At 45.4% G+C, this 576,716-nt stretch overlaps 5 protein-coding genes across 13 annotated transcripts in view; 3 read left to right on the top strand and 2 right to left on the bottom strand.

Annotated features, from left to right (window-relative positions):
- adcy3a (adenylate cyclase 3a) overlaps positions 1 to 22,639 on the bottom strand; it is a 179,537-nt gene extending 156,898 nt beyond the window's left edge. Inside the window, exon 1 of the mRNA XM_073050086.1 lies at positions 20,308 to 22,639. Within this exon, the coding sequence (XP_072906187.1) occupies positions 20,308 to 20,949 (642 nt within the window). The 5' untranslated portion in view covers positions 20,950 to 22,639. The remainder of the gene's footprint in view (positions 1 to 20,307) is intronic.
- A 54,365-nt stretch (positions 22,640 to 77,004) lies between these two features.
- Positions 77,005 to 89,113, top strand: pomca (proopiomelanocortin a). 2 transcript variants are annotated; one of them, XM_073050318.1, is made up of 3 exons: positions 77,005 to 77,137; positions 79,809 to 79,953; positions 88,215 to 89,113. In XM_073050318.1, the coding sequence occupies exons 2-3, from the start codon at positions 79,828 to 79,830 to the stop codon at positions 89,001 to 89,003; spliced, it is 915 nt and encodes a 304-aa protein (XP_072906419.1). In that variant the 5' UTR covers positions 77,005 to 77,137; positions 79,809 to 79,827; the 3' UTR covers positions 89,004 to 89,113. The 2 variants fall into 2 exon arrangements, with proteins under 2 accessions (XP_072906419.1, XP_072906418.1); XM_073050317.1 differs by having other exon boundaries at positions 77,049 to 77,133.
- Positions 89,114 to 111,382: 22,269 nt separating this feature from the next.
- Positions 111,383 to 291,047, bottom strand: LOC140730175 (protein EFR3 homolog B-like). Of its 7 annotated transcripts, none has more exons than XM_073050313.1 (24): positions 290,759 to 291,047; positions 288,141 to 288,218; positions 263,677 to 263,753; positions 262,471 to 262,598; positions 255,962 to 256,112; positions 243,816 to 243,937; positions 240,485 to 240,634; positions 239,223 to 239,357; positions 235,082 to 235,160; positions 203,194 to 203,329; positions 202,494 to 202,655; positions 200,541 to 200,652; positions 188,896 to 188,947; positions 179,432 to 179,604; positions 174,691 to 174,766; positions 173,887 to 174,048; positions 164,338 to 164,469; positions 161,527 to 161,594; positions 148,442 to 148,569; positions 141,957 to 142,048; positions 133,992 to 134,040; positions 131,391 to 131,497; positions 114,660 to 114,709; positions 111,383 to 112,514 (listed from the first exon to the last, which is right to left on the bottom strand). In XM_073050313.1, exons 2-24 carry the CDS (start codon positions 288,196 to 288,198, stop codon positions 112,409 to 112,411), a joined length of 2,505 nt encoding a protein of 834 aa, XP_072906414.1. In that variant the 5' UTR covers positions 288,199 to 288,218; positions 290,759 to 291,047; the 3' UTR covers positions 111,383 to 112,408. The 7 variants fall into 7 exon arrangements, with proteins under 7 accessions (XP_072906414.1, XP_072906413.1, XP_072906412.1 ...); XM_073050312.1 differs by having other exon boundaries at positions 290,832 to 291,047; XM_073050311.1 differs by having other exon boundaries at positions 131,391 to 131,494; positions 290,996 to 291,012.
- A 2,834-nt stretch (positions 291,048 to 293,881) lies between these two features.
- Positions 293,882 to 355,239, top strand: dnajc27 (DnaJ (Hsp40) homolog, subfamily C, member 27). Of its 2 annotated transcripts, none has more exons than XM_073050320.1 (7): positions 293,882 to 294,173; positions 318,188 to 318,270; positions 319,432 to 319,501; positions 334,936 to 335,100; positions 342,354 to 342,476; positions 343,561 to 343,718; positions 354,960 to 355,239. In XM_073050320.1, the coding sequence occupies exons 1-7, from the start codon at positions 294,093 to 294,095 to the stop codon at positions 355,090 to 355,092; spliced, it is 813 nt and encodes a 270-aa protein (XP_072906421.1). In that variant the 5' UTR covers positions 293,882 to 294,092; the 3' UTR covers positions 355,093 to 355,239. The 2 variants fall into 2 exon arrangements, with proteins under 2 accessions (XP_072906421.1, XP_072906420.1); XM_073050319.1 differs by lacking the exon at positions 293,882 to 294,173 and adding an exon at positions 306,205 to 306,234.
- A 43,139-nt stretch (positions 355,240 to 398,378) lies between these two features.
- Positions 398,379 to 575,793, top strand: LOC140729913 (adenylate cyclase type 8-like). The gene is made up of 9 exons (XM_073050085.1): positions 398,379 to 399,200; positions 420,581 to 420,730; positions 530,268 to 530,392; positions 534,056 to 534,167; positions 542,972 to 543,099; positions 549,156 to 549,314; positions 549,533 to 549,848; positions 560,069 to 560,263; positions 575,689 to 575,793. Exons 1-9 carry the CDS (start codon positions 398,379 to 398,381, stop codon positions 575,791 to 575,793), a joined length of 2,112 nt encoding a protein of 703 aa, XP_072906186.1.
- The last annotated feature ends 923 nt before the right edge of the window (positions 575,794 to 576,716 follow it).

Genomic DNA, 576,716 nt, shown 5'->3' with positions numbered 1-576,716 from the left:
TTTTTTTCTCCCTCCCCTCCAGCGATGTAGACAATGCAGATGAATCTAGAACTAGAGGGCGCAGTGTTAAGTTGGGAATGCAGAGCTTTAAAGGGAAACTGAGGGGCAACTTAAGACAGAGGGTGATGGATTTATGGATGTTCAGGGAGTTAAAAAAAAATTCCCCTCAGTTGTCCTTTAAAACCCTACAACCCTCGACCCAGGTATCATCCTGGTGAACATCTTCTGCATCTTCTCCAGCTGTCGCATCCGAGCTAAGGTGTGGATAAGGGGCCTGTAGGTTATACTCCACGGCTAGCCTGACCATAAAAGACAGGAGCAGAGTGAGGGCTTTCAGTTCAACGAGTGTTTTACAATTCCATCGTGGATGATTTCCCTGTGGCTCAGAAGGGCAGGGAGTCAGGGTTTCTGACAGGCGATTCTGTGGACACAGTAAAGAAACTCGGATGGTAGTTTTCCTCCCTGGTGCCAGGGTCCGGGATGTTTCTGATCGCGTCCAAGATATCCTGCGGTGGGAGGGAGAACAGCTCGAGGTCGTGGTACATATTGGTACCAATGACATAAGTAGGAAAAAGGAAGAGGTCCTGAAAGACGATTACAGGGAGTTAGGAAGGAAGTTGAAAAGCAGGACCTCGAAAGTAGTAATCTCGGGATTACTGCCTGTGCCACGCGACAGTGAGAACAGGAATAGAATGAGATGGAGGATAAATGCGTGGCTGAGGGATTGGAGCAGGGGGCAGGGATTCAGATTTCTGGATCATTGGGACCTCTTTTGGGGCGGGTGTGACCTGTACAAAAAGGACGGGTTGCACTTGAATCCCAGGGGCACCAATATTCTGGCGGGCAGGTTTGATAGAGCTGTTGGGGAGGGTTTAAACTAGTTTGGCAGGGGGGTGGGAATCAGAATGTGAGTGCAGAGATTAAGGTAGAAGGACAAGGGCATGATGCTAAGAGTTCTGAGTTGGTGAGGAAGGACAGGCAGGGGACAGAACATAATTGTAGCCAGTTAAAGGGGTTGAAATGTGTCTATTTCAATGCTAGGAGTATTAGGAACAAGGAGGATGAACTTAGAGCTGGATTAGTACGTGGAACTACAATGTTGTGGCCGTTACTGAAACTTGGTTGGAGGAAGGACAGGATTAGATGATGCAGGTCCCGGGGTTCAGGTGTTTTAAAAGGAATAGGATGGGAGGTAGAAAAGGGGGGGGGGGAGTGGCATTGCTGGACATGGATAGTATCACGGCTATAGAAAGGGAGGAAGCTGCAGGAGTGTCTACGGAGTCAGTCTGGGTGGAAGTCAGAAATAGGAAGGGATCAATCACTGTGCTGGGAGTAGTTTATAGGCCCCCAAATAGCCCTCGGGACACCGAGGAGCAGATAAGCAGGCAGATTTTAGAATGGTGTAGGAAATACAGGGTAGTAGTTATGGGTGATTTCAATTTCCCTCATATTGACTTGCACCTCCTGAGTGCAAGGGGGATAGATGGGGCTGAATTTGTCAGATGTGTTCAAGAAGGATTCCTGACGCAGTATGTGGACTGGCCGACGAGAGGAGAGGCTATACTGGATCTAGTTCTGGGTAATGAACCTGGTCAGGTGACAGACCTCTTGGTGGGGGAGCATTTTGGTGAGAGTGACCACAACTCCCTTAGCTTCAGCATAGCTATGGAAAGGGATAAAATCAGATGAAATGGTAAAGTGCTTAACTGGGGAAGGGATAACTTTGAAGGGATGAGGCAGGAACTAGCGAGAATAAATTGGAAACAGATGTTCAAAGGGGAAAGCACAGAAGTTATGTGGGAGAAGTTTAGGGACCACTTGAGCTGGGTTCAGGATAGGTTTGTCCCACTGAGGCAAGGAAAAAATGGTAGGAAAAGGGAACCATGGCTGATGAAACATGTGAGGCAACTCGTCAAGAGGGAAAAGCATATGTTAGATATAAGAAGCAGGAAGTAGGAGGGGCTTATGAGAAATATAGGGTAGCCAGAAAGGAGCTAAAGAAAGGACTTAGGAGAGCTTGAAGGGGACATGAGAAGGCCTTGGCATGTAGGATTAAGGAGAACCCCAAGGCGTTCTATGTGTATGTGAAGAATAGGAGGATGACGAGAACTAAGGTGGAACCGCTAAAGGATAAAGAGGGCAACATGTGCCTGGAGACGGAGGAGGTTGGGGAGGTCCTAAATGAATACTTTGCTTCAGTATTCACAAGTGAAAAGGATCTTGATCAGAATGAGGTCAAAGTAGAGTGGGCCTGTGTGCTGGACAATGTGGAGATTAAGGAAGAAGTGCTGGATCTTCTTAAAAACATTAAGATTGATAAATCCCCAGGGCCGGATATGATACACCCCAGGTTGTTGTGGGAATTGAGAGAAGAGATCGCAGGAGCATTAGCCTTGATCTTTGAATCCTCTTTGGCTGCAGGGGAAGTAACGGAGGACTGAAGAATGGCAAATGTAGTTCCCTTGTTTAAAAAAGGTAATAGGGAGAAACCTGGGAACTATAGACCGGTGAGTCTTACGTCAGTGGTATGCAAACTACTGGAAAGGATTCTTAAGGATAGGATCTATGAGCATTTGGAGAAGTACAGTCTACTCACGGATAGTCAACATGGCTTTGTGAAGGGAAGATTGTGCCTCACGAGCCTGATTGAGTTTTTTGAAGAGGTAACAAAAGAAATTGATGAGGGTAGGGCAGTGGATGTGGTCTACATGGACTTTAGCAAAGCATTTGACAAGGTCCCTCATGAAAGACTCATCCAGAAAGTCATGAGGCATGGGATAAGTGGAACCTTGGCTGTTTGGATAAAAAAATTGGCTTAAAGGAAGAAAGCAGAGGGTAGTTGTGGAAGGAAAGTGTTCTGCCTGGAGGTCGGTGATCAGTGGAGTGCCGCAGGGATCTGTCCTGGGACCCCTGCTATTTGTGATTTTTATAAATGACCTGGATGTAGAGGCGGAAGGATGGGTGAGTACGTTTGCGGATGACACGAAGATTGGAGGAGTTGTGGATGGAGCTATAGGTGCTCAAAGGTTACAAGAGGATATAGACAGGCTGCAGAGTTGGGCAGTAAAATGGCAGATGGAGTTCAATCTGGACAAGTGTGAGGTGATGCATTTTGGAAGGACAAACCAGAAGACTGAGTACAAGATTAATGGTCAGTTACTTAAGAGTGTGGATGAACAAAGGGACCTTGAGGTTCAAATCCATACATCCCTCAAGGTCGCTGCACAGGTTGATAGGGTAGTTAAGAAGGCCTGTGGGATGCTAGGCGTCATTAACAGGGGGATTGAGTTCAAGAGTAGAGAGGTCATGTTGCAACTCTACAAATCTCTGGTGAGACCGCACTTAGAGTATTGAGTTCAATTCTGGTCACCTCATTATAGGAAGGATGTGGAAGCTATGGAGAGGGTGCAGAGGAAATTTACCAGGATATTGCCTGGTTTGGAGAACAAGTCATATGAAGCAAGGTTAGCAGAGCTGGGACTTTTCTCTTTGGAGCGTAGAAGAATGAGAGTGGACTTGATAGAGGTCTACAAGATTATGAGAGGCATAGATAGGATGGATAGTCAGTACCTGTTTCCCAGGGCACCAATGGCAAACACCAGAGGGCATATGTACAAAATTAAGGGAGGGAAGTTTAGGGGAGACATCAGGGGTAAGTTTTTTTACACAGAGGGTTGTGAGTGCCTGGAATGACTTGCCAGGAATGGTGGTGGAGGCTAAAACATTAAGGGTATTTAAGAGCCTTTTGGACAGGCACATGGATGAAAGAAAAATGGAGGGTTATGGAGTAGTGTGGGTTTAGTACTTTTTTAAAGGATTACATGGGTCAGCACAACATGGAGGGCTGAAGGGCCTGTTTTGTGCTGTAGTGTTCTATGGTTCTATGATTTATTATCTCTCCCAATCCCAGGCCTTCTCCCTGTAACCTTTGTCGCCCTGACTACTCAACAGCCTGTCAATCTCCATTTTAGATATACACAATGACTTGGCCTCCACAGCCAACTCTGGCAATGAATTCCACTGACTCACCACCCCCTGGCTAAAGAAATTCCTCCTCTTCTTTGTTCTAAATAGACATCCCTCTATTCTGAGGCTGTGCCCTCTGGTCCCAGACTCCTCCACTACAGGAAATATCCTCTGCACGTCCACTTTTGCTAAGCCTTTCGATATTTGATATGTTTCAATGAGATTTCCCCCTTATTCATCTAAACTACAGCAAGTACAGGCCCAGAGCCATCAAATGATCCTCGTATATAAACCTTTTCATTCCTGGAATTATGATGTGTCTTACACTCAGGGTCATGGTCTATCAATGCAAGGCTGCCTCTTTCACTGTGCTACTCACCGATTTCCAGATTCAGCCAAACTGTCTTTGTCACTGGAAACCTCCATACATCATCCTCCCCACCCACAGGTTAGTCTTTCTGCACCTGCTATTGATGTTAATCACTGTGTACAACCTCCTGTGTCAGTGAGATACTGACTAATATCAGACCGTAAGACATACGGACAGAATTAGGCCATTTGGCCCATCAAGTCTGCTCCGCCATTCAATCATGGCTGATCCTCTTTCTTATTTTCCTGCTCAACCCCAGTTCCTGGCCTTCTTCCCATAACTTTTGATACCATGTCCAATCAAGAACCACCATTCGCTGACTTGGATACACACAGCAACCTGGCCTCCACAGCTGCGTGTGGCAACAAATTCCACAAAGTCACTACCCTTAGGCTAAATAAATTTCTCCGCATCTCTGTTTTGACAGGGTGCCCCTCTGTCCTGAGGCTGTGCTCTCTTGTCCTAAACTCTCCCACCATGGGAAACATCCTTACCACATCTACTCTGTCTAGCCCTCTCAACATTCGAAAGGTTTCAATGAAATCCCCCCTCATCCTTCTGAATTCCAGTGAGTACAGACCCAGAGCCATCAAACGTTCCTCGTATGATAGCCCTTTAATTCCTGGATCATCCTTGTGAACCTCCTCTGGACCTTCTCCAATGTCTCCTCATTTCTGTTCAAAATGGACATCCCTCTATTCTGAGGCTGTGCCCTCTGGTCCTAGATCAATAAGATCCTCCCCCTCATCATTTTTCTAAACACCAGCGAGTACAGGCCTAAAGCCATCAAATGCTCTTTATTCCTGGGGTCATGCTCCTGAACCTTCTGAGGTCCCTCTCCAACTCCAGCCCATCCTTTCGTTACATGTGGGGCTCCAAACTGCTCACAATACTTCTCAGGTCATCTGACCAGTTCCTTATTAGGCCTCAACATTACATCCTTGCTTTTATATTCTGCTTCTCTCAAAACAAATGCTAACATTCCATTTCCCTTCTTCACCATTGATTCAACCTGCAAGTCAATCTTTAGGGAATTCTGCATAAGGACTCCCAAGACCCTCTTCACCTCTGATTTCTGAAATTGCTCCCTGTTTAGAAAATAGGCAGAACTTTTATTCCTTCTACCAAAGCACATGACCAGCACTTCCTGACACTCAACTCCATCTGTCACTTCTTTGCCCATTCTCCCATCTGTGGATTCCCTGCTTCCTCAACACTACCTGTCTCTCCACCTACCTTTGTACTGTCCGCAAACGTGGCCTCAAAGCCATCAATTCCATTGTCCAAATCATTGACATACAATGTAAAAAGAAGCGGTGCCAATACCACTAGTGACCGACAGCCACAGGACCCTATATTCCCACTCGTTTTCTCCTCCCAGTCAGTAAATCTTCTAGCCTGTAATACTATGGCCTCTTTTCTTGTTAAGCAGTCTCATGTACAGCACCTTGTCAAATGCCGTACGCCTTCTGAAAATCCAAGTACACAACATCCACTGACTCTCCGTGGTCTACCCAACTCATTATTTAATCAAAGAATTAGAAACGTAGAAAACCTACAGCACAATCCAGGCCCTTTGGCCCGCAATGTTGTGCTGAACATGTACTTATTTTAGAAATTACCTAGGGTTACTTTTCTAAGCTCCATGTACCTATCCAAGAGTCTCTCAAAAGACCCTATCGTAATCGCCTCCACCACCGTCACTGGCAGCCCATTCCATGCACTCACCACTCTGCATAAAAAATTATCCCTGACATTTCCTCTGTACCTACTTCCAAGCACCTTAAAACTGTGTCCCCTTGTGTTAGCCATTTCAACCCTGGGAAAAAGCCTCTGACTATCCACACAATCAATTCCTCTTGTCATTTTATACATCTTTATCAGGTCACCTCTCATCCTCTGTCGCTTCAAGAAGAAAAGGCCAAGTTCACTCAACCTATTCTCATAAGGCATGCTCCCCAATCCAGGCAACATCATTGTAAATCTCCTCTGCACCCTTTCAAAAGTTTCCACATGTCTCCTGTAGTGAGGCTCCAAGTGGGGTCTGACCAGGGTCCAATATAACTATAACAATACCTCACGGCTCTTGAACTCAATCCCACGGTTGATGGAAACCAATACACCGTATGCCTTCTTAACTACACAGTCAACCTGCACAGCAGGTTTGAGTGTCCTATGGACTCAGACCCCAAGATCCCTCTGATCCTCCACACTGCCAAGAGTCTTACCATTACTACTATATTCTGTCATCATATTTGACCTACCAAAATGAACCACCTCACATTTATCTGGTTTGAGCTCTATCTGCCAGTTCTCAGCCCAGTTTTGGATCCTATCTATATCCTGCTGTAACCTCTGACAGCCCTCCACACTATCCACAACATCCCCAACCTCTGTGTCATCAGCAAATTTACTAACCTATCCACTTCCTCATCCAGGTTATTTATAAAAATCACAGAGAGTAAGTGTCCCAGAACAGATCTCTGAGTCCAACCACTGGTCACCGACCTCCATGCAGAATGTGACTCGTCTACAACCACTTTTTGCCTTCTGTGGGCAAACTAATGCTAGATCAACAAAGCAAGGTCCCCTTGGATCCCATGCCTCCTTACTTTCTCATTAAACTTTGCATGGGGTACCCTAGCAAAACGACCTGCCTTTCACAAAGCTATGCTGACTGTTCCTAATCATATATGCCTCTCCAAATGTTCAGAAATCCTGCCTCTCAGGATCTTCTCCATCAACTTACCAACCACTGAGGTAAGACTCACTGGTCTATAATTTCCTGGGCTATCTCTACTCCCTTTCTTGAATAAGGGAACAACATCTGCAACCCTCCAATCCTCCGGAACCTCCCCCGTCCCCATTGATGATGCAAAGATCCTCCCTTGCCTCCCACAGTACCCTGGGGTACACCTCATCCGGTCCCGGTGACTTATCCAACTTGATTCTTTCCAAAAACTCCAGCACATCCTCTTTCTTAATGTCTATATGCTCAAACTTTTCAGTCCACTGTAAATCATCCTTATAATCGTCAAGCTCCTTTTCCGTAGTGAATACTGAAGTATTCATTAAATATCTCCCCTACCTCCTCACGTTCCATACACTTTCCCACTGTCACACTTGATTAGTCCTATTCTCTCACATCTTATCCTCTTGTTCTTCACATACTTGTAGAATGCCTTGGGGTTTTCCTTAATCCTGTCTGCCAAGGCCTTCTCATGGCCCCTTCTGGCTCTCCTAATTTCATTCTTAAGCTCCTTCCTGCTAGCCTTATAATTTTCTAGATCTCTATCACTATCTAGTATTTTGAACCTTTTGTAAGCTCTTCTTTTCTTCTTGACCAGATTTTCAACAGCCTTTTTACACTACGGTTCCTGTACCCTACCATCCTTTTTAATGAAATTTAAGAGACTACTAGACAGGTAAATGGAGGAATTTAAGGTGGAGGGTTATATGGGAGGCAGGGTTTAAGGGTTGGCACAACATTGTGGGCCAAAGGGCCTGTACTGTGCTGTATTGTTCTATGTTCTCTGTTTCCCTGTCTCATCGGAACGTACCTATGCAGAACGCATGCAAAAATCCCCTGAATATTTGCCACATTTCTTGAGAACATCTGGTCCTAATTTATCTAAGTTCCTGCCTGAATCATTCTAGAATCTAGTGATTCTTGAAAGGTCTCCACGATCTCTTCAGCCAGTTCCGAGCCCTGGAAAAGGGATTTGGGAGTCCTTGTGTAGGATGAATTTCAAGAGGATGTAATACTGACGCTGTATAAGGCACAGATGGGTAAGGCTTTACCATATAACCATATAACAATTACAGCACAGAAACAGGCCATCTCGTCCCTTGTAATGAAACCAAATTTCCCTCGGGATCAATAAAGTATGTCTGTCTGTCTGCCTGTCTGTTCTTGTCCGTGCCGAACGCTTACTCTCACCTAGTCCCACCAACCTACACTCAGCCCATAATCCTCCATTCCTTTCCTGTCCACATACCTATCCAATTTTTTTTTAAATGACAATATCGAACCTGCCTCTACTACTTCTACTGGAAGCTCATTCCACACAGCTACCACCCTCTGAGTAAAGAAGTTCCCCCTCGTGTTACCCCTAAACTTTTGCCCCCTAACTCTCAACTCATGTCCTCTTGTTTGAATCTCCCCTACTCTCAATGGAAAAAGCCTATCCACGTCAACTCTATCTATTCCCCTCATAATTTTAAATACCTCTATCAAGTCCCCCCTCAACCTTCTATGCTCCAAAGAATAAAGACCTAACTTGTTCAACCTTTCTCTGTAACTTAGGTGTTGAAACCCAGGTAACATTCTAGTAAATCTTCTCTGTACCCTCTCTATTTTGTTGACACCTTTCCTATAATACGGTGACCAAAACTGTATACAATTCTCCAAATTTGGCCTTACCAATGCCTTGTACAATTTTAACATTATATCTCAACTCCTACTCTCAATGCTCTGATTTATAAAGGCCAGCATACCAAAAGCTTTCTTCACCACCCTATCCACATGAGATTTCACCTTCAGGGAACTATGCAACATTATTCCTAGATCACTCTGTTCTACTGCATTCCTCAATGCCCTACCATTTACCATGTATGTCCTATTTTGATTAGTCCTACCAAAATGTAGCACCTCACACTTATCAGCATTAAACTCCATCTGCCATCGTTCAGCCCACTCTTCTAACTGGCCTAAATCTCTCTGTAAGCTTAGAAAACCTACTTCATTATCCACAACACCACCTATTTTATCATCTGCATACTTACTAATCCAATTTACCACTCCATTATCCAGATCATTAATATATATGACAATCAACATTGGACTCAGTACAGATCCCTGAAGCACACCACTAGTCACCGGCCTCCAACCTGACAAACAGTTATCCACCACTACTCTCTGGCATCTCCCATCCAGCCACTGTTGAATCCATTTTACTACTTCAATATTAACACCTAACGAATGAAACTTCCTAACTAACCTTCTGTGTGGAACCTTGTCAAAGGCCTTACTGAAGTCCATATAGACAGCATCCACAGCTTTACCCTCGTCAACTTTCCTAGTAACCTCTTCAAAAAATTCAATAAGATTTGTCACACACAAATCCATGTTGACTGTTCTATCAGACCCTGTCTATAGACCCTGTCTATCCAGATAATTATATATACCATCTCTAAGAATACTTCCCATTAATTTACCCACCACTGATGTCAAACTGACAGGCCGATAATTGCTAGGTTTACTCTTAGAACCCTTTTTAAACAATGGAACCACATGAGCAATACGCCAATCCTCTGGGAACATCCCTGTTTCTAATGACATTTGAAATATTTCTGTCAGAGTCCCTGCTATTTCCACACTAACCTCCCTCAAGGTCCTAGGGAATATCCTATCAGGACCCGGAGACTTATCCACTTTTATATTCTTTAAAAGCCCCAGTACTTCCTCTTCTTTAATCATCATAGTTTCCATAATTATCCTACTTATTTCCCTTACCTTACACAATTCAATATCATTGGCCTTAGTGAATACTGAAGGAAAGAAATTGGTCAAAATCTCCCCCATCTCTTTTGGCTCCACACATAGCTGTCCACTCTGATTCTCTATGGGACCAATTTTATCCCTCACTATCCTTTTGCTATTAATATAACCGTAGAAACCCTTTGGATTTATTTTCACCTTACTTGCCAATGCAACCTCATATCTTCTTTTAGCTTCTTACTTAAGATGCTTTTTACATTCTTTATATTCCTTCAGCACCTCATTTACTCCATGCTGCCTATATTTATTGTAGATCTCTCTCTTCTTCCAAACCAAATTTCTAGCATAACTTGAAAACCACAGCTCTCTTAAACTTTTAACCTTTCTTTTCAACCTAACAGGAACATAAAGATTCTGTACCCTCAAAATTTCACTTTTAAATGATCTTCATTTCTCTATTACATCCTTCCTAGAAAACAAATTGTCCCAATCCACTCCTTCTAAATCCTTTCGCATCTCCCCAAAGTTAGCCTTTCTCCAATTAAAAATCTCAACCCTGGGTCCAGTCCTATCCTTCTCCATAATTATATTGAAACTAATGGCATTGTGATCACTGGACCTGAAGTGCTCCCCAACACATACCTCCGTCACCTGACCTGTCTCATTCCCTAACAGGAGATCCAACACTGCCCCTCCTCTAGTTGGTACCTCTATGTAACACTGCAAAAAACTATCCTGCACACATTTAAAAACTCCAAACCATCCAGCCCTTTTACAGTATGGGCTTCCCAGTCTATATGTAGAAAATTAAAATCTCCCACAATCACAACCTTGTGCTTACTACAAATATCTGCTATCTCCTTACAAATTTGCTCTTCCTCACACCTGAAGCAACGAAATCCAGGAATAATTAGTTGCCAATCACAGCCCTCCTGCAACCATGTCTCACTAATAGCTACAACATCATATTTCCAGGTATCTATCCATGTTCTAAGCTCATCCACCTTTTTTACAATGCTCCTAGCATTAAAATAGATACATTTAAGAAATTCTGCACCTCTTCCTCTCTGATTATCCCTAACAACTTTACTATCTTCTTTTTCTTCCTTCACCCCTACATCTTTGGTCTAAGCACTTCTCTTTTCTATCACCTGCCTATCCTCCCTCACACACTGTCTACAAGCTTTCTCTAACTGTGAACTAACCTCCTCTCTCCTAGACCCTTTCAATTTGATTCCCACCCCTCAATCATTCTAGCTTAAAGTCTCCCCAGTAGCCTTGGCAAATCTCCCCGCCAGGATATTGGTCCCCCTAGGATTCAAGTGCAACCCGTCTTTTTTGTACAGGTCACACCTGCCCCAAAAGAGGTCCCAATGATCCAGAAACTTGAATCCCTGACCCCTGCTCCAATCCCTCAACCACGCATTTATCCTCCACCTCATTCCATTCTTACTCTCACTGTCGTGTGGCACAGACAGTAATCCCCAGATTACTACCTTTGCGGACCTTCTTCTCAACTCTCTTCCTAACTCCCTATATTCTCCTTTCAGGGCCTCTTCCCTTTTCCTACCTATGTCATTGGTACCTATATGTAGTACAACCTCTGGCTCCTCTCCCTCCCACTTCAGGATATCCTGGACGCGATCAGAAACATCCCGGACCCTGGCAACAGGGAGGCAAACTACCATCCGGGTCTCCTGACCGCGTCCACAGAATCGCCTATCTGACCCCCTAACTATCAAGTCCCCTATCTCTACTGCCTTCCTCTTCCTTTCCCTTCCCTTCAAATACTCCTTTACTTGGAGTATTTGGGCCCCTTATTAAAGAAGGATGGGCTGACATTGGAGAGGGTTCATACAAAGTTCAGAAGGGTGATTCCAGGAATGAAAGGGTTATTATACGAGCAACAGTTGAAGGCTCTGGGCCTGTACTCGCTGGAATTCAGAAGAATAATCTCATTGAAATCTATCGAATTTTGAAAGGCCTAGATAGAGTGGATGTGGAGAGGATATTTCTTATAGTGAAGCAGTCTAGGACCAGAAATAGAGAAACCTCCATGCAGATCAGATATGAGGAGGAATTTCTTTAGCAAGAGGGTAGTAAATCTGTGGAATTCATTGCCACAGGTGACTGTGGAGGCCAAGTCACTGGGTGCATTTAAGGTGCAGATTAATGGGCTCTTGATTACTCAGGGCATGAAAGGTTATGGGGAGTAGTCAAGAGAATGGGGTTAAGAGGGAAAGGGATCAGCCATGATAAAAGGTAGAGCAGTCTCGATGGGCCAAATGGCCTAATTCTGATCCTATGTCTTTTGGTCTATGATCTGACATTTGAATTTCTGGCATACTGCTTGGTTTTAAAAGCATCCCAATCCTCTATATTACACTATATTTTTCTTCTATATTATATGCCCTCTCTTTTGCTTTTACGCTCTCTTTGACTTCCCTCATCAGCCACGAGTGCCTCATCCTCCTTGTAGAAGGGGATGAATAATACTTCTTCTTCGGGATGAATCAACCCCTGAGCCTTCCAAATTGTTCACAGAAACTCCAGCCTTTGCTGTTCTGCTGTCACTCCTGCTAGTATTCCTGCTAGTGTCCTGTTCAAATCAACTTTGCCAGCTTGTCTCTCTAAATGCCTTACTCCACTGTAATACTGATACATCTGGACTTTAGTTTCCTGCTCTCGAATTGCAGGGTGTATCGCAGCAGGAGGCGGAGAGGGAAGAGGTAAAAGAAGCTCGGAGAGAAGCTTTTTTTTAACTGATCGTGGCAAAGAGGCTAGACTGTGCAGGCGCGTGTCGTAGCGCGCCAAAGGTTTAAAAAGAAAGACCGCCATATACAGCGACCATCGTCGGAGTGGACTGAGGCAGAGTGGGTCAGCTTTGGCTCAATCAGGCTTTGGCGAGAACAGGCAGAGGCGAGGTTTGAACGGGGCACACTGCGCAAGTGCGTGAAAGTCGGCCCGTGAGGCAGCGGGAGAATTTAAATAGCGAGCAGAGGCTGAGTACGGGCTTCACTCCAGGTGAGGTAAGGCCAGGTAAACTCCTTTAATTAATCCAATTAGATTAGGAGTAGTTAATGGAGGCAGCAGTTAGGGCAGTCGAGTGCTCCGTTTGCAGTTTGTGGGAAGTCAGGGCGAGCACAGCTGTCCCTGATGACTACACCTGTAAAAGGTGCATCCAGCTGCAGCTCCTGACAAACTGTGTTGGGGAACTGGAGCTGGATGAACTTCGGATCATTCGGGAGGCAGAAGCAGAAATAGACAGGAGTTTCAGGGAGAAGGTCACTCCTAAGAGTCAGGAGACAGGTAGTTGGGTGACTGTCAGGAGATGTAAGGGGAATAGACACAAAGAGCAGAGCACCCCTGTGGCCATTCCCATCAACAATAAGTATACCGTTTTGGATCCTGTTGGTGAGGATGACCTACCAGGGACAAGTTGCAGTGGTTGCATCTCTGGCACCGAGACTGGACCCTTAGCTCAGAAGGGAAGGAGGGAAAAGAGGAGAGCAGTTGTGATAGGGGATTCGATAGTTAGGGGGACAGATAGGAGGTTCTGTGGAAGAGATCGAGAATCCCGGATGGTATGTTGCCTCTCTGGTGCCAGGGTCCGTGATATCTCGGATTGAGTTCTCAGTATTCTCAAGAGGGAGGGTGAGCAGCCAGATGTCATGGTCCATTTAGGGACCAATGACATGGGTAGGAAGAGTGAGGAGGTCCTGAAAGGTGAGTTTAGGGAGTTAGGCACCAAGTTAAAGGACAGGACCTCCAGGATAGCAATTCCAGGATTGCTACCAGTGCCACGTGCAGGTGGGTTTAGAAATAGTAAGATAGCGCAGATCAACACGTGGCTGAAGACATGGTGCAGGAGGGAGGGCTTCAGATTTATAGATAATTGGGCAGTTTTCCAGGGAAGGTGGGACCTGTTCCAGTGGGATGGTTTACATCTGAACTGGAGGGGAACAAATATTCTTGCAGGTAGGTTTGCTAGAGAGGCTCCACTGGATTTAAACTAGATATGAGGGGGGAGGGGAACCAGTGAAGGAACAGATGTATGGGAGAAGGAAGAAAAAGAAGACAGTAAAGTTCTTTGTACTGTTAGAGATAAACAGAGAGGAAGAGGTGGTAAATTTCTTAAATTCATTTATTTTAATGCTAGGAGCATTTTAAGAAAGGTGGATGAGCTTAGAGCATGGATTGATACCTGGAAATATGATGTTGTAGCTATTAGTGAAACATGGTTGCAGGAGGGGTGTGATTGACAACTAAATATTCCTGGATTTCGTTGCTTCAGGTGTGATAGAATCAGAGGGACAAGAGGGGGAGGTGTTGCGTTGCTTGTCAGAGAAAATATTACAGCGGTGCTCTGGCAGGATAGATTAGAGGGCTCGTCTAGGGAGGCTATTTGGGTGGAATTGAGGAACGGGAAAGGTGTAGTAACACTTATAGGGGTGTATTATTGACCACCTAATGGGGAGCGAGAATTGGAGGAGCAAATTTGCAAGAAGATAGCAGATATTTGTAGTAAGCACAGGGATGTGATTCTGTGAGATTTTCCACACATAGTCTGGGAAGCCCATACTGTAAAAGGGATGGATGGTTTGGAGTTTGTAAAATGTATGCAGGATAGTTTTTTGCAGCAATACATAGAGGTACCAACTAGAGAAGGGGCAGTGTTGGATCTTCTGTTAGGGAATGAAATAGGTCAGGTGACAGAGGTGTGTGTTGGGGAGCACTTCGGGTCCAGTGATCACAATGCCATTAGTTTCAATATAATTATGGAGAAGGATAGGACAGGACCCAGGGTTGAGATTTTTGATTGGAGAAAGGCTAATCTTGAGGCGTTGCGAAGGGATTTAGAAGGGTGGATTGGGACAATTTGTTTTCTAGGAAGGATGTAATAGAGAAATGGCGGTCACTTAAAGGTGAAATTTTGTGGGTACAGAATCTTTATGTTCCTGTTAAGTTGAAAGGAAAGGTTAAAAGTTTGAGAGAGCTGTGGTTTTCAAGGGATATTGGAAACTTGGTTAGGAAAAAAAAGAGATATCTACAATAAATTTAGGCAGCATGGAGTAAATGAGGTGCTCAAGGAATATAAAGAATGTAAGAAGAATCTTAGAAAGAAGTTAGAAAAGCTAAAAGAAGATACGAGGTTGCTTTGGCAAGTATGGTGAAAATAAATCCAAAGGCTTTCGACAGTTATATTAATAGCAAAAGGATAGTGAGGGATAAAATTGGTCCCTTAGAGAATAGACAATAGACAGTAGGTGCAGGAGTAGGCCATTTGGCCCTTCTAGCCAGCACCGCCATTCACTGTGATCATGGCTGATCATACACAATCAGTACCCCATTCCTGCCCTCTCCCCATATCCCTTGACCCCACTATCTATAAGAGCTCTATCTAACTCTCAGAATCAGAGTGGACAGTTATGTGTGGAGCCGAAAGAGATGGGGGAGATTTTGAACAATTTCTTTTCTTCGGTATTCACTAAGGAGAAGGATATTGAATTGTGTAAGGTAAGGGAAACAAGTAGGGTAGTTATGGAAACTATGGTGATCAAAAAAGAGGAAGTACTGGGGCTTTTAAAGAATATAAAAGTGGATAAATCTCCAGTTCCTGACAGGATATTCCCTAGGAGCTTGAGGGAAGTTAGTGTAGAAATAGCAGGGGCTCTGACAGAAATATTTCAAATGTCATTAGAAATGGGGATGGTGCCGGAGGATTGGCGTATTGCTCATGTGGTTCCATTGTTTAAAAAGGGTTCTAAGAGTAAAGCTAGCAATTATTGGCCTGTCAGTTTGACGTCAGTGGTGGGTAAATTAATGGGAAGTATTCTTAGAGATGGTATATATAATTATCTGGATAGACAGGGTCTGATTAGGAACAGTCAACATGGATTTGTGCGTGGAAGGTCACGTTTGACAAATCTTACTGAATTTTTTGAAGAGGTTAGGAGGAAAGTTGACGAGGGTAAAGCTGTGGATGTTGTCTATATGGACTTCAGTAAGGCCTTTGACAAGGTTCCGCACGGAAGGTTAGTTAGGAAGGTTCAATAGTTAGGTATTAATATTGAAGTAGTAAAATGGATTCAACAGTGGCTGGATGGGAGATGCCAGAGAGTAGGGTGGATAACTGTTTGTCAGGTTGGAGGCCGGTGACTAGTGGTGTGCCTCAGGGATCTGTACTGGGTCCAATGTTGTTTGTCATATACATTAACGATCTGGACGATGGGGTGGTAAATTGGATTAGTAAGTATGCAGATGATAGATACTAAGGTAGGTGGCGCTGTGGATAATGAAGTACGTTTTCAAAGTTTGCAGAGAGATTTAGGCCAGTTAGAAGAGTGGGCTGAGCGATGGCAGATGGAGTTTAATGCTGATAAGTGTGAGGTGCTACATTTTGGTAGGACAAATAGGACATACGTGGTAAATGGTAGGGCATTGAAGAATGCAGTAGAACAGAGTGATCTAGGAATAATGGTGCATAGTTCCGTGAAGGTGGAATCTCATGTGGATAGGGTGGTGAAGAAAGCTTTTGGTATGCTGGCCTTTATAAATCAGAGCATTGAGTATAGGAGTTGGGATGTAATGTTAAAATTGTACAAGGCATTGGTAAGGCCGAATTTGGACTATTATGTACAGTTCAGCTCACCGAATTATAGGAATGATGTCAACAATATAGAGAGAGTACAGAGAAGATTTACTAGAATGTTACCTGGGTTTCAGCACCTAAGTTATAGGGAAAGATTGAACAAGTTAGGTCTTTATTCTTTGTAACGTAGAAGGTTGAGGGGGGACTTGATAGAGGTATTTAAAATTATGAGGGGGATAGATAGAGTTGATGTGAATAGGCTTTTTCCATTGAGAGTACAGGAGATTCAAACAAGAGGACATGAGCTGAGAATTAGGGGTCAAAAGTTTAAGGGTAACATGAGGGGGAATTTCTTTACTCAGAGAGTGGTAGCTGTGTGGAATGAGCTTCCGGTAGAAGTGGTAGAGGCAGGTTCAGTATTGTCATTTAAAGTAAAATTGGATAGGTATATGGACAGGAAAGGAATGGAGGGTTATGGGCTGAGTGCGGGTCAGTGGGATTAGGTGAGAGTAAGCGTTTGGCACAGACTAGAAGGGCCAAGATGGCCTATTTCCATGCTGTAATTGTTATACGGTTATATCCTATCATATAATTATCGCTGTCTCCCAAGCGTTCCTTTACCTTATGCTCTCGAACCATCAGGTTCATTAGCCAACACCCAATCCCGAATTGCTTTCTCCCCAGCGGGCTGTGGAAAAGACACTTGTTATAACAGGCAGAAGGTGGGGTCCTGTTACAACTTCTGTAGTAGTGGAAACCTACAGTGTTCACCTCCTTGTTAAAGGATGTGTTTACTTCAGAGGTAGTGAGGGATACGAGGTGACGCTCACACTTCACTGCCTCAGTAACGTAGCCAGCATAATCAGACCCAATCTAGCTTGTACTTCCTCTCTTCTCTCCTACACCATCAGGCAGAAGGTACGAAATCCTGAAAGCACGTCCCACCAGGGTCCAGGACAGCTTCTGTCCCACTGTTATCAGATTGTTGAACTGATCTCTTGTATGATAAGGACTCTTGACCTCGCAATCTGCTTCCCTGTGATCGTGCACTTTATCGCTCACGTGCATGGCCCTTTCTCAGTGACTGTTACACATTAGAAACATAGAAATCCTACAGCACAATACAGGCCCTTCAGCCCACAAAGTTGTGCCAAACATGTCCTTACCCTAGAAATTACTAGACTTACCCATATCCCTCTATTTTTCTAAGCTCCACGTACCTATCTAAAAGCCTCTTAAAAGACCCTATCATATCCGCCTCCACCACCATTTCCGGCAGCCCATACCACACACTCACCACTCTCTGAGTAAAAAACTTACCCCTGACATCTCCTCTGTACCTACTCCCCAGCACCTTAAACCTGTGTCCTCTTGTGGCAACCATTTCAGCCCTGGGAAAAAGCCTCTGACTATCCACATGATCAATGCCTCTCATCATCGTGTACACCTCTATCAGGTCACCTCTCATCCTCCGTTGCTCCAAGGAGAAAAGGCCGAGTTTACTCAACCTATTTTCATAAGACATGCTCCCCAATCCAGGTACAATCCTTGTAAATCTCCTCTGCACCCTTTCTATGGCTTCCACATTCTTCCTGTAGTGAGGTGACCAGAACTGAGCACAGTACTGCAAATGGGGTCTGACCAGGGTCCTATATAGCTGTGACATTACCTCTCGGCTCCTAAATTCAATTCCACGATTGATGAAGGCCAATACACTGTATGCCTTCTTAACCACAGAGTCAACCTGCGCAGCTGCTTTGAGTGTCCTATGGACTTGGACCTAAGATCCCTCTGATCCTCCACAATGCCAAAAGTCTTACCATTAATACTATATTCTGCCATCACATTTGACCGACTGTTCTGAATTATAACCATATAACAATCACAGCACGGAAACAGGCCATTCTGGCCCTCCTAGTCCGTGCCGAACTCTTAATCTCACCTAGTCCCACCTTCCCGCACTCAGCCCATAATCCTCCACTCCTTTCCTGTCCATATACCTATCCAATTTTACCTTAAATGACACAACTGAACTGGCCTCTACTACTTCTACAGGAAGCTCATTCCACACAGCTATCACTCTCTGAGTAAAAAAATACCCCCTCGTGTTTCCCTTAAACTTTTGCCCCCTAACTCTCAAATCATGTCCCCTCGTTTGAATCTCCCCTACTCTCAATGGAAACAGCCTATTCACGTCAACTCTATCTATCCCTCTCAAAATTTTAAATACCTCGATCAAATCCCCCCTCAACCTTCTACGTTCCAATGAATAGAGACCTAAATTATTCTTGCTTCACCCTGTTCTGCCCGATTCCACTGATCTGATCTGTATGAACAGTGTGCAAGAGCTTTTCACTGTCCCTATGTACTGCATATGAGACAATAATAAACCAATTTCCATCCTCAGAGGGAACAGATGATCTTGTTGGGACGTGACTCTGATAGGGTCTAATGGGGTTCCCCAAGTAGCCTGGTACTGGGAATATGAGGATGCAGTTTGGAGAGTGTTTGCTCAGAATGTGAGGGTTTCTCCCCAGACAGAGCCCCTGTCTACACTAAAGGTGATGTAGTAATTTATTTAGAGGTACAGTGTGGAAGAAGCGCCCCTGGCCCAACGAGCTGCACTAAAGTACACAAAGTACACTGCAGATGCTGGGGTCAAAGCAACACGTACAACATTCTGGAGGAACTCAGCAGGTCCTGACGAAGGGCCTTGGCCCGAAACATTGACTGTTCGTTTCCACAGATGCTGTCTGACCTGCTGAGTTCCTCCACCTATTTAACCCTGGCCTAATCACAGGACCATGACCAATGACCAACTCACCTACTAAGCAGTATGCCCTTGGGTTGCAGGAGGGACCCGGAGCATCCAGAGGAAACCCACGCAGTCACGGGGAGAATGTACAGTACAAACTCCTTACAGAATGGCAACTGAATTGAAGTCGGAAACACTCTGAGCTGTAACTGCAGACAACAGGGGACACTGCAGGGCCCAAGTGGGGAGCTGGTACGGTCAATGCCTGCCCCTCCTCGGACATTTCTGTTGAATCATCACCAGTATTGTTTGAACAGTCGTTAAATTTTCTCTGGGCAGGCTGCATGAATACTGGTGATTCTGGAATATTCTAACACTGAGAAAGTTTGAAGAGCTGATGTTCACAGCCAATTCTCCATTGCTGCCCTGTTAGCATCATGTTTAATTGCCCTACAGAGTGCTAACCTCCAGAGAAAAGACTGGAACTTTCTGGTAAAAGGCAGGGGAACTGGAGATATGTTCCATCTGTGTGGCCAAGCAGGCCGAGCTTGTAACCTTGCCCCCTACCCCTCACACACACCCGACCTGTGCACTCTGACCCACACACACCTGACCTGTGCACTCTGACCCACACACACCCGACCTGTGCACTCTGACCCACACACACCTGACCTGTGCACTCTGACCCAAACAACACTCCATGACACACACACCCGACCTGTGCACTCTGACCCAAACATCACTCCATGACACACACTCCCTGACCTGTGCACTCTGACCCACACACACCTGACCTGTGCACTCTGATCCAAACAACACTCCCTGACCCACACACACCTGACCTGTGCACTCTGACCCAAACAACACTCCATGACACACACATACCGACCTGTGCACTCTGACTCATGCACCCCAATTTGTACGCTCTGACCCACAAATCCCAACCCGTGCACTTTGACCCACAGATACTCACCTGCACACGCTGACCTATTCACTACAGCCCGGACATCTCAAACTGTGCACTTTGACACCCACCAGCACTGACCCTGGCTCCCTAAACCACTCTGCTGAACCCGCTCTCCCTGACCTTTGATCCCAGCCATTGACCCTCCTGGTGTGCCTACCTGCTGGGGCAGTGAGGTGGTGTCCGGCGCAGGCCGCTGTGCCAGCGTGATGCCCAGGACGAGGGTGTGTACGACGCAGGTGGCGGTGCTGAGCACGATGACAGGGAGCAGCTGCAGGGGCAGGGTGATGAAGAGTGCGAAGGTGAAGAAGGCCAGCCAGCCCACCGTGTCACTGGCCCGGTACGACGGCGTGACGCTGGCTCCCAGCTGGCAGAAGATCTGGACGTCGATGAGTGCCCAGAGCAGGTAGGGTACCACGGTTTGCCAGAGGCGGTCAGGCAGAACTCTGCAGCGACAGAGGACAAAGAGGAGGAGCTGAGCCAGGAGTCCGGCTGTGGACACCAGCAGGGCCACCAGCTTCTCGGCCGAGTACAGGATGGCACAGCTCACTAACGTGTAGCAGTCAAAAAGGGCAGCAAAGACCACCAGAACCAGTTGCGTGTCGCCCCGTTGGCGTCGGAAGTACGTCTGGTACAGTGTTTCCAGGGACTCGGGCACGAAGGTCAGTCTCATCCCCGGGGGCAGACACAGGCAGAAGCCGCTGGTCCGCACTGCCACCTCCCCCTGCCCGGGGTCCGACGGAAGGCTGACCGAACATTCCGCCGACAGCTCTGGCTCCGACAATGTGCGGCTCCTTGGCATGGCTGCCACTTGGACCAGACCCAGTTACTGCAGGACGTTCAGTGTGAGGTCTCAGTGTGGTACGGTCAGTACAGTTTCTCCGTGACCGTGGTCAGTACGGGGTGGACAGTGTGTGATCTCAGTGACCGTGGTCAGTGTGTGATCTCCGTGACAGTGGTCAGTGTGGGACAGTCAGTGTGTGATCTCCCTGACAGTGGTCACTGGGGGACAGTCAGTGTGTGATCTCAGTGACAGTGGTCAGTGTGTGATCTCCGTGACAGTGGTCAGTGTGGGACAGTCAGTGTGTGATCTCCCTGACAGTGGTCACTGGGGGACAGTCAGTGTGTGATCTCAGTGACAGTGGTCAGTGTGGGACAGTCAGTGTGTGATCTCCGTGACCGTGGTCAGTACAGGACGGTCAGTGTGTGATCTCCGTGACCGTGGTCAGTACAGGACGGTCAGTGTGTGATCTCCGTGACCGTGGTCAGTGTGTGATCGCAGTGACCGTGGTCAGTGCGGGATGGTCAGTACGGGATGGTCAGTACGGGATGGACAGTGTGTGATCTCCGTGACTGTGGTCACTGGGGGACAGTCAGTGTGCGATCTCCGTGACCGTGGTCAGTACAGGACGGTCAGTGTGTGATCTCCGTGACCGTGGTCAGTGTGTGATCGCAGTGACCGTGGTCAGTGCGGGATGGTCAGTACGGGATGGTCAGTACGGGATGGACAGTGTGTGATCTCCGTGACTGTGGTCACTGGGGGACAGTCAGTGTGCGATCTCCGTGACCGTGGTCAGTGTGTGATCTCCGTGACCGTGGTCAGTGTGTGATCGCAGTGACCGTGGTCAGTGCGGGATGGTCAGTACGGGATGGACAGTGTGTGATCTCCGTGACTGTGATCAATGTGGGTTCTCAGTCACCACAGTCGGTGCGGGACTGTCTTTGCGAGACGGGTAGTTAGGAACGGTCAGTCAGTTTCGGATGGTCAGTGCGAGGTCTCAGTGACAAGTGGCCATTGCAGGGTAGTCACTACCTGGCGGTCACTGTTCCTGTGGTTCGTCAGTCTCCGACAAGCCGGATCGGCCCCACCGCTCCGAATGTCCGCGACCCGCGGTTCGACTAACCGGGCCCGCTGCCGATCCCCGGTTCCTGCAGCGCTCCGGCCGCTGCTCCCCCTACCACAGTCCCCGGCTGTCGGTCCTCGGCTCGGCGCAGTCGCTGCCGCAGGAGATGCTGGAGTGTGTCCGGGCCTGAGAGAACAGCAGCGAATCGGGCGCGACAGAGCGAGTGAGAGAGTGGGGGAGGAGAGAGAGAGAGAGATGCAGAGGGAGGGAGGGAGAAGCAGAGAGGGGGAGGTAAGGGTGAGGGAATGAGAGAGAGGGAGAGAAAGGGATAGAGAGGGGGAGTGAGACAGGGTGGGAGGGAGTGAGACAGGGAGGGGGTTAAGGAGAGAGAGAGGGAGAGAAGGAAAGAGAGATGGGGTATGGAAGGAGGAGAGAGAGAGAGAGGGAAGGGAGAGTGGAGATAGCGAGGGTGAGAAAGGGGGAGATAAAGAGAGAGAAAAAGAGAAAAGACAGCACCCAAACAGGCCCAATGGATGCTGAACAATTTAAACTGCCTAAACCCATTGACCTGCGCCAGGACCATCCTTCTCAATGTCCCTACCATCCAAACTTGTCTTAACCATTGAAATGTAGCTTGCTGTGGCAGTTCTACACTATTATGACCCTCTCAGTGTGGGTGTTTCCCCTTGCACTCCATAAACTTTTCACTTTTCACCCTTAACACATGACCTCTATTGTGACGCCACTTTCAATGAATTATGGACCTGTATTCCCAGATCCCTTTGTTCGACCACACTCCTCAGTGCCCTACCGTTCTCTGTGTAAGACCTACCCTGGTTGGTTCAACTGAAGTGAACCAACTCACATTTGTCTGCATTAAATTCCATCTGTTATTTTTCAGCCCATTTTTCCAGCTGGTCCAAATCCCTCTGCAAGCATCAATAGCCTTCCTTGCTGTCCACTACACTCCAATTTGCTGACCCAGTTAACCACATTATCATCTAGATCATTGATACAGATGACAAGCACCAAAGGACCCAGCACTGATCCCTGCAGCACCCCACTAGTCAGAGGCCTCCAGTCTGAGAGGCAATCCTCTACTACCACACTGGCTTCTCCCACAAAGCCATTGTCTAATCTAATTTACTACCTTATCCTGAATGCTGAGTGCCTGAACCTTCTTGACCAACCACATGTGGGACACTGTCAAATGCCTCACTAAAATCCATGTAGACAACATCCACTGCCTTGCCTTCATCCACTTTCCTGGTAACTTCCTTTAAGACTCTATAAGATTAGTTAGATTGGTTTTGGTTGTTAACAAATATGACAGATTTCACCGTACATATGATAAATAAATGAATCTGAACTCAGTCCTTGCCTTTGATCCTCGAGTCTCCACATTCAGCCTGGTCTTCACCTCTGATCCTACGAGTCTCCACATTCAGCCTGGTCTTCACCTCTGATCCTACGAGTCTCCACATTCAGCCAGATCCTTTGACCCCTGAGTCTCTGGTCCTCACCTGTGATCCTGTGAATCTCTATATTCAGCCAGGTCCTTTGAAGCCTGAGTCTCTGCATTCAGTCTGGTCCTCACCTTTGATCCTGTGAATCTCTACATTCATCCTGGTTCTCACATTCACCCTGGTCCTCACCTCTGATCCTCGAGTCTCCACATTCAGCACAACATCCTTTGTTGTTTCAGGCAGTGATGATGTGATTCCACCATCCAGCCCTACCTTCCCCTTCCCACCACTCCCTCCATGACCCTAGGCTTCTCAACTTCACCCTCCATCCCTCCTGTCACTCCCTATTCACAGAACATAAAACAGTACAGCACAATACAGGCCCTTCAGCCCGCAACGTTGTACAGACTTTTTAACCTACTCCCGGATGAATCTAACCCTTCCCTCCCACATTGTCCTTGATTTTTCTATCATCCATGTTTGTGCCTAAGAGTTTCTTAAATTCCCTTAATGTATCTGCCTCTATTACTAATGCCAGGCAGTGTGTTCTACACTCTGTGTAAAAAAACTTGCCTCTGACATCCCCTGCTATATGTTCCTCAAATCAGCTTGAAATTATACCCCTCATATGAACCATTCCTGCTCTGGGAAAAATGTCTCTGGCTATCCACTCAATCCTCATCATTTTACACATCTCTATCAAGTCATCTCTCATTCTCCTTCGCTCCAAATGGAAAAGTACTAGCTCACTCAACCTATCCAGATTCCTGGTAACTCTCCTCTGCACCCTCCCACAGCCTTCCTACAATGAGGCGACCAGGAGTGAACACAATACTCCAAGTGTGATCTAACCAGGGTTTAAAAGAACTGCAATATTATCTCGCGGCTCTTAAACTCAATCTCCCAACAAAGGAAGGCCAATACACCATACACCTTCTTAACCACCCTGTCTCCTTGTACAGCAACTTTGAGAGATCTAGGGACTAGACCCCAAGATCCCTCTGTTCCTCCACATTGCCAAGAATCCTGCTATTAACCCTATGTTCTGCCTTCATTCCAAAATGAACCACTTCACACTTTTCCAGTTGAGTTCCATCTTCCACTTCTCAGCCCAGCTCTGCATCCTGTCAATGTCCCATTGTAATATTACTTCATGTGTTGTGTGTGAGTTATATGTACTGTGTTATGCACCTTGGTCCAGAGGAACATTGTTTCACTTGGTGGTATACAGTTGTGTACGGTTGAATGACAATGAACTTGGATTGTTAATGTTCTGTTTTAATCTACAACAATCTTCTATACCATTGGGCACCATGGTAGTGCAGCAGTTCGCACAATGTTATTATAGTTCAGGGAGTCGGAGTTCGGAGTTCAGTCCTGCCATCCTCCATAAGAAATGTCTGTGTAATGTGTGGGTTTTCTCCCTGTCATCAGATTCCTCCCACAGTTCAAAGCCATATTGGGTATGTTAATTGATCATTTTAAATTGTCCCATGATTAGGGGAGGGTCAAATCAGGGTGGTGGGGTGCTGCAGCTTGAAGGGTCTAATCTGCACTGTATCTCTAAATAATTAACTATCCAGAACACCGCCAACCTTCGTGTCATCTGCAAACTTAATAACTTCCTCATCCCAGTCACAAAGGGCAGGACTCCCAGAAAAGAATGAGCCTATCATGTGGAACATTACTGAAATCAATATCTACCACATCCACTGCTCTTATCCAGATTAATACTTCTTAATCCAGGTAAGGTGATTGGAGGAAAGTATAGTGGCAGAGGGGTATCAGAGGTAGCTTTTTTTACACAGAGAGTGGTGGGTGCTTGGAATGCACTGCCAGGGGTGGTATTACGGGGAGATACATTGCTGGCAGAATCTCAGATGGAGATAAGAGGGCATTCAGGAGTGAGATATCTCAGTTCTTTGAGTGGAATCGCAACAACAACCTTGCACAACGTCAGTAAGATGAAAGAGCTGATTGTGGACTTCAGAAAGGGAACACGAACCAGTCCACAGAGAGGGATCAGAAGTGGAGAGAGTGAGCAGTTTCAGGTTCTGGGGTGTCAAGATCTCTGAGGATCTAACCTGGTTCCAACATATTGATGCAGCTATAAAGAAGGGAAGATTTGCTTTGTCACCTAAACACTCAAAACTTCTATAGATACAGCGTGAAAAGCATTCTGACAGGCTGCATCACTGTCTAGTGTGGAGGTTGGAGGGGAGGGGCTTCTGAAAAGTAGCTACAGAAAGTTGTAAAGTTAGTCTGCTCCATAGTACCCAAGACAAATTCAAGCAGCAGTGCCTCAGAAAGGCAGCGTCCATTATTAAGGACCCTCATCACCCAGGACATGCCCTTTTCTCATCGTTACCATCAGGTAGGAGGTACAGAAGCTTGAAGGCACACACTCAGTGATTCAGGAACAGCTTGTTCTCCTCTGCCATCCGATTTCTAAATGGACATTGAACCCACAAATACTACCTCAATTTTTAATATATATTATTTTTGTTTCTGCACTATTTTCAATCTATTTAATATACTTTCATATACTTACTGTATATAAGGATAGTACAACATCATGGGCTGAATGGCCTTTACTCTGCTGTAATGTACTATGGTCTAAGACCACCTCTGTTGGATAAGTTTGAAGATAATGTCACTGCACATTCCTGTTAATTCCTTAGCCTCCATGACCTATTCCACGGTAAATTCTGAATAAATATTAGAAACACAGAAACAGAGAAAACCTGCAGCACAATATAGGCCCTTCGGCCCACAACACTGTGCCAAACATGTACTGACTCTAGAAATTACTAGGGTAACCCATAGCCCTCCATTTTTCTAAGCTCCATGTACCTCTCCAGGAGTCTCTTAAAAGACCCCATTGTATCCGACTCCACCACCGTCGCCGGCAGTCCATTCCACGCACTCACCACTCTCTGAGTAAAATACTTACCCCTGACATCCCCTCCACACCTGCTTCCAAGCACCTTAAAACTGTGCCCTCTCATGTTAGTAATGTCAGCCCTGGGGAAAAAGCCTCTGACTATCTACATGATCAGTGCCTCTCATCATCTTGTACAGCTCTATCAGGTCACCTCTCATCTTCTGTCACTCCAAGGAGAAAAGGCAAAGTTCACTCAACCTATTCTCATAAGGTATGCTCCCTAATCCAGGCAACATCCTGGTAAATCTCCACTACACCCTTCTGTAGTTTCCACATCCTTCCTGTAGTGAGGTGACCAGAACTGAGCACAGTGGGGTCTAAATAAGATCTTATAAAGCTCAGGTCTTGTCTCTTAAACTCAATCCCACGGTTGATGAAGGCCAATGCACTGTATGCCTTCTTAACCACACAGTCAACCTACATAGCAGCTTTGAGTGTCCTGTGGACTCAGACCCCAGGATCCCTCTGATCCTCCACACGGCCAAGAGTCTTACCATCAATACTATCTATATTCTGCCGTCACATTTGACCTACCAAAATGAACCACCTCACACTTATCTGGATTGAGCTCCATCTGCCACTTCTCAATCCAATTTTGCATCCTATTGATGTCCCACTGTAAACTCTGACAGCCCTCCACACTATCTACAACACCCCCAATCTTTCTGTCATTACAGACAGACAGACAGATAGGCATACTTTATTGATCCCGAGGGAAATTTGGTTTCATTACAGTCGCAATAATAGTGTAGAAATATAGCAATATAAAACCGTAAATAATTAAATAATAATAAGTTAATCATGCCAAGTGGAAGTAAGTCCAGGACCAGCCTATTGGCTCAGGGTGTCTGACACTCCGAGGGAGGAGTTGTAAAGTTTGATGGCCACAAGCAGGAATGACTTCCTATGACGCTCAGTGTTACATCTCGGTGGAATGAGTCTCTGGCTGAATGTACTCCTGTACCTAACCAGTACATTATGGAGTGCATGGGAGTCATTGTCCAAGATGGCATGCAACTTGGAAAGCATTCTCTTTTCAGACACCACCTCCACGTCGTTAATAAATTTACTAACCCATCCCTCCACTTCCTCATCCAGTTCATTTATAAAAATCACGAAGAGAAGGGGTTCCAGAACAGATCCCTAAGGCACACCACTGCTCACTGACCTCCATGCAGAATATGACTCGTCTACAATCACTCTTTCCCTTCTGTGGGCAAGCCAATTCTGGTTCCACAAAGCAAGGTCCCCTTGGATCCCATGCCTCCTTATTTTCTCAATAAGCCTTGCATGTGCTACCTTATCAAATGCCTTGCTGAAATCCATATATACTACATCTACTGCTCTGCCTTCATCAATGTATTTAGTCACATCCTCAAAAAATTCAGTCAGGCTCGTAAGACATGACCTAGCTTTCACAAATCCATGCTGACGATTCCTTATCCTATTATCCCTCTCCAAGTGTTCATAAATCCTGCCTCTCAGGATCTTCTCCATCAACTTACTAGCCACTGAAGTAAGAATAACTGGTCTATAATTTCCTGGGCTATCTCTACTCCCTTTCTTGAATAAGGGAACAATGTCCGCAAACCTCCAATCCTCCAGAACCTCTCTTGTCCTCATTGAAGATGCAAAGATCATCTCCAGAGGCTCAGCAATCTCCTCCCACACCTCCCACAGTAGCCTAGGGTACATCTCATCTGGTCCTGGAGACTTATCCAACTTGATGCTTTCCAAAAGCTCCTGCACATCCTCTTTCTTAATGCCCATATGCTCAAGCTTTTCAGTCTGTTGTAAGTCATCCCTACAATCACCAAGATCCTTTTCCATAGTGAATACTGAATCAAAGTATTCATTAAGTACCTCTGCTATTTCCTCCGGTTCCATACACACTTTTCCACTGTCACACTTGATTGGTCGTATTCTGTCACATCTTATCCTCATGTTCTTCACATACTTGTAGAATGCCTTGGGGTTTTCCTTAACCCTGTCTGCCAAGGCCTTCTCATGGCCCCTTCTGGCTCTCCTAATTTCATTCTTAAGCTCCTTCCTGTTAGCCTTATAATCTTCTAAATTTCTATCTTTACCTAGTTTTTTTAACCTTTCGTGAGCTTTTCGTTTCTTCTTGACTGGATTTTCAACAGTCTTTGTACACCACGGTTCCTGTACCCTACCGTCCTTTCCCTGTCTATTGGAACATACCTATGCTGAACTCCAGGCAAATATGCCCTAAACATTTGCCACATTTCTTCTGTACATTTCTCTGAGAACATCTGTTCCCAATTTATGCTTCCAAGTTCCTGCCTGATAGCTTCTATTCCTGGAATCATTCTGGAAAATCTTCTCTGAACCGTCTACAATGTCAGTATATAAGGAGCCCAAAATTGCACACAATACTCCAAGTCTGTTCTCACAGGTGCCTTATATAAAGGATCAACATCACATCCCTGCTCTTATATTCTATACCTCTAGAAATGAATGCCAACATTGCATTCTTCATGACCGAGTCAACCTGGAGGTTAACTTGTAGGGTATCTTGCACAACGACTCCCAAGTCCCTTTGCATTTCTGCATTTTGAATTCTCTCTCCATCTAGATCATATATGTCAAACTCAAGGCCCGCGGGCCGGATTTGGCCCGCGGTGGAATTATCTTTGGCCTGCGAGATAATATCTAATTACTATTAAAGCTGGCCCCAGTAATCGAAGCGCCTATGGCGTATGATATGGCTAATGCTGAGTTTATTCAGGTACCAGGTTTTCAGGGTTTTTAGTGTTTATTTGGCAGTCTTGCTCGGCAGTCTTCTTCATAAGAAACGGAATTTGTAAAGTGAAATACTTTGTAGTTATAGCAGAGACTGAGACACATGAGAGCAGGCTGAAAAAACGGAGGCAATGAAAGCTGCGTTCGCTGAGAAATCTATTCCAGCAGTCTTATCATTGTTGGCTCAATTTAGTGAGTTTTCTGGGTATAAGTTAAATCTTAATAAGAGTGAATTGTTTCCTTTGAATAGACAGGTCCCAAATTATGGTATTTTACCTTTTAAATTAGCTAATGATTCTTTTACTTATTTAGGGATTAAAATTACCAAAAACCATAAAGAATTATTTCGGTTTAATTTTTTACCCTTAATTGATCAGATTAAAGGTTTGTTTACTAAGTGGTCACCATTATCTTTATCTCTGATAGGTAGGATTAATGCTATTAAGATGGTTATTTTACCTAAATTTTTATATGTTTTTCAAGCGGTACCAATTTTTATTCCGAAATCCTTTTTTACTAATGTTGATTCAAAAATTTCTTCATATATATGGCAGAATAAAAATCCCAGGTTAGGTAAAATATACTTACAGAAGACAAAGAAGGATGGTGGGTTGGCATTACCCAATTTCAGATTTTATTATTGGGCAGTTAATATTAGATATTTGATATGTTGGTTGAAAGAATGGGATGGTCCTTTTGGCCCTCATTGGGTGAGTTTGGAAACCAAATCGGTTTCTGCTTATGCTCTGGGTTCTATCTTAGGGACATCTCTCCCTTTTGCTCTTTCTAAATTGCCAAAGCGAATTGACAACCCGATAGTTAAATATACCTTACGTATATGGTTTCAATTTCGGAAATTTTTCGGGTTGACTCAATTCGTGTTAAATAGTCCTATTGTATCTAATTGTTTTTTCCACCCCTCAATTATAGATCATGCTTTTTTGGCTTGGAAAACTAAGGGATTATTAAGATTTTCCGACTTATTTTTGGACAACTGTTTTATGTCCTTTGAGCAACTAGCTAATAAATATAATTTGCCTAGATTTCATTTTTTTAGATACTTACAGGTTAGGCATTTTTTAAGTACAGTACTTCCTTCGTTCCCAAATTCTCTGTCTTCAGATACTTTGGAAAGTTTGTTTGAATTAAACCCTTTTCAAAAAGGGCTTATATCAAAACTTTATAATATAATTATGAAGATACGTTCAGTGCCCTTTGATAAGACCAAAAATGATTGGGAAAGAGAACTTAATCTTATTATTCCTATTGAGAATTGGGATAGAATTCTTAAATTAGTTAATACATCATCTATATGTGCCAAACATTCATTATTACAATTTAAGGTTGTACATAGGGCCCATATGTCCAAGGATAAATTAGCTCATTTTTATTCTCATATAAACCCTATTTGTGACAGATGTCAATTAGAAATCGCTTCTTTAACTCATATGTTTTGGTCATGTCCACTTTTGAGAAAATATTGGAAAGATATTTTTGATATTATTTCGGCGGTATTGAACATTGATTTACAACCCCATCCTATTACCGCAATTTTTGGTTTACCGATGATGGACTTACTTCACTTATCTCCTTCCGCCTGTCGAATGATTGCTTTTCTCACTTTGATGGCTAGAAGATCTATTTTGTTGAATTGGAAGGAAATTAATCCTCCCACGGTATTTCATTGGCTTTCTCAAACTATGTTATGTCTAAATTTAGAAAAAATTAGAAGTGCTGTATTTGATACTTCTATTAAATTTGAAAAGATATGGAGACCATTTATTCAATATTTTCATATGATGTAATGGCCCTGTGCCAGGCTTATCGGTTTTTTTTCAGCTTTAATCGTATGTATGTTGAGAGGATCGGAGTTGACGTCATTGATGTTTATGTATGCTCGTGAGATACTATGAACAGCCTTTTTTTTTCTCTTTTTTAAAAGTTTTTTTTTAGTTTTTTTCCTTTTGTTTTTTTTTCTTTTTCTTGATACTAGATTAGTAGATTAGCTAACTTTCTTAGATAGATTTTTTTTTCTCTTTTTTATACTATATATTATGGAATATCTAAACTTACCTTGTTCATATATATACTATATGGTTTATGTTTTGGGAAACTTACTTATGCTGTATTCATTGTTTATGTATTTCTTTATGTATAATGGGAGTCTATATATTTGTAATCCCTTACCATTATTTGAATTGTATCTCATTCATAATATTCTAAATATTAATAAAAAGATTGAAAGAGAGAGAGAGAAAGCTGCGTTCGCACGCGTCCGACTGATCCGGCCCGCATGAAGCTGCATTTTGCTCAATCCGGCCCGTGACCTAAAATGAGTTTGACACTCCTGATCTAGATAATAATCAGCCCATTTATTTCTTACACCAAAGTGCATGACCATACACTTCCCAACATTGTATTTCATTTGTCATTTCTTTGCCTATTCCCTAAACTATCTAAGTCTCTATGCAGGCTCTATGTTTCCACAACACTACCCACTCCTCCACCTATCTTTGTATCATCGGCAAATTTAGCCACAAATCCATTAATCCCATGCTCCAAATCATTCACATACATCGTAAAAAGCAGCACTGACCCCTGTGGAACTCCAATAGTAACCAGCAGCCAGTCAGAATAGGATCCCTTTATTCCCGCTTTCTGTTTTCTGCTGACCAGCCGATGCTCCACCCACGCTTGTAACTGTGGTGATATCACGTGTCACGTGTAAGAACGTGATTGGACAGAGTTTGGAGCATGCGCAGAAATGACAAAATGATCTAGAAGCATGGTACTGTAAGAAAGCGGTTTGGTTTTGTTGCTGTTAAATAAACAAAATCGATAATCGACAAGTTTGAAACATTTTGTATACTGAAGCGCAATGTGATGCATGAACGGTACAAATTTTTACATGTAAGCAGAAAGCTGGTCAAATGATTGATCAATTTGTTACGGAATTGAGAAACCACAGCAAAACATGTGAGTTTGCAGAGCTGACAGACTCTCTCATTAAAGACAGAATTGTTAGCAGCATTCTGGATAATGCTCTGAGAGAAAGACTCTTAAGAGAATCAGACATAAACTTGGAAAAAGCTTTGATACTCTGCAAAGCTTTGGAAACTGTAAAGTCACAGGCTAAAGAGCTTTTTATTGAGAACTGCAGTGCACACGCTGTGAATAACCACAAACATATTAGAAAAAATAATGAAACGGCAACGAAACCGACAGAGAGCTAGACATCACCTGAGAGAGAAAAACTTTGTGATCGCTGTGGGCGGGAGCACCGACCTAAAAAGTGTCCAGCATATGGGAAAATCCTCTTCCTTTCCTTACCCTGCTGAGTCACAGGGCCAGACTCTGTGCCAGAGGCGCAGCCACTGTTGTCTCCACCAGGTAGATCATCCACCCATTCTCTAGTATCTAACTCCTGCCCTTCCCACACCTGACTGTTAACTACTTATCTATTTCCCGAGGTCCCGGTGTGACTACTTGCCTATAGCTCCTATCTATCACCTCCTCACTTCCCCTGATCAGACAAAGGTCATCGAGCTACATCTCCAGTTCCCTTACCCAGTCCCTAAGGAGCTGCAGCTCGACGCACCTGGTGCAGATGTGGATGTCTGGGAGGCTTGGAGTCTCCCAGACATCCCACATCCAACAACTCAGTACAGAACACCGGCCTCACAGATGTACTTCCGATTCCAATTCTTCACAGGTAACTTACCTCGCCTTAACCCGTATTTGCTGAAGTGCTGTTGTGCCAAAGCCCTCTGACTCTGACTCCCTCTACTCTGACACCTGCTGTCTTCTTTGTAAATTCTTTCCGCTGGTCTAGTTTGCTGATGTCCACGTGCCTGCGCAGCCATGCCTCGATCAAACTGCTGAAGAAAAAATGCTCTCCTTTTAAATTCTTCCTGCCGGTCTAACTCGCTGACATCTTCACGCCTGCTCAGTCATGCCTCGATCACAATTCTATATCCTGTACCATATTCCCTTCACACCTCGCCTATTTCCTGTTCTGCCATACCTAGACAACCACATTCATCTTAAGAGGACTTATTTTCCCCATTTTGCTCTTCATATACCAATAGTTTCCTTAAGCTTGGGGGTGGAGGGCTGGGGGGTGGGGTTAGAGGTATGAGGATAAGCTCCCACTACCGATTAAAAGCTCCCAATGGCGTGCATCTCGAATAGCCTCTGACAACCAAGTGTATCTCCTGGTCTTCACGTGTTAAACCCAGTGGAACCATTTCTACTGACAAGAGAAGGGCAAAGGCAGGTTATTGGTGACTTAAAACCAGTTTCTTTGGGCAAATGGGACGCATCAGCCATGGTTGGCAGCTCATCTTGGAGAAGGAAAGCTCTGATCTCAAAACTCCACTGTCTTGTTGCTATACCCACTCATGGGGAAGGATTTGGTAGTAAACACAGAGGAAAAATCTGGATCTGGAGTCCCTAAGGCAGTTGTATGCTGATTTCAATGCTGACTGGCAACTCCTGCGATGCAGTTGGTGCCAAACTGTATCGGTCTCTATCGTTCCTTAGGATTCATCAGCCGAGTGGAGAGGGGAGTCTGCTGCACGGGCAACAGCTTGCTCTCCATATCCTACTGCCCTGGCTTGCATATGATCGTTAGGACACGGCATCCATGTTCAACCCGAGGCTGTTCATACATACCTGTAGAATCTCCTAGGATCCCCTTTCCACTATCTGCTAGGCTATCCCATGTCCGCTTTGTGCCCTCCTGGTGTCCCTCTTCAGTGTACTCTGACATCCTTTCTACACCTCAAGGGACACGTGGATCCCAGCTACCGAACCTGACCCATGCCTCCGTTTTTGTGACCAGAGCTTTGGTATCCCTTGTCAGACAGCATTCACTACTCTCGCCTGCTTTGCCCTTCACTCAAGCAGGGGTACACAGATCTCAAACTCTTCCTATCTGGTTTCAATGCCCCCTCATGCCAATAACCCTTGAAGTGATCACCCCCTTCTTATTTCCAAGTTTCACACCTCACTGGATGACTATCCTTCATACCGACTGCTGTGATAGACCCATAAAGCCATAGGTATGTGGAATTTGCAGTAAGGCATGGGTTAACATAATATTCAGACAAGAATTGACTGTAGATAATGTGCAGACAGCCCAGACCATAAGACCATAAAATATAGGAGCAGATTTAGGCCATTTGGTCCATTGAGTCTGTTCTGTCATTTCATCATGGCTGATCTATTATTCATTTCAGCCCCAATCTCCTGTCTTCAATTCTCCACAACCCCCACCCCCCGCTGTGCCTCCATGCCCTGACCAAGAATCTAACAAGCTCTACCTTAAATATACCCAATAACTTGGCCTTCACAGCTGTCTGTGGCAACAAATTCCTCAGATTCAGTGCTCTCACGTTCAGACAAGAAAGGTTGTTGAAGAGGATACATTCACTTTGTACACCAGGGTTCTGGGGATGGGATAAGTGATCCAAGGCACACATAACAACTTGCTTTACAAAGTATGATCGATCGTCAGCTTGTATTTTCCATTTGACTTTTAACTGCTGTAATCTTGGTGATTGTTCTTGCAAGTAAGGAATTCAAACATACACAATTTACCCAATGGTCAATTTCCATAACTGATCAGCCAATTCTGTATAAAAATGATGTTTCTTTGCTCAGATTTCAGAACAGTGTGGTGACAGGGGCCATGCTGTTCTCCTTGGTCACGTGTAAAATAAAGTGCGGTTGGGTCATACATGTGTTTAAAGGTCCAGTTATTTTATTAAAAGTGCTGACAGGCACAGAAACTGGTCCTTCTGCCCTATTCATCTATGCTGTCTGTGTTACCCGGTTAGCAAGTCCCATCAGCCAGTTTGGCCAGTATTTGGTCAATAGCCCTCTAATTCTCTGCAAGCTAGGTACTATATAACCATATAACAATTACAGCATGGAAACAGGCCATCTCGGCCCTTCTAGTCTGTGCTGAATGCTTACTCTCACCTAGTCTCACCAACCTGCACTCAGCCTATAACCCTCCATTCCTTTCCTGTCCATATACCTATCCAATTTTTTTTTAAATGACAATACCGAACCTGCCTCTACCACTTCTACTGGAAACTCATTCCATACAGCTACCACTCTCTGAGTTACCCCTAAACTTTTGCCCCTTAACTCTTGTTTGAATCTCCCCTACTCTCAATGGAAAAAGCCTATCCACGTCAACTCTATATATCCCCCTCATAATTTTAAATACCTCTATCAAGTCCCCCCTCAACCTTCTACACTCCAAAGAATAAAGACCTAACTTGTTCAATCTTTCTCTGTAACTTAGATGCTGAAACCCAGGTAACATTCTAGTAAATCTTCTCTGTACTCTCTCTATTTTGTTGACATCTTTCCTACAATTCGGTGACCAGAACTGTACACAATCTTGATGGCTTTTAAATCAAAGGTTTCAAAGCTTTCAAAGGTACATTGAAGGTCAGAGAAATGTATACAATATACATCCTGAAATGCTTTCTCTTTGCAAACATCCACGAAAACAGAAGAGTGCCCCAAAGAATGAATGCCAGTTAAGTGTTAGAACCACAAAACCTCCCCAGCTCCCCCCTCCCATGAATAAGCAACAGCAAACCAACAACCCTAGCACCAGCAAAAAATTGGCGACCACCACCAAACACTCAAGTCTGCAGCAGTGCATCAATAAAGTTACAGACTTGCAGAACCCCAAAGACGACTTGTTCACCCGGTATTCGACATACCACAGGCTCTCTCTCTCCCTAATAAGGGAAAAAGAGGTGTCCCAATTTCACAGTGAGAAGGGAGACATAACAAACAACTCGCTGATTTATGGTGTTAAAAGTCTGTTGCGTCACTTTTTCTGAGTTCTGTGCCCAAAGAACTCGGGTCTCTGGGCACACAGCCAGCTCACTGCTTTTGATCTTCTGTGTACTCCAACAACACATCAGGCGGCAGCACTGACCTCAAACCTGCCTGCCTCCAGAGCCACGAAAACCTGACACTAGTCTTCCAGGCCAAGTCCTTGGCATATCAAAAAATGGCTGGTGATGAGGCCCTGAGAGCGAGTCCCATTTCTGCAAAGAACTGAAGTCAGCCTGTAACTCCAGGTCAGGGTCTTCAAAAGAACCCTGAAAAGGAAAAGTAGAGATATTAAAGATAGAAATAGAGCTGTTTATAGAAATGTTTGTATATATTGAGTTGAGAGTTAAGGGCCAGAAGTTTAGGGGTAACACGAGGGGGAACTTTTTTACTCAGAGTGTGGTAGCTGTGTGGAATGAGCTTCCAGTAGAAGTGGTAGAGGCAGGTTCGATATTGTCATTTAAAAAAAAATTGGATAGGTATATGGACAAGAAAGGAATGGAGGGTTATGGGCTGAGAGCAGGTCAGTGGGACTAGGTGAGAGTAAATGTTCAGCATGGACTAGAAGGGCTGAGATGGCCTGTTTCTGTGCTGTAATTGTTATATGGTTATATGTGTGTATGGTGCCAAAGATTTTTGCATAGTAGTTTCATGTATTGCATTGCATTTGATATGTGGGTTATGACCAAAGGAAAAATGGCTGGAGGTGCAAGGGTGTCAAATTATGTGTGTCAAAATTCAAATTTACAGAAATGAGCAAAAAGAGTGAAATGAAAACTGCCAATATTTACAAAAAATACACCAGAAAATGGAATAAAAGTCCATACTTTGTCCTTAGTGTGAACTCCTGGTAGCCCAGGCTTTCTCCCTACTCACTGAGAGTGATTGGTCCCCTTTACAAGACACCGGGCTATACCACCTTTAATTACCCACAAAGTTAACTTAAAGCCACACATAAATTAGAATATGATGCACCGCACAATGTAGTTATAGTCATATTACAAAATAAACAGAATTATCGACCTTCCATACAGAATACAAACATGTACACATCTACACGTTCCCAAAGAAATAGAATACTCAAATCTGGTTGAAGATGGCGCTGCTGAGGATGAGCAACAACTTACTGGCAGGTAACAAAACAAAAAAATACAACAAAATACTTGATTAATAACACTTCCTCTGTCAAAAAAGTCATGGTTAATGATCACCACAAACAATGAAGAGGTGAGCGAAGACAAGGCTGAATCATGGTTTGAAGCATGTGGGTGCAAGGTAAAGTCGAGGAATGTTTGAGATGCAGTTGAGGCGAGTGGTGTGGAGAAAAGTTGGAGCAAAGGAAAGGGAAACTCGAGGCCCTTTGACCCAATGATCTCAGCACCAGGCTGAGTTGGAAAGTTTGGGTCGGGCCAAGATGGGACGGCAGTGACGATGCGACAGTGCCCAGGTCTAGACCGAGGAATGACTCAGTTTATTCTGGGCCAGAAGGATTGTAAAGGCAGGGTGTCAGGATCAGAGGCAAAGGTTGGGCTGGTTCTGCTTGTTGCCTTGTGTCTGATGCATCATCAATAACTCTCTCTGAGACGTAAAGGCGAGATATCGGCTTTTATTGACTGGAAGAAGGAACAAGCAGTGGTTGACCACCATACTACATCCTGGAGACAGAGAGGCCGGGCTCAGACCTCAATCGCCTTTATACCGGGGTCTGTGGGAGGATCCACAGGAGCAGTCAGCAGGGGGCGTGTCCAGACAGGTATATGTAGTTCACCACAGTGTCATTTATTCCACTCCTTGCTGAACTGACGCTGACGCTATGGGCCCGCTCCATCTGCTCTGAAGTTTGTGTCTGCAGCCTCTGCAATGCCTACTCAATCGGCTAAGTGCTGGTCTGACGCTGAGGCTCTGGGCCTGCTCTGTCTGCTCTGGACTTCGTGTCTGAGGACTTACTTTTGCTGCAAATGCCATTTGCTTACTTTGATTGTTGGCATGATTTATTTGTTTCCTCTCTCTGCACATTGGGTGTGTCAGTCTTTTTTTAAAATAGGTTCTTTTGGGCTTCTTATTTCGGTGGCTGCCTGTGAGGAGACGAATCTCAAGGCTGTATAATGTATACATACTTTAATAATAAATGTACTTCGAACTTTGAACTTCAATTTTGAATTTCAAACCAAATTCAAGTTTAATTACACTGGACAACAAGATTTTGTGTGTATCCTATGAATTTTGGACTGCTAATCATGAAAATCGCTGTGAAATTTCCCTATTATACACCATTAAAAAAATCACCTCTATTAGTTATTTCAATTCATAATTCAAGTCCAGTAAACTGTTGCCCACAATGTAAGGTGAAAGGTTTTCTGTCTTGTCCAGGCTTCCCTTGGCATGCTTAGGCAAGGCAGATGCTGCACGGCAGGACAGGTTTTCGAAAGGCAATAGCTTTCCATGAAATAACTCTCCCTCTCTACCCCTCCCTCTCTCCCCCTCCCTCTCTCCCTCTCATTGGTGGGTGAGAGATTGTTGCTGATTTTCAGGTCACAGAACTCGGCAAAAAATGTGGTGCAACAGACTTCTACCACTATAAATCAGCAAGTTGTTTTGTTGTGTCCCCCTCTCACTGTGAAACGGGGACACCTCTGTTTCCCTTTATCAGACAGAGAGAGAGCCTGTGGTATGCCAAATTGTCGGGTGAATGATTTCTTTTCGTTGTGCTGCAGGCCATGCTCTTTAATGGGGGCCTTGCTTGGTAGGTGGAAGGTACTGATGCTTTTTTTGGTAGGTCGGTGGGAATGGGAGAGGGTCGTTGATTTTTGGCTGCTTGTATGTGGGAGGGGAGAGTAGGGGGGCTTTGGGATTCTGATGTTTTTGTTCATGTCTGCAAAGAAAAAGCATTTCAGGATGTATATTGTATACATTTCTCTGAACTTCTTCCCTGCAAATCTTAGCACTGTCTGTCAGTAACGAGCATGGTGAAAGGTTTCAGCAGGTCACTCTGGTCATGGAGAAACAGTATTGGGGTAACTGGAATCCATCAATACTGGCTGATTGTTGTAGGACACTTCAGTGAAAAACCTCGTACACTAAGTACAAGCAAAAATCACCATAGTCATAAAAAAAAGCGCAGAAACAGGCCCTTCAGCCCATCTAGTCCATGCTGAAATCAGTTAAACTGCCTACTCTCATCAACCAGCACCAGGACCACAGCCCTCCATATCCCCACTAACCATGTACCTATCCAAACTTGTCTTAAATGTTGGAATCGGGCTCACATGCACCACTTGTGCTGGCAGCTCATTCCACACTCTCACAGCCCTCTGAGTGAAGAAGTTTCCCCTCATGTCCCCCTTAAACTTTTCATCTTTCACCCTTAACGCATGACCTCTGTGACCTCTGCTTGTAGTCCCATCCAACTGTGGTGATATCACGTGTAAGAACGTGAATGGACAGAGTTTTGAGCATGCGCAGAAATGATAGAAAGACCTGGAAGCATGGTGCTGTAAGACACATGTGGTTGTTGCTGTTAAATAAAAGTTCTATTTCTTCTAGAATATGGTTCATTATTAGAAACCCACGGTACGTATTAATATAAAAAACACAACATGGTGTCAGAAGTCAGTCTGGAAGAATAAGACATTTCCTAACACAGGAGAATCAAAGATAATTTTCTGAAAAAAGAGTCTGAACTGTTTTGGTGTTGCTAACAGTTTTATAAATGGAAGGTTTGCAACCTCCAACAACAGTTCAATTGTCTGGGAAAGTAGCTGAGAATTGGAGAAAATTTAAGCAATATTTTGAATTATATTTATCAGCGATCGGAGCAGATAGAAAACTGGAGAAAACAAAAGCTACGCTCCTACTTCACGTAATAGGTGACGACGCAATTGAGGTATATAACCATTTTACTTTTAAAAATGGAGATAATTTAAATCTAAAATCAATAATGGACAAATTTGAAGCATTTTGTATACTGAAGCATAATGTGACATATGAGCGATATAAATTTTTTACATGTACGCAGAGAGCTGGTGAAACTATTGATCAATATGTTACTGAGTTGAGACACTGGAGTAAAACGTGAGAGTTTGGAGAACTGACAGACTCTCATTAAAGACAGAATTGTTTCTGGCATTCTGCATTGTTACGAGAACAAGACAGACTTGGAAAGAGCTTTGATGCTCTGCAAAGCTTCGGAAACCGTGACGTCACAGGCTAAAGAACTTTTCATTGAGAGCTGCAACGTAGACGCTGTGAGCAAGTGCGAACATAGTGGAGAAAATAATAAAACAACAACAAAACCGATGGAGAGCAAGATGTCATCTGAGAGGAAAAAGCTATGTAATCGCTGTGGGTGGCAGCATCGGCCAAAACAGTGTCCAGCGAATGGGAAAACGTGCAACAACTGCGGTAAGAGTAATCATTTTTCATGCTGTTGCAGAAGTAGAAAGAAAAGAAAATGAGTAAATGCAGTGGTTGAAAATGAATTTGAGGAGTTTTATATCAATGTGCTTTGTGAAAACAAACAAAGTAAGAATGACTGGACTATTCCATTGCAAGTGAACCAAAACAATATTCTGTTTAAACTGGATACTGGAGCACAAATAAATGTTCTTCCAGGATCTGAGTTGAATGTATTAAAGCCAAGACCAAAGTTACATAAGACAAATATAAAAGTGGCTGGGTATTCAGGTGCAGACATTCCAGTTAAAGGAACATGTGTGGCAAAAGTATCAGACAAAAATATTGTGCACACGTTTTAATTTGTGGTGGTGCCAAAGAATGTACAGTCAATACAGGGTTTATCTGCCTGTGAGAGACTGAATTTGGTGAAAAGAGAGTTCGTCCTGGACAGTGACACAGAGTCAGAATATAGTGACTTGATGAAAGAGTATGAAGACTTGTTCAAAGTGCTTGGTTGTCTTCCAGGAGAGTACACGATTAAAATTGACAACACAGTGCCACCCATAGTACATTCATGTAGAAAAGTACCTTTTACATTGCATCATCAACTGAAAACAGAGCTTGACAGAATGGAACGGACAGAAGTCATAAAGAACGCTCTCAGACCCGTCCCTTTGTTACCAGCATCTGACAAAGCATTGCCACCAAAAGCAGGAGTTGCAATGTTGCCCTCTTCAAGTAATGCACGTGCTTTCATTCCATCACAATCTCACCTCTGCAGGAGGATGGAGGCCAAACTTGCTGGTACAGTAACTGTACTGTAGATCAGTATTGACTGAGCTGAAGTCAAAGAACCAGGATCCAACTGAAGAAGTGAAAGCACAAGTGAAGGAATTGAGAAATGATGAAGTCTCAGCATAAAAAAGAGTTAATGAATGAATTAGATGAAGAAAAGAAGATTCGTATTTCATTACAAATGGCAGTGGAAGGAATTCAGAAAGCTACTTGAAGAAGTCCAACCCAGATCATACATGGTCCAAACAGAAGAAGGAGCAGTGTTAAGAAGAAATCACAAAGACCTCAAGAAAGAGCCAACTTCAGAGTTTCAGTTAACTGATGCAGTCCAGGCAAAACACGGAAATAACAACGAAACACTAGAACTGCGTGAACCACTGAGAAGGCCGACTGGTGTTCGTAAACCCCCAGAGAGACTGGTAGAGACACGTTAAGTTATGCATTTGCTTTGGCCAATGTTGGTAATTGTTTTTCCTTTTAAGGAAAGGAAGATGTGGTGATATCACGTGTAAGAATGTGATTGGACAGAGTTCTGAGCATGCGCAGAAATGATAGAATGATCTGGAAGCATGGTGCTGTAAGGCACGTGTGGTTGTTGCTGTTAAATAAAAGTTATGTTTCTTCCAGAATATGGTTCATTATTAGAAACCCACAGTACGTATTAATATAAAGAACACAACACCAACCTCAGTGGGAAAAAAAACTGCTTGCATTTACTCTAGCTATGCCTCTCATAATTCTGTTTAGCTCTGTCAAATTTACTCTCAATCTTCTACTTTACAAGGAATAAATGCCTAACCTGTTCAATCTTTCCTTATAACTCAAGTCCTCCAGACCCAGCATTGTCCTTGTAAATTTTCTCTGCACTCTTTCAAACTTACTTACATCTTTCCTGTAGGTAAGTGACCAAAACTGCACACAAAACTCCAAACTAAGCCTCACCAATGTCTTACACAATGTCTTATACATAACATCCTGTACTCAACACTTTTATTTATGAAGGCCAATGTGCCAGAAGTTTTCTTTATGACCTATCTACATGTGACACCACTTTCAATGAATTATAGACCTGTATTCACTATTCACTAATCTGTTTGTTCTACCACAGCAGGAACGGGGTACTGATTGTGGATGATCAGCCATGATCACACTGAATGGCAGTGCTGGCTCGAAGGGCTGAATGGCCTACTCCTGCACCTGTTGTCTATTGTCTATGGTCTATTCCTCAGTGCCCTACCTTTCACTGTGTAAGACCTACCCTTGTCCTCCTGAAGTGCAACACTTGCACTAGTCTGCATTAAACTCCATCTGTCATTTTTCAACCCATTTTTCCAGCGGGTCCGGATCCTGCTGCAAGCCATGATAACCTTCCTTGCTGTCCACTCTATTCCCAATCTTGGTGTCATCTGCAAATATGCTGATTCAGTTAACAACATTATCATCCAGATCATTGATATAGATGACAAATGCCTCCTTTTAGCCCTCCTGATTTCTTATCTTGCATTTCTTATACTTCATAAGAACCTCCTTTGTTCCTACCTGCCTATATCTGCTATGGACCTCCTTTTTTCTCTTAACCAGGCCTTGATATCTCTTGAAAACTAAGGTTCCCAACACTAGTTACCTCTACCTTTTATTGTGACAGGCACATAAAAGCTTTGTACTCTCAAAATTTTGCCGATGAGGGCACCCACTAAGTACATCGTTGCTAGAAAACAATCTGTTCCAGTTACACTTGCCAGATCATTTCTGATCGAGGCGTGACTGTGCAAGTGCGTGGATGTCTGCGAGTTAGACCATTGGGAAGAGTTTAAAAGGAGACAGTTTTCTCTTCAGCGGTTTGATTGAGGGTTGACTGCACAAATGCATGGACATCAGCAAGTTAGACCAGTGGGAAGAGTTTAAAGGGAAGACAATCTAGAGCGGGCATCAAAGCAGGAGGGTTTTGGCTCAATAGTCAAGGTGAGGTAGGTTATTTGTGAAGAATAGAAACAGGAAATATGTCTGTAAGGCTGGTGTTCTGTACTGGGTGTCAGATGTGGGAAGTCTTACCTTTAATACTATATTCTGCTATCATAATTGATCTACCAAAATGAACCACCTCACACTTATCTGAGTTGAACTCCATCTGCCACTTCTCAGTCCAGTTTTGCATCCTATCAATGTCCCACTGTAACCTCTGACAGCCCTCCACACTATCCACAACACCTCCAACCTTTGTGTCATCAGCAAATTTACTAACCCATCCTCCATTTCCTCATTCAGGTCATTTATAAAATTCACAAAGAGTAGGTGTCCCAGAACAGACCCCTGAGGCACACCACTGGTCACCAGCCTCCATGCAGAAAATGACCCGACTACAACCACTCTTTGCCTTCCGTGGGTAAGTCAATTCTGGATCCACAAAGCAATGTCCCGTTGGATCCCATGCCTCCTTAGTTTCTCAATAAGCCTTGCATGGGGCACTTTATCAAAAGCCTTGCTGAAATCCATATACACTACATCTACTGCTCTACCTTCATCAATGTGTTTAGTCACATCCTCAAAAAATTCAATCAGGCTCGTAAGGCATGACCTGCCTTTGACAAAGCCATGTTGACTATTCCTAATTATATTATGCCTCTCCAAATGTTCATAAATCTTGTTTCTCAGGATCTTTTGCATCAACTTACCAACCACTGAAGTAAGACTCACTGGTCTATGATTTCCTGGGCTATCTCTACTCCCTGTCTTGAATAAAGGAACAACATCCACAACCCTTCAATCCTCCGGAACCTCTCCCGTCCCCATTGATAATGCAAAGATCATCGCCAGAGGCTCAGCAATTTCCTCCCTTGCCCCCCACAGTAGCCTGGGATATATCTCATCTGGTTCTAGAGACTTGATGCTTTCTAAAAGCTCTATCACATCCTATTTCTTAATGTCTATATGCTCAAGCTTTTCAGTCCACTGTAAGTCATCCCTACAATCACCAAGATCCTTTTCCGTAGTGAATACTGAAGAAAATATTCATTAAGTACCTCCACTATCTACTCCAGTTCCATACACACTTTCCCACTGTCACACCTGATAGGTCCAATTCTCTCACATCTTATCCTCTTGCTCTTCACATGCTTCTAGAATGCCTTGGGGTTTTCCTTAATTGTGCTCACCAAGGCCTTCTCATGGCCCCTTCTGGCTCTCCTAATTTCATTGGTAAACTCCTTCCTGCTAGCCTTATAATTTTCTTGATCACTGTCATTACCTAATTTTTTGAACCTTTTGTAAGCTTTTCTTTTCTTCTTGACTAGATTTACAACAGGCTTTGTACACCATGGTTCCTGTACCCTACCATCCTTTCCCTGTGTCATTGGAACATACCTATTCAGAACTCCACGTAAATATCCCCTGAACATTTGCCACATTTCTGCTGTACATTTCTCTGAGAACATCTGCTTCCAAGTTCCTGCCTGATAGCCTCATAGTTCCCCTTACTCCAATTAAATGTTTCCCTAACTTTTCTGTTCCTATCCCTTTCCAATGCTATGGTAAAGGAGATAGAATTGTGATCACTATCTCCAAAATATACTCCCACTGAGAGACCTGACACTTAACCAGGTTCATTTCCCAATACCAGATTAAGTACAGCCTCTCCTCTTGTAGGCTTATCTACATATTGTGTCAAGAAACCTTCCTGGACACACCTAACAAACTCCACCCCATCTGAACCCTATGCCCGAGAGAGATGCTGATCAATAATGGGGAAATTAAAATCTCCCACCATGAAAACCCTGTTATTATTGCATCTTTCCAGAATCTGTCTCCCTATCTGATCCTCGATGTCCATGTTACTATTGGGTGGTCTATAAAAAACACCCAGTAGAGTTATTGACCCCTTTCTGTTTCTAAGTTCCATCCTCAGAGACTCAGTAGACAATTCCTCCATGACTTCCTCCTTTTCTGCAGCTGTGACACTATCTCTGATCGGCAGTGCCACGCCCCCACTTCTTTTTCCTCCATCCCTGTCCTCTCTGAAACATCTAAAGCCTGGCACTTGAAGTAGCCATTCCCGCCCTTGAGACATCCATGTCCCTGTAAATGCCACAACATGATAGTTCCAAGTACTGATCCACGCTCTGAGCTCATCCACTTTGTTCATGATGCTTCTTGCATTAAAATAGACACATCTCAAACCATCAATCCTTCTCTATCACCTGCCTATTCCCCCTCTCGCACTGTCTCCAAGCTTTCTTGATTTGTGACCCAAATGCCCCTTCCTCCATTTTCTCAGTTTGGTTCCCACCCCCCAGTGATTCTAGTTTAAACCCTCCCCAATAGCCTTAGCAAACCTCACCACCAGGATATTGGTCCCCTCGGATTCAAGTGCAACCCGTCCTATTTGAACAGATCACTCCTGCCCCAAAAGAGGTCCCAATGATCCAGAAATCAGAATCCCTGCCCCCTGCTCCAATCCCTCAGTCACACATTTATCCTTCACCTCATTCTATTCCTATACTCACTGTCACGTGGCACAGGCAGTAATCCCAAGATGACTACCTTTGAGGTCCTGCTTCTCAACTTCCTTCCTAACTCCCTGTAGTCTGTTTTCAGGACCTTTTCCCTTTTCCTGCCTATGTTGTTGTTACCAATATGTACCACGACCTCTGGCTCTTCACCTTCCCACTTCAGGGTATCGTGAATGCAATCAGAAACATCCCGGACCCTGGCACATGGGAGGCAAACTACCATCCGTGTTTCTTTCCTGTCTCCACAGAATCACCTATGTGACCCCCTGACTATAGAGGCCCCTTGTACTGTCCTTAAAGAATTCTAACAGGTTTGTCAGGCAAGATTTTCCCAAGCCATGCTGACTTTGTACTATCTTGTCCTGTGTCACCAAGTGCTCCATCACCTCATTATTAACAATTGACTCCAACATCTTCCCAACCACTGAGGTCAGGCTAACTGGTCTATAATTTCCCTTCTGCTTCCTTCCTCCTTTCTTAAAGAGTGGAGTGACATTTGCAATTTTCCAGTCTTCTGGCACCATGCCAGAGTCCAACTATTTTTGAAAAATTATTTCTTTTTTTTGTAATTTATTTTTTTATTGAAGTTCATCATCAAACAAACATTTCCATAAGATGTATTTCAGACATTGTACATCTATATCATATAATCATATATATCACAAATCTTCACAAAGTATTTATCTGAGGTATACACTTATAGAAAAGAGTGGAAAGAAAATTACAAGCAAATGGAAAAAACTATGTACAAGTAGGGAGTGATCTTTTTTTACAACATAGTCATTGATTTGTGAGAATAAAATCAGGCCTATGAGGCATTATGTAGTTAAACCATTTTTCCCAGTATGAATCAAATTGTTCCAGCTTATGATTAACACATGCTGTTATCTTCTTCATTTTGTAAATGTCCATTGTAATTTCCATCCATGTATTTAAAGCTGGGCTCTCCTGTGATAACCATTTCCTAATAAGAGTCTTTTCACTAGTCACCAACAGTATATTCATTAAATATTTATCTCTTTTCAACCATTCTTGAGGTATATATCCAAAATATATGGTCTTACTCTCTAAGGGTATTTCATATTTAAAGATGTCTTGTAGGGCATTGTGTATCCCCCTCCAATCGGTTTTGATAACAGGGCAGTCTCAAAAAACATGATAATGATTTGCATTTTGATTTCCACAATTTCTCCAGCAAACAGGGAGGTTACTATCATAATGGGATTTCTGAGAGGGTGTAAATAAAATATCTTATCAAGCTTTTCCATCCAGACTCCCTCCATTTCTGTGAACTGGTACACTTCCATTGATACCTCAATATTGTTGTCCATTCTTCCTCAGATATAATTATCCCTCCTTCCTTCTCCCATTTTGTTTTAATGTATGAAGTCGAATGTGTTTTAAGATTTGACAACCCCTTTTACATGCTTGGAATGATTCTACTACCATTATCTGAATTAAATGCTTTTCTAAAGAGCTCTATCAAGCATGTATTTGCCTTGGTTACATTTTTAAGCGTCTTATTAACATATTGTCGCATCTGTAAATACCAATAAAAATCTTGTTTTTCTAATAGGTGTTTCTCTTTAAGCATTTCAAAACTGAACAGTGTTCCTTCTTTCATTATGTTGCAAAGAACTGTTATTCCTTTAGCTGTCCAGTCCTTAAATCTAGCATCCAATTTATTTGGTGTAAAATCAGAGTCATATGCACACCATTTAAGAATTGCAATATCTCCCTCTAGATTATATTCTTTTATAGTAGTTTTCCATATTTTAAGAGTCAATTTCACCCATGGGTTATCAATAGTATTTATGTACCTTTGCAGGTTGTTATCAGCCAAAATTGCTTGTATGGGGATGGGAAGTACCCACTCCTCAATGTTTTTCCATTGAGCGTCATATGATGGGTTGCACCAGCATATCACAGCTCTCAACTGTGCTGCAAAATATTATCTCTAAGAGAATGTAGGCCCCATTCCCCCCTTTTCCTCTGCTAATTACAAAGTTTTGAGATGAACTCTAGGCCTTTTACCTGCCAAATATACCTTGATAACATCTTGTTCCATTCATTGAATTGATTTTGATTAATCTCTATTGGTAGGGTCTGAAAGAGGTATAACAGTCTGGGCAGTATATTCATTTTAATAGACTCAATCCTTGAACTGAGACTGAAAAAAGGAATCAGGTTCCATCTTGCCACATCTTCCTTAATTTTTTTATACAAAGGCTGATAATTACATTCTGATAACTTTGCCAAATCTTTTGGCATAATGATGCCCAAATATTTGAAAGACTCTGTGTGCCATGCCCAGGGGTATCAATTTTCAATTTCTCTTGGTGGGCTATAGTAATATGAAAGTAATTGGGTTTTATCTATGTTGATCTTGTATCCTGATAATTGACCATATTGTTCAAAGGATTGCATCAATCTAGGTATGTTGGTTGCCCTAGACAGATCAAAATGTCATCCGCATAACAAGCCAATTTATGCTCTGTCCCTTTAATAGTAATTCCCCTGATATCTTCATTTTGTCTGATGTATTGAGCTAATGGTTCCAGATGTAATGCGAAGAGTAGCGGTGACCATGCACAACCCTGTCTCGTGCCCCTTTCTAGGGTAAGACTATTACATAAATATCCATTGATTTTAATCCTAGCAGTAGGGTTGTCATATAGTGTCTGTATAGTTTTAATAATTGTGTCTTGGAAACCAAATCTATGTAAAACTCTGTAAAGAAAATTCCAATTAACTGAATCAAATGCTTTTTCAGCGTCCATGCTTATCACTATTGCTTCGATTTTATTTTTTTTGTATATGATCCATAATGTGAAGAGTCCTTCGTATATTGTCTTGAGTCTGGTGTTGTCGTATAAAACCTGTCTGATCGTTATGTATCAGTATGGGTAAAAACTCCTCTAATTGTTTGGCCATGATGGAGGTAAATAACCTATAATCTACATTAAGAACGGATACTGGTCTAAATGACCTGCATTCCATTTTATCCTTGCCTTCTTTCGGTATAGCTGAGATTATCGCTTCCTTCCAACTGGGTGGCATTTGTGCCTTTTTTAGAACCCAGTTCAGTGTGGGGAATAAAACAGGAATTAACTCATTTTTAAATTCTTTGCACCACTCTGCCGTATACCCATCTGATCCTGGTGACTTGCTTAATTTAAGCTTACCAATTGCAGCTTTTAATTCAACTTCAGTTATATCAGCAGTCATCGTTCTATTTTGTTCTTCACTTAAAGTGGGTAACTCTAGAGAATTCAAGAAGGTGTCAATTTGAGTTATGCTTCCCCCTGGAACTTTGGAATATAGAGTTTTATAAAACACTTCAAAAGCTTCTTGAATTTCACTTAGCTTATTTTTTATCATTTTCGTTCTTGAGTCCCTAATTCTATGAATTGTATTTTCTGCTATCTTTTTTTTCAGTTTCCACGCCAGTATTTTCATAGAGTTCGATCCACTTTCATAATGTCTCTGTTTCAGAAACATTAAGTTTTTCCTGATTTCTTGCATAGCCAAACTATTTATGTCATTCCTAATTCTTTTAATTTCCCCTAATGTATCCTGTGCCAAATTCAATTTGTGTTTTTTCTCTAGTTCCTTCAGCCTATTTTGTAATTCCTCGAATGTTTTATTCCTTATTTTTTTCTTATATGAAGGTATCGCTATAATTTTCCCTCTTAAGACGGCCTTCAGAGTATCCCATAAAATGGGAGGTGAAACCTCTCTATTATCATTGAATTCTAAGTAGAGACCAATTTCTTTTTTAATTTGTTTCTTAAATACGGATCATTGAGTAGATTTGAATTTAGTTTCCAAATAGTATTCTTTGGTTGTAGGTCAAAATCAACAGATAAATATATAGGTGCATGGTCACTTACATCTATTGTCCCAATTCCACAGGTGTTTATTTTGTCTTTGTCTTTTCCAAATGTTATGAAATAGTCTATTCTTGTATATTCAGAATGGGGAGCAGAATAATGAGTGTAATCCCTTCTGTCAGGGAAAAGGTCCCTCCATATATCAATTAAACCAACATCCTCAAAAAGTGTATTAACTTTCTTACGTAAAGATTTTGTTTCATAGGTTTTTCTATTGGAAGAGTCTAAGTTTGGTTGTAATTGTAAATTTAAGTCTCCCCCACATATCAGGAGGCCTGTTTCCGTTACCATAATATCAGTAATTTTCTGAAAGAAACCAATATCACTTCCCGGGGGTGCGTATATATTCAATAGAGTAACTGAATTTCCATCTTTATTCCCCCTTACCAGAATATATCTGCCCTCTTTATCTCTCATTTTGAATACTTTTTCAAAATTTAGCTTACTTGAGATAAGAATAGCAACTCCTCTCCTATGTCCTGATTTATATGAGGAGAAAAACAGATTAGTGAAGCTCATTCTCTTTAGTTTTTTATGCTCATTGTCATTTAAATGAGTTTCCTGTAAATATACTACATGGGCTTGTTCTTTTTTCATTTTGGATAAAATTCTCTTACATTTGACTGGATTTTTATAGCCCATTGACATTAAAAGAAATGAATTTTATCTTGTCCTTAGCCATCTGTATTTATCTGTCAATGTATCATTGAGATTAGAATAAAACTTAATCGATCTACTCCCTGAACAAATAGGAACCAAGAAACGCAAATAATAACAAAAATGGCCACGAATGTGTGTTTCCAAGGCTGAGGTCTCTGGTAGATGACCCTGCGTTGAGCTAGAGGAAATGTCTAGCTGTGGGGGATAACCCCTCCTACTTGTGAGTTGAGGGCCCCCATTGCAGCATTCATAAAAGTCAGTGAACAAATCCATTACATAGAAAAAATTTCCCTGTGTACTCCTCCTATAGATATATATATATATATATATATATATATATATATATATATATATATATACACACACACATATATGCACACATATATATATTCTCATTTTGGTGGGGAAAAAGGAGTAAGTGGGTGAATAAAGAATAACAACTAAATAATATAAAATCCACATTATAATAAGTATTTCTCAAGATAGGTATATCACCGTGTACTTTTGCTTCCGTTTAGCTTCTCAACATTTTTAAAGTTAGCCAAACCTTCTGGCTCTTCTGAAGGACTGTCTTTGGGAAACTCCCGGTCTCTTCCTGATATATTTCTCTCGGCCTCCTCCAGTCTCCTGCCTTCTCGATTCTCACACTATTTTCCAAGCGGAGCGAGATAATTCCTCAGCCAGCCTTTCCCTCGTTTTGGTCACGCTGATGGGCAACCCTCTGGCCTTCATGTCTGTAGTCACCTCTTCCACTGTCTGGTACAACCGCGTCCTGTTGTCATAAAACATTTGAAGTTTAGCAGGGTACAGAGTTTGAAATCTAATCTTTTTTTGCTTTACTTCAGAGTATTCTTTGCATTTCTGCAGGACCGTGGTGGGGGGGGGTAATCTTGGTTGAAATATGTTAATTTATCATCTAAAAACTCTCTTCTTACCCCAGGCCCTTCATAGAATCTCCGCCTTGGTGCTGTACTGAAGGAATTTAATTATTATTGAGTGTGGCTTTCTATCCTGGGTAGGTTTCAGGACAAGGGCACGATGGGCTCTTTCGACTTCCAGCTCCATAGCCGAGGGAAGATCCAATGAGTCCCGCAGTAACTTTCCGACAAACTCTGTCATAGACGAGCCCTCTGCTCCTTCGAGAACTTTGTAGATTCTGATATTTTTCCGCGGTGATCTTCCCTCCAGGTCAAGCAGTTTACCTTTTGATGATTTAATATTTTTATTAGATAGATAGATAGATAGATAGATAGATAGATAGATACTTTATTCATCCCCATGGGGAAATTCAACTTTTTTTCCAATGTCCCATACACTTGTTGTAGCAAAACTAATTACATACAATGTCTTACTCAGTATCCGTTCCATGTTTTCAACGCAATCTTCGACCTTCTGAATTCGAGTCTCTGCCACCACTGTTTTTTGATTGACGCTGGCAAGCTCTGACTTAATATCATGGAGCTGCTGCTCTATTTCTTTCTGGAACTCCCTTATCTCTTTCAGGATTTCGAACATATTTGCCGCTTCGCCTGAACGAATGGCAGCTTAAGTCACTAGCTCCTCCGGAAAAACACGTATTAAGCCCCGTTAACTCATCAAATATAATATTTTTTGAAAAATATTTGAACTGAAAAGAGGGGCAAGAATGAGGAAAAAGAATGAAAATAAAAAAAGCGACACTGCGGAGCCTGCGGCCGAGAGGAGTGCAGCGAGTGGCTCTCCTACCTGACCGCGTGCGAGCGAGCCGCTCACTGCACTCCTCTCGGCCGCAGGCTCCACCGTGTCGCTTTTTTTATTTTCATTCTTTTTCCTCATTCTTGCCCCACTTTTCAGTTCAAATATTTTTCAAAAATTATTATATTTGATGGGTTAACGGGGCTTAATACGTGTTTTTCCAGAGGAGCTAGTGACTTAAACTGCCATTCTCGATGATGATGTCACCGGAAACCGAAAAATCAATTCTAATGCCGCCACAATCTCTAATGCTAATTCTTTCAGAACTCTAGAGTGCAGTTCCTCTGGTCCAGGGGACTTATGTACCTTTAGTCTTTCAACTTTTTGAACACATTCTCTATTGTAATAGTAAATGCACCCACTTCTCTTCCTTCACACACTACAACATCAGGCATCCTGCTAGTGTCTTCCACAGTGAAGACTGACGCAAAATACTCATTTAGTTCACCGGCCGTCTCCTTGTCCCTCATTATTATTTCTCCTGCTGCATTTTCCAGTGGTCTATATCCACTCTCACCTCTCTTATTGTTTACATGCATGAAAAAACTTTTACTATCCACTGTGATATTATTTGCTAGCTAGCTTTCACATTTCATCTTTTCCCTTCTAATGATTTTTTTAGTTGCTTTTTGTAGGTTTTTAAAAATGTCCCAATCCTCTATCTTCACACTAATTTTTGCTTTGTTGTATGCCCTTTCTTTTGCTTTTACAATAACTTTGACTTCCCTTGTCAGCCACAGTTGTACTATTTTACCATTTGAGTATTTCTTCATTTTTGGAATACACGTGTCCTGCACCTGCCTCATTTTTCCTAGAAACACACACCATTACTGCTTTGCTGACACCCCTGACAGCAGCTCCTTCCGATTTATTTTGGCCTACTCTTCTCTCATACCACTGTAATTTCCCTTACTCCATTGAAATACTGCTTCATCAGATTTTACTTTCTCCCTCTCAGATTTGAAGTTGAACGCAGTGGTATTGTGATCACTGGTTCTTAAGGGTTTTTTTTTACCTTAAGTTCCCTAATCACCTCCAGTTCATTACATAATACCAATCCCCTTGTAGGCTCAATAACAAACTGCTCTAAAAAGCCATCTCTTAAGCATTAAACAAACTTACTCTCTTGAGATCCATTACCAACCTGATTTTCCCAATGACTTGCATGTTAAAATCTCTCATGACTACCATAACATTGCCCTTTTGATTCGCCTTTCCTATTTCCTGTTGTAATCTGTGGTCCACATCCCAGCCAATGTTGGGAGGCCTGTATATAACTGCCATCAATGTCCTTTTACCCTTGCAGTTTTTTAACTCAACCCACAAGGATTCAATATCTTCTAATCCCATGTCACATCTTTCTACTGATTCGATGCCATTCTTTGCCAGTAGAGCCCCACCATCCCCTCGCCTACCTTCCTATCCTTCGAATACAATGTGTAACCTTGGACATTCTGACCCAACTACAACCATCCTTCAGCCACGATTCAGTGATGGCCACAACATCATACCTGGCAATCTGTAATAGTGCAACAAGAACCTCCACCTTATTTCTTATACTCTGCGCATTTAGATACAACACTTTGAGTACCGTATTTGCTATCCTTTCTGATTCTGCATCCCTAATGATTTGATACTCAGTATGTTGGCTGCAACTAAGACCCATCACCTGCCTGCCCTTCCTGACAGTCTGACTGCATGCTATCTTTACTTTTTACCATCCGTCCTTTCTTGAGTCCCTTCACTCCAGTTTCCACACCCCACCCCCGCCAAGTAAGTTTAAATCCTCCCCAACAGCTGTAACTAACCTGCCCACAAGAATATTGGTTCCCCTCAGGTTCAGGTGCAACCCATCACTTTTGAACAGGTCATATCACCCCCAGAAGATTTGTCAGGCAAGATTTTCCTTGACAGAAACCATGCTGACTTTGACTTATTTTATCAATAGTCTCCAAGTACCTTGAAAGTTCATCCTTAATAATAGACTCCAACACTTTCCCAACCACTGAGATTAGGCTAACTGGCCTATAATTTCCTTTCTTTTGCCTTCTTCTCTTCTTAAAGAGTGGAGTGACATTTGCAATCTTCCAGTCCTCTGGGACTATGCCAGAATCAAGTGATTCTTGAAAGATCATGACCAATGCGTCCATTATCTCTTCAGCTACCTCTCTCAGGACTCTGGGATGTAGTTCATCTGGTCCAGGTGACTTATCCACCTTAGGATCTTTGAATTCGCCTAGCGCTCTTTCCTTTGTAATAACAATAGTACACACTTCTGCTGCCTAACACTCATGGACCTCTGACACGCTGTTAGTGTCTTCCACAGTGAAGACCGATGCAAAGTGCTGATTATGTTTATCTGCCAATTCTTTGTCCCTCATTGCTACCTCACCAGCATCATTTTCCAGTGATCCAATATCATCTCTCACTTCCATTTTACTCTTTATATAACTTAGAAAACTTTTGGTATCCTGCTTTGCATTAATGGTCTGTCTGCCCTCATATTTAATCTTTTCCTTTCTTATTACCTTTTTAGTTGTCTTTTGTTGGATTTTAAAAGTTTCCCAATCATCCAACTTCCCGCTCACTTTTGCTACATTACAAGCCCTTTCCTTGGCTTTTATGCAGTCCTTAACTTCCTTTGTCAGTCACGATTGCCTACCCCTGCCTTTTGAGAACTTCTTCCTCTGAGGGACATATCTATCCTGTGCCTTGTTAACTATTCCCAGAAACTTCAGCCATCACCGCTCTGCCATCATCTCTGCCCATATCCACCTCCAATCCACCTGGGCAAGCTCCTCTCTCGTGCATCTCTAATCCCCTTTATTCCATTGTGATACTGATACATGTGACTTTTGCTACTCCCTCTCAAATTGCAGTATGAATTCAGTTATATTATGATCACTGCCTCCTAATGGTTCCTTTACATTAATCTTCCTAATAAGATCTGGGTTATTACACAACAACCAGTCTAAGTAGGCTCAAGCTGCTCTAAAAATCCAACTCGTGGGCATTCAACAAATTCCCCCTCTTGTGATCTGACACCAACCTGATTTTCCCAATTCCCTTGCATATTGGAGTCCCCATTACAATTGTGACATTACCCTTGTTACATGCCTTTTTCAGCTCCTTTTCAAATTTTAACCCCACACGTTAGCTACTATTTGGAGGCCTATATATGATTCCCATAATGTTTTTTCTTACCCTTACAGTTTCTTAACTCCAACCACAAAGATTCAACATTCTCTAACCCTATGTCACCTCTTTCTAAAGATGTAATTCCATCTCTTGCTAACAGAGCCACACCACTGCCTATGCCTTCCTGCCAGTCCTTTCAATTCAAAGTATATCCTTTGTTGTCAAGCTCCCAACTGTGGCCTTCTTTCAGGCACAATCATGTACTAATGAAGGAAATTTACCTGAACATATTTGACAAACTCTATCCCATCTAATCCTTCTGCAGTATGGGAGTTCCAATCAATATGTGGAAAGTTAAATTCACCTACTATTACAACCTTATGTATCTTGCAACAGTCTGCAATCTCTCTACAGATTTGGACTGTTGGGAAGTCTGTAATATAGCCCCATTAACATTGTCATACCTTTCTTATTCCTCAGTTCCACACATAATGTCTTGCTAGATGAGTTCTCCAGTCTGTTCTGAGAGAGCACTGTCATGACATTTCCCCTGAGTAGTCATGCCAACCCCCTCCTTTAATCCCTCCTGCTTTCTCACATCTAAAACAATGGGATCATGAAATACTGAGCTGCCAGTCCTGCCTCTCCTGCAACCAATTCTCACTAATGGCTACGATAAAGGTTTGACAAACCTTATTGAATTTTTTGAAGAAGTTACGAGGAATGTTGACGAAGGTAAGGTAGTGGATGTAGTCTATATGGACTTCAGCAAGGCCTTTGACAAAGTTCCACATGGAAGGTTAGTTAAGAAGGTTCAGTCGTTAGGTATTAATGCTGGAGTAATAAAATGGATTCAACAGTGGCTAGATGGGAGATGCCAGAGAGTAGTGGTGGATAATTGTTTATCGGGATGGAGGCCGGTGACTAGCGGGGTGCCTCAGGGATCTGATATGGGTCTTTATTGAATTTGATGGCTTTGGGCCTCTACCTGCTGGAATTTAGAAGAATGAAGAGGGAATATCATTGAAAGGATTAGACTGAGTGGGTGTGGAGAGGATGCTTCCAAGAGTGAGGGAGTCTATGACTAGAGGGCCCAAATTCAGAATAGAAGGACATCGATTTAGAATTGAGATGAGGAGGAATTTCTTTAGCCAGAGGGTGGAGAATCTGTGTAATTCATTGTGTGTATTTAAAGCAGAAGTGAATAGATTCTTGATTAGTAAGGACATCAAAGGTTTTGGGGAGAAGGCAGGAGAATAGGGTTGAGAGTGCCAGAATGTTTGGATGTGGCCCAAGGAGAGGGAGGGAGAGAGAGAGAGAGACTGAAGTGGGTCAACAGTTCACTGACTTTAATGAGAACTATTGCAGAATTTAAAGGAAAAGGAAGACAATAAACATGGCTGTTAATCAAAACTCTCAAACTGAAGAACAGGACCTCAAGGGTGGCATTCTCAGGATTGTTGCCAGTGCTACGTGATAGTGATGGTAAGAATTGGAGGAGATGGCAGTTGAATGCGTGGCTGAGGAGTTGGTGCAGGGGGCAGGGGTTTAGATTTTTGGATCATTGGGATCTCTTCTCGGGAAGGTGGGACCTGTACAGATTGGATGGGTTGCACCTGAACTCGAGGGGGAGCAATATCCTCACAGATAGGTTTGCTAGCATGGTTTGGGAGGGTTTAAACTAATTTGCAAGGGGGATGGGACCCCGAGCGATAGAGCAGTGAAGGAAGTGCATGGAGTAAAGCCAGATGTAACTTATATAGTCCTGACGAAGGGTCTCAGCCCGAAACGTCGACAGCGCTTCTCCCTATAGATGCTGCCTAGCCTGCTGTGTTCTACCAGCATTTTGTGTGTGTTGTTGTAACTTTTAGAGAGGCTTTGAGGAAAGAGAAGCAGAATAAAGGGTGTAAAGGTAGTAAGGTAGAAGGGCTAAAGTGTGTGTACTTCAATGCAAGAAGCATCAGGAACAAAGGTGATGAACTGAGCTTGGATACATACATGGAATTATGATGTAGTGGCCATTATGGAGACTTGGCTGGCATCAGGGCAGGAATGGATTCTCAATATTCCTGGATTTCAGTGCTTTAAAAGGGATAGAGAGGGGGGAAAAGGGGAGGAGGGGTGGCATTTCTGGTCAGGGATACTATTACAGCTGCAGAAAGGGTGGGTAATGTAGCAGGATCCTCTTTTGAGTCAGTATGGGTGGAAGTCAGGAACAGGAAGGGAGCAGTTACTCTACTGGGGGTATTCTATAGGCCCCCTGGTAGCAGCAGAGATACCGAGGAGCAGATTGGGAGGCAGATTTTGGAAAGGTGCAAAAATAACAGGGTTGTTATCATGGGTGACTTTAACTTCCCTAGTATTGATTGGCACTTGATTAGTTCCAAGGGTTTAGATGGGGCAGAGTTTGATAAGTGTGTCCAGGATGGATTCCTGTCACAGTATGTTGACAGGCCGACTAGGGGAAATACCATACTAGATCTAGTATTAGGTAACAAACCGCGTCAGGTCACAGATCTCTCAGTGGGTGAGTATCTGGGGGACAGTGATCACCGCTCCCTGACCTTTAGCATTATCGTGGAAAAGGATAGAATCAGAGAGGACAGGAAAATTTTTAATTGGGCAGGGGTAAATTATGAGGCTATTAGGCTAGAACTTGCGGGTGTGAATTGGGATGATGTTTTTGCAGGGAAATGTACTATGGACATTTGGTCATTGTTTAAGGATCTCTTTCAGGATGTTAGGGATAAATTTGTCCCGGTGAGGAAGATAAAGAATGGTAGGTTGAAGGAACCATGGGTGGCAAGTGAGGTGGAAAATCTAGTCAGGTGGAAGAAGGCAGCATACATGAGGTTTAGGAAGCAAGGATCAGATGAGTCTATTGAGGAATATAGGGTAGCAAGAAAGGAGCTTAAGAAGGGGCTGAGAAGAGCAAGAAGGTGGCATGAGAAGGCCTTGGTGAGTAGGGTAAAGGAAAACCCCAAGGCATTCTTCAATTATGTGAAGAACAAAAGGATGACAGGAGTGAATTAGAGATAAAGATGGGAAGATATGTCTGGAGACTGGAAGTGAGCGAGGTCCTCAATGAATACTTCTCTTCGGTATTCACCACTGAGAGGGAACTTGATGACGGTGAGGACAATATGAGTGAGGTTGATGTTCTGGGGCATGTTGATATTAAGGGAGAGGAGGTGTTAGAGTTGTTAAAATACATTAGGACGGATAAGTCCCCAGGGCCTGATGGAATATTCCCCAGGCTGCTCCACAAGGCAAGGGAAGAGATTGCTGAGCCTCTGGCTAGGATCTTTATGTCCTCGTTGTCCACGAGAATGGTACCGGAGGATTGGAGGGAGGTGAATGTTATCCCCTTGTTCAAAAAAGGTAGTAGGGATAGTCCAGGTAATTATAGACCAGTGAGCCTTACGTCTGTGGTGGGAAAGCTGTTGGAAAAGATTCTTAGAGATTGGATCTATGGGCATTTAGAGAATCATGGTCTGATCAGGGACAGTCAGCATGGCTTTGTGAAGGGCAGATCATGCCTAACAAGCCTGATAGAGTTTTTTGAGGAGGTGACCAGGCATATAGATGACGGTAGTGCAGTGGATGTGATCTACATGGATTTTAGTAAGGCATTTGACAAGGTTCCACACGGTAGGCTTATTCAGAAAGTCAGAAGGCATGGGATCCAGGGAAGTTTGGCCAGGTGGATTCAGAATTGGCTTGCCTGCAGAAGGCAGAGGGTTGTGGTGGAGGGAGTATATTCAGATTGGAGGGTTGTGACTAGTGGTGTCCCACAAGGATCTGTTCTGGGACCTCTACTTTTTGTGATTTTTATTAATGACCTGGATGTGGGGGTAGAAGGGTGGGTTGGCAAGTTTGCAGATGACACAAAGGTTAGTGGTGTTGTAGATAGTGTAGAGGATTGTGGAAGATTACAGAGAGACATTGGTAGGATGCAGAAGTGGGCTGAGAAGTGGCAGATGGATTTCAACCCGGAGAAGTGTGAGGTGGTACACTTTGGAAGGACAAACTCCAAGGCAGAGTACAAAGTAAATGGCAGGATACTTGGTAGTGTGGAGGAGCAGAGGGATCTGGGGGTACATGTCCACAGATCCCTGAAAGTTGCCTCACAGGTAGATAGGGTAGTTAAGAAAGCTTATGGGGTGTTAGCTTTCATAAGTCGAGGGATAGAGTTTAAGAGACACGATGTAATGTTGTAGCTCTATAAAACTCTAGTTAGGCCACACTTGGAGTACTGTGTCCAGTTCTGGTTGCCTCACTGTAGGAAGGATGTGGAAGCATTGGAAAGGGTACAGAGGAGATTTACCAGGATGCTGCCTGGTTTAGAGAGTATGGATTATGATCAGAGATTAAGGGAGCTAGGGCTCTATTCTTTGGAGAGAAGGAAGATGAGAGGAGACATTATAGAGGTATACAGGATATTAAGAGGAATAGATAGAGTGGATAGCCAGTGCCTCTTCCCCAGGGCACCACTGCTCAGTACAAGAGGACATGGCTTTAAGGTAAGGGGAGAGAAGTTCAAGGGGGATATTAGAGGAAGGTTTTTCACTCAGAGAGTGGTTGGTGCGTGGAATGCACTGCCTGAGTCAGTGGTGGAGGCAGATACACTAGTGAAGTGTAAGAGACCACTAGACAGGTATATGGAGGAATTTAAAGTGAGGGATTATATGGGAGGTAGGGTTTAAGGGTAAGCACAACATTGTGGGCCAAATGGCCTGTAATGAGCTGTACTATTCTATGTTCTATGTTCTATGAAACGTCAACACTGTGGCTGGAAGCAACAGCTCAATTCTAAATCCTTTACACCGCAAGTTAAAATGGTATTCCTCTTTCCTGGACAAGGACGAGGGTAAGCAGGAGAACCCTGCAATGCTTTTAGTCAAGTCTTGACAAAATGTGTGAAGTGGTTCATTTCGGTAGGTCAAACATGATGGGAGAATATAGTATCAATGGTAAGACTCTTGGCAGTGTGGAGGATCAGTGAGATCTTGGGTCCAAGTCCATAGGACACTCAAAGCAGTTGCACAGGTTGACTCTGTGGTTAAGAAGGCATATGGTGCATTCATCAATCGTGGGATTGAGTTTAAGAGCTGAGAGATAATGTTACAGCTACATAGGACCTTGGTCAGACCCCACTTGGAGTACTGCGCTCAGTTCTGGTCACTTCACTACAGGAAGGATGTAGAAACCACAGAAAGGGTGCAGAGAAGATTTACAAGGATTGTATCTGGATTGGGGAGCATGCCCTATGAGAATAGGTTGAGTGAACTCAGACTTTTTCTCCTTGGAGAGATGGAGGATAAGAGGTGACCTGATAGAGGTGTACAAGATGATGAGAGGCATTGATCGTGTGGATAGTCAGAGGCTTTTTCCCAGGGCTGAAATGGTTGCCACAAGAGGACACAGGTTTAAGGTGCTGGGGAGTAGGTACAGAGGAGATGTCAGGGGTAAGTTTTTTACTCAGAGAGTGGTGAGTGCGTGGAATGGGATGCTAGCAATGGTGGTGGAGGTGAATATGATGGGGTCTTTTAAGAGACTTTTGGATAGGTACATGGAGCTTAGTAAAATAGAGGGCTATGGGTAAGCCTAGTAATTTCTACGGTAGCGACTTGTTCGGCACAGCTTTATGGGCCGAAGGGCCTGTATTGTGCTGTAGGTTTTCTATGTTTCTATGTTTATAAAATGACAATGAAAACAAAGGAGTTAAATAATGAAACTGTAATTAGCTGAAATGTGCATACTCAGGATTGCCAAATCTGTTGCACAAACTGCCTGTGCAGGCACGTAGTCCCACAGCAGAGTCCATGGTTGTGAAAGAAAGGGACAGTAAATCAGCCATTATTGAATAGAGGAGTAGACTTGTTGGGCTGAATGGCCTAATTCTATTCCTATGTCTGATAGCCTTATTGCAAATATCCTCTCTATCATAATATCTCTGTTACATCTTACTTCCTGGCATGACCTCCTCCAGACTATCAGTTCAGCCTTCCCTCTCCATCCTCAATGAGAGTGTTTATTTATAATACCCTTCCCCAACTCGACACTGATGGCACGGATAGTCATTGAGGGGGCAGATTTATTGCTTAGCTAACCTCTACACTCCTACTCTTCCCAGGATTGGGGAATCAAGAACTAGAGGGCATAGAATTAAGGTGAGAGGCGAGATTTAATCGGAGCATGAGGGGCAACTTTTTGATATAGTGGGCGGTGTGTATATAGAATGAGCTGCCAGAGGTGGCATGTACAATGACAACATTTAAAAAACAGCAACATGCATAGGAAAAGTGTAGAATGAAATTCTAGTTTAAGATGGCGCTACTGGGTGACTGCTTACTGATGGTTCAAAAGGCAAGAAAAACATTAATAGCACCTTTTCTGAGGTAATTTAGGAGAAACTATCACCCCAGATAATAAAGAGGTGAGCGAAGGTGCAGCTGGCAGGAAGGAGCAGCTGTGCTGCCACATTGCACAGTTGGAGTGTAAGGAGTTCAAGACGATGTTGGAGATGGAGGTGGTGTCACTGTCGGAGATGAAGTTGGAGCAAATGGTTTCAAGAAGAGTCGAGGCGGAGGAGTTTGATGCCTGTCCACCTAAACCTGGTTTGAGTTTGGGTCACTCTAAGTACTGGGCTGAACTGAAGAGGTTGACAACACCTACAGGGAGGGTAGTGAGGTCTAGACCCAGAACATAAGACTACGGCTGGCCCCAGGTCCTAGAGTGAGGGATGACCCGGTATCGGATAATTTAAAAACAGGACCAGATAGACAGGAAAGGCAGGGTGTCGGGACCAGAGGCGAGGATTGGACTGATTTCACTCACTCTCCCACAACATTCACTCTTGTCTCCATAGAACTGGGACTGATCCACCTCCTCTGTGCTTTATGTCTCGGAGCTTCACAGTGGTTTGTCCTGCTCTGTGCTTCGTGTCTGTGATCTTCACGGTGGTTTGTCCTGCTCTGTGCTTCATGTCTGTGATCTTCACGGTGGTTTGTCCTGCTCTGTGCTTCATGTCTGTGATCTTCACGGTGGTTTGTCCTGCTCTGTGCTTCGTGTCTGTGATCTTCACGGTGGTTTGTCCTGCTCTGTGCTTCGTGTCCGTGATCTTCACGGTGGTTTGTCCTGCTCTGTGCTTCGTGTCTGTGAGCTTCACAGTGGTTTGTCCTGCTCTGTGCTTCATGTCTGTGATCTTCATGGTGGTTTGTCCTGCTCTGTGCTTCGTGTCTGTGATCTTCACGGTGGTTTGTCCTGCTCTGTGCTTTATGTCTGTGATCTTCACGGTGGTTTGTCCTGCTCTGTGCTTCATGTCTGTGATCTTCACGGTGGTTTGTCCTGCTCTGTGCTTCATGTCTGTGATCTTCACGGTGGTTTGTCCTGCTCTGTGCTTCGTGTCTCCGAGCTTCATGTTGGTTTGTCCTGCTCTGTGCTTCGTGTCTCTGATCTTCACGGTGGTTTGTCCTGCTCTGTGCTTCGTGTCTGTGATCTTCACGGTGGTTTGTCCTGCTCTGTGCTTCGTGTCTGTGATCTTCACGGTGGTTTGTCCTGCTCTGTGCTTTATGTCTGTGATCTTCACGGTGGTTTGTCCTGCTCTGTGCTTCGTGTCTGTGATCTTCACGGTGGTTTGTCCTGCTCTGTGCTTCGTGTCTGTGATCTTCACGGTGGTTTGTCCTGCTCTGTGCTTTATGTCTGTGATCTTCACGGTGGTTTGTCCTGCTCTCTGCTTCATGTCTGTGATCTTCACGGTGGTTTGTCCTGCTCTGTGCTTCATGTCTGTGATCTTCACGGTGGTTTGTCCTGCTCTGTGCTTCGTGTCTCCGAGCTTCACGTTGGTTTGTCCTGCTCTCTGCTTCATGTCTGTGATCTTCACGGTGGTTTGTCCTGCTCTCTGCTTCATGTCTGTGATCTTCAAGGTGGTTTGTCCTGCTCTGTGCTTCGTGTCTCTGATCTTCATGGTGGTTTGTCCTGCTCTGTGCTTTATGTCTGTGATCTTCACGGTGGTTTGTCCTGCTCTGTGCTTCGTGTCTGTGATCTTCACGGTGGTTTGTCCTGCTCTGTGCTTCGTGTCTGTGATCTTCACGGTGGTTTGTCCTGCTCTGTGCTTCGTGTCTGTGATCTTCACGGTGGTTTGTCCTGCTCTGTGCTTTATGTCTGTGATCTTCACGGTGGTTTGTCCTGCTCTGTGCTTCCTGTCCGTGATCTTCACGGTGGTTTGTCCTGCTCTCTGCTTCGTGTCTGTGAGCTTCACAGTGGTTTGTCCTGCTCTGTGCTTCATGTCTGTGATCTTCACGGTGGTTTGTCCTGCTCTGTGCTTTGTGTCTGTGATCTTCATGGTGGTTTGTCCTGCTCTGTGCTTCGTGTCTGTGATCTTCACGGTGGTTTGTCCTGCTCTGTGCTTCGTGTCTGTGATCTTCACGGTGGTCCTGCGGTCGTGGAGCATACGGATCTTGGACCCCCAGAAAGTGTCCACAGCAGGTGTGATTGATAATTTCATTTGCCATAAGGTAGATGGAGATGAGTTATACAGCTCTCGTTACATGCACTTGCAGTTCAACTCTTTGAGTGATTATGCAGAAAATTTGTATCTCATCTCCTTCTACCTTAGGCCACAAAGTTATCAGTCACCCGAATGTGTTATTAACTGATGAATTATTAACTTCAAACTTGTTATATTTTCTACACAGAACATAGAACACTGTAATTTGCAGCTTATGACAAGACTTTGGCCAACAATGTTGTGCCGAAAATGGAACCTACTCTAGACACTGCCTAGAATTTCCCCAGAGCACTGCTCTTTATTTTTCGAAGCTCCACGTACCTATCTAAGAGTCTCTCAAAAGACTCTATTGTATCTGCTTCCACCACCACCGCCAGCAGTGCATTCCACGCACCAACCACTCTCTGTGAAAAACACACCCCTGACATCCCCTCAGTACCCATTTCCAAGCACCTTAAAACTGTGCCCCCTCGGGTTAGCCATTTCAACCCTGGGAAAACGCATCTGGCTGTCCACATGATCAATGCTTCATCATCTTATACAACTTGATCATGTCACCTCTTATTCTCTGTTGTTCCAAGGAGAAAAGGCCAAGTTCACTCAAGCTATTTTCAAAAGGCACACTCTCCAATCAGACAACATCCTTGTAAATCTCCTCTGCACCCTTTCTATGGTTTCCACATCCTTCCTGTAGTGAGGTGACCAGAAAGGAACACAGCATTCCACGTGGGGTCTAACCAAGTTCTTATATAACTGTAACATTACCTCACAGCTCTTGAACTTAGTCACATGGTTGATGAATGCCAACACACCGTACGCCTTCTTAACAACACTGTCAACCTGCACAACAGCTTTGAGTGTCCTATGAACTCGGACCCCAAGAGCCCTCTGATCCTCCACACTGCCAAGAGTCTTAACATTAGTATTATATTCTGTCTTCAAATTGGACCTACCGAAATGAACCACTTCACACATCTGGGTTGAACCCCGTCTGCTGCTTCTCAGCCCAGTTTTGCATCCTATCAATGTTCCGCTGTAACCTCTGACAGCCCTCCACACTATCCACAACACCTCCAACCTTTGTGTCATCAGCAAACTTACTAATCCATCCCTCCACTTCCTCATCCAGGTCATTTATAAAAATCACAAAGAGTAAGGGTCCCAGAACAGATCCCTGAGGCACACCACTGGTCACTGACCTCCATGCAGAATATAACCCGTCTACAACCACTCTTTGTCTTCTGCAGGCAGGCCAGTTCTGGATCCACAAAGCAATGCTCCTTGGATCCCATGCATCATTACTTTCTGAAGGAACCTTGCATGGGAATCGTATCAAATGCCTTACTGAAATCCATAAACACTACACCCACTGCTCTACCTTCATCAATGTGTTTAGGTATATCCTCAAATAATTCAGTCAGGCTCACAAGGCATGACCTGCCCTTGACAAAGCCATGCTGACTATTCCTAATCAGATTATTTGTCTCCAAATGCTCATAAATTCTGCCTCTTAGATCTTCTCCATCAACTTGCCCACCACTGATGTCAGATTCACTGGTCAATTGAATTGAATTAAATTGACTTTATTTCTTACATCCTTCACACCAATGAGGAGTAAAAATCTTTACAGAGAAACACAGAAACATAGAAAACCTACAGCACAATACAGGCCCTTCGGCTCACGATGCTGTGCTGAACATGTACTTACTTTAGAAATTACCTAGGGTTACTTATAGCCTCTATTTTTCTAAGCTCCACGTACCTACCCAGGAGCCTTCCATCCAAAAGTCTCTTAAAAGACCCTATTGTATCTGTCTCCACCACCTTTGCCAGAATCCTACTCCACACACTCACCACTCTCTGAGTAAAAAACTTACCCCTGACATCTCCTCTGTACCTACTTCCAAGCACTTTAAAACTGTGCCTTCTCATGTTAGTCATTTCAGCCCTGGGAAAAAGCCTCTGACTATTCACACAATCAATGCCTCTCATCATCTTACACACCTCTGTCAGGCCACCTCTCAACCTCTGCTGCTCCAAGGAGAAAAGGCCGAATTCACTCAACCTATTCTCATAAGGCGTGCTCCCCAATCCAGGCAACATGCTCATAAAATTCCTCTGCACCCTTCCTATAATTTCCACACCCTTCTTGTAGTGAGGTGACTGGAACTGAGCACAGTACTGCAAGTGGGGTCTGACCAGGGTCCTATATAGCTGCAACATTACCTCTCGGCTCTTAGCCCGGTTTTGCATCATATCAATGTCCTGCTGTAACCCTTGACAGCCCTCCGCACTATCCACAACACCCCTAACCTTTGTGTCATCAGTAAATTTACTAACCCGTCCCTCCATTTCCTCATCCAGGTCACTTATGAAAATCACAAAGAGTAGGGGTCCCAGAACAGGTCCCTGAGGCACATTACTGGTCACTGACCTCTAAACAGAATATGACCCGTCTACAACCACTCTTTGCCTTCTGTGGGCAAGCCAGTTCTGGATCCACAAAGCAATGTCCCCTTGGATCCCATGCTTCCTTACTTTCAAGAGGAGCCTTGCATGGGGAACTTTATCAAATGCCTTACTGAAATCCATATACACTACATCCACTGCTCTACCTTCATCAATGTGTTGTGTTACATCCTCAAAGAATTCAATCAGGGTCGTAATGTACAACCTGCCCTTGAAAAAAGCCATGCTGACCAATCCTAATCAGATTATGTCCCTCAAAATCTTCATAAATCCTGCCTCTCAGGATCTTCTCCAACATCTTGCCCACCTCTGAAGTCAGACTCACTGGTTTATAATTTCCTGGGTTATCTCTACTCCCTTTCTTAAACAAGGGAACAACATTTGCAACTTTCCAATCCTCTGGTACTTCTCCCATCCCTATTGATGATGCAGAGATCATCATTAGAGGTTTTTCTATCTCCTCCTTCGATTCCCACAGTAGACGGGGGTATATCTCATCTGGACATGGAGATTTATCTAACTTAATGCTTTCCAAAACCTCCAGCACATCCTGTTTCTTAATGTCTATGTTCTCAAGCGTTTCAGTTCACTGTAAGTTATGTCCATAATTTCCAAGGTCCTTTTCCCTGGTGAATACTGAAGCAAAACATTCATTAAGTACCTCTGCTCTCTCCTCCGACTCCATGCACACGTTTCCACTATTGCACCTGATTTGTCCAATTCTCATACGGCTCATCCTCTTGCTCTTCACATACTTGTAGAATGCCTTGGGGTTTTCCTTAATCCTGTCGCCAAGGCCTTCTCATGGCCCCTTCTGGTTCTCCTAATTTCATTCTTCAGCTTCTTCCTGTAATTTTCTAAAACTCTAATGGTATGTAGTTTCTTGAACCTTTCATAAGCTCTTCTTTTTTCCTTAACTAGATTTTCCACAGCCTTTGTACACCATGGTACAACCCTACCATCGTTTCCGTGGTTCAATGGTACATACCTTTAAAGAACACACACACTTGCCACATTTCTGCCGCTCATTTCCCTGAGAAAAATTTATGTCCCCAAGTTCCTGCCTATAGCATCATATTTCCCCGTACCCCAATTAAATGTTTTCCCAAATTGTCTGCTCCTATCCTTCTCCAGCGCTATGGTGAAGGAGCTAGAGTTGTGGTGATTATCTCCAAAATGCTCTCCCACCGACACCTGATCAGGTTCATTTCCCAATACCAGATCCAGTGCAGCCTCTCCTCCAGTTGGCTTATCTAGATATCATGTCAGGAAACCTTCCTGAACACACTTAACAAACTCCACCCCATCTAAACCCCTTGCACTAAGGAGATGCCAATCAATATTAGGAAAGTTAAAATCTCCCATCACAACAACCCCATTATTATAGCACCATTACCCATAGCCCTCTTTTTTTTAAGCTCCATGTACTGTACCTATCCAAGAGTCTCTTAAAAGACCCTATTGTATCCACCTCCACCATATTCGCTGGCAACCCATTCCACGCACTTGCCACTCTCTGCATAAAAACTTACCCCTGACATCTCTTCTGTACCAAGCTTCTCTGTGCGCTCTCATGTTAGCCTTTTCAGCCCTGGGAAAAAGCCTCTGACTATCCACACGATCAATGCCTCTCATCATCTTATACACCTCTATCAGGTCACCTCTCATCCTCTGTCACTCCAAGGAGAAAGGGACGAGTTCACTCAACCTATTCTCATAAGGCATGCTCCCTAGTCCAGGCAACATCTTTGTAAATCTCTACACTCTCTCTGTAGTATCCACATCCTTGCTGAAATAAGGTGACCAGAAGGTACAACAGCAGCTATATTTCTTTTGGTGTTTGAAGAGATCTAGTCTGTAACTAAAGACTATAACAAAATTGTACAGATGTACTGTGGAGAGCATTTTAACTGGTTGCATCACCATCTGTACGGAGGATTCACTGCACAGGATCAGAAAAAGCTGCAGAAAATTGTAAACTCAGCCACTCCATCATGATCACTAACCTCTGTAGCAACCAACGATGTATCTAAAAGGCAGCATCCAACGTTAAGGACCCCCATCACCAAGGACGTGTCCACTTTGCATTGCTACCATTAAGGTGGAGGTACAAGAAAGGCTCAATGATTTAGCAACAACTTCTTCCCCACCGCCATCAGATTTATGAATGGTCCATGAACCCAATCTCTTTATTTTGCTCTTTTTGCACTATTTAGAAACATAGAAAACTCACAGCACAATACAGATCCATTGGCCCACAAAGTTGTGCCGAACATGTCCCTACCTCAGAAGTTACGAGGCTTACCTATAGATCTCCATTTTTCTAAGCTCCATGTACCTATCTAAAAGCATCTTAAAAGACCCTATCGTATCTGCCTCCACCACCATTGCCAGCAGCCCATTCCACGCACTCACCACTGTCTGAGAAAAAACTTACCCCTGACATCTCAACTGTATCCACTCCCCATCACCTTAAACCTGTGTCCTCTTGTGGCAACCATTTCAGCCCTGGGAAAAAGCCCCTGACTATCCACACAGTCAATGCCTCTCATCATCTTGTACACCTCCATCAGGTCACCTCTCATCCTCCTTCGCTCCAAGGAGAAAAGGCCAAGTTCACTCAACCTATTCTCACAAGGCATGCTCCCCGATCCAGGCAATATCCTTGTAAGTCTCCTCTGCACCCTTTGTATGCCTTTCACATCCTTCCTGTAGTGAGGCAACCAGAACTGAGCACAGTACTCCAAGTGGGGTCTGACCAGGGTCCTATATAGCCACAACATTACGTCTCGGCTCCTGAATTCAATTCCACAGATGATGAAGGCCAATACACCGTATGCCTTCTTAACCACAGAGTCAAACTGCACAGCTGCTTTGAGCATCCTATGGACTCGGACCCTAAGATCCCTCTGATCCTCAACACTGCCAAGAGTCTTACCATTAATACTATATTCTGCCATTTGCAGCAATACATAGAGGTACTAACTAGAGAAGGGGCAGTGTTGGATCTCCTGTTAGGGAATGAGATAGGTCAGGTGACAGAGGTGTGTGTTGGGGAGCACTTCGGATCCAGTGATCACAATGCCATTAGTTTCAATATAATCATGGAGAAGGATAGGTCTGGAGACAGCGTTGAGATTTTTGATTGGAGAAGGGCTAACTTTGAGGAGATGCAAAAGCATTTAGAAGGAGTGGATTGGGACAATTTGTTTTATGGGAAGGATGTAATAGAGAAATGGAGGTCATTTAAAGGTGAAATTTTGAGGGTACAGTATCTTATGTTCCTGTCAGGTTGAAAGGAAAGGTTAAAAGTTTGAGAGAGCCATGGTTTTCAAGGGATCTTGGAAACTTGGTTCGGAAAAAGAGAGAGATCTACAATAAATATAGGCAGCATGGAATAAATGGGGTGCTCAAGGAATATAAAGAATGTAAAAAGAATCTTAAGAAAGAAATTAGAAAAGCTAAAAGAAGATACGAGGTTGCTTTGGCAAGTATGGTGAAAATAAATCCAAAGGGTTTCTACAGTTACATTAATAGCAAAAGGATAGTGCAGGAAAAAATTTGTCCCTTAGAGAATCAGAGTGGACAGCTATGTGTGGAGCCAAAAGAAATAGGGGGAGATTTCAACAATTTCTTTTCTTTGGTATTCACGAAGGAGAAGGTTATTGAATTGTGTAAGGTAAGGGAAACAAGTAGGGTGGTTATGGAAACTATGATGATTAAAGAAGAGAAAGTACTGTTGCTTTTAAAGAATATAAAAGTGAATAAGTCTCCAGGTCTTGACAGGACATTCCCTAGGACCTTGAGGGAAGTTAGTATAGAAATAGCAGGGGCTCTGACAGAAATATTTCAAATGTCATTAGAAATGGGGATGATGCCGGAGGATTGGCGTATTGCTCATGTGGTTCCATTGTTTAAAAAGGGTTCTAAGAGTAAACCTAGCAATTATTGGCCTTTAAGTTTGACGTCAGTGGTGGGTAAATTAATGGAAAGTATTCTTAGAGATGGTATATATAATTATCTGGATAGACAGGGTCTGATTAGGAACAGTCAGCATGGATTTGTGCATGGAAGGTCATGTTTGACAAATCTTATTGAATTTTTGAAGAGGTTACGAGGAAAGTTGCCGAGGGTAAAGCAGTGGATGTTGTCTATATGGACTTCAGTAAGGTGTTTGACAAGGTTCCTCACAGAAGGTTAGTTAGGAAGGTTCAATCATTAGGTATTAATATTGAAGTAGTAAAATGGATTCAACAGTGGCTGGATGGGAGATGCCAGAGAGTAGTGGTGGATAACTGTTTGTCAGGTTGGAGGTCGGTGACTAGTGGTGTGCCTCAGGGATCTGTACTGGGTCCAATGTTGTTTGTCATATACATTAATGATCTGGATGATGGGGTGGTAAATTGGATTAGTAAGTATGCAGATGATACTAAGATAGGTGGCGTTGTGGATAATGAAGTAGGTTTTCAAAGCTTGCAGAGAGATTTAGGCCAGTTAGAAGAGTGGGCTGAACGATGGCAGATGGTGTTTAATGCTGATAAGTGTGAGGTGCTACATTTTGGTAGGACTAATCAAAATAGGACATACATGGTAAATGGTAGGGCATTGAAGAATGCAGTAGAACAGAGTGCAGTAGGAATAATGGTGCATAGTTCCGTGAAGGTGGAATCTCATGTGGATAGGGTGATGAAGAAAACTTTTGGTATGCTGGCCTTTATAAATCAGAGCATTGAGAATAGGAGTTGGGATGTAATGTTAAAATTGTTCAAGGCATTGGTAAGGCCAAATTTGGAATATTGTGTACAGTTCTGGTCACCAAATTATAGGAAAGATGTCAACAAAATAAAGAGAGTACACAGGAGATTTACTAGAATGTTACCTGGATTTCAACGCCTCAGTTACAGAGAAAGGTTGAACAAGTTAGGTCTTTATTCTTTGTAGCGTAGAAAGTGGAGGGGGCACTTGATAGAGGTATTTAAAATTATGAGGGGGATAGATAGATTTCACGTGGATAGGCTTTTTCCATTGAGAGTAGGGGAGATTCAAACAAGAGGACATGAGTTGAGTGTTAGGGGGCAAAAGTTTAAGGGTAACACGAGGGCAAACTTCTTTACTCAGAGAGTGGTAGCTGTGTGGACCGAACTTTCAGTAGAAGTGGTAGAGGCAGGTTCGATACTGTCATTAAAAAAAAATTGTATAGGTATATGGACAGGAAAGGAATGGAGGGTTATGGGCTGAGTGCGGGTCAGTGGGACTAGGTGTGAGTAAGCGTTCGGCACAGACTAGAAGGGCCAAGATGGCCTATTTCCATGCTGTAATTGTTATATATGGTTATATGGTTGCATCATATTGCATCAAATAATCTTCCGGAAATAGTAAGGAACCGAGGGTCTAGTGAGATGGAGGAACTGAGGGAAATACATGTTAGTAGGGAAGTGGTGTTAGGTAAATTGAAGGGATTAAAGGTAGATAAATCCCCAGGGCCAGATGGTCTGCATCCCAGAGTGCTTAAGGAAGTAGCCCAAGAAATAGTGGATGCATTAGTGATAATTTTACAAAACTCCTTAGATTCTGAATTAGTTCCTGAGGATTGGAGGGTGGCTAATGTAACCCCACTTTTTAAAAAAGAAGGAAGAGAGAAACCGGGGAATTATAGTCTGACATCGGTGGTGGGGAAAATGCTAGAGTTGGTTATCAAAGATGTGATAACAGCACATTTGGAAAGAGGTGAAATCATTGGACAAAGTCAGCATGGATTTGTGAAAGGAAAATCATGTCTGACGAATCTTATAGAATTTTTTGAAGATGTAACTAGTAGAGTGGATAGGGGAGAGCCAGTGGATGTGGTATATTTCGATTTTCAAAAGGCTTTTGACAAGGTCCTACACAGGATATTAGTGTGCAAACTTAGAGCACACGGTATTGGGGGTATGGTATTGATGTGTATGGAGAATTGGTTGGCAGACAGGAAGCAAAGAGTGGGAGTAAACGGGACCTTTTTAGAATGGCAGGCAGTGACTAGTGGGGTACCGCAAGGCTCAGTGCTGGGACCCCAGTTGTTTACAATATATATTAATGATTTAGACGAGGGAATTAAATGCAGCATCTCCAAGTTTGCGGATGACACAAAGCTGGGCGGCGGTGTTAGCTGTGAGGAGGATGCTAAGAGGATGCAGGGTGACTTGGATAGGTTAGGTGAGTGGGCAAATTCATGGCAGATGCAATTTAATGTGGATAAATGTGAAGTTATCCACTTTGGTTGCAAGAACAGGAAAATAGATTATTATCTGAACGGTGGCTGATTAGGGAAAGGGGAGATGCAATGAGACCTGGGTGTCATTGTACATCAGTCATTGAAGGTGGGCATGCAGGTACAGCAGGCGGTGAAAAAGGCAAATGGTATGTTGGCATTCATAGCAAAAGGATTTGAGTACAGGAGCAGGGAGGTTCTACTGCAGTTGTACAAGGCCTTGGTGAGACCGCACCTAGAATATTGTGTGCAGTTTTGGTCCCCTAATCTGAGGAAAGACATTCTTGCCATAGAGGGAGTACAGAGAAGGTTCACCAGATTGATTCCTGGGATGGCAGGACTTTCATATGAAGAAAGACTGGATCGACTAGGCTTATACTCACTGGAATTTAGAAGATTGAGGGGGGATCTTATTGAAGCATATAAAATTCTAAAGGGATTGGACAGGCTAGACGCAGGAAGATTGTTTCCGATGTTGGGGAAGTCCAGAATGAGGGGTCACAGTTTAAGGATAAAGGGGAAGCCTTTTAGGACCGAGATGAGGAAAAACTTCTTCACACAGAGAGTGGTGAATCTGTGGAATTCTCTGCCACAGGAAACAGTTGAGGCCAGTTCATTGGCTATATTTAAGAGGAAGTTAGATATGGCCCTTGTGGCTGAAGGGATCAGGGGATATGGAGAGAAAGCAGGTTCTGAGTTGGATGATCAGCCATGATCATACTGAATGGCGGTGCAGGCTCAAAGGGCCAAATGGCCTACTCCTGCACCTATTTTCTATGTTTCTATGTTTCTATTTGACCTACCAAAACAAACCAGTTCACACTTATCTGGGTTGAACTCCATCTGCCACTTCTTATCCCAGTTCTGCATCCTATTAATGTCCTGTTGTAAACTCTGACAGCCCTCCACACTATCCACAACACCTCCAACCTTTGTGTAATCAGGAAACTTACTAACCTATCCCTCCACTTCCTCATCCAGGTCATTTATACCAATCACGAAGAATAAGGGTCCCAGAACAGATCCCTGAGGCACACCACTGGTCACCGACCTCCATGCAGAATGTGACCTGTCTACAACTACTCTTTGCCTTCTGTGGGCAAGCCAGTTCTGGATCCACAAAGCAATATCCCCTTGGATCCCATGCCTCCTTACTTTCTCAATAAGCCTGGCATGGGGTACCTTATCAAATGCCTTGCTGAAATCCATGTACACTACATCTACTGCTCTACCTTCATCAATGTGTTTAGTCACATCGTCAAAAAATTCAATCAGGCTCGTAAGGCACGACCTGCCCTTGACAAAGCCTTGCTGACTATTCCTAATCATATTATACCTCTCCAAATGTTCATAAATCCTGCCTCTCAGGATCTTCTCCATCAAATTACCACTGAAGTTAGACTCACTGGTCTATAATTTCCTGGGCTATCTCTACTCCCTTTCTTGAATAAGGGAACAACATCCACAACCCTTCAATCCTCTGGAACATTTCCCGTCCCCATTGATGATGTAAAGCTCATTGCCAGAGGCTCAGCTATCTCCTCCCTCACCTCCCGCTGTAGTCTTGTTTTTATTTATTTTTAATATAGATTTATTCTTGTCATCTATAGTTTTTTAATGTCTTAAACTGTACTGCTGATGCAAAATAACAAATTTCACCACATATGTCAATGGTAAAAACCTGTTTTTGATTTCTGATCAAGGCTTTCCCACCACTATCCTGTTCTGCTGTATCTCCGGAAGAGGCTAATTGAGATGCATTTAATCGATAGTGGGAGGTTGTTCACAGTACACCCCACCCCCTCCCTTCTCACCCCAGCTATGACAACCTTAAGGAACTCTGACTACTAAACCCAGAGGGAGCATTTCTGCTGAGAGCAGAAGGGGCAAAAGCAGGTTACGGGCACCCTTAAAGCCAGTCGCATTGTGTAGATAGGGATTGTCAGCCGTGGCTGGCAGCTCATCCAGGAGAGGGACAACTCTGATTTCAAACCTCTGCTGCCTTGTGGATGCACCCACTCATGGGGAGGCACCAGAGGAAAAATCCAGAGTTGGAGTCTCCGAGGCAGTCTAATGCTGCTAGTGCCAAACTGTATCGATCTCTGCTGTTTATTTGGGTTCATCAGCTGTGTGGAGAGGGAGAGCCTGCTACGTGGGCAACAGCTTACTCTCCATATCGTCCTGACTTGGCTTCTGTACTGGCTTGTGTATGACAGCTGGGATGAACATCCATGTTGAACCCTGACCAACGGAGGGCCTCCTCTTCCTTCCTCTGGGTTGTGTCTAGTGAAGTTTTCATTGGACACAGTGATGAGGAAATGTGTTTGGTGATGCAGGTTACCACCTCCGATCATCAACTCTGTGATTTCCCTCCCCTCCCCTCCTCCACGGCTGTCGTCACTCTGACGGAGAAAGAACATGCTGGGTCCCAGATGTTATAACTTCCTCTTAATGACTTGCTAAATCCCCTAAAAGGTCCTTGTCAATCTCCGTACATTAGGCTCAGTGAGGGCACAGATGGGGCCCTAATGCTGGGTGGTAGGAAAGAATTAGATTGGCAGATTGTCTGCTCTGCTAATGGACACCATTCACTTAGTCCCCATCTGAATCATTTCTCGAGGCTTTCAGCAGGGGCTGGGTTTAATGAAATCCATTGAAAGAAAAGGACTGATGGAAGAAGGTTTGCTGAACAGCCTTCATCATCCATCTGCTAAGTAGCAAACAATCAGTCACTTAATGTGCATCAAAGGCTCACAAGGGCATTGTTTGTGCAGAGAGTGATTTCCACGCTGCATCCTGGACAGTCAACATGGTGGCCTTGACAGCAGCTGCAAATGACTGACAACGCCTTGTTGTGTCAGTGCAGGAGGGAATATCGTCATCAGCTCTTGTGCCAGAGGGGATAACTTCACTCAACTTCAGTCACGTCATCATTGAACTGTTCCCACAACCTATGGACTTACTTTCGTGAACTCGTCATCTCATGTTCTCGATATTTATTGTTTATTTATTATTACTTTTTTCTTTAGTATTTGCACAGTTTGTATCTTTTGCTCTTTGGTTGTTTGTTCATCTTGTTATGTGTGGTCTTTCATTGATTCTGTTGTGTTTCCTTGTATTTACTGTGAATTCTCACAATGAAATAAATCTCAGGGTTGTATGTAAGATAAGACCATAAGATATAGGAGCAGAATTAGGCCATTTGGCCCATTGACTCTGGTGTGTCATTTCATCATAGCTGATCCAATTTTCCTCTCAGCCCCAATCTCCTGCCTTTTGCCCGCGTCCCTTCATGCCATGACTAATCAAGATCTGTCAACCTCAAGCTTAAGTAAATATAAAGACTTGGCCCCTACAGCTGCCTGTGGCAAAGAATTCCACAGATTCACCACCTTCTGGCTAAAGAAATTCCTCCTCATCTCCGTTCTTAAAGATCACCCTTCTATTCTGAGTCTGCATCCTCTGGTCTTGGACTCCCCTATCACAGGAAACATCCTCTGCACACCTACTTTATAAAGTCATATATATGTAACATATGTGTACTTTGATTATAAATTTACCTTGAAGTTTGAAAATGTATTTACTATTAATAACACAGATTTGTTGTAATATTGTGAATATGGTCTCATCAAGATTTAAAAAAAAAATTCTGAGCTATTTATCCCGGAATACACTGGATAAAATAAAGAGAAGGAATCTGGGACTGTTGACATTTATGGACCCATTTGTGCCAACTCTCCACAGTCCCTGGCCTGAACTCTGACAATGAACGCAAGGGAAATTTCTCCCATTCCCTTGCTCACTTGACTCTCCTCATTGATCCCCTTCCTGGCACTTATCCCCGAAAGTGGAATAATTGTTGCATCTGCCCAGTCATCTGCAAACTGCCCTTCCCGCGTGAACAACACTTCACCTGGAGTTGTACCCGGTGCCCCCAGTGTGGCCTCCTCTACATTGGTGAGACCCATCATAGACTGGAGGACTGTTCCATCGAGCACCTCTGCTCCTTGTGCCAGAAGAAGGACTTTCCAGTGGCTAATCATTTTAATTCCAATCCCCATCCTTTCTGAAATGTTGGGCCACGATGAGGTCACTCTCAGGTTGGAGGAGAAACAGTTCTCCTACGTGTGTGTTTTTGTGCTGCATCGGATCCAGAGTACAATTACTTTGTTCTCCTTTACACTCGTGTACAGGAAATGGCGTTAAACAATCATGAGCCTTGAATCTTAAATCTTGAAAAAACATCAGTTCCAGTTGGAGATGCAGGCCAGGTGTCATCAGCCGTGACACCAGAGAAGGTTAGAGGACAAAAGGCAGTGGAGGTGGGATTGCCATGCTTCCATCATTAATTGGCAGCCTTGTTAAAAACGGCTTTGTTGAAAAGCTTCTGTGAAAATGCTCAGTGAAGCCTATAATCAGCATTTGATGGCCAGGAAGGTTATGAAATTAAAAAAAGTGTCATCAGCAGCCAGTGAAAGGCAGGAGGATTTGAGGGATTGCTGAACATTTCCTGTGTGTGGAAATGTGCTAATCCCCCTGTGAGGGGGCTAGAGTGGGTCTCACCTTCTCAAGTGTCACATTCACTCCTGCTCTCACCATCTTGCCTGTTCCACCGTGGAGGAGATAATTGTCCATGAAAAGGTTAATCACATTATGATGACGAGATGACTAGAAATACAAAAGGCAGGGATGGGTATAAAAGGACTGAGAGATAGAGCAGCGGCCACCCAAAGCAACTGCAACACTTCAGTGAGGCAGGTAAGATTGTTTCCTTCACTTATTGGGTAAGCGTAGCTAGGGACTTAGAGAGACTGGGCCTGCCACCGTGCAAAGGGCTTGCATGAGTTAAGATGGAATTTGTTAAAAGTGTTCAGGAAAGTTTCCTCAAACAGCGTGCAGATGCCCCTGATGAAGTGGATCTCCTGTGGGGAACTGAGGCAGGGTAAATGCCAGAAATGTCATAGGGGGGCACTTCAGGACCAGTGAGCAGGATTCTGTTAATTTCGAAACAATCATGAAAAATGATTGGACTGGTCCGCAAGTGGAAGTCCTAAATGGGGACAAAGATAATGCTGAAGGCTTTGAGCAGTGACTTTCAGAGGTGGATTAGGAGATGCTGTGTCCCCAGAGAGTGAAGATACAGGTAGATAGAGCATTGAAGAAGCTGTCTAGCACACTTCCCTTATTTGAACAGGGCACTGAGTACAGGAATTAGCATTCCAACTCACAAACACGAGGACATCTGCAGATGCAAATCCAAGCAACAGGCACAAAATGCTGGAGGAACTTAGCAGACAAGGCAGCATATATGGAAAAGAGTAGAGTCGAAGTTTCGGGCTGAGACCCTTCATCAAGACTGGAATTAGCCTGTTATATTACAGTTGTATAAGCTGTTGATGAGAGCGCACTTGAGTATTGAGTGGAATTCTGGCCACCCAGTGACAGGAAGAATGTGATTAAACTGGAAAGTCAGAGCAGAGGCCTTTCTGGATTTGAGGCTAGGCAACCTGAGCAGTTTTGGACCCCTTCCCTAGAAAAGGTGTGCTGGAGATGGTCCAGAGAACGTTCACAAGAATAATTCTGAGAATGAAATGGTTAATATATGAGGACCACTTGATAGCTCTGGAATTTAGAAGAAAGAAGGAGGGATATTATTGAAAACTATCGATTATTGAAAAGGCCTCGATAGAGTGGATGTTCAGAGAACATATTAGATTATTAATATATTAATACTAGAGGGCACAGCCTGAGAATAGAGGGGCGCCCTTTTAGAATAGATATGAGAAAATCGCTAGTTTGTTTAGGCAGTTCAAAAGCATGTTTCTAAGAGGGAAACTACAGGCTGTGGATTGCAGTGGTCGTAGTTCACAAGAAGTGCATCTAGTAGTTTTGTGAATTGCCATCGAACATCGTCATATATCCCAATGCCAACTTGCACATATCTTGGGGGTGTTCGCCTGGAGGTCGGTGACCATTAGTGTTCCACAGGAATCTGTTCAGGGATCCCTGCTCTTCCTGATGTTTATAACTGACTTGGATGAAGAAGTGGCAAGCTGTGTTAGAAAGTTTACAGGTGACACGGAGACTGGTGATGTCGTGAATAGGGTGGAAATTTGCCATAAGTTACACCAGGACTTTGATAGGATGTAGAGCCGGGCTGAACAGTGACAGATGGAGTTCAACCCAGAAAAGTGGGAAGTGATTCACTTTGGATGGTGGAATTTGAAGGGTGTATAGGGGTAATGACAGGATTCCTGGCAGGGTGGAGAAACACAAGGATCTTGGGGTCCACATGCGCAAATTTACTGCCAAAGTTGATAGGGTGTTTAAGAAGGCATGCGGTGTGTTGGCCTTCATTAATCAGTAGATAGAGTTTAAGAGCCACGAGGTAATGTTCCAGCTCTATAAAACCCTGGTGAGGTCACACTTAGAGTATTGTGTTCACTTCTGGTTGCCTCATTGTAGGAAGGCTTTGGAAGCTTTAGAGAGGGTGCAGAGGAGATTTACAGGGTGCTGACTGGATTAGAGAGCGTGTCTTATAAGGATAGGCTAAACAAGCTGGGGCCTTTCTCTCTCGAGTGAAGGAGGGTGAGAAGTGATGTGAGAAAGATGATAAAAGGTATAGATAGAGAGGACAACCAGAGACCTTTTTCCAGCACAGAAATGGCTAAATTGAGAGGGCATAATTTTAATGTGATTCACAGAAAGTATAGGGGAGGGATGTCAGAGAGATGTAGGTGTGGAATGTGCCGCCAAGGGTCAAGAGGCAGCTACATTAGGGTGAACTAACAGACCCTGAGATGGGCAGCAGCATGATAGAAAAATACCGGGTGGTGTCCGAGGGAAGGGTCAGATTGATCTTGGAGTAGGTTAAAAGGTTGGTACCATATTGTGGGCCAAAGGGTCTGTACTGTGCTGTAATATTCTACATTAAGACCATAAGATATAGGAGCAGAATTAGGCCTTTTGGCCTATCCAGTCTTCTCTGTCATTTCATCACGGCTGATCCATTTTCCCTCTCATCCCCACTTCCTGCCTTCTGTCCGTATCCCTTCATGCCCTGACTAATCAAAAATCTATACATAAAGACTTGTCCTCCATGACTGTCTATGCTCCGTGTTGACTGTTTCACTCTGTGTCAGTGACACAGTTTGCTAGAGGAGAGGGTAACTGAGGGGCAGTGTGAGGGAGCTGGATTAACATCAATGGGGATACAGTCAGTGACACAGGGTGAATGGGAGAGGGGTCACTGAGGAACGATGTGAGAGAGCTACTTTAATGTCAGTGGGAACACAGTCAGTGACACAGGGTGCTGGGGAAAGGTCACAGAGGGATGGTGTAAGGGAGCTGGTTTAACATCAGTGGGGATACAGTCAGTGACTGAGGGAGAGGGCTGACTGACAAATCATTTCTCTTTTATCGTTCGCAGATCTTGGTTTCGGGTTATAATGTGGCCGTCACTGTGGAGATGCCTCCTGCCTGTTCTGCTTTCACTGTGGCCTGTGACTGGCCAGCTACTGGATTGCCAGGAACACAGCAAATGCCTGGAAATGTCCTCTGTGCCGCAGCTGAAGGTAAGTTGCAGTGAAGCCAGAGCCTCTGTTGGTCACGATTGCGGACACAGAATACAGTGTGTCCCCGGTCCCAAACATTGACTGTTTATTCCCTCCCATAGATGTTGCCTGACCAACTGAGTTCCTGCAGACCCACCCCTCCCCCAGGTCTTTTATCCTCTCCTGAACTTTTCATTTCCAATCATTTTCACTTCCGTGCTCCCCTCACCTGTGAATCTTCCCCCTTTCTTCCCTTTTCTCCATGGTCCGCTCTCCTCTCCTATCAGATATCTTCTTCAGCCTTTACCTTTCCCACCTATCACCTCCCAGCTTCCCACTTCATCCTCCCTCCCCACCACCCCAGCACCTTCTACTTATCCTCCTTTCCACCCTCCTACTTATTTTGATTTCTTCCCTGTTCCTTTCTATTTCTGATGAACAGCCTCAGCCTGAAACATCGGCTGTTTATTCATTTCCATAGATGCTGCTTGACCTGATGAATTTAGCATCTGCAGAATCTCTTGTGTTTATATATAACATTCAATGTGCATATATATTGAATACACACTGCCAAAAGGGTGCAGAAAGAAAAATAAGTAGTGAGGAAATGTTCATTGTCCATTCGAAATCTGATGACGGAGGGGAAGAAGCTGTTCCTGAAACACTGAGTGTGTGTCTTCATGTTCTTGTACCTCCTCCTTAATGTTAGAAATGAGGAGAGGGTATGACCCAAAAGAAGGACCTCTGATCTGATCTGTTAACTCTGGTTCACTCTTCACAACCGCTGTCCTGCCTGCTGAGTGTTCCAGCATTTTATTTCAGATTTACAGCATCTGCAGCTTCCCTTACTTAGCAACTATTGCCCTGGTTCTAAGCAATGAAATTGGAGCACATCATCCGTGAATCCCTTCAGCTACAAAGCTGAAGAGTTTGTGGCATAGTGCCAGAGGAACGGAAAATTGCAAATATCAGTCCACTCTTGAAGAAGGGAGAGAGGCAAAAGAAAGGAGATTATAGGCCAGCTAGCCTGACCTCAGTGGTTGGGAAAGATATTTGAGTCGATCGTTAAGGATGTCTCTTTTGTATACTTGGAGGCATATGGAAAAAATAGAAAATAGAACATAGAATAGTACAACACATTACAGGCCCTTTGGCCCACAATGTTGTGCTGACCCTCAAACCCTGCCTCCCATATAACCCCCCCACCTTAAATTCCTCCATATACCTGTCTAACAGTCTCCTAAACTTCAATAGTGTATCTGCCTCCACCACTGACTCAGGCAGTGCATTCCACGCACCAACCACCCTCTGAGTGAAAAACCTTCCTCTAATATCCCCCTTGAACTTCCCTCCCCTTACCTTAAAGCCATGTCCTCTTGTACTGAGCAGTGGTGCCCTGGGGAAGAGGCGCTGGCTGTCCACTCTGTCTATTCCTCTTAATATCTTGTACACCTCTATCATGTCTCCTCTCATCCTCCTTCTCTCCAAAGAATAAAGCCCTAGCTCCCTTAATCTCCGATCATAATCCATACTCTCTAAACCAGGCAGCATCCTGGTAAATCTCCTCTGTACCCTTTCCAATGCTTCCACATCCTTCCTATAGTGAGGCGACCAGAACTGGACACAGTACTCCAAGTGTGGCCTAACTAGAGTTTTATAGAGCTGCATCATTACATCGTGTCTCTTAAACTCTATCCCTCGATTTATGAAAGCTAACACCCCATAAGCTTTCTTAACTACCCTATCTACCTGTGAGGCAACTTTCAGGGATCTGTGGACATGTACCCCCAGATCCCTCTGCTCCTCCACACTACCAAGTATCCTGCCATTTACTTTGTACTCTGCCTTGGAGTTTGTCCTTCCAAAGTGTACCACCTCACACTTCTCCGGTTTGAACTCCATCTGCCACTTCTCAGCCCACTTCTGCATCCTATCAATGTCTCTCTGCAATCTTCCACAATCCTCTACACTGTCTACAACACCACCAACCTTTGTGTCATCTGCAAACTTGCCCACCCACCCTTCTACCCCCACATCCAGGTCATTAATAAAAATCACAAAAAGTAGAGGTCCCAGAACAGATCCTTGTGGGACACCACTAGTCACAACCCACCAATCTGAACGTACTCCCTCCACCACAACCCTCTGCCTTCTGCAGGCAAGCCAATTCTGAATCCACCTGGCCAAACTTCCCTGGATCCCATGCCTTCTGACTTTCTGAATAAGCCTACCGTGTGGAACCTTGTCAAATGCCTTACTATAGGCCGATGTCGGCTGATTTCCTTAAGGAAAAATCCTGCCTGAGAAATCTGCTGGAACTCTTTGAGGAAATAACAAGCAGGATAGACAAAGGAGAATTGGTTGATGATGTGTATTTGAATTTTCAGAAGGCTTTTGACAGATGCCACACATGAGGCTGCTTAACAAGGTTAGAGCTCCTAGTATTACAAGAAAGATTGTAGCATGGATAGAGCAGTGGCTGAATGGCAGGAGGCAAACAGAAGGAATAAACGAAGTCTTTTCTGGTTGGTTGCTGGTAACTAGTGGTGTTGGGACCATTTCTTTTTACGTTATATGTCAATGGTTTAGATGGCAGAATTGCTGGCTTAGTGGCCAAGGTTGCAGAAGATATGAAGAGAGGTGGAGGGGAAGGTAGTTTTGAGTAGATAGAGTGGCTACAGAAGGACTTAGGCAGCTTAGGAGAATGGGCAAAGAAATAGCACGTGGAATTCAATGCTGTGAAGAGTATAATCATACACTTTCAATACGTACAAACAGGCTGGAGGTACTCAGTAGGTCGGGCAGCATCTGTTGAAATGAGCAGTCGACATTTTGGGCCGACACCCTTCGTCAGGACTGACGAAGGGTCTCGGCCTGAAACACTGACTGCTCATTTCAACGGATGCTACCCGACCTGCTGAGTTCATTCAGCTTGTTTGTACATGTTGATTCGATCACAGCATCTACAGTGTACTTTGTGTTTACTGATCATACAGTTTGGTAGAAGAAATCACATGGAGCAGGGGTCCCAGAACAGATCCATGAGGCACACCACTGGTGACTGACTTCCACACAGAATATGACCCATCTACAACCACTCTTTGCCTTCTGTGGGCAAGCCAGTTCTGGATCCACAAAGCAATGTCCCCTTGGATCCCATGACTCCTTACTTTCTCAATAAGCCTTGCATGGGGTACCTTGTCAGATGGCTTGCTGAGATCCATATACATGAATGCTCTTCGTGATTTTTATAAATGACCTGGATGAAGAAGTGGAGGGATGGGTTAGTAAATTTGCTGATGACGCTAAGGTCGGGGGTGTTGTAGATAGTGTGGAGGGCTGTCAGAAGTTACAGTGGGACATTGATAGGATGCAAAGCTGAGCTGAGAAGTGGCAGATGGAGTTCAACTCAGATAAGTGTGAGGTGGTTCATTTTGGTAGGTCAAATATGATGGCAGAATATAGTATTAATGGTAAGACTCTTGGTAGTGTGGAGGATCAGAGGGATCTTGGGGTCCGAGTCCATAGGACACTCAAAGCAGCTGCGCAGGTTGACTCTGTGGTTAAGAAAGCATACAGTGCATTGGCCTTCATCAATCGTGAGATTGAATTTAGGAGCCGAGAGGTAATGTTGCAGCTATATAGGACCCTGGTCAGACCCCACTTGGAGTAGTGTGCTCAGTTCTGGTTGCCTCACTACAGGGAGGATGTGGAAACCATAGAAAGGGTGCAGAGGAGATTTACAAGGATGTTGCCTGGATTGGGGAGCATGCCTTATGTGAATAAGTTGAGTGAACTTGGTCTTTTCTCCTTGGACCACCGGAGGATAAGAGGTGACCTGATAGAGGTGTATAAGATGATGAGAGGCTTTGTTCGTGTGGATTGTCAGAGACTTTTCCCCAGGGTTGGAATAGTTAGCATGAGAGGGCACAGTTTTAAGGTGATTGGGAGTAGGTACAGAGGAGATGTCAGGTGTAAGTTTCTAATGCAGAGGGTGGTGAGTGTGTGGAATGGGCTGCTACCAACGGTGGTGGAGGTGGATACGACAGGATCTTTTTAGAAATTTGGAGCTCAGAAAAATAGAGGTCTGTGTGTAACTCTAGATAATTTCTAAGTTAAGGACATGTTCGGCACAGCTTTGTGGGCCTAAGGGCCTATATTGTGCTGTAGGTTTTCTATGCTTTTGTGTTTCTATACACTACCTCTATACTGCTCTACCTTCATCAACGTGTTTAGTCACATCCTCAAAAAATTCAGTCAGGCTGGTATGGTACAACCTGCCTTTCACAAAGCCATGCTGGCTGTTCCTAATCATATTTTGCCTCTCCAAATGTTCTTAAATTCTGCCTCTCAGGATCTTCTCTATTAACTTACCAACCACTGAAGTAAGATTCACTGGTCTATAATTTCCTGGGCTATCTCTACTCACTTTCTTGAATAATGGAACAACATCTGCAACCCTCCAATCCTCCGGAACCTCTCCTGTCCCCACTGATGATGCAAAGATCATCGCCAGAGGCTCAGCAATCTCCTCCCTCACCTCCCACAGTAGCCTGGGGTGTATCTCGTCCTGTCCTGGTGACTTATCCAACTTGATGCTTTCCAAAAGCTCCAGCACATCCTCTTTCTTAATATCTACAGACTCAAGCTTTTAGTCCACTGTAAATCAACCCTATAATCACCAAGATCCATAATGAATACTGAAGCAAAGTACTCATTAAGTACCTCTGCCATCTCTTACGATTCCATACACACTTTTCCACTGTCACACTTGATTGGTCCTATTCTCTCACATCTTATCCTCTTAATGGAGAGAAAATAGAAACAACTGGGGAACAAAGGGATTTGGGAATTCTTGTGCAGGATTCCCTAAAGGTTAAATTGCAGGTTGAGTCAGTGGTGAGGAAGGCAAATGCAATGTTAGCATTCATTTCAAGAGGACTAGAATGTAAAGCCACGGATGTAATGTTGAGACTTTATAAAACAAGGCGAGGCCTCACTTGGAGTATTGTGAGCAGTTTTGGGTCCCTTTTGGCAAGGAGGTGCTGAAACTGGAGAGGGTTCAAAGGAGGTTCATAAAAATTATTCCAGGATTGAATGGTTTGTTGTATGAAAAGTGTTTGATGGCTCTGGGCCTGTATTCGCTGGAATTCAGAAGAATAAGAAGTGACTTCATTAAAGTCTATCAGCTTTGATAGTGGGTGTGGAGACAATGTTCCTGTGGTGGGAGAGTCTAAGACCAGAGGGCACAGCTTCGGAATAGAGAATAGAGGGGCATCCTTTTAGAATAGAGATGAGGAGGAATTTCTTTAGCCAGACAGTAGTGAATCTATGGAATTCATTGCCACAGGCAGCTGTGGAAGCCAAGTTTTTATGAGCTGAAAAATGGCAGATGGAATTTAATGCAGAAAAGCTTGAAGATCTGGGAATACAAGTCCATATTTCATTGAAAGCGGCATCACAGGTAGATAGTGTTGGAAAGTTATCAGATACTTTATTCTCTAAGCTTTCTTCACCTTTCTCACATTCAGTAAGGCTCGCAAGATCACCTGTCTATGGACAACAGAACCTGTCATCTCCAACATCAGTAGACAGGAACATCCCCAGACCGCGATCCCTGCTGCTGACCTCAGTGGCTCTAATAACCCCGAACAGATCAGAACACGGACTTCACTGCCACCAACACGGGTTCCAATGACCCCAGACACCTTCATAGTGCCTATTGCAAAATTTCCAACTCTGCCTGCAGCCTGGACCTTGACCGACAACACCTCCAGGCTAGGACTTTGCTCGCTGCCGCTGTTACCCCCGTGTCCCCTTCTCAAACCAGCAAACTGCCATCCCGTGTTGCTCAGGACCCACCGCCAGCTCTTGGGTCCTCAGAGACACCATCTTCCCTGAACACCCTAACCCTCCTCACTCCTCAGACTCTTCCCCTCTTCCCCTCATCTCACTCTGATCCCAGCTCTGACCTGTGCTGGGTCTTTACAATTCCCTCTGACCTTCCCTTCCCTGAGGCAGTGTCTCCCTCTCCTTCTCACTGAGAGAAGGCGGGGGAGAGATTCTCGAATCAGGGCACTCAAAATAAAAAGCAATGCTTCAGACTGACCGTAACATCAGAATAGTGACTGTTGTCGTTGTGGGAGGAGTGAAACCTGTCCCTCTCGTTAGTAACAGAGAGAGCCTGTGGGATGTTGAACCGTTAGTTTTTGATGTACTGAGGATCGTGGTCTCTCTTTGGGGGTTTCACTGTTGCTTGCACGGGGGGTAGTGGGAATGCTAATGCTTTAAGATAGGGTAAGTGGGGGGGGTAGTGGGAATGCTAATGCTTTAAGCTAGGGTAAGTGGTGGGGTAGTGGGAATGCTAATGCTTTAAGATAGGGTAAGTGGTGGGGTAGTGGGAATGCTAATGCTTTAAGATAGGGTAAGTGGGGGGGGTAGTGGGAATGCTAATGCTTTAAGCTGGGGTAAGTGGTGGGGTAGTGGGAATGCTAATGCTTTAAGCTAGGGTAAGTGAGGGGGTAGATGCTGCTTGCTGCTGCTTGTCATGGGAGAGGGCAGGGGGCTTTGGAGTTCTTATGATTTTTCTGTCATTCACTCTTTAGAGATAGTTCTGTTTCGAGGCTGTCTGCAGAGAGTGAGAATTTCAGGCTGTATATTGTATACATTCTCTAATATTAAAAGGAACTATTGAACTATTGTTTGAACCCAACCTCACTGGACAAATCTTACAACGTACTTCATTATGCAGAAAAGGAGGAAGACATGGAGGGATTGTCTACGGAGTCTCTGTGGGTGGAATTTAGAAACAGGAAGGGGTCAATAACTTTACAGGGTGATTTTTAGAGACCACCCAATAGTAACAGGGATATCAAGGAGCAGATGGGGAGACAGATTCTGGAAAGGTGTAATAATAATAGGGTTGTTGTGATGGGAGATTTTAATTTCCCCAAAATCGATTGGCATTTCCCTAAAGCGAGGGGTTTAGATGGGGTGGAGTATGTTAGGTATGTTCAGGAAGGTTTCCTGACATAATATGTGATATTGGGAAATGAACCCAGTCAGGTGTCAGGTCTCTCAGTGGGAGAGCATTTTGGAGATCGTGATCACAACTCTATCTCCTTTACCATAGTATTGGAGAGGGGTAGGAGTAGACAAGTTCGGAAAACATTTAATTGGAGTAAGGGCATATATGAAGATATCAGGCAGGAACTTGGAAGTATAAATTGGGAACAGATGTTGTCAGGGAAATGTACAGCAAAAATGTGGCTGATGTTCAGGGGATATTTGCGTGGCGTTCTGCATCGGTACGTTCCAATGAGACAGGAAGTATGGTAGGGTACAGGATCCATAGTGTACAAAGGATGTAGAAAATCTAGTTAAGAAGGAAAGGAAAGCTTACAAAAGGTTCAAGAAATTAGGTACAACCTGGATTGGAGGGTATACCTTATGAGAATAGGTGGAGTGAACTCGGCCTTTTCTCCTTGGAGCGACGGAGGATGAGAGGTGACCTGATAGTGGTGCATAAGATGATGAGAGGCATTGATCATGTAGATAGTCAGAGGCTTTTCCCAGGGCTGAAATGGCTAACATGAGAGGGCATAGTTTTAGGGCGCTTGGAAATAGGTTCTGAGGGGATGTCAGGGGTAGGTTTTCACACAGAGAGCGGTGGGCGTGTGTAATGTACCACTGGCGGTGTTGGTGGAAGCAGATACAACAGGGTCTTTAAAGAATCTCTCAGATAGCTTAGAAAAATAGAGGGCTATGCGGTAGGGAAATTCTAGACAGCTTCTAGAGTCGGTTACATGGTTGGTACAACATTGGGACTCGAAGGGCCTGTAATGTGCTGTAGATGGACATGTTCTATGTTCCCTTGTTCCCTTCTTCTACCTCATCACACTGTGTAATGATCTGAACCATATGAACAGTTTGCAAGAGAAGCTTTTCACTTTGTCTATGTACATGTGACAATAATTCCAAAATGCACCTTACCTTAAACAGACCCTCATTGCATCCCCCACCATCATAACGGGTTCCTCTTCCCCTTACCTACCAGCCTATAGCTACCGTATGCAGCACATCATTCTCCATAACATCTGTCATCTGAAATAGGATCCTACACAAACACATCTTCACCTCCACTCACCCACCCACCCACTTCTTGCAGGGACTGCTCTCTGCATGACTCCCGTTCCAACACCAAGTTTTCTTCTGAATAGTTTGCTGGGGATGCGATGGGCGCTACAGAGGGGAATGTGATCTGTCTTTTCACTTGTCTACAGGAATGTACTGATGGCTGCAAAGTGGACGAGAACATGGAATCCCCAATCTACCCTGGCAACAGCCAGCTTCAGCCCATCGAAGAGAACATCCGGAATTACGTCATGGGTCACTTCCGTTGGAACAAGTTTGGAAAGAAGCGAGACAACAGCACAGAGTTATCCGTCAGCAAGCAAAAAGGTGAAGGGGTCAGAGGTATGCTTGTCCAGTTCCCGTACCTAGACACACAAGCTCCCAAGAGGGGAAGTGAAGACATGGGCACCCAGTTTTCCAAGCAGAATGATAAAAGGTCCTACTCGATGGAACATTTCCGTTGGGGAAAACCAAAGGGCAGGAAGAGGAGGCCCATCAAAGTTTCCCCAAGAATCCTTGAAAATGAACCACAGGAGAACGTGGGGCCAGAATTCAAGCGCGAAGAGTCTGTCGACTTTGACTACCCAGCAGAGACTTTAGAAGTGCGTGACTTGGATCTCCATGGAGGCAGCAAGAAGGATGAGAAGAATTACAAAATGACCCATTTCCGATGGGGCAGGGGTCCGAAGGATCACATGTATTTCACCAACCAAGAAGACATGCTCCAGGAAAGCCTGGAGAGTGGCCTGCCTGAGGAAGATGTGAAGAAAGATGCGAAGTACAAATTCGGTCACTTTCGGTGGAGTTCCCCACTCAAAGACAAGCGCTATGGAGGCTTCATGAAATCCTCAGATGAAAGGGGCCAGAAACCTCTATTGACCCTTTTTCGGAATGTCATCATCAAGGATGGCCAGGAAGCCAAGGCTTTCCACCAATAGATGGATAGAATTGAGTAATAAAGCTGGCTGGGTGTAAGAGATAGCTACCAGCCATCAATATATTAGAGCAATTGGTAAACTGAAAAATAAAGTTTTTCTTTGCAAATGGTCATAGTCTTAGTAGTGTCTGCTTACCTCCATTAGTTCATGACCTTGGTGTGAAATATGACAATACAAGAAGTGCAGACCACTCGGCCCCTTCAATCCTATACCCCATTCACCAGGCTCATGAATAGTCTATACCATAAGATCACAAGACCATAAAACATAGGAGCAGAAGAAGGTCATTTGGCCCATCATTCCACCATTCAATTGTGGAGAGTTATTATCCTTCTCAGCCCCATTGTCCTGGCTTCTCCCTGTATCCTTTGATGTCCCAACTGATCAGGGTTCTATCAAGCTTTGCTTTAAATATTCCCAATAACTTGGCCTCCACAGCTGTCTGTTGCAATGAATTCCACAGATTCACCACCCTCTGGCCAAGAAATTCCTCCTCATCTCACCTCAACCAGGTTTCAACTCCCCTTCTGTGCCAGTGCCAATTTTCCTCTCCTACAAACTTCAATCATGGACCAACACCATCATCCGACCCACAGCTGGTACTCTGCAAGGCATTAGAAATGACTTTTCAAAAATCATTGGACTCTGGCATGGTGCCAGAGGATGGGAATATTGCAAAAGTCACACCACTCTTTTATTGCAAGAATCAATCAATCTTCACTGTGGAATAAGCCTGATGTTGCAGTGCGTGAAGGAAGAGAAGTGGGTGCAGAGAGAAGATGCTCAAAAATCTGAATGATTATTTTAATACTCATTTAGTTTATCAGCCACCTCCTTGTCCCCTGTTATCATTTCTCCTGCCTCATTTTCTAGCGATCCTATATACACTCTCATTTCTCTTTTATTTTTAACATACTTGAAAAAAAACTTTTACCTTCCACTTTGATATTATTTGCTAGCATGCTTTCATATTGCCTCTTTTTCCTTCTAATGATTTTTTACTTGCTGTCTGTAGGTTTTCAAAAACACCCCAATCCTCCATCTTCCCACGAATTTTTGCTTTGTTGTATGCCCTTTCTTTTGTTTTTACAATAGCTTTGACTTCCCTTGTCAGCCACGTTTGTACTATTTTACCATTTGAGTATTTCTTCATTTTTGGAATACACGTGTCCTGCACCTTCCTCATTTCCCCCAGAAACCCACACCATCGCTGCTCTGCTGACATCCCTGCCTACAACTCCTTCCAAATTACTTTGGTCAATTCATTATCAGACATTTCCCAATGTTGATACCGGATCCCACTCAACCCCATACACCTGCCTTCTTGTCATATCCTTTAATGCCTGACAAATCAGGAAACTATCAACTTCTGCTTTAAATAAACCATTGGATTTGGCCTCTACCGCAGTCTGTGGCAGAGCATTCCACACATTCATCACTCTCTGACTAAAAAAATCCTCCTTACCTCTGTTCTAAAAGGATTCCCCTCAATTTTGAGGTTGTTCCCTTTAGTTCTGGATCCCCCCCCACCATAGGAAACATCCTCTCCACATCCACCCTATCTGGTCCTTTCAACATTCGGTAGGTTTCAACAAGATCCCCCAGCATTCTTCTAAATACCAGTGAGTACAGGCCCAAAGCTGTCAAATGCTCCTCATGTGTTAATTCCCCTACTGTGCAAAAATCTATCCAACTTTGTCTTAAATATATTTACTGAGGTAGTCTCCACTGCTTCATTGGGCAGAGAATTCCGCAGATCAGGAGCCTTGATTTGCAGATTTACTGCTCAGGATATTGGTCACACCATGCTCAATCTTTTGATTCTTGACTTTGTTAAGACACACTGCCAACCACACGATCTCTTGGCATTTAGATGCTCTAACTCTCCGGAGTATGAATATCTGGCACATCTTAAAAGATCCAGGATTGTCTTGCTAATTGGCAATCATGTTTTGGGCATCCAGAATTCAGTATTTAAGGAGAACCTGAACTGAGGTTCACTGCTCAATTCTAAGTCCTACTCGTGATATTGTCTAACATTTCTTTTGTGCTCAGTTCTCGATCCAGATTGATACCATGTCTCGATCCTTGCCTCGGATACTCCTTGATTGGGTCCAAGCCATCCTCATCAAGGACACTCGTCACAGCACGATTGAGCCAGTATCAGACATCCCACCCTGCAAAAACTCATTCCAGGGGGTAGCACCACCTTCCCCCCCCCCGGTCGACATCCAAGGGTGTAGGGTGTACGTATATAGGACATTTGATTATGAAAGATCATAACAATTTATTTGGTCACATATGGATGCAGTGGGGTTTCAGACCCTTTCATCCACTGTGGCCAGCCACACCAAGAGGATTTCCAGACAGAGTCTGGAGAAACATAACCTCCAGGTTTCCAAGAAGAAAGTCAGAGTCACTCGCTCTGCAGGGGCTGTAGATCTTCCAACCCCAGAGAGGTTCAGCAGCGGCCAAGGTTCTTACCATGGCTTTCTCATTCAGTGCTCATTAGTGTTCAAACTTTAGCCATTCCGGTTCTCTTCAGAGCACGGAGAAGTGGCCTTCATTATCTCTCTTCTGAACGGAAGAGCCCAGGCCTGGGCCACCACACATTGGGAATGCAGATTAGAGATGCGCAAAGACCATCTGTAACCCATGTTGTTGTTGCCTGAGGATAGTGATCCAGGGGAGGAGACTCGGAGGTTGGTTGAACCAACCTACCTCCAAGTCTCCTAAGAAGCCTCAGGAGTCATCCTTGAAGGAGAGTTCAGAAGAACTTACATCACCCAGACCAGCCGAAGTTTCTTCCATATACAAGGTCTTACAAGGGAAAGGCCTCGACTCTTCCACCACACCAACCCTACAACTGTGCTATAGATCTCCTGTCAAGTACTTGTCGTCTGCATGGTCGATTATACACACTCTCAGGTCCAGAGAGAAGTGCAATGGAAAAATATTGAAAGGAAGCTCTTGCTATGGGATTCATTCAGCCCTCCACCTCACCATTTGCCGTAGGTTTCGTCTTTGTACAAAAGGAGGATGTGAGCCATGTATTGATTATAGAGGATTAAACCACATAAGTCAAGAATCAGGGAAAAGGTTACAGCAGTGCTCAGACAGGACAGATTAGAGAGCTTGTCTACTGAGGCCATATGGATGGAGCTGAGAAACAGGAAAGGTATGACCACATTAATGGGGTTGTATTATAGACCACCCAATAGTCAGCGAGAATTGGAAGAGCAAATCTGCAGAGATATAGCAGACAACTGCAGGAAACATAAAGTTGTGATAGTAGGGGATTTTAATTTTCCACATATTGATTGGGACTCCCATCCTGTTAAAGGTCTAGATGGGTTAGAGTTTGTAAAATGTGTTCAGGAAAGTTTTCTAAATCAATATATAGAGGTACCAACTAGAGAGGATGCAATATTAGATCTCCGATTTGGAAACGAGTTAGGACAAGTGACGGAAGTGTGTGTAGGGGAACACTTTGGTTCCAGTGATCATAACGCCATTAGTTTCAACTTGGTCATGGATAAAGATAGATCTGGTCCTCGGGTTGAGGTTCTAAACTGGAAAAAGGCCAAATATGACGAAATGAGAAAGGATCTAAAAAGCGTGGACTGGGACAGGCTGTCCTCTGGCAAGGATGTGATTGGTAAGTGGGAGGCCTTCAAAGGAGAAATTTTGAGAGTGCAGAGTTTGTATGTTCCTGACAGGATTAAAGGGAAAGTAAATAAGGATAAGGAACCTTGGTTCTCGAGGGATATTGGAACTCTGATAAAGAAGAAGAGAGAGATGTATGACATATATAGGAAACAGGGAGCAAATAAGGTACTTGAGGAATACAAAAAGTGCAAGAAAATACTTAAGAAAGAAATCAGGAGGGCTAAAGGAAGACATTAGGTTGCTTTGGCAGTCAAGGTGAAGGATAATCCTAAGAGCTTCTACAGGTATATTAAGAGCAAAAGGATAGTAGGGGATAAAATTGATCCTCTTGAAGATCAGAGTGGTCGGCTATGTATGGAACCAAAAGAAATGGGGGAGATATTAAATGTTTTTTTATCTGTATTTACTAAGGAAACTGGCAAGGAGTCTATGGAAATAAGGCAAACGAGTAGTGAGGCCATGGAACCTATACAGATTAAAGAGGAGGAGGTGCTTGCTGTCTTGAGGCAAATCGGAGTAGATAAATCCCCATGACCTGACAGAGTATTCCCTCGGACCTTGAAGGAGACTAGTGTTGAAATTGCAGGGGCCCTGGCAGATATATTTAAAATGTCAGTATCCACAGGTGAAGTGCTGGAGGATTGGAGGATAGCTCATGTTGTTCCGTTGTTTAAAAAAGGCTCTAAAAGTAATCTGGGAAATTATAGGCCGGTAAATTTGACGTCAGTAGTAGGTAAATTATTGGAAGAAATACTAAGAGATAGGATCTACAAGTATTTGGATAGACAGGGACTTATTAGGGAGAGTCTACATGGCTTTGTGCATGGTAGGTCATGTTTAACCAATCTATTAGAGTTTTTCGAGGAGGTTACCAGGAAAGTGGATGAAGGGAAGGCAGTGGATGTTTTCTACATGGACTTCAGTAAGGCCTTTGACAAGGTCCCACATGGGAGGTTAGTTAGGAAGATTCATTCACTAGGTATACATGGAGAGGTAGTAAATTGGATTAGACATTGGCTCAATGGGAGAAGCCAGAGGGTGGTAATGGAGGATTGCTTCTCTGAGTGGAGGCCTGTGACTAGTGGTGTACCACAGGGATCAGTGCTGGGTCCACTGTTATTTGTCATCTATATCAATGATCTGGATGATAATGTGGCAAATTGGATCAGCAAATTTGCTGATGATACAAAGATTGGAGGTGTAGTGGACAGTGAGGAAGGTTTTCAAAGCTTGCAGAGGGATTTGGACCAGCTGGAAAAAATGGGCTGACAAATGGAAGATGGAGTTTAATAGAGGCAAGTGTGAGGTATTGCACTTTGGAAGGACAAACCAAGGTAGAACATACAAGATAAATGGTAGGACACTGAGGAGTGCAGTAGAACAGAGGGATCTGGGAATACAGATGCATAATTCCCTAAAAGTGGTGTCACAGGTAGATAGGGTCGTAAAGAGAGCTTTTGGCACATTGGCCTTTATAAATCAAAATATTGAGTATAAGAGTTGGAATGTAATGGTGAGGTTGTATAATACATTGGTGAGATCGAATATGGAGTATTGTGTGCATTTTTGGTCACCGAATTACAGGAAGGATATTAATAAGGTTGAAAGAGTGCAGAGAAAGTTTACAAGGATGTTACCAGGACTTGAGAAACTGAGTTACAGAGAAAGGTTGAATAGGTTAGGACTTTATTCCCTGGAGCGTAGGAGAATGAGGGGAGATTTGATAGATTAGAGGTGTATAAAATTATGATGGGTATAGGTAGAGTGAATGCAAGCAGGCTTTTTCCACTGAGGCTAGGGGAGGAAAAAAAACAGAGGACATGGGTTAAGGGTGAAAAGGGAAAAGTTTAAAGGGAACATTAGGGAGAGCTTCTTCACACAGAGAGTAGTGGGAGTGTGGAATGAGCTGCCAGTTGAAGTGGTGAATAGAGGCTAACTTAATATTTAAGACAAACTTAGACAGGTACATGGATGAGAGGTGTATGGAGGGATATGGCCCAGGTGCAGGTCAGTGGGACTAGGCAGAAAAATGGTTTGGCACAGCCAAGAATGGCCAAAAGGCCTGTTTCTGTGCTGTAATGTTCCATGGTTCTATGGTTCTAATCGCTACCCCCTTCCACTCATGAATACTGCCTTTCAGATTCTCCAAGGGGCAAGTGTATTCACTGTTGGCCCTAATCTGGTCCATATAAGGAAAGGCGATTGAGTGGAAGACATCATTCAATACACCAATTGGGCACGACAAGTACCTGGTTATGCCCTTTGACCTTTCTAAACCATGTGCTCTGGGATGCTTTCCAAGTAGTCTTTGTCTACTTGGGTGATAGCTAAATCTTCCCGAAGCCCACGGAGGAGCACAATGCTTATGTCAAGGACATTTTAAAGAGGCTCCTAGACCATGGATTTTACGTCAAGTTGAAGAAGTCAAATTATATGTGATGACCACTTCACTTTTGGGTTTAATTATCTCCAATGGCAATCCCAAGATGGACCCCATGAAGATCCAGGCAGGCAGAGATTGGCCACTATCATAATTCAGAAAATGACATCTTTCTGATGGGTCAGGGGTCTGAAGCGCAGTGGCCAGGGATGGGATCCTGACCACGTGCATTTCACCAACTAGGAGGACAATACTGGACAAGGCAGATGGAATTCAATCCAGATAAGTGTGAGGTGGTTCATTTTGGTAGGTCAAATATGATGGGAGAATATAGCATTAATGGTAAGATTCTTGGCAGCGTGGAGGATCAGAGGGATCTTGGGGTCCAAGTCCATAGGACACTCAAAGCTGCTACACAGGTTGACTCTGTGGTTAAGAAGGCATATGGTGCATTGGCCTTCATCAATCGTGGGATTGAGTTTAATAGCTGAGAGGTAACGTTGCAGCTATATGGAGCCCTGGTCAGACCCCACTTGGAGTACTGTGCTCAGTTCTGGTTGCCTCACTATAGGAAGGACGTGGAAACCATAGAAAGGGTGCAGAGGAGATTTACAAGAATGCTTCCTGGATTGGGGAACATACCTTATGAGAATAGGCTGAGTGAACTCGGCCTTTTCTCCTTGGAGTGGACGGAGGATGAGAGATGACCTGATAGAGGTGTACCAGATAATGAGAGGCATTGATCGTGTGGATAGTCAGAGGCTTTTTCCCAGGGTGAAGTGACTAGCACCAGAGGGCATAGTTTTAAGGTGCTTGGAAGTAGGTACAGAGGAGATGTCGAGATATGGACATGGAGTAGGTAGGAGGGATTAATGTTTGGTTGATTTTGATTTGTGTTTTAGCTGGTTTGGCACAACATTTTGACATATTCTAGCATATTAGTCTGTTTTATGGTGTTGTCACAAATGTCAAAGTCCCTTTCACAGCTGAATACTCTATTGTTGCACTTTGGATTTGTTCTGTGTTATTGTTGGGTCTTCTCTAGTTGACATTTAAGTTGAAATTGTCCTTGAATACTTCCAATTAATTCTCTGAGACTTTGCAGGTGTTCTATTAAGTATCCTTGGACTTTTGTCTCTTATTTGAATAGTTCAGGGGATCCAAGATGGCGGCACGACGCAGCTTGCAGCAGCCACTCCGGAACTGATTATCTGTTATTTGTGAAGTGGGGTGCCATGCGCAATCATAATCAATTGAAAACAGACATGGAAGCACAGAGAAACATCAGGAAATTCGAGGAAGACCTTCATTGCTGCTGCTGCTGTGAGGTCTGGGTCTCTGCTGGGAAGAACAGGCCCCCAGTCCTCGGGGTTGCGTTGCCGATGGCCATTGGCAGGGCCGTCTTGATACTCTCGGCAGAGGATGGTGCTTGGAGAAGCTATGCCGGAGGGGATAGTCGTTAGCTCGGAGGATCGACGGACTCGGAGTCCTTTCGACGGATTCAGGTCGCTTTCGGTGTGTGCTGCGTCTGCAAGGCTGGTTTCAACGGAGCTTTCACTGTGTGCTGCGTCTGCGAGGCTGAGTCAGGCGGTGCCTTGGAAGTCCATAGCGGGGGTATTCCCTTCTGCCGCCGGCGTGGGATGGCGAGTCTGTCGGGACCCTGGGGACTTGTGGAAACTGTGGTGATTTCTTTTGAACTTACAGTCCTTTAACATCTTGGACTATTTTTACTGTGCCCATTGTCTGCTTTTTTTTTAATCAATTATGCTATTGTTTGCACTGTTGTATCTATATGTTGTAATTATGTGGTTTTGTGCAGGTCTTGTAGCTTTAGTTTTTGGTCTTGTTTGTCTGGTGGATTTGGAGCTCCTTTCCGGGGAACGCGCTAGACGGTAGCGCGATATTAATACGCAGCAGCCTCTCCGGACTCTGGATTGGGGATTGCCAAGTGTTATGTGGATTTTCTGGTGTAGTCTGTTTTGTCATATGCTTTTGTGATATCATTCTGGAGGAACATTGTCTCATTTTTTAACTGCATTGCATTTGTGGTTTCTAAATGACAATAAACTGAATCTGAATCTGAGTTCCTTGTTAGCTTGTAATTAGTCTGTGGTTTTATTAGTCAGGTGCAGATTCTTTTGTACTCTGGAGGGTATATAAAGGGACAGTTCATACCCCTTGTTAGCTTGGTCGTCCTGATCCACGTTGAGTGAAGTTTTGGCTGAGTTATTCCAGACCTTATAAGGTTTACTGTTTTGCTTTATCTCTTCTGGTAACAAAATTCCTAGATTTGTTTAATCCTTCTGAGTCTGCACTTGGGTTCAAAAATTCAGCAAGACAATACGACCTGCCCCTGGATTCAGCAGGATTTGACTTTTGGTGATTCTGGCACAGGAAGTTATGGCAGTCGGTCAGCATGAGGAGATGCTGCAAGAACTGGTCATGCTTGTCAAGACTTTCTTGGATGTTTGACCATTGGCACCTTCATGAGTGCCATGAAAAGGGCCTTCTGCTGCCATGCTGGGGGAAGGTTGGTGGCTGGCAAACTTCTCCATATGCAACAGGGGTTATAGAGTGTGGCCAAGTACTCCATTGAGTTCTGGAGACTGGCACTTGAGAGCATGTGTAATGTAGAAGCCCTCATTTCCATGGTCTATAGAGAACTGAATGAATAGTTCAAGAGCGAACTGGCCATCTGTGAAACGGTTCAGGACCTCGATGGATTCATTGACTTAGCTATCCGACTTGATAATCCAATGTCTGAGCACCATTGTTACACACTACTTGTTTTTTATTTCTATTTTTTGCACTATTTATTTAGTTTGACTATTTCACAGCATATCCCACTGATATTAAACTTGATTCTGATGCCCTGAGTACGTCCATTCCCAATTGATGCTCTTAAATTCCTACCTAATTCGGCCCATTGTCTGTTCTGCCATTCCATTATGTCTGATTTATTATCCCTTTCAATCCTATTCTACAGCTTCTCCTGTAACCTTTCACAACCTTACGAATCAAGATTCCATCAAACTTTGTTTCAAATATACTCAATATCTTGGTGTCCACATCTGTCTTTGGCAATGCATTCCACCTCTTGCTCAAATAATATTTCTCATCTCTGTTCTAAATTTACACCTGAACCTGAATGGGAACCAATATCCTTGTGAGCAGATTGGCTAGATTTGTTCACGAGGGTTTCAAATAATTTGGCAGGGGAATGGGAACTGGCGTGATAGTGCTGAAGATGAGGTAGTTGGATTACAATCAGTGACAATGTATAGTGAGACTCCTCGCAAAGCAAAATTGCAGTCAGCAGGATGAGTTGCAATGTAAAAGTTGGTCAAAATCAAAAAGGTGAATACAGGACTGAAGGTGTAATATTTGAATGCATGTAGTATACCGAATAAGGTAGTTAAACTTGTAACACAGTTACAGACTGGCATGTATGATGTTTTGGGCATCACTGAATTATAACAAAGAAGGTTATAGCTGGTAGCTTAACAGCAAAATATACACATTGTATCAAAAGGATAGCAAGGTAGGCAGATGGGATAGGGTGGCTTTATTGGTAAAAAATGAAATCAAATCATTTAAGAGATGTGGCATAGGATCAGAAGATGTTGAATTGTTGTGGTTAGAGCCAAGGAACTCAAAGAGTAAAAAGACCCTGATGGGAATTGTATTCAGGCCCCCAAATAGTAGTAAGGATTGGGTCTACAAATTCCAATGGGAGATAGAAAATGTATACCAAAAGGGCAATGTTATGATAGTCAGGGGGAATTTTAATGTGCAGGTAGATTGGGAAAATCAGGTTGGTGCTCCCAAGAGGGGGAGTTTCTAGAATGCCTATGAGATGGCTTGTAGCTGCGTCCTCTAGGGAATCAGCTATACTGGACTGGGTGCTGTGGTGTAGGCCTCAACGAGGCTTGTGAGGGCCACTGCGACCCTGAAAAAGTCGAAAGCAGTCCAGAGGAGGTTATGAGTGACTGAGTCATAGGCGTTGGCGAGGTCCAGAAACACCAAGTGAAGATCTGTTCCCTCCTTCTTGGCAACCTGGATCTGATGCCAGATGGTGCGAGTGTGTTCCAGACAGCCAGAGAAGCCCGAGATCCCTGCTGTCTGGATTCATGTATCAATCAGATGGTTTCTTTACAGATATCTTGACAGCCGATAAGCCACCACACTAAAGAAGATTTTGCCCTCGACGTTTAGGAGACTGATCTGACAGAATTGGCCGATTTCTGATGAACCCTTTTCCTTTGGGATCAGGGTTCCTCCGGCTCTCCGCCAGGATGTTGGTATCTCCTGCTCATGCCATACCACCTTCATCAGCCTCCGGAGGAACCGCAGGACACCTGGTGCATTTTTGTAAAGCATGTACGGCACTCCGTTGGGACCTGGGGCCGATGCGGCCCTTGTTCTGTGCACAGCTTTGTCCACCTCGCTCCGTCTAGGTGGGCTGATACCTGGTTGGTGTTCCGGTGGATGGATTGGTGGCATGTCAGGTGGGAGGGTGATCTCTTGGTGGCATCGGCTGTCTGTGTAGAACTTTTCCAGGTGTTTTTCTAGTTCTGCCTTTGACACTGAGAGACTTCCACTCTTCTCCCCTGTGAAGAGACCCTTCACAAACTTGAAGGGATCGTTATAGAAGCTTGTTCTTGTCCGCTCCTTCTTCCTGCTCTTCCTTACCAGCCTCTCAGCTCTCCTCAGTGTCGCAAGCCTGCTCCAGATGTCTGCTTGCAACAGGTTTATGTCTTCCTTCTCCTCCTCTGTGGCCTCCCTCCATTGTTTTTTTAGCTGCCTCCCTCTCTGACTAGACGATCTATTTCCTTCTGCCTCCTGGACCTAGTAGGGATTGTCAGTGTAGTTTTCTTCCCCTCTAGCACTCCAAAACGTTCCGCTCCATAGCTATCGATTAATTCCCCCATTCTTTCCACCTTCTTCATGGTGATACCTCTGAACATCTCTAAGATGTTGCAAAGGTCAGCATTTACCTCCTCCCACATTACCTCCTCGCAGGATTTTGGCCACTTGATCAACGGCTTTCACCCCTGGATCTTCTTTTCCATTGCAGGTGGTAATGGGCTGGGTTCGGATTGCTCTCCTGTGCCTTGCTCTTCCTCCTCCACTGGGACAGGGGTATTGATGTCAGGCAGACTTTGGGTTTTGCCCTGCTGCTGAACTTTAGTCGTCTGACTCCACCTGCTTTTCAAAAAGTAGCTATCCGTGCAAGGTCCTGTTGCCCCTTCTTCAGGCATCCTTTCCTGCCCTGATGTATTTTCAGGCCTGTAGTGGAAGTAACCTTTGCCCTGCCACATATGCAACTCTGGTGCTTGTGTCCTGCTGCAGCCTCGGGTATGCTGATCATCCAACTCATTGTCTGTTCTGTTCCTGTGTCAGTTGCCGGGTTGTCTGCTGATGAGTCATCTTCGTTGACTCAGGATGGATGCCTATGAGATGGCTTGTAGCTGTGCCCCCTAGGGAATCAGCTATACTGGACTGGGGACTGTGTAATTAACCAGAATTGAATAGAGAGCTTATGGTAAAAGAATCCTTGGGGAAAGTGGTCATAGTAGAATTGAATTTATCCTGAAATTTGAGAAGGAGAAGCTAAAGTCATATGTATCTGTTTTACAGTGGAGCACAGGGGACTGCAAAGGCATGAGAGACTTGGCCAAAATAGTCTGGAACAGAACACTGGCAGGGATGACAGCAGAGCAGTGATGGCTGGAACTGCTGGAAGCAATTCAGAAGCTACAGGATATATACATCCCAAATAGGAAGAATTATACTAAAGACTAGATTACACAGCCATAGCTAACCCAATTTCCCTCGGGATCAATAAAGTATGTCTGTCTGTCTGAAAAGTTAAAGCCAATATAAAAGCCAAAGAGGCATAATAGAGCAAACGTTTGTGGGAAATTCGAGAATTGGGAAGCTTTTAAAAACCAACACAAGGCAACTAAAAAAATCATGAAGGAAAAGACTGAATATGAAAGTAAGCTAACAATAATATTAACAAGGATACCAAACGTTTCTTCAGGTACATAAAGTGTAAAAGAGAAGCAAGAGTGGATATTGTTCTGTTGGATATCAGTGTTGGAGAGGTAGTAATGGGAGACAAGTGTGGAAACGTCCCTTGTGGCTCTTTGAGCCAAGCCAACCAGCAATCCCCTGATTTAAGTACATCCTGATCATGGGATAATTTACAATGACCAATAACCTACCAACTGGTACATCTTTGGACTGACAGGAAACTGGAGCACCTGGAGGAAACCCACACAGCCACAGGAAGAACCTATAAACTCCGTACAGGGAGAGGCAGGAATTGAACCTGGATTGCTGGTACTGTAAATCATTGTGATGAGCACCACACTAATGTGCTGCAACACTTTGCATTGGTGTTCATTGTGGAAGACATTAGCAGTATGCTGGAAGTTTGAGAATGTCAGTGGTCTGAAATGTGTGAAGTTGTCATTACCATTGAGAAACTGAAAGGTCTGAAGGTTAATAAGTCACCTTGACCAGATGGTGTACATCTCAGAGTTCTGGAACAGGTGACTAAAGAGATTGTGGAGGCATTATTAATGATCTTTTTAAGAATCACTAGATTCTGGAATGGTTCTGGAAGACTGTAAAATTGCAAATATCATTCCACTCTTCAAGAAGAGAGAGAAGCAGAAGAAAGGAAATGATAGTCTGACTTTAGTGGTAGGGAAGATGTTGTAGGCGATTGTTAAAGATGAGGTTTTGGGGTACCTGGAGACACATGATAAAATAGGCCACAGTCAGTGTGTTACTATGTGTGTACATAATAAAGAACTGCAGTTGCCAAAGGGAAATGTAGGTGACTCACCTGGAACTGGAAGTGATTTTGGGGAAGCTGGTTGTGCTGCTGGTCTCGAGCTGAAGGTTTACAAGGAGCTGAGGGATGTAACATGAATGTAAGGAAGGCCATGCCAATGACAGGGAACAAATGCAGATGGGGCAAAGAGTTAAATTGTATCACAAAGGCAAAATTCAAAAGGGCGAAGAATGCAAGACTGAAGGTGCTGTATTTAAATGCATGTAGCATTCAGAAAAAGGTGGACAAACTCGTGATGCAATTAGAGTCCGTATAACATTGTGGACATCACTGAGTCGTGGCTGAAAGAAGACCATAGGTCAGAGTTTAACATCAAAGGAGTTTAACATCTCCCTCTCAAATTGCAATGTGTTCAATCATATTATGATCACTGCCTCCTAAGGGTTCCTTTACATTAAGCTCCCTAATAAGATCTGGGTTATTACACAACACCCAATCGAAGATAGCCTTTCCCTGAGTAGGCTCAAGCACAAGCTGCTCTAAAAAGCCTTCACCATAGGCATTCACCAAATTCCTTCTCTTGCAACCTGACACCAACCTAATTTCCTAATCCCCTTGAGTACTGAAGTCCCCCATTACAATTGTGACATTACCCTTATTAGATGCCTTTTCCAGCTCCCTTTGCAATCTCAACCCCGCATTTTGGCTACTATTTGGAGGTCTATATATGATTCCCATAATGTTTTGTTCTTACCCTTGCAGTTACTTAACTCCAGCCATAAAGATTCAACATTCTCTGACCCTATGACACATCTTTCTAAAGAAGTAAGTTCATCTCTTACCAACAGAGCTGCACCACTGCCTTTGCCTTCCTGCCTGTCCTTTCGATACAAAGGAGACAGGTCCCTGCTGTCCCACCAATTGTGCTTTCAAAGGGCAATCTTGAGCCTTTAGAGACTCTGTGATTAACGGCCAGGTCTCTGTGTGTTACACAGATTCCTCACACCCGCAATTCTACCCCCCCATCTCCCCATACATGTCACCCATGTACAAGCCTGAGATTTCTTCTCTTGTGGGCATTCAGTAAATAGAAGAAACACAATAGAAGCAAATTAGGTTGGTCAGCAACACACACAAAATGCTGGTAGAACACAGCAGGCCCGAAGGGTCTCGGCCCGAAACGTCGACATCGCTTCTCCCTATAGATGCTGCCTGGCCTGTTGTGTTCTACCAACATTTTGTGTGTGTTGCTGTTTGAATTTCCAGCATCTGCTGATTTCCTCGTGTTTGCTCTTTAAATTAGGTTGGTGTCAGGTTGCAAGAGAAGGAATTTGGTGAATGCCTATGAGAAGGCTTTTTAGAGCAGCTTGTGCTTGAGCCTACTCAGGGAAGGCTTACCTTAGATTGGGTGTTGTGTAATAACCCAGATCTTATTAGGGAGCTTAATGTAAAGGAACCATTAGGAGGCAGTGATCATAATATGATTGAACACATTGCAATTTGAGAGGGAGAAGCATAACTCACAGGCATCAATATCACAATGGAATACAGGATGAGAGAGGAGCTTGCCCAGGTGGATTGGAGGAGGATACTGGCGGGGATGAAAGCAGAGCAGAGATGGCTGAAGTTTCTGGGAATAGTTCACAAGGCGCAGGATAGATCTGTCCCACTGAAGAAGTAGTTCTGAAATGGAAGGAGTAGGTAACTGTGGCTGACAGAGGAACTTAAGGACTACATAAAAGCCAAGGAAAGGGCATATAAGGTAGCAAAATTGAGTGGGAATTTGAATGATTCAGAAACTTTTAAAATCCTACAAAAGGTAACTAAAAAAAGCTAGAAGAAGGGAAAAGATGAAATACGAGGGCAGACTAGCCAATAATATAAAGCAGGATACTGAAAGTATTTTTCAGTTATATAAAGAATAAAAGGGAGGTGAAAGTTGATATTGGCCACTGGTAAATGATCCTGGTGAGGTAGTAATGGGAGAGAAAGAAATGGCAGATGAACTTAATGGGTACTTTGCATCAGTCTTCACTGTGGAAGACACTAGTTATATGCCAGAGGTCTGTGAGTGTCAGGGAGCAGGAGTGAGTGCCATTACTATTACAAAGGAAAAAGTGCTAGGCAAATGCAAAGGTTTTAAGGTGGACAAGTCACCTGGGCCAGATGGACGACATCCCAGAGTCCTGAGGGAGGTTGCTGAAGAGATAACCAATGCCTTGGTCATGATCTTTCCAGAATCACTTGATTCCGGCATGGTCCTGGAGGACTGGAAGATTGCAAATGTCACTCCATTCTTTAAGAAGGCAGGAAGGCAAAAGAAAGGAAATTCTAGGCCAGTTAGCCTCACCTCAGTGGTTGGAAAGTGTTGGAGTCTATTATTAAGGATGAGGTTTCAGTGTACTTAGAGACTAATGATAAAATAAGTCAAAGTCAGCATGGTTTCTGTCAAGAGAAATCTTGTCCGACAGATCTGTTAAGAGTTCTTCGAGGAAGTAACAATCAGGGTGGACGAAGGACAGACTGCTGGCACTGGTAAAACAGAAAGGATTGTTCCAGTGACTGTGAATGTGACAGTAATTCCATTCAAGTAGCCCAGGTAAATCTGATGTTTATGGATGATTACAAGACTCTCAAAGTAAAGAACTGTGGTGGTTCAGTCCGAAATCCGTGGTCCAGTCTGCGGACTCCGGACTTTCCGGCGGTCCCTTGCTGCGGTTGGACTTAACTAGAAACACCTGACGCTCATATTGGAACTGGGAATGTAAGTGGCCCTGGCATTGAGTGTGGTTGGGGGGGGGGGGGGGTTGTCTTGTCAAGATACTCATGGCATAGATGGCTGGTGGAAGGATAGAATGGACTCTTGCCATCTTTAGGCCATGTTGGAGAACCATGGCTTCTGGGAGCCTAGCTGGTAGTAGACGGAGCTGTCATTGTGGTATGGATTCAGCTGTTTCCCGGGCCAGCTGGGTGGCCGTCAGCCACTCCGAGCTAGGTAGGGATCCGGTTGCTTCCGTAGCCAGCCAAGGCTGCCGGCCGTAACGGCTACTCGGAGCTACCCCGATGCAGAGGTGGAACTGTCTGTTGTTCCTTGGTGTTTGTCTCTTCCTGTCCTTGCCTCCATGGGGTAAGTCCGGCCGTTCTGCCGTTGCCCTGCGGGGGGATCTGTCTTGCCTTGTCCTTGCCTCTGTGGGGTAAGTCAGGCCGTTCTGCTGTTACCTGATGGATGGTCCTGCCCCACCTTGGTGTGGAATTATAGATGACTCCTGGCTTGTCGGTGGATAAGTTTGTGTACTGTCCCATCTCATGTCAGTGTCCTGTTAAAGATGAGTCCTGGCTTGTTGGAGGATAAGTCCCAGCTCCATGTTGATGTACAGTTCCTAGTCTGCCCCTAGCCACAGCCTCCGAGTTCCCCAAGCCTGCAGCCTCCAGCCTCAAGCCTCGACCCAAGCCTGCAGCCTCTAGCCAAGCCTCAAGACCCCAAGTCCCTAGCCAAGCCTCGTCACATCCTTGCCTGGGTTTGGGGGTCCGAGCCCAAGGCAAGACCCAGGTTCTGGGTCCTTGTCCAGTCTCGGGCTCGGAGTCCACCCCAGGCTCCTTGTTCCCAGTCCCTCGTCCTGGTCCTGCTTCCCCTGGCTAGACTGCATCCCGTCCCGTCCCATCCTGTTTCCGGGACTCCAGTGTCTGTGTCCTGCAGTTGGATCCTGATTCAACACCCGACTTATGACAAGAACACGATTTTCCCAGTGAAGTTAAAAGTGACTGGCTATGCTGGAGAGAATGTTCCAGTTAAAGGAAGCTGTAGAATGACCTTCAAGCACAAGGGACAGCACAGCACCTCAAGGCACAGCTACTGATTGTAGAAAGTGAGTTCAACCAATATCAGGTCTGAGTGCATGTGAAAAGCTCAACCAGCTCAAATCCTCTGATGACACAACAGTGGTTGGCTTCATCAAAAATAATGATAAGTCAGAGTACAAAGAGGAAGCGGGGTGACTGGTGGATTAGTGTGAGAAGAACAGCCCAAGTCTGAACGTGGAGAAGACCACAAAAATCATCGTGGACCAGAAAGATACAGATGAACCATCCTTTTCTGCAAGAACTCGGCTCCTCCATAGAGAGTGTTAAGTGCTCCACATTCCTGAGTGTTAACATAATGACAATAGACAATAGGTGCAGGAGTAGGCCATTCGGCCCTTTGAGCCAGCACCACCATTCAATGTGATCATGGCTGATCATCCACAATCAGTACCCCGTTCCTGCTTTCTCTCCATATCCCTTGACTCTGCTATCTTTGAGAGCTCTATCTAACTCTTTCTTGAATGATCCAGAGAATTGGCCTCCACTGCCTTCTGAGGCAGAGCATTCCATAGATCCACAACTCTCTGGGTGAAAAAGTTTTTCCTGAACACCGTTCTAAATGGCCTACTTCCTATTCTTAAACTGTGCCCTCTGGTTCTGGACTCCCCCAACATTGGGAACATGTTTCCTGCCTCTAGCATGTCCAATCCCTTAATAATCTTATATGTTTCAATCAGATCCCCTCTCATCCTTCTAAATTCCAGTGTATACAAGCCCAGTCGCTCCAATCTTTCAACCTATGACAGTCCTGCCATCCCGGGAATCAACCTCGTGAACCTACGCTGCACTCCCTCAATAACAAGAATGTCCTTCCTCAAATTTTGAGACCAAAACTGAGCACAATACTCCAGGTGTGGCCTCACCAAGGCCCTGTACAGCTGCAGAAGGACCTCTTTGCTCCTATTCTCAACTCCCCTTCTTATGAAGGCCAACATGTCATTAGCTTTCTTCACTGCCTGCTGTACCTGCATGCCTACTTTCAGTGACTGATGAACAAGGACACCAAGATCTCGTTGTACTTCCCCTTTTCCTAACTTACACCATTCAGATAGTAATCTGCCTTCCTGTTGTTGCCACCGAAGTGGATAACCTCACATTTATCCACATTAAACTGCATCTGCCATGCATCTGCCCACTCACCCAACCTGTCCAAGTCACCCTGCATTCTCCTAACATCCTGCTCATATTTCACACTGCCACCCAGCTTTGTGTCATCTGCAAATTTGCTAATTACCTCACCTGGGCCCTTAGTATCACCACCCTGAACAAGAAGGCACAGCAGCGGCTCCACTTCCTGAGGAGATTGAGGAAATTGAGGCTCCCCTTCCCATCTTAACTGCATTTTATAGGAGCAGCATTGAGAGCATCCTGCAAAATTGCATCTCCATCTGGCATGGGAGCCCCTGAGCATCGGACCTGAAGTCATTACAATGGATAATCAGGATCATAGAGGTCTCCCTACCATCCACTGGGATCATTTATCAAGAGAGCTGCAGATGCAAGCCTTTAGTATTATTAGTCAAGTCAAGTCACTTTTATTGTCATTTCGACTATAACTGCTGGTACAGTACATAGTAAAAATGAGAAGTTTTTCAGGACCATGGTGTTACATGACACAGTACAAAAAACTAGACTGAACTACGTAAAAAACAATACAGAAAAAAAACTACACTAGACTACAGACCTACCCAGGACTGCATAAAGTGCACAAAACAGTGCAGGCATTACACTAAATAATAAACAGGACAATAGGGCAGTAAGTTGGTGTCAGTCCAGACTCTGGGTATTGAGGAGTCTGATGATTTGGGGGAAGAAACTGTTACATAGTCTGGTTGTGAGAGCCCGAATGCTTCGGTGCCTTTTCTCAGATGGCAGGAGGGAGAAGAGTTTGTATGAGGGGTGCATGGGTCCCTTCATTATGCTGTTTGCTTTGCGGATGCAGCGTGTAGTGTAAATGTCCGTGATGGCGGGAAGAGAGACCCCGATTATCTTCTCAGCTGACCTCACTATCCGCTGCAGGGTCTGCGATCTGAAATGGTGCAATTTCTGAACCAGGCAGTGATGCAGCTGCTCAGGATGCTCTCAATACAACCCCTGTAGAATGTGATGAGGATGGGGGGTGGGAGATGGACTTTCCTCAGCCTTCACAGAAAGTAGAGACGCTGCTGGGCTTTCTTTGCTACGGAGCTGGTGTTGAGGGATCAGGTGAGTTTCTCCACCAGGTGAACACCAAGAAATTTGATGCTCTTAATGATCTTTACTGAGGAGCCATCGATGTTCAGCAGAGAGTGGTCGCTCTGTGCCCTCCTGAAGTCAACAACCATCTCTTTTGTTTTGTTCACATTCAGAGACAGGTTGTTGGCTCTGCACCAGTCCGTTAGCCGCTGCACCTCCTCTCTGTAAGCTGACTTGTTGTTCTTGCTGATGAGACCCACCACGGTCGTGTCATCGGCGAACTTGATGATATGGTTCGAGCTGTGTGTGCAGCACAGTCGTGGGTCAGCAGAGTGAACAGCAGTGGACTGAGCACACAGTCCTGGGAGGCCCCCGTGCTCAGTATGATGGTGTTGGAGATGCTGCTCCCGATCCGACCTCGCACCCATCCCACCCATCTAGCCAGCATTCTCTTTTGACTTTCTGCCACCAATCAAGAGACTCTGATGCATAGAAACACGGTCAGGATGGGAAACAGCTTCTTCCCTCAGGCCATCAGGCTTCTGAACTCCCTGCTACATTGCATTCAAAGTGTCACTGGTTAATCTGTTCTGTATCTTACAATATTTAATTTATACACTTTAGCTGGTTTATTTATGTGTAATCTATCTGTAGATTTCACCCTTACTTTCACAAGTTGTGTGTTTTGTGTTACATACACTACAGTGCTGTACACACTAATTTGGAGAAATCTTGTCTCATTAGACAGTAATACATGTATATTGTTAAATGACAATAAACTTGATTTGATTTCTATGACTTATCTAAGAGTCTGTTAAACACCACTATCATTAAAGGGCAAGTCCTCCCTCTTATTCCCCACCTCCTTCCCATTAATATCTATCACATTTAATCTAATTCAGCCCTTTGACTCTTCCACCTATCACCGCCTAGATTTTCATATCATTCCCTTTCTCCCCTACCCCCACCTGCCAGCTCCTTCTCCCCCCTCTTCCCATACCCTTTTATTCCAGCTTCTGTCCTCTTCTTTTCCAGTCCTGATGAAGAGTCACAGTTTGAAACGCCGACCGTTCACTTCCATCCCCAGATGCTGCTTCCCTGCTGAGTTCCTCCAGCATCGTGTGTGTGGGATCTTGTGAGTCTCTGCATAACTCGTTGGCCTATGAACTCAGTGCCTTGACTAATAGATACAAGCATGCTTTACCCTTCCCAGCCATCCTAGCAACCTGTGTAAGGAGCGATGGATTTGAACTGTCAGATCCCTCTGTACATCAACACTGTTAATGGTTCTGGCAGTAACCGTTCCCTCTTCCTTTTACATTTTATCTCAAGAAGTGCTGCACCTCACACTTCGATCCATAGTCATACAGACAGAAACAGCCCTTCAGCCCAACTGGTCCATGCTGACCATGATATCCCATCCAAGCTGGTCCCATTTGCCAGTTTATGGTAAATAGCCTTGTAAATCTCTCTGATCCACGTATCTGTCCAACAGTCTTTTACAAGTTGTTATTGTATCTGCCTCAACCATGTGCTCTGGTAGCTCGGTCTTCAGAGATACTGTACTACCCAGTATGAAAAACACTGCCCTCAACATCCTACTGAATCTTTCCCCCTCACATTAAACTTACAGCATGCCCAGCATATTGGCTGCGTTAAACTCCAACTGCCTTCCTCCACCTCACTATCCGTCCCTCTGGCAAGTATCTCCACTGTCCACAACAGTACCAGACCTTGTATTGACTTTGAACTTACTAACTCACCCATCTACACTTCCATCCAGATCATTTACAGCTCTGACTCCTCCGTGTAGAGCTCAGTCACTCATCCATGTTGTCCATTTACCAATCTGAGTTCTGTCCGTGCCCGGAATGGGAAGCGGTCAGTTTTCAGCCCAGTAATCGTCCCGTGCCCAGAGTGGGAAGTGGTCAGTTTTCAGCCTGGTAATCGTCCCGTGCCCAGAGTGGGAAGCGGTCAGTTTTCAGCCTGGTAATCGTCCCGTGCCCAGAGTGGGAAGTGGTCAGTTTTCAGCCCGGTAATTGTCCTGTGCCCAGAGTGGGAAGTGGTCAGTTTTCAGCCTGGTAATCATCCTGCGCTCAGAATGGGAAGTGGTCAGTTTTCAGCCTGGTAATCGTCCCGTGCTCAGAGTGGGAAGTGGTCAGTTTTCAGCCCGGTAATCATCCCGTGCCCAGAATGGGAAATGGTCAGTTTTCAGCCTGGTAATCGTCCTGTGCCCAGAGTGGGAAGTGGTCAGTTTTCAGCCTGGTAATCGTCCTGTGCCCAGAGTGGGAAGTGGTCAGTTTTCAGCCTGGTAATCGTCCCGTGCCCAGAATGGGAAGCGGTCAGTTTTCAGCCTGGTAATCATCCTGTGCCCAGAGTGGGAAGTGGTCAGTTTTCAGCCCAGTAATCATCCCGTGCCCAGAATGGGAAATGGTCAGTTTTCAGCCTGGTAATCGTCCTGTGTCCAGAATGGGAAGTGGTCAGTTTTCAGCCCAGTAATCATCCCGTGCCCAGAATGGGAAATGGTCAGTTTTCAGCCTGGTAATCGTCCTGTGTCCAGAATGGGAAGTGGTCAGTTTTCAGCCTGGTAATCGTCCTGTGCCCAGAGTGGGAAGTGGTCAGTTTTCAGCCTGGTAATCATCCCGTGCCCAGAGTGGGAAGTGGTCAGTTTTCAGCCCGGTAATTGTCCCGTGCCCAGAATGGGAAGTGGTCAGTTTTCAGCCTGGTAATCGTCCCGTGCCCAGAATGGGAAGTGGTCAGTTTTCAGCCCGGTAATTGTCCCGTGCCCAGAGTGGGAAGTGGTCAGTTTTCAGCCTGGTAATCATCCCATGCCCAGAATGGGAAGTGGTCAGCTTTCAGCCCGGTAATCGTCCCGTGCCCAGAGTGGGAAGCGGTCAGTTTTCAGCCTGGTAATCGTCCCGTGCCCAGAGTGGGAAGTGGTCAGTTTTCAGCCTGGTAATCGTCCTGTGCCCAGAGTGGGAAGTGGTCAGTTTTCAGCCCGGTAATCATCCCGTGCCCAGAGTGGGAAGCGGTCAGTTTTCAGCCTGGTAATCGTCCTGTGCCCAGAGTGGGAAGCAGTCAATGCCAAGTTCATCCCTCCTGTGCCAGAGTAGCTGTTCAGGAATACGCTGCAGGGTGACGGGAATGTCTCAGTGGCTGAGTCCCAATCACCAGTGGATGTGTGTTTGTCTGTATGTTTATGTGTGGTGTCCTTGCGTTTGTGCGCCTGCACACTTGTATGCCTGTATTTGTGTCCACGTGTGCATGTGTGTTCCTCTCCAGTTCATTATCATTGAGGATTTCTTTCTTAATTCTGTGGAAGACAGGTATTCAATGTACAGCAACTCTTCATGGACACAAGGAACCCTTTACCCATGTTAACTTCTACCTCTGTGCTCTGCCTGGAAAGTTTCTGTCAGCCCTTCACTTGTAGTTGAAGAAAATTCACAACAATCTGTGTCCACAGTAAATGAATGCACACACGCCTTGAAGGTTTAAACATTGTTTAATAATGAGTGAAGCTGATGGTGAGAGAGCTGGGCTCCCTGGGAGACAAACTCTGTTACTGAGCACAGGGACTACAGTAATTCCTTGGCTTTGTGTACAGGAACTGACCTAATATGGAGAAGATAGATTACTAACAGAATAAAACATTCATCAGGTCAGTCAGCATCTGGGGAGGGAGAAATTCAACCTTTTCAGCTTGAGGTCTGCCTGTCAGAGGCTTTTCCACCTGAAATGTTAACTGAATCTCACCGCTCAGATGCTGCCTGGCCTGGTGAGTGTTTGCAGCGGGCTCTGGATTTATTTCTGATTTCTAGTATTTCTGCATGATGAGTGGAAACTGATATTAAATTGAAGCATTGGTAGCACGTCCTGCACCAAAACGAAGACTAAGCCAAGCCTATCCCCACACCACTCAACTCCCCACTTCTCCTTGCCTGGATGATCTCAGAGCTTCCTCCTGCACTGACGCTCGAGAGCCCAGATAACATCAGGAGAAAGGAATTCTCCAACAAGAGAGTGGCAAGAGGGTAAGCAAATTCCTAGGGCCACTGCTTAGTTGACAATTAGTCTGAATATTAAACAGACTGATCCATCCTTTTTCTTACCCCAACTCCAAACTAAGACTGTTGTGGTCCCACCCAACGAGGATTTTGAGGGGCCGATGCCGGGGCAGTTGGTGTCCAGTGGCCATGGACGTTATGGGTAGAATATATAAGCTCCTCCACTGTTGTCTGTCATGGTGCTTCACACTCACACCACAGGAAAGCGCAGGCTACAGTGAAACCTATCTGTGACCTCAGGAAAGCACGGACCGCACAATGACACACACGACTCATAAGAAAGTCTACCAAGCCAAATAGAGGAGGGCCGCGATGTTCATTCTGATGGAGACAGCAGCTGGGCGATGCCGGGCATTCTGTGGCATGGTCAATGTGATATCTTGATTTTGTTGTCCCAGTTCCTGGGGTGAGAGACGAGCCCAGAATTTCTCTGTGATACGCTCTTCTAGTAGACACAAAGGTCTGGGAATTTCATCTCATACACAGGCACGGAGCGGGGTTGTGTCTGGCCGTAGCCTGCAGTAATGGTGCCCGAAGGGCTGGGGGGAGGCCTGGAAATGAAGGAAAGACAACGTGAGTATTTATTTATCTGGAGACAGTGTGGAACTGGCCCTTTCAACCCCATGAGTCACATTACCCCAGCAACCCACCGAGCTCACCCGAACCTAATCACAGCATCATTTACAATGACCAATTATATTACTAAATGGTACATCTTTGGACTGTTGGAGGAAACCAGAGCACCCAGAGGGAACTGTATCCAGAGAGCCGTGCCTGTCACATGACAGCACTGCCCTCACCTGGTCGGAAGGGACACCACCTGCCAGTCAACATTTCACCCCTCCCAACTAATCAATGCACACTTAACCATTGGCCACCTTAATTGGATTAACCCGTCTAGCACCAAGCCATTGGCCCCCCGGTGAATCACTTGGGCTGGACCCTCCAGCCCCCTAACCTATAAAGGGTGCTACATGTGCTTGGCTCACTCTCTTTTTTTTTGCCATCGTTGAGGGACCACCCTGCTTCACTCCAGGCTGAAGGCTCCAGGCTCCAGAACAGCACTGGATACACAAGGTAAGGTGTGCATTGAATAGTGTTTGGGAGCGTTTATTGTTGTCCCTGTAGCAGAGAGTTGTGCCTGTCCAATGTCAAGGGGTGGCGGGTATCGTGGTTACTTTTCCCTTGCTTGTATGTGTACCTGTTCTCCGTCCCCACACCGTTTTCCCGTGTATTGTACTGCCGACCCGACTTTTCCCATGCTCATCTATTCTAAGCGCGTTTGTGCGAATATTGTAGCTGCTTGTGTTGTTCCCAAGCTTTTTCTCCCCTTGTAAATAAACTCATTATTAAAACTGTGTGTCCAGACCCTTGTCTTTGAGACCCAAAGAATCTGTCTCATTTCCATCACAACATTTGGAGCTGCGAGCAGGGTCTCATAGGCCTTGGCTGGACACAGAGCACAGGGAGGAATGTTCTGGAACAAGGGGAAGAAAGCCAGTGCAGGCACCCAGAATAAGATCCCCGGGTGGACCAATGAAAGGGAGGGGTTTGAGAGTCTGGCCAGCATGCTGGCAGACCACGGGAAACTAGTGGACTGGTCTGAGCAGTTGGACCCCTGTGGTGAGAAACTGGGCCACCATGTGGTCTCCCTTCTTAAGGAATCAGGGTTTCCCAAAGCCAGGGGTAGTCAAAGGGGTGCCTTTTGGTTACTTGCATCCCTGCCATGACGCCGTCAGAATTACCGACCACATTCAGCACTCACGTGGTCAGAAGGACGAGGAGCTAGAAGAGCTCCCGCATTGCTGCTGCACGCTGCGGGAGGCAGCACAAGCCAGCGGGCTGGGGGCTGGGGGCAGGGCAGATGGTGGTCTTGTTGTAGCTAGTTTTGCCCCTGTAATGCTCCTTCCACAGGGCATATAGGTTGGGGGTGGGGATGGCATCTATGCTGTCACAGTCCACCCCTGCACGCAGCAGGTCTGTGTACAGCCACCTGCGTGTAAAGCGGGGAGGGGTAGTGTTTGGAGCCCTTGCCTCAGTCTTGAGGACCTGGGCGGGTGCCCCCATCTGCATATACTCCAATCCCTCCAGGAGGGTGATGGCATCCTGTACGGTCCTACCGCTGGCTGGTGCCATGAGGGGCAGGATGACTGACTTCAGGTTGGGGCACGTGGTAGTGACCAGGTATCCTGCTAGGGCACCGGTCACTCGTGTGTTTTCAAGGAAGTTGCGGTCGCAGGCACCTTGATAGATGCCGTTGATCTGTGCCCATTCCCTGATAACCTGGGTGCCCTCACTGACAATACCCCATTGCGGGTGCCCGTGTAGATCCCACTCCAGAAGGGTGGGATCTCGGGCTCACTACCTGATCCCACAGGGTAGTGCCATTGTGGACTTCTGTTTGTGGTGCCCACAGTACGTTGTTTGATTTCAACATTTAAGAGAAATTTGGTGAAGTACATGGATGGGAGGGTATGGAGGGATATGGCCCAGGTGCAGGTCAATGGGACTAAGCAGATTAAGAGCTCAGCACAGACTAGATGGGCTGAAGATCCTGTTTCTGTGCTGTAGTGTTCTGTGACTCTACGACTGTCATGATAGGCACAGACTAAAGGAAGATCCTTTCAGCTGGAATGAAGGGAACTGATAGCAAGTTAACCTGTTGGAGCACTCAGACAGGCTGTCGTAGAACTTACCTGATTGTAATCTCAAATATTTGATTCAGCTTATTCTGCAGAATAGTCGCCTGTAATTAAAGAAATGAGAAGGCATAAGCAAATGTATAATATCACAGTATCTCAGAAATCAAAACTCACCATCATTCCCAATATATTCCTTCTTGAAAAGGCTTGTACTCACCGAAGTTTAGAAGAATAAGGAGGGATCTCATTGAAATCTTTCAAATATTGAAAAGTCTGAATAGGCTAGATGTGGAGAGGAGGTTTCCAAGAGAAGGAGAGTCTAGGACCAAGGGGTACAGAATCAGAATAGAAGGACATCCCTTTAGAACTCCTGCATCATGGGACCTGGACCCATTGCAATTTGCCTATCGCCACAATAGGTCAACAGCAGACGCAATCTCAATGGCTCTTCACACAGCTTTAGAACACCTGGACAACACAAACACCTACGTCAGGATGCTGTTCAACAACTATCGCTCAGCATATAATACCATCATTCCCCCAATCCTGATTGAGAAGTTGCAGAACCTGAGCCTCTGTACCTCCCTCTGCAATTGGATACTCGACTTCCTAACCGGAAGACCATAATCTGTGCGGATTGGTGATAACATATCCTCCTCGCTGACCATTAACACTGGCGCACCTCAGGGGTGTGTGCTTAGCCCACTGCTCTACTCTCTATATACTGTTGGCCAGAAGAAACTGCAATCTGATCAAAGACAGGGGAAGCAGACAAGCCAGTTGTCTTTGTTTCCCCCATTTTGTGGACTCTGAACAGTTTCTTGCTCTTGAATGATCCAATCAGAGCAACTGAATGTGGACACAGGAAGCTTCAGGTAATGATCTGCTAAACCTGAGACCATTCTCAAACAAATAGCCATTTGTTTGTTTTTCTTTCAGTTAGTCTTGACGAAGGGTCTCGGCTTGAAATGTCGACTGTACTTCTCCCTATAGATGCTGCCTGGCCTGCTGCGTTCCACCAGCATTTTTTGTGTGTGTTGCTTGAATTTCTAGCATCTGCAGATTTTCTCGTGTTTGCCAATTGTTATGTAAAGGGAATGGACTTGTTCCGAGACAATCTAATCAGAGTAATAAACCTGAGACCATTCTCAGAGGAGTAGCTACTTGTTATGTAAAATGCCAGACCTGCAATCGGTAATCTGGTTAGACTCTGTCTGGGTTGCCTCTTTTAACTGGTTTGGACCGATCAGAGTGTAACGACACAAATACACAAGGCTGGGTAGGCAGAGCTATGAAACAATGTTGGCTGTAGCCCTGTACAATGACCAGTAAGAAGGTGACCCAGGAAGGTCAGGTGACCTTGATCCAATGGTTCAATTGATGAGGAACTGTATAAGACTCAGGAATTCCAAATACACAGGGGTGATAACTCTCCAGCAGCCAGAGACCAACCATCGTGGATAAGGAGGACTCCACAGACATGTGGAGATCGGGACTATGAGGATCGCCTGGCCAGCGTAGACTCCTTTCCCGGGTAATATCCTTTTCTCTTCATTGACTGTTCATGGACTGCCAGGGAATTCTAGTAGGGTGCACACAGAGACAGTTTGTGAACCCATGTGCTTTTAGTTGAAATAATAAAAGTTACCTGTCGGTAACTACAGATTCTCCGTGCCTCACTGATCATTATTATAAGGGGTGATTCTTGTAACAATACACATGACTGTGTTGCTAGGCATAGCTCAAATACCATCTATAAATTTGCTGATGATACAGCCACTGTTGGTAGAATCTCACGTGGCGACGAGAGGGCGTTCAGGAGTGAGGTATGCCAACTAGTGGAGTGGTGTCGCAGCAACAAACCTGCACTCAATGTCAGTAAGACAAAAGAGCTTATTGCGAACTTCAGGAAGGCTAAGACGAAGAAACACATATCAATCCTCATAGAGGGATCAGAAGTGGAGAGAGTGACCAGTTTCAAGTTCCTGGGTATCAAGATCTCTGACGACCTAACCTGGTCCCAACATACTGATGTAGTTATAAAGAAGGCAAGACAGTGATTATACTTCATTAGGAGTTTGAAAAGATTTAGCATGTCAACAAATACACTCAAAAACTTCTATAGTTGTACCATGGAAAGCATTCTGACAGGCTGCATCACTGTCTGGTATGGAGGGGCCACTGCACAAGACCAAAAGAAGCTGCAGAAGGTTGTAAATCTAGTCAGCTCCACATTGGGTACTAACCTACAAAGTACCCAGGACATCTTTAGGGAGCGGTGTCTCAGAAAGACAGTGTCCATTATTAAGGACCTCTAGCACCCAGGGCATGCCCTTTTCTCACTGTTACCATCAGGTAGGAGGGACAGAAGCCTGAAGGCATACATTCAGCGATTCAGGAACAGCTTCTTCCCCTCTGCCATCCGATTCCTAAATGGACATTGAATCTTTGGACACCTCCTCACTTTTTATAATATATAGTATTTCTATTCTTGCATGTTTTTAAAAAATCTACTCAATATACGTATACTGCATGTTTATTTATTATTATAACCATATAACAATTACAGCACTGAAACAGGCCATCTCGGCCCTTCTAGTCCGTGCCGAACGCTTACTCTCACCTAGTCCTACCTACCTGCACTCAGCCCATAACCCTCCATTCCTTTCCTGTCCATATAACTATCCAATTTTGCTTTAAATGACAATACCGAACCTGCCTCTACCACTTCTATTAGAAGCTTGTTCCACACAGCTAACACTCTGAGTAAAAGAAATTCCCCCTCATGTTACCCTTAAACTTTTGCCCCCTAAGTCTCAACTCATGTCCTCTTGTTTGAATCTCCCCAACTCTCAATGGAAAAAGCCTATCCATGTCAACTCTATCTATCCCCCTCATAATTTTAAATACCTCTATCAAGTCCCCTCTCAACCTTCTACACTCCAAAGAATAAAGACCTAACTTGTTCAATCTTTCAATAGACAATAGACAATAGGTGCAGAAGTAGACCATTCAGCCCTTCGAGCCTGCACCGCCATTCTGAGATCATGGCTGATCAACTACTATCAATACGGTTCCTGCCTTGTCCCCATATCCCTTGATTCCCCTATCCATAAGATACCTATCTAGCTCCTTCTTGAAAGCATCCAGAGAATGGGCCTCCACTACCTTCCGAGGCAGTGCATTCCAGACCCCCACAACTCTCTGGGAGAAGAAGTTTTTCCTTAACTCTGTACTAAATGACCTACCCCTTATTCTCAAATCATGCCCTCTGGTACTGGACTCTCCCAGCATCTGGAACATTCCTGCCTCTATCTTGTCCAATCCCTTAATAATCTTATATGTTGCAATCAGATCCCCTCTCAGTCTCCTTAATTTCAGTGTGTACAAGCCCAGTCTCTCTAACCTCTCTGTGTAAGACAATTTTAACATCACATCCTAACTCCTATACTCAATGCTCTGATTTATAAAGGCCAATATACCAAAAGCTTTCTTCATCACCCTATCCACATGAGATTCCACCTTCAGGGTACTATGCACCATTATTCCTAGATCACTCTGTTCTATTGCATTCCTCAATGCCCTACCACTTACCACATATGTCCTATTTCGATTATTCCTACCAAAATGTAGCACCTCACACTTATCAGCATTAAACTCCATCTGCTATCGCTCAGCCCACTCTTCTAACAGGCCTAAATCTCTCAGCAAACTTTGAAAACCTACTTCATTATCCACAACGCCACCTACCTTAGTATCATCTGCATACTTACTAATCCAATTTACCACCCCATCATCCAGATCATTAATGTTTATGATAAACAACATTGGACCCAGTACAGATCCCTGAGGCACACCACTAGTCACCGGCCTCCAACCTGACAAACCATTATCCACCATTACTCTCTGGCATCTCCCATCCAGCCACTGTTGAATCCATTTTACTACTTCAATATTAATACATAACGATTGAACCTTCCGTGCGGAACGTTGTCAAAGGCCTTACTGAAGTCCATATAGACAACATCCACTGCTTTACCTTCATCAACTTTCCTAGTAACCTCTTCAAAAAATTCAATAAGATTTGTCAAAGATTTATTATTGTTTTTTTATTTATTATAATTTTTTTCCCTCTGTTAGATTATGTATTGCATTGAACTGCTGCTGCTAAGTTAACAAATTTCACGTCAAAGCCAGTGATTCTGATTCTGAACTGAGATGAAGAGGAATTTCTTCAGCCAGAGGGTTGTGATCTGTAGAATTAATTGCCACAGATGGCACTGGAGGCCAAGTCACTCTACTCTGATGTCTTTTGGTCTTATGGATTTGTTGACAGTCTCATGGTTTCAAGATCACAAATAGTATAGTTTTTATTCCAAACTTGTTCCAATATTTGAAATTAAAATCTCCCATCTCCTGCTGTGGCAGGGGACCAAATGCCTCAGGTCTGATCATTGAGACCTCTTGATCCCAGTGCACTGCACCATCAGTGTGTGGGAAATGCTACCAAGCATTTGTGTGCTACAGGACTCAATTAGTTCAAGATGAAACTGGAGGGAAGAGAAAGGGAACAGTTTAAAGGAGGAGGTGGGGTTGAAGTATTCAGGAGGTTAGAATTGTTTGTTCATGAGGGGGTAAAAGCTGACATCGACTGGCTGGGCATAGATAGAGTGGATCCGGAAAGGATGTTTCCTATAGTGGGAGAGTCTAGAACCAGATGACAGCCTCAGAATAGAGGGAATTTTAAAACAGAGATAAGGAGGAATTTCTTTAGTCCGAGGGTGGTGAATCTGTGGAATTCATTGCAAATGATATCATCCTCACTCCACAGTGGGCACAGTCCTTACAGGATATGTCCTTACCCTCATTCCACAGTGAGCACAGTCCTTACAGGGCACGTCCTTACCCCTCTCCGCAGTGAGCACAGTCCTTACAGGACATGTCCTTACCCTCGTTCCGCAGTGAGCACAGTCCTTACAGGACATGTCCTTACCCTCGTTCCACAGTGGGCACAGTCCTTACAGGGCACATCTTTACCCTCGTTCCACAGTGGGTACAGTCCTTACAGGGCACATCCTTACCCTCGTTCCACAGTGGGTACAGTCCTTACAGGGCACATCCTTACCCTCGTTCCACAGTGGGTACAGTCCTTACAGGACACGTCCTAACCCTCGTTCCACAGTGGGCACAGTCCTTACAGGACACGTCCTTACCCTCGTTCCACAGTGGGTACAGTCCTTACAGGACACGTCCTTACCCTTGCTCCACAGTGGACACAGTCCTTACAGGGCACATCCTTACCCTCGTTCCACAGTGGGTACAGTCCTTACAGGACACATCCTTACCCTCGTTCCACAGTGGGCACAGTCCTTACAGGGCACATCCTTACCCTCGTTCCACAGTGGGTACAGTCCTTACAGGACACATCCTTACCCTCATTCCACAGTGGGCACAGTCCTTACAGGACACATCCTTACCCTCGTTCCACAGTGGGCACAGTCCTTACAGGACACATCCTTACCCTCGTTCCACAGTGGGCACAGTCCTTACAGGACACGTCCTAACCCTCTCTCCACAGTGGGCACAGTCCTTACAGGGCACATCCTTACCCTCGTTCCACAGTGGGCACAGTCCTTACAGGGCAAGTCCTAACCCTCGTTCCACAGTGGGCACAGTCCTTACAGGGCACGTCCTAACCCTCGTTCCACAGTGGGCACAGTCCTTACAGGGCACGTCCTAACCCTCGTTCCACAGTGGGCACAGTCCTTACAGTGCACGTCTTTGCCCTCGTTCCACAGTGGGCACAGTCCTTACAGGACACGTCCTAACCCTCGTTCCACAGTGGGCACAGTCCTTACAGGACATGTCCTTACCCTCGTTCCACAGTGGGCACAGTCCTTACAGTGCACGTCTTTGCCCTCGTTCCACAGTGGGCACAGTCCTTACAGGGCACGTCCTAGCCCTCGTTCCACAGTGGGCACAGTCCTTACAGTGCACGTCTTTGCCCTCGTTCCACAGTGGGCACAGTCCTTACAGAACATGTCCTTACCCTCACTCCACAGTGGGCACAGTCCTTACAGAGCACGTCCTAACCCTCGTTCCACAGTGGGCACAGTCCTTACAGTGCACGTCTTTGCCCTCGTTCCACAGTGGGCACAGTCCTTACAGGGCACGTCCTAACCCTCACTCCACAGTGGGCACAGTCCTTACAGGGCACATCCTAACCCTCATTCCACAGTGGGCACAGTCCTTACAGGACACGTCCTAACCCTCGTTCCACAGTGGGCACAGTCCTTACAGGACACGTCCTAACCCTCGTTCCACAGTGGGCACAGTCCTTACAGGACACGTCCTTACCCTCTCTCCACAGTGGGCACAGTCCTTACAGGACATGTCCTTACCCTCGCTCCACAGTGGGCACAGTCCTTACAGGACACGTCCTAACCCTCGTTCCACAGTGGGCACAGTCCTTACAGGGCACGTCCTAACCCTCTCTCCACAGTGGGCACAGTCCTTACAGTGCACGTCCTAACCCTCGTTCCACAGTGGGCACAGTCCTTACAGGACACGTCCTAACCCTCGTTCCACAGTGGGCACAGTCTTTACAGGACATGTCCTTACCCTCGTTCCACAGTGGGCACAGTCTTTACAGGACACGTCCTTACCCTCGTTCCACAGTGGGCACAGTCCTTACAGTGCACGACTTTGCCCACGTTCCACAGTGGGCACAGTCCTTACAGGACACGTCCTAACCCTCGTTCCACAGTGGGCACAGTCCTTACAGGGCACGTCCTAACCCTCGTTCCACAGTGAGCACAGTCCTTACAGTGCACGTCTTTGCCCTAGTTCCACAGTGGGCACAGTCCTTACAGGACATGTCCTTACCCTCACTCCACAGTGGGCACAGTCCTTACAGGGCACGTCCTTACCCTCACTCCACAGTGGGCACAGTCCTTACAGGGCACGTCCTAACCCTCGTTCCACAGTGGGCACAGTCCTTACAGTGCACGTCTTTGCCCTCGTTCCACAGTGGGCACAGTCCTTACAGGGCACGTCCTAACCCTCGTTCCACAGTGGGCACAGTCCTTACAGGGCACGTCCTAACCCTCGTTCCACAGTGGGCACAGTCCTTACAGGGCACGTCCTAACCCTCACTCCACAGTGGGCACAGTCCTTACAGGGCACGTCCTTACCCTCGTTCCACAGTGGGCACAGTCCTTACAGGGCACGTACTAACCCTCGTTCCACAGTGGGCACAGTCCTTACAGGACATGTCCTTACCCTCGTTCCACAGTGGGCACAGTCCTTACAGGACATGTCCTTACCCTCGTTCCACAGTGGGCACAGTCCTTACAGGACATGTCCTTACCCTCGTTCCACAGTGGGCACAGTCCTTACAGGGCACGTACTAACCCTCGTTCCACAGTGGGCACAGTCCTTACAGGACATGTCCTTACCCTCGCTCCACAGTGGGCACAGTCCTTACAGGGCACGTACTAACCCTCGTTCCACAGTGGGCACAGTCCTTACAGGGCACGTCCTTACCCTCGTTCCACAGTGGGCACAGTCCTTACAGGGCACGTACTAACCCTCGTTCCACAGTGGGCACAGTCCTTACAGGACACGTCCTTACCCTCTCTCCACAGTGGGCACAGTCCTTACAGGGCACGTCCTAACCCTCATTCCACAGTGGGCACAGTCCTTACAGGGCACGTCCTAACCCTCATTCCACAGTGGGCACAGTCCTTACAGGACATGTCCTTACCCTCGCTCCACAGTGGGCACAGTCCTTACAGGACACGTCCTTACCCTCGTTCCACAGTGGGCACAGTCCTTACAGGGCACGTCCTTACCCTCACTCCACAGTGGGCACAGTCCTTACAGGACACGTCCTTACCCTCGCTCCACAGTGGGCACAGTCCTTACAGGACATGTCCTTACCCTCACTCCACAGTGGGCACAGTCCTTACAGGACATGTCCTTACCCTCACTCCACAGTGGGCACAGTCCTTACAGGACACGTCCTTACCCTCGTTCCACAGTGGGCACAGTCCTTACAGGGCACGTACTAACCCTCACTCCACAGTGGGCACAGTCCTTACAGGACATGTCCTTACCCTCGTTCCACAGTGGGCACAGTCCTTACAGGACACGTCCTTACCCTCGTTCCACAGTGGGTACAGTCCTTACAGGACACGTCCTAACCCTCGTTCCACAGTGGGCACAGTCCTTACAGGACATGTCCTTACCCTCGTTCCACAGTGGGCACAGTCCTTACAGTGCACGTCCTAACCCTCGTTCCACAGTGGGCACAGTCCTTACAGGGCACGTACTAACCCTCGTTCCACAGTGGGCACAGTCCTTACAGGACACGTCCTTACCCTCGTTCCACAGTGGGCACAGTCCTTACAGGACACGTCCTAACCCTCGTTCCACAGTGGGCACAGTCCTTACAGGACACGTCCTTACCCTCGTTCCACAGTGGGCACAGTCCTTACAGGGCACGTCCTTACCCTCGTTCCACAGTGGGCACAGTCCTTACAGGACACGTCCTTACCCTCGCTCCACAGTGGGCACAGTCCTTACAGGACACGTCCTTACCCTCGCTCCACAGTGGGCACAGTCCTTACAGGACATGTCCTTACCCTCGCTCCACAGTGGGCACAGTCCTTACAGGACATGTCCTTACCCTCACTCCACAGTGGGCACAGTCCTTACAGGACACGTCCTTACCCTCGTTCCACAGTGGGCACAGTCCTTACAGGACATGTCCTTACCCTCGCTCCACAGTGGGCACAGTCCTTACAGGACACGTCCTTACCCTCACTCCACAGTGGGCACAGTCCTTACAGGACACGTCCTTACCCTCGTTCCACAGTGGGCACAGTCCTTACAGGACACGTCCTTACCCTCGTTCCACAGTGGGCACAGTCCTTACAGGGCACGTACTAACCCTCGTTCCACAGTGGGCACAGTCCTTACAGGACACGTCCTTACCCACGTTCCACAGTGGGCACAGTCCTTACAGGACACGTCCTTACCCTCGTTCCACAGTGGGCACAGTCCTTACAGGGCACGTACTAACTCTCGTTCCACAGTGGGCACAGTCCTTACAGGACACGTCCTTACCCACGTTCCACAGTGGGCACAGTCCTTGCAGGACACGTCCTTACCCTCGTTCCACAGTGGGCACAGTCCTTACAGGACACGTCCTTACCCTCGTTCCACAGTGGGCACAGTCCTTACAGGACATGTCCTTACCCTCGTTCCACAGTGGGCACAGTCCTTACAGGACACGTCCTAACCCTCGTTCCACAGTGGGCACAGTCCTTACAGGACACGTCCTTACCCTCGTTCCACAGTGGGCACAGTCCTTACAGGACATGTCCTTACCCTCACTCCACAGTGGGCACAGTCCTTACAGGACATGTCCTTACCCTCGCTCCACAGTGGGCACAGTCCTTACAGGACACGTCCTTACCCTCGCTCCACAGTGGGCACAGTCCTTACAGGACATGTCCTTACCCTCGCTCCACAGTGGGCACAGTCCTTACAGGACATGTCCTTACCCTCACTCCACAGTGGGCACAGTCCTTACAGGACACGTCCTAACCCTCGTTCCACAGTGGGTACAGTCCTTACAGGACACGTCCTAACCCTCGTTCCACAGTGGGCACAGTCCTTACAGGACACGTCCTTACCCTCGTTCCACAGTGGGCACAGTCCTTACAGGACACGTCCTTACCCTCGTTCCACAGTGGGTACAGTCCTTACAGGACACGTCCTAACCCTCGTTCCACAGTGGGCACAGTCCTTACAGGACATGTCCTTACCCTCGTTCCACAGTGGGCACAGTCCTTACAGTGCACGTCCTAACCCTCGTTCCACAGTGGGCACAGTCCTTACAGGGCACGTACTAACCCTCGTTCCACAGTGGGCACAGTCCTTACAGGACACGTCCTTACCCTCGTTCCACAGTGGGCACAGTCCTTACAGGGCACATCCTTACCCTCGTTCCACAGTGGGTACAGTCCTTACAGGACACATCCTTACCCTCATTCCACAGTGGGCACAGTCCTTACAGGACACATCCTTACCCTCGTTCCACAGTGGGCACAGTCCTTACAGGACACATCCTTACCCTCGTTCCACAGTGGGCACAGTCCTTACAGGACACGTCCTAACCCTCTCTCCACAGTGGGCACAGTCCTTACAGGGCACATCCTTACCCTCGTTCCACAGTGGGCACAGTCCTTACAGGGCAAGTCCTAACCCTCGTTCCACAGTGGGCACAGTCCTTACAGGGCACGTCCTAACCCTCGTTCCACAGTGGGCACAGTCCTTACAGGGCACGTCCTAACCCTCGTTCCACAGTGGGCACAGTCCTTACAGTGCACGTCTTTGCCCTCGTTCCACAGTGGGCACAGTCCTTACAGGACACGTCCTAACCCTCGTTCCACAGTGGGCACAGTCCTTACAGGACATGTCCTTACCCTCGTTCCACAGTGGGCACAGTCCTTACAGTGCACGTCTTTGCCCTCGTTCCACAGTGGGCACAGTCCTTACAGGGCACGTCCTAACCCTCGTTCCACAGTGGGCACAGTCCTTACAGTGCACGTCTTTGCCCTCGTTCCACAGTGGGCACAGTCCTTACAGAACATGTCCTTACCCTCACTCCACAGTGGGCACAGTCCTTACAGAGCACGTCCTAACCCTCGTTCCACAGTGGGCACAGTCCTTACAGTGCACGTCTTTGCCCTCGTTCCACAGTGGGCACAGTCCTTACAGGGCACGTCCTAACCCTCACTCCACAGTGGGCACAGTCCTTACAGGGCACATCCTAACCCTCATTCCACAGTGGGCACAGTCCTTACAGGGCACGTCCTAACCCTCACTCCACAGTGGGCACAGTCCTTACAGGACACGTCCTTACCCTCACTCCACAGTGGGCACAGTCCTTACAGGACACGTCCTAACCCTCGTTCCACAGTGGGCACAGTCCTTACAGGACACGTCCTAACCCTCGTTCCACAGTGGGCACAGTCCTTACAGGACACGTCCTAACCCTCGTTCCACAGTGGGCACAGTCCTTACAGGACACGTCCTAACCCTCGCTCCACAGTGGGCACAGTCCTTACAGGACACGTCCTAACCCTCGTTCCACAGTGGGCACAGTCCTTACAGGGCACGTCCTAACCCTCTCTCCACAGTGGGCACAGTCCTTACAGTGCACGTCCTAACCCTCGTTCCACAGTGGGCACAGTCCTTACAGGACACGTCCTAACCCTCGTTCCACAGTGGGCACAGTCTTTACAGGACATGTCCTTACCCTCGTTCCACAGTGGGCACAGTCTTTACAGGACATGTCCTTACCCTCGTTCCACAGTGGGCACAGTCCTTACAGTGCACGTCTTTGCCCACGTTCCACAGTGGGCACAGTCCTTACAGGACACGTCCTAACCCTCGTTCCACAGTGGGCACAGTCCTTACAGGGCACGTCCTAACCCTCGTTCCACAGTGGGCACAGTCCTTACAGGGCACGTCCTAACCCTCGTTCCACAGTGGGCACAGTCCTTACAGTGCACGTCTTTGCCCACGTTCCACAGTGGGCACAGTCCTTACAGGACACGTCCTAACCCTCGTTCCACAGTGGGCACAGTACTTACAGGGCACGTACTAACCCTCGTTCCACAGTGGGCACAGTCCTTACAGGACACGTCCTAACCCTCGTTCCACAGTGGGCACAGTCCTTACAGGGCACGTCCTAACCCTCGTTCCACAGTGAGCACAGTCCTTACAGTGCACGTCTTTGCCCTAGTTCCACAGTGGGCACAGTATTTACAGGACATGTCCTTACCCTCACTCCACAGTGGGCACAGTCCTTACAGGACACGTCCTTACCCTCTCTCCACAGTGGGCACAGTCCTTACAGGGCACGTCCTTACCCTCGTTCCACAGTGGGCACAGTCCTTACAGGGCACGTCCTTACCCTCACTCCACAGTGGGCACAGTCCTTACAGGGCACGTCCTAACCCTCGTTCCACAGTGGGCACAGTCCTTACAGTGCACGTCTTTGCCCTCGTTCCACAGTGGGCACAGTCCTTACAGGGCACGTCCTAACCCTCGTTCCACAGTGGGCACAGTCCTTACAGGGCACGTCCTAACCCTCGTTCCACAGTGGGCACAGTCCTTACAGGGCACGTCCTAACCCTCACTCCACAGTGGGCACAGTCCTTACAGGGCACGTCCTTACCCTCGTTCCACAGTGGGCACAGTCCTTACAGGGCACGTACTAACCCTCGTTCCACAGTGGGCACAGTCCTTACAGGACATGTCCTTACCCTCGTTCCACAGTGGGCACAGTCCTTACAGGACATGTCCTTACCCTCGTTCCACAGTGGGCACAGTCCTTACAGGACATGTCCTTACCCTCGTTCCACAGTGGGCACAGTCCTTACAGGGCACGTACTAACCCTCGTTCCACAGTGGGCACAGTCCTTACAGGACATGTCCTTACCCTCGCTCCACAGTGGGCACAGTCCTTACAGGGCACGTACTAACCCTCGTTCCACAGTGGGCACAGTCCTTACAGGGCACGTCCTTACCCTCGTTCCACAGTGGGCACAGTCCTTACAGGGCACGTACTAACCCTCGTTCCACAGTGGGCACAGTCCTTACAGGGCACGTACTAACCCTCGTTCCACAGTGGGCACAGTCCTTACAGGGCACGTCCTTACCCTCGTTCCACAGTGGGCACAGTCCTTACAGGGCACGTACTAACCCTCGTTCCACAGTGGGCACAGTCCTTACAGGGCACGTACTAACCCTCGTTCCACAGTGGGCACAGTCCTTACAGGACACGTCCTTACCCTCGCTCCACAGTGGGCACAGTCCTTACAGGACATGTCCTTACCCTCACTCCACAGTGGGCACAGTCCTTACAGGGCACGTCCTTACCCTCGTTCCACAGTGGGCACAGTCCTTACAGGACACGTCCTTACCCTCGTTCCACAGTGGGCACAGTCCTTACAGGACATGTCCTTACCCTCGTTCCACAGTGGGCACAGTCCTTACAGGACACGTCCTTACCCTCGTTCCACAGTGGGTACAGTCCTTACAGGACACGTCCTAACCCTCGTTCCACAGTGGGCACAGTCCTTACAGGACATGTCCTTACCCTCGTTCCACAGTGGGCACAGTCCTTTCAGTGCACGTCCTAACCCTCGTTCCACAGTGGGCACAGTCCTTACAGGGCACGTACTAACCCTCGTTCCACAGTGGGCACAGTCCTTACAGGACACGTCCTAACCTTCGTTCCACAGTGGGCACAGTCCTTACAGGACACGTCCTAACCCTCGTTCCACAGTGGGCACAGTCCTTACAGGACATGTCCTTACCCTCGTTCCACAGTGGGCACAGTCCTTACAGGACACGTCCTTACCCTCGTTCCACAGTGGGTACAGTCCGTACAGGACACGTCCTAACCCTCGTTCCACAGTGGGCACAGTCCTTACAGGACATGTCCTTACCCTCGTTCCACAGTGGGCACAGTCCTTACAGTGCACGTCCTAACCCTCATTCCACAGTGGGCACAGTCCTTACAGGGCACGTACTAACCCTCGTTCCACAGTGGGCACAGTCCTTACAGGACACGTCCTAACCCTCGTTCCACAGTGGGCACAGTCCTTACAGGACACGTCCTTACCCTCGTTCCACAGTGGGCACAGTCCTTACAGGGCACGTCCTAACCCTCACTCCACAGTGGGCACAGTCCTTACAGGGCACGTCCTTACCCTCGTTCCACAGTGGGCACAGTCCTTACAGGGCACGTACTAACCCTCGTTCCACAGTGGGCACAGTCCTTACAGGACATGTCCTTACCCTCGTTCCACAGTGGGCACAGTCCTTACAGGACATGTCCTTACCCTCGTTCCACAGTGGGCACAGTCCTTACAGGACATGTCCTTACCCTCGTTCCACAGTGGGCACAGTCCTTACAGGGCACGTACTAACCCTCGTTCCACAGTGGGCACAGTCCTTACAGGACATGTCCTTACCCTCGCTCCACAGTGGGCACAGTCCTTACAGGGCACGTACTAACCCTCGTTCCACAGTGGGCACAGTCCTTACAGGGCACGTCCTTACCCTCGTTCCACAGTGGGCACAGTCCTTACAGGGCACGTACTAACCCTCGTTCCACAGTGGGCACAGTCCTTACAGGGCACGTACTAACCCTCGTTCCACAGTGGGCACAGTCCTTACAGGGCACGTCCTTACCCTCGTTCCACAGTGGGCACAGTCCTTACAGGACATGTCCTTACCCTCGTTCCACAGTGGGCACAGTCCTTACAGGACACGTCCTTACCCTCGTTCCACAGTGGGTACAGTCCGTACAGGACACGTCCTAACCCTCGTTCCACAGTGGGCACAGTCCTTACAGGACATGTCCTTACCCTCGTTCCACAGTGGGCACAGTCCTTACAGGACACGTCCTTACCCTCGTTCCACAGTGGGCACAGTCCTTACAGGACATGTCCTTACCCTCGTTCCACAGTGGGCACAGTCCTTACAGGACACGTCCTTACCCTCGTTCCACAGTGGGTACAGTCCTTACAGGACACGTCCTAACCCTCGTTCCACAGTGGGCACAGTCCTTACAGGACATGTCCTTACCCTCGTTCCACAGTGGGCACAGTCCTTACAGTGCACGTCCTAACCCTCGTTCCACAGTGGGCACAGTCCTTACAGGGCACGTACTAACCCTCGTTCCACAGTGGGCACAGTCCTTACAGGACACGTCCTAACCTTCGTTCCACAGTGGGCACAGTCCTTACAGGACACGTCCTAACCCTCGTTCCACAGTGGGCACAGTCCTTACAGGACATGTCCTTACCCTCGTTCCACAGTGGGCACAGTCCTTACAGGACACGTCCTTACCCTCGTTCCACAGTGGGTACAGTCCGTACAGGACACGTCCTAACCCTCGTTCCACAGTGGGCACAGTCCTTACAGGACATGTCCTTACCCTCGTTCCACAGTGGGCACAGTCCTTACAGTGCACGTCCTAACCCTCATTCCACAGTGGGCACAGTCCTTACAGGGCACGTACTAACCCTCGTTCCACAGTGGGCACAGTCCTTACAGGACACGTCCTAACCCTCGTTCCACAGTGGGCACAGTCCTTACAGGACACGTCCTTACCCTCGTTCCACAGTGGGCACAGTCCTTACAGGACACGTCCTTACCCTCGTTCCACAGTGGGCACAGTCCTTACAGGACACGTCCTTACCCTCGTTCCACAGTGGGCACAGTCCTTACAGGGCACGTACTAACCCTCGTTCCACAGTGGGCACAGTCCTTACAGGACATGTCCTTACCCTCGTTCCACAGTGGGCACAGTCCTTACAGGACACGTCCTAACCCTCGTTCCACAGTGGGCACAGTCCTTACAGGACACGTCCTTACCCTCGTTCCACAGTGGGCACAGTCCTTACAGGGCACGTACTAACCCTCGTTCCACAGTGGGCACAGTCCTTACAGGACACGTCCTTACCCTCGTTCCACAGTGGGCACAGTCCTTACAGGACACGTCCTTACCCTCGCTCCACAGTGGGCACAGTCCTTACAGGACACGTCCTTACCCTCGCTCCACAGTGGGCACAGTCCTTACAGGGCACGTCCTTACCCTCGCTCCACAGTGGGCACAGTCCTTACAGGACACGTCCTTACCCTCACTCCACAGTGGGCACAGTCCTTACAGGGCACGTCCTAACCCTCGTTCCACAGTGGGCACAGTCCTTACAGGGCACGTCCTAACCCTCGCTCCACAGTGGGCACAGTCCTTACAGGGCACGTCCTTACCCTCACTCCACAGTGGGCACAGTCCTTACAGGACATGTCCTTACCCTCGTTCCACAGTGGGCACAGTCCTTACAGGGCACGTCCTAACCCTCGCTCCACAGTGGGCACAGTCCTTACAGGGCACGTCCTAACCCTCGTTCCACAGTGGGCACAGTCCTTACAGGACACGTCCTTACCCTCGCTCCACAGTGGGCACAGTCCTTACAGGGCACATCCTTACCCTCGTTCCACAGTGGGCACAGTCCTTACAGGGCACGTACTAACCCTCGTTCCACAGTGGGCACAGTCCTTACAGGGCACGTCCTAACACTCGTTCCACAGTGGGCACAGTCCTTACAGGGCACATCCTTACCCTCGTTCCACAGTGGGCACAGTCCTTACAGGGCACGTCCTTACCCTCGTTCCACAGTGGGCACAGTCCTTACAGGGCACGTACTTACCCTCGTTCCACAGTGGGCACAGTCCTTACAGGACATGTCCTTACCCTCGTTCCACAGTGGGCACAGTCCTTACAGGACACGTCCTTACCCTCGTTCCACAGTGGGCACAGTCCTTACAGGACACGTCCTTACCCTCGTTCCACAGTGGGCACAGTCCTTACAGGGCACGTCCTTACCCTCGCTCCACAGTGGGCACAGTCCTTACAGTGCACGTCTTTGCCCTAGTTCCACAGTGGGCACAGTCCTTACAGGGCACGTCCTTACCCTCGTTCCACAGTGGGCACAGTCCTTACAGGGCACGTCCTTACCCTCGTTCCACAGTGGGCACAGTCCTTACAGGACATGTCCTTACCCTCGCTCCACAGTGGGCACAGTCCTTACAGGACACGTCCTTACCCTCGCTCCACAGTGGGTACAGTCCTTACAGGACACGTCCTTACCCTCGCTCCACAGTGGGCACAGTCCTTACAGGACACGTCCTTACCCTCGCTCCACAGTGGGCTGCAATCTCCTCAAATGGAGCCTTCTGAAACTTTTCCACCACCAACCGCCTTCTTTCTCTCTCCTGTTCCTCCACTGCTCCACCATCTTCTGGACAAAAGACATGGCAGAATCAATGAACAGAAATGAGGAGGAATTTCATTCACCAAAGAGGTATGAATCTGTGGAATTCATTGCCACTAGATATTTCCTATCCACACACCTGTCCAAATGGCTTTGAAAGATTGTTATTGTACTCACCACAACCACTTCCTCTGGCAGCTCGTTCAATGTACCCATCACCCTCTGAATATAAAGTTGCCTTGCAGATACTTTCCAAATCCTTCTCCTCTCATCTAAACCCTATCCCCAGTCCTCTTTGATAACCTTTTTCTGGGCAATAAAGGTGCATGTATTCACCCTGCTTACACTCCATGTGACTTTACACACTTCTATAAAATCATGCCTTGGTCTCCTACTTCCCAAAGTATAAATTCTGCCCAATCTCTCCCTGCGACACTCTCTCCCATGTCCTACGGAATAAATTCTGCCCAATCTCACTCTGTGACTCTCTCTGCCATGTCCTACGGAATAAAGTCTGCCCAATCTCTCCGTGACTCACTCTGCCATGTCCTACAGAATAAATTCTGCCCAATCTATCCCTGACTCTCTCTCCCATGTCCTACGGAATAAAGTCTGCCCAATCTCTCCCTGTGACTCCATCTCCCATGTCCTATGGAATAAATTCTGCCCAATCTCTCCCTGTGATTCCGTCTCCCATGTCCTACGGAATAAAGTCTGCCCAATCTATCCCTGTGACTCTCTCTCCCATGTCCTACAGAATAAAGTCTGCCCAATCTCTCCCTGCGACAGTGTCTCCCATGTCCTATGGAATAAATTCTGCGCAATCTATCCCTGTGACTCACTCTCCCATGTCCTACGGAATAAAGTCTGCCCAATCTCTCCCTGTGACTCACTCTGCCATGTCCTACGGAACAGATTCTGCTCAATCTCTCTCTGTGACTCCGTCTCCCATGTCCTACGGAATAAAGTCTGCCCAATCTATCCCTGTGACTCACTCTGCCATGTCCTATGGAATAAAGTCTGCCCAGTCTCTCCCTGTGACTCACTCTGCCATGTCCTACGGAACAGATTCTGCCCAATCTCTCTCTGTGACTCCGTCTCCCATGTCCTACGGAATAAATTCTGCCCAATCTCACTCTGTGACTCACTCTCCAATGTCCTACGGAATAAAGTCTGCCCAATCTCTCCCTGTGACTCACTCTGCCATGTCCTACGGAACAGATTCTGCCCAATCTCTCCCTGTGACTCTGTCTCCCATGTCCTACGGAATAAAGCCTGCCCAATCTATCCCTGTGACTCACTCTGCCATGTCCTACGGAATAAAGCCTGCTCAATCTCTCTCTGTGACTCCGTCTCCCATGTCCTACGGAATAAATTCTGCCCAATCTCACTCTGTGACTCACTCTCCCATGTCCTACGGAATAAAGTCTGCCCAATCTCTCCCTGTGACTCACTCTGCCATGTCCTACGGAATAAAGTCTGCCCAATCTCTCCCTGTGACTCCGTCTCCCATGTCCTACGGAATAAATTCTGCCCAATCTCACTCTGTGACTCACTCTCCCATGTCCTACGGAATAAATTCTGCCCAATCTCTCCCTGTGACTCACTCTGCCATGTCCTACGGAATAAAGCCTGACCAATCTCTCCCTGTGACTCACTCTGCCATGTCCTACCGAACAGATTCTGCTCAATCTCTCTCTGTGACTCCGTCTCCCATGTCCTACGGAATAAAGCCTGACCAATCTCTCCCTGTGACTCACTCTGCCATGTCCTACGGAATAAAGCCTGACCAATCTCTCCCTGTGACTCACTCTGCCATGTCCTACGGAATAAAGTCTGCCCAATCTCTCCCTGTGACTCCGTCTCCCATGTCCTACGGAATAAATTCTGCCCAATCTCACTCTGTGACTCACTCTCCCATGTCCTACGGAATAAATTCTGCCCAATCTCTCCCTGTGACTCACTCTGCCATGTCCTACGGAATAAAGCCTGACCAATCTCTCCCTGTGACTCACTCTGCCATGTCCTACCGAACAGATTCTGCTCAATCTCTCTCTGTGACTCCGTCTCCCATGTCCTACGGAATAAAGCCTGACCAATCTCTCCCTGTGACTCACTCTGCCATGTCCTACGGAACAGATTCTGCTCAATCTCTCTCTGTGACTCCGTCTCCCATGTCCTACGGAATAAAGTCTGCCCAATCTCTCCCTGTGACTCACTCTGCCATGTCCTACGGAATAAAGCCTGACCAATCTCTCCCTGTGACTCAAGCCCGCAAGTCTTGGCAACATTACTCTATCAACAGGATTTGACCAGCTTCTTCATGAGCTGGAAGTGTCACAAGTCAGTGTCCCCATACAATTAATGTGCTGAGGGCTTCTGCTGGAGGGACAACTGCAGCGGCTTGACTTCTGCATCAATGCAGAAAGATGTCACACTCATTTACAGCAAACTGTAGCCCAGCATGCGAGAACCCTCATTGCAGGGAGATGCCCTGCTCTCAGAAAGAAACTGGACCTACCTATTGCTTTCTTCAGTGTTTCATAGGTGATTTCCTCAGCTGGCATCTTCTGTAAGAAGGTATAAACATTGCACGTTACCGCAGTTCCCTGTAAGAACTGAATGCATGCGAGATGCAGAATGCTGAGGAGAACCATGACTAATTCACACTGGGTCGGTACAGTACCGTAAGGGCAGCTTGGCAGTGTAACGGTTAGCGTAAAGCTATTACAACACCAGCCGCCCGGGATCAATTCCTGCCACCGTCTCTACATTCTTCCCACGACTGTGTGGGTTTCCTCTGGGTGCTGCAGCCTCCTCCCATTTTACAGACACACACACCTTATTGGCTTAACTGTGCTCAGTTTGGTTGTCTCTTTACAGGAAGGATGTGGAAACCATAGAAAGGGTGCAGAGGAGACCTACAAGGCTGTTGCCTGGATTGGGGAGCATGCTTTATGAGAATAGGTTGAGTGAACTCAGCCTTTTCTCCTTGGAGTGACGGAGGATGAGAGGTAACTGATAGAGGGGTATAAGATGATGAGAGGCATTGATAGTGTGGATAGTCAGTGGCTTTTCTCCCAGGGCTGAAATAGCTAATACAAGAGGGCATAGTTTTAAGGTGCTTGGAAGTAGGTACAGAGGAGATGTCAAGGGTAAGGTTTTTTAAGCAGAGAGCAGTGAGTGCATGGAATGGGCTGCCAGCGCCAGTGGTGGAGGTGGAAACGATAGGGTCTTTTAAGAGACTCTTGGTTGGATACATGGAGCTTAGAAAATAGAGGGCTGTGGGTAACCCTAGGTAATTTCTAAAGTAAGTACATGTTCAGTACAGCATTGTGGGCCGAAGGGCCTGTATTGTGTTGTAGGCTTTCTATGTTTAATTGGCCAGATTGGTGCAGTTGGCAGCATGGACTCTTTGGCCCTGAAGGCCCCTGCCTGTTACCAAGCTGTATCTCTAAATAATAAATTGAAGTGATTTCCTTGTGTGTAACAGAGGAGAAATGCCACCACCTCTGTGTTATTGCAGCTCCTCCTGTGCATCAGGTATTCCTATGTCCCATCATCCTTTGAGCTTAGTTGGCATGGTGACTAAAGTAACTTATGCAACCCAGAAAGTCGGCTAACTTGGCCACAATGCCATCAATTCTCTCATCCAAATTATTGCCATATAATGTAAAAGTAGTGGTCCCAATACCAACCTCTGTGGAACACCAGTGGTCATTGAGGGCAAACTAGAAAAGGCTCTCTTTATTCCCACACTTTGCCTCCTGCCAATCAGCCTATCTATGTTAGTATCTTTACTTTAATAACATGGGCTTATGTTATGGGCTCTTGTTAAGCAGTGTCATGTGTGACACCTTGTCAAAGGCCTTCTGAAAATCTAACTCCACAATATCAACTGATTCTCTATATGGTCTACCCTGCCTGTTACTTGCTCAGAGAATGCTTTGTGTAACAGTATGTAGGTGAGAATGGGCCCAGGGTCAGTGGTATGTCCTTCCTGTGAGACGTGGGAAACTCCAGTCTCCTTGATAACTCCACTTGTAGGAGGTGCATTAAGCTGACAGGTAGACAGCACGTTAGTGTAGTGGTTAGCACTACAGCTCAGAGTATTCAGAGTTTAGAGAACAAATCCAGCACTATTCTGTAAGGGGTCTCTGTACGTCCTCCCCATGGAATGCGTGTGTTTTTCTTTGAGTGGAGGTTTGCGAAGAAAAAGATTTTCAGGATGGATATTGTAAAGAATTTCTTTGACATTATATACAGTATTCCTATTGAACCGATTGAGACCCCGGTTTGCTCCCCAAGTTCAAAGACATATAGGTTAGTGGATTGGTAATTGCAAATTGTCCTGTGATTAGGTTAGGGTTAATCAGGGTTGTGGGTTGCTGAGATGGTATGGCTCAAACAGTTAGAAGGGCCTTCTCCACACTGTATTGCTAAATAAAAAGAATGGTAACGAAGGAGTCCTTTTCTGATTGTGCTGGTGACTCGTGGTGTTCACAGAGGTTAGTAGAGGGGCTGCATATGTACACGTGAAATATCAATGATTTGGATGAAGGAACTGATGACTTTGCTGCCAAGCTTGCAGATGATACAAAGATAGGTGGAGGAAGCAGGGAGTCTGCAAAAAGACGAAGCCAAATTAGGAGAATGAGTGAAGAAGTGGCAGATGGAATTAATTGTTGGGAAGTGTCTGGTCATGCACTTTGGTAGAAGGAACAAAAGCACAGACTATTTTCTAAACGGAGAAAATTCAGAAATCACAGTTGCAAAGGGACTCAGTCCTCACATAGGATTCCCTAAAGGTTCATAGAAACATAGAAAACCTACAGCACAATACAGGCCCTTCGGCCCACAAAGCTGTGCCGGACATGTCCTTACCCTAGAACTACCTACTAGGCTTACCCATAGCCCTCTATTTTCCTAAGCTTCATGTATCCATCCAGGAGTCTCTAAAATGACCCTATTGTTTCCACATCCACCACCGTTGCCGGCAGTCCATTCAACGCACTCGACACTCTCTGCGTAAAAAAATTTAACCCTGACATCTCCTCTGTACCTATTTCCAAGCACCTTAAAACTATGCCCTCTTATTCTAGCCATTTCAGCCTTGGGAAAAAGCCTCTGACTATCCACACAATCAATGCATCATCTTACATACCTCTATCAAGTCACCTCCCATCCTCCGTCGCTCCAAGGAAAAAAAGGCCTAATTCACTCAACCTATTCTCAGAAGGCGTGCTCCCCAATCCAGGCAACATCCTTGTAAATTTCCTCTGCACACTTTCTATGGCTTCTACATCCTTCCTGTAGTGAGGCAACCAGAACTGAGCACAGTACTCCAAGTGGGGTCTGACCAGGGTTCTGAATAGCTGAAACAGTGCCCCTTGGCTCTTAAACTCAATCCCACGATTGATGAAGGCCAATGCACTGTATGTCTTCATAACCACAAAGTCAACCTGCGTAGCAGCTTTGAATGGCCTATAGACTCAGACTCCAAAATCCCTCTGATCCTCCACACTGCCAAGAGTCTTGCCATTAATGCCATATTCTGCCATCATATTTGACCTACCAAAATGAACCACCTCACACTAATGTGGGTTGAATTCCATCTGCCCCTTCTCAACACAGTTTTGCATCTTATCAATGTCCTGCTGTAACCTCTGACAGCCCTCCACACTATCCACAACACCTCCAACCTTTGTGTCATCAGCAGATTTACTAACCCTTCCCTCCACTTCCTCACCCAGATCATTTACAAAAATCATGAAGAGTAGGGGTCCCAGAACAAATCCCTGAAGCACACCACTGGTCACCAACCTCCATGCAGAATATGACCCGTTTACAACCACTCTTTGCCTTCTGTGGGCAAGCCAGTTCTGGATCCACAAAGCAATGTCCCCTTGGATCCCAAGCCTCCTTACTTTCTCAATAAGCTTTGCATGGTGTACCTTGTCAAATGCCTTGCTAAAATCCATATACACTACATCTATGGCTCTACCTTCATCAATGTGTTTGGTCACATTCTCAAAAAATTCAATCAGGCTCGTAAGGCATGACCTGTCTTTCACAAAGCCGTGCTGACTATTATGCCTCATAGAACCATAGAACACTACAGCACAGTACAGGCCCTTCAGCCCTCCATGTTGTGCCGACCCATATAATCCTTAAAAAAAAGTACTAAACCCACACTACCCCATAACCCTCCACTTTTCTTTCATCCATGTGCCTGTCCAAGAGGCTCTTAAATACCCCTAAAGGATCCTCTCCTTAAGAATCCTTTCCAGTAATTTGCATACCACTGACGTAAGACTCACCGGTCTATAGTTCACAGGTTTCTCCCTATTACCTTTTTTAAACAAGGGAACTACATTTGTCATTCTCCAGTCCTCTGGCACTTCCCCTGTAGCCAGAGGATTCAAAGATCATAGCTAATGCTCCTGCGATCTCTCCTCTCAATTCCCACAACAACCTGGGGTGTATCATATCTGGCCCTGGGGATTTATCAATCTTAATGTTTTTAAGAAGATCCAGCACTTCTTCCTTAATCTCCACATTGTCCAGCACACAGGCCCGCTCTACTTCGACATCATCCTGATTAAGATCCTTTTCACTTGTGAATACTGAAACAAAGTATTCATTTAGGACCTCCCCAACCTCCACCGCTTCCAGGCACATGCTGCCCTCTTTATCCTTTAGCAGTCCCACCTTTGTTCTCGTCATCCTCCTATTCTTCACATACGCATAGAACGCCTTGGGGTTCTCCTTAATCCTACATGCTAATGCCTTCTCATGTCCCCTTCAAGCTCTCCCAAGTCCTTTCTTTAGCTCCTTCCTGGATACCCTATATTTCTCATATATTACCCTACTTCCTGCTTCTTATATCTAACATATGCTTTTTCCTCTTGACGAGTTGCCTCACATACTTCATCAGCCATGGTTCCCTTTTCCTACCATTTTTTCCTCAGTGGAACAAACCTATCCTGAACCCAGCTCAAGAGGTCCCTAAACTTCTCCCACATTACTTCTGTGCTTTCCCCTCTGAACATCTGTTTCCAATTTACTCTCGCTAGTTCCTGCCTCATCCCTTCAAAGTTAGCCCTTCCCCAGTTAAGCACTTTACCATTTTGTCTGATTTTATCCCTTTCCATAGCTGTGCTGAAGCTAAGGGAGTTGTGGTCACTCTCACCAAAATGCTCCCCCACCAAGAGGTCTGTCACCTGACCAGGTTCATTACCCAGAACTAGATCCAGTATAGCCTCTCTTGTCGGCCGGTCCACATACTGCGTCAGGAATCCTTCTTGAACAAACCTGACAAATTCAGCCCCTTCTATCCCCCTTGCACTCAGGAGGTGCCAGTCAATATGAGGGAAGTTGAAATCACCCATAACTACTACCCTGTATTTCCTGCACCATTCTAAAATCTGCCTCCTTATCCGCTCCTCGGTGTCCCGAGGGCTATTTGGGGGCCTATAAACTACTCCCAGCACAGTGATTGATCCCGTCCTATTTCTGACTTCCACCCAGACTGACTCTGTGGACACTCCTTCTGCAGCGTCCTCCCTTTCTATAACTGTGATACTATCCCTGACCAGCAATGCCACTCCTCCCTCCCCCCTTTTCTACCTCCCATCCTATTCCTTTTAAAACACCTGAACCCCGGGACCTGCATCATCCAATCCTGCCCTTCCTCTAACCAAGTTTCAGTAACGGCCACAACATTGTAGTTCCACGTACTAATCCATGCTTTAAGTTCATCCTCCTTGTTCATAATACTCCTAGCATTGAAATAGACACATTTCAACCCCTTTAACTGCCTACAATTATGTTCTGTCCCCTGCCTGTCCTTCCTCATCAATTTAGAACTCTTAGCATCATGCCCTTGTCCTTTTACCCTAATCCTGCACTCACATTCTGATTCCCACCCCCCTGCCAAACTAGTTTAAACCCTCCCCAACAGCTCTATCAAACCTGCCCGCCAGGATTTTAGTCCACCTGGGATTCAAGTGCAACCCACCCTTTTTGTACAGATCACACCCGCCCCAAAAGAGGTCCCAATGATCCAGAAATCTGAATCCCTGCCCCCTGCTCCAATCCCTCAGCCACGCATTTATCCTCCACCTCATTCTATTCCTATTCTCACTGTCATGTGGCACAGGCAGTAATCCCGAGATTACTACCTTTGAGGTCCTGCTTTTCAACTTCCTTCCTAACTCCTTGTAATCTTCTTTCAGGACCTCTTCCCTTTTCCTACCTATGTCATTGGTACCAATATGTACCACGACCTCTGGCTGTTCTCCCTCCCACCGCAGGATATCTTGGACGCGATCAGAAACATCCCGGACCCTGGCACCTGGGAAGCAAACTACCATCCGAGTTTCTTTCCTGCATTCACAGAATCACCTGTCTGAACCCCTGACTTATAGAGTCCCCTATCACTATTGCTTTCCTCTTCCTTTCCCTACCCTTCTGAGCCACAGGGCCAGACTCTGTGCCAAAGGCACGGCCACTGTTGATTCCCCCAGGAAGGCTGTCCTCCCAACAGTACTCAAACAGGAGTACTTATTGTCAAGGGGTATAGCCACAGGGGTACTCTCTAGTACCTGACTCTTCCCTTCCCTCTCCTGACTGTGACCCATTTCTCCGTCCCCCGTGGCCCCAGAGTGTCCACCTGTCTAACTCCTCTCTATCACCTCCTCACTCTCCCTGAGCAGACGGAGGTCATCGAGCTGCATCTCCAGTTCCCTAACACGGTCCCTTAGGAGTTGCATCTTGATGCACCGGGTGCAAATGTGGCCGTCCAGGACGCCGGGAGTCTCCAGGACTTCCCACATCTGACACCGACCACAGAAAACTGGCCTCACACATATACTACCTCCTTTTGCAATCAACAACTGTCTCACCTCGTCCCATTACCGCCGAAGCCCAAGGAGCCAAAGCCCTTTCACTCTGCTGCCCGCTGGATATGGCTGCCTTCTTTTTAAACTGTTCGCGTTCAACTGGCTGACGTCACGCACCTGCGCAGTCTGGCCTCTGTCTTCCCGCTGGAAATCCTTAGGTGCTCTTCCGCTGCCTTCTTTTTCCGAATCAAAAGAAAATGTTCATAAATCCTGCATCTCAGAATCTTCTCCATCAACTTAACAACCACTGAAGTAAGACTCACTGGTCTATAAATTCCTGGGCTATCCCTACTCTCTTTCTTGAATAAGGGAACAACATCCACAACCCTCTAATTCACTGGAACCTCTCCCATCCTCATTGATGATGCAAAGATCAGAGGCTCAGCAATCTCCTCCCTCACTTCCCACAGTAGCCTGGGGTATATCTTGTCCTGTCCTAGTGACTTATCCTACTTGATATTTTCCAAAAGCTCCAGCACATCCTCTTCCTTAATATCTTCATGCTCAAGCTTTTCAGTTGCTGTAAGTCATCCCTACAAGTGCCAAAATCCTTTCTTGTATTGAATACTGAAGCAAAGTAATCATTAAGTCCCTGAGCCATCTCCTCCGCTTCCATACACACTTTTCCACTGTCACACTTGATTGGTCCCATTCTGTCATGTCTTATCCTCTTGCTCTTCACATACTTGTAGAATGCCTTGGGGTTTTCCTTAATCCTGTCCACCAAGGCATTCTCGTGGCCCCTTCACTTGCAGGTTGAGTCAGTGATAAGGAGAGGATTAAAATATAAGAGCAAAGAGGTAATGCTGAGACTTTGTAAGGTATCAGTGAGGCCTCACTTGGAGTTTTGGGCCTTATGTAAAAAAGGATGTACTAACATTGGAGAGTGTTGACAAGAATGATTCCAGGAATGAAAGGGTTATTTGGTGGCTTTGGGCCTGTTCTTGCTGGAGTTTAGAAGAATGATGGGGGATCTCGCAGAAACCTATCAAATATTGAAAGGCCTAGATAGAGTGGATGGGGGGAGGATGTTTCCTATAGTGATTGAATCTAGGTCCAGATGGCACAGTCTCAGAATGGAGGTATGTCCATTTAGGAAAGAGATGAGGAGGAATTTGTTTAGTCAGAAGTTGGTGAATCTGAGGAAATGCCACAGTTGCCATTGGTCATTGGGTATATTTAAAATGGAGGTTGACGAGTCCTTGATTAGTCATGGTGTCAAAAGTTATGGGGAGAAGACAGGAGAACATGGTTGAGAGGGAAAATAAATGGTAAAATGGCATCGCAGACTCGGTGAGCTGAATGGCTTAATTCAGCGTCTGTCTTATGGTCATTTTGTTTAGTTGGTTTTGGAAGAATAGAGACAGTGGAGTACCCATTCTATGGAACTGTTTTCACCTTCCCTCACAAAAGAGACTCCATGAAGCTGGCTCTGTGCTCAGTTTCCCCAGCAACAGTGCTGATGAAAGTTTGTGTTCGTGCTCGGTACTGGTTCCCAGCAGCCTTTGGTGAGAGTCCATTAGACCAATTCACCTACAAGCTCTGTAACCCAACACAGGACACCACTGCAGTGTCAGAGGTACCTCTTCCTTTTGTGGACTATTGCGAGACTCCACTTGCACTTGCAGAGAGATGGTGTCACCAATGCTCTTCCTCTTCGATAATCGGTCTTCATCTACAACACACATCAGAATGAGAACCAGAATCAGGTTTAAAATCATCGGCATATGTCATGAAATTTGTTAACTTTATGGCAGCAGTACAATGTAAATACAGATGTCCCCTCCCCCCTTTACAAAGGTAGAGCATTCCTATGAAATCTTTCTTAAGCTGAAATGGCGTAAAGCGAAGAACCATTAATTTATATGGGAAACATTTTCGTAAAAGCGAAAATCCTCTTTGTAATGTGAAAACAGGTTACTAATGTAGGTTTCAAAAGCAAACACGAGAAAATCTGCAGATGCTGGAAATTCAAGCAACACACACAAAATGCTGGTGGAACACAGCAGGCCAGGCAGCACTGACGAAGGGTCTTGACCTGAAACATCGACAGTGCTTCTTCTTATAGATGCTGCCTGGCCTGCTGTGTTCCACCAGCATTTTGTGTGTGTTACTAATGTAGGTCTTTCGTAAAAGCGAAGCAGCGTAAAGTAAACATTCGTAAAGCGGGGGACAACTGTACTTGAAAATAGAGAGAAAAAACTGTGAATTATATTAGTTCAATTAAATTAAAAAATGCAACAGAAATAAAAAAGTATATTAATGTGGCTCTTTCATAGTTGCTCTTCATCCACAACATACAACATCTTGGAAAAGGAGGGTGAGCAGCCAGAAGTCGTACATACTGGTACCATTGACATAGGCAAAAAAAGAGTAGAGGTCCTGAAAACAGAATACAGGGAGTTAGGAAGGAAGCTGAGAACCAGGACCTCAAGGGTAGTCATATCAGGATTGTTGCCTGTGCCAAGCAATAGTGAGGGTAGGAATAGAATGAGATGGCAGATAAATGTGTGGCTGAAGAATTGGAGCAGGGGGCAGGGATTCAGATTTCTGAATCATTGGGGCCTCTCCTGGGGCAGGTGTGACCTGTACAAAAATGACGGGTTGCACTTGAATCCAAGGGGGACCAATAGAGTTGTGGGCAGGATTGCTAAGGCTGTTGGCAGTAATTTAAACAAATATGGCAGGGGGATGGGAACCAGTACAATAGAGCTGAGGATGATGGGTGACATGACAAGCAAATAATTGGGTACAAATGCAGAAGGAGTAAAGAGTTAAATTGTACCACAGAGGCAATATTCAAAAGAGCAAAGAATGCAGAACTGAAGGTGCTGTATTTAAATGCGTGTAGCATTTGGAATAAGGTGGACGAACTCATTGTGTAATTAGTGATTGGTCGGTATGACATTGTGGGCATCACTGAGTCGTGGCTGAAGGAAGGTCATAGTTGGGAGCTTAACTTCAAAGGATATACTTTGTATCAAAAGGACAGGCAGGAAGGCATAGTTGGTGGTGTGGCTCTTGGTAAGGGATATAATTACATCTTTAGAAAGCGGTGACATAGGGTTGGAGAATGTTGGATCTTTGTGGGTGGAGTTAAGAAACTCCAAGGGTTAAAAAAAACATTATGGGCTTCCAAATAGAAACCAAAATATGGGGTTGAGATTGCAGAGGGAGCTGGAAAGGGCATGTAATAAGGGTAACGTCAATTGTAATGGGGACCTTCAATATGCAAGAGGATTGGGAAAATCAGGTTGTTTTCATGGAACATAGAACATAGAATAGTATGGCACATTACAGGCCCTTCGGCCCACAATGTTGTGCGACTTTCAAACCCCGCCTCCCATATAACCCCCCCACCTTAAATTCCTCTATATACCTGTCTAGTAGTCTCTTAAACTTCACTAGTTTATCTGCCTCCACCACTGACTCAGGCAGTGCATTCCACACACCAACCACTCTCTGAGTGAAAAACCTTCCTCTAATATCCCCCTTGAACTTCCCTCCCCTTAACTTAAAGCCATGTCCTCTTGTACTGAGCAGTGGTGCCCTGGGGAAGAGGCGCTGGCTGTCTACTCTGTCTATTCCTCTTAATATCTAAACACCTCTATAATGTCTCCTCTCATCCTCCTTCTCTCCAAAGAGTAAAGCCCTAGCTCCCTTAATCTCTGATCATAATCCATACTTTCTAAACCAGGCAGCATCCTGGTAAATCTCCTCTGTACCCTTTCCAATGCTTTCACATCCTTCCTATAGTGAGGCGACCAGAATTGGACACAGTACTCCAAGTGTGGCCTAACTAGAGTTTTATACAGCTGCATCATTACATCGCAACTCTTAAACTCTATCCCTCGACTTATGAAAGCTAACACCCCATAAGCTTTCTTAACTACCCTATCTACCTGTGAGGCAACTTTCAGGGATCTGTGGACATGTACCCCCAGATCCCTCTGCTCCTCCACACTACCAAGTATCCTGCCATTTACTTTGTGCTCTGCCTTGGAGTTTGTCCTTCCAAAGTGTACCACCTCACACTTCTCTGGGTTGAACTCCATCTGCCACTTCTCAGCCCACTTCAGCATCCTATCAATGTCTCTCTGCAATCTTCGACAATCCTCTACACTATCTACAACACCACCAACCTTTGTGTCATCTGCAAACTTGCCAACCCACCCTTCTACCCCAACATCCAGGTCGTTAATAAAAATCACAAAAAGTAGAGGTCCCAGAACAGATCCTTGTAGGACACCACTAGTTACAACCCTCCAAATCTGAATGTACTCCCTCCACCACAACCCTCTGCCTTCTGCAGACAAGCCAATTCTGAATCCACCTGGCCAAACTTCCCTGGATCCCATGCCTTCTGACTTTCTGAATAAGCCTACCATGTGGAACCTTGTCAAATGCCTTACTAAAATCCATGTAGATCACATCCACTGCACTACCCTCATCTATATGCCTGGTCACCTCCTCAAAGAACTCTATCAGGCTTGTTAGGCACGATCTGCCCTTCACAAAGCCATGCTGACTGTCCCTGATCAGACCATGATTCTCTAAATGCCCATAGATCCTATCTCTAAGAATCTTTTCCAACAGCTTTCCCACCACAGACGTAAGGCTCACTGGTCTATAATTACCTGGACTATCCCTACTACCTTTTTTGAACAAGGGGACAACATTTGCCTCCCTCCAATCCTCCGGTACCATTCCCGTGGACAACGAGGACATAAAGATCCTAGCCAGAGGTTCAGCAATCTCTTCCCTTGCCTCATGGAGCAGCCTGGGGAATATTCTGTCAGGCCCTGGAGACTTATTCATCCTAATGTATTTTGACAACTCCAACACCTCCTCTCCCTTAATATTAACATGCTCCAGAACATCAACCTCACTCATATTGTCCTCACCGTCATCAAGTTCTCTCTCAGTGGTGAATACCGAAGAGAAGTATTCATTGAGGACCTCGCTCACTTCCACAGCCTCCAGGCACATCTTCCCCCTTTTATCTCTAATCGGTCCTACCTTCACTCCTGTCATCCTTTTGTTCTTCACATAATTGAAGAATGCCTTGGAGTTTTCCTTTACCCTACTTGCCAAGGCCTTCTCATGCCCCCTTCTTGCTCTTCTCAGCCCCTTCTTAAGCTCCTTTCTTGTTACCCTATATTCCTCAATAGACCCATCTGATCCTTGCTTCCTAATCCTCATGTATGCTGCCTTCTTCCATCTGACTAGATTTTCCACCTCACTTGTCACCCATGGTTCCTTCACCCTACCATTCTTTATCTTCCTCACTGGGACAAATTTATCCCTAACATCCTGCAAGATATCCCTAAACATCGACCACATGTCCATAGTACATTTCCCTGCAAAAACATCATCCCAATTCACACCTGCAAGTTCTAGCCTTATAGCCTCATAATTTGCCCTTCCCCAATTAAAAATTTTCCTGTCCTCTATGATTCTATCCTTTTCCATGATAATGCTAAAGGTCAGGGAGCAGTGATCACTGTCCCCCAGATGCTCACCCACTGACAGATCTGTGACCTGACCCGGTTCGTTACCTAATACTAGATCTAGTATGGCATTCCCCCTAGTCGGCCTGTCAACATACTGTGACAGGAATCCATCCTGGACACACTTAACAAACTCTGCCCCATCTAAACCCTTGGAACTAATCAAGTGCCAATCAATATTAGGGAAGTTAAAGTCACCCATGATAACAACCCTGTTAGTTTTGCACCTTTCCAAAATCTGCCTCTCTTTCTGATTGCAAGAGTGGGAATTTGTTGAACGCCTATGAGATGGCTTTTTAGAGCAGCTTGTGCCTGAGCCTACTTGGGGTAAGGCTATCTTAGATTGGGTGTTGTGTAATAAACCTGATGTTATTAAGGAGCTTAATGTAAAGGAATTGAAATTGTACTGCAATATGAGAGGGAGAGGAGCAAGTCAGATGTATCAGTATCACAATGGAATATAACCATGTAACAATTACAGCACGGAAACAGGCCATCTTGGCCCTTCTAGTCCATGCCAAACCCTTACTCTCACCTACCTGCACTCAGCCTGTAACCTTCCATTCCTTTCCTGTCCAAATACCTAACCATTTTTTTTTAATGACAAAATTGAATCTGCCTCTACCACTTCTATTGGAAGCTCGTTTCACACAGCTACCACTCTGAGTAAAGAAGTTCCCCCTTGTGTTACCCCTAAACTTTTGCCCCCTAACTCTCAACTCATATCCTCTTGTTTGAATCTCCCCTACTCTCCTACATTCCTGAATGCATTCGGCATACTCTGTCCCATCTAGTCTTTTTACAGTATGGGATTCCTAGTCAATATGTGGAAAGTTAAAATCGCCTTCTATCACAACCTTATGTTTCTTGCAACAGTCTGTAATCTCTCTGGAAATATGTTCCTCTAACTGGACTGTTGGGTGGTCTGTACTATAGCCCCATTAATGTGGTCATACCTTTCTTATTTCTCAGTTCCATACATAATGCCTTCCTCATCTGTCCTGATGGAGCACTGCCATGACATTTTCCCTGACTAGTAACACTAGCCTTCCTCCTTTAATCCCTCCTACTCTGTCACATCTAAAACAAAAGAACTCCAGAATATTAAGCTGCCAGTCCTGCCTCCCCTGCAACCCAGTCTCATCAGGACATGGATGAACTTGCATTGAAAGAAGTATCATAGGAAAGGCAGATGAGCTCAGGTTCACTGTAGTTGCACCAAGCTCAATCTTCTGATTCCTGACTTTGCCTGAGGTGTTAACAACATTTGTGTCTACAACTCTCCACTAACTGTTCTTTCACTCTGGTTCCCGTCCCCCTGCAACTCCAGTTTAAACCCTACCATGAAGCATTAACCAACCTTCCCAATCATTATCAGTCTCCTTCCAGTTCAGGTGCAAACTGTCTCTTCTATACAGGTGCAGCCTTCCCTGAAAGAGAAACCAATGATCCAAAAATTTTATGCCCTGTCTCCTACCCCAACTCCTTGGCCAGGCGTTAAACTGTATAATCTTCCTAGTTCTGGCCACACTAGCACGTGGCACAGGTAGCAATCCTGTGATCACAACCCTGGACGTCCTGCACTTTAACTTAGCATGCAATTCTCTTAACTCCCTTTTGAAGAATGTCATCAGTCATCCTACCCATGTCATTGGTACCTACATGGACCATGACCTCAGGATGTTCACCCTCTCACTTAAGGATGCTGAGGACTAGATCCAAGATATCCTGGACCCCAGCACCCAGGAGGCAACATACCATCTAGGAATCCTAAATAGTGAATCTCCTATCACCACAACTTGACTCTTCTCCCCTCTTCCCTCCTGAGACACAGAGGCAGACTCAGTGCCAGAGACCCATCTGCTGTAACTTTCCTCTGTGAGGTCATCCCCCCCAGCAGTATCCAAAGTGAATCACCTGATGTTGAGGGGGATGGCCACAGGGGGTACTCTGCACTGGCTCCTTAACCCCTTTCCCCTTCCCAACTGTCACCCAGTGTCCTGCACCTTGTGTGCAACTATCTCTCTATACGTCCTTTCTATCACCCCCTCAGCCTCCCGAAAAAACCGGAATTTATCCAATTTCAGATCCAACTCCTTAGCGTGGAGTGTCAGAAGCTACAACTGGATGCACCTCACAGATGTAATCATCAGGGACACTGAAGGTCTCCCTGCCTTCCCACATCCTACAAGAGGAGCATTCAACTATCCTGTCTGACATCTCTACTTTTCTAACTGAGCAAATGTAAAAGAACAGGGAAAAAATTATGTGTGTGTTGCTCAGAATTTCCAGCATCTGGAGAACTCCTGTATTAATGGATATGTTTGTTATATTTTTTTCTGGTAAAAATTGTTTAAATTATGTTTTTCTTGGGAATGCTGCCTATTTTCCAATGGACCTGTGCCTATGTCAATAATCTGGACTTTGACTTCAACCACCAGAATCCAGAAACCCTGGTTGTGCAGCAAGGAAGGAACAGACGGCAGGTTGCACAAAGTACTCATGTGGCTGGAAAGCTTTGCTTTGCAACGTGAGAAGGTGCTTCCCCAGGGTCCTACCTGTGAACTGGGGTATGTAGGGGATTCCCAGTCTTTCAGAGCTGTAACCACTCCCTGCAAGAACCTCACTGATTTCACTCTGCAAAAATAGCATCTCCTTCTCCAATTTATCCAAGGACTGGGGAATGCTGTGAGAAAGAGACAAGAAAAAAGAATGTCGTCAGTGAGGAGATTGCAAAGAGGACTGGCCTTCATAATTATCACAATCTCTCACTGGTGCACTCGGAGGTTCCCACCGGCTTCAAAAGGGCAATAGTCCTGAAGAAGGATCTCGGCCCGAAGTGTAGGTTGTTTGTTCATTTGCATGGATGCTACCTGGCCTGCTGAGTTCCTACAGCATTTTGTGTGTGTTGCTTGTATTTCCAGCACCTGCAGATTTTCTCTAGTCCAGTGATATTAAACCTGATTCTGATTCTGTGTCCTGTGTGGGGTTGATGCAGGAATGTGGTGCTGAGACAGATGATCACTCACCATTTGACTGAATGGATGGGCAGACTGGTTCGTCCTGGTATTGAGCTCGGGCTGGAGCCTGCCATGGCATTACGGTTTGTAGTGGAGTACTCAGGACCTCCACCATACAGCCCAGGCTCGCTTCACTCTGCTGCCATCAGGAAGAAGGTACAACAGCATCTGGACTCACTCCACCAGGTCAGGAACAGTTATTATCCCTCAACTATCAGGCTCTTGAACCAATGGAGATAACTTCACTCACTCCATCACTGAACTGTTCCCACAACCAATGGACTCATTTTCATGACTCTTCATTTCATGTTCTTGATATGTATTGTTTGCTTGCTTGTTTATTTATTATTTTTCCATTTGCAGTTTATTGTCTTTAGTGCATGGGTTGTTTATCTGTCTTGTGTGTGGGTTTTCATTGATTCTACGGCATTTCTTTGTATCTGCTGTGAATGCCCACAAGAAAATGAATTTCTGTGTTTTACATGGTGACATACATGTACTTTGATAATAAATTTACTTTGAACTTTGAATGGTGAGTACTCTGCTTCAGCTGCTCCTCCTGGGCACCTTGTGCCTCTTGGATATGTCATCTTTTCTAAATGGAGTGTAGTGCAGATACAGTGAATTTGCACAGATGGGACTTTGTCTCTACAAGTAGTATGATGTGATCACTGCACCAATATCTCGGCAAGAGATACATGAGGTAGCTTGTTAGAGGTGTACAAGATGATAAGAGGCACAGACCGAGTAGACAGCCAGAGATTTTTCCTAGGGCATCAATGGCTAATATGAGGGTGCATCATTTTAAGGAGATGGGAGGAAAGTATAGGGGTGATGAGAGTGGTAAGTGTGGTGGGTGTGTGGAATACTCTGCTAGGGTTGGTGGTAGACACATATATTGGGGGCATTTAAGAAACTCTTAGGCACTTGGATGATAGATAAATGGAGAGCTAAGTTGGAGAGAAGGTTAGATGGATTTTGGAACATGATTAGGGATAGTCAGTATGACCTCAGTTGTAGGACAATAATACAAGCTAAAGCTTTCTAAGTTTGGGGAAGGCTAATGATACGGCATTAGACCAGACAGAGGTTCATAAATTAATGCTAGGATAAACAGCCAGAATCTTTACCCAGGGTAGAAATGTTGAATTGTACATGGTAAAGGTTTAAGGTGAGATGGAGAAATGTGTGGGGCAAGTTTTTTCACACAGAGTGGTAGGTGCCGGGGTGATGGTGGAAGCAGATATGATAGGCCCACGATTGCAAGAGATTACTTTCATTTGGTGTCATGGTCAGCATGAACATCATTGGCTGAAGTTACACTGTACTAGACAGGAAGTTACAAAGGTTGACTGGGACTAGTCAGACTAACATTCCATATCCACTACGTTCAATGGGCCAGATGGCCAGATTGCCCACTCTTGCTCCTACTTCTGATCCTCTTATATTCTTCTGTTTTCTACAGCCTTAATGGCCCTCATGTGATTGCTATACCTTCAAAAACTGACAGAGCTTATAAACTGGCAACTGGATGACACTGAAGCCTCTCGGATGAGTGATGAAACGTCTCCTAGATGACACAGCAAGTCCAGTTGCCTTGATTTACTACTGCTTGATAAACAATGACCTGGATAACTGATAACCTTCATGTTCTATTCTTTTTATGTCTGTTGTGATTAAATTTGCGACGTTTCTTGTGATCCAAGGTTCCCAAACACAGAAACACATTGTCCTGAACTTTGACCAGCATTTATCTTTGGCCAGGTGTGTCGAGCTGCAGCTCCTTAGGGACCGTGTTAGGGAACTGGAACTGCAGCTCAATGACCTTCATCTCATCAGGGAGAGTGAGGAGCTATAAACAAATAGTCACACCAGGGTCTCGAGAGTCAAATAAGTGGGTAACAGTCAGGAGAGGGAATAAGTGTCAGATACTAGAGAGTACCCCTGTGGTTGTTGCCCTTAACAATAAGTACTCTGGTTTGAGTACTGTTGGGGGGGGGGGGGGGGAACGGCCTACCTGGGGGAAGCAAAGTGGCCGCGTCTCTGGCACAGACACTGGCCCTGTGGTTCAGAAGGGTAAGGAAAGGAAGAAACATAGAAAAACAATACAGGCCCTTTGGCCCACAATGCTATACTGAACATGTACTTACTTTAGAAATTACCTAGGGTTAACCATAGCCCTCTATTTTTCTAAATTTCGTGTACCTATCCAGGAGTCTCTTAAAAGACCCTATTGTATCCGCCTCCACCACCATCACCGGCAGCCCATTCCACGTACGCACCATTCTCTGTGTTAAAATCTTACCCCTGACATCTCCTCTATACCTACTTCCAAGCACCTTAAACCTGTGCCCTCTCGTGCTAGCCATTTCAGCCTTGGGGAAAAGCCTCTGACTATCCACACAATCAATGCCTCTCATCATCTGATACACCTCTATCAGGTCACCTCTCATCCTCCATCTCTCCAAGGAGAAAAGGCCAAGTTCACTCAACCTATTCTCACAAGGCATGCTCCCCAATCCAGGCAACATCATTGTAAATCTCCTCTGCACCCTTTCAATGGTTTCCACATCCTTCCTGTAGTGAGGTGACCAGAACTAAGCACAGTACTCTAAGTGGGGTCTGACCAGGGTCTTAACATTACATTTTGGCTCTTAAACTCAATCCCATGGTTGATGAAGGCCAATACACTGGATGCTTTCTTAATCAGTCAACCTGCGCAGCAGCTTTGAGTGTCCTAAAGAATCGGACCCCAAGATCCCTCTGGTCCTCCACACTGCCAAGAGTCTTGCCATTAATACTATATTCTGCCATCATATTTGACCTCCTAAAATGAACCACCTCATACTTGTCTGGGTTGAACTCCATCAGCCACTTCTCAGCCCAATTGTGCATCCTATTGCTGTCCTGCTACTGTTTGAGTGTGTGGAATGGGCTGCCGGCGACGGTGGTGGAGGCAGATACAATAGGGTCTTTTAAGAGACTCCTGGACAGGTACATGCAACTCAGAAAAATGGAGGGCTATGGGTAACCTCAGGTAATTTCTCAGGCAAGGACATGTTCGGCACAGCTTTGTGGGCCGAAGGGCCTGTATTGTGCTGTAGGTCTTCTATGTTTCTATGTTATCTGGGTTGAACTCCATCTGCCACTTCTCAGCCCAGTTTTGCATCCTATCAATGACCCGCTGTAACATCTGACAGTTCTCCACACTAACCAAAACACCACCAACCTTTGTGTCATCAGCAAATTTACTAACCCATCCCTCCACTTCCTCATCCAGGTCATTTATAAACTTCACAAAGGGATCCCAGAACAGATCCCTGAGGCACACCACTTTTCACCGAACTCCATGCAGAATATGACCCGTCTACAACCACTCCTTGCCTTCTGTGGGCAAGCCAATTCTGGATCCACCAAACAAGGTCCCCTTAGATCGCATGCCTCCTTACTTTCTCAATAAGCCTTGCATGGGGTACTTTATCAAATGCCTTGCTGAGATCCATATACACCACATCTACTGCTCTACTTTAATCAATGTGTTTAGTCACATCCTCAAAAAATTCAATCAGGCTCGTAAGATATGACTTGCCTTTGACCAAGCCATGCTAACTATTCCTAATCATATTATGCCTCTCCAAATGTTCATAAATCCTGCCTCTCAGGATCTTTTCCATCAACTTACCAACCACTGAAGTAAGACTCACAAGTCTATAATTTCCTGGGCTATCTCTACTCCCTTCTTTGAATAAGGTAACAACATCTGCAACTCTCCAATCCTCTAGAACCTCCCCCGTCCCCAAGGATGATGCAAAGGTCTTTGGCAGAGGCTCAGCAATCTCCTCCCTCACCTGCACAGTAGCTGGGGTATATCTCTTGGTTCCGGTGACTTACCCAACATGATATTTTTAAATGACCTGGATGAAGGAGTGGAGAGATGGGTTAGTAAGTTTGCTGATGATACAAAGGTTGGAGGTGTTGTGGATAGTGTGGAGGGCTGTCAGAGGTTACAGCGGGACATGGATAGGATGCAAAACTGGACTGAGAAGTGGCTGATAGAGTTCAATCCAGTCAAGTGTGAGTTGGTTCATATAGGTAGGTCAAATATGATGACAGAATATAGTACTAATGGTAAGACTTGGCAGTGTGGAGGATCAGAGGGAACTTGGGGTCTGAGCCCATAGGACACCCAAAGCTGCTCCACAGGTTGACTCTGTGGTTAAGAAAGCATACTGCATTGGCCTTCATCAATCGTGGGATTGAGTTTAGGAGCCGAGATGTAATGTGCAGCTAGATAGGCCCCTGGTCAGACCCCACTTGGAGTACTGTGCTCAATTCTGGAAACCATAGAAAGGGTGCAGAGGAGATTTACAATGATGTTGCCTGGATTGGAGAGCATGCCTTATGAGAATAGGTTGAGTGAACTCGGCCTTTTCTCCTTGGAGCGACAGAGGATGAGAGGTGGGCTGACAGAGGTGATTAAGATGATGAGAGGCATTGATCGATTGGATAGTCAGAGGCTTTTTTCCCAGGGCTATAATGGCAAGTATGAGAGGGAACAGTTTTAAGGTGTTTGCAAGTAGGTACCGAGGAGATGTCACACAAAGAGTGGTGATTGCGTGGAATGGGCTGCCAGCAATGGTGGTGGAAGCAGATACCAAATAACCATATAACAATTACAGCACGGAAACAGGCCACCTCGGCCCTTCTAGTCCATGCCGAACGCTTACTCTCACCTAGTCCCACCTACCTGCACTCAGCCCATAACACTCCATTCCTTTCCTGTCCATTTACCTATCCAATTATTTTTTAAATGACAAAATCGAACCTGCCTCTACCACTTCTACTGGAAGCTCGTTCCACACAGCTACCACTCTCTGAGTAAGGAAGTTCCCCTCATGTTACCCCTAAACTTTTGCCCCTTAACGCTCAACTCATGTCCTCTTGTTTGAATCTCCCCTACTCTCAATGGAAAAAGCCTATCCACGTCAACTCTATCTATTTCCCTCATAATTTTAAATATCTCTATCAAGTCCCCCCTTAACCTTCTACACTCCAAAGAATAAACACTTAACTTGTTCAATCCTCCCTGTAACTTGGGTGCTGAAACCCAGGTATCATTTTAGTAAATCTCCTCTGTACTTTCTCTATTTTGTTGATATCTTTCCTATAATTCAGTGACCAGAACTGTACACAATACTCCAAATTTGGCCTCACCATTTCCTTGTACAATTTTACATTATATCTCAACTCCTATTCTCAGTGCTCTGATTTATAAAGGCCAGTATACCAAAAGCTTTCTTCACCACCCTATCCACATGAGATTCCACCTTCATGGAACTATGCACCATTATTCCTAGATCACTCTGTTCTACTGCATTCTTCAATGCCCTACCATTTACCACATATGTCCTATTTGGATTATTCCTACCAAAATGTAGCACCTCACACTTATCAGCATTAAACACCATCTGCCATTGTTCAGCCCACTCTTCTAACTGGCCTAAATCTCTCTGCAAGCTTTGAAAACCTACTTCATTATCCACAACGCCACCTATCTTAGTATCATCTGCATACTTACTAATCCAATTTACCACCCCATCGTGCAGATCATTAATGTATATGACAAACAACATTGGAGTCAGTACAGATCCCTGAGGCACACCACTAATCACTGGCCTCCAACCTGACAAACAGTTATCCACCACTACTCTCTGGTATCTCCCATCCAGCCACTGTTGAATTCATTTTACTACTTCAATATTAATACCTAACGATTGAATCTTCCTAACTAACCTTCTGTGTGGAACCTTGTCAAAGGCCTTACTGAAGTCCATATAGACAACATCCACTGCTTTACCCTCGTCAACTTTCTTAGAAACCTCTTCAAAAAATTCAATAAGATTTGTCATACATGACCTTCCACGCACAAATCCATGTTGACTGTTCCTAATCAGAACCTGTCTATCCAGATAATTATATATACTATCTCTAAGAATACTTTCCATTAATTTACCCACCACTGACGTCAAACTTACAGGCCTATAATTGCTAGGTTTACTCTTAGAACCCTTTTTAAACAATGGAACCACATGAGCAATACGCCAATCCTCCAGCACCATCCCTGTTTCTAATGACATTTGAAATATTTCTGTCAGAGCCCCTGCTATTTCTACACTAACTTCCCTCAAGGTCCTAGGGAATACCCTGTCAGGATCGGGAGATTTATCAGCTTTTATATTCTTTAAAAGCACCAGTACTTCCTCTTCTTTGATCATCATAGTTTCCATAATTACCCTACTTGTTTCCCTTACCTTACACAATTCAATATCCTTCTCCTTAGTGAATACCAAAGAAAAGAAATTGTTCAAAATCTCCCCCATTTCTTTTGACTCTGCACATAACTGTCCACTCTGATTCTCTAAGGGACCAATTTTATCCCTCACTATCCTTTTGCTATTAATATAACTGTAGAAACCCTTTGGATTTATTTTCACCTTATTTGCCAAAGCAACCTCATATCATCTTTTAGCTTTTCTAATTTTTTAAGATTCTTTTTACATTCTTTATATTCCTCAAGCACCTCATTTACTCCATGCTGCCTATATTTATTGCAGATCTCTCTTTTTTCGAACCAAGTTTCCAATATCCCTTGAAAACCATGGCTCGCTCAAACTTTTAACCTTTCCTTTCAACCTAACAGGAACATAAAGATTCTGTATGCTCAAAATTTCACCTTTAAATGACCTCCATTTCTCTATTACATCCTTCCCATAAAACAAATTGTCCCAATCCACTCTTTCTAAATCCTTTCACATCTCCTCAAAGTTAGCCTTTCTCCAATCAAAAATCTCAACCCTGGGTCCAGTCCTATCGCTCTCCATAATTATATTGAAACTAATGGCATTGTGATTACTGGACCCGAAGTGCTCCTCAACACATACCTCCATCACCTGACCTATCTCATTCCCTATCAGGAGATCCAACACTGCCCCTTCTCTAGTTGGTACCTCTATGTATTGCTGCAAAGCTATTCTGCACACATTTTACAAACTCCAAACCATCCAGAACTTTTACAGAATGAGCTTCCCAGTCTATGTGTGGAAAATTAAAATCTCCCACAATCACAACCTTGTGCTTACTACAAATATCTGCTATCTCCGTACAAATTTGCTCCTCCAATTCTTGTTCCCCATTAGGTGGTCTATAATACACCCCTATAAGTGTTACACCTTTCCCATTCCTCAATCCCACCCAAATAGCCTCACTACACAAGCCCTCTATTCTATCTTGCCAAAGCACCGCTGTAATATTTTCTCTGACAAGCAATGCAACATTTCCCCCTCTTGCCCCTCCAAGTCTATCACACCTGAGGCAATGAAATCCAGGAATATTTAATTGCCAATCACACCCCTCCTGCAACCATGTTTCTCTAATAGCTACAACATCATATTTCCAGGTATCAATCCATGCTCTAAGCTCATCCACCTTTCTTACAATGCTCCTAGCATTAAAATAGGTGCATTTAAGAAACTCTCCACATCTTACTCTCTGTTTATCCCTAACAGTGCAAACAACTTTATTATCTTTATGGCAACTTTATGGCACAAGCCATAATCCCGAGATGACTACCTTTGTGGTCCTTCTTCTCAACTCCTTTCCTAACTCCCTATATTCTCCTTTCAGGACCTCTTCCTTTTTCTTACCTATGTCATTAGTACCTATATGTAGCACGACCTCTGGCTCCTCACCCTCCCACTTCAGGATATCTTGGACGCGATCAGAAACATCCTGGACCCTGGCACCAGGGAGGCAAACTATCATCCGGGTCTCCTGACTGCACCCACAGAATCGCCTATCTGACCCCCTAACTATCGAGTCCCCTATTACTACTGCCTTCCTCTTCCTTTCCCTATCCTTCTGAGCTACAGGGCCAAACTCTGTGCCGGAGGCACGGCCACTGTTGCTTGCCCCAGGTAGGCTGCCCCCCCCCCAACAGTACTCAAACAGGAGTACTTATTGTCAAGGGGTACAGCCACTGGTGTACTCTCTAGTACCTGACTCTTCCTTTTCCCTCTCCTAACTGTGACCCATTTGTCTGCCTCTCATGGCCCCAGTGTGACCACCTGCCTGTAACTCCTCTCTATCAACTCCTCACTCTCCCTGACCAGATGAAGGTCATCGAGCTGCAGCTCCAGTTCCCTAACACAGTCCCTTAGGAGCTGCAGCTCGGCACACCTAGCCCAGATGTGGACGTCTGGGAGGCTAGGAGACTCCAGGTCCTCCCACATCCGACACCAAGAACAACAAGCTGCCCTCACACTCATAATTCCCCCTTTCCTCAAATAACAGGAAAAATTGAAAACTAAACCTACCTTGCCTCGCCCGTTTCTGCCTAATCCCATTGAGCCAAGGCCCTTAAGGCTTCACTCTACTCCCAGATCACTCCATTGCCCGCAAAACGATACGATAGGGTCTTTTAAGGGACTCCTAGATAGGTACATGGAGCTCAGAAAAATAGAGGTGCTATGGGTAACCTAGGTAATTTCTAAGGTAGGGACATGTTCAACATAGCTTTGTGGGCTGAAGGGCCTGTATTGTGCGGTAGGTTTTCTATGTTCTATGTTTCATAAATTGGGAACAGATGTTCTCAGGGAAATGTACGGCAGAAGTGTGGCAGATGTTCAGGGGACATTTGCGTGGCGTTCTGCAAAGGTACATTCTAATGAGACAGGGAAAGGATGGTTTGGTACAGGAACCGTGGTGTACAAAGGCTGTTGAAAATCTAGTCAAGAAGAAAAGAAAAGCTTATGAGATGTTCAAAAAAACTAGGTAATGATAGAGATCTAGAAGATTATAAGGCAAGCAGGAAGGAGCTTAAGAATGAAATTAGGAGAGCCAGAAGGGGCCATGAGAAGGTCTTGGTGAGCAGGATTAAGGAAAACCCCAAGGCATTCTGCAAGTATGTGAAGAGCAAGAGGATAAGATGTGAGAGAATAGGACCAATCAAGTCTGACAGTGGAAAAGTCTATATGGAACTGGAGGAGATGGCAGAGATACTTAATGAATACACTGCTTCAGTATTCACTACAGAAAAGGACCTTGGTGATTGTAGGGATGACTTACAGCAGATTGAAAAGCTTGAGCCTATAGACATTAAGAAAGAGGATGTGCTGGAGTGTTTGGAAAGCATCAAGTTGGATAAGTATCCAGGACTGGACGAGATGTACCCCAGGCTACTGTGGGAGGTGAGGGAGGAGATTGCTGAGTGTCTGCAATGATCTTTGCATCATCAATGGGAATGGGACAAGTTATAGAGGATTTGAGGATTACAGATGTTGTTCCCTTATTCAAGAAAGGGAGTAGAGATAGGCCAGGAAATTATAGACCAATGAGTATTACTTCAGTGGTTGGTAAACTGATTGAAACGATCTTGAGAGGCAGGATTTATGAATATTTGGAGAGGCATAATATGATTAGGAATAGTCAGCATGGCTTTGTCAAAGGCAGATTGTGCCTTACAAGCCTGATAGAATTTTTTGAAGCTGTGGCTAAACATGTTGGCGAAGGTAGAGTAGTAGATGTAGTGTATGTAGATTTCAGCAAGACATTTGATAAGGTGCACCATACAAGGTTCATTGAGAAAGTACGGAGGCATGGGATCCAAGAGGACATTGCTTTGTGGATCCAGAACTGGCTTGCCCACAGAAGGCAATGAGTGGTTTAGACGGGTCATATTCTGCATGGAGGTCAGTGACCAGTGGTGTGCCTCAGGGATCTGTTCTGGGACCCCCACACTTCGTGATTTTTATAAATGACCTGGATGAGGAAGTGGATGAATAGGTTAGCAAATTTGCTGATGACACAAAGGTTGAGGGTGTTGTGGATAGTGTGGAGGGCTGTCAGATGTTACCGAAGACATTGATAGGATGCAAAACTGGGCTGAGAAGTGGCAACCCAAATCAGTGTGAGGTGGTTCATTTTTGTCAGTCAAATATGATGGCAGAATATAGCATTAATGGTAAGACTCCTGGCAGTGTGGGGGATCAGAGGGATCTTGGGGTCTGAGTCCATAGGACACTCAAAACTGCTGTGCAGATTGACTCTGTAGTTAAGAAGGTAATACGGTGCATTGGCCTTCATCAACCGTGGGATTGAGTTTAGGAGCCAAGAGGTAATGATACAGCTATATAAAACCCTGGTCAGACCCTACTTGGAGTACTGTGCTCAGTTTTGGTCACCTCACTACAGGAAGGATGTGGAAACCATAGAAAGGGTGCAGAGCAGATTTACAAGGAAGTTGCCTGGATTGGGGAGCATGCCTTATGAGAATAGGTTGAGTAAAGTCAGCCTTTTTTCCTTCGAGCTACCAAGGATGAGAGGAGACCTGATAGAGATGTATAAGATGATGAGAGGCATTGATCATGTGGATAGTCAGAGGCTTTTTCCCAGGGCTGAAATGGCTAGCACGAGAGGGCACAGTTTTAAGGTGCTTGGAAGTAGGTACAGAGATGTCAGGTGTAAGTTTTTTTATGCAGAGTGGTGAGTGCGTGGAATGGGCTGTTGGCAATGGTGGTGGAGGCGGATATAATAGGGTCTTTTAAGCGACTCCTGGATAGGTACATGGAGCTTAGAAAAATAGAGGGCTATGGGTAACAACACACACAGAATGCTGGTGGAACACAGCAGGCCAGGCAGCATCTATAAGGAGAAGCGCTGTCAACGTTTCGGGCTGAAAGGCTCTTGGCCTGAAATGTCAACAGTGCTTCACCTTACAGATGCTGCCTGGCCTGCTGTGTTCCACCAGCATTTTGTGTGTGTTGCTTGAATTTCCAGCATCTGCAGATTTCCTCGTGTGGGCTATGAGTAACCCTAGGTAATTTCTAAAGTAAGTACATGTTCGGTACAACATTGAGTGCTGAAGGGCCTGTATTGTGCTGTAGGTTTTCTATGTTTCTACCATACAGGGCAGTTATCAGAAGCAAGTTCTTTACTGAGAGAGTGGTAGTCGTTTAGAAAGCCCTGCCTCTACGATGAAAGAGGCTGCTATATTAGGGACATTTAAGAATAGATAGGCACATAATGATAGAAAAATTGAGGGTTTTGTGGGAGGGAAGGGTTAGATTGATTGTGGAGTAGGTTAAAAGGTTGGCATAACATTGTTGTCTGAAGGACTTGTACTGTGCTATAATGTTCTATGTTAATGACTCTCTCTCTCACAAGAGCGTGAGGGAATTGGGAGATTTCATAGAGCTATGCAAAATGCTGAGGGGTGTCGAGCGGGTAAATGCAAGCAGGCTTTTTCCACTGAGGTTGGGTAAGACTAGAACTGGAAGTCGCAGGTTAACTGTGAAAGGTGAAATATTGAAGGGGCCATGAGGGGAAACTTTTCACTCAGAGGATGGTGGGAGTGTGGAATGAGCTGCCAGTGGAAGTTTTGGATGTGAATTCATTTCCAACATTTAGGAGAAATTTCGATAGGTACATGGATGGGAGGGGTATGGAGGGCTATGGTCTGGATGCAGGTTGATGGGTCTAGACAGAATAATAGTTTGGCATGGACTAGATGGGCCAAAGGGCCTGTTTCTGTGCTGTAGTGCTCTATGACTCTATGTTGGATGTAGTCTTACCTGCTAGTAGCAAGTAAGTCCTGCCTACATTTTAACCAGTAGGTGCTTCATTATGATACTGTGTGCTTTAATCAGAAAGAAAGTCATAGAGTCATACAGCATAGAAACAGGCCCTATGCTTAACTGGACCGTGCTCATCTGAGATGTCCCATTCAAGTGAGTCCCATTTGCCAGTGTTTGGCCCAAAGGTTTGGACAAACTTGGATCATTTTGTTTGGACTGTCAGAAGCTACGGGGCAAGCTGATAAAACTGTAGTATTAAACCTACACAGGCAAGCACCTCCAACTAATAGGAGTCAACTACTGCTTATTTTCAACTCATCAACTGCAGCCTATTTAAACCCAGTTCGCATCCACAATCCTTGTTCACTCGTCGAAGCAGCCAGCCTCAACTAGTTGTTCCTGGCCTTCAGTTACCCTGTTGCCTGTGGTGTTCTGTGTCTGTTCTCTCTTGTTTTGTGTCCCCTCATGGCTTGTTACTCTGCAGTTGATTAGTAAAGTTGTCGCTCATCGTTAAATCATTTCTTCTGCTCTGTCTCCTCTACATTTCCTGACAGGTAGATAAAGTTCACACAGAAATATCAAATACCAGAGTATAGCGTTAAGGTGAGAGGGGAATGTTTAAGAGTGATTGATGAGATAGAGAGCTTGCTTCCTGAAGTTCACTGTTAAGGGAAATGATTGAAGTAGATGGAAAAGACACACTTGCATCCTCACAGATGTGTCTGCACTTTAGTTCATTTCTGAATCATAGGGTAGTACCACACAGAAACTTTACACCCAGTTATCAGGGACCTGTCCAGTACTTGACATGAACCCACTCTGCAGCAATGTACATGGTGAGGCCCTCAGCAATACACTGACCCAAAACAAACAAAGAACCTATTAACAGCCACTAGGAACTGTCTCAGAAACTGTGGTGGCATTACACACAGCAAGTATATAAAACCCACTCAAGATTCAGTAGAGATTGACAGCACCAATTTTCCTTCATACCTGTTTTTGGACTCAAAGATTCCGTCAGGTAATAGGTATGGAGCTTCTTTTTGACGCGTCTCAATCACCTGTAAAAAGGTCAACAGTTAGGAAATCTACAAGGCTGAGGGAGAGAAAGAGTGTATCACTGATTTCACCAGTGGGGATACAGAGTGAATCAGGGTTTTGATGAATGGGAGACACAGTGAATTAGGAGTTGAACCAATGAGGACACAGAATGAATGAGGGTTTTTCCCAATGGGAGACTCAGTGAATCATGGGTTTAACCAATGGGGACAGAGTGAATCACTAACTATCTCCCCCTTTGTATTCTTGACTCCCTTGTTTGTTCATCCCTGCCTGTTAATGTGTCTGTCTAAATGTCTCTTAAATTCTGGCCTCATATCTGTCTCCACCTTCTTCCCTGACAGACATCAGTGAAGTAATGGTTTGTCTCAAATACTGGTAGCTTCGTGTGGGTTGACTGAAAGACAGGACAGTGGACATGCAATAGCCAGGTGTACAATAAAGAACAAGTTGCAAATAAAATATTAGACAGAAAAAAAAAGCAGGAAAAGGTTGAGAAGAAAATTAGAAGGCTGGATACCACTGAAAGGATGAAGATGCTAAAGTTGGCAGAAACAGCAAGAGACTTGATGGCAAAAGGCAGTTTTGAAATCAGTCAAGCCTGAGAAATTGAGTAATCAAGGAAGAAAGGCTGATTGAATATGAGAGCAGGCTGGTGCAGAGGATAAAAACAAACTGAAAGAAACGTTAACAATCGGTGAGGGAAAATGTCGGTCCCCACAGGTGCAGACAGGAGAAATAACTACTGGGAAAAGGAAATCAAGATGATGGATGAGCGTTATTATGGAGACATACAGTGAAATGCATCATTTGCAACAATGACCAACACAACCGAAGGATGTGCTGGGGGAAGCCCACAAGAGTCACCATGCTTCCATCACCAACATAGTACAGGCAGTCCCCAGGTTACATACAAGTTCCATTCCTGAGTCCGCCTTTAAGTCGGATTTGTACGTAAGTCGGAACAAGAACATCCGGTATTATTTAGCGTCAGTTAGTCAAACGTTTGTCTTAGTATATAGTATATATTTTACCTTTCTATGCATGTAAAACATTTAAGAAACATATGTATTCCAATAATTAAACCACTGCGTTGCTTAGTAATAATTGTAGCTTTCATCGGGGCAGGGCCTTTCACATGCTCCATTATTCTCACTTTATCCTTTAAAATTGTTCCGATCATTGACCAACTGTAGCCTAAAGCTTTTCCAATGACCGATGGTGTTTCACCTCTTTCCAAATGCTTTATTATTTCCACTTTATTTTCAATCGTGATCGCTTCCCATCAATGGAACAGAAACACTGTGGGTGGCGGGTCCCGAGCTTTGTCGGCTCCCGAGGTCCGCCGGGTCCTAAAGACCACCGCATTGAGACAGGCTAAATGGGACAAGTGGAGGCTGTGCTGGGTTTGCTGGGTTTGGGTATTTGATCCTCCACAATATTCCACGTGGGAATTTAAACTGGAGGTAGCAGTGTTTTTTTTTATGAGGTCGAGTTGCGAGCTCAACATCAATCTGGCACGGATGGTACAGGAGTCACTGGATCGAACTTGGAAACCTCCGTTCTCGAGCCTGGCACTGATCTCACTGCGCCACCAGCCGACTGGAATGGGGGGGGGGGGGGGGGTGGCGGGCAGGATCAGGGTGAAGCTTACGAAGAAAAATTTAAGCCAAATACAAAGTTAAACACTCAACACAGTGTCAACGGTAACGACTTAAAATGGTGGATGGCGTTCTCCTTCCTCGGTTCGTAAGTACGAGTTGTCCATAAGTCCAACGTTTGTAACTCGGAGACTACTTGTATGTCCAAAGTTTACTATATCTAACCCGTATGTCTTTGAAACTGGAGCACCCAGAGAAACCCAGGCGGGGGGAGATTGTACAAACTCTTTACAGACAGCAGCGCAAAATGAATGCAGGTCACTGACGCTGTATCAGTGCTATGCTACTGTGACACCTCAAAATCCTCTGGATATTTGGGAAATTACATAGAAGACATACAGTACCTGCCTGACATACTGGAGATTCAGGGATGCAGTGAGGGGGGGAATGGAGGAACTGTTGGTCACAATATAATCCTGGAGTTGGTGAGTTTGGAAGTTGATAAATCCCCAGAAGCTGCTGAGCCACATGGTGGAGCTATGATAAAGGTGACATGAGAGATAGTGGGTGCTCTGGGTCCATCTTCTGGGTACAGCACATGCCCTCTAATGAAGGCAGCATTCTGCTGAATACCTTCTGCACCCTCTCCAAAGCTTCAACATCCTTCCTTTAAGACCATAGGATGTTAAGATATAGGAGTAGAATTAGACTATTTGGCCCATCGAATCTGCTCTGCCATTTCATCATGGCTGATCCAATTTTCCTCTCAGCCCCAATCTCCTGCCTTCTCCCCGTCTCCTTTCATGCCCTGACTAATCAAGAATCTATCAACTTCTGGCTCAGATTCACCATTCTCTGGCTAAAGAAGTTCCTCATCTCCATTCTAAAAGGACGCCTCTCTATTCTGAGGCTGTGTCCTTTGGTCTTTGACTTTCCCACAATAGGAAGCATCCTTGTCACATCCACTCTATCAAGGCCTTTCACCGTTTGATAGGTTTCAATGAGGTCACTCCTCATTCTTCTGAATTCCAGTGAATACAGGGTCAGAGCCATCAAACACTCTTCATATGACAAGCCATTCAAACCTGGAATAGTGTTCTGAGAGAAAAGGGGAAAGGTTGGTATTTGGCCTTGAGCACCTTACCTGTTGGATATTCTGGCAGAAGGCTGGCAGGGTGGTGAGCTGGCTGATGAAGTTCAGGTAGGCAGAGGCTAGGGCATGGATGGCACAGCGGCTCCACACAGGGAGGTTGTCTTCATTGTTGAGGGAAAGTTCCTGTCAAAGAGACAAATCGTTTCACTCTCTATCACTCCCCACAGAAGACTGCTGAGCTATACACCAATGGGAAGGCTAGGCAATTCAACAGCATGGTGAGACTATTCACCTTTCTAGTTGGCTTTCCATGCACAGTCGGTCCATTTATTTTATTTAGAAATACATCACAGAACAGGCCCACAAGCCGGGCTGTCCAACCCACCGATTTAACCCCAGCTTAATCACAATGACCGATTAATTTAACTGGAGTGTGAGAGTAAAGCAGAGCTCCCAGGGGGAAAACCACTGAGAGGCTGTACAGAGTCAAACCCTGAACTGCAAAAGAGTCACGCTAACCGCTGTGTTACTGAGGGTCCCCTGTCAAGCAGAAGCCTCAGAGCATTAGCAATGTGTATCGAACCCCCTCCCAGGCACCATCTGTTTCTCTTTGTACATTCGGCATGTGACTGAGGACATCCCATCTCCACACAACCATGGTTTTGAGGTCAGTTAACATGTGTAACACTCCCCAGATGAGGGCTGAACATATCACTCTACCTACCCCTGGTGCAGATGAGTAGGGGATGAATTCATCACTCTACCTACCCCTGGTGTAGATGAGTGGGTGGGGGGTGAATTCATCACTGTACCTACCCCTGGTGTAGATGAGTGAGGGAAGGGGGTGAATTCATCTCTGTACCTAACCCTGGTGTAGATGAGTGAGGGGAGAGGGTGAATTCATCACTGTACCTACCCCTGGTGTAGATGAGTCGGGAGGTGAATTCACCACTGTACCTACTCCTGGTGTAGATATGGGGGGGGGGTGAATTCATCACTCTATCTACTCCTGGTGTAGATGTGGGGGGTGTGAATTCATCACTCTACCTACCCCTGGTGTAGATGAATGTGTGAATTGCTTGGCCATTCTTGTTAACTGTAAATCAGTGGAGGAATGGGGATGATGGTGTTACTGAGAGGGAATTCAAAGACTCGATAGGTTGACTGGTTTAATTGTATGAGAAAACAATGGGTTGTGATCTCAGGATTGCTACCCATACCATGTGCTAATGAGGCCTGAAATAGGAAGATTATACAGTTTAACATGTGACAAAAGAAATGGTGCAAGAGAGAGGGCTTCAATGTTTGGATTATTGGGCTTGCTTCCTCTACAGAAAGGACAGATTGCACCAGAACCAGAGGGGTACTAATATCCTCGTGGGAAGGTTTTCTCTTGATGCACCAAGGCATTTAAACTAGAGTTGTAGGGAGATGGGAACAGAGTGCCAGAGCAGATAGTGGAGAAAGATGTTGTTAAACCTATGTACCAAGTCAGGAATTGAAAGGTTGAGAATGGTGAGTTGAATGTTCTGAGTTGTTTGTATTTCAATGTAAGGCTTATTATAGGAAAGGCAGATGAACTTAGAGCATGGATCAGCATGTGGAATAATGACGTTGTAGCCATTAATAAGACTTGATTGCAGGAAGGGCAGGACTGGCAGCTCAATGTTCTGGGGTTTTGTTGTTTCAGACGTGATTGAGGGGGAGGTGTTAAAGGGGGTGGGTTGGCATTATTAGTCAGGGAAAATGGCACAGTAATTCTCGGATGGGACAGATTGGAGAGCTCATCTACTGGGGATGAATGGGTGGAACTGAGGAATAAGTAATGGATGACCACATTCATGGGATTATAGAATAGCCAATAGTCACAGAAGTTAGAGATCGCACCATTTACAAGAAAAATAAGGTTGTGATAGTAAATGATTTTAACTTTCTACATATTGACATTCTGTAAAAGGACTAAATGGGAAAGAGTTCATCAAATGTGTTCAGGAAAGTATCCTTCATCAGTACATAGAAATCCCAACGAGAGAGTGTGCGATACCTGATCTCCTATTGGGAATGAGGCAGGGCAGGTGACATAAGTTTGCATAAGGGAACACTTCAAATTGAGAGATCATAATACCATTAGCTTCAAAGTCAATATGCAAAAATATTCTAAATTGGAGAAAGGCCAATTTTAATGGCATCAGAAAGGATCTGGCAATTTGGATTGAGACAGGCTGTTTTCTGGCAAAGGTGTACTTGGTAAGTAGGAGGTCTTCAAAAGTGAAATATTTGAGTGTACAGAGTTTGCAAGTTTCTGTCATAAAAGGCAAAGATGACAGGCTTAGGGGACCTTGTTTTTTGAGAAAGGTGAAGGCCCTGATTAAGAAGAAGGTGCATAGCAGATATAGGCCAGCAGAAGAAATGGGTATAAGAAATGCTAGCGGACACTTAACAAAAGGCACGAGGTTGCTCTAACAGACAAGGTGAAGGAGAGTCCTAAGGGTTTCTACAGATATAATAAGAGCAAAAGGTTAGCAAGGGACAAAATTTTACCTTTTCTAGATCAGAGAGGTCATCTAAGCACGGAGCCGCAAGAGATGAGGGTGATCTTAAATGGATTTTTTGCATCAGCATTTGTTTGGGAGATGGACGCAGGAGTGAGGCAAAGTAGCAGGAGGTCATTGACCTCATACAGATTATAGAGGACAAGGTGCTTGTTGTCTTGATAAAAATTAGAGTGAATAAATACCCAGAGCCTGTCAAAGTGTCTCCTCACACTTTGTGGGAGTCTAATGTAGATATTACAGGAGCCATGGCAGATATTTTTAACACCTCTTAACTATGGATGAGCTGCTGGAGGTTTAGTCACTTGGCATTCAGGATAAGGTAGTAAACCTTAATTTTCCCCACCTGGAGAGCCAGTACCACACAGGTCAGTTCCACCATCACCAGCTCACTGTACCCACCTGGAGAGCCAGTACCACAGGTCAGTTCCATCATCACCAGCTCACTGTACCCACCTGGAGAGTCAGTACCACACAGGTCAGTTCCATCATCACCAGCTCACTGTACCCACCTGGAGACCCAGTACCACACAGGTCAGTTCCATCATCACCAGCTCACTGTACCCACCTGGAGAGCCAGTACCACACAGGTCAGTTCCATCATCACCAGCTCACTGTACCCACCTGGAGAGCCAGTACCACACAGGTCAGTTCCACCATCACCAGCTCACTGTACCCACCTGGAGAGCCAGTACCACACAGGTCAGTTTCACCATCACCAGCTCACTGTACCCACCTGGAGAGCCAGTACCACACAGGTCAGTTCCATCATCACCAGCTCACTGTACCCACCTGGAGAGCCAGTACCACACAGGTCAGTTCCACCATCACCAGCTCACTGTACCCACCTGGAGAGCCAGGACCACACAGGTCAGTTTCACCATCACCAGCTCACTGTACCCACCTGGAGAGCCAGTACCACACAGGTCAGTTCCATCATCACCAGCTCACTGTACCCACCTGGAGAGCCAGTACCACACAGGTCAGTTCCATCATCACCAGCTCACTGTACGCACCTGGAGAGCCAGTACCACACAGGTCAGTTCCATCATCACCAGCTCACTGTACCCACCTGGAGAGCCAGTACCACACAGGTCAGTTCCATCATCACCAGCTCAATGTACCCACCTGGAGAGCCAGGACCACACAGGTCAGTTTCATCATCACCAGCTCACTGTACCCACCTGGAGAGCCAGTACCACACAGGTCAGTTTCACCATCACCAGCTCACTGTACCCATCTGGAGAGCCAGTACCACACAGGTCGGTTCCATCATCACCAGCTCACTGTACCCACCTGGAGAGCCAGTACCACACAGGTCAGTTCCACCATCACCAGCTCACTGTACCCACCTGGAGAGCCAGGACCACACAGGTCAGTTTCACCATCACCAGCTCACTGTACCCACCTGGAGAGCCAGTACCACACAGGTCAGTTTCACCATCACCAGCTCACTGTACCCATCTGGAGAGCCAGTACCACACAGGTCGGTTCCATCATCACCAGCTCACTGTACCCACCTGGAGAGCCAGTACCACACAGGTCAGTTCCACCATCACCAGCTCACTGTACCCACCTGGAGAGCCAGTACCACACAGGTCAGTTCCACCATCACCAGCTCACTGTACCCACCTGGAGAGCCAGTACCACACAGGTCAGTTTTACCATCACCAGCTCACTGTACCCACCTGGAGAGCCAGGACCACACAGGTCAGTTTCACCATCACCAGCTCACTGTACCCACCTGGAGAGCCAGTACCACACAGGTCAGTTCCATCATCACCAGCTCACTGTACCCACCTGGAGAGCCAGTACCACACAGGTCAGTTCCACCATCACCAGCTCACTGTACCCACCTGGAGAGCCAGTACCACACAGGTCAGTTCCACCATCACCAGCTCACTGTACCCACCTGGAGAGCCAGTACCACACAGGTCAGTTCCACCATCACCAGCTCACTGTACCCACCTGGAGAGCCAGTACCACACAGGTCAGTTTTACCATCACCAGCTCACTGTACCCACCTGGAGAGCCAGGACCACACAGGTCAGTTTCACCATCACCAGCTCACTGTACCCACCTGGAGAGCCAGTACCACACAGGTCAGTTCCATCATCACCAGCTCACTGTACCCACCTGGAGAGCCAGTACCACACAGGTCAGTTCCATCATCACCAGCTCACTGTACCCACCTGGAGAGCCAGTACCACACAGGTCAGTTCCACCATCACCAGCTCACTGTACCCACCTGGAGAGCCAGGACCACACAGGTCAGTTCCATCATCACCAGCTCACTGTACCCACCTGGAGAGCCAGTACCACACAGGTCAGTTCCACCATCACCAGCTCACTGTACCCACCTGGAGAGCCAGTACCACACAGGTCGGTTCCATCATCACCAGCTCACTGTACCCACCTGGAGAGTCAGTACCACACAGGTCAGTTCCACCATCACCAGCTCACTGTACCCACCTGGAGAGCCAGGACCACACAGGTCAGTTTCACCATCACCAGCTCACTGTACCCACCAGGAGAGCCAGTACCACACAGGTCGGTTCCATCATCACCAGCTCACTGTACCCACCTGGAGAGCCAGTACCACACAGGTCAGTTTTACCATCACCAGCTCACTGTACCCACCTGGAGAGCCAGTACCACACAGGTCAGTTCCACCATCACCAGCTCACTGTACCCACCTGGAGAGCCAGTACCACACAGGTCGGTTCCATCATCACCAGCTCACTGTACCCACCTGGAGAGTCAGTACCACACAGGTCAGTTTCACCATCACCAGCTCACTGTACCAACCTGTAGAGTCAGTACCACACAGATTAAATCCACCATCACCTCACTGTACCCACCTGGAGAGCCTGGACCACACAGGTCAGTTCCATCATCACCAGCTCACTGTACCCACCTGGAGAGTCAGTACCACACAGGTCAGTTCCACCATCACCAGCTCACTGTACCCACCTGGAGAGTCAGTACCACACAGGTCAGTTCCACCATCACCAGCTCACTGTACCCAGCTGGAGAGCCAGTACCACACAGGTCAGCTTCACCATCACCAGCTCACTGTACGCACCAGGAGAGCCAGTACCACACAGATTAAATCCACCATCACCTCACTGTACCCACCTGGAGAGCCAGTACCACACAGGTCAGTTCCATCATCACCAGCTCACTGTACCCACCTGGAGAGCCTGGACCACACAGGTCAGTTCCATCATCACCAGCTCACTGTACCCACCTGGAGAGTCAGTACCACACAGGTCAGTTCCACCATCACCAGCTCACTGTACCCACCTGGAGAGTCAGTACCACACAGGTCAGTTCCAGCATCACCAGCTCACTGTATCCACCTGGAGAGCCAGTACCACACAGGTCAGTTCCATCATCACCAGCTCACTGTACCCACCTGGAGAGCCAGTACCACACAGGTCAGTTCCATCATCACCAGCTCACTGTACCCACCTGGAGAGTCAGTACCACACAGGTCAGTTCCAGCATCACCAGCTCACTGTACCCACCTGGAGAGCCAGTACCACACAGGTCAGTTCCATCATCACCAGCTCACTGTACCCACCTGGAGAGCCAGTACCACACAGGTCAGTTCCATCATCACCAGCTCACTGTACCCACCTGGAGAGCCAGTACCACACAGGTCAGTTCCATCATCACCAGCTCACTGTACCCACCTGGAGAGCCAGTACCACACAGGTCAGTTCCACCATGACCAGCTCACTGTACCCACCTGGAGAGCCAGTACCACACAGGTCGGTTTCATCATCACCAGCTCACTGTACCCACCTGGAGAGCCAGTACCACACAGGTCAGTTCCATCATCACCAGCTCACTGTACCCACCTGGAGAGCCAGTACCACACAGGTCGGTTTCATCATCACCAGCTCACTGTACCCACCTGGAGAGCCAGTACCACACAGGTCAGTTCCATCATCACCAGCTCACTGTACCCACCTGGAGAGCCAGTACCACACAGGTCGGTTCCATCATCACCAGCTCACTGTACCCAGCTGGAGAGCCAGTACCACACAGGTCAGTTCCATCATCACCAGCTCACTGTACCCACCTGGAGAGCCAGGACCACACAGGTCAGTTCCACCATCACCAGCTCACTGTACCCACCTGGAGAGCCAGTACCACACAGGTCAGTTCCATCATCATCAGCTCACTGTACCCACCTGGAGAGCCAGTACCACACAGGTCAGTTCCATCATCATCAGCTCACTGTACCCACCTGGAGAGCCAGTACCACACAGGTCAGTTCCATCATCACCAGCTCACTGTACCCACCTGGAGAGCCAGGACCACACAGGTCAGTTCCATCATCACCAGCTCACTGTACCCACCTGGAGAGTCAGTACCACACAGGTCAGTTCCATCATCACCAGCTCACTGTACCCACCTGGAGAGCCAGTACCACACAGGTCAGTTCCATCATCATCAGCTCACTGTACCCACCTGGAGAGCCAGTACCACACAGGTCAGTTCCACCATCACCAGCTCACTGTACCCACCTGGAGAGCCAGTACCACACAGGTCAGTTCCATCATCACCAGCTCACTGTACCCACCTGGAGAGTCAGTACCACACAGGTCAGTTCCACCATCACCAGCTCACTGTACCCACCTGGAGAGCCAGTACCACACAGGTCAGTTCCATCATCATCAGCTCACTGTACCCACCTGGAGAGCCAGTACCACACAGGTCAGTTCCATCATCACCAGCTCACTGTACCCACCTGGAGAGCCAGTACCACACAGGTCAGTTCCATCATCACCAGCTCACTGTACCCACCTGGACAGCCAGTACCACACAGGTCAGTTCCACCATGACCAGCTCACTGTACCCACCTGGAGAGCCAGTACCACACAGGTCGGTTTCATCATCACCAGCTCACTGTACCCACCTGGAGAGCCAGTACCACACAGGTCAGTTCCACCATCACCAGCTCACTGTACCCACCTGGAGAGCCAGTACCACACAGGTCAGTTCCATCATCACCAGCTCACTGTACCCACCTGGAGAGCCAGTACCACACAGGTCAGTTCCATCATCACCAGCTCACTGTACCCACCTGGAGAGCCAGTACCACACAGGTCAGTTCCATCATCACCAGCTCACTGTACCCACCTGGAGAGCCAGTACCACACAGGTCAGTTTCACCATCACCAGCTCACTGTACCCACCTGGAGAGCCAGTACCACACAGGTCAGTTCCATCATCACCAGCTCACTGTACCCACCTGGAGAGCCAGTACCACACAGGTCAGTTTCACCATCACCAGCTCACTGTACCCACCTGGAGAGCCAGTACCACACAGGTCAGTTCCATCATCACCAGCTCACTGTACCCACCTGGAGAGCCAGTACCACACAGGTCAGTTTCACCATCACCAGCTCACTGTACCCACCTGGAGAGCCAGTACCACACAGGTCAGTTTCACCATCACCAGCTCACTGTACCCACCTGGAGAGCCAGTACCACAGGTCAGTTCCACCATCACCAGCTCACTGTACCCACCTGGAGAGCCAGGACCACACAGGTCAGTTTCACCATCACCAGCTCACTGTACCCACCTGGAGAGCCAGGACCACACAGGTCAGTTTCACCATCACCAGCTCACTGTACCCACCTGGAGAGCCAGTACCACACAGGTAAGTTCCACCATCACCAGCTCACTGTACCCACCTGGAGAGCCAGTACCACACAGGTCAGTTTTACCATCACCAGCTCACTGTACCCACCTGGAGAGCCAGTACCACACAGGTCAGTTCCACCATCACCAGCTCACTGTACCCACCTGGAGAGCCAGTACCACACAGGTCGGTTCCATCATCACCAGCTCACTGTACCCACCTGGAGAGTCAGTACCACACAGGTCAGTTTCACCATCACCAGCTCACTGTACCAACCTGTAGAGTCAGTACCACACAGATTAAATCCACCATCACCTCACTGTACCCACCTGCAGAGCCAGTACCACACAGGTCAGTTCCATCATCACCAGCTCACTGTACCCACCTGGAGAGCCAGTACCACACAGGTCAGTTCCTTCATCACCAGCTCACTGTACCAACCTGGAGAGTCAGTACCACACAGGTCAGTTCCATCATCACCAGCTCACTGTACCCACCTGGAGAGCCAGTACCACACAGGTCAGTTCCATCATCACCAGCTCACTGTACCCACCAGGAGAGCCAGTACCACACAGGTCAGTTCCATCATCACCAGCTCACTGTACCCACCTGGAGAGCCAGTACCACACAGGTCAGTTCCATCATCACCAGCTCACTGTACCCACCTGGAGAGCCAGTACCACACAGGTCAGTTCCACCATCACCAGCTCACTGTACCCACCTGGAGAGCCAGTACCACACAGGTCAGTTCCACCATCACCAGCTCACTGTACCCACCTGGAGAGCCAGTACCACACAGGTCAGTTCCACCATCACCAGCTCACTGTACCCATCTGGAGAGCCAGTACCACACAGGTCAGTTCCACCATCACCAGCTCACTGTACCCATCTGGAGAGCCAGTACCACACAGGTCAGTTTCACCATCACCAGCTCACTGTACCCACCTGGAGAGCCAGTACCACACAGGTCAGTTTCACCATCACCAGCTCACTGTACCCATCTGGAGAGCCAGTACCACACAGGTCGGTTCCATCATCACCAGCTCACTGTACCCACCTGGAGAGCCAGTACCACACAGGTCAGTTTTACCATCACCAGCTCACTGTACCCACCTGGAGAGCCAGTACCACAGGTCAGTTCCATCATCACCAGCTCACTGTACCCACCTGGAGAGCCAGTACCACACAGGTCAGTTTCACCATCACCAGCTCACTGTACCCACCTGGAGAGCCAGTACCACACAGGTCAGTTCCATCATCATCAGCTCACTGTACCCACCTGGAGAGTCAGTACCACACAGGTCAGTTCCTTCATCACCAGCTCACTGTACCAACCTGGAGAGTCAGTACCACACAGATTAAATCCACCATCACCTCACTGTACCCACCTGGAGAGCCAGTACCACACGGATTAAGTCCACCACCACCTCCTCATTGGCAAGCTCCACACTGATAAGGGCAAGCATGGCATAGATGGCATCGTAGTGGGTGTGTGAGTTATTATGCTGTTTACAGCTCATGTAAATATACCTGTACAAGGTCTGCGAGTGCTGTAAGAGAAGAGGTCAACCTTAATCAACATGGACAACACTACTACAGAGACAGTCATCACTTCAGGCACTCCCTAGTTTCCCTCAATTGCCATCAGATAACACACCCCTGTATTGAAGGCAGGGCCATGACAATATTTAAGAGGCACCAGGACATATTTATAGAACATATTACTGTACCGTATATGAACAGGCCCTTTTGTCCATAAGGTGTTGGCAAAATAATTCAGCTTATGACACCTAATCCTTCCCCCTATACACAACCTAGCATTGTCTGCACATTCAGGCCCTCATCTCAGAGCCTCTGTTGTAGCTGCCTCAACTGCCATTTTACTGTCAGCCTGCACTGTAGCAATTCATTCTGCATTCTGTTATTCTTTCAACTTCCTCTATTTCAATGTACTGTTGAAATGAATGGTCTGTTTGCAAAGACGTTTTTCACTTTACCTCAGTACATGTGACAATCATAAACCAATTTACCAAGCATCCATGTGACACCAGATAACCCTGAGTGCCTGTCCTCTTCTGGAGAGGTATGTTGAGAGTGGAACCTATCTCTCAAGCCTTCGGTTAATCCTATTCTTTCTGCTGAAACCACACTAGGTCAACAAGGTAGTCAGTAAGAGACAGGCATAAACATACCTTCTTCATGAAGAGCGTATCCTGCCGAGAGCATTTGTCTACCTTCAGCATCAGGGAAGAGATATCGGAAATAATACTGAGGACCAAAAGCAAACACAGTCAGTCACAGTGGGCTGGCCACACACTACATGGCACTGTGATTCTAATGTGGTTAAAGTAAGATTTGCTGGAGGAGGTGGGTGTGTTAACATTTCAAAATTCAAGATAGTTTCATGTTATTTCCAGTACATGAGTGTAAAGGAGAACAAAATAATTGCTACTCTGAATCCGATGCAGCACAAAAAAGACAAAATATAAAGAACACAATAATTAAAAAGTACAGAGATTCTGCAAATGCTGGAAATCCAGAGCAACACACACAAAATGCTGGAGGAACTCAGCAGATCAGGCAGCATTGATGGAAATACATTGTAAATGTTTCAGGCTGAGCCCCTTCACCAGGACCGGAAAGGAAAGCAGAAGATGACAGAATAAAAAGTTGGGAGGAGAGGAAGGAGGATAGCTGGAAGGAGATAGGTGAAGCAAGTTGGGGAAGAAAGGTAAATGGCAGGAAGGGAAGGAAACTGACAGGAGAGAAGAGTGCACATGAGAGAAAGGGAAGGGGAAGGGCCCAGTGGGAGGTGATAGGCAGGTGAAAAGAGGAAAGAGACCAGAGTGTGGAATAGAAGAAGAGCAGAAGTGGAAGGAAATTTGTTTTACAGATGGAGAAATCAATTTTCATGCCATCAGGTTTGAGGATACCTAGATGGAATATGAGGTGTTCCTCTTCCACCCTCAGAGTAGCCTCATTGTGGCACAAGAAGAGGCCATGGACCAACATATTTGAATGGGAGTTAAGTTGTTTGGCCACTGGAAAATTTTGCTCTTGACAGATGGAGCAGATGTGCTCAACAAACAATATAGAAACCTAGTCAGACCTCACTTGAAGTACTGTGCTTAGTTCTGGTCGCCTCACTACAGGAAGGGTGTGGAAACCATAGAAAGGGTGCAGAGGAGATTTACAAGGATGTTGCCTGGATTGAGGAGCATGTCTTATGAGAATAGGTTGGGTGAACTTGGCCTTTTCTCCTTGGAGAGACGGAGGATGTGAGGTGACCTGATAGAGGTGTATAAGATGATGAGAGGCATTGATCATATGGATAGTCAGAGGCTTTTTCCCAGGGCTGAAATGGCTAGCACAAGAGGGCATAGTTTTAAGGTGCTTGGAAGTGGGTACAGAGGAGATGTCAGGGGTAAGTTTTTTTTATGCAGAGAGTCGCGAGTGCATGGAATAGGCTGCGGGCGATGGTGGTGGAGGTGAATATGATAGGGTCTTTTAAGAGACTCCTGGATAGGTACATGGAGCTTAGAAAAAGAGAGGGCTATCAGTAACCCTTGGTAATTTCTAAAGTAAGTACGTGTTCAGCACAGCATTGTGGCCTGAAGGACCTGTATTGTCCTATGTTTTCTATGTTTCTAAAGTGCTCCCCAATTTATGATGGGTTGCACCAATATAGAGGAGGCTACATTGGGAGCACCAGACACAAAAGATGACCCCAGCAGATTCACAGGTAAAGTGTTGCCTCTCCTGGAAGGACTGTTTGGGGCCCTGAAAGAAGGTGAGGAAGAAGGTGAATGGGTCGGTGTGGTACTTCGGCCACTTGCAGGGATAAGTGCCAGGAGGGAGACGAGAGGGGAGGGATGAGTAGACAAGGGAATCATGGGAGAATGATCCCTGCTGAAACCAGAGAGGGAGGGCAGGTAAAGATGTTTAGTAGTAGGATCCCATCAGTGAGCTGCTCGTTGGTGGAGGAACTGGATGGTGCAGACAATGTTGCTGCCTGCTACAGGAAGATATTGGAATTGGTGCATGAAGGAAGCATGCAATGTGACCGCAGGTGATTGTCTTGAATGTTTCTCTTTCAATCTCAAGACCCTGTTGGACATTTATAATGTAAGGTGCTACAGGCCTGTTTCCCTTTTTTGATGGTGTGACAGATGGTGGAGGAGTTGCAAGGCCTTGGTTGTAGCGAGGACTAGGCCTGAAGCTACAGGCTTGCCTGCTGCCACTGTCCGGGACAGTAGATGCCAGAGGTGATGTGACTGGTGGGACGTGTCACTCGGGGTTTTAAGATATAACAATAAATGAACTGGAACTGCTCACCATAATCCCACAAACACATTTTAATGCAAGTGCTGGTCATTAGAGATGCAAGTGCGGGCTGTTGACCACATCTCCCCCACCCCCGGAGCATCACTATACATATAAATTTTTGTGTCTGGGACTGTACGTGTGCTTTTGATCTTGATTCTCCTGTGTATGTTCTGCACCTTGGCCCCAGAGAAGCACTGTCTCATTTGGCTCTATTCTTGTATGGTTGAATGATAATTAAACTTGAATTTGATTTGATCAATGGGGCTATATTACAGACCATCCAACAGTTCAAGGGATTTAGAGGAACAAATTTGCAGAGAGATTTCAGACTGTTGCAGCAAACATAAGGTTGATATAGCAGGTGAATTTAACTTTCCTCATATTGACTGGGGGAACTACCATACTGTAAAAGGAATAGATGGGATGGAGTTTGTCAAGTGTGTTCAGGGAAGTTGTAGAAGTGCCAATGAGAGAATGTGTGATACTTGACTTCCTGTTGGGGAATGAGACAGGGCAGGTGACATCAGTCTGTGTGATGGAATACTTTGCATCTGGTGATCACAATGCCATTAGTTTCAAAAGGTATGTCTAGTCTGTGGGTTGAGATTCTAATTGGAGAAAGGCCAATTTTGATATCAGAAATGATCTGGCAACTGGATTGTGACAGGCTATTTTCTGGCAAAGATGTAGTTGATAAATTGGAGGCCGTCAAAATGGGCTGAAAAATGACAGATGGAATTTACTGCAGACAAGTGAGATGTTGTACTTTGGCAGGACCAGCCAGGGCAGGTGTTATATAGCGAACGGCAGGGCACTGAGGAGTGTGATAGAACAAAGGGATCTGGGAATACAGGTCCATAATTCACAGAAAGTGGCTTCACAAATAGACAGCGTTGTAAAGAAAACTTTTGGTCCATTGGCCTTCATAAATCAAAGTACAGGAGATGGAATATTATGCTTAAGTTGTATAAGACATAAGCGAGGCCTAATTTGGAGTATTGTGTGCAGTTCTGGTCACCCACCAACAGGAAAGATGTAAATAAGATTGAAAGAGTACAGGGAAAATTTACATAGATGTTGCTGGGTCTGGAGGACCTGAGTTTTAAGGAAAGACTGAATAGGTTAGAACTTTATTCCTTGGAACATAGAAGATTGAGAGGAGATTTGATAGAAGTATACAAAATTATGAGGGATATAGATAGGGTACATGCAAGCAGGCTTTTTCCACTGAGGTTAGGTGGGTGAACAACCAAAGGTCATAGGTTAAGAGTGAAAAGTGAACAGTTTAAGGGGAACTTGAGGGAAAACTTCTTCACTCAGAGAGTCGTGAGAGTGTGGAATGTGCTACTAGTACAAGGAGCATCTGAAGTCAATTTCAACGTTGAAGTTTGGATGGTTGGGGTATGGAGGGCTATTGTCAATGGGAGTAGATAGTTGAAATGGTTCAGCAGAGCCTAGATGGGCTGAAAGGCCTGGTTCTGTGCTGTACTTTTTCTATGACTCTATGAAAGAGAGAACATATTTTGGAGGAACAATCAGTGATGGGGCAAGCAAAGTTGAGTGGTGTTATCCCCTCTGATTCAAGAGCCTGATGGTAATTTTTTCTTGTGAATGCTGTTTATATGATGTACTGTACCTCTATTGCTGCTACGTATATGTGTACTCGTGCATATCATATTAAACTCAACTTTGAAATGTTCCACTGTGAAACAATGCAAGAACTCCCTGCACAACAAGGAAATCCTTTTGCATTTGTACAGGGCCCTGGTGAGACCACACCTGGAGTATTGTGTACAGTTTTGGTCTCCAGGGTTAAGGAGGGACATCCTGGCTGTAGAGGAAGTGCAGCGTAGATTCACAAGGTTAATTCCTGGGATGTCAGGACTGTCTTACGCAGAGAGGTTAGAGAGACTGGGCTTGTACACACTGGAATTAAGGAGATTGAGAGGGGATCTGGTTGCAACATATAAGATTATTAAGGGATTGGACAAGATAGAGGCAGGAAATATGTTCCAGATGCTGGGAGAGTCCAGTACCAGAGGGCATGGTTTGAGAATAAGGGGTAGGTCATTTAGGACAGAGTTAAGGAAAAACTTCTTCTCCCAGAGAGTTGTGGGGGTCTGGAATGCACTGCCTCGGAAGGCAGTGGAGGTCAATTCTCTGGATGCTTTCAAGAAGGAGCTAGATAGGTATCTTATGGATAGGGGAATCAAGGGATATGGGAAAAGGCAGGAACCGGGTATCGATAGTAGATGATCAGCCATGATCTCAGAATGGCGGTGCAGGCTCGAAGGGCCGAATGGTCTACTTCTGCACCTATTGTCTATTGTCTATAACATGGTAAACACAAGAGATTACTTAGATACTGGATATCCAGAGAAACACACACACACATTGTTGGAGGAAATCAGCAGGTCAGGAAGCATCAACAGTTGATGTTTTGGGCTGGGATCCTTCATGAGTAGTGATGATGCTTGATGAGTTGCTTCGGCATTTTGTGTGTGTTGTATATATGGTAATACTAGAGGATGACAAGAAGGAAATACACCTTCAGAAGAACAGGACAGAGGGAAAGAGGCAGGGGTGCAGGCTGCTTAGAACACACACCTGACATGAGAGAACTTGTGCCTGTTTTCCTGACGGTCAATCAGACTGAGGAGGATCTCGATAACAAGGAGTCGAAGTTCAGCATCCTCCATTAATGCTGTAGACAGAAGAGACTCCAAGAAGGAGGAGGGCAAGGTCGCTAACAGATTCTTGCTCTGAAACCCAATTGTAACCTGCAGGCAGGAAAACAGAACAACAAACGTGTAAAGTGAAACATGTGCTTATAGATCCTCCACATGACAGGATGGGAAAGCGCATGATCCAATAGGGAACAATGTGTATAGCTGGAATTTGCTGTTGCTGGAAGTGACATCACTGACTGAGAATGTAAAGAATGGTTGGTAAGTTTGTAGCTGACATTAATATAGATGAAATCACTGACAGTGAGAAGGTTTATGAGGATTTACAAAGGGATCTTGATTAGCTGGGTAAGTAAGTATTAGCAAATGGAGGTTAATTCAGATATATGTGAGGTTTTGCATTATGGGAAGACAAATTGGATCTCAATTTCACACTGAATGGTAAAGCCACTGCACACTGAACGGTAGAGTCACTGCACACTGAACGGTAGAGCCACCGCACACTGAACGGTAGAGTCACTGCACACTGAACGGTAGAGCCACCGCACACTGAACGGTAGAGCCACCGCACACTGAACGGTAATGCCACCGCACACTGAACGGTAGTGCCACTGCACACTGAACGGTAGTGCCACTGCACACTGAACGGTAGAGCCACTGCACACTGAACGGTAGAGCCACCGCACACTGAACGGTAGAGTCACTGCACACTGAACGGTAGAGCCACCGCACACTGAACGGTAGTGCCACTGCACACTGAACGGTAATGCCACTGCACACTGAACGGTAGAGCCACTGCACACTGAACAGTAATGCCACTGCACACTGAACGGTAGAGCCACCGCACACTGAACGGTAGAGCCACTGCACACTGAACAGTAATGCCACTGCACACTGAACGGTAGAGCCACTGCACACTGAACGGTAATGCCACTGCACACTGAACGGTAGAGCCACTGCACACTGAACGGTAGTGCCACTGCACACTGAACGGTAGAGTCACTGCACACTGAACGGTAGAGCCACTGCACACTGAACGGTAGAGTCACTGCACACTGAACGGTAGTGCCACTGCACACTGAACGGTAGAGCCACTGCACACTGAACGGTAGAGCCACTGCACACTGAACGGTAGAGCCACTGCACACTGAACGGTAGAGCCACTGCACACTGAACGGTAGAGCCACTGCACACTGAACGGTAGAGCCACCGCACACTGAACGGTAATGCCACTGCACACTGAACGGTAGAGCCACTGCACACTGAACGGTAGTGCCACTGCACACTGAACGGTAGAGCCACTGCACACTGAACGGTAGAGCCACTGCACACTGAACGGTAGAGCCACTGCACACTGAACGGTAATGCCAATGCACACTGAACGGTAATGCCACCGCACACTGAACGGTAATGCCAATGCACACTGAACGGTAGAGCCACTGCACACTGAACGGTAATGCCACCGCACACTGAACGGTAATGCCAATGCACACTGAACGGTAGAGCCACTGCACACTGAACGGTAGTGCCACTGCACACTGAACGGTAGAGCCACTGCACACTGAACGGTAATGCCACTGCACACTGAACGGTAGAGCCACCGCACACTGAACGGTAGAGCCACCGCACACTGAACGGTAGAGCCACCGCACACTGAACGGTAGAGCCACCGCACACTGAACGGTAGTGCCACCGCACACTGAACGGTAGAGCCACTGCACACTGAACGGTAGAGCCACTGCACACTGAACGGTAGAGCCACTGCACACTGAACGGTGGTGCCACTGCACACTGAACGGTAGAGCCACCGCACACTGAACGGTAGAGCCACCGCACACTGAACGGTAGAGCCACCGCACACTGAACGGTAGAGCCACTGCACACTGAACGGTAGAGCCACCGCACACTGAACGGTAATGCCACCGCACACTGAACGGTAGTGCCACCGCACACTGAACGGTAGAGCCACCGCACACTGAACGGTAGAGCCACCGCACACTGAACGGTAGTGCCACCGCACACTGAACGGTAGAGCCACTGCACACTGAACGGTAGAGCCACTGCACACTGAACGGTAGAGCCACTGCACACTGAACGGTAGAGCCACCGCACACTGAACGGTAGTGCCACCGCACACTGAACGGTAGTGCCACCGCACACTGAACGGTAGTGCCACCGCACACTGAACGGTAGTGCCACCGCACACTGAACGGTAGAGTCACTGCACACTGAACGGTAATGCCACCGCACACTGAACGGTAGTGCCACCGCACACTGAACGGTAGTGCCACCGAACACTGAACGGTAATGCCACCGCACACTGAACGGTAATGCCACTGCACACTGAACGGTAGAGCCACCGCACACTGAACGGTAGAGCCACCGCACACTGAACGGTAATGCCACCGCACACTGAACGGTAATGCCACCGCATACTGAACGGTAATGCCACCGCACACTGAACGGTAGAGCCACTGCACACTGAACGGTAATGCCACTGCACACTGAATGGTAATGCCACTGCACACTGAACGGTAATGCCACCGCACACTGAACGGTAGTGCCACCGCACACTGAACGGTAGTGCCACCGCACACTGAACGGTAGAGCCACCGCACACTGAACGGTAATGCCACTGCACACTGAACGGTAATGCCACTGCACACTGAACGGTAATGCCACTGCACACTGAACGGTAGAGTCACTGCACACTGAACGGTAATGCCACCGCACACTGAACGGTAGTGCCACCGCACACTGAACGGTAGTGCCACCGCACACTGAACGGTAGTGCCACCGCACACTGAACGGTAGTGCCACCGCACACTGAACGGTAGTGCCACCGCACACTGAACGGTAGAGCCACCGCACACTGAACGGTAATGCCACCGCACACTGAACGGTAGAGCCACTGCACACTGAACGGTAGAGCCACTGCACACTGAACGGTAGAGCCACTGCACACTGAACGGTAGAGCCACCGCACACTGAACGGTAATGCCACCGCACACTGAACGGTAGTGCCACTGCACACTGAACGGTAGTGCCACTGCACACTGAACGGTAGAGCCACCGCACACTGAACGGTAGAGCCACCGCACACTGAACGGTAGAGCCACCGCACACTGAACGGTAGAGCCACTGCACACTGAACGGTAGAGCCACTGCACACTGAACGGTAGAGCCACTGCACACTGAACGGTAGAGTCACTGCACACTGAACGGTAGAGCCACTGCACACTGAACGGTAATGCCACTGCACACTGAACGGTAGAGCCACTGCACACTGAACGGTAGAGCCACTGCACACTGAACGGTAGAGCCACTGCACACTGAACGGTAATGCCACTGCACACTGAACGGTAATGCCACTGCACACTGAACGGTAGAGCCACTGCACACTGAACGGTAGAGCCACTGCACACTGAACGGTAGAGCCACTGCACACTGAACGGTAATGCCACTGCACACTGAACGGTAGAGCCACTGCACACTGAACGGTAGAGCCACTGCACACTGAACGGTAATGCCAATGCACACTGAACGGTAGAGCCACTGCACACTGAACGGTAATGCCAATGCACACTGAACGGTAGAGCCACTGCACACTGAACGGTAGAGCCACTGCACACTGAACGGTAATGCCAATGCACACTGAACGGTAGAGCCACTGCACACTGAACGGCAGTGCCACTGCACACTGAACGGTAGAGCCACTGCACACTGAACGGTAATGCCACTGCACACTGAACGGTAGAGCCACTGCACACTGAACGGTAGAGCCACCGCACACTGAACGGTAGAGCAACTGCACACTGAACGGTAGAGCCACTGCACACTGAACGGTAGAGCCACTGCACACTGAACGGTAATGCCACTGCACACTGAACGGTAGAGCCACTGCACACTGAACGGTAATGCCACTGCACACTGAACGGTAGAGCCACTGCACACTGAACGGTAGTGCCACTGCACACTGAACGGTAGAGCCACTGCACACTGAACGGTAGAGCCACCGCACACTGAACGGTAGAGCCACCGCACACTGAACGGTAGTGCCACTGCACACTGAACGGTAATGCCACCGCACACTGAACGGTAGAGCCACTGCACACTGAACGGTAATGCCACTGCACACTGAACGGTAGAGCCATTGCACACTGAACGGTAGTGCCACTGCACACTGAACGGTAGAGCCACCGCACACTGAACGGTAGTGCCACCGCACACTGAACGGTAGAGCCACTGCACACTGAACGGTAGAGCCACTGCACACTGAACGGTAGAGCCACTGCACACTGAACGGTAGAGTCACTGCACACTGAACGGTAGAGCCACTGCACACTGAACGGTAGAGCCACTGCACACTGAACGGTAGAGCCACTGCACACTGAACGGTGGTGCCACTGCACGCTGAACGGTAGAGCCACTGCACACTGAACGGTAGAGCCACTGCACACTGAACGGTAGTGCCACTGCACACTGAACGGTAGAGTCACTGCACACTGAACGGTAGTGCCACCGCACACTGAACGGTAGAGCCACCGCACACTGAACGGTAGAGCCACTGCACACTGAACGGTAATGCCACTGCACACTGAACGGTAGTGCCACTGCACACTGAACGGTAGTGCCACTGCACACTGAACGGTAGAGCCACCGCACACTGAACGGTAGAGCCACTGCACACTGAACGGTAATGCCACTGCACACTGAACGGTAGTGCCACTGCACACTGAACGGTAGTGCCACTGCACACTGAACGGTAGTGCCACTGCACACTGAACGGTAGTGCCACTGCACACTGAACGGTAGAGCCACCGCACACTGAACGGTAATGCCACTGCACACTGAACGGTAGTGCCACTGCACACTGAACGGTAGTGCCACTGCACACTGAACGGTAGTGCCACTGCACACTGAACGGTAGAGCCACTGCACACTGAACGGTAGAGCCACTGCACACTGAACGGTAGAGCCACTGCACACTGAATGGTAGAGCCACTGCACACTGAACGGTAGAGCCACTGCACACTGAACGGTAGAGCCACAGCACACTGAACGGTAGAGCCACTGCACACTGAACGGTAGAGCCACTGCACACTGAACGGTAGAGCCACTGCACACTGAACGGTAGAGCCACCGCACACTGAACGGTAGAGCCACCGCACACTGAACGGTAGAGCCATCGCACACTGAACGGTAGAGCCACTGCACACTGAACGGTAGACCCACCGCACACTGAACGGTAGTGTCACCGCACACTGAACGGTAGAGGCACCGCACACTGAACGGTAGAGCCACTGCACACTGAACGGTAGAGCCACTGCACACTGAACGGTAGAGCCACCGCACACTGAACGGTAGAGTCACTGCACACTGAACGCTAGAGCCACTGCACACTGAACGGTAGTGCCACCGCACACTGAACGGTAATGCCACTGCACACTGAACGGTAGAGCCACCGCACACTGAACGGTAGAGCCACCGCACACTGAACGGTAGTGCCACCGCACACTGAACGGTAATGCCACTGCACACTGAACGGTAGAGCCACTGCACACTGAACGGTAGAGCCACTGCACACTGAACGGTAGTGCCACCGCACACTGAACGGTAGTGCCACTGCACACTGAACGGTAGAGCCACTGCACACTGAACGGTAGAGCCACCGCACACTGAACGGTAGAGCCACCGCACACTGAACGGTAGAGCCACCGCACACTGAACGGTAGAGCCACTGCACACTGAACGGTAGAGTCACTGCACACTGAACGGTAGAGCCACTGCACACTGAACGGTAATGCCACTGCACACTGAACGGTAGAGCCACTGCACACTGAACGGTAGAGCCACTGCACACTGAACGGTAGAGCCACTGCACACTGAACTGTAATGCCACTGCACACTGAACGGTAATGCCACTGCACACTGAACGGTAGAGCCACTGCACACTGAACGGTAGAGCCACTGCACACTGAACGGTAGAGCCACTGCACACTGAACGGTAATGCCACTGCACACTGAACGGTAGAGCCACTGCACACTGAACGGTAGAGCCACTGCACACTGAACGGTAATGCCAATGCACACTGAACGGTAGAGCCACTGCACACTGAACGGTAATGCCAATGCACACTGAACGGTAGAGCCACTGCACACTGAACGGTAGAGCCACTGCACACTGAACGGTAATGCCAATGCACACTGAACGGTAGAGCCACCGCACACTGAACGGTAGTGCCACTGCACACTGAACGGTAGAGCCACTGCACACTGAACGGTAATGCCACTGCACACTGAACGGTAGAGCCACTGCACACTGAACGGTAGTGCCACTGCACACTGAACGGTAGAGCCACTGCACACTGAACGGTAGAGCCACCGCACACTGAACGGTAGAGCCACCGCACACTGAACGGTAGTGCCACCGCACACTGAACGGTAATGCCACCGCACACTGAACGGTAGAGCCACTGCACACTGAACGGTAGAGCCACTGCACACTGAACGGTAATGCCACTGCACACTGAACGGTAGAGCCACTGCACACTGAACGGTAGTGCCACTGCACACTGAACGGTACTGCCACCGCACACTGAACGGTAGAGCCACCGCACACTGAACGGTAGTGCCACCGCACACTGAACGGTAGAGCCACTGCACACTGAACGGTAGAGCCACTGCACACTGAACGGTAGAGTCACTGCACACTGAACGGTAGAGCCACTGCACACTGAACGGTAGAGCCACTGCACACTGAACGGTGGTGCCACTGCACACTGAACGGTAGAGCCACTGCACACTGAACGGTAGAGCCACTGCACACTGAACGGTAGAGCCACTGCACACTGAACGGTAGAGCCACTGCACACTGAACGGTAGTGCCACTGCACACTGAACGGTAGAGTCACTGCAGACTGAACGGTAGTGCCACCGCACACTGAACGGTAGAGCCACCGCACACTGAACGGTAGAGCCACTGCACACTGAACGGTAGAGCCACCGCACACTGAACGGTAGAGCCACTGCACACTGAACGGTAGAGCCACTGCACACTGAACGGTAGAGCCACCGCACACTGAACGGTAGTGCCACTGCACACTGAACGGTAGAGCCACTGCACACTGAACGGTAGAGCCACCGCACACTGAACGGTAGAGCCACCGCACACTGAACGGTAGAGCCACCGCACACTGAACGGTAGAGCCACTGCACACTGAACGGTAGAGCCACTGCACACTGAACGGTAGTGCCACTGCACACTGAACGGTAGTGCCACTGCACACTGAACGGTAGAGCCACTGCACACTGAACGGTAGAGCCACCGCACACTGAACGGTAGTGCCACTGCACACTGAACGGTAGAGCCACTGCACACTGAACGGTAGAGCCACTGCACACTGAACGGTAGAGCCACTGCACACTGAACGGTAGTGCCACTGCACACTGAACGGTAGAGTCACTGCAGACTGAACGGTAGTGCCACCGCACACTGAACGGTAGAGCCACCGCACACTGAACGGTAGAGCCACCGCACACTGAACGGTAGAGCCACCGCACACTGAACGGTAGAGCCACCGCACACTGAACGGTAGAGCCACTGCACACTGAACGGTAGAGCCACCGCACACTGAACGGTAGAGCCACCGCACACTGAACGGTAGAGCCACTGCACACTGAACGGTAGAGCCACTGCACACTGAATGGTAGAGCCACTGCACACTGAACGGTAATGCCACTGCACACTGAACGGTAGAGCCACTGCACACTGAACGGTAGTGCCACTGCACACTGAACGGTAGTGCCACTGCACACTGAACGGTAGAGCCACTGCACACTGAACGGTAGAGCCACCGCACACTGAACGGTAGAGCCACCGCACACTGAACGGTAGTGCCACTGCACACTGAACGGTAGTGCCACTGCACACTGAACGGTAATGCCACTGCACACTGAACGGTAGAGCCACCGCACACTGAACGGTAATGCCACCGCACACTGAACGGTAGAGCCACCGCACACTGAACGGTAGTGCCACTGCACACTGAACGGTAGTGCCACTGCACACTGAACGGTAGAGCCACCGCACACTGAACGGTAATGCCACTGCACACTGAACGGTAGTGCCACTGCACACTGAACGGTAGTGCCACTGCACACTGAACGGTAGTGCCACTGCACACTGAACGGTAGAGCCACTGCACACTGAACGGTAGAGCCACTGCACACTGAATGGTAGAGCCACTGCACACTGAATGGTAGAGCCACTGCACACTGAACGGTAGAGCCACAGCACACTGAACGGTAGAGCCACCGCACACTGAACGGTAGAGCCACTGCACACTGAACGGTAGAGCCACTGCACACTGAACGGTAGAGCCACCGCACACTGAACGGTAGTGCCACTGCACACTGAACGGTAGAGCCACTGCACACTGAACGGTAGAGCCACCGCACACTGAACGGTAGAGCCACTGCACACTGAACGGTAGAGCCACTGCACACTGAACGGTAGAGCCACTGCACACTGAACGGTAGAGCCACCGCACACTGAACGGTAGAGCCACTGCACACTGAACGGTAGAGCCACCGCACACTGAACGGTAGAGCCACCGCACACTGAACGGTAGAGCCACTGCACACTGAACGGTAGACCCACCGCACACTGAACGGTAGTGTCACCGCACACTGAACGGTAGAGGCACCGCACACTGAACGGTAGAGCCACTGCACACTGAACGGTAGAGCCACTGCACACTGAACGGTAGAGCCACCGCACACTGAACGGTAGAGCCACCGCACACTGAACGGTAATGCCACCGCACACTGAACGGTAATGCCACCGCACACTGAACGGTAGACCCACCGCACACTGAACGGTAGTGTCACCGCACACTGAACGGTAGTGTCACCGCACACTGAACGGTAGAGGCACCGCACACTGAACGGTAGAGCCACTGCACACTGAACGGTAGAGCCACTGCACACTGAACGGTAGTGCCACTGCACACTGAACGGTAGAGCCACCGCACACTGAACGGTAATGCCACCGCACACTGAACGGTAGAGCCACCGCACACTGAACGGTAATGCCACCGCACACTGAACGGTAGAGCCACTGCACACTGAACGGTAGAGCCACTGCACACTGAACGGTAGTGCCACTGCACACTGAACGGTACTGGACAGTTTGGGGAGTTCCAGAGTTCAGAATTCAATTTGGGCACCATCTATCGGGTGACCGCATCTGTCAGGTGCGCGTAGTGCTGGACCGAGAGAATATTCTCCTTAAGTCACGATAGTGTAGCTGTTAGCCCAACACTGTTACAGCTTGGGGACTTCAAGAGTCAGAGATGGTTAATATTCTCCTCAAGTCATTACCTGGAGAAGAGACTTCAGCAGCATCATCTGAATCATACGGTTTGCATCATCCCTGGGAGACAGAGAGAGAAAATTAGCATTGTTTACCTTTAAATATTGAGTCATTCAGCACATCGAGCTGCTCAGCCCACACATCCCTTTGCTAGACACTCAATATTTCACAGCTTGCTCTTTCCCTGCTTCTGTGCAAATCTTTTCTCTCTCACGCTGTTCAGACTGGGAAGTCGAGATCATGACTCTCCCCTAACATCTCTGGCTCCTTCAACAGAAACATTACGTGTTCCTGTTGGCTCTGAACCTTCCCACCAATGGGAACCCATTCCCCGCGTTCACTCCGTGCTGAACCTCATGATTTTGAGAGTTTGAACAGCTCTAGGCTATGTAGCAATTAGTACAGCACTTTACAGCACCAGGTGTAAGATTGTGATTCAATTCCTGCTGCTGCTGTAAGGAGTTTGCATGCTCTCCCCATGACCATGTGAGTATCCAGTAGGCGCTCCAGTTTCCTACCCCATTCCAAAGTACGGTTTGAAGTTTGTGAGTTGTGAGCGTGTTATGTTGGGGCCACACATGCAGGCTGCCCAGCACAATCCTTGCTGGTTTGATCTGACACAAATAAAGTGAATCATAGCTGTATATTTTGATGTTCCAATGTGCATGTGACAAATAAAGCTATCCTTTGATCAATCTATGCCTCATAATCTTGTACATCTCTATCAAGTCACCTTTCTTCTTCCTTCACTCCAAAGACAAAAACCCTAGCTTGCTCAACCTATCTTCATAAAATGTGTTTTCTAATCCAGGCATTATCCTTCTGCACCCTCTCTAAAGCTTCCACATCCTCCTATGATGTTGTGAACAGAACTGAACACAATATTTCAAGTGTCAAACCAGGGTTTTATAGAATTGCAACAGTAGCTTGTGATAATCCCCTGACTAATGAAGACCAACATACCATAAGCCTTCTTAACCACCATATCAACTTGCATGGCAACTTTTCAGGGATCTATGGACATGCTATTAGCCCTATATCCTGCCTTGAAAATTGACCTTGCAAAGTGAATCACTTCACACTTTTCCAGTTGAACTTCATCTGCCACTTCTCAGGTCAGCTCTTCATCCTGTCAATGTCATGTTTCAACAATCCTCTACACCAATGGTCCCCAACCTCCGGGCCATGGACCGGTACTGGTCTGTGGCCCGGTGGTTGGGGACCACTGCTCCACACTATCTACAACTCCATCAACCTTCATGTCATCTGCAAACTTACTAACCCACCCTTCCATTTTCTCATTCAGATCATTTATAAATATGGCAAAGAGCAAGGGACCCAGAAATGACCTTTGTGGAATACCACCAACTCCAAGATGTTCCGTCTACACCGTCTTCTGTGGGCAAGCCAATTCTGAGCCTACACAGCCAAGTTTCCCTAGATCCCATACTTCCTGACTTTCTGAATGAGCCTACAAAGGGGAACCTAATCAAACGCTGTACTAAAGTTCATATACAGTATACCACATTGACTGCTCTCCTTCATCAATGTGCTTTGTCACATCCTCAAAGAATTCAATCAGGGTCAAGAGACATGATCTGTCCCTCAGAAAATCATGCTGACTATCCCTAATCAGACTACTCTGCTATCCAAGAATCTGGAACTCTGTCTCTTTGAAGCAGTTTCTGGCTTTCTATTCCTGCCCTGGTTACCATGTGACACCGAAAGTAATCCAGAAATTAGGACAATGATCCCCGTGAGCTATTTGTCTATAGCTCCCGTGAGCAATTCTGGTGTCTTCCCCTTTCCTTCTCAGTCCAGAAGAAGGGACTTGGCCCGAAACATCAACATCTATTCATTTCCATAGATGCTGTCTGATCTAATGAATTCCTCCAGCATTTTGTGCATGTTACTATGATGGATTGTAGTGTTAAACCACAGTCAATGGCCATGCATGCAGTCATAGAGTCATAATCCACTGCAGCCCATCTAGTCTGTGCTGAACCTGCACCTGGACTATAGCCCTCCATCCATGTACAGTACCTATCCAAATTTTTCTTAAAATTGAACTCAAACTGGTAGACACCACTTCTTCTGGCAGCTTGTCCCACACCCTCACCATCCTTTGAGTAAAGAAGCTCCCCTCATGTTCCCCTTAAGCATTCACCTTTAACCCATGACCTCTAGTTCAAGTCTCACTCAACCTCAGTAGAAAAGCCTGCTTGCATTTACGCTATCTACACCCCTCATAATTTTGTATACCTATATCAAGTCTCCCTTTAATCTTCCCTGTTTTAGGGAATAAAGTCTTAACTGAAACATCGAGACAAATGCAGAAGGTGAGCAAGAGCTTCAGCACCAACTGCCTTTGTTTTGATTGCTGCTGGAGAAAGAGACTAACATTGTGTGGCTTGCTGTTATAGATGCATAGGTCTCTCTGCCTCATGTAGTGTCCTGCTCCTTCAATGAATGTCGGTGCTATTGTGGTTCTGTGTTTCATGAATTAGACTATTGCGTTTATGCACTGTGGTCATTTTCAAACTTATGGCTTTTATATTCTGTGTTTTTATTGCCCATTCCTTTTCCGCCTTGTTGTGTGAGGGGACAGTGTCTGGGGTTAATGTTCTGTTAGTATTTTTGTGCAGAGAGGGGTTGTGAGTTTGATGTTTCTCTCTGAATCACTTTCACGTTCTCTCTTTGTTTCGTGGCTATCTGGAGAAGACAGATTTCAGAGTTATATATGGATACATGTTTTGACCTGAGGTCCTGAAGGAAGATTACTGGGAGCTAGGAAGAAAATTGAAAAGCCGGACCTCCAGAGTAATAATCTCAGGATTACTGCCTGAGCCACACACTAATGATAGTAAGAATAGCAGAATTAAACAGATGAATGTGTGGCTAAGTAACTGGTGCAGATGGCAGGGCTTCAAATTCTTAGATCACTGGGATCTATTTTGGGGAAGGCATGACTTATACAGAAACGATGGGTTACACCTGAACTCAAAGGGTACTAATATCCTGGCGGGATTGTTTAATACAGCTGTTAGGGAGGGTTTAAACTGAGTTGGCAAGGGGAAGGAAACCAGGCTGTTAGGGTTGAGGAAGAGGAAAATAGAAATAAGTCAAGGAAGTCCTGCGGTTCAGGAGGATTTAAACTAATGTGGCAGGAGGATGGGAACAAGTGCAGAGAGACAGAGGGGTGTAAAATGAGGGTAGAAGCAAAAAGTAGTAAGGTGAAAAGTAAAAGTGGCAGGCAGGCAAATCCAGGGCAAAAATCAAAAAGGGCCACTTTTCAACATAATTGTATAAGGGTGAAGAGTGTTGTAAAAACAAGCCTGAAGGCTTTGTGTGTCAATGCGAGGAGCATTCATAACAAGGTTGATGAATTGAATGTGCAGATAGTTATTAATGAATATGATATAGTTGGGATCACAGAGACATGGCTCCAGGGTGACCAAGGATGGGAGTTCAACATCCAGGGATATTCAATATTCAGGAGGGATAGACAGGAAAGACAAGGAGGTGGGGTAGCATTGCTGGTTAGAGAGGAGATTAACGCAATAGAAAGGAAGGACATTAGCCTGGAGGATGTAGAATCAATATGGGTAGAGTTGCATAACACTAAGGGGCAGAAAACGCTGGTGGGAGTTGTGTACAGGCCACCTAACAGTAGTAGTGAGGTTGGGGATGGCATTAAACAGGAAATTAGAAATGCATGCAATAAAGGAACAGCAGTTATAATGGGTGACTTCAATCTACATATAGATTGGGTGAACCAAATTGGTAAGGGTGCTGAGGAAGAGGATTTCTTGGAATGTATGCGGGATGGTTTTCTGAACCAACATGTCGAGGAACCAACTAGACAGCAGGCCATTCTAGATTGGGTATTGAGCAATGAGGAAGGGTTAGTTAGCAATCTTGTCGTGCGAGGCCCCTTGGGTAAGAGTGACCATAATATGGTGGAATTCTTCATTAAGATGGAGAGTGACATAGTTAATTCAGAAACAAAGGTTCTGAACTTAAAGAAGGGTAACTTTGAAGGTATGAGACGTGAATTAGCTAAGATAGACTGGCAAATGATACTTAAAGGGTTGACGGTGGATATGCAATGGCAAGCATTTAAAGACTGCATGGATGAACTACAATTGTTCATCCCAGTTTGGCAAAAGAATAAACCAGGAAAGGTAGTGCACCCAAAGAAGAAACATACAAATTAGTCAGAAAAAGAGGCACACCTGAGGACTGGGAGAAATTCAGAGTCCAGCTGAGGAGGACAAAGGGATTAATTAGGAAAGGGAAAAAAGATTATTAGAGAAAGCTGGCAGGGAACATAAAAATTGACAGTAAAAGCTTTTATAGATATGTGAAAAGAAGAAGATTGGTTAAGACAAATGTAAGTCCCTTAAGTCAGAAACAGGTGAATTGATCATGGGGAACAAGGACATGGCAGACCAATTGAATAGCTACTTTGGTTGTCTTCACTAAGGAGGACACAAATAATCTTCTGGAAATAGTAGGGGACCGAGGGTCTAGTGAGATGGAGGAACTGAGGGAAATACATGTTAGTAGGAAAGTGGTGTTAGGTAAATTGAAGGGATTAAAGGCAGATAAATCCCCAGGGCCAGATGGTCTGCATCCCAGAGTGCTTAAGGGAGTAGCCCAAGTAATAGTGGATGCATTAGTGATAATTTTTCAAAACTCTTTAGATTCTGGATTAGTTCCTGAGGATTGGAGGGTGGCTAATGTAACCCCACTTTTTAAAAAAGGAGGGAGAGAAAAACCGGGGAATTATAGACTGGTTAGCCTGACATCGGTGGTGGGGAAAATGCTAGAGTCAGTTATCAAAGATGTGATAACAGCACATTTGGAAAGCGGTGAAATCATTGGACAAAGTCAGCATGGATTTGTGAAAGGAAAATCATGTCTGACGAATCTTAAAGAATTTTTTGAGGATGTAACTAGTAGAGTGGATAGGGGAGAACCAGTGGATGTGGTATATTTGGACTTTCAAAAGGCTTTTGACAAGGTCCCACACAGGAGATTAGTGTGCAAACTTAAAGCACATAGTATTGGGGGTATGGTATTGATGTGGATAGAGAATTGGTTGGCAGACAGGAAGCAAAGAGTGGGAATAAACGGGACCTTCTCAGAATGGCAGGCAGTGACTAGTGGGGTACCGCAAGGCTCAGTGCTGGGACCCCAGTTGTTTACAATATATATTAATGATTTAGACGAGGGAATTAAAGGCAGCATCTCCAAGTTTACGGATGACATGAAGCTGGGCAGCAGTGTTAGCTGTGAGGAGGATGCTAAGAGGATGCAGGGTGACTTGGATAGGTTAGGTGAGTGGGCAAATTCATGGCAGATGCAATTTAATGTGGATAAATGAGGTTATCCACTTTGGTGGCAAGAACAGGAAAACAGATAATTATCTGAATGATGGCCGATTAGGAAAAGGGGATATGCAACGAGACCTAGATGTCATTGTACACCAGTCATTGAAGGTGGGCATGCAGGTACAGCAGGTGGTGAAAAAGGCGAATGGTATGTTGGCATTCATAGCAAGAGGATTCGAGTACAGGAGCAGGGAGGTTCTACTGCAGTTGTACAAGGCCTTGGTGAGACCACACCTGAAGTATTGTGTGCAGTTTTGGTCCCCTAATCTGAGGAAAGACATTCTTGCCATAGAGGGAGTACAGAGAAGGTTCACCAGATTGATTCCTGGGATGGCAGGACTTTCATATGAAGAAAGATTGGGTCAACTAGGCTTATACTTGCTGGAATTTAGAAGATTGAGGGGGGATCTTATTGAAACGTACAAAATTCTAAAGGGATTGGACAGGCTAGATGCAGGAAGATTGTTCCTGATGTTAAGGAAGTCCAGAACGAGGGGTCACAGTTTAAGGATAAAGGGGATGCCTTTTAGGACCGAGGTGAGGAGAAACTTCTCATCACAGAGAGTGGTGAATCTGTGGAATTCTCTGCCACAGGAAACAGTTGAGGCCAGTTCATTGGCTATATTTAAGAGGGAGTTAGATATGGCCCTTGTGGCTAAAGGGATCAGGGGGTATGGAGAGAAGGCAGGTACAGGGTTCTGAGTTGGATGATCAGCCATGATCATACTGAATAGTGGTGCAGGCTCAAAGGGCCGAATGGCCTATTCCTGCACCTATTTTCTATGTTTCTATGTTTGATAATAAGTAATCCTTTGAACCTATTCAACCTTTCCTTAAAATTCAGGTCCTCAAGACCCAGCAAGATCCTTGCATTCCTTTTCTCTGAATTCTTTCAATGTGAGCATCATAGAAAAGTATGGCACAGATACAGGCCCTTGAGCCCATCTAGTACATCTCTAACCATTTAAACTGCCTACTCCCATTGACCTGCACCAGGACTATAGCCTTCCATACTCCTACCATCCATGCACCTATCCAAACTTCTCTTGAACAATGAAATCAAGCTCACATGCACCACTTGTGCTGGCAGCTCATTCCACTCTCTCGCAATCAAATCTCCCTTAATCTTCTATGTTTTAAGGAATAAGGTCTGAACCTATTCAACCTTTCCCTCTAACTCAGGTCCTCCAGACCCAGCAACATCCTTTAACTTAAAAGGGATCACTTTTTTGTGTACATGGTGCATATATGTCAGAGAAAGCAGTTGAGATCCCTTTGCTCTATCACACTCCTCAGTGTGCTACCATTCACTGTGTGAGACCTTCCCTGGTTGGTCCTACCGAACTGCAACACCTCACACTTGTCTGAATTAAATTCCATTCTGCCATTTTTCAGCCTATTTTTCTAGCAGATCCCACCACAAGCTTTGATACTCTTCCTTGCTGTCCATTACCCTCCCCAAATATTGGTGCCATCTGCAAATTTGCTGATCCAGTTCACCACATTATCATCCAGATTGTTGATATAGATGACAAACAATGGACCTGGCACTGATCCCTGCAACACACCACTAGTGACAGGCCTCCAACCAGAGAGGTAACCCTCTACTACTACTCTCTGGCTTCTCATCCACTTTACTACCTTATCCTGAATGCTGAATGACTGAACCGTGTGGACCAGCCTCCCATGTGGGACACTGTCAAATGCCTCACTAAAGTCCATGTAGACAACATCCATTGCCTTGCCTTCATCAACTTTCCTGGTAACTTCCTTGACACACTATATAAGATTGGTTAGACAAGACCTACTACGTACAAAGCCATGTTGACTATCCTTAATCAGTCCACATCTATCCAAATACTTATATATCTGGCCCCTTGGAATACCTTACAAAAATGTTCCCACTAGTGATGTCAGCCTCACTGGCCTGTAATTTCCTGGTTTATTTAGGAGCCTTTCTTAAACAGCTGAACAACATTGGCTATCTTCCAATGCTCTGATACCTCACCTGTTGCTAAGGATGATTTAAATATCTCTGTTTGGGCCTCTGTAATTTCTGCACTTGCCTCCTAGATAGTCCATGGGATAACCTTGTGAGACCCTGGGGATTTATTCAACCTAATTTTCCTCAAGACAGCAAACATCTCCTCTTCTGTAATCTGTATAGGGTCACTGAAGTCGATGGCTTTCCCTCATTTCTGTAGACTCTGTGTCCATCTCTCAAGTAAATACAAATGCAAAAAATTCCTTTAAGATCTTCCCCATCCCTTTTGGGTCACATATGGATTACCATTCTGCTCTTCCAGAGGACCAATTTTGTCCCTTGCAATCTTTTTGCTCTTAAATATCTGTAGAATCCCTCAGAATTCTCCTATACCTCGGCAGCTAGAGCAAACTAATGCCTTCTTTTAGCCCTTTTGATTTTTTTCTAAGTGTTCTTTTGCATTTCTTATACTCCATAAGTACCTCATTTAATCCTACCTGCCTGTACCTCCTTTGCACCTTTTTTTAATCTTAACCGGGGCCTCAACATCTCTTGAAAACTAAGGTTCCCTAAGCCTTTTATCTTTACTTTTTATTCTGAAAGGCACATACTACCTTCTGAATTTCAAAATTTCAGCTTGGAAGACCTCTCTCTTACCAAGTACACCTTTGCCAGAAAACAGCCTGTCCCAATCCACATGTGCCAGATCTTTTCTGATACAATCAAAATTGGTCATTTGTCAGTTTAGAATCTCACCCCACAGACCAGACCTATCCTTTTGCATATTTACCTTGAAACTAATGGCTTCTGGTCACTGGATGTCAAGTATTCCTCACACAAACTTCTCTCTGTCATATTCTGCAATAACAGATCAAGTATCGCACACTCTCTCATTGGCACTTGTACGTACTGATGAAGGAAACTTTCCTGACACATTTGACAAACTCTATCCCATCTAGACCTTTTACAGTATGGGAGTCCTAGTCAATACACGGGAAGTTAAAATCACCTAGTATAACAACCTTATATTGCACGGGGTGACTAAGGAGAACCCAAGTGCAGGACACTGGCAAGCCGACTGAGTTGGGGATGCTGTCGGAGATGTGAACGTAGAACAGCAAACCGGAGGAATCTTGACAAGGAGATGGGATTTACAGGGACTATCTTGAAACTGGAGCTGAACTTAGAACTAACAGTTCTAATTGGACAAGGGAACGAAGTATCACATGAGAATAGACCAACTGGCAAACTGTGATGGTGACGCATAGTACTTATTTCACAGTCTCTGATGAAAACCAGGTGTACTGTAATTAAGTAAATTAGCAGCAATTGGAAATCTAATGACTGAAATTAGGGCATAATCAGGGAGAACGGAGTGTTATAAGGGGAACAGACAACCAGAACCATGACACCTTATGTTTCTTGCAACAGTCTGCAATCTCTCTACAAATGTGTTCCTCTAAATCTCTCAGACTGTTGGGTGGTCTGAAATATAGCCCCATTAATGTTGTCATATCTTTTTTATTCCTCAGTTCCACACATAATGCCTCAATAGATGAGTTCTCCAGTTTATCCTGACCGAGCACTGCCGTGATATTTTACTTGACTAGTACGCCATACCTCCTCCTTTAATCCCTCCCACTGTGTCATGTCTCACCATGCTCAAACTTTTGATTCTTGACTTTCTCTGAGGTCTTACCAACATCTGTCTCCACAACTTCTCCACTAACTGTCTTAGCATTCTGTTTCCCATTCCCGTGCAACTCTAATTTAAACCCCACCCCCACCCCATGCAACACTAGCAAACCTTCCCGCTAGGATATTAGTCCCCTTCCAGTTCAAGTGCAAACCATCTCTTCTGCACAGGTTCCACCTTCCATGGAAGAGAGCTCAATTATCCAAAAATCTGATGACCTCCCTCCTACACCAATTCCTTAGTCACATGTAAAACTGTATAATCCCCCCATTTCTGGCCTCACTAGCATGTGGCATGCGTAGCAATCCTAAGATCACAACTCTGGAGATCCTATCATTTATCTTAGCACCTAACTCCCTAAACTCACTCTGAGAAACTCATCACTCTTCCTACCTATGTCAGAGGCAATATACCATCTGGGAATCTTGTTCTCATCCAAAGAATCTTCTTTCTGTTCCCCTAACTAATGAATCCCCTATCATCACAGGTCGCCTCTTCTCCTCCCTTCCCTCTTGAGTCACAGAACCAGACTCAGTGCCAGAGACCTGTGACTTTCCTCTGCTAAGTCATACCCCCCTCCCCAAACAGTATCCAAAGTGACATAGCATTTGTTGATGGGGATGGCCACTGAGGTACTCTGCACTGGCTCTTTAACCCCTTTCCCCTTCCTGACTGTCACCCAGTTTCCTGTGTCCTGCACCTTGGGTGTAACTACCTCTCTGTATGTCCTATCTATCACCCATCTACTTCTTGAATAAGTCATAGAGTTATAGCACAGAAACAGGAGCTTCAGTCCATCTAATCCATGCTGACCCATTTAAACTGCCTTCTCCCATCAACATGTGCAGGGTTACATCCGGATTTCATACAGTTCCAGCTCCAACTACTTAACACTGAGTGTTAGAAGCTGCAGCTAGATGCACTTTTCACAGTTGTAGTCGTCGGGGACACTTGAGGTCTTCCTGTCTTCTCACATCCCACAAAAGGAGCATTTCACTATCCTACCTGGCATCCCTACTGAGTAAATGTTAGTCAGTTGAGTAAATAAGAACAAGGAAGATCGGAAGCAGCTATGTGCCCAGCAGCACAGAGCTCGGAAAAAGCGATGCAACAGACTTTTAACACTGTAAATCAGCCAGTTGTTTTGTTATATCTCCCCTCTCACTGTGAAATGCGGACACCTCTTTTCAACTTATTAGGGAGAGAGAGCCTGTGGTATGTTGAATACCAGGTGAATGAGTAGTCTTTGGGGTGTGTCTTTATTGCTGCACGTTTGAGTGCTCGGTGAGGGGAGCTGATAGTTTTTCTGCTGGTGGGGAGGGGGGGATCGTTGCTCTGCTGCTGCTTACCATGGACAATGCTTGCAGAATGGACAATAAACTGGACTGGTCAACGAACATGGAGGCTGTCTACAAGAAGAGTCAGAGCCGTCTCTATTTCCTGAGGAGACTGAGGTCCTTTAACATCTGCCGGATGATGCTGAGGATGTTCTACGAGGCTGTGGTGGCCAGTGCTATCATGTTTGCTGTTGTGTGCTGGGGCAGCAGGCTGAGGGTAGCAGACACCAACAGAATCAACAAACTCTTTCGTAAGGCCAGTGATGTTGTGGGGGTGGAACTGGACTCTCTGATGGTGGAGTCTGTAAAGAGGATGCTGTCCAAGTTGCATGCCATCTTGGACAATGACTCCCATCCACTCCATAATGTACTGGTTAGGCACAGGAGTACATTCAGCCAGAGACTCATTCCACCGAGATGTAACACTGAGCATCATAGGAAGTCCTTCCTACCTGTGGCCATCAAACTTTACAACTCCTCCCTCGGAGTGTCAGACACCCTGAGCCAATAGGCTGGTCCTGGACTTATTTCTGCTTGGCATGATTAACTTATTATTTAATTATTTATGGTTTTACATTGTTATATTTCTTCACTATTCTTGGTTGGTGCGGCTGTAACGAAACCCAATTTCCCTCGGGATCAATAAAGTATGTCTGTCTGTGTGTTGTGTGTGGGAGGGGGGAGTTGGGGGGGATTTGGGTTTCTAACATTTAACTGTCATTCATTCTTTGGGCCACTCCTCTGTTTTCGTGGATGTTTGCAAAGAAAAAGAATTTCAGGATGTATATTGTATACATTTCTCTGACATTAAATGTACCTGTTGATGTAAAGAAGGAAAAACAATGAATAAATTGTGGTGAAAAAAGTACCTACAGCTTTTTTGCCTCCTCTCACTGGTCTCACCTCACTGAAGCCTCGAAGATCTAAAGTCCCACTCTAAATGTCCACCCAACAATGGCTACTCCGTTGGCTCTTGCCTTATTCTTGCCAATCAATTCCGATTGCCGATTGGCCGCTGCTCAAAACTCTGAATTGCCACAAGTCGCTGCCTTATCTAAATCAGTGAACCTGAGTGAGCTCCAGCTTCTCAAGCTTCAAATCTCTGATAGACCGTTGGTCAGAAGTTGATATTATTGATATCTTTCCCGTAGTTAGGTGACCAGAACTGCAGACAATGCTCCAAAGTAGAGCGCAGTGGAGGGGCACAGATTAGAATAAGTTTGGCAGTTAAATTGCTCACCTTAGTGTTTGCAGGCCCAAGGCCTGGTGAACCACAGGTAGTGGGACCTTCCCCATGATGAACAGCATGACTTCTGACCTTTGATAAGCAGGCAAAGTGTTGGCAAAAGCACCTAGAGAGAAATGGGAATTCACAAGCAGAGACAAGATTCAAGATTGTTTAATGTAATTTCCATACACAAGTGTAAAGGACTTCAAAATAATTGTTACACTGGATCCAATGCAGCACAAAAATTAACAATATGATAAAGAACACAATAATTAAATATATATGATAGCTTATTAGATCGATCGTATGTTCATAAAGATTGACTGTCTGTCGTTAAGGTGACTAACAGGAAATGAGAAAGTAGTGATGACTGGGATGTGGAGGCTGGGTTAGTGGGTGTAAGTGTTGATTAGTCTTATTACTTGGGGCAAGTAGCAGTTTTTGCTGGTGGTCCTGGTGTGGATGCTCCTCCTTGATGGGTGGGGGACTAACAGTCCATGAGCAGGGATGGGAGGGATCCTTCATGATGTTACTGGCCTGTTCCAGCATCTTTCAGTATACACATCCTTGATACAGGCAGTTGCCAGTGATGTGTTGGGCAGTTCTGAGTATCTGTTGTAGAACCTTCTTTCCACCCCAGTGCAGTTTCCGTACCATGCAGGGATACAGCAAGTCAGTATGTTCTCTACTGCGCATTTATAGAATGATGCGACTATAGATCTGCATAGTCCAGCTCTCTTTAGCCTCGCCACTAAATAGTGGCATTGAAGTAATTGGTGAGCCTCGTAGTCTTGGTCAGTAAACAAACCAGTGCACAGAATGGACACAGAGATCAAGACACCCAGCCTTCCCCCAGAATCAGAAACCTGAAACTGCCTCCTGTATTAACCAATCAGTACTGGCCCCGTGTTTTTGTACCACAGCTGGTGGCACAAAGAAAAATGCAAGTCTGTATCTGGTAAAATACAGCAACCGTGTGCATGAAAACATAGGCTGGCGAATTATTAAGTTTGTGGATGACAGCAGGAATTGATGACTTTGTGGATCATAAGGAAGGTTGTCAAAGGATGAAGCGAGATATAGATACAGATACAGGCAGAGAAGTGGCAGATTGATTATGATCGAGGCAAGATTGGAGGACATGCACTGAAGAGAGGCCAGTTAAACTGGGGTGTTTTCTTTGAGAACAGAGGACATTAGGGTTATAGGTTAGCATATAGGTTAGAAGTTTACAAAATTATACGAGGCATAGATAAGCAGCCAGTATCCTTTTTTCCAGGATTGAAATGCCTAGTACTAGCAGGCATGTATTTAAGGCAATAAGGGGAAAGTATAAAGGAGATGTGTGAGGCAAGTTATTTTTTTGTTCAGAGTGATGGTATGCACTGCCAGGGGTGATGGCAGAGGTAGATAATGTAGGACTGTTTCAAAGACTCATGATAGGTACATGAATATTCAGAGAAGGGAATGATGTGGTCATCATGTAGGGAAACCTTCTTTACACCATGAAGCTTTACCGTTAACCAAAGGCTCAGCAGACCCCAGATTGGGAAACCCTTGATTAGATGAATTAAGACTTTCGAAGATGTTCTACACTGGGGAATAACTTGAAAGACTGGCCTGGGACAGAGGACTCTAGTGAGCAGCCTCTACCCCAGTGAGAGTGACAGGCTTAAGAAGAAGAAGAATTGGTTGAATTAGTTTGGCATAATCCTGCCTGAAGAGTATGTGGTGTACATAATTTTCTGATGTTATTTCAGATTTACAGCATCTGATTTATTTTGCCTTTGGACTGCTCTATCTTTGCTCTCCTTCCCCGTCTATCCTCTAGGTGTTGGCTGCATTCCCCGGGGGGGGGGGGGGGGGTCAATATTCAGAACCAAAGTTCATTCCAAAGCAACAGCTCAAGCTGGAGATCGGGAACGACCTGGTCAGGCACGCCACACATCCTGGCACCTCACTCACCGATGGTCTTGATGACAGCCTCCTGAAACAGCCGCTCTTCATGCTCCTTGATGATCTGGTTGCTGACGTTAGTGATGGAACCACACTTGCCTGTCACTTCATAGTCAATGCTGAGGCGCAGGTGTCGGAGAAGTGTGTTGAACACCTCCAGCACTGTGGGTCCTAAGGAGGGAATCAAGCAGAACCAGAAAGGATATGCTGGCACTGGAGAAGGTCCAAAGGAGGCTCGCGAGAATGACCATAGAAATGAAAAGCTTTGATGGCTCTGGGCCTGTACTCACTGGAGTTTAGGAGAATGACGTAGGGATCTCGTTGAAACCTCTTAAGTATTGAAAGGCCTCAATAGAGTGGATGTGGAGAGGTTGTTTCCTATAGTGGGTGAGTCTAGGACCAGAAGGCACAGCCTCAGAACAGAGGGATATGCATGTAGAACAGAGATGAGGAGGGATTTCTTTAGCCAGAGGGTGGTGAATCTGTGGAATTCATTGCCTTAGACGGCAATTAGATTAGAGAGCAGGTGTAGGTGTATTTAGCGATCAGGAGCAGAAAGACGGGGTTAATCACATAATTTTCAGATTGCTTGAGTGACCTCTATTATGAGTTTCTGACCTGGGAGGAATAATCCACCACTGGCCATCAACATATAAACAAAAATGGTGCATAGAAGTGGAATGAGGAAGGAGAGAAGCTTCATACCCACCTACAGAGCCTCCTGCTGCAATCACTGCTGACTCGGACAGTACCTCCACAATGCCAGTGCGCACTTTAGCAGCACTCTTACTGTTGGCATCCAGATGTCCTACCAGCTGCTGTATGACCAGATGGGAATGCTGTGACTGCAGGAGACAGGAGAGTGGATGGTTGAAGAGGATTAATAGCAACCTTACTCTTTTCCTCCCTGACTCTCACCCTAACTGCAGGTGGAGGGTGCATCTAGTTCACGTGAGATACTGAGATATTCAGCATGTGAGACTAGGGTGACATGGAGATAAAATACCCTCAGAGTACAGGTTAGATAGGGGCTACTGAGATAAAATACCCTCAGAGTACAGGTTAGATAGGGGCTATTGAGATAAAATACCCTCAGAGTACAGGTTAGATAGGGGCTATTGAGATAAAATACCCTCAGAGTACAGGTTAGATAGAGGCTATTGAGATAAAATACCCTCAGAGTACGGGTTAGATAGGGGCTATTGAGATAAAATGCCCTCAGAGTACGGGTTAGATAGAGGCTATTGAGATAAAATACCCTCAGGGTACGGGTTAGATAGGGGCTATTGAGATAAAATGCCCTCAGAGTACGGGTTAGATAGAGGCTATTGAGATAAAATACCCTCAGAGTACTGGTTAGATAGGGGCTATTGAGATAAAATACCCTCAGAGTACGGGTTAGATAGAGGCTATTGAGCAATATGGAGCTTCTCCATTTACAGTGGATTCCAGTTAACTGGGTCGTCAATAATCATGGCAGCTGCTTATTTGGGACAACTTTTAAAGAACAAAAGCTAATCAAGAAAGTTGCCAGGATTCCCTTTGTTTATTCAGTACACTATGCCACTTAAATGGGGCAGGAGATTGTTGCCGAACAGGTTCTAACTAACTTCAGTGCACTTATGTGGCCGTCAGATGCTACAGAGCACTTAGAGTGAACAGTTTTTAAAAAGTGTCAGTTCTATATGTTTGTGTTCAAAAAGATGTGATTTTTGTCATTGATAGTGGCAAGAAATAAACAATAAGACAATTCAGAACTGTTTTACAAACATAAGAATTATAAAACACCGAATTATAGGAAAAATGTCAACAAAATAGAGAGAGTACAGAGAAGATTTACTAGAATGTTACCTGGGTTTCAGCACCTAAGTTACAGGGAAAGGTTGAACAAGTTGGGTCTTTATTCTTTGGAGCATAGAAGGTTGAGGGGGGACTTGATAGAGGTATTTAAAATTATGAGGGTTATAGATAGAGTTGACGTGGATAGGCTTTTTCCCATTGAGAGTAGGGGAGATTCAAACTAGAGGACATGAGTTGAGAGTTAAGGGGCAAAAGTTTAGGTGTAACACGAGGGGGAATTTCTTTACTCAGAGAGTGGTAGCTGTGTGGAATGAGCTTCCAGTAGAAGTGGCAGAGGCAGGTTCGGTATTGTCATTTAAAGTAAAATTGGATAGGTATATGGACAGGAAAGGAATGGAGGATTATGGGCTGAGTGCGGGTCAGTGGGACTAGGTGAGAGTAAGCATTTGACACGGACTAGAAGGGCCAAGATGGCCTGTTTCCGTGCTGTAATTGTTATATGGTTATAAGAAAATCTGCAGATGCTGAAAATCCCAAGCAACATACACAGAATGTTGGAGGAACTCAGCAGGCCAGGCAGCATCTATGGAAAAAAGTAAACAGTCAATATTTCAGCCAATACCCTCATGGAAACAAGTAAACAGTTAACGTTTCAGGCCAAGATCTTTCATCATGATGAAGGGTCTTGGTCCAAAACTCTTTTCCATAGATGATGCCTTGTCTGCTGAGTTCCTTCAGAATTTTGTGTGTGTTTGTGTTGCCTCAGAACTGTTTTGCTCACTGCAGTTTCAAGCATTCAAGCCACATGCCAGAAACAGCCAGGAGTGAAAATGAAATGATTTCATCAAAGAACCATAGAATATTACAGTGCAGAAACAGGCCTTTTGGCCCTTCATGGCTGTGCCGAACAATTTTTCTGCCTAGTCCCACTGACCTGCACCTGGACCATATCCCTCCATACACCTCTCATCCAAGTTTTTCTTAAATGTTAAAAGTGAGCCCACATTTACCACTTCATCTGGCAGCTCATTCCACACTCCCACCACTCTCTGTGTGAAGAAATACCCCCAATGTTCCCTTTAAACTTTTCCCCCTTCACCCTTAACCCATGTCCTCTGGTTTTTTTCTCCCCACGCCTCAGTGGAAAAAGCCTGCTTGCATTCACTCTATCTATACCCATCATAATTTTATATACCTCTATCAAATCTCCCCTCATTCTCCTAAGCTCCAGGGAATAAAGTCCTAACCTATTCAACCTTTCTCTGTAACTCAGTTTCTCAAGTCCCGGCAACATCCTTGTAAACCTTCTCTGCACTCGTTCAACCTTATTAATATCCTTCCTGTAATTCGGTGACCAAGTTTTGACAAAGCTGTTCCAATGAGATGTCTTGTTAGTTTTTGTGAGGATATCGCAGTTTCTTTCAACTCTAAAATCGATTCTTTTGCTTCAGTTGCAGCAGCAGAAGAACCGTGGCCATTAATCGTTTTGTTATTATGTCCTCTTGGTATGAACTCTTGTTTTGCAGGATTGTACCACACATCCCCAGTAAGTTTTCGTGTCTACAGCATTTTTCTTATGATAGTGATAGATATAATTTCCGTCATCACTAAGTATGTTTCCAGTTTTGCTTGATTTCAAGAACTGTGACATAGCTTAGTTTCTGAAAAAAATGTAAATTTAAAGCCAAATTGTAACAGGAAATGTGGGGAGTTGTTTATAAGTAGCTCAGTCACAAATGAGGCCCCCCTCATTTGCCTACAATTACCCTAATTGATTAGATGTATGGTGGGATGCAAATGACCGGAACGAAAAAAAAAGAATGCAAAAGTCCAGGGACGCTAATGACCAGGACACAATCGTCCAGGATGAAAATAGTCTAGTACTTTTTGTCTCATCCACAAACATGGGAACTTTTTATTTGGTTCACTGAAGAGCTTGGTGCAGAGATCTGATCTGTGAAGTCCCCACTAACCACAGCCCGCCAACCTGATGCCGAGCATTTTATTCCTTCTGTTTTTAATTAATTAAACAAACTATAAAGATCAAAGCAAATGTATTATCAAAGTACGTATAAGTCAGTATGCACAACCCTTAGGTTCCTTTTCTTGCAGTAAATCACAAGAAATACAAGAAACAAAATAGAATGAAAGAACACATCCGACAAAGCAGACCAACAGGTCCAGATTTTCAATCTCCCTCCTTCACTTCAGAAGGCCTTTGACAAGGTGCCACACATGAGGCTGCTTAACAAGCTACGAGCTCATGGTATTACAGGAAACATTCTAGCAAGGATAAAGCAGAGGCAAAGAGTTGTAATAAAGGGGGCCTTTAGAAATTACTTTAGAAATTACCTAGGGTTACCAATAGCCCTCTATTTTTCTAAGCTCCATGTATCTATCCAGGAGTCTCTTGAAAGACCCTATGGTATCCGCGAAAACCAATGCTGCCGGCAGCCCATTCCATGCACTCACCACTCTCTGCGTAAAAAACTTACCCCGACATCTCCTCTATACCTACTTCCAAGCACCTTAAAACTGTGCCCTCTCACGTTAGCCAGTTCAGCCCTGGGAAAAAGCCCCTGACTATCCACATGATCAATGCCACATAAAGAATTATATAAAAATTATTTTTTTCCCAGTAGAGACGGCAGGTGGTCCATTTGTTTCGAAGGCCAAGCATCACCCAAACTGGGCAAGGACAGCAACTGTTTGGCTTGCTCAGACTCGGATTGTCCAAATGAATGTCAAAGGTGAGTTTTCAGCAATCAGTATTTATCGCCTTCAGTGAGTGTTCAAGCAGACTCACAACACTCGCAGTCATGGAACTATTTAGCGACACTATTACAGGGTAACATCTGGTATGGTCTGCAGTTATTTCTCACAGTGATTGGCTTGTACAAACCAGGCAAGGGCATTTCGCTGCCGAAAGTCTGGCAGTTTCAAAGCAACTACCTTAGCTGACATGTTCAAAAACTCTAGAATTATCCCAGAGCATTGGAGTCAACAATGTAGGCTTTTGCAAGTAAAATATCATGAGGTGTTTCAAGTTGAAGGGAAACCATAACAAACTCCTGATTGTCCTCCAAACACTGAACATAAAGCAAGGCAAAAAAAAAAATCACGTAATTACGTCATCATGTCCCCAATGTTGGGAAATGAATGACAATGCACTTTGGTAAAAGGAACAATAGTGCAGACTATTATCAAAATCAGGAGAACATTCAAACAGTAGAGGTGCAGAGGGATTTAGGAATTCATGTGCAAGACTCCCAGAAGGTTAATTTACAGGGAAAGTCTGTGGTAAAGAAGGCAAATGCAATGTTGACAGTTATTTCAAGGGAATAGAATATAAAAGCAAGGTGTTACTGCTCAGGCTTTGTAAGACACTAAGGTCGCAGTTGGAGTAGTATTAACAGTTTTGGGCCCCATATCTCATTCACTTCCTCTAGAAATGAATGCCAACATTGCATTTGCCTTCTTCACCACCGACAGAACCTGTCCTGCACGAGGACTCCCAAGTCCCGTTGCATCTCAGAACTTCGAATTCTCTCCCCATTTAAATAATAGTCTGCCTGTTTATTTCTTCTACCAAAGTGCATGACCATACACTTTCCAACATTGTATTTCATTTGCCACTTCCTTGCCCATTCTCCCAATCAATCCAAGTCTCTCTGCAGACTCTCTGTTTCCTCAGCACTACTGGCCCCTCCACCTATCTTTGTATCATCAGCAAACTTAGCCACAAAGCCATCTATTCCATAATCCAAATCGTTGATATACAACATAAAAAGAAGCAGCACCAACACGGACCCCTGTGGAATACCAATGGTAACCGGCAGCCAACCACAATGGGATCCCTTTATTCTCACTCTCTGTTTCCTGCCAATCAGCCAAAGCTCTATCCATGTATGTAACCTTCCCATAATTCCATGGGCTCTTATCTTGTTTAACAGCCTCATGTGCAGCACCTTGTCAAAGGCCTTCTGAAAATCCAAATACACAACATCCACTGCATCTCCCTTGTCTAGCCTCCTTGTAATTTCCTCAAAAAATTGCACTAGGTTTGTCAGGCAGGATTTTCCTTTAAGGAAACCATGCTGAGTTCTGCTTATCTTGTCATACACCTCCAGGTACTCCGTAACCTCATCCTTGACAATCAACTCCAACAACTTCCCAACCACCGATGTCAAGCTAACAGGTCTATAATTTCCTTTTTGTTTCCTTGCCCCATTCTTAAATAGCCGAGTGACATTTGCAATCTTCCAGTCCTCCAAAACCATGCCAAAATCTATTGAACTTTTGAAAGATCATTGCTAATGCCTCCGCAATCTCTACAGCTAATTCCTTCAGAACACGAGGGTGCATTCCATCTGGTCCAGGAGATTTATCCACCCTTAGACTATTCAGCTTCCTGAGTACTTTCTCTGTCGTAGTTGTGACTGCGCATATTTCTCTTCCCTGACACCCTTGAATGTCTGTATATTGCTGATGTCTTCCTCAGTGAAGACTGATGCAAAATACTCGTTCAGTTCCTCTGCCATCTCCTTATCTCCCATTACAATTTCTCCAGCATCATTTTCTATTGGTCCTACATCTACTCTCACCTGTCTTTTACTCTTTATATACTTGAAAAAGCTTTTAGTATCCTCTTTGATATTATTTGCTAGCTTCCTTTCATAGTTCATCTTTTCCCTCTTAATGACCTTCTTAGCTTCCTTTTGTAAGTTTTTAAAAACTTCCCAATACTCTGTCTTCCCACTAATTTTTGCTTCCTTGTATGCCCTCTCCGTTGCTTTTACTTTCGCTTTGACTTCTCTTGTCAGCCACGGTTGCATCCTTTTCCATTCGAAAATTTCTTCTTTTTTGGAATGTATCTGTCTTGCATCTTCCTCACTTCTCGCATAAACTCCAGCCACTGCTGCTCTGCCGTCCTTCCTGCTAGTGTCCCTTTCCAGTCAACCTTGGCCAGTTCCTCTCTCATGCCACTGTAATTTCCTTTACTCCACTGAAATACTGACACATCGGATTTCGACTTCTCTTTCTCAAATTTCACAGTGAACTCAATCGTGTTATGATCACTGCCTCCTAAGGGTTCCTTCACCTCAATCGCTCTAATCACCTCTGGTTCATTACACAATACCTAATCCAGTACAGCCAATCCCCTAGTGGGCTCAACAATAAGCTGTTCTAAAAAGCCATCCCATAAACATTCTACAAATTCTCTCTTGATATTCAGTGCCGACCCAATCCACTTGCATGTTAAATCCCCCACAATTATCATAACACTTCCCTTATGACAAGTCTTTTCTATTTCCTGCTGTAATTTGTAGTTCACATCACTGCAGCTGTTTGGAGATAATAGGTGGAAAAGGCAAAGGGCCATAGAAGAAGTAACATAACAGGAGAGGAGAGTGGACGATGGGAGAAAGGGAAGGAGGAGGGCAGCAGGGGTTGGTGATGTGCAGGTGAGCTCACCTTCCTATTCTGGCATCTTTCCCCTTGCTTTTCAGTGCTGATGAAGAGTCTCGGCCCAGAACACAGATTAATGATTCATTTCTGTAGATACTGCCTAACCTACTGAATTGTTCCAGCATTTAAGATGTGGTGCTGTTGTTCAGTGATTCCCTTCACCCTGGGACCAGGGAAGCAATAATCCCACACTGGTGTATGTCTATAACCGGGGAAACACCAGTCTGTCCACCTAACCTGTCCCCTGTCGCTGCTGTTCAAGATGGATTTCTGGTGACCTTGATCTTAACAGCTAAATTGTTTAATCAGATTTATAATGCTTAGTCAATTTGCATGGTGTGCCCAATATGGATTAAAGATTACCCATGATTGTACATCAGAATGATTAATTTAAATACTGTTCTTAAAAAGGGTGAAGATAACCAGCCATACACACTTAGTGGACACTTTTTTAGGTATAGCAGTGGAACCAATGACATGGATCAGATGAGTGATGAGCCTTTGCAGAGGACGTTCAGGGAGTTAGGTGCTAAGATTTTTTAGCAAGCCACACCAGACAGTCAGCCATTCTTGTCTGGCACGTGGCGTCAGGATTGGTCTCCTTTCGGATTAACCAGGTCACGGTATGAACGTTCCTGACTTGACCCTTGTTTTCTTTTTATGAGTCCGAGTGTCTAGCTCGACTCTCAACCCGGAACAGATGGAAAGCGTGCTCAGGGGTGTCCCGACTTAGATTCGAACTCAGGAGCCTTCGCTCCGGCATCCGGCACTGATCCCATTGCATCACCAGCCAGGTGCTATGTTAAAGGGCAGGACCTCCAGGGTTATGATCTCTGGATTGCTCCCCATGCCACATGCTAGTGAGACTCGAACTAAAAAGATTACTGTATACAGTTTAATACATGGCTAAGGAGTTGCTGTAGGAGGGAGGGCATAAGATTTTTGGATCATGGGGCTCTTGTCAAGGTGGGAACTGTACAGAAGGGACAGTTTGCATCTGAACTGGAGGAGGGCAAATATCCTTTCAGGAAGGTTTGTTAATGCTGCTCAGTGGGGTTTAAACTAGAGTTGCAGGGGTATGGGAATTAGAGTGCCAGAACAGTTAGTGGAGAGGTTGTGGAGGCAGATGCAGATGCTTAAGGTAAAAGAACTGTTATGGCCAAGTGATCATAATATGATTGAATTCATCCTGAAATCTGAGAAGGAGAAGCTAAAGTCAGATGTGTCAGTATTACACTGGAGGAAAGGGAATTACAGAGGCATGAGAGAGAAGTTGGCCAGATTGATTGGAAAAGAACACTGGCAGGGTTAACGGCAGAGCAGCAAAGGCTGGAATTTCTGGAAGCAATATGGAAGGCACAGGTTATATACATCTTAAAGAGGAAGAAGTATTCTAAAGGTGACAAGTGAGGTGGAGAATCTAGTCAGATGGAAGAAGGCAGCATATGTAAGGTTTAGGAAACAAGGATCAGATGGGTCTATTGAGGAATATAGGGTAACAAGAAAGGAGCTTAAGAAGGGGCTGAGGAGAGAAAGAAGGGGGCATGAGAAGGCCTTGGTGAGTAATGTAAAGGAAAACCCAAAGGCATTCTTCAATTATGTGAAGAACAAAAGGTTGACAGGAGTGAAGATAGGACCAATTAGAGATAAATGTGGGAAGATGTGCCTGGAGGCCATGGAAGTGAGCGAGGTCCTCAATGAATACTTCTCTTCAGTATTCACCAATGAGAGAGAACTTGATGACGGTGAGGACAACATGAGTGAGGTTGATGTTCTGGAGCACGTTGATATTAAGGGAGAAGAGGTGTTGGAGTTGTTAAAATACATTAGGACGGATAAGTCTCCAGGGCCTGACGGAATATTCCCCAGGCTGCTCCATGAGGTGAGGGAAGAGATTGCTGAGCCTCTGGCTATGATCTTTATGCCCTTGTTGTCTATGGGAATGGTACTGGAGGATTGGAGGGAGGCAAATGTTGTCCCCTTGTTCAAAAAAGGTAGTAGGGATAGTCCGGGTAATTATAGACCAGTGAGCCTTACGTCTGTGGTGGGAAAGCTGTTGGAAAAGATTCTTAGAGATAGAATCTATGGGCATTTAGAGAATCATGGTCTGATCAGGGTCAGTCGGCATGGCATTATGAAAAGCAGATTGTGTCTAACAAGCCTGATAGAGTTCTTTGAGGAAGTGACCAGGCATATAGATGAGGGTAGTGCAGTGGATGTGATCTACATGGATTTTAGTAAGGCATTTGACAAGGTTTCACACGGTAGGCTTATTCAGAAAGTCAGAAGGCATGGGATCCAGGGAAGTTTGGCCAGGTGGATTCAGATTTGGCTTGCCTGCAGAAGGCAGAGGGTCGTGGTGGAGGGAGTACATTCTGATTGGAGGGTTGTGACTAGTGGTGTCCCACAAGGATCGGTTCTGGGACCTCTACTTTTCGTGATTTTTATTAACAACCTGGATGTGGGGGTAGAAGGGTGGGTTAGCAAGTTTGCAGACAACACAAAGGTTGGTGGTGCTGTGGATAGTGTAGAGGATTGTTGAAGGTTGCAGGAAGACATTGATAGGTTGCAGAAGTGGGCTGAGAAGTGGCAGATGGAGTTCAACCCAGAGAAGTGTGAGGTGGTACACTTTGGAAGGACAAACTCCAAGGCAGAGTACAAAGTAAATGGCAGGATACTTGGTAGTGTGGAGGAACAGAGGGATCTGGGTGTACATGTCCACAGATCCCTGAAAGTTGCCTCATAGGTAGATAGGGTAGTTAAGAAAGCTTATGGGGTGTTAGCTTTCATAAGTTGAGGGATAGAGTTTAAGAGACGCGATGTGATGATGTAGCTCTACAAAACTCTGGGTAGGCCACACTTGGAGTATGTTGTCCAGTTCTGGTCGCCTCACTATAGGAAGGATGTGGAAGCATTGGAAAGGGTACAGAGGAGATTTACCAGCATGCTGCCTGGTTTTGAGAGTATGCATTATGATCAGAGGTTAAGGGAGCTCGGGCGTTACACTCTGGAGAGAAGGAGGATGAGAGGAGACATGATAGAGGTATACAGGATATTAAGAGGAATAGATAGAGTGGATAGCCAGCACCTCTTCCCCAGGGCACCACTGTTCAGTACAAGAGGACATGGCTTTAAGGTAAGGACAGGGAAGTTCAAGGGGGATATTAGAGGAAGGTTTTTCACTCTGAGAGTGGTTGGTGCGTGGAATGCACTGCCTGAGTCAGTGGTGGAGGCAGATACACTAGTGAAATTTAAGAGACTACTAGACAGGTATATGGAAGAATTTAAAGTGGAGGGTTATATGGGGGGGCAGGGTTTAAGGGTCGGCACAACTTTGTGGGCCGAAGGCCAGTACTGTGCTGTATTGTTCTTTTTTCTTTGGTCGTTGACACAACCATGGCTAACAAGAATAGTTAAAGCCAATATAAAAGCCAAAGAGAAGGTATAGAATAGAGCAAAAACTAGTGGGAAGTTACAGGAATGGGAACCTTTTAAAAACCAACAGAAGGCAACTGAAGATGTCATTAAGAAGGTAAAGATGGTATATGAAAGTAAGCAGGTAATAATATTAAAGAGAATACTTCAGATACATAAAGGAAAGGCAAGTGTGGATACTGGATCCCTAGAAAATGATGCTGGGGAGGTTGTAATGGGTGTCAGCGAAATAGCAGATGAACTGACTAAGAACTTTACATCGGTCTACACTGTGTTAGACATTAGCAGTATGGTTCAGGAATCATGAAGTGTGTGAAGTTACCATAACTAGACAGAAGGTTCTTGGGAAACTGAAAGGTCTGAAGTCACCTGGAACAGATGGTGTACACCCCAGAGTTCTGAAAGAGGTGGCTGAGGAGATTGTGGAGGCATTAGTAATGATCTTTCAAGAATCACTAGGTCTGGAATGGTTCCGGAAGACTGGAATATTGCAAATGTCACTCCACTCTTCAACAAGGAAGAGAGGCAGAAGAAAGGAAACCATAGGCCAGTTAGTCTGACCTCAGTGGTTGGGAAGATTTTAGAGTTGGTTATTAAGGATAAAGTGTCAGAGTACTTGGAGGCACAAGATAAAATAGGCTGTAGTCAGCATTGTTTCCTTAAGGAAAAATCTTGCCTGTCATATTCCGATGGCCCAATCAACAGTAGGAGCAGGCCATAGTGATGGGGTTTCTCGCATGACAGTGACACTTGTTTAAAAGTACAGAAGGGTCAAGCGAGGTGACCATTGTTGGGGGTGGGCCAGTGGTGAGAGATGGAGTGTTAGGGTTTGGCTCAAAGGAGGCTTCCACTAGAAAGAGGCGTTGGCTCTTGGGAAGCTTCTATTAAGGTTCCCTTTTTGTTTTCTCTTACTGTACCTAGTAAAGTGTATAGCAAATGGCTGTTGTGTGTTTTTCATGCCAGATGTTGGAGTCCTGAGAGAACCAGAGCCTCCCAGGGAACTACATCTGCCTGAAGTGCATCCGGCTGCAGCTCCTTGAAGACCAGGTTAGGGATTTTCGGCTTGTATGGAAGAGTGAGTAGATAATCAATTAGAGTTACAGGGATGTAGTCACTCCAAAGTCACAGGAGGTGAGTAGCTGGGTGACCGTCAGGAGAAATAGAAATCTGAATAGGTAGTTAGTGCAGAGCGCCCCCCTCACTTTGAATACTGTTGTGGGGAATGACCTTCCAAGGGAATGCCACAGAGACCAGGTTACAGGCACTGAGCATGGGTCTGTGGTACAGAAGGGAAAGAGAGAAGGGAGCGGTAGTGATGGGGACTCAGCAGTCAGGTTAACAGACAGTTCATTCTGTGGACGTGAACAGGACACCTTGATGGTATGTTACCCCCTAGGTGCCAGTGTCAGAGATGTTTTGGATGCGTCCACAACATTTTAGAGAGGGAAGGAGAGCAGCAGCATATTGATACCGATGGCATAAGAAGAAAAAACAAGGAGGTCCTGATAAGAAAATTTAGAGAGCTACATAGAAAGCTGAGAAGCAGGACCACCCAGGTAGTAATTTCTGGATTGCTGCCTGTGCCACGCGTCAGTGAGGGTAGAGACAGGCTGATTCCTGTCAAAGGGTCTTAGTCCAAAATGTTGATTTCCAGCATCTGTAGATTTTCTCCTGTTTGTGATTTGGCAAATTAATGTGTGGCTGAAAAGCTGGTGCAGGGGGCAGGGCTTCAGGTTCTTGGATCATTGGGATCTCTTCTGGGGAGGTATGACCTGTTCAAAAGTGATGAGTTGCACCTGAACCTGAGGGGGACCAATACTCTTGTGGGCAAGTTTGTTAGGGCTGCTGGGGAGTGTTTAAGCTAATTTGGCAAGGGGTGGGAACCGAAGTGAAGAGACTCAGGATAGAATGGATGACAAAAAACTAAGATAGCATGCAGTCAGACTGTCGGGAAGGGCAGGCAGATGATAGGACAAAACTGCAGCCAGCAGGGTGAGTATCAGTGCATCAGGGATGCAGAACCAAAAAGGGTAGCAAATACAGGACTCAAAGTGCTATATCTCAATGCACAGAGTATAAGAAATGAGATGGATGATCTTGTTGCACTATTTCAGATCGTCAGGTACAATGTTGTGGCCATCATTGAATCATGGAAGGTTGTAGTTAGGAGCTGAATGTCCAAGGTTACATGTTGTATTGGAGGGATAGGAAGGTAGGCAGAGTGGGTGGTGTGGCTCTGCTGGTAAAGAATGGCTTCAAATCAGTAGAAAGATGTGATATAGGATTGGAAAATGTTGAATCCCTGTGGGTTAAGTTAAGAAATTGCAAGGGTTAAAGGACCCTGATGGCAGTTATATACAGGCCTCCCAACAGTAGCTGGGATGTGAACTACAGTTTCCAACAGGAAACAGAAAAGGCCAGAAGACCATAAGACATAGGAGCAGAATTATACCATTTGGCCCACTAAGTCTGCTCTTCTATTCAATCATGGCTGATCCTTTTTCCCCTCCTCAGCCCCACTCCCCACCTTCTCCCTGTAACCTTTGATGCCGTATCCAATCAAGAACCTATCAAGCTCTGCCTTAAAAACACCCAATGATCTGGCCTCCATAGCTGTCTGTGGTAATAATTTCCACAAATTCACCACCCTCTGGTTAAAGAAATTTCTCAACATTTCTGTTTTAAATGGATTCTCTTCTATCCTGAGGCTGTGTCCTCCTGTCCTAGACTCCCCCACCGTGGGAAACACATCTACTCTGTTTTAGCCTTTCAGCATTTGAATGGTTTCAATCAGATCCCCCCCCATCCTTCTAAATTCCAACGAGTACAGAACCAGAGCTATCAAAAAATTCCTCATATGATAACCCTTTCATTCTCAGAATCATCCTTGTGAACCTCTTCTGAACCCTCTCCAATGCCAGTACATCTTTTGTTAGATGAGGAGCCCAAAACTGTTCACAATACTCAAGAGGAGGCCTCACCAGTACCTTATAAAGCCTCAGGATCGCACCCCTGCTCTCAAAAGGGCAATGTTATGATAGTCATGGGAGATTTCAACATGCAGGTCGATTGGGAAAATTAGGTTGGAAATTAATCTTAAGGGAGTTTGTTGAATGCCTATAAGCTGGATTTTAGAGCAGTTTGTTGTTGAGCCTACTAGGGGATCAGTTATTCTGGTTTAGGTGTATGTAATGAACCAGAGGTGATTAGGGAGCTTTAAGTTAAAGAATCCTTAGGAGGGAGTGATCAGAATATGATTGTGTTCAACTTGAAATTTGATAGGGAGAAAGTAAAATCTGACGTAGCAGTATTTCAGTGGAGTAAAGGAAATTACAGTGGTATGAGAGGAGTTGACCAAAGTAAATTGGAAGAAGCTGCTGGCAGGGATGTCAGCAAAGCTCAATGGCTTGCGTTTCTGGGAAGGTTCAGGAAGGTGCATCAGCCTTCACTGTGGAAAACCCTAGCAGTGTGCCAGATGTTGAAGGGTGTGAAGGAAGAGAAGTGAGTGCAGTTACTATTACAAGGGAGAAGGTGCTCAAAAAGCTGAAAGACCTGAGGGTACATAAATCACCTGGGTCAGCTGAACTAGTTCTGAAAGAGGTAGCGGTAGGGACTTTGAAGATATTAGCAATGATATTTCAAAAATTGTTGGAGTTTGGCATGGTGCCAGAGAACTGGAAAATTGCAAATGTCACTCCACTCTAAGAAAGCAGGAAGGTGCAGAAAGAAAATTATAGACTAGTGAGCCTGACCTCAGTGGTTGGGAAGATGTTGGAGTCGATTGTTAAGGATGAGGTGATGGAGTACTTGGTGACATAGGGGAAGATAGGACAGAGTCAGCATGGTTTCCTTAAGGGAAAATCTTTCATGATTCCTGTTGGAATTTTTTGAGGAGATTACAAGTAGGATAGATAAAGGGGATGTAGTGGATGTTGCATATTTGGCCTTTCAGAAGGCCTTTGACAAGGTGCCACATGTGAAGCTGCTTACCAAGTTAAGAGCCCATAGCATTACAGGAAACTTATTGGCATAGTTAGAGCATTGGCTGATTGGTAGGAGGCAGTGGGTGGGAAAAAAAAGGATCCTTTTCTGATTAGCTGCTAGTGACTAGAGGTGTTCCGCAGGGATCGGTGTTAGGACCACTTTTTTAATGCTGTATATAAATGATTTAGATGATGGAATAGATGGCTTTGTTTCCAAGCTTACAGATGATATGAAGATAGGTAGTGGGGCAGGTAGTGTTGAGGAAACAGGTAGGCTGCAGAAAGACAGACAGATTAGGAGAATGGGCAAGAGAGTAGCAAATGAAATTCAATGTTGGAAAATACATGGTCATTCACTTCGGTAGCAGAAATAAATGTGCAGTCTATTTTCTAAATGGAGATTGTAACAGGGATATCGAGCAGCAGATAGGGAAACAGATCCTGGAAAGGTGTAATAATAACAGAACTGTCGTGATGGGAGATTTTTATTCCCCAAATAGTGATTGGCATCTCCCTAGAGCAAGGGGTTTAGATGGGGTGGAGTTTGTTAGGTGTGTTCAGAAGGTTTCTTGACACAATATGTAGATAAGCCTACAAGAGGAGAGGCTGTATTTGATTTGGTATTGGGAAATGAACCTGGTCAGGTGTCAGATCTCTCAGTGGCAGAGCATTTTGGAGATAGTGATCATAATTCTATCTCCTTTACAATAGCACTGAAGAGAGATAGGAACAGACAAGTTAGAAAAGTGTTTAATTGGAGTAAGGGGAATTATGAGGCTATTGGAATTGGAAGATTAAATTGGAAACAGAAGTTCTCAGGGAAAAGTATGGAAGAAATGGGGTAAATGTTCACGGGATATTTGTGTGGAGTTCTACATAGGTACGTTCTAATAAGACAGGGAAGTTATGTTAGGGTACAGGAACCATGGTGTACAAAGGCTGTAATATATCCAGTCAAGAAGAAAAGAAAAGCTTACAAAAGGTTCAGAGAGCTAGGTAATGTTAGAGATCTAGAAGGTTATAAGGCTAACAAGAAGGAGCTTAAAAAGGAAATTAGGAGAGCCAGAAGGGACTATGAGAAGGCCTTGGCGGACAGGATTAAGGAAAACCCAAGACATTCTATAAGTATGTGAAGAGCAAGAGGATAAGACGTGAAAGAATAGGACTTATCAAGTGTGACAGTGGGAAAGTGTGTATGGAACCAGAGGAAATAGCAGAGGTACTTAATGAATACTTTACTTCAGTATTCACTATGAAAAAGGATGTTGGTGAATGTAGTGATGACTTGCAGCGAACCGAAAAGCTTGAACATGTAGATATTAAGAAAGAGGATGTGCTGGAGCATTTGGAAAGCATCAAATTGGGTAAGTCGCCGGGACTTGCCTCACTACTGTGGGAGGCGAGGGAGGAGATCGCTGAGCCTCTGGCGATGATCTTTTGAATCATCAATGGGGACGGGAAATGTTCCGGAGGATTGGAGGGTTGTGGATGTTGTTCCTTTATTCAAGAAAGGGAGTAGAGATAGCCCAGGAAATTATAGACCAGTGAGTCTTACTTCAGTGGTTGGTAAGTTGATGGAGAAGATCCTGAGAGGCAGGATTTCTGAACATTTGGAGAGGCATAATATGATTAGGAATAGTTAGCATGGCTTTGTCTAGGGCATGTTGTGCCTTACGAACCTGATTGAATTTTTTGAGGATGTGACTAAACACATTGATGAAGGAAGAGCAGTAGATGTAGTGTATATGGATTTCAGCAAGGCATTTGATAAGGTACCCCATGCAAGGTTTATTGAGAAAGTAAGGAGGCATGGGATCCAAGGGGACATTGTTTTCTGGATCCAGAACTGGCTTGCCCACATAAGGCATAGAGTGGTTTAGACAGGTCATATTCTGCATGGAGGTTGGTGACCAGTGGTGTGCCTCAGGGATCTGTTCTGGGATCCTTACTCTTTATGATTTTTATAAATGACCTAGATGAGGAAGTGGAGGGATGGGTTAGTAAGTTTGCTGATGACACAGAGGCTGGAGGTGTTGTGGATAGTGTGGAGGGCTGTCAGAGGTTACAGCGGGACATTGATAGGATGCAAAACTGGGCTGAAAAGTGGCAGATGGAGTTCAACCCAGATAAGTGTGAAGTGGTTCATTTTGGTAGGTCAAATATGATGGCAGAATATAGTATTAATGATAAGCCTCTTAGCAGTGTGGAGGATCAGAGGGATCTTGGGGTCCGTGTCCATAGGACACTCAAAGCAGCTGCGCAGGTTGACTCTGTGATTAAGAAGGCATACGGTGTATTGGCCTTCACTAATTGTGGAATTGAATTTAAGAGCCAAGAGGTAATGTTGTAGCTATATAGGACCCTGGTGAGACTCCACTTGGAGTACTGTGCTTAGTTCTGGTTGCCTCACTACAGGATGGATGTGGACGCCATAGAAAGTGTGCAGAGGAGATTTACTAGGATGTTGCCTGGATTGGGGAGCATCCCTAATGAAAACAAGTTGAATAAACTCAGCCTTTTCTCCTTGGAGCGATGGAGGATGAGAGGTGACCTGATAGAGGTGCATAAGATGATGAGAGGCATTGATCCTGTGGATAGTCAGAGGCTTTTTCCCAGGGCTGAAATGCTTGCCACAAGAGGACACAGGTTTACAGTGCTGGGGAGTAGGTACAGAGGAGATGTCAGGGTAAGTTCTTTTTACTCAGAGAGTGGTGAGTGCGTGGAATGGGCTGCTGGCAACAGTGGTCGAGTCGAATACGATAGGGTCTTTTAAGAAACTTTTGGATAGGTACATGGAACTTAGAAAGATGGAGGGCTATGGGTAATCCTAGTAATTTCTAAGGTAGGGACATGTTCGGTACAACTTTGTGGGCCGAAGGGCCTGTATTGTGCTGTAGGTTTTCTTTGTTTCTATTTTTCTATGAGAGAAAATCCAAAAATCTGAGATGCAAATGGGCTTGTGAGTCTTTGTGAAGAGTGAAATGCAGGTGGTGTTGGTGAGGAGGAAGGCAAATGCAATGTTAGCATTCATTTCAAGAGGTCTAGAATATAAGAGCCTGGATGTGATGCTGAGGCTTTATAAGGCACTGGTGAGGCCTCACCTTGAGTATTGTGTACAGGTTTGGGCTCCTCATCTTAGAAACAATGTGCTGGCATTGGAGAGGGTTCAGAAGAGGTTCACAATGATGATTCCAGGAATGAAAGAATTATCATACAAGGTATATTTGATAGCTCTGGTTCTGTACTCACTGGAATTTAGAAGGATAAGAGGAAATCTTATTGCAACCTTCGAATGTTGAAAGGCCTAGATAGAGTAGATGTGGAAAGGATGTTTCCCATGGTTGGGGAGTCTAGGACAAGAGGGCAGATAAAATGGCATCCATTTAAAACAGAAATGCAGAGAAATTTCTTTAGGCAGAGTGTGGTGGATTTGTAGAATTCCTGGTCCAATGTACACTCAGTGGTCACTTTAGTAGGTACAGCTGTACACCAGCTCTTAAATGCAAATATCTGATCAGTCAATCATGTGGCAACAACTCGATGCATAAAAGCATGCAGACATGGTCTAGAGGTTCAGTTGTTGTTCAGACCAAATATCAGAATGGGGTGAAATATGATTTAATATTCATGATAACTTAATGCAATTTCCTGTACACAAGTGTAAGGAAAATTAAATAATTGTTACTCCCGAACCGATGCAGCACAAAAAATGCAAAAACAAAGAACACGATAACAGTAATAACAACACAATAAATATTAATACATTACTGGCTTAAATACATACATTGATTGATGATACATGTCTTTAATATTTTATGCAAGGCTGCTTTATTATTTCCATCTTTTACAGTTTCAAAATAACAAAAAAGGAAAAGGGTCCGTAACAAAAGTTTGGGCATCCTGCATGGTCAGTACTTAGTAACACCCCTTTTGGGAAGAATCACAACTTGTAAACACTTTCTGTAGCCAACTAAGAGTCTTCCAATTCTTGTTTGGGGATTTTCACCCATTCTTCCTTATTTGCAAAAGGCTTCTAGTTAGAACCATAGAACATTACAGCACAGAAACAGGCCTTTTGGCCCTTTTTGGCTGTGCCAGACCATTTTTCTGCCTAGTCCCACTGACCTGCACCCAGCCCATATCTCTCCATACACCTCTCATCAATGTACCTGTCCAAGTTTTTTTTAAATGTTAAAAGTGAGTCCGCATTTACCACTTCATCTGGCAGCTCATTCCACACTCCCACCACTCTCTGTGTGAAGAAGCCCCCCACAATGTTCCCTTTAAACTTTTCCCCCTTCATCCTTAACCCATGTCCTTTGGTTTTTTTCTCCCCTAGCCTCAGTGGAAAAAGCCTGCTTGCATTCACTCTATCTATACCCATCATAATTTTATATACCTCTATCAAATCTCCCTTCATTCTTCTACGCTCCAGAGAATAAAGTCCTAACCTATTCAACCTTTCTCGGTAACTCAGTTTCTCAAGTTCCGGCAACATCCTTGTAACCCTTCTCTGCACTCTTTCAACCTTATTAATATCCTTCCTGTAATTCAGTGACCAAAACTGAACACAATACTCCAAATTCGGCCTCACCAATGACTTATACAACCTCACCATAACACTCCAACTCTTATACGCAATACTTCTGTGAGATTCTTGGGCCATCTTGCATGCACTGCTCTTTTGCGGTCTATCCACAGATTTTCGATGATGTTTAGCTCGGGAGACTGTGAGGGCCTTGGCCAAACCTTCAGCTTGTGCCTCTTGAGGTAGTCCATTGTGGATTTTGAGGTGTGTTTAGGATCATTATCCTGTTGTAGAAGTCATCCTCTTTTCATCTTCAGCTCTTTTACAGACGGTGTGATGTTTGCTTCCAGAATTTGCTGGTATTTAAATGAATTCATTCTTCCCTCTACTGTGCCACTGGCTGCAACACAAGCCCAAAGCATGATCGATCCACCCCCGTGCTTAACAGTTGGAAAGATGTTCTTTTCATGAAATTCTGCACCCTTTTGTCTTCAAACATATCTTTGCTCTTTGCAGCCTAAAAGTTCTATTTTAACTTCATCAATCCACAGGACTTGTTTCCAAAATACATCAGGCTCGTTTAGATGGTCCTTTGAAAACTTCTGATGCCGAATTTTGTGGTGAGGATGCAGGAAAGGTTTTCTTCTGATGACTCTTCCAGGAAGGTCATGTTTGTGCAGGTGTTGCTGCACAGTGGAACAGTGCATCACCACTCCAGAGTCTGCTAAATCTTCCTGAAGGTCTTTTGCAGTAAAATGGGGGCTTTGATTTGCCTTTCTAGAAATCCTACAAGCAGTTCTCTCAGAAAGTTTTCTTGGTCTTCCAGACCTCAACTTGACCTCCACCATTCCTATTAACTGCCATTTCTTAATTACATTATGAACTGAGGAAACAGCTACCTGAAAACACTTTGCTATCTTCTTATAGCCTTCTCCTGCTTTGTGGGCATCGTATATTTTAATTTTCAGAGTGCTAGGCAGCTGCTTAGAGGAGCCCATGGCTGCTGATTTTTGGGAGAAGGTTTGAGGAGTCAGGGTGTTTATAAAGCTTTGAAATTTGCATCACCTGGCCTTTCCTAATGATGAGTGTGAACAAGCCCTAGCCCTAACAAGTTATTTAAGGTCTGAAACCTTGGTAAAAGTTATCTGAGAGGTCAAATCTATTGGGGTGCCCAAACTTTTGCATGGTGCTCCTTTCCTTTTTTTCATTCTAAAATAGTACAAAACAAAAATAATACATTAATCTTTCTTAAAATGTTGAAAAGAATGTTTCATCTTTAACTTTATGACTTTTGGAGATCTGTTCATCTTCTACTCGCTTAACTATTCACTGTAACAGAAATTTTGACTGGGGTGCCCAAACTTTCGCAAGCCACTGTACTTTCTGTTTGTATTCTACACAGGCATCCTATCTCGCCTTGACCCGTAATCATCTAAACCCCATTGAGCCAAAGCTTTCCTACTCTGTCGCCCGCTCTTCTGACTCCCAAATCTATGAAACTGTCTCCTGTTGATCTCTTCTCCCTGTTCTCACTGGCTGACGTCCTCGCGCTTGCGCAGTCATGCCCGATGAAACCGCTGAAGAAATAACCTATTATAACATTGGGAAAATCAGGCTGTTGCTTGATCCCAAGAGAGAGAATTTGTCGAATGCCTCAGAGATGTTTTTTAGAGCAGCTTGCGGTTGAGCTAGGGGAAAGACTGGGTGTTGTGTAATGAACAGAAGTTGATTAGAGAGCTTAAGATGAAGGAACCCTTAGGAGACTGTTATCATAATATAATCAAATTCACCTTGCAGTTTGAGAGGGAGAGGCTAAAGTCAGATGGATCAGTATTACAGCGGAGTACTGGGAATTATAGAGGCATGAGAGAGGAGCTGGCCAGATCTGACTGGAAAAGAACACTGGTGAAGCAGCAATGCCTGGATTTTCTGGGAGCAATTCAGAAAGTGTAGGGTAGATACATCCCAAAGAAGAAATATTCTAGAGGGATGATGACGCAACTACGGCTCACAAGGGAAGACAAAGACAACATAATGTATAATAGATTAAACAATTATAAATAATTAGATTGATAGATTAAACAATTATAACAAAATTAGTCAGAATTTAGAGGTTTGGGAAGCTTTTAAAAAACAAACAGAAGGCTGCTAAAATGCCATCAGGAGGGAAGAGATGAAGTATGAGGGTAAGCTAGCCTATAATATCAAAGAGGATACCAAAAGTTGTTTTTTCAGATGGAGTATATAAAGTGTAAAAGAGTGGTGAGGGTAGATAGTGGACTGCTGGAAAGTTACTCTGGACAGGCATACAAACTGAATATATATTTTGTATCAGCCTTCATTGTGGAAGACACTAGCAGTATCCTAAACGTTCAAAAAAATTCAGGGGGCAGAAGTGAGTGCAGTTGCATGATAGGGAGAAGGTGCTTGGGAAGCTGAAAAGTATTGTGACGTTCTGGGTAGGGGCATGGTCAACAGCCTGCCTCTGCATTTCTAATGACCAGTACTGTTTATTGTTCTTGTGTTAAAATGTTTTTGTGGGATTATGGTGGGAAGTTTCAGTTCATTTATTGTTACATTTTAGCTTGGGTTATACAGTTATTTGCTTGTGTATTTGTGGGTCACATTAACTGTAACCAGGGTGAGAGATGGTCACCTCCCCCGTTGGTGAGAAACTGGTTGGGTTCACTCTCTTGAGTCATGGTGCCCCGTCTGTTTTGTGTCTATTACAATAAAACGGCTGTTGAATTAAAGAGCTTCCTCGTCTGTCATTATGGACCAAATGCTTGCCACACTATGAAGGTAGATAAGTCACCAGGACAAGAGCGACTACATATCAGATTTATCAAAGAGGTAGCTGAAGGGGTTGTGGAAGCATTAACAATTATCTTTCAAGAATCACAAGATTTTGGCATGGTTTTGGAGGACTGGCTATTCACTCCACTCTTCAAGAAGGGACAGAGGCAGAAGAAAGGAAAGTAGCCTGACCTCAGTGGTTAGGAAGATGTTGGAGTCAATTCTTAAGGATGAGGTCTTAATGTACTTGGAGGCCTAAATAGGCCAAAGTCAGCATGGTTTCCTAAAGGGAAAATATTGCTAAACTAATCTATTGAATTCTCTGAGGAAATAACAAGCAGGATAGACAAAGTGGATGTTGTGTACTTGAATTTTCAAAAGCCTTTGACAAGGTGCTGCACATAAGGCTGCTTAACACAATAAGAGCCCGTGGTATTACAGGAAAAATATGACCATGGATAGAGGATTGGCTGACTGGCAGCAGCAAAGTGTTGAAATGAAGGCAGCCTTTTCCCATTAGATGCCAATGAATAGTGGTGTTTCTCAGGGGTCGGTGTCAGTGCCACTTCTTATCACGTTATATGACAATGATTTAAATGACAGTATTGATGACTTTGTTTACAGACAATTCAAGGATTGGTGGAGCGGAAGGTGGAGTTGAGAAAGTAGGGAGGCTGTAGAAGGACTTGAACTGTGAAAACAGACCGAAGTGAGGATGATTAGGACCCAAATGTTGGAGTATCCGAGATTAGAATTGAAACATGATACAAGATTGAAATGAGGACAGCATTCTAAACCAGACACCAGATGAGAATCCAAAGCAGAGCTGACAATTGAGCTCCGAACCTCAGTTCAGGTGCTTTTTAAATATTAAAATCCTGGCACCAAAATATGGCTGGCCATTAGAGCGGCAGGCCTGAATCTTTAAAGGGGCCACATCAGCTATCCATATTGTGGAGAGTTAGAGCTGGCACAGTCAAGTGTGTATCATAACAGGACTCCCTCCCCTATGGCCAACTTCTGACAGCCCTGGCTGTTCGCAGAGACAATGATGGTCATCATAAATGACAGCGGATCCCAGATGTTCCATTCAGGAATGCAGCACTGTTCCTTGTGTCCAAACCCTTCCCAGTCTACGAGGAACTGCCAAAACACCCAAATGGTTTGTGAATCCAGAATTCTTTTTATCGTGTCCCCATCGACAAACCTGGGTGGTGACAGGCCTGGTGGGTGAGGCTAAGGGACTGGTGCTTCCAGGTTTTAATTTGGAAATGTGGGATTGATCTTGAGGGACTTTGAGAGCTACAAGGTGTAAGTCACCAGCTTTATTTTCTTGAGAATCTCGAAGATCCAATGAACTTCGGCACTAATTTCCTAGATTCCGTCGGGAGAGGCAAATCCTGGGAAGACTGCAAAGCTGGTTCCTGTCTTCTCTTCTGGTTAGCCTTCATTTGAACCTTCCTTATAGAGGCTAACAAAATCTCCCTTGCCCTAGTCCATTTTTCCTTGCCGCATCAAATGAGATCTTTGGCCGCAGGAACCCACCCTCGGCCTCCTGCTCAGGGAAGGGTGGCAGAGTATATCCAAAATGGCATTCAGTCAGGGATATCCCACACACAGAATGCTGTAAAGTGTTGTGAGTGATCTCTGCCCACATCAAGTGGTCACAACACTCATCTGATGGGTGAGGCAAGGCATTTCAAATGTTCAAATGTCCAATTTAATGTCAGAGAAATGCATTTCAGGGTTCATTCCGTATTCTGGTTCACCCACTGCATCTGGCCATTGGACTGTGAGTGAAATCCAGAAGAAAGACTTGCTGTAGCCCCAATCAGCATACAGAATACCCTCACACACATGTGATGTGAATTGAGGACCACAATCCAACACAATATCTACTAGAAATCCGTGGATCCCTGAAAACCTGGTGCAGGACAATTTTGGCTGTCTCCACCCTAGATGGGAATTTGTCCAACACAATGAACTTGCAGGCTTTCGAGAAGTGACCTACAATGACTATGATGACAGTCTTCCCCTTGAAAGGCAGAAGACCCATGACAAAGTCCATGGAGATGTGCACCCATGGTCTGTCTGAAACTGGTACAGAGTGAAGGAGTACTTCAGGTTGGGTGCCAGGCTCCTTGTTCCAGGCACACACTTCACATGCCTGCATGTATCATCAGAGTTCTTTAGCTGTTCCAGGCCACCAGTATCTTCACAATGAACCTGAGGATTCTGGCAACCCCTGGGTGAACAGTCATTCTAGATGTGTGCCCCCATTGTAGTATCTAAGAACTGAGGGATCTTGGGATGAATAGACAACCCAGAGGACCACTCTTGGGAATCACCCCTTGTGCCTGGGCCTCATGAACAAATGCGTCAATTTCCCAATAAGTTGCCATAATCACCTTAGCTTGAAGCAAAATAGTGGAAGGCTGCTCCTCTCTTTTGGGTTCATCAAACTGAAGAGACATGGCAAACAGTTTTTGATTCTTTGACTCCGGTCAATAGATCAGAACAAAATTGACCTTTTAAAAAAAAGAGACTACCTGGCCTGCCTGGAATTCAGTCTTTTGATCTCCTGAATATAAGCCAGGTGTTTGTGGTTGGATGCAAAACTGGGCTGAGAAGTGGCAGATAGAGTTCAACCCAGATAAGTGTGAAGTGGTTCATTTTGGTTGGTCAAATATGATGGCAGAATATAGTATTAATGGTAAGACTCTTGGCAGTGTGGAGTATCAGAGGGATCTTGGGGTTTGAGTCCATAGTCCATTGCGCAGGTTGACTCTGTGGTTAAGAAGGCATATGGTGCATTGGCTTCATCAATCGTAGGATTGAGTTTAGAAGCCGAGAGGTAATGTTGCAGCTATATAAGACCATGGTCAAACCCCACTTGGAGTACTGTGCTCAGTTCTGGTCACCTCACTACAGGAAGAATGTGGAAACCATAGAAAGGGTGCAGAGGAGATTTACAAGGATGTTGCCTGGGTTGGGGAACATGCTTTGTGAGAATAGGTTGAGTGAACTTGGCCTTTTCTCCTTGGAGTGACGAAGGATGAGAGGTGAACTGATAGAGGTGTATAAGATGATGAGAGGTATTGATCGTGTGGATAGTCAAAGGTTTTTTTCCCCAGCGCTGAAATGGCTATCACAAGACAGCACAGTTTTAAGGTGCTTGGAAGTAGGCATAGAGGAGATATGAGGGGTAAGTTTTTTTACGCAGAGAGTGTTCAGTACATGGAATGGGCTGCCAGCGATTGTGGTGGAGGCGGATATAATGGGGTCTTTTAAGAGACTCCTAGATAGGTACATGAAGCTTAGAAAGATAAAGGACTATGGGTAACCCTAGGAAATTTCTTAATTAAGTACATGTTTGGCACAGCATTGTGAGCCAAAGGGCCTGTATTGTGCTGTAGGTTTTCTATGTTTTTCTGTTTTCTAAAACTGATGTTTGCAGTAAGATCTGTCCTGACCCAAGAGAACAATTGTCCAAGGTAGCTGTGGGCATGTGTTGGCTCAACTACCACAGAAAATCACCAGCTGCCCCAGGGTTTACAAAGGCATTCACCTTTCACCAGTTCACCTCCCAGGAGATCTTTGCTTTCAGCATGACCACAGAATTAGTAGACTTGGGAGTAATGGCTGCTCCTGTCACAGTTCTCCCAACACTGGACAGTCTTAGTAGTTTCCCCAATGGATGCAGCTTCAGCTTTGGCCTGAAGGTGACCTTCTTCTCCACAGTAATAGCAGCAACCTTAACTCTGATGCTGGGACCTATCCTCGCAGAGAGTCGTGTGCAGATGATTTGCAGTGGTTCGACAGAATCTGGTGCAAGAGATGGGATAGTCATTGTCCGAAGTTGAGAAGTGGAACTGCATTACATTGAAGCTGGGCATGGGCTAGCTCTCTTCGACCGGGTGATTATCGAGGAGGATGGACTGATCAATTAGAGCCTCTAAGTCCACTACCGGCTCCCCCAAGGCAAGAACATCCTTTAATTTGCCTCGGAGTCCATGGCAGTACAGAGTAGTCAAGTGGCAGGCCTGTATCTTTAAAAGGGCTGTGCCAGCTATCCATAATCTGGAGAGTTGGAGTGTCTAAACCCTGGAAGCTGGCATAGTTAGGTGCATGTCATCATGTAGACAGATTAAGAAAAGGGCAAAGAAATGCCAGATTGAATACAGTGTCGGGAAGTCTATGGTCATACACTTTGGCAGAAGGAATGAAAGCATACACTATTTTCAAAACGAGAGCAGAATTCAAAAATATGAGGTGCAAAGGGACTTGATAATTCTCATACAGGATTCTCTGAAGGCTAATTTGCAGGCTGAGTCTGTGGTGAGGAAGGCAAATGCAACGTTAGCATTCATTTCAGCAAGACTAGAATATAAAAGCAAGATGTAATGCTGAGGCTTTATAAGGCACTGGTGAGGCCTCACTTGGAGTATTGTAAAGCAGTGTTGAGCTCCTTATCTAAAAAGGGTGTGTTGACATTGGAGAAGACCCAGAGGAAGGTCACGAGAACAATTCCGAGAATAAAAGGGCTGTTGTATGAGGAGAGTTTAATGACTCTGGGCCTGTACTAACTGCAATTTTGAGGAATGAGGAGGTATCTCATTGAAGCCTATTGAATGTTGAAAGACACAGAAAGAGTGGTTGTTGGAGAAGATGTTTCCTGTATTGGGGGAGTCTCAACTGGAGGGCATAACCTGAGAATAGATTAAGTCTATTTAGAATGGAGATGAGGAACTTCTTCAGCCAGAGGGTGGTGAATCTGTGGGATTTTACAGGTTATTGTGTGTAATTAGATCATAAGACATAGGAGCAAAATTAGGCTATTCAGCCCACTGGGTTTGCTCCATCATTTCATCATGCTGATCCTGGATTCCAATCAACCCCATAGACCTGCGTTCTTGCCATATCCTTTGATGCCCTGACCGATGGCAGAGCATGCCACCAATTCACTACTCTCTGGAGCGCCACTAGATACTAGCAGCTCCCTTAGTTCTCACACACTGTTTCCTGCCTGTAAGCCATTCCTCTATCCATGCCAGTATCTTTCCTGTAACAGCATAAGATTTTTTCTCGTCAAACAGACTCATGTGTGGCACCTTATCAAATGCCTTCTGAAAATCCAAGCAATTAACATCCACTGCCTCTCTTTTGTCCACCCTGCTTGTTACTTCCTTGAAAAAACTCTTACAGATTTATCAGGAAAGATTTCCCTTCACAGAAACCATGCTGACTTTGACTTATTTTATCAATAGTCTGCACGTACCCCAAAAGCTCATCCTTAGTAATGGACTCCAGCACTTTCCCAACCACCAAGGTTAGGCTAACTGGCCCATAATTTCATTCAGGGTCCCAAACAGTCCTTCCAGGTGAGGTGACACTTCACCTGTGGGTCTGTAGGGGTTTCCTGTATATCGGTGAGACTCGACGTAGATTAGGAGACCGCTTTGCTGAGCATCTACGCTCTGTCCGCCAGAACAAGCGTGATCTCTCAGTGGCCACACATTTTAAGTCCACTTCCCATTCCCATTCCAATATGTCCACCCATGACCTCCTCCACTGTTGTGATAAGGCCACACTTAGTGCTGGAGGAACAACACATTATATTCTGTTTGGGTAGCCTCCAACTTGATGGCATAAACATCAATTTCTCAAACTTTCAGTAATGCCTTGCCCCTTTCACCATTTCCTATCCCTTTTTTGCTCTCTCATGTTATCTCTTTGCCTGACCATCACCTCCCTATGGTGCTCCTCCCCCTGCCCCTTTTCTCCTTTCTTCCATGGCCTCTTTCACCAATCAACTTCTCAGCTCTTTGTTTCATCCCTCCCTCTCTGTTTCACCTATCCCCTGGTATTTCTCTCTCTCACCTCCCCCCAACTTTCAAATCTACTCCTCAGCTTTTTTTGTCCAATCCTGCCAAAGAGTCTCAGCCCGAAATGTCGACTGGGCTTTTTTCCATAGATGCTGCCTGGCCTGCTGAGTTCCTCCAGCATTTTGTGTGTGTGGCTCATAATTTCCTTTCTTTTGCCTTCCTCCCTTCTAAAGAGTGGAGTGATCTTAAAGAGTCTAGTTCTCAAGGACCATGCCAGAATCAAGTGATTCTTGAAAGATCATGACCAATGCATCTGTTATCTCATCAGTGAACTCTCTCAGGACTCTGGTCCAGGTGACTTATCCATCTTAAGACATATGAGGTTGCCTAGCACTTTTTCCTTGGTAATAGCAATGGCACTCACTCCTGTTCCCTGACACTCACAAAGCTCTGGCATACTGTTAGCATCTTCCACAGTGAAGATTGATGCAAAGTACTTATTAAGTTCATTTGCCATTTCTTTGTCCCCCATTATTAACATGCCAGCATCATTTTCTAGTTGTCCAATATCAACTGTCACCTCCCTTTTACTCTTTATATAATTGAAAAAACTTTCAGTGTCCTTCTCTATATTATTGGCTAGTTTGCCTTCACAGCTTTTTTAGTTGTCGTTTGCTGGATTTTAAAAACTTCCCAATCATCCAACTTAACTTGTTAGAATGTGGAAGACACTGGTAGAAGATTGCTGGGAGTTGGTGTGATGAACTGAGAGTGGGATAGGCGTGGTATGTGAACTAATGCTGTAAACACATGGGCAGTGCATGGTAGTGCAGTGGAACAGTGCATGGTGGCATGGGAGAATGGTAGTGCAATGGATCAGTACATGGTGGCTTGATGGCATGGAAGTGCAGGGGAACAGTGCACAGTGGCATGGGAGCATGGTAGTGCAGTGGAGCAGTGCACGGTGGCATGGGAGAATGGTAGTGCAGTGGAACAGTACACGGTGGCATGGGAGCATGGAAGTGCAGTGGAACAGTGGCACGGTGGCTCGGTGGCATGGGAGCATGGTAGTGCAGTGGAACAGTGGCACGGTGGCATGGGAGCATGGTAGTGCAGTGGAACAGTGGCACGGTGGCTTAGTGGCATGGGAGAATGGTAGTGCAGTGGAACAGTGGCACGGTGGCATGGGAGAATGGTAGTGCAGTGGAACAGTGGCACGGTGGCATGGGAGAATGGTAGTGCAGTGGAACAGTGGCACGGTGGCATGGGAGAATGGTAGTGCAGTGGAACAGTGGCACGGTGGCTCGGTGGCATGGGAGAATGGTAGTGCAGTGGAACAGTGGCACGGTGGCATGGGAGAATGGTAGTGCAGTGGAACAGTGGCACGGTGGCATGGGAGAATGGTAGTGCAGTGGAACAGTGGCACGGTGGCATGGGAGAATGGTAGTGCAGTGGAACAGTGGCACGGTGGCATGGGAGAATGGTAGTGCAGTGGAACAGTGGCACGGTGGCTTGGTGGCATGGGAGAATGGTAGTGCAGTGGAACAGTGGCACGGTGGCATGGGAGAATGGTAGTGCAGTGGAACAGTGGCACGGTGGCTTGGTGGCATGGGAGAATGGTAGTGCAGTGGAACAGTGGCACGGTGGCATGGGAGAATGGTAGTGCAGTGGAACAGTGGCACGGTGGCATGGGAGAATGGTAGTGCAGTGGAACAGTGGCACGGTGGCATGGGAGAATGGTAGTGCAGTGGAACAGTGGCACGGTGGCTTGGTGGCATGGGAGAATGGTAGTGCAGTGGAACAGTGGCACGGTGGCATGGGAGAATGGTAGTGCAGTGGAACAGTGCACGGTGGCATGGGAGAATGGTAGCGCAGTGGAACAGTGGCACGGTGGCTTGGTGGCATGGGAGCATGGTAGTGCAGTGGAACAGTAGCATAGCTAGTGGAGCTTTTGCCCCATGGCTCCAGGGACCCACGTGAAATCCTGACCTTAGTCAGACTCTGTGCAAAGTTTGCACATACTTCCTCTGGTTGCTCTAGTTTCTTTCAACATTCCAAACATCTGAAGATTTTTAGGTAAACACCAGAGATTCTGCAAATGCTGGAAATCCAGAGCAACACACTCACAAAATGCTGGAGGGACTCAGGGATCCAAAACATCTACACGGTGAGGCAGGCATAAAGGGATCTGCTTTTGCACAGACCAGACCCTCATAACACAGGGTGACCTGTTCCAGCTGCCCAGGGAAGGAGAGGCCAGAGCCAGTGTTGGAAAGAACTGGAATCTGTGCTCGGCTGGGGGCTGCTCCTGCCCACCAATTTCACTCAGTGAAAGACAAGTTAGATTGTATTCATCTCTGGCTGCACTGCAGTACGATGTGGGCTAGGAACCTAAATTTATTTATTTTGCTTTCTGGGTTTTTTTTTGACCGTATGTTTTCCAGCTGTTGTAATAATTTGTGCTACATGTGGTGTGCTGTTGGTTCTGTGTTTTACACCTTGGCCCTGGACAAACTGTTTAATTTGGCTGTATTCAATGTATGGTTGAATGACAATTAAATTTGTTTATTCCCCTCCATAGATGCTGCCTGACTTGCTGAGTTCATCCAGCATTTTGTATGAGGTTGCGAGGTTAATTGGCCATTGAACAATCAGCCAAGGGTGTACATGAGAGGTAGAGTGTGGAAAAAAAGTAAAGGAATGAAGTGGGATCGGTGTAAATGGTTGGTGGGTAGAAGGGTTGTTTCCACGCTGTATGACTCTATGACAAAGCTCCGCACATTTAATAACGTCAGCCTCCTCAAAGCCACTGGTGGTGGGCCACACATGCAACCCTGCAACTAAAGTCATTGATAGAAACATAGAAAATAGGTGCAGGAGTAGGCCATTCGGCCCTTTGAGCCTGCACCGCCATTCAGTATGATCATGGCTGATCATCCAACTCAGAACCCTGTACCTGCTTTCTCTCCATACCCCCTGATCCCTTTAGCCACAAGGGCCATATCTAACTTCCTCTTAAATATAGCCAATGAACCGGCCTCAACTGTTTCCTGTGGCAGAGAATTCCACAGATTCACCACTCTCTGTGTGAAGAAGTTTTTCCTCATCTCGGTCCTAAAAGGCTTCCCCTTTATCCTTAAACTGTGACCCCTCGTTCTGGACTTCCCCAACATCAGAAACAATCTTCCTGCATCTAGCCTCTCCAATCCCTTTAGAATTTTATACGTTTCAATAAGATCCCCCCTCAATCTTCTAAATTCCAATGAGTATAAGCCTAGTCGATCCAGTCTTTCTTCATATGAAAGTCCTGCCATCCCAGGAATCAATCTGGTGAACGTTCTCTGTACTCCCTCTAAGGCAAGAATGTCTTTCCTCAGATTAGGGGACCAAAACTGCACACAATATTCTAGGTGCGGTCTCACCAAGGCCTTGTACAATTGCAGTAGAACCTCCCTGCTCCTGTACTCAAATCCTTTTGCTATGAATGCCAACATACCATTTGCCTTTTTCACCGCCTGCTATACCTGCATGCCCACCTTCAATGACTGGTGTACAATGACACCCAGGTCTCGTTGCACCTCCCCTTTTCCTAATCGGTCACTGTTCAGATAATAATCTGTTTTCCTGTTCTTGCAATCAAAGTGGATAACCTCACATTTATCCACATTAAATTGCATCTGCCATGAATTTGCCCACTCACCTAAGCTATCCAAGTCACCCTGAGTCCTCTTAGCATCCTCCTCACAGCTAACACCGCCGCCCAGCTTCGTGTCATCTGCAAACTTGGAGATGCTCTATTTAATTCCCTCGTCTAAATCATTAATATATATTGTAAACAACTGGGGTCCCAGCACTGAGCCTGGCGGTACCCCACTAGTCACTGCCTGCCATTCTGAAAAGGTCCCGTTTACTCCCACTCTTTGCTTCCTGTCTGCCAACCAATTCTCTATCCACATCAATACCATGATGCTTTCCATTGGTCAGGGTTGATCATCGATGTTGTGTCTTAGCTCTCGTACGCCAGCCAGCTCTGTATAATATGGACAGCAACTGTTGCCCATGCTGCAGGCTCCCCCTGTCCACGCAGCTGTTGAATCCAAAGGAATGGCAGAGGTCAATATAGTTTGGTACCAGCGGCATTGCAGGAGTTGCCAGTCACTGTTGAACTCAATGTAGGGCTGCCTTAGGGATTCCTGCTCCGGATTTACTTCTGAAGCCTTCCTCATGTGTAGGTATAACCACAAGGTGACAGAGGGTTGAGATCAGAGCTTTCCTTCTCCTAGATAAGCTGCCAACCATGGCTAATGAGCTCCATCTGCCCGAAGCGATGGTTTTAAGGGGCCAGTAACCAGTCTTTGTCCTTTCTCCTGTCAGTTGAAACGGTTCTGTCAGGCTTAGTAGCTAAGCTACACATGAAGGCCAGGAGCTGGACTTGGTTGTCAGAGGGAATTTGAGACACACGCCATCGGGAACTTATCCACTACACCAACCACCCACCACCACCCTTGGCTATGACAAGCTTAAGTAACCACAAATAAACTACAGCACAAAGTACTGATAATCTCTGTATAATCCCAATTTGTGTTGGCAAAAGGCAAATGTGATTACCACAATTATATAACAGATCAGTGTATTGAAGAATGAGGAGATGGACTATGGAGTGCAGCAGTGGCTGTCTTCCTCCCTGATACAAGGTGCTATACTCTCAACACTGCCATCATGCAGGAAAATAATTGGGTTCAAGCCAATAGGCAGGGTTACCTGCACAGAATACATGATGATCTTGAAGCAATGTATCGCAAACAGCTTTGGCTCCCACAGTGAATGATTGTCGAGGTGCCTGAAGAAAAGATCACCAGAGATTCAGTTATAATGATCCCTCCTACATTTGTCACACTAAGTGCCTTAGAACATAAAACACAGAACAGAACAGTACAGGAACACAATGTTGTGTTAATCCAATTACATTAGAAATCAAATGACCAATTAACCTAATCCTTTCTACCTACGATGTCCAAATCCTTCCATTTTCCTCACATTCATGTGCCAGTCTAAATACCCCATAAAGTCGCTGCCTTCTGTGGCAGGGATGCAGCTCTCCCTTTTTGTTCTTTCGTCAATTGCCAACAGATTGTGGAAAACAATATCTCATTTGAGATTTCATATATTCCCTTGGCCTGAACTCCCATCTCTGCAATTGCCCCCAGCCTTGCAATTCCTGGTTTTCTTGTCCCTGAATTACACTGCTCCACTACTAGAGCCATACAGCCCAGAAACAGGCCTTTCAGCCCATCAAATCTATGCCAAAATACTTAAACTCCCTATTCCCATCGATCTGCTCTCCATACCCCTACTATCATTGTACCTATCCAAACTTCTCATAATGTTGAAATCAAGCTTGTATGCACAACTTACGCTAGCAGCTTGTCCCACACTCTTATGACCATCTGCATGAAGAGCTTTCTTAAACAGCAGAACAACATGAGCTATCCTCCAATCCTCTGATACCACACCTGTCACTAAGGATGATTTAAATATCTCTGCTGGGGCCTTGGGAAATCCACCCTAATTTAGCTCAAGACAGCAAACACTTTGTCTTCTATCACTGTGGGCCGAAGGGCCTGTAATGTGCTGTACTATAGTCTGCATAGGATCCATGGCCTCACTGATGATTTACCTCACTTTTGCAGACTGTTTCCATCTCCCAAGTAAATACAGATGCAGAGAATTAATTTAAGATCTCCCCCATCTCATTTGACTCCATGCACAGATTACCATTCTTATCTTCCAGAGGACTAATTTTGTCCCTTGCAATCCTTTTGCTCTTAACATATCTGTAGAGTCCCTTGGAACCTCATGCCTACAATGCCAACCTCATGCCTTTCTTTAACCCTTCTAATTTCTTTCTTTAGCATTCTCTTGCATTTCATATACTTCATAAGCACCTTGTTTGTTCCTACCTGCCTGTACCTGTGATGCACATTCTCTTTTTCCTCATGTAGGCCCTCAATATCTCTTGAAAAACAAAGTTCCCTAGACCTGTTATCTTTACCTTGTATTCTAATAGGCATATAGAAGTTTTGTACTCTCAAAATTTCACATTTGAATGCAGAAAACAGCCTGTCCCAATCTATACTTCCCAGATCCTTTCTGATACCATCAAAATTGTCCTTTCTTCAATTTTGAATCTCAACCCATGGACCAGTCCTATCTTTTCTCATATATACAGTACTTCAAAACTAATTGTATTGTTACCACTAGATGCAAAGCGTTCCTCTACACAAACTGGTATCTATTCCATCAGCTGCTAATGCTAGGCTCTGGGATTCCTTCTCTCTTCACCTCATAATGCTCCCTCCTCCTTTATCACTCTTTAGTCATCATACTCTTACAGTCCTGATATTCTGCAATGGGGTTTTTAGCATTGCATTTTAGCATTTTAGCATTTTTATTTTTTTATTTTTTTTAAAAACACTATAGACTTTGCACCATTCTGTGGTTTTGCACTCACTTCAGTTATTATTGTATTTATTATTACTATATTGTTTGCCCCACTTGCCCCCCCCCCCCAGCATTGAGGACATTTTCAAAAGGTGTTACCTCAATAAGGCTGCAAAATATAATCATGAAGCAACATGTTTTTTTTGCCTTGTTCCAGACTTCTGAAAAAAACTGTCACAAGGGTACGTGAGACTGGACCCAAGTGCAGGACGCAGGCACTGAAGTACTAGGGGCAGGACAGGAACAACTAAACGATAGACAAGATGAGGAGACTGTGGCGTGTGAGGGACGTGACATTCAAGGTGATACTGGGGTTCAGGGAGAGTCTTGGAGTTCAAGCAGGATCTCAGGGTTCAGGCAGGATCCTGGGGTTCAGGCAGGATCCTGGGGTTCTCTGGACAGGCTGCATAACTCCTGGGCAGGGCCCAGACCACCTAGGCAGGAACACAGGGGCCTGGGCAGGTTGCAGGGCACCTGGGCAGATCACAGGGCACAACCCATCAAAGGTGAGGGATAGGAAGAGGCAGAGTCCTTTGGGCAGGCCACATAACTCCTGGGCAGGGCCCAGACCTCCCAGGCAGCAACACTAGGGCCTGGGCAAGTCACAGGGCACAACCAATCAGCAGCAAGGGATAGGAAGGGTCAGAGTCCTCTGGGCAGCCCATATAACTCCTGGACAGGGCCCAGACCTCCCAGGCAGGAACACAGGGGCCTGGGCAAGTCACAGGGCACCTGGGCAGATTGTGGGGTACAACCCATCAGAGGTGAGGGATAGGAAGGGGCAGAGCCCTCCACCAGGCAACAGCAGTCCAGCCTGACTTACCCAACAGAGGCAAGGGATAGAAAGGGAGCTCAGTCCAGGGTGGCTGCCAGACTTACTCACAGAACTCATCTTTACAGTGAGTACTCCAAACCCAGACAAACAGGACAACCCCAACTCTACTCAGTCCCAGAGCCCCTTAAATACACCACCAGCCGATGGGCATCAGGTGCGCCTCCTTGAGCCCAAACAAGCCAAGATGATCCACAGGTGTGACTAATTGGGCTCAAGGGCGAACCGAGGGATGGTTACAAGACCCGGAGTCCGGAGTCTACGGACCCAATCAAGAACTGGAATGTGGATTCCGGACCAGACCGGACCATAACAAAAACACCAAAATCCATCATAGGTTTCCTTAAATCCTTGCATCAATTACATGAAACAATCCCACATTTAATCAATAATTTTGAACATATAACATACTACAACACAGGAGTAGTGTTGTGCTGATCTAATTATATTGCTAGTCAAAAGGACAACCTAATTAATTACCTCTGGTTACACAACGTCCATATCCTTCCATTTTCCTCACATTCATGTACCTATCTAAAAAGTCTCTTAAAAGTCTCTAATGTATGATGTATACCATTTAGGGCTCCCATTCTGCATACCTCAATTTAATCTTCTCTACTTGCCTGCAACCCACAGTCTTCTCTCTTCCAAAGAGACCAACACTAGTCTAGTGGTGTGCCCTCCTGTACTTCTCCTGGCCAGTAATGTTCCTCCATTAATCTGACCTACACCCTGTCTAGTGGCACCATCTTCTCACCGTCAGTGGAGAAGGGTGGTTTTGGTTCTAAGGGAGTGTAAGCAAGTTGTTCCAGCAAACTCTTGGTTTGGACTTCCACCACCTAGACATTCTACATATTCCATCACCAGTGCCCTGCAAACTCTGGAAATGGCTGAGACTGACGGAGCACTCTTACTCCAAAAGTTCTGCATCCATTCACTGACATCCTTGGTGTGCAGACTGGGGAGGCACATTAACGAGGAGGCTACGTAGCATCTATGCCAGGACCACCAGACTCACAAACAGTTACTTTCCCCAACCAGTAAGACCTCCACCCCTCCACATCCCCAACCACCACGACAGAGTCACTCCAGAGCCTAGCGTCATTTTATGGACATTCAATCCATGTATCTATTTATATTTATTTTGTATTTTTTATTATTGTGTTCTTTATCTTATTGTGGTTTTTTTGTCCTGCAACGAAATTGGAGTAACAGTTATATTGTTCTCCTTTACACTTGTGTACTAGAAAGGACATTAAACAATCTTGAGTTTTGAATCCTGAATAGCTGAGGCAGAGGAATTTCTCACTTTCCATAATGACGTTCATCACTCAGCCAGCACCATTATGGGCATGAGCAACCCCACACCCCATTCCCCCAACATCCAGGACCCCTTCAAACAGCAATACCTCAAGAAGGCTGCACCCAGCATTAAAGATCCCATCACCCAGGGCATGCCCTCTTCTCACTGCTACCAACAAGGAGAGGGTATTTATGGTATCCAACAGGAGGTATTTATGGTAATGTGGTTCTCTAAGGAACGATTTGCCTGGCCTGATGAACACGTACATTAAAACAGGCTTGATGGCATTCTTGATGCTACCGTAGGCAGCTCTGCCCAGCAGCTCCCGGAGACAGCCTTCTGCCAATGCTGCTGGACTCTGCTTCTCCTTCTCAGTTGCCTGCAGTGGCGATGGAGATCGACTGAAAAAACACAGTTAGCAGAATCAATACAGCTTAAGTTTTAAACACGAGGACTGAAATGTTAAACTTTCCATTGGACAGGATGATGAGGCCAAGGACCGGATGAGTAACTCACCTTCAGAGTGAAGGAGGATGTAAAAGAGGAGGTTTCATTGTGACATTCATGGAAGACACATATCAGGAGCAGATTATGCCACTTGTCTCATTGAGTCTGTTCCACCATTCCATCGTGGCTGATTTATTATCCCTCTCAATCCCATTCTCCCGACTTCTTCCCATAACCTTTGATGCCCTGACTAACCAAGAACCAATCAACCTCCACTTTAAATGTACTCAATTTGGCCTCCACAGCTCTCTCAGATACATCATGCGCTGGAAAAATAAATTCTTCCTCATCTCTGTTCTAAATGGAGTTCCCTCAATTCTGAGTCTGTGCCCTCTGGTCATCGACTCTCCTACTGTAGGAAACATCCTCTCCACATCCATGCTGTCTGGGCCTTTCAATATTTGATAGGTTTTAATGAGATGCTCCCTCATTTTTTTTAAACTCCTGCAATAAAAGGCCCAAAATCAACCAATGCTCCTCAGGCATCCACCTGTTTATATTCCTGGAATCATTTTCATAAATCTCCTCTAGACTCTCTCCAGTGTCAACAGTTTTTCTAAAATGAGAGGCCCAAAACTGCTCCCAATACTCCAAATGAGGCATCATCAGTGCCTTACAAAGCCTTGTTATCACACCCTTCCTTTTATATTCTAGTCCTTGCAAAATAAATGCTGACAGTGCATTTACCTTCCCTACCACAAACTCAATCTTCAAATTAACCTTCAGTGAATTCTGCACGAGTCCCTTTGCATCTCAGACGTCCGACTGAGTCTGATTGGAAAACTGTGGATGAGTGATTAGACTGAAGCTTTGAGGTTTGTAAAGTTAAAGTGAATTTAATCAACAAGGAGTTCCTATTTTGGTGGTAGATGACAGAGTTCTGGAGATAGAGAATGGTGATCAGTTCGGAGTGGTAAGGTGACCACATTGGTGGAGCAGACTTGATGAGCCAAAGAGCTTAATTCTGCTTCTACGGCTTCCTGCCCATGTGCGGCTGAGATAGAGGAAGAGAAAGGCTTACCTGTCGGCTTCCTCCACCTGTTGTAGATTGAAGAGCAGTGAAGGGACGATCTTATCCATGTGCTGTGGTTCCCAGATATTGGCTTGCAGTTCATCATTGACGGTCTTCCTTACCACTCCCTGTAAACCCTTTATACCCGACATACGGATTCTGATGGGACAGAATGTAGGGTAAGGATCTTCACTCCCTGTAAACCCTTTATACCCGACATACGGATTCTGATGGGACAGAATGTAGGGTAAGGATCTTCACTCCCTGTAAACCCTTTATACCCGACATACGGATTCTGATGGGACAGAATGTAGGGTAAGGATCTTCACTCCCTGTAAACCCTTTATACCCGACATACGGATTCTGATGGGACAGAATGTAGGGTAAGGATCTCCACTCCCTGTAAACCCTTTATACCCGACATACGGATTCTGATGGGACAGAATGTAGGGTAAGGATCTCCACTCCCTGTAAACCCTTTATACCCGACATACGGATTCTGATGGGACAGAATGTAGGGTAAGGATCTCCACTCCCTGTAAACCCTTTATACCCGACATACGGATTCTGATGGGACAGAATGTAGGGTAAGGATCTCCACTCCCTGTAAACCCTTTATACCCGACATACGGATTCTGATGGGACAGAATGTAGGGTAAGGATCTCCACTCCCTGTAAACCCTTTATACCCGACATACGGATTCTGATGGGACAGAATGTAGGGTAAGGATCTCCACTCCCTGTAAACCCTTTATACCCGACATACGGATTCTGATGGGACAGAATGTAAGGTAAGGATCACCACTCCCTGCAGACACCTTATACCGACATACAGATTTTGACACGCACAATGTAACATTAGGTTCAAGGATGTGCATTTGGTGTCTACCTACCTGCCCACATCTCTACATTGGTCTGGGCTAAGGGAGTTCCAAGGTATCCTGAAGTTCCACACTCACATTGACAATCCAAGGTTTAACTTTGGGCAATAGTAACCAGTCCTCAAAGAGTCAACCATTGTTACTTTGAGAACACACTGTGTCAGTGTGTGTCAAAGCTACAATTTGATGTATTCCTCTCTGGGGTGGCACAGGCGCCTTCAACCAAATGGAAGTCTCACACAGACCAGGCATGCAACCAGCTGCTTCCAGACTGACTGAGGAATAATCATAGGGATTAACCTATTCCTGGTCCATAGCCTGAAGATTATAACTCTTCAGACAGCCATTCAGTATCTTTAAACCATGAGGAGTCAGAGACCACATTGCTACAGGGATGAAAATGTTTGCTCACTTTTCAAAAGTAAATGCAGCATTCTTGCATTTGGACTAACTACAGCCAAACCTCTGATAAGCTGCTGACTACACAGAAATCCTAATGGTTCAAGGTTCTGGTTCCTTAGGAGATTTTCCTACCCTTCCATCCATCCCACCAGAATTCAGTTCCCAATCTCCCTCCCATCCCATAAGACCATAAGATAGGAGCAGAATTAGGCCATTTGGCCCATTGAGTCTGCTCCACCATTCAAACATGGCTGATTCTTTTATACACCTCCCCGGACTACTCCCTGTAACCTTTGATGCCATGGCCAATCATGAACCTATCAATCTCCGCCTTAAAAACACCCAACCACCTGGCCTCCATGGCTGTCTGTGGCAACAAATTCCACAAATTCACCCTCTCTGGTTGAAGAAATTCCTCTATATCTCTGTTTTAAATAGACAACCCTCTACCCTGAGGCTGAGGGTATGAATGTAAACGTGGATAAGTCTCCGGGTCCTGACTGGATCTTCCCTAGGACCTTGAGGGAAGTTAATGTAGAAATAGCAGGGACTCTTTGACAGAAATATTTCAAATGTCATTAGAAATGGAGATGGTGCCGGAGGATTGGCGTATTGCTCATGTGGTTCCATTGTTTAAAAAGGGTTCTAAGAGTAAACCTAGCAATCATCGGCCTCGCATTTTGACGCAGTTTGACGTCAGTGGTGGGTAAATTAATGGAAAGTAATCTTAGAGATGGTATATATAATTACCTGGATAGACAGGGTCTGATTAGGAGCAGTCAACATGGATTTGTGCGTGGATGGTCATGTTTGACAAACTTTATTGAATTTTTTGAACTAGGAAGGTTGACGAGGGTAAAGCAGTGGATGTTGTCTATATGGACTTCAGTAAGGCCTTTGACAAGGTTCCACATGGAAGGTTAGTTAGGAAGGTTCAATCATTAGGTATTAATATTGAATTAGTGAAATGGATTCAACAATGGCTGGATGGGATATGCCAGAGAGTAGTGGTGGATAACTGTTTGTCAGGATGGAGGCCGGTGACTGGAGGTGTGCCTCAGGGATCTATAATGGGTCCAATGTTGTTTGTCATATATATTAATGATCTGGATGATGGGGTGGTAAATTGGATTAGTAAGTATGCGGATGATACTAAGACAGGTGGTGTTGTGGATAATGAAGCAGGTTTTCAAAGCTTGCAGAGAGATTTAGGTCAGTTAGAAGAGTGGGCTGAAAGATGGCAGATGGAGTTTAATGCTGATAATTGTGAGGTGCTACATTTTGGTAGGACTAATCAAAATAGGACATACATGGTAAATGGTAGTGCATTGAGGAATGCAGTAGAACAGAGTGATCTAGGAATAATGGTGCATAGTTCCCTGAAGGTGGAATCTCATGTGGATAGGGTGGTGAAGAAAGCTTTGGGTATGTACTTTTTCCAACAAATACATGTAATATTGGATTATTTTTCTCAATAAATAAATGAACGAGTATAATGTTTTTTGTGTTATTTATTCAATGGGGTTCCCTTTATCTAGTTTTAGGACTTAAGATCTGATTACATTTTAGGTGATATTTATGCAGTAACAGAGAAAATCATACAGGTTTACAAACTTGCTAGCACCACTGTATAACTACCATCAGGGTCCTTTTACCCTCGCAGTTTCTTAACTCAACCCACAAGAATTCAACATCTTCCAATCCTATGTCATATATTTCTAATGATTTGATGCCATTCTTTGCCAGCAGAGCCATGCCACTCCCTCTGCCTACCTTCCTATCACTCCAATACAATGTGTAGCCCTGGACATTGAGCTCCCTATTACAACCATCCTTCAGCCACGATTCAGTGATGGCCACAATATCATACCTGACAATCTGTAAAAATGTAATAAGATCATCCACTTTATTTCTTCTACTCCATGCATTCCACCAGAACCCCTTCCCAATCCCCATCCCACAAGGACCCAGTTCTCAATCTCCCTCCCATCCGACCAGGACCTGGTTCCCAATTCCATTCTGACTCAGTCTGGAACTGAGATCAGACATGAACTTACTTGGTCCTGTCAGTTACATCATCATTTCCTGAGTGACACATTTCACTGAACCGACACACAAAGAAGTCATAGCTTCGGTGATACGATGGGGTGTCTTCTTCGATATTTGCAAACTTTATGAACTGTGGAAAAGAAAGTTCTTGTTTAATAAAACAGATTCAGTTCACAGAAGCCAAAACATATGAATGTTATTTGAACCAGAAACAAACTGCTAGTGGACAAGCAGGTCGACCAGTATCTGTGCAGGAGTAGAAATTATGTCCTTGTATTTAATGGGAAAGAAAGGTTGGTGGTGTTCTGAATAGTGTAGAAGGTTGTTGTGAGTTACAATGGGACTTTGACAAGATGCAGAGCTGGGCTGAGAAGTGGCAAATGTTAAATGCTGTTACTGTTCCTGCCTCCAACATCTCCTCTGGCAATTCATAACAATGACACTGTATGAAAAATTTACCCTTCAGAAGCCCTTGAAACTTTACTCCTCACCTGAAATTCATGCCCTCTAGTATTAGATAACCCTACCATGGGAAACACACCAGACCACCACCCTATCTATGCCTCTCATGATTTTATATGCCCCTCAGCCTGCCCAGGTAGTGGCTTCAGGTTTGATTTCAACATCTGAGAGAAATTTGAGATACATGCATGGGAGGGCTATCATCCAGCTCCAGGTCGGTAGGACAAAGCAGATTAATGGTTTGGCATGGGCAAGATGGGCCAAAGAACCTGTTTCTGTTTTTCAGTGTTCTGTGGCTCCATTGCAAACACACCCAGACTATTCAATCTCTCCATACATATCTGGCTCCCCATTCGAGGCAATATTCTTGTCAATCTTTTCTGGACACTCTAGCATTTTCAATAAGTGCACTTATTCGCATTGATCTGAGTTAAATTCCATCTGTCATTCCTTAGCCCATTTTTGTCAATTGACTTCAACCTGTCGACAGAGTTGTTAAGAAGGCAAATGGTGTGCTGACCTTCATCAACTGTGGACTGAGTTCAAGAGCTGTAAGGTAATGATATAGCTATACAAGACCTTAGTTAGACCCCACTTGGAGTACTGTATTCAGTTCTGGTCACCTCACTACAGGAAGGATGTGGAAACCATAGAAAGGGTGCAAAGGAGATTTACAAGGATGTTGTCTGGATTGGAGAGTGTGTCTTATGAGAATAGGTTGAGTGAACTTGACCTTTTTTCCTTGGAGTGATGGAGGATGAGAGGTGACCTGATGGAGGTGTATAAGATGATGAGAGGCACTGATCGTGTGGATAGCCAGAAGCTTTTTCCCAGGGCTGAAATGGCTAACACAAAGGGGCACAGTTTTAAGGTGCTTGGAAACAGGTACCGAGGGGATGTCGGGGGTAAGTTTTTCACACAGAAAGTGGTGGATGCGTGGAATGCACTGCCAGTGTAGGTGGTAGAAGTGGATACAATAGGGTCTTTTAAGAGATTCTTAGATAGGTACATGGAGCTTAGAGAAATAGAGGGCTATACAGTAGGGACATTCTAGGCAGTTTCGAGAGTAGGTTACATGGTCGGCACAACATTGTGGGTCAAAGTGCCTGTAATGTGCTGTAGATTTCAATGATTCTATGATTCTATAGTACCCATCTTGGTGTTATCTGCAAATGTACTAATTGTGTCATTCTGCATTCTCATCCAATATCATAATATGACAATCAGCAGTGGAGCCAGCAGCATTCCCTGTGGAACACCACAGGTTGCAGGCCTCCAAACTGAAAAGCAACTCTCCACTTCCACCCTCTGCCTCCTACCATCAAGCAACTTTGTATCTGGAACATAGAACACAGAACAGTATAGCACAGTAAGAGATCCTTTGACCCATAGAGTTGTGCTGAAAAAATAAAAATAAGTAACCAAATAGCCAACTAAACTAATTTCTTCTGCTTACACAATGTCCATATCCTTCAATTTCCCTCCCATTCATGTGCCTGTCTAAATGTCTCTTAAAAGTTTCCAACGTTTCTGCCTCTACTTTCACCCCAGGCACCCACCATGCTCTGTGTTAAAAACCTACCTCTCACACCTCACTTTATCCCCTCTCACTTTAAATACATGCTCTCTAGAATGGGACATGTCAACACTGGGAAAAAGATACTGTCTGTCTATTCTATCCATGCCTCCCATAATCTTATAGACCTCCATCAGATCTCCCGTCATCTTCGTCATTCTCTAGAGAAAGCAACCTGAGTTTGTCCAGTCTCTTGTTATAATCCAGGCAGCATCCTTGCAAACCTCTTCTGTACTCTCGACATCCTTCCTATTACGGGGTGGCCAAACCTGAATGCCATGTGTTTCAACTTTCTGGAGCAGCCTGCCAGTGAGGACTTTGTCAAAGGCCTTGCAGAAGACCAGGCAGCCAAGTGATTCTCAACGGGGGCCATACCACTCCCCCAAGGGGGTGATTATGTGTCCTAAGGGGGCGTTAAGGAAAATAGAAGTGGTGGGAGTGGTGTTCAAGATCCTTGGGGGGGGGGGGGGTGGGAGAGAACAGAAAGCAGCAACCTAACTTGAGGCACGAGATCTGACCAACCATGTCAACATCTCATTTGCATTCCCAGGTTGTATTCATTTTTTATTTTAATTTAGCCCCGTTAATGTTGGATAAATACATACAGCATGATCTCTATGAGTCTGAAGGAAGTGAAGCATTGAATCCTAATCCTGCTAAGAAAAAGAAACTATAGAAAGTGGGTCAATACAATGTAACATACCTAGAGTATGGTTTTACTCCATTCCTGTCAGATCAGTGATGCTCCATATGTCTTATTTGTACTAATGAAGCTTTGAAACCATCAAGATTGCAGAAACATTTCAATAAAAGACAACCTTAAAAGGCTACTTATGGTATAACTCAGTTCCAGAAGTTGAAAAGCTTCACACATTCAAGTCATTTGTGAAGACAGATGTTGGTAAGACCTCAGACAAAGTTAGGAATCAAAAGGTTGAGCATGTATTTCAATGCAATAAGTATCATAGGAAAGGCAGATAATAGTACTGAAGATGAGATAGCTGGTTTGCAAACAGAGGCAATGTGCAGTGAGGAGAGGCTGTTGAAAGGGCAAAAATTGCAGTCAACAGGATGAGTTGCAGCATAAAAGGTGGACAATATTGAAAAGGGTGAATACAGGACTGAAGGTGTTGTATTTAAATGCATGCAGTATCTGGAAAAAGGTATGATTGGCAGGTATGATGAACTTGCAGATTGGCAGGTATGATGTTGTAGGCATCATTGAATCATGGCTGAAAGATTATAGCTGGGAGCTTAATGTCTAAAGATATGCATTGTATCGAAAGGACAGGCAGTATTGCTCTGTTGATAAAAAATGAAATCAAATCATTAGAAAGAGGTGACATAGGGTTGGACGAGTGAATCTGCAGATGCTGGAAATAAATAAAAACACAAAATGCTGGCAGAACTCAGCAGGCCAGACAGCATCTATGGGAGGAGGTAGTGACGACGTTTCGGCCCGAAACCCTTCATCAGGAGGGTTCAACCCTTCAACCCTCCTGATGAGGGGTTTCGGCCCGAAACGTCGTCACTACCTCCTCCCATAGATGCTGTCTGGCCTGCTGAGTTCTGCCAGCATTTTGTGTTTTTATTGACATAGGGTTGGAATGTGTTGAATCACTGGATAGAACTAAGGAACTGCTAGGGTAAAAAGACCGTGATGGGAGTTGTATACAGTCCCTTAAACAGCATTAAGGATGTTGCCTACAAATTTCAATGTGAGATAGAAAGTATATGAAAAGACAGGCAACGTTACAATAGTCCTGTAGGACTTCAATATGCAGGTAGATTGGGAAAATCAGGTTGATGCTGGATTCCAGGAAGGGGAATTTACAGAGTGCCTATGAGATGGTTTTTTAGAGCAGCTAGGGGAGGCCACTAGGGGATCAGCTATTCCAGATTGAGAGTTGTGCAATGAACCAGAAGTAATTAAAGAGCTTAAGGTAAAAGAATCCTTTGCGGAAAGTGATCATAATATGATCAAATTCATCCTGAAATTTGAGAAAGAGAAACTAAAGTCAGGTTTATCATTATTACAGTGGAGTAAACTGGATCCAGACTGGCTTGCCCACAGAAGGCAAAGTGTGGTTGTAGTGGGTCATATTCTGTGTGGAAGTCGGTGACTAGTGGTGTGCCTCAGGGATCTGTTCTGAGACCCCTACTCTTTGTGATTTTTATAAATGACCTGGATGAGAAAGTTGTGGGATGGTTTAGTAAGTTTGCTGATGACACTAAGGTGGGAGGTGTTGTGGATAGTGTGGAGGACAGTCAGAGATTACAGCCGGACATCGATAGGATGCAAAACTGGGCTGAGAAGTGGCAAATGGAGTTCAACCCAGATAAGTGTGAGGTGGTTCATATTGGTAGGTCAAATATGATGGCAGAATATACTATTAATGGTAAAACTCTTGGCAGTGTGGAGGATCAGATGGATCTTGGGGTCCAAGTCCATAGGACACTCAAAGCTACTGCGTAGGTTGACTCTGTGGTTAAGAAGGCATACGGTGCATTGGCCTTCATCAATCGTGGGATTGAGTTTAAGAGCCGAGAGGTAAAATTGCAGCTATATAGGACCCTGGTCAGACCCCACTTGGAGTACTTTGCTCAATTCTGGTTGCCTCACTACAGGAAGGACGTGAAAATCATAGAAAGGGTGCAGAGGAGATTTACCAGGATGTTGCCTAGATTGGGGAGCAAGCCTTATGAGAACAGGTTGAATGAACTCGACCTTTTCTCCTTGAAGCGACGGAGGATGAGAGGTGACCTGATAGAGGTGTACAAGATATTGAGAGGCATTGATCATGTGGTTAGTCAGAGGCTTTTTCCCAGGGCTGAAATGGCTAGCACAAGAGGGCATAGTTTAAGGTGCTTGGAAGTAGGTACAGAGGAGATGTCAGGGGTAAGATTTTTATGCAGAGAGTGTTGAGTGCGTGAAATGGGCTGCCGGCGGTGATGGTGGAGGCGGAAATGATAGGGTCTTTTAAGAGAGTCGTCGATAGCCACGTGGAGCTCAGAAAAATAGAGGGTTATGGGTAAAGCATAGGTAGTTCTAAGGTAGGGACATGTCTGGCATAGCTTTGTGGGCCGAAGGGCCTGTACTGTGTTGTAGGTTTTCTATGTTTCTTTCAGAGGCATGAGAGAAGAGTTGGCCAGAAATGATTGAAAAAGAACACTAGCAGGGATGGTGGCAGAGCAGCAAAGCCTGAGGTTTCTGGAAGCAATTCAGAAGGCACAAGATATATACATCCAAAGAGGAAGAGGCATTCTAAAGGAAATAAGACACAGCCAAACAAGAGAAGTCAAAGACAACATAAAAGCCAAAGAGAGGATATAGAAGAGAACAAAAATTAGAGGGAAGTTGGAGGATTGGGAAGCTTTTAAGAACCAACTGAAGACAATTAAGTAAGTCATGAAGAAAGTAATTAAGAATCCTGCTGAAGGGTCTTGGCCTGAAACATCGACTGTACTCTTTTCTATAGACGCTGCCTGACCTGCTGAGTTCCTCCAGCATTTTGTGTATGCTTCTTGGATGTTAAGCATATTTTCTCTTTTTTTGTGATTAAGAAGGTAAAGATGGAATATGAAAGTAAGCTAGCCAATAATTTTAAAAGGATACCAGAAGTTTCTTCAGATACAATAAAGTGTAAAAGAGAGGTGAGAGTAGATATCAGACTGCTGGAATACGATGCTGGAGAAGTAGTAATGAGGGACAAGGTTAATGGCAGACAACCTGAATAAGTATTTTGCCACAGCAACACTCACACAAATGCTGGGTGGTCACTGGGAGATCCTGCTCTCCTGGCAGACGAAGCATAGGTGCTCGGCAAAATTGTCTCCCAATCTACGTCAGGTCTCACCGATATACAGGAGGTCACACCCGGAGCACCCAACAGACTCACATGTGAAGAGTCGCTTCACCCGGAAGGACTGTTTAGGCCGTGAATGGTTGTGAGGGAGGAGGTGTAGACGCAGTATTTTGCAACGGTCTTCACGGTGGAAGGCACTAGCAGTATGGTGAAAACTCCAGGTTCAGGAATCATGAAGTGTGTGAAGTTACTATAACTAGACATAAGGTTCTTGAGAAACTGAAAGTTTCAAAGATGACAAGGCACCTGGACCAGATGGTGTACATCTCAAAGTTCTAAATGAAGTGCCTGAAGAGATAGTGGAGGCATTAGTAATGATTTTTCAAGAATCACTATAACCATATAACAATTACAGCATGGAAACAGGCCATCTCGGCCCTTCTAGTCCATGCCGACGCTTACACTCACCTAGTCCCACTGGTCCGCACTCAGCCCATAACCCTCGATTCCTTTCCTGTCCATTTACCTATTCAATTTTACTTTAAATGACAATACCGAACGTGCCTTTACCACTTCTACTGGAAGCTCATTCCACACAGCTACCACTCTCCGAGTAAAGAAATTCCCCCTCGTGTTACTCTTAAACTTTTGCCCCCTAACTCTCAAATCATGTCCTCTTGTTTGAATCTCCCCTACTCTCAATGGAAAAAGCCTATCCACGTCAACTCTATCTATCCCCCTCATAATTTTAAATGCCTCTTTCAAGTCCCCCCTCAACCTTCTACGCTCCAAAGAATAAAGACCTAACTTATTCAACCTTTCCCTGTAACTTAGGTGCTGAAACCCAGGTAACATTCTAGTAAATCTCCTCTGTACTCTCTATTTTGTTGACATCTTTCCTATAATTCAGTGACTAGAACTGTACACAATACTCCAAATTTGGCCTCACCAATGCCTTGTACAATTTTAACATTACATCCCAACTCCTATATTCAATGCTCTGATTTACAAAGGCCAGCATACCAAAAGCTTTCTTCACCACCCTATCCACATGAGATTCCACCTTCAGGGAACTATGTAACGTTTCATTACCTTTCCAACCTCCTACCTTGTTGAAAGAGGCTTCAGTGCAGTGAGCCACATACTCACAAAAGCAGAAATGACTTGGACATTGTTACAAAGGGGGACGTAAGATTTTTGCTGTCACAAATTGAACCAGATACTTCAACTCTTGCTAAAAATCATCAAGCTCAAGGAATCACATTGATGGCAAAGCTGCTGTACAGCATACAGGTACCGTGTAAGCTAGGTTTAAAGACAAATAAAAAATTAAAGCAGAATCATTTTTGCATAAGTTAGACATCTTTTTACATTATAGGAGCACCGGAAAGTACATTGTGCGTAAGAGGAGTGTTGGTAAGTATTAAAGTGCTTTAGTGGGGCATTGGTGAGTATGAAAATGCTTTGGGGGGCATTGGGCTAAAAAGGGTTGGGAAACACTGATTAGACAATGTCCACCTCTCTGTCCTCATCAAACCTTTCAAACAAATCCGTGAGACTTGATTTCCAATGCACAAAGCCATGCTGACTATTTTTACTGGTCTTTGTAAATGAATCCTATTTCTACAGAGCCAATTTCCAATAACTTTCCCACAATAGCATAAGGCTCACTAGGCTAAAGTTCTTTGGCTTCTCCCGGCAGCCCTCCTTTAATAAAGGTACTTAGCCACCCTACTTCCAGTTTGTAACCAGGGATGAGGAAGATACAAAGATATCTGACATGACAGGCACAGGAGTACATTCAGCCAGAGACTCATTCCACCGAGATGAAACACTGAGCGTCATAGGAAGTCATTCCTACCTGTGGCCATCAAACTTTACAACTCCTCCCTCGGAGTGTCAGACACCCTGTGCCAATAAGCTGGTCCTGGACTTATTTCCACTTGGTATGATTAACTTATTATTTAATTATTTATGGTTTTATATTGCTATATTTCTACACTATTCTTGGTTGGTGCAGCTGTAACGAAACCCAATTTCCCTCGTGATCAATAAAGTATGTCTGTCTGTCTGACCCCAGAGGTTTCTTCTCTTCTCTGCCACAATGTCCTGGTGCCTTTGCTTACAGGCCAGTTAGTGTAATGCTTTTACAGTCTTAGCAACCTGGATTCAATTCCAACTGCTGCCTGTAAGGCGCTTGCACATTCGCCCCATGACCACATGGGTTTCCTCTCAGGTTCCAAAGTCGTACTGGTTAGTAGGTTAATTGGTTACATTGGTGTAATTGGGCGGCACCACTCATTTGGCCATGCTGTATCTCTAAATAAAATAGAATAAATAACATATTTGGTTAGGCCCAGGGGACATATGGACCTCAGGACCACCAACAAATCCTCTTTCGTGATGCCAGCATATTTTAGAATAACACTATTCTCTTGCCTGAATTCTCTAGCTTCACCAATGTTTTCCATGGTAAGTTTGCCTCTGCAAATGCTTCCTGACCAGCAGACTTCCTTTAATAATGCAAACACAAGGAAATCTGCAGATGCTGGAAATTCAAGCAACACACACAAAATGCTGGTGGAACACAGCAGGCCAGGCAGCATCTATAGGAAGAAGTACAGTTGACATTTCGGGTTGAGACCCTTCATCAGGACTAACAGAAAAAGAGATAGTAAGAGATTTGAAAGTGGGAGGGGGAGGGGGAGACCCGAAATGATAGGAGAAGACAGGAGGGGGAGGGATAAAGCTAAGAGCTGGGAAGTTGATTGGCAAAAGGGATGCAGAACTAGAGAAGGGGGAGTAGCATAGGACGGAAGGCTTTGGAAGAAAGAAAGAGGGAGGGGACCACCAGAGGAAGATGGACAACAGGGAAGCAGTTATTGTGAGAGGGAAAGTGATAGTGAGTATTGGGAGAGGGAAAGGATAGTGAGGGATAAAATTGGTCCCTTAGAGAATCAGAGTGGAGAGCTATGTGTGGAGCCGACAGAGATGGGGGAGATTTTGAACAATTTCTTTTCTTCGGTATTCACTAAGGAGAAGGATATTGAATTGTGTAAGGTAAGGGAAACAAGTAGGGAAGTTATGGAAACTATGACGATTAAAGAGGAGGAAGTACTGGTGCTTTTAAGGAATATAAAAGTGGATAAATCTCCAGATCCTGACAGGATATTCCCTAGGGCCTTGAGGGAGGTTAGTGTAAAAATAGTAGGGGCTCTGACAAATATATTTCAAATGTCATTAGAAACGGGGATGGTGCCGGAGGATTGGCGTATTGCTCATGTGGTTCCATTGTTTAAAAAGGGTTCTAAGAGTAAACCTGGCAATTATAGGCCTGTCAGTTTGATGTCAGTGGTGGGTAAATTAATGGAAAGTATTCTTAGAGATGGTATATATAATTATCTGGATAGACAGGGTCTGATTCAGAACAGTCAACATGGATTTGTGCATGGAAGGTCATGTTTGACAAATCTTATTGAATTTTTGAAGAGGTTACGAGGAAAGTTGACGAGGGTAAAGCAGTGGATGTTGTCTATATGGACTTCAGTAAGGCATTTGACAAGGTTCCTCACGGAAGGTTAGTTAGGAAGGTTCAATTGTTAGGTATTACTATTGAAGTAGTAAAATGGATTCAACAGTGGCTGGATGGGAGATGCCAGACAGTAGTGGTGGATAACTGTTTGTCAGGTTGGAGGCCGGTGACTAGTGGTGTGCCTCAGGGATCTGTAATGGGTCCAATGTTGTTTGTCATATACATTAATGATCTGGATGATGGGGTGGTAAATTGGATTAGTAAGTATGCAGATGATACTAAGGTAGGTGGCGCTGTGGATAATGAAGTGGGTTTTTAAAGCTTGCAGAGAGATTTAGGCCAGTTAGAAGAGTGGGCTGAACGATGGCAGATGGAGTTTAATGCTGATAATTGTGAGGTGCTACATTTTGGCAGGAATAATCCAAATAGGACATACATGATAAATGGTAGAGCATTGAAGAATGCAGTAGAACAGAGTGATCTAGAAATAAAGTTGCCTAGTTCTGTGAAGGTGGAATCTCATGTGGATAGGGTGGTGAAGAAAGCTTTTGGTATGTTGGCCTTTATAAATCAGAGCATTGAGTATAGGAATTGGGATGTAATGTTAAAATTGTACAAGGCATTGGTAAGGCCAAATTTGGAGTATTGTGTACAGTTCTGGTCACCAAATTATAGGAAAGATGTCAACAAAATAGAGAGAGTACAGAGAAGATTTACTAGAATGTTACCTGGGTTTCAGCACCTAAGTTACAGGGAAAGATTGAACAAGTTAGGTTTTTATTCTTTGGAGCGCAGAAGGTTGAGAGGGGACTTGATAGAGCTATTTAAAATTATGAGGGGAATAGATAGAGTTGACGTGGATAGGCTTTTTCCATTGAGAGTAGGGGAGATTCAAACAAGAGGACATGAGTTGAAAGTTAGGGGGCAAAAGTTTAAGGGTAACACAAGGGGGAATTTCTTTACTCAAAGAATGGTAGCTGTGTGGAACGAGCTTCCAGTAGAAGTGGTAGAGGCAGGTTCGGTATTGTCATTTAAAGTAAAATTGGATAGGTATATGGACAGGAAAGGAATGGAGGGTTATGGGCTGAGTGCGGGCCAGTGGGACTAGGTGAGAGGAAGCATTCGGCACGGACTAGAAGGGCCGAGACGGCCTGTTTCCGTGCTGTAATGTTATATGGTTATATGGAAAGAGACAGAAAAATACATATATATACACACATACATAAAAATAAACAAACAAACAAACAAACAAACAAATAAATAAATAAATAAATAGGGATGGAGGAAGAAGGGGAGGGGGCATTAACGGAAGTTAAAGAAATCAATGTTCATGCCATCAGGTTGTTAGCTACCCAGATGGAATATAAGGTGTTGTTCCTCCAACCTGAGTGTGGCTTCATCTCGACGGTAGAGCAGGCCATGGATTGACATATTAGAATGGGAATGGGATGTGGAATTAAAATGTGTGGCTACTGGGAGATCTTGCTTCCTCTGGAATTAAGTTTCTTTTTTGTTTCAGATGCACCATCTGCAGAGTCATGTGCCTCCATGCGATTTAAGCAGTACTCGTGTATTTTTGAGCAAGGGTGGATGGAAGTGTTTATCTAATTCAGTGGATTCCAGTTAATTGGGACACATTGGACCAGTACATTTTGGCCCCATTAAGAGGCTGTCCCAATTAAATGTAGCTTCATGGCAATAGTTAAAAAGATATATAAAAAAAGACATGGGAGTATGGGATGTCCAGGGAGGGGTAGCACCTGTGGTGAAGGGGCAATCCCGGGGCAGTTCATTCACCTTTCATCCCCACTGGACACATTTGGCTCCAAATGGCTGTTTGCATGTAACTGCAGCCAAATCCCAATACACTGCTTTGACAAGTGGGCTAAACCAGGTGAGGGTAGCCAGATGCCTGTTCTAGCATTTGAAGTCAACTACGGCAGACTTCAGTGAAATTCAGTAGCCAGGAAGGTGGTTCTGCAATGCTCCATGGCGAGCAAAGAGCATAACAAGGCACAAGTCAAGGTCATCCATTGTAACCAAGGAAGACCACGGTTTGTGACATTTGTTCGTACCACTGGACCCAGACTGCTGAGGTTAAGAGAGTGGAACTGCCCCAGTGAAATGGCATTTCCACTTTAAATATTCTCCCACACAGCATGGCCTTCATGCAATGCTTTACAATTGCATCCTCCAAATCTAAAATTTACTGGTAACTTAACAGATGATTGTTGATTCTTTTAAATTCATCATAGTTCCTAACTTGTTGAAGTAGTGAAATCATTTCATTTTTACTCCCAGCCATGTCTGGCACCTGCACATCTGAATGCTTGAAACCGCAGTGAGAAAAACAGTTCCGAATTGTCTTACTGCTTATTTATTACCAATCATCAGTGACAAAAATCACTGCTTTTAGAACACAAGAATGCAACGGATACTATTTAGAAACTGTTCATGGCGTTGCGTCTGACGGCCATACAAGAGTGCGGGACTGGTGTTTGCTTGAAACTTGGGCAACATTTTCTGTCCCAATTAAGCAGCAGTGTGTCCCAAATAAACTAAATGAACCTTGCCTATTTTCTTGATTCGCTTTTGTCTTTTAAGAGTTGTATCAAATAAGTGATGCCCCAATTAACCGATGACACAATTAACTGGAATCCACTGTAATTTGGTGGACACCACCAGGTTATCAGTATTGACAGCAACTGTCAAAGACAGACCCTTATTCCTCAGGGGCACCTATCTACAAATTAATTTGCAGTCAGGAAACAGACTTACCGAATTGGTTCCCAAGATCTGTAAAGCTGCTTTATCAGACTCAAGAAGCTTGGCCACCATCTTGAGGAAACTCTCTACAAACAAGTTGATGCTTTGGCAGTGACAGGCCATCAGAAGTTGATCCAGAGCCTCCATGGCAATACACACATAGCTGATGGACAAGCAAGCATACACACCATAAGGAAATACAGCTACCTCATTGACCCTTCCACACGTGCCTCCCTTCCCATATAATACATAGCCCATTTGGCCCATCATGTCTGCTCTGCAATTCCATCATACGTGATTCATTCCACTCTCAACCCCCATTCCTCTGCCTTCTCTGTGTAACCTTTGATGACTATCTAAGCAAGAATTTATCAAACTCTACTTTTAAATTTACCCAATAATTTAGCCTCTAGACTCATCTGTGCCAATGAATTCCACAGATTTACTACTTTCTGGCTAAAGAAATACCTCCTAATCTCTGTTCTAAATGGATGTCCTTCTATACTGAGGAAGAGCCACCTGGTCCTAGACTCCCCAACTATAGGAAACATTCTCTCCACATCCACTCTATCTAGGCCTTTCAATATTCAATAGGTTTCAATGAGATCCACACCCCCCCCCCCTCAACATTCTTCTAAACTCCAATGAGTACAGGTCCGGAGCCATCAAATGCTCCGGGCCTGAATGTTAATCCCTTTATTTCCAGGATCATTCTCATGAACGTTATCTGGACTGTCTCCAATGCCATCCCATCTGTTCTTATATATGGAGACCAAAACTGCTCACTATACTCAAAGTGTGGTCAGACAAATGTCTTATAAAGCCTCAGGATAAAAGCTTTGCTTTTATATTCTGGTCCTTTCAAAATGAATGCACTTGTTATTCCCCCCCTCATTTCTGAATACTCAAAGATTAAATAATGCTTCTACCTGACTAGAGCACAAGATCCAGAGCTTTTCAAAGCTGGCAACATTGCTATTTTAGTCTAGATGGTGGTGAAAGCATTCACTCTGTTTGAAAACATACTTGTAAAGCATCTTGGGAAGTTTCTCACAAGTTGTAGGTGCTTCTGGCAAGGCCAACATTTATTACTCATCCCTCATCCTTCTAAGCTCTGGTCAGTTCAGATTGTCTCATTATCAGAAGGATGAGGAAACTTTAGAGAGGGTGCAGAGGGGATTTACAAGGAAGCTGCCTGGACTATATGACATGTCTTATGAGGATAGTTTGAATGAACAAGGGGTTTTCTCTTTGGAGCAAAGGAGGATGGGAGGTGACTTGATAGAGGTGTACAGGATGATAAGAAGCATTGCATGTGTAGATAGCCAGCGACTATTAGCAATGGGCAACAATGGCTAAAGCGAGAGGTCATAATTTTAAGGAGATTGCAGGAAAATAAAGGGGAATGTTAGAGGTAAGTTTTTTACACAGTGAGGGGTGCATGAAATGCCCTGTCAGGTGTGGTGACAGAGCTAGATACTTTAGGGACATTTAAGAGACTCTTAGAAAGACACATGAAATGAAAAAAGTTAAGGGCTATGTGGGAAAGAAGGGTTAGATTGATCTTAGAGAAGTTTAAGTGGTAGGCAAAACATTGTGGGCTGAAAGTCCTGGTATAGTGCTGTACTGTTCTATCAATGAGCTGCCACCAGTGTTCCTGATCACCCATGGCTGAAATGTGGCAAATGTTCAGGGACCATTTGCATGGTGTTCTGCATAGGTATGTTCCATTGAGGCAGAGAAAGGGTGATAGGGTTAAAGAACTATGGTGTACAAAGGATGTAGAAAATCTAGTTAAGAAGAAAAGAAAAGCTTATGAAAGGTTCAAGGAACTAGATACTGTTAGAGCTCTAGAAAATTACAAGGGTCCCAGGAAGGAGCTCAAAAATGAAATTAGGAGAGCAAGAAGGGGCCATGAGAAGGCCTTGGTGAGCAGGATTAAAGAAAACCCCAAGGCACTCTACAAGTACGTGAAGAGCAAGAGGATGAGCGTGTGAAAATAGGACCAATCAGGTGTGATAGTGGAAACGTGTGCATGGAGTTGGAGGGGGTAGCAGAGGTACTTGATGAATACCTTGCTTCAGTATTCACCAGTTTCAGGACCTTGAGAATTGTGGGGATGACTTACAGCAGACTGAAATACTTGAGTATATAGACATCAAGAAAGGGGATGTGCTGGAGCTTTTGAAAGGTATGAACATAGAAACATAGAAAACCTACAGCACAATAAGGTCTTTCAGCGCACAAAACTGTGCCGAACATGTCCCTAACTTAGAAATTATCTAGAGTTACCCATAGCCTCTATTTTTCTAAGCTCCATGCACCTATCCAGGAGCCTCTTAAGAGACCCTATTATATCCACAATTAAGTTAGATAAGTCATGGGACTGAACGAGATATACCCCAGGCTACTGTGGGAAGCAAGGGAGGAGATTGCTGAGCCTCTGGTGATGATCCTTGCATCATCAATAGGGATGGAAAAGTACCAGGAGATTGGAGGGTTGCAAATGTTGGTAGCTTGTTCAAGAAAGTGAGTCAAGATAATCCAGGAAATTATAGACCAGTGTGTCTGATCTCAGTGGTGGGCAAGTTGTTGGAGAAGATCCTGAGAGACAGGATTTATGAACATTTGGAGAGATCAGAAATAGTCAACATGGCTTTGTCAAGGGCAGGTTGTGCCTTACAAGCATGATTGAATTCTTAGAGGATGTAACAAAACACATTGATGAAGGTAGAGCAGTGGATGTAGTGTATATGGATTTCAGGAAGGCATTTGATAAGGTTCCCCATGCAAGGGTCCTTCAGAAAGTAAGGAGGCATGGGATCCAAGGTGACCTTGCTTTGTGCATCTAGAATTGGATTGCTCACAGAAGCTAAAAGGTGGTTGTAGATGGTTTGTATTCTGCATGGAGGTCGGTTACTAGTGGTGTTCCCTAGGGATCTGTTCTGGGACCTCACCTCTTTGTTTTTTTTTTCATAAATGACCTGGATGAAGAAGTAGAAGGGTGGGTTAGTAAGTTTGCTGATGACATAAAGGTTGGGGGTGTTGTGGATAGTCTGGAGTGTTGTCAGTGGTTATAACGGGACATCGATAGGATGCAGAACTAGGCTGAGAAGGGTCAAACAGACTTCAATCTAATAAGTGTGAAGTAGTTCATTTTGGTAGATCCAATCTGAAGGTAGAATATAATATAAATGGTAAGACTCTTAGCAGTGTGGAGGATCTGAAAGATCATGGGGTCCGTGTTGAAAGGACACTCAAAGCTGCTACTCAGGTTGACAGTGCTGTTAAGGAGGCATATGGTGTGTTGGCATTCATCAACTGTGGGATTGAGTTCCAAGAGCTGTGAGGTAATGTTACAGCTATATAAGACCTTAGTTAGACCCCACTTGCAGTACTGTATTCAGTCTGGTCACCTCATTACAGGAATGATTTGGATACTATAGAGAGAGTGCAGAGCAGATTTACAAGGGTGTTGCCAGGATTGGAGGGTGTACCTTATGAGAATAGGTTGAGTGAACTCGGCCTTTTCTCCTCGGAGCAACGGAGGATGAGAGGTGACCTGATAGAGGTGTATAAAATGATGAGAAGCATTGATCATGTGGATAGAGGCTTTTTCCTTGGGCTGAAATGGCTAATACAAGTGGGTATAGTTTTAAGGTGTTTGGAAGTAGGTACAAAGGGGTTTGTCAGATGTGTATTTTCACATAGAGTGTGCTGGGTGCATGGAATGTACTGCCAGTGATGGTGGTAGAGGCAGCTACAATAGGATCTTTAAAGCAACTCTTAGATAGGTACATGGAGCTTAGAAAAATAGAGGGCTGTGTGGTAGGGAAATTCTAGGCAGTTTCTAGATCGTTGGCACAATATTGTGGGCCAAAGGGCCTGTAATGTGCTGTAGATTTCTTTAAAAAGATTATGAGAGGGACAGATAGAGTAGACAGAAAGTACCCTTCTCCCCAGAGTTGAAATGTCTAATACCAATAAGGGCATGCATTTAAGGTGAGGGGGGTAATTTCAAAGAGGATGTGAGGGACAAGATTTTACATATAAAGTCTTAGGTGTCTGTAATGTGCTGCTGGGGTGGTGGTAGAGGCAGATACATTAGAGATTTTTAAGAGATGCTTTGATTGGCACATGAATATGAGGGAAATGGAGGGATATGGACATTGGGAGGCAGAATGGATTCATTTATTTGTCATTTGATTACTAGTTTATTTGGTTCAGCACTACATTGTGAGCCAAAGGGCTTGTTTCTGTGCAGCTTTGTTCCATGTTCTCAAATGTGACATTTGCCTTTGTTGCCTCCCCATTCTGTAAACAAAGTGGCTGAAGTGTGGTTTTGGAGATAACCCTGCTCCAATGCCCAGTGCTACACAGATGCCCAGAGCCAGTTTGTGAATCCTCCCTTTATACAGGAGCAGAGTATATTCAAGGTAGCTGGTAAGCTATAGAGATTTGGACTTAGTGCAGGAAAGTGGCACCAGATGCAGAGAGGCATCTTGACCTGCATAGTGGCAATCATCAGTAGCAAACAATAGTAGCTGGTGGAGCAGACAAATTGGCTGAATGGTTTCTGCTTTTTGGAGCTCAGTGGGTCAGGCAGCAGGAGTTAAAACCCTCCATCAGCATAATGATGAAGGACTGGTGACAGATTTCCAAATCTGTATGTTTTGATCTGAAACATGGATAATTCCTTTCCTCTCCCCATTGATGCTGCTCTGTGGAAGCTGCAATAAGGCAAGGGTTAACACACTGTCCAGCCAAGAATAGACTGCAGATAGAGAGCAGACAGTCCAGGTAAGAAAGGTCATTGAAGAACATAACACCACACACAAAATGCTGGAGGAACTCAGCAGGCCAGGCAGCATCTATGGAAAAAAGTACAGTCAATGTTTTGGGCCGAAACCCTAACTTCCCTTGGCACACCAGGGGTCTGGAAAGAAGATAAGTGAGACACATACACCATCTAAGGAACAACTGATTTACTAATTTCAAAGTATCTTCAATTGTCAGCGTGTAGCTTCTATTGACTTTTAACATATTTATTCTGAATTATGTTGTTCTTGTAAGTAAGGGATTCAAACACATGCAATTTACCAAACAGTCAAGTTCCATAACCGATCAGCCGATTATGTATTAAAATAGTGTTTCGTTGTTCTGAATTCAGATCAGTGTGTTGACAGGGGCCATGCTGTTCTCCTTGTGCACATGTAAAATAAAGTGTGGTTGAGTCTTGACAGTGTGTAAAGATCCAGTTATTTTATTTTAGTTATAGTTTTAGTTATTTTATTATAAGTAACAACAGTTCAATCAGTTGAGCTCCAACAGCAGATTGTTTATAGCTCTAGGCTCCAGTTCTCTGTGGTCTCCTGTGCCTTCCACATTGTACAGCAGAGCAACTTCGAGTGACTCAATGGTCTTTCTCTGTTACTAGTGTGAGTGGAGCATTGGCTGATTAGCAGAAAACAGAGTGTGGGAATGAAGGGATCCTATTCTGGCTGGCTGCCGGTTACCAGTGGAGTTCCACAGTGGTCAGTGTTGGGACTGCTGCTTTTTATGATGTATGTCAATGATTTGGACTATGGGATTAATGGAATTGTGGCTAAATTTGCCGATGATTCAAAGATAGCTGGAGGAGCGGGTAGTGTTGAGGAAACAGATAGGCTGCAGAGAGATTTAAATAGTTTAGGGGAATGGGCAAAGAAGTGGCAAATGAAATACAACGTTGGAAAGTGTATGGTCATGTACTTTGGTGGAAGAAGTAAATGGGCAGACGATTATTTAGATGTGGAGAGAATTCAAAATGCAGAGATGCAAAGGGACTTGGAAGTCCTTGTGCAGGATGCCCTAAAGGTTAACCTCCAGGTGGTGAAGAAGGCAAATGCAATGCTGGCATTCATTTCTAGAGGTATAGAAAATAATTGCAGGGATGTGATGTTGAGGCTCTATAAGGCACTTGTGAGACCACACCTGGAGTATTGTGTGCAGTTTTGGGCTCCTTATTTTAGAAAGGATATACTGATATTGGAAAGAGTTCAGAGAAGATTCACGAGAATGATTCCAGGAATGAAAGGATTACTGTATGAGGAACGTCTGGCAGCTCTTGGGCTGTATTCCCTGGAGTTCAGGAGAATGAGGGGGGATCTCATAGAAACATTCTGAATGTTAAAAGGCCTGAACAGATTAGATATGGCAAAGTTACTTCCCATGGTGGGGGATTCTAGGACAAGAGGCCACGACTTGGATTGAAGGACATCCAGTTAGAACTGAAATGCGGAAAAATTACTTTAGTCAGAGGGTGGTAAATCTGTGGAATTTGTTGCCATGAGTGGCTGAGGAGGCCAAGTCATTGGGTGCATTTAAGACAGAGATAGATAGGTTCTTGATTAGCCAGGGCATCAAAGGGTATGGGGTGATTCAGCCCATGATTGAATGGCAGAGCAGACTCGATAGGCTGAATGGCCTACTTCTGCTCCTATATGTTATGATCTTATGATTTTCTATGTCTTATATCTTACCCATATCGGTGCCTAGCAACATCTCTACTAAGTCTCTCTGCAAGATAGGCACCAATTCGGTCCAGCTTCTCTGGAGCTGAGAGGGCGTAGAATGTCAGCTTCTCCATGTTGGCTTTTACGAGCCCATCCTGTTGATAACAGTAAGGACCAATTAGAACTATCACCACTCGGACTGGAGGAATAGATGAATCTGAGGAACTTCCATCACTTGCCATGAGATGAAGGTGGGGGGGGGGGGGGGGGGACAGAGAGAGAAACCGGAGGGAGAGGGAGGGGAGGAGGGAAAGGGTGGAAGACACACACACACACACACACACACACACACACACACACACACACACACACACACACACACACACACACACACACACACACACACACACACACACACACACACACACACACACACACACACACTAGGGCAGCCACTTTCACGGAGTGTTTTGGCCACATTCCACACTGGAACACATTGTAATGATTTGGACTTGAATGGAAAATATCAGAATTTTTTTCAAAGCTTACAAATGGAGGAGGAAACATGCCTCCTCCTACAAATAGACCCAGGACACATCACACCATCTCTAATTCACTAACTTTAATTGACTATCAAAGGAATATGTGCTATAATGAGAGGTTAGACTAACTTGGGTCATTTTCTCTGGAGTGGCAAAAGCTAAGGGGAGATCTGATAGAGGTTTACAAGATTAGGAAAGGCATAGATCAAGTAGACTGAGAGCATCTTCTTCCTAGGGTTGAATTGTCTAATACCTGAGGGAATACAATTAAGGTAAGATGGGGTAATTTCAAAGGAGTTGTGAGGAGCAAGTTTTTACACGGAGAGTGGCGGGTGCCTAGAGGGGTGGTAGAGGAAGATACTTTTAAGACACTCTACACAAACATATGAATGTGCGGAAAATAGAAGGAGATGGACATTGCGTAGATAGAGGGATTAGTTTAGTTAGCCATTCGATCATTAATTTAATGGGTTTGGCACAACAATGTGGGCTGAAGAGCCCAGGGATTGGAGCAGACTCAATGGGCTGAATGGTCTAATTCCACTCCTATGTCTCGTGATTTATGGTCATGACCTGTGGTGTTCTGTTCCATGGTCAATTAATACATTCAGCCAGATCCCTGCCTACAGATGCAATGCAAAAACTATTGATGTGCAGCATTTAATGCTTGAATTAATGGATCACTGTTTACCTCAGAGTCCTCTGGGAAGATATTGTCCACTAGCCTCTTGTATCTTGGACGCAGAGCTCCACAACAACCGCAAACACCTGTAAGAAGCACAGACATGTTACTGCCCCACTTACTCATGCACCATTTGACTTCCTCTGGGAAAATACTAAACACTAAATTGGGCATATATATTGCAGCAAAAATATCAGTTATTATGGAGACCAGGTGATGACCAAAAGATCATAAGATTTAGGAGCAGAATTAGGTCATTTGATCCTTTGAGACTGTTCTGCCATTTCATTATGGCTGATCCATTTTTCCTCTCAGCCCCAATCTCCTGCCTTCTCCCTGTATCCCTTCAAGCCCAGACTGATCAAGAATCGATTAACCTCTGCCTTAAGTATACTCAATGATTTCTGGCAATAAATTACACAGACTCACCTTTCTCTATTGAAAGCAATTCCTCCTCACCTCCAGTCTAAAAGGACACTCCTCTATCCTGAGGTTGTGTCTTCTGGTCTTAAACTCCCCCACCATAGCAAACATCCTCTCCACATCTACTCAGTCGAGGCCTTTCAACATGTGACAGGTTACAGTGAGATTACCCCTCATTCTTCTGAATGCTGGTGAGCAGAAGCCCTGAGTTGTCAGACATTCCTCATATAGCAAGCCTTTCAATCCAGGAATTAAAAACTGCTCACAATACTCCAACTGATTCCTCATTAGAGCTTTATAAAGCCTCAACATTCCTTCCTTGCTTTTATATTCTAGTCACCTCGAAATGAATGCTAATATCACATTTGCCTTCCTTACCATTGACTCAACCTGCAAATTAACCTTCGGGGAATCCTGCACAATGATTCCCAAGTCCCTATGCACCTCAGATTTTTGAATTATCCCTCCATTTAGAAAATAATCTACCTTTTATTTCTTCTACCAAAAGTGCACGATGCAATATTCCATCTGCCACTTCTTTACCTATTCTCCTAATCTGTCTAAGTCCTTCTGTAGCCTCTCTACTTCCTCAGAACTATCTGCCCCTCCACCTATTTTCATAACATATCTGTAAACTTGGCCACAATGTCAATATTTCTGCCATGCAAATCACTGACATATAGCATAAAAAGAAGCAGTCCTAACTGGATGCTGGAGGAACACAGCAGGCCAGGTAGCATCTGTGGAAAAGAGTAAACAGTCGATGTTTCAGGCCAAGACCCTTCATCAGGACTGGAAAAAAAAAATTAGAGGTCAGAATAAGAAAGTAGGGTGAGGAGAGGAAGAAGTACGAGGTGGTGGGTGATACGTGAAACCAGGAGGGGGGGGGTGAAATAAAGAGCTGGGAAGTTGATTGGTGAAAGAGATAACGTCCTAGAGAAGGGGGAATTTGACAGGAGAGGACAGAAGGCCATGGGAGAAAGGGAAGGGGGAAAGGCACCAGAGGGAGATGATGGGCAGGCAAGGAGACAAGGGAGAGAAGGAGATAGGAATGGGGAATGGTGAGGGTGAAGGGGGGGGGCAATTACTGGAAGTTCAAGAAATCAATGTTCATGCCAACAGATTGGAGGTACCCAGACAGAATATAAAGTGTTGCTCCTCCAACCTAACCGTGGTCTCATTGCGGCAGTAGAGGACTGACATGTCGGAATGGGAATGGGAAGTAGAATTGAAAAGGGTGGCCACCAGGAGAGCCTGCTTTTTTTGGTGGTGGAGCAAAGGTCTCACCACACCAGGAGCACTGAACACAGTATATGACCCCAACAGATTCACGGGTGAAGTGTTGTCTCACCTGGAAGGACCATTCAGAGCCCTGAGTGGTAGTGATGAAGGAGGTGTAGGGGCAGGTGTGGCCTCCTATATATCAGAGAGACTCTTAACAGTTCCTTTACCTTAAACACTCTAATCAATTCTAAGTGATGCATACTTATAAGTTCCAAGATTGCTTAATGTCATTTTCTGTACAAAACTATAAAGGAGAATGAAATAATTGTACTCAAAGCAGAACAAAGAAAATGCAGTAAGATAAAGAATAGAGCACCTTCCAGACCCACGACCACTATTGTCTAGAAGGATGAGAACAGCAAATTCCTGGGAGGACCACCACTTGGAAATTCCCCTTCAAGTCACTCACCATCCTAACTTGGAAACATATCGCCGTTCCTTCATTGTCACTGGGTCAAAATCATGGAATTCCTTCCCTAACAGCACTATGGGTGTTACTACACCTCAGGGACTGCAGCGGATCAAGATAGATAGATAGATAGATAGATACTTTATTCATCCCCATGGGGAAATTCAACTTTTTTTCCAATGTCCCATACACTTGTTGTAGCAAAACTAATTACATACAATACTTAACTCAGTAAAAAATATGATATGCATCTAAATCACTATCTCAAAAAGCATTAATAATAGCTTTTAAAAAGTTCTTAAGTCCTGGCGGTAGAATTGTAAAGCCTAATGGCATTGGGGAGTATTGACCTCTTCATCCTGTCTGAGGAGCATTGCATCGATAGTAACCTGTCGCTGAAACTGCTTCTCTGTCTCTGGATGGTGCTATGTAGAGGATGTTCAGAGTTATCTATAATTGACCGTAGCCTACTCAGCGCCCTTCGCTCAGCTACCGATGTTAAACTCTCGAGTACTTTGCCCACGACAGAGCCCGCCTTCCTTACCAGCTTATTAAGACGTGAGGCGTCCCTCTTCTTAATGCTTCCTCCCCAACACGCCACCACAAAGAAGAGGGCGCTCTCCACAACTGACCTATAGAACATCTTCAGCATCTCACTACAGACATTGAATGACGCCAACCTTCTTAGGAAGTACAGTCGACTCTGTGCCTTCCTGCACAAGGCATCTGTGTTGGCAGTCCAGTCTAGCTTCTCGTCTAACTGTACTCCCAGATACTTGTAGGTCTTAACCTGCTCCACACATTCTCCATTAATGATCACTGGCTCCATATGAGGCCTAGATCTCCTAAAGTCCACCACCATCTCCTTGGTCTTGGTGATATTGAGACGCAGGTAGTTTGAGTTGCACCATATCACAAAGTCCTGTATCAGTTTCCTATACTCCTCCTCCTGTCCATTCCTGACACATCCCACTATGGCCGTGTCATCAGCGAACTTCTGCACATGGCAGGACTCCGAGTTATATTGGAAGTCTGATGTGTACAGGGTGAACAGGACCGGAGAGAGTACGGTTCCCTGCGGCGCCCCTGTGCTGCTGACCACCGTGTCAGACCTACAGTCTCCCAACCGCACATACTGAGGTCTATCTGTCAAGTAGTCCACTATCCAATCCACCATGTGAGAGTCTACTCCCATCTCCGTTAGTTTGTAGCTCATCACCACCTTCTCAAGGGCAACTAGGGATGGGCATTAAATGCTGGCTTAGCTGGCGATGCCCACATCCTATAAATGAATAAATTTAAAATAAAACAATAATAGTAAAAACACAATAGATATGAATATATAAGATTGTATGCCCATAAAGTGACGCTAAGCACAGGAGTGTCTGTACAGGAAATGACAAAGTATTGGTGGTGGAGATGTGGAGGGGTGGGTTAGTGGGTCAACCTTAGTGGATGCTATGTAACCTCCTTCGTGATGGGAGCAGGACAAACAGTCCATGAGTGGGGCAAAAGGGTCCATGTTACTGACCCTTTTCCAGCACATTACTGTACGTATGAACTTTTTGGTGCTGGTGATGTGTTGGACAGTTCCCACTGTAAAGTTTTCCTGTCCACTGCCATTCAATCTCTGTACCAAGCAGTGATGCAGCTCTCTACTGCTCTTCCGTAGTATGATGTGAGCATGGATGTGCCACATCCAGTTCTCTACAATCACCTCAGAAAGTTGAGGTGTTAGTGAAGTTTCCTGACTGTGTAGGATGTGTTCTGGGACCATGAGAGGTTGTGTGTCATGTGCACTTTCCGGAGTCTGAAACTGTTTTCAGTTTCCAGTACTATGCCAAACTCGAGCATTGACTTGTAGCCCCGCATATTACAATGGCTTCTAACTCCTTTACACTTTGCACCGATGAATGACAATAAACAATCTTGAATGTTGAATCATGAACTCAGCTGTGGAAGTGCATCCTAGAGTAGCAGATGAAATTTAATTTAGATAAGTATAAGGTGTTGTACTTTGATGAATTAAACCTTGACAGGACTTACACAGTAAATAGAAGGGCCCAGAAGAGGGTAATAGAACTGAGAGCACAAGGGGTACAGTACATAAGTGCCTGAAATTGGAGACTGGAGACAGTAGTATATAGAAGAGCACTGCTGAACGTAAAACATGCCAAACAAAGTTAATGGGCTACATCAGCAGAAGACCACGAACATACACTCAGTGGGTACTTTAATAGCTATAGGAGGTATCTCATAAAGTGGCCACTTTAAGGTTTGGTTTCCTTCTGCATGATTTTAAAAGCAGCCCAATCCTCTATCTTCCATCTAGCTCTGGCTTCCTTGTATGCCCTCTCTTTTGCTTTTACTTTGGCTCTGACTTCACTTGTCAGCCATGGTAGTGTCCTTCTTCCCTTTGAAAATTTCTTCTTATTTGAAATATATCTGTCTTGCACTTCCCTCATTTTTCACAGAAACTCCAGCCATTGCTGCTCTGTTGTCTTTCCTACAAAAGTCACTTTCTAGTCAATGAACGAGGCGAACCCAAGCACACGACACAGGCATGGAGATTGAGTTAGGTTGTTTACGTGGGCATGAGCATTGAACAGCAAACAGGAGGGATCTTGACACGGAGAGACGGAGTTTCACAGGTAAACCTCGGGACTGGAGCAAAACGTAGAACACACGATCTTAAGCGGCCAGGAAACACTAATTACCACACAGGCAAAGCCAACAATCTGGCAACTAGTGGCTGTAACACCAGGGTTCTTATGCTGCTGGTCTTGATGGAAACCAAGTATGCCGTCATCAAAGGGAATTAGGAGCAAATATGAGATTAACAGTCGGAACCATTGCACAATCAAAGGTAATTAGGACATAATAGGGAATTAACGGTTGGGACCATGACAATACCCTCCCCCCAACAGGAGTCTCTAGGCGAACCACCAGGCTTGTCCAGATTGTCTTGATGGAAATCACGGATGAAGGAAGAGTCCAGGATGAAGAAGCGGGGAATCTTGGAGCACTCTTCCAGGCCATATCCCCCCCCAATCGACCAGTTACTGAAGACCCCTGCCTCGGCGGCGGACATCCAGTATTCACCGGATGGTGTATGCTGGGTGGTCATCAATGATCTGGGCGGGTGGAGGGAGTTCGGCAGGAGGGCACAAAGGGCTGGCAGATACAGGTTTCAATTGAGAGACGTGAATATGGGATGAATGTGCATGGATCCGGGCAATTTGAGTCTAACCACTGAGGGGTTGACACTCTCAATCTTGAATGGTCACAGGTAGTGAGGGGCGAGTTCCTTGGGTTCATTCTTAAGGGGGATGTCTTTTGATGAAAGCCAAACCTTCTGCCCAGGCTGATAATCAGGTGCAGAACTCTGATGGCGATTGGCAATCCTCCGGTTGTGGTCAGCTGAGCGGAGCAGGGCCGCACGTGTATCCTTCTAGACCTTGGGGCACTGGCGGAGATGGGCCTGAACTGAAGGCACAGCAATGTCATCTTCATGTGCGGGAAACAGAGGGGGTTGGTAACCGAGGGAGCATTCGAAGGGTGACATTCCAGTGCCGGTGCTGACCAGGGAGTTGTGGGCGTTCCTGACCCAAGTGAGATGGGTGCTCCAGGCAGACGGGTTGTTGGTTGTTATGCAATGTAGTGCTGCTTCCAAATCCTGGTTTGCTCATTCTGTTTGACCATTAGTCTGCGGATGGAAGCCAGAAGACAGACTTACTGAGGCTCCAAGGGCTTGACAAAAAGATCCCAGACTTGAGAGATGAACTGGGGGCCCCGGTCAGAAATAATGTCAGAGGGAATGCCATGAAGGCGGAAGACATGATGTACAAGGAGGTCAGCTGTTTCACAGGCTGTAGGGAGTTTGGGAAGGGCTGCGAAGTGCACAGCTTTGGAGAAGCGGTCCACCACGGTGAATACAGCAGTGTTCCCCTGTGAAGGGTCAATAGAGTCCAATCGAGAATTATGCCCCCACTGGAGAACCTGAGACAGAACAGAGTCGGGCACGAAGAGGCGATGAGGGGATTCATTGCCTGGGTCAGGTTCAGTCCGTTGGGCCTATTTGACTATGGCCTCCATCTCCCAAGTGAGGGCAGCCACCACACAGGATGGTGAAAGGATGGTCTCGGGGTTGAGAAGGCCCTCCTCAGAGATGTATTGATGAGAGAGAGCATTGGGCTTCCCATTCTTGGACCCTGGACGATAGATGAGTGTGAATCTGAAACAGCCAAAAAATAATGCCCAATGGGCTTGGCGGGAATTCAGGCATTTGGCGGTTTGGATGTATGTGAGGTTCTTGTGGTCTGTCCAGACAGTGAATGGATGTTCAGCTCCCTCCAGCCAGTGCCTCCACTCCTCCAATGTGAGTTTGACAGCTAGTAACTCCTGGTTCCCAACGTCGTACATAGTTCCGTTCGGTGGGGGATAAATGGCGAGAGTAGAAGGCACAGAGATGGAGCTTTTGGTCTGGGCCGGAGCATTGGGAGAGGACTGCTCCCACCCCAGAATTGGAGGTGTTGACATCCACAATGAATTGGCGAGAGGGGTCTGGTTGGACCAGGATGGGAGCGGAGGTGAAACGCTTCTTCAGTCCGAGAAGGCTGAGTCTGCTTCAGGGGTCCAGTGGAAAGGGGTCGCAGGAGAGGTGAGTTGAGTAAGGGGCGCTGCCACCCGGCTGTAATCCCTGATGAAGTGACGGTAGAAGTTTGTGAACCCTAGAAATCGCTGGAGTTGCTTGAGTGTCTGGGTTTTGGCCACTCCGCCACCGGCCGGATCTTTTTGGGATCCGCCCTCACTTGCCCACTCTCAATAATGTATCGCAAGAAACTGACAGAAGGGACATGGGACTTGCACTTCTCAGCCTTAATGAATAGTTTGTTGTCCAAAAGCCTCTGCAGAATCTGACAGACATGGTAGGTGTGATCCCGAAGACTGCGGGAGAAGATTATGATGTTGTCCAAATAAACAAAAACAAAATGGTTAATAAAGTACCTAAGGACATTGTTTACCAAAGATTGGAAGACAGCAGGGGCACTGCTGAGACTGAAGGGCATGACCAGATATTCGAAATGACCAAGAGGGGTTTAAAAGCTGTTTTCGCTCATCTCCCTCCCTTATCCTGACCAGGTGGTAGGCACTTCATAAGTCCAACTTAGAGGAAATGGTGGCTCCATGAAGGGGTTTGAAAGCAGAGTTGATAAGGGGTAGTGGATACACATTCTTTATGGTGATGCTATTCAGGCCATGATAGTCAATGCAGGGGCGCAGTGAGCCATCTTTCTTCCCCACAAAGAAGAAACCTGCACCTACAGGGGAAGATGAAGGTTGGATAATGCGAAAGAGTCATTTAGGTAAGCCTCCATTGCTTCCCTTTCTGACCGGGACAGGTTATACAGCTGACTGGTAAGTAGAGAGGCTCCGGGGAGAAGGTCAATTGCGCAATCGCAAGGGCGGTGTGGCGGCAGGGAAAGAGCCTGTTGTTTGCTAAACACTTCTCCCAGATCATGATACTCTGCTGGGGGTTTCAGAGGCAGATGAGGTCGTGGTGACTTCCACAGGGGAAAGGGCCGATTGTAAACAGGTGGAGTGACAGATCGGACTCCAGCTGACTATCTTCTCAGTGGACCAGTTAATGTGGGGGTTATGGCAGCTTAACCAGGGGTAACCAAGAACTATAGGAGCTTGAGGAGAGGATATTAAATTGAATCGTACCAGTTCCTGATGGTTCCCGGAGAGAAGGAGAGACAAGGGTTCTATGCAATGTGTGACTCAGGCCAGAAGTCTACCGTCCAGTACCTGGGCTTCCAAGGGGGTACTCAACGGCTCCAGAGGAATTCCGGCCCAGGAAGCTATGCTTCCATCCAAACGTTCCCCTCAACGCTGGAGTCCACTAGTGCCGACAGAGGCAAGGACTGTTGATTGTAATGTAAAGTAGGTTGCAGCTACATCCGGGTTCGGGGGACAGAAGGGAATGTTGTCTGGCTCACCAGGGTACCCCTTTCTATGCGTGAACCTTCCCTTTTTGGCCAAAGGGGTCAGATAGCACAGAAATGGCTGAACTGGCTGCAGTATAGACACTCACCCGCTCTCAATCTCCGGAGTCGTTCTGTGGGGGAAAGGCGGTTCTGTTCCAGCTGCACGGGTTCCTCTCCCGGGGCGGTGGAAACGGCCGGGCTGAGAGCTACTCTAGGAGCAGGAGGAGAATAGAGGCTTGTTCTGGCGGGAAGCAGTAATGAGTGCCGAGGAGTGGCCAAAGGTGGTGAATGCTCAGTTCTTTCCCTATGGCGTGCTTGAAGGCGATTGTCCAACCTGGTGGCCAGGGAGATCAAGGAATCCAGGCTGTCGATGTTGTCTCTTGCCGCCATCTCTTGTCTCTTGTCTTTCACCATGATGCTGAGGCCATTCTGAAATACCCCTTGGAGTGCCTCATTGCTCCACCCCGAGTAGGCCGCTAATGTCTGGAACTCCATGGAATATTCTGCTACACTGCACAAGCCCTGGCGGAGAGTGAGTAGACGTTTGGCCGTGTCTTTACCACGGACAGGGTGGTCAAAGATCTTTCTCATTTCTGCAATATAGGTGGCAAAAAAAGAGCAGATATCTGGTTGGTTATCCCAAACTGCTGTAGCCCATGCTAAGGCACTTCCCTGCAACAACCCCATGATATAAGTAATCTTTGACTTATCCATGGAGTACGTGGATTACTGCTGTTCGAACACCAAGGAGCACTGCAGAAGGAAGGCCCGGCACTTCCCCAAATCCCCAGCGTAGTGCTCTGGCTCAGGTACGTGCAACTGTCTGGGCTGGTTAGGCAGAGTTCCAGGAGTGAGTTGAGTAAAGCAAGTGGATACACGGTCCACTTGGTCACCGATCTTCGTTACATCAGCAGACAGGGAACGGAGGTTCTCCATGACCTCCCGGAGGAGTTGGTCATGTAGACGCAGTAGGGAGCCCTGACTGGCGAGGGCTTGTTGCAGGGTCTTCGTATCCACTGGGTCCATTGTGGCCAGATCATTCTGTTGCAATGGAACGGGGCGAACTCAAATGCAGGACGCAGGCACGGAGATTGAGTTAGGATGCTTACGCGGGCATGAGCGTTGAACAGCAAACAGGAGGGATCTTGACATGCGCCTTGGCACGGAGAGATGGAGTTTCACAGGTAAACCTCAAAACTGGAGTAGAACTTAGAAAACTTATATTGATACGGAGAGACGGAGTTTCACGGTAAATCTCGGTACTGGAACAAAACTTAGAACACATGATCCTGAGTGGCCAGGAAACGTTAATTATCACACAGGGAAAACCAATGATCTGGCAACTAGTGGTTGTAATGCCGGGGTTCTTATGCTGCAGGTCTTGATGGAAACCAGGTGTGCCGTCATCAAAGGGAATTAGGAGCAAATGGGAGATTAACAGTCGGAACCGTGGCACAATCAAAGGAAATTAGGAGATAATAGGGAATTAATGGTCAGGACCGTGACAGTTCCCCTCTCATGCCATTGTAATTTTCTTTATTCCACTGAAATACCGACACACTGGATTTTAATTTTTCCCTCTGAAATTTCAATGTGAACTCGATCATATTGTGATCACTGTTCCCTAAGGGTTCCTTAACCTTAAGCTCTCTTATCACCTCCAGATCATTGCACAACACCCAGTCCAGCACAGCTGATCCCCTGGTGGGCTCAACAACAACCTATTTCAAAAAGCCATCCCTTAGACATTCTACAAATTCTTTCTCTCGAGATCCAGTACTGGTCTGATTTTCCCAATCCACTTTCATGTTAAAATCCCCAACGATTATCATGACATAGCCTTTCTGAAACACCTTTTCTGTCTCCAGCTGTAATTTGTAATCCACATCCCGGCTGCTATTTGGAGGCCTGTATACAACTGTCATTAGGGTCCTTTTACCCTTGCCATTTCTTAACTCAACCCATTGAGACTCTACACCTTCCAATCCTATGTCATCTCTTTTCAATGATTTAATATTATTGCTTATACAAAGAGCCACACCACCCCCTCTGCCTACTAACCTATCTTTCTGATACACCGTATATCAATAGACAATAGACAATAGACAGTAGGTGCAGGAGTAGGCCATTCAGCCCTTCTAGCCAGCACCACCATTCACTGTGATCATGGCTGATCATACACAATCAGTACCCCGTTCCTGCCCTCTCCCCATATCCCTTGACTCCGCTATCTATAAGGGTTCTATCTAACTTGCTCTAATATCCTTGGACATTCAGCTCCCAATAGCAGCCATCCTTTAGCCAAGCTTCAGAAATTGCCACAATGTCATATTTGCCAATCTGTAGCTGAATTTTAAGATTGTCCATTTTATTCCTTATGCTGTGTGCATTCAAATACAACACTCTCAGTCCAGTATTTGTTGCTTTCTGATTTAACTGCACCATGTCTCTATTGCCCTGTAACTCATGCCACTGGCTTTGACTAAGCCTCATCTCCCACCTGTTCTTTCTATAATCTCTGTTGCATGCTATCTTTGATTTATATCTGTTTTCCCCTTCCTCAGCCCTATCACTCTGGTTCCCAACACCCTGTCAAATTAGTTTAAAACCTCCCTTACAGCTCTATTAAATGTGCCCACTAGGATATTGGACCCCTCTGGATTCAGGTGTAACCCATCCTTTCTGTACAGGTCATAACCTCCCCTGAAAAGGCTCCAATGATCCAGGAATTTAAAGCCCTGCCCCTTGCCTGAATGACGGGCATCCTGTTGACCTCATGTTAATAATAAGCAAATGCTTTGAAAGGCTGGTCAAAGACTACATCTGCAGCATGCTACCACCCAAAGTGGACCTCCTCTAATCAATCAACAGACGATGCAATAGCCACTGCTCTGCATACTGTCCTTAAACATCTGAAGAAGAGGGATGCTTATGTGAGAATGCTGTTCTTGGACTACAGTTCAGCATTCAACACCATAGTTCCATCCAGGCTTGACAGGAAGCTCAGAGACCTCGGCCTTGACCCTGCCTGTGCAGCTGGAGCCTGGACTTCCTGTCAGATCACTGGCAAGTGACGAGAGTGGGCTCCCTCACCTCTGCACCTCTGACTCTCAATACAGGAGCCCCTATATATTATGACTGTGTTGCCACCCACCTGCTAATTAAATTTGCTGACGACACTACATTGATTGGCCTAATGCCAAATAATAGCGAGGTGGCCCACTGGGAAGAAGTCATCTCTCTGACCTCTCCCTCAATGTTGCAAAAACAAAGGAGCTGGTTGTGGATTACAAGAGGAAAGGAGATGGGCTAACCCCCACTGATATCAATAGATCTGGGGTTGAGAGGGTAAACAGCTTTAAGTGCCTCAGCATACACATCATCGAGGATCTCACATGGTCTGTACACACTAGCTGTGTGGTGAGAAAGGCACTGCAGTGCCTCTTTCACCTCAGATGGTTGATGATGTTTGGTAATGGCCCTCAAATCGTAAGAACTTTCTACAGGGGCACAATTGAGAGCATCCTGACTGGCTGCATCACTGCCTGGTATGAGAACTGTACCTCCCTTAATCACAGAACTCTGCAAAGAGTGGTGTGGACAGCCCAGCACATCAGTATTTGTGAACTTCCCATGATACAGGACATTTACAAAGACAGGTCTGTAAAAAGGGCCTGAAGGATCATCGGGGACCTGAGTCACCCAATCACAGCTGCTACCATTCAGGAAATGATACCGCAGCATAAAAGCCAGGACCAACAGGCTCCGGGACAGCTTCTTCCAATAGGCCATCAGACTAATTAATTCACGCTGATCTGAGTGTATTTCTATGTTACATTGACTGTTCTATTTATTATAAATTATTATGATTGCACATTGTACATTTAGACGGAGACATAAGTATTTTTGCTCCTCATGTATGTGAAGGATGTAAGAAATAAAGTCAACTCAATTCCTTTAAACCTGTGCCCTACTGAGAAACAGACTTTGATTTTATATCATTTCTGCTTCTCATGATTCTATATTCCCCTATCAGATTGCCTCTTCAGCTTCTAGTTCTCCAGAAAAATCAGTCCCTGACTGTCTAACCTCTCCATTGAGCTAATACTCTCTAATCCAGGTAATATCTTTCTGAAACAAGAGAAAATCTGCAGATGCTAGAAGTCTAAGCAACAGAGCAAGCCAGGCAGTATCTATGGAAAAAAGGAAACAGTCAATGTTTGGGCCAAGACCCTTCAGCAGGGCTGAATCTCTTTCTGAACCTCCTCTGTCTAGCCTCCAGATCCCTGCTACATAATGTGGTGAGCAGAATTGCACATAATACTCCTGATACGGCTTTATTAATTTATTTAGAGTTACAGCACTGAACAGGGCCTTCCACCAATGAGCAGCACCACCCAGCAACCCACCTATTTAACCATAGCTTAATCACAGGACAATTTACAGTGATCAATTCACCTCTAACTGATATGTCTTTGGAATGTGGGAGGAAACCAGAGCACCTGGAGGAAACCCACATGTTCATGGGAAAAAATTAGAAACTTTTCATAGACGGTGCTGGAATTGAACTCTGTACTCCAGAATGCTCTGAGCTGTAATTGAGCTGCACTAACCACTAAGCTACTGTGGTGCCCAAGCAAAGTTTGAGATAAGCAAAGTTTTATATAGCCACAATATAACTAGCTAACTTTTATACTTAACTTCCAGAGAAATGTAGGCCAATATGCCCATCTACTTGTGTTGCCACTTTCATAGACAATAATAATCCTTGGGATCCGGCCATTAACTGTGTGCTTTTCCCTTCTGTTTGACCTCACATTTGTCTGGATTAAACTTTGTGGAAAGATTGACCAAAGTCTGTGTATATAACATTTCCTGCCCTCATCAGGCATACAGTCATAGGAGCAGTAATGCTGAGTATGATGTCTCCTAAGGAGTTGTCTGTTGGTGGTTGGAGAGGCCGATCCAGGACCCACACCACCAAGATCAGCAACAGTTATTACTCCTCAACCATCAAGCTCATGAACAGTGGGGATAACTTCACTCAACTCCACGTCCCATCACTGAACTGTTCCCTTTAAAAGACTCTTATCTCATGTTCTTGATACTTTCTGCTTATTTATTACTATTATCATTACTTTTTTTTTCTTCCTTTTTCCTATTTGGATAGTCTGATGTCTTTTGCACATTGGTTGTTTGTCCATCCTGTTGGAAGCAGTCTCTCATTGATTCTTTTGTGTTTCATGTATTTACTGTGGATGCCTGCAAGGAAATAACCTCAGTGTTGTGCACGATGACATATACTTTGAACATAAATGGAGAAGACCTGTGCGGACCTCTTTAATGTGGGAAAGCCGATACACAGGCAGCCTCGATGTGGTCCCTAACGCATCGGGGTCGGGGTCGGAGTCCAGTGGCATAGACTATAAGATGTCTGGGTACCCTTGACTGCTGCAGTCTTCCATAGCCTTCGCTGCCCTTGTGATGTGTCATCATCTTCTGCCATCTCCACTACGGAGGTCTTGGTTGGATTGGTCTTTGTCTGGAACCTGCCCCTTGACCTTTACTGCCTTGGGTGACCTGACCAGGAGCTAAACACCAGACAGAATCGCAGGAACTCAGAAACATCTCCACCACCACAAGGTGGCCATCCTCAGAGAAGGAGTCTAGAGTCATAGCACAGAAACAGGCTCTTCAGCCCAATTGGTCCATTTCGACCACAGCACGCACCCTGCTAGTCTCAGTTGTTTGCATTCATCCCATAATTCCCCAAACCCCTCTACTCCATATATTATATCCAAATGTGTTACAATTGTCCCTGCCTCAACCACTTCCTCTGGCAGATCTTTCAAAGTTCTCACTACCCTTTGGTAAGGAAGTCACCCCAGGGTCTCTTCCAAATCTTTCCCCACATAGCTTGTATCTTTGTCACCTCCTGAGAAAACTGAGTCAAGCTTTTTGTAAAATCTGACCTCCCCTGCAGAAACCCTTAGATCATAAGACCTAGAAGCAGAATTAGGCCATTTGGCCCATTGGGTCTGCTCTAAAATTCTATCATGTATGATTTATTATCCCTCTCAACCCCATTCTCTTGCCTTCTTCCCATAACCTTTGATGCCCCAAACCTTATTAACTTCAGCTTTAAATATACTCAATGACTTGGCCTTCACAGCTGTTTGTGGCACTGAATTCCACAGATTCACTATACTTTAGCTAAAGAAATTCCTCCTCATTTCTGTTCTAAATAGTCCTTCTATTCTGAGGCTGTGCCCTCTGGTCCATTATAGGAAACATCCTCTCCACATCTACTCTATCTTGGCCTGTCAATATTCAATTGATTTCAGTGAGATCCCCCACCCCCCCATTCTTCTAAACCAGCGAGTACAGGCCTTGAGCCATCAAATGCTCCTCATACATTAACCCTTTCATTCTCAGAATCATTCTCATGAACTGCCTCTGGACCCTTTTCAATGCCAGTGCATCTTTTCTTAGATAAGGGACCCAAAACTGCTCACATTACTCCAAGTGTGGTTTGACCAATGCCTTATAAACCCTCAGCATTACATCCTTGTCCTATTGAAATGGATGCTAGCATTGCATTTGCTTCCTCACCTATTCCTAATAAATCAGTTTGTGTGTGTGTGTGATAGACAGTGTAAGGGAGCTTTAGACACAAAAGGGACAGCAGAAACCGGAACATAGAGCAACAAGCAATGTGCTGGAACAACTCAGTAGGTGTAAATGCAGTTTTACTCTCTCTTCCCTACCCCTGCTGGTCCTGCCCTGAGATGGTCTGACAGAACAATATAGCTGGAGCTATACTGTATCTACCTCCTCCAGATTCTTTACCTATCTATCCTACCTGAGATGTGCTGTTTCTTGGATACAGGGCTGGAAATGCCTGCAGAGCTGAATATCTAATTGAATTGAGACTGGATGGTATATATGAGCTCACTGCAGTCCTTAGCAAATATCCACAAACACAGATCGAGGGTGAGAAGAATGAACACCTGCCATAATCATGTACTGGCACTGGAGAAGGTCCACAAGAGGTTCATGAGAATGAACCCAGGAATGAAAGGGTTAACGTATGAGGGGCATTTGATGGCTCTGGGCCTGTACTCACTGGTGTTTAGAAGAATGGTTGGGGGGAGGAAATCTCATTGAAACCTATGGAATATAGAAAGGTTTAGATGTGGAGAGGTTGTCTCCTATAGTGAAAGAGTCTAGGACCAGACGGCACAGCCTTGGAATAGAAGGACGTCCATTTAGAACAGAGTTAAGGAATTTCTTAAAGCAGAGGGTGGTTAATCTGTGGTCTTCATTGCTATGGACAACTGTGGAGTATATTTTAAATAGAGGTTGATAGGTTCTTGGTTAGTCAGGGTATCAAAGGTTACAGGGAGAAGGCAGGAGAACGGCATTGAGAGGGATAATAAATCAGATATGGTAGAATGGCGGAGCAGACTCAGTGGGCCAAATAGCCTAATTTTGCTCCTATTTCTTATTTACTTTGGGTCTAATTGCAATTGGTTTAATTCAGAGTTATGCGGAGTAATTTGTGGTAGTGGATTAAGTCAGCTGGATATTGCTCACTACCATGAGTTCATGATGTACCTGCCTCTGTGCAGCATGAAGTTCGAGCAGTATCCTTCTGCTGCCACTGCATCCAGATGATGTAATTCATCAGAAGCAAAAGACTGCAGTGATTTAAACATATTTTACAACATTTGACGTGCAGTAACAGATCACTTCACAAATTATGGACAGTAGTAACAATGCAATCACTCGAGTTGAGTATGATCTTCTCTAAAGGGTCATCTAATGGTGGGTCTTCAGGTGACTGTCGAGGATCCACATATTCCGGTGGAGTGGGAGGTTTGAGGCAGTCTATTTCCAGCCTCTTCCCCGAGTATGGTGAGCATGGATCCTAAACAGGACTGTTCAGTCACGGGTGCAGCTGCCGAAGGGCTCTTTCTGTCTCAGTCCAGCTACTGACAGTATTCCATTCAGAAACCCAGAGTTTAACATAAATTTAATGTAGTAAAGTGGCTGTAAAACACAGTCCATTTTTACATTAAGACTGGGCCTGAATTTTGATAAGATGATTAATTCAAGCCTTACCGTACATGTTAAAGGGAACTATACCATCTCTCCCTCAATGCCAGGCAGGATCTGAAAAGATTTAATCTCTCCTGAAAGGAAGGCAGCAGATGACCCGAGCCCCTCGGTGACGACAGCAGTGGTCCTGATGAATACTGAATGACACAGATACTTCATTCAGCACAGCCACTACAGGATGAATGAAGGAGGAATCATTGATTCAATGATGATCTTTTCTTCTCTCTGGGGACAAGTATTCAGTCTCAGTATCTGACACAAAGCTTCAGCACTGAATGCATTACCTCAGCATCAGCAGCAAATTGCTGGCAGTCACGCCGCTCATTAGGGCTGGCATAGGGGGTGGGGAATGCTGGATTCCAAGAATGTTTTAAACAGATTTCAAGGGGGGGGGGAGCAATAAAAGTACAATTCATCAAATCAATAAATGCAATATGTGAGAAACTGCTCACAAGCTAAACAGTAAGAACGCTGCCTATTTCAGCCTCCATTTCTTCAAACTATACTTTGAATACCTGTCACAGCAGCTTTTCATTTAAATGACAGCTCCCTCTACCACCACAATCTTGCTGTCTTTTCTGGAGACAGGCACAAAGCAGTGCTGGAGGACAGAGCCTACAAGATACGAGTCATTGTTAGTTCCTTACCATTTCCAACATGGTGATCAGCAATCCTACAGCAGTCCATTAGGAATGCTCCCGTGTTCACTCGTCAGCATTCCAGTAAATCAGGGCTCAGCTTTCACTCATCACAACAGAAAGCGCTTTGAAGGAGAACGGAGAGGCAAACACAGATTTCTCCTGCTGCATGGAATGCGGCTATTGTCCTGTCAACTGAAAAGAGGCTTGAGCATTCAACAGAGAGCAAACAGCTCCAGCTTTACATTGCAGCCTTCGCCCTCCCTCCGCAGCTCGTGCTCTCCTTTCAAGGGCGTTGTGATACCAGTGACACACATAAACCCATTTCTAGTTCTTATGCTCTTACATTAGCAAAATCAACACATCTGCACACACAACTTTCAATGCAAGACTTATCACCACCCTACATTAGAGGGAAAAACAGCTGCAACTCTTGTGATTTACTTTTCTCAGCTGAACAGAAAAATGCACAGAAAAGCACTCCAAGTGTAAAACAAACATTCACTCTGCAGCTGTGTGGGCCAATTTACAAAAGTACACAGATTTGATCATGAGACTCAGTGGGAAGAGAGTATTCTGAAGGCAGCATTCAAATACATATGGAAATGTGTGTGTGAAACAGCATGAATCCAGATATCAGAATCTCTGATCACACCATCATAATTGAAACAAGAACGTCTTGGATTCTGGGTTAGTATTTTCAAACAACACCGCAGTCACAATGCATATGTTCAATTGCATCTGCAATTAAAGTGTCGCTGGAAATCATAGGTATTGTGTTAGAGAGTGGACATGTATTAGGCAAAGAATCCATTAGATGATACAAGGCGAAATATGCCTTTCAGGGCATCTCCTCCATGCCAAAACATGGTAGCCAGCAAATGAGAAATTTGACCCATATCCCTCTAAACTTATCTGTGTACCTTTTAAATGTTATATTGTACCTGCCTCAAATACTTTCACTGGCAGTTCATTTCATATATGCACCATAAACTCAAAGAAGTGATCCCTTTTAAATTAAAGGATGTTACTGGGACTTGAGGCTCTGAGTTACAGGGAAAAGTTGAATAGGTTAGGAACTTTATTCCCTACAGCCCAGAAGAACGAGGGGTATAGATAGGGTAAATGTAAGCAGGCTTTTTCCACTGAGCTTGGATGAGACTAGAGTGAGAGGTCATGGATTCAGAATGATAGGAGAAATATTTAAGGGGAACCTGAGAGGGAATGTTTTTACTCAGAGGGAGGTGAGAGTGTGAAATGAGCTGCCAGTGGAAGTGATGGATGTAGGTTTGATTTCAACATTTAAGAGAAGTTTGGATAGATACACGGATGGCAAGGGCATGGAGGGCTGTGGTCTAGCTGTAGTCAATGGGACTAGGTAGCATAATAGTTTGGCAGGACTTGATGTGCTGAAGGACCTGTAGTGCTCTATGAATCAGAATCAGGTTTATTATTACTGCCACGTGATGTGAAATTTATTAACTTAGCAGCAGCAGCTCAGTGCAATACATAATCTAGCAGAGAAAATAATAATAATAAAAATAAATTAAATAAAAATAATAATAATAAATCAACAAGTAAACCAATTACGTATATTGAATAGATCTTTTAAAAAGTACAAAAACAGAAATACTGTATATTAAATAAAAGTGAGGTAGTATCCAAAGATTCAATGTCCATTTAAGAATCAGATGGCAGAGGAGAAGAAGCTGTTCCTGAATCGCTGAGTGTGTGCCTTCAGACTTCTGTACCTCCTACCTGATGGTAACAGTGAGAAAAGGGCATGTCCTGGGTGTTGGAGGTCCTTAATAATGGACGCTGCCTTTCTGAGACTCCATGACTCTAATTCATGCCTCTCTCACCCTCAACCTACGCCCTCACTTTTGGTTCCCTTTCCCTGGGACAATTGTGCATTCACCATATCCAACTATCCCATGATTTTATGCAGCTCTCTAAGGTCACCTATGAGTATCCTAAGTTCCAAGGAATAAAGACCTAAATGAGCTGACCTTGCCCTGTGATTCAGGCCCTTGAGTCCTGACAACATTCTCATAAAATCTTCTTCGCATTCTTTCCAGCTTAACGATAGGAACATCAGAACCAGGGGCATTAGTCGGCCATCCTTTGTGGCCGACCCTTTGAGCCTGCTTCACCATTCATTAAGGGATAGGAGCAGGAGTTGGCCACCCAGCCTGTCGAGCCTGTTGCAATGTTCATTAAGAACATAAGGACGGAGTAGGAGTCGAACACAACTAATTTTGCTGTGGACTCAGCTCCACCTACCTGCCTTTTCCCCAGAAACATTAACTTCCCTGCAGAGCAAAAATCTCTGTGTCTCTGTGTATTTAATCAGGTAGCATCCACTGCTTCCCTGGGCAAAGAATTCCACAGATTCACTACTCTTTATCAAGTAAGCAGACTAGAACTTCATATTGATTAGTAGTGCGGCCTTATTAGTAGCCTGTACAATTTCAGATTTAACTTTACAGTATTTATCACATGTATCCTTATAGGCAGATTGGCCAGATTTGTTCGGGAGGGTTTAAACTAATTTGGCAGGAGGATGGGAACCAGAGTAATAGTGCTGAAGATGAGGGAGTTGGTTTAAAAGAATAGAGGCAGTGTATAGTGAGACTGCTAGCAAGGAGAGGCTGATGATAGGGCAAAATTGCAGTCAACAGGATGAGTTGCAATGTAAAATGCAGACAAAATTGAAAAGGTGAATACAGGACTGAAGATGTTATATCTGAATGTGTGCAGTATACTGAATAAGGTCATCACTGAATCATAGCTGAAAGAATATTATAACTGGGAGCTTAATGCCCAAGAATACATTTTGTATTGAAAGGACAAGCAGGTAGGCTGAGCGGGTGGTGTGGCTCTGTTGGTAAAAAATGAAATCAAATCATTAAAAAGGGGTAACCTAGGGTCGGAAGGTGTTGAATCGTTGTGGCTAGAGCTGAGGAACTGCAAGGGTAAAAAGATCCTGATGAGAGTTATATATAGACCCCCAAATGATAGTAAAGATTTGGTCTATAAGTTACAGTGGGAGGTACAAACTGCACGCCAAAAGGGCAATGTTACGATAATCATTGGGGATTTCAATATGCAGGTAGATTCGGAAAATCGGGTTGGTGCTGGATTCCAAGAGGGGTAATTTTTAGAATGCCTACAAGATGGCTTTTTTAGAGCAGCTCATGATTTTAGAGCAATCAGATTTCTGGATTTGGTGTGCAATGAACCAGACTTGATTAGAGAGCTTAAGGTAAAGGAACCCTTAGGGGTAAGTGATTATGACATGATAGAATTCACCCCGAAATTTTAGAAGAAGAAGCTAAAGTCAGAGGTTTCCGTATTACAGTGGAGTAAAGGGAATTACAGAGGCAAAAATGATCAAAAATGACTGGAACAGAACATTGGCAGAGTGACAGCAGAGCAACAATGGGTGGAATTTTTGGGATCAATTCGGAAGGTGTAGGATATATACGTCCCAAAGAGTAAGAAGTATTCTAAAGGCAGAATTACATAATAACACTCTCCACCTTTAATCCCATGATGAGGACCTCTGATTTCCTCCTCCTGAGTGAATAATCAGCTCCTTGGTCTTGCTGACATTGAGTGAGAGTTTGTTGGTGTGGCACCACTCAGCCAAATTTTCAATCTTCCTTCTATGTACTGATTCATCACCATCTTTGATTCAGCTGATAGTGGTGTCATCAGCAAATTTGAATATGTCATTAGAGCTGTGCTTAGCCTCACAGTCATAATTGTAAAGTGAGTTATGATCACTAGATGCAAAATGTTCCCCTCACAAGCTTCTGTCACCTGCCCTGTCTCATCCCCTAATTGGAGATCCAGTATTGCACTTTCTAGTTGGGACCTGATTGAGGAATCTTTCCTGAACATTTGGCAGACTTTATCCCATCCAGCCCTTTTACAGTATGTGACTCCCCGTCAATATGCGTAAAGTTAAAATCACCTACTATCCCAACCTTACGTTTCTTGTAACTGCTATCTCTCTACAAATTTTACAGTTACGGGGCAAAGGCACGAGAAGCAGCTATGATAGAATGGCAGAGAAAATTTGATAGGCTTTGATGTCCTATGGTCAAATACAATGATATAACTCTGTAATCACTGCCGAGGTATAGTCAAGAATAGATGGCCTATTTTCCCTTTGAAGGACAAAGAAACACCGCAGCTGACTAGGATAAATAACAGGAGCACTATGCCCCAGTCTTGTTTGCAGTAATGCCTTTCAGGAAAGTGAGTATAATTACTGGGCAGCATGGTAGCAGAGCCATTAGAGCCACACTTTCCGGTGCCAGCTGTAAGATCAGTCAATACCCGTCTCTGTCTGAAGGAGTTTGTACATTCTCCTTGTGACTGTGTGGGTTTACTCCGGGGGTTCCAGTTTCCTCCCACACTTATGGGTTTGGGTTAGTAAGTTGTGGGCATACTATGCTGTCAACAGAAGCATGGCTGCTCATCACATCTTCACTGATTTGATTTGACATGAACATGGCATTTCACTCTATGTTTTGATGTACATATGATAAATAGAGCTAGTCTTTAATTCCCAGTCCCATGTATACATAAAAACTATGGGCACAAGATCAGTTAAAAGGCGGTACTGAAAGTAACTGCTCTACTGGATCACCAAAGTATTTTCATCTCGGGGTACAACATCATAATACTTAAATTACTGGGGGAGTAATCACAAGATCTTTAAGGTTTTCATAGCTGGGGTTGGAATGAGGGGAGGGTTGTTAGTGGGGATAAGCTCCCACTACTTAATAAATGCTCCCAATGGCCTCTGACAACCAATTCCAGCTCCTGGCCTTCATGTGTGGCTCCATTTCTACTGACATGAGAAGGGGCAAAGGTGGGTTATTGGCACCTTAGACCATAAGACAGACATAGGAGCAGATTTAGGCCATTCAGCCCATTGAGTCCACTCTGCCATTTCATCATGAGTGATCCCAGATCCCACTCAACCCCACACTCTGGTCCTTTCACCGTATCCCTTGATGAATCGGGAATCTATCAACCTCCACCTTAAATATACCCACAGACTTGGCCTCCACCGCACTCTGTGGCAGAGTATTCCACAGATTCACTGCTCTTTGGCTAAATAAATTCCTCCTTACTTCTGTTCTAAAAGGTTGCCCCCCCCTCCGTCTATTTTGAGTCTGTGCCCTTTAGTTCTGGATACCCCAACCATAAGAAACATCCTCCCCACATCCACCCTATCTAGTCCTTTCAACATTTGGTAAGCTTCAAAGAGATCCCCATGAATTCTTCTAAATTCCAGTGAGTACAGGCCCAAAGTTGCCAGATGCTCCTCGCAAGTTAACCCCTTCATTCCTGGAATCATCCTCATGAACCTTGTTTGGACTCTCTCCAATGACAATACATCCTTTCTGAGATAAGGGGCCCAAAAGTGTTGACAATACACAAAGTGCGGCCTAGTGTTTTATAAAGCTTCAGCATTTTCTTCTGGTTTTTATATTCTATTCCCTTGAAATTAATGCCAACATTGCATTTGCCTTCTTTATCACAAACTCAACCTGTGAATTAATCTTCTGGGAGTCTTGCATGAGGATTCCTAAATCCCTCTGCACCTCTGATATTTGAACTTTCTCCCCATTTAGACAATAGTCTGCCCTATTATTCCTTTTACCAAAATGCATTATCATACATTTCCCAACACTGTATTCCATCTGCTGCTCTTTTGCCCATTCTTCCAACTTGTCTGACCTGCTGCAATCATATTGCTTTGTCAGCACTACCTACCCCTCCACCTAATTTCATATCATCCACAAACTTTGCCACAAAGCCATCAATTCCACTATCTAATTCTTTGACAAAACAATGTGAAAAGTAAGATCCAATTGCTTTAGGCAGATGGGGCTCACCAGCCGTGGTTGGCAGCTCTTCTAGGAAAAGGAAAACTCTCATCTCAATTGCCTTACCCAATCATGGGAAGGAGTTAGGAATGAACCCCTGAGGAAAAATCCAGAGCTAGACCGTCTAAGGCAGTCCAACATTGAGTTCAATGCTGATGCCATTCCTTTGGATTTATCAGTTACGTGGTGAAGGGGAGCTTGCTGCATGGACAACAGCTTGCTCTCCATATTGTACCACCCTGGCTTGTAAATGACAGCTGGGGCACAACACCCATGGTTGAACTCAACCAACAGTGGCCTCAGGTAGTCATACTAATGATGGCAACTGCATACAATACTCCTTTAGTCGACATCTTTCGGATATCTTTTGTGCTTCTTTTATGTCTTTTACATTTGTTTCTCCTCTTGAATGTGATTCTGGAATTGTTGGAGCCTGTGTTTCGTTTAGGTGCTGCAGTGCTCTACAGTATCCAAGGGGATTTGGGAGGCAGAGGCAGTGTGAGTGAACCTCGTAGCTAGAAGGCTGCGGAAGGCACGCAAGGCGAGCCAAAGTTTGACCCCGTTTCAATGATTGAAGCCTCCATTGTTCCTTGATTAAAGCAACGAGGGTGATTGAAACATCAAGGGGAGTGCAGAATTTTGGAAATCACTTGGGTGTTCTAGTGCTCTGAAAAGATTTGGGGAGGCAGAGGTAACCTCGCAGCAGGAAAGCTGCAGGATGGGGCGCAAGCCGATGTTTGGCTCCATTTTGCCGATTAAAGCTCCCATTATCCACCAATTAAAACGACGAGGGTGATTGAAGCATCGAAGCGAAGCAGGCTGCTTGCCCTTTGATCAGTTGCTCTGTACCGGAGAGGGAGAGCCTCCCGCTGCACCCAGAGTGTACCTAGGTTCTTTCTGCATTTTGGGTGTGGACTTGGAATATAGAATCATTTTTTTAGTCTTATAGTTTTCATATTCTATGTTTTCTCACCGATCTTCTCGGTTTTATTTTGTGCAGGGCGAGGGATTTTAGGGTCGATGTGCCTGATCCGTTTTGCTTGGTTTTTGTGCAGGGGAGGTATTTGGGAGTTGTCGTGTCTGTTCCACTTTTTATTGTATTTTTTTGCGGAAGGTGGGATTTTGGGTTTGATGATCATGGTACTTTTCTTTTCTTTCTTCGTTTCATGGCCACCCAGGGAACTGAAGAATTTCAGAGTTGTATACTTCAATAATAAATGAACCTTTGAACTAATGATCTAGAGTCACGTGGCTCATATCACCAGGCTCAGGAACAGTTATTACCCCTCAGCCTCAGGCTCTTGAACCAAAGGGGATAACTTCAAGCAACTTCACTTGCCCTGTTGCTGGACTGTTCCCACAACCTGCGGACTCACTTTCAAAGACTCTTCATCTCTTGTACTCGACATCTATTACACTTTGTACTTATTCATTTATTATTATTTCTTTCTTTATGTATTTGCAGTTTGTTGTGTTCCGCACACTGGTTAAACACTCAGTTGCTGTGGCCTTTCATTGATTCTATTATGATTAGTATTGTATTATGGGTATACTGAGTATGCCTGAAAGAAAAAGAATCTCATGGTTGTATATGACAATACGTATGTACTTTCTGAACTGTGAACTGTGGTGGTAACTGAAATGTTTAGTTGTAGATGTAGTTACCTGAGTGAATACTGTTAAACATGAGCCTACTTACCTTTGACTGAAATGAATCGATTGTTGTAATAGTTTGAGTGGCACTGAGTAACGTGCATTTTCCTGCGGTGTCCAAACCCTGTGAACAAAAATGCAAATATTATTCAGTGAACATAAACAGTGAGAAGTGTGATCATATATTAAAAACTAGAGCTTCTGCAGATGGTAGAAATTCAGAGCAACATGCACGAAATGCTGGAGGAACTCAGCAGGTCAGGTGCATCTATGGAGTGGAATGATCAGTCGATGTTTCAGGCAACCCGCACTGGAGGAAATTGGCAGGTCAGGTGCATCTATGGAGTGGAATGATCAGGACTGGAAAGGAAGGACAAGCCAGAATAATAAAGTGGAGGGAAAGAGGACAACACAGAAGGTGAGAGGTGATGCCAGGTGGGTGAAGGAGGGAAGGTTGAAGTGAGAAACTGGGAGGTGATAGGTGGAAGAGGTAAAGGACTGAAGAAGAAAGAATCTTATCAGAAAGGACAGTGGACCACGAGAAAAAGAAAGGAAGATGGGCACCAGCGGGAGGTGATGGACAGGTGAGAAGAGAAGGATTGAGAGGGTACCTAGAATGGGGAATGGAAGGTGAGGGAAAGGAGATGGTCAAAATATACTGGAAGTAGGAAGATCTGCTGTTTAGGTTGGAGGCTACCCAGACAGAATATGAGGTGTTGCTCCTCCACCCTGAGAGTGGCTTCATCATGACGGTAGAGGATGTGATGAACTGGCAGAGGTTGAGGGTAGATCTGATAGAGGTTTATAAGATTACGAGAGGCAAAGACAGAGAAGACAGACAGTATCTTTTTCCCAGGGTTGAAATGTCCAATACCAGAAGGCATGCATTTAAGGTAAGAGGGGGTAATTTCAAAGACGTGAGGGGCAAATTTTTTTACACAGTGATCGGTGGGTCTGGAATGCTATGCCTGGGTTGGTGGTAGAAGCAGATACATTAAGCACTTTTAAGAAATGTTTAGATAGGCACATGAATGTGAGGAAGGATATGGACATTATGAAGGCAGAAGGGATTAGTCTAGTTGTCCACTAAATGGATTACTCATTTAATTGCTGTGGTCCAACATTCTGAGCTGAAGGGCATGTTCCTGTGCTGTACTGTTTAAAATTCTATGTCAGAATGGGGATGGGATGGGAATTAAAACAGTTGGCCAATGGGAAATCCAGGAAATCATTCAACGTTAAGAATATTGTCAGATAGGGATACAGACAGCACGGTTGGGCATGGGATAGGACTATAGCAGATGACAAGAGGGAATTTGGTGAAGGGACAGGCAGTTTGACTACAGGATAGGAAGTTTGGAGGCGGGAGATTGGGTACAGGGAATTTGGGGTTGGAACTGAGGTTGGGGTTAGGACGGGGAGACTGCAGATGGGATGGGGTGGTTGTGGATGGGACAGGGAGTTTGGGGACAAGAAAGGCAGTTTGGGGATTGGGATAGAGAGTTTGCGGACAGAAAGGGTAGTTTGGGGATGTGACAAGCAGTTTGGGAATGAGATAGGAAGTTCGGAAAAGGGGTGGTGTGTGTTTGGAGACGGTACAGGGATCTTGGGGATGGGACTGGGAACTTGGAGTTGGGGACAGAACAGGGATTGAGGGGATAGGAAGGGGAGTATGGGAAAGGGATGGGGAGATTGGAGACGGATGGGGAGTCTGGGGAAGGGATGAGGAATTTGAGGATGGGACAAGGAATATGGAGATGGGATGAGGAATTTGGAGATGGACAAGCAGTTTGGGGACAGGAACAGGAATTTTGGGACAGGATGGGGAGTTTGAGGAAGGGGTGGGGATTTTGATGAGAGGACAAAGAGTTTTGGGGCAGAATGAGGAGTTTTGGGATGGGATGGGAGATTGGGGAATGGAGGGGGAGTTTGGAGACAGGATGGGGAGTTTGGGGACAGGAAAAGGTGTTTGACAACAGGACAAGGATTTTGGTACGGGACTGGGAATTTCAGGACAAGAATGGGAGTTTCAGGATGAGATGGGGAATTTAGGGGAAGGAGGGGGAGTTTGGAGATGGGATGGGGATATGACAGAGATCTTGGGGCTGGGAATGACAGCTTGGTGACCGTGAGTCTGGGGAAGAGATGGGGAGTTTGGGGACAGGAAAGAGTGTTCAGGGTCAGGAAAGGAAGTTTGGGGACAGGAAGGGGTGTTTGGGAACAGGACAATGAGTTTGAAGATGGGAGCGATGAGTTTGGGGACGGGACAGTGAGTTTGGAGATGAGATGGGGAGATTGGGAGGGGATGGGGAGTTTGGGGACAGGACGGGATGTTTTGGGAAGAGACAGGGAGTATGTGGATGAAATGGACAGTTTGGGTCCGGAATCGAGGGATTGGGGATTTGGTGGGGATTTTGGGGATGGGATGAGGAGCTTCATGGCAGACCAGGGTTTGGGGACAGATTGTCAGATTGGGGATGGGACGGGGAGAAGGCTTGGGTCAGGAGACTGGGGACTGGATGGGGATTTTAAGGATAGGACGCGGAGATTTGGTACGGGTGGGAGTTTGGGGCCGGGACCGGGAGCCGGAGACGGCACGGGGAGTGTATGAATGGGGAAGGAAGGTTGTGGATGGGTTTGAGCCGACGCCGTGCCTGGGTTCACCTTGCACATTTTGATATTGCGGAGGCTATATCAACACAGAGTAACGCCCACAATTGCGCACTAAGTATGTCACCTCAACCGGTGAGGAAACGTCTCCACGTTGCCACGCTCGACGAAAAGCGCAACATCGAACTCCACAACCCGAACTCCCAATATCCACCCTCATCCTAAATGTTTCAACCCAAGCTGCCACTATTCAGCACCCTGCAGAATACTGAAACATCAAACTCGTGCTACCGATATTGCCCCCCATCCTGAACACCGCAGCCTGCCCCGCTCTCCGGTGACAGTTTCACTCAAAGTCCGAGCCGCGACTCGCGAGGCTTAGTGAAGCCCCGCCCCCGGCTACCACTGACCAATGGATATGCTGCTGTCCCTGGCCGTTACCCTACAGGGCCCCGCCCCTGACTGCCACTGACCAATGGATAGGCTACTGTCCCTGTCCGTAACCCTAACGAGCCCCGCCCCGGGGTAATTGGCATCGGTGTCGGACGGTGAAGACCTACCGTCTCCGGTGGGAGGCTGCTGAGCCGATTTACTGGGATTAATCAGCATGTCATGAGGATAGCTTGAGCGAGATCGGGCTTTTCTGTTTGGAGAGAAGGAATTCAAGAAGGGCATGGAGTTACCTTAACTAAAGAGAAAGTTCTCGGGAAACTCAAAAGGTCTGAAGATAGATAAGTCACCTGGACCAGACGGTGTACACCAGAAGGTTCTGAAGAGGTTGTGAATGAATTATTAATGAAGAGACTGGAAAATTGCAAATGTCACTAGCTCATTATCTTCAAGAATCCGGAGGAGCAGAAGAAAGCAAACTATAGCCCAGATCGTCTGATTTCAGTGGTTGGGAAGAGGGAGTCGATTATTAAGGATGTGGTTTCAAGGTACTTGGAGACACATGATAAAATAGGTCATAGTCAGCATGGTTTCCTCAAAGGAAACTTTTGGCGGCGAATCTGTTGGAATTCTCTGAAGAAATATCAAGCAGCATAGACAGGTGTATGTTCTGTACTTGGATTTTCAGAAGGCCTTTGCCAATGTGCCACACATGAGGCTGCTTAAAAAGCTACAACCTCATGGTTTTAGAGGAAAGTGCACCAGCCCACACACCATCAAGGACATAGGTAGGTAGAAAGGAGCTGGAAAAGGGCCAGTGACACCATGACAGATCCCACCCACCCTGTTCATAGACTGTTTGTCCCACTCCCATCAGGGAGGAGGCTATGTAGCATTCACACCAGGATCACTAGACTCATAATCAATTATTTTTCCCAAGCAGTAAGGCAGATCAACACCTCCAGCAACTAACTACAGCTACTTTATTAATTCCCAGCAGTCACATTATGTGCCACTTTCTAGACTAGCACCACTTTATTGTATGTAAGCTATCTTATGTAACTACAGTATATTAATTGTGTTATTTATCTTTTGTGCAGCAGATCTGTAAATAACAATTATTTCATTCTCTGTACACTGGTGTACAGGAAATGGCATTTAAATCTCTTGAATCTTACCAACAATAGGCCTATTGTCCCCTATCTTCTCTCTTTAACACAGTTTTACTGTCCCTGTGCCCATCTCAGGTCATAACTAACCATTCCATAGGAGATCTTCGAGTTATATTTGTTCTGATGTTGACATTCCCACTATTTGGACATCTTCCTTTTTCCTTAACTTTGGCTTTCAAGCTACTAAAATTGAAAGGAGTCAAAACTTCTGTCTTATCATTTCACACATCTCTTCACTCAACTCCTGTCCTCCATCCAGTGAGGATAGATTTTCCCTTGCCTTCACTAGTCTTCACATAACAGATGGCAGCACCCAAGAGGGAGGTGCTCGAGTGAGTATGCTCCACTGGAGTGACGAAGAGGTGATATGGAGAGGCATCCAAGCTGGAGTCGGTGCTGCTCCTGAGCATTTGACGAGCAGAAGATGAGCTGTATTGTGTTTGACTGCAGAGTGCTGCAACATTCATGGACTCAAGATATTGGACAATATTTTTTCATGTGAGTGCATTTACTGATATCTTATATATGTTTGCTTATACATACTGTGTGCTGTATATGACTGTTAGGACTGTGCTTTAAGACCACAGGAGCAGAATTAGGTCATTCAGTCCATCGAGTCTGCTCTGCCATTTCACTCAACCCCAACACCTCTTTGCTGAGCTTGGTCACTCTCATCGCGGCCATGTGCTTGGTCTTCAGGAAGCTGCAGGCAACGAACTTGACTCTGAGAGCAGAAGGAAGCGGTAAAATGCCCAGGTCCCTCTACATCTTCAGAGTGTATAGGCCGGCAACTTTTGCACCTTGGCCCCAGAATAAATATGCTTCGTTTGGCTGCATTTATGTCAATTTGTGAAATGGTAGTTCTGAACCTCCCATGATTCAGGACATTCACAAAGACAGGTGTGAAAAGAGGGCCTGAAGAATCATTGTGGACCAGAGTTGCCCCAACCACAATCTATTCCAGCTGCTACCACCCGGGAAATGGTACCACAGCATAAAAGCCAGGACCAACAGGCTCCGTCCGGGACAGCGTCTTCCGCCAGGCCATCAGACGAATTAACTCAAGCTGATTTGGGTTTATTTCTATGTTACATAGACTGTTCTATTTTTATAAATTACTATGATTGCACATTTAGATGGAGATGTAACGTAAAGATTTTTACTCCTCATGTTTGTTAAGGATGAAAGAAATAAAGCCAATTCAATTCAATGCATAGTGGAAAGCATTTGACATGGCACATCAAGTTTCTGCCGATAACCCTATTTTCTGTGTTTCTAGCATTCTGTTCTTATTTCAAATTTCAAGTATTTTCGTTTTTTATCTGTATATTTTAAATCCCTGACAAATGGGATCTGCAGATCGGTTAGGCCACCCCCTCCCGCATTCCAACGCACGGTCTGAAATGGAGAGAGAGAAAGTTGGAGACGTCAGTGTGGAGGGAGAAGCGGGATGAACGTTTCATGTCTGACACCTTTCTTCCTTGGCGCTCTTGAGAAGCCGCCATCGACCGATCGACCGACCGACCGACCGGGAGGGAGAGACAGTGCGGGAACGGCGGCAGCCGGTACTCTCGGCACGATCTCGCGAGAGCTGAGCTCATGCCGGGTGAAGGTGACACAGGGCATGCGCTGTACGGTAGTGCGGCGCTCCGGGCTGAGGCTCTTGAGGGATGGCGGTGGGGGACGGTTGGCTGCATTTTCTGCCGCTGACTCTGTGAGCGACGCCAGCGCCGTGTGTCATCAGCGGGGCCTACCGCCACGCAACCTCGGCTGTAGAGTGGCAGCGAGAGGCGGTGCGGTTGCTGAGGGGGCGGCGGCCCGTTACCATGGAAACCTCCGTCCGCAGGGAGGGCAAGAAGTCACTACGGGTGAAGGTGATCACCCTGGGCAGTACTGAGGTGGGCAAGGTAAGGAATATAAAGCGGAGATACAGGAGTGCTGCAGATACTGGAAATCTAGAGTAATACACATAATGTGCTGAGGGAGCTCAGCATCTATGATGAAGGGTCTCGGCCCCAAACGTCGACTGTTTCTTCCCATCCATAGATGCTGCCTGACCTGCTGAGTTTCTCCAATATTTTGTAATATTTAAAGTGAAGGTTGATAGGTTCTTGATTAGTCAGGGTGTCAGAGGTTACCGGGGCAAGGCAGCAGAGTGGAATTGATAGGGAAAATAAATCAGTATGATAGAATGAAGTCGATGGGTCAAATTGCCTTATTCTGCACCTCAGTCTTAAGCGGGCAGACAGCACTGACCAGCTGCCCTTAGGGAGGGGTTGGGGTTGGTTGGGATTCAGGATAGGGTTGGTGTTGGATTGAGTAGATGTGGAGGGGTTTGCAGGCTGAGGTATCTTAGTTGGAAGATTGGCAGAGAGGTTCAAGATAGTTTAATGTCATTTCCAGTGCACAAGTGTAAAGGAGAACAAAAATAATCCTTACTCTGGATCCAATGCAAAACAAAAAAAACACAATAAGATAAACAACACAATAATTAAAAACACGATAAATATAAATACTTAAGATTGCTTATCATCGTCGTTGTATATATCCCTCGAGGTCGAGGATGATAGTCTTCGTTCTGTTGATCTATCACAGAGTGAAGACGCCTGTGCTTGTATTTGTTTAACGTGTACTTGATGTTGCACTCCCAAGAAGCACATGATACTTCACAAATCAACCAACTGATTCTAATGGCATGGAAGCCACGACGACTGGAGCTGATGGATTTGTTGCAGCCTACATGTGCCTTCACAGCCAATGAGTTCAAAGTAACTTTGTCCGCCTGTTCCACCATTGAGGTCTTGGTTGGATTGTTCTTTGTCAGGGACCTCACCCTCGACCTTACCGCCATGGGTGACCCTACCAGGAACATAGCTCCAGACGGTGTCGCTTTTGGGATCTCAGGACCACACAAGCTTCTCCACCACGACAAGGTGACAATCCACGGAGAAGAAGATTGCTTATATACATGGATTGATAGTATGTCGAAAAAGTGACTGAGGCACAGAAAATAGATGACTGACAGGAAATGATAAAGTAGTAATGGTTGGGAGTGTGGGGTGGTGGGTTAGTATGTAGAGGTGTTGATCAGTCTTACTGCTTGGGGAAAGCAACTGATTTTGAGGCTGGTGGTCCTGGCAGGGATGCTACAGTACGTAGCTTCCTCCCTGATTGGAATGGGAGAAACAGTTCATGAGCAGACTGAGTGGATCCTTCGTGACATCAATTGCCCTTTTGATGATTTCGGGCCAGGGATAGTAAAGGGAAAATCATGGATGGGGTGATGGTGTGATTTGATTTCTTTATAAAACTCTGGTTAGACCACACCTGAGGTATTGCATGCAGTTCCAGTCGCCCCATTATAGGAAGGGTGTTGAAGGAGAGGGTGCAGAGGAGGTTTACCAGGATACTGCCTGGTTTAGAGGGCATGTGCTATTACAAGAGGCTGGATAAACTTGGGTTGTCTTCTCTGTAGTGTCATGGGGTGAGCTGAGATCTGCTGGAGGTTTAAAAGATTATGAGAGGCACGGAGAGAGTGGACAGGGTATCAGTTAACCAATGTTGACGTGTCTTATACCAGAAGACATGCTTTGAAGGTGAGAGGTGGTAGGTTCAAAGCAGGATTTTGTGACTGAGTTTTTTTCACTGTGAGTTGTGGATACCTGGAATGAGCTGCCTGGTATGATGGTAGAGGTATGCATGCTCTAAATATGTTAAATACATCCAGGCATGGCCTGGGTGGTGGGGATCCTTGATAATGGTAGGTGCTTTTCTGAGGTGGAGCTCATGGTAGATGTACTCAATGATGGAGAAGGCTTGCCTGTGATGGACTGGGCCATATCTACTACTTTTCATTGGTTATTAATGTATTAACAACCAACACACCAAGGGAAGTGCTGGGGTAGTCTGTATTTTTGTCTGTATTACAACTATTGGTTTCTGAGTACATCATCCATATGTGATGTTACTCAATGTCACTTGCTCTTTTAGTGCAGCTGGTTCAGTTTGTGGTTGCCTGTTATGTCCTTAACAAGTCAACACCGTGTCTAGGCTTGCTCTCTCTCCACAGTATTAGCAAAGCAATGAGTTAAACGTGGAATTGTGCCTCTTGGTACAATGTCCAAGCCAATCAAGTTGCCTATCTGAGCTCGTAGGTCTTGGTGTCATAACCATATCACCATAAGATATAGAAGCGGAATTAGGCCATTTGGACCATAGAGTCTACTCTGACATTTCTTGATCCAATTTTCCTCTCAGCCTCCCATCTCCTGCCTTCTCCCCATATCCCGGATCAATCAAGAATCTATAAAAGTCTGCCTTAAATATACAATGAAGACTTGACCTCCACAGCTGCCTGTGGCAAAGACTTCCACAGATTCACCAATCTCTAACTAAAGGGATTCCTCCTCATCTCTTTTCTAAATGGATGTCCCTTATTCTGAGGCTGTGCCCTCTGGTCTTAGATTCTCCCACCACAGGAAACATCCTCTGTATGTCCACTCTATCAAGGCCTTTCATCATTCGATAAATTTCAATCAGGTTCCCCCTCTTTCTGATGAATTCCAGTGAATACAGGCCCTGAGCCATCAAACACTCTTCATATGATATGACATTCAATCCTGGAGTCATATTCATGAACCTCCCGAGAACCCTCTCCAGTTCCAACTGTTACGAACCCCGTAACTGGGTTACTGATGCACCATCAATAACTCACTCTGAGACATAAGAAGCGAGGTATCGGCTTTTATTGACTGGAAGAATGAACAACACTACATCCTGGAGAATGAGGCCGGGCATCAGGCCTCAATCGCCTTTATACAGGGGTCTGTGGGAGGAGCCACAGAAGCAGTCAGCAGGGGACTGTGAGAGGAGCCACAGGAGCAGTCCAGACAGATATATGTAGTTCACCACAGTTACTTACCAGCAAAGATAGAGACGTCCGTTGGAGCCTGATGATATGATTTTTAACAGTATTTATTAGTAAAAATACACAAAAATATCAATGCAAATATACAGATAATATACGTCAGATAATATACTAAACCTAAAAGTGCGGGTATAATAATAATCAATAAGAAATAAGCTCTATCGTTGTCTAGGGGATAATGAATTGTCCGATGGAAATATAAAGTTGTTTCAGTTCACACAGGCTGCCGTCGTTTGTTTGTCGCTGTGTTGCAATTGTTGGAGAGAGAGAGAGAGAGATAGAAGAATGGGAACAGTTACCGCTATTGTTTTTGCCAACCTTCCTTTATGATTTCGATCCGTTGGTGTCTCGTTGTTGTGGCCGTTCAAGTATGACCTCTCCTTTAGCTAAACCATTCTTCTGTGATGAGCCCGCCACCCAGGCAAGGGAGGACACACACGAGCTCTCACCGGCTTTCGCTATAAAACGCTGTCACTGGATTTCTAGCGTTTCTCCTGGTGTGTCTGAGGGGTGTTTCCCCAGACCCTCCTTTTATCGTCACTCACGGGGTCTCAGATGTCAGTCAGGTTGGGATGATGCAATCCCTCAACCAGACTACTCTGGTTGTCCCCTGAGGGGTTTCAATGAATAGTACAGTACTCAATACACAATTCCTTCTCCAAGAGACAATAGCAGTAATCAGTGGTTCCATTCCGCTTTTGTTAGGAGACATTCCAAACCTTGTGTATTCTGCGGTGTCTATAACAACTGCCTTTGTTGTTATCCTGTGTCTCTCCCATTACTGACATGCTGTGTATCTCTCTCATTTCCGGGGTCTCAGACCCGAAATAATAGTGATCTTGTGATTCTCAAAAGGGGGGGGGGGGGCGACTTTGCTCCCTTCATTCGGAACACAACATTTCCTTTCTAAGATGAGGGGTCCAAAACTGCTTACGATACTCCAATTGAGGCCTCACCAGTGCGTCTTAACATTACATCCTTGTTTGTATAGTCTTCTGTAGAATCTCTTTAGTTAGAGATTGGTGAATCTATGGAAGTCTTTGCCACAGGCACCTGTGGAGATCAAGTCTTCTTGAAATTACTGCTAACATTACATTAGTCTTCCTTACCATATACTCAACTGGCAACTTATCCTTTAGGGAATCATGCATAAGGACTCCTAAGTCCCTTTACGTCTCATTTTTTGTATTTTCTCTCCATTTAGAAAATAGTCACTCCTTTCATTTTTCTACCAAAGTACATGACCATACACTTCCCAGCATGTATTCTATCTTCCATTTCTTTGCCCATTCTCCTAATCTGTCTAAGTCTTTCTTGCTGCCTCCTACCTGTCAACCATGCCGGTATCTATTCTGTCATGTCATAGGATTTTATCTTGTTAAGCAAGATACCTTGTGTGACACCTTATCAAATGCCTTCTGAAAATCCAAGTAAATGACATTTACTGCCTCTCCTTTATCCACCCTGCTTGTTACTTCCTTGAAGAACTCTAACAGATTTGTCAGACAAGATTTCCCTTCACAGAAACCATGCTGACTTTGACTTATTTTTTCATTGGTCTCCAAGTACCCTGAAACCTCATCCTTAAGCTGTCAAGCTGAAGGTTATTAATTTTGCTAAAGGAACGAATAAAAAGTTTAGTGAAAATGAGAAACCAGTGAGAGAGTGGAGAAATGCAGAGGACATGCTGAGGGAAATGCCAAAGACGAAATGTGCAAACCGTAGGAAAACATGCCAGTGGCCAGAACTGGAAGAAAAAGTTTTAGAGTGGGTGAATCATCAGCGATCGTCTGGATACATTATTACCAGAGAAATGATTCGAGTTCAAGCATTGAAATGGGCTGAAAAACACCGTGAGGTCAGCGAAAATTTCAAAGCTACGTGAAGTTGGTGCACCCGATTTATGAATAGACGTGATCTTCTGTTGAGACAAAAAAACAAAGATTGCTCAGAAAATTCCCGCAGGGTGTTGTTGTTTACGTTCAAGAACGCTGCTGGATGGACGAAGCGGGTTGCTTGAAGTGGGTTAAAGAGGTGTGGCGTCGACGTCACAAAGTTGTCGGTAAGGAAAAGTTGCTACTTGTCTGGGACATGTTCAAAGCACACTTGTCAGGTGAGACAAAAGCAGCACTGAAAGCTGAAAATACGGACATTGCAGTCATCCCTGGTGGTTTGATGTCCGTGGTCCAGCCACTAGATGTGAGTTTAAACAAATCATTCAGAGAATTCATAACAGTGGAATGAATTTGACTCAGAAATGGCCAAAAAAATACAACCTGACTTCCGTGTATTCGTTTTTCCAAAGTTGGCACCCTCTGTATAAGCCGAACCCCTAATTTTAGGACCAAAATTTAGGGCCAAGTCTCGGCTTATACACCGGAATTTACGGTACTTCTATGCGACATACCTATCCTGTGCCTTGTGAACTATACCCAGAAATTTCAGCCATCTCTGTGCTGCCATCGTCCCTTCCAGTATCCCCCTCTGATCCACCTGGGCAAGCTCCTGTCTCATACCTCTTTAATTTCCTTTACAGGTTTCCTCCGCAATCTGAAAGTAGAGCGTTCCTATGAAACCTTTTGTGAACCGAAATGGCATAAAGCAAAGAAGCAATTATTATTAATTTAAATGGGAAAAATTTTTGAGCGTTCCCAGACCCAAAAAATAACCTACCAAATAGCACATAAAACCTAAAATAACACTAATATATAGTAAAAGCAGGAATGATATGATAAATACACAGCCTATATAAAGTAGAAATAATGCATGTACAGTGTAGTTTCACTTACCAGAATCGGGAAGATTTAGCTAAAAACTGATTTGTAGAAAAAAAAAATCGGCACATACACGCATGTGCACGCACCTGCCCGCACTAGGCTTCATGGTCATGGTAGTCTTTCTTGGGGTAAACACAAGTTTAAAGTGGACGCTTTTCTTCGTAAAAGCAAAAATCCTCTTCGGATTTCATTCAGTTGGTGAAAACAGGTACTAATGTAGTTCTTTCGTAAAAGCGAAGTGGCGTAAAGTGGGGAACACCTGTATTCCATTACGATACGACAGATGTGACTTATGCTCCTCCCTTTCAAATAGCAATATGAATTCAATCATATTATGATCACTGCCTCCTAAGGGTTCCTTTATGTTAAGCTCCCTAATGAAATCTGGATTATTACACAACCCCCAATCTAAGATAGCCTTTCCCTGAGTAGGCTCAAGCAAAAGCTGCTCTAAAAAGCCATCTTATACATATTCAACAAATTCCTTCTCTTGTGATCTGACACCAGCCTGATTTTCCCAATCCGTTTCATACTGAAGTCCCCCATTACAATTGTGACATTACCCTTATTACATGCCTTTTCCAGCTCCCTTTGCAATCTTGACCCCACATCTTGGCTACTATTTGGAGGCCTATATATGATTCCCAAAATGTTTTGTTTTACCCTTGCAGTTTCTTAACTCCACTCACAAAGATTCAACATTCTCTGACCGTATGTCACCTCTTTCTAAAGATGTAATTCCATCTCTTACCAACAGAGCTGCACCATCACCAACACCTTTCTGCCTGTCCTTTTGATACAAAGTATATCCTTTGTTGTTAAGCTCCCAACTCATACAGACTAATCTCTATTTCTGCCACGTGTTCGTCCATCGTATTACGAATGCAAAGTGCATTTAAATACAGAACCTTCAGTACTGCGTTCTTCACCCTTTTGAATTTTGCCTCTGTGGTCCAATTTAGCTCTTTGCTCTGTTTGTATTTGTACCTAATCATTGGCTTGTCCTTCCTGACATTCATGTTACACCCATCTCCCTGCCATATTAGTTTAAACCACTTCCTACAACTCTAGTAAACCTGTCTGCAAAAATATTGATTCCCCCTTGGATTTTAGTGCAACCCATCCCTTTTGTACACATCACACCTGCACCAGAAGAGGTCCCAATTATTCATAAATCTGAATCCCTGCCCCCTGCTCTAGTTCTTCAGCTATGTATTTATTTGTCAACTCATTCTATTCCTATCCTCACTGTCACGTGGCACAGGCAACATTCCCAAGATTACTACCCTTGAGGTCCTGCTTCTCAGCTTCCTTCCTTACACCCTGTAGTCTGTTTTCAGGACCTCCTCCCTTTTTCTACCTATGTTATTGGTACTAATATATACCACGACTTCTGGCTGCTCACCCTCCCTTTTCAGGATATTGCGGACGCATTCAGAAATGTCACAGATCCTGACACCTGGGAGGCAAACTACCATCCGTGTTTCTTTTTAGCATCCACACCTGTCTGTCCCCCAACTATTCAGTGCCCTATTGCTGCTGCCACCCTCTTCAGTTCCCTACCCTTCTGAGCCACAAGGCCAGACTCAGTGCCATAGGCACGACCAGTGTTGCTTCCCCCAGGTAGGTCGTTTTCTCCCACTCCCCCAACAGTATTCAAAATGGAGTACCGTAGATTCCGGATTTTAAGCCGCTACTTTTTTCCCACATTTTGAACAGCTTTGAACTCTGCGGCCTTTAATACGGAGCGGCTAATGTATTATTTTTTTTCATGCCGCCAAAAACATTTTGCCTCGTAACAGTAGACCAATAAAATTGATGAGTAGTTCACAGAGGTCCAATGAAATTGTACGATAAATCAAGCGCACTTTCACAATTAAATTATTGTAAATCAGTCATTTGTACTCACCCTCATCAACATGGAAAACACTCGAAGAAAAGCATTGTGCTGCCTTTATGGCAGTTATTTAGTTTATAATATTTTCGCTTAGTAATTCATTTGTTAGTTAAAGTTAGAACTGTTTTAACTATATTTGTTTTCTGTACTACATCGCGGGATGCTATGACGTCACACCCGGTTTCACGGTGTCTTGTGGGAAAAATGCCGGTTTGCGATAAACGGGACGGCGGGGGGGAGCGGCGGATCGAAAACGCTGCTTTTAAGTTAAAGGCGATCAATAACTTTTCCTGGTAGGCTGCAGTATATATATTTTTTACCAGTTGTTAGGAGATATTGGAATGTTGTTCAGTAAAGAAGTATACGCAACGTATATTTAAAAGTAGCCGCGTTACAGGCACGGTTCGAAAAAAAGCATTTGCAATATGTTTGTTTATGTTACCATATGGATTTAATTAAAAGTTAAAAAATCCTCACGTGTAATATCTTTCTGTGTAAATATCTCATATTACAACGTGGGACACCTGCGGCCGAAAATCTGGTGCGGCCTAAAATCCGGTGCGGCCTGTACAAGTAAAAAATTGATTTTATTTCTAAAATTAGAGCCAGCGGCTTTTAATCAGGTGCGCTCTGTAGTCCGGAATCTACGGTACTTATTGTTGAGTGGGATGGACACAGGGGTGCTTTCCACTATCTGACATTCTTCCTTCCCTTTCTTGACATTTATCTGTCTCCTGTAGCCTTGGGGTGTCTACCTCTCTGTAGTTCCTGTCTGTCACTGCTTCATTTCCCCTAACAAGCTGAAGGTTTCTTAACAGTCTCAAAGGAGCTGTGTCTCGATGTACCTAGTGCAGAGTGGCCATCAAGGGGCTGGTAGTCTCCCCGAAAGCCCACATTTGACACCTTGAACAGAACTCTGGCCCTGTAGACATACCCTCTATTCTGTCAAGAGTTAAATAAGAAAAAAGTAAAATAAGGAATGAACTTAAGGAGCCAACACGAGGAAATCTGCAGATGCTGGAAATTCAAACAACGCACACAAAAAGCCATTTGTGTGTGTTGTTTTAAGGAATGAACTTACCTTCTTACCTTGCCTCCGCCTGTTCTTGTCGAAGCCTGCTGAGCCAAAGCCTTACTACTCTGATTCAGACCTTTCCTACGATGACTGCTTTGCTGGACGGTACCCCTCTTTTATGGAGACCAGATTTTTAAAGCTCTTTGCTGGACTTGTGTGAGAATGCTTCTACTGCCTCTGCGCTGTACTTCAATCAATGTTTAATTATCATTCAAACCATACACGGATACAGTTGAATGGGACAGGTTCATCTGGGGCCAAGGTGCGTAGCATACATTCAACACCTTCAGTCCTGTTTCACCCTTTTTGATTTTGTCTGCTTTTACGATGCAAGTCATCCTGTTGTCTGCAATTTTCAATAGCCTTTCCTCACTACACATTGCCTCTGTTTGTAAGCCAGCTACTTCAACTTCAGTACTATTATCTGCCTTTCCAATGATACTTGTTGCATTGAAATATATGCAGCTCAGGATATTAGTCACACCATGCTCAGCCTAATTTTGAGGTCTTACTTACATCTGCCTCTACAACCACTCCACTAACTGTTCTGGCACTCTGGTTCTCATCTCTTGCAACTCCAGTTTAAACCCCACTGTGCAGCATTAACAAACCTTCCCGCTAGGATACTAGTCCCCCTCCAGTTCAGGTTCAAACCATCCCTCTGTACAGGTCCCACTTTCCCTGGAAGAGAGCCCAATGATCCAAAAATCATATGCCCTCTCTTCTACACCAACTCCTTAGCCACATATTAAACTGTATAATCTTACTAGTTCGGACCTCACTTGCACGTGACACAGGTAGCAATCCTGAGCTCACAACCCTGGAGTTCCTGCCCTTTAACTTAGCACGTAACTCACTGAACAGCCTATGCAGAACTTCATCACTTGTCCTACCCTTCTCCGTGGATTGTCATCTTGTCGTGGTGGAGAAGCTTGTGTGGTCCTGAGATCCTGAGAGCGATGCCGTCTGGAGCTATACTCCCGGTAGGGTCACCCATGGCGGTAAGGTCGAGGGTGAGGTCCCTGACAAAGAACAATTCAACCAAGACCTCAACGGTGGAACAGGCGGTCAAAGTTACTTCAAACTCAATGGCTGTGAAGGCGGATGAAGGCTGCAACAAATCCATTAGCTCCAATTGTCGTGGTTTCCATGCCATTGGAATCAGTTGGTTGATTTGTGAAGTATTGTGTGCTTCTTGGAGTGCAACATCAAGTACATGTTAAACAAATATATGCACAGGCGTCTTCGCTCTGTGGAAACGGAACAAAGACTATCATTCTTGATCTCGAGGGATAGCCACGACGACGATGACTTGTCCTACCCATGCCGTTGGTACCTTCATGGATGATGACTTTGGGTGTTCACCCTCTCACTTAAGAATGCTGAGGACTTAATCAGAGATATCCTGGACCCTGGCACAGCGAGGCAGCGTACCATTTAAGAATCTCATTTTTACCCACAGAACCTCCTGTCTGTTCCACTTCCATGTCCTCACCATCAATATTAACAGGGAGCAGTGCAGGCTTAGTCCATCAGCATATCCTTTGTCTTACTGTTGTTGAGCTGCAGATGACTCAGCTTGTACTATTTGACAAAGTCTTCTACCAGGGATCTGTATTCATCCTCCCATCCTCCCTTTTTTACACCAAACTATTGCTCAGTCATTAGAGAATTTCTGCAGATGACATGTTTCATAGAACGGAAATGAGGAGGAATTTCTTTCAGAGAGTGGTGAATCTGTGGAATTCTTCGCCATAGGCAGCTATAAAGGCCAGGTCTTTATGTAATTTAAGACTTCTTGATTAGACAGGGCATGAAGAGATGTGGGGAGAAAGCAGGAGATTGGGGCTAAGAGAAAAATTGGATTTTATGGGCCAAATTTTGCTCCTATATCTTATGGTCTCATCTCCTGCCTCTTCCCCCCCCCCCCCCCCCCGGTATTCCTTCATGCCCTAACCAACCATGAATCTAACCACCTCTGCCTTAAATATACTTAGCTTCCACAGTTGCAGGTGGCAATGAATTCCTCACGTACATCACTGCCTGTTGTTGAGGGGGATGGCCACAGGGGGTACTCTGCACTAGCTCCTTAACTCCTTTCCCCTTCCTGAATGCCACCCAGAGTCCTGTGTCCTGCATCTTAGGTGTAACTACCTCTTTCTCTGTCCATCTGTCACCCCCAGCCTCCCAAATGATCTGGATTTCATCCAGTTCCAGCTCCAACTCCTCAATGCTGATTGTTAGAAGCTGCAGCTGGATGCACTTCTCAAAGTTGTCTGCCTTCCCACTTCCCACAAGAGGAGCATTAAAATATCCTGCCTGGCATCTCTATTGTCTTAGCTGAGTAGATATAAAGAAGGGAAGGGAAAAAAATAACATAGACCTTTTACTTTGCTGTTTCTACCTGAAGCCTCTCCTTGCTCCTCAAAGTACTAAAGCGTCAAGATCACCTCTCTAACTCTGTTCACTAAGACGACGGCCATTACAACAAAAGATCATTACAGCACAGAAAGAGGCTCTTCCTCCTGTCTAGTCCATGCTGAACTATTATTCTGCCTAGTATCATCGACCTGCACCTGGACTATATAGCCCTCTATTCCCCTTCCATCCATGTACAGTTGCAAGAAAAAGTTTGTGAACCCTTTGCAATTGCCTGGTTTTTGCATTAATTACTGATAAGATGTGGTCTGATCTTCACCAAAGTCACAATAGACAAACACATCTGCTTAAACTAATAACACACAAATGATTGTATTTCTTCTTGTCAATACTGAGTGCCCCATTTAAACAATCACAATCTGGTTTCAAAAAAGTATGTGAACCTCTGGGGTAGTGCCTTCTACAGAAGCTGTTTGTAGTCAGGTACACCATGCTTTGATCAAAACAACTTTCAGAGGCCCTTAGAAGAAGGATTGTAGAGATGCATGAAGCTGGAAAAGGCTTCATTTCTAAAGACTCGAGTGTTCATCAGTCCACAGTAAGAGAAATTGTCTATAAATGGAGGAAATTCAGTACTGCTACTCACCCTAGGGCATCCCGCAAAGATCACACAAAGAGCAAAAACGCAAAGCTGAAGGAGGTGAAAAAGAACACAAGGGTGACAGCAAAAGGCCTGCTAAAGCCTCTGTTTGTGTATCCACTATAAGAAAAACACTGAACAAGAATGGTATTCATGGAAGGACACCACAGAGGAAACCACTGCTCTCCAAAAAAAAAATGTCTGCACTTCTCAAGTTTGCAAAAGACCACCTGGATGTTCTACAATGCTTCTGGGACAATGTTCTCTAGACAGGTGAGACAAAAATTGAATTTTGGGCAGTAATGCACATTGCCATGTTTGGGGGAGGAAGGACACTGCACACCAACATGAAAATCTCATCTCAACTGTGAAGCACAGTGGAAAGAGCATCATAGTTTAGGGCTGCTTTGTTGCCTCAGGGGCTGGACAGCTTGCAATCATTAAGGGAAGAATAAATTCAAAATTGTATCAAGACATTTTACAGAAGGATGTCAGGGTACTGCTACAATTATACCAGTGCCTAAGAAGAATAATTTGAGCTGCCTTAATGACTATCACCCAGTAGCACTCACATCTACAGTGATGAAATGCTTTGAGAGGTCAGGCTTGACTAGAATGAATTCCTGCCTCGGCAAGGAACTGGACCCACTGCAATTTGCCTATTGCCGCAGTAGGTCAACAGCAGACACAATCTCAATGGCTCTCCGCACAGCCTTAGACCTATGTCAGGGTTAGACCATAAGATATAGGAGCAGAAGTAGGCCATTCAGCCTATCGAGTCTGCTCTGCCATTCAATCATTGGCTGATCCAATTCTTCTAGTCACCCCACTCCCCTGCCTTCACCCCATACCCTTGATTTCCCTGGCTAATCAAGAAACTATTGATGACTTGCCCTCCACAGCCACTCGTGGCAACAAATTCCACAGATTTACCACCCTCTGCCGAAAGTAATTTCTCCATATCTCAGTTCTAAAAGGATGTCCTTCAATCCTGAAGTCATGCCCTCTTGTCCTATAATCCCTTACCATGGGAAATAACCGAGCCATATCTAATATGTTCAGGTCTTTTAATATTTGGAATGTTTCTATGAGATTCCCCCCTCATTCTCCTGAACTCCAGGGAATATAGCCCAAGGGCTGCCAGATGTTCCTCATACGGTAACCGTTTCATTCCTGGAATAATTCTCGTGAATCTTCTCTGAACCCTCTCCAGTATACCCTTTCTAAAATAAGGAGCCCAAAACTGCACACAATACTCTTAAGTGTGGTCTCATAAGTGCCTTATAGTGCCTCAACTTCACATCCCTGCTCTTATATTCTATACTTCTAGAAATGAATGCCAACATTGCATTCGCCTTCTTCACCACTGACTCAACCTGGAGGTTAACCTTTAGGGTATCTTGCACAAGGACTCCCAAGTCCCTTTGCATCTCTGCATTTTGAATTAACTCCCCATCTAAATAATAGTCTACCCATTTATTTCTTCCACCAACGTGCATGACCATGCACTTTCCAACATTGTATTTCATTTGCTACTTCTTTACCCATTCCCCTAAACTATCTAAATTTCTTTGCAGGATCTCTGTTTCCTCAACTCTACCTGCTCCTCCAGCCATCTTTGTATCATCGGCAAATTTAGCCACAAATCCATTAATACTGTAGTCCAAATCATTGACGTACATCGTAAAAAGCTGCGGTCCCAACACCGACCCCTGTGGAACTCCACTGGTAACCGGCAGCCAGCTAGAATAGGATCCCTTTATTCCCACTCTCTGTTTTCTGCCGACAAGCCAATGCTCCACCCACGCTCGTAACTTCCCTGTAATTCCATGGGCTCTTATCTTGCTAAGCAGTTTCATGTGCGGCACCTTCTGACAATTCAAGTACACCACATCTACTGCATCTCCTTTGTCTTCCTTGCTTGTAAATTCCTCAAAGAATTGCAGTAGGTTTGTCAGGCAGGATTTTCCTTTCAGGAAACCATGCTGACTTTGGCCTATCTTGTCATGTGCTGCCAGGTACTCCATAATCTCATCCCTAACAATCGATTCCAACAATTTCCCAACCACTGATGTCAGGCTAACAAGTCTATAGTTTCCTTTCTGCTGCCTCCCACCCTTCGTAAATAGCGGAGTAGCATTTGCAATTTTCCAGTCACCCGTTAAGAGAACTGTTCATTGACTATAACTCAGCATTTCGCACCAGCATTCCCACAATCCTGATTGATAAGTTACAGAACCTGGGCCTCTGTACCTCCCTCTGCAGTTAGATCCTCAACTTCCTAACTGGAAGATCACAGTCTGTACAGATTGGTGATAATAGCTCCTCCTCGCTGATGATCAACACAGGTGCACTTCAGGGGTGTGTGCTTAGCCCACTACTGTACTCTCTATACCCATGACTGTGTGGATAAGCATAGCTCAAATACCATCTATAAATGTGCTGATGATACAACCACTGTTGGTAGAATCTCAGATGGAGACGAGTACGTACAGGGGAGCAATATACCAACTAATGGAGTGTTGTCGCAGCAACAGCCTTGCACTCAATGTCAAGATGAAAGAGCTATTTTACTTTTTATCTCTTACACCGAAACTTCTTTACCTTCGGTTCTTTCTTTAATTTCCCAGTTTAGTTTTTTTTCAGGATATAAGCTGAACTTACATAGAAGTGAGCTATTTCCTTTAAATGACCTAAAGTCATCAAATGCCAGATTTCCGTTCCAAGTTGTTACAAGTCAATTTACATATCTAGGTGTAACAATTACTAAAAACTTCAAGAACTTATTTAAAGAAAACTTAAACCCCTTATTGAATTATGTGAAAAAGACGCTTTCTAAATGGTCTCTTTTTTTAAATCGCTAATTGGCCGAATTAATTTGATTAAAATGAAGATTCTTCCTAAATTTTTATATCTTTTTCAGGCTTTACCTATTTTTATTCCTAAGACCTACTTTGATTTCTTAGATTCAATTTTAACATCTTATATTTGGAATAATAAACAAGCTTGTTTAAGTAAAGTTTACCTACAAAGAAGTAAAGAGATGGGTGGATTAGCCCTACCCAATTTTAGGTTTTACTATTGGGCTGCCAATATAAGGAATATTACTTTTTGGTCCTATTATATTTATTGTAAAGATTGCCCATCATGGGTCGCCTTAGAAGTTAATTCTGTAAAACAATTCCTCTATTGTCTCTCTCCTTGGATCATACTTTTCTTTTTCAGCAAATAAAACAACAGATAATATAATTGTTAAGCAAAGTTTAAGGATCTGGTCTCAATTTAGAAAATTTTTTGGTTTAGCAAATTTTTCATTATCATCTCCCATTTTCCTTAATTATTTTTTTATCCCTTCCATGACTGACAAAGTCTTTAAAGATTGGGATGAACTAGGTATTAAGTGTTTTTGGGACCTGTTTATCTCAGGATCTCTTGCTTCATTTGACCAATTGTCAACTAAATTTGCACTACCAAAAACACATTTTTACAGATACCTTCAAATTAGAGATTTCTTACGTTTCCAATTAACTGCTTTTCCTATAGGTCCTGATAAAAATTTACTGGATGATCTTTTAAATTTAAAACCTTTTGTTAATGGTTCTATTACTGGTATCTATAACTTGTTGATTGATTCTAGACAAGACTTTTTAGATAAAATAAAAAAGCTTGGGAGGATAACCTAAATTGTCAGATTTCTGATGAAAGATGGAATAAAATTCTTAAACGGGTTAATAAATCATCTTTCTGTGCTCGTCATTCTCTTCTACAATTTAAAGTGGTTCATAGAGCTTACATTTCTAAACAGAAGCTGTCTAGTTTTTATACAAATGTTTCTTCACTTTGTAATAAATGCAACTCTGCTGATGCCTCTTTAATTCATATGTTTTGGTTTTGCCCTAAAATTGAACAGTTTTGGTGGGAAGTATTCCATACCTTCTCACAACTTTTTAGGGTCCAATTTGACCCAAATCCCCTTACTGCCTTGTTTGGTATTATTGCAGATGAAGATATAACTTTAAATACTCCTAACCTACAGGTTTTAGTTTTTACCTCTCTTTTAGCAAGGAGAACAATCTTGCTTAAATGGAAGGAGTCTACCCCTCCTATACATCTTCTATGGCTACGTGATATTATGTCTTATTTGAATTTAGAGAAGATCCGCTGCTCAGTCTTAAATTCAAAACAATCTTTTTATGATATCTGGGGACCTTTCCTAAATTACTTTTCCAATTTATAAAGCTTAAAAGTGCACAGACTTTTATGTATATTTCTATCTTCTCTTCTTAAGTGAATGTTTTTTTTCTAATTATCCATTATCATCCATCAGCTTTTTTCTTTGGTAGTTGGTAGGGGGTTGACTTTTTTATATAAAAAGTTTCTTTTATGATGTATGACCTATCTTTAAATTTTTGATTACAGAGTGATATACCTTTATGTGATATGCTATAACATTTTGATCAATTTTATTACAATATATGAATGTACACAATTTATGTTGAGATGTATCTATGTGTTGCACTCTGTAAATCTTGTTTTTTTTCTTCTGAATAAAAATACTGTAAAAAGAAAGTAAGATGAAAGAGCTGTTTGTGGACTTCAGGAAAGGTAAGATGAAGGAATACATACCAATCCTCGTGGAGAGAGTGAACAGTTTCAAGTTCCTGGGTGTCAAGGTCTCTGAGGGCCTAACCTGGTCCTAACATATCGATGCAGCTATAAAGAAAGCCAGACAGTGACTATACTTCATTAGGAGTTTGAAGAGATGTCAACAAAAACACTCAAAAACTTCTATAGATGTACTGTGCAGAGCATTCTGACAGGCTGCATCACTGGGGGGGGGAAGGGAGGTTGGTGGGGAGGGGCTACTACACAGTACTGTAAGAAGCTGCAGAGGGTCGTGAAATTAGTCGGCTCCATCTTGGGTACTAGCCAGGACATCTTCAAGGAGTGGTGTCCGTTATTTCTCATTGTTACCATCAGGAAGGAGGTACAGAGGCTTGAAGGCAGACACTCAGCGGGTCAGAAACAGCTTCTTCCCCTCTGCCATCTGATTCCTAAATGGACATTGAACTCATGAACCCTACATCACATTAAAAAATTAAGAGTTACATTAATATATATTCCGTTTTTGCATGATTTTAATCTATTTAATGTAGATATACTGTAATTGATTTATTTATTTCTTGTTTTCTTTCATATTTTGTATTGTATTGAATTGCTGCTGCTAAGTTAACAAATTTCACGACACATAATAATAAACCTGATTCTGATTCTGGTTGTAGTCCGTCACCAGAAGCTTAATAGAAGTAGATGATTAGCAGGGCGACCAGAACTGCTCATGTTACTCTCATGTGCGATCTCATCATCATTTTGTACAGTTATAACATAACACTCCCAACTCTTGTGCTTATGAAGGCAGGCATGTCAAATGCCTTCTTTGCTACCCTACCTGTGTCACACTATCAGGGAACCATGTACATTTACTTCAAGTCTCTCTGTTCAACATTGTCTTTGACTCCCCATTTCAGCTTGGCTGTGTAATAGGCTGTATTCTTATCCTGTACTGTTCCTAGTTTGGCTAGCCATGCAGACTATCTCAGGTCTCAGTATTCTCAGCAGTTCTTGTAGGTGATGGATCACACGAGGTCTGGTTAAACATAAACCTCTTTCAAATGCATAAAATTGAGCCACTTGACTGGGCCTGTTAAAATCAAATCTGAATAAAACTCAGGAGACCAGCTTCTTGTAGTTACAACAGTTTATTGCGTACCCCCCTGCAGGAGTTTGAGAGCCAGTTGTCAGAGGGAAGGCACACAAGTACTGCCACCATCTGACAAGTGGAACCCCTCTCTCCGGTTACGGCCGTATATTTATGCATAGTAAGCCACATACATTACTATTGCAAGATGTCATTTGAACTGGTACGCCCACCAAGTCTGTTGGTGCGAAGCTTAGTTACAGATAAGAGAGCCTGCTAGATCAAGGCTTAATTACAGATGGATGTGCTGTCCAGTCCTTATCAGTTATTCCCTTTGCTAGGCCCTGACTTAATTACAGATGGATGTTCATTCCTGTCCTTATCGGTGATCCTCCTCCCCTACTCAAATGAGGGCACATTGTACAATGTTATCAAACTCTCAATGTCTCTCTGCAAGCTGAGGAGAACTGGTAATGAGCCTGTCTTAGCTAACTGCTGAAGACAGAGTTTACTTCAGTTCAAAATTCCTATTCAGTCCCAATTATTCTTTTAGCCAGAGGTTACATAGGTTCAAAATGATTTTTTTCATATCCCCAATTCCTCAGGCCAGTATGACTAGTAGACCATAGGATATTATAATGTGACCTGACATTTTTTTCCTTACTTTGTGTATGCATGGTTCTCAAGCAAGGATGTAATGCTGAGGCTTTGTAAAGTATTAGTCAGACCACACAGAGTATGGTCCCAAAGGCTCTGAAGGGCTAAGATACTCTGTACCTTGCTCTCCTTTTGTTCTCTTCCCTTTCTTTTCCAAGGGAGAGTAACCACAGAAGCTGATTCAACAGGTGACTCACTTTTGCTTAGCCTTTAACAAGCCTCCGATAGTAACCACAGAACCCGAGGAACGAGCACAGAATGCTCACAATCTGGCACCTTGACCATGTAGTCATCACCTCGATCTTAGACGGATCTGTAGCTACTCTATCCAGTGAGACGATGTGCCCAACATTGCTGACACTACTATTGGGACACTTAGGGGCTTCGAGACTCAGTGATGATCCCACCTTCCTTCAACTTGCACAAATGCTGCCAAATGTCTTCCACCTCTGCAGTGACCATTTACCGCGACCTCTCTCTGAACGGGGTGTCCTCGATCACCCGGATAGAGAGACGAGTGCTCTTGGAACAACCTACATTAAAATCATCAGTGGAAAAGACACCTTCCAGCTTAAACATCTTCTGTATCAACCTCCTCTTCCAACCCACAGGTACTGGGGAGTTCCTGAAGTTGAATGACTCGGCGGTCAACTTGCTCCTCTTTTCAGAGGGTTTCTCCCTGGCTTGTCTCACCGGGACAGATGCGCCAGGGGCATCCCCCCGCTTGAAGTTGACCTCCCATTTTGCAGTGTTCCTGACAATCATTGCCATCCTGTTTGCCTGTACAACCGAGGGCTTCTGCAGTTCGGGCCTCACCAGTACCCCAGCAGGAAAGCCTGACTCCCCCTTGTGGTCTTACGGAGCATTCACCAAGAGGGCCTCACCCTCAGGCACTCCGGGAAACTTGGGGGTTTGCTTAACTCTCCCTACTTCCCCGGCCCATGACACAATTGGCTTTGACTGGGTGAACCACATAGTCCCTCATCTAAATTTGGTATTTGAGCCACACACTTCATCAAATGCAGCTCGAAACACCAGGTGAATGGACAATGTTCTCAGAAAGCTCTCCCCAGCCTTCTCCATAACCAACGTATGGATAATCATCAGAGTTCAGACCCCAGATCTCCGGTGCACTGAATGGTGCCAATGGTTAATGGTCAGATACCAGTTGTAAAAACGAATGGTAGAGCAACGTGACCTGTGACCTGTTGAGTATGGTTTTAGCATAAATTCCCTCTATCTGTAGCGATATATTGGAGCATGCCCCATTAAGCCTTCTGGAATAGGGTCTTTCGGTTTCGAGGGTTCCTTGATATATTGCTGGGAACATGTTACCCCAGAGACACAAGACCATTCCCTCACTGGGTCTCCTCTAAGTTTTCTGACATTTCTCTCTGCTTAGGTATCTGGAGGCTCACTCTCCGAGGGGCTTCCTGTCGCTCACACTTCTGCCTGAAGTACCCCTCTTCACCATATATATAACGGACAATACCAGCCACCCCTTCTGGTGAAATCCCGGCCACCAGCAGCCCTCTGCATAGTTTGTCCCCTTAGGGGATCCGCCTCTCTATCAGTCCCATCATATGGGGGGGGGGGGAGGCACACCCACTTATAACAACCGGGACGTCTCAGTGCTCAACTCTGCCACAATCTCCTTTACCACTCCCCGGGTTGGGCTAGCTGTGGTCACTTGACCACAAGGGGCTACTACTGAGGACTGTATCCTGCTGATGGAGCTTGACCACGCCTCCGATGCGTTCTCCTCCTCCCATACTTCTCTGATCAGCTCAACAAATGTGGGGGGGGGGGGGGGTGTCACATCTTATGAGAAAGTTGGAGACCCCGTGCTATTTGGTCCATTCTTTGCTGATCCACCTCAGCCACCTAAATGACCCTTCTGTGCCGCAAGGGATTTAGCTGCCTCCAGCTGAAAACTGTAGGCAGAAAGCTTCTCCCCCTTCTCCTGACACGTTTTGAAATCCTGTCATGATCTCCATTGTGCTTGCTGTCATGCCAAATTCATTTTCCAGTGCTCCCATGTAATTGGAAGCATTGGCTGGGGATACCGGGACTTCACACATCTCACAATGTCAGCAGCCCGCCCCCTCAAACTCTCAACCAATCTCTGTCACTTTATGTCATCAGAGCACTGCCACTCATCTAACAACTGAGAGGTCCGCTCCACCCAAGCCTCATACTCCTCTTTCTCTTTAGGGGTGGGCATTATTCCAGAGGATAATTCAAAGGATATTCTTAGCTTCTGATGACTAGGAGCCTCTGCCTGTGCACTGGGCTATTTATTTGCCATAGAGGTAAGGGCCGATGCCAACTCAGAACTCTCACTCCTCACTGGCAGGATGGGAACTAATTAGACATTCCAAATGTGACTGTTCATTCCCCTCACTCCTCAGAAACGAGAGCACCCTGTCTTTGAAGCCCCCAGCTACGGGAGACTCGACTTGCGATTCGGCCCAGGCAGTTCCACTGCTGTTACATCAGCGCTAGTCTGCAGTAAAACAAGGTCTATGTTCACCATTTTATCAATCCTCTGCCCTGCAATCATAACTTTGCTGACAACTTTAACAGTACTTAACAGTCGAATTAACAATTCATCCTGAGTACAAATATCTACCCCACTCAACACGCACGCATTAGTTACTGGTAACCCCATGGATGCACACCACTGCTCCACCTCGGCAGCATCCATACTAGCACAGACTGAAGCACACAACCCACTGGTTCAATGTGCAGGGCAATCACACAGCATCCACCAAAATCAATCCCGGAATGATACCCTCACAATTGTAACCCTCAGGTTCGGCCGGTGACATTAGTCTAGGGAAGGCCGTCTCCAGCCCCGCCAAATGTGTGAAATCTCGTTTTGTGTGGTTGCTGCGTGATGTGTTACCCTGTTACAAATCAGTACCATGAAATATCAGACAGTACACCATATGCAATTAAATGATTTAGCTTTATAATTCTTAATTTGACTATAGGGTTAGTAAAGAAAAACAAGAAAAAAAGGGCCCATTCGAATGAAACAGTCTAATGTGCATGTTGGAGATCACAGTTTCCCATCTATCAGTCCACCATCGATATCCTCCAAGCATCGTCACCTCCCGGACCCTCACTTCAAGCCCACTCTGTCCCGTGTCTATGAGCTCAACTTTTTCGCATCTTCTCTCTTCATCTCTCGCCAACAAAAGCTCACGAATATCTCCTCCGGGCACACGAGAAAGAAAAACACTCCCCTCATTGGACGATGCACATTCCAAAGCCCCCATTATAACTAGCTATAACCCAAACACTGCTGCTACAGAGAAACCATTACATCAGCAGTGAAACTTTTCCAAAGGTGTTACACCTGTGATCCACATCCCAGCTACTGTTGGGAGGCTGGTATATCACTGCCATCAACGTCCTTTTACAGTTGCAGTTTCTTCACTCAACCCACAAGGATACAACATCTTCCAATCCTATGTCACATCTTTCTACTGATTTAATGTCATTCTTTACCAGTAGAACCACACCATTCCCTCTGCCTACCTTCCTATCCCTCTGATATAATGTGTAACCTTGGACATTCAGCTCCCAACTATAACCAACCCTCAGCCAAGATTCAATGATGGCCCCTACATCATACCTGGCAATCTGTAATATTGTAACAAGATCATCCTCCTAATTTCTTATACTACGCGCATTTAGATACAACACCTTGAGTACCGTATTTGCTATTCTTTCTGATTCTGCATCCCTAATGATTTGATACTCAGCCTGTTGACTGCAACTAAGTCCCATCATCTGCCTGCCCTTCCTGACAGTCTGACTCCATGGTATCTTTACTTTGTTACAATCCATCGTATCCTGAGTCCCTTCTCTCTAGTTAACACCCCCTGCCAAGTTTAAACCCTCTTCAACAGCTCTAACAAACCTGCCCGTGAGAATATTGGTCCTGCTTGGGTTCAGATGCAACCTATCACTTTTGAACAGGTCATACCTCCCTCAGAAGAGATCCCAATTATCCAAGAACCTGAAGCCCTGCCTTCTGCGCTAGCTTCTCAGCCACTCATTTATCTGCCAGATCATCCTGTTTCTACCCCGACTGGTGCGTGGCACAGGCAGCAATCCAGAAATTACTACGCGGGAGGTCCTGCTTCTCAGCTTTTGACCTAGCTCTCTACATTCTCTTTTCAGGACCTCATTGCTTTTCTTTCCTATGTCATTGGTACCAATATGTAACAAGGCATCTGGCTGCTCTGTGGATGTGATCTGAGACATCCCTGACCCTGGCACCTGGAAGGCAACATACTATCAGGGTGTCCTGTTTACGTCCACAGAATCTCCTGTCTGTTCCCCTCACTATCGAGTCCCCTATCACTACCGCTCCCTTCTCCTCTCTCTTTCCCTTCTGCCCCATGGACCCATTCTCAGTGCCTGTAACCCGGTCACCATGGCATTCTCCTGGGAGGTCATCCCCCACAAAAGTATCTAAAGTGGTATACTTATTTTTGAGGGGAATGGCCACAGGGATGCTCTGCTCTAACTGCCTATTCTCATTTCTCCCGGCAGTCACCCAGCTACTCATTACCTGCAACTTCGGGGTGACTGTAGCTTTGATCAATTGTATCCTCGCTCTCCCGTACAAGCGTCCAGTTGCTGCTCCAGATCCCTAACATGGTCTTCGAGGAGCTGCAGCCGGATGCACTTCACACTGATGTAGTTCCCTGGGAGGCTCTGGGTCTCCCAGTTCTCCAACATCTGGCACAAAGAGCACACCACAGCCATTGAAATGGTACAGTAAGAGAGGGTAAAAACCCAAAAAAGAAATCTTAACAGACGCTTTACTCAGAGCCGATGCCTCTTTTGAGCCAAAGCCTGTCACTTCTACTCTGGCCACTGACAATGGCTACTCTGCTTATTCCTTCTATACTTTTATTTAGTTTGTAGAGCTCTGTTGACGCTGCTAATAGGCTACGTTTGCTGTGGATTAAAACTAGGATGATGTTTAAATTGTTGCACTTCTGCATCTGAAATAATTATTATGCTGCAGTAACGTGATTAACAGTAGAATTTCCTGGTCTTTCCAGGCCAGGCGGAGGCAGATTTAAGCCTTCAGTCTGGCTTTGCTGGAGAGGTTGATGATTGGTGAATAGACATTGATTTATATTGTAAAGTTAAAGACTAAGTGTGTCTCGGATAATACCTCAGTGTATTTGTAAATTTTTGTGCATCCATTTTTTTTCCATCTAAATAATTTTCTTCACGACTTTTGGGCAGCTTTTGCATTTTCCCACCTGGCACTAAATAAAACCCCTTGCACTAATGTGCTGTTGTGGTTTACCATCTGTTTTCTTCCCTCGTTGGGCACACTTACCCACACCTGATAGTGGAGGTGACAGCCTAATTGTGTTCCTCTGTCTTATGGACTCAGAGAGCAATGATGGGCTGTTCCTGCTCTCCATATCACTCTAGCATACTGAGTGAAATCAGCTAATGGAATTCAGTTACGGTAACATAGCAGTTAGCACATGGTTTTACAGTGCTAGATTGGGGTTCAATTGTGCTACTGTCTATAAGGTGTTTGTACCATCTCCCTTGACCACGTGCCTTTCCTCTGGGTGCTCTGGTTTCCTCACACATTTAAAGACCCCTGGGTTGGGGTTAGTGAGTTGTGGTTCCAGGAGCATTGAGATGCTGGCAGGCTGCCCGGCACTATCCTCACTCATTTACATTGATTCAAAACGATACACTTCACTGTACATTTTGATGTACATGTGACAAATAAAGTTAATCTTTTCTTTTAATTTTGAGTCTGGGCTCTCCAGACTCTTGTGGTGTTTTCAGGTGTTAACTGTAATTTTATCTTTCCAGAGCTGTATCATCAAGCGATACTGTGAAAAACGATTTGTCTCAAAATACATGGCGACTATTGGAATTGATTATGGAGTTACAAAGTGAGTATTGTGGACTGTTATTTCCCCCAGCTTCAGTAATTTGGGTGGGGAAGGTGTCAGAGAAAGGCCAGTAACATCATGATGGATACCACCCACCCTGCTCGTGGACTGTTTGCCCCACTCCCATCAGGGAGAAGACTAGTAGCATCCACACCAGGGTCACCAGACTCAAAAACAGTTACTTTCCCCAAGCAGTAAGGCTAATCAACACCTCCACCCACTAACCGACCCCTCCATGCCCCCCAACCACCACCATTTCATAATTTGCAGGTAGTCACCTTGTATACAGACAGCCCTGTGCATAGTGTCACTTTATGCACATATCAATCTTATGTATATTTTATGTATATAGTAAGCTTTCTTATGTATTTTATGTGGTTTCGTGGTTTTTTAAATTATTCTGTTCTTTATCTTATTGCATTTTTTATGCTGCATTGGATCTGGAGTAACAATTGCTTCATTCTCCTTTAAACATGTATGCTGGAAATAACATTAAACAACTTTCCCCCAGCATTTTGTCAGTTTATTCCTCTCCATAGATACAGTCTATCCTGCTGAGTTCCTCTCGCATTTTGTATGAGGACTGCTGAGACAATCATTCTGCCAATTAGAGATGTTTATCAGGAGTGGTGGGTATTTAGGGCCTTTGGAATTGTCAGTGATCCCTTCCATCTGTCCAACAATCTCTTTGACACCCTATGCAGGAGATAACTTAGCATTAGGACAAGGACTGCTCGGGTGAGGAACAGCTTCTACCGCCAGGCCATACGACTACTCAACTCCCTGCCACCATCCAGGTCTCATCACATAAGTGCCAATGCTGTTATACTGTTTACTTGTGTTGTAAATGCACCTTATTAATTATTTATTTGGGGTAATATTACTTTACATGTTGTGTTTGAGTTAAGTGCACTGTGTTGTTCATTTTGGTCCAGAGGAACATGGTTTCATTTCAGGATATATATGTATATGGTTGAATGGCAATAAATTTGAGCTTGAAATGTACAATTGATATTAGTAAAGTACAGACTGCAGTCTGAAGAGACTTTGAACATTTAGTGTGATGGATATGGTGTTCTTTGTGAATACTAGATCAATGCTTCAGGTGCTTTTTGCAGAATAATAACGCCAAACTGCTTACTGTTGTTTTTGTCCACTTAGGGTTCAGGTGAGGGATCGGGAGATTAAAGTTAACATCTTTGACATGGCGGGTCATCCATTTTTCTATGAGGTAGGTGTGAGAGAAGGAGCTGGAAAGCAACTGCCTTTTAAAAAAACTTATTTTTCTCCAGATGATAAGGTCCAATTGAAATAGAATATAACACACTGTAAGACTTACAGGACAAAGGAATGGAGAAAAAGCTAGTAGCAGAAAGCTGAAAGGCCACAAGATATAGGAGCAGAATTGGGCCATTTAGACAATAGACAATAGGTGCAGAAGTAGACCATTCGGCCCTTTGAGCCTGCACCGCCATTCTGAGATCATGGCTGATCATCTACTATCAATACCCGGTTTCTGCCTTGTCCCCATATCCCTTGATATATCCCATATATCCCATATCCCATATCCCTTGATTCCCCTTGATATCCCTTGATATATCCCATATCCCATATCCCTTGATTCCCCTATCCATAAGATACCTATCTAGCTCCTTCTTGAAAGCATCCAGAGAATTGGCCTCCACCGCCTTCTGAGGCAGTGCATTCCACACCCCCACAACTCTCTGGGAGAAGAAGTTTTTCCTCAACTCTGTCCTAAATGACCTACCCCTTATTCTCAAACCATGCCCTCTGGTACTGGACTCTCCCAGCATCTGGAACATATTTCCTGCCTCTATCTTGTCCAATCCCTTAATAATCTTATATGTTGCAATCAGATCCCCTCTCAATCTCCTTAATTCCAGTGTGTACAAGCCCAGTCTCTCTAACCTCTCTGCGTAAGACAGTCTGGATATCCCAGAAATTAACCTTGTGAATCTACGCTGCACTTCCTCTACAGCCAGGATGTCCTTCCTTAACCCTGGAGACCAAAACTGTACACAATACTCCAGGTGTGGTCTCGCCAGGGCCCTGTACAAATGCAAAAGGATTTCCTTGCTCTCGTACTCAATTCCCTTTGTAATAAAGGCCAACATTCCATTAGCCTTCTTCACTGCCTGCTGCACTTGCTCATTCACCTTCAGTGACTGATGAACAAGGACTCCTAGATCTCTTTGTATTTCTCCCTTACCGAACTCTACACCGTTCAGATAATAATCTGCCTTCCTGTTCTTACTCCCAAAGTGGATAACCTCACACTTATTCACATTAAACGTCATCTGCCAAGTATCTGCCCACTCACCCAGCCTATCCAAGTCACCCTGAATTCTCCTAACATCCTCATCACATGTCACACTGCCACCCAGCTTAGTATCTTCAGCAAACTTGCTGATGTTATTCTCAATGCCTTCATCTAAATCGTTGACGTAAATCGTAAACAGCTGTGGTCCCAATACCGAGCCCTGTGGCACCCCACTAGTCACCACCTGCCATTTCTGAGAAACACCCATTCACCGCTACCCTTTGCTTTCTATCTGCCAACCATTTTTCGATCCATGTCAATATCTTCCCCCCAATGCCATAAGCTCTGATTTTACCTACCAATCTCCTATGTGGGACCTTATCAAATGCCTTCTGAAAATCGAGGTACACTACATCCACTGGATCTCCCTTGTCTAACTTCCTGGTTATATCCTCGAAAAACTCCAATAGATTAGTCAAGCATGATTTGCCCTTGGTAAATCCATGCTGGCTCGGCCCAATCCTATCACTGCTATCTAGATATGCCACTATTTCATCTTTAATAATGGACTCTAGCATCTTCCCCACTACTGATGTTAGGCTGACAGGACGATAGTTCTCTGTTTTCTCCCTCCCTCCTTTCTTAAAAAGTGGGATAACTTTAGCCATTCTCCAATTCTCAGGAACTGATCCTGAATCTAAGGAACATTGGAAAATGATTACCAATGCATCCGCAATTTCCAGAGCCACCTCCTTTAGTACCCTAGGATGCAGACCATCTGGACCTGGGGATTTGTTAGCCTTCAGTCCCATCAGTCTACTCATCACCGTTTCCTTCCTAATGTCAATCTGTTTCATTTCCTCTGTTACCCTATGTCCTTGGCCCATCCATACATCTGGGAGATTGCTTGTGTCTTCCCTAGTGAAGACAGATCTAAAGCACTTATTAAATTCTTCTGCCATTTCTCTGTTTCCCATAACAATTTCACCCAATTCATTCTTCAAGGGCCCAACATTGTTCTTAACTATCTTCTTTCTCCTCACATACCTAAAAAAGCTTTTGCTATCCTCCTTTATATTCCTGGCTAGCTTGCGTTCATACCTCATTTTTTCTCCCCGTATTGCCTTTTTAGTTAAGTTCTGTTGTTTTTTTTAAAAATTCCCAATCATCTGTCTTCCCACTCACCTTAGCTCTGTCATACTTTTTTTTAATGCTATGCAATCTCTGACTTCCTTTGTCAACCACTGTGGCCCCTTTACCCCCTTTGAATCCTTCCTTCTCCGGGGGATGAACTGATTTTGCACCTTGTGCATTATTCCCAAGAATACCTGCCATTGCTGTTCCACTGTCTTTTCTGCTAGGATATCCGTCCATTTAACTTTGGCCAGCTCCTCCCTCATGGCTCCATAGTCTCCTTTGTTCAACTGCAACACTGACACCTCCGATCTGCCCTTATCCTTCTCAAATTGCAGATAAAAACTTATCATATTATGGTCACTACCTCCTAATGGCTCCTTTACTTCAAGATCGCTTATCAAATCCTGTTCATTACACAACACTAAATCCAGAATAGCCTTAGTCCATCGAGTATGCTCCACCAGTTCATCATGGCTGATCCAGCCCTAATCTTCTGCTTTCTCCCTGTATCATTTCATGCCCTGACCATTCAAGAATCAAAACATAAGAAATAGGAGCAGGAGTAGGCCATCTGGCTAGTCAAGCCTGCTCTGGCATTCAATAACATCATGGCTGCTCTGGCTGTGGACTCGTCTCCACCTACCTCCCTTTTCCCGATAACCCTTAATTCCTGTACTGTGTAAAATCTATCCAATCTTGTCTTAAGTGCAGGTTACTTTGAGGAAGTAGAGAGGCAACATAAAGACAGATTAGGAGAATGGGCAAAGAAATGGCAGATGGAATACATGCTGGGAAGTGTATGGTCATGTACTTTGGTAGAAGAAATGAAAGGGGTAATACTTTTTAAATGGAGAGAAAGTACAAAGAACTGAGGCACAAAGGGACTTGGGAGTACTTGTGCAGAATTTCCTAAAGGATAATTTCCCAATTGAGACTGTCGTAAGGAAGGCAAATGCAATGTTAGTATTCATTTGAAGAGGACTAGAATATAAAAACAAGAATATAATGTTGAGACTTCATAAAGTACTGATGAGGCCTCATTTGGGGTATTTTGAGCAGTTTTGGGGCCCTTATCTTAGCAAGGATGTGCTGAAACTGGAGAGGGTTCAAAAGAGGTTCACGAAAATTATTTCAGAATTGAACGGCTTCTCACATGAAGAGTGTTTGATAGCTCTGGGCCTGTATTCACTAGAAACCATAAGAATGAGGGGTGACCTAATTTAAACCTATTGAATGGTGAAAGGCCTTGATAGAATGGATGTGGAGACGATGCTTCTTACAGTGGAAGAGTTTGAGACCAGAGAAAACAGCCTCAGAATACAGGAGCGTCCTTTTAGAATGGAGATGAAGAGGAATTTCTTTATCCAGAGAGTGGTGAATCTGTGAAATACTTTGCTGCAATCAGCTGTGGAGACTAAGTCTTTCTGTATATTTAAGGCAGAGGTTGAAAAGTGTGGATAAAGATAAAGCAAAAAATAAAGAGAAAACTACGAGTGGAGTGAAGAAATGTCAAGTGCAAAAGAGTAAAAGGTTACAAGATTTTAAAAGCACTATGAGTGTAAGACCATAAGATATAGGGGCAGAAGTAGGCCATTCAGCCCATCTAGACTGCTCCGCCATTGAATCATAGGCTGATCCAATTCTTTCAGTCATCCCCACTCCCATGCCTTCTCCCCATACCCTTTGATGTCCTGGCTAATCAGGAACCTATCTATCTCTGCTTTAAATGCACCCAATGACTTGGCCTCCACAGCAACTTGTGGCAACAAATTCCACAGATTTACCACCCACTGACTATAAAGTAATTTCTCTACATCTCTGTTCTAAATGGGCGTCCTTCAATCCTGAAATCATGCCCTCTTGTCCTAGGCTACTCTACCATGGAAAATAACTTTGCCATATCTGATCTGTTCAGGCCTTTTAACATTCGGAATGTTTCTATGAGATTCCCCCCTCATTCTCCTGAACTCCAGGGAATACAGTCCAAGAGCTGCCAGATGTTCCTCATACGGTAATCCTTTCGTTCCTGGAATCATTCTCGTGAATCTTCTCTGAACCCTTTCCAATGTAAGTATATTCCTTTCTAAAATAAGGACCCCAAAACTGCACACAATACTCCAAGTGTGGTCTCACGAGTGCCTTATAGAGCCTCAACATCAGAGCTATGGGGAGAAAGAAAGAAAGAAAGATTATATTCCATACCTCGAGAAATGAATGCCAACATTGTATTCGCCTTCTTCACCACCATCTCAACCTGGAGTTTAACCTTCAGGTTATCTTGCACAAGAACTCCTAAGTCTCTTTGCATCTCTGCATTTTGATTTCTCACCCTGTCTAAATAATCTGCCCATTTATTTCTTCCACCAAAGTGCATGACCATACATTTTCCAAAATTGTTTTTCATTTGCTACTTCTTTGCCCATTCCCCTAAACTATGTAAGTTTCTCTGCAGGCAGTGTTTCCTCAACATTACCTGTTCCTCCACCTATCTTTGTATCATCGGCAAATTTAGCCACAAATCATTAATACCATAATTCAAATCATTGACATACATCATAAAAAGTAGTGGTCCCAACAGTGACCCCTGTGGAACTCCACTGGTAACTGGCAGCCAGCCAGAATTCGATCCCTTTATTCCCACTCTCTATTTTCTGCCAATCAGCCAATGCTCCACCCATACTAGTAACTTCCCTGTAATTCCATGGGATCTTATCATGCTAAGCAGCCTCATGTCTGGCACCCTGTCAAAGGCCTTCTGAAAATCCAAGTAGATCACATCTACTACATTTCCTTTGTCTACCCTACTTGTAATTTCCCCAAAAAATTGCAGTAGGTTTGTCAGGCGGGATTTTCCTTTCAGGAAACCATGCTGGCTTTGGCCTAACTTGTCATGTGCCTCCAGGTGCCCCGTAATCTCATCCCTAACAGTCGATTCCATCAACTTTCCAACCACTGATGTCAGGCTAACAGGTCTATAGTTTCCTTTCTGCTGCCTCCCACCCTTCTTAAATAGCGGAGTAACATTTATAATTATCCAGTCATCCAGTACAATGCCAGAATCTATTGATTCTTGAAATTTCATTGTTAATGCCACCACAATATCTCCAGCTACTTGCTTCAGAACCCAAGAATGCATTCATAGAAACACAGAAAACCTACAGCACAATACAGGCCCTTTGGCCCACAAAGCTGTGCCGAATATATCCTTATTTTAGAACGACCTAGGCTCACCCATAGCCCTCTATTTTTCTAAGCTCCATGTATCCAACCAGGAGTCTCTTAAATGACCCTATCGTTTCTGCCTCCACCGCCAGTGGTGGCAGCCCATTCCACACACCCACGACTCTCTGCGTAACAAAACTTACCCCTGACATCTCCTCTGTACCTACTTCCAAGCACCTTAAAACTATGCCCTCTTGTGCTAACCATTTCAGCCCTGGGAAAAAGCCTCTGACTACCCACATGATCAATGCCTCTCATTATCTTGTACACCTCTATCAGGTCACCTCTCATCCTCCGTCGCTCCAAGGAGAAAAGGCTAAGTTCACTCAACCTATTCTCATAAGGCATGCTCCCCAATCCAGGCAGCATCCTTGAAAATCTCCTCTGCACCCTTTCTATGGTTTCCACGTTCTTTCTGTAGTGAGACGACCAGAACTGAGCACAGTACTCCAAGTGGGGTCTGACCAGAGTCCTGCAACATTACCTTTCGGCTCTTAAACTCAGTCCCACAACTGATGAAGACCAATACACTGTATTAACTTTTAACCACTCTGTGGTTATTGACTCTTAACCACGAGTCAACCTACATAGCAGCTTTGAGTGTCTTATGGACACGAACCCCAAGATCTCTCTGATTCTCCACCCTGCCAGGAGTCTTGCCATTAATGCTATATTCTGCCATCATATCTGAACTACCAAAATGAACCACCTCACACTTATCAGGGTTGAACTCCATCTTCCACTTCTCAGCCCAGTTTTGCATCCTATCAATGTCCCGCTGTAAGCTCTGACAGCCCTCCACACTATCCACAAAACCCCCAACCTTGTGTTGTCAGCAAATTTACTAATCCATTCCTCCACTTCCTCATCCAGGTCATTTATAAAAATCACAAAGAGTAGGGGTCCCAGAACAGATCCCTGAGGCACACCACTAGTCACCGGCCTCCATAGAGAATGTGACCTTCTTTGCCTTCTGTTGGCAAGCCAGTTGTGGATCCACAAAGCAATGTCCCCTTGGATCCCATGCCTCCTTACTTTCTCAATGAGACTTACATGGGGTACCTTATCAAATGCCATGCTAAAGTCCGTATACACTACTGCTACGCTCTACCTTCATCAATGTGTTTAGTCATGTCCTCAAAAAATTCAATCAGGCTCATAAGGCACAACCTGCTTTTGACAAAGCCATGCTGACTACTCCTGATCATATTATGCCTCTCCAAATGTTCATAAATCCTACCTCTCAGGATCTTCTCCATCAACTTACCAACCACTGAAGCAAGACTCACTGGTCTATAATTTCCAGGGCTATCTTTACTTCTTTTCTTGAATAAGGGAACAACATCCGCAACCGTTCAATCCTCTGGAACTTCTGCCATCCTCATTGATGTTGCAAACATCATCGCCAGTGGCTCAGCAATCTCCTCCCTCGCTTCCCACAGTAGCCTGGGGTACATACTGTCCAGTTCCAGTGACTTATCCAACTTGATGCTTTCCAAAAGCTCCAGGACATCCTCTTTCTTAATATCTACATGCTCAAGCTTTTCAGTCTGGTGCAAGTCATCCCTACAATCACCAAGATCCTTTTCCATAGTGAATACTGAAGGAAAGTATTCATTGTGTACTTCTGCCATTTCCTACGGTTCCATACACACTTTTGCACTGTCACACTTGATTGGTCCTATTCTCTCATGTCTTATCCTCTTGCACTTCACATACTTGTAGAATGCCTTGGGGTTTTCCTTAATCCTACTCACCAAGGCCTTCTCATGGCCCCTTCTGACTCTCCTAATTTCATTCTTAAGCTCCTTCCTGCTTGCCTTATAATCTTCTAGATCTCTATCATTACCTGTTTTTTTGAACCTTTCATAAGATCTTCTTTTCTTCTTGACAAGATTTACAACAGCCTTTGTACACCACTGTTCCTGTACCCTACCAACCTTTCCCTGTCTCATTGGAATGTACCTATGCAGAACTCCATGCAAATATTTCCTGAACATTTGCCACATTTCTTCCGTATGTTTCCCTGAGAACATCTGTTTCCAACTTATGCTTCCAAGTTCCTGCCTAGTAGTCTCATATTCCCCCTTACTCCAATTAAACGTTTCCCTAACTTGTCTGTTCCTATCCCTTTCCAATGCAATGGTAAAGGAAATAGAATTGTGATCACTATCTCCAAAATGCTCTCCCACTGAGAGACCTGACACCTGACCAGGTTAATTTCCCAATATCAGATCAAGTACAGCCTTCTCCTCTTGTAGGCTTATCTGTATATTTTGTTCATAAACCTTCCTGAACACACCTCACAAACTCCAGCCCATCTAAACCCCTCACTCTAGGGAAATGCCATTCAATATTTGGGAAATTAAAATCTCCCACCACAACAACCCTGTTGTTATTACTCCTTTCCAGAATCTGTCTCCCTATCTGCTTCTCAATATCCCTGTTACTATTGGGTGGTCTATAGAAAACTCCTAGTAGAGTTATTGACCCCTTCCTATTCCTAACTTCCACCCACAGAGACTCTGTAGACAACCCTCCATGACTTCCTCCTTTTCTGCAGCTGTGACGCTATCTCTGATCAACAGTGCCACACCTCCACCTCTTTTGCCTCCCCCCCCCCCCCCCCCCGTCCTTTCTGAAACATCTGAAGCCTGCCACTCAAAGTAGCTATTCCTGCCCCTGCACCATCAAAGTCTCTGGAATGGCTGTAACATCATAGCTCCAAGTGCTGATCCACACTCTAAGCTCATCCGCTTTATTCATAATTTTCCTTGCATTAGACAGACAGACAGACATACTTTATTGATCCCGAGGGAAATTGGGTTTCGTTACAGCCACACCAACCAAGAATAGTGAAGAAATATAGCAATATTAAACCATAAATAATTAAATAATAATAAGTTAATCATGCCAAGTGGAAATAAATCCAGGATCAGCCTATTGGCTCAGGGTGTCTAACACTCCGAGGGAGGAGTTGTAAAGTTTGATGGCCACAGGTAGGAATGACTCCTATGATGCTCAGTGTTACATCTCGGTGGAATGAGTACTCGGTGGAATGTACTCCTGTACCTAACCAGTACATTATGGAGTGGATGGGAGTCATTGTCCAAGATGGCATGCAACTTGGACAGCATCCTCTTTTCAGACACCACTGTCAGAGAGTCCAGTTCCACCCCCACAACATCACTGGCCTTACGAATGAGTTTGTTGATTCTGTTAGTGTCTGCTACCCTCAGCCTGCTGCCCCAGCACACAGCAGCAAACATGATAGCACTGGCTACCACAGCCTCGTAGAACATCCTTAGCATCGTCCGGCAGATGTTGAAGGACCTCAGTCTCCTCAGGAAATAGAGACGGCTCTGACCCTTCTTGTAGACAGCCTCAGTGTTCTTTGACCAGTCCAGTTTATTGTCCATTCATATCCCCAGGTATTTGTAATCCTCCACTATGTCCACACTGACCCCTTGGATGGAAACAATAGACGCATCTCAAACCATCCGTCTGAGTGCGTCCCTTCTCCATCACCCGCCTATCTTCCCTTTCACACTGTCTGCAAGCTTTCTCAATTTGTGTGCCAACCATCCCTTCCTCTGTCTCTTCAGTTTGGTTCCCACCCCCCAGCAATTTTAGTTTAAATTCTCCCCAATAGCCTTTGCAAACCTCCCTGCCAGGATATTGGTTCCCCTCAGATTCAAGTGTAACCCGTCCTTTTTGTACAGGTTACACCTGCCCCAGAAGACGTCCCAATGATCCAGAAAACTGAATCCCTGCCCCCTACTCCAATCCCTCAGCCACATATTTATCCTCCACCTCATTCTATTCCTATACTCACTGTCGCGTGGCACAGGCAGTCTTTCCAAGATTACTACCTTTGAGGTCCTACTTCTCAACTTCCTTCCTAACTCCTGTAGTCTGTTTTCAGGACCTCCTCCCTTTTGCTATCTATGTCATTGGTACCAATATGTACCACGACCTCTGGCTGTTCACCTTCCCACTTCAGGATATCGTGGACACGATCAGAAACATCCTGGACCCTGGCACCTGGAGGCAAACTACCATCTGTGTTTCTTTCCTGCATCCCCAGAATCGCCTGTCTTACCCCCTAACTATAGAATCCCCTATCACTGCTGCCATCCTCTTCCTTTTCCTACCCTTCTGAGCTGCAGGGCCAGACTCTGTGCCAGAGGTGCAACCACTGTTGCTTCCCGCAGTCAGGCCGTTACCCCCCCCTCCCCCCAACAGTACTCAAACAGGAGTACTTACTGTTAAGGGGATAGCCACTGGGTACTCTCTAGCATCTGCTTCTTGCCCTTCCCTCTCCTAACTTAACTGTCTCCCGAGGCCCCAGTGTGTCTACCTGCTTATAGCTCCTGTCTATCACCTCCTCACTTTCCCTGACCAGACGAAGGTCATCGAGCTGCATCTCCAGTTCCTTAACGCGGTCCCTAAGGAGCTGTAGCTCGACACACCGGGTGTAGATTTGGCCATCAGGTCCAGGAGATGTATCCACCCTCAGACCATTAAGCTTCCTAAGCACTTTCTCAGGCTCTAACTTCACTCATCAGCCACGGTAGTGTCCTTCTTCAATTCAAAAATTTCTTCTTATTTGGAATATATTTGTCAGGCAAGATTTTTCCTTGGGGAAACCATGCTGAATACAGCCTCCAAGTATCAATGTGCCTCCAAGTATCCAGAGACCTCATCCTTGATAATCAACTCTAAACTCTTCCCAGTCACTGAGGTCAGACTAACTGGCCTGTAGTTTCCTTTCTCCTGCCTCTCTCCCTTCTTGAAGAGTGGAATGACGTCTGCCATTTTCCAGTTTTCTGGAACTATTCCAGAATCCAGTGTTTCTTGAAAGATCATTACTAATACCTCTACAATCTCTCCAGCAACCTTTTTCAGAATCCTGAGGTGTACACCATCTGGTCTAGGTGACTTATCTACCTTCAGACCTTTCAGTTTCCCAAGAACCTTCTTCTAGTAATGGTGACTTCACACACTCCATGACCTCAAGGCCTTGAACTTCCACCATACTGCTCGTGTGTTCCACAATGAAGACTGGTGCACCATTTCCTTGTCACCCATTCCTACTTCTCCAGCATCGTTTTCCAGCGGTCCACTCTCGCCTCTCTTTTACACTTTATGTATCTGAAGAAACTTTGGTATACTCTTTAATATTACTGGCCAGCTTACTTTTGTATTCCATCTTTATCTTAATTACTTTTATAGCTGCATTCTGTTGGTTTTTAAAAGCTTCCCGATCCTCGACTTTGCACTAATTTTTGCTCTACAATATTCCCCCTTTGCCTTTTCTGTTGGCTTAGACTTTTATTGTTAGCCATGGTTGTGTTATCTTTCCTTTAGAATACTTTGTATACCTTGTATATCCTGTATACCCCAGACTCTAGATGGAACACTGAGTCATGTCATCTGCAGATATCCTCTGAAGACTCAGCAATAGTTGGGTGTGTAAAGGGAGGACTGGAAAATGAATATAGGGCCCCGATGGAGGACTTTGTCAAATGGTGCAAGCTGAATCTTCTGCAGCTCAAGATCAGTAAGACAAAGATGATAGACTTAAGGACTACCAAGGCTGCACTGCCGCCTGTTACTATTTGTGGTGAGGATCTGCGAGTATCTGGAGATGCACCTTGATTACGGACTTGAGTGGAACACCAACACAGAGGCTATATACAAAAAGGGCCAGAGTCACCTCTACTTCGGAGGAGACTGAGGTTGTTTGAAGAATGCAGGCCTCTTCTTCACATGTTCTGCCAGTCTGTTGTTGCCAGAACCTAATTCTTTGCTGTGATGTGCTGGGCAATCGCAAAGACATGGGTGATGCTAATAGGTTCAATAAACTGTTTAGAAAGGCTGGCTTATAGGAGTCAAACTAGACACACTGGAGGCTGTGGTAGAATGAAAATCCTGACAATTCTGGACAATGTTTCCCACCCTCTGCATGCCACCTTGGCTGAACAGAGGAGGACTTTCAGTAATAGACTAAGACAAATGGTCTGTCCAAAGAGAGTTATATGAGGTCATTCCTACACTCTGTCGTTAGGCTCTACAATGAGTCAACTTATAACTGAGGAAGTGATGACACCCCCCTCCTGTTAGACTGTTCGAGGTAACTTATTTTTTTATTCTTTCTTACTTCGCTTTTAATATTTGTATATCTGTAATGCTACTGTGACACTGTAATTTCCTTTGGGATCAATACAGTATCTACCTATTTATTTCTTCCTCTTGGGATGTATATATATCCTGTGTCTTCTGAATTACTTCTAGAAATTGTAGCCATTGCTGTTCTGCCATCATCCCTGCCAATGTTCTTTTCCAATCAGTTCAGAACATGCCTCTGTAATTCCCTTCACTCCACTGTAATACTGATACATCTGACTTTAGCTTCTCCTTCTCAAATTTCATTGTGAATTCAATCATATTATAATCACTTGCCACTAAGGGTTCTTTTACCTCAAGGTCTCTAATCAATTCTGGTTCATTGCGTGCCACCCAATCCAGAATAGCCGATCCCCTAGTGAGCACTCTAGAAATTCCCTCTGCTGCAATTTAGCACCCATCTGATTTTCCCAATCTACCTGTATATTGAAATCCTCAATGACTAGGGTAATTTTGCCCTTTTGGCATGCATTTTCTATTTCCCATTGTAATTTGTGACCACATCCTTACTGTATGCAACTCCCATCAGGGTCTTTTTACCATTGCAGTTCCTTAGCTCTATTCACAAAGATTCAACACCTTCTGACCCTATGTTGTCCCTTTCTGAATATTTGATTTCATTTTTTCCCAACACCAATGCCACCCCCTTTGCCTTGTTGCTTCTCCTTTTGATACAATCTCTCTCCTTGAACAGACTATCCCAGCTATAATCTTCTTTCAGTCATGATTCTGTGATACCTACAACATCATACCAGCCAACATGCAATTGTGCTGCAAGTTCATCTACTTTATTTCAGTCCTGTACTCACCCTTTTCGATTTTGTCTGACTTTTACATTGCAACTCATTGTGTTGACTGTAATTTTGCCCTATCACATTGTCTGTTTGTAAACCAGCAACCTCATCTTCAGCACTATCATCTGCCTTTCCTACGATTGCATTGAAATGTACACAGCTCAGGACACTAGTCGCACCATGCTCAACCTTTTGGTTCCTAACTTCGTTGGCGGTCTTATTAACATCTGCCTTCACAACCTCTCTACTAACTGTTCTGGCACTCTGGCTCCTATCCCCCTGCAACTCTAGTTTAAACCCCACCGTGCAGCATTAACAAACCTTCCCACAAGGATATTAGTCCCACTCCAGTTCAATTGCAAACAGTCCCTTCTTCCCTGGAAGGGAGCCCAATGATCCAAAAATCTTATGTCCTCCCTCCTGCACCAACTCCTTAGCCACATGTTAATCTTCCTAGTTCTGGCCTCACTCGCACGTGGCACAGGTAGCAATCCTGAGATCACCCTGGAGGTTCTGCCCTTTAATTTAGCACCTAACTGTCTGAACTCCCTGTGCAGAACCTCATCACTCATCCTGCCATGTCATTGGTATCTACATGGATCATGACTTCTGGCTGTTCATCCTCCCACCTAAGAATGCTGAGTATTCGATCCGAGATATCCCAGACCCTTGCACCTGGGAGGCAACATACCGTAACTTCCGGTGTATAAGCCGAGAATTTGGCCCTAAATTTTGGTCCTAAAACTAGGAGGTTGGCTTATACAGAGGGTGCCAACTTTGAAAAAATGAATACACGGAAGACAGGTTGCATTTATTGGCTGTTTTTGAGTCAAATTCGTTCCACTGTCGACGCATGAATTTTTTGAATGATTTGTTTAAACTCACATCTGGTGGCTGGAGCGCGGAGATTAAACCACCGGGGATGACTGCAATGTCCGTATTTTCAGCTTTCAGTGCTGCTTTTGTCTCACCTGACAAGTGCGCTTTGAACACGTCCCAGACAAGTAGCGACTTTTCCTTCCCGAAACCTTTGGAACGTCGACGCCACACCTCTTTAACCCACTTCAAGCAACCTGCTTGGTCCATCCAGCAGCGTTCTTGAACGTAAACAATAACACCCTGCGGGAATTTTCTGAGCAATCTTTGTTTTTTGTCTCAGCACAAGATCACGTCTATTCATAAATCGGGTGCACCAACTTCGTGTAGCTTTGAAATTTTCGTTGACCTCATGGTGTTTTTCGGCCCATTTCAACGCTTGAACTCGAATCATTTCGCTGGTAACAATACATCCGGACGATCGCTGATGATTCACCTACTCTAAAACATTTTCTTCCAGTTCTGGCCACTGGCATGTTTTCCCGCGGTTTGCACATTTCGTCTTTGGCATTTCCCTCAGCGTGTCCTCTGCATTTCTCCACTCTCTCACTTGTTTCTCATTTTCACTAAACTTCTTAGCAGCTGCAGAATTATTTGTTCTTTTAGCAAAATCAACAACCTTCAGCTTGAAGCCAGCATCATGTTTTAATCTTTTGTATATGGTGGTTGCAAACTCAATACTGAGCAGACATACTGATCCCGCTACCCCGTGTTATGTTTTAACGAGATTAAGATGGGTGCTAAATGGTTTCACCGGGGTTACATTTCGGAGGATTCTTTACCATTGGAGACCTAATCCAAAATTTCCCTCCCTGATTTATTTAGTAAGAATGTGCTTATAATACTCCACAATGTGTAGGCCTGTTTTCTTAGCAGGTACTGGTTCACAAAATTTCCCGGTTCTGGATCTGGCAAAGCTGAGTACCGGCATGTGAGATCTTGTGATCTTTTCTGGTTAAATCAAAAACCTCTACAAAAGGGGTCGGTTTATACAAATGTAACATGAAAAAGGCACTTTTTTAACTTTGAAAATGGGGGGTCGGCTTATACTCCGGAATATACTGTACCATCTAGGAATCTCGCTCCTGCCTACAGAATTTCCTGTCCATTCCCCTGGCTAACAAATCCCGTCACCACAGCGTGCCTCTTCTCCCCTTTCCCTTCTGAGCCACAGAGACAGATACAGTACCAAAAATCTGACACTGTGACTTTCCTCTGTTAGGTCAATTCCCCCCAATAATATCCAAAGTGATATACTAATGTTGTTGAGGGATACTGTGTCCTGGCTCCTTAATCTCTTTCCCCTTCCTGTCACCTAGTTTCCTGTGTCCTGTATATGTCCTAACTATCACCCTCTCAGCCTCCTGAATGATCCTGAGTTCATCTAGTTGCAGCTCCAACTCCTTAACGTGGATTATTAGGAGCTGCAGCTGGATGCACTTCTCGCAATTGTAGTCGTCAGGGTCACTATCAACTATCCTGCCTGGCATCTCTGTTCTCCTAGCTGTGCAGATATAAAGAAGGGATGGAAAAAAACATGAGCTTTTCTTTCCTTTTCTTTCTCTGACTGGACTGAAGCCTTTCTTCTCTGAAGCCTCAAAGAGCTGAAGCCTTAAAATGACTACTTTGACTCTGTCCACTCAGACTACAGCTGCTGAACTTGCCACTGCCTTCCTTTAATTTGCTCAAAAATGAAACTAAGATGCTAAGATTAAGATACTAAAGTAGCACTGATTTGTGTTTTGTTTTATACCCATACACAAAGAAAATTTCATTATAATTTGTACATCATGAGAAAGCACTCATTTGAATACTGCAGTACCAAGTTAAACAATAAGGAAGCACCTTTAAAATAATGTACAACAAAGAAACTTCCAGAGCTTTCCAGAGTTATATTTTGTCTAACCACTGAAGGCATATTAAACTGCTATATGCATATTAGAACTACCTAAAATACAAACAGATAATTAATTGTTAAACCGCAAATAAAATAACCATTAAATAGTTTAATCTAAGGATTAAACAATCAGATCCAACACTTCCAACTGTGGGTAGTCAAAGATAATTTCCCACATGTTTGGCTGTCAATTCTTTATTTCTATTAATGTTTACATTGTGCCTTCCTCTGAGTTTCTTACATCGCTGTGAGCATTTTGTTTTCAATAGGTGCGCAATGAGTTTTACAAAGATACTCAGGGGGTTATCCTGGTGTACGATGTTGGACAGAAAGAATCCTACAATGCACTGGAGAGCTGGCTTGCTGAGATGAAGCAGGAGCTTGGACCTCATTCAAACCTGGAGAACATTGTTTTTGTTGTCTGTGCTAATAAGGTAATGACTTCTGATAGCCTTTGTAGCTCCAACTGGTCCATCTGTGTTCTAATGTGGTATTTTACCTGTGTGGTGCATGCTCTATCTGTACTCAGACATGGTGCCTTAACCTGTAGCTCCAACTGGTCCATCCATACTCAGTCGTGGTACTTTACCCTTGTGGTACATGGTCTGTGTGTACTCAGGCGTGGTGTCTTACCCTGTAGCTTTAGGTCTAAAACATAGAAACATAGAAAACCTACAGCACAATACAGGCCCTTCGGCCCACAAAGCTGTGCCAAACATGTACTTACTTTGGAAATTACCTAAGGTTACCCATAGACCTCTATTTTTCTTAGCTCCAAGTACCTATCCAAGAGTCTCTTAAAAGACCATGTTATATCTGCCTCCACCACCTTTGCCAGCAGCCCATTCCACGCATTCACCTCTCTCTGAGTATGAATCATTGGGAACTCTTTTGGGGAAGGCATGACCTATACAAAAGTGATGGGTTAAACCTGACCCTGATGAGGTCCAATGTCCTTGTGGGCAGGTTGGCTAGAATAGTTTGGCAGGTTTTAAACTAATTTGGCGGAGTGACAGTGTTGAAGGCGGCGCAGTTGGCTTACAAACAGAGGCAATGTCCAGTCAGATTCCTAGCAAGAAGAGGTTGATGATAGGGCAAAATTGTGGTCAACAGATTGAGTTGCAATGTAAAAGGGAGACCAAATCAAAAAAGGAGAATACAGGATTGAAGGTGTTATATTTGAATGTGTGCAGCATATGAATAATGTGGATGACCTTATAGTATGGTTACTGATTGGCATATATGATGTTGTAGGCATCACTGAATCATGGCTGAAAGCAGATTATAGCTTGGAACTTAATGCTCAAGGATACACAGAGTATGGAAAGGACAGGCAGGAAGGCAGAGGGGTGCCATTGCTCCAGAAACATAGAAAACCTACAGTACAATACAGGCCCTTCAGTCCACAATACAGTGCCAAACATGTACTTACTTTAGAAATTACCTCGGGTTACATATAGCCCTCTATTTCTCTGAGCTCCATGTACCTACCTAAGAGTCTCTTTTGTCACGTACCCCGTGACCGGGTTAAGAACCAGCAGAAATGGAAAACAGTTTGGAGTCTGTTATTACTAGTAACTAATAGTGTTTATTAGTAAACTAAGCAATACAGTACTATAAAATGCAAATATATGAAACAGGTTAGCAATGATATATACAAAAGTGTGGAAATAGGAACCAAAACCAGGCTCTTTCGAAGCTAGGGGTAGATAGATACAGTCTTACGATATGATGAAGAAAGTTCAGTTCAGTTCGAGGTAGTTGTTTGAGTATTGTTAGAGAGAGAGAGAGAGAGAGGTGATCAGAGGTGATGCCGTTGCCGTCGATCTTCCCGTTATCTTCCTGTTGTGGTCATCGACTATGACCATGCCAAGTATGACCGTTCTTCAGTGGCGAAACTATCACCCAGGCAAGGGAGGACACACAAATAGTTCCCCACCGGTCGCACCTTTTCACACTGTGAGCCACTGATCGATTCCCCGAATTGGACCTCCAAAACCCCTACCTTCACGTGGGTGCACAAAGCTCGTTCAGTGTCCCGTGGTGTGTCTGCCTGCGTCTTAGCAGACCTGCTTTTTACCTCCACATGCTGGACACCGGCTGTCCATCAACCGGCTCCTCCCTGCCGTCTTTGCAGGAATTTTAACAAGCAGGCAAAGTGTCCTTGGAGAAAAGGTAAACAAGCTGCTAGAAGAAACCATAACATTAAATCTTGTCTCTCTCTCTCTTTCATTTGCGCTGGAAACCTCCCCCTCTCTCAATAGCAGCACAGTTCATAGGGTCAATTCTGGACCCCATTTCAAACTTGGTTTGCCCATCACACTTTAAACACCCTATTGTATCTGCCTCCACCACTGTTGCTGACAACCTATTCCATGCACTCACCGCATAAAAAAACTTGCCCCTGATATCTCCTCTGTACCTACTTCCGAGCACCTTAAAACTGTGCCCTCTTGTGTTAGCCATTTCAGCCCTGAGAAAAAGTTTCTGACTATCCATACGATCTATGCCATTCGTCACCTCTGATCCTCCGTTGCTCCAAGGAGAAAAGGCCAAGTTCACTCAACCTATTCTCATAAGGCATGCTTCCCAATCCAGGCATCATCCTTGTAAATCTCCTCTGCATCCTTTCTAATGTTTCCACATCCTTCCTGTAGTGAGGTGATCAGAACTGAGCACAGTATCCCAAGTGGGGTCTGCCAGGGTCCTATGAAGCTGTAACATTATCTCTCGGCTCTTGAACTCAGTCCCGCAGTTGATAAAGGCCAGTTCACCATATGCCTTCTTAACCATGCAGTCAACCTGCATAGCAGCTTTGAATGTCCTATGGACCTGGACCCCAAGATCCCTCTGATCTTCCACACTGCCAAGAGTCTTATATGCTGCCATCATATTTGACCTACCAAAATGAACTATCTCACACTTATCTGAGTTAAGCTCCATCTGCCACTTCTCAGCCCAGTTTTGCATTCTATCGATGTCCCGGTATACCCTCTCACAGCCCACCACACTATCCACAACATGCCCAACCTTTGTGTCATCAGCAAATTTACTAACCCATCCCTCCACTTCCTCATCCAGGTCATTTATGAAAATCATGAAGAGTAGGGGTCCCAGAACAGATCCCTGAGGCACACCACTGGTCACCAACCTCCATGCAGAATATGAGCCGTCAGAATATGACTCTTTGCCTTCTGTGGGCAGGTCAGTTCTGGATCCACAAAGTAAGGTCTCCTTGGATCCTATTCCTCCTTACTTTCTCAATAAGCCTTGCATGGGGTACCTTATCAAATGCCTTGCTGAAATGCTCAAAAAATTCAATCAGGTCCGTAAGGCAAGACCTGCTTTTGACAAAGCCACGCTGACTATTTCTAATCATATTATGCCTCTCCAAATGTTCATAAATCCTGCCTCTCAAAATCTTCTCCATCAACTTACCAATCACTGAAGTAAGACTCACTGTTCTATAATTTCCTGGGCTATCTCTACTACCTTTCTTAAATAAGGGAACAACATTTGCAACCCTCCAATCCTTTGGAACCTCTCCCGTCCCCATTGATGATGCAAAGATCATCGCCAGAGACTCAGCAATCTCCTCCCTCACCTCCCACAGTAGCCTGGGGTATATCTCGTCCGGTCCATATAACCATATAACAATCACAGCACGGAAACAGGCCATTCCGGCCCTCCTAGTCCGTGCCGAACTCTTAATCTCACCTAGTCCCACCTACCCGCACTCAGCCCATAACCCTCCACTCCTTTCCTGTCCATATACCTATCCAATTTTACCTTAAATGACACAACTGAACTGGCCTCTACTACTTCTACAGGAAGCTCATTCCACACAGCTATCACTCTCTGAGTAAAGAAATACCCCCTCGTGTTTCCCTTAAACCTTTGCCCCCTAACTCTCAAATCATGTCCTCTCGTTCGAATCTCCTCTACTCTCAATGGAAACAGCCTATTCACGTCAACTCTATCTATCCCTCTCAACATTTTAAATACCTCGATCAAATCCCCCCTCACCCTTCTACGCTCCAATGAATAGAGACCTAACTTGTTCAACTTTTCTCTGTAACTTAAGTGCTGAAACCCAGGTAACATCCTAGTAAATCGTCTCTGCACTCTCTCTAATTTATTGATATCTTTCCTATAATTCGGTGACCAGAACTGTACACAATATTCCAAATTTGGCCTTACCAATGCCTTGTACAATTTTAACATTTCATCCCAACTTCTGTACTCAATGCTCTGATTTATAAAGGCCAGCGTTCCAAAAGCCTTCTTCACCACCCTATCTATATGAGACTCCACCTTCAGGGAACTATGCACTGTTATTCCTAGATCTCTCTGTTCCACTGCATTCCTCAATGCCCTACCATTTACCCTGTATGTTCTATTTGGATTATTCCTGCCAAAATGTAGAACCTCACACTTCTCAGCATTAAACTCCATCTGCCAACATTCAGCCCATTCTTCTAACCGGCATAAATCTCCCTGCAAGCTTTGAAAACCCACCTCATTATCCACAACACCTCCTACCTTAGTATCATCAGCATACTTACTAATCCAATTTACCACCCCATCATCCAGATCATTTATGTATATTACAAACAACATTGGGCCCAAAACAGATCCCTGAGGCACCCCGCTAGTCACCGGCCTCCATCCCGATAAACAATTATCCACCACTACTCTCTGGCATCTCCCATCTAGCCACTGTTGAATCCATTTTATTACTCCAGCATTAATACCTAACGACTGAACCTTCTTAACTAACCTTCCATGTGGAACTTTGTCAAAGGCCTTGCTGAAGTCCATATAGACTACATCCACTGCCTTACCCTCGTCAACATTCCTCGTAACTACTTCAAAAAATTCAATAAGGTTTGTCAAACATGACCTTCCACACACAAATCCATGCTGGCTACTCCTAATCAGATCCTGTCTATCCAGATAATTATAAATACTATCTCTAAGAATACTTTCCATTAATTTACCCACCACTGATGTCAAACTGACAGGTCTATAATTGCCAGGCTTACTTCTAGAACCCTTTTTAAACAATGGAACCACATGAGCAATACGCCAATCCTCCGGCACAATCCCCGTTTCTAATGACATCTGAAAGATCTCCGTCAGAGCTCCTGCTATCTCTACACAAACTTCCCTCAAGGTCCTGGGGAATATCCTGTCAGGACCCGGAGATTTATCCACTTTTAAATTTCTTAAAAGCGCCAGTACTTCCACCTCTTTAATTGTCATAGGTTCCATAACTTCCTTACTTGTTTCCCACACCTTACACCATTCAATATCCTTCTCCTTAGTGAATACCGAAGAGAAGAAATCGTTCAAAATCTCTCCCATCTCCCTCGGCTCCACACATAGCTGACCACCCTGATTCTCTAAGGGACCAATTTTATCCCTCACTATCCTCTTGCTTTTAATATAACTGTAGAAGCCTTTCGGATTTACTTCCACCTTATTTGCCAAGCCAAACTCGTAACTTCTTTTAGCTTTTCTAATCTCTTTCTTAAGTTTCCTTTTACATTCTTTATATTCCTCAAGCAATTCCTTTACTCCATGCTGCCTATATCTATTGTAGACATCCCTCTTTTTTCGAACCAAGTTTCTAATATCCCTTGAAAACCATGGTCCTGGTGACTTATCCAACTTCATATTTATAAATGACCTGAATGAAGAAGTGGAAGGATGGGTTAGCTAATTTGCTGATGACACAAAGGTTGGAGGTGTTGTGAGTAGTGTGGAGGTCTGTCAGAGCTTACAGCGGGACATGGATAGAATGCAGAAATGGACTGAGAAGTGTCAGATGGAGTTCAACCCAGATAAATGTGAGGTGGTTCATTTTGGTAGGTCAAATATGATGGCAGAATGTAGTATTAGTTGTAGGACTCTTGGCATTGTGGAGGATCAGAGGGATCTTGGGGTCCGAGTCCATAGGACACTCAAAGCTGTTGCGCAGGTTGACTCTGTGGTTAAGAAAGCATATGGTACATTGGCCTTCATCAATCGCGGGATCGAGTTTAGGAGCTGAGATGTAATGTGTAGCTACATAGGTCCCTGGTCAGACCCCACTTGGAGTACTGTGCTCAATTCTGGTCGCCTCACTAGAGGAAGGACGTGGAAACCATAGAAAGGATGCAGAGGAGATTTACAAGGATGTTGCCTGGATTGGGGAGCATGTCTTATGAGAATAGGTTGAGTGAACTCGGCCTTTTTTCTGTGGAGTGACGGATGATGAGAGGCATTGATTGTGTGGATAATCAGAGACTTTTTCCCAGGGCTGAAATGGCTAACATGAGAGGGCACAATTTTAAGGTGCTTGGTGTAGGTACAGAGGAGATGTCAGGAGTATGTGTTTTTTTTAACGCAGAGAGTGGTGAGTGCGTGGAATGGGCTGCCGGCACCGGGGGTGGAGGCGGATATTATAGGATCTTTTAAGAGACTCCTGGACAGGTAAATGGAGGTCAGAAAAATAGAGTGCCATGTTAGTTTAAGGTGAGGACAAGTTTGGCACAGCTTTGTGGGCTGAAGGACCTGTATTGTGCTGTAGGTTTTCTATGTTCTATATGATGCCTTCCAAAAGCTCCAGCACCTCGTCTTTCTTCATGTCTATATGCTCAAGCTGTTCAGTCCGCTGTAAGGCATTCCTACAATCTTCAAGGTCCTTTTCTGTAATGAATACTGAAGCAAAGTATTCATTAAGTACCTCCACTACCTCTTACAGTTCCATACACACTTTTCCACTGTCACACTTGATTGGTCCTATTCTCTAACTTCTTATCGGTTTGCTCTTCACACACTTGTAGAATGCCGTGGGTTTTTCCTTAATCTTGCTCACCAAGGCATTCTCATGGCCTCTTCTGGCTCTCCTAATTTCATTCTTAAGCTCCTTCCTGATAGCCTTTTAATTTTCTAGCTCTCTATCATTACCTAGTTTTTTGAACCTTTTGTAAGCCTCCCTGTTCTTCTTGACTGGATTTTCAACAGCCTTTGTACACCATAGTTCCTGTACCCTACCATCTTTTCCCTGTCTCATTGGAACGTACCTATGCAGAATAACTATGCAAATATGCCCTGAGCATTTGCCACATTTCTGCCATACATTTCTCTGGGAACATCTGCTCCCAATTTATACATCTAAGTTCCTGCCTGATAGTTTCATCCATTTTAAATATACTCAATGACTTGGCCTTCCATGGCAATAAATTCCACAAATTCACTACCATCTGGCTAAAGAAACTCCTTCTCATCTCCTTTCTAAATGTATGCCCCTCCATTGAGGCTGTGCCCTTTGCCCTAGACCCTCCCGCATTGAAAACATCATCTCTATTTCAACTCCATCTAAGCCTTTAAAATTTCATTTGGGAGCGTGAGTGCCTTCCATGCATAGGAGGCCCAATTGATACCGTGTGATCAATTGGCCATGTGCACACTTGGTATATTCTTACAATCAACATGATATGGTTCTAGTATAGCTGTGTCTAATCCATACCCGGGAGAGTATAGAGGAAGCTTTACTCTGTATCAAATGTGTGCAGTCCCTGCATGGGAATCTTTAGGTTCCAGAGTGCCTACAAGGAACATTTCTGTACTCTGGAGCTAATAATCCTTTCAGCACAATAGATACAGTTATTGTGGGATGCTTCTCCTCTTCCTCTTTCAGGTGGACTGTGGAAAGCGCCGTGTGATTGACGAGAGCGAGGGACGGCTCTGGGCTGAGAGCAGAGGATTCTACTACTTTGAAACCTCAGCACAGTCCGGTGAGGGAATCAATGAGATGTTCCAGGTATGTACATGGATCAGCACCATTCCAACAAACACAATGTGGCAAATGGTGGGCATTTCCAATGGGGAATGTTTGTCAGGAAGAATGTTGGTCAGGTTGCCAGGGAGAGGTGGGAACCACCTGGACTTCCTGGGAGAAGAGGATGGGAAGCAGGGAAATAGCATTGAACAAGAAAACGTAACATTTAGCGTAATGCTTTACAGTGCCAATGGTCAGAGTTCAGTTCTTGCCACTGTCTGGAGGAGTTTGTACACTCCCCATGACCGCATGGGCTTCCTCTAGGTGCTGTGATTTCCTTCCGCATTCAAACATGTAGAGGTTAGTAAGTTAATAGAATGCTATGTTGGTGCCAGAAGCATGGAGACACTTGTGGGCTTACTCCAGCACATCATCAGACTGTGCCAGCCATTGACTCACAACACATTTCATTTTATGGATTGCTGGTCATGTGACAAATGAAGCTGATCTTCCTATGTACACAGACACTTTCCTTAACATCTAGAAGAACTTTGGGTGCAGATTCTTGTCGTATTCTTCTCCTATTTTAATCCCCACAAATATGACAGTACATCATACTGTTAGGGAAGTAGTGGTTAGTGCAATGCTTTACAGCATCAGGGTTCAATTCCTGTAGCTGTCAGTAAATAGTTTGCATGTCCTCCATGACCACATGGGCTTCCTCCCGATGCTCCAATCTCCTCCCACATTCTAAAGATGGAAGGGTTAGTGTTAGTAAGCTGTGAGCGTGCTATGTTGGTGTTGTGCTATGGTGACACTTATGAGCTGCCCCCAGCACATCTTTGCTTGCCTGTTGACGCAAACGACGCATTTCACAGTACGTTTTGATATACATGTGGTAAATAAAGCTAATCTTTTCAGGCACTACCATGGACTGTGGATCCTGAGCATTTGTGTGGAGCATTGGATTCCCGGAGAGATGGGGAGTCTATGCAATGCTGGAGGTTGTGGCAATGCCATGGTCCAGGTGCCGGTAGTCGAGTGGGTGAGGGACCCCATCATTCTGGCAGGGACTTTATTAGTGAATCTTGTTTAATCTGCTTTTCTCTTTGCACTCTGAGTCTAGACTTTCTTCTCTTTGATCCTCGATTTGTGTGAGAACGGTAAGCGGCCTCAGAGCAGCCTTAGCCTGGGCTTTACCAAAGAGCAAGCTGACACCATCCGCAGGATACGGAACAGCAAGGATAGCTGGGAAATGCTGGGAATGAAGCCAGGGGCATCCAGGTAAAGCAAACTCCGGTTAACACTATTACAGGGTCAAGTGGGTCAGTGTTTGTACAAATTTAGTGGGTACTGTGGACCTTGCTACAGGGCTTATCAATGACAGCCTGAGTCCATGTCTCCAGCATAGGCAGGAATCATGTCTGGGCTCTTCTAGCATGATGGGACATTTACCTATCTGTTTCTCTTCCTTGAGAGTTCAGACAACTCTTGTATACTGAAAACAAACTAAATAACTAAAATTTTCTCAGATTCCATAGTTCAGTTTACACCAATTTCTGTGACTTCCGGTAATTTCCCACCCTTCCCCTTCTCTTTTTTCCATTTCCCATTCTGGTTCTTCATTCTCTTCTCACCTGACCATCACATCCCTCTGTTTCCCCTCCTCTTTCCCTTTCTCCCAAGTTCCACTCTCCTCTTCTATCAGGTTACTTCATCTATTTAGCTTGTAACCTTTCCCCTCCTCCCACCTTTTTATTCTGGAGTCTTCCCCCTTCCTTGCCAGTCCTGATAAAGGGTCTGGGCCTGAAGCATCTACTGTTTTTTCCATTTCCATTGATGCTACCTCATCAGGACCTCCAGCATTTGTGGGTGTTCAACTTCTTGAGCTCTTCACCACCTCCACCTATCACCTCCTAGGTTCTTACTTCATCTTCCCTCCCTCATCTATCCACCTTCCCTGTCACCTGGTCTCACCAATTATCTGCCAGCTTGTACTCCTTCCCCACCCCACCTCATTCTGGCTTTTGCCCTGGTCCTTTCCAGCCCTGATGAAAGGTCTCAGTCCAAAACATCAACTGTTTATTCATTTCCATAGATGCTAGCTAACCAGAGTTCCTCCAGCATTTTCTAGGATGTAATGTTGATATTTATAAAGTACTGATGAGGCCTCACTTGGGAGTATTGTATGCAGGATGTGCTGAAACTGGAGAGGGTTCAAAAGAAGTTCAGAAAAATGATTCCAAGGATTAAATGGCTTATCATATGAAGAGTGTTTGATGACTCTGGGCCTGTATACACTAGAGTTCAGAAGAATGAGGGGTGACCTAATTGACACCTATTGAATAGTGAAAGGCCTTCATCGAGTGGATGTGGAGAGGAGGTTTCCTTAGTGGGAGAATCTAAAACCAGATAACACAGTTTCAGAATAGAGTGGTGTCATTTTAGAATGGAGGTGAGGAGGAATTTCTTTAGCCAGAGAGTGATGAATTTGTAGAATTTGTTGCCACAGGTAGCTGTGGACACCAAGTCTTTATGTACAGTGCCTATCAAAAGTATTCACCCCTCTTGGAAGTTTTCATGTCATATTGTTTTACGACATTGAATTGTACGGGATTTAACTTGGCTTTATTTGATACTGATCAACAGAAACATAGAAAACCTACAGCACAATACAGGCCTTTCGGCCCACAAAGCTGTGTCGAATATATCCTTATTTTAGAACGACCTAGGCTCACCCATAGCCCTCTATTTTTCTAAGCTCCATGTATCCAACCAGGAGTCTCTTAAATGACCCTATCGTTTCTGCCTCCACCGCCAGTGGTGGCAGCCCATTCCACACACCCACGACTCTCTGCGTAACAAAACTTACCCCTGACATCTCCTCTGTACCTACTTCCAAGCACCTTAAAACTATGCCCTCTTGTGCTAACCATTTCAGCCCTGGGAAAAAACCTCTGACTATCCACACGATCAATGCCTCTCATCATCTTATACACCTTTATCAGGTTGCCTCTCATCCTCCGTCACTTCAAGGAGAAAAGGCTGAGTTCACCCAACCTATTCTCATAAGGATTGCTCCCCAATCGAGGCAACATCCTTGTAAATCTCCTCTGCACCCTTTCTATAGTTTACACATCCTTCCTGTAGTGAGGTGACCAGAACTGAGCACAGTACTCCAAGTGGGGTCTGACCACTATATAGCTGTTACTTCTTGGCTCTTGAACTCAATCCCTTGGCTGATGAAGGCCAATGTACCATATGCCTTCTTAACACAGACAACCTGCACAGCAGCTTTGAGTGTCTTATGGACTCAGAACCCAAGATCTCTCCGATCCTCCGCACTGCCAAGAGTCTTACCATTAATACCATATTCTGCCATCATATTTGACCTACCAAAATGAAGCACTTCACACTTATCTGGGTTGACCTTCATCTGCCACTTCTCAGCCCAGGTTTGCATCCTATCAATGTCCCGCTGTAACCTTTGACAGCCCTCCACACTACCCACAACACCTCCAACCTTGTGTCATCAGCAAATTTACTAACCCATCCCTCCACTTCCTCATCCAGGTCATTTATAAAAATCACACAAAGAAAGGGTCCCAGAACAGATCCCTGATGAATACCACTGGTCACCGACCTGTGTATAAGATTTTGAGAGGCATTGATCGTGTGGATAGGCTTTTTCCCAGGGCAGAAATGGCTAACACGAGAGGGCATAGTTTTAAGGTGATTGGAAGTAGGTACAGAGGATATGTCAGGGACAATTTTTTTCCCCGCAGAGAGTGGTGAGTGCATGGAATGGGCTGCTGGCAACAGTGGTGGAGGCAGATACGATAGGGTCTTTTAAGAGGCTCCTGGATAGGTACATGGAGCGTAGAAAAATAGAGGGCTATGGGTAACACTAGGTAATTTCTAAAATAAGTACATGTTCAGCACAGCATCATGGGCCGAATGGCCTGTATTGTGCTGTAGGTTTTCTATGTTTCTATGACCTCCATGTAGAATATGACCCATCTACAACCACTCTGACTTCTGTGGGCAAGCCAATTCTGGTTCCACAAAGCAAGGTCCCCTTGGATCCCATGCCTCCTTACTTTCTCAATAAGCCTTGCATGGGCTACTTTATCAAATGTACTTTGATGTCCTGGAGTGGCTACTTTGGCCACTCCAGGACATTAACTTCGTCATTTTTAAGCCAATCCTGTGTAGCTTTGGTTTTATGCTTAGGATCGTTGTCTTGCTGGAAAACAATCTCCCAAGTTGCAGTTCTCTCGCAGACTTCACCAGGTTTTCCTCCAAGATTTCCCTGTATTTTGCTGCATTCATTTTCACCCTCTGCCTTCACAAGTCTTCCAGGCCCGCTGCAGTGAATCACCTGCGTAGCATGATGCAGCCACCACACTTCACGGTAGGGATGGTGTGTTGTTGACGACATGCGGTGTTTGGTTTCCGCCAGATATTGTGTTTAGTCTGATGACCAAATGCTCAATTTTGGTTTCATCAGACTATAGAACCTTCTTCCAGCTGACTTCAGAGTCTCTAGCTGAGATTTCATGAGTTTTTTTTCAACTGTAGCTTTTACTTTGCCTCTCCCCATAATACTGCAACTGGTGAAGCACCCATGCGTATGCACAGTCTCTCCCATCTCAGGCACTGAAGCTTGTAACTTCTCCAGAATTGTCACAGCTCTCTTGGTCGTCTCCCTCACTAGTCCCCTTCTTGCATGATTACTCAGTTTTTGAGGATGGCCTGCACAAAAACTGAGTATTTACAGTGCTGCCATATTCTTTCCATTTCTTGATGATTGACTTAACTGTACTCCAAGCGATATTCAGCGATTTGGAAATTTTCTTGTATCCATCTCTTGACTTGTGCTTTTCAATAACCTTTTCACAGAGTTGCTTAGAATGTTCTTTTATCTTCAAGGTGTAGTTTTTGCCAGGAGACTGACTCACCGGTAGTTGGACCTTCCAGCTACAGGTGTATTTTTACTAAAATCAATTGAAACACCTGGACTGCACACAGGTCATCTCCATTTAACCAATTATGTGACTTCTAAAACCAATTGGCTGCACCAGTGATGATTTGGTGTCATATTAAAGGGGGGGGGTGGTGAATAATTATGCAATCAATTATTTTGTGTTTTATATTTGCAATTAATTTAGATCACTTTGTAGAGATACGTTTCTATTTTGACACGAAAGAGTCTGTTTCTGTTGATCAGTGTCAAAAAATCCAAATTAAATCCACTGTGAATCAGTGTTGTAAAACAATAAAAGATGAAAACTTCCCAGAGGCGTCAGTAATTTTTTTAGGCACCGTATATCTAAAATGGAGATTGATTCATTCTTAATTGGTCAGGGTATGTAGCGCTTTGGGGGAAAGGCAGAAGATTGGAGCTGAAAGAAAAATTGGCTCAGCCATGATGAAATGGAGGAGCAGACTTGATAAGCCAAATCGCCCACTTCTGCTGCTATCTCTTATAGTGTTATTTTGTGTATGTTGTTCTTGTTTGTAACCAGGACTCTCCTGTAATGCTTCATCCCAGCATCAATGTTCTTGTTCTGGAAGGTTCTGCAGTGGGCAGAATCCATTAGGTTCAGGCTACACATCTGAGTTGGGTATTGTAATAACCCACTGGGTGCACCGAGGGACTTGATGTGGCAGCAATGTCAAGAGAGCATGTTCCAGACAGTGAGATTCCCTAATGATGATTAGGGAATCAGTGGTGGCGAGGCTAAGGTCCACGATGGAGGTGGCTGAGCTTACAAAGCTCTGCAGTGACCCCCCCCCCCCCCCCCCCGGTGTCAGTGCTGTGCAATTGCTCAGCAAAAAGGAGGTGTAAGGTGCTCCTTCCGTCCGATAGCCTACAGGTCATCCTTGGGCGAGGTGTAGTACCGGTTTAGCCTCCCAATCCGGGTCACGTGAAGCCATGGTTTGCAGGTGGTGGGTGGTTTTTACAAGCACGTTCTAGGAATTGGAATTTATGGTTGTAAAGCTAAAAATGCTGGGCAGATGAATCTGCTGATCAGTGGCCAGGGCTACCTGTCCAGTATGGACACTGCAACTGAAGAAGGCAACGGGAAACCACTTCAGTATTCCTCCCTTGTAAATCGTGAACTCAAGTCAACTACGGTCTCATTTCAAAGATGTAAATGGAGCCCTCACCGAAGGAGACTCATCTGGTAGAGGATCTCATGCGCCACAGGTGAACCCGATCGTTATCCAGTGACTGTCGGCAGATTAAAAGCAAAGAAGATCAGACTAGCAACCTGGAATGTAAGAACCCTTAACCAACCTGGTAAACTAGACAACATCAAACAAGAAATGGAAAGGTTAAAAATCAACATCTTGGGAATGTGCAAGATGAGATGGAAAGGAGCTGGTACGACAAGCTCAGAGGGATATACCATCATTTACTCAGGAGGAGAAATACATGCTAAGGTGTTGAAATTGTTAGATGAAGAAGATGCAAAGTCAATAAAAGGCTATTGGACAATATCAGATTGAATGTTACTTGTGAAGCTACCTGCAAAACCTTTTGACATTAACATTGTTCAAGTTTATGCCCCAACAGCAGACAACAGTGAAGAAAACATTGAACAATTTTATGACGAACTAGAAAAAGCATTAAAGACAATGTAAAAGCTCAGAAAATACCATTTTTCAAGGTGACTTCAACGCAAAAGTAGGCAAGGCCAGGGACGAGGACAATATTGGGCATTATGGCATAGGTGAGAGAAATGAGAGAGGTGAACGACTAGCTACGTGGGTCACAGAAAAAGATTATATAATTGGTAATACTGTCTTCAAGCAACACCCAAGAAAACTATGGACATGGAAGAGCCCAGGGGATAATACCAGAAAGCAGATTGATTACGTGCTTATAAGGAGAAGGTATAGAAATGCTCTGAAATCATGCAAAACATATCCGGGTGCAGACTGCTACAGTGATCACGTACCAATAATCAGTGTGATATACCTAAAACTCAAAGCTTAAAAGACCAAGCATAGAGCCAAAGCTGAATTTGGGACTTTTGAGAAAAAACAGTGCCATCAAAAATGAATTCCAAATAACAGTGAAGAACAAATTTGAGGCTCTACAAAACATCACTATTTTAGAGCAGCAATGGGAAAACCTCAGACAGCATAACACAAGCAGCACAAGAGGTGATTCCCAAACAACAGAAAAAAGCTAAAAAGAAATGGATGACAGAAGAAATTTTGAATTTTATGGATCAAGGAAGAAAATGTAAGGAAAACGAAGAAGCCTACGTATCCTTGCATGCACAGATAACAACCAAGTGCAAGAAAGCAAAAGAAAAATGGCTTAAGGACAAAGGGTGAGTTAATAGAACAATTGCAGAAGACCAACAACAGCAAATGTTTGCACGATGAGATCAAAGACGTCACAAATCGGAAGAAAAGCTGGGCAACAACAGGATGTATAAAAGCAAAAGACGGATTAACAATTATGGAAAAAGGAAAAATAATGCAAAGATGGTCAGAATACATCAAAGACATATACGATGACAAAGATCGAGAGGACAACTTTGATATTGGCAACAACAATGAGGGCCCAGCAATACTGAAAGAAGAAGTGGAACATGCTATGAAGAAAATGCAAAAGGGGAAATCATCAGGACCAGATAACATTCCGGTTGAACTGTATGAAGCGCTAGAAGATTTTGGTGTAGAGAAATTAACAATTTTATTGATAGAATATACAACAGTGGCATTGATTATATTGATAGAATATATAACAGTATAGTATATTGATAGAATATACATCATATTCTATCAATATTTATATTGATGATTATATTGATAGAATATATAACAGATAGTATATTGATAGAATATACAACAGAATATACAAAAGTACCAGAAGATCTTTTAAAGGCAGTATTCATTGCACTGCCAAAGAAACCAGGTGCAACAGAGTGTAGACAACACAGAACAGTTAGTTTAATGAGCCACCTCACAAAAATTCTACTTAGAATCATCATGCTCAGAATAAGAAACAGAACTAAGCTAGAGATCAGTGAAGAACAGTGTAGCTTTGTCGAAGGCAAGGGAACATCAAACGCAACTTGTATTCTCAGGAATGTTATCGAAAGGTCAATAGAAGTACAAGACCTATACTCATGTTTCATTAACTACACAGAAGCCTTTGACACAGTGAAACACCAAGTCATCATGAAAATGCTTAAGGATATTAATATTGACGGAAAAGATGTAAGAATAATCAAGGATCTCAACTGGCAACAAAGTGCAGCCATACAGATAAGCAACGAAATTGGTGAATATCAGCCAATAAAGCGAATAGTCAGACAGGATTGTGTTCTATCACCGGACCAGTGCTCCCTGTACAGTGAAAATATCATGAGAACCATACAAGACCTACCTGCAATAAGTATAGGAGGCTACAATATCAACAACCTCTGCTATACAGATGATACAGTACTGATAGCAAACAGTGAAGTAAATTTACAGGAACTAGTATCTACCGTCAACACAGAGAGTGACAGACTTGGCCTAACCTTAAACAAAAAGAAAACTGAAGTAATGGTATTATCAAAGAAACCTGATATTCCAAACTGTAGGATCGTATTGGGAAATGAAATCCTGAAACAAGTTCAGAACTTCAAGTACCTTGGATCGTGTGTAACATCTGATGGCAAATGCAAAACCGTCATAAAAGCAAGAATCACAATGGCAAGAACAGCATTTACAGAAATGAGAAACATCCTAACGAACAAGAAAGTAGCAATTGACATCCGCCTTAGAACTCTCAGCTGCTACATTCTTCCTATATTGATGTATGGCTGCGAGTCATGGACCATCACAAATGCAATGGAAGAAAGAATCAATGCAGCAGAGATGTGGTTCCTCAGAAGAATGCTATGCATATCATATATGGACAGGATAACCAATGAAGAAGTTCTACAGAGAACAAAAACAAAATGTACATTACTTTAAAAAAATCAGAAAACAGCAATCAAAATTCTTTGGACACATCATGTGAAGAGAGACATTAGAACATTCAGTTACAACTGGAAAGCTGGAAGGAAAAAGAAGCAGAGACAGACAGAGAATGAGAATGATAGATGGATTAACATCACAGTTAGAAACAGGGGAGACAACAACTACAATTCGGAGGGTCAAGGATTGTGATGGATGGAGCGACGTGATTGCCCACACCGAACGAAAGGCACCTGAACTGCAGTGATCCCTCCATACCAGATGGTGATGCAACCAGTTAGAATGCTTTTGTATATCTGTAGAAATTTACTGTAGTCTTCAATGACATATCAAATCTGCTCAAACGCCTAGTGAAGTGGAACCATTGGTATGCCACTGAAGTTCAGACTGTAAGTTCAAGTTCAAGTTTATTGTCATCTGACTGTACATATAGGGGTATGAAAGATGATGGTTCTGGTGCAGGTTGATGGAAGTAGGTAGTTTAAGAAGCTTGGCATGGTCTAGATGGGCCGAAGGGCCTATTTCTGTGCTATATTTTTTTATGAATCTATGTTAGAATATGGATAGGAAATCAACATGTTGGTACGAGAATGAGGATAGGAAATAAATCAGAATGAAAATGGGGATAGGAAATTGATGTGTCAGAACAGGAATAAGGGTTTGAAATTGAAATGTTGGAACAGAAATAACCATATAACAATTACAGCATGGAAACAGGCCATCTCGGCCCTTCTGGCCCATACGGAACACTTACTCTCACCTAGTCCCACTGACCCGCACTCAGCCCATAACCCTCCATTCCTTTCCTGTCCATATACCTATCCAATTTTACTTTAAATGACAATACCGAACCTGCCTCTTCCACTTCTACTAGAAGCTCGTTCCACACAGCTACCACTCTCTGAGTAAAGAAATTCCCCCTCGTGTTACCCTTAAACTTTTGCCCCCTAACTCTCAACTCATGTCCTCTTGTTTGAATCTCCCCTGCTCTCAATGGAAAAAGCCTATCCACGTCAACTCTATCTATTCCCCTCATAATTTTAAATACCTCTATCAAGTTCCCCTTCAACCTTCTATGCTCCAAAGAATAAAGACCTAACTTGTTCAATCTTTCCCTGTAACTTAGGTGCTGAAACCCAGGTAACATTCTAGTAAATCTTCTCTGTACTCTCTCTATTTTGTTGACATTCTTCCTATAATTTGGTGACCATAACTGTACACAATACTCCAAATTTGGCCTTATCAATGCCTTGTACAACTTTAACATTACATCCCAACTCCTATACTCAATTCTCTGATTTATAAAGGCCAACGTACCAAAAGCTTTCTTCACCACCCTATCCGCATGAGATTCCACCTTCAGGGAGCTATGCACCATTATTCCTAGATCACTCTGTTCTACTGCATTCTTCATTGCCCTACCATTTACCATGTATGTCCTATTTGGATTATTCCTACCAAAATGTAGCACCTCACACCACACTTATCAGCATTAAACTCCATCTGCCATTGTTCAGCCCACTCTTCTAACTGGCCTAAGTCTCTCTTCAAACTTTGAAAACCTACTTCATTATCCACAACGCCACCTACCTTAGTATCATCTGCATACTTACTAATCCAATTTACCACCCCATCATCCAGATCATTAATGTATATGACAAACAACATTGGACCCAGTTCAGATCCCTGAGGCACACCACTAGTCACCGGCCTCCAACCTAACAAACAGTTATCCATCACTACTCTGGCATCTCCCATCCAGCCAGTGTTAAATCCATTTTACTACTTCAATATTAATACCTAACGATTGAACCTTCTTAACTAACCTTCCATGCGGAACTTTGTCAAAGGCCTTACTGAAGTCTATATAGACAACATCCACTGCTTTACCCTCTTCAACTTTCCTCGTAATCTCTTCAAAAAAGTCAGTAAGATTTGTCAAACATGACCTTCCACGCATAAATCCATGTTGACTGTTCCTAATCAGACCCTGTCTATCCAGATAATTATGTATACCATCTCTAAGAATACTTTCCATTAAATTACCCACCACTGACGTTAAACTTACAGGCCTATAATTGCTAGGTTTACTCGTAGAACTGTTACGTACCCCGTAACTGGGTTTACAGACCAGCAGAAATAGAAGAATCCGTTGGAGTCTGGTGGTACCGAAAACTAAAGGTGTTTATTAGTAAACTACACAATACAGTATCAAAAATGCAAATATACATATAAAACGGGTTAGCAATAATAAACATAGAAGTGTAGGAATAATAATCAACAATAATAAACAAACTCTATCAATGTCTAGGGGTAAATGAATTGTCATAAGAGAATATAGAGTTCAGTTCAGTTCTTGTGTGCTGAGGTAGTTATGGTTGTATTGCAATCGTTGGAGAGAGAGAGAGAGAGCGAGCAAGAGATTGAGCTGCTGCAGCCAGCAAACCTTCTGTTGTATTCTGATTCCGTCGTACCGTTGTGGTCATTCGGTTATGACCCTTCGTTCTCCAGCTAGACCGTTCTTCTGTGGTGGACTCGTCACTCTGGCATGAGTGGACACACACACAAGTCCCCAACGGCCCTGCCGTCACACTGTGAGCTTTGTTGACCGATCTCCTGATTTGGTCCTTGAAGCCCCCACCTTCCTGTGGGTGCACAACACTCGGTCAGTGTCCACTGGTGTGTCTGAGGGGTGTCTCTCCACACCTGTCTTTTATCCCATTGACGGGGTATCAGCCATCCATCAACTCAAAATGACCATGTCCATCAAATCAGGCAACTCCTGCTGTCTCCTTAGGAATGTTAACGAGCAAAGTAACATCCTTGCAGCGAAATGTAAACAATCCAGGAAGAAGCCATAATACATAAATCAACTGTGTCTCTCTTTCTCTTATCTGTAGCAGATGTCCCTTCCTCTGTGCTTCATCTCTCTCTCTCTCTCTCTCTCTCTCTCTCTCTCTCTCTCTCTCTCATTAGCAGCATAGCAATAGTCATAGTCCATAGTTCTCAAAGGGGGGGGGGGAATGGTCAACTCTGCACCCCATTTCCTTCAGGTCTGTTCAGCACTCATAACAGAACCCTTTTTAAACAATGGAACCACATGAGCAATACGCCAATGAGGGTAGGAAATCCACATTTTGGAATGGGAATGGGAATAGGAAATGAACATGTCAGAATGAGAATGGAGGTAAAATTTTTGTATTCTGTCAGGCCTGTTTAATGACTGAATGGGAATTATTTCTTTACCCCGTCATGACTGTGTTTATGATTGGAATGTGAATGTGAGAATAATTTCTGTACCCTGTCAGGGATGTGTTTAAATTTGGAACAGGAATGGGGATATAATTTCTGTACCCTGTCCTAACTGTATTTAATGTTGGAATGGTAATGGGGATATATTTTCTGTACCCTCTCAAGACCGTGTTTAATGCTGGAAGGAGAATGGCGATATAATTTCCATACCCTGTCAGGACTGTGTTTAATGTGTATCGATGGTACTGCAGATAGGAAACTCACACTGTTCCTACTTTGCAGGGATGAGGTAAACAAAGCTTATCGAAAGCTGGCCATGCTCCTTCACCCAGACAAGTGCCTTGCCCCAGGAAGTGAAGATGCCTTCAAAGCAGTTGTCAATGCACGGACTGTGTTACTGAAAAACATCAAGTAAGAATAGGCTGACGATTCTGAAACCAGATAAGAAGCATCATCTCCATAGGCTGAATGTTACACTACCTATACTTGAGATTTCAGTGGAAGTTATTACATTATTTAATATTTGGTGTGCGTGCAGGACAAATAAACATGAATGCTTACATTGATTTGCACAATCAATCTTCGCTGATCCATAGCCTTGTAATCGGAGGCAAGCAGTAATCAAGTCCTCTGAGGGGGCAGTGGTCTGTGTGGTGTGATGATGAACACCTATCAAATGGACGTGCTTTTGCAGGGTGGGATGTGTTCCAGGCCAACACAGGTAGGCTTTGAAAATGCACTTCACCAAATACTTCAAGCTGAACTGATGAATCTGGGATATTGGTGCTTACCATTCTTTTCATGTCCATGCTAATGAAGTCTGTTCTGACAATGGATCATTGAACTCAAATATCTGTAAATGACTATCTGACGGCATAAACACTGAGTTCTCTTTCTGGTAATTTTTTTCCTTTCCCCTTCGCTCTTCTTTTATTCCCCATTCTGGCCTCTCACCTCTTTTTTTTTACCTGCCTATCATCTCTCTGGTGTCCCTCCTCCCCGTTTTCCCATAGTCCACTCTCCACTCCAATCAGATTCCTTTCTTCTCCAGCCCTTTACCTTACCATCACACCTGGCTTCACCTACCACCTATCAGCTTGTCCTTCTTCCCCAACCCCTCCTTTTTATTCTGGTATCTCCCCCTTCTTTCCCAGTGCTGATAAAGGGTCTTGGCACAAAACATCGAGTGTTTATGCATTTCCATAGATGCGATTTGAGCTGCTGAGTTCTTCCAGTATTTTGTGTGTCTTATGCTGGATTTCTAGCAAAGTTTAAAATACAAAATAGATTTATTATCAAAGTACATATGTCATCATATATAATCCTGAGACAAACGAGCAGTTTTCTCTAGAGTGGTGGAAGCTGAGGGGAGATCTGATAGAGGTTTATATGATTATGAGAGGCATAGGTAGAGTAGAAAGACAATAACTTTTTCCCAGGATTGAAATGACCAGTGCCAGAGGGCATGGATTTAAGGTGAGAGGATGTAAATTCAAAGGAGATGTGACGGGAATGTTTTGCACAGGGAGCAGTGGCTGCCTGGAATGCACTGCCTGCAATGGTGGTAACAGCAGATACATTAGGGACTTCCAGGAGAGGTTTAGATAGGCACATGAATGTGAGGAAAATTAAAGGATATGGACATTGTGTAGGCAGAATGGATTAGTCTAATTGTCTATCTGATAACTAATTTAATTGGTTTGGCACAATATTGTGAGCCAAAGGGCCTTTCCTGTGCTCTACTGTTTTATGTTCTAGTTGCCAATGACAGCTGTATTCTGTGATACCTTTGCTTAAGTGTGATCTGTTTCTCTGTAGTTCCCATTCTGCCATTCTTTTAGGTTGTTCAAAGTTAACAAAACCCATTGATTATATTTCTCTATGGGTATCTTTTTAATTTTTTATGTATGTGGCAATAAATCCACATTAACCAACATTATTTTATTGAGTTGGAACCTTTTGGAGTCTTTTGACCTTGTGTTGCAATGTCAAGATTGAAAGGAGGTGAAAGAGATTGAAAGGGTGGAGGCTTGAGTTGTGACCCTAGACTTGGGAGCATTGCTGACAACACAGTAAACTGAAGGCAAGATATGTTGAGGAACATTTTGTCGGATATATTGTATAATCAGTAGTTCTAAACACAAACTGCTTTGCATTGTAGAACTGGGGAGAAAATCCAATAATCTGAGATGCAAAAGGACTTGAGAGTCCTTGTGCAGAACACCCTGAAGGTTAATGAGTGGAACGTCAGAAAGGATTTTCAGAGAGAAGGCATTTTACTCCTCGGGGTAAAGAGAGGCAAGACTGCACAGGTGCGTGATGTTAGCCAGTAGAGCGCGGGAAGGGTTTAAAAAGATTGCCATATACAGCGGGCAGTGTTCGGAGTGGGCAGCGGAGTGAGAGGGTAGCAGACTGAGAGGGCTTTGGCTCAAACGAGGCTTCGGCAAAGAAGGGTCAAGGTGAAGAACTGATTCACAGAGATTCATAGATAACGACCTTCGACTTACCCAGCGGGCTCTTCCCTTTCTCCCATGGTCCTCTTCCGCTAACTTCTGTTGCTCTGGCATGGCAGGTGAGTTCAGACCCGTGCCATTCTCTTCCTGTGACGTGGGAACTCAGGGAGGCTGACATTGTCCCTGAAGACTACATGTGCAGGAAGTGTGTCCAGTTGCAGCTCCTGATAGACCGCATGGCGGCACTGGAGCTGAGCATGGACTCTCTTTGGAGCATCCGAGATGCGGAGAATGTTGTGGATAAAGCAGTTAGTGAGTTAGTCACACCACAGTTTAAGGATCTAAGGAAAGATAGAGAATGGGTGACCAACAGGAAGAGTAGTAGCAAGAAGGTAGTATAGGAGTCTCCTGCGGTCATCTCCCTCCAAAACAGTCACACCGCTTTGGAGTCTGTTGGAGGAGATGGCTCATCAGGTGAAGGCAGCAGTAGCCAGAATCATGGCACCGTGGGTGGCTCTGCTGCGTATGAGGGCAAGAAAAAGAGTGGCAGAGTTGTTGTGGAAGGGGATTCCATGGTAAGGGGAATAGAGAGGACTTGATTTGACTACAACAGGATGAGGAAGGAGTTGGTTAATGTGGATTGGGAGCACAGGCTGTTTGGTAGGGCAATTGAGGAACAGTGGAATACTTTCAAAGAGATGTTTCACAGTGCTCAACAGAAGTATATTCCAGTCATAAGTAAGGACAGTAAGTGTGGAGAGAGCCAGCCTTGGATAACTAAGGAAATAAAAGATAGTATCAAATTAAAAGCTCATGTGTACAAAGTCGCAAAGAGTAGTGGGAGACTGGAGGAATGGGAAAACTTTAAAGAGCAACAGAGAAGAACTAAATAAGAAATAAGGAAAGGGAAGATAGAGTATGAAAGTACAGATAGCAAAAGTTTTTATAAATATATAAAGCGGAAGAGGGCGGCTAAAGTCAACGTAGGTCCCTTGGAAGACAAGAAGGGGAAACTGATATTGGGTGATAAGGAAATGGCGGAGGCATTGAATGACTATTTTGTGTCGGTCTTCACAGTAGAGGACGTGTCTAATATGCCAAAGGGGGATGTTATGGACAAAATTGGAGGTGAGGACCTTGATAAAATCACTGTCACTAAAGAGATAGTGATGAGCAAACTAGAGGGCCTGAAGGTAGATAAGGCCCCTAATCTTGATGGGATGCATCCCAGGGTGTTGAAGGAATTGGTGGAGGTTATAGTAGACGCATTGGTAATCATTTATCAAAACTCTTTAGACTCTGGGCAGTTCCCGATGGATTGGAAGACAGTAAATGTCACGCCACTTTTTTAAAAAAGACGTAAGCAAAAAAAGGGCAACTATAGGCCATTCAGCTTAACATCTGTAGTTGGGAAAATGCTTGAAGCTGTCATTAAGGAAAAAATAGCGAAACATTTAGAAAGGAGTGGTTCCATTAGACGCAGCATGGATTCAGAAAGGCCAGGTCCTATTTGACAAACTTACAGGAGTTCTTTGAGGACATAACGAGTGCAGTAGATAGAGGGGAACAGGTAGATGTCGTATACTTGGATTTCCAGAAGTCGTTCGATAAGGTTCTGCACAAGAGACTTATAAATAAGATATGGATGCATGGAGTCGGAGGAAGTGTACTGGCATGGATAGTGGATTGGTTAACCAATAGAAGGCAGAGAGTTGGTATAAATGGGTGTTTCTCCGGTTGGCAGTCAGTGGTGAGTGGGGTGCCGTAGGGATTGCTACTGGGCCTGCAGCTGTTTACCGTTTACATTGACGATTTGGAAGAGGGGACTAAGTGTAGCATAGCAAAGTTTGCTGATGACACTAAACTGAGTGGAAAAGCAAATTGTACAGAGGATGTGGAGAATCTGCAGTGGGATATAGATAGGTTAAGTGAGTGGGCCAAGGTCTGGCAGATGGAATACAACGTTGGTAAATGTGAGATCATCCACTTTGGAAGGAGTAATAGAAGAGCAGATTATTTTGTAAATAGTAAAAGATTGCAGCATGCTGTTGTGCAAAGTGACTTGGGAGTGCTTGTTTATGAATTGCAAAAAGTTGGCTTGCAGGTACAACAAATTGGTATGAAGGCAAATGGAATGCTGACCTTTATTGCTAGAGGGATTGAATTCAAGAGCAGGGAGGCCATACTGCAACTATAGAAGGTACTGGTGAGGCCACACCTGGAGTACTGTGTGCAGTTCTAGTCTCCATACTTGGGGAAGGATATACTGGCTTTGGAGGCAGTGCAGAGGAGGTTCACCAGATTGATTCCAGGGATGAAGGGGTTGACCTTTGAGGAGAGATTGAGTCACCTGGGACTATACTCTCTAGAATTCAGAAGAATGAGAGGGGATCTTGTAGAAACATACAAAATTTTGAAAGGGATAGATAAGATAGAAGTAGGAAAGTTGTTTCCATTGGTAGGTGAGACTAGAACTAGGGGACATAGCCTCAAGATTCAGGGAAGAAGATTTAGGATGGAGATGAGGAGAAACTGTTTTCCCCAGAGAGTGGTGAATCTGGAATTCTCTGCCCAGGGAAGCAGTTAAGGCTTCTTCACTAAATATATTTAAGAAACAGTTAGATAGGTTTTTACATAGTAAGGGGATTAAGGGTTATGGAGAAAAGGCAATTAGATGGAGCTGAGTTTACAGACAGATTAGCCATGATCTTATTGAATGTCGGGGCAGGCTGGATGGGCCGGATGGCCGACTCCTGCTCCTATTTCTTAAGTTCTTATGTTAACTTACAGATAGTGTTGGTGGTGAAGAAGGCAAATGCAATGTTAGCATTCATTTCAAGAGGCTTTGAATACAAGAGCAGGAATGTGATGCAAAGGCTTCATAAGGCACTGGTGAGGCCTCACCTTGGATTTTGTGAACAGTTTGGGCTCTTCATCTAAGAAAAGATGTGCTGGCATTGGAGAGAATCCAGAGGAGGTTCAGAAGGATGATTCCAGGAATGAAACGGTTGTCACACAAAGAATGTTTGATGGCTCTGGATCTGTGCTCTCTGGAATTTTGAAGGATGAAGGGATCTCATTGAAACTTGAATGTTAAAAGTCCTAGACAGAGTAGATGTGGAAAGGATGTTTCCCATGGTGAGGGAGGCTAGGAGAAGAGGGCACAGTGTCATGATAGAGGGGCATCTATTTAAAACAGATGCAGAGAATTTTTTTTAGCCAGAGGGTAGTGAATTTGTGGAATTTATTACCACAGCTGTGGAGGCCAGGCCATTGAGTTTATTTAAGGCAGAAATTGATAGGTTCTTGTTTGAAAATGTCATCAAAGGTTAATGGGGGGGGGGGGGGGAGAAGGCCCGGGAATGGGGTTGAGGAGGGGGAAAAAAGGATCAGCCATTATTGAATGGGGGGAGCAGACTCAATGGGTCAAATGGCCTAATTCTGCTCCTATGTCTTATGGTCTAAAAATGTACAAGATTATCAGAGGTGATGAAATGGACAGCCAACGCCTTTTTCCCAGGTTGGAAATGACTATCATGAGAACATGTAATTTTAAGGTGATTGGAAGAAAGTATGGGGGACGTCAGAGGTAGGTATTTTATAGAGATTGTGCTAGAATGCTCTGCCTGGTGTGGTAGAGGCAGATACATTAAAGACATTTAAAAGACTGTTAGAGAGGCATGTGGATGAAAGAAAGATTGCAAGTTATTGGTTGTATGGGAGGGAAAAGTTAGTCTGATTGGGGAGTAGAGTAAAGGTTGACAACATTCTGGGCTGAAAGCCCTGCATGGTATTGTACTGTTATATGTTCTAAAAGCAAATGGTTAACTCCCAAAAGCATTAGCAATTACTTTGTTACCTCATCATTTGAAGTTAAACAAACCTGAGCAGCTTCTCTGTCTAGTGAGGTCCTGTTTAGATGGCTTAAGGGAAGAACATCTGTTAGGTGAAAGAAAACTTGTGTTAAAATTGCATTCTTCTTGGGTCTACGAAGAGTTCCTGCAGAGGGGGTGGTATGTCTTACAGTCTTTGAGTGTTTTTGAGAAAGTTAGGAAGATGGTTAAAGAGAATAGGGCAATGGATATAGTCTATGTGGACCTGGGTGGTGGGCTGATTCAGAAAGTTAAATTGCATGAACCCCGTAGTGAGTTGGTCAGTAGAATTTGCTTGGTCATAGAAGACAGTAGTCATGGAGAGAAGGTTATTCCACATGGATTCAGGGCCCTTCAGTCTACCTTGTCCATTCCAATCAACTTGCCTTTCTGAGCTCGCCTTCTGCATTTAGCCCAAACCACTCTAAATGCAGGACCATCACCAGCTTCAATCAGCCCAGCTGTAGAGCCTCAGAATGCAGCTATGAATGAGGTAATGAGTTAAACCAATTCTTCTATAGGTTTGACAATTGCCCTCCTGTTCCCACACACCTCAGCACACCAGTCTAGGTGCCGAGACACCCGATGCTCCATCAGCACCAATGCCTCCACTCCTCCCTCCTCCCCCCCTTCAGTTCAACATATGGATGAACCACACAGGCTACCACTGTCTACATCCCCTCCTTGCCTTAATCATCCACATCTCCTCATATTGTCCCATTCTTTACCTCACCCAGCCTCCACTTTCCACCAACTCCCCAGTCATCGTGGACTCCCCTTCACTACTGAGCAGGTGAGAAGGGCTCTGGGGAAACTCAGACACAGCAAACCATTGAGACCAGATGGTGTGAAGCCCAAGGTCCTGAAAGAGTGTTCTGTGCAGCTGTGTGGAGTTGTCCAGCGCATTTTCAATCAGAGTCTCCACCTGGAAAGGGTCCCGAATGTGAAAAACATCATCTGTGGACCCAGTACCCAAGAAGAGCTAACCAAAAGTCTTGAATGACTACCATCCAGAGGTTCTGACCTCACACATTATGAAGACCCTAGAGAAGATGGTCCTGGCTCACCTCCAACCCTCAATCAGCCCTTGATCCCCTGCAATTTGCCTATAGGAACACATTGAAGTCAACAATGCTGTCATCTACCTGCTGAACAGAGCTTACTCCTATGTGGATAAGCAGGGCAGAACTGTGAGGATCTTGTTTCTCGAGTGCTTTCAATACCATATCCCTAACTGCTGGGGGAAAAGTTCTGTTCAGTGCAGTTTGGATAATGGGCTACCTGACTGGCAGACCACGATTCAAACAGCTCTTCAGAGCTGTGTATCATACGTGGCTGTAAGCAGTATGGAGACCCTACAGGTGACTGTATTGGCTCCCTTCCAATTTACTCTTTATGCCTCGGACTTTAGATAGAACACCGAGTCATGTAATTCTCTGTGACTCAGCAATAATTGGATGTATAAAGGAAGGACAGGAGGATGAATACTGGGCCCTGGTGGAAGACTTTGTCAAATGGTGTAAGCTGAATCACCTGCAGATCAACATTAGGAAGACAATTGTGATGGACTTCAGGAAAACTAAGACTGCACTGCTCTCTGTGACTATTGATGGTGAGGACGTGAATGTAGTGAGGACCTACACCAGGATGACAGACTTGAGATAGGCATCAACACAAAGGCTATATACAAGAAGGGTCAGAGTTGCCTCTACTTCCTGTGAGACTGAACTACTTTGGAGTATGTAGGCCTCTCCTGTTGTTGCCAGTATAATCTTTTATGCTGTGGTGTGCTGGGGCAATGGCATCAACATGGGTGATGTCAACAAGCTCAATAAACTGATTTGAAATGCTAGCTCTGTTATAGGAGACAAACTGGACACACTGGAGTATCTGGTAGAACAAAGGACTCTCCAGAAACTCCTGGCAATTCTGGACAATGTTTCTCACCCCTGGCGTGCCACCTTGGCTGAACAGAGAAGTACTTTCAGAAATAGACTAAGACAACTGTGCTGCTCCAAAGAGGTCATATGAGGTCATTCCTCGTGTTTGCAAGTTAAAGATGAAACAGTTTTTCAACTTTTTAAACAAGATTAGTGTTATTATTTTTGTTTCATACAATTTTAGAGTGAAAGAAAGGAAAGGAGCACCATGCAGAAGTTTGGACAACCCAAGAGATTTGAGCTCTCATAACTTTTACCAAGATCTCAGACCTTAATTAGCTTGTTAGGGCTATGGCTTGTTCAGTCATTAGGAAAGGCCAGGTGATGAAAATTTCAAAGCTTTATAAATACCCTGACTCCTCAAACCTTGTCCCAACAATCAGCAACCATAGGCTCCTCCAAGCAGCTGCCTAGCACTCTGAAAATTAAAATAAATGATGCCCACAAAGCAGGAGAAGGCTATAAGAAGATAGCAAAGTGTTTTCAGGTAGCCATTTCTTCAATCTGTAATGTAATTAAGAAATGGCAGTTAACAGGAACGGTGGAGGTCAAGTTGAGGTCTGGAAGACCAAGAAAACTTTCCGAGAGAACTGCTGATAGGATTGCTAGAAAGGCAAATCAAAACCCCAGTTTGACTGCAAAAGACCTTCAGGAAGATTTAGCAGACTCTGGAGTGGTGGTGCACTGTTCTACTGTGCAGCGACACCTGCACAAATATGACCTTCATGGAAGAGTCATCGGAAGAAAAGCTTTCCTGCATCCTCACCACAAAATTTAGCATCAGAAATTTGTAAAGGAACATCTAATCAAGCCTGATGCATTTTGGAAACAAGTCCTGTGGACTGATGAAGTTAAAATAAAACTTTTTGGCTGCAATGAGCAAAGGTATGTTTGGAGAAAAAAAAAAGGTACAGAATTTCATGAAAAAAAAACACCTCTCCAACTGTTAAGCACAGGGGTGGATCGATCATGCTTTGGGCTTGTGTTGCAGCCAGTGGTACGGGGAACATTTCACTGGTAGAGGGAAGAATGAATTCAATTAAATAGCAGCAAATTCTGGAAACAAACATCACACCATCTAAAAAAGCTGAAGATGAAAAGAGGATGGCTTCTACAACAGGATAATGATCCTAAACACAGCTCAAAATCCACAATGGACTACCTCAAGAGGCGCAAGTTGAAGGTTTTGCCACGGCCCTCACAGTCCCCCGACCTAAACATCATCGAAGATCTGTGGATAGACCTCAAAAGAGCAGTGCATGCAAGACGGCCCAAGACTCTCACAGAACTAGAAGCCTTTTGTAAGGAAGAATGGGTGAAAATCCCCCAAACAAGAATTAAAAGACTCTTAGTTGGCTACAGAAAGCATTTACAAGCTGTGATGCTTCTTTTATTTCCATCTTTTACAGTTTCAAAATAAAAGAAAGGAATAGGGCCCGAAGCAAAAGTTTGGGCACACTGCATGGTCAGTAATTAGTAACACTTTCTTTGGGAAGTATCACAGCTTGTAAATGCTTTCTGTAGCCAACTAAGAGTCTTTTAATTCTTGTTTGGGGGATTTTCACCCATTCTTCCTTGCAAAAGGCTTCTAGTTCTGTGAGAGTCTTGGGCTGTCTTGCATGCACTGTTCTTTTGAGGTCTATCCACAGATTTTCAATGATGTTTAGTTCGGGGGACTGTGAAGACCATGGCGAAACCTTCATCTTGCGCCTCGAGGTAGTCCATTGTGGATTTTGAGGTGCGTTTAGGATCATTATCCTGTTGTAGAAGCCATCCTCTTTTCATCTTCAGCTTTTTTACAGACAGTGTGATGTTTGCTTCCAGAATTTGCTGCTATTTAATTGAATTCATTCTTCCCTCTACCAGTGAAATGTTCCCCGTGCCACTGGCTGCAACACAAGCCCAAAGCATGATTGATCCACCCCTGTGTTTAGCAGTTGGAGAGGTGTTCTTTTCATGAAATTCTGCACTCTTTTTTCTCCAAACATACCTTTGCTCATTGCAGCCAAAAAGTTCTATTTTAACTTCATCAGTCCACAGGACTTATTTGCAAAATATATCAGGCTTGTTTAGATGTTCCTTTGCAAACTTCTGATGCTGAATTTTGTGGTGAGGATACAGGAAAGATTTTCTTCTGATGACTCTTCCATGAAGGTCATAGTTGTGCAGGTGTCGCTGCACAGTAGAACAGTGCACCACCACTCCAGAGTCTGCTAAATCTTCCTGAAGGTCTTTTGCAGTCAAACGGGGGTTTTGATTTGCCTTTCTAGCAATCCTACGAGCAGTTCTCTCGGAAAGTTTTCTTGGTCTTCCAGACCTCAACTTGACCTGCACCATTCCTGTTAACTGCCATTTCTTAATTACATTACAAACTGAAGAAATGGCTACCTGAAAACACTTTGCTATCTTCTTATAGCCTTCTCCCGCTTTGTGGGCATCATTTATTTTAATTTTCAGAGTGCTAGGCAGCTCCTTGGAGGAGCCCATGACTGCTGAGGAGTCAGGGTATTTATAAAGCTTTGAAATTTACATCACCTGGCCTTTCCTAATGATGACTGTGAACAAGCCATAGCCCTAACAAGCTAATTAAGGTCTGAGACCTTGGTAAAAGTTATCTGAGAGCTCAAATCTCTTGGGTTGTCCAAACTTTTGTATGGTGCTCCTTTCCTTTTCTCCCACTCTGAAATGGTACAAAACATACATAGTAACACTAATTTTGTTTAAAATGTTGAAAAGACTGTTTCATCTTTAACTTTATGACTTTTGGAGATCAGTTCATCTTCTACTCACTTAACTATTCACGGTAATAAGGGATGCCCAAATTTTTGCATGCCACTGCAGCCAATTACATCTCCTGATTACATCCCAGTGTCCTCCCTCAGCTGATCAATCGTTTTCTCTCCATTGGGAACAAAACTTCATAGCAGCGCAGAAAGTGGCCCAGGATGTCAGCCACTGAGAGAGAGTCGAAGCAACTCCACTGACTATGCTGGTCAAGCCTTCAGGATATAGTAAACAGAATGGGTGTGTGACAGGTACTGAGTGACCAACTCAAAGGATAAACCTGTTGCATTTTGTCCTAACCACTTCACCTATAAAATAGCACAGGTTAGGACTTGGGCACACAACATTGTGCCAACCACTAAACCAACTCTCAAATCATTCTAACCTTTCATTCCGACATAGCCCCCTATTTTTCAGTCATCTATGTGCCTGTCTAAGCCTCTCTTAAATGCCCATAATGTATCTGTCTGTTGGCACCCCTGGCAGATGCAGCTGTCCATGACAGCATAGAGGTGTGACTGTTCTTAAAGCAAAAAGCACAACTTCACTGAAGATATCATCCATGATGTTGTTCAGAACCAGCATGGAGTCAAGAGGGGATGGGCAAAGCTGTGCATCACTGGGTGCTGTGACTATCAGCAGCTGGCTGAAATATATCACAACATGATCTGTAACCTCACAGCAGGAGTGTTCCTCACTCCACCATTTCTGTCACCTCATGAGTGTCTCATTCCTCACTCTACCATTGCAACAACCTTGTGAGTGACTCACTCCTCACTCCATTACTGCCAGCTCATGAGTGGCTATGTCCTCTCTCCATTATTACTGCCAACTCATGAATGGCTTATTCCTCACTCTGCTATTACTGTCATCCCCTGAGTGGCTCAGCCCTCACTCTACCACTCTTGTGACCTCATCTTGACTCATTCCTCCAACATTCCTGTCACCTCATGAGAGACACATTCCTCACTCCACCATTACTGTCACCTCAAGAGTGGCTCATTCCTCATTCTGTGGATCTGCCTCTCTACCAGAGGACTTTAGGTCCAGACCCAGGAAATAACTGTCAAATACAGCTTACTTAAAAGGTACATACTGTTTATAAGCAAGCTTGTGTTGCTCAGTTGAACCACAGAGCCCCTTTCACAGAGCTTGGGAAAATCTACAAGTCAAATGAGCCCCTGAGTACTGTGTGAGGATGCTGTTATACATTCATTATCACATACATACTCTGATTGTTGCTAGGCATCCTTGGCAGCTTTCCCATGCAACAATCACTTTTTTGTTCACTAGTTATCTTTGCAACATTATTAGCCAAGCTGCAAATAAGTTAGGTTTTAGCCCTTTTAATTCTGCATATAATTCCTCATTCCCTCCTTTTGTCGTTCCATGACATCTAGGATTATCAATGTCAGGGTTGTTGTACATGTTAATTTTCATATTTGTGTAAGCAGGATGCCTTGGGATAAGCCAAAGGGCTTTCTGCGTCATTGTCGTCTCCATCCCCATCAATTGCACCTCGGTCTCTCTGAGGGCCTCTTCCTTCTAGGGGGACTCTGTGGGCGTAGGGCAAAAGGACTGGCTGACAAGGGGTCATAAACATAGGAAAAGTGCAATAAGTATGAGTACTCCTGCGATGATGATAGCATAATATAGCAGTATACCGCGCCACCCTGCAAAGATGCCACTGAAGGGCCACCATCCCCTTTTGAGCTAAAGCCATGTAGGTCGGCCCCGATTTTTCCAGATTTTATTTACCTCTTTTTGAATGTGAATGGAGGTAATGTTCTCTGTTTCATCTGGGATGTAGGAGCAGCACTCTTCTCCAACAATGGCACATGCACCACCTTTATCAGCCAGAACAAAATCAAGGGCCATTCGGTTCTGTAAAGCCGTCTCTCGTAGAGCCATCATTTCAGCAGTGATGGCCCTCACCTGATCTGGATGCCATCCATGGCCTTACTGGTACTATTGGCCATCTCCTCCAAAACTGCAGCCAGGTTGATGATTTCCCTTGAATTGTGGGCCGCCCCATAGAAGGGGAAAGATATCATCTAGAGGCACTCCAATTGTGAGATTCCTCACTTTTGAAATAGGAGGGAAGGGTGCTGGTCCAGGGTTTTCAGGATTCGCATGTGGGGTACAAGGTAAGCCAGGAAGCAGCATCCCATCCAATTTCTACTCTCTTGTTGAGTGTCCCAGCGGCTAGCTGTCTCTCCTGGAAGCCACATGTAGGCCCTTTCCCTGCAAACCTATTAAGTTCCGTTCAGAGAGCGCAGTGGTTCGGCTGTTGTATAAATGGCACCAGTGCTATTGCCCAGAAAGTAAGTTCCCTTACTTCTGAATTTACAGTAGCAGATAGTTTTTACTGGTTGATCAGATCTGACAATGGTGGAGGCACATGATATCTGACCTTCCCATCGGCTGGCTTTTTCTAGGGGGCGTGATGTACTAACCATCAAAGCAGTGACACCCACAGTCTCCACTCGCATCACTGGTGCAATTTTGGGCCTTAGTAGTCTGAGTGTTATCAGAAAAGGCCCAGACTGACCGTTGTTCACTGCTGTTCAGCAGAATGACTATTCCGGCAACCCTATCTTCCCATGGGGAGGAATCGCAGCATACACCCAGCAGGCAGATGAGTTAGTTTTCCCAGCATAACTATAGCAAAACGACAGAAGGTGTTTGGCTTGGTTACTATAATACAAGTGCTTAAGGTTACAAATATAGACAGTAATAGCTTAGTCATGAATGCACATGTTTGCCATATCCTAGTTATGTCCATTTTGGAAGTCCTTGTAGCTTGACTGCCATTAGAGAGGTCAGTGACACTTGGTAGGGTCCTTTCCAGCGAGGCTCCAGCTTCTTTCTAAGATGGTTCTTTACAAGAACAAAGTCTCCTGGGTGAACTTGATGTTCACTTTCCAGTTCCTCTCCTTCCCAGTGGGCCTCCTTCACCTGCGGATGCAAGACCTGGAGAGATTTGGTTAGTGCCAGGATATACCCTATAATCTCATTTGACATTTAATTCAAGTCCATCTCAGGGTTGGCAAGGCAGATTTCCAGAGGGTTCTTAACAGTCTGCCATCAGCCGACACCATGTTTGGTCTGATAATGAGCTCTCATCTGGAACAAAACTATTGGTAGCACTTTGAGCCAATTTTGACCGGTTTCTTGCCTTAATTTAGCCAATTAATCAGCGTCCCATCAGCCCTTTCAATCAGGTCTGCTGTCTGTGGGGGCAATGGAATGTCTGTTTAATAACCAGAGCCTGACATAGCTGGGTATTAATCTCGTCCACAAAATGAGGGCCGTTGTTAGATACAACTTGCTTTGGTATCCTGAATCTGGGAATGATTTATTTCAACAAAATACGCACCATGGTATTGGCTTTGTTATCTGTGGTGGGATCGACTAAAAATATCAAGACAATACTTATAACAGTGCACACACAGTAATTCAATAAAATTGATTTGTAGTTGACAGAAATGATATCTTGGCAATGGGGTGTTACAAGAATCACCCCTTGTAATAGTGATCAGTGAGGCACAGAGAATCTGTATTTATCGACAAGTAACTTTTATTATTTCAACTAAAAGCACGTGGGTTCACGAACTGTCTCTGTGTGCACCCTACTAGAATTCCCTGACAGTCCATAAATAGATAAATGAAGAGAAAAGGATATTACCTGGGAAAGGAGTCTACGCTGGCCGGGCGATCCTCGTGGTCCTGATCTCCATGTGTCCGTGGGGTCCTCCTTATCCACGATGGTTGGTCTCTGGCTGCTGGGGAGTTATCGCCCCTGCGTATTTGGAGCTCCTGAGTCTTATACGATGCTTCATCAATTGGATCTCCATCCCATTGGTTCAAGGTCACCTGACCTACCTGGGTCACCTTCGTATTGGTCATTGTACAGGGCCACAGCCAACATTGTTTCATGGCTCTGTCCATTCCAATCTTGTGTGCCTTTGTGTCTTTACACACTGACTAGTCCAAACCAGTTAAAAGAGGCAACCCAGACAGAGTCTAACGAGATTACCGATTGCAGGTCTGGCATTTTACATAACAAGTAGCTATTCCTCTAAGAATGGCCTCAGGTATATTGTTCTGATTAGATTGTCCCAGAACAAGAATCAGTGCGGAGTCCATTCCCTTTGCATAACAAATGGCTATTTGTTTGAGAATGGTCTCAAAGCAAGAGGCTGAGAGTGAAGGAGTAAAGAAATCTCGGAGAGAAGTCAGTTATTTCTTTACACTGCTCGGGGAAAAGAGACCAGACTGCACAGGTACGTGACGTAGAGTGCCAAAGGTTTAAAAGAAGACCACCATATCCAGTGGGCAGCAGAGTGAGAGGGAGTGGAGTGGGATGGCTTTGGCTCAACAGGCTTCGGCGTCAACAGGCAGAGGCGAAGGTAGGTTCCGGTAAGTTTTGTTCTGTTCATTTAGAGTAGAGAGAATTCCAGGCAGGATATTGGAATGCACCTGTTGCAGGACGTGGGAAGCCAAGGAGACCTCCGGTGTACCTGACAACGATGCCTGCAAGAAGTGCATCCAGCTGCAAACTGCGTTAGGGAACTGGAGCAGTAGCTGGATGACCTCCGGATCATTCGGGAGAATGAGGAGTTTATAGATAGTAGTTTCAGGGAGGTAACTACGCCAAAGGAGCAGGGCACAGGTAATTGGGTTACCGTCAGGTGAGGGAAGGGGAAGGGCAGGCAGAGCAGGGTTCCCCTGTGGCCAATCCCCTCAACAACAAGTATACCGATTTGGATACTGTTGGGGAATGACTTACCTGGGACAAGCTCATTGTCCACAGAAATGGTACCAGAGGACTGGAGGGAGGTGAATATTGTCCCCTTGTTCAAAAAAGGTAGTAGGGATAGTCCAGGTAATTATAGACCAGTGAGCCTTACGTCTGTGGTGGGAAAGCTGTTGGAAAAGAATCTATGGGCATTAAGAGAATCATGGTCTGATCAGGGACAGTCAGCATGGCTTTGTGAAGGGCAGGTCGTGTCTAACAAGCCTGATAAGAGTTCTTTGAGGACGTGACCAGGCATATAGATGAGGGTAGTGCAGTGGATGTGATCTATATGGATTTTAGTAAGGCATTTGACAAGGTTCCACACAGTAGGCTTATTCAGAAAGTCAGAAGGCATGGGATCCAGGAAAGTTTGGCCAGGTGGATTCAGAATTGGCTTGCCTGCAGAAAGTAGAGGGTCGTCATGGAGGGAATACATTTGGATTTGAGGTTTGTGACTAGAGGTGTCCCACAAGGATCGGTTCTGGCACCTCTACTTTTCGTGATTTTTATTAAATATCATACCCAATGGAATGGGTACAGAATATTAAATACAGTACCCCCATGGTATTGAGGGTATGGTATTGATGTGGATAGAGAATTGGTTGGCAGACAGGAAACAAAGAGTGGGAATAAAGGGGACCTTTTCAGAATGGCAGGCAGTGACTAGTGGGGTACTGCAAGGCTCAGTGCTGGGACCCTAGTTGTTTACAAAATAAATGATTTAGATGAGGGAATTAAATGCAGCATCTTCAAGTTTGTGGATGACACGAAGCTGGGCGGCAGTGTTAGCTGTGAGGAGGATGTTAAGAGGATGCAGGGTGACTTGGATAGGTTAGGTGAGTGGGCAAATTCATGACAGATGCAATTTAATGTGGATAAATGCGAGGTTATCCACTTTGGTGGCATGAACAGGAAAACAGAATATTATCTGAATGGTGGCCAATTAGGAAAAGTGGAGGTGCAACGAGACCTGGGTGTCATTGTACACCAGTCATTGAAAGTGGGCATGCAGGTACAGCAGGCAGTGAAAAAGGCGAATGGTATGTTGGCATTCATAGCAAGAGGATTCGAGTACAGGAGCAGGGAGGTTCTACTGCAGTTGTACAAGGCCTTGGTGGCAGGACTTCCATATGAAGAAAGACTGGATCAACTAGGCTTATACTCACTGGAATTTAGAAGATTGAGGGGGGGATCTTATTGAAATGTATAAAATTACAAAGGGATTAGACAGGCTAGATGCAGGAAGATTGTTCCCGATGTTGGGGAAGTCCAGAATGAGGGGTCACAGTTTAAGGATAAAGGGGAGGCCTTTTAGGACCGAGATGAGGAGAAACTTCTTCACACAGAGAGTGGTGAATCTGTGGAATTCTCCACCACAGGAAACAGTTGAGGCCAGTTCATTGGCTATATTTAAGAGGGAGTTAGATATGGCCCTTGTGGCTAAAGGGATCGGGGGTATGGAGAGAAGGCAGGTACAGGGTTCTGAGTTGGATGATCAGCCATGATCATACTGAATGGCAGTGCAGGCTCAAAGGGCCGAATGGCCTACTCCTGCAACTATTTTCTATGTTTAACGACCTGGATGTGGGGTTGCAAAGGTGGGTTGACAAATTTGCAGACGATACAAAGGTTGGTGGTGTTGTGCATAGTGTAGAGGATTGTCTAAGATTGCAGAGAGACATTGATAGGATGCAGAAGTGGGCTGAGAAGTGGCAGATGGAGTTCAACCCAGAGAAGTGTGAAGTGGTACACTTTAGAAGGACAAACTCCAAGGCAGAGTACAAAGTAAATGGCAGGATACTTGGAAGTGTGGAGGAGCAGAGGGATCTGGGGGTACATGTCCACAGATCCCTGAAAGTTGTCTCACAGGTAGACAGAGTAGCTAAGAAAGCTTATGGAGTGTTAGCTTTCATAAGGGATAGAGTTTAAAAGTTGCGGGGTAATGATGCAGCTCTATAAAACTCTGGTTATGCCACACTTGGAGAACTGTGTCCAGTTCTGGTCACCTCACTATAGGAAGGATGTGGAAGCATTGGAAAAGGTACAGAGGAGATTTACCAGGATGCTGCCTGGTTTAGAGAGTGTGCATTATGATCAGAGATAAAGGGAGCTAGGACTTTACTCTCTGGAGAGAAGGAGGATGAGAGGTGACATGATAGAGGTATACAAGATATTAAGAAGAATAGATAGAGTGGACAGCCAGCGCCTCTTCCCCAGGGCACCACTGCTCAGTACAAGAGGACATGGCTTTAAGGTAAGGGGAGGGAAGTTCAGGGGGGATATTAGAGGAAGGTTTTTTACTCAGAGAGTGGTTGGTGTGTGGAATGCACTGCCTGAGTCAGTGGTGGAGGCAGATACACTAGTGAAATTTAAGAGACTACTAGATAGGTATATGGAGGAATTTAAGGTGGAGGGTTATATGGGAGGCAGGGTTTGTTGGCACAGCATTGTGAACCAAAGGGTCTGTACTGTGCTGTATTGTTCTATGTAAGCTGTGGCAGCTGGATCTCTGGCAGAGAGTCTGGTTCTGCAGTGCAGAAGGGAGGGTCGAAGAGGAGGAGAGCAGTAGTGATAGGAGACTCGATAGTTAGAGGTACAGTCAGGAGGTTCTGTGTCGTGACAGAGACTTCCAGGTGGTTTGTTGCCTCCCGGGTGCCAGGGTCAGGGATGTCTCTGATCTCGTGCACAGCATTCTAAAGTGGGAGGGTGAGCAGCCAGATGTCATGGTACACATCGGTACCAATGACATAGGAACAAAGAGTGAGGAGGTCCTGAAGAGCAAGTATAGAGAGCTTGGTAGGAAATTAAAAAGCAGGACCTTGAAGGTGGTAATCTCAGGATTGCTACCTGCGCCATGTGCCAGTTAGGGTAAGAGTAGGATGCTCTGGTGGATGAACACTTAGCTGACAAACTGGTATAGGGGGAAGGATTTCAGTTTTCAGGATCATTGGGACCTCTTCTGGGGCAGGTGGGACCTGTACAAGAAAGATGGGTTACACCTGAACTGCAGGGGGACCAATATCCTTGCAGGGAGGTTTGTTAGTACTATTGGGGAGGGTTTAAATGAGATTGGCAGGGGGATAGGAACCAGAGTGCCAAAGCAGATAGTGGAGCGGGGGTGAAAATAAATGTTAAAAGTTCATGCAAAGTCACAAATAGAAGGGTTGTGTGTGGTGGTAATAATCTTCTGAGGTGTGTATATTTCAATGCAAGGAGTATTGTGGGGAAGGCGGACAAGCTGAGGGTGTGGATTGACACATGGAATTACAACGTTATAGCCATTAGTGAAACTTGGCTACAGGAGGGGCAGGAATGGCAGCTCAATGTTCCAGGGTTCTGATGTTTTGGACGAGATGAAGGGTGGGGGGGGGGGTGGCATTGCTAGTCAGGAAAAATATTAAGCAGTGCTCAGGCAGGAGAGATTAGAGAGGTTGTCTACTGAGGCTATATGGGTGGAGCTGAGAAACAGGAAAGATATGACCACATTAATGGGGTTGTATTATAGACCACCCGATAGTGAGAATTGGAAGAGCAAATCTGTAGAGAGATAGCAGACAACTGCAGGAAACATAAAGTTGTGATAGTAGGGGGTTTTAATTTTCCACGTATTGATTGGGACTCCCATACTGTTAAAGGTCTAGACAGGTTAGAGTTTGTAAAATGTGTTCAGGAAAGTTTTCTAAATCAATATGTAGAGGTACCAACCAGAGAGGATGCAATATTAGATCTCCTATTAGGAAATGAGTTAGGACAGGTGATGGAAGTATGTGTAGGGGAACACTAGTTCCAGTGATCATAACACCATTAGTTTCAACCTGATCATGGGTAAAAATAGATCTGGTCCTCGGGCTAAGGTTCTAAACTGGAAAGGCCAAATTTGAAGAAATGAGAAAGTATCTAAGAAGTTTGGATTGGGACAGGTTGTTCTCTGGCAAGGATGTGATTGGTAAGTGGGAGGCCTTCAAAGGAGAAATTTTGAGAGTGCAGAGTTTGTATGTTCCTGTCGGGATTAAAGGCAAAGTGAATAAGAATAAGGAACCTTGGTTCTCGAGGGATATTGGAACTCTGATAAAGAAGAGAGATGTATGACATGTATAGGAAATGGAGCAAGTAAGGTGCTTGAGGGGTATAAAAGTGCAAAAAAGTACTTAAGAAAGAAATCAGAAGGGCTAAAAGAAGACATGAGGTAGCTATGGCAGTCAAGGTGAAGGATAATCCAAAAAGCTTCTACAGGTATATTAAGAGCAAAAGGATAGTAAGGGATAAAATTGGTCCTCTTGAAGATCAGAGTGGTTGGCTACATATGGAACCAAAAGAAATGGGGGAAATCTCAAATAGTTTTTTTTTGCATCTGTGTTCACTAAGGAAACTAGCATGGAGTTAATGGAAATAAGGCAAACAGGTAGTGAAGTCATGGAACCTATACAGATTGGACAGGAGGAGGTGCTTGCTATCTTGAGGCAAATCAGTAGATAAATCCCCAGTCCCTGACAGGGTATTCCCTTGGACCTTGAAGGAGACTGGTGTTGAAATTGCAGGGGCACTGGCAGATATATTTAAAATGTCAGTGTCTACGGGTGAGGTGCTGGCAGATTGGAGGATAGTTCATGTTGTTCCGTTGTTTAAAAAAGGCTCTAAAAGTAATCTGGGAAATTATAGGCCAGTAAGTTTGACGTCGGTAGTAGGTAAATTATTGGAAGGAATACTAAGAGATAGGATCTCCAAGTATTTGGATAGACAGGGACTTATTAGGGAGAGTCAACATGGCTTTGTGTGTGGTAGGTCATGTTTAACAAATCTATTAGTGTTTTTTGAGGAGGTTACCAGGAAAGTGCCATTAAGAGAGGAGAAGATGGGTGGCTCTGCGGCACAGGAGGGAAGGAAAAGGAGTGGGAGAGCTATAGTGATAGGGAATTCAATTGTAAGGGGAATAGATAGGCGTTTCTGCGGCCGCAAACGAGACTCCAGGATGGTATGTTGCCTCCCTGGTGCAAGGATCAAGGATGTCTCTGAGCGGCTGCAGGACATTCTAGAGTGGGAGGGTGAACAGCCAGTGGTCGTGGTGCACATAGGTACCAAAGATATAGGTAAAAAATGGGATGAGGTCCTACAAGGTGAATTTAGGTGGTTAGGAGATAAACTAAAAAGTAGGACCACAAAGGTAATAATCTCTGGATTACTACCAGTGCCACGTGCTAGTCAGAGTAGAAATAGGAGGATATTTCAGATGAATACGTGGCTTGAAAAATGGTGCAAGGGGGAGGGATTCAAATTTCTGGGGCATTGGAACCAGTTCTGGGGGAGGTAGGACCGGTATAAACAGGACAGTCTGCACCTGGGCTGGACTGGAACCAATGTCCTAGGGGGAGCGTTTGCTACTGCTGTTTAGGAGGATTTAAACTAATGTGGCAGGGGGATGAGAACAAGTGCAGAGAGATAGAGGGGTGTAAAATGAGGGTAGAAGCAAAAAGTAGTAAGGTGAAAAATAAAATTGACAGGCAGGCAAATCCAGGGCAAAAAGCAAAAAGGGCCACTTTTCAACATAATTGTATAAGGGCTAAGAGTGTTGTAAAAACAAGCCTGAAGGCTTTGTCAATGCGAGGAGCATTCGTAACAAGGTTGATGAATTGAATGTGCAGATAGTTATTAATGAATATGATATAGTTGGGATCACAGAGACATGGCTCCAGGGTGACCAAGGATGGGAGCTCAACATCCAGGGATATTCAATATTCAGGAGGGATAGACAGGAAAGAAAAGGAGGTGGGGTAGCATTGCTGGTTAGAGAGGAGATTAACACAATAGAAGGGAAGGACATTAGCCTGGAGGATGTGGAATCAATATGGGTAGAGTTGCATAACACTAAGGGGCAGAAAACACTGGTGGGAGTTGTGTACAGGCCACCTAACAGTAGTAGTGAGGTTGGGGATGGCATTAAACAGGAAATTAGAAATGCGTGCAATAAAAGAACAGTAGTTATAATGGGTGACTTCAATCTACATATAGATTGGGTGAACTAAATTGATAAGAGTGCTGAGGAAGAGGATTTCTTGGGATGTATGTGGGATGGTTTTCTGAACCAACATGTCAAGGAACCAACTAGAGAGCAGGCCACTCTAGATTGGGTATTAAGCAATGAGGAAGGGTTAGTTAGCAATCTTGTTGTGCAAGGCCCCTTGGGTAAGAGTGACCATAATATGGTGGAATTCTTCATTAAGATGGAGAGTGACATAGTTAATTCAGAAACAAAAGTTCTGAACTTAAAGAAGGGTAACTTTGAAGGTATGAGACGTGAATTAGCTAAGATAGACTGGCAAATGATACTTCAAAGGTTGACAGTGGATATGCAATGGCAAGCATTTAAAGATCGCATGGATGAACTACAACAATTGTTCATCCCAGTTTGGCAAAAGAATAAACCAGGGAAGGTAGTGCACCCGTGGCTGACAAGGGAAATTAGGGATAGTATCAAGTCCAAAGAAGAAACATATAAATTAGCAAAAAAAAAGCGGCACACCTGAGGACTGGGAGAAATTCAGAGACCAGCAGAGGAGGACAAAAGGCTTAATTAGGAAAGGGAAAAAAGATTATGAGAGAAAGCTGGCAGGGAACATAAAAACTGACTGTAAAAGCTTTTATAGATATGTGAAAAGAAAAAGATTGGTCAAGACAAATGTAGGTCCCTTACAGTCAGAAACATAGGGAACAAAGAGATGGCAGACCAATTGAATAACTACTTTGGTTCTGTCTTCACTAAGGAGGACATAACTAATCTTCCGGAAAAAGTAAGGGACCGAGGGTCTAGTGAGACGGAGGAACTGAGGGAAATACATGTTAATAGGGAAGTGGTGTTAGATAAATTGAAGGGATTAAAGGCAGATAAATCCCTAGGGCCAGATGGTCTGCATCCCAGAGTGCTTAAGGAAGTAGCCCAAGAAATAGTGGATGCATTAGTGATAATTTTTCAAAACTCCTTAGATTCTGGATTAGTTCCTGAGGATTGGAGGGTAGCTAATGTAACCCCACTTTTTAAAAAAGGAAGGAGAGAGGGACTTCCGGTAAGATGGCGATTGTTTAGCTGCTCCAAACTTTTGTTCCGTTACTGTCGCTACCTTTGCACTAAATGTCTCCATTTTTTAAACCTTAGTTAGGAATTATTTTGGTATCTCTTACTTGCCTGTGAATATATCTAACTTACAATGTCTAGCAAGAGTTCTAAATCCGGGAGAAAAGAAGCTATGACCCCGTTGGACGAGACGATGGTTGCGCTTGGAAAGCTCTGAGACGAAATCTTAAAGGAATTTAAAACCGCTGGGGACTTCCGCAAGAGTTCTAAACCCGGGAGAAAAGAAGCTATGACCCCGTCGGACGAGACGCTGGTTGCGCTTGGAAAGCTCCGAGACAAAATCTTAAAGGAATTTAAAACCGCTTTAAAACAGTTAGAAGACAAACTGGATCGGATCAACGATAAAGTGGACAAACATGCTGAACACTTATCTCGCATCGATTCGACTTCTGAAGATTTAGAAAGTCGTGTTCGATACTTGGAGACTCTCTGTTCCAGCTTAGAGGAAAAATCTAACAAACTTCTTTCCAAAATGGTGGATCTCAAAAATCGCAGCAGACGCTGTAACATCAGAATTCTGGGATTACCAGAGGTGACTGAAAAGGGATCAACCGTGAAGTTTTTCGCCGAGTTTCTCTGTGAGTTATTCGGGAAAGATTTGCTTCCGAAGCCGCCCGAACTCGAACGGGCACACAGAGTTTACGTTCCCCCCGGAATTCTGGGCTCCCGCCCATGACCAGTAATCTTGTGTTTCCATCAATAGCAGGTAAAACACAGTCTGATTGTAGAGGCGCGTCGCAGGGGGTCTCTTCCTTTCAAAGATACAACCATTCGCTTTGTGGAAGATTTTGCACCCCAGACCTTAAAGATGGGCGCTGAGTTTAAAGGCGCAATTAAAGTGCTTTTTGATCGTGGTTTCAAACCTTCCCTTCGTAACCCTGCTGATCTACGAATCAAGCTTAATACCAGGAAATATAAGTGGTTCAAATCAGCGAAGGAAGCTGAAGCGTTTGTGGCAAGTCTTCCGGCTATCCAGTCATCTTCGGAATCTGATCGGACCTCATAAAATGGTGGATAAGTACTCCTCGTAGTAAAATTACTTTCTCTGGACTCGGAATTCACTTGAATCACTCAGACATTATTCATTGAAACTTTAAGGGCTGTTGACAATCTCTCCCGGGACTTGGTGTGTGTGTAATCTATTTTTATTCTTGTATAACTTTACCTACAGAGTTCTGCAACTAATTCTAACTTGTTTTGGAGGTTCGAAGTCTTTAGTGAAGGCCTCCCTGTTTGTCGGTTCACAGTTCAACTGCTGATTTATTTTTCCTTTGTTTTAAATATTTATTTATTTTATCTTTTTCTTTTCTTCACCCCTTTTTTCTAATCTCTGAATTTTTTTCTCCCTTCTCTGTAAATGGTTGATAAACACTCGTCTTGAATTTATAACTTTCCCCTTCCTCTTCTTTTTTTCTTTTTCCTTCTTACCTTTTTTTTCCCTTTCTCTTACTTTATTCTTCTATAATGTTTCGCGGGTAGGTTAGTTTTGGTTTTCTTCCGATTTTCTCTGTATTAAGTTGTATATTTCTGCAGAAGGTGTTCTAATCTGTAGTTATGTTTTCTAGTGCATAAACTAGTTATTATTTGCTATAATATTTATACGGAAATGTTGTTAATGACACAGATCTGGAAGTTGTATTTGGGTTAATTTTTTTGGTAGAGTTAGCTACTTGTTTTGGTAGCCGTCTAGTTTTGGGTTGTGCGCGTGGGGTGGATTTTCCAGTTCCAACATCTCTTTATTGCTTAGGACACGTTTATATTTTGACCTTACGAATCTATGTTTACATCTCTGCTCCCAGACTGCTATTGTACTGCTTGACTTTTTATATGCCTGCTGCCTTTTATGCATTAGTAATTGATAATGGCTAGTGCACTTAAATTCGTGAGCTGGAATGTAAAGGGACTGAACCACCCTGTTAAAAGGAGGAAGGTATGCTCACATATCAAACAACTCAAAGCTGACATTGCTTTCCTTCAAGAAACTCATATTCGTTGTTTTGATAACTCCCGGCTTCTGTCAAAGTGGGCGGGTTAGCATTTTCATTCATCCTTTGCCGCTAAAGCTAGGGGAGTTTCCATTCTTATTAACTCAAATATTCCTTTTGAACTCCATAATAAAATATCTGATACAAATGGCCATTTTATTATTGTTTCTAGTAAACTATATAACACTAAAGTTGCACTAGCAAACCTGTATGCCCCCAACTTTGATGATGTTAACTTTTTTGAACGGTGTTTTTCCTCACTACCAGACTTAAACTCTTACTCTCTTATATTGGGTGGTGACTTCAACTGTTGGTTGGATCCTAAACTGGACCGATCGTCCTCTGTTACCAGATCACCTACTAAATCTGCCTTAGCTATTCAGTCGGTTCTTAATTCAGATCTAAAGTTCCATAAGGTCTGGGGACCTTTTATCGAGTACTTTCATAACCTTCCTCTTGACTAGGGGTTTTTTTTTCTTTTTTTTTCTTCTTCTTTTCGGTCCCTTGCTTTCAACTCCCTTTTTTTTCTGGTAGTAGGCATTATTATCCTCTGTTGCTAAGTGTATTCACAGTCTGGGAGTTTGACTGTCCGGACTTATACTCTTTATACTGTGTGGTGGTTGGTCTGGAGTTGTTGTTGTTTTTTTCTTGTGTTGTGGGGCTTGGGGAGAACACTAAGCTCACTTGTCTTTAATTTAGGTGCTTTTTTTTTAAATTCTCTTCCTTTGTAACATATTGTTATTGTATGCTTAATCTTGCACTGTATTAATGCTCCTCATTGGGATTTGGGGTTTTTAATTTTGTAAAATGTTTTGAAAAACTAATAAAAAAATTTAAAAAAAAAAAAAAAAGGAGGGAGAGAGAAACCAGGGAATTATAGACCGGTTAGTCTGATATCGGTGGTGGGGAAAATGCTAGAGTCGGTTATCAAAGATGTGATAACAGCACATTTGGAAAGAGGTGAAATCATTGGACAAAGTCAGCATGGATTTGTGAAAGGAAAATCATGTCTGATGAATCTTATAGAATTTTTTGAAGATGTAACTAGTAAAGTGGATAGGGGAGAATCAGTGGATGTGGTATATTTAGATTTTCAAAAGGCTTTTGATAAGGTCCCACACAGGAGATTAGTGTGCAAACTTAAAGCACACGGTATTGGGGGTATGGTATTGATGTGGATAGAGAATTGGTTGGCAGACAGGAAGCAAAGAGTGGGAGTAAACAGGACCTTTTCAGAATGGCAGGCAGTGACTAGTGAGGTACCGCAAGGCTCAGTGCTGGGACCCCAGTTGTTTACAATATATATTAATGATTTAGACGAGGGAATTAAATGCAGCATCTCCAAGTTTGCGGATGACACGAAGCTGGGCGGCGGTGTTAGCTGTGAGGAGGATGCTAAGAGGATGCAGGGTGACTTGGATAGGTTAGGTGAGTGGGCAAATTCATGGCAGATGCAATTTAATGTGGATATATGTGAGGTTATCCACTTTGGTTGCAAGAACAGGAAAACAAATTATTATCTGAACGGTGGCCGATTAGGAAAAGGGGAGGTGCAATGAGACCTGCGTGTCATTGTACACCAGTCATTGAAGGTGGGCACAAAAATACAACTGCAGATGCTGTGGATCAAAGAATACGTACACAATGCTGGAAGAATTCAGCAGGTCAGGCAGCATCCGTGAGAAAAGAGTAGCCAACGTTTCGGGCCGAGATGAAACGTTCCTGATGAAGGGTCTCAACCTGAAATGTTGGCATTCCTGATGAAGGGTCTCGGCCTGAAACGTTGGCTACTCTTTTCTTATGGATGCTGCCTGACCTGCTGAGTTCTTCCAACGTTGTGTACGTATTGAAGGTGGGCATGCAGGTACAGCAGGCGGTGAAAAAGGCAAATGGTATGTTGGCATTCATAGCAAAAGGATTTGAGTACAGGAGCAGGGAGGTTCTACTGCAGTTGTACAAGGCCTTGGTGAGACCGCACCTGGAGTATTGTGTGCAGTTTTGGTCCCCTAATCTGAGGAAAGACATTCTTGCCATAGAGGGAGTACAAAGAAGGTTCACCAGATTGATTCCTGGGATGGCAGGACTTTCATATGAAGAAAGACTGGATTGACTAGGCTTATACTCACTGGAATTTAGAAGATTGAGGGGGGATCTTATTGAAACGTATAAAATTCTAAAGGGATTGGACAGGCTAGATGCAGGAAGACTGTTTCCGATGCTGGGGAAGTCCAGAACGAGGGGTCACAGTCTAAGGATAAAGGGGAAGCCTTTTAGGACCGAGATGAGGTCCTTTTAGGACACAGTGAGTGGTGAATCTGTGGAATTCTCTGCCACAGGAAACAGTTGAGGCCAGTTCATTGGCTATATTTAAGAGGAAGTTAGATATGGCCCTTGTGGCTAAAGGGATCAGGGGGTATGGAGAGAAAGCAGGTACAGGGTTCTGAGTTGGATGTTCAGCCATGATCATACTGAATGGTGGTGCAGGCTCGAAGGGCTGAATGGCCTACTCCTGCACCTATTTTCTATGTTTCTGTGTTTCTAAGATGGAGGCGCGACGCAGTGCGCGTGGCCTCTCTGGAGAATGGATATGTTTCGTGTTAGGTAGGGATCCATGAACAATCCTGATTTGATGGAGACAGTCGTGAGAGCGTGGAGGAACATCTGGAGAAACTTCTGAAATGCCCGCTTCACTGCCGCTGCTACTGTGCGGTCCGGAATCTCCGGAGGAGAACGCCTCCAAGACCTCAGTTTTGCTTGTTTCGGTGGCCGGGACGAGATCGAAGGTGCTCGGGAGGCTGTATTGGAGGGGCTGGTTGGAGGCTCGAAGTTTTCGGACGGACTCAGAGTCTGCTGTCATCGGGTGCTTCCGAGGCATTAATTGTCAGTGCCTGGAAGTTTATGGCTGGGAGAGTTTTTCCTTTTTGCTGCCTGATATCGTTGGGATTATTGGAGTTGATCAGGACTTTGAGACTTTTTAAAAACCGCATCCATGGTCTGCGTTTATCGAATTACGGTATTGCTTTGCACTGCTGTAACTATATGCTATAATTATGTGGTTTTGTCAGTGTGAGTCTTGGTTTGTCCTTTTTTAATTTTGTGATATCACTCTGGAGGAACATTGTATCATTTCTTAATGCATGCATGCATTTCTAAATGACAATAAACAAGGACTGAGTGTCCTCATAATCTAAAAAAAATGGATGAAGGGAAGGTAGTGGATGTTGTCTACATGGACTTCAGTAAGGCCTTTGACAAGGTCCCACATGGGAGGTTAGTTAGGAAGATTCAGTCACTAGGTATACATGGTGAGGTAGTAAATTGGATTAGACATTGGCTCAATGGGAGAAGCCAGAGAGTGGTAGTGGAGGACTGCTTCTCTGAGTGGAGGCCTGTGACTAGTGGTGTGCCACAGGGATCAGTGCTGGGTCCATTGTTATTTGTCATCTATATCAATGATCGGGATGATAATGTGGTAAAGTGGATCAGCAAATTTGTGATTGATACAAAGATTGGAGGTGTGGACAGTGAGGAATGTTTTCAAAGCTTGCAGAGGGATTTGGACCAGCTGGAAAAAAGGGCTGAAAAATGGCAGATGGAGTTTAATACAGACAAGTGTGAGGTATTGCACTTTGGAAGGAAAAACCAAGGTAGAACATACAAGGTAAATGGTAGAGCACTGAGGAGTGCAGTAGAACAGAGGGATCTGGGAATACAAATACAAAATTGCCTAAAAGTGGCGTCACAGGTAGATAGGTTCGTAAAGAGAGCTTTTGGTACATTGGCCTTTATAAATCAAAGTATTGAGTATAAGAGTTGGAATGTTATGGTGAGGTTGTAAAAGAGGCCAAATTTGGAGTATTGTGTGCAGTTTTGGTCACCAAATTACAGGAAGGATATTAATAAGGTTGAAAGAGTGCAGAGAAGGTTTACAAAGATGTTGCCGGGACTTGAGAAACTGTGTTACAGAGAAAAGTTGAATAGGTTAGGACTTTATTCCCTGGAGCGTAGAAGAATGAGGGGAGATTTGATAGAGGTATATAAAATTATGATGGGTATAGATCGAGTGAATGCAAGCAGGCTTTTTCCACTGAGGCTAGGGGAGAAAAAAACCAGAGGACATATGTTAAGGGTGAAGGGGGAATAGCTTAAAGGGATCATTGGGGGGGGGGCTTCTTCACACAGAGTGGTGGGAATGTGGAATGAGTTGCCAGATGAAGTGGTAAATGTGGGCTCACTTTTAACAGTTAAGAAAAACTTGAACAGGTACATGGATGAGATGTGTATGGAGGGATATGGTACAGGTGCAGGTCAGTGGGACTAGGCAGAAAAATGGTTTGGCACAGCCAAGAAGGGCCAAAAGGCCTGTTTCTGTGCTGTAATGTTCTATGGTTCAGATGGTTTAGCAGATCATTACCTGAAGCTTCCTGTGTCTACATTGAGTTGCTCTGATTAGATTACCCAAGAGCAAGAAACTGTTCAGAGTCCACAAAATGGGGGGGAAGCAAAGACAACTGGCTTGTCTGCTTCCCCTGTCCTTGATCAGACTGAAGTTTTTTCTGGCCAACAGGGGTATACCCCTTTGGGCATGGGGTGCCATTTCCTGGATTATGTTCTTGGCATATCAGATATCGTCTAGCAACATTCTCTGCTACTTTCTCCAGGTCCGGGCTCCAACATGATTCCAAACATTGCCTTACCATTCCCTCCTTGCCAAGATGAGTATTGGCATGTATAAAATCTACAATATAGCCCAGTCTAGGTTCAGATCTGCAGACCTGATGGGCAGGAGTAAGCCAGAGGTCCTCGGTCGGCGAGTAAAAACATCCAGCTGATTTCCAGGTGGCTTTCTCTTTCTCAGAGGCATCCCTCTGTAAAACACGCACATCCTCAATTCCAGGCATTCCCTTTGATTTGGAAATGGGGTATTCAGTTTTTCCCTAGCGATTCACCATTTGGGGAACAATCAGTGCTCCAGTACGGGCAGCTTGTTTCACAGCTGAGTCAGCTCTGTTGTTTCCACGGTCAATCTCAGAGGCGTGCGTGTGTGCGCAGAGCATTAATGTCCAATTGTGAAGGAAGACAGATGGCGGACGAAAGATTGTCGATGTAAAATTTAAATTTTACTAGTGATGGGCATTAGTGACATAACCCCTAGCTTTCCAAAGTTGGCCAAAGTCATGAGTGATTCCAAAGGCATATCAAGAGTCTAAAAATATTGGCTGATTTCAGAGGCAAAGATGCATGCTCTAGTGAGTGCAAAGAGTTCAGCTTGCTGTGCTGAGTGAGGAGAAAGAAAGGAAGTGAACTCCATGGTTTCTAAGTCAGAAACAGCAGCATAGCCTGCACAGTGCTGGCCTTGGTTGTCTATAAAGGAGCTCCCATCTACATAGAAGACTAAGTCCGGGTTAGCAAGGGTGACATCAGTCATGTCAGGTTGGACTTCTGTAACTGGTGACTTACTGTTGCACAATGATGGGGTAGTGAATCTAGATGCCCAGGTGGGCATTCTTAAAAAATGTGGCTGGGTTCACAGTAGAACGGGGGGAAAAAATGGAGGAGGGGGTTGTGTGGACGGACCTCATATCTAGTGTGGCGGAAATTGACAAGGCCCAGGAATTTAAGCATCTGAGTCAGCATAGTGTATTAACAATAGGGGTTAATTAGCACAGGTCAAGGGCTGTATCTGGTACATTCTAGTCTACTAACATCTATACTACATTGGTGCCTCATTTGATAACAAAACCTTTTAAAAACAAATACTCTTTTTTCTGAGAACTAACAAACTAGATTTTTTAAAAAGTATAATGTAATGTCCTTATATTTGTTCAAAATTGCACAAAATCAAAAATTAACCTTTCCTCACAAAGAAAGAAAACAAATATTGAAATATAGAAGATTGCTCTTGCCCCCCACTGAAATGTTATGTACTAAAATTTAAATGAAGATTTCTCTCTTTAGATGGCCTCTGTGGTTTGCTTTGAAAGACTGAACTACGACACTTCTTTCTGACAAGGCCACAGATTTTTAATACAGCTGCAATGATAATAATGAACGTCTTTATCTGATATACAGCTTTCCTAGAAATACTTTGTGAACTACTAACTAATTTTAAATGGCTTTCTGAAACTTGAGTGGATTCTGAGCAGTTCGTATTGTTGACTTTAACCTTGTCAGTCACCTTGCCGGGGGTGGGGGGCATGGAGTAGGAGAGCACAGTACTGTGGGACTGGTTCTCTGCTGCATACAGCGGATCTCCTGATCATGCAGAAAAAACCGCATTAAAGCATTCTAGGAAATCATCAGGGGTCTCACCTTTCCTGAGTTCACGCTCTAGATCTTAGTTAAATCTATGGAGGGGGCAAGAACGTGGGACAAGGAGTCCAATATATTTTCAGTCATCCACAGTTCAGTTTGTCCAGTAGCAATTAACTGGTCATAGTTGCCATGACCGAGCTGACTGGTGAATCGTGTCTGATCAGTAGGAGGAAGGGCAGCCATAGCCAAGGGGAACAGATCTCAGAAGTTAGCAGAATAAATAATCAGGACAGTTCTTAAATAATTACAGACCCCTAGGGGGTTGACCTGTATGTCAGGGGTGGCATTCAGTATACCACAGAGTTCGGAAGGGGTCCAGGGCTTATGGATTTGCATAGTAGGTGTTTGTCCCACCACTCCAGCTTGTGGGTTAGGAACGGTCCACATGGGCAATTGATACTGAGTCTGTATCAGTCCCAGTAAAACCAATGGCCCTTGTTGAGGGGTCCAGTCTGACTGCGTGCAAGCAGAAACGGATATTGGACTGCCCACCTGTTCTGGAGGAACTACATTGGTTGGTGGTGATGCAGTGACTGTCGAGTTGGCAACTGAGGCTCCAGGTGAGAACCATACGGGGGTGGGGAACCCCACCATGATAAAACATGTGCCAACGCAGCTGTGGATGGTACAGCAGGATTATTAGGTCCTCTTACCCATTCCCAATCATCAGTATTGTTTGGGGAAACGGCCAGTATGTCTGGATGGGGTTGGGGTACCCCAGAATTATTTTTATTTTCCGTTTCTCTTTTCCCTTTATTTATTCTTCCATGGCCAGTATAGAACATAGAATAGTACAGCACATTACAGGTCCTTCAGCCCACAATGTTGTGCTGACCCTCAAACCCTGCCTCCCATATAACCCCCCACCTTAAATTCCTCCATATACCTGTCTAGTAGTCTCTTAAACTTCACTAGTGTATCTGCCTCCACCACTGACTCAGGCAGTGCATTCCACACACCAACCACTCTGAGTGAAAAACCTTCCTCTAATATCCCCCTTGAACTTCCCTCCCCTTAACTTAAAGCCATGTCCTCTTGTACTGAGCAGTGGTGCCCTGGGGAAGAGGCACTGGCTGTCCACTCTGTCTATTCCTCTTAATATCTAAACACCTCTATAATGTCTCCTCTCATCCTCCTTCTCTCCAAAGAGTAAAGCCCTAGCTCCCTTAATCTCTGATCATAATCCATTCTCTCTAAACCAGGCAGCATCCTGGTAAATCTCCTCTGTACCTTTTCCAATGCTTCCACATCCTTCCTATAGTGAGGCGACCAGAACTGGACACAGTACTCCAAGTGTGGCCTAACTAGAGTTTTATAGAGCTGCATCATTACATCGCGTCTCTTAAACTCTATCCCTCAACTTATGAAAGCTAACACCCCATAAGCTTTCTTAACTACCCTATCTACCTGTGAGGCAACTTTCAGGGAACTGTGGACATGTACCCCCAGATCCCTTGCTCCTCCACACTACCAAGTATCCTGCCATTTACTTTGTACTCTGCCTTGGAGTTTGTCCTTCCAAAGGGTACCACCTCACACTTTTCCGGGTTGAACTCCATCTACCAGTTCTCAGCCCACTCCTGCATCCTATCAATGTCTCTCTGCAATCTTCGACAATCCTCTACACTATCTACAACACCACCAACCTTTGTGTCATCTGCAAACTTGCCAACCCACCCTTCTACCCCCGACATCCAGGTTGTTAATAAAAATCACAAAAAGTAGAGGTCCCAGAACAGATCCTTGTGGGACACCACTAGTCACCAGTATGTTTTGTCTCTGATACAATTTCTTTCCCCGTCTCCTTTATCTGTTTCTGTCCCCTATCCCATTCCTCACGTATCGTTCTCAACTCTTGCCAGCTCCTAGGATTGCCTCTTTTATCACGCACGTTTATCCCTCTTGGCTTAGCATTATCGGTCAAACAATTTAATTTGTGTCTGTCTTTTATTTCTGCATCTTGTTGCCATAGGCAAATCAGGCGACTATACTCTTTCCCTGCCTTCCCTTTCCATGTTCCCTGTTCCGCCTGCCGTATTAAATTAAAATCAAATAAACCTCCTGCAGGCCAGTTGTCTTTACCCAAATGTTTAGACAATTGGAATGACATCTGTCTCAGTTTATTTTCATTGTCTGGATATTTATCTATTTTCTGTATCGGACTACTCCTCCCACCCCCCCCCCCCCCACACACACCTCTTTGTCGAAGCGCACACCCATTGTATTCCAGGGGACTCGAACCGCCCATCTTGATTCACTATTCTGGGTTCTTGGACCATTAGGATTTCAGACTGTCAGGAAGGGCAGGCAGAGGATAGGTCAAAATTGCAGCCAGCAGGGTGAGTAGGGATGTAGAATCAAAAAGGGTAGCAAATACAGGACTCAAAGTGTGATATCTCAGTGCACAGAGTATAAGAAGGTGGATGATCTTGTTGCATTTTTACAGATTGTTGGGTATGATGTGGCCATCGCAGACTCATGGCTAAAGGATGGTTGTACTTGGGAGCTGAATATACAAGGTTGCATGTTCTATCGGAGGGTAGGAAGGTAGGCAGAGGGGGTGGTGTGGCTCTACTGGTAAAAATGGCATCAAATCATTAAACAGATGTGAGATAGGATCTGAAGATGTTGAATCCTTATGGGTTGAGTTAAGAAACTGCAAGGGTAAAAGGACCCTGATGCCAGTTATATACAGGTCTTCAAACAGCAGCTAGGATGTGGACCACAGATTAGAAATAAGAAATAGAAAAAGTGTGTCAAAAAGACAATGGTATGGTAATCATGGGAGCTTGGGAAATTCAGGATGGTAATGGATCCCAAAGAGAGTAAGTTTGCTGAATGCCTGTGAGATGGCTTTTTAGAGCAGTTTTGTCATTGAGTCATCTAGGGGATTAGCTACCGGTATATTGGATTGGCTGTTATATAATTAACTGTAGGTGATTAGTGAGCTTAAGGTTAAAATACTCTTCAGCGACGTGATCACAATATGATTGAGTTCAACCTGAAAATGAATAGGGAGAAAGTAAAGTCTGATATAGCAGTATTTTAGTGGAGTCAGGGAAATTACAGTGGTATGAGAGAGGAGTTGGCCAAAGTAAATTGGAAGGAGATGCTGGCAGGGATGTCAGCAGAACAGCAATGTGTCTGGGAAAAATGAGGAAGGTGTATTCCATAAGTGAAAAAATACTCATGGCAAAATAGTCCGTCTGCGGCTGACAAGTTAAACCAAAGCTAATGTAAATGGAAAAGAGAGGGCATACAATAATGCAAAAATTACCAGTAAGATAGAGGAGTGGGAAGCTTTTAATAAAAGTACAGAAAACAACTAAAGGAATCATTAGGAGGGAAAAAATGAAATATGAAAGCAAGCTAGCTAACAATATCAAAGTAGATAGTAAAAGCATTTTCAAGTATTTAAAAAATAAAAGGTGAAAATCGATATAGGACCACTAGAAAATAAGGGCAGAGAAATAACAATGGGGGACAAGGAGATTGCAGATGAACTAATAGAGTATTTTGCAAACACGAGGAAATCTGCAGGTGCTGGAAATTAAAGCAACACACACAAAATGCTGGTGGAACATAGCAGGCCAGGCAACATCTATAGGAAGAAGCACTGTCAACATTTCGGGCTGAGACCCTTCGTCAGGACTAACTGAAAGGAAAGGTAGTAAGAGATTTGAAAGTAGGAGAGGGAGGGGGAAATGCAAAATGATAGGAGAAGACCGGAGGGGGTGGGGTGAAGCTGAGAGCTGGAAAGGTGATTGGCAAAAGGGATACAGAGCTGGAGAAGAGAAAGGATCATGGGACAGGAGGCCTAGGGAGAAAGAAATGGGGAGGGGTGCACCAGCGAGAGATTGAGAACAGGCAAAGAGTGATGGGCAGAGAGAGAGAGAGAAAAAAGAGGGGGGGAAACTAAATATATCAGGTATGGGGTAAGAAGGGGAGGGGGGGCATTAACGGAAGTTAGAGAAATCAATGTTCTTGCCATCAGGTTGGAGGCTACCCAGCCAGTATATAAGGTGTTGGTCCTCCAACCTGAGTGTGGCTTCATCTTGACAGTAGAAGAGGGCACGGATAGACATATCAGAATGGGAATGGGACGTGGAATTAAAATGTGTGGCCACTGGGAGATCCTGCTTTCTCTGGCGGACCGAGCGTAGGTGTTCAGCGAAACGGTCTTCCAGTCCGCGTCGGGTCTCACCAATATATAAAAGGCCACACCGGGAGCATGGGACACAGTATACCACACCAGCCGACTCACAGGTGAAGTGTCGCCTCACCTGGAAGGACTGTCTGGGGCCCTGAATGGTGGTGAGGGAGGAAGTGTAAGGGCAGGTGTAGCACTTGTTTCGCTTGCAAGGATAAGTGCCAGAAGGGAGATCGGTGGGAAGGGATGGGGGGGACGAATGGACAAGTGAGTTGCATAGGGAGCGATCTCTGCGGAAAGCAGAAACGGGGAGGGAAAGATGTGCTTGGTAGTGGGATCCCATTGGAGGTGGCGGAAGTTACGGAGAATTATACGTTGGACCCGGAGGCTGGTGGGGTGGTAGGTGAGGACAAGGGGAACCCTATCCCGAGTGGGGTGGCAGCGGATGGGGTGAGGGCAGATGTGCAGGAAATGGGAGTGATAGAGTATTTTGCATCTGTTTTCTTTGTGGAAGACACCAACAGTGTGCCAGATGTTGAAAGGTGTGAGGGAAGAGAAGTGAGTGCAGTTACTATTACAGGGGGAAGGTGCTCAAAAGGCTGAAAGACCTAAAGGTACATAAGTCACCAGGACCCTAGGGTGTTCTGAAAGAGGTCACGGTGGAGATTGTGGAGGCATTAGAAATGATACTTCAAATATAATTGGACTCTGGCATAGTTCCAGAGATCTGGAAAATTGCAGATGTCAATCCACTCTAAGAAAGGAAGAAGGCAGCAGAAAGGAGATTACATACCAGTTAGCCTGACCTCAGTAGTCGGGAAGATGTTAGAGTCAATTGTTAAGGATGAGGTTATGAAGTACTTGGTGACACAAGATTTGATAGGACTAAGTCAGCATGGTTTCCTTAAGGAAAAATCTTGCTGAATGAACCTGTTGGAATTCTTGAGGAGATTGCAAGGTGGGTAGATAAAGGGGATGTAGTGGGTGTTGTATATTTGGACTTACAGAAGGCATTTGACAAGGTGCCACACATGCGGCTGCTTACTAAGTTAAGAGCCCATTGTATTACAGGAAAGTTACTGGCATGGTTAGAGCATTGGCTGATTGGTGGGAGGCAGCGAGTGGGAATAAAAGGATACTTTTCTGGTTTATTGCCAGTGACTAGTGGTGTTCTGTAGGGGTTGGTGATGGGACCACTTCTTTTTATGATGGAACAGATAGCTTTGTTGCCAAGTTTTCAGATGATATGAAGATTGGTGGAGGGACAGGTAATGTTGAGGAAACAGATAGGATGCAGAAGGACTTAGACAGATTTGGAGAATGGGCAAGGAAGTGGCAAATGAAATACGATGTTGAAAAATGCATGGTCACACATTTTTGTAGATGAAATAAATGTGCAGACTATTTTCTAAACGGGGAGAAAATCCATGAATCTGAGATGCAAAGAGATTTGGGAGTCCTTATGCAGAACACCATAGAACCATAGAACCATAGAACACTACAGCACAGTACAGGCCCTTCAGCCCTCCATGTTGTGCCGACCCATAAAATCCTTTAAAAAAAAGTGCTAAACCCACACTACCCCATAACCCTCCATTTTTCTTTCATCCATGTGCCTGTCCAAGAGGCTCTTAAATACCCCTAATGTTTTAGCCTCCACCACCATCCCTGGCAAGTCATTCCAGGCACTCACAACCCTCTGTGTAAAAAACTTACCCCTGATGTCTCCCCTAAACTTCCCTCCCTTAATTTTGCACATATGCCCTCTGGTGTTTGCTATTGGTATCCTGGGAAACAGGTACTGACTATCCATCCTATCTATGCCTCTCATAATCTTGTAGACCTCTATCAAGTCCCCCTCATTCTTCTATGCTCCAAAGAGAAAAGTCCCAGCTCTGCTAACCTTTCTTCATATCACTTGTTCTCCAAACCAGGCAACATTCTGGTAAATCTCCTTTGCACCCTCTCCATAGTTTCCACATCCTTCCTATAATGAGGTGACCAGAATTGAAAACAATACTCTAAGTGCAGTCGTGCCAGAGATTTGTAGAGTTGCAACATGACCTCTCTACTCTTGAACTCAATCCCCCTGTTAATGAAGCCTAGCATCCCATAGGCCTTCTTAACTACCCTATCAACCTGTGCAGCGACCTTGAGGGATGTATGGATTTAAACCCCAAGGTCCCTTTGTTCATCCACACTCTTGAGTAACTCTCACACCCTAAAGGTTAACTTGAAGGTTGAGTCGGTGGTGAGGAATGCAAATACAGTGTTAGCATTCATTTCAAGTAATCTAGAATATAAGAGCAGGGATGTGATGCTGAGGCTTTATAAGGCACTGGTGAGACCTCACCTTGAGTATTGTGAACAGTTTGGGACTCCTTGAGAAAATATGTGCTGGCATTGGAGAGGGTTTAGAGATGGTTCACAAGGATTATTCTGGTAACGAAAAGGTTATCATACGAGGAATGTTTGATGGCTCTGGGTCTGTATGCGCTGGAATTTAGGAGGATGGAGGGGATCTCATAGAAACCTTTTGAATGTTGAAAGGCTTGGACAGAGTAGATGTGCAAAAGATGTTTCCCATGGTGGGGGAGTCTCGGACAATGGGGCTCAGCCTCAGGATACACACACAAAATACTGGAGGAACTCAGCATCTATGGAAAAAGAGTACATCGACTCCTCATGTTTTTCCCTCTAGTCCTGATGAAGGGTCTCAACTGGAAACTTTGAAATTCTCTTTTCCATAAAAGCTGCTTGGCCTGCTGAGATCCTCCAGCATTTTGAGTGTGTTTCTTGGATTTCCAGCACCTGCATATTTTTTCTTGTTCGTGATTTAAAGATTAGCTTTATTTGCTGCAAGTGCATTGAAAAGTACCATGAAATCTGTTGCTTACATCACAGCCAAATCTGATGATGTTTTGGTGGCAGTCTGCAAGTGTTTCCATACATCAGGCATCAACGTAGCATGTCCAGAACTTACTAAACTTCACTTTCAAGATGAAGCCACACTCAGGTTGGAGGAACAACACCTCGTATACCATTTGGGTAGCCTCCAACCTGATGGCATGAACATTGACTTCTCCAACTTCCATTAATGCCCCTCCTCCCCTTCTTACCCCATCCCTGATTTAGTTATTTACCCCCCTTTTTTACCTCTCTCACTCTCTCTACCCATCACTCTTTGCCTGTTCTCCATCTCCCTCTGGTGCTCCCCTCCCCCGTTTTTTTCTCCTTAGCTCCTGTCCCATGATATTTGGCCAATCACCTTTCCAGCTCTTGGCTTCACCCCACCCCCTCCTGTCTTCTCCTATCATTTTGGATTTCCCCCTCCCCCTCCTACTTTCAAATCTCTTACTATCTTTTATTTCAGTTAGTCCTGACGAAGGGTCTCAGCCCGAAATGTCGACATTACTTCTTCCTATAGATGCTGCCTGGCCTGCCGTGTTCTACCAGCATTTTGTGTGTGTTACTAAACTTCACCGTCTGTTTGGAATGTGGGAGGAAACTGGAGCACCAGAAGGAACCCCATGCATTCACAGAGAGAAGATACAAAGTCTTTACAGACAGCAGCTGGAATTGAGCCTGTGTCATTGACTCAATGAGAAATAAAACTGTGAGCAGTTCTTTGAATGTGTATATTGTTCTTCCTCTGATATTGTGCCTGCACTCAGCCTTTTCTCATAAGAAATGCTCCCCAATCCAGGCAACATCCTTGTAAATCTCCTCTGCACCTTTTCTATAGTTTCCACATCCTTTCTATAGTGAGGTGACTGGAACTCAGCACAGTACTCAAGTGGGGTCTGACCAGGGTCCTATATAGCTGCAACATTCACTCTCAGCTCTTATACTCAATCCCACGATTGATGAAGGCCAATGCACCATACGTCTTCTTAACCACAGAGTCAACCTGCGCAGCTGCTTTGAGTGTCCAGACTGACTGGCAGAGTGGGTGGGGTGGCTCTGTTGGTGAGGAATGATATTCAGTCCCTTGCGAGGGGGGACATAGAATCAGGGGATGTAGAGTCAGTATGGATAGAACTGAGAAATTCTAAGGGTAGAAAGACCCTAATGGGAGTTATCTACAGGCCCCCAAACAGCAGTCTGGATGTAGGGTGTAAGTTGAATGAAGAGTTAAGATTAGCATGTCGCAAAGGTAATAATACAGTTGTCATGGGGGATTTCAACATGAAGGTAAACTGGGAGAATCAGAATGGTACTGGACCCCAAGAAAGGGAGTTTGTGGAGTGCCTCCAAGATGGATTCTTAGAACAGCTTGTACCAGAGCCTACCAGGGAGAAGGCAATTCTAGATTTATTGTTGTGCAATGAACCGGATTTGATCAGGGACCTCGAGGTAAAGGAGCCATTAGGAGGTAGTGACCATAATATGATATGTTTTAACCTACAATTTGAGAAGGAGAAGGGAAAATCGGATGTGTCAGTATTACAGTTGAACAAAGGGAACTATGGAGCTATAAGGGAGGAGCTGGCCAAAGTTCAATGGAACAATACCCTAGCAGGGAAGGCAGTGGAACAACAATGGCAGGTATTTCTGGGAATAATGCAGAAGGTGCAGGATTGGTTCATTCCAAAGAGGAAGAAAGATCCTAAGGGGAGTAAAGGGTGGCCGTGACTGACGAGGGAAATAAAGGACAGTATAAAAATAAAAGAGAAGTATAACATAGCAAAGATGAGTGGGAACCCGGAGGATTGGGAAGCTTTTAAAGAGCAACAGAAAATAACAAAAAAGGCAATACGCGGAGAAAAAATGAGGTACGAAGGTAAACTAGCCAAGAATATAAAGGAGGATAGTAAAAGCTTGTTTAGGTATGTGAAAAGCAAAAAAATAGTTAAGACCAAAATTGGGCCACTGAAGTCAGAAACGGGTGAATTTATTATGGGGAACAAGGAAATGACAGATGAGTTGAACAGGTACTTTGGATCTGTCTTCACTAGCGAAGACACAAACAATCTCCCAGATGTAATAGTGGCCAAAGGAACTAGGGTAAAGGATGAACTGAATGAAATTTATATTAGGCAAGAAATGGTGTTGGATAGACTGTTGGGTCTGAAGGCCGATAAGTACCTGGGACCTGATGGTCTGCATCCCAGGTACTTAAGGAGGTGGCTCTAGAAATAGTGGATGCATTGGTAATAATTTTCCAATGTTCTATAGATTCAGGATCAGTTCCTGCGGATTGGAGGGTGGCTAATGTTGTCCCACTTTTCAAGAAAGGAGGGAGAGAGAAAACAGGGAATTATAGACCGGTTAGCCTGACGTCAGTAGTGGGAAAGATGCTGGAGTCAATGATAAAAGAGGAAATTACAACACATTTGGATAGCGATAGAAGGATCAGTCCGAGTCAGCATGGATTTATGAAGGGAAAATCATGCTTGACTAATCTTCTGGAGTTTTTTGAGGATGTAACTATGAAAATGGACAAGGGAGAGCCAGTGGATGTAGTGTACCTGGACTTCCAGAAAGCTTTTGATAAAGTCCCACATAGGAGATTAGTGGGCAAAATTAGGGCACATGGTATTGGGGGCAGAGTACTGACATGGATTGAAAATTGGCTGGCTGACAGGAAACAAAGAGTAGCGATTAACGGGCCCCTTTTGGAATGGCAGGCTGTGACCAGTGGGGTACCGCAAGGTTCAGTGCTGGGACCGCAGCTGTTTACAATATACATTAATGATTTAGATGAAGGGATTAAAAGTAACATTAGCAAATTTGCTGATGACACAAAGCTGGGTGGCAGTGTGAAATGTCAGGAGGATGGCATGAGAATGCAGGGTGACTTGTACAGGTTGGGTGAGTGGGCAAATGTATGGCAGATGCAGTTTAATGTGGATAAATGTGAGGTTGTCTACTTTGGTGGCAAGAACAGGAAGGCAGATTACTATCTAAATGGAGTCAAGTTAGGAAAAGGGGAAGTACGACGAGATCTAGGTGTTCTTGTAGATCAGTCATTGAAAGCAAGCATGCAGGTACAGCAGGCAGTGAAGAAAGTTAATGGCATGCTGGCCTTTATAACAAGAGGAATTGAGTATAGGAATAAAGAGGTCCTTCTGCAGCTGTACAGGGCCCAGGTGAGACCCCACCTGGAGAATTGTGTGCAGTTTTGGTCTCCAAATTTGAGGAAGGACATTCTTACTATTGAGGGAGTGCAGCGTAGGTTCACAAGGTTAATTCCCGGAACGGTGGGACTGTCATATGTTGAAATATTGGAGCGACTGGGCTTGTATACACTGGAATTTAGAAGGATGAGAGGGGATCTGATTGAAACATATAAGATTATTAAGGGATTGGACACACTGGAGGCAGGAAGCATGTTCCAGCTGATGGGTGAGTCCAGAACTAGAGGCCACAGTTTAAGAATAAGGGGTAGGCCATTTAGAACAGAGATGCGGAAAAACTTTTTCACCCAGAGAGTGGTGGATATGTGGAATGCTCTGCCCCAGAAGGCAGCGGAGGCCAAGTCTCTGGATGCTTTCAATAGAGAATTAGATAGAGCTCATAGATAGCAGGGTCAAGGGATATGGGGAGAGGGCAGGAACGGGGTACTGATTGTGTATGATCAGCCATGATCACAGTGAATGGCGGTGCTAGCTAGAAGGGCTGAATGGCCTACTCCTGCACCTACTGTCTATTGTCTATTGTACTCGGACCCCAAGATCCCTCTGATCCTGCACACTGCCAGGGGTCTTACCATTAATACTATATTCTGCCATCATATTTGACCGACCAAAATGAACCACCTCACATTTATCTGGGTTGAACTCCATCTGCCACTTCTCAGCCCAATTTTGCATCCTATTAATGTCCTGCTGTAACCTCTGACAGCCCTGCACACACTATCCACAACACCCAAAACCTTTGTGTCATCAGAAAATTTACTAACCACTTCCTCATCAAGGTCATTTATAAAAGTCACGAAGAGTAAGGGTCCCAGAACAGATCCCTGAGGCACACCACTGGTCACCGACCTCCATGCAGAATATGACCCGTTTACAACCACTCTTTGCCTTCTGTTGGAAAGCCAGTTCTGGATCGACAAAGCAAGGTCCCCTTGGATCCCATGTCTCTTTATTTTCTCAATAAGCCTTGCTAAAATGCATATAAACTACATCTACTGCTCTACCTTCATCAATGTGTTTAATCACGTCCTCAAATAATTCAATCAGGCTCGTAAGGCATGACCTGCCTTTGACAAAGCCATGCTGACTATTTCTAATCATAATATGCCTCTCCAAATGTTCCTATATCCTGGCTCTCAGCATCTTCTCTATCAATTTACCAACCATTGAAGTAATACTCACTGGTCTATAATTTCCCGGACTATCTCTGCTCCCTTTCTTGAATCAGGGAACATCTGCAACCCTCCAATCCTCCTGAAGCTCCCCTGTCCTCACTGAAGATGCATAGATCATTGCCAGAGGCTCAGCAATCTCCTTCCTCGCCTCCCACAGTAGCCTGGGGGTACATCTCATCTGGTCCCATCCAGAAGACTTACCCAACTCGATGCTTTCCTAAAGCTTCAGCAATGGAAGTTTTTTACAATGGGATAAAGTGTAAACATGAAAATAAAATAATAAAAATAAACATGGAACTAAAAGACAAACTGTTAGTTCAAAGCAAGGTTAAATAAATAGGTTGAGCTGGAGTTTGAGAGAGATGGTTTAAATTTAAGAGACCTGCGGAACAAGACCTGAGAGCTCGAGCAGGATTATAAAACGGAAGCGATTCTCTGATGTATCCGATCTCAGACTGTTATCCACGCTCTGCTTTACTTGCGGCTGCAGTTGTTTGGTTGGGTTTGCGTGAAGGGTGCTGGAGTACCGCTGCATTCAGCTACTGTAATTGATTTCGCTGGTTCTTCACCCACATAGTGCGCCTCCGGTATGAGTTCCGCGTTCTTTGCAGACTGCCCGCGCAACGCTACTGTTGCGTATCAGGCGAAAGCCAACGATATGGGCGTGCTCACCCCATTGTGACGGGACAGTAGCGGGAAGGAGTCACAATTGTCCTTGAGCAGAGAGAGAGAGCGGGGTAGGAGATCGGGCGGAGGTCGAGACTCGTGGACCCATTCGCCTTTGTAATGAGCGAAGTCGAATGGTTGGATTTGGAACTGGCTGCTGGTGTCTAGCGACACTTTGAGGTGGGTGGTTGCTGGGAGCGGACCGAGAGGAATGGCGCTCCCCCATTGCCGCGTGGCTGAAGGCGAAAAGGCTGGTGGTTAGCCTCGGGGAGTTGGACCCTCCACCACAACGTAATGGAAACATTACACGAGAGTTCCGAGTTCAAGGGCCCCATGCGGCCGATTCAAGACCAGGCTGAATCTCAACAAGAATCTCAGTGGCAAAACATTACCAGGTTCTTCGGCAAGAGGAATGAATCACTGTCCAATGCCGCCAGCTTCCCAAAGTACAAATTCTCCTTCAAGAAAGAATACGTTTACAAAATTAACCAGCAGATCCTGTCTAATATCTCCACCAAGGCAGGCTCCGTCTATCCTTACATCGACCAGGATGAGTCTGCAGACAACATCGTGACCCAGTTCTTCGTGTCGACGGGTTACAGTTACCGGGGGCTACTGTTCCCCACCTTAAACCACTCCTTCAGATCTAAGGAGCTGGAGAAACTGTACCAAAGGTACTTCGCTCGCCAGCGGCGGAATTCTGTCGTGGTGATGAACTTGATAGACTGCTTGACCAAGCTCACCATTCTGATGGTGTATTATTTCCTATTGCCCCAGCTGATCGAACCCCTGAAGAGTGGGCTAACGGGCCTCATCATCCTCTTTTCAGCAATGCTGTGTTTAATGGTCCAGGCCGGCAAGGATGCCATCTCGCACAACTACCTGCAATACATTGGCCTCGCCACCTGGTTCTACCAGACTCTACAGATTCTCCTGGTGGTGGGGGTGGGCTTGGAGACCAACGAGACGTGGTACATTCTCTACATTGTGTTCGGCACCTATACCATGCTGCCTCTGCCGCTGCTCTGGAGTATCCTAGCTGGTACCCTCTCATCAGTCGGCCACCTACTCGTCGAGGGATTCCGCTACTCACAAGGTGTAATTTTCATTCACCAGGTACCTGACGGCGCTTTTGCTTTTGTGTCTCATAGCACAGAAAATGACCCATTTGGCCCACCCAATCCATACAATCCCGATCTTTATCCTTGTTCCACCATCTGCCCCTGGACAATATCCATCCATGCCCTTCCTATCCATGTACTTAATTAAACCTCTTAAATGTTGCAATCAAACCTGTATCCACCACTGTCTTTGGCGGCTTGTTCATTGACTGTATGCGAGAAAGGCACCCAGTGCTCCAAATTGGCCTCAGCAAGATCTTATACAACTTCAGCATAACATCCCAACTTCTGTGCTCAATACTGACTTATAAAGGCCAATGTACCAAAAGTCCAACCATAAAACTGCAATAATTCATACTTGTTAAATTAAATTAAATTCCATCCTCCATCTTTCAGCACATTTTCCAGCTGGCCCAGATTATGCAAGCTTTGATAGCATTCCTTGTTTTCTATTAAGTCCTCAGTCTTGTTATCCACATATTTGCTGGCCCAGTTTACCACATTATCATCCAGATCATTGATAAATGGTAAACAACAAAGGATTCAGCACTGATCCCTGTGGCACATCAACAGTTCACTGATAATAGGCCTTCAGTCACAGAGGCAACCATTTACTACCACTCATTGGCTTCTCCCACAAAGCCAATATGGAATCCAATTTACTACCTCACCCTGAATGCCAAGTAACTAAATATTCTTGACCAGCCTCGTATGTGGGACCTTGTCAAGAGCCTTGTTAAAGTGTGTGTAGACTCAAACGTTCAAAGTAAATTTGTTATCAAAGTACATAAATGTCACCATATTCAACCCTGAGATAAATTTTATGGTGGGCATACTCAGCAAATTTTTTGAATAGTAATTAGAACAGGATCAATGAAAGACCAACCAGTGTGCAGAAGACACAGTATGTTAAGTTCTTGACACAATATGTAGATAACCCTACAAGAGGAGAGACTGTACTTGATTTGGTATTGGGAAATGCACCCGGTCAGGTGTCAGATCTCTCAGTGGGAGAGCATGTTGGAGATAGTTTTCATAATTCTATCTCCTTTACAATAGTATTGAAGAGAGATAGGAACAGACAAATTAGAAAAGTGTTCTATTGAAGTAAAGGGGATTATGAGGCTATCAGACAGGAACTTGGAAGCTTAAGAGCAAAAGGATAGTAAGGGATAAAATTGGTCCTCTTGAAGATCAGAGTGGTCAGCTATGTATGGAACCAAAAGAAATGGGGGAGATCTTATATGGGTTTTTTGCACCTGTATTTACTAAGGAAACTGGCGTGAAGTGAATGGAAATAAGGCAAACGAGTAGTGCGGTCATGGAACCTATACAGATTGAAGAGGAGAAGGTGCATGCTATCTTGAGACAAATCAGAGTAGATAAATCCCCAGGACCTGACAGGGTATTCCCTCGGACCTTGAAGGAGACTAGTGTTGAAATTGCAGGGGCACTGGCAGATATATTTAAAATGTCGGTATCTATGGGTAAGGTGCCGGAGGATTGGAGGACAGCTCATGTTGTTCCGTTGTTTTAAAAAGGCTCTAAAAGTAATCCGGGAAATTATAGGTCGGTAAATTTGACGTCGGTAGATGGTAACTTATTGGAAGGAGTACTAAGAGATAGGATCTACAAGTATTTAGATAGACAGGGACTTATTAGGGAGAGTCAACACGGCTTTGTGCGTGGTAGGTCATGTTTAACAAATCTATTAGAGTTTTTCGAGGAAGTTACTAGGAAAGTGGATGAAGGGAAGGCAGTGGATGTTGTCTACATGGATTTCAGTAAGGCCTTTGACAAGGTCCCGCATGGGAGGTTATTTAGGAAGATTCAGTCGCTAGGTATACATGGAGAGGTAGTAAATTGGATTAGACATTGGTTCAATGGAAGAAGCCAGAGAGTGATAATGGAGGGTTGCTACTCTGAGTGGAGACCTGTGACTAGTGGTGTGCCACAGGGATCAGTGCTGGGTCCATTGTTATTTGTCATCTATATCAATGATCTGGATGATAATGTGGTAAATTGGATCAGCAAATTTGCAGATGATACAAAGATTGGAGGTGTAATGGACAGTGAGGAAGGTTCTCAAAGCTTGCAGAGGGATTTGGACCAGCTGGAAAAATGGGCTGAAAAATGGCAGATGAAGTTTAATACAGACGAGTGTGAGGTATTGCACTTTGGAAGGAAAAACCAAGGTAGAACATACAAGGTAAATGGTAGGGCACTGAGGAGTGCAGTAGAACAGAGGGATCTGGGAATACAAATACAAAATTGCCTAAAAGTGGCGTCACAGGTAGATAGGTTCGTAAAGAGAGCTTTTGGTACATTGGCCTTTATAAATCAAAGTATTGAGTATAAGAGTTGGAATGTTATGGTGAGGTCGTAAAAGAGGCCAAATTTGGAGTATTGTGTGCAGTTTTGGTCACCAAATTACAGGAAGGATATTAATAAGGTTGAAAGAGTGCAGAGAAGGTTTACAAAGATGTTGCCGGGACTTGAGAAACTGTGTTACAGAGAAAAGTTGAATAGGTTAGGACTTTATTCCCTGGAGCGTAGAAGAATGAGGGGAGATTTGATAGAGGTATATAAAATTATGATGGGTATAGATAGAGTGAATGCAAGCAGGCTTTTTCCACTGAGGCTAGGGGAGGAAAAAACCAGAGGACATGGGTTAAGGGTGAAGGGGGAAAAGTTTAAAGGGATCATTGGGGAGGCTTGTTCATGCAGAGAATGGTGGGAGTATGGTTTTATATTGCTGTATTTCTACACTATTCTTGGTTGGTGCGACTGTAACAAAACCCAATTTCTGTCGGGATCAATGAAGTATATCTGTCTGTCTGAATGAGCTGCCAGATGAAGTGGTAAATGTGGGCTCACTTTTAGCATTTAAGGAAAACTTGGACAGGCACATGGGTGAGAGGTGTATGGAGGGATATGGGCCAGGTGCAGGTCAGTGGGACTAGGCAGAAAAATGGTTTGGCACAGCCACGAAGGGCCAAAAGGCCTGTTTCTGTGCTGTAATGTTCTATGGTTCTTAAATTGGAAAAGATGTTCTCAGGGAAAGGTATGGAAGAAATGTGGCAAATGTCCAGACAGGGGATATTTGTGTGGAGTTCTCCATAGGTACGTTCCAATGAGACAGGGAAGTTATGGCAGGGTACAGGAACAGTTGTGTCCAAAGGCTGTAGTAAATCTAGTCAAGAAGAAAAGAACAGCTTACGATAGGTTCAGAGAGCTATGTAATGTTAGTGATCTAGAAGATTATAAGGCTAACAGGAAGGAGCTTAAGGAGGAAATTAGAAGAGCCAGAAGGGGCCATGAGATGGCCTTGGTGGGCAGGATTAAAGAAAACCCCAAGGCATTCTACAAGTATGTGAAGAGCAAGAGGATAAGATGTGAAACAATAGTACCAATCAAGTGTGATAGTGGAAAATGTGTATGGAACTGGAGGAAATAGCAGAGGTACTTAATGAATACATTACTTCAGTATTCACTATGGAAAAGGATCTTGGTGATTGTGATGACTTGCAGCAGACTGAAAAGCTTGAGCATGTAGATATTAAGAAAGAGGATGTGCTGGAGCATTTGGAAAACATCAAGTTGGATAAGTCACCGGGACCAGATGAGGTGTACCCCAGGCTATTGTGGGAGGTGAAGGAAGAGATTACTGAGCCTCTGGCGATGATCTTTGCATCATTAATGGGGATGGGAGAGGTTCTGGAGGATTGGAGGGTTGCGGATGTTGTTCCCTTATTCAAGAAACAGAGTAGAGATAGCCCAGGAAATTATAGACCAGTGAGTCTTACTTCAGTCTATAAGTTGATAGAGAAGATCCTGAGAGGCAGGATTTGTGAGCCTTTGGAGAGGCATAATTATGATTAGGAATAGTCGGCATGGCTTTGTCAACGGCAGGTCGTGCTTTACGAATCTGATTGAATTTTTGAGGTTCTGACTAAGTACATTGATGAAGGAAGAGCAGTAGATGTAGTGTTTATGGATTTCAGCAAGGCATTTGCTAAGGTAACCCAAGCAAGGCTTATTGAGAGAGTAAGGAGGCATGGGATCCAAGGAGACATTGCTTTGTGGATCCAGAACTGGCTTGCCTACAGAAGGCAAAGAGTGGTTATAGATGGTTCATATTCTGCATGGAGGTCGGTGACCAGTGGTGTGCCTCAGGGATCTGTTCTGGGACCCTTACTCTTCGTGATTTTTATAAATGACCTGGATGAAGAAGTGCAGGGATGGGTTAGTAAGTTTCCTGATGACACAAAGGTTGAGGGTGTTGTGGATAGTGCGGAGGGCTGTCAGAGTTTACAGCAGGACATTAATAGGATGCACAACTGGACTTAGTAGGGGCAGATGGAGTTCAACCCAGATAAGTGCGAGGTGGTTCATTTTGGTAGGTCAAATATGATGTCAGAATATAGTGTTCATGGCAAGACTCTTGGCAGTGTGGAAGATCAGAGGGATCTTGGGGTCTGAGTCCATAGGACCCTCAAAGCAGCTGTGCAGGTTAACTCTGTGGTTAAGAAGGTATTGGCTTTCATCAATCATGGAATTGAATTTTGGAGCCAAGAGGTAATGTTGCAGCTATATATGTCTTAAGGGGGGTGGGGGCGCTGAAGGCAGACCCAAATGCAAGACACAGACACTTAAGTACTAGGAACTGGACTGGACTAGAGTTTGGGACGGGACAGAACACAGACTAGGAGCTAGGACAGAAACACAGACTTTGCTAGGAAAGTGGAACCAGGACAAGGAGCTGGGAAGTCGGAGCCTGGGCTTGGACTCTGAGCCAGAGACTGGACAAGGACCCAGAACCTGGGTCTTGACTTGGGCTCGGACCCCGGAATTAGGTAAGGACATGACTTGGCTGCCAGATTAGGTGTGGAACTGCTGCACAGGACAAGGCACAGTTCCTTTGACAAAGTTCCACATGGAAGGTTAGTTAAGAAGGTTCAGTCGTTAGGTATTAATGCTGGAGTAATAAAATGGATTCAACAGTGGCTAGATGGGAGATGCCAGAGAGTAGGGGTGGATAATTGTTTATCGGGATGGAGGCCGGTGACTAGCGAGGTGCCTCAGGGATCTGTTTTGGGCCCAATGTTGTTTGTAATATACATAAATGATCTGGATGATGGGGTGGTAAATTGGATTAGTAAGTATGCTGATGATACTAAGGTAGGAGGTGTTGTGGATAATGAGGTGGGTTTTCAAAGCTTGCAGGGAGATTTATGCTGGTTAGAAGAATGGGCTGAACGTTGGCAGATGGAGTTTAATGCTGAGAAGTGTGAGGTTCTACATTTTGGCAGAAATAATCCAAATAGAACATACAGGGTAAATGGTAGGGCATTGAGGAATGCAGTGGAACAGAGAGATCTAGGAATAAGAGTGCATAGTTCCCTGAAGGTGGAGTCTCATGTAGATAGGGTGGTGAAGAAGGCTTTTGGAACGCTGGCCTTTATAAATCAGAGCATTGAGTACAGAAGTTGGGATGTAATGTTAAAATTGTACAAGGCATTGGTAAGGCCAAATTTGGAATATTGTGTACAGTTCTGGTCACCGAATTATAGGAAAGATATCAATAAATTAGAGAGAGTGCAGAGACGATTTACTAGGATGTTACCTGGGTTTCAGCACTTAAGTTACAGAGAAAGGTTGAACAAGTTAGGTCTCTATTCATTGGAGCGTAGAAGGTTGAGGGGGGATTTGATCGAGGTATTTAAAATGTTGAGAGGGATAGATAGAGTTGACGTGAATAGGCTGTTTCCATTGAGAGTAGGGGAGATTCAAACGAGAGGACATGATTTGAGAGTTAGGGGGCAAAAGTTTAAGGGAAACACGAGGGGGTATTTCTTTACTCAGAGAGTGATAGCTGTGTGGAATGAGCTTCCTGTAGAAGTAGTAGAGGCCAGTTCAGTTGTGTCATTTAAGGTAAAATTGGATAGGTATATGGACAGGAAAGGAGTGGAGGGTTATGGGCTGAGTGCGGGTAGGTGGGACTAGGTGAGATTAAGAGTTCGGCACGGACTAGGAGGGCCGGAATGGCCTGTTTCCGTGCTGTGATTGTTATGTGGTTATATGGTTATATGGCACATGGTCTGGGCAAGAACCTTGACTTGATCTTGGAGAGAGGGAGAGAGAGAGAGAACACAGAGCCAGGACCCCTCCTTAGGAATAGGACATAGGACCAGGACTCATACACAGAGACAGCTCCCACACAAGGTAGCAGCAAACAGCCAGACCTACCTAACAAAGGCATGGACACAGAGATAGTTCCTTATCTAGACACAGTAAGGCTCCACTCTCACTCTAGCAGTAGAACTTGACAGCAATACAGACAAGGCCCCAGGCAAAGGCTTCAGGAGGAGGGAAAGGGAGCAGTCCAGTAAAAATGAAGCTGAACCCAGGAGCTATTTATGTGGCCAGCCCAAAATGAGAATCAGGTGCCTCTATTAGAGCACTCAACAGAGCAAGGGAAAACCAGAAAACCCAGAATAAGGAACAATGGACTGGACCGTGAACCAGAATATGGACTTCACAGACTGGACCATGACAATATAGGACCCTGGTCAGACCCCACTTGGAGTACTGTGCTCAGTTCTGTTTGCCTCACTACAGGAAGGATGTGGAAACCATAGAAAGGATGCAGAGAAGATTTACAAGGATGTTGCCTGGATTGGGGAGCATGCCTTATGAAAACAGGTTGAGTGAACTTGGCCTTTTCTCCTTGGAGCAACAGAGGATGAGAGGTGAACTGATAGAGGTGTATAAGATGATGAGAGGCATTGATCATGTGGATAGTCAGAGGCTTTTTCCCAGGGTGAAATGGTTGCCACAAGAGGACACAAGTTTAAGGTGCTGGGGAGCAGGTACAGAGGAGATGTCAGGGTTAAGTATTTTACGCAGAGAGTGGTGAATGCGTGGAATGGGCTGCCGGCAACAGTGGTGGAGATGGATACAATAGGGTCTTTTAAGAGACTTTTGGATAGGTACATGGAGCTTAGAAAAATAGAGGGCTATGGGTAAGCCTAGTAATTTCTAAGGTAGGGACATGTTCGACACAACTTTGTGGGCCAAAGTGCCTTTATTGTGCTGTAGGTTTTCTATTTTTGTACAACAAACACAAATAGAAATAAATAGCAATAAATAATGGGAGCATGAGAAAATGAGATAAAGTCCTTAAAATGAGATTATTGGCTGTGGGAACATCACAGTCGGTGTAGCTGTCCCCTTTAGTTCAAGAGACTGATGGTTGAGGGGTAGTAACTGTTCTTGATCCCAGTGTTGCAAGTCCTGAGGCACTTGTATCTTCTACCTGATGGCAGCAGCAAGAAAAAAGCATGGCCTGGGTGGTGAGGATCTCAGATGATGGATGCTGCTTTCTTCCAATAGTGTTTCATGTTGATATGCTCAGTGGTTGGGAAGGCTTTACCCATGACATACTGGGCCAAATCCACTACCTTTTGTAGTACTTTCCATTCAAAGGCATTGGTGTTTCGATATCAGACCGTGATGCAGCCAGTCAATACACACTCTAGAAGTTCGTCATAGTTTTTAGATCTCTTGCTGAATCTCTAGAGGTGCTGCTGTGTTCTCTTTACAACTGCACTTACACACTGGGTCCAGGACAAATCCTCTGAAATAGTAACACCTATGAACATAAAGTTGTGAACCCTCTCCACCTGTAATCCTCTGTTGAGGAGTAGCTCATGGACCTTTTAGGTTTCCCTCTCCCGAAGTCTACAGTCAGCGCCTTGATCTTGCTGACATCGAGTGAGAGGTTGTTATTATGACACCACTCAACTAAATTTTTAATCTCCCTCCTGGATGCTGATTCATCACCATCTTTGATTCGGCCCACAATCAGCAAACTTGAATATGATATGGAAGTGTGTTTAGCCACTCCGTCATAAATGTAAAGTGAGTAGAGCAGGGGACTATGCACGTAGCCCTCTTGTGCACCTATGTTGATGGAGATCGTGGAGGAGCTGCTGTTGCCAATCCAAAGAAGGTTTTGAGGCCACGGTCTTGGAGCTTATTGATTAGTTTTGAGGTATTGAATTATTCGTTTTGATGGTATTGAATGCTGAGCTGTGTGTCCACCGAGTTACCTCGCCTAATTGGGATCCTGCCAAACCTCGCTCTATTATCATTCGCTTTTATGACTATCAGATTAAAGAACAGATCCTTCGTGAATCAAGGAAGAAACACATATTACAATTTTGTGGTCAACAGTTTCGGATCGTTCAAGATTATCCACCGGAAGTTTTAAGAGCTAGATAGGCTTTTAAAGAGGTCATGTCTGATCTTTTTAAGCTTGGCTGTCGCCTTTCTCTCAGAGATCCGTGTAAACTCAAGGTTACTACTTCTGACAATAAGGTTTCTTGGTTTACGAAGCCTGAAGAAGCTAAGAAATTTTTACATAGTCTCCATGCTTAAATTCAACCTTCAGTTGCTTTATGCTAAATGTTTTAATTTCAGGTGTTCAATCAAGTAATTGGCGCTTTGTTGATAACAAGGTTTCTTGGTTTTACGAAGTTTTAATCATTTGTTTGATTAAGTAACTGGTGCCTTGTTATCTTTCAAACTATGCAAAATATGCAGGCAGACTGCATCCATTTTCTCTTTTGTTGTTTTCCGCCTTTATATGGGTCCTCTAATGTTACTTTCTCCCAGCTCTTTTTAAACAAAACGTTATATTCTCTTAGTGTTATTTTTATTTTTACCTTCCTTTTAGTAATTTGACTGAAAGTAATTATGTAGTGTATACATGTAATTACTGAGGAATAGGGTGTTTTGCTTTACTTTAAATTCATTTGACTTTTCCTATCTTTTGATTATTTATACACTTTTCGGTCTTTTACTGTTTTTCAGTAGTATACAATATTCTATTGCTGGTTTTTGGTTTTTTTCAATATTTTACATTTTGTCATTTTGTTTTTTTTCTCCCTTGAATGCTTTAAATTAGCCATGTAGGAAGTTATCTAAACCGCTTCCTTTTCTAATTATTTTCTATTTGTTTCTTTACTTCTCTTTTTTTTGCACCTGCGAGTATATGTTGTTTTACTTATTGATTTTCCTTATCTGTCTTTACTTTTTACCGAGACTAATACTTATATTTTCCCATGGTTTTTTCTCATAAATAGTGAACTTATTTACTTTGATATTTTGTTTTTGTGTACATATATTTACAATCGTGTATTCAGCACAGCTATACATATATATTTTTTGGAGCTACCGGAGTTTTGGGTTGGGAACGTTAGAATTAGTCTTCAGCCTCCCTTGGCTGATTTTTCTCTTGGGGGGAGGGAGGGGGGAAATGGGTTCTTCCATAAAGCTGATTGGAGGTTTTTACTGTTTTTTTTATTCGCTATCTACATGTCTGTGATTACCTTTTATACATTACTAAAGGATACTTGATGGATTCTTTTATTAAAAATGTGAAAGGTCTAAATAACCCTGTTAAACGAAATAAGATTTTCTCTTATATCAGGAAACTTAAACCTCGTATAATTTTTCTCCAAGAAACCTATATTAGTAAAGATGATATTTCACGCTTTTTCAAAGGATGGAAGGGTATACATTTTCACTCACCCTCTCAATCTAGATCGAGAGGTGTCTCTATCCTGTTTGATCAGAATGTATCTTTTATTCAACATAATGTAATTTCTGATACAAATGGGCGCTTTGTTATTGTTTCGGGTAGTCTTGAGAATAAACTAATCGTATTTGCGAATGTATACGCTCCAAATACAGAGACTCCTTGTTCTTTGAATGTCTTTTCTCTTTTCTGCCTGATCTGAATCAGTATTCCTTAGTGATGGGTGGAGATTTTAATTTTTGGCTTGACCCTATATTAGATCGCCCCTGTCACTAATAAATCAGTCCTACTTTTTAAATCTTTTCTATTTCAATGTGGTATTCTCGACGTGTGGTGTTTTTTACACCCCCAAGAAAAGGAATATTCATATTTCTCTCAGGTTCATCATATGTACTCTTGGATTGACTACTTTTTTATAGATAGAATCTTGCTTCCACTGGTTCGATCCTGTAATTATAAGGAGATTGCTTTGTCTGATCACGCACCAGTGCTTCTGGCTTTAAGATTACTTGTTTACTCTGTACCAAATAGAAGTTGACGTTTTAACTTATCATTGTTATCTGATAAAAAATTTCTGAAGTTTTTGGAAAACCATATTACTTTTTTCTTTAAAGAAAATTTTAAAGGAGATACTGCTGGTACTATAGTCTGGGATACTTTTAAAGCATATATTCGTGGAGAAATTATCTCTTACTCTACCTATATAAAGAAAAAAGCTGACAAAGAAAGATCTGATTTAGCAGCGATATTAAAAGATCTTGATCGAAAGTATGCCCTATCTCCAGATCCAACTATATATAATAAGCGTATTGAAATCCAATCCAAGTATAATCTTCTGCTGATTTACCCAATTGAATGACAGCTGTTGAGAGATAAAACTCAATTTTACATTCACAGGGATAGCACTGGTAGTTTATTAGCCAATCGCTTAAAATCTTTTACAGTTAATCGTCAAATCACAGAAATTTTTTAAAGATAATGGTACTAAGATATCTGACCATTCTGAAATTAACAATGTATTTAAAGACTTTTACCTTAAGTTGTATCAGTCTGACTCTTCTTTAGATGATACCTATATGAATGCTTTTTTCAGTAATATCAACATTCCTACATTGTCTGCTGATAGCCTAACACAGTTAGATTAGCCTATTTCCAATGAAGAAGTGGCTGAGACTATACGTGCTTTACATTCTGGTAAGACCCCAGGACCTGATGGCTTTCATGGGGAGTTTTATAAAACTTTCACTACGTTACTTACACCTTATTTATCCTCTGTTTTATCAGAGTCCTTTAAATCAGGTAAACTCCCTCAATCTTTTTATGAAGCTTTTATTTCTCTTATTCTTAAAAAAAAATAAAAATCCAGCTGAATGTTCTTCATACAGACCGATCTCTTTATTAAATGTTGATGCAAAAATCTTATCCAAAATCTTAGCTCGAAGACTTGAAAATATTTTACCATCTATTATATCACATGACCCACCAGACAGGATTTATTAAAAATCATTACTCACATTTTAGTATATGTCGGTTATTGAATGTGATATATTCACCATCCAAAAAAATATCAGAGTGTATATTATTCTCAGATGCAGAAAAAGCCTTTGATAGGATTGAGTGGAATTATCTTTTTAAGACCTTAGAAAAGTTTAATTTTGGGCCTAATTTTATTCGATGGGTTAAATTAATTTACTTGTCTCCTACTGCTCAGGTTATTACTAATTCTCAAATTTCTAAGCCCTTTAAATTACAGCGGGGAACTAGACAAGATTGCCCTCTTAGTCCTTTACTTTTTGCTTTAGCTATAGAACCCTTAGCAATAGCATTTCGAGAATCTAAGGACATTTCTGGTATGCTAAGGGAAGATATGACTCATAAAATTTCATTATACGCTGATGATATTTTACTTTTTATCTCTAACACTGAAACTTCTTTACCTTATGTTCTTTCTTTAATTTCCCAGTTTAGTTCTTTTTCAGGATATAAGCTGAACTTACATATGTTACGAACCCCGTAACTGGGTCACTTACCAGCAAAGATAGAGAGGTCCGTTGAAGTCTGATGGTACTATTTTTAACAGTATTTATTGATAAAAATACACAAAAATAATATCGATGCAAACATACAGATAATATACGTCGTCAATACTAAATCTAAAAGTGCAGGTATAATAATAATCAATAAGAAATAGCTCTATCGTTGTCTAGGGGATAATGTATTGTCCGATGGAAATATGAAAGTCACTTTAGTTCATTCAGGCTGCAGCTTTTGGTTGGAGAGAGAGACGGATTTTTAGAACTTGCCAGTTTTTCCTTTTTATGATGTCGATCCTTCGAAATTTCGTTGGTGGCCTCTTCTTTAGCTAAGCCGTTCTTCCGTGGTCGGTCCCGCCAATTCCTTGGCAAATGGAAAAGGATGCACATTGGCCCCCACCGGCTGTCGCTATTAAACGCTGTCACAGGATTTCTAGCGTTTCTCCTGGTGCGGCTGAAGGAGTTGTTCCCCAGACCCTCTTTTATCCTTACTCACGGGGTCTCAGATGTCAATCAGGTTGGGATGATTCCATCCCCCAACCAGCCCACTCTGGTCATTCCCTGAGGGCTTCAATGAATAGTACAGTACTCAATACACAATTCCATCTCCAAGAGACAATAGTCGTTATCAATTGTTCCGCCTTTCTGGGGGCCAGGACACATTCCAAACCCTTGTGGATTCTGCGTGTCTCTCTCTCATTTCCTGGGTCCCAGACCTGAATTAATAGCGATCTTGCGATTCTCAAAAAGGAGGGGGCTACTTTGTATCCTTCGGCCCCTCAGAGTTGTGGCACATTCGTAACACATAAAAGTGAGTTATTTCCTTTAAATGACCTGATGTCATCAAATGCCAAATTTCCGTTCCAAGTTGTTACAAGTCAATTTACATATCTAGGTGTAACAATTACTAAAAATTTCAAGAATTTATTTAAAGAAAACTTAAACCCCTTATTGAATTATGTGAAAAAGACGCTTTCCTAATGGTCTCCTCTTTCTTTATCACTAATTGGCCGAATTAATTCGATTAAAATGAAGATTCTTCCTAAATTTTTATTTCTTTTTCAGGCCTTACCTATTTTTATTCCTAATACCTACTTTGATTCTTTAGATTCAATTTTAACATCTCATATTTGGAATAATAAGCAAGCTCGTTTAAGTAAAGTTTACCTACAAAGAAATAAAGAGATGGGTGGATTAGCCCTACCCAATTTTAGGTTTTACTACTGGGCTGCCAATATAAGGAATATTACTTTCTGGTATTATTATATTTATCGTAAAGATTGCCCATCATGGGTCTCCTTAGAAGTTAATTCTGTAAAAAATTCCTCTATTGTCTCTCTTCTTGGATCATATTCTTCTTTTTCAGCAAATAAAATAACAGATAACATAATTGTTAAGCAAATTTTAAGGATTTGGACTCAATTTAGGAAATTTTTTGGTTTAGCGAATTTTTCATTATCATCTCCCATTCTCCTTAATTATTTTTTTTATCCCTTCCATGATTGACAAAGTCTTTAAGGATTGAGATGAACTAGGTACTAAATGTTTTTGGGACCTGTTTATCTCAGGATCTCTTGCTTCATTTGACCAATTGTCAGCTAAATTTGCACTACCAAAAACACATTTTTACAGATATCTTCAAATTAGAGATTTCTTACGTTTCCAATTAACTGCTTTTCCTATAGGTCCTGATAAAAATTTACTGGATGATCTTTTAAATTTAAAACCTTTTGTTAATGGTTCTATTACCGGTATCTATAACTTGTTGATTGAATCTAGACAAGACTTTTTAGATAAAATAAAAAAGCTTGGGAGGATGACCTAAATTGTCAGATTTCTGATGAAAGATGGAATAAAATTCTTAAACGGGTTAATAAATCATCTTTCTGTGCTCGTCATTCTCTTCGACAATTTAAAGTGGTTCATAGAGCTTACATTTCTAAACAGAAGCTGTCCAGTTTTTATCCGAATGTTTCTCCACTTTGTAATAAATGCAACTCTGCTGATGCCTCTTTAATTCATATGTTTTGGTTTTGCCCTAAAATTGAACAGTTTTGGCGGGAAGTATTCCATACCTTCTCACAACTTTTTAGGGTCCAATTTGACCCAAATCCCCTTACTGCCTTGTTTGGTATTATTGCAGATGAAGATATAACTTTAAATACTCCTAACCTACAGGTTTTAGTTTTTACCTCTCTTTTAGCAAGGAGAGCAATCTTGCTTAAATGGAAGGAGTCTACCCCTCCTATACATCTTCTATGGCTACGTGATATTATGTCTTATTTAAATTTAGAGAAGATCCGCTGCTCAGTCTTAAATTCAAAACAATCTTTTTATGATATCTGGGGACCTTTCCTAAATTACTTTTCCAATTTATAAAGTTTAACAGTGCACAGACTTTTATGTATATTTTTATCTTCTCTTCTTAAACGAATATGTTTTCTTTTCAAATTTATCCATTATCATCCATCAGCTTTTTTCTTTGGTAGTTGATAGGGGGTTGACTTTTTTTTAATATAAAAAAATTCTTTTATGATATATGACCTTTCTTTAAATTTTTGATTACAGAGTGGTATACCTTTATGTGTTATGCTATAATATTTTGATCAATTTTATTACAATATATGAATGTACACAAGTTATGTTGAGATGTATCTATGTGTTGCACTGTAAATCTTGTTTTTTTTCCTTCTGAATAAAAATATTGTAAAAAGAAAAGAATGCTGAGCTGTAGTTGATAAAGAGCATCTTGATGTATGCATCTTTGATGTCCAGATATTCCAGGATTGAGTGAAGAGCCAATGAGATGGCATCTGCTGTGGACTTGTTGTTCTGGTAGGCAAATTGGAGTGGATCCATGTTGCTTCTCAGCAGTAGCTGGTATGTTTCATCAACAGCCTCTCAAAACACTTCATCAGTGTGGATGTAAGTGCAAATGGGCAATAGTCATTGAGGAAAGAAACTATCCTCTTCTTCGGCACCAGTATATTTAAAGCCTGCTTGAAGCAGTTAGTTACTACACACTGCCAAAGCAAGAAGTTAAAGCTCTCAGTGAGCACACTGGCCTGTAGGTCAGTACAGACTTTAGTACATGGCCATGTACCTCATCTGGTTCAGATGCTTTCCATGGATTCACCCTCCTGAAGGCAGCCCGCACATCAGATACTGAGATCAAAGGATTGTCAGGAGACATGGGGGTTCACAATGGTCCTTTCATGTTCTGACTGTCACAGTGAGTGCAGAAGGCATTGAGCTCATCTGGAAGTGAAATCCTGAAGTCTCCCATGTTGCTTGATTTAGCTTTGTAGGAGGTTACAGCATTCAAACCCTGCAACTGATGTTGATTATCCTTCATTGATTCATTTCATGTTTGGTCTGGAATCTCCACTTCATCTGGGAGATGGCTTCCCAGAGATCATACCTGCACCTCTTGGTCTCCAGACTTGAATGTCTCAGATCTGGCCCTCAGCAAATTTCGGATCTCATGGTTCATCCAGGGCTTCTAATTGGGGAACTTTTCTGTAACCTTCTTGAAAAGCTCTAAAAGATTGGTTAGACCTAAAACACACAAAACTATCTTGCCTATTCCTAATCAGCCCCTGTCTATGCAAATGATTGCATATCTGGTCCCTTAGAATACCTTCCAAAAGTTCATTCACTTACTGGCCTATAACTTCCTCGCTTGATCTTGGAGCCTTTCTTGAACAATGGAACCTGAGCTATCCTCCAGTCCTTTGCCACCTCACCTATGGTTAAGGACGTTTGTCAGGGACTCTGCAATTTCTGTACTAGCCTCCCACAAGGTCCAAGGGGGCACCTTGTCAGGCCCTAGGGATTTATCCATCCCTAGAGCAAGGGGTTTAGATGGGGTGGAGTTTGTTAGGTGTGTTCGAGAAGGTTTCTTGACACAATATGTAGATAAGCCTACAAGAGGAGAGGCTGAACTTGATCTGGTATTGGGAAATTAACCTGGTCAGGTGTCAGATCTCTCAGTGGGCGAGCATTTTGGAGATAGTGATCTCAATTCTATCTCCTTTACCATAGCATTGGAGAGGGATAGGAACAGACAAGTTAGGAAAGCTCCCCAATCCAGGCAACATCCTTGTAAATCTCTTCTGCATCCTTTGTACGGTTTCCACATCCTCGATACAGCCTTGTGGAGCACCAGTGTTTAGAATAAATGTGTTTGTCAGCAAATCAAGGATCCACTTGCAAAGAGAGATGTTGAGTCACAGGTTTAAGTGGTTGCTAGAAAAGCAGAACTGTAGTCAATGAACGGTGTCTAAACAAAGATGTATTTATTCTTCATATGCTCCAGAGATGAGTGTAGGGCTGGGAGATAGCATCCACAGTAGATCTTTTTTGACAGTTGACAAGTTGCAATGACTGAGTTTGTCTGGGAGGCTGGAGTTGACCAGCCTCTCTAAACAATTCATGAAGTCAGTGCCACAGGGTTGGAGCTGTTATGGGATGTTACCTTATTTTTAGACCATAAGAACATAAGACATAGGAGGAACATTAGGCCATTTGACCCATTGAGACTACTCCATCATTCCATCATGGCTGAATTTATTAACCCTCTCAATCCCTTTCTCCTCCCTTCTCCCTGTAAGCTTTACAGCCCTGACTAATACAGAACCTATCAACATCAACTTTAAATATACCCAATATCTAGGCCTCCACAGCCATTTGTGACAATGAATTCCACCTACTCACTACTGTCTAGCTAAAGAAATTCCTTCTCACCTCTGTTCTAAAGGAATGTCCTTTACCTGAGAATCCTCCACTTTAGGAAATATCCTCTCCACATCTGCTATATCTAGGCCTTTCACTATTTGATATATTTTAAAGAGATCACCCCTCATTGTTCTAAACTACTGCGAGTGCAGGCAGGCTCAGAGCTATCAAAAACTACTCATATGATAATCTATTCATTACCAGTAGCGTTCCCTTGAACTTCCTCTGGACCCATTACAACGCTAGCATATCCTTTTTGAGATAAGGGGCCCAAAACTGCTTACTGTGCTCCAAGTGCTGTCTGACGAAGGCCTTATAAAGCCTCCGCATTGCAATCTTCTTGTCCTCTCAAAATTTTCCTTTGGTTCCAGGATACTGAAAGAAGGTAGGAACCTCAGACTGAAGCAGGGAGAGGTTAATAATATCAGGAGCATCCCTCGTCAGCTAATCTGCACAGGATATAAAGATACAGTCAGAGACACATCCAGGCTAGATGCTTCCTGCAGACTCACTCTCTTGAAGTCTGGTCTTATATTCACAATGGTGACTTGGATGCAGGAGCATTGGAGGCTGCCGGGGTGAGGAGTGACTTTCCATTCCTCTTCTTTCCAAAATGAGCATAGAATTTATCAAGCTCATTGAGAAATTATGGATGCTGTCTGACCTTGTTTTACATACTGTGTATGTTACAATATGTCAGCTGTGCTGGTCTGGTCTGAGACCCCATTTTAGAGTGGTCTTGCCTTGACGCATCCCTGCTAGGTTTACGGAGTTCATATCTGATTTGTCATCAAGTCATAGATTCATAGAAAAGTACAGCGCATAATCAGGCTCTTTGGTCTATCTAGTCCATGCTGAGCCAATTAAACTGCTTAATCCCATCGACCTGCACTGGACCATACACTTCCAAACCCCTTCCATCCAGGTACCTATCCAAACTTCTCTTAAACTTTGAAATTGAGCTCGCATGCACTACTTGTGCTGGCAGATCGTTCCACACTCACCACCCTCTGAGTGAAGAAAGTTTCCTTCATGTTCCTCTTAAACCATAGAACCATAGAACATTACAGCACAGTACAGGCCCTTCAGCTCTCTATGTTGTGCCGACCCATATAATCGTTAAAAAGTGTATTAAACCCACACTACCCCATAAATCCTCTATTTTTCTTTCATCCATGTGCCTGTCCAAGAGGCTGTTAAATACCCCTAATGTTTTAGCCTCCACCACCATTCCTGGCGTCATTCCAGGCACTCACAACCCTCTGTGTAAAAAACTTACCCCTGATGTCTCCCCAAAACTTCCCTCCCTTAATTTTGTACATATGCCCTCCGGTGTTTGCTATTGGTGCCCTGGGAAACAGGTACTGACTATCCACCCTATCTATGCCTCTCATAATCTTGTAGACCTCTATCAAGTCCCCTCTCATTCTTCTGTGTTCTAAAGAGAAAAGTCCCAGCTCTGCTAACCTTGCTTTATATGACTTGTTCTCCAAACCAGGCAACATCCTGGTAAATCTCCTCTGCACCCATTCCATAGCTTCCACATCCTTCCTATAATGAGGTGACCAGAACTGGACACAATACTCTAAGTGTGGTCTCACCAGAGATTTGTAGAGTTGCAACATGACCTCTCTTGAACACAATTCCCCTGTTAATGAAGCCTAGCATCCCATAGGCCTTCTTAACTACCCTATCAACCTGCACAACGACCTTGAGGGATGTATGGATTTGAACCCCAAGGTCCCTTTGTTCATCCACACTCTTAAGTAACTGACCATTAATCCTGTACTCAGTCTTCTGGTTTGTCCTTCCAAAATGCATCACCTCACACTTATCCGGATTAAACTCCGTCTGCCATTTTTCTACCCAACTCTGCAGCCTGTCTATATCCTCTTGTAATCTTTGACAACCTGCAGCTCCATCCACAACTTCCCCAATCTTCGTGTCAACCGCAAACTTATTCACCCATCCTTCCACCTCTACATCCAGGTCATTTATAAAAACCACAAATAGCAGGGTCCCAGGACAGATCCCTGTGGCACTCCACTATTCACCGACCTCCAGGCAGAATACTTTCCTTCCACAACTACCCTCTGCTTTCTTTCTTTAAGCCAGTTTCTTTCTCCAAACAGCCACTTATCCCCTGCCTCATGACTTTCTGACTTTTCAAACTTCTCACCTTTCACTCTTAATCCAATATCTCTAGTTGTAGTCTCACCTAACCTCAGTGGAAAAAGCCTGCTTGCATTTATCCCATAGAACCATAGAACATTACAGCACAGAAACAGGCCCTTCATCCTTATTGGCTGTGCCGAACCATTTTTCTGCCTAGTCCCACTGACCTGCACCTGGACCATATCCCTCCAAACCCCTCTCATCCATATACCTGTCCACATTTTTCTTAAATGTTAAAAGTGAGCCCACATTTACCACTTCATCTGGCAGCTCATTCCATACTCCCACCACTCTCTGTATGAGGAAGCCCCCCCAATTTTCCCTTTAAACTTTTCCCCCTTCACCCTTAACCCATGTCCTCTGGTTTTTTTTCTCCCCTAGCCCCAGTGGAAAAAGCCTGCTTGCATTCACTCTATCTATACCCATCATAATTTTATATACCTCTATCAAATCTCCCCTCATTCTTCTACACTCCAGGGAATAAAGTCCTAACCTATTCAACCTTTCTCTGTAACTCAGTTTCTCAAGTCCCAGAAGCATCCTTGTAAACCTTCTCTGCACTCTTTCAACCTTATTAACATCCTTCCTGTAATTCGGTGACCAAAACTGCAGACAAAACTACAAATTCGGCCTCACCAATGTCTTATACAACCTCACCATTACATTCCAACTCTTATACTCAATACTTTGATTTATAAAGGCCAATCTACCAAAAGCTTTCTTTACTACCCTATCTACCTGTGATGCCACTTTCAATGAATTATGGACCTGTATTCCCAGATTCTTTAGTTCTACCGCACTCCTCAGTGCCCTTTCGTTCACTGTGTAACACTTCCTCTGGCTGGTCCTACCGAAGTGCAACACTTCACACTTCTCCGCATTAAATTCCATGTGCCAATTTTCAGCCTATTTTTCCAGCTGGTCTAAATTCTGGTAGCTGGTCCATGATAACCTTCCTCGCTGTTCACTACACATCCAATCTTGGTGTCATCTGCAAAATTGCTGATCCAGTAATCCAGGTTATCATCCTGATCATTGATATAGATGACAAGCAACAATGGATCCAGCTCCAATCCCTGTGGCACTCCACTAGTCACAGGCCTCCTGTCATAGAGGCAACTACAGGTTGTTCCCGGGTTACGAACGAGATCCCTTCCTAAGTCTGTCTTTAAGTCAGATTTGTACGTAAGTTGGAACAGGTACATCTGGTCTTATTTAGTGTCAGTTAGTCACTGTATATAGTATATATTTTACCTTTCTATGCAAATAATGATAAATCTAACCAAATTATCAATAGCCTTTCCATTGCAGTAATTAAACCACTGCATTGCTTAGTAATAATTGTATCTTTCATCGGGCCAGGGCTTTTCACATGCTCCATTATTCTCACTTTATCCTTTAAAATTGTTCCAATCGTTGACCGACTGTAGCCTAATGCTTTTCCAATGACCGATGGTGTTTCACCTCTTTCCGATTGCTTTATTATTTCCACCTTATTTTCAATAGTGATCGTTTTCTTTTTCTTTGATCCATCACCAGCACTTGCATTGGATTTACGCTTTGGAGGCATGGCTACAAGGGTAAATAAGAGAAAATTTTAAGCCAGATACAAAGTTACACACTCAACACAGTGTTAACGGCAATGTGATCTGACTTAAAATGGCGGACGGCATTCTCCTTCCTTGAGCCGACGAACCGCTGAAGCCGCACAATATTTTCATGAGCGTCACAATGTAGTGCTTGTGTTCACTATTACGAATTGTATTTAGCTCAAATTTTCAATATAATAGGCTTTATGGCAGTCCGTTTGTAAGTACGAGTTGTCCATAAGTCAGACATTCGTAACCCGGGGATTGCCTGTATCTACTACCACTCTCTGTCTTCTCCCGCAAAGCCAGTGTCTAATACAATTTAATGCTGAGTGACTGAACCTTCTTGACCAACCACCCATGTGGACCTTCTCAAATCCCTTGCTAAAAGTCCATGTAGACAACATACGCTGTCTTGCCTTCATCAACATTTCTGGTAACTTCCTTGAAAAACTCTGTAAGATTGGTTAGACATGACCTACCACGCACGAAGCCATGCTGTCTATCTCTAGTCAGTCCCTGTCTGTACAAATACTCATATAGCTGGTCCCTTACAATACCTTCCAATAATATTTCTACTACTGATGACAGGCCTTCCAGCCTATAATTTCCTGGTTTATTTTGAAGGTCAGTAAGTTCAGGGTCACCTGATTTGAACACTGAAGGTAGAGGTAAAAGCAATTTTGCTACACGGTAGTGATATGATTAGCACAATCCTCTTACAGCTTAGGGTCAATTTGAATGTAATCTGAAAGCAGTTTGTACATCCTCCCTGTGGAATGTATGAGTTTTCTCTGGGTGCTCTGGTATCCTACCACAGCGCAAAGATGTGTCTGTTAGTAGGTTAATTGGCCACAGTTTATTCTCCCATGATTAGGCTAGGGTTAAGTTGTCAGTCAACATGACTTGAATGGTGGAAAGGCCAATTCCAGGCTGTATCTCTAAATAAATAACTAAATATGATACATTAGAGCTTTTTAAGAGATGTTTAGATAGGCATATGAATGTGCAGAAAATGGAAAGGTATGGACATTTTTTAGGCAGAAGGGATTACTTTAGTTAACCATTTGATTAATTGGTTTGGCACAACATTTTGTGGGCTGAAGGACCAGTTCTGGTGCAGTAATGTTCTAGGTGCTATGTTCAATGATGTGTAGTATATCTCCTGCACCCGCAACATTGTCAACTGTGCCTCCGTCCCAATGTTCTCCCAATGAGTCCTGTGTTCCCATTACAGATCTCTGTCAAAGTGCTTTTGTTGGCTTGCATGAACATCAGCAGTCTCTTTATCAGTTACCTCACTGACCGGGCACAGCGATTGGCTTTCCTGAAAACTAGACGGAGTATTGATGGCAGGCTGCAATTGGAGAAAGAAAATGAAAGACAGGTAACATCAGAGGGAGAACACTGTTGTCAGCTCAAAGACTAACTCCCCATCCCACTGTCCCTCCATGCCCCATCCCAATGTCCCTTCATATCCCCATCCCAACATCCCCCAATATACCAGATTTCACCATCTCCCCATATCCCTGATTTCACCCTATCCCCAAATCCCATCCCACCATCACTCCATGTCCCCGATTCCACCATCTCCACATAACCCCATCCAACCATCTCTCCATATCCCCGATTCCACCATCTCCCCATAACCACATCCAACCATCTCTCCATATCCCCGATTCCACCATCTCCCCATAACCCCATCCAACCATCTCTCCATATCCCCGATTCCACCATCTCCCCATAACCCCATCCAACCATCACTCCCTATCCCTGATTCCTCCCTCCCCATAATCCCATCCAACCATCACTCCCTATCCCTGATTTCTCCCTCCCCATAACCCCATCCAACCATCACTCCCTATCCGATTCCACCATCTCCCCATAAACCCATCCAACCATCACTCCCTATCCCTGATTCCTCCCTCCCCATAATCCCATCCAACCATCACTCCCTATCCCTGATTCCTCCCTCCCCATAACCCCATCCAACCATCATTCCCTATCCCTGATTCCACCATCTCCCCATAACCCCATCCAACCATCACTCCCTATCCCTGATTCCACCATCTCCCCATAATCCCATCCAACCATCACTCCCTATCCCTGATTCCACCATCTCCCCATAACCCCATCCAAACATCATTCCCTATCCCTGATTCCTCCCTCCCCATAACACCATCCAACCATCATTCCCTATCCCTGATTCCACCATCTCCCCATAACCCCATCCAACCATCACTCCCTATCCAATTCCACCATCTCCCCATAACCCCATCCAACCATCACTCCCTATCCCTGATTCCACCATCTCCCCATAACCCCATCCAACCATCACTCCGTATCCCCGATTCCACCATCTCCCCATAAACCCATCCAACCATCTCTCCATATCCCCGATTCCACCATCTCCCCATAACCCCATCCAACCATCACTCCCTATCCCTGATTCCTCCCTCCCCATAATCCCATCCAACCATCACTCCCTATCCCTGATTTCTCCCTCCCCATAACCCCATCCAACCATCACTCCCTATCCGATTCCACCATCTCCCCATAAACCCATCCAACCATCACTCCCTATCCCTGATTCCTCCCTCCCCATAATCCCATCCAACCATCACTCCCTATCCCTGATTCCTCCCTCCCCATAACCCCATCCAACCATCATTCCCTATCCCTGATTCCACCATCTCCCCATAACCCCATCCAACCATCACTCCCTATCCCTGATTCCACCATCTCCCCATAATCCCATCCAACCATCACTCCCTATCCCTGATTCCACCATCTCCCCATAACCCCATCCAAACATCATTCCCTATCCCTGATTCCTCCCTCCCCATAACACCATCCAACCATCATTCCCTATCCCTGATTCCACCATCTCCCCATAACCCCATCCAACCATCACTCCCTATCCGATTCCACCATCTCCCCATAACCCCATCCAACCATCACTCCCTATCCCTGATTCCACCATCTCCCCATAACCCCATCCAACCATCACTCCGTATCCCTGATTCCACCATCTCCCCATAACCCCATCCAACCATCACTCCCTATCCCTGATTCCACCTGTTCATATCCCAAATTGCACTGCCTCCCCATATCCCCACCACACTGTCTGTTCATATCCCCCATTGCACTGTCTGTTCCTATCCCCATCACACTGTCCGTTCATATCCCCCATCACACTGTCTGTTCATATCCCCATCACACTGTCTGTTCATATCCCCCATCACACTGTCTGCTCATATCCCCATCAAACTGTCTGTTCATATCCCAATCACACTCTGTTCATATCCCCCATTGCACCAACTTCCCATATCCCCATCACACTGTCTGTTCATATCCCCCATCAAACTGTATGTTCATATCCCCATCACACTCTGTTCATATCCCCCATTGCAGCATCTCCCCATATCCCCATCACACTGTCTGTTCATATCCCCATCACACTGTCTGTTCATATCCCCATCACACCGTCTGTTCCTATCCCCATCACACTGTCTGTTCATATCCCTCATTACACTGTCTGCCCATATCCCCATCACACTGTCTGTTCATATCCCCCATTGCACCAACTCCCCATATCCCCATGACACTGTCTGTTCCTATCCCCATCACACTGTCTGTTCATATCCCTCATTACACTGTCTGCCCATATCCTCATCACACTGTCTGTTCATATCCCCCATTGCACCAACTCCCCATATCCCCACCACACTGTCTGTTCATATCCCCCATTGCACCATCTCCCCATATCCCCATCACAGTCTGTTCATATCCCCATTGCACCATCTCCCCATATCCCCATCACACTGTCTGTTCCTATCCCCATCACACTGTCTGTTCATATCCCCCATTGCACCAACTCCCCATATCCCCATCACACTGTCTGTTCATATCCCCCATTGCACTGTCTCCCCATATCCCCATCACCCTGACTGTTCATATCCCCATCACACTGTCTGTTCATATCCCCATCACACTGTCTGTTCATATCCCCCATTGCACTGTCTCCGCATATCCCCATCACACTGTCTGTTCATATACCCCATTGCACCATCTCCCCATATCCCCATCACAGTCTATTCATATCCCCATTGCACCATCTCCCCATATCCCCATCACACTGTCTGTTCATATCCCCCATTGCACCATCTCCCCATATCCCCATCACACTGTCTGTTCATATCCCCCATTGCACCAACTCCCCATATCCCCATCACACTGTCTGTTCATATCCCCCATTGCACTGTCTCCCCATATCCCCATCACCCTGACAGTTCATATCCCCATCACACTGTCTGTTCATATCCCGATCACACTGTCTGTTCATATCCACCATTGCACTGTCTCCGCATATCCCCATCACACTGTCTGTTCATATACCCAATTGCACCATCTCCCCATATCCCCATCACAGTCTGTTCATATCCCCATCACACTGTCTGTTCATATCCCCCATTGCACCAACTCCCCATATCCCCATCACACTGTCTGTTCATATCCCCATCACACTGTCTGTTCATATCCCCCATTGCACCAACTCCCCATATCCCCATCACACTGTCTGTTCATAAACCCCCATTGCACCAACTCCCCATATCCCCATCACACTGTCTGTTCATATCCCCCATTGCAGTCTCCCCATATCCCCATCACCCTGACTGTTCATATCACCCATTGCACCAACTCCCCATATCCCCATCATATTGTCTGTTCATATCCCCCATTGCACTGTCTCCCCATATCCCCATCACCCTGACTGTTCATATCCCCATCACACTGTCTGTTCATATCCCCATCACTCTGTCTGTTCATATCCACCATTGCACTGTCTCCGCATATCCCCATCACACTGTCTGTTCATATACCCAATTGCACCATCTCCCCATATCCCCATCACAGTCTGTTCATATCCCCATTGCACCATCTCCCCATATCCCCATCACACTGTCTGTTCCTATCCCCATCACACTGTCTGTTCATATCCCCCATTGCACCAACTCCCCATATCCCCATCACACTGTCTGATCCTATCCCCATCACACTGTCTGTTCATATCCCCCATTGCACTGTCTCCCCATATCCCCATCACCCTGACTGTTCATATCCCCATCACACTGTCTGTTCATATCCCCATCACACTGTCTGTTCATATCCACCATTGCACTGTCTCCGCATATCCCCATCACACTGTCTGTTCATATACCCAATTGCACCATCTCCCCATATCCCCATCACAGTCTGTTCATATCCCCATTGCACCATCTCCCCATATCCCCATCACACTGTCTGTTCCTATCCCCATCACACTGTCTGTTCATATCCCCCATTGCACCAACTCCCCAAATCCCCATCACACTGTCTGTTCATATCCCCATCACACTGTCTGTTCATATCCCCCATTGCACCAACTCCCCATATCCCCATCACACTGTCTGTTCATAAACCCCCATTGCACCAACTCCCCATATCCCCATCACACTGTCTGTTCATATCCCCCATTGCACTGTCTCCACTTATCCCCATCACCCTGACTGTTCATATCCCCCATTGCACCAACTCCCCATATCCCCATCATATTGTCTGTTCATATCCCCCATTGCACCATCTCCCCATATCCCCATCACACTGTCTGATCCTATCCCCATCACACTGTCTGTTCATATCCCCCATTGCACTGTCTGCCCATATCCCCATCACACTGTCTCCCCATATCCCCATCACACTGTCTGTTCATATCCCCCATTGCACCAACTCCACATATCCCCATCACCCTGACTGTTCATATCCCCATCACACTGTCTCCCCATATCCCCATCACACTGTTTGTTCATATCCCCATCACACTGTCTGTTCATATCCCTCATTGCACTGTCTCCCCATATCCCCATCACACTGTCTCTTCATATCCCCCATTGCAACAACTCCCCATATCCCCATCACCGTCTGTTCATATCCCCCATTGCACCAACTCCCCATATCCCCATCACCGTCTGTTCATATCCCCCATTGCACCATCTCCCCATATCCCCATCACCGTCTGTTCATATCCCCCATTGCACCATCTCCCCATATCCCCATCACCGTCTGTTCATATCCCCCATTGCACCAACTCCCCATATCCCCATCACACTGTCTGTTCATATCCCTCATTGCACCATCTCCCCATATCCCCATCACCGTCTGTTCATATCCCCCATTGCACCAACTCCCCATATCCCCATCACCGTCTGTTCATATCCCCCATTGCACCATCTCCCCATATCCCCATCACCGTCTGTTCATATCCCCCATTGCACCAACTCCCCATATCCCCATCACACTGTCTGTTCATATCCCCCATTGCACCATCTCCCCATATCCCCATCACCGTCTGTTCATATCCCCCATTGCACCATCTCCCCATATCCCCATCACCGTCTGTTCATATCACCCATTGCACCAACTCCCCATATCCCCATCACACTGTCTGTTCATATCCTCCATTGCACCATCTCCCCATATCCCCATCACCGTCTGTTCATATCCCCCATTGCACCAACTCCCCATATCCCCATCACACTGTCTGTTCATATCCCCCATTGCAACAACTCCCCATATCCCCATCACCGTCTGTTCATATCCCCCATTGCACCATCTCCCCATATCCCCATCACACTGTCTGTTCATATCCCCATCACACTGTCTGTTCATAACCCCCATCACACTGTCTGTTCATATCCCCCATTGCACTGTCTCCCCATATCCCCATCATACTGTCTGTTCATATCCCCCACTGCACCATCTCCCCATATCCCCATCACACTGTCTGTTCATAGCCCCCATTGCACCAACTCCCCATATCCCCATCACACTGTCTGTTCATAGCCCCCATTGCACCAACTCCCCATATCCCCATCACACTGTCTGTTCATATCCCCATCACCGTCTGTTCATATCCCCCATTGCAATGTCTCCCCATATCTCCATCACACTGTCTGTTCATAGCCCCCATTGCACCATCTCCCCATATCCCCATCACACTGTCTGTTCATAGCCCCCATTGCACCAACTCCCCATATCCCCATCACACTGTCTGTTCATATCCCCATCACCGTCTGTTCATATCCCCCATTGCAATGTCTCCCCATATCTCCATCACACTGTCTGTTCATATCCCCATCACACTGTCTGTTCATATCCCCCATTGCACCAACTCCCCATATCCCCATCACACTGTCTGTTCATATCCCCATCACCGTCTGTTCATATCCCCCATTGCAATGTCTCCCCATATCTCCATCACACTGTCTGTTCATATCCCCATCACACTGTCTGTTCATATCCCCCATTGCACCATCTCCCCATATCCCCATCGTATTGTCTGTTAATATCCCCATTGCACCAACTCCCCATATCCCCATCATATTGTCTGTTCCAATCCCCCATTGCACCAACTCCCCATATCCCCATCATATTGTCTGTTCATATCCCCCATTGCACCAACTCCCCATATCCCCATCATATTGTCTGTTCATATCCCCCATTGCACCATCTCCCCATATCCCCATCACACTGTCTGTTCATATCCCCATTGCACCATCTCCCCATATCCCCATCACACTGTCTGCCCATATCCCCATCATACTGTCTGTTCATATCCCCATCACACTGTCTCCCCATATCCCCATCACACTGTCTGTTCATATCCCTCATTGCACCATCTCCCCATATCCCCATCACCCTGACTGTTCATATCCCCATGACACTGTCTGTTCATATCCCCATCACACTGTCTATTCATATCCCCATTGCACCATCTCCCCATATCCCCATCACACTGTCTGTACATATCCCCCATTGCACCATCTCCCCATATCCCCATCACCCTGACTGTTCATATCCCCATGACAATGTCTCCCCATATCCCCATCACACTGTTTGTTCATATCCCCCATTGCACCATCTCCCCATATCCCCATCACACTGTCTGTTCATATCCCCCATTGCACCAACACCCCATATCCCCATCACCCTGACTGTTCATATCCCCATCACACTGTCTCCCCATATCCCCATCACACTGTCTGTTCATATCCCCATTGCACCATCTCCTCATATCCCCATCACACTGTCTGTTCATATCCCCCATTGCACCATCTACCCATATCCCCATCACAGTCGGTTCATATCCCCATCACACTGTCTCCCAATATCCCCATCACAGTCTGTTCATATCCCCATCACACTGTCTGTTCATATCCCCCATTGCACCATTTCCCCATATCCCCATCACAGTCTGTTCATATCCCCATCACACTGTCTGTTCATATCCCCATCACACCGTCTGTTCATATCCACCATTGCACTGTCTCCCCATATCCCCATCACCCTGACTGTTCATATCCCCATCACACTGTCTGTTCATATCCCCATCACACTGTCTGTTCATATCCACCATTGCACTGTCTCCGCATATCCCCATCACACTGTCTGTTCATATACCCAATTGCACCATCTCCCCATATCCACATCACAGTCTGTTCATATCCCCATTGCACCATCTCCCCATATCCCCATCACACTGTCTGTTCCTATCCCCATCACACTGTCTGTTCATATCCCCCATTGCACCAACTCCCCATATCCCTATCACACTGTCTGTTCATATCCCCATCACACTGTCTGTTCATATCCCCCATTGCACTAACTCCCCATATCCCCATCACACTGTCTGTTCATAAACCCCCATTGCACCAACTCCCCATATCCCTATCACACTGTCTGTTCATATCCCCCATTGCACTGTCTCCCCATATCCCCATCACCCTGACTGTTCATATCCCCCATTGCACCAACTCCCCATATCCCCATCATATTGTCTGTTCATATCCCCCATTGCACCATCTCCCCATATCCCCATCACACTGTCTGATCCTATCCCCATCACACTGTCTGTTCATATCCCCCATTGCACTGTCTCCCCATATCCCCATCACCCTGACTGTTCATATCCCCATCACACTGTCTGTTCATATCCCCATCACACTGTCTGTTCATATCCACCATTGCACTGTCTCCGCATATCCCCATCACACTGTCTGTTCATATACCCAATTGCACCATCTCCCCATATCCCCATCACAGTCTGTTCATATCCCCATTGCACCATCTCCCCATATCCCCATCACACTGTCTGTTCCTATCCCCATCACACTGTCTGTTCATATCCCCCATTGCACCAACTCCCCATATCCCCATCACACTGTCTGTTCATAAACCCCCATTGCACCAACTCCCCATATCCCCATCACACTGTCTGTTCATATCCCCCATTGCACTGTCTCCCCATATCCCCATCACCCTGACTGTTCATATCCCCCATTGCACCAACTCCCCATATCCCCATCATATTGTCTGTTCATATCCCCCATTGCACCATCTCCCCATATCCCCATCACACTGTCTGATCCTATCCCCATCACACTGTCTGTTCATATCCCCCATTGCACTGTCTCCCCATATCCCCATCACCCTGACTGTTCATATCCCCATCACACTGTCTGTTCATATCCCCATCACACTGTCTGTTCATATCCACCATTGCACTGTCTCCGCATATCCCCATCACACTGTCTGTTCATATACCCAATTGCACCATCTCCCCATATCCCCATCACAGTCTGTTCATATCCCCATTGCACCATCTCCCCATATCCCCATCACACTGTCTGTTCCTATCCCCATCACACTGTCTGTTCATATCCCCCATTGCACCACCTCCCCAAATCCCCATCACACTGTCTGTTCATATCCCCATCACACTGTCTGTTCATATCCCCCATTGCACCAACTCCCCATATCCCCATCACACTGTCTGTTCATAAACCCCCATTGCACCAACTCCCCATATCCCCATCACACTGTCTGTTCATATCCCCCATTGCACTGTCTCCACTTATCCCCATCACCCTGACTGTTCATATCCCCCATTGCACCAACTCCCCATATCCCCATCATATTGTATGTTCATATCCCCCATTGCACCATCTCCCCATATCCCCATCACACTGTCTGATCCTATCCCCATCACACTGTCTGTTCATATCCCCCATTGCACTGTCTGCCCATATCCCCATCACACTGTCTCCCCATATCCCCATCACCCTGACTGTTCATATCCCTATCACACTGTCTGTTCATATCCACCATTGCACTGTCTCCGCATATCCCCATCACACTGTCTGTTCATATACCCAATTGCAGCATCTCCCCATATCCACATCACAGTCTGTTCATATCCCCATTGCACCATCTCCCCATATCCCCATCACACTGTCTGTTCCTATCCCCATCACACTGTCTGTTCATATCCCCCATTGCACCAACTCCCCATATCCCTATCACACTGTCTGTTCATATCCCCATCACACTGTCTGTTCATATCCCCCATTGCACCAACTCCCCATATCCCCATCACACTGTCTGTTCATAAACCCCCATTGCACCAACTCCCCATATCCCCATCACACTGTCTGTTCATATCCCCCATTGCACTGTCTCCCCATATCCCCATCACCCTGACTGTTCATATCCCCCATTGCACCAACTCCCCATATCCCCATCATATTGTCTGTTCATATCCCCCATTGCACCATCTCCCCATATCCCCATCACACTGTCTGATCCTATCCCCATCACACTGTCTGTTCATATCCCCCATTGCACTGTCTCCCCATATCCCCATCACCCTGACTGTTCATATCCCCATCACACTGTCTGTTCATATCCCCATCACACTGTCTGTTCATATCCACCATTGCACTGTCTCCGCATATCCCCATCACACTGTCTGTTCATATACCCAATTGCACCATCTCCCCATATCCCCATCACAGTCTGTTCATATCCCCATTGCACCATCTCCCCATATCCCCATCACACTGTCTGTTCCTATCCCCATCACACTGTCTGTTCATATCCCCCATTGCACCACCTCCCCAAATCCCCATCACACTGTCTGTTCATATCCCCATCACACTGTCTGTTCATATCCCCCATTGCACCAACTCCCCATATCCCCATCACACTGTCTGTTCATAAACCCCCATTGCACCAACTCCCCATATCCCCATCACACTGTCTGTTCATATCCCCCATTGCACTGTCTCCACTTATCCCCATCACCCTGACTGTTCATATCCCCCATTGCACCAACTCCCCATATCCCCATCATATTGTATGTTCATATCCCCCATTGCACCATCTCCCCATATCCCCATCACACTGTCTGATCCTATCCCCATCACACTGTCTGTTCATATCCCCCATTGCACTGTCTGCCCATATCCCCATCACACTGTCTCCCCATATCCCCATCACACTGTCTGTTCATATCCCCCATTGCACCAACTCCCCATATCCCCATCATATTGTATGTTCATATCCCCCATTGCACCATCTCCCCATATCCCCATCACACTGTCTGTTCATATCCCCATCACACTGTCTGTTCATATCCCTCATTGCACTGTCTCCCCATATCCCCATCACACTGTCTGTTCATATCCCCCATTGCAACAACTCCCCATATCCCCATCACCGTCTGTTCATATCCCCCATTGCACCAACTCCCCATATCCCCATCACCGTCTGTTCATATCCCCCATTGCACCATCTCCCCATATCCCCATCACCGTCTGTTCATATCCCCCATTGCACCATCTCCCCATATCCCCATCACCGTCTGTTCATATCCCCCATTGCACCAACTCCCCATATCCCCATCACACTGTCTGTTCATATCCCTCATTGCACCATCTCCCCATATCCCCATCACCGTCTGTTCATATCCCCCATTGCACCAACTCCCCATATCCCCATCACCGTCTGTTCATATCCCCCATTGCACCATCTCCCCATATCCCCATCACCGTCTGTTCATATCCCCCATTGCACCAACTCCCCATATCCCCATCACACTGTCTGTTCATATACCCCATTGCACCATCTCCCCATATCCCCATCACCGTCTGTTCATATCCCCCATTGCACCATCTCCCCATATCCCCATCACCGTCTGTTCATATCACCCATTGCACCAACTCCCCATATCCCCATCACACTGTCTGTTAATATCCTCCATTGCACCATCTCCCCATATCCCCATCACCGTCTGTTCATATCCCCCATTGCACCAACTCCCCACATCCCCATCACACTGTCTGTTCATATCCCCCATTGCAACAACTCCCCATATCCCCATCACCGTCTGTTCATATCCCCCATTGCACCATCTCCCCATATCCCCATCACACTGTCTGTTCATATCCCCATCACACTGTCTGTTCATATCCCCATCACACTGTCTGTTCATATCCCCCATTGCACTGTCTCCCCATATCCCCATCATATTGTCTGTTCATATCCCCCATTGCACCATCTCCCCATATCCCCATCACACTGTCTGTTCATAGCCCCCATTGCACCAACTCCCCATATCCCCATCGTATTGTCTGTTAATATCCCCATTGCACCAACTCCCCATATCCCCATCATATTGTCTGTTCCAATCCCCCATTGCACCAACTCCCCATATCCCCATCATATTGTCTGTTCATATCCCCCATTGCACCAACTCCCCATATCCCCATCATATTGTCTGTTCATATCCCCCATTGCACCATCTCACCATATCCCCATCACACTGTCTGTTCATATCCCCCATTGCACCATCTCCCCATATCCCCATCACACTGTCTGCCCATATCCCCATCATACTGTCTGTTCATATTCCCATCACTCTGTCTCCCCATATCCCCATCACACTGTCTGTTCATATCCCTCATTGCACCATCTCCCCATATCCCCATCACCCTGACTGTTCATATCCCCATGACACTGTCTGTTCATATCCCCATCACACTGTCTATTCATATCCCCATTGCACCATCTCCCCATATCCCCATCACACTGTCTGTACATATCCCCCATTGCACCATCTCCCCATATCCCCATCACCCTGACTGTTCATATCCCCATGACACTGTCTCCCCATATCCCCATCACACTGTTTGTTCATATCCCCCATTGCACCATCTCCCCATATCCCCATCACACTGTCTGTTCATATCCCCCATTGCACCAACACCCCATATGCCCATCACCCTGACTGTTCATATCCCCATCACACTGTCTCCCCATATCCCCATCACACTGTCTGTTCATATCCCCATTGAACCATCTCCTCATATCCCCATCACACTGTCTGTTCATATCCCCCATTGCACCATCTACCCATATCCCCATCACAGTCGGTTCATATCCCCATCACACTGTCTCCCAATATCCCCATCACAGTCTGTTCATATGCCATCACACTGTCTATTCATATCCCCCATTGCACCATCTCCCCATATCCCCATCACAGTCTGTTCATATCCCCATCACACTGTCTGTTCATATCCCCCATTGCACCATTTCCCCATATCCCCATCACAGTCTGTTCATATCCCCATCACACTGTCTGTTCATATCCCCATCACACCGTCTGTTCATATCCCCCATTTCACTGTCTCCCCATAACTCCCATCATATTGTCTATTCATATCCCCATCACACTGTCTGTTCCTATCCCCATCACATTGTCTGTTCATATCCCCATCACACTGTCTGTTCATATCCCCCATCACACTGTCTGTTCCTATCCCCATCAGACTGTCTGTTCATATCCCCCATTGCACTGTCTGCCCATATCCCCATCACAGTCGGTTCATATCCCCATCACACTGTCTCCCAATATCCCCATCACAGTCTGTTCATATGCCATCACACTGTCTATTCATATCCCCCATTGCACCATCTCCCCATATCCCCATCACAGTCTGTTCATATCCCCATCACACTGTCTGTTCATATCCCCCATTGCACCATTTCCCCATATCCCCATCACAGTCTGTTCATATCCCCATCACACTGTCTGTTCATATCCCCATCACACCGTCTGTTCATATCCCCCATTTCACTGTCTCCCCATAACTCCCATCATATTGTCTATTCATATCCCCATCACACTGTCTGTTCCTATCCCCATCACATTGTCTGTTCATATCCCCATCACACTGTCTGTTCATATCCCCCATCACACTGTCTGTTCCTATCCCCATCAGACTGTCTGTTCATATCCCCCATTGCACTGTCTGCCCATATCCCCATCACATTGTCTGTGCATATCCACCATCATACTGTCTGTTCATATCCGCCATTGCGCCATCTCCCCATATCCCCATCAAACTGTCTGTTCATATCCCCCATTACACTGTCTGTACCTAACCCCATCACACTGTCTGTTCATATCCCCCATCACACTGTCTGTTCATATCCCTCATTACACTGTCTGCCCATATCCACATCATACTGTCTGTTCATATCCCCTTTGCAATATCTCCCCATAACCCCCATCACACTGTCTCCCCATATCTCTCATCGCACTGTCCGCCCATATCCCCATCACACTGTCTGTTCATATCCCCCATTGCACCATCTCCCCATATCCCCATCATACTGTCTGTTGATATCCCCATTGCACCATCTCCCCATATCCCCATCACACTGTCTGTTCATATCCCCTTTGCAATGTCCCCCATATCCCCATCACACTATCTCTTCATATCCCCCATTGCACCAACTCCCCATATCCCCATCACACTGTCTGTTCATATCCCCATCACAGTCTGTTCATATCCCCCATTGCAACAACTCCCCATATCCCCATCACCGTCTGTTCATATCCCCCATTGCACCATCTCCCCATATCCCCATCACACTGTCTGTTCCAATCCCCCATTGCACCAACTCCCCATATCCCCATCATATTGTCTGTTCATATCCCCCATTGCACCAACTCCCCATATCCCCATCATATTGTCTGTTCATATCCCCCATTGCACCATCTCCCCATATCCCCATCACACTGTCTGTTCATATCCCCCATTGCACCATCTCCCCATATCCCCATCACACTGTCTGCCCATATCCCATTCATACTGTCTGTTCATATCCCCATCACACTATCTCCCCATATCCCCACCACACTGTCTGTTCATATCCCTCATTGCACCATCTCCCCATATCACCATCACACTGTCTGTTCATATCCCCATTGCACCATCTCCCCATATCCCCATCACCCTGACTGTTCATATCCCCATGACACTGTCCGTTCATATCCCCATCACACTTATTCATATCCCCATTGCACCATCTCCCCATATCCCCATCACACTGTCTGTACATATCCCCCATTGCACCGTCTCCCCATATCCCCATCACAGTCTGTTCATATCCCCATCACACTGTCTCCCCATATCCCCATCACACTGTCTGTTCATATCCCCCATTGCACCATCTCCCCATATCCCTATCACACTGTCTCCCCATATTCCCATCACACTGTCTGTTCATATCCCCCTTTGCACCATCTCCCCATATCCCCATCACACTGTCTGTTCATATCCCCCATTGCACCAACTCCCCATATCCCCATAATATTGTCTATTCATATCCCCCATTGCACCATCTCCCCATATCCCCATCACACTGTCTGTTCATATCCCCCATTGCACCATCTCCCCATATCCCCATCACATTGTCTGCCCATATCCACATCATACTGTCTGTTCATATTCCCATCACTCTGTCTCCCCATATCCCCATCACACTGTCTGTTCATATCCCTCATTGCACCATCTCCCCATATCCCCATCACCCTGACTGTTCATATCCCCATGACACTGTCTGTTCATATCCCCATCACACTGTCTATTCATATCCCCATTGCACCATCTCCCCATATCCCCATCACACTGTCTGTACATATCCCCCATTGCACCATCTCCCCATATCCCCATCACCCTGACTGTTCATATCCCCATGACACTGTCTCCCCATATCCCCATCACACTGTTTGTTCATATCCCCCAATGCACCATCTCCCCATATCCCCATCACACTGTCTGTTCATATCCCCCATTGCACCAACACCCCATATGCCCATCACCCTGACTGTTCATATCCCCATCACACTGTCTCCCCATATCCCCATCACACTGTCTGTTCATATCCCCATTGCACCATCTCCTCATATCCCCATCACACTGTCTGTTCATATCCCCCATTGCACCATCTACCCATATCCCCATCACAGTCTGTTCATATGCCATCACACTGTCTATTCATATCCCCCATTGCACCATCTCCCCATATCCCCATCACAGTCTGTTCATATCCCCATCACACTGTCTGTTCATATCCCCCATTGCACCATTTCCCCATATCCCCATCACAGTCTGTTCATATCCCCATCACACTGTCTGTTCATATCCCCATCACACCGTCTGTTCATATCCCCCATTTCACTGTCTCCCCATAACTCCCATCATATTGTCTATTCATATCCCCATCACACTGTCTGTTCCTATCCCCATCACATTGTCTGTTCATATCCCCATCACACTGTCTGTTCATATCCCCCATCACACTGTCTGTTCCTATCCCCATCAGACTGTCTGTTCATATCCCCCATTGCACTGTCTGCCCATATCCCCATCACATTGTCTGTGCATATCCACCATCATACTGTCTGTTCATATCCGCCATTGCGCCATCTCCCCATATCCCCATCAAACTGTCTGTTCATATCCCCCATTACACTGTCTGTACCTAACCCCATCACACTGTCTGTTCATATCCCCCATCACACTGTCTGTTCATATCCCTCATTACACTGTCTGCCCATATCCACATCATACTGTCTGTTCATATCCCCTTTGCAATATCTCCCCATAATCCCCATCACACTGTCTCCCCATATCTCTCATCGCACTGTCCGCCCATATCCCCATCACACTGTCTGTTCATATCCCCCATTGCACCATCTCCCCATATCCCCATCATACTGTCTGTTGATATCCCCATTGCACCATCTCCCCATATCCCCATCACACTGTCTGTTCATATCCCCTTTGCAATGTCCCCCATATCCCCATCACACTATCTCTTCATATCCCCCATTGCACCAACTCCCCATATCCCCATCACACTGTCTGTTCATATCCCCATCACAGTCTGTTCATATCCCCCATTGCAACAACTCCCCATATCCCCATCACCGTCTGTTCATATCCCCCATTGCACCATCTCCCCATATCCCCATCACACTGTCTGTTCATATCCCCATCACACTGTCTGTTCATATCCCCATCACACTGTCTGTTCATATCCCCCATTGTACCATCTCCCCATATCCCCATCACACTGTCTGTTCCTATCCCCATCACACTGTCTGTTCATATCCCCCATTGCACCAACTCCCCATATCCCCATCATATTGTCTGTTCATATCCCCCATTGCACCAACTCCCCATATCCCCATCATATTGTCTGTTCATATCCCCCATTGCACCATCTCCTCATATCCCCATCACACTGTCTGTTCCTATATTCATCACACTGTCTGTTCATATCCCCCATTGCACCAACTCCCCATATCCCCATCACACTGTCTGTTCCAATCCCCCATTGCACCAACTCCCCATATCCCCATCATATTGTCTGTTCATATCCCCCATTGCACCAACTCCCCATATCCCCATCATATTGTCTGTTCATATCCCCCATTGCACCATCTCCCCATATCCCCATCACACTGTCTGTTCATATCCCCCATTGCACCATCTCCCCATATCCCCATCACACTGTCTGCCCATATCCCATTCATACTGTCTGTTCATATCCCCATCACACTATCTCCCCATATCCCCACCACACTGTCTGTTCATATCCCCATTGCACCATCTCCCCATATCCCCATCACCCTGACTGTTCATATCCCCATGACACTGTCTGTTCATATCCCCATCACACTTATTCATATCCCCATTGCACCATCTCCCCATATCCCCATCACACTGTCTGTACATATCCCCCATTGCACCGTCTCCCCATATCCCCATCACAGTCTGTTCATATCCCCATCACACTGTCTCCCCATATCCCCATCACACTGTCTGTTCATATCCCCCATTGCACCATCTCCCCATATCCCCATCACACTGTCTCCCCATATTCCCATCACACTGTCTGTTCATATCCCCCTTTGCACCATCTCCCCATATCCCCATCACACTGTCTGTTCATATCCCCCATTGCACCAACTCCCCATATCCCCATCATATTGTCTGTTCATATCCCCCATTGCACCATCTCCCCATATCCCCATCACACTGTCTGTTCATATCCCCCATTGCACCATCTCCCCATATCCCCATCACACTGTCTGCCCATATCCCCATCATACTGTCTGTTCATATTCCCATCACTCTGTCTCCCCATATCCCCATCACACTGTCTGTTCATATCCCTCATTGCACCATCTCCCCATATCCCCATCACCCTGACTGTTCATATCCCCATGACACTGTCTGTTCATATCCCCATCACACTGTCTATTCATATCCCCATTGCACCATCTCCCCATATCCCCATCACACTGTCTGTACATATCCCCCATTGCACCATCTCCCCATATCCCCATCACCCTGACTGTTCATATCCCCATGACACTGTCTCCCCATATCCCCATCACACTGTTTGTTCATATCCCCCATTGCACCATCTCCCCATATCCCCATCACACTGTCTGTTCATATCCCCCATTGCACCAACACCCCATATGCCCATCACCCTGACTGTTCATATCCCCATCACACTGTCTCCCCATATCCCCATCACACTGTCTGTTCATATCCCCATTGCACCATCTCCTCATATCCCCATCACACTGTCTGTTCATATCCCCCATTGCACCATCTACCCATATCCCCATCACAGTCGGTTCATATCCCCATCACACTGTCTCCCAATATCCCCATCACAGTCTGTTCATATGCCATCACACTGTCTATTCATATCCCCCATTGCACCATCTCCCCATATCCCCATCACAGTCTGTTCATATCCCCATCACACTGTCTGTTCATATCCCCCATTGCACCATTTCCCCATATCCCCATCACAGTCTGTTCATATCCCCATCACACTGTCTGTTCATATCCCCATCACACCGTCTGTTCATATCCCCCATTTCACTGTCTCCCCATAACTCCCATCATATTGTCTATTCATATCTCCATCACACTGTCTGTTCCTATCCCCATCACATTGTCTGTTCATATCCCCATCACACTGTCTGTTCCTATCCCCATCAGACTGTCTGTTCATATCCCCCATTGCACTGTCTGCCCATATCCCCATCACATTGTCTGTGCATATCCACCATCATACTGTCTGTTCATATCCGCCATTGCGCCATCTCCCCATATCCCCATCAAACTGTCTGTTCATATCCCCCATTACACTATCTGTACCTAACCCCATCACACTGTCTGTTCATATCCCCCATCACACTGTCTGTTCATATCCCTCATTACACTGTCTGCCCATATCCACATCATACTGTCTGTTCATATCCCCATTGCACCAACTCCCCATATCCCCATCGTATTGTCTGTTAATATCCCCATTGCACCAACTCCCCATATCCCCATCATATTGTCTGTTCATATCCCCCATTGCACCAACTCCCCATATCCCCATCATATTGTCTGTTCATATCCCCCATTGCACCATCTCCTCATATCCCCATCACACTGTCTGTTCCTATATTCATCACACTGTCTGTTCATATCCCCCATTGCACCAACTCCCCATATCCCCATCACACTGTCTGTTCCAATCCCCCATTGCACCAACTCCCCATATCCCCATCATATTGTCTGTTCATATCCCCCATTGCACCAACTCCCCATATCCCCATCATATTGTCTGTTCATATCCCCCATTGCACCATCTCCCCATATCCCCATCACACTGTCTGTTCATATCCCCCATTGCACCATCTCCCCATATCCCCATCACACTGTCTGCCCATATCCCATTCATACTGTCTGTTCATATCCCCATCACACTATCTCCCCATATCCCCACCACACTGTCTGTTCATATCCCTCATTGCACCATCTCCCCATATCACCATCACACTGTCTGTTCATATCCCCATTGCACCATCTCCCCATATCCCCATCACCCTGACTGTTCATATCCCCATGACACTGTCTGTTCATATCCCCATCACACTTATTCATATCCCCATTGCACCATCTCCCCATATCCCCATCACACTGTCTGTACATATCCCCCATTGCACCGTCTCCCCATATCCCCATCATAGTCTGTTCATATCCCCATCACACTGTCTCCCCATATCCCCATCACACTGTCTGTTCATATCCCCCATTGCACCATCTCCCCATATCCCCATCACACTGTCTCCCCATATTCCCATCACACTGTCTGTTCATATCCCCCTTTGCACCATCTCCCCATATCCCCATCACACTGTCTGTTCATATCCCCCATTGCACCAACTCCCCATATCCCCATCATATTGTCTGTTCATATCCCCCATTGCACCATCTCCCCATATCCCCATCACACTGTCTGTTCATATCCCCCATTGCACCATCTCCCCATATCCCCATCACACTGTCTGCCCATATCCCCATCATACTGTCTGTTCATATTCCCATCACTCTGTCTCCCCATATCCCCATCACACTGTCTGTTCATATCCCTCATTGCACCATCTCCCCATATCCCCATCACCCTGACTGTTCATATCCCCATGACACTGTCTGTTCATATCCCCATCACACTGTCTATTCATATCCCCATTGCACCATCTCCCCATATCCCCATCACACTGTCTGTACATATCCCCCATTGCACCATCTCCCCATATCCCCATCACCCTGACTGTTCATATCCCCATGACACTGTCTCCCCATATCCCCATCACACTGTTTGTTCATATCCCCCATTGCACCATCTCCCCATATCCCCATCACACTGTCTGTTCATATCCCCCATTGCACCAACACCCCATATGCCCATCACCCTGACTGTTCATATCCCCATCACACTGTCTCCCCATATCCCCATCACACTGTCTGTTCATATCCCCATTGCACCATCTCCTCATATCCCCATCACACTGTCTGTTCATATCCCCCATTGCACCATCTACCCATATCCCCATCACAGTCGGTTCATATCCCTATCACACTGTCTCCCAATATCCCCATCACAGTCTGTTCATATGCCATCACACTGTCTATTCATATCCCCCATTGCACCATCTCCCCATATCCCCATCACAGTCTGTTCATATCCCCATCACACTGTCTGTTCATATCCCCCATTGCACCATTTCCCCATATCCCCATCACAGTCTGTTCATATCCCCATCACACTGTCTGTTCATATCCCCATCACACCGTCTGTTCATATCCCCCATTTCACTGTCTCCCCATAACTCCCATCATATTGTCTATTCATATCCCCATCACACTGTCTGTTCCTATCCCCATCACATTGTCTGTTCATATCCCCATCACACTGTCTGTTCCTATCCCCATCAGACTGTCTGTTCATATCCCCCATTGCACTGTCTGCCCATATCCCCATCACATTGTCTGTGCATATCCACCATCATACTGTCTGTTCATATCCGCCATTGCGCCATCTCCCCATATCCCCATCAAACTGTCTGTTCATATCCCCCATTACACTATCTGTACCTAACCCCATCACACTGTCTGTTCATATCCCCCATCACACTGTCTGTTCATATCCCTCATTACACTGTCTGCCCATATCCACATCATACTGTCTGTTCATATCCCCTTTGCAATATCTCCCCATAACCCCCATCACACTGTCTCCCCATATCTCTCATCGCACTGTCCGCCCATATCCCCATCACACTGTCTGTTCATATCCCCCATTGCACCATCTCCCCATATCCCCATCATACTGTCTGTTGATATCCCCATTGCACCATCTCCCCATATCCCCATCACACTGTCTGTTCATATCCCCTTTGCAATGTCCCCCATATCCCCATCACACTATCTCTTCATATCCCCCATTGCACCAACTCCCCATATCCCCATCACACTGTCTGTTCATATCCCCATCACAGTCTGTTCATATCCCCCATTGCAACAACTCCCCATATCCCCATCACCGTCTGTTCATATCCCCCATTGCACCATTTCCCCATATCCCCATCACACTGTCTGTTCATATCCCCATCACACTGTCTGTTCATATCCCCCATTGCACTGTCTCCCCATATCCCCATCATATTGTCTCTTCATATCCCCCATTGTACCATCTCCCCATATCCCCATCACACTGTCTGTTCCTATCCCCATCACACTGTCTGTTCATATCCCCCATTGCACCAACTCCCCATATCCCCATCACATTGTCTGTTCATATCCCCATTGCACCAACTCCCCATATCCCCATCGTATTGTCTGTTAATATCCCCATTGCACCAACTCCCCATATCCCCATCATATTGTCTGTTCATATCCCCCATTGCACCAAATCCCCATATCCCCATCATATTGTCTGTTCATATCCCCCATTGCACCATCTCCTCATATCCCCATCACACTGTCTGTTCCTATATTCATCACACTGTCTGTTCATATCCCCCATTGCACCAACTCCCCATATCCCCATCACACTGTCTGTTCCAATCCCCCATTGCACCAACTCCCCATATCCCCATCATATTGTCTGTTCATATCCCCCATTGCACCAACTCCCCATATCCCCATCATATTGTCTGTTCATATCCCCCATTGCACCATCTCCCCATATCCCCATCACACTGTCTGTTCATATCCCCCATTGCATCATCTCCCCATATCCCCATCACACTGTCTGCCCATATCCCATTCATACTGTCTGTTCATATCCCCATCACACTATCTCCCCATATCCCCACCACACTGTCTGTTCATATCCCTCATTGCACCATCTCCCCATATCACCATCACACTGTCTGTTCATATCCCCATTGCACCATCTCCCCATATCCCCATCACCCTGACTGTTCATATCCCCATGACACTGTCTGTTCATATCCCCATCACACTGTCTATTCATATCCCCATTGCACCATCTCCCCATATCCCCATCACACTGTCTGTACATATCCCCCATTGCACCGTCTCCCCATATCCCCATCACAGTCTGTTCATATCCCCATCACACTGTCTCCCCATATCCCCATCACACTGTCTGTTCATATCCCCCATTGCACCATCTCCCCATATCCCCATCACACTGTCTCCCCATATTCCCATCACACTGTCTGTTCATATCCCCCTTTGCAACATCTCCCCATATCCCCATCACACTGTCTGTTCATATCCCCCATTGCACCAACTCCCCATATCCCCATCACCCTGACTGTTCATATCCCCATCACACTGTCTCCCCATATCCCCATCAAACTGTCTGTTCATATCCCCATTGCACCATCTCCGCATATCCCCATCACACTGTCTGTTCATATCCCCCATTGCACCATCTACCCATATCCCCATCACAGTCTGTTCATATCCCCATCACACTGTCTCCCCATATCCCCATCACAGTCTGTTCATATGCCATCACACTGTCTATTCATATCCCCCATTGCACCATCTCCCCATATCCCCATCACAGTCTGTTCATATCCCCATCACACTGTCTGTTCATATCCCCCATTGCACCATCTCCCCATATCCCCATCACACTGTCTGTTCATATCCCCATCACACTGTCTGTTCATATCCCCCATTTCACTGTCTCCCCATAACTCCCATCACACTGTCTATTCATATCCCCATCACACTGTCTGTTCATATCCCCATCAGACTGTCTGTTCATATCCCCTATTGCACCAACTCCGCATATCCCCTTCACACTGTCTGTTCATATCCCCCATTGCACCATTTCCCCATATCCCCATCACAGTCTGTTCATATCCCCATCACACTGTCTGTTCATATCCCCATCACACCGTCTGTTCATATCCCCCATTTCACTGTCTCCCCATAACTCCCATCATATTGTCTATTCATATCCCCATCACACTGTCTGTTCCTATCCCCATCACATTGTCTGTTCATATCCCCATCACACTGTCTGTTCATATCCCCCATCACACTGTCTGTTCCTATCCCCATCAGACTGTCTGTTCATATCCCCCATTGCACTGTCTGCCCATATCCCCATCACATTGTCTGTGCATATCCACCATCATACTGTCTGTTCATATCCGCCATTGCGCCATCTCCCCATATCCCTATCAAACTGTCTGTTCATATCCCCCATTACACTGTCTGTACCTAACCCCATCACACTGTCTGTTCATATCCCCCATCACACTGTCTGTTCATATCCCTCATTACACTGTCTGCCCATATCCACATCATACTGTCTGTTCATATCCCCTTTGCAATATCTCCCCATAACCCCCATCACACTGTCTCCCCATATCTCTCATCGCACTGTCCGCCCATATCCCCATCACACTGTCTGTTCATATCCCCCATTGCACCATCTCCCCATATCCCCATCATACTGTCTGTTGATATCCCCATTGCACCATCTCCCCATATCCCCATCACACTGTCTGTTCATATCCCCTTTGCAATGTCCCCCATATCCCCATCACACTATCTCTTCATATCCCCCATTGCACCAACTCCCCATATCCCCATCACACTGTCTGTTCATATCCCCATCACAGTCTGTTCATATCCCCCATTGCAACAACTCCCCATATCCTCATCACCGTCTGTTCATATCCCCCATTGCACCATCTCCCCATATCCCCATCACACTGTCTGTTCATATCCCCATCACACTGTCTGTTCATATCCCCCATTGCACTGTCTGCCCATATCCCCATCATATTGTCTCTTCATATCCCCCATTGTACCATCTCCCCATATCCCCATCACACTGTCTGTTCATATCCCCCATTGCACCAACTCCCCATATCCCCATCACATTGTCTGTTCATATCCCCATTGCACCAACTCCCCATATCCCCATCGTATTGTCTGTTAATATCCCCGTTGCACCAACTCCCCATATCCCCATCATATTGTCTGTTCATATCCCCCATTGCACCAACTCCCCATATCCCCATCATATTGTCTGTTCATATCCCCCATTGCACCATCTCCGCATATCCCCATCACACTGTCTGTTCCTATATTCATCACACTGTCTGTTCATATCCCCCATTGCACCAACTCCCCATATCCCCATCACACTGTCTGTTCCAATCCCCCATTGCACCAACTCCCCATATCCCCATCATATTGTCTGTTCATATCCCCCATTGCACCAACTCCCCATATCCCCATCATATTGTCTGTTCATATCCCCCATTGCACCATCTCCCCATATCCCCATCACACTGTCTGTTCATATCCCCCATTGCATCATCTCCCCATATCCCCATCACACTGTCTGCCCATATCCCATTCATACTGTCTGTTCATATCCCCATCACACTATCTCCCCATATCCCCACCACACTGTCTGTTCATATCCCTCATTGCACCATCTCCCCATATCACCATCACACTGTCTGTTCATATCCCCATTGCACCATCTCCCCATATCCCCATCACCCTGACTGTTCATATCCCCATGACACTGTCTGTTCATATCCCCATCACACTGTCTATTCATATCCCCATTGCACCATCTCCCCATATCCCCATCACACTGTCTGTACATATCCCCCATTGCACCGTCTCCCCATATCCCCATCACAGTCTGTTCATATCCCCATCACACTGTCTCCCCATATCCCCATTACACTGTCTGTTCATATCCCCCATTGCACCATCTCCCCATATCCCCATCACACTGTCTCCCCATATTCCCATCACACTGTTTGTTCATATCCCCCTTTGCAACATCTCCCCATATCCCCATCACACTGTCTGTTCATATCCCCCATTGCACCAACTCCCCATATCCCCATCACCCTGACTGTTCATATCCCCATCACACTGTCTCCCCATATCCCCATCAAACTGTCTGTTCATATCCCCATTGCACCATCTTTCCATATCCCCATCACACTGTCTGTTCATATCCCCATTGCACCATCTCCCCATATCCCCATCACACTGTCTGTTCATATCCCCCATTGCACCATCTACCCATATCCCCATCACAGTCTGTTCATATCCCCATCACACTGTCTCCCCATATCCCCATCACAGTCTGTTCATATGCCATCACACTGTCTATTCATATCCCCCATTGCACCATCTCCCCATATCCCCATCACAGTCTGTTCATATCCCCATCACACTGTCTGTTCATATCCCCCATTGCATCATCTCCCCATATCCCCATCACACTGTCTGTTCATATCCCCATCACACTGTCTGTTCATATCCCCCATTTCACTGTCTCCCCATAACTCCCATCACACTGTCTATTCATATCCCCATCACACTGTCTGTTCCTATCCCCATCACATTGTCTGTTCATATCCCCATCACACTGTCTGTTCATATCCCCCATCACACTGTCTGTTCCTATCCCCTTCAGACTGTCTGTTCATATCCCCCATTGCACTGTCTGCCCATATCCCCATCACATTGTCTGTGCATATCCACCATCATACTGTCTGTTCATATCCGCCATTGCGCCATCTCCCCATATCCCCATCATACTGTCTGTTCCTATCCCCATCAGACTGTCTGTTCATATCCCCCATTGCACTGTCTGCCCATATCCCCATCACATTGTCTGTGCATATCCACCATCACACTGTCTGTTCATATGCCCCATTACACTGTCTGTACCTAACCCCATCTCACTGTCTGTTCATATCCCCCGTCACACTGTCTGTTCATATCCCCCATTGCACCATCTCCCCATATCCCCATCATACTGTCTGTTGATATCCCCATTGCACCATCTCCCCATATCCCCATCACACTGTCTGTTCATATCCCCTTTGCAATGTCCCCCATATCCCCATCACACTATCTGTTCATATCCCCCATTGCACCAACTCCCCATATCCCCATCACACTGTCTGTTCATATCCCCATCACCGTCTGTTCATATCCCCCATTGCAATGTCTCCCCATATCTCCATCACACTGTCTGTTCATATCCCCATCACACTGTCTGTTCATATCCCCCATTGCACCAACTCCACATATCCCAATCACCCTGACTGTTCATATCCCCATCACACTGTCTGTTCATATCCCCATCACACTGTCTGTTCATATCCCCATTGCACCATCTCCCCATATCCCCATCACACTGTCTGTTCATATCTCCCATTGCACCAACTCCCCATATCCCCATCACACTGTCTGTTCATATCCCCCATTGCACCATCTCCCCATATCGCCATCATATTGTCTGTTCATATCCCCCATTGCACCATCTCCCCATATCCCCATCACACTGTCTGTACATATCCCCCATTGCACCATCTCCCCATATTCCCTTCACCCTGACTGTTCATATCCCCATGACACTGTCTCCCCATATCCCCATCACACTGTCTGTTCATATCCCCCATTGCACCATCTCCCCATAGCCCCATCACACTGTCTGTTCATGTCCCCCATTGCACCAACACCCCATATCCCCATCACCCTGACTGTTCATATCCCCATCACACTGTCTCCCCATATCCCCATCACACTGTCTGTTCATTTCCCCATTGCACCATCTCCTCATATCCCCATCACACTGTCTGTTCATATCCCCCATTGCACCATCTACCCATATCCCCATCACAGTCTGTTCATATCCCCATCACACTGTCTCCCCATATCCCCATCACAGTCTGTTCATATGCCATCACACTGTCTATTCATATCCCCCATTGCACCATCTCCCCATATCCCCATCACAGTCTGTTCATATCCCCATCACACTGTCTGTTCATATCCCCCATTGCACCATCTTCCCATATCCCCATCACAGTCTGTTCATATCCCCATCACACTGTCTGTTCATATCCCCATCACACTGTCTGTTCATATCCCCCATTTTACTGTCTGTTCCTATCCCCATCACATTGTCTGTTCATATCCCCATCACACTGTCTGTTCCTATCCCCTTCAGACTGTGTGTTCATATCCCCCATTGCACTGTCTGCCCATATCCCCATCACGTTGTCTGTGCATATCCACCATCATACTGTCTGTTCATATCCGCCATTGCGCCATCTACCCATATCCCCATCATACTGTCTGTTCCTATCCCCATCAGACTGTCTGTTCATATCCCCCATTGCACTGTCTGCCCATATCCCCATCACATTGTCTGTGCATATCCACCATCATACTGTCTGTTCATATCCGCCATTGCGCCATCTCCCCATATCCCCATCATACTGTCTGTTGCTATCCCCATCAGACTGTCTGTTCATATCCCCCATTGCACTGTCTGCCCATATCCCCATCACATTGTCTGTGCATATCCACCATCACACTGTCTGTTCATATCCCCCATTACACTGTCTGTACCTAACCCCATCTCACTGTCTGTTCATATCCCCCATCACACTGTCTGTTCATATCTCTCATCGCACTGTCCGCCCATATCCCCGTCACACTGTCTGTTCATATCCCCCATTGCACCATCTCCCCATATCCCCATCATACTGTCTGTTGATATCCCCATTGCACCATCTCCCCATATCCCCATCACACTGTCTGTTCATATCCCCTTTGCAATGTCCCCCATATCCCCATCACACTATCTGTTCATATCCCCCATTGCACCAACTCCCCATATCCCCATCACACTGTCTGTTCATATCCCCATCACCGTCTGTTCATATCCCCCATTGCAATGTCTCCCCATATCTCCATCACACTGTCTGTTCATATCCCCATCACACTGTCTGTTCATATCCCCCATTGCACCAACTCCACATATCCCAATCACCCTGACTGTTCATATCCCCATCACACTGTCTGTTCATATCCCCATCACACTGTCTGTTCATATCCCCATTGCACCATCTCCCCATATCCCCATCACACTGTCTGTTCATATCTCCCATTGCACCAACTCCCCATATCCCCATCACACTGTCTGTTCATATCCCCCATTGCACCATCTCCCCATATCGCCATCATATTGTCTGTTCATATCCCCCATTGCACCATCTCCCCATATCCCCATCACACTGTCTGTACATATCCCCCATTGCACCATCTCCCCATATTCCCTTCACCCTGACTATTCATATCCCCATGACACTGTCTCCCCATATCCCCATCACACTGTCTGTTCATATCCCCCATTGCACCATCTCCCCATATCCCCATCACACTGTCTGTTCATATCCCCCATTGCACCAACACCCCATATCCGCATCACCCTGACTGTTCATATCCCCATCACACTGTCTCCCCATATCCCCATCACACTGTCTGTTCATTTCCCCATTGCACCATCTCCTCATATCCCCATCACACTGTCTGTTCATATCCCCCATTGCACCATCTACCCATATCCCCATCACAGTCTGTTCATATCCCCATCACACTGTCTCCCCATATCCCCATCACAGTCTGTTCATATGCCATCGCACTGTCTATTCATATCCCCCATTGCACCATCTCCCCATATCCCCATCACAGTCTGTTCATATCCCCATCACACTGTCTGTTCATATCCCCCATTGCACCATCTCCCCATATCCCCATCACAGTCTGTTCATATCCCCATCACACTGTCTGTTCATATCCCCATCACACTGTCTGTTCATATCCCCCATTTTACTGTCTGTTCCTATCCCCATCACATTGTCTGTTCATATCCCCATCACACTGTCTGTTCCTATCCCCTTCAGACTGTGTGTTCATATCCCCCATTGCACTGTCTGCCCATATCCCCATCACGTTGTCTGTGCATATCCACCATCATACTGTCTGTTCATATCCGCCATTGCGCCATCTACCCATATCCCCATCATACTGTCTGTTCCTATCCCCATCAGACTGTCTGTTCATATCCCCCATTGCACTGTCTGCCCATATCCCCATCACATTGTCTGTGCATATCCACCATCACACTGTCTGTTCATATCCCCCATTACACTGTCTGTACCTAACCCCATCTCACTGTCTGTTCATATCCCCCATCACACTGTCTGTTCATATCTCTCATCGCTCTGTCCGCCCATATCCCCATCACACTGTCTGTTCATATCCCCCATTGCACCATTTCCCCATATCCCCATCATACTGTCTGTTGATATCCCCATTGCACCATCTCCCCATATCCCCATCACACTGTCTGTTCATATCCCCTTTGCAATGTCCCCCATATCCCCATCACACTATCTGTTCATATCCCCCATTGCACCAACTCCCCATATCCCCATCACACTGTCTGTTCATATCCCCATCACCGTCTGTTCATATCCCCCATTGCAATGTCTCCCCATATCTCCATCACACTGTCTGTTCATATCCCCATCACACTGTCTGTTCATATCCCCCATTGCACCAACTCCACATATCCCAATCACCCTGACTGTTCATATCCCCATCACACTGTCTGTTCATATCCCCATCACACTGTCTGTTCATATCCCCATTGCACCATCTCCCCATATCCCCATCACACTGTTTGTTCATATCCCCCATTGCACCATCTCCCCATATCCCCATCACACTGTCTGTTCATATCCCCCATTGCACCATCTCCCCATATCCCCATCACCGTCTGTTCATATCCCCCATTGCACCAACTCCCCATATCCCCATCACCGTCTGTTCATATCCCCCATTGCACCATCTCCACATATCCCCATCACCGTCTGTTCATATCCCCCATTGCACCAAATCCCCATATCCCCATCACACTGTCTGTTCATATCCCCCATTGCACCATCTCCCCATATCCCCATCACCGTCTGTTCATATCCCCCATTGCACCATCTCCCCATATCCCCATCACCGTCTGTTCATATCACCCATTGCACCAACTCCCCATATCCCCATCACAATGTCTGTTCATATCCTCCATTGCACCATCTCCCCATATCCCCATCACCGTCTGTTCATATCCCCCATTGCACCAACTCCCCATATCCCCATCACACTGTCTGTTCATATCCCCCATTGCAACAACTCCCCATATCCCCATCACCGTCTGTTCATATCCCCCATTGCACCATCTCCCCATATCCCCATCACACTGTCTGTTCATATCCCCATCACACTGTCTGTTCATATCCGCATCACACTGTCTGTTCATATCCCCCATTGCACCATCTCCCCATATCCCCATCACACTGTCTGTTCATATCCCCCATTGCACCATCTCCCCATATCCCCATCACACTGTCTGCCCATATCCCCATCATACTGTCTGTTCATATCCCCATCACACTCTCCCCATATCCCCATCACACTGTCTGTACATATCCCCCATTGCACCATCTCCCCATATCCCCATCACCCTGACTGTTCATATCCCCATGACACTGTCTGTTCATATCCCCATCACACTGTCTATTCATATCCCCATTGCACCATCTCCCCATATCCCCATCACACTGTCTGTACATATCCCCCATTGCACCATCTCCCCATATCCCCATCACCCTGACTGTTCATATCCCCATGACACTGTCTCCCCATATCCCCATCACACTGTTTGTTCATATCCCCCATTGCACCATCTCCCCATATCCCCATCACACTGTCTGTTCATATCCCCCATTGCACCAACACCCCATATCCCCATCACCCTGATTGTTCATATCCCCATCACACTGTCTCCCCATAACCCCATCACACTGTCTGTTCATATCCCCATTGCACCATCTCCTCATATCCCCATCACACTGTCTGTTCATATCCCCCATTGCACCATCTACCCATATCCCCATCACAGTCGGTTCATATCCCCATCACACTGTCTCCCAATATCCCCATCACAGTCTGTTCATATGCCATCACACTGTCTATTCATATCCCCCATTTTACCATCTCCCCATATCCCCATCACAGTCTGTTCATATCCCCATCACACTGTCTGTTCATATCCCCCATTGCACCATTTCCCCATATCCCCATCACAGTCTGTTCATATCCCCATCACACTGTCTGTTCATATCCCCATCACACCGTCTGTTCATATCCCCCATTTCACTGTCTCCCCATAACTCCCATCATACTGTCTATTCATATCCCCATCACACTGTCTGTTCCTATCCCCATCACATTGTCTGTTCATATCCCCATCACACTGTCTGTTCATATCCCCCATCACACTGTCTGTTCCTATCCCCATCAGACTGTCTGTTCATATCCCCCATTGCACTGTCTGCCCATATCCCCATCACATTGTCTGTGCATATCCACCATCATACTGTCTGTTCATATCCGCCATTGCGCCATCTCCCCATATCCCTATCAAACTGTCTGTTCATATCCCCCATTACACTGTCTGTACCTAACCCCATCACACTGTCTGTTCATATCCCCCATCACACTGTCTGTTCATATCCCTCATTACACTGTCTGCCCATATCCACATCATACTGTCTGTTCATATCCCCTTTGCAATATCTCCCCATAACCCCCATCACACTGTCTCCCCATATCTCTCATCGCACTGTCCGCCCATATCCCCATCACACTGTCTGTTCATATCCCCCATTGCACCATCTCCCCATATCCCCATCATACTGTCTGTTGATATCCCCATTGCACCATCTCCCCATATCCCCATCACACTGTCTGTTCATATCCCCTTTGCAATGTCCCCCATATCCCCATCACACTATCTCTTCATATCCCCCATTGCACCAACTCCCCATATCCCCATCACACTGTCTGTTCATATCCCCATCACAGTCTGTTCATATCCCCCATTGCAACAACTCCCCATATCCTCATCACCGTCTGTTCATATCCCCCATTGCACCATCTCCCCATATCCCCATCACACTGTCTGTTCATATCCCCATCACACTGTCTGTTCATATCCCCCATTGCACTGTCTGCCCATATCCCCATCATATTGTCTCTTCATATCCCCCATTGTACCATCTCCCCATATCCCCATCACACTGTCTGTTCATATCCCCCATTGCACCAACTCCCCATATCCCCATCACATTGTCTGTTCATATCCCCATTGCACCAACTCCCCATATCCCCATCGTATTGTCTGTTAATATCCCCGTTGCACCAACTCCCCATATCCCCATCATATTGTCTGTTCATATCCCCCATTGCACCAACTCCCCATATCCCCATCATATTGTCTGTTCATATCCCCCATTGCACCATCTCCGCATATCCCCATCACACTGTCTGTTCCTATATTCATCACACTGTCTGTTCATATCCCCCATTGCACCAACTCCCCATATCCCCATCACACTGTCTGTTCCAATCCCCCATTGCACCAACTCCCCATATCCCCATCATATTGTCTGTTCATATCCCCCATTGCACCAACTCCCCATATCCCCATCATATAACCATATAACCATATAACAATCACAGCACGGAAACAGGCCATTCCGGCCCTCCTAGTCCGTGCCGAACTCTTAATCTCACCTAGTCCCACCTACCCGCACTCAGCCCATAACCCTCCACTCCTTTCCTATCCATATACCTATCCAATTTTACCTTAAATGACACAACTGATCTGGCCTCTACTACTTCTACAGGAAGCTCATTCCACACAGCTATCACTCTCTGAGTAAAGAAATACCCCCTCGTGTTTCCCTTAAACTTTTGCCCCCTAACTCTCAAATCATGTCCTCTCGTTTGAATCTCCCCTACTCTCAATGGAAACAGCCTATTCACGTCAACTCTATCTATCCCTCTCAACATTTTAAATACCTCGATCAAATCCCCCCTCAACCTTCTACGCTCCAATGAATAGAGACCTAACTTGTTCAACCTTTCTCTGTAACTTAAGTGCTGAAACCCAGGTAACATCCTAGTAAATCGTCTCTGCACTCTCTCTAATTTATTGATATCTTTCCTATAATTCGGTGACCAGAACTGTACACAATATTCCAAATTTGGCCTTACCAATGCCTTGTACAATTTTAACATTACATCCCAACTTCTGTACTCAATGCTCTGATTTATAAAGGCCAGCGTTCCAAAAGCCTTCTTCACCACCCTATCTACATGAGACTCCACCTTCAGGGAACTATGCACTGTTATTCCTAGATCTCTCTGTTCCACTGCATTCCTCAATGCCCTACCATTTACCCTGTATGTTCTATTTGGATTATTCCTGCCAAAATGTAGAACCTCACACTTCTCAGCATTAAACTCCATCTGCCAACGTTCAGCCCATTCTTCTAACCGGCATAAATCTCCCTGCAAGCTTTGAAAACCCACCTCATTATCCACAACACCTCCTACCTTAGTATCATCAGCATACTTACTAATCCAATTTACCACCCCATCATCCAGATCATTTATGTATATTACAAACAACATTGGGCCCAAAACAGATCCCTGAGGCACCCCGCTAGTCACCGGCCTCCATCCCGATAAACAATTATCCACCACTACTCTCTGGCATCTCCCATCTAGCCACTGTTGAATCCATTTTATTACTCCAGCACTAATACCTAACGACTGAACCTTCTTAACTAACCTTCCATGTGGAACTTTGTCAAAGGCCTTGCTGAAGTCCATATAGACTACATCCACTGCCTTACCCTCGTCAACATTCCTCGTAACTACTTTATTGTCTGTTCATATCCCCCATTGCACCATCTCCCCATATCCCCATCACACTGTCTGTTCATATCCCATTCATACTGTCTGTTCATATCCCCATCACACTATCTCCCCATATCCCCACCACACTGTCTGTTCATATCCCTCATTGCACCATCTCCCCATATCACCATCACACTGTCTGTTCATATCCCCATTGCACCATCTCCCCATATCCCCATCACCCTGACTGTTCATATCCCCATGACACTGTCTGTTCATATCCCCATCACACTGTCTATTCATATCCCCATTGCACCATCTCCCCATATCCCCATCACACTGTCTGTACATATCCCCCATTGCACCGTCTCCCCATATCCCCATCACAGTCTGTTCATATCCCCATCACACTGTCTCCCCATATCCCCATTACACTGTCTGTTCATATCCCCCATTGCACCATCTCCCCATATCCCCATCACACTGTCTCCCCATATTCCCATCACACTGTTTGTTCATATCCCCCTTTGCAACATCTCCCCATATCCCCATCACACTGTCTGTTCATATCCCCCATTGCACCAACTCCCCATATCCCCATCACCCTGACTGTTCATATCCCCATCACACTGTCTCCCCATATCCCCATCAAACTGTCTGTTCATATCCCCATTGCACCATCTTTCCATATCCCCATCACACTGTCTGTTCATATCCCCATTGCACCATCTCCCCATATCCCCATCACACTGTCTGTTCATATCCCCCATTGCACCATCTACCCATATCCCCATCACAGTCTGTTCATATCCCCATCACACTGTCTCCCCATATCCCCATCACAGTCTGTTCATATGCCATCACACTGTCTATTCATATCCCCCATTGCACCATCTCCCCATATCCCCATCACAGTCTGTTCATATCCCCATCACACTGTCTGTTCATATCCCCCATTGCATCATCTCCCCATATCCCCATCACACTGTCTGTTCATATCCCCATCACACTGTCTGTTCATATCCCCCATTTCACTGTCTCCCCATAACTCCCATCACACTGTCTATTCATATCCCCATCACACTGTCTGTTCCTATCCCCATCACATTGTCTGTTCATATCCCCATCACACTGTCTGTTCATATCCCCCATCACACTGTCTGTTCCTATCCCCTTCAGACTGTCTGTTCATATCCCCCATTGCACTGTCTGCCCATATCCCCATCACATTGTCTGTGCATATCCACCATCATACTGTCTGTTCATATCCGCCATTGCGCCATCTCCCCATATCCCCATCATACTGTCTGTTCCTATCCCCATCAGACTGTCTGTTCATATCCCCCATTGCACTGTCTGCCCATATCCCCATCACATTGTCTGTGCATATCCACCATCACACTGTCTGTTCATATGCCCCATTACACTGTCTGTACCTAACCCCATCTCACTGTCTGTTCATATCCCCCGTCACACTGTCTGTTCATATCCCCCATTGCACCATCTCCCCATATCCCCATCATACTGTCTGTTGATATCCCCATTGCACCATCTCCCCATATCCCCATCACACTGTCTGTTCATATCCCCTTTGCAATGTCCCCCATATCCCCATCACACTATCTGTTCATATCCCCCATTGCACCAACTCCCCATATCCCCATCACACTGTCTGTTCATATCCCCATCACCGTCTGTTCATATCCCCCATTGCAATGTCTCCCCATATCTCCATCACACTGTCTGTTCATATCCCCATCACACTGTCTGTTCATATCCCCCATTGCACCAACTCCACATATCCCAATCACCCTGACTGTTCATATCCCCATCACACTGTCTGTTCATATCCCCATCACACTGTCTGTTCATATCCCCATTGCACCATCTCCCCATATCCCCATCACACTGTCTGTTCATATCTCCCATTGCACCAACTCCCCATATCCCCATCACACTGTCTGTTCATATCCCCCATTGCACCATCTCCCCATATCGCCATCATATTGTCTGTTCATATCCCCCATTGCACCATCTCCCCATATCCCCATCACACTGTCTGTACATATCCCCCATTGCACCATCTCCCCATATTCCCTTCACCCTGACTGTTCATATCCCCATGACACTGTCTCCCCATATCCCCATCACACTGTCTGTTCATATCCCCCATTGCACCATCTCCCCATAGCCCCATCACACTGTCTGTTCATGTCCCCCATTGCACCAACACCCCATATCCCCATCACCCTGACTGTTCATATCCCCATCACACTGTCTCCCCATATCCCCATCACACTGTCTGTTCATTTCCCCATTGCACCATCTCCTCATATCCCCATCACACTGTCTGTTCATATCCCCCATTGCACCATCTACCCATATCCCCATCACAGTCTGTTCATATCCCCATCACACTGTCTCCCCATATCCCCATCACAGTCTGTTCATATGCCATCACACTGTCTATTCATATCCCCCATTGCACCATCTCCCCATATCCCCATCACAGTCTGTTCATATCCCCATCACACTGTCTGTTCATATCCCCCATTGCACCATCTTCCCATATCCCCATCACAGTCTGTTCATATCCCCATCACACTGTCTGTTCATATCCCCATCACACTGTCTGTTCATATCCCCCATTTTACTGTCTGTTCCTATCCCCATCACATTGTCTGTTCATATCCCCATCACACTGTCTGTTCCTATCCCCTTCAGACTGTGTGTTCATATCCCCCATTGCACTGTCTGCCCATATCCCCATCACGTTGTCTGTGCATATCCACCATCATACTGTCTGTTCATATCCGCCATTGCGCCATCTACCCATATCCCCATCATACTGTCTGTTCCTATCCCCATCAGACTGTCTGTTCATATCCCCCATTGCACTGTCTGCCCATATCCCCATCACATTGTCTGTGCATATCCACCATCATACTGTCTGTTCATATCCGCCATTGCGCCATCTCCCCATATCCCCATCATACTGTCTGTTGCTATCCCCATCAGACTGTCTGTTCATATCCCCCATTGCACTGTCTGCCCATATCCCCATCACATTGTCTGTGCATATCCACCATCACACTGTCTGTTCATATCCCCCATTACACTGTCTGTACCTAACCCCATCTCACTGTCTGTTCATATCCCCCATCACACTGTCTGTTCATATCTCTCATCGCACTGTCCGCCCATATCCCCGTCACACTGTCTGTTCATATCCCCCATTGCACCATCTCCCCATATCCCCATCATACTGTCTGTTGATATCCCCATTGCACCATCTCCCCATATCCCCATCACACTGTCTGTTCATATCCCCTTTGCAATGTCCCCCATATCCCCATCACACTATCTGTTCATATCCCCCATTGCACCAACTCCCCATATCCCCATCACACTGTCTGTTCATATCCCCATCACCGTCTGTTCATATCCCCCATTGCAATGTCTCCCCATATCTCCATCACACTGTCTGTTCATATCCCCATCACACTGTCTGTTCATATCCCCCATTGCACCAACTCCACATATCCCAATCACCCTGACTGTTCATATCCCCATCACACTGTCTGTTCATATCCCCATCACACTGTCTGTTCATATCCCCATTGCACCATCTCCCCATATCCCCATCACACTGTCTGTTCATATCTCCCATTGCACCAACTCCCCATATCCCCATCACACTGTCTGTTCATATCCCCCATTGCACCATCTCCCCATATCGCCATCATATTGTCTGTTCATATCCCCCATTGCACCATCTCCCCATATCCCCATCACACTGTCTGTACATATCCCCCATTGCACCATCTCCCCATATTCCCTTCACCCTGACTATTCATATCCCCATGACACTGTCTCCCCATATCCCCATCACACTGTCTGTTCATATCCCCCATTGCACCATCTCCCCATATCCCCATCACACTGTCTGTTCATATCCCCCATTGCACCAACACCCCATATCCGCATCACCCTGACTGTTCATATCCCCATCACACTGTCTCCCCATATCCCCATCACACTGTCTGTTCATTTCCCCATTGCACCATCTCCTCATATCCCCATCACACTGTCTGTTCATATCCCCCATTGCACCATCTACCCATATCCCCATCACAGTCTGTTCATATCCCCATCACACTGTCTCCCCATATCCCCATCACAGTCTGTTCATATGCCATCGCACTGTCTATTCATATCCCCCATTGCACCATCTCCCCATATCCCCATCACAGTCTGTTCATATCCCCATCACACTGTCTGTTCATATCCCCCATTGCACCATCTCCCCATATCCCCATCACAGTCTGTTCATATCCCCATCACACTGTCTGTTCATATCCCCATCACACTGTCTGTTCATATCCCCCATTTTACTGTCTGTTCCTATCCCCATCACATTGTCTGTTCATATCCCCATCACACTGTCTGTTCCTATCCCCTTCAGACTGTGTGTTCATATCCCCCATTGCACTGTCTGCCCATATCCCCATCACGTTGTCTGTGCATATCCACCATCATACTGTCTGTTCATATCCGCCATTGCGCCATCTACCCATATCCCCATCATACTGTCTGTTCCTATCCCCATCAGACTGTCTGTTCATATCCCCCATTGCACTGTCTGCCCATATCCCCATCACATTGTCTGTGCATATCCACCATCACACTGTCTGTTCATATCCCCCATTACACTGTCTGTACCTAACCCCATCTCACTGTCTGTTCATATCCCCCATCACACTGTCTGTTCATATCTCTCATCGCTCTGTCCGCCCATATCCCCATCACACTGTCTGTTCATATCCCCCATTGCACCATTTCCCCATATCCCCATCATACTGTCTGTTGATATCCCCATTGCACCATCTCCCCATATCCCCATCACACTGTCTGTTCATATCCCCTTTGCAATGTCCCCCATATCCCCATCACACTATCTGTTCATATCCCCCATTGCACCAACTCCCCATATCCCCATCACACTGTCTGTTCATATCCCCATCACCGTCTGTTCATATCCCCCATTGCAATGTCTCCCCATATCTCCATCACACTGTCTGTTCATATCCCCATCACACTGTCTGTTCATATCCCCCATTGCACCAACTCCACATATCCCAATCACCCTGACTGTTCATATCCCCATCACACTGTCTGTTCATATCCCCATTGCACCATCTCCCCATATCCCCATCACACTGTTTGTTCATATCCCCCATTGCACCATCTCCCCATATCCCCATCACACTGTCTGTTCATATCCCCCATTGCACCATCTCCCCATATCCCCATCACCGTCTGTTCATATCCCCCATTGCACCAACTCCCCATATCCCCATCACCGTCTGTTCATATCCCCCATTGCACCATCTCCACATATCCCCATCACCGTCTGTTCATATCCCCCATTGCACCAAATCCCCATATCCCCATCACACTGTCTGTTCATATCCCCCATTGCACCATCTCCCCATATCCCCATCACCGTCTGTTCATATCCCCCATTGCACCATCTCCCCATATCCCCATCACCATCTGTTCATATCACCCATTGCACCAACTCCCCATATCCCCATCACAATGTCTGTTCATATCCTCCATTGCACCATCTCCCCATATCCCCATCACCGTCTGTTCATATCCCCCATTGCACCAACTCCCCATATCCCCATCACACTGTCTGTTCATATCCCCCATTGCAACAACTCCCCATATCCCCATCACCGTCTGTTCATATCCCCCATTGCACCATCTCCCCATATCCCCATCACACTGTCTGTTCATATCCCCATCACACTGTCTGTTCATATCCGCATCACACTGTCTGTTCATATCCCCCATTGCACCATCTCCCCATATCCCCATCACACTGTCTGTTCATATCCCCCATTGCACCATCTCCCCATATCCCCATCACACTGTCTGCCCATATCCCCATCATACTGTCTGTTCATATCCCCATCACACTCTCCCCATATCCCCATCACACTGTCTGTACATATCCCCCATTGCACCATCTCCCCATATCCCCATCACCCTGACTGTTCATATCCCCATGACACTGTCTGTTCATATCCCCATCACACTGTCTATTCATATCCCCATTGCACCATCTCCCCATATCCCCATCACACTGTCTGTACATATCCCCCATTGCACCATCTCCCCATATCCCCATCACCCTGACTGTTCATATCCCCATGACACTGTCTCCCCATATCCCCATCACACTGTTTGTTCATATCCCCCATTGCACCATCTCCCCATATCCCCATCACACTGTCTGTTCATATCCCCCATTGCACCAACACCCCATATCCCCATCACCCTGATTGTTCATATCCCCATCACACTGTCTCCCCATAACCCCATCACACTGTCTGTTCATATCCCCATTGCACCATCTCCTCATATCCCCATCACACTGTCTGTTCATATCCCCCATTGCACCATCTACCCATATCCCCATCACAGTCGGTTCATATCCCCATCACACTGTCTCCCCATATCCCCATCACACTGTCTGTTCATATCCCCCATTGCACCAACTCCCCATATCCCCATCACCCTGACTGTTCATATCCCCATGACACTGTCTGTTCATATCCCCATCACACTGTCTATTCATATCCCCATTGCACCATCTCCCCATATCCCCATCACACTGTCTGTACATATCCCCCATTGCACCATCTCCCCATATCCCCATCACCCTGACTGTTCATATCCCCATGACACTGTCTCCCCATATCCCCATCACACTGTTTGTTCATATCCCCCATTGCACCATCTCCCCATATCCCCATCACACTGTCTGTTCATATCCCCCATTGCACCAACACCCCATATCCCCATCACCCTGATTGTTCATATCCCCATCACACTGTCTCCCCATAACCCCATCACACTGTCTGTTCATATCCCCATTGCACCATCTCCTCATATCCCCATCACACTGTCTGTTCATATCCCCCATTGCACCATCTACCCATATCCCCATCACAGTCGGTTCATATCCCCATCACACTGTCTCCCAATATCCCCATCACAGTCTGTTCATATGCCATCACACTGTCTATTCATATCCCCCATTTTACCATCTCCCCATATCCCCATCACAGTCTGTTCATATCCCCATCACACTGTCTGTTCATATCCCCCATTGCACCATTTCCCCATATCCCCATCACAGTCTGTTCATATCCCCATCACACTGTCTGTTCATATCCCCATCACACCGTCTGTTCATATCCCCCATTTCACTGTCTCCCCATAACTCCCATCATACTGTCTATTCATATCCCCATCACACTGTCTGTTCCTATCCCTATCACATTGTCTGTTCATATCCCCATCACACTGTCTGTTCATATCCCCCATCACACTGTCTGTTCCTATCCCCATCAGACTGTCTGTTCATATCCCCCATTGCACTGTCTGCCCATATCCCCATCACATTGTCTGTGCATATCCACCATCATACTGTCTATTCATATCCGCCATTGCGCCATCTCCCCATATCCCCATCAAACTGTCTGTTCATATCCCCCATTACACTGTCTGTACCTAACCCCATCACACTGTCTGTTCATATCCCCCATCACACTGTCTGTTCATATCCCTCATTACACTGTCTGCCCATATCCCCATCATACTGTCTGTTCATATCCCCTTTGCAATATCTCCCCATAACCCCCATCACACTGTCTCCCCATATCTCTCATCGCACTGTCCGCCCATATCCCCATCACACTGTCTGTTCATATCCCCCATTGCACCATCTCCCCATATCCCCATCATACTGTCTGTTGATATCCCCATTGCACCATCTCCCCATATCCCCATCACACTGTCTGTTCATATCCCCTTTGCAATGTCCCCCATATCCCCATCACACTATCTGTTCATATCCCCCATTGCACCAACTCCCCATATCCCCATCACACTGTCTGTTCATATCCCCATCACAGTCTGTTCATATCCCCCATTGCAACAACTCCCCATATCCCCATCACCGTCTGTTCATATCCCCCATTGCACCATCTCCCCATATCCCCATCACACTGTCTGTTCATATCCCCCATTGCACTGTCTCCCCATATCCCCATCATATTGTCTCTTCATATCCCCCATTGTACCATCTCCCCATATCCCCATCACACTGTCTGTTCCTATCCCCATCACACTGTCTGTTCATATCCCCCATTGCACCAACTCCCCATATCCCCATCACATTGTCTGTTCATATCCCTATTGCACCAACTCCCCATATCCCCATCGTATTGTCTGTTAATATCCCCATTGCACCAACTCCCCATATCCCCATCATATTGTCTGTTCATATCCCCCATTGCACCAACTCCCCATATCCCCATCATATTGTCTGTTCATATCCCCCATTGCACCATCTCCTCATAGCCCCATCACACTGTCTGTTCCTATATTCATCACACTTTCTGTTCATATCCCCCATTGCACCAACTCCCCATATCCCCATCACACTGTGTTCCAATCCCCCATTGCACCAACTCCCCATATCCCCATCATATTGTCTGTTCATATCCCCCATTGCACCAACTCCCCATATCCACATCATATTGTCTGTTCATATCCCCCATTGCACCATCTCCCCATATCCCCATCACACTGTCTGTTCATATCCCCCATTGCACCATCTCCCCATATCCCCATCACACTGTCTGCCCATATCCCATTCATACTGTCTGTTCATATCCCCATCACACTATCTCCCCTTATCCCCACCACACTGTCTGTTCATATCCCTCATTGCACCATCTCCCCATATCACCATCACACTGTCTGTTCATATCCCCATTGCACCATCTCCCCATATCCCCATCACCCTGACTGTTCATATCCCCATGACACTGTCTGTTCATATCCCCATCACACTGTCTATTCATATCCCCATTGCACCATCTCCCCATATCCCCATCACATTGTCTGTTCATATCCCCCATTGCACTGTCTCCCCATATCCCCATCATATTGTCTCTTCATATCCCCCATTGTACCATCTCCCCATATCCCCATCACACTGTCTGTTCCTATCCCCATCACACTGTCTGTTCATATCCCCCATTGCACCAACTCCCCATATCCCCATCACATTGTCTGTTCATATCCCCATTGCACCAACTCCCCATATCGCCATCGTATTGTCTGTTAATATCCCCATTGCACCAACTCCCCATATCCCCATCATATTGTCTGTTCATATCCCCCATTGCACCAACTCCCCATATCCCCATCATATTGTCTGTTCATATCCCCCATTGCACCATCTCCTCATATCCCCATCACACTGTCTGTTCCTATATTCATCACACTGTCTGTTCATATCCCCCATTGCACCAACTCCCCATTTCCCCATCACACTGTCTGTTCCAATCCCCCATTGCACCAACTCCCCATATCCCCATCATATTGTCTGTTCCAATCCCCCATTGCACCAACTCCCCATATCCCCATCATATTGTCTGTTCATATCCCCCATTGCACCAACTCCCCATATCCCCATCACCCTGACTGTTCATATCCCCATGACACTGTCTGTTCATATCCCCATCACACTGTCTATTCATATCCCCATTGCACCATCTCCCCATATCCCCATCACACTGTCTGTACATATCCCCCATTGCACCATCTCCCCATATCCCCATCACCCTGACTGTTCATATCCCCATGACACTGTCTCCCCATATCCCCATCACACTGTTTGTTCATATCCCCCATTGCACCATCTCCCCATATCCCCATCACACTGTCTGTTCATATCCCCCATTGCACCAACACCCCATATCCCCATCACCCTGATTGTTCATATCCCCATCACACTGTCTCCCCATAACCCCATCACACTGTCTGTTCATATCCCCATTGCACCATCTCCTCATATCCCCATCACACTGTCTGTTCATATCCCCCATTGCACCATCTACCCATATCCCCATCACAGTCGGTTCATATCCCCATCACACTGTCTCCCAATATCCCCATCACAGTCTGTTCATATGCCATCACACTGTCTATTCATATCCCCCATTTTACCATCTCCCCATATCCCCATCACAGTCTGTTCATATCCCCATCACACTGTCTGTTCATATCCCCCATTGCACCATTTCCCCATATCCCCATCACAGTCTGTTCATATCCCCATCACACTGTCTGTTCATATCCCCATCACACCGTCTGTTCATATCCCCCATTTCACTGTCTCCCCATAACTCCCATCATACTGTCTATTCATATCCCCATCACACTGTCTGTTCCTATCCCTATCACATTGTCTGTTCATATCCCCATCACACTGTCTGTTCATATCCCCCATCACACTGTCTGTTCCTATCCCCATCAGACTGTCTGTTCATATCCCCCATTGCACTGTCTGCCCATATCCCCATCACATTGTCTGTGCATATCCACCATCATACTGTCTATTCATATCCGCCATTGCGCCATCTCCCCATATCCCCATCAAACTGTCTGTTCATATCCCCCATTACACTGTCTGTACCTAACCCCATCACACTGTCTGTTCATATCCCCCATCACACTGTCTGTTCATATCCCTCATTACACTGTCTGCCCATATCCCCATCATACTGTCTGTTCATATCCCCTTTGCAATATCTGCCCATAACCCCCATCACACTGTCTCCCCATATCTCTCATCGCACTGTCCGCCCATATCCCCATCACACTGTCTGTTCATATCCCCCATTGCACCATCTCCCCATATCCCCATCATACTGTCTGTTGATATCCCCATTGCACCATCTCCCCATATCCCCATCACACTGTCTGTTCATATCCCCTTTGCAATGTCCCCCATATCCCCATCACACTATCTGTTCATATCCCCCATTGCACCAACTCCCCATATCCCCATCACACTGTCTGTTCATATCCCCATCACAGTCTGTTCATATCCCCCATTGCAACAACTCCCCATATCCCCATCACCGTCTGTTCATATCCCCCATTGCACCATCTCCCCATATCCCCATCACACTGTCTGTTCATATCCCCCATTGCACTGTCTCCCCATATCCCCATCATATTGTCTCTTCATATCCCCCATTGTACCATCTCCCCATATCCCCATCACACTGTCTGTTCCTATCCCCATCACACTGTCTGTTCATATCCCCCATTGCACCAACTCCCCATATCCCCATCACATTGTCTGTTCATATCCCTATTGCACCAACTCCCCATATCCCCATCGTATTGTCTGTTAATATCCCCATTGCACCAACTCCCCATATCCCCATCATATTGTCTGTTCATATCCCCCATTGCACCAACTCCCCATATCCCCATCATATTGTCTGTTCATATCCCCCATTGCACCATCTCCTCATAGCCCCATCACACTGTCTGTTCCTATATTCATCACACTTTCTGTTCATATCCCCCATTGCACCAACTCCCCATATCCCCATCACACTGTGTTCCAATCCCCCATTGCACCAACTCCCCATATCCCCATCATATTGTCTGTTCATATCCCCCATTGCACCAACTCCCCATATCCACATCATATTGTCTGTTCATATCCCCCATTGCACCATCTCCCCATATCCCCATCACACTGTCTGTTCATATCCCCCATTGCACCATCTCCCCATATCCCCATCACACTGTCTGCCCATATCCCATTCATACTGTCTGTTCATATCCCCATCACACTATCTCCCCTTATCCCCACCACACTGTCTGTTCATATCCCTCATTGCACCATCTCCCCATATCACCATCACACTGTCTGTTCATATCCCCATTGCACCATCTCCCCATATCCCCATCACCCTGACTGTTCATATCCCCATGACACTGTCTGTTCATATCCCCATCACACTGTCTATTCATATCCCCATTGCACCATCTCCCCATATCCCCATCACACTGTCTGTTCATATCCCCCATTGCACTGTCTCCCCATATCCCCATCATATTGTCTCTTCATATCCCCCATTGTACCATCTCCCCATATCCCCATCACACTGTCTGTTCCTATCCCCATCACACTGTCTGTTCATATCCCCCATTGCACCAACTCCCCATATCCCCATCACATTGTCTGTTCATATCCCCATTGCACCAACTCCCCATATCGCCATCGTATTGTCTGTTAATATCCCCATTGCACCAACTCCCCATATCCCCATCATATTGTCTGTTCATATCCCCCATTGCACCAACTCCCCATATCCCCATCATATTGTCTGTTCATATCCCCCATTGCACCATCTCCTCATATCCCCATCACACTGTCTGTTCCTATATTCATCACACTGTCTGTTCATATCCCCCATTGCACCAACTCCCCATTTCCCCATCACACTGTCTGTTCCAATCCCCCATTGCACCAACTCCCCATATCCCCATCATATTGTCTGTTCATATCCCCCATTGCACCAACTCCCCATATCCCCATCATATTGTCTGTTCATATCCCCCATTGCACCATCTCCCCATATCCCCATGACACTGTCTGTTCATATCCCCCATTGCACCATCTCCCCATATCCCCATCACACTGTCTGTCCATATCCCATTCATACTGTCTGTTCATATCCCCATCACACTATCTCCCCTTATCCCCACCACACTGTCTGTTCATATCCCTCATTGCACCCTCCCCATATCACCATCACACTGTCTGTTCATATCCCCATGACACTGTCTGTTCATATCCCCATCACACTGTCTATTCATATCCGCATTGCACCATCTCCCCATATCCCCATCACACTGTCTGTACATATCCCCCATTGCACCCTCCCCATATCCCCATCACAGTCTGTTCATATCCCCATCACACTGTCTCCCCATATCCCCATCACACTGTCTGTTCATATCCCCCATTGCAACATCTCCCCATATCCCCATCACACTGTCTCCCCATATTCCCATCACATTGTCTGTTCATATCCCCCTTTGCACCATCTCCCCATATCCCCATCACACTGTCTGTTCATATCCCCCATTGCACCAACTCCCCATATCCCCATCACCCTGACTGTTCATATCCCCATCACACTGTCTCCCCATATCCCCATCAAACTGTCTGTTCATATCCCCATTGCACCATCTTTCCATATCCCCATCACACTGTCTGTTCATATCCCCATTGCACCATCTCCCCATATCCCCATCACAGTGTCTGTTCATATCCCCCATTGCACCATCTACCCATATCCCCATCACAGTCTGTTCATATCCCCATCACACTGTCTCCCCATATCCCCATCACAGTCTGTTCATATGCCATCACACTGTCTATTCATATCCCCCATTGCACCATCTCCCCATATCCCCATCACAGTCTGTTCATATCCCCATCACACTGTCTGTTCATATCCCCCATTGCACCATCTCCCCATATCCCCATCACACTGTCTGTTCATATCCCCATCACACTGTCTGTTCATATCCCCCATTTCACTGTCTCCCCATAACTCCCATCACACTGTCTATTCATATCCCCATCACACTGTCTGTTCCTATCCCCATCACATTGTCTGTTCATATCCCCATCACACTGTCTGTTCATATCCCCCATCACACTGTCTGTTCCTATCCCCTTCAGACTGTCTGTTCATATCCCCCATTGCACTGCCTGCCCATATCCCCATCACATTGTCTGTGCATATCCACCATCATACTGTCTGTTCATATCCGCCATTGCGCCATCTCCCCATATCCCCATCATACTGTCTGTTCCTATCCCCATCAGACTGTCTGTTCATATCCCCCATTGCACTGTCTGCCCATATCCCCATCACATTGTCTGTGCATATCCACCATCACACTGTCTGTTCATATCCCCCATTACACTGTCTGTACCTAACCCCATCTCACTGTCTGTTCATATCCCCCATCACACTGTCTGTTCATATCTCTCATCGCACTGTCCGCCCATATCCCCGTCACACTGTCTGTTCATATCCCCCATTGCACCATCTCCCCATATCCCCATCATACTGTCTGTTGATATCCCCATTGCACCATCTCCCCATATCCCCATCACACTGTCTGTTCATATCCCCTTTGCAATGTCCCCCATATCCCCATCACACTATCTGTTCATATCCCCCATTGCACCAACTCCCCATATCCCCATCACACTGTCTGTTCATATCCCCATCACCGTCTGTTCATATCCCCCATTGCAATGTCTCCCCATATCTCCATCACACTGTCTGTTCATATCCCCATCACACTGTCTGTTCATATCCCCCATTGCACCAACTCCACATATCCCAATCACCCTGACTGTTCATATCCCCATCACACTGTCTGTTCATATCCCCATCACACTGTCTGTTCATATCCCCATTGCACCATCTCCCCATATCCCCATCACACTGTCTGTTCATATCTCCCATTGCACCAACTCCCCATATCCCCATCACACTGTCTGTTCATATCCCCCATTGCACCATCTCCCCATATCGCCATCATATTGTCTGTTCATATCCCCCATTGCACCATCTCCCCATATCCCCATCACACTGTTTGTACATATCCCCCATTGCACCATCTCCCCATATTCCCTTCACCCTGACTGTTCATATCCCCCATTGCACCATCTCCCCATATCCCCATCACACTGTCTGTTCATATCCCCCATTGCACCAACACCCCATATCCCCATCACCCTGACTGTTCATATCCCCATCACACTGTCTCCCCATATCCCCATCACACTGTCTGTTCATTTCCCCATTGCACCATCTCCTCATATCCCCATCACACTGTCTGTTCATATCCCCCATTGCACCATCTACCCATATCCCCATCACAGTCTGTTCATATCCCCATCACACTGTCTCCCCATATCCCCATCACAGTCTGTTCATATGCCATCACACTGTCTATTCATATCCCCCATTGCACCATCTCCCCATATCCCCATCACAGTCTGTTCATATCCCCATCACAATGTTTGTTCATATCCCCCATTGCACCATCTCCCCATATCCCCATCACAGTCTGTTCATATCCCCATCACACTGTCTGTTCATATCCCCATCACACTGTCTGTTCATATCCCCCATTTTACTGTCTGTTCCTATCCCCATCACATTGTCTGTTCATATCCCCATCACACTGTCTGTTCCTATCCCCTTCACGTTGTCTGTGCATATCCACCATCACACTGTCTGTTCATATCCCCCATTACACTGTCTGTACCTAACCCCATCTCACTGTCTGTTCATATCCCCCATCACACTGTCTGTTCATATCTCTCATCGCACTGTCCGCCCATATCACCATCACACTGTCTGTTCATATCCCCCATTGCACCATCTCCCCATATCCCCATCATACTGTCTGTTGATATCCCCATTGCACCATCTCCCCATATCCCCATCACACTGTCTGTTCATATCCCCTTTGCAATGTCCCCCATATCCCCATCACACTATCTGTTCATATCCCCCATTGCACCAACTCCCCATATCCCCATCACACTGTCTGTTCATATCCCCATCACCGTCTGTTCATATCCCCCATTGCAATGTCTCCCCATATCTCCATCACACTGTCTGTTCATATCCCCATCACACTGTCTGTTCATATCCCCCATTGCACCAACTCCACATATCCCAATCACCCTGACTGTTCATATCCCCATCACACTGTCTGTTCATATCCCCATCACACTGTCTGTTCATATCCCCCATTGCACCATCTCCCCATATCCCCATCACAGTCTGTTCATATCCCCATCACACTGTCTGTTCATATCCCCCATTGCACCATCTCCCCATATCCCCATCACAGTCTGTTCATATCGCCATCACACTGTCTGTTCATATCCCCATCACACTGTCTGTTCCTATCCCCTTCAGACTGTCTGTTCATATCCCCATTGCACCATCTCCCCATATCCCCATCACACTGTCTGTTCATATCTCCCATTGCACCAACTCCCCATATCCCCATCACACTGTCTGTTCATATCCCCCATTGCACCATCTCCCCATATCGCCATCATATTGTCTGTTCATATCCCCCATTGCACCATCTCCCCATATCCCCATCACACTGTTTGTACATATCCCCCATTGCACCATCTCCCCATATTCCCTTCACCCTGACTGTTCATATCCCCCATTGCACCATCTCCCCATATCCCCATCACACTGTCTGTTCATATCCCCCATTGCACCAACACCCCATATCCCCATCACCCTGACTGTTCATATCCCCATCACACTGTCTCCCCATATCCCCATCACACTGTCTGTTCATTTCCCCATTGCACCATCTCCTCATATCCCCATCACACTGTCTGTTCATATCCCCCATTGCACCATCTACCCATGTCCCCATCACAGTCTGTTCATATCCCCATCACACTGTCTCCCCATATCCCCATCACAGTCTGTTCATATGCCATCACACTGTCTATTCATATCCCCCATTGCACCATCTCCCCATATCCCCATCACAGTCTGTTCATATCCCCATCACAATGTTTGTTCATATCCCCCATTGCACCATCTCCCCATATCCCCATCACAGTCTGTTCATATCCCCATCACACTGTCTGTTCATATCCCCATCACACTGTCTGTTCATATCCCCCATTTTACTGTCTGTTCCTATCCCCATCACATTGTCTGTTCATATCCCCATCACACTGTCTGTTCCTATCCCCTTCACGTTGTCTGTGCATATCCACCATCACACTGTCTGTTCATATCCCCCATTACACTGTCTGTACCTAACCCCATCTCACTGTCTGTTCATATCCCCCATCACACTGTCTGTTCATATCTCTCATCGCACTGTCCGCCCATATCACCATCACACTGTCTGTTCATATCCCCCATTGCACCATCTCCCCATATCCCCATCATACTGTCTGTTGATATCCCCATTGCACCATCTCCCCATATCCCCATCACACTGTCTGTTCATATCCCCTTTGCAATGTCCCCCATATCCCCATCACACTATCTGTTCATATCCCCCATTGCACCAACTCCCCATATCCCCATCACACTGTCTGTTCATATCCCCATCACCGTCTGTTCATATCCCCCATTGCAATGTCTCCCCATATCTCCATCACACTGTCTGTTCATATCCCCATCACACTGTCTGTTCATATCCCCCATTGCACCAACTCCACATATCCCAATCACCCTGACTGTTCATATCCCCATCACACTGTCTGTTCATATCCCCATCACACTGTCTGTTCATATCCCCATTGCACCATCTCCCCATATCCCCATCACACTGTCTGTTCATATCTCCCATTGCACCAACTCCCCATATCCCCATCACACTGTCTGTTCATATCCCCCATTGCACCATCTCCCCATATCGCCATCATATTGTCTGTTCATACCCCCATTGCACCAACTCCCCACATCCCCATCATATTGTCTGTTCATATCCACCATTGCAGCATCTCCCCATATCCCCATCGCACTGTCTGTTCATATCCCCCATTGCACCATCTCCCCATATCCCCATCACACTGTCTGTTCATATCCCCATTGCACCAACTCCCCATATCCCCATCACTCTGTTCATATCCCCCATTGCACCATCTCACCATATCCCCATCACACTGTCTGTTCATATCCCCTTTGCAATGTCCTCCATATACCCATCACACTGTCTGTTAATATCCCCCATTGCACCAACTCCCCATATCCCCATCACACTGTCTGTTCATATCCCCCATTGCACCAACTCCCCATATCCCCATCAGCATCTGTTCATATCCCCCATTGCAATGTCTCCCCATATCCCCATCACACTGTCTGTTCATATCCCCATCACTCTGTCTGTTCATATCCCCCATTGCACTGTCTCCCCATATCCCCATCACAGTCTGTTCATATCCCCCATTGCACCATCTCCCCATATCGCCATCATATTGTCTGTTCATATCCCCCATTGCACCATCTCCCCATATCCCCATCACACTGTTTGTACATATCCCCCATTGCACCATCTCCCCATATTCCCTTCACCCTGACTGTTCATATCCCCCATTGCACCATCTCCCCATATCCCCATCACACTGTCTGTTCATATCCCCCATTGCACCAACACCCCATATCCCCATCACCCTGACTGTTCATATCCCCATCACACTGTCTCCCCATATCCCCATCACACTGTCTGTTCATTTCCCCATTGCACCATCTCCTCATATCCCCATCACACTGTCTGTTCATATCCCCCATTGCACCATCTACCCATATCCCCATGACAGTCTGTTCATATCCCCATCACACTGTCTCCCCATATCCCCATCACAGTCTGTTCATATGCCATCACACTGTCTATTCATATCCCCCATTGCACCATCTCCCCATATCCCCATCACAGTCTGTTCATATCCCCATCACACTGTTTGTTCATATCCCCCATTGCACCATCTCCCCATATCCCCATCACAGTCTGTTCATATCCCCATCACACTGTCTGTTCATATCCCCATCACACTGTCTGTTCATATCCCCCATTTTACTGTCTGTTCCTATCCCCATCACATTGTCTGTTCATATCCCCATCACACTGTCTGTTCCTATCCCCTTCACGTTGTCTGTGCATATCCACCATCACACTGTCTGTTCATATCCCCCATTACACTGTCTGTACCTAACCCCATCTCACTGTCTGTTCATATCCCCCATCACACTGTCTGTTCATATCTCTCATCGCACTGTCCGCCCATATCCCCATCACACTGTCTGTTCATATCCCCCATTGCACCATCTCCCCATATCCCCATCATACTGTCTGTTGATATCCCCATTGCACCATCTCCCCATATCCCCATCACACTGTCTGTTCATATCCCCTTTGCAATGTCCCCCATATCCCCATCACACTATCTGTTCATATCCCCCATTGCACCAACTCCCCATATCCCCATCACACTGTCTGTTCATATCCCCATCACCGTCTGTTCATATCCCCCATTGCAATGTCTCCCCATATCTCCATCACACTGTCTGTTCATATCCCCATCACACTGTCTGTTCATATCCCCCATTGCACCAACTCCACATATCCCAATCACCCTGACTGTTCATATCCCCATCACACTGTCTGTTCATATCCCCATCACACTGTCTGTTCATATCCCCATTGCACCATCTCCCCATATCCCCATCACACTGTCTGTTCATATCTCCCATTGCACCAACTCCCCATATCCCCATCACACTGTCTGTTCATATCCCCCATTGCACCATCTCCCCATATCGCCATCATATTGTCTGTTCATACCCCCATTGCACCAACTCCCCACATCCCCATCATATTGTCTGTTCATATCCACCATTGCAGCATCTCCCCATATCCCCATCGCACTGTCTGTTCATATCCCCCATTGCACCATCTCCCCATATCCCCATCACACTGTCTGTTCATATCCCCATTGCACCAACTCCCCATATCCCCATCACTCTGTTCATATCCCCCATTGCACCATCTCACCATATCCCCATCACACTGTCTGTTCATATCCCCTTTGCAATGTCCTCCATATACCCATCACACTGTCTGTTAATATCCCCCATTGCACCAACTCCCCATATCCCCATCACACTGTCTGTTCATATCCCCCATTGCACCAACTCCCCATATCCCCATCAGCATCTGTTCATATCCCCCATTGCAATGTCTCCCCATATCCCCATCACACTGTCTGTTCATATCCCCATCACTCTGTCTGTTCATATCCCCCATTGCACTGTCTCCCCATATCCCCATCACAGTCTGTTCATATCCCCCATTGCACCATCTCCCCATATCGCCATCATATTGTCTGTTCATATCCCCCATTGCACCATCTCCCCATATCCCCATCACACTGTTTGTACATATCCCCCATTGCACCATCTCCCCATATTCCCTTCACCCTGACTGTTCATATCCCCCATTGCACCATCTCCCCATATCCCCATCACACTGTCTGTTCATATCCCCCATTGCACCAACACCCCATATCCCCATCACCCTGACTGTTCATATCCCCATCACACTGTCTCCCCATATCCCCATCACACTGTCTGTTCATTTCCCCATTGCACCATCTCCTCATATCCCCATCACACTGTCTGTTCATATCCCCCATTGCACCATCTACCCATATCCCCATGACAGTCTGTTCATATCCCCATCACACTGTCTCCCCATATCCCCATCACAGTCTGTTCATATGCCATCACACTGTCTATTCATATCCCCCATTGCACCATCTCCCCATATCCCCATCACAGTCTGTTCATATCCCCATCACACTGTTTGTTCATATCCCCCATTGCACCATCTCCCCATATCCCCATCACAGTCTGTTCATATCCCCATCACACTATCTGTTCATATCCCCATCACACTGTCTGTTCATATCCCCCATTTTACTGTCTGTTCCTATCCCCATCACATTGTCTGTTCATATCCCCATCACACTGTCTGTTCCTATCCCCTTCACGTTGTCTGTGCATATCCACCATCACACTGTCTGTTCATATCCCCCATTACACTGTCTGTACCTAACCCCATCTCACTGTCTGTTCATATCCCCCATCACACTGTCTGTTCATATCTCTCATCGCACTGTCCGCCCATATCCCCATCACACTGTCTGTTCATATCCCCCATTGCACCATCTCCCCATATCCCCATCATACTGTCTGTTGATATCCCCATTGCACCATCTCCCCATATCCCCATCACACTGTCTGTTCATATCCCCTTTGCAATGTCCCCCATATCCCCATCACACTATCTGTTCATATCCCCCATTGCACGAACTCCCCATATCCCCATCACACTGTCTGTTCATATCCCCATCACCGTCTGTTCATATCCCCCATTGCAATGTCTCCCCATATCTCCATCACACTGTCTGTTCATATCCCCATCACACTGTCTGTTCATATCCCCCATTGCACCAACTCCACATATCCCAATCACCCTGACTGTTCATATCCCCATCACACTGTCTGTTCATATCCCCATCACACTGTCTGTTCATATCCCCATTGCACCATCTCCCCATATCCCCATCACACTGTCTGTTCATATCTCCCATTGCACCAACTCCCCATATCCCCATCACACTGTCTGTTCATATCCCCCATTGCACCATCTCCCCATATCGCCATCATATTGTCTGTTCATACCCCCATTGCACCAACTCCCCACATCCCCATCATATTGTCTGTTCATATCCACCATTGCAGCATCTCCCCATATCCCCATCGCACTGTCTGTTCATATCCCCCATTGCACCATCTCCCCATATCCCCATCACACTGTCTGTTCATATCCCCATTGCACCAACTCCCCATATCCCCATCACTCTGTTCATATCCCCCATTGCACCATCTCACCATATCCCCATCACACTGTCTGTTCATATCCCCTTTGCAATGTCCTCCATATACCCATCACACTGTCTGTTAATATCCCCCATTGCACCAACTCCCCATATCCCCATCACACTGTCTGTTCATATCCCCCATTGCACCAACTCCCCATATCCCCATCAGCATCTGTTCATATCCCCCATTGCAATGTCTCCCCATATCCCCATCACACTGTCTGTTCATATCCCCATCACACTGTCTGTTCATATCCCCCATTGCACTGTCTCCCCATATCCCCATCACAGTCTGTTCATATCCCCCATTGCACCATCTCCCCATATCCCCATCACACTGTCTGTTCATATCCCCTTTGCAATGTCCCCCATATCCCCATCACACTGTCCGTTCATATCCCCCATTGCACCAACTCCCCATATCCCCATCACACTGTCTTTTCATATCCCCATCACACTGTCTGTTCCTATCCCCATCACCGTCTGTTCATATCCCTCATTGCACTGTCTCCCCATATCGCCATCAGACTGTCTGTTCATATCCCCATCACACTGTCTCCCCATATCCCCATCACACTGTCTGTTCATATCACTCATTTCACTGTCTCCCCATAACCCCCATCACACTGTCTATTCATATCCCCATCACACTGTCTGTTCCTATCCCCATCACACTGTCTGTTCATATCCCCATCACACTGTCTGTTCATATCCCCCATCATACTGTCTGTTCCTATCCCCATCAGACTGTCTGTTCATATCCCCCATTGCACTGTCTGCCCATATCCCCATCACACTGTCTGTTCATATCTCTCATTTCACTGTCTCCCCATAACCCCCATCACACTGTCTATTCATATCCCCATCACACTGTCTGTTCCTATCCCCATCACACTGTCTGTTCAAATCCCCATCACACTGTCTGTTCATATCCCCATCACACTGTCTGTTCATATCTCCCATCATACTGTCTGTTCCTATCCCCATCACACTGTCTGTTCATATCCCCCTTTGCACTGTCTGTACCTAACCCCATCACACTGCCTGTTCATATCCCCCATCACACTATCTGTTCATATCCCTCATTACCCTGTCTGCCCATATCCCCATCACACTGTCTGTTCATATCCCCCATTGCACCATCTCCCCATATCCCCATCACACTGTCTGTTCATATCCCCATCACAATGTCTGTTCATATCCCCCATTGCACCATCTCCCCATATCCCCATCATACTGTCTGTTCATATCCCCATTGCACCATCTCCCCATATCCCCATCTTACTGTCTGTTCATATCCCCCATTGCACCATCTCCTCATATCCGCATCACACTGTCTGTTCATATCCCCCATTGCACTGTCTCCCCATATCCTCATCACCCTGACTGTTCATATCCCCCATTGCACCATCTCCCCATATCCCCATCACACTGTCTGTTCATATCCCCCATTGCACCATCTCCCCATATCCCCATCACACTGTCTGCCCATATCCCATTCATACTGTCTGTTCATATCCCCATCACACTATCTCCCCTTATCCCCACCACACTGTCTGTTCATATCCCTCATTGCACCATCTCCCCATATCACCATCACACTGTCTGTTCATATCCCCATTGCACCATCTCCCCATATCCCCATCACCCTGACTGTTCATATCCCCATGACACTGTCTGTTCATATCCCCATCACACTGTCTATTCATATCCCCATTGCACCATCTCCCCATATCCCCATCACACTGTCTGTTCATATCCCCCATTGCACTGTCTCCCCATATCCCCATCATATTGTCTGTTCATATCCCCCATTGCACCATCTCCCCATATCCCCATCACACTGTTTGTACATATCCGCCATTGCACCATCTCCCCATATTCCCTTCACCCTGACTGTTCATATCCCCCATTGCACCATCTCCCCATATCCCCATCACACTGTCTGTTCATATCCCCATCACACTGTCTCCCCATATCCCCATCACACTGTCTGTTCATTTCCCCATTGCACCATCTCCTCATATCCCCATCACACTGTCTGTTCATATCCCCCATTGCACCATCTACCCATATCCCCATCACAGTCTGTTCATATCCCCATCACACTGTCTCCCCATATCCCCATCACAGTCTGTTCATATGCCATCACACTGTCTATTCATATCCCCCATTGCACCATCTCCCCATATTCCCATCACAGTCTGTTCATATCCCCATCACACTGTTTGTTCATATCCCCCATTGCACCATCTCCCCATATCCCCATCACAGTCTGTTCATATCCCCATCACACTGTCTGTTCATATCCCCATCACACTGTCTGTTCATATCCCCCATTTTACTGTCTGTTCCTATCCCCATCACATTGTCTGTTCATATCCCCATCACACTGTCTGTTCCTATCCCCTTCACGTTGTCTGTGCATATCCACCATCACACTGTCTGTTCATATCCCCCATTACACTGTCTGTACCTAACCCCATCTCACTGTCTGTTCATATCCCCCATCACACTGTCTGTTCATATCTCTCATCGCACTGTCCGCCCATATCCCCATCACACTGTCTGTTCATATCCCCCATTGCACCATCTCCCCATATCCCCCTAATACTGTCTGTTGATATCCCCATTGCACCATCTCCCCATATCCCCATCACACTGTCTGTTCATATCCCCTTTGCAATGTCCCCCATATCCCCATCACACTATCTGTTCATATCCCCCATTGCACCAACTCCCCATATCCCCATCACACTGTCTGTTCATATCCCCATCACCGTCTGTTCATATCCCCCATTGCAATGTCTCCCCATATCTCCATCACACTGTCTGTTCATATCCCCATCACACTGTCTGTTCATATCCCCCATTGCACCAACTCCACATATCCCAATCACCCTGACTGTTCATATCCCCATCACACTGTCTGTTCATATCCCCATCACACTGTCTGTTCATATCCCCATTGCACCATCTCCCCATATCCCCATCACACTGTCTGTTCATATCTCCCATTGCACCAACTCCCCATATCCCCATCACACTGTCTGTTCATATCCCCCATTGCACCATCTCCCCATATCGCCATCATATTGTCTGTTCATACCCCCATTGCACCAACTCCCCACATCCCCATCATATTGTCTGTTCATATCCACCATTGCAGCATCTCCCCATATCCCCATCGCACTGTCTGTTCATATCCCCCATTGCACCATCTCCCCATATCCCCATCACACTGTCTGTTCATATCCCCATTGCACCAACTCCCCATATCCCCATCACTCTGTTCATATCCCCCATTGCACCATCTCACCATATCCCCATCACACTGTCTGTTCATATCCCCTTTGCAATGTCCTCCATATACCCATCACACTGTCTGTTAATATCCCCCATTGCACCAACTCCCCATATCCCCATCACACTGTCTGTTCATATCCCCCATTGCACCAACTCCCCATATCCCCATCAGCATCTGTTCATATCCCCCATTGCAATGTCTCCCCATATCCCCATCACACTGTCTGTTCATATCCCCATCACACTGTCTGTTCATATCCCCCATTGCACTGTCTCCCCATATCCCCATCACAGTCTGTTCATATCCCCCATTGCACCATCTCCCCATATCGCCATCATATTGTCTGTTCATATCCCCCATTGCACCATCTCCCCATATCCCCATCACACTGTTTGTACATATCCCCCATTGCACCATCTCCCCATATTCCCTTCACCCTGACTGTTCATATCCCCCATTGCACCATCTCCCCATATCCCCATCACACTGTCTGTTCATATCCCCCATTGCACCAACACCCCATATCCTCATCACCCTGACTGTTCATATCCCCATCACACTGTCTCCCCATATCCCCATCACACTGTCTGTTCATTTCCCCATTGCACCATCTCCTCATATCCCCATCACACTGTCTGTTCATATCCCCCATTGCACCATCTACCCATATCCCCATGACAGTCTGTTCATATCCCCATCACACTGTCTCCCCATATCCCCATCACAGTCTGTTCATATGCCATCACACTGTCTATTCATATCCCCCATTGCACCATCTCCCCATATCCCCATCACAGTCTGTTCATATCCCCATCACACTGTTTGTTCATATCCCCCATTGCACCATCTCCCCATATCCCCATCACAGTCTGTTCATATCCCCATCACACTGTCTGTTCATATCCCCATCACACTGTCTGTTCATATCCCCCATTTTACTGTCTGTTCCTATCCCCATCACATTGTCTGTTCATATCCCCATCACACTGTCTGTTCCTATCCCCTTCACGTTGTCTGTGCATATCCACCATCACACTGTCTGTTCATATCCCCCATTACACTGTCTGTACCTAACCCCATCTCACTGTCTGTTCATATCCCCCATCACACTGTCTGTTCATATCTCTCATCGCACTGTCCGCCCATATCCCCATCACACTGTCTGTTCATATCCCCCATTGCACCATCTCCCCATATCCCCATCATACTGTCTGTTGATATCCCCATTGCACCATCTCCCCATATCCCCATCACACTGTCTGTTCATATCCCCTTTGCAATGTCCCCCATATCCCCATCACACTATCTGTTCATATCCCCCATTGCACCAACTCCCCATATCCCCATCACACTGTCTGTTCATATCCCCATCACCGTCTGTTCATATCCCCCATTGCAATGTCTCCCCATATCTCCATCACACTGTCTGTTCATATCCCCATCACACTGTCTGTTCATATCCCCCATTGCACCAACTCCACATATCCCAATCACCCTGACTGTTCATATCCCCATCACACTGTCTGTTCATATCCCCATCACACTGTCTGTTCATATCCCCATTGCACCATCTCCCCATATCCCCATCACACTGTCTGTTCATATCTCCCATTGCACCAACTCCCCATATCCCCATCACACTGTCTGTTCATATCCCCCATTGCACCATCTCCCCATATCGCCATCATATTGTCTGTTCATACCCCCATTGCACCAACTCCCCACATCCCCATCATATTGTCTGTTCATATCCACCATTGCAGCATCTCCCCATATCCCCATCGCACTGTCTGTTCATATCCCCCATTGCACCATCTCCCCATATCCCCATCACACTGTCTGTTCATATCCCCATTGCACCAACTCCCCATATCCCCATCACTCTGTTCATATCCCCCATTGCACCATCTCACCATATCCCCATCACACTGTCTGTTCATATCCCCTTTGCAATGTCCTCCATATACCCATCACACTGTCTGTTAATATCCCCCATTGCACCAACTCCCCATATCCCCATCACACTGTCTGTTCATATCCCCCATTGCACCAACTCCCCATATCCCCATCAGCATCTGTTCATATCCCCCATTGCAATGTCTCCCCATATCCCCATCACACTGTCTCCCCATATCCCCATCACAGTCTGTTCATATCCCCCATTGCACCATCTCCCCATATCCCCATCACACTGTCTGTTCATATCCCCTTTGCAATGTCCCCCATATCCCCATCACACTGTCCGTTCATATCCCCCATTGCACCAACTCCCCATATCCCCATCACACTGTCTTTTCATATCCCCATCAATCTGTCTGTTCCTATCCCCATCACCGTCTGTTCATATCCCTCATTGCACTGTCTCCCCATATCGCCATCAGACTGTCTGTTCATATCCCCACCACACTGTCTCCCCATATCCCCATCACACTGTCTGTTCATATCACTCATTTCACTGTCTCCCCATAACCCCCATCACACTGTCTATTCATATCCCCATCACACTGTCTGTTCCTATCCCCATCACACTGTCTGTTCATATCCCCATCACACTGTCTGTTCATATCCCCCATCATACTGTCTGTTCCTATCCCCATCAGACTGTCTGTTCATATCCCCCATTGCACTGTCTGCCCATATCCCCATCACACTGTCTGTTCATATCTCTCATTTCACTGTCTCCCCATAACCCCCATCACACTGTCTATTCATATCCCCATCACACTGTCTGTTCCTATCCCCATCACACTGTCTGTTCAAATCCCCATCACACTGTCTGTTCATATCCCCATCACACTGTCTGTTCATATCTCCCATCATACTGTCTGTTCCTATCCCCATCACACTGTCTGTTCATATCCCCCTTTGCACTGTCTGTACCTAACCCCATCACACTGCCTGTTCATATCCCCCATCACACTGTCTGTTCATATCCCTCATTACCCTGTCTGCCCATATCCCCATCACACTGTCTGTTCATATCCCCCATTGCACCATCTCCCCATCACACTGTCTGTTCATATCCCCATCACAATGTCTGTTCATATCCCCCATTGCACCATCTCCCCATATCCCCATCATACTGTCTGTTCATATCCCCATTGCACCATCTCCCCATATCCCCATCTTACTGTCTGTTCATATCCCCCATTGCACCATCTCCTCATATCCGCATCACACTGTCTGTTCATATCCCCCATTGCACTGTCTCCCCATATCCTCATCACCCTGACTGTTCATATCCCCCATTGCACCATCTCCCCATATCCCCATCACACTGTCTGTTCATATCCCCCATTGCACCATCTCCCCATATCCCCATCACACTGTCTGCCCATATCCCATTCATACTGTCTGTTCATATCCCCATCACACTATCTCCCCTTATCCCCACCACACTGTCTGTTCATATCCCTCATTGCACCATCTCCCCATATCACCATCACACTGTCTGTTCATATCCCCATTGCACCATCTCCCCATATCCCCATCACCCTGACTGTTCATATCCCCATGACACTGTCTGTTCATATCCCCATCACACTGTCTATTCATATCCCCATTGCACCATCTCCCCATATCCCCATCACACTGTCTGTTCATATCCCCCATTGCACTGTCTCCCCATATCCCCATCATATTGTCTGTTCATATCCCCCATTGCACCATCTCCCCATATCCCCATCACACTGTTTGTACATATCCCCCATTGCACCATCTCCCCATATCCCCATCACACTGTCTGTTCATATCCCCCATTGCACTGTCTCCCCATATCCCCATCATATTGTCTCTTCATATCCCCCATTGTACCATCTCCCCATATCCCCATCACACTGTCTGTTCCTATCCCCATCACACTGTCTGTTCATATCCCCCATTGCACCAACTCCCCATATCCCCATCACATTGTCTGTTCATATCCCCATTGCACCAACTCCCCATATCGCCATCGTATTGTCTGTTAATATCCCCATTGCACCAACTCCCCATATCCCCATCATATTGTCTGTTCATATCCCCCATTGCACCATCTCCCCATATCCCCATCACAGTCTGTTCATATCCCCATCACACTGTTTGTTCATATCCCCCATTGCACCATCTCCCCATATCCCCATCACAGTCTGTTCATATCCCCATCACACTGTCTGTTCATATCCCCATCACACTGTCTGTTCATATCCCCCATTTTACTGTCTGTTCCTATCCCCATCACATTGTCTGTTCATATCCCCATCACACTGTCTGTTCCTATCCCCTTCACGTTGTCTGTGCATATCCACCATCACACTGTCTGTTCATATCCCCCATTACACTGTCTGTACCTAACCCCATCTCACTGTCTGTTCATATCCCCCATCACACTGTCTGTTCATATCTCTCATCGCACTGTCCGCCCATATCCCCATCACACTGTCTGTTCATATCCCCCATTGCACCATCTCCCCATATCCCCATCATACTGTCTGTTGATATCCCCATTGCACCATCTCCCCATATCCCCATCACACTGTCTGTTCATATCCCCTTTGCAATGTCCCCCATATCCCCATCACACTATCTGTTCATATCCCCCATTGCACCAACTCCCCATATCCCCATCACACTGTCTGTTCATATCCCCATCACCGTCTGTTCATATCCCCCATTGCAATGTCTCCCCATATCTCCATCACACTGTCTGTTCATATCCCCATCACACTGTCTGTTCATATCCCCCATTGCACCAACTCCACATATCCCAATCACCCTGACTGTTCATATCCCCATCACACTGTCTGTTCATATCCCCATCACACTGTCTGTTCATATCCCCATTGCACCATCTCCCCATATCCCCATCACACTGTCTGTTCATATCTCCCATTGCACCAACTCCCCATATCCCCATCACACTGTCTGTTCATATCCCCCATTGCACCATCTCCCCATATCGCCATCATATTGTCTGTTCATACCCCCATTGCACCAACTCCCCACATCCCCATCATATTGTCTGTTCATATCCACCATTGCAGCATCTCCCCATATCCCCATCGCACTGTCTGTTCATATCCCCCATTGCACCATCTCCCCATATCCCCATCACACTGTCTGTTCATATCCCCATTGCACCAACTCCCCATATCCCCATCACTCTGTTCATATCCCCCATTGCACCATCTCACCATATCCCCATCACACTGTCTGTTCATATCCCCTTTGCAATGTCCTCCATATACCCATCACACTGTCTGTTAATATCCCCCATTGCACCAACTCCCCATATCCCCATCACACTGTCTGTTCATATCCCCCATTGCACCAACTCCCCATATCCCCATCAGCATCTGTTCATATCCCCCATTGCAATGTCTCCCCATATCCCCATCACACTGTCTGTTCATATCCCCATCACACTGTCTGTTCATATCCCCCATTGCACTGTCTCCCCATATCCCCATCACAGTCTGTTCATATCCCCCATTGCACCATCTCCCCATATCCCCATCACACTGTCTGTTCATATCCCCTTTGCAATGTCCCCCATATCCCCATCACACTGTCCGTTCATATCCCCCATTGCACCAACTCCCCATATCCCCATCACACTGTCTTTTCATATCCCCATCACACTGTCTGTTCCTATCCCCATCACCGTCTGTTCATATCCCTCATTGCACTGTCTCCCCATATCGCCATCAGACTGTCTGTTCATATCCCCACCACACTGTCTCCCCATATCCCCATCACACTGTCTGTTCATATCACTCATTTCACTGTCTCCCCATAACCTCCATCACACTGTCTATTCATATCCCCATCACACTGTCTGTTCCTATCCCCATCACACTGTCTGTTCATATCCCCATCACACTGTCTGTTCATATCCCCCATCATACTGTCTGTTCCTATCCCCATCAGACTGTCTGTTCATATCCCCCATTGCACTGTCTGCCCATATCCCCATCACACTGTCTGTTCATATCTCTCATTTCACTGTCTCCCCATAACCCCCATCACACTGTCTATTCATATCCCCATCACACTGTCTGTTCCTATCCCCATCACACTGTCTGTTCAAATCCCCATCACACTGTCTGTTCATATCCCCATCACACTGTCTGTTCATATCTCCCATCATACTGTCTGTTCCTATCCCCATCACACTGTCTGTTCATATCCCCCTTTGCACTGTCTGTACCTAACCCCATCACACTGCCTGTTCATATCCCCCATCACACTGTCTGTTCATATCCCTCATTACCCTGTCTGCCCATATCCCCATCACACTGTCTGTTCATATCCCCCATTGCACCATCTCCCCATATCCCCATCACACTGTCTGTTCATATCCCCATCACAATGTCTGTTCATATCCCCCATTGCACCATCTCCCCATATCCCCATCATACTGTCTGTTCATATCCCCATTGCACCATCTCCCCATATCCCCATCTTACTGTCTGTTCATATCCCCCATTGCACCATCTCCTCATATCCGCATCACACTGTCTGTTCATATCCCCCATTGCACTGTCTCCCCATATCCTCATCACCCTGACTGTTCATATCCCCCATTGCACCATCTCCCCATATCCCCATCACACTGTCTGTTCATATCCCCCATTGCACCATCTCCCCATATCCCCATCACACTGTCTGCCCATATCCCATTCATACTGTCTGTTCATATCCCCATCACACTATCTCCCCTTATCCCCACCACACTGTCTGTTCATATCCCTCATTGCACCATCTCCCCATATCACCATCACACTGTCTGTTCATATCCCCATTGCACCATCTCCCCATATCCCCATCACCCTGACTGTTCATATCCCCATGACACTGTCTGTTCATATCCCCATCACACTGTCTATTCATATCCCCATTGCACCATCTCCCCATATCCCCATCACACTGTCTGTTCATATCCCCCATTGCACCATCTCCCCATATCCCCATCACACTGTTTGTACATATCCCCCATTGCACCATCTCCCCATATCCCCATCACACTGTCTGTTCATATCCCCCATTGCACTGTCTCCCCATATCCCCATCATATTGTCTCTTCATATCCCCCATTGTACCATCTCCCCATATCCCCATCACACTGTCTGTTCCTATCCCCATCACACTGTCTGTTCATATCCCCCATTGCACCAACTCCCCATATCCCCATCACATTGTCTGTTCATATCCCCATTGCACCAACTCCCCATATCGCCATCGTATTGTCTGTTAATATCCCCATTGCACCAACTCCCCATATCCCCATCATATTGTCTGTTCATATCCCCCATTGCACCAACTCCCCATATCCCCATCATATTGTCTGTTCATATCCCCCATTGCACCATCTCCTCATATCCGCATCACACTGTCTGTTCATATCCCTCATTGCACTGTCTGTTCATATCCCCCATCAGAATGTCTGTTCATATCCCCGATTGCACCAACTCCCCGTATCCCCATCACACTGTCTGTTCATATCCCCCATCAGACTGTCTGTTCATATCCCCCATTGCACTCTGTTCATATCCCCATCACACTGTCTGTTCATATCCCTCATTGCACTGTCTGTTCATATCCCCATCAGACTGTCTGTTCATATCCCCCATTGCACTCTGTTCATATCCCCATCAGACTGTCCGTTCATATCCCCCATTGCACCAACTCCCCATATCCCCGTCACACTGTCTGTTCATATCCCCCATTGCACTCTCTGCATATCCCCATCACCCTGACTGTTCATATCCACATTACACTGTCTGTTCCTATCCCCATCACACTGTCTGTTCATATCCCCCATTGCATCATCTCCCCATATCCCCATCACACTATCTGTTCATATCCCCATCATACTGACTGTTCATATCCCCCATTGCATCATCTCCCCATATCCCCATCACACTGTCTGTTCATATCCCCCATTGCATCATCTCCCAATATCCCCATCGCACTATCTGTTCATATCCCCATCATACTGACTGTTCATATCCCCCATTGCACCAACTCCCCGAATCCCCATCACACTGTCTGTTCATATCCCCCATCAGAATGTCTGTTCATATCCACCATCACACTGACTGTTCATATCCCTCATTGCACTGTCTGTTCATATCCCCCATCAGAATGTCTGTTCATATCCCCCATTGCACCAACTCCCCGTATCCCCATCACACTGTCTGTTCATATCCCCCATCAGACTGTCTGTTCATATCCCCCATTGCACTCTGTTCATATCCCCGTCAGACTGTCCGTTCATATCCCCCATTGCACCAACTCCCCATATCCCCATCACACTGTCTGTTCATATCCCTCATTGCACTGTCTGTTCATATCCCCATCAGACTGTCTGTTCATATCCCCATCACACTGTCTGTTCATATCCCCCATCATACTGTCTGTTCCTATCCCCATCACACTGTCTGTTCATATCCCCATCACACTGTCTGTTCATATCCCCCATCATACTGTCTGTTCCTATCCCCATCAGACTGTCTGTTCATATCCCCCATTGCACTGTCTGCCCATATCCCCATCACACTGTCTGTTCATATCTCTCATTTCACTGTCTCCCCATAACCCCCATCACACTGTCTATTCATATCCCCATCACACTGTCTGTTCCTATCCCCATCACACTGTCTGTTCAAATCCCCATCACACTGTCTGTTCATATCCCCATCACACTGTCTGTTCATATCTCCCATCATACTGTCTGTTCCTATCCCCATCACACTGTCTGTTCATATCCCCCTTTGCACTGTCTGTACCTAACCCCATCACACTGCCTGTTCATATCCCCCATCACACTGTCTGTTCATATCCCTCATTACCCTGTCTGCCCATATCCCCATCACACTGTCTGTTCATATCCCCCATTGCACCATCTCCCCATATCCCCATCACACTGTCTGTTCATATCCCCATCACAATGTCTGTTCATATCCCCCATTGCACCATCTCCCCATATCCCCATCATACTGTCTGTTCATATCCCCATTGCACCATCTCCCCATATCCCCATCTTACTGTCTGTTCATATCCCCCATTGCACCATCTCCTCATATCCGCATCACACTGTCTGTTCATATCCCCCATTGCACTGTCTCCCCATATCCTCATCACCCTGACTGTTCATATCCCCCATTGCACCATCTCCCCATATCCCCATCACACTGTCTGTTCATATCCCCCATTGCACCATCTCCCCATATCCCCATCACACTGTCTGCCCATATCCCATTCATACTGTCTGTTCATATCCCCATCACACTATCTCCCCTTATCCCCACCACACTGTCTGTTCATATCCCTCATTGCACCATCTCCCCATATCACCATCACACTGTCTGTTCATATCCCCATTGCACCATCTCCCCATATCCCCATCACCCTGACTGTTCATATCCCCATGACACTGTCTGTTCATATCCCCATCACACTGTCTATTCATATCCCCATTGCACCATCTCCCCATATCCCCATCACACTGTCTGTTCATATCCCCCATTGCACCATCTCCCCATATCCCCATCACACTGTTTGTACATATCCCCCATTGCACCATCTCCCCATATCCCCATCACACTGTCTGTTCATATCCCCCATTGCACTGTCTCCCCATATCCCCATCATATTGTCTCTTCATATCCCCCATTGTACCATCTCCCCATATCCCCATCACACTGTCTGTTCCTATCCCCATCACACTGTCTGTTCATATCCCCCATTGCACCAACTCCCCATATCCCCATCACATTGTCTGTTCATATCCCCATTGCACCAACTCCCCATATCGCCATCGTATTGTCTGTTAATATCCCCATTGCACCAACTCCCCATATCCCCATCATATTGTCTGTTCATATCCCCCATTGCACCAACTCCCCATATCCCCATCATATTGTCTGTTCATATCCCCCATTGCACCATCTCCTCATATCCGCATCACACTGTCTGTTCATATCCCTCATTGCACTGTCTGTTCATATCCCCCATCAGAATGTCTGTTCATATCCCCGATTGCACCAACTCCCCGTATCCCCATCACACTGTCTGTTCATATCCCCCATCAGACTGTCTGTTCATATCCCCCATTGCACTCTGTTCATATCCCCATCACACTGTCTGTTCATATCCCTCATTGCACTGTCTGTTCATATCCCCATCAGACTGTCTGTTCATATCCCCCATTGCACTCTGTTCATATCCCCATCAGACTGTCCGTTCATATCCCCCATTGCACCAACTCCCCATATCCCCGTCACACTGTCTGTTCATATCCCCCATTGCACTCTCTGCATATCCCCATCACCCTGACTGTTCATATCCACATTACACTGTCTGTTCCTATCCCCATCACACTGTCTGTTCATATCCCCCATTGCATCATCTCCCCATATCCCCATCACACTATCTGTTCATATCCCCATCATACTGACTGTTCATATCCCCCATTGCATCATCTCCCCATATCCCCATCACACTGTCTGTTCATATCCCCCATTGCATCATCTCCCAATATCCCCATCGCACTATCTGTTCATATCCCCATCATACTGACTGTTCATATCCCCCATTGCACCAACTCCCCGAATCCCCATCACACTGTCTGTTCATATCCCCCATCAGAATGTCTGTTCATATCCACCATCACACTGACTGTTCATATCCCTCATTGCACTGTCTGTTCATATCCCCCATCAGAATGTCTGTTCATATCCCCCATTGCACCAACTCCCCGTATCCCCATCACACTGTCTGTTCATATCCCCCATCAGACTGTCTGTTCATATCCCCCATTGCACTCTGTTCATATCCCCGTCAGACTGTCCGTTCATATCCCCCATTGCACCAACTCCCCATATCCCCATCACACTGTCTGTTCATATCCCTCATTGCACTGTCTGTTCATATCCCCATCAGACTGTCTGTTCATATCCCCCATTGCACTCTGTTCATATCCCCATCAGACTGTCCGTTCATATCCCCCATTGCACCAACTCCCCATATCCCCGTCACACTGTCTGTTCATATCCCCCATTGCACTGTCTGTTCATATCCCCATCACACTGTCTGTTCATATCCCCATCAGACTGTCTGTTCATATCCCCCATTGCACCATCTCCCCATATCCCCATCACACTGTCTGTTCATATCTCCCATTGCACCAACTCCCCATATCCCCATCACACTGTCTGTTCATATCCCCCATTGCACCATCTCCCCATATCGCCATCATATTGTCTGTTCATACCCCCATTGCACCAACTCCCCACATCCCCATCATATTGTCTGTTCATATCCACCATTGCAGCATCTCCCCATATCCCCATCGCACTGTCTGTTCATATCCCCCATTGCACCATCTCCCCATATCCCCATCACACTGTCTGTTCATATCCCCATTGCACCAACTCCCCATATCCCCATCACTGTCTGTTCATATCCCCCATTGCACCATCTCACCATATCCCCATCACACTGTCTGTTCATATCCCCTTTGCAATGTCCTCCATATACCCATCACACTGTCTGTTAATATCCCCCATTGCACCAACTCCCCATATCCCCATCACACTGTCTGTTCATATCCCCCATTGCACCAACTCCCCATATCCCCATCAGCATCTGTTCATATCCCCCATTGCAATGTCTCCCCATATCCCCATCACACTGTCTGTTCATATCCCCATCACACTGTCTGTTCATATCCCCCATTGCACTGTCTCCCCATATCCCCATCACAGTCTGTTCATATCCCCCATTGCACCATCTCCCCATATCCCCATCACACTGTCTGTTCATATCCCCTTTGCAATGTCCCCCATATCCCCATCACACTGTCCGTTCATATCCCCCATTGCACCAACTCCCCATATCCCCATCACACTGTCTTTTCATATCCCCATCACACTGTCTGTTCCTATCCCCATCACCGTCTGTTCATATCCCTCATTGCACTGTCTCCCCATATCGCCATCAGACTGTCTGTTCATATCCCCATCACACTGTCTCCCCATATCCCCATCACACTGTCTGTTCATATCACTCATTTCACTGTCTCCCCATAACCCCCATCACACTGTCTATTCATATCCCCATCACACTGTCTGTTCCTATCCCCATCACACTGTCTGTTCATATCCCCATCACACTGTCTGTTCATATCCCCCATCATACTGTCTGTTCCTATCCCCATCAGACTGTCTGTTCATATCCCCCATTGCACTGTCTGCCCATATCCCCATCACACTGTCCGTTCATATCTCTCATTTCACTGTCTCCCCATAACCCCCATCACACTGTCTATTCATATCCCCATCACACTGTCTGTTCCTATCCCCATCACACTGTCTGTTCAAATCCCCATCACACTGTCTGTTCATATCCCCATCACACTGTCTGTTCATATCTCCCATCATACTGTCTGTTCCTATCCCCATCACACTGTCTGTTCATATCCCCCTTTGCACTGTCTGTACCTAACCCCATCACACTGCCTGTTCATATCCCCCATCACACTGTCTGTTCATATCCCTCATTACCCTGTCTGCCCATATCCCCATCACACTGTCTGTTCATATCCCCCATTGCACCATCTCCCCATATCCCCATCACACTGTCTGTTCATATCCCCATCACAATGTCTGTTCATATCCCCCATTGCACCATCTCCCCATATCCCCATCATACTGTCTGTTCATATCCCCATTGCACCATCTCCCCATATCCCCATCTTACTGTCTGTTCATATCCCCCATTGCACCATCTCCTCATATCCGCATCACACTGTCTGTTCATATCCCCCATTGCACTGTCTCCCCATATCCTCATCACCCTGACTGTTCATATCCCCCATTGCACCATCTCCCCATATCCCCATCACACTGTCTGTTCATATCCCCCATTGCACCATCTCCCCATATCCCCATCACACTGTCTGCCCATATCCCATTCATACTGTCTGTTCATATCCCCATCACACTATCTCCCCTTATCCCCACCACACTGTCTGTTCATATCCCTCATTGCACCATCTCCCCATATCACCATCACACTGTCTGTTCATATCCCCATTGCACCATCTCCCCATATCCCCATCACCCTGACTGTTCATATCCCCATGACACTGTCTGTTCATATCCCCATCACACTGTCTATTCATATCCCCATTGCACCATCTCCCCATATCCCCATCACACTGTCTGTTCATATCCCCCATTGCACTGTCTCCCCATATCCCCATCATATTGTCTCTTCATATCCCCCATTGTACCATCTCCCCATATCCCCATCACACTGTCTGTTCCTATCCCCATCACACTGTCTGTTCATATCCCCCATTGCACCAACTCCCCATATCCCCATCACATTGTCTGTTTATATCCCCATTGCACCAACTCCCCATATCGCCATCGTATTGTCTGTTAATATCCCCATTGCACCAACTCCCCATATCCCCATCATATTGTCTGTTCATATCCCCCATTGCACCAACTCCCCATATCCCCATCATATTGTCTGTTCATATCCCCCATTGCACCATCTCCTCATATCCGCATCACACTGTCTGTTCATATCCCCCATTGCACTGTCTGTTCATATCCCCCATCAGAATGTCTGTTCATATCCCCGATTGCACCAACTCCCCGTATCCCCATCACAGTCTGTTCATATCCCCCATCAGACTGTCTGTTCATATCCCCCATTGCACTCTGTTCATATCCCCATCACACTGTCTGTTCATATCCCTCATTGCACTGTCTGTTCATATCCCCATCAGACTGTCTGTTCATATCCCCCATTGCACTCTGTTCATATCCCCATCAGACTGTCCGTTCATATCCCCCATTGCACCAACTCCCCATATCCCCGTCACACTGTCTGTTCATATCCCCCATTGCACTCTCTGCATATCCCCATCACCCTGACTGTTCATATCCACATTACACTGTCTGTTCCTATCCCCATCACACTGTCTGTTCATATCCCCCATTGCATCATCTCCCCATATCCCCATCACACTATCTGTTCATATCCCCATCATACTGACTGTTCATATCCCCCATTGCATCATCTCCCCATATCCCCATCACACTGTCTGTTCATATCCCCCATTGCATCATCTCCCAATATCCCCATCGCACTATCTGTTCATATCCCCATCATACTGACTGTTCATATCCCCCATTGCACCAACTCCCCGAATCCCCATCACACTGTCTGTTCATATCCCCCATCAGAATGTCTGTTCATATCCACCATCACACTGACTGTTCATATCCCTCATTGCACTGTCTGTTCATATCCCCCATCAGAATGTCTGTTCATATCCCCCATTGCACCAACTCCCCGTATCCCCATCACACTGTGTGTTCCTATCCCCATCACACTGTCTGTTCATATCCCCCATCACACTGTCTGTTCATATCCCTCATTACACTGTCTGCCCATATCCCCATCATACTGTCTGTTCATATCCCCTTTGCAACATCTCCCCATAACCCTCATCACACTGTCTCCCCACATCTCCCGTCGCACTGTCTGCCCATATCCCCATCACACTGTCTGTTCATATCCCCATCACACTGTCTGTTCATATCCCCCATCACACTGTCTGTTCATATCCCCATCACACTGTCTGTTCATATCCCCCATCACACTGTCTGTTCATATCCCCCATCACACTGTCTGTTCATATCCCCATCACACTGTCTGTTCCTATCCCCATCACACTGTCTGTTCATATCCCCCATCACACTGTCTGTTCATATCCCCCATCACACTGTCTGTTCATATCCCCATTGCACCATCTCCTCATATCCCCATCATACTGTCTGTTCATATCTTCTTTGCAACATCTCCCCATAACCCCCATCACACTGTCTGTTCATAACCCTCATTACACTGTCTCCCCATATCCCCATCACCCTGACTGTTCATATCCCCCATTGCATCATCTCACCATATCCCCATCGCACTGTCTGTTCATATCCCCATCACACTGTCTGTTTATATCCCCATCACACTGTCTGATCATATCCCCCATTGCAGCATCTCCTCATATCCCCATCACACTGTCTGTTCATATCCCCCATTGCACTCTCCCCATATCCCCATCACCCTGACTGTTCATATCCCCATTGCACCATCTCCCCATATCCCCATCATACTGACTGTTCATATCCCCAATTGCACCAACTCCCCATATCCCCTTCACACTGTCTGTTCATATTCCCATCACACTGTCTGTTCATATCCCCCATCACAATGTCTGTTCATATCCCCCATCACACTGACTCTTCATATCCCTCATTGCACAGTCTCCCCATATCCCCATCACACTGTTCATGTACCATTTGCAACATCTCCCTATAACCCACATCACACTGTCTGTTCATATCCCCATCACACTGACTGTTCATATCCCCCATTGCACTGTCTGTTCATATCCCTATCAGACTGTCTGTTCATATCCCCCATTGCACTGTCTGTTCATATCCCCATCACACTGACTGTTCATATCCCCCATTGCACTGTCTGTTCATATCCCCATCAGACTGTCTGTTCATATCCCCCATTGCACCAACTCCACATATCCCCATCACACTGTCTGTTCATATCCCCATCAGACTGTCTGTTCATATCCCCTTTGCAACATCTCCCCATAACCCTCATCACACTGTCTCCCCATATCTCCCGTCGCACTGTCTGCCCATATCCCCATCACACTGTCTGTTCATATCCCCATCACACTGTCTGTTCATATCTTCTTTGCAACATCTCCCCATAACCCCCATCACACTGTCTGTTCATATCCCTCATTACACTGTCTCCCCATATCCCCATCACCCTGACTGTTCATATCCCCAATTGCACCAACTCCCCATATCCCCTTCACACTGTCTGTTCATATTCCCATCACACTGTCTGTTCATATCCGCCATCACAGTGTCTGTTCATATCCCCCATCACACTGACTCTTCATATCCCTCATTGCACAGTCTCCCCATATCCCCATCACACTGTTCATGTACCATTTGCAACATCTCCCTATAACCCCCATCACACTGTCTGTTCATATCCCCATCACACTGACTGTTCATATCCCCCATTGCACTGTCTGTTCATATCCCCATCACACTGACTGTTCATATCCCCCATTGCACTGTCTGTTCATATCCCCATCAGACTGTCTGTTCATATCCCCCATTGCACCAACTCCACATATCCCCATCACACTGTCTGTTCATATCCCCATCAGACTGTCTGTTCATATCCCCTATTGCACCAACTCCGCATATCCCCATCACACTGTCTGTTCATATCCCCATCAGACTGTCTGTTCATATCCCCCATTGCACTCTGTTCATATCCCCATCAGACTGTCCGTTCATATCCCCCATTGCACCAACTCCCCATATCCCCATCACACTGTCTGTTTATATCCCCCATTGCACTGTCTGTTCATATCCCCATCACACTGTGTGTTCCTATCCCCATCACACTGTCTGTTCATATCCCCCATCACACTGTCTGTTCATATCCCTCATTACACTGTCTGCCCATATCCCCATCATACTGTCTGTTCATATCCCCTTTGCAACATCTCCCCATAACCCTCATCACACTGTCTCCCCACATCTCCCGTCGCACTGTCTGCCCATATCCCCATCACACTGTCTGTTCATATCCCCCATCACACTGTCTGTTCATATCCCCATCACACTGTCTGTTCATATCCCCCATCACACTGTCTGTTCATATCCCCCATCACACTGTCTGTTCATATCCCCATCACACTGTCTGTTCATATCCCCCATCACACTGTCTGTTCATATCCCCCATCACACTGTCTGTTCATATCCCCATTGCACCATCTCCCCATATCCCCATCACACTGTCTGTTCATATCTTCTTTGCAACATCTCCCCATAACCCCCATCACAATGTCTGTTCATATCCCTCATTACACTGTCTCCCCATATCCCCATCACCCTGACTGTTCATATCCCCCATTGCATCATCTCACCATATCCCCATCGCACTGTCTGTTCATATCCCCATCACACTGTCTGTTTATATCCCCATCACACTGTCTGATCATATCCCCCATTGCAGCATCTCCTCATATCCCCATCACACTGTCTGTTCATATCCCCCATTGCACTCTCCCCATATCCCCATCACCCTGACTGTTCATATCCCCATTGCACCATCTCCCCATATCCCCATCATACTGACTGTTCATATCCCCAATTGCACCAACTCCCCATATCCCCTTCACACTGTCTGTTCATATTCCCATCACACTGTCTGTTCATATCCCCCATCACAATGTCTGTTCATATCCCCATCACACTGACTCTTCATATCCCTCATTGCACAGTCTCCCCATATCCCCATCACACTGTTCATGTCCCATTTGCAACATCTCCCTATAACCCCCATCACACTGTCTGTTCATATCCCCATCACACTGACTGTTCATATCCCCCATTGCACTCTGTTCATATCCCTATCAGACTGTCTGTTCATATCCCCCATTGCACTGTCTGTTCATATCCCCATCACACTGACTGTTCATATCCCCCATTGCACTGTCTGTTCATATCCCCATCAGACTGTCTGTTCATATCCCCCATTGCACCAACTCCACATATCCCCATCACACTGTCTGTTCATATCCCCATCAGACTGTCTGTTCATATCCCCTTTGCAACATCTCCCCATAACCCTCATCACACTGTCTCCCCATATCTCCCGTCGCACTGTCTGCCCATATCCCCATCACACTGTCTGTTCATATCCCCATCACACTGTCTGTTCATATCTTCTTTGCAACATCTCCCCATAACCCCCATCACACTGTCTGTTCATATCCCTCATTACACTGTCTCCCCATATCCCCATCACCCTGACTGTTCATATCCCCAATTGCACCAACTCCCCATATCCCCTTCACACTGTCTGTTCATATTCCCATCACACTGTCTGTTCATATCCGCCATCACAGTGTCTGTTCATATCCCCCATCACACTGACTCTTCATATCCCTCATTGCACAGTCTCCCCATATCCCCATCACACTGTTCATGTACCATTTGCAACATCTCCCTATAACCCCCATCACACTGTCTGTTCATATCCCCATCACACTGACTGTTCATATCCCCCATTGCACTGTCTGTTCATATCCCCATCACACTGACTGTTCATATCCCCCATTGCACTGTCTGTTCATATCCCCATCAGACTGTCTGTTCATATCCCCCATTGCACCAACTCCACATATCCCCATCACACTGTCTGTTCATATCCCCATCAGACTGTCTGTTCATATCCCCTATTGCACCAACTCCGCATATCCCCATCACACTGTCTGTTCATATCCCCATCAGACTGTCTGTTCATATCCCCCATTGCACTCTGTTCATATCCCCATCAGACTGTCCGTTCATATCCCCCATTGCACCAACTCCCCATATCCCCATCACACTGTCTGTTTATATCCCCCATTGCACTGTTTGTTCATATCTCCATCACACTGTCTGTTCCTATCCCGATCACACTGTCTGTTCATATCCCCCATCACACTGTCTGTTCATATCCCTCATTACAATGTCTGCCCATATCCCCATCATACTGTCTGTTCATATCCCCTTTGCAACATCTCCACATAACCCTCATCACACTGTCTCCCCATATCTCCCGTCGCACTGTCTGCCCATATCCCCATCACACTGTCTGTTCATAGCCCCATCACACTGTCTGTTCATATCCCCCATCACACTGTCTGTTCATATCCCCATCACACTGTCTGTTCATATCCCCCATCACACTGTCTGTTCATATCCCCCATCACACTGTCTGTTCATATCCCCATCACACTGTCTGTTCCTATCCCCATCACACTGTCTGTTCATATCCCCCATCACACTGTCTGTTCATATCCCCCATCACACTGTCTGTTCATATCCCCATTGCACCATCTCCTCATATCCCCATCATACTGTCTGTTCATATCTTCTTTGCAACATCTCCCCATAACCCCCATCACACTGTCTGTTCATATCCCCCATCACACTGTCTGTTCATATCCCTCATTAAACTGTCTCCCCATATCCCCATCCCCCTGATTGTTCATATCCCCCATTGCATCATCTCACCATATCCCCATCACACTGTCTGTTCATATCCCCATCACACTGTCTGTTCATATCCCCATCACACTGTCTGTTCATATCTCCATCACCGTCTGTTCATATCCCCATCATACTGTCTGATCACATCCCCCATTGCACCATCTCCTCATATCCCCATCACACTGTCTGTTCATATCCCCCATTGCACTCTCCCCATATCCCCATCACCCTGACTGTTCATATCCCCATTGCACCATCTCCCCATATCCCCATCATACTGACTGTTCATATCCCCAATTGCACCAACTCCCCATATCCCCTTCACACTGTCTGTTGATATTCCCATCCCACTGTCTGTTCATATCCCCCATCACAATGTCTGTTCATATCCCCCATCACACTGACTGTTCATATCCCTCATTGCACAGTCTCCCCATATCCCCATCACACTGTTCATGTCCCATTTGCAACATCTCCCTATAACCCCCATCACACTGTCTGTTCATATCCCCATCACACTGTCTGTTCATATCCCCATCACACTGTCTGTTCATATCCCCATCACACTGACTGTTCATATCCCCCATTACACTGTCTGTACCTAACCCCATCACACTGTCTGTTCATATCCCCCATCACACTGTCTGTTCATATCCCTCATTACACTGTCTGCCCATATCCCCATCATACTGTCTGTTCATATCCCCTTTGCAATATCTCCCCATAACCCCCATCACACTGTCTCCCCATATCTCCCATCGCACTGTCTGCCCATATCCCCATCACACTGTCTGTTCATATCCCCCATTGCACCATCTCCCCATATCCCCATCACACTGTCTGTTCATATCCCCCATCACACTGTCTGTTCATATCCCTCATTACACTGTCTGCCCATATCCCCATCATACTGTCTGTTCATATCCCCTTTGCAACATCTCCCCATAACCCTCATCACACTGTCTCCCCATATCTCCCATCGCACTGTCTGCCCATATCCCCATCACACTGTCTGTTCATATCCCCCATCACACTGTCTGTTCATATCCCCCATTGCACCATCTCCCCATATCCCCATCATTCTGTCTGTTCATATCCCCCATTGCACCATCTCATCATATCCCCATCATACTGTCTGTTCATATCCCCTTTGCAACATCTCCCCATAACCCCCATCACACTGTCTGTTCATATACCCCATCACACAGTCTGTTCATATCCCCAATCACACTGTCTGTTCATATCCCTCATTACACTGTCTGCCCATATCCCCATCATACTGTCTGTTCATATCCCCTTTGCAATATCTCCCCATAACCCCCATCACACTGTCTCCCCATATCTCCCATCGCACTGTCTGCCCATATCCCCATCACACTGTCTGTTCATATCCCCCATTGCACCATCTCCCCATATCTCCATCACACTGTCTGTTCATATCCCCCATTGCACCATCTCCCCATATCCCCATCACACTGTCTGTTCATATCCCCCATTGCACCATCTCCCCATATCCCCATCACACTGTCTGTTCAAATCCCCATCACACTGTCTGTTCATATCCCTCATCACACTGTCTGTTCATATCCCTCATTACACTGTCTGCCCATATCCCCATCATACTGTCTGTTCATATCCCCTTTGCAACATCTCCCCATAACCCTCATCACACTGTCTCCCCATATCTCCCGTCGCACTGTCTGCCCATATCCCCATCAAACTGTCTGTTCATATCCCCCATCACACTGTCTGTTCATATCCCCCATTGCACCATCTCCCCATATCCCCATCATTCTGTCTGTTCATATCCCCCATTGCTCCATCCCATGATATCCCCATCATACTGTCTGTTCATATCCCCTTTGCAACATCTCCCCATAACCCCCATCACACTGTCTGTTCATATACCCCATCACACTGTGTGTTCATATCCCCCATTGCACTGTCTCCCCATATCCCCATCACCCTGACTGTTCATATCCCCCATTGCATCATCTCACCATATCCCCATCACACTGTCTGTTCATATCACCATCACACTGTCTGTTCATATCCCCATCACACTGTCTGTTCATATCTCCATCGCCGTCTGTTCATATCCCCATCATACTGTCTGATCATATCCCCCATTGCACCATCTCCTCATATCCCCATCACACTGTCTGTTCATATCCCCCATTGCACTCTCCGCATATCCCCATCACCCTGACTGTTCATATCCCCATTACACTGTCTGTTCCTATCCACATCACACTGTCTGTTCATATCCCCCATTGTACTCTCCGCATATCCCCATCACCCTGACTGTTCATATCCCCATTACACTGTCTGTTCCTATCCCCATCACACTGTCTGTTCATATCCCCCATTGCATCATCTCCCCATATCCCCATCACACTGTTCATATCCCCCATTGCACTCTCCGCATATCCCCATCACCCTTACTGTTCATATCCCCATTACACTGTCTGTTCCTATCCCCATCACACTGTCTGTTCATATCCCCCATTGCACTCTCCGCATATCCCCATCACCCTGACTGTTCATATCCCCATTACACTGTCTGTTCCTATCCCCATCACACTGTCTGTTCATATCCCCCATTGCACTCTCCGCATATCCCCATCACCCTGACTGTTCATATCCCCATTACACTGTCTGTTCCTATCCCCATCACACTGTCTGTTCATATCCCCCATTGCATCATCTCCCCATATCCCCATCACACTATCTGTTCATATCCCCATCATACTGACTGTTCATATCCCCCATTGCACTGTCTCCCCATATCACCATCACCATGACTGTTCATATCCCCCATTGCATCATCTCACCATATCCCCATCACACTGTCTGTTCATATCCCCATCACACTGTCTGTTCATATCCCCATCAAACTGTCTGTTCATATCTCCATCACAGTCTGTTCATATCCCCATCATACTGTCTGATCATATCCCCTATTGCACCATCTCCTCTTATCCCCATCACACTGTCTGTTCATATCCCCATCACACTGTCTGTTCATATCCCCATCACACTGTCTGTTCATATCCCCATCAAACTGTCTGTTCATATCTCCATCACCGTCTGTTCATATCCCCATCATACTGTCTGATCACATCCCCCATTGCACCATCTCCTCATATCCCCATCACACTGTCTGTTCATATCCCCCATTGCACTCTCCCCATATCCCCATCACCCTGACTGTTCATATCCCCATTGCACCATCTCCCCATATCCCCATCATACTGACTGTTCATATCCCCAATTGCACCAACTCCCCATATCCCCTTCACACTGTCTGTTGATATTCCCATCCCACTGTCTGTTCATATCCCCCATCACAATGTCTGTTCATATCCCCCATCACACTGACTGTTCATATCCCTCATTGCACAGTCTCCCCATATCCCCATCACACTGTTCATGTCCCATTTGCAACATCTCCCTATAACCCCCATCACACTGTCTGTTCATATCCCCATCACACTGTCTGTTCATATCCCCATCACACTGTCTGTTCATATCCCCATCACACTGACTGTTCATATCCCCCATTACACTGTCTGTACCTAACCCCATCACACTGTCTGTTCATATCCCCCATCACACTGTCTGTTCATATCCCTCATTACACTGTCTGCCCATATCCCCATCATACTGTCTGTTCATATCCCCTTTGCAATATCTCCCCATAACCCCCATCACACTGTCTCCCCATATCTCCCATCGCACTGTCTGCCCATATCCCCATCACACTGTCTGTTCATATCCCCCATCACACTGTCTGTTCATATCCCCCATTGCACCATCTCCCCATATCCCCATCATTCTGTCTGTTCATATCCCCCATTGCACCATCTCATCATATCCCCATCATACTGTCTGTTCATATCCCCTTTGCAACATCTCCCCATAACCCCCATCACACTGTCTGTTCATATACCCCATCACACTGTCTGTTCATATCCCCAATCACACTGTCTGTTCATATCCCTCATTACACTGTCTGCCCATATCCCCATCATACTGTCTGTTCATATCCCCTTTGCAATATCTCCCCATAACCCCCATCACACTGTCTCCCCATATCTCCCATCGCACTGTCTGCCCATATCCCCATCACACTGTCTGTTCATATCCCCCATTGCACCATCTCCCCATATCTCCATCACACTGTCTGTTCATATCCCCCATTGCACCATCTCCCCATATCCCCATCACACTGTCTGTTCATATCCCCCATTGCACCATCTCCCCATATCCCCATCACACTGTCTGTTCAAATCCCCATCACACTGTCTGTTCATATCCCCCATCACACTGTCTGTTCATATCCCTCATTACACTGTCTGCCCATATCCCCATCATACTGTCTGTTCATATCCCCTTTGCAACATCTCCCCATAACCCTCATCACACTGTCTCCCCATATCTCCCGTCGCACTGTCTGCCCATATCCCCATCAAACTGTCTGTTCATATCCCCCATCACACTGTCTGTTCATATCCCCCATTGCACCATCTCCCCATATCCCCATCATTCTGTCTGTTCATATCCCCCATTGCTCCATCCCATGATATCCCCATCATACTGTCTGTTCATATCCCCTTTGCAACATCTCCCCATAACCCCCATCACACTGTCTGTTCATATACCCCATCACACTGTCTGTTCATATCCCCCATTGCACTGTCTCCCCATATCCCCATCACCCTGACTGTTCATATCCCCCATTGCATCATCTCACCATATCCCCATCACACTGTCTGTTCATATCACCATCACACTGTCTGTTCATATCCCCATCACACTGTCTGTTCATATCTCCATCGCCGTCTGTTCATATCCCCATCATACTGTCTGATCATATCCCCCATTGCACCATCTCCTCATATCCCCATCACACTGTCTGTTCATATCCCCCATTGCACTCTCCGCATATCCCCATCACCCTGACTGTTCATATCCCCATTACACTGTCTGTTCCTATCCACATCACACTGTCTGTTCATATCCCCCATTGTACTCTCCGCATATCCCCATCACCCTGACTGTTCATATCCCCATTACACTGTCTGTTCCTATCCCCATCACACTGTCTGTTCATATCCCCCATTGCATCATCTCCCCATATCCCCATCACACTGTTCATATCCCCCATTGCACTCTCCGCATATCCCCATCACCCTTACTGTTCATATCCCCATTACACTGTCTGTTCCTATCCCCATCACACTGTCTGTTCATATCCCCCATTGCACTCTCCGCATATCCCCATCACCCTGACTGTTCATATCCCCATTACACTGTCTGTTCCTATCCCCATCACACTGTCTGTTCATATCCCCCATTGCACTCTCCGCATATCCCCATCACCCTGACTGTTCATATCCCCATTACACTGTCTGTTCCTATCCCCATCACACTGTCTGTTCATATCCCCCATTGCATCATCTCCCCATATCCCCATCACACTATCTGTTCATATCCCCATCATACTGACTGTTCATATCCCCCATTGCACTGTCTCCCCATATCACCATCACCATGACTGTTCATATCCCCCATTGCATCATCTCACCATATCCCCATCACACTGTCTGTTCATATCCCCATCACACTGTCTGTTCATATCCCCATCAAACTGTCTGTTCATATCTCCATCACAGTCTGTTCATATCCCCATCATACTGTCTGATCATATCCCCTATTGCACCATCTCCTCATATCCCCATCACACTGTCTGTTCATATCCCCATCACACTGTCTGTTCATATCCCCATCACACTGTCTGTTCATATCCCCCATTGCACTCTCCGCATATCCGCATCACCCTGACTGTTCATATCCCCATTACATTGTCTGTTCCTATCCCCATCACACTGTCTGTTCATATCCCCATCACACTGTCTGTTCATATCTCCATCACCGTCTGCTCATATCCCCATCATACTGTCTGATCATATCCCCCATTGCACCATCTCCTCATATCCCCATCACACTGTCTGTTCATATCCCCATCACACTGTCTGTTCATATCCCCCATTGCACTCTCCGCATATCCGCATCACCCTGACTGTTCATATCCCCATTACATTGTCTGTTCCTATCCCCATCACACTGTCTGTTCATATCCCCCATTGCATCATCTCCCCATATCCCCATCACACTATCTGTTCATATCCCCATCATACTGACTGTTCATATCCCCCATTGCATCATCTCCCCATATCCCCATCACACTGTCTGTTCATATCCCCCATTGCATCATCTCCCAATATCCCCATCGCACTATCTGTTCATATCCCCATCATACTGACTGTTCATATCCCCCATTGCACCAACTCCCCGAATCCCCATCACACTGTCTGTTCATATCCCCCATCAGAATGTCTGTTCATATCCACCATCACACTGACTGTTCATATCCCTCATTGCACTGTCTGTTCATATCCCCCATCAGAATGTCTGTTCATATCCCCGATTGCACCAACTCCCCGTATCCCCATCACACTGTCTGTTCATATCCCCCATCAGACTGTCTGTTCATATCCCCCATTGCACTCTGTTCATATCCCCGTCAGACTGTCCGTTCATATCCCCCATTGCACCAACTCCCCATATCCCCATCACACTGTCTGTTCATATCCCTCATTGCACTGTCTGTTCATATCCCCATCAGACTGTCTGTTCATATCCCCCATTGCACTCTGTTCATATCCCCATCAGACTGTCCGTTCATATCCCCCATTGCACCAACTCCCCATATCCCCGTCACACTGTCTGTTCATATCCCCCATTGCACTCTCTGCATATCCCCATCACCCTGACAGTTCATATCCACATTACACTGTCTGTTCCTATCCCCATCACACTGTCTGTTCATATCCCCCATTGCATCATCTCCCCATATCCCCATCACACTATCTGTTCATATCCCCATCATACTGACTGTTCATATCCCCCATTGCATCATCTCCCCATATCCCCATCACACTGTCTGTTCATATCCCCCATTGCATCATCTCCCAATATCCCCATCGCACTATCTGTTCATATCCCCATCATACTGACTGTTCATATCCCCCATTGCACCAACTCCCCGAATCCCCATCACACTGTCTGTTCATATCCCCCATCAGAATGTCTGTTCATATCCACCATCACACTGACTGTTCATATCCCCATCAGACTGTCTGTTCATATCCCCCATTGCACCAACTCCACATATCCCCATCACACTGTCTGTTCATATCCCCCATCAGACTGTCTGTTCATATCCCCCATTGCACTCTGTTCATATCCCCGTCAGACTGTCCGTTCATATCCCCCATTGCACCAACTCCCCATATCCCCATCACACTGTCTGTTCATATCCCTCATTGCACTGTCTGTTCATATCCCCATCAGACTGTCTGTTCATATCCCCCATTGCACTCTGTTCATATCCCCATCAGACTGTCCGTTCATATCCCCCATTGCACCAACTCCCCATATCCCCATCAGACTGTCTGTTCATATCCCCCATTGCACTGTCTGTTCATATCCCCATCACACTGTCTGTTCATATCCCCATCAGACTGTCTGTTCATATCCCCCATTGCACCAACTCCACATATCCCCATCACACTGTCTGTTCATATCCCCCATTGCACTCTGTTCATATCCCCATCAGACTGTCCCTTCATATCCCCCATTGCACCAACTCCCCATATCCACATCACACTGTCTGTTCATATCCCCCATTGCACTGTCTGTTCATATCCCCATCAGACTGTCTGTTCATATCCCCATCACATTGTCTGTTCATATCCCCCATCACATTGTCTGTTCATATCCCCCATCATTCTGTCTGTTCATATCCCCCATTGCACCATCCCATGATATCCCCATCATACTGTCTGTTCATATCCCCTTTGCAACATCTCCCCATAACCCCCATCACACTGTCTGTTCATATACCCCATCACACTGTCTGTTCATATCCCCCATTGCACTGTCTCCCCATATCCCCATCACCCTGACTGTTCATATCCCCCATTGCATCATCTCACCATATCCCCATCACACTGTCTGTTCATATCACCATCACACTGTCTGTTCATATCCCCATCACACTGTCTGTTCATATCTCCATCGCCGTCTGTTCATATCCCCATCATACTGTCTGATCATATCCCCCATTGCACTCTCCGCATATCCCCATCACCCTGACTGTTCATATCCCCATTACACTGTCTGTTCCTATCCCCATCACACTGTCTGTTCATATCCCCCATTGTACTCTCCGCATATCCCCATCACCCTGACTGTTCATATCCCCATTACACTGTCTGTTCCTATCCCCATCACACTGTCTGTTCATATCCCCCATTGCATCATCTCCCCATATCCCCATCACACTGTTCATATCCCCCATTGCACTCTCCGCATATCCCCATCACCCTGACTGTTCATATCCCTATTACACTGTCTGTTCCTATCCCCCATTGCACTCTCCGCATATCCCCATCACCCTGACTGTTCATATCCCCATTACACTGTCTGTTCCTATCCCCATCACACTGTCTGTTCATATCCCCCATTGCATCATCTCCCCATATCCCCATCACACTATCTGTTCATATCCCCATCATACTGACTGTTCATATCCCCCATTGCACTGTCTCCCCATATCACCATCACCATGACTGTTCATATCCCCCACTGCATCATCTCACCATATCCCCATCACACTGTCTGTTCATATCCCCATCACACTGTCTGTTCATATCTCCATCACAGTCTGTTCATATCCCCATCATACTGTCTGATCATATCCCCTATTGCACCATCTCCTCATATCCCCATCACACTGTCTGTTCATATCCCCCATTGCACTCTCCGCATATCCGCATCACCCTGACTGTTCATATCCCCATTACATTGTCTGTTCCTATCCCCATCACACTGTCTGTTCATATCCCCATCACACTGTCTGTTCATATCTCCATCACCGTCTGCTCATATCCCCATCATACTGTCTGATCATATCCCCCATTGCACCATCTCCTCATATCCCCATCACACTGTCTGTTCATATCCCCCATTTCACTCTCTGCATATCCCCATCACCCTGACTGTTCATATCCACATTACACTGTCTGTTCCTATCCCCATCACACTGTCTGTTCATATCCCCCATTGCATCATCTCCCCATATCCCCATCACACTATCTGTTCATATCCCCATCATACTGACTGTTCATATCCCCCATTGCACCAACTCCCCGAATCCCCATCACACTGTCTGTTCATATCCCCCATCAGAATGTCTGTTCATATCCACCATCACACTGACTGTTCATATCCCTGATTGCACTGTCTGTTCATATCCCCCATCAGAATGTCTGTTCATATCCCCGATTGCACCAACTCCCCGTATCCCCATCACACTGTCTGTTCATATCCCCCATCAGACTGTCTGTTCATATCCCCCATTGCACTCTGTTCATATCCCCGTCAGACTGTCCGTTCATATCCCCCATTGCACCAACTCCCCATATCCCCATCACACTGTCTGTTCATATCCCTCATTGCACTGTCTGTTCATATCCCCATCAGACTGTCTGTTCATATCCCCCATTGCACTCTGTTCATATCCCCATCAGACTGTCCGTTCATATCCCCCATTGCACCAACTCCCCATATCCCCGTCACACTGTCTGTTCATATCCCCCATTGCACTCTCTGCATATCCCCATCACCCTGACTGTTCATATCCACATTACACTGTCTGTTCCTATCCCCATCACACTGTCTGTTCATATCCCCCATTGCATCATCTCCCCATATCCCCATCACACTATCTGTTCATATCCCCATCATACTGACTGTTCATATCCCCCATTGCATCATCTCCCCATATCCCCATCACACTGTCTGTTCATATCCCCCATTGCATCATCTCCCAATATCCCCATCGCACTATCTGTTCATATCCCCATCATACTGACTGTTCATATCCCCCATTGCACCAACTCCCCGAATCCCCATCACACTGTCTGTTCATATTCCCCATCAGAATGTCTGTTCATATCCACCATCACACTGACTGTTCATATCCCCCATCAGAATGTCTGTTCATATCCCCCATTGCACCAACTCCCCGTATCCCCATCACACTGTCTGTTCATATCCCCCATCAGACTGTCTGTTCATATCCCCCATTGCACTCTGTTCATATCCCCGTCAGACTGTCCGTTCATATCCCCCATTGCACCAACTCCCCATATCCCCATCACACTGTCTGTTCATATTCCTCATTGCACTGTCTGTTCATATCCCCATCAGACTGTCTGTTCATATCCCCCATTGCACTCTGTTCATATCCCCATCAGACTGTCCGTTCATATCCCCCATTGCACCAACTCCCCATATCCCCGTCACACTGTCTGTTCATATCCCCCATTGCACTGTCTGTTCATATCCCCATCACACTGTCTGTTCATATCCCCATCAGACTGTCTGTTCATATCCCCCATTGCACCAACTCCACATATCCCCATCACACTGTCTGTTCATATCCCCCATTGCACTCTGTTCATATCCCCATCAGACTGTCCCTTCATATCCCCCATTGCACCAACTCCCCATATCCACATCACACTGTCTGTTCATATCCCCCATCAGAATGTCTGTTCATATCCCCCATTGCACCAACTCCCCGTATCCCCATCACACTGTCTGTTCAAATCCCCATCAGACTGTCTGTTCATATCCCCATCACATTGTCTGTTCATATCCCCCATTGCACTGTCTCCCCATATCCCCATCACCCTGACTGTTCATATCCCCCATTGCATCGTCTCACCATATCCCCATCACACTGTCTGTTCATATCACCATCACACTGTCTGTTCATATCCCCATCACACTGTCTGTTCATATCTCCATCGCCGTCTGTTCATATCCCCATCATACTGTCTGATCATATCCCCCATTGCACTCTCCGCATATCCCCATCACCCTGACTGTTCATATCCCCATTACACTGTCTGTTCCTATCCCCATCACACTGTCTGTTCATATCCCCCATTGTACTCTCCGCATATCCCCATCACCCTGACTGTTCATATCCCCATTACACTGTCTGTTCCTATCCCCATCACACTGTCTGTTCATATCCCCCATTGCATCATCTCCCCATATCCCCATCACACTGTTCATATCCCCCATTGCACTCTCCGCATATCCCCATCACCCTGACTGTTCATATCCCCATTACACTGTCTGTTCCTATCCCCATCACACTGTCTGTTCATATCCCCCATTGCACTCTCCGCATATCCCCATCACCCTGACTGTTCATATTCCCATTACACTGTCTGTTCCTATCCCCATCACACTGTCTGTTCATATCCCCCATTGCACTCTCCGCATATCCCCATCACCCTGACTGTTCATATCCCCATTACACTGTCTGTTCCTATCCCCATCACACTGTCTGTTCATATCCCCCATTGCATCATCTCCCCATATCCCCATCACACTATCTGTTCATATCCCCATCATACTGACTGTTCATATCCCCCATTGCACTGTCTCCCCATATCACCATCACCATGACTGTTCATATCCCCCACTGCATCATCTCACCATATCCCCATCACACTGTCTGTTCATATCCCCATCACACTGTCTGTTCATATCTCCATCACAGTCTGTTCATATCCCCATCATACTGTCTGATCATATCCCCTATTGCACCATCTCCTCATATCCCCATCACACTATCTGTTCATATCCCCATCATACTGACTGTTCATATCCCCCATTGCATCATCTCCCCATATCCCCATCACACTGTCTGTTCATATCCCCCATTGCATCATCTCCCAATATCCCCATCGCACTATCTGTTCATATCCCCATCATACTGACTGTTCATATCCCCCATTGCACCAACTCCCCGAATCCCCATCACACTGTCTGTTCATATTCCCCATCAGAATGTCTGTTCATATCCACCATCACACTGACTGTTCATATTCCCCATCAGAATGTCTGTTCATATCCCCCATTGCACCAACTCCCCGTATCCCCATCACACTGTCTGTTCATATCCCCCATCAGACTGTCTGTTCATATCCCCCATTGCACTCTGTTCATATCCCCGTCAGACTGTCCGTTCATATCCCCCATTGCACCAACTCCCCATATCCCCATCACACTTTCTGTTCATATCCCTCATTGCACTGTCTGTTCATATCCCCATCAGACTGTCTGTTCATATCCCCCATTGCACTCTGTTCATATCCCCATCAGACTGTCCGTTCATATCCCCCATTGCACCAACTCCCCATATCCCCGTCACACTGTCTGTTCATATCCCCCATTGCACTGTCTGTTCATATCCCCATCACACTGTCTGTTCATATCCCCATCAGACTGTCTGTTCATATCCCCCATTGCACCAACTCCACATATCCCCATCACACTGTCTGTTCATATCCCCCATTGCACTCTGTTCATATCCCCATCAGACTGTCCCTTCATATCCCCCATTGCACCAACTCCCCATATCCACATCACACTGTCTGTTCATATCCCCCATCAGAATGTCTGTTCATATCCCCCATTGCACCAACTCCCCGTATCCCCATCACACTGTCTGTTCATATCCCCATCAGACTGTCTGTTCATATCCCCATCACATTGTCTGTTCATATCCCCCATCACATTGTCTGTTCATATCCCCCATCACACTGTCTGTTCATATCCCCCATTGCACTGTCTCCCTATATCCCCATCACACTCTCTGTTTATATCCCTCATTGCACTGTCTCCCCATATCCCCATCACACTGTCTGTTCCTATCCCCCATTGCACCAACTCCACATATCCCCATCACACTGTCTGTTCATATCCCCCATCACACTGTCTGTTCATATCGCCCATTGCACTGTCTGCCCATATCCCCATCACACTGTCTGTTCATATCCCCATCACACTGTCTGTTCCTATCCCCATCACACTGTCTGTTCATATCCCCATCACACTGTCTGTTCCTATCCCCATCACACTGTCTGTTCATATCCCCCATCACACTGTCTGTTCATATCCCTCATTACACTGTCTGCCCATATCCCCATCATACTGTCTGTTCATATCCCCTTTGCAACATCTCCCCATAACCCTCATCACACTGTCTCCCCATATCTCCCGTCGCACTGTCTGCCCATAGCCCCATCACACTGTCTGTTCATATCCCCATCACACTGTCTGTTCATATCTTCTTTGCAACATCTCCCCATAACCCCCATCACACTGTCTGTTCATATCCCTCATTACACTGTCTCCCCATATCCCCATCACCCTGACTGTTCATATCCCCAATTGCACCAACTCCCCATATCCCCTTCACACTGTCTGTTCATATTCCCATCACACTGTCTGTTCATATCCCCCATCACAGTGTCTGTTCATATCCCCATCAGACTGTCCCTTCATATCCCCCATTGCACCAACTCCCCATATCCCCTTCACACTGTCTGTTCATATCCCCATCAGACTGTCTGTTCATATCCCCATCACATTGTCTGTTCATATCCCCCATCACATTGTCTGTTCATATCCCCCATCATTCTGTCTGTTCATATCCCCCATTGCACCATCCCATGATATCCCCATCATACTGTCTGTTCATATCCCCTTTGCAACATCTCCCCATAACCCCCATCACACTGTCTGTTCATATACCCCATCACACTGTCTGTTCATATCCCCCATTGCACTGTCTCCCCATATCCCCATCACCCTGACTGTTCATATCCCCCATTGCATCATCTCACCATATCCCCATCACACTGTCTGTTCATATCACCATCACACTGTCTGTTCATATCCCCATCACACTGTCTGTTCATATCTCCATCGCCGTCTGTTCATATCCCCATCATACTGTCTGATCATATCCCCCATTGCACTCTCCGCATATCCCCATCACCCTGACTGTTCATATCTCCATTACACTGTCTGTTCCTATCCCCATCACACTGTCTGTTCATATCCCCCATTGTACTCTCCGCATATCCCCATCACCCTGACTGTTCATATCCCCATTACACTGTCTGTTCCTATCCCCATCACACTGTCTGTTCATATCCCCCATTGCATCATCTCCCCATATCCCCATCACACTGTTCATATCCCCCATTGCACTCTCCGCATATCCCCATCACCCTGACTGTTCATATCCCCATTACACTGTCTGTTCCTATCCCCATCACACTGTCTGTTCATATCCCCCATTGCACTCTCCGCATATCCCCATCACCCTGACTGTTCATATTCCCATTACACTGTCTGTTCCTATCCCCATCACACTGTCTGTTCATATCCCCCATTGCACTCTCCGCATATCCCCATCACCCTGACTGTTCATATCCCCATTACACTGTCTGTTCCTATCCCCATCACACTGTCTGTTCATATCCCCCATTGCATCATCTCCCCATATCCCCATCACACTATCTGTTCATATCCCCATCATACTGACTGTTCATATCGCCCATTGCACTGTCTCCCCATATCACCATCACCATGACTGTTCATATCCCCCATTGCATCATCTCACCATATCCCCATCACACTGTCTGTTCATATCCCCATCACACTGTCTGTTCATATCCCCATCAAACTGTCTGTTCATATCTCCATCACAGTCTGTTCATATCCCCATCATACTGTCTGATCATATCCCCTATTGCACCATCTCCTCATATCCCCATCACACTGTCTGTTCATATCCCCCATTGCACTCTCCGCATATCCGCATCACCCTGACTGTTCATATCCCCATTACATTGTCTGTTCCTATCCCCATCACACTGTCTGTTCATATCTCCATCACCGTCTGCTGATATCCCCATCATACTGTCTGATCATATCCCCCATTGCACCATCTCCTCATATCCCCATCACACTGTCTGTTCATATCCCCCATTTCACTCTCTGCATATCCCCATCACCCTGACTGTTCATATCCACATTACACTGTCTGTTCCTATCCCCATCACACTGTCTGTTCATATCCCCCATTGCATCATCTCCCCATATCCCCATCACACTATCTGTTCATATCCCCATCATACTGACTGTTCATATCCCCCATTGCATCATCTCCCCATATCCCCATCACACTGTCTGTTCATATCCCCCATTGCATCATCATCCAATATCCCCATCGCACTATCTGTTCATATCCCCATCATACTGACTGTTCATATCCCCCATTGCACCAACTCCCCGAATCCCCATCACACTGTCTGTTCATATCCCCCATCAGAATGTCTGTTCATATCCACCATCACACTGACTGTTCATATCCCTGATTGCACTGTCTGTTCATATCCCCCATCAGAATGTCTGTTCATATCCCCGATTGCACCAACTCCCCGTATCCCCATCACACTGTCTGTTCATATCCCCCATCAGACTGTCTGTTCATATCCCCCATTGCACTCTGTTCATATCCCCGTCAGACTGTCCGTTCATATCCCCCATTGCACCAACTCCCCATATCCCCATCACACTGTCTGTTCATATCCCTCATTGCACTGTCTGTTCATATCCCCATCAGACTGTCTGTTCATATCCCCCATTGCACTCTGTTCATATCCCCATCAGACTGTCCGTTCATATCCCCCATTGCACCAACTCCCCATATCCCCGTCACACTGTCTGTTCATATCCCCCATTGCACTCTCTGCATATCCCCATCACCCTGACTGTTCATATCCACATTACACTGTCTGTTCCTATCCCCATCACACTGTCTGTTCATATCCCCCATTGCATCATCTCCCCATATCCCCATCACACTATCTGTTCATATCCCCATCAGACTGTCTGTTCATATCCCCCATTGCACTCTGTTCATATCCCCATCAGACTGTCCGTTCATATCCCCCATTGCACCAACTCCCCATATCCCCGTCACACTGTCTGTTCATATCCCCCATTGCACTGTCTGTTCATATCCCCATCACACTGTCTGTTCATATCCCCATCAGACTGTCTGTTCATATCCCCCATTGCACCAACTCCACATATCCCCATCACACTGTCTGTTCATATCCCCCATTGCACTCTGTTCATATCCCCATCAGACTGTCCCTTCATATCCCCCATTGCACCAACTCCCCATATCCACATCACACTGTCTGTTCATATCCCCCATCAGAATGTCTGTTCATATCCCACATTGCACCAACTCCCCGTATCCCCATCACACTGTCTGTTCATATCCCCATCAGACTGTCTGTTCATATCCCCATCACATTGTCTGTTCATATCCCCCATCACATTGTCTGTTCATATCCCCCATCACACTGTCTGTTCATATCCCCCATTGCACTGTCTCCCCATATCCCCATCACACTCTCTGTTTATATCCCTCATTGCACTGTCTCCCCATATCCCCATCACACTGTCTGTTCCTATCCCCATCACACTGTCTGTTCATATCCCCCATCACACTGTCTGTTCATATCGCCCATTGCACTGTCTGCCCATATCCCCATCACACTGTCTGTTCATATCCCCATCACACTGTCTGTTCCTATCCCCATCACACTGTCTGTTCATATCCCCCATCACACTGTCTGTTCATATCCCTCATTACACTGTCTGCCCATATCCCCATCATACTGTCTGTTCATATCCCCTTTGCAACATCTCCCCATAACCCTCATCACACTGTCTCCCCATATCTCCCGTCGCACTGTCTGCCCATATCCCCATCACACTGTCTGTTCATATCCCCATCACACTGTCTGTTCATATCTTCTTTGCAACATCTCCCCATAACCCCCATCACACTGTCTGTTCATATCCCTCATTACACTGTCTCCCCATATCCCCATCACCCTGACTGTTCATATCCCCAATTGCACCAACTCCCCATATCCCCTTCACACTGTCTGTTCATATTCCCATCACACTGTCTGTTCATATCCCCCATCACAGTGTCTGTTCATATCCCCCATCACACTGACTCTTCATATCCCTCATTGCACAGTCTCCCCATATCCCCATCACACTGTTCATGTCCCATTTGCAACATCTCCCTATAACCCCCATCACACTGTCTGTTCATATCCCCCATTGCACTGTCTGTTCATATCCCCATCACACTGACTGTTCATATCCCCCATTGCACTGTCTGTTCATATCCCCATCAGACTGTCTGTTCATATCCCCCATTGCACCAACTCCACATATCCCCATCACACTGTCTGTTCATATCCCCATCAGACAGTCTGTTCATATCCCCTATTGCACCAACTCCGCATATCCCCATCACACTGTCTGTTCATATCCCCATCAGACTGTCTGTTCATATCCCCCATTGCACTCTATTCATATCCCCATCAGACTGTCCGTTCATATCCCCCATTGCACCAACTCCCCATATCCCCATCACACTGTCTGTTCATATCCCCCATTGCACTGTCTGTTCATATCCCCATCACACTGTCTGTTCCTATCCCCATCACACTGTCTGTTCATATCCCCCATCACACTGTCTGTTCATATCCCTCATTACACTGTCTGCCCATATCCCCATCATACTGTCTGTTCATATCCCCTTTGCAACATCTCCCCATAACCCTCATCACACTGTCTCCCCACATCTCCCGTCGCACTGTCTGCCCATATCCCCATCACACTGTCTGTTCATATCCCCCATCACACTGTCTGTTCATATCCCCATCACACTGTCTGTTCATATCCCCCATCACACTGTCTGTTCATATCCCCATCACACTGTCTGTTCATATTCCCCATTGCACCAACTCCCCATATCCCCATCACACTGTCTGTTCATATCCCCCATTGCACTGTCTGTTCATATCCCCATCACACTGTCTGTTCCTATCCCCATCACACTGTCTGTTCATATCCCCCATCACACTGTCTGTTCATATCCCTCATTACACTGTCTGCCCATATCCCCATCATACTGTCTGTTCATATCCCCTTTGCAACATCTCCCCATAACCCTCATCACACTGTCTCCCCACATCTCCCGTCGCACTGTCTGCCCATATCCCCATCACACTGTCTGTTCATATCCCCCATCACACTGTCTGTTCATATCCCCATCACACTGTCTGTTCATATCCCCATCACACTGACTGTTCATATCCCCCATTGCACTGTCTGTTCATATCCCCATCAGACTGTCTGTTCATATCCCCCATTGCACCAACTCCACATATCCCCATCACACTGTCTGTTCATATCCCCATCAGACTGTCTGTTCATATCCCCTATTGCACCAACTCCGCATATCCCCATCACACTGTCTGTTCATATCCCCATCAGACTGTCTGTTCATATCCCCCATTGCACTCTGTTCATATCCCCATCATACTGTCTGATCATATCCCCCATTGCAGCATCTCCTCATATCCCCATCACACTGTCTGTTCATATCCCCCATTGCACTCTCCCCATATCCCCATCACCCTGACTGTTCATATCCCCATTGCACCATCTCCCCATATCCCCATCATACTGACTGTTCATATCCCCAATTGCACCAACTCCCCGTATCCCTATCACATTGTCTGTTCATATCCCCCATCACATTGTCTGTTCATATCCCCCATCACACTGTCTGTTCATATCCCCCATTGCACTCTGTTCATATCCCCATCAGACTGTCCCTTCATATCCCCCATTGCACCAACTCCCCATATCCACATCACACTGTCTGTTCATATCCCCCATCAGAATGTCTGTTCATATCCCCCATTGCACCAACTCCCCGTATCCCCATCACACTGTCTGTTCATATCCCCATCAGACTGTCTGTTCATATCCCCATCACATTGTCTGTTCATATCCCCCATCACATTGTCTGTTCATATCCCCCATCACACTGTCTGTTCATATCCCCCATTGCACTGTCTCCCCATATCCCCATCACACTCTCTGTTTATATCCCTCATTGCACTGTCTCCCCATATCCCCATCACACTGTCTGTTCATATCCCCCATCACACTGTCTGTTCATATCGCCCATTGCCCTGTCTACCCATATCCCCATCACACTGTCTGTTCCTATCCCCATCACACTGTCTGTTCATATCCCCCATCACACTGTCTGTTCATATCCCTCATTACACTGTCTGCCCATATCCCCATCATACTGTCTGTTCATATCCCCTTTGCAACATCTCCCCATAACCCTCATCACACTGTCTCCCCATATCTCCCGTCGCACTGTCTGCCCATATCCCCATCACACTGTCTGTTCATATCCCCATCACACTGTCTGTTCATATCTTCTTTGCAACATCTCCCCATAACCCCCATCACACTGTCTGTTCATATCCCTCATTACACTGTCTCCCCATATCCCCATCACCCTGACTGTTCATATCCCCAATTGCACCAACTCCCCATATCCCCTTCACACTGTCTGTTCATATTCCCATCACACTGTCTGTTCATATCCCCCATCACAGTGTCTGTTCATATCCCCCATCACACTGACTCTTCATATCCCTCATTGCACAGTCTCCCCATATCCCCATCACACTGTTCATGTCCCATTTGCAACATCTCCCTATAACCCCCATCACACTGTCTGTTCATATCCCCATCACACTGACTGTTCATATCCCCCATCACACTGTCTGTTCATATCCCCATCACACTGTCTGTTCATATCCCCATCACACTGACTGTTCATATCCCCCATTACACTGTCTGTTCATATCCCTATCAGACTGTCTGTTCATATCCCCCATTGCACTGTCTGTTCATATCCCCATCACACTGACTGTTCATATCCCCCATTGCACTGTCTGTTCATATCCCCATCAGACTGTCTGTTCATATCCCCCATTGCACCAACTCCACATATCCCCATCACACTGTCTGTTCATATCCCCATCAGACTGTCTGTTCATATCCCCTATTGCACCAACTCCGCATATCCCCATCACACTGTCTGTTCATATCCCCATCAGACTGTCTGTTCATATCCCCCATTGCACTCTGTTCATATCCCCATCAGACTGTCCGTTCATATCCCCCATTGCACCAACTCCCCATATCCCCATCACACTGTCTGTTCATATCCCCCATTGCACTGTCTGTTCATATCCCCATCACACTGTCTGTTCCTATCCCCATCACACTGTCTGTTCATATCCCCCATCACACTGTCTGTTCATATCCCTCATTACACTGTCTGCCCATATCCCCATCATACTGTCTGTTCATATCCCCTTTGCAACATCTCCCCATAACCCTCATCACACTGTCTCCCCACATCTCCCGTCGCACTGTCTGCCCATATCCCCATCACACTGTCTGTTCATATCCCCATCACACTGTCTGTTCATATCCCCCATCACACTGTCTGTTCATATCCCCATCACACTGTCTGTTCATATCCCCCATTGCACTGTCTGTTCATATCCCCATCACACTGACTGTTCATATCCCCCATTGCACTGTCTGTTCATATCCCCATCAGACTGTCTGTTCATATCCCCCATTGCACCAACTCCACATATCCCCATCACACTGTCTGTTCATATCCCCATCAGACTGTCTGTTCATATCCCCTATTGCACCAACTCCGCATATCCCCATCACACTGTCTGTTCATATCCCCATCAGACTGTCTGTTCATATCCCCCATTGCACTCTGTTCATATCCCCATCAGACTGTCCGTTCATATCCCCCATTGCACCAACTCCCCATATCCCCATCACACTGTCTGTTCATATCCCCCATTGCACTGTCTGTTCATATCCCCATCACACTGTCTGTTCCTATCCCCATCACACTGTCTGTTCATATCCCCCATCACACTGTCTGTTCATATCCCCCATCACACTGTCTGTTCATATCCCCATTGCACCATCTCCTCATATCCCCATCATACTGTCTGTTCATATCTTCTTTGCAACATCTCCCCATAACCCCCATCACACTGTCTGTTCATATCCCTCATTACACTGTCTCCCCATATCCCCATCACCCTGACTGTTCATATCCCCCATTGCATCATCTCACCATATCCCCATCACACTGTCTGTTCATATCCCCATCACCGTCTGTTCATATCCCCATCATACTGTCTGATCATATCCCCATCACCGTCTGTTCATATCCCCATCACACTGTCTGATCATATCCCCCATTGCAGCATCTCCTCATATCCCCATCACACTGTCTGTTCATATCCCCCATTGCACTCTCCCCATATCCCCATCACCCTGACTGTTCATATCCCCATTGCACCATCTCCCCATATCCCCATCATACTGACTGTTCATATCCCCAATTGCACCAACTCCCCATATCCCCATCATACTGACTGTTCATATCCCCAATTGCACCAACTCCCCATATCCCCTTCACACTGTCTGTTCATATTCCCATCACACTGTCTGTTCATATCCCCCATCACAATGTCTGTTCATATCCCCCATCACACTGACTCTTCATATCCCTCATTGCACAGTCACCCCATATCCCCATCACACTGTTCATGTCCCATTTGCAACATCTCCCTATAACCCCCATCACACTGTCTGTTCATATCCCCATCACACTGACTGTTCATATCCCCCATTGCACTGTCTGTTCATATCCCTATCAGACTGTCTGTTCATATCCCCCATTGCACTGTCTGTTCATATCCCCATCACACTGACTGTTCATATCCCCCATTGCACTGTCTGTTCATATCCCCATCAGACTGTCTGTTCATATCCCCCATTGCACCAACTCCACATATCCCCATCACACTGTCTGTTCATATCCCCATCAGACTGTCTGTTCATATCCCCTATTGCACCAACTCCGCATATCCCCATCACACTGTCTGTTCATATCCCCATCAGACTGTCTGTTCATATCCCCATCACATTGTCTGTTCATATCCCCCATCACATTGTCTGTTCATATCCCCCATCACACTGTCTGTTCATATCCCCCATTGCACTGTCTCCCCATATCCCCATCACACTCTCTGTTTATATCCCTCATTGCACTGTCTCCCCATATCCCCATCACACTGTCTGTTCCTATCCCCATTACACTGTCTGTTCATATCCCCCATCACACTGTCTGTTCATATCGCCCATTGCACTGTCTGCCCATATCCCCATCACACTGTCTGTTCCTATCCCCATCTCACTGTCTGTTCATATCCCCCATCACACTGTCTGTTCATATCCCTCATTACACTGTCTGCCCATATCCCCATCATACTGTCTGTTCATATCCCCTTTGCAACATCTCCCCATAACCCTCATCACACTGTCTCCCCATATCTCCCGTCGCACTGTCTGCCCATATCCCCATCACACTGTCTGTTCATATCCCCATCACACTGTCTGTTCATATCTTCTTTGCAACATCTCCCCATAACCCCCATCACACTGTCTGTTCATATCCCTCATTACACTGTCTCCCCATATCCCCATCACCCTGACTGTTCATATCCCCAATTGCACCAACTCCCCATATCCCCTTCACACTGTCTGTTCATATTCCCATCACACTGTCTGTTCATATCCCCCATCACAGTGTCTGTTCATATCCCCCATCACACTGACTCTTCATATCCCTCATTGCACAGTCTCCCCATATCCCCATCACACTGTTCATGTCCCATTTGCAACATCTCCCTATAACCCCCATCACACTGTCTGTTCATATCCCCATCACACTGACTGTTCATATCCCCCATTGCACTGTCTGTTCATATCCCTATCAGACTGTCTGTTCATATCCCCCATTGCACTGTCTGTTCATATCCCCATCACACTGACTGTTCATATCCCCCATTGCACTGTCTGTTCATATCCCCATCAGACTGTCTGTTCATATCCCCCATTGCACCAACTCCACATATCCCCATCACACTGTCTGTTCATATCCCCATCAGACTGTCTGTTCATATCCCCTATTGCACCAACTCCGCATATCCCCATCACACTGTCTGTTCATATCCCCATCAGACTGTCTGTTCATATCCCCCATTGCACTCTGTTCATATCCCCATCAGACTGTCCGTTCATATCCCCCATTGCACCAACTCCCCATATCCCCATCACACTGTCTGTTCATATCCCCCATTGCACTGTCTGTTCATATCCCCATCACACTGTCTGTTCCTATCCCCATCACACTGTCTGTTCATATCCCCCATCACACTGTCTGTTCATATCCCTCATTACACTGTCTGCCCATATCCCCATCATACTGTCTGTTCATATCCCCTTTGCAACATCTCCCCATAACCCTCATCACACTGTCTCCCCACATCTCCCGTCGCACTGTCTGCCCATATCCCCATCACACTGTCTGTTCATATCCCCATCACACTGTCTGTTCATATCCCCCATCACACTGTCTGTTCATATCCCCATCACACTGTCTGTTCATATCCCCCATTGCACTGTCTGTTCATATCCCCATCACACTGACTGTTCATATCCCCCATTGCACTGTCTGTTCATATCCCCATCAGACTGTCTGTTCATATCCCCCATTGCACCAACTCCACATATCCCCATCACACTGTCTGTTCATATCCCCATCAGACTGTCTGTTCATATCCCCTATTGCACCAACTCCGCATATCCCCATCACACTGTCTGTTCATATCCCCATCAGACTGTCTGTTCATATCCCCCATTGCACTCTGTTCATATCCCCATCAGACTGTCCGTTCATATCCCCCATTGCACCAACTCCCCATATCCCCATCACACTGTCTGTTCATATCCCCCATTGCACTGTCTGTTCATATCCCCATCACACTGTCTGTTCCTATCCCCATCACACTGTCTGTTCATATCCCCCATCACACTGTCTGTTCATATCCCCCATCACACTGTCTGTTCATATCCCCATTGCACCATCTCCTCATATCCCCATCATACTGTCTGTTCATATCTTCTTTGCAACATCTCCCCATAACCCCCATCACACTGTCTGTTCATATCCCTCATTACACTGTCTCCCCATATCCCCATCACCCTGACTGTTCATATCCCCCATTGCATCATCTCACCATATCCCCATCACACTGTCTGTTCATATCCCCATCACCGTCTGTTCATATCCCCATCATACTGTCTGATCATATCCCCCATTGCAGCATCTCCTCATATCCCCATCACACTGTCTGTTCATATCCCCCATTGCACTCTCCCCATATCCCCATCACCCTGACTGTTCATATCCCCATTGCACCATCTCCCCATATCCCCATCATACTGACTGTTCATATCCCCAATTGCACCAACTCCCCATATCCCCATCATACTGACTGTTCATATCCCCAATTGCACCAACTCCCCATATCCCCTTCACACTGTCTGTTCATATTCCCATCACACTGTCTGTTCATATCCCCCATCACAATGTCTGTTCATATCCCCCATCACACTGACTCTTCATATCCCTCATTGCACAGTCACCCCATATCCCCATCACACTGTTCATGTCCCATTTGCAACATCTCCCTATAACCCCCATCACACTGTCTGTTCATATCCCCATCACACTGACTGTTCATATCCCCCATTGCACTGTCTGTTCATATCCCTATCAGACTGTCTGTTCATATCCCCCATTGCACTGTCTGTTCATATCCCCATCACACTGACTGTTCATATCCCCCATTGCACTGTCTGTTCATATCCCCATCAGACTGTCTGTTCATATCCCCCATTGCACCAACTCCACATATCCCCATCACACTGTCTGTTCATATCCCCATCAGACTGTCTGTTCATATCCCCTATTGCACCAACTCCGCATATCCCCATCACACTGTCTGTTCATATCCCCATCAGACTGTCTGTTCATATCCCCCATTGCACTCTGTTCATATCCCCATCAGACTGTCCGTTCATATCCCCCATTGCACCAACTCCCCATATCCCCATCACACTGTCTGTTCATACCCCCCATTGCACTGTTTGTTCATATCTCCATCACACTGTCTGTTCCTATCCCGATCACACTGTCTGTTCATATCCCCCATCACACTGTCTGTTCATATCCCTCATTACACTGTCTGCCCATATCCCCATCATACTGTCTGTTCATATCCCCTTTGCAACATCTCCCCATAACCCTCATCACACTGTCTCCCCATATCTCCCGTCGCACTGTCTGCCCATATCCCCATCACACTGTCTGTTCATATCCCCCATCACACTGTCTGTTCATATCCCCATCACACTGTCTGTTCATATCCCCCATCACACTGTCTGTTCATATCCCCCATCACACTGTCTGTTCATATCCCCATCACACTGTCTGTTCCTATCCCCATTGCACCATCTCCTCATATCCCCATCATACTGTCTGTTCATATCTTCTTTGCAACATCTCCCCATAACCCCCATCACACTGTCTGTTCATATCCCCCATCACACTGTCTGTTCATATCCCTCATTAAACTGTCTCCCCATATCCCCATCACCCTGATTGTTCATATCCCCCATTGCATCATCTCACCATATCCCCATCACACTGTCTGTTCATATCCCCATCACACTGTCTGTTCATATCCCCATCACACTGTCTGTTCATATCTCCATCACCGTCTGTTCATATCCCCATCATACTGTCTGATCATATCCCCCATTGCACCATCTCCTCATATCCCCATCACACTGTCTGTTCATATCCCCCATTGCACTCTCCCCATATCCCCATCACCCTGACTGTTCATATCCCCATTGCACCATCTCCCCATATCCCCATTATACTGACTGTTCATATCCCCAATTGCACCAACTCCCCATATCCCCTTCACACTGTCTGTTGATATTCCCATCACACTGTCTGTTCATATCCCCCATCACAATGTCTGTTCATATCCCCCATCACACTGACTCTTCATATCCCTCATTGCACAGTCTCCCCATATCCCCATCACACTGTTCATGTCCCATTTGCAACATCTCCCTATAACCCCCATCACACTGTCTGTTCATATCCCCATCAGACTGTCTGTTCATATCCCCATCACACTGTCTGTTCATATCCCCATCACACTGTCTGTTCATATCCCCATCACACTGTCTGTTCATATCCCCATCACACTGTCTGTTCATATCCCCATCAGACTGTCTGTTCATATCCCCCATTGCACCAACTCCACATATCCCCATCACACTGTCTGTTCATATCCCCATCAGACTGTCTGTTCATATCCCCTATTGCACCAACTCCGCATATCCCCATCACACTGTCTGTTCATATCCCCATCAGACTGTCTGTTCATATCCCCCATTGCACTCTGTTCATATCCCCATCAGACTGTCCGTTCATATCCCCCATTGCACCAACTCCCCATATCCCCATCACACTGTCTGTTCATATCCCCCATTGCACTGTCTGTTCATATCCCCATCACACTGACTGTTCATATCCCCATCAGACTGTCTGTTCATATCCCCTATTGCACCAACTCCACATATCCCCATCACACTGTCTGTTCATATCCCCATCAGACTGTCTGTTCATATCCCCCATCACATTGTCTGTTCATATCCCCCATCACACTGTCTGTTCATATCCCCCATTGCACTGTATCCCCATATCCCCATCACGCTGTCTGTTTATATCCCTCATTGCACCATCTCCCCATATCCCCATCATACTGTCTGATCATATCCCCATCACACTGTCTGTACATATCCCCCATTGCACTGACTCCCCATATCCCCAGCACACTCTCTGTTTATATCCCTCATTGCACTGTCTCCCCATGTCCCTATCACACTGTCTGTTCATATCTCCATCACACTGTCTGTTCATATCCCCTATTGCACTTTCTCCCCATATCCCCTTCACACTGTCTGTTCATATTCCCATCACACTGTCTGTTCATATCCCCCATCACAGTGTCTGTTCATATCCCCCATCACACTGACTCTTCATATCCCTCATTGCACAGTCTCCCCATATCCCCATCACACTGTTCATGTCCCATTTGCAACATCTCCCTATAACCCCCATCACACTGTCTGTTCATATCCCCATCACACTGACTGTTCATATCCCCCATTGCACTGTCTGTTCATATCCCTATCAGACTGTCTGTTCATATCCCCCATTGCACTGTCTGTTCATATCCCCATCACACTGACTGTTCATATCCCCCATTGCACTGTCTGTTCATATCCCCATCAGACTGTCTGTTCATATCCCCCATTGCACCAACTCCACATATCCCCATCACACTGTCTGTTCATATCCCCATCAGACTGTCTGTTCATATCCCCCATTGCACTCTGTTCATATCCCCATCAGACTGTCCGTTCATATCCCCCATTGCACCAACTCCCCATATCCCCATCACACTGTCTGTTCATATCCCCCATTGCACTGTCTGTTCATATCCCCATCACACTGTCTGTTCCTATCCCCATCACACTGTCTGTTCATATCCCCCATCACACTGTCTGTTCATATCCCTCATTACACTGTCTGCCCATATCCCCATCATACTGTCTGTTCATATCCCCTTTGCAACATCTCCCCATAACCCTCATCACACTGTCTCCCCACATCTCCCGTCGCACTGTCTGCCCATATCCCCATCACACTGTCTGTTCATATCCCCATCACACTGTCTGTTCATATCCCCCATCACACTGTCTGTTCATATCCCCATCACACTGTCTGTTCATATCCCCCATTGCACTGTCTGTTCATATCCCCATCACACTGACTGTTCATATCCCCCATTGCACTGTCTGTTCATATCCCCATCAGACTGTCTGTTCATATCCCCCATTGCACCAACTCCACATATCCCCATCACACTGTCTGTTCATATCCCCATCAGACTGTCTGTTCATATCCCCTATTGCACCAACTCCGCATATCCCCATCACACTGTCTGTTCATATCCCCATCAGACTGTCTGTTCATATCCCCCATTGCACTCTGTTCATATCCCCATCAGACTGTCCGTTCATATCCCCCATTGCACCAACTCCCCATATCCCCATCACACTGTCTGTTCATATCCCCCATTGCACTGTCTGTTCATATCCCCATCACACTGTCTGTTCCTATCCCCATCACACTGTCTGTTCATATCCCCCATCACACTGTCTGTTCATATCCCCCATCACACTGTCTGTTCATATCCCCATTGCACCATCTCCTCATATCCCCATCATACTGTCTGTTCATATCTTCTTTGCAACATCTCCCCATAACCCCCATCACACTGTCTGTTCATATCCCTCATTACACTGTCTCCCCATATCCCCATCACCCTGACTGTTCATATCCCCCATTGCATCATCTCACCATATCCCCATCACACTGTCTGTTCATATCCCCATCACCGTCTGTTCATATCCCCATCATACTGTCTGATCATATCCCCCATTGCAGCATCTCCTCATATCCCCATCACACTGTCTGTTCATATCCCCCATTGCACTCTCCCCATATCCCCATCACCCTGACTGTTCATATCCCCATTGCACCATCTCCCCATATCCCCATCATACTGACTGTTCATATCCCCAATTGCACCAACTCCCCATATCCCCATCATACTGACTGTTCATATCCCCAATTGCACCAACTCCCCATATCCCCTTCACACTGTCTGTTCATATTCCCATCACACTGTCTGTTCATATCCCCCATCACAATGTCTGTTCATATCCCCCATCACACTGACTCTTCATATCCCTCATTGCACAGTCACCCCATATCCCCATCACACTGTTCATGTCCCATTTGCAACATCTCCCTATAACCCCCATCACACTGTCTGTTCATATCCCCATCACACTGACTGTTCATATCCCCCATTGCACTGTCTGTTCATATCCCTATCAGACTGTCTGTTCATATCCCCCATTGCACTGTCTGTTCATATCCCCATCACACTGACTGTTCATATCCCCCATTGCACTGTCTGTTCATATCCCCATCAGACTGTCTGTTCATATCCCCCATTGCACCAACTCCACATATCCCCATCACACTGTCTGTTCATATCCCCATCAGACTGTCTGTTCATATCCCCTATTGCACCAACTCCGCATATCCCCATCACACTGTCTGTTCATATCCCCATCAGACTGTCTGTTCATATCCCCCATTGCACTCTGTTCATATCCCCATCAGACTGTCCGTTCATATCCCCCATTGCACCAACTCCCCATATCCCCATCACACTGTCTGTTCATATCCCCCATTGCACTCTCCCCATATCCCCATCACCCTGACTGTTCATATCCCCATTGCACCATCTCCCCATATCCCCATCATACTGACTGTTCATATCCCCAATTGCACCAACTCCCCATATCCCCATCATACTGACTGTTCATATCCCCAATTGCACCAACTCCCCATATCCCCTTCACACTGTCTGTTCATATTCCCATCACACTGTCTGTTCATATCCCCCATCACAATGTCTGTTCATATCCCCCATCACACTGACTCTTCATATCCCTCATTGCACAGTCACCCCATATCCCCATCACACTGTTCATGTCCCATTTGCAACATCTCCCTATAACCCCCATCACACTGTCTGTTCATATCCCCATCACACTGACTGTTCATATCCCCCATTGCACTGTCTGTTCATATCCCTATCAGACTGTCTGTTCATATCCCCCATTGCACTGTCTGTTCATATCCCCATCACACTGACTGTTCATATCCCCCATTGCACTGTCTGTTCATATCCCCATCAGACTGTCTGTTCATATCCCCCATTGCACCAACTCCACATATCCCCATCACACTGTCTGTTCATATCCCCATCAGACTGTCTGTTCATATCCCCTATTGCACCAACTCCGCATATCCCCATCACACTGTCTGTTCATATCCCCATCAGACTGTCTGTTCATATCCCCCATTGCACTCTGTTCATATCCCCATCAGACTGTCCGTTCATATCCCCCATTGCACCAACTCCCCATATCCCCATCACACTGTCTGTTCATACCCCCCATTGCACTGTTTGTTCATATCTCCATCACACTGTCTGTTCCTATCCCGATCACACTGTCTGTTCATATCCCCCATCACACTGTCTGTTCATATCCCTCATTACACTGTCTGCCCATATCCCCATCATACTGTCTGTTCATATCCCCTTTGCAACATCTCCCCATAACCCTCATCACACTGTCTCCCCATATCTCCCGTCGCACTGTCTGCCCATATCCCCATCACACTGTCTGTTCATATCCCCCATCACACTGTCTGTTCATATCCCCATCACACTGTCTGTTCATATCCCCCATCACACTGTCTGTTCATATCCCCCATCACACTGTCTGTTCATATCCCCATCACACTGTCTGTTCCTATCCCCATTGCACCATCTCCTCATATCCCCATCATACTGTCTGTTCATATCTTCTTTGCAACATCTCCCCATAACCCCCATCACACTGTCTGTTCATATCCCCCATCACACTGTCTGTTCATATCCCTCATTAAACTGTCTCCCCATATCCCCATCACCCTGATTGTTCATATCCCCCATTGCATCATCTCACCATATCCCCATCACACTGTCTGTTCATATCCCCATCACACTGTCTGTTCATATCCCCATCACACTGTCTGTTCATATCTCCATCACCGTCTGTTCATATCCCCATCATACTGTCTGATCATATCCCCCATTGCACCATCTCCTCATATCCCCATCACACTGTCTGTTCATATCCCCCATTGCACTCTCCCCATATCCCCATCACCCTGACTGTTCATATCCCCATTGCACCATCTCCCCATATCCCCATTATACTGACTGTTCATATCCCCAATTGCACCAACTCCCCATATCCCCTTCACACTGTCTGTTGATATTCCCATCACACTGTCTGTTCATATCCCCCATCACAATGTCTGTTCATATCCCCCATCACACTGACTCTTCATATCCCTCATTGCACAGTCTCCCCATATCCCCATCACACTGTTCATGTCCCATTTGCAACATCTCCCTATAACCCCCATCACACTGTCTGTTCATATCCCCATCAGACTGTCTGTTCATATCCCCATCACACTGTCTGTTCATATCCCCATCACACTGTCTGTTCATATCCCCATCACACTGTCTGTTCATATCCCCATCACACTGTCTGTTCATATCCCCATCACACTGACTGTTCATATCCCCCATTGCACTGTCTGTTCATATCCCTATCAGACTGTCTGTTCATATCCCCCATTGCACTGTCTGTTCATATCCCCATCACACTGACTGTTCATATCCCCCATTGCACTGTCTGTTCATATCCCCATCAGACTGTCTGTTCATATCCCCCATTGCACCAACTCCACATATCCCCATCACACTGTCTGTTCATATCCCCATCAGACTGTCTGTTCATATCCCCTATTGCACCAACTCCGCATATCCCCATCACACTGTCTGTTCATATCCCCATCAGACTGTCTGTTCATATCTCCCATTGCACTCTGTTCATATCCCCATCAGACTGTCCGTTCATATCCCCCATTGCACCAACTCCCCATATCCCCATCACACTGTCTGTTCATATCCCCCATTGCACTGTCTGTTCATATCCCCATCACACTGACTGTTCATATCCCCATCAGACTGTCTGTTCATATCCCCTATTGCACCAACTCCACATATCCCCATCACACTGTCTGTTCATATCCCCATCAGACTGTCTGTTCATATCCCCCATCACATTGTCTGTTCATATCCCCCATCACACTGTCTGTTCATATCCCCCATTGCACTGTATCCCCATATCCCCATCACGCTGTCTGTTTATATCCCTCATTGCACCATCTCCCCATATCCCCATCATACTGTCTGATCATATCCCCATCACACTGTCTGTACATATCCCCCATTGCACTGACTCCCCATATCCCCAGCACACTCTCTGTTTATATCCCTCATTGCACTGTCTCCCCATGTCCCTATCACACTGTCTGTTCATATCTCCATCACACTGTCTGTTCATATCCCCTATTGCACTTTCTCCCCATATCCCCTTCACACTGTCTGTTCATATCCCCCATCGCACCATCTCCCCATATCCTCCAAGACACCGTCTCCACATTCCTCTATTCCTACAGTGTCTGCATATCCCACAATTTTATACTGTCCTTTAGTCGTGGTTAAGATGGTGTCCCCTGTTGTTCAATAGGTGTAACAATGAGGTTTCTCTGTCTGTCTTTAGATAGTGAAGGGCACTGTGTTCTTTGGCCATTTTATGAAGAAAATCCTCCTTAGCTTTCCTCATTGTGTTTTAAACAGGAGAAGTTGGTACTGTCCGTGCTCCCACAGTTTATGATGCTCGAGATCATTCGTGACATGTCTGAAGAGGTGAGAATGCTGCAAGGTTTCCACAAGATATACGTGCACCAGTATGAGAATGTCAGGTGAGCATAGATACATTGAAGACCCAGCTGCCAGTTAGACAGATGGAAGTTGACACAAGCAGGAACCTCTGACCTGATTTATTATGCATTCGATCAGCAGAGATAAAACTCTGGGTGGATGTGGCATCATGGAGTGGTGTAGACTGCACCAAGTCTCTCAGTGCCAAAGTACGGGGCCAGGGATAAGATGGAGTGGCAGACTGCATGAATGGTGGCTGGGAGAGGTCTAGACTGATCTGTAGGGAACACCCTTTGAGTTGGGTATCAGGCTAGAAACAACATTAGCCCTGTGGGTCAGAATGCAGAGGGGTGGAAGGAACATGGATGTGATGCGGATGTGGGATTGGGGAGATAGGAACAGGGATGGAATGTGAGAAACGGGAATGGAGGGATGGGAACTGGGATGTTATGTAGGTTTTGAAATGGGGCAACAGGAACTGGGATGTAATGTTGGAACTGGAATAAGGAGATGGGAGCAGAGATTTCATGTGAGAATGGGGAGATAAGAACTGGGATGTTATGTGGGAAAGGGAATGGGGAGATGGGAACAAGGATGTAATGTGGGAATGGGGAGAGGAACTGGGATGTAATGTGGGAATGGGAATGGGAAGATGGGAACTGGGATGTAATGTGGGTGTGGGATTGGGGAAATTTGGATGTTATGTGTGACATGAATAGGTAGATGGAAATGAATGTAATGTGATGGGATATTTTTCTCCCAGGGAGGGTAGCTGTGGAGATGGCTGCTCTGGGTGGGGGTTGCTGAGGATTGTGTGAGGCTCTTGCTCTATGCTGGACTTTCTGTGACTTAGCTGTTTTTGAGAATGTGAATGGCAACAGTCTGTGTTTGTGTTGAAGACAGGCTGCTAATGTGTACTTGCTGGAGCTTAGAAGAAGGAGGGAGGGATCTCATTGAATTCTATTGAATATTAAAAGGCCTAGATGTAGAAAGGATGTTTCCTATAGTGGAGGGGTCTAGAGTCAGAGGAAATAGACTCAGAATAGTGGGACTTCCATTTAGAAAGACCATAAGAACTTAAGGTATATGAGTAAAATTAGGCCATTTGGCCCAGCACCATTTCTTCATGGCTATTCAATTTCCTTCTTCTCACTTTATCCCTTCTCCCGTTCTTCCCTTATGTCCCGACTAATCAAGAATCTGCCAACCTCTGCCTTAATTATACGCAATGACTTGGTTTTCACAGCTTGCTGTGGCAAAGAATTCCACAAATTCACCACTCTCTGGCTAAAGAAATCCTTTAACATCTCCATTGCAAAAGGATGCCCCTCTATAATGAGGCTGTGTCCTCTGGTCTTAGACTCTCTCACCATAGGAAACATCCTCAGAATGCTAGAGGAACTCAGCAGTCCAGGCAGCATTTATGGAAAAGAGTACAGTTTCAGGCCAATACAGTTAATCAGGACTTGAAAAACAGATGAGGAGTGGGGGGAGGGGAGGAAGAACTACAAGGTGGTAGGTGAAACTGGGGATGGAGGGATAAAGTAAGGAGCTGAGAAGTTGATTGGTGAGAGATAGAGGGCTGGAAAAGGGGGAAAGGACAGAAGACCATGGAAGAAAGAAAAGGGGGAGGAGCACCACAGGGAGGTGATGGGCAGGTAAAGAGAAAAGGTGAGAGAGGGAAATTGGAATAGAGAATGGTGAAGAGGGGCATTACCGGAAGTTTGAGAAATCAGTGTTCATGCTATCAGGTTGGCGGCTACCCAGATGGAATACAAGGTGTTGCTCCTCTAACCTGAGTGTGGCCTCATTGCGACAATAGAGCAAGCAGTAAATTGTGTATTGAGGACAGGCTACTAACGTGTATTTGTGTTTGGGACAGGCTACTAACATGTATTTGTGTTGAGGACAAGTTGCTAACTTATGTATTTGTGTGGAGGAAGCTTAATGGTCTGAGGGTGGATAAATCTTCTGGACCTGATGGAATGCACCCTCAGGCTCTGAAGGAAGTAGCTGGAGAGATTGCGGAGGCATTAATGGTGATCTTTCAAGAATCGATAGATTCTGGCATCGTACCAGATGACTGGAAAATTGCAAATGTTACTCCACTACTTAAGAAGGGTGGGAGGCAGCAGAAAGCAAACTATAGACCTGTTCGCCTGACATTAGTGATTGGGAAGTTGTTGGAATCGATTGTTAGGGATGAGATTATGGAGTACCTGGAGGCACATGACAAGATAGGCCAAAGCCAGCATGGTTTCCTGAAAGGAAAATCCTGCCTGACTAACCTTCTGGACTTCTTTGAGGAAATTACAAGCAGAGTAGACAAAAGAGATGTAGTAGACGTGGTGTGCTTGGATTTTCAGAAAACCTTTGACAAGGTGTTGCACATGAGGCTGCTTAGCAAGATAAGAGCCCAGAGAACTACAGGGAGGTTACTGGCATGAGTGGAGCATTGGCTGATCAGCAGAAAACAGAGAGTGGGAATAAAGGGATCCCATTCTGGCTGGCTGCCGGTTACCAGTGGAGTTCCACAGGAGTCGGTGTTGGGACCGCAGCTTTTTACGATGTACGTCAATAATTTGGACCATGGGATTAATGGATTTGTGGCTAAGTTTGCCGATGATACAAAGATATGTGGAGGAGCCGGTAGTGTTGAGGAAACAGAGTGCCTGCAGAGAGACTTAGATAGTTTAGGGGAATGGGCAAAGAAGTGGCAAATGGAATACAATGTTGGAAAGTGTACGGTCATGCACTTTGGTGGAAGAAATAAACGGGCAGACTATTATTTAGATGGGGAGAGAATTGAAAATACGGAGATAAAAAGACTTGGGAGTCCTTGTGCAGGATACCCTAAAGATTAACCTCCAGGTTGAGTCAGTTGTGAAGAAGGCGAATGCAATGTTGGCATTCATTTCTAGAGGTATAGAATGTAAGAGCAGGGATGTGATGTTGAGGCTCTATAAGGCACTCGTGAGACCACACTTGGAGTACTGTGTGCAGTTTTGGGCTCCTTATTTTAGAAAGGATATACTGACATTGGAGAGGGTTCAGCGAAGATTCAGGAGAATGATTCCAGGAATGAAAGGGTTACTGTATGAGGAACATCTGGCAGCTCTTGGGCTGCATTCCCTGGAGTTCAGGAGAATGGAGGGTGGGGGAGGAAAGAATCTGATAGAAACATTCCGAATGTTAAAAGGACTGAACAGATTAGATATGGCAAAGTTATTTCCCATGGTAGGGGAGTCTAGGACAAAAGGGCATGAGTTCAGGATTGTAGGACATCCATTCAGAACTGAGATGCGGAGGGTGGTAAATCTGTGGAATTTGTTGCCATGAGTGGCTGTGGAGGCCAGGTCATTGGGTGTATTTAAGGCAGAGATAGATAGGTTCTTGATTAGACAGGGCATCAAAGGGTATGGGGAGAAGACAGGGGAGTGGGGATGACTGGAAGAATTGGATCAGCCCATGTTTGAATGGCGAAGCAGACTCAATGGGTTGAATGTCCTATTTCTGCTCCTCTCTCTTATGGTCTTATGCAATCTGCTAACTTGTGTATTTGTGTTTGGGGTTGGCTGCTAAGTTGGATCTGGGTTCATGAAATTTGCATGAGAATCTTTTCAATCCAATATTCCAGGCTGTGTCTAATTGGCAGTGCAGAATAGCAAAATCTTCTTTGTAACCAGCAACCTGTTTCTCTCCAGTATAATATTTGCAGATATCAAGGGTTTCACCAACTTATCGATTGTTCTGCCACCACATGAACTTGTCCTCTTGTTGGATGAACTCTTTGGGCAGTTTGATGACCTTGCTGAGGTGAGTTCATTTAGTTAGAGATACAGAGTGAAACAGGCCATTGTGGTGGAACAAGCCAAGCCACCCAACAACCCACCTATTTAACCCTAGCCTAATCATAGGATAATTTACTATGACCAATTAACCTGCTCACTGGTACGTCATTGTACTGTAGGGGGAAATCGGAGCACCCGGAGGAAACCCAAATGGTTCGCGGGAAGAACATACAAACTCAGGAGATGAACTCCGAACTCCAAAAGGCAACGAGCTGTAACTATATTGCAGTAACTGCTATGGTACCATGGCACCTATGTTTGGTTCAGTTGGTTCACCAGGTTGGGGCTTACAAATTGGGATATTGACCTCTTGCTTTCCTCTACTCAGTATGCTCACACAAACTCAAAGGGGGAGGAGCAGAATTGTTCCTCTCAACACCAGGAACAGGTCTGACAGCAGGAACTGAAATCTGCTAGGAATACTGAGGGCACTAGCTAACTCTTGTGGAGAGAGAAGCTGAATTAAATTTGAGTCAATATTCTTGTTTGATTTGGAACAAGAAGGCAGCGGGAGAGCACCTAAGGATTTCCAGCGGGAAGACATTTTGAGTTCTCGGGGGAAGAGAGAGGCCAGACTGCGCAGGCATGTGTCGTCAGCCAGTTGAGCGTGAACAGTTTAAAAAGAAGGCAGCCATATCCAGCGGGCAGCGGAGTGAGAGGCAGCAGAATGAAAGGGCTTTGGCTCAATGGGCTTCGGCGGTAACGAGACGAGGTGAGACAGTTGTTGATTGCAAAAGGAGGTAGTATATGTGTGAGGCCAGTTTTCTGTGGTCGGTGTCAGATGTGGGAGGTCCTGGAGTCTCCCAGTGTCCTGGACGGCTACATCTGCACCCGGTGCATCGAGATGCAACTCCTAAGGGACTGTGTTAGGGAACTGGAGATGCAGCTTGATGACCTTCATCTGCTCAGGGAGTGTGAGGAGGTGATAGAGAGGAGTTACAGACAGGTGGTCACTCTGGGGCCACGGGGGACAGAGAAATGAATCACAGTCAGGAGAGGGAAGGGGAAGAGTCAGGTACTAGAGAGTACCGCTGTGGCTGTACCCCTTGACAATAAGTACTTCTGTTTGAGTACTATTGAGGGGGACAGCCTACCTGGGGGAAGCGACAGTGGCCGTGCCTCTGGCACAGAGTCTGGCCCAGTGGCTCAGAAGGATAGGGAAAGGAAGAGGAAGGCAGTAGTGATAGGGAACTCTATAGTCAGGGGTCTGACAGACGATTCTATGGACGCAGGAAAGAAACTCAGATGGTAGTTTGCCTCCCAGGTGCCAGGGTCCGGGATGTTTCTGATTGTGTCCAAGATATCCTGCAGTGGGAGGGAGAACAGTCAGAGGTTGTGGTACATATTGGTACCAATGACATAGGTAGGAAAAGGGAAGAGGTCCTGAAAGAAGACTACAGGGAGTTAGGAAGGAAGTTGAAAAGCAGGACCTCAAAGGTAGTAATCTCGGGATTACTGCCTGTGCCACGTGACAGTGAGAATAGGAATAGAATGAGATGGAGGATAAATGCGTGGCTGAGGGATTGGAGCAGTGGTCAGGGATTCAGATTTCTGGATCATTGGGACCTCTTTTGGAGCGGGTGTGACCTGTACAAAAAGGACGGGTTGCACTTGAATCCCAGGGGCACCAATATTCTGGCGGGCAGGTTTGATAGAGCTGTTGGGGAGGGTTTAAACTAGTTTGGCAGGGGGGTGGGAATCAGAATGTGAGTGCAGAGATTAAGGTAGAAGGACAAGGGCATGATGCTAAGAGTTCTGAGTTGGTGAGGAAGGACAGGCAGGGGACAGAACATAATTGTAGCCAGTTAAAGGGGTTGAAATGTGTCTATTTCAATGCTAGGAGTATTATGAACAAGGAGGATGAACTTAGAGCATGGATTAGTACGTGGAACTACAATGTTGTGGCCGTTACTGAAACTTGGTTGGAGGAAGGGCAGGATTGGATGATGCAGGTCCCGGGGTTCAGGTGTTTTAAAAGGAATAGGATGGGAGGTAGAAAAGGGGGGGGGGAGTGGCATTGCTGCTCATGGATAGTATCACGGCTATAGAAAGGAAGGACACTGCAGAGAGAGTGTCCACTGAGTTGGTCTGGGTGGAAGTCAGAAATAGGAAGGGATCAATCACTGTGCTGGGAGTAGTCTAAAGGCTCCCAAATAGCCCTTGGGACACCGAGGAGCAGATAAGCAGGCAGATTTTAGAATGGTGCAGGAAATACAGGGTAGTAGTTATAGGTGATTTCAACTTCCCTCATATTGACCGGCACCTCCTGAGTGCAAGGGGGATAGATGGGGCTGAATTTGTCAGGTTTGTTCAAGAAGGATTCCTGACACAGTATGTGGACCGGCCGACGAGAGAGGCTATACTGGATCTAGTTCTGGGTAATGAACCTGGTCAGGTGACCGACCTCTTGGTGGGGGGAGCATTTTGGTGAGAGTGACCACAACTCCCTTAGCTTCAGCATAGCTATGGAAAGGGATAAAATCAGACAAAATGGTAAAGTGCTTAACTGGGGAAGGGCTAACTTTGAAGGGATGAGGCAGGAACTAGCGAGAGTAAATTGGAAACAGATGTTCAAAGGGGAAAGCACAGAAGTAATGCGGGAGAAGTTTAGGGACCACTTGAGCTGGGTTCAGGATAGGTTTGTCCCACTGAGGCAAGGAAAAAATGGTAGGAACAAGGAACTGTGGCTGATGAAACATATGAGGCAACTCATCAAGAGGAAAAAGGAAGCATATGTTAGATATAAGAAGCAGGAAGTAGGAGGGGCTTATGAGAAATATAGGGTAGCCAGAAAGGAGCTAAAGAAAGGACTTAGGAGAGCTTGAAGGAGGCATGAGAAGGCCTTGGCATGTAGGATTAAGGAGAACCCCAAGGCGTTCTATGCGTATGTGTAGAACAGGAGGATGACGAGAACAAAGGTGGGACCACTAAAGGATAAAGAGGGAAACATGTGCCTGGAAGCGGTGGAGGTTGGGGAGGTCCTAAATGAATACTTTGCTTCAGTATTCAAAAGTGAAAAGGATCTTAATCAGGATGATGTCGAAGTAGAGCGGGCCTGTGTGCTGGACAATGTGGAGATTAAGGAAGAAGAAGTGCTGGATCTTCTTAAAAACATTAAGATTGATAAATCCCTAGGGCCGGATATGATACACCCCAGGTTGTTGTGGGAATTGAGAGGAGAGATCGCAGGAGCATTAGCTATGATCTTTGAATCATCTTTATAACAATCACAGCACGGAAACAGGCCATTCCGGCCCTCCTAGTCCGTGCCGAACTCTTAATCTCACCTAGTCCCACCTACCCGCACTCAGCCCATAACCCTCCACTCCTTTCCTATCCATATACCTATCCAATTTTACCTTAAATGACACAACTGAACTGGCCTCTACTACTTCTACAGGAAGCTCATTCCACACAGCTATCACTCTCTGAGTAAAGAAATACCCCCTCGTGTTTCCCTTAAACTTTTGCCCCCTAACTCTCAAATCATGTCCTCTCGTTTGAATCTCCCCTACTCTCAATGGAAACAGCCTATTCACGTCAACTCTATCTATCCCTCTCAACATTTTAAATACCTCGATCAAATCCCCCCTCAACCTTCTACGCTCCAATGAATAGAGACCTAACTTGTTCAACCTTTCTCTGTAACTTAAGTGCTGAAACCCAGGTAACATCCTAGTAAATCGTCTCTGCACTCTCTCTAATTTATTGATATCTTTCCTATAATTCGGTGACCAGAACTGTACACAATATTCCAAATTTGGCCTTACCAATGCCTTGTACAATTTTAACATTACATCCCAACTTCTGTACTCAATGCTCTGATTTATAAAGGCCAGCGTTCCAAAAGCCTTCTTCACCACCCTATCTACATGAGACTCCACCTTCAGGGAACTATGCACTGTTATTCCTAGATCTCTCTGTTCCACTGCATTCCTCAATGCCTTACCATTTACCCTGTATGTTCTATTTGGATTATTCCTGCCAAAATGTAGAACCTCACACTTCTCAGCATTAAACTCCATCTGCCAACGTTCAGCCCATTCTTCTAACCGGCATAAATCTCCCTGCAAGCTTTGAAAACCCACCTCATTATCCACAACACCTCCTACCTTAGTATCATCAGCATACTTACTAATCCAATTTACCACCCCATCATCCAGATCATTTATGTATATTACAAACAACATTGGGCCCAAAACAGATCCCTGAGGCACCCCGCTAGTCACCGGCCTCCATCCCGATAAACAATTATCCACCACTACTCTCTGGCATCTCCCATCTAGCCACTGTTGAATCCATTTTATTACTCCAGCATTAATACCTAACGACTGAACCTTCTTAACTAACCTTCCATGTGGAACTTTGTCAAAGGCCTTGCTGAAGTCCATATAGACTACATCCACTGCCTTACCCTCGTCAACATTCCTCGTAACTACTTCAAAAAATTCAATAAGGTTTGTCAAACATGACCTTCCACGCACAAATCCATGCTGGCTACTCCTAATCAGATCCTGTCTATCCAGATAATTATAAATACTATCTCTAAGAATACTTTCCATTAATTTACCCACCACTGATGTCAAACTGACAGGTCTATAATTGCCAGGCTTACTTCTAGAACCCTTTTTAAACAATGGAACCACATGAGCAATACGCCAATCCTCTGGCACAATCCCTGTTTCTAATGACATCTGAAAGATCTCCGTCAGAGCTCCTGCTATCTCTACACAAACTTCCCTCAAGGTCCTGGGGAATATCCGGTCAGGACCCGGAGATTTATCCACTTTTAAATTTCTTAAAAGCGCCAGTACTTCCACCTCTTTAATTGTCATAGGTTCCATAACTTCCTTACTTGTTTCCCACACCTTACACCATTCAATATCCTTCTCCTTAGTGAATACCGAAGAGAAGAAATCGTTCAAAATCTCTCCCATCTCCCTCGGCTCCACACATAGCTGACCACCCTGATTCTCTAAGGGACCAATTTTATCCCTCACTATCCTCTTGCTTTTAATATAACTGTAGAAGCCTTTCGGATTTACTTCCACCTTATTTGCCAAACCAAACTCGTAACTTCTTTTAGCTTTTCTAATCTCTTTCTTAAGTTTCCTTTTACATTCTTTATATTCCTCGAGCAATTCCTTTACTCCATGCTGCCTATATCTATTGTAGACATCCCTCTTTTTTCGAACCAAGTTTCTAATATCCCTTGAAAACCATGGCGCTTTCAAACCTTTAACCTTTCCTTTCAACCGAACAGGAACATAAAGATTCTGTACCCTCATAATTTCACCCTTAAATGACCTCCATTTCTCTATTACATCCTTCCCATAAAACAACTTGACCCATTCCACTCTCTCTAAATCCCTGCGCATCTCCTCAAAGTTAGCCTTTCTCCAATCAAAAATCTCAACTCTAGGTCCAGTCCTGTCCTTCTCCATAATTATATTGAAGCTAATGCTATTGTGATCACTGGACCCGAAGTGCTCCCCAACACATACATCTGTCAGCTGATCTATCGCATTCCCTAACAGGAGATCCAACACTGCCCCATCTCTAGTCGGTACTTCTATGTATTGTTGCAAAAAGCTATCCTGCACACATTTCACAAACTCTAAACCATCCAGCCCTTTTACAGAATGAGCTTCCCAATCTATGTGTGGAAAATTAAAATCTCCCACAATCACCACCTTGTGTTTACTACAAATATCTGCTATCTCCTTACACATTTGCTCTTCCAACTCACGCTCCCCATTAGGTGGCCTATAATACACTCCTATCAGTGTTACTACACCTTTCCCATTCCTCAATTCCACCCAAATAGCCTCCCTAGAGGAGTTCTGTAATCTATCCTTCCAAAGCACCGCCATAAGATTTTCTCGGACAAGCAATGCAACACCTCCTCCTCTGGCCCCTCCTACTCTATCACACCTGAAGCAACTAAATCTTTGGCTGCAGGGGAAGTGCCGGAGGACTGGAGAAAGGCAAATGTAGTTCCCTTGTTTAAAAAAGGTAATAGGGAGAAACCTGGGAACTATAGACCGGTGAGTCTTACGTCGGTAGTATGCAAGCTACTGGAAAGGATTCTTAAGGATAGGAGAAGTACAGTCTACTCATGGATAGTCAACATGGCTTTGTGAAGGGAAGATCATGCCTCATGAGCATGAGTTTTTTGAAGAGGTAACAAAAGAAATTGATGAGGGTAGGGCAGCAGATGTGGTCTACATGGACTTTAGGAAAGCATTTGACAAGGTCCCTCATGAGAGACTCATCCAGAAAGTCATGAGGCGTGAGTAAGTGGAACCTTGGCTGTTTGGAGAAAAAATTGGCTTAATGGAAGAAAGCAGAGGGTAGTTGTGGAAGGAAAGTATTCTGCCTGGAGGTCGGTGATTAGTGCAGTGCCGCAGGGATCTGTCCTGGGACCCCTGCTATTTGTGATTTTTATAAACGACCTGGATGTAGAGGTGGAAGGATGGGTGAGTAAGTTTGCGGATGACACGAAGATTGGAGGAGTTGTGGATGGAGCTGTAGGTTGTTGAAGGTTACAAGAGGATATAGACATGCTGCAGAGCTGGGCAGAAAAATGGCAGATGGAGTTCAATCTGGACAAGTGTGAGGTGATGCATTTTGGAAGGACAAACCAGAAGACTGAGTACAGGATTAATGGTCAGTTACTTAAGAGTGTGGATGAACAAAGGGACCTTGGGGTTCAACTCCATACATCCCTCAAGGTCGCTGCACAGGTTGATAGGGTAGTTAAGAAGGCCTATGGGATGCTAGGCTTCATTAACAGGGGGATTGAGTTCAAGAGTAGAGAGGTCATGTTGCAACTCTACAAATCTCTGGTGAGACCACACTTAGAGTATTGTGTTCAATTCTAGTCACCTCATTATAGGAAGGATGTGGAAGCTATGGAGAGGGTGCAGAGGAAATTTACCAGGATGTTGCCTGGTTTGGAGAACAAGTGATATGAAGCAAGGTTAGTGGAGCTGGAACTTTTCTCTTTGGAGCGTAGAAGAATGAGAGGGGCCGATAGAGGTCTACGAGATTATGAGAGGCATAGATAGGGTGGATAGTCAGTACCTGTTTCCCAGGGCACCAATAGCAAACACGAGGGCATATGTACCAAATTAAGGGAGGGAAGTTCAGGGGAGACATCAGGGTAAGTTTTTTTACACAGAGGGTTGTGAGTACCTGGAATGACTTGCCAGGGATGGTGGTGGAGGCTAAAACATTAGGGGTATTTAAGAGCCTCTTGGACAGGCACATGGATGAAAGAAAAATGGAGGGTTATAGGGTAGTGTGGGTTTAGTACTTTTTTTTAAAGGACTGTATGGGTCGGCACAACATGGAGGGCTGAAGGGCCTGTACTGTGCTGGAGTGTTCTATAGGTCTATGGTTCAACACACACCAAATGATGGAAGAACCCGGCAGGTCAGTTTGTCTGTGTTGCTCTGGATTTCTTGCATTTGCAGTATCTCTTATCCTTATAAAATTTCCATAGCAATTAATGTTTGGGTCAGTGAGTTTTCATCAGAACTGATATTAAAGATTCCAACTGTCTTCCGAGAAGAAGAGGAAGAGAGTATACTGTGACATGAAAAGAATGAGGACTGTGTTCTATGGTATAATCATTAATGTACAAAGTTTGGAGACGTCACGCAAGTCTTTAAGGCCATAAGACATAGGAGCAGAATCAGGCCATTCAGCCCATCAAGTCTGCTCCATCATTCCATCATAGCTGATTTATTATCTCTCTGAATTCCATTCTCATGGCTTCACTCAGTAACCTTTGACAATCTTACTAATCAAAAACCAATATACCCCTGTTTTAAATATACTTAATGTCTTGCCCTCAGCTGTCTCTGGCAATAAATTCCTCAGATTCACCACCCCCTGGCTGAAGAAATCCTCATCTGTGCTAAATGGATCTCCCTCTATCCTGATGCTGTGCCCTCTGGTTCTAGACTTCCCCACTATAGGAAACATCCTCTCCACATCCTCTCTATCTGTGCCCTCTGGTTCTAGACTTCCCCACTATAGGAAACATCCTCTCCACATCCACTCTATCTGTGCCCTCTGGTTCTAGACTTCCCCACTATAGGAAACATCCTCTCCACATCCACTCTATGTGTATCCTCTGGTTCTAGACTCCCCCACTATAGGAAACATCCTCTCCACATCCACTCTATGTGTGTCCTCTGGTTCTAGACTCCCCCACTATAGGAAACATCCTCTCCACATCCACTCTATCTGTGCCCTCTGGTCCTAGACTCCCCCACTATAGGAAACATCCTCTCCACATCCACTCTATCTAGACCAAAAAGACACACCAATTAAATATACAAGGGTTAGATTGATCTTGGAGTAGGTTAAAAGGTTGTCATAACTTCATGGCTAAAGTGCCTGTACTTAATTACTAACTGAAGCCCATCACCCCGACCAAAAAGCAACTCATCAGAGTCCTCTGTTATGGGTGCCTTTCATGTTGTCCCCAGATGTAGCCCATTTTCAACAATCCGTCCTCTCCCAGGGTTAAGGTCCCTGGAGTTTCTGTTGGTGATTTTGTAGCACCGTTTTTTTTACTGGATAGCGTAGCTAAAGCCACAGCCAATACTCAGCTAGGCCTGGGACTGGCCATGACGGAGTTTGAAGACCCTGTACAGTGCTGTAATGTTCTATTTTCTCTGGTGGTGTAATGTTACCAGTACCGCAGGGTGAGACGATGCACTTTATAATGTTTTATCATCATCTTATGCTTTACAGAAGCACGGCTGTCTGCGAATTAAGATTCTTGGGGATTGCTACTATGCGGTGGCTGGATTGCCTGAACCACGCGCCGACCATGCTCACTGCTGTGTGGAACTGGGTCTGGGTATGATCCAAGCAATTCGGTAAGGTAATACATTCAGGGCCTTCTCTGTGCTATTCATTGCCTCAGATGCCTGTGGAGGCCAAGTCATTGGGTATATTTAAAGTGGAGGTTAATGGGTTCTTGATTAGCCAGAGCATCAAACATTATAGGGAGAAGGCAGGAGAATAGGATTGAGAGGGATAATCAGCCATGATGGAATGATAGAACAGACTCAGTGGGCTGAATGGCCTAATTCTAATCCTATGTTTTATGAACTCATCGAAACCTGTCAAATGTTGAAAGACCTCGATAGAGTGGACATGGGTGTAGAGTGGATGTTCCCTATAGCGGGGCAATCTAAGACCAGAGAGCACAGCCTCAGAATAGAGGGATGTCCATTTAGAACAGAGTTGAGGAGGAATTTCTTGAGCCAGAGGAAGTGAATCTGCAGAATTTATTGCCACAGATGGCTATGGAGGCCCAGTCATTGAATATATTTAAAATGGAGATTAATAGGTTCTTTAAAGAACAAACACAAGGAAATGTGCGGATGCTGGAAATTCAAACAACACACACAAAATGCTGGTGGGACACAACAGGCCAGGCAGCATCTCTAGGGAGAAGCATCTCTACGAAGGGTCTCGGCCCGAAATGTCGACAGTGCTTCTCCCTATAGATGCTGCCTGGCCTGCTGTGTTCCACCAGCATTTTGTGTGTATTGATAGGTTCTTAATTAGTTAGCTTGTCAATGGTTATGAAGAGAAGGTAGAAGAATGGAATTGAGAGGGATACTAAATCAGCCATGATGGAAAGTGGAGCAGACTCAATGGACTGAATGGTCTAATTCCGCTCCATGTTCTATGGTCCTATGGTCTTCTCCCTCAATCAGCCATTACATTTCCAACATTCTGGTTGACATTATAGGAAGTATGAGGAAGCTTTAGAGAGGATGCAAAGGAGAGCATGTCTAATGAGGACAGGCTGAGCGAGCTAGGGCTTTTCTCTTTGGAGTGAAGGAGGATGAGAGGAAACTTGATAGAGATGTACAAGATGATAAGAGACAGATCAAGTGGACAGCCAGAGACTTTTTTCCAGGGTGGAATTGGCCAATGTGAGGAACCATAATTTTAAGGGGATTGGAGGAAAGTATAGAGGGGGAAGTCAGGGGTCAGGTTTTTACACAGAGTGTTTGCTGGGTGGAATTCTCTTCCAGAGGTGGAGGTACAGGCAGATACAGGCTAGCCTCAGGCTCGCTCAACTCACTGCCGTCTAGGGGGAGCAGCCTTCTGCCCCGCCAAACTGGATAATCAGCTTGTGTGGATGCTGTGTGATGTCCCCACCCCACCAAATAACAGACAGTACACCATATGCGATTAAATGATTACACTTTATAGATATTACTAGAACTAAGTGATTAATAACAATACAGTATATATGAAGGAAAAGAAAATAAAGAACAGGTGCCAAACTTATCAAAGTCCAAACAACTTCGTGCGCAACCGTTGGAGCTCAACCAACAAAGTCTTCTGGCCACCATTCGATCCCCTCGGAACTCCCCGACTCGCAGCTCAGGACCACCCGAAGGATCAACCAAGCACCCCCGGCACGTCTGTCTTCGTCTCCTCTCCTCGCTGACAATCCTGGCCTCGGACCCCCCCCGCTCGGGGTCCGTTCCTCGCCCAGTTTACAGCATCACGTCCTCTCTCTCTCTCTCATCCCCTCGTGCCAACTCCCCAAATCCCTGCCAACAATAGTTTACAGACCCAGGAGAGAGAATAACATTAATCCCAATTGGTTAACAAATGAATACAATTCTCGTTATCAGTAATTCTAACTCAAACAAAGCTGTGAGAAAAACACCCTCTCACCAGTTAGCATAACAAAGAAGCATTCCTACTTTTAACAACACAAAGAAGCCATTTTCAAACAGAGGAAATCTGCAGATGCTGGAAATTCAAACAACAACACACACAAAATGCTGGTGGAACACAGCAGGCCAGGCAGCATCTATAGGGAGAAGCGCTGTCGACGTCTCGGCCCGAAACGTCGACAGCGCTTTTCCCTATAGATGCTGCCTGGTCTGCTGTGTTCCACCAGCATTTTGTGTGTGAAGCCATTTTCAAGTCAAGTCAAGTCAACTTTTATTGTCATTTCGGCCATAACTGCTGGTACAATGCATAGTAAAAATGAGACAATGTTTTTCAGGACCATGGTGTTACCATATAATCATATAACCATATAACAATCACAGCACGGAAACAGGCCATTCCGGCCCTCCTAGTCCGTGCCGAACTCTTAATCTCACCTAGTCCCACCTACCCGCACTCAGCCCATAACCCTCCACTCCTTTCCTGTCCATATACCTATCCAATTTTACCTTAAATGACACAACTGAACTGGCCTCTACTACTTCTACAGGAAGCTCATTCCACACAGCTATCACTCTCTGAGTAAAGAAATACCACATGTGTCATGTGTTACATGACAAAGTACAAAAAACTAGACTGAACTGCGTAATAAAAAAACACAGAGAAAGCTACACTAGACTACAGACCTACACTGAACTGCATAAAGTGCACAAAAACAATGCAGGCATTACAATAAATAATAAACAGGACAGTAGGGCAAGGTGTCAGTCCAGGCTCTGGGTATTGAGGAGTCTGATAGCTTGGGGGAAGAAACTGTTACATAGTCTGGTCGTGAGAGCCCGAATGCTTTTTTGATTAACATATGCAGTAACCTAAAGAAAGAAAAAACCCCAATACAAAGGAGAAACCCCCTTACACACAGAACATATAAAACTGTACAGAAGAAATGCACAGCGATCCTTTTTCCTCCCATAATCCAAAAACACACCGGTTGGTAGGTTAGTTGGTCAATGTAAATTGTCCCGTGATTACGCTAGGATTGACGAGGTACCCCATGTAAAGCTTATTGAGAAAGTAAGGAGGCAGGAGATCCAAGGGGAAATTGCTTTGTGGATCCAGAACTGGCTTGCCCAAATAAGGCAAAGAGTGGTTGTAAACGGGTCATATTCTGCATGGAGGTCACTGACCAGTGGTGTGCCTCAGGGATCTGTTCTGGGACCCCTACTCTTTGTGATTTTTATAAATGACCTGGATGAGGAAGTGGAGGAATGGCTTAGTAAATTTACTGATGACAAGGTTGGAGGTGTTGTGGATAGTGTGGAGGGCTGTCAGAGATCACAGCAAGACATTGATAGGATGCAAAACTGGGCTGAGAAGTGACAGATGGAGTTCAACCCAGATAAGTGTGAGGTGGTTCATTTTTGTCGGTCAACTAGGATGGCAGAATATACAAACCCCATTTCCAGAAAAGTTGGGATATTTTCCAAAATGCAATAAAAACAAAAATCTGTGATATGTTAATTCACGTGAACCTTTATTTAACTGACAAAAGTACAAAGAAAAGATTTTCAATAGTTTTACTGACCAACTTAATTGTATTTTGTAAATATACACAAATTTAGAATTTGATGGCTACAACACACTCAACAAAAGTTGGGACAGAGGCATGTTTACCATTGTGTTACATCGCCTTTCCTTTTAATAACACTTTTAAATCGTTTTGGAACTGAGGATACTAATTGTAGTAGAATTGCAATTGGAAATTTTGTCCATTCTTGCTTGATGTAAGACTTCAGCTGCTCAACAGTCCGTGGTCTCCGTTGTCTGATTCTCCTCTTCATGATGCGCCATACATTTTCAATAGGAGATAGATCTGGACTGGCAGCAGGCCAGTCAGTCACACGCACTCTGTGTCTACAAGGCCACGCTGTTGTAGCCCGTGCAGAATGTGGTCTGGCATTGTCCTGCTGAAATAAGCATGGACGTCCCGGGAAGAGACGTCGCCTTGATGGCAACCTATGTCTCTCTAAAATCCTAATATACGCCTCAGAGTCAATAGTACCTTCACATACATGCAACTCACCCATGCCGTGGGCACTGATGCACCCCCATACCATCACAGATGCTGGCTTTTGCACCTTACGCTGATAACAATCAGGATGGTCGTTTTCATCTTTGGCACGGAGAACTCGACGCCCGTTTTTTCTGAAAACTAGCTGAAATGTGGACTCATCTGACCACAGCACACAGTTCCACAGTCTTTCGGTCCATCTGAGATGAGCTCAGGCCCAGAGAACTCGCCGGCGTTTCTGCATAGAGTTGATGTATGGCTTCCTCCTTGCGTAATACAGTTTCAAGTTGCATTTCTGGATGTAGCGACGGACTGTGTTAAGTGACAATGGTTTTCCGAAGTACTTCCGCGCTCGGGGTGGCTACAATTGTCACAGTAGCAAGACGGTTTCTTAGGCAGTGCCGCCTGAGGGCTCGGAGATCACGCACATTCAACGGTGGTTTCCGACCTTGCCCTTTACGCACTGAGATGTCTCTGAATTCTCTGAATCTTTTCACAATATTATGTACTGTAGATGTTGAAAGACCTAAATTCTCTGCAATCTTGTGTTGGGAAATGTTCCTTTTGAACTGACTAACAATTCTGTCACGAATTTTGGCACAAAGGGGTGAGCCATGACCCATCCTTGCTTGCAAATACTGAGCCTTTACTACTTTTATACCCAGTCATGATACCTCACCTGCTACCAATTAGCCTGCTTAATGTGGAGTCTTCCAAACTGGTGTTACTTGAATATTCTGTGCACTTTTCAATCTTATTTTAACTCTGTCCCAACTTTTGTTGAGTGTGTTGCAGCCATCAAATTCTAAATTTGTGTATATTTACAAAATACAATTAAGTTGGTCAGTAATACTATTGAAAATCTTTTCTTTGTACTTTTGTCAGTTAAATAAAGGTTCACGTGAATTAACATATCACAGATTTTTGTTTTTATTGCATTTTGGAAAATATCCCAACTTTTCTGGAAATGGGGTTTGTAGTATTAATGGCAAGACTCTTGGCAGTGTGGAGGATCAGAGGGATCTTGGGGTCAGAGTACATAGGACACTCAAGGTTGCTGTGCAGGTTGACTCTTATTTTAAGAAATCACATGGTGCATTGCCTTCATCAATCGTGGGATTGAGTTTAGGAGCCGAGAGGTAATGTTGCAGCTATATAGGACCCTGGTCAGACCCCACTTGGAGTACTGTGCTCAGTTCTGGTCGCCTCACTACAGGAAGGATGTGGAAACCATAGAAAGGGTGCAGAGGAGATTTACAAGGATGTTGCTTGGATTGGGGAGCATGCCTTATGAGAATAGATTGAATGAACTCGGCGGAGGATGAGAGGTGACCTGATAGAGGTGTATAAGATGATGAGAGGCGTTAATCGTGTGGATAGCCAGAGGCTTTTACCCAGGGCTGAAATTTTAAGGTGCTTGGAAATAGGTACAGAGAAGATGTCAGGGATAAGTTTTTTTACGCAGAGTGGTGAGTGCAAGGAATGGGCTGCCAGCGACAGTGGTGGAGGTGGATACGATAGGGTCTTTTAAGAAACTCCTCGACAGGTACATGGAGCTCAGAAAAATAGAGGGCTATGGGTAACCCTAGGAAATCTCTCGGGTAAGGACATGTTTGGCACAGCTTTGTGGGCTAAAGGGCTTTCATTGTGCTGTTGGTTTTCTCTGTTTCTATGATTAAATCGAGGGATTACTGGATGGCTTGGCTCGAAGAACTGGAAGGGCCTATTCTGTGCTGTATCTCAATCTTAGGAAGATGGAGCACCCATAGGAAACATAGGCATCCACAAGGAGGCTGTACAGACTCCTTAACGAGGATGCTGTGATTGAACTCTGAACCCAGCACCCTGAGCTGGAATGGCATCACACTGACTGCTACGTTATCATGCTGTCCTTAGAAAGTGAGTCAATAGGTTGTGGAATCAATTCAGAGTTGAAGTGAGTGAAGTTATTCACACTGATTCAGGAGTGAAGGTTCAATCCTCCAAGGAGGATCATACCAGAAATGAATCTGACACCTGTGTTTCTCTCTTCTGATGAACCCTGGTGAAGGGTCTCAGCCCAAAATGTAGCTGTTAATTTCATTCATAGTTGTTGTCTGACCTGCTGAGTTCTTCCAGCATTTTCTGAGTGCTACTCTGCGTTTCTGTGTTGTCTAGGAATATCCGCTTGAGTTTTCACTCAGACATGGACATGCGGATCGGAATCCACTCGGGGTTTGTCCTGTGTGGGGTGCTGGGTCTGCGCAAGTGGCAGTTTGATGTCTGGTCACTAGATGTACACATTGCCGGTGAGATGGAGAGCTCTGGTCAGCCTGGGTAAGTCTGGCGAGACAGCAAGGTTAAAGTAGAGACCATAAACAAAACAACCCTTTTTATGAGCTGCAGGAGGTACCAAAAGAAATGGTATTTATTTTTGTAATTTTATCATCTATTTTATGTCTTGTACTGTACTGCTGCCACAAAACAACAATTTTCGTGCCTGATGTCAGTGATAACAAAACCGATTCTAAGGATTGTCATCTATTGTGTCCCAGGCGAGTCCACATATCCGAAGCTACATTACAGTGTTTAGAAGGTGATTATCAAACGGAAGAGGGATATGGCCATCAAAGGAGCAGCCTTCTGGCACAGTATAATATCCGGACTTTCTTCATCAAGCAGCCGTCACATTTACTCATATCAAAACGAAGACGGTCAAGCATCAGTCGTCCGATCATGATGCAGGAGTGGAAGAGGGAAAACACCCACAGCAGTGTGCTGCAGATAGACGACAACCTGCTGCATTTGATGGAGTCCGAGACCCCCTGGAGGCTTGACCATCCCTTTAACAGGATCACCAGCTTGAATAAAGTCGGTAACTTGGCCTTTTCTCCTTGGAGCGACGGAGGATGAGAGGTGACCTGATAGAGTTGTATAAGATAATGAGAGGCATTAATCATGTGGATAGTCAGAGGCTTTTTCCCCAGGGCTGACATGGCTAGCACGAGAGGGCACAGTTTTAAGGTGCTTGGAAGTAGGTACAGAGGAGATGTCAGGGGTAAGTTTTTTTTAAAACGCAGAATGGTGAGTGCGTGGAATGGGCTGCTGGTGACGGTGGTGGAGGCGGATATAATAGGGTCTTTTAAGATGCTCATGGATGGGTAAATGGAGCTTAGAAGAATAGAGGGCTATGGGTAACCCCAGGTAATTTCTAAAGTACGTACATGTTCAGCACAGCATTGTGGGCCAAAAGGCTTGTATTATGCTGTAGGTTTTCTATGTTTCTAAATACAATTGTGTCAGCGTGAATTAATCAGTCTGATGGTCTGATGGAAGAAGCTGTCCTGGAGCCTTTTGGTCTTGGCTGTTATGCTGCGGTACCATTTCTTGGATGGTAGCAGCTAGAACAGTTTGTGATTGGGGTGACTCAGGTCTCCAGCGATCCTTCAGGTCCTTTTTACACATCTGTCTTTGTAAATGTCCTGTAAAGTGGGAAGTTCACATCTACAGATGTGCCAGAATGTCCACACCACTCTCTGCAGAGGACTGCTATGGAGGGAAGTATAGTTCCCATACCAGGCAGTGGTATAGCCAGTCAGGATGCCCTGAATTGTGCCCCTGCTGAAAGTCCAACTAATCAAGAAACTATCAACCTCTGCTTTAAATCCTCTGGCTTAAGAAATTTCCTCTTCTCTGTTCCAAATGGTTGTCCCTCTATTCTGATACTGACTTCTGGTCCTAGACTCCCACTATAAGAAACATTTTCTCCATGTCCACTCTATCTAATCCTTTCAACACAGAATAGGTTTCAATGAGAACCTCCTCATTCTTCTAAATTCCAGTGAGTACAGGCCCAAAGCTGCCAAATGCTCCTCATGTGTTAACCTTTTCATTTCGGGAATAATTCTCATGTACCTCATCTGTACCCTCTTCACTGACCCTTCCTACAGTGCATCCTTCCTCAGTACAGATGTTAAGAGATTAGCTTTTTTGTCACACGTACATAAATATAGTGAAATGTATCAGTTATGTTCACAAACAACACACCCAAGGATGTGCTGGAGGCAACCACAAGTGAGTACTGCCCACCCATCCTGAGCAGTGCCATCAATTTTTCACAAAAAATACAAACATTTATTTAAATATAAATCAATCAAATCAAGTTTAATTATCATTTAACCATATATACCTTCAGCCAAATGAAACAGCGCTCCAGGGCCAGTTTCCGAAACAGACACAGCACATTCAAAAATAGTGAGCCAAAAAACATAGTCATGCAAAAAATAAACACATATGTAGCCCAAGACCTTGAGCACCATGTCCTACAAATTTCTGATACAGTTACTGGCAGTGCAGACACTTATAATCCAATAGACAATAGCCAATAGATGCAGAAGTAGACCATTCGGCCCTTCGAGCCTGCACCGCTATTCTAAGATCATGGCTGATCATCTACTATCAATACCCGGTTCCTGCCTTGTCCCCATATCCCTTGATTCCCCTATCCATAAGATACCTATCTAGCTCCTTCTTGAAAGCATCCAGAGAATTGGCCTCCACTGCCTTCCGAGGCAGTGCATTCCAGACCCACACAACTCTCTGGGAGAAGTTTTTCCTTAACTCTGTCCTAAATGACCTACCCCTTATTCTTAAACCATGCCCTCTGGTACTGGACTCTCCCAGCATCTGGGACATATTTCCTGCCTCTGTCTTGTCCAATCCCTTAATAATCTTATATGTTGCAATCAGATCTCCTCTCAATCTCCTTAATTCCAGTGTGTACAAGCCCAGTCTCTCTAACCTCTCTGCGTAAGACAGTCCTGACATTCCAGGAATTAACCTTGTGAATCTACGCTGCACTTCCTCTACAGCCAGGATGTCCTTCCTTAACCCTGGAGACCAAAACTGTGCACTATACTCCAGGTGTGGTCTCACCAGGGCCCTGTACAAATGCAAAAGGATTTCCTTGCTCTGGTACTCAATTCCCTTTGTAATAAAGGCCAACATTCCATTAGCCTTCCTCACTGCCTGCTGCACTTGCTCATTCATCTTCAGTGACTGATGAACAAGGACTCCTAGATCTCTTTGTATTTCTCCCTTACCTAACTCTACACCGTTCAGATAATAATCTGCCTTCCTGTTCTTACTCCCAAAGTGGATAACCTCACACTTATTCACATTAAACGTCATCTGCCAAGTATCTGCCCACTCACCCAGCCTATCCAAGTCACCCTGAATTCTCCTAACATCCTCATCACATGTCACACTGCCACCCAGCTTAGTATCATCAGCAAATTTGCTGATGTTATTCTCAATGCCTTCATCTAAATCGTTGACGTAAATCGTAAACAGCTGTGGTCCCAATACCGAGCCCTGTGGCACCCCACTAGTCACCACCTGCCATTCCGAGAAACACCCATTCACTGCTACCCTTTGCTTTCTATCTGCCAACCAGTTTTCTATCCATGTCAATATCTTCCCCCCAATGCCATGAGCTCTGATTTTACCCACCAATCTCCTATGTGGGACCTTATCAAATGCCTTCTGAAAATCGAGGTACACTACATCCACTGGATCTCCCTTGTCTAACTTCCTGGTTACATCCTCAAAAAACTCCAATAGATTAGTCAAGCATGATTTGCCCTTGGTAAATCCATGCTGGCTCGGCCCAATCCTGTCACTGCCATCTAGATATGCCACTATTTCATCTTTAATAATGGACTCCAGCATCTTCCCCACTACTAATGTTAGGCTGACAGGACGATAGTTCTCTGTTTTCTCCCTCCCTCCTTTCTTAAAAAGTGGGATAACATTAGCCATTCTCCAATCCTCAGGAACTGATCCTGAATCTAAGGAACATTGGAAAATGATTACCAATGCATCCGCAATTTCCAGAGCCACCTCCTTTAGTACCCTAGGATGCAGACCATTTGGACGTGGGGATTTGTTAGCCTTCAGTCCCATCAGTCTACTCATCACCGTTTCCTTCCTAATGTCAATCTGTTTCATTTCCTCTGTTACCCTATGTCCTTGGCCCATCCATACATCTGGGAGATTGCTTGTGTCTTCCCTAGTGAAGACAGATCTAAAGTACTTATTAAATTCTTCTGCCATTTCTCTGTTTCCCATAACAATTTCACCCAATTCATTCTTCAAGGGCCCAACATTGTTCTTAACTATCTTCTTTCTCTTCACATACCTAAAAAAGCTTTTGCTATCCTCCTTTATATTCCTGGCTTGCTTGCGTTCGTACCTCATTTTTTCTCCCTGTATTGCCTTTTTAGTTAAGTTCTGTTGTTCCTTAAAAATTTCCCAATCATCTGTCTTCCCACTCACCTTAGCTCTGTCATATTTCTTTTTTTTTTAATGCTATGCAATCTCTGACTTCCTTTGTCAACCACTGTGGCCCCTTTCCCCCCTTTGAATCCTTCCTTCTCCGGGGGATGAACTGATTTTGCACCTTGTGCATTATTCCCAAGAATACCTGCCATTGCTGTTCCACTGTCTTTTCTGCTAAGATATCCATCCATTTAACTTTGGCCAGCTCCTCCCTCATGGCTCCATAGTCTCCTTTGTTCAACTGCAACACTGACACCTCCGATCTGTCCTTATCCTTCTCAAATTGCAGATAAAAACTTATCATATTATGGTCACTACCTCCTAATGGCTCCTTTACTTCAAGATCGCTTATCAAATCCTGTTCATTACATAACACTAAATCCAGAATAGCCTTGTCCCTGGTCGGCTCTCGTACAAGCTGTTCCAAGAATGCATCCCGTAGGCACTCTACAAACTCCCTATCCTGGGGTCCAGCACCAACCTGATTCTCCCAGTTCACCTGCATGTTGAAATCCCCCATAACTATTGCGACATTACCTTTGCCACATGCCAGTGTTAACTCCCTATTCAACTGGCACCCAATATCCATGCTACTGTTTGGGGGCCTGTAGACAACACCCATTAGGGTCTTTTTGCCCTTACTGTTCCTCAGTTCTATCCACACAGACTCTACTTCTCCTGATCCTATGTCCCCCCTTGCAAAGGACTGAATCCCATTCCTCACCAACAGGGTCACCCCACCCCCTCTGTCCACATTTCTGTCCCTACGATAGCACGTATACCCTTGTACATTCATTTCCCAGGTCTGATCTCCCTGCAGCCATGTCTCCGTTATCCTAACAACATCATAGTTACCCATTCGCACCTGAGCTTCAAGCTCATCCGCCTTATTTCTGACACTTTGTGCATTCAGATGTAGAATTTTTAGCCCATTTCTCCTCTCTGTTTAAATCGCTGCCTATTGTGCTTAACCCAGCTCCCCGAACTCCCATCGGGCTATAAGCCCCTTGAATTTTGTTTTCCTTCTTAAATTTACTTATTCTTTCTGCACATTTAACTCCATGTTCCGTCAGTCCATCCCTCTGTACATGTGTCCTCCTTATCACTTGTTCCGCCTCACCTTCCTCTACTACACACTTAATATTCCGGAACCGTGTAGTCCCCACCTGTCCTTTATTCTTCATCTCACTATCCTCTCTCACATTCTGGATCCCTGCCCCCTGCAAATTTAGTTTAAACCTCTCCGAGCAGCACTAGCAAACTTTCCTGCAAGAATGTTAGTACCGCTCCAGTTCAGGTGTAAACTGTCCCTTCAGAACAGATCCCACCTTCCCTGGAACAAAGCCCAATTATCTACAAACCTGAAGCCCTCCCTCCTGCACCATCCTCTCAGCCACGTATTAATCTGTATAATCTTTCTGTTCCTTGCCACACTCGCACGTGGCACAGGTAGCAATGCTGAGATTGTTACCCTGGAGGTCCTGCCCTTCAGGTTCGCGCCTATCTCCCTGAACTCACTACGCAGGACCCCCTCACTCATCCTACCCACGTCGTTGGTCCTTACATGGACCACAACATCTGGGTTCTTGCCCTCCCTCTCGAGAATAACCTGCACCCGATCTGAGATGTCCCGGACCCCGGCACCAGGGAGGAAACATACCATCCGAGACTCCCGATCTTCCCCACAAAATCTCCTATCTGCCCCCCTGACTATAGAATCCCCTATCACTACTGCTCTCTTCTCTTCCCTCCTCCCCTTCTTAGTCAAGGGTCCAACCTCAGTGCCAGAGACAGGACCACTGCAACTTGTTCCTGGTAGGTCATCCCCACCAACAGTACCCAAAACAGTAAACTTATTGTTGATGGGAATGGCCACAGGGGTGCTCTGCTCTCTCTATCTGCTCTCTCTGCCTCTCTTGACTGTCACCCATTTGCCTACCTCCTGTCTTTTCAGTGTGACTACCTCCCAATAACTCTTATCTATCTCTGCCTCTACCTCCCGAATGATCCGTAGTTCATCCAGCTCCTGCTCCAATTCCCTAACTCGGTCTGATAGGAGCTGCAGCTGGATGCACCTATTGCAGGTGTGGTCATCAGGGACAACTGTGTTGACCCTGACCTCCCACATACTGCATACGGAGCACACCACTGCTCTAACTGTCTCCCCCATTACCTGATCCCAGATTAGTCAGAATAAATGAAAAGAGCACCTACTGACCTTACCTTTTTACCTCAGCAAGCACGTACTCAGGCTCACTGATTTCCTCTCACCGAAGGCCCTTCGTGCCGAAGCCCGCTGAGCCAAAGCCCAGCACTCTGCTCCCGCGCACTCCGCTGCCCGGTCCTAAAAGTGGGCCTCTTTTTAAACTCCGCGCTCGCCGCTGACGTCACCCGCGCCTGTGCAGTTTTACCTTCCTCCTCAGGTACTGTCCAGGTAGTACACTTTACCAGGACAGTCCAGCCTTTCATCCCAATGATTGACCACTGGAGGGCAGTACCGACAGGGGAGGCCAGCCCCAACTGAGCATGGATGCCACGTTGCACCGTCTCTGTCTCCTCTCCCCTGCTGCAGCAGGTCAGCCCATGGCTTGAGGCTTAGTCCTTGCTACAACCAAGGCCACACGGCTTCCCCACCACCTGTGCGAGCAGCAAACAAGGGAAACAGGCCTGTGGCAAGTTACATTATCGATATTCAACAGGGTCTCGCAATCGCAAGGGAGATGCTCACGACAATCACTCATGCCACCTTCGTGCACTGCCTCCAATGTCTCTGAGTGGCAGGCAGCTCTTTCAAACCCAATTTGGCCTCACTGACAAACCAGAAAACATACAAATCAATTGTTTGGCCAGGCCCAAGAGCGAGCCACTGGGATGTCGTCTGAACAACCCTCCCCTCCCTTACTGGGCGCCCAGAAACCAGGAGCTAGGGGATAAAAAGCAGCCAGAAATTGAGGAGCAGCCCCCTCAGATACTCCAACAGGGGCTGCAGCCTTGCACACTCCATGTAGGCACTGTACACCAATTACACCCGTCCACAGAAAAGACAGGTGGACGGGGTATCAGCGAACCTGCTCAAGAATCTATTACATGGTACTGCCCTGTGCAATACCCTCCACCCTAGGTCCCCACTGTACATGTGAAAGACCCCTACATAGAGAGACTTCCACTGGGGCCTCCCTCACTGGGAGGGGTGACTGTCAAGGCATGTTCAGATGGTGGGCGAGGACAATGAAGTGAAAAGTGTGCAAACGCAGCCCATACAGGAACCGTCTGAGCGCATCACAGAACAGTACGGTGAGCATCTCCGTGAGGCGCTCGTGTTGCACGGGACTGGCTTCTGAAGGAGATTTCAGGTTTTGGGTTAAGCAAGCAGCTCCTGCACAGTACACTCCTGAGCCATCCCTGCACCCACCATGGTGAGGTGGGAAATGACAACCCTTGCCCCCTGCAGTGTGTCCTTCACACGCTCCTGCACTGTCCTGGTAAAACACACACAAAATGCTGCGGGAATTCAGCAGCATCTGTGGAAGTGAATAAGCAGTCGACATTTCAGACAACGCCCTTCATTAAAGCTCAAAGTAAATTTATTATCAAAGTACATAAGTATGTTACCATATAAAACACTAAGGTCTGTTTTCTTGTGGGCATACTCAGTGAATCCAGGAACCATATAGAATCAATGAAACTGCGCCCAACAGGATCGACAGACTCTCAATGTGCACAAGATGACAAACTGTGCAGATATAAAACAGAAAAAAAAACAATTTCGAGAACATGAGAGCAAAAGTCCTTGAAAGTCAGTCTATTGGTTGTGGGAACAGTTCAGTGATGGGGCAAGTGAAGTTATCCTCACTCGTTCAAGAGCTTGATGGCTGAGGGGTAAAATCTATGAACCCGGTTGTGAGAGTCCTAGGGCTCCCATACCACCTTCCCGATCGTAGCAGCAGGAAGAGAATAGGGTCTGGATGGTGGGGGTCCCTAACAATGGATGCAGCAGCATTCTGTAGACGTGCTGAATGCTGGGGAGGGCATTTCCTGTGATGGACTGGGCCGTATCCACTACTTTTTGTGGGATCACCAACATGAGAAGATCTGCAGATGCTGGAAATCCAAAGCAACACACACAAAATGCTGAACGATCTCAGCAGGCCAGGCAGCATCGCTATGGAAAAGAGTAAACAGTTGACATTTCAGCTGAGACCCTTCTTCAAGACTGGGAGAAGGGTCTGGACCTGAAATGTGAACTGTTCACTGTTTTCCATAGATGTTGCCTGTCCTGCTGAGTTCCTCTAGCATTTTGTCCGTGTTACCTTTTGATCAAGGGCATTGGTGTTTCCATACCAGGCTGTGATGCATCAGTCAATATACACTCCAGCACACATTATAGAAGTTTGTCAAAGTATTACATGCCTTGCCAAGGAAGGAAGTAGAGGTGCTGTTGTGCTTTCTTCATAATTGCACTTGAATGCTGGGCCCAGGACAGGTCCTCTGAAATGATAACTCTGAACAAGTTAAAGTTGCTGAGACTCTCCACCGTTGAATCCCCAGCGAGGGGTGGCTGCTGGACCTCTACTTTCCTCCTCCTCAAGTCAATGATCAGCTCTTTGGTCCTGCTGACATTTTAATCAAGACTGGACAGGAAGGGGGAAGATGCCAGAATAAAGAGGGAGGAGGAGGAGGACACGCTTGGAGGTGATAGATGAAGCCAGGTGGGTGGGGGAGGGTGGAATGATGTAAGAAGGAATCTGATAGGAGAGGAGGGTGGACCATGGGATCTAGGGAATGAGGAGGGGTACCAGTGGGAGGTGAGAGGTAAGAGGTCAGAGTGGGGAGTAGAAGAGAGAAGGGGGTGAGGAAAAAATGAATAGAAGTTGAAAAAAATCAAAGTTCATGCCATCAGGTTGGAGGCTACCTAAATGGAATATGAAGTGTTGCTCCGCCAACCTGAGAAAGGCCATTGACCAACATGTCTAAGAACTGCTGTTCTAACCATTCTGTTATCCCTCGGTACCTCTCCTTGCTGCTCCTGTGCTCCTTTGGAACCTGCTCCACCACTGTGTCTATGACAGAGGATCCCTCAGCCTAGGAACAGGCCAATCAGCCCATCTAGTCTGTGCCGAACTGTAATTCTGTCTAGTCTCATCAATCCACACCCAGATCATAGCTCTCTGTATTCCTCCCATCCATGTACCTATCCAAGCTTCTCTGAAATGTTGAAATTGAACCAACATCCAACACTTTTGCTGACAGCTCGTTCCACATTCTCACCACTGAGTGAAGAAATTCCCCCTCATGTTCCCCTTAAACATTCCACCTTTCATCGTTAACCCATGACCTCCAATTCTAGTCTCAGTCCACCTCAGTGGAATTCTTTGAGGACATAACATGCGCAGTGGATAGAGGGGAACAAATGAATGTTATTTACTTAGATTTCCACCAGGCTTTCGATGAAGAGCTGCATAAAAGACTTCCCCATAAGATAAGGATGTATAGAGTTGGGAGTGATGTATTAACATGCATGGAGAATTGGTTAACTAATAGAAAGCAGACAGTTGGGATACATGCATGTTACTCTGGTTGGCAATCAGTGGTGAGCGGTGTGCCACAGGGGTCGGTACTAGGCCCATAACTGTTCATGATATACTTTAATGAACTGGAAGAGGGGATCGAGGGTAGTGTATTGAATTTTGTTGATGATACTAATTTGGGACGAAGATACGGAGAGTCTGCAGAGATATATAGATAGGTTGAGTGAATGGACAAGGGTCTGGCAGATGGAGTACAATGTTGTTAAATGTGAGGTCATCCACTTAGGAAGGGAAAATGAAAGATCAGATAATTATTTAAATGGTAAAAAATTCCAGCACACTGCTGTGCAGAGGGATTTGGGAGTGCTTGTACATGAATCACAAAAGTTTGGTTTGCAGGTGCAGCAGCCTATCAAAGCAAATGGAATGTTGGCCTTCATTGCGAGAGGGATTGAATTCAAGAGCAGGGAGGTAATGCTGCAACTGTACAGGACACTGGTGAGGCCACACCTTGAGTGCTGTGTGCAGTTCTGGTCTCCTTACTTGAGGAAGGATATACTGGCTTTGGAGGTGGTGCAGAGGAGGTTCGCCAGGTTAATTCCAGAGATGAGGAGGTTAGACTATGAGGAGAGATTGAGTGGCCTGGGACTGTACTCACTGGAATTCAGAAGAATGAGAGGAGATCTTATAGAAACATAAAATTATGAAAGGGATAGATAAGCTAGAGGCAGAAAAGCTGTTTCCACTGGTAGGTGAGACTAGAACTAGGGGACGTAGCCTCAAGATTCAGAGGAGTAGTTTTAGGATGGAGATGAGGAGGAACTGCTTTTCCCAGAGAGTGGTGAATCTGTGGAATTCTCTGCCCAATGAAGCAGTAGAGGCTTCCTCAGTAAATATATTTAAGACAAGTTTGGATAGATTTTTACATAGTAGGGGAAGTAAGGGTTATGGGGAAAAGGTGGGTAGGTGGAGATGAGTCCATGGCCAGAGCAGCCATGATCTTATTGAATGGACGAACAAGCTCAATAAGTCAGATGGTCACTCCTGCTCCTATTTATTATGTTCTTAAAAAGCCTGCTTGTGTTTGTCTTATCTATACCCTCATAATGTTGTATACCTCTATCAAATCTCCCCTCATTTTGCCTGCGTTCCAGAGAATAAAATAGAGAGGAGTATTAAACTGAGAGTTCACAGGCGTTTTTACCTCTTGCATTATTCCCGCAGATCATGGCGGCCCTGATGAAGAAATGTAAGAGAAAGGTAGACAGATCTAAGGCTCAGCATCACAACTCTGCCAGATTTACTGAGGTGAACATGAGAGTTGAGAAAGCCATTCAGCTGCGTAGCAGTGACAGACTACGGGCAGCCTACATCAATGAGGTCACTCTGGCCTTCAAAGACCATGACATCGAAAAGAAGGTAGTGCAGCCTTGCTGCAGAATCTGGCAAATGTCCAGTGCTCCTGCCGCAACAAAAACCCATTTCATGGCATATGTGAGTGATGATAAACCTGGGTCTCTGTTGTGGACTGAGAGTGGGAAGGGGGCAGGGAGAGGGGAATCATGGTTGGGAAAGGGGGAAGGGGAGGGAGCAGGAAGCACCAGAGAGACATTCTGTAATGATCAGTAAACTGTTTGGAATCAAATGACCTTGCCTGGGTCTGCACCCACACCAGCACTGCCAACCCTGGCACTCCTCTGCCATCTGCCCCACACCCCTCCCATGGCACTTCACTCTCACCATTTCCAATATCCTTTTCTCTTGCCAGATTTACAAACTCACTCTCTGCTCCATGTTGACAAATACAGTACTGTGCAAAAGTCTCAGTCCTAGTTATATGTATGTGCCTAAGACTTTTGAACACTACTGTATATATAAAAATTAAATTTAATTAAGTTGTGCAAAAAAAGGGGAAGGTAATAACTGAGGTAGTGTCAGTGTCCATTTGAAAATCTGCCGGTGGAGGGGAAAAAGCTGTTCGTGAAACATTCAGTGTGTGATCTCAGGCTCCTATGCCTTCTCCTTGATGGTAGCCATGAGAAGAGGGCATGTCCTGAATGATGGGGGTCATTAATGATGGATGCTGTCTTTGAGCCATCACCTATTGAAGTGTCAATGCTGCAGAGGCTGGTGTCCATGATGGTGCTGGATGAATTTACAACTCTCTGCATCTTTTTCCGATCCTGTGCAGTGGACTCACCCCCCCACCCCATATCAGGCAGTGATGCAGCCAGTCAGAATGCTCTCCACAGTACATCTGTAGTGTCTGCATGAATCTGAAGCTGCACTCATTGTCACATGGACACTGAGTTCACAAGGACGAGTGGGAATTTTTCTGCTGTGTTTCTGGATTTGAACAGAGGTTTTAACTTTCAAGTTCAATATTTAACTGTTACATGCACACAGCTGCATTCCTCCAGAACCAAGGTGCAAAACTCAGAAGATACACCATAATCACACGGCGTATACAGTTATGATCCAGCATATATTCGCACTAGTCTGAGTAACATGGCCTGAAGATTGATAGGTTGTGCATGTTTATCTGAGACCATAAGACACAGGAGCAGAATTAGGCCATTCAGCCCATTGAGTCTGCTCCATCATTCCATCATGGCTGATCCCAGATCCCACTCAAACCCACACACCTGCCTTCTCACCATATCCTTTGATACCCTGACTAATCAGGAAACTATCATCTCGCACCTTAAATATTCTCATGGACTTGGACTCCACGCAGTCTGTGACAGAGTATTCCACAGACTTACTGTTCTCTGGCTAAGAAAATTCCTCCTTACCGCGGTTCTGAAAGGTTGCCCCTCAATTATGAAGCTGTGCCCTCTAGTTCTGGATGCCCCCACCATAGGAAACACCCTATCTAGTCCTTTCAACATTCGGTAGCTTTCAATGAGATCCTCCTCGCATTCTTAATTTCAGTGAGTACAGGCCCAAAGCTGCCAAATACTCCTCATATGTTAACCCCTTCATTCCTGGAAATATCCTCATAAGATAGTATAATGTTACTGACACGGTTATAATAAAACAAATATAAACAGCAGCAATAACAGATGAAAATTGGCCAATATGAGAGTATGTCTTTGAGTTGGCAGGAGGGGGAGACAGGGCATTCAGACATGTGTTCTGGCTGGCAGCAAGGTGTTAACAAGTCCAACGGCCTGGAGAAGGACAGTTATCCAGCCTGAGAGTTCTGATTCTTCTGCTGTTGTACCTGCTGCCTGACATCAAGAGATCACAAAGGTTCCTCCACAGTGGCTGCTAACCTGGGTTGGGTTGGCAGAGATGGTACCTCTGCCATTTTCAGTTATCTGTATCCGAAAGGGGCTGAAAGCAATGTGGATATGAGGGGACAACGGATACTGGAATAACTCAACAGTCAGGCAGCGTCCGTGGAGGAAAATGGAGAGTTGGTGTATAAGGTCTCTTCATCTGGACTGAAAGGTAGAGAGGTAAGAGCCAGTGTAATGAGCTGAGGGAAGGGCATTCAGCCCATCCGCCGTTCCATCATGGCTGATCCCATACACCTGCCCTTCTCACCATATCCTTTGATGCCCTGATCGATGATAGAACAGTCAACTTCAGCTTTGAATATACCCACAGACTTGGCCTCCACTGCAGTCTGTGGCAGAGCATTCCACAAATCCACTACTCTCTGACTAAAAAAAAATTCTAAATGGTCACCCCTCAATTTTGAGATGTGCCCTCTAGTTCTGGATAACCCCACCTTAGGAAACATCCTCTCCACATCCACCCTATCTAGTCCTTTCAACATGAGATCCCCGCGCATTCTTCTAAATTCCAGTGAGTACAGGCCCAAAGCTGCCAAATGCTCCTCATATGTTAACCCCTTCATTCACAAAATCATCCTCGCGAGCCTCCTCTGGACTCTCAGAATCAGGTTTATTATCACTGGCATGTGACGTGAAATTTGTTAACAGCAGCAGTTCAATGCAATACATAACATAGCAGAAGAAAAATATAAAATAATAAATAAATCAATTACAATAAATGTATATTGAATAGATTAAAAATGTGCAAAAAACAGAAATATTACATATTAAAAAAGTGAGGCAGTGTCCAAGGTTTCAATGTCTATTTAGGAATCGGATGGCAGAGGGGAAGAAGCTATTTCTGAATGGCTGAGTGTGTGCCTTCAGGCTTCTGTATCTCCTATCTGATGGTAACAGTGAGAAAAGGGCATGCCTTGGGTGTTGGTTGTCCTTAATAATGGACTCTGCCTTTCTGAGACACCTTTTCCTAAAGATGTCGGGTACTTTGTAGGCTAGTGCCCAAGATGGAGCTGACTAGATTTACAATCTTCTGCAGCTTCTTTCAGTCCTGTGCAGTAGTCCCTCCATACCAGACAGTGATGCAGCCTGTCAGAATGATCTCCACGGTACAACTATAGAAGTTTTTGAGCATATTTGTTGATATGCCAAATCGCTTTGAACACCTAATAAAGTATAGCTGCTGTCTTGCCTTCTTTATGACTACATCAATATGTTGGGACCAGGTTAGATCCTCAGATATCTTGACACCCAGGAACTTAAAACTGCTCACTATCTCCACTATTGATCACTCTGAGGATTGGTAGGTGATCCTTCGTTTTACCCTTCCTAAAGTCCATAATCAGCCCTTTCGTCTTACTGACGTTGAGTGCCAGGTTGTTGCTGCAGCATCAAACCACTAGTTGGCATATCTCACTCCTGTACACCCTCTCGTCACCATCTGAGATTCTACCAACAATGGTTGTATCGTCAGCAAATTTATGGATGGTATTTGAGCTGTGCCTAGCAACACAGTCAAGTCTATTCAGTGAGTACAGCAGTGGGCTAAGCACACATCGCTGAGGTGCACCAGTGTTGATCATCAGCGAGGAGGATATGTTATCACCAATCCTCACAGATTATGGTCTTCTGGTTAGGAAGTCGAGGACCCAATTGCAGAGGGAGGTACAGAGGCCCAGGTTCTGCAACTTCTCAATCAGGTTTGTGGGAATGATGGTATTAAATGCTGAGCTATAATCGATGAACAGTATCCTGACCTAAGTGTTTGTGTTGTTCCGGTGGTCTAAAGCCGTGTGGAGAGCCATTGAGATTGCGTCTTTCATTGACTTATTGTGGCAATGCCCAAAAATGATGACAATACTATAAGTGTGGCCAGACTAGTGTCTTTATAAAGCCTCAACATTATCTCCTTCCATTCCCCTTGAATTAAATGCCAACATTGCATTTGACTTCTTTACTACAGACTCAACCTGTGAATTAACCTTCAGGGAGCCTTGCACATGGAGTCCCAAGTCCATCTGAACCTCTGATGTTTGAACCTTTTCCCAATTTAGATAATAGTCCACGCTGTTTTTCCTTTTACCAAAATGTGCTGTACATTTATCATATATTTCCCAACACTGAATTCCATCTGCCACTTTTTTGCCCATTCTACCAATTTGTCTAAGTCCTGCTGTAATTGCATTGCTTCCTCAGCACTAACTACCCCTATCTTTGTATCATCCGCAAACTTTGTGACAAAGCCATCAATTCCATTATCTAAATCATTGACAATGTGAGAAGCAGTGGTCTCAATACTGACCCCAGAGGAACACCACTAGTCATTGGCAGCCAACCAGAAGAGGCCCCCTTTATTCCCATTCACTGCCTCCTGGCTGTCAGCCATTCTGCAATCCATGCTAGTATCTTTCCTGTAACACCATAGGAATTTCTGTTGTTAAGCAGCCTCAGGTGTAGCACCTTATCAAATGCCTTCTGAAAATCTAAGTTACTGCTATCCACTGCGTCTCCTTTGTCCACCTTTCTTGTTACTTCCTTGAAGGACTAACAGATTTGTCAGGCAAGATTTCCCTTGACAGAAACCATGCTGACTTTGATTTATTTTATCATTAGTCTCCAAATTCCCTGAAACCTCACCCTTAATAATAGACTCCAACTCTTTACCCAACCATTGAGGTTGGGCTAACTGGCCTATAACTTCTTTTGCCTTCCTCCCTTCTTAAAGAGTGGAGTGACATTTGCAATCTTCCTGTCTTCCGGGACCATGCCAGAATCAAGTTTCTGATCTGACTAATGCATCTGTTATCTCTTCAGCAACCTCTTTCAAGACTTTGGGATGTCGTCCATCTGGCCCAGGTGACTTATCCACCTCAAGACCTTTGAGTTTGCCTTGCACTTTTTCCTTTGTAATAGCAATGGCCCTGACACTCACAGACCTCTGGCACACTGCTAGTGTCTTCACAATGAAGACTGATGCAAAGTACCCATTAATTTCATCGCCATTTCTTTGTCTTCCATTACTACCTTACCAACTATCCTTCTTGAATAGGAGAGTAAAATTTTGCAATTTTCCAGTTTTCTTGAAAGATCATTACTAATGTCTCCACAATATCTCCACTAACCCTTTTCAGAATCCTGAGTTGTACACCATCTGGTCTAGATGACTTAACTACTTTCAGACCTTTGTTTCCCAAGAACCTTCTTCTAGTAATGGTGACTTCACACACTTCATAACCTCAAGACCTGGAACTTCCACTATACTGCTCGTGAGTTCCATAATGAAGACTGATGCAAAATATTTATTCATTTCCTTGTCCCCCATTACTATCTCTCCAGCATTATTTTCCAGCTGTCCGATATCCACTCTTGCCTCTCTTTCACACTTTATGTATCTGAAGAAACTTTTGGTATCCTCTTTAATATTATTGGCTAGCTTACTTTTGTATTCCGTCTTTACCTTCTTAATGACTTTTTCAGTTGTTCATTTTTAAAAGCTTCCCAAAGCTCTAACTTTCCACCAGCTTTTGCTTTATTGTAGAAACATAGAAATTCTACAGCACAATACAGGCCCTACGGCCCATCTGTCCAGGAGTCTCTGAAACGACCCTATTATTATTTCTGCCTCCACCACCGTCACCGGCAGCCCGTTCCACACAATCACCAGAACTTCAGAATACTTGATGGTTGAATGGGCTCAGGCACAAGCTGCTCTGAACAGCCAGCTCATGGGCATTCTAGAAATTCCCCCTCCTGGAATACAGCACCAACCTGATTTTCTCAATCTAATATCGAAATCCTCAATTGCTTTTGTAACTTTGCCCTTTTGGTATGTATTTTCTATTTCCTTTTGCAATTTGTAGGCCACATCTGTACTACTGTTTGAGAGTCTGTATAGAACTCCCATCAGGGTGTTTTTACACTTCAAGTTTCTTAGGACTATCCACAATGATTCTGCACCTTCTGAGCCTATTTTTCTTCTTTCTAAAGATTTGATTTCATTTTTTTTTTACCCAACAGAGCAATGCTGCTCCCTCTGCCTTCCTGCCTGTCCTTTCAATACAATGTGTATCCTTGGACATTAAAGGGGGGGGGGGGAACTAAATATATCAGGGATGGGGTAAGAAGGGGAGAAGGGGCATTAACAAAAGTTAGAGAAGTCAATGTTCATGCCATCAGGTTGGAGGCTACCCAGCCGGTATATATCTGTAATAGTGCAACAAGATCATCTACCTCATTTCCTATACTCCGTGCATTGAGATACAACACTTTGTGTACTGTATTTGCTACCCTTTTTGATTCTGCATCCCTAATGCAGTGATACTCACCCTGCTGGTTACAATTTTGTCCCATTACCTGCCTGCCCTTCCTGACAGTCTGACTGCCGGCTATCTTTGCTTTTTTACCATCCGTCGTATCCTGAGTCCCTTCACTCCAGTTCTCACTCCCCCTGCCAAATTAGTTTAAACCCTCCCCAACAGCTCTAACAAACCTGCCCACGAGAATATTGGTCCCCCTTGGATTCATGTGCAACTTGCCCCTTTTGTACAGGACATACCTCCCCCAGAAGAGATCCTATTGCCTTTTTTTAGAACATAGAAAACCTACAGCACAATACAGGTCCTTCGGCCAACAATGCTGTGCTGAACATGTACGTACTTTAGAAATTATCTAGGGTTACCCATAGCCCTCTATTTTTCTGAGCTCCATGTACCTGTCCAGCATTCTCTTAAAAGACCCTATTGTAGCCGCCTCCACCACCATTGCCAGCAGCCCATTCCACACACTCACCACTCTCTGCATAAAAAACTTACCCCTGACATCTCCTCTGTATCTACTCCCAAGCACATTGAAACTGTGCCCTCTCCTGTTAGCCATTTCAGCCCTGGGAGAAAGCCTCTGGGTATCCACATGATCAATGCCTCTCATCATCTTACACACCTCTATCAGGTCACCTCTCATCCTCTGTCGCTCCAAGGAGAAAAGGCTGAGTTCATCTAAATCATTAATGATGTTGAGGGCATCACTGAATTGTGGCTGAAAGAAGATTATAGCTGCGTGCTTAATGCATGGAGCATAAGAAATAAGTTGGATGATCTTGTTGCGCTATTACAGATTGCCAAGTATGATGTTGTGGCCATCACTGAATCGGGGCTGAAGGATGGTTGTAGTTGGGAGCTGAATGTCCAAGGTTACACGTTGTATCGGAGGGATAGGAAGGTAGGCAGAGGGGGTGGTGTGGCTCTGCAGGTAAAGAACGGCATCAAATCAGTAGAAAGATGTGACATAGGATCGGAAGATGTTGAATCCTTGTGGGGTGAGTTAAGAAACTGCAAGGGTTAAAGGACCCTGATAGCCTCCCAACAATTATTGGTAGGTGGACCACAGATTACAACAGGGAATAGAAAAGGCATGTCAAAAGTCATATGGTGCATTGGACTTCAATAACCGTGGGATTCAGATTAAGAGCCAAGAGGTAATGTTACAGCTATGTAGGACCCTAGTCAGACCCCACTTGGAGTACTGTGCTCGGTTCTAATCACCTCACTACTGGGAGGATGTGGAAACTACAGAAAGGGTGTAGAGGAGATTTACAAGGATGTTGCCTGGATTGGGGAGCTACAAGAGGAGAGGCTGTACTTGATCTGGTATTGGGAAATGAACCTGATCAGGTGTCAGATCTCTCAGTGGGAGAGCATTTCGGAGATAGTGATCACAATTCTATCTCCTTTACCATAGCATTGGAGAGGGATAGGAACAGAAAAGTTAGGAAAGCGTTTATTGGAGTAAGGGGAAATATGAGGCTAACAGGCAAGAACTTGGAAGCATAAATTGGGAACAGATGTTCTCAGGGAAATGTATGGAGGAAATGTGGCAAATGTTCAGGGGATATTTGCGTGGAGTTCTGCATAGCTACATTCCAATGAGACAGAAAGATGGTAAGCAACAAGATCTATGGTGTACAAAGGCTGTTGTAAATCTAGTCAGAAGAAAAGAAGAGCTTACAAAAGGTTCAAAAAGCTAGGTAATGATAGGAATCTAGAAGATTATAAGGCTAGCAGGAGGGAGCTTAAGAATGAAATTTGGAGAGCCAGAAGGGGCCATGAGAAGGCCTTGGTGGACAGGATTATGGAAAACCTCAAGGCATTCTACAAGTATGTGAAGAGCAAGAGGATAAGATGTGAGAGAATAGGACTAGTCAAGTGTGACAATGGAAAAGTGTGTATGGAACCGGAGGAGATAGCAGAGGTACTTAATGAGTACTTTGCTTCAGTATTCACTACGGAAAAGGATCTTGGCGATTGTAGGGATGACTTGCAGTGGACTGAAAAACTTGAGCATGTAGATATTAAGAAAGAGGATGTGTTGGAACTTTAGGAAAGCGTCAACTTGGACAAGTCACTGGGAGTGGACGAGATGTACCCCAGGCTACTGTGGGAGGTGAGAGAGAAGATTGATGAGCCTCTGGCGATGATCTTTGCATCATCAATGGGGACAGGAGACCTTCCCGAGGATTGGAGGGTTGGGGATGTTGTTTCATTATTCAAGAAAGAGAGTAGAGATAGCCCAGGAAATTATAAACCAGTGAGTCTTACTTCAGTGGTTGTTAAGTTGATGGAGAAGATCCTGAGAGGCAGGGTTTATGAACATTTGGAGAGGCATAATATGATTAGGAATAGTCAGCATGGCTTTGTAAAAGGCAGGTCATGCCTTTTGAACCTGAATGAATTTTTTGAGGATGTGTCTAAACACATTGATGAAGGTAGAGCAGTAGATGTAGTGTATATAGATTTCAGCAAGGCATTTGACCAGGTACCCCATGCAAGACTTATTGAGAAAGTAAGGAGGCATGGGATTTAAGGGGACATTGCTTTGTGGATCCAAATCTGGGTTGCCCACAGAAGGCAAAGAGTGGTTGTAAACGGGTCATATTCTGCATGGAGGCTGGTAACCAGTGGTGTGCCTCAGGGATCTGTTCTGGGTGAACTCGGCCTTTTTTCCTTGGAGTGCGATTTTTATACATGACCTGGATGAGGAATTGGAGGGATGGGTTAGTAAATTTGCTGATGACACAAAGGTTGGAAGTGTTGTGGATAGTGTGGAGGGCTGTCAAAGGTTACAGCGGGACATTGATAGGATGCAAAACTGGGCTGAGAAGTGGCAGATGGCATTCAACCCAGATAAGTGTGAGGTGGTTTATTTTGGTAGGCCAAATATGATGACAGAATATAGTATTAATGGTAAGACTCCTGGTAGCATGGAGGATCAGAGGGATCTTGGAGTCCGATTCCATAAGGCATATGGTGCATTGGCCTTCATCAATCATGGGATTGAGTTTAGGAACTGAGAGGCAATGTTGCAGCTATATATGACCCTGGTCAGACACCACTTGGAGTACTGTGCTCAGTTCTGGTTGCCTCACTACAAGAAGAATGTGGAAACCGTAGAAAAGGTGCAGAGGATATTCACGAGAATGGTGCCTGGATTGGGGAGCATGTCTTATGAAAGTAGGTTGGGTGAACTTGGCCTTTTTTTCTTGGAGTGACAGAGGATAAGAGGTGACATGATAGAGGTGTACAAGATGATGAGAAGCATTGATTGTGTGGATAGTCAGAGGCTTTTTCCCAGGGCTGAAATGGCTAACATGAGAGGGCACAGTTTTAAGGTGCTTGGAAGTAGGTACAGAGGAGATGTCAGGGGTAAATTTTTTACACGGGGAGTTACCAACCTTTTTTGCACCACGGACCGGTTTAATATTGACAATATTCTTGCGGGCTGGCCGATGGGGGGGGTGGGGAGGTGGGGGGTGGTTGAGGTGTTAATCACAACTAGAATATCAGTGATAAGTCAACTATAAGTCATTTATAAGTGGCTAATACACTCAATTTCGTTTCTAAAAGGGTTTATCTAATGAATTTAATATTAAACACACAGCGCATATTTTCCTTGCATGAATATAGTGATCAGTGGAGGTGGAAACAATAGGGTCTTTTAAGAGTCTCCTGGACAGGTACATGGAGCTTAGAAAAATAGAGGGCTATGGATAACCCTAGATAATTTCTCGGGTAGGGACATGTTGGGCACAGCTTTGCGGGCTGAAGGGCCTGTATTGTGCTGTAGGTTTTCTATGTTTCTGTTTCTATGAGAAGGTAACAAGGTGGGGGGGGGAGGGGAGGAAGAAATATAAGGTGGTAGGTGAGAGGTGAAACCGGGGGGGGGGGGCAGAGTGATGAAGTAAATAGCTGGGAAGTTGATTGGTGAAAGCAGTAAAGGGCTGGTGAAGTAGGAATCCGATAGGAGAGGGTAGAAGACCATGGAAGAAAGGAAAAGAGTGGAGCACGAGAGAGAGGTGAATGGGCAGATGAAGGAGATAAAGTGAGAGAAGGAAACAGGAATGGGGAATGGTGAAGTGGGGGAATTACCATATGTTTGAGAAATTGACATTCATGCCATCAAGTTGGAGGCTAACCAGGCATTGCTCCTCCAACCTGAGTGTGGCCTCATCACGGCAGTAGAGGAGGCCATGGACTGACATGTCAGAGTGGGAAGTAGAACTGAAATGGGTAGCCACCAGGAGGTGCCGCTTTTTCTAGTGGTAGGTGCTCGGCAAAGTGCTCTCTCAATCTGCGTCGGGTCTCATCGACATACAGGAGACCACACCAGGAGCACTGGATACAGTAGTTGACCCCAACAGACTCTCAAGTGAAGTGTCACCTTACCTGGAAAGACTCTTTGGGGCCCTGTATGTTAGTGAGCATGGAGGTATTGGAGAGGGAAAGATGTGCTTGGTGGTGGGATCCCGTTAGAGATGGTGGAAGTTAAAGAGAATTATATGCTGGATTTGGAGGCTAGTGGGGTGGTAGGTGAGGGCGAGAGAAACCCTATTCCTTTTGGGGTGATGGAGGATGGGGTGAGGGCAGATGTACACAAAATGGAAGAGATACGGGTGAGGGCAGGTTGATGGTGGAGGAAGGAAAGCCTCTTACTTTGAAAAAGGAGGACATCTCATTACTTCTGGAATGAAAAGCTTCATCCTGGGAACAGATGCAGCAGAGATGGAGGAACTGGGAGAAGGAGATGGCATTTTTACAGGTGACGGGGTGGGAAGAGGTATAGTCCAAGTAGCTGTGGGAACCATTGTGTTTATAAAAGATATCACTATCAGTGTTGTCTTCCTTCCTCTATCATCAACACTACCCTCACCAACATCTCTTCCCTCCTACGCACTTTCTGCTTTCCACAGGGATCGCTCCCTATACGATTCTCTGGTCTATTCGTCCTTCCTGGTACTTATCCTTACAAGCAGAACAAGTGCCATGCCCACTACCCCAAACAATCCGGGCGTCACTTCCCCTGTTGGGGTCATCTACTGTATCCGGTGCTCTTGGTGTGGCCTCCTGTATATCGGTGATGCCCGACGTAGATTTGGAGACCGCTTTGCCGAGCCCCTATTCTTCATCTGCCAGAGAAAGCGGGATACCCCAGTGGCCACCATTTTAATTTCACTTCCCATTCCCATTTCAATATGCCAGTCCGTGGCCTCCTCTACCGCCTTGATGTGGGTACACAGGTTGGAGGAGCAACACCTTATTCTTCTGTCTGGTTAGCTTCCAACCTGATAGCATGGGCATCATTTTCTCAAACCGGGTAATTGCCACCCACCCTTCACTATTCCCCCATTCCCGTATCCTCTCTCACTTTATCTCCTTACCTGCCCATCACCTCACTCTGGTGCTCCCCCACTTCCCATGCTCTTCCACTCTCTCCAGTCAGATTCTCCCTTCTCCAGTCCTGTATCTCTTTCACCAATCAACTTCCAGCACTTTACTTCACTCCTACCTTACCTCCCCGTTTCATCTGTCACTTAACCACCTTGTACATCTTCCATCACCTTCCTTCTCTGCCTCTCCCTGTCACCTTCCTCCTCTGCCCCTCCCCATCACCTTCCTCCTCTGTCCCTCTGCCCTGCCTTGTCACCTTCCTCCTCTGTCCCTCTGCAAGTCCCTCACCGTCACCTTCCTCCTCTGCCTTCTCATCTTTTTGGGTGTCAGTCTGAAACATTGACTGCTTACTCTTTCCCATAGATGCTGAGTCTGATGTGTGTTTCTTGGATTTACAGAGCCTGCTGGTTTTCTCGTGTTTATATAGGGCAGGTTGAGATCAAGACAGAGATGATAAGATAGATAGATACTTTATTCATCCCCATGGGGAAATTCAACATTTTTTCCAATGTCCCATACACTTGTTGTAGCAAAACTAATTACATACAATACTTAACTCAGTAAAAATATGATATGCATCTAAATCACTCTCTCAAAAAGCATTAATAATAGCTTTTAAAAAGTTCTTAAGTAGTTTACTTAAATACATTAAATACAATCAACCCCGGCACTTTAACATATCTTACTCCTGGCGGTTGAATTGTAAAGCCTAATGGCATTGGGGAGTATTGACCTCTTCATCCTGTCTGAGGAGCATTGCATCGATAGCAACCTGTCGCTGAAACTGCTTCTCTGTCTCTGGATGGTGCTATGTAGAGGATGTTCAGGGTTTTCCATAATTGACCGTAGCCTACTCAGCGCCCTTCGCTCAGCTACCGATGTTATACTCTCCAGTACTTTGCCCACGACAGAGCCCGCCTTCCTTACCAGCTTATTAAGACGTGAGGCGTCCCTCTTCTTAATGCTGCCTCCCCAACACGCCACCACAAAGAAGAGGGCGCTCTCCACAACTGACCTATAGAACATCTTCAGCATCTCACTACAGACATTGAATGACGCCAACCTTCTAAGGAAGTACAGTCGACTCTGTGCCTTCCTGCACAAGGCATCTGTGTTGGCAGTCCAGTCTAGCTTCTCGTCTAACTGTACTCCCAGATACTTGTAGGTCTTAACCTGCTCCACACATTCTCCATTAATGATCACTGGCTCCATATGAGGCCTAGATCTCCTAAAGTCCACCACCATCTCCTTGGTCTTGGTGATATTGAGACGCAGGTAGTTTGAGTTGCACCATATCACAAAGTCCTGTATCAGTTTCCTATACTCCTCCTCCTGTCCATTCCTGACACACCCCACTATGGCCGTGTCATCAGCGAACTTCTGCACATGGCAGGACTCCGAGTTATATTGAAAGTCTGATGTGTACAGGGTGAACAGGACCGGAGAGAGCACGGTCCCCTGCGGCGCTCCTGTGCTGCTGACCACCGTGTCAGACCTACAGTCTCCCAACCGCACATACTGAGGTCTATCTGTCAAGTAGTCCACTATCCAATCCACCATGTGAGAGTCTACTCCCATCTCCGTTAGTTTGTGCCTTAAGATCTTGGGCTGGATGGTGTTAAAGGTACTAGAGAAGTCCAGGAATGTAATCCTGTGTCTTAAAGAGAATTCAAGTGGATGTCTCCAGGGCCTGTTGGAATCAATGTCAGGGTATTGTGAAAGGTGAGGGAGGAGATTTTTGGGCCCTTTACAAAGATCTTTGTATCCCCTCTGTGAGGTCCCAGAGGACTAGAGAGCAGACAATGTCATTCATATGTTTAAGAAGGCCTTCTTATTCTGACAGCTTTCCCCTTCCTTCCCAGTCCTAATGAAGGGTCTTGACCCAAACGTTACCTATTCATTCCTCTCCAGAGATGACCTGCCGAGTTCCTCCAGTGTTTTGTATCCATTGCTGTGCATTTCAATCATCTGTCAAATTGTTGTTTTTTATAATGCACTAAATGACAGGCTGATGTGCCTCACATCAGTGCTAGGGAAACTATTGGACAAGATTTTTCGGGGTAAGACTTGCTCACATGTGGAAAAGCATGGTCTAATTAGAGACAGTCCTCATGGCTTAGTGTAAGACCAGTGAGAAAACTTACTGATGACAATAGGGTCGTGGATGTTGTCAATGCTGTTCACAGTATGCCAGTGTTTCTTGGTGCATCGTCTTAACTGATTTACTGTGTCTACTTTTATATGGATGATAGAAAAATAAAGGGACATGTAGGAGGGAAGGGTTAGATTGATGTTGGAGTGGATTAAAAGATCTGCACAACATTGTGATCTGAAGAGTCTGAACTGTACTATACTGTTCTGTGTTCTATGGTTGAGCACCATGGATTCCAGTTAACTGGGACAAATCGCGTCAGTACATTCTGGCCCAATTAAGCAGTTGTTTCAATTAGTCAAAGTTTCAAGGGAGTAGTTAAAAAGCTATAACAAAGATAAAATGCGTAACAAATTCTGCATTTACAGTCCTGTGCAAAAGCCTTAGGTACATATATATAACTAACATGCCTAAGACTTTTGCACAGGACTATTTTTGTCAACGTGGAGCAGAGAGCAAGTTTGTAAATCTGGTGGGAGCAAATAATGCTAGGAATGGTAGGGTGGAGCGCCACAGGAGGAGTGTGGGACAAGTGGCAGAGGAGGGGTGGCACAGGAGCAGACACACCCAGCCCTGAGACACCAGGCAAGGTCATTTGATTCTAAAGAATTGGTTTATTGATCATTACAAAATGTCTATCTGGTGCTTCCCACTTCCTCCCCTCTTTCTTCCCCTTTTACCAAACAAGATTCCCCACTTCCCACTCTCAGTTCACAATAGAGACCCATGTCAGAAGTAGGTTTATTATCACTCACATGTGTCATGAAACTTTTTTTTTGCGGCAGCATACAGTGTAACACTTAAAATTACTACAGTACTATGCAAAAGTCTTAAGCACCCTAACTATATTATTATGCTTAAGACTTTTGCACAATACTGTAAATGAAATACAAAACAAATTATAACACTATGAATATTTCTACAGGACTATAAAATTGTGTATTAGTTCCTAATAACTATTGATAGATGAATTAATCCAGTGTACCCTGCTGCATTCTTTTGATTGACTGTAAATGAACAAAATCAGTGCAGACACCTAGTGTAGATAATAGACTGCCTTCATACAATGCTATTGATGACTGCATCATCCAAATCTTCATTTTCACTGTAACATTCAAGATGATGGTTGATACCTTCAAATTCTATGTACGGTAGTTTCTAACTTGTTGAAGTAGTGAAATAGTTTCATTTCACTCTGACCATATCTGGCATCTTTGGCCTGAATGCTTGAAACTGCAGTGAGCAGAAGAGTTCAAAATTGTCTTGCTGTTTTTTTCTTGCTAACCATCAGTGACAAAAATCACTGCATTTTGAATATAAACTCATGCAGTTGATACTGTTTAAACACTGTTTGCTCTAAATATGGTGTCTAAAGTGCAAGCGTCTGATGCTATTAAAAACTGTTCAGCAAGTCAGTGTCCCAAATAAATGAAGGGAGTCGCAGCTATTTTCTCAATTAGTTTTTGCTCTTTGAGAGTTGCTCAAAGTAAGTGGCTGCCCCAATTAACTGGAATGCACTGTATTTTCTGGGTAGTTTCCAGAATTGGTGTGCAGAAAGGGGGCGGGCGGGGGTAGTGAAGTAGTGGTCTGAAGTGTTCAGAGAGCTCCTGACCTGTCAATCCGAATCACTGCTGCCCTGCGTATTCACTGGCCTCTCTTTCCCACACACAGTATCGCAGGATTCGAGATGATGTGTTCACCTCCAGCATGGCCTGTACCCTCCTCATGCTGCTGTTCACCATTGCCGTACAGATGTTGTTTACAGTGCCCGAGTGAGTATCAGAGGCACACACAGGCCTATCCAGACGCATCCCATGGGACAGACAGGCAGCAAATAAAGAACTGTGGTGGGGTGTGCCTGTGCGGGGGGGAGGGATGGCATGGTAAGGAGAGGAAAGTTATACTGGTATGGGGAGGGAGGAAGGAAAGTCCATTATACCATAAGATACGGAAGCAGAATTAGGCCATTTGGCCCATCGAATCTGCTTTACCATTTCATCATGCTGATCCAATTTTCCTCTCATCCCCAATCTCCTGCCTCCCCCCCCCCATATCCCTTCATGCCCTGACCAATCAGGAATCTATCACTTCTTCCTTAAATATACATAAAGACTTAGACTCCACAGCTCCTCTAGCAATGAATTCCACAAATTGGCCACTGTTCGGCTAAAGACATTCCTCCTCATCTCTGTTCTGAATTGATATCCCTCTATTCTGAGGCTGTGTCCTTTAACCTTAGACTCTCCCACCAGAAGAAACATCTTCTCCAAATCCATTCTGTCAAGGTCTTTCACCATTTGATAGCTTTCAAGAAACATAGAAACATAGAAGATAGGTGCAGGAGTAGGCCATTTGCCCCTTCGAGCCTGCACCACCATTCAGTATGATCATGGCTGATCATCCAACTCAGAACCCTGTATCTGCTTTCTCTCCATACCCCCGATCCCTTTAGCCACAAGGGCCATATCTAACTTCCTCTTAAATATAGCCAATGAACCAGCCTCAACTGTTTCCTGTGGCAGAGAATTCCACAGATTCACCACTCTCTGTGTGAAGAAGTTTTTCCTCATCTCGGTCCTAAAAGGCTTCCCCTTTATCCTTAAACTGTGACCCCTCATTCTGGACTTCCCCAACATCAGAAACAATCTTCCTGCATCTAGCCTGTCCAATCACCTTAGAATTTTACACGTTTCAATAAG

The sequence above is a fragment of the Hemitrygon akajei genome, chromosome 7 (assembly GCF_048418815.1).
Source record: "Hemitrygon akajei chromosome 7, sHemAka1.3, whole genome shotgun sequence".
NCBI lineage: Eukaryota > Metazoa > Chordata > Chondrichthyes > Myliobatiformes > Dasyatidae > Hemitrygon > Hemitrygon akajei.
The sequence above is the reverse complement of the archived record's forward strand: the minus strand, read 5'-3'. Positions and strand labels throughout refer to the sequence as shown.

Coding starts and splice junctions, on each gene's coding strand:
- LOC140730175 (XM_073050310.1), bottom strand. Junction 164,470..173,886: donor GTGTGGTACTGGCTCTCCAG/GTGGGTACAGTG, acceptor TCTCTTTGACAG/GAACTTTCCCTCAACAATGA. Junction 148,570..161,526: donor ATCTTTGAGTCCAAAAACAG/GTATGAAGGAAA, acceptor TCTTTCTCACAG/CATTCCCCAGTCCTTGGATA.
- LOC140729913 (XM_073050085.1), top strand. CDS start 398,379: ATGGAAACATTACACGAGAGTTCCGAGTTCAAGGGCCCCATGCGGCCG. Junction 530,393..534,055: donor CACCAGTATGAGAATGTCAG/GTGAGCATAGAT, acceptor GTTTCTCTCCAG/TATAATATTTGCAGATATCA. Junction 549,315..549,532: donor GAGAGCTCTGGTCAGCCTGG/GTAAGTCTGGCG, acceptor ATTGTGTCCCAG/GCGAGTCCACATATCCGAAG.
- dnajc27 (XM_073050320.1), top strand. CDS start 294,093: ATGGAAACCTCCGTCCGCAGGGAGGGCAAGAAGTCACTACGGGTGAAG. Junction 319,502..334,935: donor GTCATCCATTTTTCTATGAG/GTAGGTGTGAGA, acceptor TGTTTTCAATAG/GTGCGCAATGAGTTTTACAA. Junction 335,101..342,353: donor TTGTTGTCTGTGCTAATAAG/GTAATGACTTCT, acceptor TTCCTCTTTCAG/GTGGACTGTGGAAAGCGCCG.
- pomca (XM_073050317.1), top strand. CDS start 77,069: ATGGGTATAAAAGGACTGAGAGATAGAGCAGCGGCCACCCAAAGCAAC. Junction 77,134..79,808: donor AACTGCAACACTTCAGTGAG/GCAGGTAAGATT, acceptor TATCGTTCGCAG/ATCTTGGTTTCGGGTTATAA. Junction 79,954..88,214: donor CCTCTGTGCCGCAGCTGAAG/GTAAGTTGCAGT, acceptor ACTTGTCTACAG/GAATGTACTGATGGCTGCAA.